Source organism: Phascolarctos cinereus, unplaced genomic scaffold (genome assembly GCF_003287225.1).
Source record: "Phascolarctos cinereus isolate Bilbo 61053 unplaced genomic scaffold, phaCin_HiC Scaffold_1;HRSCAF=81, whole genome shotgun sequence".
NCBI lineage: Eukaryota > Metazoa > Chordata > Mammalia > Diprotodontia > Phascolarctidae > Phascolarctos > Phascolarctos cinereus.
This window is the reverse complement of record NW_027555514.1, coordinates 212,404,726-212,981,441: the sequence shown is the minus strand read 5'-3', so window position 1 is coordinate 212,981,441 and position 576,716 is coordinate 212,404,726. Positions and strand designations below refer to the sequence as shown.

General features: G+C 37.9%; 6 protein-coding genes, 1 long non-coding RNA gene and 2 other non-coding genes across 14 annotated transcripts; 2 read left to right on the top strand and 7 right to left on the bottom strand.

The window, feature by feature from the left end:
• Nucleotides 1-10,931: 10,931 nt before the first annotated feature.
• On the bottom strand, nt 10,932-32,009 carry LOC110194016 (transmembrane protease serine 12-like). The gene is made up of 5 exons (XM_078156848.1): nt 31,897-32,009; nt 31,113-31,311; nt 16,365-16,636; nt 14,172-14,314; nt 10,932-11,380 (listed from the first exon to the last, which is right to left on the bottom strand). The coding sequence occupies exons 1-5, from the start codon at nt 31,988-31,990 to the stop codon at nt 11,129-11,131; spliced, it is 960 nt and encodes a 319-aa protein (XP_078012974.1). The 5' UTR covers nt 31,991-32,009; the 3' UTR covers nt 10,932-11,128.
• Nucleotides 32,010-50,280: 18,271 nt separating this feature from the next.
• On the bottom strand, nt 50,281-60,833 carry LOC144455924 (transmembrane protease serine 12-like). The gene is made up of 4 exons (XM_078150190.1): nt 60,656-60,833; nt 58,946-59,144; nt 53,372-53,643; nt 50,281-50,545 (listed from the first exon to the last, which is right to left on the bottom strand). Exons 1-4 carry the CDS (start codon nt 60,831-60,833, stop codon nt 50,289-50,291), a joined length of 906 nt encoding a protein of 301 aa, XP_078006316.1. The 3' UTR covers nt 50,281-50,288.
• Nucleotides 60,834-71,891: 11,058 nt separating this feature from the next.
• On the bottom strand, nt 71,892-111,318 carry LOC110194043 (transmembrane protease serine 12-like). Its single transcript, XM_020966162.2, has 5 exons — nt 111,069-111,318; nt 94,073-94,268; nt 91,794-92,065; nt 86,918-87,060; nt 71,892-72,403 (listed from the first exon to the last, which is right to left on the bottom strand). The coding sequence occupies exons 1-5, from the start codon at nt 111,226-111,228 to the stop codon at nt 72,152-72,154; spliced, it is 1,023 nt and encodes a 340-aa protein (XP_020821821.1). The 5' UTR covers nt 111,229-111,318; the 3' UTR covers nt 71,892-72,151.
• A 29,487-nt stretch (nt 111,319-140,805) lies between these two features.
• ATF1 (activating transcription factor 1) lies at nt 140,806-183,416 on the bottom strand. Of its 4 annotated transcripts, none has more exons than XM_020966163.2 (8): nt 182,822-183,166; nt 176,128-176,226; nt 160,356-160,484; nt 153,382-153,482; nt 146,933-147,063; nt 145,082-145,264; nt 144,816-144,975; nt 140,806-142,317 (listed from the first exon to the last, which is right to left on the bottom strand). In XM_020966163.2, the coding sequence occupies exons 2-8, from the start codon at nt 176,218-176,220 to the stop codon at nt 142,173-142,175; spliced, it is 942 nt and encodes a 313-aa protein (XP_020821822.1). In that variant the 5' UTR covers nt 176,221-176,226; nt 182,822-183,166; the 3' UTR covers nt 140,806-142,172. The 4 variants fall into 4 exon arrangements, with proteins under 4 accessions (XP_020821822.1, XP_078012970.1, XP_020821823.1 ...); XM_020966165.2 differs by lacking the exon at nt 140,806-142,317 and adding an exon at nt 142,339-142,880; XM_078156844.1 differs by lacking the exons at nt 176,128-176,226; nt 182,822-183,166 and adding an exon at nt 183,395-183,416.
• Nucleotides 183,417-210,590: 27,174 nt separating this feature from the next.
• Nucleotides 210,591-420,413, bottom strand: DIP2B (disco interacting protein 2 homolog B). Its single transcript, XM_020966118.2, is given in 39 exon segments — nt 210,591-215,346; nt 225,604-225,727; nt 228,333-228,510; nt 231,128-231,202; nt 239,030-239,087; nt 241,511-241,572; nt 242,490-242,660; nt 243,586-243,754; nt 244,323-244,453; nt 247,177-247,286; nt 249,268-249,379; nt 250,771-250,892; nt 252,229-252,309; nt 252,312-252,351; nt 252,911-252,991; nt 253,114-253,223; nt 256,873-257,074; nt 260,565-260,679; nt 263,065-263,192; nt 264,253-264,333; nt 264,806-264,942; nt 266,390-266,529; nt 267,773-267,887; nt 271,723-271,842; nt 272,379-272,472; nt 272,991-273,055; nt 273,823-273,925; nt 275,248-275,357; nt 280,829-280,952; nt 281,897-282,007; nt 283,430-283,521; nt 285,143-285,340; nt 287,639-287,758; nt 288,731-288,883; nt 290,161-290,373; nt 303,599-303,724; nt 310,755-310,880; nt 330,436-330,507; nt 420,232-420,413. Coding segments are annotated over 39 exon segments (4,722 nt in total). The 5' UTR covers nt 420,332-420,413; the 3' UTR covers nt 210,591-215,093.
• Nucleotides 420,414-420,453: 40 nt separating this feature from the next.
• LOC110194008 (uncharacterized) lies at nt 420,454-431,053 on the top strand. The gene is made up of 3 exons (XR_002320605.2): nt 420,454-420,548; nt 420,866-420,910; nt 427,557-431,053. It is a non-coding gene; the product is annotated as an uncharacterized LOC110194008 (long non-coding RNA).
• A 12,686-nt stretch (nt 431,054-443,739) lies between these two features.
• Nucleotides 443,740-443,845, top strand: LOC144455177 (U6 spliceosomal RNA). Its single transcript, XR_013483883.1, has one exon. It is a non-coding gene; the product is annotated as a U6 spliceosomal RNA (small nuclear RNA).
• Nucleotides 443,846-456,197: 12,352 nt separating this feature from the next.
• LARP4 (La ribonucleoprotein 4) lies at nt 456,198-511,795 on the bottom strand. Of its 3 annotated transcripts, none has more exons than XM_020966060.2 (16): nt 511,701-511,795; nt 489,516-489,663; nt 487,116-487,271; nt 485,043-485,118; nt 483,805-483,941; nt 482,868-482,971; nt 478,068-478,178; nt 477,593-477,646; nt 475,552-475,764; nt 475,007-475,110; nt 472,422-472,652; nt 470,489-470,537; nt 469,724-469,882; nt 462,634-462,755; nt 461,984-462,155; nt 456,198-461,092 (listed from the first exon to the last, which is right to left on the bottom strand). In XM_020966060.2, exons 1-16 carry the CDS (start codon nt 511,716-511,718, stop codon nt 460,754-460,756), a joined length of 2,193 nt encoding a protein of 730 aa, XP_020821719.1. In that variant the 5' UTR covers nt 511,719-511,795; the 3' UTR covers nt 456,198-460,753. The 3 variants fall into 3 exon arrangements, with proteins under 3 accessions (XP_020821719.1, XP_020821721.1, XP_020821720.1); XM_020966062.2 differs by having other exon boundaries at nt 470,489-470,522; XM_020966061.2 differs by having other exon boundaries at nt 489,516-489,660; nt 511,701-511,793.
• Nucleotides 473,902-474,106, bottom strand: LOC144455223 (small nucleolar RNA SNORD97). Its single transcript, XR_013483937.1, has one exon. It is a non-coding gene; the product is annotated as a small nucleolar RNA SNORD97 (small nucleolar RNA).
• Nucleotides 511,796-576,716: the final 64,921 nt, after the last annotated feature.

The following is a 576,716-nucleotide window of genomic DNA, read 5'->3' as shown; positions in this document are numbered from 1 at the left end:
TTGGACTGGCGTCTAATCCATGGAGCTGGCAGGTGCTACATCACCAGGGCAAAGCCTTCCATTATGTCTGAGTCAAAGAGGACTTTGTGCTCTTACAGCTCTTCCCTAGTTCCCATGCAGCTTGGATTTCTAGCTAGGCCATCACCTAGGTATTTCCCCTTTGGAAATACTATCTGTGTCACAAGGTCTGCTCAAACCCAGCCATTGGAGCAAACCTGGCCAAAGCCTGCCACACTTTCACAGATATACAGAAAACACAACAGGGGCTATTAGCCTGCGATTGATTGGGGGAAGGAGAGTGGCACAGTTCCATCTCATGGGTGGCCATGCTTAAGGGAACTTGGAGAGAAAAAAAAACAACGACCAGAAAATCAGAAAGACAGAGACACACAAGGGTGTCTGGGAGGAAGAATAGGCAAGCAACAAATTGATTTTCCCTAGAAAGCCTAGAGAGCTCTCAAAACTTAAAAGAAACAAACACACACTCTCTTGGGCGAGGCATACACTTAAATAAACCAAATCTCTCACAATAATTAATGAAGGTGTCGTGAGGGGCTAGATTGGAGTACATCTCACAAAGCATGCACTGAGCTCCCCAAGCAACAACTTCTAGGGATCATGTAGCTTAATGCTGAAGAGCCTGGCACTTCAGTGTGGTGCAACAAACCCTGGGGTGGTCCCTTGGTTAGAGGTTGGAAGGCTAGGGAAAGGAGGAGGAAGCTATGTCAAAGAGGATTAGCTACTAAAAGCCAGGAGGAGTGGCCTTACGGCCCCTGCAGTGGACCTTAAATGAAGTGAGAGACCTCTCTCTTTCTCTCCCTCTCCTTCCTTCTCTTTCTCTACTTCCCTTTCTCTTTTTCTCTCTCTTTCCCCTCTCCCTCCCCTCCTTTCTTCCTCCCTTTTTCTCCCTCCCTTATCTTTCTCCTTCCCTTTTACCCCTCTCACCCTCCCCTTTCTTTCTTCCACTTCTCTCCTTCTCTCTTTTCCTTCCTTTTTCGTTCCCCCTCTCCCCTTCTCCCTTCATCCTTTCCTCCTCCCCCCTCTCCCTCCCCTTCCTTCCCCATCTTTTCCCCTCCTTTCCGCCTTTCTCTCTCTCTCCCTCCTCTTTCCCCTTTCCCTTTCCTCCCTCTGTTCTTTCCCCTCTCCCTCCTCCCTCCCTCCTCTCCTCCCTCCCTCCCTCCCTCCCTCTCTCGTCTTCTCCCTCTCCTTCCCGCCTTCCCCCTCCTTTCTCTGTCTCTGTCTGTCTGTCTGTCTGTCTCTCCCTCCCTCTTTCTCTTGCTTTCTTTCTCTCTCTCTGCTCAGTATATCAGGATTTTTTAAACCTCTCCCTGGAAAAGTCCAGATGGGGCACTTTGCCCACCTGACAGCATATCTCCCCTGCACTGAAAACACACAGCAGATGGTGTATGTCCTGCCTAAGGCTGCCTCAGCCTGCCTCTGGGGCCTCTGACTGCATCTTCTGTGTTTCTGTCCTGCACATAGATGATTGAACAATCCTGAGATGGATATTTCCAGTCTTTAAGGCAACCTTGTGAATTTCAGAGGTTTGAGCCCTGTGACAATTACTCCAGTGCCCCTTGTAAAAGTTGACCAACAGCAGAGCACAACCCCTTGCCTGGCTTACCAGAACACATGAAGGGAATTGTTTGGACAGTTCACAACTGAGGTGAAGGTAAAATGCCTATCCAGCCATCCCCAAAAACCCTTCCTATTTAGTCTCAGCTCCACTGGGAAGTATAAATCACTGCTGCTGCATTTTTTGGTTAACGTGTGCTTGTTCATATTTTTAGCATTTTTAGTGTAAAGAGGAGCTACCCTATTGTCTGTTTCCATTCCCTTTAGGGGTACCCTAGACATTAGCCAAACCTAAACTTTAAATGATCCTCCCAGAGGCTCTGGAGTGGAGATGAAAAGAACCAGAGTTTGAGAATAAAGAGCCTGACCTTTCTCTTTGAAAGTCAAGACTAAAGCCCATCTATGAACAATGGTCCAGTACTGAGCCGGATCTCTTAGTATAGACAGAGAGAAGAAAGCACTCTAGTGCCCCCGGAGGTCACAGAGGTAATACAATAGATTCTCGGTAGGATTCCAAATTCTCGTAGACATAAAGCAGAACCACTTCTCTGTGTTTTAGAACTACTCATTTGTCCCTTCTTGCCAAAGCCAGCCCCTCAAATATTCCCCGATCTGATCTCACTGTATCCTCACAACAACTCTATAAGGTAGGTGGTATTATTATCCTCATTTTACAGATAAGAAAATTGAGGCTGAGTGACTCACCTGGAACCTACAGCAAGTAGGGTTTTCACCTGTGGTTCCAAGAAGCTTGGCAGACAGGTTAAATCAGGTTGAGGATAACTGACAGTCCTCAAACTGGCTGGTGAGTTAGGGGAATGGCTACCCCAAGCATGTGAAGACTTCCCTGGCCGACTGGGAGTCTGAGAACAGTTTGTTCCAAATTCCACAGGAGGGCCAAGTTCAGCCCCTGCAATACCGAGTCTTCTCTGGTTGTCTTACCCAGGGTCAGTATGTGACAGAGTTAGAGCTTGAACTCAGATTTCCTTATATCCCAGGCCAGCCCTCTATGCACTATGTCCTACTGTCATGTGGTACTAAGGAAAAATTATTCCATTTCTATGTTTTCAATATTTTTCAAAAAATTATTGATAAGAGGCAGCTAGGTGGTGCAGTGGATAGAGCACTGGCCCTGGAGTCAGGAGGACCTGAGTTCAAATCCAGTCTCAGACACATAACACTTACTAGCTATGTAACCCTGGGCAAGTCACTTAACTGTATTGCCTAGCCAAAAAAAATTACTGATAAGATGAATAAAATTGTTTTAGATCATGGTACATTTTCCATTGCATCCCTCTCCCCTCTCAGAAAGTCATCTCTTAAAGAGTCAAAAACAACTAAAGTTCAAAAAAACTAACCAAATCATTGAAAAAGTCTGACATTATATGAAGTTTCCACATCCATAGTCCCTTACTTCAGCAAGAATTTTTGACCAACCTGGGTCATTAATATTTCTAAGCATTCATATTTGATTGTTTTGTTTTTCTTTCCATTTACTTTGTAGTCATTGTACCAACTGTTTTCCTGGCTCTGCTTACTTTATTTTGCATCAGTTCACATCTTCTCATGCTTCTCTGCATTCATTGTGTTCATCATTCATCATAGAACAGTAACATTCCCATTACATTCATGCGCCAAAAATTGTTTAGCCATTTATCTTCTTTGTTTCCAATTCTTTGCTACTATAAAAAGTCCTATTATAAATATTTTGCAATATTTATAACAGCTTTTTTGTGATGGCAAAGAATTGGAAATTGAGGAGATAGTCATTAATTAGGGAATGGCTGAACAAGTTATGGTATATGAATGTAATGGAATACTGTTGTGCCATAAGAAATTATTTCAGCCATCAATTAGGGGATGTCTGAACAAATTGCGGTATACAAATATAGGGGAATGTCAATGTATCATGAGAACATGGAATGTTGTGGAAGATAATTTTACTTCATCATACCGTAAGATAAGAGGAAAAGGGTGGATTTAGAGAAAGTTGAGAAAATACGTACGAATTAATTCAAAATGGAATGAAAATCAGGAAAGTAGTTTCTATAATGACTACAATAATGTAAAGGAAAAACACTCAAAAACTCTGATTAATGAAATAACCAATCATGATTATGAAAGACTGATAATAAAACATACTTTCTGTTTGCCTGTGTCCCTTTCGAAACTTTCTTCTGCTCTGTTCCATATATTTTCAAACATTTCATTGGCCATTTTTCTTTATGTTCTTTTTTTAAAGCAGTATTACTCTTCACCAAATTCCTACATAAATCCTCCCCACCTGTTATAAGACTACTCTTTTACCAAGTAAGTAGAGTTAATTAAAACAAATTCACACATTGACTATATCTGAAAATGTATGTCTCGGGGGCAGCTAGGTGGCTCAGTGGATAGAGCACTGGTCCTGAAGTCAGGAGGACCTAAGTTCAAATCCAGCCTCAGACCAAACACTTGACACTTACTAGCTGTGTGACCCTAGGCAAGTCACTTAACCCCAATTGCCTTAAAAAAATGAAAATATATGTCTCATTCAGCAGTTGTAGACTCTCTACCTCTAAAGAAAATCATGAAAAACTGTCAACAGCTTGCTAAAGGAGACCCCAAAAAATGGAGAAAAAAATAACACCTTAAAAAATAGCCTAACCCAAATGGCAAAAGAGGTCCAAAAAGCCAATGAGGAGAAGAATGCCATAAAAAGCAAAATTGGCCAAATGGAAAAGGAAGTCCAAAAGATTACTGAAGAAAATGCTTCTTTAAAAATTAGAATGGAGCAATTGGAAGCTACTGACTTTATGAGACATCAAGATACTAAAACAAATCCAAAAGAATGAAAAAATAGAAAACAATGTGAAATATCTCATTGGAAAAACAACTGACCTGGAAAATAGGCCCAGGAGAGAGAATTTAAAAATTATTGGACTATCTGAAAGCCATGAGCAAAAAGAGAGCCTAGACATCATCTTTCAAGAAATTTTCGAGGAAAACTGCCCTGATATTTTAGAACCAGAGGGCAAAATAGAAATTGAAAGAATCTACCAATTACCTCCTGAAAGAGATCCCCAAAGGAAAACTCCTAGGAATATTGTAGCCAAATTCCAGAGTTCTCAGGTCAAGGAGAAAATATTGCAAGCAGCCAAAGAGAAACAATTCATGTATTGTGGAAACACAATCACGATGACACAAGATTTAGCAACTTCTACTTTAAGGGACCAGGGCTGGAATATAATATTCCAGAGGGCAAAGGAGATAGGATTACAACCAAGAATCACCTACCCAACAAAACTGAGCATAATCCTTCAGGGGGAAAAATTGACATTCAGTGAAATAGAGGACTTTCAAGCATTCTTGATGAAAAGCCCAGAGCTGAATAGAAAATTTGACTTTCAAATACAAAACTCAGGAGAAACATGAAGAGGTAAACAGGAAAGAGAAATCATAAGAGACTTATTAAGGTTGAAACTGTTTACATTCTTCATGGAAAGATGATATTTGTAACTCGAGTCCTTTGTCAGTATTAGAGTAGTTGGAGGGAGGAAATTATATGTATGTAGATAGATAGATAGATAGATAGATAGATAGATAGATAGATAGATAGATAGAGGGCACAGGGTGAGTTGAAGATGAAGGAGTGATATCTGGAGAATAAAATTAAAGGGTGAGAGAGGATTATACAGAGATGAAGAAGAAAGGGAGAGGTAGAATGGGGTAAATTATCTCACATAAAACAGACAAGAAAAAGCTTTTACCAGTGGAGGGGAAACGGGAGAAGGTGAGAAGGAATGAATGCATCTTATTCTCATCAGATTTGGCTTCAGGAGAGAATAACATACACACTCAATTGGGTATGGAAATGTATCTTACCCTACAGGAAAATGGGGGGGGGGGCCAAGAGAGCAGGAGGATGATAGAGGGGAGGGCAGATTGGGGAAGGGGGTAATCAGAAGCAAACACTTCTAAGGAGGGACAGGGTCAAAAGAGAATAGATAGAATAAATGGAGGGCAGGATAGGATTAAGGGAAATATACTTAGTTTTTCACAACATGATTACTCTGGAAGTGTTTTGCATGACTACACATGTATAACCTGTATCAGTTGCTTGCCTTCTCAATGAGGGTGGGTGGGGAGGGAGGAAGTGAGAAAATTTGGAACCCAAAGTTTTAAGAACAAAAGTTTAAAAATTTGTTTTCTCATGCAACTGGGAAATAAGATATACAGTAAATGGGGTATAGAAATCTATCCTGCCCTACAGGAAAATTTAAGGGGAAGGGAATAAGAGAAGGGAGGGCAGATTAGGAGAAGGGGTATTCATAATGCATGCCATCTTGAGGTGGGGGAAGGGATGAGATGGGGAGAAAATTTGGAACTCAAAATCTTGTGGAAGTGAATGTTGAAAACTAAAAATAAATAATTTTTTTTAAAAAAGAAAAGAAAAAAAATAAATGTCTTGAAAGAGCAAAAGAAACCCCTATTTTATTTGACCTTATAGCTTGGGTCAAAAATCTGGGAACTTACAGGAAATTGGACTCAGGAAGGTAACACAAATAAAAGCTTTATTATTATGCAGTGTAGCAAGCAAACGAAAGTACACACACATACAGAGACACATGTGTAGTATGTATGTGTACACTCTACACACACTATGTTCGTATGCATGTATGTACGTGTATAGGTATGTATGTATGTATGTATATGGTAGTATAAACAGACAAATGTTCATTCCCCCAGCTGCAAGAACCACCTCTCACAAGTTGAAGGGAGAAAAGTTAGAGGTGAACACACTTATAGTTCGGGTTCTGGTGGCAAAATTATATACTCTAAGAATATGCTTGATTGAGTACAGGTCATTGGTACCAGATATGAGAGAAGGTGATCCTGATCAGACCCAAACACTCAGAAGCATGAACATGGGAGTTAAGAGGAAGGGACAAGTAAACGATACAAAGTTAGAGATATCACTAGACCCTCAGGTTCATTGTTCTTTAAGTTATGGTGAGAGGGGGAAAAGAGTGGGATGAGTCAGTGATGGTTCACTGAAGAGGATGACCTAAGATTTGACATACTTACCTTTGCCAATTCTCTGTCACTCCTAATCAATAAGTAGAACAACTTCAATACAGTTACTTTCACAACAAGAAAGTTAGCTAAAACCACTAAAGTTGTTGATTTTATATGGAGGAAGTGAGTTTTTACTCCGGTGTGCTTGGCTGGTTTCTCATTTGTAATATAACAATGTAGGTCATGGTAGGGATGGTTTTTGGGATACCTCAGTTGCATAAGCATGGGGCATAGAACATTCCAGAAAAGGGCAGGAAGAGGGGGAAGTGTTCAGATCAGAAGCAAGTGAACCGCTATAAGTGTATTTTTTTAAATAAAATTTTTTTCAGTTCCAAATTCTCTCCCTCTCTTCTCCCTTCCCCACATCTTGAAAAGGCAAGAAAAACAAATACGTAGAGTCACACAAAATAAATTCCTGCAATAGCCATTACCAAAAAAAATTTTTCAAAAAAAGAAAGAAAAGAAAATAAGTTTCAATCTGTACTCTGAGTCTATCAGTTCTCTAGCTGCAGGTGGATAGTATGTTTCATCAAGAGTTCTTTGGGGCTGTGATTGGTCATTGCATGGATCAGAGTTACTAAGTCTTTCAAAGTTCATTATTTTACAAAAATTGCTGTTATTGTATAACTTGTTCTTCTGGTTCTGCTCACTTCACTTTTCATCCATTCATACAAATCTTCCCAGGTAATACAAGTCTTCCCAGGTTCATAAATGAGTTTTTTGGATTTCAGAAAGGCCAAAAAAGTTCACATAGGTATAATACCCCTTGCCCCAGGTAGATTGAGTGGTACCCTAGACAGCTCTGTGATACTAGGTACAAGGGGGAAGATGTGATTCCTGATTGGCTGAGAGAACTCTGAGCCCATGACACTGCATATAGTGTAGGTGAGGGAGAGAGACCTCAAAAAGACTAGAGAGAAGTGGAAAAGTGGAGTTTGAGAGAGACAGGGTAAGAAAAGCTAAGAGGAGCCCCAGCAACCACAGACATATGAGAAAAACTGACATCCCAATAGATCTCTTTATTCCTAACATCTGCACCCCCAGAAACTACCAAGTTGGCTTCTCTGGTGAGATCATTCTCTTACTGCTTCAGCTTTTATCTTGCTCCTGAGTTAGAGTCCACCAACTCTTGTCCATTCTATTACCTACCCTACTTCTTGTTTGGATAAATGTTTGCTATCCATAACTGTTTTTTCATGTAACAATTATATGTTGGGAGGAAGCTACGTTGGTTAAGAGTAAGCTGTTACTCTCTGTTCTAGCTTTCTGGAGTCTTTACATGTCTGGAGGAATTTCAGAGTTCCAGTTTGAGAGTTGAGAAGTCTAGTTCAGGAGCACATCTATAAGTGTGCCACAGCAACTCTGCAGGGAATTGGGAAGAGGAGGGGACTTTCATCTTATTCCCCATTCCCTACCCCACCACACACACACACGCACGCACACACACACGCACACACACACACACACACACATACTGGTCATGTCTTTGAAGCTAGTGGACCAGTAGGTATGCATCCATCCTGGAGCAGAGAAACACACTGAGGTCAGACATAGATGAAGACAGACAGTCACCTAAAGAAGGAAGCAACTTCAAGAAGCACGGCATCATGGACTGAAGACAGGAGCTGATTCCGGGAGCTCAACTGACTGGCCTGCCCAGCAGACAACTGCACAAAGAAAGTGCTTTCAGGCTATGCAGTAACAGGAGTTGTGAGTCATCCTTTACCACATGTATAAGCTACCTTGGACAAAGTGTTTTCTAATCTCTAGGCCTCAGTTTAGTCATCTGGGTGATACCTGAACTATCTACATCAGAAGACTGTTGTGAGAATCAGATGAAATAACATATACAAAGTATTTTATAAAGTCTCAATACCATTATACTCTAAATTTGAGCTATGGATACCATGAACATTTGTGGAAGACTTTGCCCTAGGTTTTTTTGGGGAAATGCTTTGTATCAACTGTTCTTATATTTTGTTGCTGGCGTTCAGTCATTTCAGTCATGTCCGAGTCTTTGTGACCTCATTTTGGGGTTTTCTTGGCAGAGATATTGGAGTGGTTTGCCATTTCCTTCTCCAGCTCATTTTATAGATGAGGAACTGAGGCAAACAGGTTTAAGTGACTTGCCCAGGATCTCACAGCTAGTAAGTGTCTGAGGCCAGATTTGAACTCAGAAAGAGGACTGAGTCTTCCTGGCTTCAGGCCCACCACTCTATCCACTGTGCCACCTAGCTGCCCTGTTCTTACTATACCATCTTAGTAAATGCTTTTGCTAAGAACTCGTTATGTCTACTGCCCGATTATTAATTGGAAGCATGCTGGAGGAGGCTCATGAAAATAGTGGTAGGAGTAACTACCCACAAGGTTATCTCTGAAACCTAAGAGTAAATAACTGTCTGGGGACCCAACCCATGAATGCAAATGCAAGTTAGGGGAACAATCCTTACGAAGTGTTAATTTAGCATAATCTGCTTTGCTGCCCATCCAGTGATAAAGACATGAACTTATTGTCCATAAATTAGTGATGTGCTGGGAGATATATACGTATACATATACATATACATATACATATACATATACATATACATATACATATACATATACATATACATATACATATACATATACATATACATATACATATACATATACATATACATATACATATACATATACACACACACATATGTGTGTATATGTGTGTGTATATTTATATGTATGTGTGTGTGTGTGTGTGTGTGTGTGTATATATATACATGTATACTTTAGTGAAAACTAACAAGATAGTGTAGAGAATTGTTTCAAGAGTTAAATCATAGTAAGATGACGCTATACAAGTTAAGTAAAATGGTGGGGAGTAGTCATTAGTTGCTCCCATCTAGCTAGAAATATAGACTAATTAAAGATTTAGGAAATGCCTTTGCTCTGCAAAGAAGGACTTCACCATTAAGGATCAGATTTCAATATCTGCATTCAGATGCTATTAAGCTGTACTTGAATCCCTGAAATAATGACAAGAGTGTGATAATACAGTGCTACTGTATGAAGACCAAGTAGCATAGACCAAGAAGGATACATGTACCTTTTTAATAGCAACTCTGGCCTTGTAAGCATTGGAAAGTTCTCTATCAATGGAGAAACAAGAGCCTCTTTCAATTTTTGCAATCAACTGGCAGACTTAAAATATCAGCGAAAAAGCCCTGCTTCTCTCCATATTTGTCTGTTAGTTGTAAGCTGCTCTGGCATGTTAGAGAGCAGCTGCTAGCTATAGTTATCCTTCAGCATTACTGACAGTGGCTGATCTCTTCACACTCAACCATATATGTTCAGGCCTCTGCTAGGCCCTGAACTGAGGCCAAAGTCTAAGGAATCTTGCCATTGCTTCAGACAAGCTGAAAACAGGGGACTCCTCTTTAACAGAGGAGTATACATCTCCTAGTACTGGGACACCTGGCAGGTTATATTAATGCAAATGGTTTTTAATTGTCTGTATGTTACATATGAAGAATGAATCCCGCGGTTTGGTTTTAGGTTGGCTCACGATTTGCATTCCCAGCACACTGCTGAGCCGTTTCTTTTTGATGTTAGGGATGACCCTGGTATGGACAAAGGACATAATTTTAATATTGGCTTCAGCCAAACATACTTATAAAGGTAAATTGCTGCTACAAAAACAAAAACTCCAACTCCAAATCATATAATATATTCTGAAATCAAACTGAAAGAGTATTTGAATTTTCTATTCTTTTGGGTTACCTATACTTCTCCCTCTCTCTGAGCATAGATAACTCCAAATGAACTGTCTTAAAATACTTCACCTAGAATTAAAATAATAAACACCTACCTCTGTGGCAAGACAACAGTCACAAGATTCATAAACCACAAAAGGTTACTTCTTATTTGGATAAAATAAAATCTAGTGTTTAAGATATATGTAACAAATGTACTTGGGGAAAGCAAGGTATATGAATAGAAGGCTAGCCTATAGGGCAGAAGAACTGAATTTATTTCCTCTGAAACATACTTAGCTATGTGACCATGAGCAAGTAAGTCACTCTCAGGACCCTAGACAACAAACACTATATAAATTACAGGGGAGTTGATGACCTGTAGCAATGGAAGGAGTTTCCATGCTCAGAGTTCCCTGTAACAATTAAATCACAGGTCTAGACTAGAGGGGAAAAAATTTTTTTAAAAAAATCATTATATATACTTTATTATATATACTATATGTTAGATAATTACATACATTATAAAGCACATGTTGAAATATACATTTGATATAAACTGGGGGGGAGTATTATAAAGTATTATTACATAATGAAACAATATAGAAATATAAAAAAAAATATGGTTCAGTATCAAATTTAAACTGTATACCTAACCTGTCAGGACTCTTTCATACCAAGAAGAAATGCTGATATGCAAAACTCAGATAATTATGTGACATGAAGATGTGAAGAAGATACATTACCTTGGCCTTAATGCCACTTTATATGGGCACAAATAAGATGATAAATACCATAATTATTATAATCTTTCCCTGTACAATATTCATTTCATTTTTGATTATGGAAACTTCCTGCTGCCACTCATTTTCTATCCATGTTTCATATAACTGAACCTCAGTATAAATGCCAGGGAAAAGTGGTCTGCCACAGCCAGCTCCAGCACTGGTAACACCCATTAGAACAAATCTTTCATTTTCTGGAAAGTAACACATCAAAGGACCTCCACTGTCACCCTATGAAAAAAAGGACCCCAAATACAGTTAGTCAATTCAATTACCTTTCTTAAGTTGCAAAAAAGGTAGACTGTTAGTAACATACTACATAATACCAAGTTATTAAAGTAGGCACGTTCTACTTATCCTCAATCTACTAATATCTCTTTCTTTTGTGATCTCTTCTTTAATGGGAGGTTCTTCAAGGTCAGGTTAGAGATGAGCTTTCCACCTACATGGTTTTGATCTCGAATGATAATAGCTGACACCCAGCACTTTACAAAGTTTTACATACATTATCTTATTTAATTCTAACACTAATTCTGGGAAATAGATAATGCAAATATTATCCCCATTATAGTACCTGGAGCTCCAATACGTGTTGCTATATCTCTGAGGCGCTCTATGAGTCAGAAGCTACTAAAAATCATGGCTCATGAACCCCTAATAACGTGTTTACTTTTGCCAGACAACAACAGGACACTTAGTTAATGTGAACAGCATAGCAAATAAAGTGATAAAGTCATATCCATACAAGCAAATGAGGATATACTCTCCCACATGTTCCCAATTAGAGAGAGGGCACACAGAGAGAACACCTGTGACCAAGGAATATATACTGAGGATATACTGTGTGGCCCAGGCACTGTAGCAAATTTCTCTGATAAAGAGCTTATATCCAAGATACATAATGAATTGATAAAGATAGATAAAAACAAGAGCCATTCCCTAATAGATAAATGATTAAAGGATAGGAATAGGCAATTCTCAAAATAAGTACAATGTAAATTATCAACAATCATTTAAAAAATACAACAAATAAATACCAAAAAGATAAGCAAATTAAAACAACTTTTTAGTTCCACCTCATATCCATCAGATTGGTGAAAATGACAAATGCTGGAAGGGCTGTAGGAAGACAGACTTGTTGCTGAACCTATGAATTGGTCCAAGCATTTCTGAAAAGCAATTTGGAATTATACTCCAAAATTCACTTAACTGTTTGTATCCTTCCCAAATGATACCCTTACTAGGATTATACTCAAAAGGAATCAGAGATAGAGGTAAAGAACTTATATATACAAAAAAATGTTTATAGCAGCATTTTTTGTCAGAGCAAAGAACTAGAAACAACATGGGTACCCATCACTGGGAATGCCTGAACAAATTATGGTATATGAATGTAATATTATTGTGCTAAGAGAAAAGGGACAGATTCTTCATTATTTCTGAAAATCTTGGCTTAACATTTGGTGATACAGTGATTTGAAGGCCTGGTTCTAACCTCAATTTATTTCAGTACTTGGTTTTTAATGGCTGTCAACTGAAAAAGAAGTGCTACATATTTACTAAAGAAATTTAGAAAGACTTGTATGAAATAATGCAGAGTAAAGTGAGAATAATTAAGAGAACAATTATTACACTGACTATAACATTGGACAGGACACTAACTCTGGAAGACTTAAAAACTCTGATCAATATAAAGACCAGTCACAACTCCAGAAGATTAGAGATGATGCATGCTTCTCACTTCTTGATGAAGAGGTGATGGATTGTACATATAGAATGAGACATTTAAAGACATTTTAAGAAATTTCCATTAATATCAGCATAGATTTTTTTTAGACAACAAAGGAAAAATTTCAAAATTGTTCAAAATATTGTTCAAAATAAAAAACTTTTTAAAAATAATCAGATTGGACCCCAAAATTGCATATTCTATAAACACAAACTTATTGTTTGAAAAAAAGAAGACTTCAAAGGCAAGCAATATCTAGAATAATTTTTTAAACTTTTTTTGGTCAACAAAAAATTTATTTCATTTCTCTTTTGAAAAACAACAAGAACCAAAAAAAAAAAACCAAAACACAAAACTCAAATAAAAACATGCAGTAAAGTAGAGCAAATTCCTAAACTGGCTATATCCAAAAAATATTTATCTCATTCTACATCCTAAGTCCATTATATCTCTGTCAGCAGGTAAGTAGCATGTTTCATCCTAGGTTCTCTGGAATGATGACTGGTCAATGCATCAATGATAATTCTTAAGTCTTCCAAAGTTGTTTGCTTTTATAGCATTATTGTATAAATTGTTCTCCTGGTTCTGCTCACTTTACTCTGCATCAGTTCATTAAGTCTTCCCGGGAGTCTCTGAAGCCATCCTTTTTATAACTTCTGATGACATCATTATTATATTCATATACCATAATTTGTCCAGTCATTCCCCAATTGATGTACACCCCAGTTGTTTCCAGTTCTTTGCCAATACAAAAAGAATCATTATAAATATATTTGTACATATGGGTCCTTTTCTTCTTTCATTGAGTAATAGGCCAATGTTTCATGTTTTAAATATTTGTGACTGAATGCTTAGAAGTCTTTTGATTTTAAGCATTTCTAAGGTGGTGAAGGAAATACATAGCTGCCCTAAACCTATACAATGAGTAACTTTTCTAGAAGGGACCCTGTTGATTTCTTCTGGGAAGAACTTAAATATGTGCCATCCCTAAGCTTTATTTAAGAGTTTGTCCCTAGGACTCTGAGGTAGGGGCATAATGATCCATAGGGCACAGAAGGAAAAAACAAACAAACAAAAAACCTGAATCGCCTCTCTTTGGGGTCAGACTCCCCAGGAATGAACCTGGTCTTAAGAACCCAGACCTAGAGTTCTTCAGGGGGACATAATGCCTCTGCGTGGAGTGATACTTTACAAGAGCACTGCATCCGTCACCAGCCCAAAATCTCCTGGAAAATTATATCAGTATTCTATATTTTAAAGGATCTTAAATATTTTAAAATTCTAAAGTCTTACCATGCAAGTATCAACATTTCCACAACTTTCACCTGCACAAAATGAAGTATTAGGAACTCTTCCTGAATAACTTCCTACTGCATTACATACATCCCAAGGAATAACATGTATTTCAGCCTCTTGTAATAAAGGTGTCAGTGTACCTATAGAACAAAAATCCATATACAATTTAAGACATCAGTCCTTTTTTTTTCAACAAGAGGTGAACTAAGAATCTTGGTATTTAGCAGATTTCATTTCTCAGCCACTCCTCAGCATCTAAGCTAAGAGATTAAGTGATTTGCCCATGGTTACTTAGCTAGAATGTCAGAGGCATGACTTGAACCTGTGTCTTCCCTGATATATCTTTCCAGCCCCACTGGACATTACTCCCCTTCCTACACTCTGATCTCTGCTCCTCACCCACAACATTCTATCTCCATCTGTGTATCTTTGTCTGGTTGTCCCACATGTGTGAAACAATCTTCCCCCTCACCTCTGCCTCACAGCCTTCCTTTGAGATGCAGCTCAAACACCGTCTTCTACATGAAGTCTTTCTCAATCGCCTGACTACTATTGCCCTCCCTTCCAACCTACTCTGCAGTTAACAACTTTCTATAAGTCAGTTATATTAAATTCATACAGTATATGTATATATATTTTTATATGTACATGTGTATATATGTATATATATTTTTATATGTACTTTCTGTTATCTCGTTAGAATGTAATCTCCTCATGAGTAGGAATTGTTTCATTCTTTCTACTTGTATCCCTAGCACTTACTGCAAAATAAGCTAACACAGCACCTGACACTTTGTAGGTACATAGCTTAATAAATACTTGATTGATTGATTCCTGTCTCTTAGACCAGCCTTTTATCCACTATGCCAGGCACTACTTTTAACAGTTGGCACTAAACATTTGTTGAATAAATGATTGAATTAAATTTGTCAATGACACAAAGAAAGGTAAGCGAATTTACTTAAGGAACAAAACATGAATTTACTTATACACCTTCCAGTTTTGCTACTTCCTGAATCCAAAAAATACTGCCAGAATGACACATTCCAAGTACCTACCACTTAAAGACAGATTCATGCTGTTTTTTCTGCTTCCCCAAGGAGGAGAAGAAGAACCTATAGGGAAGCAGCTATAGACCTGACTTCCCTGCCTTTCACACACTGTTGCCAAAGTCACCTAGAAAATGCCATGTGTGTGTCTAGATGAAAGCTACATGACTCACAGATCTAAGATAGAGAGAATGGTTCCTGTGACCTAGAATAACCAATAAGGAAGACAGGAACAATTGACTTCTCATCTCTACTTGGATTTCCTACCAACATCTGAAATATTGTTTGAGGTTTGTAATTGGTCAGTTTGGTTTGGTTTTTGACCAAATCTGTGATTTCATCGGTATATGGAGCTCCCAGCGAGGAACTTCCTCTATCACAGCATATCAGCCTCTTCTTCGTGACTGAGTCCCTTAGAGAGTTGCTTGGGGCCTGGAGAAACCAACAGCTGAAATATTACAAGCTGTCAACTGAAGTCTTCATCTTCTTCCAATGTCCCTGCTAGCATTAATGGCACAAACATTTCTCCCGTTCTGCTAAGCTCCTGATCTTATAGTCACTTTGAATTCTTTGCTCCTCACCGCATTCTACCCCATTTCTAATTTTCACTAAATACTGTTGATTCTTTCTTCTCTCTCTTACATTTGTATATTAGTCTATAATAAATTCTAGATGATCTACAGTTGACTTTCTACATTGTAGAAGAAGTGCTACTCTGACTTTTTTTGAGAGTTTATAATTTCTTACATTAAAATTAAATACCTTTGTTTACATTGGGACATTTGTATTTCCACCTGCTTCCATGGTACAGTCTTGCATGGAAACCATGGAAATATAACACAAACAACATACCGTCTCCCAGATCAGATGTGAGGTAAAAGTGCTGCTTTGCATCCTTTTGAGAGGGGAGACTGTGCATTTCTACCACTAAATGGATTAAAGGTAAAAGATGTAGATTAACCAATCCCCACATTGGTCAGTCATGTGATCCTTGAGATTTAAAAGGATGAATGCAACCTGAGGAGGCAGGAAAATCATACTTTCTAACTGTTAAAAAGGGAATCAAGCTTAAGGTTTGTTTTTAATCCACTAACTAAACTAAAAGTCTATCACACATCAATAAAATCAAGTCAATATTTACCTTCTTCTGTCCTTTTCCCCCAACCACTTATGAAGCACCGTTTGGTATCATCTAATGTTGGCATATCATTAAAAAATGGCAAACAAATGGGCTGAACAAAGTCATTATAAGTCACAGCATCTTTTAAATGAATCAGTGCAATGTCATTTTCAAAAGTATTATGCTTGAATTCTGGATGGATGATGATGAAATCAATTTGTATTTTCTTATCCTTCATAGGGTTCTGTAAAATACTGTTAACTCCAATCACAGCTATCCATAATTCTGGCTGTCTGTAATAAAGCAAATGCCCTTATTATACCATTGCATATTTAACTAAAGCATATGTTTCAATACTTTACTGACTTTTTTTTTACTTCGTAGTGTTAGCTTACATAGCTTTCTTATTTTAAAAAAAAAGTGTATATGGTGACACACCAAATATACAAATAAAAAAAGCAAAATCACCAAAATATTTTTTCAATGGTCATTGAAAGCATTTTACAGTCTTTTCTCTATGTTCTATAAATTCCCCACTACTGAAGGTGTGTAAGCAGAGAGGCCGGGCAACCACTTGTTAGGGATTTTACAGATGGTATTCATGTTTCATAGATGGGGGTTGGACCAGATGATCTTTGAAGTCCCTTACAACTCTGGGATTCCAGAATTTAATGACCTTATAGTGTCTCTAAAATCACTGATGAAATATTTAATACGTCTTTAATTTTAAGGGAAAGAAGGAAGTACAGGAAAAGAAAATAAATCTGTATAAAACCAAAGAAGGCAGCAAAGATTAATGAGGCAATGTAGTAGAGGAACTAAAGAAGAAAGATAAAACATAGTTGGAAAAATGAGGAGATATAGAATGGGAGGGTACAGACACTTGTACTCCACAAATAACTCTCTTCTTTCTGGATTACAGTAGCAGTGATGGCCATCAAAATGGCATATCTCTCAGAATAACTTTCCTTACCCCATTCCATCACTGTCCATAAGAATCAGTGAGATTATTATAACCATGCCACAATCTCAGTCTAGACAAAAAAGACAACTTCAGAGTACTTCTCAGTGTTCCTCTTCCTTTGGGGCCTCTCCATCATAAGGGATATCTCCCATAGGTTCAAATATTTTAACCTCATTTAGAACGTGTTATTCCTGGAATGGATTTTATAGTTGACTTTCTTTCCCTATAGATTGTATCCAGCAGTAAGCCACGTCTGATGTGCCAAATGCTCTGACTTTTTGAAGTCCTTAGTGGGTTCTTTCAATAACCCATGTATCCTACAACCCAGACCAGGGATGGGAACTCTTTAGTCCATGGACTGAATTTACACAGTCTGAAGACCAACTCCCCTCCAACTCCAGGCTACTGTGACTATCATATTGTTGTCGTAGCTGCTCACCCTTCATTTTTGAAGAAGACCAATGACATCACGGGTGATGTCTTGACTTACTCCTGAATTGGATTTAAGTGAGGCAGAGTTGTACAAAGTCATCAGCCTCACTCTTTCTTCCAAAGTCATCAAAGTCCAGTGGCGAGACAAAAGTCAAGAAAATTGGTGATGGCCCTGAAGGCAAAGGTCTAAGCAAGGGTACAGAATTATAGCTACTGGGGTTCACCAACCACAGGAAGATTAATTTAAGGTTTTTTGCTTTGTTTTGTTTTTGCCTAGATTTATAATTTCATCTGTGCTGGGAACTCCCTAGTGTGGAAACTTCCTAAATCTTAGAGAACTGCCTGGGGCACCAAGAAGTTAAATGGTTTACCCACAGTCACCTAACAAGTATGTGTCAGAGGTGAGACCTGAACCCAGTTCTTGCTGACTCCAGGTTCAGTCCTCTACCCACTATACTCCTGTAGACACACAAGTAAAAAGCAACTTCTCTTGAGATTCTTTCTGTATTTGAAAAAGAAACATAAAAGTTTCAACTAATCTGATTTTTAAATTAAAAACAACTTTATTCCTCAAATCCTTTGACTTCTACCTCTTAACAACTAGGGGGAAATGGGTAAAACTCCTAGTTCACTGGACACACTTTAGGGAATGGCTACTTTGCAAGGTCAAGCAAACACTTGAGAGTATTCACATGGTGGTCAGAAGCAGGGAAAGAAGGACACTCTCAAAGTCTCTCTTAAGAACTTTGGAATTGCTCATGTGACGTGGGAGACACTGAAACAGGACCGCCCAGCACGAGGTGCCCTCATCAGAGAAGGTGCTGGGCTCTATGAGCAAAGCAGAATTGAAGCAGCTCCAAAGAAACACGAGATGTGCAAATTTAGAGAATCCACCCCAAATGTTCACATGGACTATTTATGCCTGACCAGTGGTAGAGCATTCTGAGCTTGTACTGGTCCGATCAGCCACAGCTGGACACACTGTAACTTGACTCTAGCTTAGTGATGTCATTTTGGAACAACCAACTTTGCACCCTAGGTTTGAGCTGCCTCAATTCACTTAACTAGGATCAAACTTGCCACTGTAAGAGTCTGGCTCTAGCTAGTCAAGCCTCGAGGCAGTACAACTGGTCTCATTTGCTATGTGCATACATAGATATCCCCACAGTTTTTTCCTTAGTGCCCCTAGACTCCTATGGAGGGATTCAGACATTCAAACAACGAAACAATTCCCACAGCTTCTTGTCACCTTCATCCCACCGGATCACACTCTCAGTGTGATCTACAGATTACATGGAATTTTTACTACAGTGAAAACAAAAGGAACATGAACTTTAAACTCCCAGGCTAGAAGGTGCTCCATTTAATGTCCTCGTTTTCATCACTACACGCCCTACCGTCTTCTGCATCAGGTTTCTTCTTTGTTCTCCCAGGGAAAGACAGCAAGTAGCCAGAGGAGTCTCTGGTTCCCTTCTCTGATTCCCCAAACATAATAACAATGTTCTTATGCTTAAGGTCTTAGCCTCACTTAGTCCTAGATCAGACTGGCTGCCAAAACACTTCCACAAGCTTGTAGATGTGGTTAAAATTCCAACTTTCAAGTGTTGAGGGCTGCCATATTCTGAGCCTTCCTGATTCTTTATTAGGCAATCTTTAGAGAACCCCTATTAGAGCTCCCCAATAGCATCCGTTGACCCCATCACTCCACCAGTGACAAAGCAGCTTCCATGGCAGGACTGTGTCTGGAAACCCTTCCCTAAGCCCCAGCATTTAGGAGCTCTAGGTCTTTGACCTGAACACATACCCCACTGCATATCCAGGCCATCACTCTGCTGCTATCCCTATGGAATGGTAAATGGCAAGGGAGGCTACATTTGTCTCTGCTCCTAATTGAATCTCTGTTCACGTCCGCTGATATTCTGCTTGGCTGTATCAATACAACATCTTGAACTCATCCTAGTGTTGTGTCATTCGTCTGATCTCCACTCCTGATGGTCTGTTGCACCTTTACGTGGAAGAGCTCTCAAACATCCTAAATTCAATGTTTGTTGAGGGTGGTGGGGAGGAAGAGGAGAAAATCATCTCACTACCATGAACTCCCACACTCCCTGGACATCATTGGAGCAACTGCTACTTGAAAGTCCTGGGCAGCCTGCAAGAGAGTTTTGTTTTCTGGATGGTGCTCCTGGAGACTTCTGGCAGCTCCAATGTTTCAGCTTCTTTTATGGGTTTCTTTCTAGACATCCTCTCCCAAGGTCACTGCCAGCCAGAATGCCAGAATTACACCAGCAAGTTGTAAGTTATCAGCTCCAAGCCCAGAATGGCCAGAGAATGAAAGATAAACCCAGTGACCAATCCAAAGTGCAGCCCCTCCATCTGGTGTAAGGTGTTCATGGGGCTTAAGGTTCAAAATGGGGAAGAAATGAAATGCTTGTAACAAAAGGCTGGAAAGGATAGTTAACAAAGATAGACCATGGATTCAGCAGAGTGCAGCTTCCCAGCTTATGCTGGCCCTGCTGGCTGCTTGTCAGACCTGAGGAAATAAGCTTCTAACTCCTCCTGTGCTGGCTTTTGGACTTAGTCTACTCCTAAGTTATGTCAATAGCCTGAGTCTTGGTCCCTGATCCACGTAAGTCTCAAGGATGATTTCAATACCTCTGAGGAAAAAGCAGCTTCACTGATGGAACAAATACTGCTCCTACCACACCATCTTTTGAGAGTCCCTCACGAGCAGAACATCTTAGGTGAGTTCTTTTACTCCATTTATGATAATCCCCTATTTAGTTTCATACTTCTTTTTCTCTATCACCTAGAGATTGATGAAATTCAAGGGGGAAACCCAACACAGATTGAAGGGCTACTTCTTCAGCAAGAGGTTGTATACTTCATCCACCCAAGGAGGTGAAGGGAGAGGGCGTGGCTTACAACTCACCTTACTCAGAACAATTCTACCTCCTAAATCTTTGATTCTGAATTTTCCTTCACTGACTACCATCTCCTAACTCTTTAACTCTCAGTGAACTCATTCTTCACCTCCTGGTGCCCTAACTCACCTTACTTCTGAGTTTGTCACCTCTGTTCTAGCTTCACTTGCACTCCTATCCAATCCTGACCCCATTAATCACTTGACTCCAGGGCTAGCTTACAATAAAAACTTGTCTCTAATCTGGAAGACCTTGCCCTCTGAATGTACTATGCTAAACTGCACCTAGTTAACTGCTACTATGAAAATTCTTTGAATTATGACTGGGTCCACTATAAATTCATTCTATCTAAATTCACCTGGGCCCTTTCTGGTGCATAATAACTTCTTTATTCACTTACTGTTGACTCATCACATTTGCCAATGAGACTATTCCCAACCTCCTAACTCTTCTCAAGCATCCATCTCTAGCCCCTCTCCACTACCCAATTTTAGGACCTTGCTTCCTGTACTAAGATAAAACTCATCCAATATAAATAAATAAAGCTAAATAAGAATAAATAAAGCTCATACTTTTCAGTTCTCCCATTTCACATCTCAAAAGATCTCTGAATTCACATTCTCTGCTTCCATCCTGACTCAGCAGAAGATGAGGATCTCTGAGGAGATATAACGTAGCAGGTCCAAACCATGACCACCCCAACATGTGGGATATACATATACCTGCCACAAAAGAGAGACAGTTGGGGGTGGGGAATCAAGTGAGACAGCTTCTTGACATTCTCTACATCTTACTTCCTAATATGATACTGACCTCCTTAGACTTAATCTCTGTTCCTATAACCAGCAATTATTGGTTATTCAATCCCACAAATGTTGGCATTCTGAAGAAATGCTAATTAATCACCAGGTTATGAGGTGGCATTAATAGATATTCGTTGGTGAGCTCCACTTTTGTCCTGGTAATTTACCCGCTCCTGGCTAGGATGGAAGTGCTAACTCAGCACCATTCTTTCTGTGGTTACTAGAGAGTCAGTGACCTTTTATTCCTCATTTTCACCTTTCTCTATAGGGCAGTACCACCTGTTGTTTAGAGGCATGTGTGTGCTTACAGGTCTGAGCCCCCACCCAACGACTATCCTGACCTCCTTTAGAACTGTGGTACTTCAATGTATTATTTCAATTCAATTCAGCATTTCAATGAGTGCTAGTAAAGCAACCTTGCCACAATGGCACTGGGTTTCACCGGAACTAGATACATATAACAGAATGCTGCCTGCAGTATTTTTACTCTTCACATAGAATCAAAAAGCAAATAAACAGCATGATTTAGAGGTGGAAGGGATTGTAAAGGTTACTGAGTCCAAGTTCCTCATTATACAGATGAGGAAACTGAGGCTAGAGAGATGAAGTGACTTGCCCAGGGTTATAGAGCGAATAAATGCTGCAGGCAGGATTTGAACCAGGTCTTCTAGTCTACAGGTCCAATGCTCTTCTACTATCCCATGCTGCCTCAAGCACAAATGGTGCCACCCTGTGGAGAGAGGTGGGGATGAGGAATGAAAAGCAACCACTCTCTAGTAACCACCCAGGAGCAGGTAAATTACCAATGCATAATGAAACATAAACATTTAATGAGGATCTGTATCTGCTCTCCTGAGCTCCAACCATAAACAGATTGGAGAGCCGGGAGTTCTAGGATATTCACGATCTGAATCCTCCCTCCAGCAGGGATAGGAACGAAACCATCGAAACCATCGTACTCCTAGGATCCACAGCTCACACTTCCTTTAGGACCAGTCACTGAGTACAAGCAGAATAGCTCTGGAGTGAGGATGTCGGCTTGCCATTCCCCTCAAACCTTCCCTTCTTCCTAACTTCTCTGTTCTGTGGAAGGCACCACCACACTCCCAGTCCCTCCAACTCACAACCTAGAGATCATCCTCGACTCCTCCCTATCTCTCACTGCTCTGCTCCCATATCCAATCAACTGCCAGGTCCTATTGTTTCTGCCTTCTTACATCTCTCATATAAACCTCTGATACCGCCATACTGTCCTCTGATACTGCCATCACCCTAGCCCAGGTCCTTCTCACCTCACGCCTGGACCATCTCAATGGCCCACTGCTTGGTCTGCCTACCTCCAGTCTCTCACCACTCTTGTCCATGCTCCACTCAGCCAGCCAGATGATCTTCCTAAAGCGCCAGTCTGACCATGTCACTCCTCACCCTACTCCCCACCTCCCATTAAATAAATTCTAGTGGCTCCCTGTGGCCTCCAGGATCAGATATAAAACATTCTGTTTGGCTTACAAAGACCTCATAACCTGGTCCCTTCCTACCCTTCCATCTTCTTACACTTCACATATATGTCCTCTCTAAATACTCTTCAAACCAGCCTCATCCGACCTCCTTTCTGTTCCTAGCCCAAGACACTCCATTTCAATCAATCAATCAATATTTAATAAGCACCTACTATGTGCCAGGCACTGTGTTAAGTGCTGGGAATACAAAAAGAGGTAAAAGACAGTCCCTGCCCTGAAGGAGTTCACAATCTAATGGGGGAAACAACCAACAAATTATATATGTATATACAAGCTATACACAGAATGGGAAATAATTAACAGAGGAAAGTCACTAGAACTAAGAGGAATTGGCCATCTTCTGATTCTGAGGGCTCCCCATGCCTGGAATTCTTTCTAACCTCATCTCTGCCTCCAGCCTTTCCTCACTTCCTTCTACTCTCAGCTAAAAGTCCCACCTTCTTCTACAAGATGGGATCAGCCTTTCCTGATCCCTCTTAATAAGAATACCTTCCCTGTATTGATTATCTCCAATTTATCCTGCTTATAGCTTGTTGGTACACAGTCATTTGTTTTTGCTTTTCTTTGTATCCCCAGAGCTCAGCCTGTTGCTTGGCACACAGTAGGAGCTTAACAAATGCTAGATGACTAAGAGGGTCAATTCATCCAACTCTCTTATTTTACTGATGAAGAAATCAAGGCTTAGTGACTTACCCGCAGTCATACAGATATACTAGAGTAACTAGCAGAACTGGGATTCAAACCAAGGTCCTCTGATGGTACTCCTACTGCACCATGCTCTCTACCCCGTTTCTCACTTAATGTCTAATGCAGTGCTCTACACACAAAATGCAGCTAATAAATGTTTATTAGGTGAGGCCTCTCTCCTTAAGCAATTGTGTAACCACACCATGAGACTATGTCCAAGGAAATGTTTAAGTAAAAATGCCAGGAGATATAGTAGGGACACAATAGGTTTCATGTAAGGCAAACTGAGCGTGCTCCAAAGGCCCTTCAGGGGTTTCCCTATGAGAACTGAGGATGCCCAGAGAAGGCTGAGATACATTTTGTATTTATTTTTCTGTATACTTGCTTCTCCCCAGTAAGATGTAAGCTCCTGGAAGGCAAGGACTGTTTCATTTTTGTCTCTGTATTACCAGTGAGTAGCAACATACCTTGCACACAACAGGTGCTTGACAAATGTTTGCTGAATTGAATTCAATGGCTATGTTATATGTGTAACTCAGCTTTGGCTTATACTCATATCACCAAAGACAGAAGCACCCAAGTCGGGGACAGCAGGGACTTGCTTCTGAGTGAAGTCAGCCTTCATTTCCTGACCATGTGGGGGGAGCAGCCTCTTTCCCAATGGCTACATAGTTGGGCTGCGTCTTTAGAAGTGCAATTTTGGGACAGTTTCTCTCTCTGTCTGTCTCTCTCACTGTCTGGCAGCATCCAAGGGTTAAAGGACCTGTTCCCTCATAGTATGAGAGCTCATGGTGAATGGCCTCAATTCTTTCAGTAAAATATGAGACAAAATTCTTAGCTGAGAGCGTTGAGGGAGAAGTTTAAGGAAAAAATAAAAGGCTTGGATGAGCCACTGTGGGGAGTGGGATAGTAAGTTAATTAGGGAGGTGTAGAGTGATCGCCTAGTATCAGTGAGGGCCCAGGTTCGAGGTTATCTAACATAAATGCGTTGTGGATCCGGTCAGAACAGTGGCATGATTTCCTTCACTTTGTTCAGCAAAGTATGAGAGTAAAGGCAGCAAGCAGAGCGTGAGAATGATCCGAGGATGAGGCTTGTCAGGGAACAATGAGCAACACGAAAAGGGGGGAAGGTTGTCAAAAGGACCGTGTAGAGTTGAACTCGTTCCCCAAGGAGCACAGATAAGAAAAAGAGGAGAGAGCGGCTAGTGCAAGGCTGATAGGTTGGGAGAGAATCCAGACATTTGGGATAGGGTCTGACCAAGAATGCAGGCTGTGTGCAGAACATGCCAAGACCCAGGGACTGAAAGAAGGCCAAGGCAAGAAGTGCTAAGACAGAAAGAGATCCCAGGGGATCCCTGAACACAGCGAGGACTGGGTGCCAACTGGCAGCTCTGTCCCTCACTACCCAGTTCTGGGTCACAGATCCAGGGCACACTGAGCAACAGACCTATCCTTAGGGGTGGTGGAGATAAGCGGTTTCCCATCTTAGCTGTGTACTGAGCAAAGAACAACAGCAGATGTGTAGTTCTGGTCACGGGAGCAGAGCAGAGACTCAGTACTAGCCTCCAGCCCAGGTATATATTCCAGCCTATAGTAAATAATGAGAGGCGAAATCTAGATCAAAGAGGAACCTAGAGTTCTGTCATTCAGAACCTGCAGAGTTTCCCAGCAGGCTAATAGTGGCTGAGTCCAACAGTCTACTGAAACTTCCAGTCAGGTATAAGCCCACAGAGGTTTTGTTCTGACTCAAACTTGGGTCAGGAACTTGCAGAGCTCAAACCAGAAAAGCAATGAATAGACTGCTCCAGATCATATCACTTTGTAAGCTCTAAATGTGAAGGACCCCAGCCTGATCATCCCCTGAGAACTGAAAAAACAAGACCCTCAGTACCCTAAGAAAACAGCAGAAGGGTACAACAGGAGAAAAGCTCAGCCCAAACATCCCCTGTAGAAGTACACAGAGTCTAACCCTAACATCAAGTCCAAAGTTAAGAACTAGGCTGGAAGAATGATCAAACACAAAAAGAATCCCACCATAAAGGGCTAGTACAATGACAGGGAAGCTTAGGTTACAAGCCTCGAAGAGAATAATTCAAAAATATTTGAGGTAAAATTTGAGGCAAAGCCTCAAAGAAAAATGAAGCTTTGATACAAACCAGAAGAGATTAAGCTAGAGTTTTTATAAAGGAGCTAAAAATTATTTTAAATATATGGGAAAAATGAGAGCTATGAAAGATTTAGGAAAATAATTAACAGTTTGGCATAAGAAGTCCAAAAACTAACTCCTTGAAGATTACAATGGACAAAATAGGGATTAATGACTCCATGAGATAACAAAGAATATTAAAACAAAGTCAAAAGACTGGAAAAAAAATAAAAGAAAATGTAAGGTATCTCATGGCAATAAAAAAAAAAGACTCAGAAAACAGATGAAGGATGCATTATGTAAGACTCACTGGACTACCTGAATGCTATAACTAAAAAAGAGTCTAGATAAAATACACCAAGAAATCACAAAAGAAAACTGCCCAGATCTCTTAGAAAAAAGTAAAAAGAATCTACCAGTCAGTCACTTCCTGAAAGAAATCCCAAAATGAAAACTTCCAGGAATATTACATCCAAAATCCAGAGTTCCCAAGCCAAAGAAAAAAATACTATAAACAGGCAAAAAAATAATTCAAGTACTAAGGATCCACAGTCTGGATCACATAAGTTTTTAGTAGCCACCAGCATAAAGAAGAGGAGAGCTTGGAATGTGATATTCTAAAAAGCAAAATATCTAGGTTTACAACCAAGAATAACTTACCCAGTAAAACTGAGTATAAGAAATTGATGACTTCCGAGAATTTCTGATGAAAAGACCAAAGCTGAATAGAAAATCTGACATACAAACACAGAAATCAAGTGAAACATAAAAAGGTAAGCATAAACAAGCAATTATAAGGGCTTAAACAAGGTTAACTTGTTTGCTTTCCAGAGTACATTCATGATGAAACATGAGTACCTTCAGATAGAAAGGTGATGGACTCAGAGTACAACTAAGGCATATGTTTGTTTTCTGGACACGGCTAATGTGAGGATTTGTTTTATTTGACTATACATTTTTGTAATGGTTTTTTTTTCTTGCTTTCTCAATGGTGGAAGGGAGGAGAGGTAGAAAGGAAAGAATTTGGAGCTGAAAGTAAAATTAAAAAAATTAAAATAACAGAAATTAAAAGTCTATGTTTTTTAAAAAAACATCAATTACAATAATTTTATATGCAAGTTTAATTGTTGTCCAAAGTCAAAGCCAATTTAGAACATAAATTAATGTATAACATCTTACAAAAAAAGATGACAGACAGTCATGACCAACATCATCTGATAAAGCAAAGAGAAGCAGAAGATGATAAAAAGTGTCTAAAAGAAAACTTGGCTAATGACCTAACTAAGCAAAACCGTATCAAGAGTATTTAAGGATAAAAAAAAGAAGGGAGGACAAGTAGAGGAAAAACGAAAAAGAAAATAAAGAGTTCTACTATAACCATCTGTTTTCATCATCAAGGACAGTGGAACCACTACATCATAGTTGTCCTATAGAAGAAGTAGAAATCAAAGATGGGGAAAAGAGCCTGATTAGATTAAGTATATACAGAAGAGATGCATGCCAGAGGAGACACAATTATGAAAGCATTAAGGAATTTATACACAAGGTATCTAAAGGTGGGGAAAGCACCAGAAATATAGACGCACACTCAGACATTATTAATAACAAAAAGGTGACTAAGAAACTACAAGTAAGTACTACCCTGCCTGCCTATTCTCTTATACCTATCCACCCGGACAAAAACTTTAACTATACACAAACTGAGAGGATCTTCAATGAGGGTATTAGGCTAGAACAAACAGGTTTTCACAAGGGATAGTCAACAATGGGCCACATCTTTACCATTTCACAATTGACTAAAAGATGTAGAGAATGTAAGATCTCATTGTGTTGATTGTTTGCTAACTGGGAAAACCTTTGATTTGGGAAAGTAAATAAATGCACTGCTTTAGAGGTTCTTTTCCAATAAAGCTAATTCATACATCAAAATCATTCAAGATTCCCTGAAAGATATAACAACTCAAATAACCCAGTTCAGTGAACTTCTGATCACAGACGTCGGAGGAGGCATAAAACACGGAGATGTATGCTCACCCAAAGTCTTCACACTGTGATGGAGAAGATTCAGTGCAGAGTCCAAGTTGAAGATGGATCCCCTGCGGATACCGAGGTCCTCCAGATGTCTCTGTTTGCAGGTAACGTTGTGCTAGTTGCATCAAGTCCCGGAACAGTGTAGAGCATCCAGGAAGACAGCCATAACCATTCAAAAGAGTTTGGCCTGAACAGCCAGAGAGAAAAGACCGAGCGGATGAAGACTATGTATGGCCCTGACTCTGCATTTGGATGGCAAGTTTATAGAGCTTGTCCATCTGTACATATATCTGGGACCAACAGTACAGATGGGCAGTGAGCTGGGCACAGAGTGGAACAGGAAGAGAAAAGGAGGCTGGATTGAATTTAGGAAATTGCAAAGTTCCTTTAATGACTTCAAGCTTCCCATGTAAAGAAAACGGCCCATTTTTTTAAATACCAGCATTGTGCCAGTGTTATGTAGCAGTGAGACACAGAATACAACAGTTTCCATATTAAAAATGGAAGGGCTTGTGATAGGTATGCAGAGACTGCAATATGTAAACAATGAAGAATTTAAAAGAACAGGATTAAAAGATGTAATCAAAGAAATGTTTGATGGGAAGACAGAATACGCTGGTCACATAGTGAAAGTGAGAAATGATAGGCTGACAGACAGAATTCTCCACAGGTACCTTTGCCATTTCAGGAGAAAGTGAAGAATTCCTTCAATATTCAGTGAATTTATAGGAGCATATAAGCAAGAGCCACATTGGACAGGCAATCACAAGTTGGCTGCAATCTGTATTGTGGATCAATTTGAGGATGATTCTTTTGTTACAGATATGGACATTTTAAAGGATTTTGATAAATAAATATCCATGTTTGTTACATTATTTTAATTGTCTCTGTAACACTCCCTCTGGGCTACTTCCCCAACTTAGACTTAACACTCCTGGCTTGGGAGCCCAGAGGGCAGCTGCTGCCTTAGGTTCTGGGGGTAGGTAACCTGTAGCTCAGGAGGCCCCACAGTGTGATACACAATTCACTCCTAGCAAAAACGTTTGCTAAGATAACATAGTAAAAAAAAAAACAGTAGCTATAAAACATTCTCCCCTTAAACCTGGGGTACACTTTCTAATAAATACAGTGTCCATGGAAAGTGTAGCATCAAATTTAAAAAGTATAATGGTTGTGAAACAGGATACTATGAGGCAAAGGCAACGCACAACTCCTGTTACTGTAGGTGCTGGAAGTCCATTCTGTCTTCAGAGAGTCCTTGTACAGTTCTCCTGGGGTGTAGCATCTTGGGTTTCCAGGGTCTACTCTTTTCCATAGCAGGCCTCCTTCTCTGCTGCCAAGGGTCCTATTCTTTGAAGCTGTTTCCTCCCTTGAGTGAATGCATTTCTACATCTGTGTTTCAACTGTTTCTTTAATTCTCTCAAACTAACTCTCCAATTGCTGGATTGGATCTCTTTCTGTCTCTCTCTCTCACCTGCATCTGCTGCTGGAAGTTATGGTTAATGGAGGAGAGGGAAGACCCTTCCCACTTCACCCTCTAAGAGATCTCCTGAATCTAAATTTTCCCCAAACCAAAACTCAGCTCCTGCGGTTTAGTTTTTTTAAGGTCTTGCTAGTGCAGTAAAGTTGCTTCCTTCAATTCACTCAGAGAAAGGGGCAGTCTGTGCAGTCATGAAAGTAGGGGATGGAATGTTACGTTCAGGGAACCACAAATAAGTCATTTTGTCTATAATGTAGAATTCATCAAGGGGGCCATGTGGAATAGGTGTAGGTAAGCTGAAGACTGATTTCAAAGGGCTTTAAACACTAAATAACAAGTACAACACTGCAGATTCTTGATGAGGGGAGGGGCACAGACAGACTCACGCTTTAGCAATATTATTTAGGCAGTTCTGTGGTGGATGGACTGAAAGAGCGATGAGAATGGAAATGGGAATCCAATTAGGAGGCTGATACAATGGTCCAGATCTAAGAAGATGGATAGTGCTTTTGTGAGTAAAAAGGAGAAGGCTTTGAGAGTGTAAAACTACATAAAATTGATGAGTATAGATAAGATGTGGACCTTGCCCTTGAAGAACTTTTGAGATGTTTTCCCTCCTTTTTCCCTCCCTCAGTTCAAGTCTGACTCATCCTGTAAAGCCTAATTCAAGACCCTCACATATTACTTTATTATTAACCAATATAGCACTTTATTATGATGATGATATAATATTGCAACATGTGATTTGGTGTTTCCTGGAGAACAAAAATCTATACTTTGTATTTTCTTTAGTGTTAAGAGTAGAGGTTCTTAACCTGGATTCTGTAAACTGTTTTAATATGTATTTTGATCATTGTATTTCAATATAATTTATTTCCTTTGTGAGCCTATGTGTTTTATTTCATGTACTTAGAAACATTATTCTGAGAAGGGATCCACAGATTTCATCAGATTGCCAAAGTAGTCTATTATATAAAAAAGGTAAAGAACTTCTGGCCTAAAGTAATACTTTGCAGACTAGAAGCTGGTGTTTGATAAATGTATTTTTGTTTGTACTTAGACTTTAGGAATAAGAAACAAGGTAAGCGAACGCATGGAGAGGGAAAGCACAAGGTGTTTGTTGGGTTGTTGTGGTGGTGATGGTGTTGGATTTGGGGCCCGGGCAGAAGTGGGGTTTTGAAAGAGAAAGTAATTAGGAGCATATTGTAGAAGGCATGGTTTCCAAGCTCCTTATTTTGACTCTCTATGGCTGTCTATCTTTTCCCTATTTCTTTTCCTTTCCCTCCACCACATCTTTGAACTGGCCGAAATATGGAAAGTATGTTTTAAAATAACTTGAATCTGGTAAAAAACAAACAAAAAAAAGCTTAATATACCCTTTTGGGTGAATTAGACCCTTTATCCTTATCACAACCTCTTTTAAAAAGAAGTCCTAACCAAATTAAGTTGGTTTTTACTTGTGTGTACTCAATAGATTTTATTTTCCATGTATGGGCTCCTGGTAAGAAAAGTCTCTTTGCCCCAAAAGGGGCAGTCTTTAGTCCATGTCCCATATATGAAGTTAAAACTATGAAAATCTATGAAGTTGGTTGTTTTTTGTTTTGTATTGTCACTCACTCTTTACAAATTGTGACAGAACCTTCCAATCCAATCTGGCCTTACTTGTCATTAAAGAACGCAACCTAAAACAAATGGGTTAGAAGCCCAATAGGGGAGGAACATTATCATTTTAAGACTTTTGACTTGTGACCAAAATAGTATGCAATAATGCTTAACACATACCTAGAAATTTTAAAGCAGTGGGCTGCTGTAAGGATCCAGTTTTCTTTAATTATGGATCCACCACACAAATGAACGGATTTGTTGAAAGCTTTTACAAACTGCAGGCTAACTATCCATGGCCATGCTCCAATACGAGCATCGTGACCACCTATAATTCGAGACCCTGAAATCACATCCACCAGTGGTACTGTCCCACAATCTATACAAACAGAAATGATACATTATTTTTAACTGGAGACATGAAGCATCAGCTGATTATCTATCCGTCTTCTATTCCTAAATTATTCACACTCTACCCCCTCCTTTGCATTGATGCAATACATTTTTTTGAAACTGAAAAGACAAGCTGAACCTACCATGCATTTGCAAATATTCTGAAATGCCACTTTTCAACTCGGATACTACTTAATCTTAATTTTAAAGGACACCATTACGTTAATAAAGTACAACACAAATGGTCTGGCGCAAGACTATGAAATTGTTTAAGCGGGGCTGGCCAATGGCGTCCCATCCTTGGCGCATGCGCAGATGGAGCGCCCTCAGCCGAGCCTCCTGAGCCTGCGATCCCAGAGGCGCCAATAGGTGGTTTCAAGCTGCCCCGGTGCCGCCCTAGCCCATCACTCTTCAGTGGTGTGACCACCGTTTCCCCCCTGCCCGGTGACGCCCTTCAAAGCTGGACACCAGCCGTGGTCGCCGGGGAGGGGCCGCGCCCTCACTCCTTCCCAGACCAGGCCAGACCCACTCTCCCCGGAGACCGGCTCGAAGCGCGGGCGGGGCCGCTTACTCTTCTCCCTTAACAAGAGCGACCGCTGCCTGGTGGCGTACGCGAAGCTGCCCGATAATAACCACAAGGTGGCCCTCACAAACCAAGGCCCCATTTTTTTTTTGTGGGGAGGAGAGAAAAAAAAAACCGGTGAGGATGGGAGGGGGGCTGTCGCGCGGCCGGTTACGTCACGCGCGGCGGTTGGCGCGCGCCGGGGCAGAGGGGCGGGGCCGTCTGTATTTCCCACACACCCCTCCCCAACCTAAACCAAACTCCACCTGAGGGGTGCTTTACAAAGTGGTGGAGACAAAGTTAAGTATAGGGAGGCACAAGGCCCGTGCACACGTACCCATATGACCAAGAGTCGCACACACGCACAGAGGCTTTTTTTGTCATGCTTTTTTTGGTGGGGTGGGGAGGGGGAGAAAAGGAGGATCTTCATAAAATTGACATTTTAAAAAAATGACTCTGGCCCAGATCCTAATCATGCATCTCATCCATGAATCCTCAGTTATCTCTTGAAATGGAGCTTAATTATAACTTGGAATCTGAGACTCCATCTTGGTTTTAAGCTATCATGGGATTGCTGTGTTTTGGTGGGAAAGGAAAAAAAAGGTTTATTATTATCTAGGGGTGGGTGGGGAGAAAACTCCCTATACCTGGTATCCTTTTTAAGTGTTTCTTAGCTATACTTAAATCATAAGCATTAGAGGTTCTTAACCTCCTTTGCATCCTGGTCTGCACCACTTCTCTGCTTTTGGCAGTCTTGGTGAAACCCATGAAATCTTTGTGTGTGTGTGTGAGAGAGAGAGGCAATTGGGGTTAAGTGACTTGCCCAGAGTCACACAGCTAGTGTCAAGTGTTTGGTCTGAGGCTGGATTTGAACCCAGGTTCTCCTGACTTTGCGCCACCTAGCTGCCTTCAGGTGGGCTATCTTAAACTGAGGATACAGTGATTTAGGTCTCTTAATCTTGGACCAAGACACATCAATTTCCATATCACCTGTCAAGACAATAGGGAAGAATTAACATTTTCCCAGACCTGTCTGGGAAACACAATGGTCAGGAATCCACCAATGTAGATTAGATCTTAAATTCCTTGAGCTGTAAACTGAACTTTGGCTATTGATCACATCCAGAGCTTCCCATAATCTTTCTACATATAAGGTCCATCTTGCACCCCTCCCCTCACTAAATTGCTCAGATTCCTTAAGCCTCTGGCCCGGTTGTCAATACAAGCGTCACAAATGCTCAGATTCTTAAATTCTTGCCCACCTTAGTCTGTGTTTTAATAAACCTTGTCTATGACTGAAAGAAAGCTTGAGTAAAATTCATTCGAGGCAGGACTTGAATTTTGAGGTTCCTAGCACCCTAGACTGTAACATTGTACATAGTTGTTTGCATATTGTCCTTCCCCACCCCTCTTAGAGTGTGAGTTCCTTGAGAGTAGAGACTATTTTTTCCCCAACCTTTCTTTGTTGTTGTTTGTCCTTAACCTTGGCATCAAGTAGCTCTAGAACCAAGGACCATGCTAGGTGCCAGAGATACAAATTGTTTGCAAAAGTAGGAAAAGAAGGGATTGCACCTTTGTGACCAAAATACTATACCCCCTTCTCCTTACCCCTTTCTGAGACTGTAACCATAATCAAATAAACTCAACAGTTGTTCTTGGAAAGTCTGTCATTGAATTTCCCTATGGTTTAATTCACAGAGGCTTTAGATCACTGATAAAGCAAAGATAGCCTTTACTGCTATACTTGGCATAATGTAAAAAAAAATGCTAATTCTAGCAATAAGACAAGAAAAAGAAACTGAGGGAATGTAAGGGACAAGGTATCATGCTCCCACAATTTAAGATAACCTTTGACATTTTACAACGTCAGCAAGGAAGTTGGTCATAACAAGTTACATTGTTTAACAAGCTTGTAAAACCTTGCAAAAACAGGAAAACAGGGGAAAGGGTTAGCCAATGAGGAGGGCCCTAATCTTTTAATAGACCCCAAAGTTCTAGAGGGCAGAACCGGTTTTAACCAGCCCTAAGTAGGACAAAGGACAGGGGCTTTTGGAACTTAATTAGCTGATATAATATTAACTGACACACCCCACATGGAATTAGAGCCTCATCAACTGATCGTATGGGTCCTATGACAAGAGATTGGGGGATATGTAACATTGTAACCCAGAAAGGAACCACCTGTCGGCTCACTCTCTTCCGAGAGGTGTACCCTGTTCTCTTGCAAGAACAGTAATAAACAATTCTTCACTCACTCCTAGCTTAGTTTCGTTTTTTAACAAGAAGGCTTGATTTCTCAGAGTCATACAATGGAGAGGCAATTGGTTACAGCAGCTCGCCAAGGCTTAAGCCTCCACTCTGCTCTCAGGGTCTCTAAGGCCTCATTTCTAACAGGGAATAAATAGAGAGGAAACAAAATTATCCATTTTTGCAAATATTATGGTGAAAACTAGAAAGCAAACAGAAAAGTTATTTGAAACAATAACTTTAGCAAAGTAGAAGAATATAAAACAGACCTTTCAATTTCTTCCTGCTGAGTTTTATTGGTATGATTTGTATAGTAACAACAGAATGCATAAAATATTCAGAAGTCCACCTACCAAGGCACACACAGGAATTCTATGAATCCAACTACAAAACACTTCACAGAAATAAAGAGAGACCTAAATAATTGGAGAGATATCAATTGTTCATGGTTAGACCATGCCAATATAATAGAAATGAAAATACTAATTAGGTTACTTATTTAGTCCCAAGCATGTAAAACTACCCATGGCTTACTTTGAGAGCTAGAAAAAAAAAATTGTTAACAAAATTCATCTTGAAGAATAAAATGTCAAGAGTCTTAATCGAAATAGTCAGGGCAGGGGTGGTAGTGGGTAATGAGAGAGATGAAAGCCTAGCAGTACTAGATCACCTGTGAGAGTCAGGTAAAGGTTAAATTTCCACAGAGAAAGAGAATAATGCAGAGATTTAAAGAACAAAGGTCCCAGGAAGTGGTACACTGTAGGTGGGCTGGGCTTGACCAATAGGAAGTAAGTGGATTGTTCCAAGAAGACCCCAAAATCAAGATAAGGGTCAAGCCAGCTCAGACCAGTTGGGGAAGTGGTACACTGTAGGTGGGCTGGGCTTGACCAATAGGAAGTAAGTGGATTGTTCCAAGAAGACCCCAAAATCAAGATAAGGGTCAAGCCAGCTCAGACCAGTTGGGGTCAACCTGAGGACACCTGAAAAGTGCTAGTGCGCCTGCTTAATGAGCTTCATTACTATTATCTGACACACCCTGCATAAAATTGGAGCCTCATTAACGAGTCACGGGATGTATGACCAGGGGAGGGGGAACATACTTGAGCATGTCAAGGGGAAACATGTTAGGAGGGGTGTGGCCTGGGAAGGGATGGACCAATCCTGGCCTGGGAGGTTTCCGGCTGAATTCAACTGCATAAAAGCACACTTGCCCTTACACTCAGGGCCCACCCCTCCTGAAGAGGGGTGAAGCCAGCTTCTGGCCAGAAACGTCTAAATCCTCTGGACTTTCTTTATAATAAATTTTCTTGATACTAAATTTTTGGTGTCAAGTCTATTTCTAACATCACCGAAGTTATTAACAAAGCAGTAACTGTCAAAACGATTTGGTTTGGTTAAAAACAAAAGTTGATCAGTGCAATGCAAAAGCAAATGAACATAGTAGCTTGGTGTTGAAAAACCCCAATGATCCCAACTACTGGCATAAGGACTCTATTCAACACTAAGCAAATGTGTCCGCTATGAAAAAAAAATAAGAATAAAAAACAAAAATGACATGAACAACAAACAGCTTGAGTCCAGCACTATTCTCAGTCTATGAAAGCAAGGAAGAATGGAATCCCAGGTATCAGTGAAATGGGCTGTGAGCTAAAAAGATTGGGGAGGTGGAATCTAATATGAATTCTACTACTGACTGACTGTGTGAACTTGCCAAATTGAATAGAACCTGTGCCTCAACTGCCTCATACACAAAATGAGACAGTGCTCCTAATTACCTGGGTTTTCATATGAATTACATTTTTTCAATTTGGAAAAATTTAAATGCTTATGAATCTGGAATCAGTCTTCTTTACAAGAACAAAACAAAAATGCCAACTTCCTCAACAATCAACTACTACGATAATATACTTCAAAGATTTGGCTCAAAAGTAAAGTGGTTAATGGGAGGAGATCAATGAAAGTTAATCATTCCCAAGATTCACTGGAAACATACCTGGCTGAGCACAAAAAAGTCACCACTGGTAGAAAGAAAAGTATTCAGAGAAGTAGGGCTCACATCATATAAATGTAAGCCTCTTTCAATTTTTTATTTGTCCCTTCTCATTTTAAAAGTTGATAAATATGAAATCACCGTGTTGTATATGACCCTGGGTTAGAGTGGAGAAAGTGGGTAAGAGTATGGAAACATGAAAGGCAGAGAAGGAAAAAAGGAGAGGGAGACCTAGAGATTCCTTAAGCAGGGATCGATCAATCAGTCAATAATCAGTACTTACCACATAGTCTGTGCTCAAAACATGTTAGTTAACTGACTGATCCTATAATCCTAACCTTAGGAGTTTCTATTTTATGCTTAGAGGCAACAGAAAGTCATTGAAGATTTTGTTAAATGGAGAGAGGTAATCAGATTTGACCTGTATTTTAGGAAGATTATTTTGGCAGATGTGTGCAGGAAATATTGGAGTGGGAGACTGGAAGCAGGGAGTCAAATTAGGAGATAAATATAAGAATTCAAGTGAGAAGTAATAAGAGGCTGACCTAGAATGTTAGTTGGAGAGACGGGGATAGATGCAAGAGAGATTGTGGAGGTAGAATTGCTAGGACTCAGCATTTAATTGTTGGGAGAAAAAAAAAAGGAAAGAGTCTAGGATTATTTCAAGATTACATGAGTAGTTGGAAAGATAGAAGTCCCTCAACAAAAATGGGTGTTTGGAAAAGGGATAGGTTTTAGAGATAATAAGCAACAACAAATATTTATTAAAAACCTACTCTGTACGGAATACTGTGCTAAGCAGTAGAGGAAACAAAGTTTAAATGAGAAAGCCGCTGCTCTCAAGGGGTTTAAAATCTAATTGGAGGCTACTTTACAGATATCCATGACACATAAAATTATGTAAGTGGATTAGAGAGCTATGAAACAAAAGGTTGCTATGTGAAGTGTGAGTGAAGGTCATTACCAAATTGGGGTGTTAATGAAGGTTATTTAAGTGTAATACCCAGAGAAACCCCCTGTCCCTTGTGGGAACCTGAGAAAAACCTCTTCCAGGTTCAAGGAATTTTGTGGGACCACATCCACTCAAAACCATACTCTGACCAAGATGTTACTTTTACTAGTTAGTCAAGGAAGGCAGCAATATACCTGGATACATTTTCCCCCAAATACATTCACTATCAGTGAGAAGAGTAGACATGCATAAGAATCACACACAAGGAAATTCCAGGTCATATGAGCAATAAGATGGAGGAATAAACATTTCTTTGATCCCCACAATCTCTCCAATCTCTCCAAAACAAAAATTATGTGTGAAGACAAAGTAACTTCAGCTGTCTCCATAGTCTTAGGAAACCCAGACTCTAAAAGAAGGTAAAACAGACCATGAACTGGTGCTCACTGACCCTGAGTTCACTCACCCTTACCTCCTATACTACCAGCAGTGGGGCCGTACTAGCAGACCCAAGGAAGCGACACACAAGTTGGGACTTGTAACAAAACTCAACCTCACACCCTAGTCTCACCTCCCTCTTTCCAGTGCCATAGAGATCCCAGATCCTGGCTATGGAAGTTTGCTTGGGCAACAACAGCAAGTACAACAGTCCTTCAGAAGCAAAAGCTCTCTGTGGACCACAACCCTATAGTATCAATGCAGCAAAGCTCTGAACTGCCAATGCTGGGCCAGAGAACTGAGGAGCAAAGGCAGCAGGACAAGACGACAAGACAGGACAATATGTGTGGGGGACAGATGTGCAGAATTCCTCTAAGCCTGAAAGAAAGGGTACAACATCCAGCTGGGGTCAGTTCTGACCATTCAAAAGTCATTTGGGGCAAAGACCTAAGCCGGTGAACTGTGAATTGTCCAATGTAAGAGTGGGCTGAGAAACTTAGAAATCCAGCCCCAGAGGAAACCACCATCAGAGACAGAAGGTGAATAGAGGAAAATCAATGGGGGAGGGTAGGGGAGGCCGTGAGGGAGGGAATGAAATTGCCAAAGATCTCAGGAATAAGAAAATTCAAAGACCTTGAATTGACAGAAAGAAATCAACAGAAAAAACTGTAACAACAGAAGGAAATATGGCCTCCAGATCTAGTGAATGAGATGAGGCATCTGTGAATAGAAACCGCAAGATAAATAAAATGACCCAACTTTTTATGAGACAAGAGGACTTTGCGGAATATGAGACATGGAACCACAACAAGATGTTCCTGAGTGGTTCAAAAGAGAAATTAGAATTATGAGAGCAGAATTTATGTCCTGAGCAACAAAAATAATGGGCAGAATAGAAAAACTGGCAGCTAAGTAGAGCAGTGGTTAGAACACAGGCTCTGGAGTCAAGAGAACCTAAGTTCAAATCCTACCTCAGACACTTACTAGCTGTGTGACCCTAGGCAAGCCACTTAACCCCAATTGCCTCAAAAAACAGACAAACAAACACTCCAGTATCTGGGGGCAGCTAGGTGGCGCAGTAGATAGAGCACAGGCCCTGGAGTCAGGAGGTCCTGAGTTCAAATGCAGCCTCAGACACTTGGCACTTACTAGCTGTGTGACCCTGGGCAAGTCACTTAACTCTGATTTCCTCACCAAAAATAAACAAAAAAGAATAGAAAAACTGGAATATTGAATGGAAAATCTCACCAAAGAAACAAAAGAGATAATAGATAAGGAATGCAAATGTACAGAAGTGAAAAACAATCTAGGAGAAGCAAAAAACAATAACATTAAAAGAAAATATGCTCAGTATGCAAGCATAATGATCTCAAAGACAAGATGCAGAGAGACAACCCAAGGATTATAGGTTTCCCGGGACAAGAAAACAAAAATAAACCTTAACACTATAATGTAGGAAACAATAGAAGAGAATTGTTCAAAACTTCTGAACGTAGAAAATGAAATAGCATTTGAAAAAATTCATAGATTACCTCTAGAAAAAAGCCTAAAGCTGCAAACTCCAAGACACATACTGGTTGATTTTAACAATTAATTTCAGAAATAAGTCCTGCAAATGGCTAGGAGAAAGCCTTTCAAATACAAAGAAAAAGAAATTAGACTACTGCAAGACTATTTTGCACCCACCAGAAAACATGGGAGGAAATAGAAAAATATGTTCTGAAGAGTAATAAATAGAGCTCAGGATGTAGCCCAGGGGTGACTTACCTTACAAATCTGAACTTAATTATGCATGAAAGAAGATGGATATTCAATAATAAAGAAGCAATTGAAACATTTTTAGGAAGAAAAAAAAACAACGGAAGAGATTGGTTGCTTCTTGAACACCCCAAATGACAGAAATTGAGGAGGAGTGAATAAATGCAGCTGCCAAGGACAATAACATCAAAATAGTGACAACAGAAACCAGTAAAAGACTTCATAAATGTATACAAGGAGTCAGGAGTGAAGGCAGCATTCCTGTGGAGGTAACAGTGAAGAAGTGAACTTTATGGACAAAACCTGGTGAGACCCTGCCTACAGACCAATCAGTGGTTTTTGTGACACTACATTAGAACATGAGAGGGTACATGAAATGGGGAAAAGGGAGCAGGAAGGTAGAGTGGAAAGTGTGATGTGCCAGGGTCAAATCCAGCTAGCAATGAGGGGAAAGTGACTCCTTTGTTCTCAGAGAGGAGCCTTCAGGGAGTGAGTGAGGAGGAGAGAAGGACTGAAAAAGGGGGAAAGGAAAGAGGCTTTGCTTTGGTGGTGGGAAGGGGTTCTCCTGATGAATGCTACGTGGGTAAAGAAAGAGAGGGTCTGTAGAGGGAAGATGTGGACCTAGGAGATTTGAAGCTTTTGAAAAGTCTGCTTGTCTTACCTCAGGAGGTGGGGAGTTGGAACTCTAGGGGTACACAACTGAGAGAGTAGGACAGTGTGGACCAGGGAAAAGATTTTGAGGCAAATGAGGAAAAAAAGGTAACCAGGAGAGGGTAACACATTAGAAGTGGGCTGGGGGGCAGCTAGGTGGTGTAGTGGATAGAGCACCAGCCCTGGATTCAGGAGGACCTGAGTTCAAATCTGGCCTCAGACACATAACACTTACTAGCTGTGTGACCCTGGGCAAGTCACTTAACCTCATTGCCTAGCCAAAAAAAAAAAAAAGAAGTGGGCTGCATAAATCAGGGATATGGTGAGGGAGGGACCCTATCATGGGCCCCTCTCAACACCTCTCTGCTACCTGCAATAATTAGCACTGTTCTGGGAGTGACACACAGTGGAAAAGAGGAATCCATATCATTGGGGGGGGCAGTCATTTTGTCCACTTTTTCCACCATGTCCATGCCCTTTGAACCAGAGACTCCATTACTGGGCTTATACCCCAAAGAAGCCATTGATAAGAAGAAAGTCCCCATATACAAAAAAAAAAAATTATAGTGGTGCTTTTTGTGATAGCTAAGAAATTCTAACAAAGTAGATACCCATCAAACAAACTGTGTTATATGGAATGTAATGGAATATTACTGTACTGCAAGAAATGATGTATGTGATGAATTCAGAGAAGCATAGAAAGAACTATATGAACTAACAGAGAATGAAGGAAGCAGAGACAAAGAAATAGTATAGTAACTACAATAATGTAAATCAAAAGCAAATGTAACAAAATTATAAAGATTAAGCAGGACTCAATTGAAGAGATGTTCCAAACAAGATATTCCATCTTCAGAATCTGGGCATTTTCACTGGCTAGCTCCCAGCCTCACTTGCTTTCCTTCCTCATCTCTCCCTCCTGGCTTCCCTGGCTTTCTTCAAATCCCAGCTAAAATCCCATCTTCCACATGAAGTTCTCTTTCTCAACCCTTTGTGAAGGTGAGAGGTCCATAGGTGTTACGTATTTCACATGTTTTCAGACTTCTTCAATGTATTGACCAATTGTGATGATTTTTTTTTCCTATCTCAAAAATGGTTTGTTATGTGGAATGGCTCTGGGGGAGGGAGAGGGAAAGGACACTTGGGATAATGAAGATGATGCAAGAAACAGAGAACATCAATAAAAACTTATTTTAAAAAAAGAGAATCACACATGCTAGGTACAAAGGTAGAAAACACATGTGGCCAGGGCACACACTTTGGGACTGTTTGTATTCTTAAAAAAAGGGCCTGACATTGAATTGAGTTTCCACAACAATGAAAATGAGAGAAATGCTTGCTGATTGATTGAGGCAGATTATTATTTGTATTTTGATAATTAGTACCCTGAACAGTATGCAGGATCCCAGGAGGAGTCTTGGAGCCCCGTAAATGCTTTGGGTAGGTTTAAAGACCCACCAAACCTAAGAGGCTACAGGCATACTCTTCTACTGAAGGGATTCAGCTCAGGTCTCTCATGGACAGGGTTCATCATGGGTGAGCCTGACCAAGAAAGATCTTCAAACATTCTCTGGCTCATTACATCACTACCCTGGAACTGCAGGGAGAACTTAAAACATATTACAAGAAAGGTGTATGATCAGAAAAGGAAAGATTGGTAGATCATGTAGTAAGAATGAGAGATAGCCAAGGGACAGGTCCCATGCCCTTCTGGGATCAATACAACGTCAGTATGTCTAGAGGAAGACCCTAAGGATGTTGGATGGCCCCTTCTGAAGGATTTATGGAAGGACATAGACAAAAGTGTCATCCTCAATTCCTCAAGCTCTCTCACTCCTTATATCCAATCAAGTGCCACGTCAAGTCATCTCTATCTTCGTATCTCCCATATGCTTCCTTCCTTCCTTCTGACACTGCCACCACCTTGGTTCAGCCCTCATGCCTGGACTATTACTATAAGTAATATTGAAATAGTTGGTGTCCGTGCCGCAAGTATCTCCCCACGCCAGTCCATCCTCCACTCGCTGTCAAAATGATCTTCCTAAAACTTAGATCTGACTATGTTACCACCACAATTAGCCCCTACTTAATAAACTCCGGGGACTTCCTTTAATTTTCAGAAACAAATGTAAAATCTTGTTTGGCATTCAAAACCTTTCATTATCTGATTTCCCCCTCCTTTCCAATCTTCTTACACTTTACCCCCAACTCATCCCTTCCTACTCTGTGGTTCAATGACCTCGTCTCCTTGACGTCCCAAACAAAATATTCCATCTTCAGAATCTGGGCATTTTCACTGGCTAGCTCCCATGCCTCATTTGATTTCCTTCCTCATCTCCCCCTCTTGGCTTCCCTGGCTTTCTTCAAATCCCAGCTAAAATCCCACCTTCCACATGAAGTTCTCTTTCTCAATCCAATTTTCATTTTATTAATTAAATACTCTTTATTTCCATTGTTTGTTTAGTTGTCCGCATGTTGTCTTCCCCATCATAGTCTAGTGAGTTCCTGCAGAGCAGATAGTTTTTTGTCTGTCTTTGTTTTCCCAGTGCTTAGCACAGTGACTGACACACAGTGCCTGGCACACAGTAGTCACTTAATAAATGTTTGCCCGACGGAGGATGGAAAGGATTTTTTGAATTACTATCTGCACCAATGGAGGCAGTTTCTATATTCAGTGCATTACAGAGTGCCCAAATATCGCTGGTGTCTAACCCAGTAGTGCAAGCACTTCAGAAATGTCAATTGAATTGGGAAATAGTGTTTGAAAAGAGACGGGAACAGGAAAGAGAAATAGAGAGACAAGAGGAACAGATGGTACAGTCTTGAGATAATTGCTACTCTGTAGTGAACATTAGGTAATGCTGGGTTTGGAGTTAGAGAATCTGGACTTAGATCTCAGATCCTTCCTTACTACCTGTGTGATCTTGGGTAAATCACTTAACCTATTCCTTCAGCTGTAAAATGAAGGGGTTGGACTATACAATTTATATATTCCTTTCCACTTTAATCCCTATGATCCTGAGTTAGAAGAACTTTAAAGTCTCTTCTAACTCTAAAATTCCATAATTCCTTTTTTCCAAGGAACATAAAGACACTACTTCCATTATGTTTTTAGCCCATAGTGGCAATGGCTAGGTGCTGTAATTACCACTTTAAAAAAATAGGAGGCGGGGCAACTAGATGGCACAGTAGATAGAGCACTGGCTCTGGAGTTCTCACCTCCAGACTTTTAGGATAATAGGCTAGAAAAATCAACCTCTTTTGCCCCCTTTGGTCAAGGTGTCACCCTAGCACTGAACAGAACTCTCTCGGTCAGTTCTTAGAAAGGTTGCATATTCTTCAATACTCAAGTATATTTGTGATCACACTGATTATTCCCTGAAATAATGTAGATTACAATCCACCTATGTCTGCCCAGCCTATGCAATCTTTATGTTTCCTACCACAGAAATTGAACTCAGCATGCTAGAGACCTTCCTTTCATTCTCCTGAGTGTGATACCAGTGGGCACTTAAGCTGTACATCTGTCATATCTTTTAGCTCTTACCACAGGACCAGTCCATCTTCTTTTTCTAGCTTTCATTTTTCTTTTAAGATCCTTTATTCTTGTTCAAAATTCCTCATTTGTTACTTGTTACAGCCTGCTCACACTGACCAGAACCCTCTCCATTGCTCTTATTTTTCAGATTGTTGGAGATTATTGTGTTCCATGTTGTGCAGCCAAGTAACAATACCAGTGGGCTCCTTTTTTTTCTTGGAGAAGTATGGAAACTTGGCATTTTTCCAAACCTCCTCTCCTTCTCTCCTTTGATTGCAGGCAAAACTACTGACAGATGAGAACTATAAACAACAAAATGAAGCATACCCACTGGATGAGACCAAGTCTCCCAGCTATTGTGGGGCTGGGTCCTCAATACCATAATCTGGGCAATTGATGTTTTTCATGCCCTTGACTTTTCCTGTATATATGGGCAAACCAAAATTCTTTTAAATGATTATACATCTCTTCCAGAATGCTATGCAATATCCTGGAGCTTGACGCAATCAGTATAATGTCATCCACAAAAAGGAACATCTGGAACACTTCGCCATCAGAAGGTGGTGAACTCTTCAACTTGGAAAGAGAGAAAATGCCCAGTAACAGGATGGAACAGACTGGAGGTCTGAAGTCACAGCATGGCTTTCCCTATGGATCTATATTTGTGTTACCTTCTGCTTTGAGAGAATCTTTGGGAAAGCCTTGTTGTTAAACTGTCCAAGGTCCTCGACACAGGGAAAACCAAAGGAATGGGAAAGGAATAAGCCAAGGTCACAAAGTCAGCAAAAAATTTACAGTGAACTGACAGTACTTCTTGAGCAAATCACTCATCCCTCAGAGAATGTTGAAATCAAAGCTTGTATAATTCTGACAATTATATTAAGCAACTATCTGATATTAAAATAATGAGTAAATATTTATCTCTCTAAATATGATTTGGAAACTCCAAAAGAAATCAACACTCTCCAAGTTTATAAATCATGAAAGGATATTGAAAAGTAGGTAAAAGAATGTTAATGTTAAGAAAAAACACTAAAAATATTCAAATAAATTTCATAAAAACATTTAAAAATACGCAACTATGATTACTGTTTTTATTATAAAGGACATACATAGCATGTTTGATATAAACACTAGGAAAGGTATTCCAAATACAAAGTATTATTATTACATAATAAAACATTCGATATACTTACACATGGAAAGGATGATTCAGTATTAAATTTTGAATCATGCTTTTATATCAACAAAAATTGTTGACACGAGAACCTGAGGACAGTTAATTCATCAAAGAACAAATAATTATCATCTTTGTCCAGTATAGAGATGACATAAGATAGGTTCATTACAAAATGAAATTACTATAACCTCAGTGCTACTTTATGTCTCCACCAGTAGAATAACAAAGACAACAATTAACATTGTCTTTCCTTGTACAACTTTAATTTTATTTGTGTCTTCAGCTGCTGCCAGAAGCAATATGTTGTTCAGCCATATTCTGTAGAACTGCACCCCAGTATAAACTCCAGGAAAATGTTTTTGGCCACAGCCAAGTCCAAAACTGGTAATTCCCATTAGGAAATATCTTCTAGACTCTGGATATAGCACATTAAAGGTCCACCACTGTCACCCTATCAAAAAAAAGGCCCCCAAATGACATCAATAATTTTTCAAGTATTCTTTAAGTCATGGAAAATTTGCAATATTATACTTGATATCTATATAATTAGAGCATACATTTTAAATTTATTCCCAGTTTGAAGATACCCATAGTAATTATGCTCAATTCTCCTACTATTTACATATTTTCTATTTTCCCTCTCATTGGGCAGAATATGTAGCTGGTTGGACTTAAGCTTTATGACGCTATTTATACAGAGCTGTGTCATGCTTTTCCATTACTCGTCCTTGCTTTCTTCTTAAAATCTAAGTCAGTTGGCTTGTTTTTCCTTATGTCTTAATAATTTCATTCTTGAAAGTACTCCATCCCTAAAACTAATAGACTTCCTTATAAAATGTTAGGCCATAGGATCCCACCTATTTTTTCTCTGAGTTCTTTGACATCTGCTCTCCCAAATCTAGGGTGCGTGTCATAATGTGCCCACTTCCCCAGATTTATTCTTAAAGACAGCAAAAGATATTCTAGAGAAAAGTGATTACCAAAACCCCCAAAACTTCAAAAGAAAATTGCCTCACAGAAAAGAAAAAAAAAAGCAAGTAGAAAAAAAAGTTCCAACACAATAGATATGTACACAAAATATAAATGAACAATATATATATATATATATATATATATATATATACATACATATTTAACTCAACTTATGATTTTATTGATATGGGAGCTTCTGGTTAAGGAATCTGGAGATTTTGGAACCTTTTCTGAAACATATTAGCCTTAGAAAGTTGAGTGGGCCACTGAGAGATTAAGTGATTTGGCCATAGGTGACAAAGTCAGTATGTGCTAGCAACAAGACTTGAACCCAGGTCTTCACCCTTCTGAGGCCAACTCTCTACCCACAATGCTATGCCACATTAAGAATATGAGGAGAAGATAGCAAATGGAAAAAAACCCAATAATAATGAATTAACATCAACAATGCCCCACAAAACAAAAGTGGAACTACTGTAAAACTAATTTCATGGCTGATTATGCCAGTAAATACAATAAAAGAAGATTTAACATCAGTAAGACAACATCAGGGGTTTTTTTAGTTTTAAAAAGACAAGATGATAATGAAATTCAATAACTTATCCATGAATGATATAAAAATATATAGTTCCACTAAGAAATTCACTAGAATTGTCCTGAAGGAATACAAAATATCAGCAACAGCAGGAAAAAATCAGTAAATCTAGTTCAAAAATATGTTACTAGAATAAAACTTAATAACATCATTATTAGGGTGGTGCCTGAAGTCAGAAAGACTCATCTTCCTGAGTTCAAATGCAGCCTCAGACACTTACCAGCTATGTGACCCTGGGCAAGTCACTTAACCTTGTTTGCCTCAGCTTCCTCATCTGTAAAAATGAGCTGGAGAAGGAAATGGCAAACCACTGCAGTATCTTTGCTAAGAAAATCCCAAATGGAGTCACGAAGAGTTGGATACAACTGAAATGTCTGTCGTGTACATCATCTCTGTTGATTTTGTGGTTCCACTGGGCTCCTGGCTCTCCTCCACAGCTCTACTCAATCATGCAGCTAACCTCTCTAGGTCTCTCTGTTGAACATAGTGTCTTCTGCCGAATGAGTTGCTCTACTACAAAGCACCATCGCCGAGGGAGTGATAGGAGGATAGAGAAACCTCCTCACACTCCCTGTGGCATTCTGGAAGAGGCACAGGGGAACAAAGCAACAAGCCATTCCCTCTCAAAGACTGGGTTCTTTCTCTATAATTGATTCTTTTCTTTATTGTCAAAGATGATTCCCTTATTAGGACTTGCTCGTGATTTTTAAACCTGACAATAAGGCAAGCTTATAAGCTGCCCTATAATTTCATCACCTTGAGGAACTTCATCCCTCCCAGAGGAGTAAAGAAGTATAAGCATTTCTCTAATTTTCTTTAAACCAGCCCATGAAATCTGAAAGGGGTGTACTCTTACAGAAGTGTGAATGGGCCACTACTGTCTTCTATTTACAATCTACAAATACAACTACTCAAAGTCTGAAAGGGGTAAAACTTTAACACTTCATTGTATCTGTCCTGCCTCTCAAGCATCTGAAATTTCATCAGTTGGATTATATGGAGAGAGGAACTCAATTGATAAAGGATCTCCTGATTAACACCTACCTCACACATATCTTCATCAAATTCTATAGCCACAACAACTGAGAAGCAACTTTGCAAAATTAGCCAAGAAGAAAAACATAATATATCACACAATGGAAATCTAAATCACACAATAGTTTTCTTGCAACATGAAGGAGCGATTAAAAAAAAAAATTATATACAGTAAGTTGAGAAGAAAGGGGTTTCATTTTAAGATCAGCTTCCTGGTCAGATACTATTTTTCTTACAGGCAAAAGACAGTTACCACAAGAATTCTGGGTATACTTATAGAAATGGACTGTGGGATACTTAACAGTGGATGATAAAGTCAAGGTATCAAAAGATCTTGACAGGGCACAGCACTGAGCTGAATCTAATAGGAGGCAATTCAACCACATTCAATTTAGAGTTTCACATTGGGATACCAAATATCGACTTTGTATGAGGTGGGGGAGGCATGGTTGGACAACAGTTGTTCTGAAAATATCCAAGTGTTTTAATGGACCGCAAGCTCAAAATGAGCCATCAGTGTGATGTGGCAGCCAATAAGAGCTAATCCAATCTGGAGCTGCCTGAAGGGAAGCATAGGGAGGCAAAGCATTCACTGTACTCTGACCTTGTAAACTGGGCTGAACTGGACATGCCCAGTTCTCCTAATATGGAGGTGCCCTTGAGGGGCCTTTGGAGGGTGTCCAGATTGCCTATGCGGAGGCCTCCTTGTTTCCCACCATGTGGGTGGGGGTGGCCTCCTTCAACTGACTGCCACTGCCTTTAAAACTGGCAAGACTGCATCATTCAAACCTTTTTGGCAGTTCTTTTTTTTCCCACTAGTCTTCCTGCTGGTCTCTTTTTGGAACTCTTATCTGCTATGTTCAGAGGGAAGATCCTAGTTCACCACCCTCAGTTAGGACTCCATGAACTGACCAGATGAAAGCAGAAGGACTTGCCTTCCCTCACTCCTTCCCTTTTACCCTGGCTCAGAGAAACAGGCCTGCAGATGTTTCTGGTTTGTATTGTTTGTCCTCCTCAGTTTCAGGTACCAGCAGTGATTCTCATGAGCCACGGAGACCTTGGAACCAGGATTGCAGAGCTGGTGGTACATTCAGCATGGAAAACCTGAAAAATCAGGGTGCCTGGGAGTCAAGCCCACGGGGCATTTTGGACTCTTAACTGAGATTGTGCTTTATGCAAACCAAACTAAACTATGAACCTAATCTCCTTCCCTCCCAAGGGACTGAGGGGAAAAGGGAAAAGGAGGATTATGTCTCCTACTGGTTGGGACAAGTGTGTTTGTACATTTGTGATTATACCTTGAAGTAAATATTCCTTTGTCAAAGTTAATCTGATCGTTAGTAGCTAATGTAACTGGGTACAGGGGAGCCTTCATCCCCTACAATGGGTAATACCATTGGTAGGGTTGTAGCAAAGAGTCTAGACACCCCCAAATTCCTCAAGGCTACCAGAGAACCCTGGAGGAGGAATGAAATCTACCAACCCTGGCCTTCTCCCACAGTAGGAGCTACGATGGTCAGTGTTACATCCTTATTAGACCTCATCAGATCTACTGAGTCCAGTTCTGGGCATCACAGTTTAAGAAGGATGTTGATAAGGCTAGGAAGAATCCAGAAGAGGGGAATCAGGATAGCCAAAGACCTGGGGTCCATCTAATATGAGGATCAGTTGAAAGAAGTGGAAATATCTAGCCTGGAGAAGAGAAGGCTTAGGGGGAGATTATAGGTGTCCTCAAGTATCTGAAGTAGTATTGTAATATAGAGGAAGGCCTAAATTTGTTCTGCTTGGCCCTAGAAGGTAAAAACAAAAATAATGGGCAGACATTGCACAAGAGGCTAGATGTTATGAAAATTTTCCTAACAGTTAAAGCTATATATAAAAGTAGAAAGGGGGTGGTTCCTCTTCTTGGAGGTCTTCAGAGGCTGGACCTTTCATGTATGGGTTAGACTGGGTAGACAGTGAGACCTTCCAACTTTCAAATTCTGTGATTCTGAAAAATGTACACTAACATCAGCATGAATCTTGTTTTTCCATTCTGTTTGAAATGTGAGTCATTTCAAATGAAGAATTGCAAAGTGTAATTGAGCATATCAAAACATGCTCCAAGTCAAACAGAGAATTTAATTTAATTTAGATATTTATAAGAACTCTGAAGTTTCACCTCAGACCATGAAAAATGACAAAGATAAGCAAAGACAGAAATAGTCAAATCTGAAAAGGCTGTGGAAAGATAGACACATCACTGCTCTCTACTAGTGGAGCTATGAAGAAGTTCAAATGTTCTGGATTTCACTTTGGAATTATGAAGAAAAAGTGACTAAACTGTCCACCCATTTGACCCAGAAATTTGATTTCTGGGCACTTACCCCAAGGAAGTCAAAGACAGAAACAAAGATCCAGTATTACCAAAATATTTATAGCAGTATTCTTTGTGCCAGAAACAAAAAAGGTTGGGAAACAGCTAGAAAAATCATGGTGTATGTACAGAGTGGAATGTTATCCAAAAAAATGACAAATATGAAGAATTCTGAGTACAGTAAGGTTAAGTAATCACAGTAAGTGATTATGAAATATGTCTCTTCTTTCAGAGCAGAGAAATGGAGGATTTTTATATCAGAATATTCTGTTCATTGCCAGACACAGTCTCTGTGTCAGATGTTTTTACCCAAAATTTTTTTTGGTCACAAGGAGACATTTAATGGAGGAATCAGAACGGGAGATGACTGTTTTATAAAAACAAAAAGGTGTCAATCAATAAAATGTGCTCGTTTCAAAGAGGACAGAAGGAATTTGTTTTGGACCAGAGGACGAAGCGTCTAGGACAGAGCTCCGCTGCCATTCTCAGGATCCCTTACAACCTGATGATTCTGTTTGTGTGTCCATCCTGGCAGCTGCCTCCTTTTGAGGATCTGGTCCACTCTTTCCTTTTGCCCTAAACCCCTGGGCTGAAAATCAGTAGTGAGCTATGCCAGCTCCAGGTGGGTAAGACAGACCTTAGTAGCTACCTACAAACTGATCACTGGGGAGGCAGTGGCTGAGCTAGTTTTAATCCCTGGCAGACTTAAGGCTTATACTGGTCAACAAGCCTCTGTATCTCCTGAGGACATGTAGCAACTGCATCATTTGACCGCATTTTAAAGGAAAGCTGTTGAGCCTCACCATGCAAGTATCAACAATTCCATCTTCTTCTCCTGCACAAAACGAAGTGTATGGAACAGTTTCGTCATAGCTTTCTTTACTATTGCAGGCGTTTCGAGGAATATAATGAACTTCTGCTTCTTGCAAAATAGAAGAATAATGACCTACAACAAAACCCCACAAAACATTTGGGAAATTAGGAATTTTGGTAATTGTTCAGTCAGAATTTTGCCATTCCACAGACTCTCCAAAGAAAAAGCCCTATGTTCAATCCTACATTACATTTTTGGCAATGGTATAGATGACAGAAAGGAGCCACCAAATTCCATCGGCTAATGAATGTCTCAACCTAATAAGAAATCATGTGCATTTTCCATCCCTGTGGAACATGAGCCTCAAAGCTCAATTGCACAGAGCTATTATCATGGTGAAGACTGAGTGGAGCACTCCCAGGACTATGCTTCTGTACCAGTGAGGATAGTTCCATACAATTGGGCTTTGAGGCTTGGGTTACACCTGTTACTCTGACTAGAATGAGATAAGCAACAGAAAGGAGAGAGTGAAGCAACTCAATACTCCAGGCACCATTCAGGGACAGAGTCCTACTACTGTTCCAACTTTAAAAAATCTACAGGGAGCAGCCATGGACTACACCTTTATGTCTTCACAGACATAGATGATACTGGTAACCTTGCAAATTCAGCCTTCATGCCTAGATTAGAGGTGTTTGGCAAATACTAAGAAATTATTAAATAATATTTTAAGAGGGCCAAGTCATCTACTAAGCAGCCAGCAATAGACTCATATCATACCACATAGAATAAGCAAGACAGAAACCACTGGCTGAACCTCCTGAAAAAAATCTCATTCCCTTGCTAGAACTTAGAATTACCCATTTCTTGCTAGATATCTCTACATGTTTCCCATTAAACAGGAGTCTTTAGCTTTTTTTGGGTCCTAGACCCCTTTGGCAATTTAGGGAGACCTATGGACTTCTGTTCTGAATAATGTTAAATGGATAAAAATAGAATACATAGGATTAGAAAGAAGACAAATTAAATGAAATACAGTTACCAAATTTTTTTTTTAAAATAAGTTCACAGACCCTGCAATACTGATTCTGGGGTAGTTCTATAAGTGGAAACCACTTTAGAGAGATACCTGTTGGACGGGTGAGAGAGTGCTTACTAAGAAGTTGGTTATGAGTCCTTTCTATATTTTCTTGGGTGAATAAATCTTTTTCTATATTTAGTGTTCCTGCTAACCTGAGCTGAAGGGACCTGAGAGGTTACTGAGTCCATTGCCTCATTTGAAGATGGGAAAACTGAGTCTCAGAGAAGTCAAGGGACTTGCTAAGGGTCACAGCACCAGTAAGTGTCTGAGGTGGGATTTGAACTTGGGTCTTCCAGACTCCTAATCCAATGCTCTCTCTCTCTACCAAGCTGCCTCCCAATTTACATATAAGGAAACTGAGTCTGAGAAGTTGTGACCTGCCCAGAGCCACATAGACAGTGAATGGAAGAGTTGGGAATCAAATCCAGGCCCTCAGGCTCCCTAAAATGCTGTCTGCTGGATCATGCTCCCTTCTGGTACCCATTTACTTTGTATTTATTAATCTGAGTACCTGATGTAGTTCCCCAGTAGAATGTAAATTCCCTGAGGGCAGGAAATGTTTCATTTTTGTCCTGGTATCCCAAGCATGTTACACAATTAAAAAAAAAATTTTATTCATTTTGAACTTAAATACAAAAAAGACAAAAACAGAACATTTCCATGTACACAGTACAACATAAAAAGAGGATTCAATAATAAAATTATGAATTTCCATTCCACACTGTTTACTTTTTTTTTAAACTATGGAATAAATACTACACGTCATTTTCAAGGCTACCCTGTTTTTCTTTGCTTCCTTCTAAGTTTTCTTTTGCTCTCTGCTGCATACTTTTTTCTCCCTCCCTCCCAGCCCCAACCTAGAGAAGGCTATCATTAGAGACAAAAATGTATGTGTGTATATGTATATATATGTAAAACCATATTATATACACTTCTGTTTTGTCAGTTCTTTCTCTGGATGAGGACAGCATCTTCCTTCATAGGTCTTTTGTAGTTGATTTAAGCATTTATAATACTCAAAGCAACTTAGTCATTCAAAGTTGTTCTTAAAATGATATTGCTGTTACTGTGTATAACATTCTCTTGGTTCTGATAATTTTGCTCTTCATTATTTCATGCAAGTCTTTCCATCTTTTTCTAAAAATCAACCAGCTCATCCTTTCTTATAGCAGAGTAGTATTCCATCACAATCATATATGTTATACAATTTTTTAAAAAAATCAAACCTATTATTTCATCAGTGTGGAGAACTCCTAATGAAGGAATTGAAATTCCTTCTACTGATGCAGATCAGCCCCTGCTCCACAACCCAGAATATGAGAGAGCTGCCCAGAGCCGTAAGAGGCTGCCACCCTGCCCAGGGTCACATAACCAGGAGGTGTCAAAGGTGGGATCTGACCTCCAGTCTTCCTGACTCCAAGGCAGGTTCAATATCAGTCTTGCCCTGCTGTTGCTCACCTTACAGAGAGCAGCAACTTCATTAATGATTGGTCAATTAAATTGAATGCCTTTTCCTCTGTCCATTCCTTATTTTTTTTCTTTTGGCATTGTTTGAATAGGCTTGAATTGAAACTGTTGGAATAGTATGTAGTCTGTTTGCATCTTCATACTCTCTTCTGTATGCATGGGGACATGCTATGAAAGGGTACAAACAAGCTGCCTGGTGCTCTAGAGCCAAGACTAAAGTGTATTCTGGATGACAATCACTCCTAGATCTTACCTTTACATTACCTCCTTAAGGGCCTTTGAGGTCACATAAAGATATGTTTGTAAATCACCATCTCTGCTCAACCCCGGACTTCCTTTCCTCCACAGCAGCTGTCAATCAAATACATCTGGGCAAAGGATCATTATCTTAGTAAATGGCCAATATTTACCTTTTTGTCTCATTTGGCCCCAGCCACTTATGAAGCACCTTGTTCTTCTAGTCAAGTTTGGCAGAAAATCAAAGAATGGTAGGCAGATAGGCTGAATATAATTATTAAAATTCACTGCTCTTTTTAAACGAAAAAGTGCAATATCATTTATATATTTTTCTGGAATAAAGTATGGATGGATAATGATTGTATCAATTTGCATTTTCTTAGAAGTCTGAGGACTTTGGAAAAGATTATTGACTCCAACAACAGCTCTCCAAACTTGGGGATCTCTGCAATAAAAAAAAATGCTGTTATGACAATAGTAAAGTATATATGAAACTAAAACGTTTCATCTTTTAGTCTGCAATATTAGATTATGCAATGCATCTTTTTGTTTTAAAAATTATACTAAAAGCACAAATAAAAGGTTTAAAAAAAAGAAAATTTTCACTAGTTCATACTGTCATAAACTAAAGAGTTGGAAGGGACCTTAGATGCTATCTAGGGGCAGCTAGGTGGCACAGTGGATAGAGCACTGGCCCTGAAGTCAAGAGGACCTGAGTTCAAATCCCGCCTCAGATCATACATTTGACACTTACTAGCTGTGTGATCCTGGGCAAGTCATTTAACCCCAATTGCCTAAAAAAAAAAAAAGAAGCTATCTAGTCCAAACTCTCATTGTTTTTCCTTTCTAAAATAAAACAATATGAAATAAAATGAAATAACAAAAAAATTTTAAATTAAATTATCTACTTTCTAGATAAAATATACTCTCTGACATTAAATCCTCCCTTCTTATTAAGGAAAAACCATTCTGGAAAGATGACCAATACTGTGACCATATCTGACAGAGCAGACAACATCTCCAACATCCTCCACCTCTATGCCAAGGGGAGTGAAGAATATTCCCCTAGCTGTTCTCTGAGACAAAGCAACTCCCTCAATTTATAGAGAAGGAAATACATGTGTAGAAAGATTAAGTAACCAGCCCAAGGTCACACAATGGCAGTGGCATTACATTTTCCTCCAAACCCTCACCTTTCCCTTACTTTATTATTGTTGAAAGCACCGCCACCCTCTCAGTCAGCCATGCTTGCAACCTAGGTATCATCCTCAACTCTTCACTTTCTCTCATCTTCTCTGCCCCGTATACCACAATTTGTCGAGTCATTCCCTCAACTGGGGAGCATCTATTTTGTTTCCAGTTCCTTGCTAACACAAAAAAACACTATAAATATTTTGACATATACATATGAATGTAAAGATTGATATGATTCAGCTCCTTCAGCAGTACGTTCATTTGTTGGTCCTTAGACAAAGATCTCACATTTTGAATACCAATAGTCAGATTAAAATTTATGGACTAAAGTCTAAACAATTCTGTGATCCGCAGTACTCTCTGCACCTTTTGCTGCTTCTTGCCTTCCATTACTGCAGAAGCAGAAGGCTGTACAAAACTAAGAGCCATCTTGTATCTTATTTGTTTCTTTGTTTCATGAGTTGCTGTTGCAAAAAAAAAAAATCATCACTAAGTTAACAGTCACGAGTCTCACGCGCTCACTAGGTTGGTTTTTGGAAAATAGACTTGATCTGTTGCTAGAACTATACTCAAAGTCTTTCCAACACGGCAGAACACCCCAGAGCTTACTCTATCGGCACAGCCTTTAAGAACCCAGTATCACCGCCTTGCCATGATTGGGCATCAGAGTAGGGCTTTGTGTAGTTATACAAAAAATTTTGGAATTTATCAATACCAAATAAAGAGACCAAAATAACTACCAGCCTGTGTGCCTACTCTTGCTATATAAAATCTTTATGAGAATCATCTACACATGAATTAAAGGCATCTCTGATGAAAGGCACAAAAGCAAGCTTTCCTAAGCTATATTCAACAATGAACCACATCTTTAGCACTTTATACCTGAATGAAGAGGTAGCAAATATAATGTCTCCTAGTGTTTATCATTTGTTGGTTACGGAAAAAATATGATTCAATAAAGTTAAATAACTGCCTTATAGGCTCATTTTCAGCAAGGTGACTTCTATCGATACATCAAAATCATTCAAGATTTCTTTAAAGATATAACAGAAATAACTCAGTTCAATGACGTTCTGATTGTATCAATGAGCAAACACTTAATAAACAATTATTATGTGATTAATAAAGTGAAACAATCCCTACTCTCATGGAGCTTACAAGCTAGTGAGAAGAGACAACATATACACACTCATATATACGTATATGTGAGTATCAGATAGATATACACACATACATATATACATACACACATATATAATATACATATAAACTTTTTTTGCCTCCTTTAAATCTCAACTAAACTCTTATATTCTAAAGAAAGCCTTTCCCAACCCCTCTCAATTCTAGCGCCTTCTCTCTTTTAATCATTTCCTATACAGAGCTTGTTTGTACATATCTGCTTGCTTGCTGTCTCTCCTATTAGATTGGGAGTTCCCTGAGGGTAAGGACAATCTTGGACCTTTTTTGTACCCCCAGTGCTTAGCACATAGTGCCTGACACAAACATTAATAACTGTTTATTGACTGACTGGCCTTTGCTTGTAACATAATATTATTCTTTGCCATGAGAAATCATAGCACACTATGTAAGAGTAGGAACGTTTGGCTATATCCATGCAATTGCAAGTATAAGTTCCATGTAGGAGAAGCATAAAACAGGGATTTAAATATATGCTTGCCAAAGGTGTTCCCCAATGTAATGGAATAAATATAACAAAGAGTCTAAGTTGAGAAGGGATTCCCCTTGGGTAGAAAGGCCCTACAAATTCTCCTACTTATGGATGTTATTCTGTTAGCTGCATCAAGCCCTGGAACATTGCTGAGCATCCTGGAAGAGATACATAAGCACTCTCAAAGGAGTTGGACCTACCCATCCACATATGAAGGACCAAGTGGATAAAAAATGTCTGTCACCCAGATTTTTTTTTTTTGAAACCAGACTGACCTGCTTTATTTGAGAAGCAATGTTGACTGATCCAGGAAGTTTCCTTTAAAATGGGAATTCATATCCCTAAAGGATGACTATCCTGGAGAAATTAATTGGCGTTACCAAATTTATAGCTCCAGGTAGAATTCCTGATTCTCTTATGCAACTTTAATCTCTCTGTTGCAAACTGGTTTGTTCCTATTTGACTACAAATAAATTCAGGGTTCCCTAATTAAAAAAACAGTCTAAGGGGCAGAGCAGTACAATGGAAAGAACAAACATTTATGAAACACTTACTATGCATCACCCAGATTATAACATGCATTTTAATGCATAACCTATATAATTTGTCCATCAATATTTATCTCTGAGGCAGAACGTATAGACAGTGATCTAGCCCAGAGTTGATCAAGAAGAGGAGAACAAGCTTTATGAAAATATAAAACTCCTTTAATGATTCCAAGCTTTGGTGTTTTCCTGGTCACCTTTTTCAGTATCAATGAAGTCTGAGATTTTTTTTCCATCTTCCCCTATACCTTGCATATAAAATTAATCCCTTAATGTTCTCACAGTTGTCACCTCTAACATGGATATCCTTTATATACATTTGGTCCATCCAGTTGCTTTTCTCATTTTTATTCTCTTTAGTGCCTCGTTTCTTCCTCACCTACAAGCACACCTAGGACTTTGATTTTAGTTTCTAAGTGTGGTGATTCAAATGGCCTTGTTGGAGAAAAGTAAAGGACAATACTTTTAATACTGACATCCTACCTGTGTTGCTATATAACAAGGTATTGGGCATAGGGTATACTCAGATTTACCGTTGCTAGTAGGTTATACAGATTATGTGCAGATATTTCCTGCTTGGTTCCAGTCCATCGTATATGTGCAATGGGCACTACTTCTGTTAATACTACTAGGGAATGGTGGGAGGTGTTTGTACAAATGATGACAAAGTGTTCTCTAATTGCCTCCTGAGCTGAAGAGCTGACAGATTCAGGAGTTTGGAAATGGAAAATGACAGTCTTCTGGCTCCTGAACTATAATTTGGTGGACATACAAAAGATATGACCCACCTTTCATTTCTCTCTTTTCTTATTTGCTTGGAAATGTAAGCATTGCTTTCAGCTACATCTAGAAAGGCTGATGGGACAAGTGCTGCTAACTTGTCACTCACCTAGCTATCATGTGTCCATGAGCATATGGCTGCCTCTTTATCTTTGTGTTTTAACTTTCCTGATCTTAGGGAAATTAGTATCCTAGGATGAAGCTGTCCAGGAGGTAAACTTGTGAAGTTCAAAATGTCTCAATGCTATGGCTGCAGTAGTAATACCAGAATCCACTAGAGAGGCAGATTTGTCTCTGACAGACACGCCAAACAAGCAGAATACTAACTTTTTCTTCCACATGTCAGTTAACTGTCTGTATACAATCACAACATTGACTTGTCAGAGCTAAAATCAGAGTTAGCAAAATGCAAGTAGACAGAATAACAATAATTTTTAAAATGTGTCATACAATTGAAACAAACTTGAACTATTTAAATGAGATCATCAAAAATCTGAAATAAGCATAAGAATTAACATTGATGTGATTGTAATAATTTTGAACAATGTCAATCAATGACCACAACCAGAAGACCAAAACAGTTCAGAAAATGACTTAGTTAGCAAGCATCTGACTCGCTTACCAGATGGAAAGTGATGGCTGCCAAAGGTTACTTCATGCTAGAATAAAAACTCATATATAAAATCTTATGATGGAGGATGGTGGTACAAATATGAGTAATATTATCTCATAAAGCAGTAAGAAATAGTGGGAAGTTTAAGGAAAGCTTGGTAAGACATGAAACTAAAGAAAATCATAGACAAGGCATTTAGGGATGGAAATGAAAGGAAAACAAGAAACAGAAGAAAATAGAAAATATTTGTAAAAATTATTACAACAACCTTTTTTCTTACCAAGGGCAGTTGAAACACTCCATTTGGAACCCAACATCAAAGTCTTAGATGTGCTTCGAGGGGAGACAGAAATGGCCTTGAAATGATAAATATTTATATACATGGGAAAAGCAATTAGATGGACCAAATGCATGTAAAGGAGATCCATGTTGGAGAGTTATATAATTGTAACAACACTAAGGGACAAAATTCAGTACTCTTTCTGCTAGGTCACCTCACATCTTGTATATACACTGAGGTATAGGCAAAGAAGAGGAGGAGAAAGAAGAATTTTGAAGTGTGTATATTACCTGAGAAAAGCTACTTTGTCACATTTTGCTTGTTTCTTTGGGCTGCATTCTAAACTCTTTGAAAAACAATTTGGTTAGTGAACTCCTGTTCATAGTATTTATCCTTAAGCTTTCAAAGGAACCCCAGCTACAGAAAACAACTGGAAGAAAATGATTTCTTAGGATGTGATAGCAGTGCCCAGAAGAACCTTAAACCTCCATTGGAGTCTGGGCCCTGCTACTGAGTACAATTGTGTGAATTTGGGCAGTCAGTTAACATCTCTGAGCCTGTTTCCTTATCTGCAAAATGTGCATATTTATACAGCCTGCCTCATTTTTTTTTACTTGTGAGCTACTGAAATAGCTCCTAAAATAGGGCACAATGCTGAATACATACCTATGCTTTTCCAGGCAATGAGCAGCAGTGATGACCCACTTTTTTTTAATTAAGGACCCCCCACAAAAATGTGTAAACTGGTTAGCAAATATCATAACCTGCAAGCTAACCATCCAAGGCCATGACCCAGACTGAGCCCTGTGACCTCCTATAATTCGAGATTCTTGTATCTCATTTTTCAACGGCACTCTTCCACATTCTAAAAACAGAAGCGATAAAAAGCATTCATTATTTATCCAGGATCAACTAACTGTGATGCATATTTATTCTTATTTATTTATTTGTTCTTAATTGTCCCTCCCAACTTCTGGGTACATCACCATCAGTGTTCTTCAGAATGGGGGCCAGGTACCTGCTATAGGCTATGGCATGATGCCAAGGGATAACCGATCTGGGAGTGGGAAGATACTATAGTATACTCTATAACCAATCATGGCTCTTGCGAATGGGTTAGGAATTGTTACTCTATGCTCTGATTAAGAAGCATTCATATCTGCAGGTAACTTTTAGATTATGTTTAGATTTTAGATTTTTTATATTTACTTTTAGATTTAAATTTCCTTCCTCTAAAGGCATAGGGAGATAATTCTTTGGCTGGAGTTTTATTGCATTAATGTGATGCTGTTTTTGTTCAGTCATTTCAGTCACGTCTGACTCTTTAGCACCCTAGGGATTTTTTTGGGAAAGATACCGGAGTGGTTTGCCATTTTCCTTCTCCAGCACATTTTACAGATGAGGAAACTGAGGCGAACAGGGTTAAGTGACTTGCCCAGGGTCATACAGCTACTAAGTGTCTGAGGCTAGATTTGAACTTAGGTCTTCCTGACTCCAGGTCTGGCACTCTATCCACTGTACCACCTAACAATTATTATAAATGCATTAATGTAGTGGTCTCCAAACTTAAAACAGTAGGAAAAAAAAAAGTTGGGACAACCTCCCCCTCCCAGCTCCCTTTTATGTGTCGTCTTTTTTTCTTTAAAATGTAAGCTCCTTGGGGAGGGGCTCTCTTTTTGGCTTGAAACAGTATTTCCAGCTCTTGGCAGAATGCCTGACACGTGCTAAGCATTTAATAAATCCTTTATCTCTTGTTCTCTATCTAGCTTATTGAAAGCTTGATGTAAGCTTATATAATTTAATACATTAATCAGCAGCAGCATTGTCAGGCACTTTGCATTTGTAATCCTTAATTTATGATAAAACATATTGGAGCTGGTAGAGAAAAAAATGCCCATGAAAGGATTTTTTTTTCTTTTGAAACAGAAGAAGAAAAATAAAAAACCCTAGATGGAAGCTCTCATGTGTAGCACGTACCAGTAACTTCCCTCTCTTATGCCTCGGTTTCCTCATTTGTAAAATGTGGTACTTATGATCTAAGGACCAACATTCTCAGTGCATTATTCTTTGAATGTGATTTCTGGCTGAATGGCAGCAGCACCCTCCCAAAATTAGCACTTGGCACTCTGGACTCAACTTTTTCCCCTAGAGCCCACGGGGGAAAGGTTTAGTGCAGGGTTTCGGATGCTAATTAGGGAGGATGCTGAGGCAGCTGTGTTCCAAAAAGAGCACACGGCTTACGTTTACACGGTGCTTTCGTGATTCAACCCTACAGCCATTTTACAGAGGGAATCTGAGGCTATGTTCACGCATCGGCAAAGGCTGGATCTTAACCCAGCTTTTCCAGACTCTATTCATTAGTGTAGGTGCCTTTGCCTCCCGCAGAACTTCCCCCTTCATCTCCAGCCTCAGCGCGGATGCACGTCTCCATCCCTCCCAGCTCCCCCAAGAAGAAAAGGCCCTTACTCTTGTCGAAGAGCGACATCTGGTGGTGGTGAGAGGTAAAAGCATCCCCCGCTAACCACAAAGCAACGCCCAGGAACCTCAGCGTCATTTTCCTGCGGTTTCCGATCTTGACGTTGGACTGAGGAGCAGGCGGGGGGGGGGGGGGGGGGGGACGAGGCGGCCGCAGAGGCAGCAGTTAATCTTCGCAGAGTGCAGGCTGCGGGGTGGGTGCGCGTGGACAGCAGCAGAGAGAAAGGGGGGGGGCAGTGCCCACGTGTGGGCTGCTAAAAGACACACCCTGCCTCCTCCACCTCATGATTTGTAAAGTGCTACGTCTCATAGTCGCGCTGCTACAAGGGGTCTGTGAGCAGAGTTTCCATTGAAAACCTGTGTATTTGAAAAGACTTTGGTCCATAGGAAAGAAAAAGAATAATTAGCATTAATTATCCTGCAGCCTGCCTGATAAAGCTAGTCTGGTCCACCTGTGAAAAGATTGGGACCCAGCCCCATCTCTCATACTGACTGGGCAGAAAGAATGAGGACCTTGTTTGAGTTCAAATTATGGCTCTGTCGTTTTGCACCTGAGTGACTTTTCTATCTCAGAAGGACAGCCTAATTGCTACAGAAATCCCAAAAGACATGGAACTGTGTGGGATGTGACTCAAATTAAAAAAAAACACATTTAGAGGTTTTTCAAGGAGAAACAAAGTTAATTTTTATTTGCTATTCTTGAGAATAGGGTGTCCCTCCACCAGGATGTTCTGATGAGGGGAAACAAAGACAGAAACAAAAAAGCCAGGTTAAATAACCCTAAGGGGTAAAGTCCCCTCCCACCAACTGTCCACTGCTTGGCTCACAATCTCATCGAGAAACTCTACCATAGAAACAAATAACAACAAAAATAGGCATATCTTAGTTACGAATAACAAAGACACAATATACATATCCATATTTAGCCCCTTTGCTGAAATAATACCAAAGAAGCAATTAAAAATGTGCAGTCAAGGTAGACTGTGCTGTTGTGGCAAGGTCACCATGACAGGGGGGGGTTTCAGGGGTTTCAGACTTGGTAAACTTTTAACTGCTGAGATAACATATGGCATAGTAGTGGGGGGTACTTGGGGCTGGATTCCAGTAACTCAGGTGATTTCCAGTAAATGGAAAATTAGGCCTGTCGGGCTGCTGTGCCTGCCTTAAGTCACAATACAATTTCTATTTATTCTTCTGAGAAGTCTTCACGGGACCCCTCATCCCACTCAGTCTTATCCCAAACCTTAATTACACTGAGGAGTCTTCACTGGGACATCCCATTCAGAACTTTTTCACTTTCAACTGAAATTCTCACCCTTAGGTGAGAAACCAAACTGTCCTGGGTGAAAACCTTCCATAATTCCCTCAGTATATGGGGACATCCTAACTGGAGTCTAGACAAAATTTGTAGATGTCTTTTTCTACACAGGTGCACCATAAATTTCTCCATAATCTCCTTGGGGGTCCAGACAATTTCCCTCTGAGTCCCTACCAAACAAACTTGCCCCCTCTAGAGCCCTGCCACTCTTAGGACAATCCTAATAGAATTCTAACTAATCCTCACCAGGACAAGGAGGTTAAAGAAAACACTCAGAAAAGTAATTAAGCACTTCAGGTTGGTTACTTTGGATTTCTAAGCAAATCTTATCCTATGTATTTGCAATACAGAAGGATGTCAGATAAGCTATCTGGACTCAAGTCGTGAATACTGCAAGCATTCTAGGTCTCCCTCAAAGTAAAAAGAAAAATATAAACATTTATGATCTCTCATAATGTGTTCTAGGCAAACAGTAACTTGGCACTAGTATTTTAGGGATGTAAATACTTCTCATACTATCTGCAAAGCAAATAAGCATTAAAACAAGCAAAGGTTATTTCAGAAGAATTCGTCTGACTTTTAAAGAAACAAACTAGAAAAAATGATTATACAAAAATAGCCTAAAACAACAGAGGAAAAAAATTGTCAGCTTTTCTCTAGTGGATCCAATAGCAAAAGTCCTGGGTGGAGATTGTGTCCAGTGTGACCCCAACAAATACAAAAGGCTTAGTGTTTGTCCTTGCAGGCTGTCCTGCAGTAACAGCAAAGGATGGAGGCATCGTTCCTGGAGAGTTGGATGGCAAGTGAGAGTCTTCACCACCCTTTTCTCTCCAAGCCCTTTGTCTTTTGTGATTTAATCAGACACACCCTACCAGGTCTGACCCTCTCTGTGTGTGTACACACACACACACACACACACACACACACACACACACATTTCCAGTCTTCTTATACCTTAATACTCCAGTGATCCAGAGGCACTGGACGCTTGGCTGTTCCTCAAACAAGACACTTCATTGCTCTACTCCAGCCATTTTTTCTGACGTCCCCCATGCCTAGAATACTCTCCCTCCTCATCTCCACCTACTGGCTCCCCTGGCTTCCTTCAAGTCTCTTTCCCCTTCATTTTATCCAATAGGTGTAAAATGGTATCTCAAGGTTGTTTTAATTTGCATTTCTCTAATCAACGATGATTTAGAGCATTTTTATATGACTATAAATTGTTTTGATTTCTTCATTGGAAAACTGCCCATTCATATCCTTTGACCATTTATCAATCGGGGAATAAGTTGTATTCTTACAGATTTTATAAAATTCTTTATATATTTGAGATATGAGACCTTTATCTGAAAAAACTGTCTATAAAAGCTTTCCCCCCAGTTTTCTGCTTCCCTTCTGATGTTGGCTACATTTGTTTTATTTGTACAAAACCTTAAACCATTAAAAATGTAATCAAATGCTCTCTTATTTATTCACAAATTGTTCACCTATCCATAAATCTGATAAGTAATATGTTCCATGTTCTTCAAATTTTCTTGTAATATCTCTATATCTAGGTCATGTATCCATTTTGACCCTATCTTGGTAAATGATGTAAGATATTGGTCTATGCCAAATTTCTACCATACTGCTTTTTTTCCAACAATTTTTACCAAATAATGAATACTTATCCCAAAAATTTAAGTCTCAACTAAAATTCCATTTTCTAATCCCTCTTTTAATTAGTTCCTATTTTTGCTGCATATATAGCTAGCGTGTACATATTTATTTGCTTGTTGTCTCTCCCATTAGATTGTGAGCACTGACAGCAGGGACTGTTCAGCACTTAGCACATTACACAGCACATAATAGGAGCTTAATAAATGCTTATTCATTGCCTGGCACAACGACTAGTTTATTTTCTAGTTTAGTGGTAATATTATGACTCCCTCTACTGTTTTATAGAGTTTATATTAAAAAATTAGGAATACAATCACAATTGCTGAGAGCCCTTAGGTGGGAAAATTTCTAATATTTAAGCAGAGGCTTGGCTCTCTGCCTTAAGTATATGTTTATCTATAAATATCAATGGCTTTGATGACGTTTAGGGGTTTAGGAGTGCTGGGACCTCAAGATCTCCACAAGTGGGTGCTGCCCGAAAGAATTCAACCCAAGCCTTCTTTCAGCCAAAGACAACGTTTATTAAAGATCCACCATATTAGCCAGACTCTTAAGGAATCTGAGCATCTGTGAGCTATCGGCTAGATTGTAAAAATCTGAGCAGTGGCTAGATTATAAGAATCTGAGCACCTTAATAGAGACAAGATGGACCTTATATACAGAAAGACTGTGGGAGGGATCTAGGGGTGGCCAAGTAGTTTGGGGGGAGAATGCCAGGGACCTGGACCACATGGCCAAGGCAGAATGGAGCCTAGCTAGGATTAAGGGTGGGAAGTAGCTGGGGGCCATAAAGAGGTAATACAATGGAGAGCTAGGCTCCATTTAAGAGTAACAGAGAATTGGGAGATTGGGTTTAGCCACAATGAAAGGCCAATTGATGAGATTATGGCCTCAGGGGAACACCAGAGACCTCCTTGATCAAGTGGGAGAATTCAAGACAAAGGGACCCAAATTCTTTTTGGGGTAAGGGGCAAAGGTCTCAGCTGGGCCAGTACTCCATCACCTTCTTTATGTTAAGGCAAAATTCAGGTTACCAGAAACATTTGGATAAAGCACTCACCATGTTAAGGTCATCTGTTAATGGACAGGAGAGGAAGAGAGGAAGTTAGGGACAAAGCAGACCTTTTCACAGAACTCAACTTAGTCATTGAAAAAATAGAGAAAATTGGTGGCTTCAGGTCATGTCTTCCACTCCAAGATGCTGATAGGAACAGTGGTCTTCTTAAGTCTCTCTCTTTTCTGGCACAGCTTAGTTTTACCTTATCTTTTTCCTTTTTCTTGTTGCCCCCAGTTTCCAGTAAGTCTTAGGTGGGAGTAAGAAGGCTGACCCTATTGCTGCTGCTTCAGTGTTGAGGTCCCTACTGATGAGGATCTAGACCCCCAAAAAGGAAAAAATGCTGGACTTTCCCACATGGCCAAATCACTGGCATTCGCCTGAGGCTATAATCCTACAACTGGCCTTTCATTGTAGGTAAACCCAGTCTCTCAATTCTGTTACCCTTAAATGGAGCCTAGCCCTCCATTGTCTTACCTCCCTATGGCCCCCACCTACTTCCTACCCTTAATCCTACCTAGGCTCCAGTCAAATTAAAAAACACAGAGATATCCAAGGAGAAACAGAAAGTTAATTTATTATTTCAAATCTCAAGATTCGGGTGTCCCTCCACCAGAATGCTCTGATGAGGGGAGACAGAGTACAGGAGCAAAGGACCTAATTAAATAGCCCTAAACCAGTAAAGCCCCCCTCCCACCAACTGTCCAATATTTTGGCTCACAATCTCAACACGAAACTCTACCATAGGAACAAACAGCAACAAACAGTATGCATATCTTAGTTACAAATTATAGATATCCACATTTAGCCCTCAGTTTGTTGAAATATTACCAAAAAAGCAATTAAAGATGTGCAGTCAAGCTAGACACTGTGCTGTTGTGGCAAGGTTACCACCATAACCAGAATATAGCAACAGGTGTAACAACGTGATACAAAAAGGGGGGTTTCAAAACTTTAACTACTGAGATACGTTGTACTGTATAGCCAGGTCACCAACAAAATACAGGGGGGTGTTTCAGGAGTTTCAGACTTGGCAAACTTGAACTGCTGAGATAACAATGGCATAGAAAAGAGGGGGTACTTGGGGCTAGACTCCCATAACTCAAGTGATTTCTAATAAACTAAAACTTAAGCCTGTCAGGCTACTGCGCCTGCCTTGAGTCTAATATAATTTCTATTCATTCTTCTGAGAAGTCTTCAAGGGATGCCTTATCCCACTCAGCCTTATCCCAACCTTAATTACACTGAGGAGTCTTCACTGGGACATCCCATTCACTGCTCAGATTTTTACAATCTAGCCAATAGCTCACAGATGCTCAGATTCCTTAAGAGTCTGGCTAATATGGTGGCTTTTAATAAACCTTGTCTTTGGCTGAAAGAAGGCTTGGGTTGAATTCTTTTAGGCAGGACCCATGTGTCATGATTTTGGGGTCCCGGCACCCCTAAACCTCTAGACCTCATCACTACCACTTCCTCTTGGTTCTTCTCTCCCAGACTATGTTTCTGTTAAAGAATTCTGGGATATGATTCAATTCCTCCTTCTAGCTCAAAGATTTTGATAGTCCTAAATTGCCTCTCTGGGCCAATTTCTTTGAGTTAACCTTGGCTTGTATCCCCTTTTTGTATCCCCAGCACCTAGCAAAATGCCTGGCTCATAATAATGGTGTATGGGCCCAAGCTGAGACCTTTGCCCTTCACCCCAAAAAGAATTTGGGTCCCATTTGTCTACTGGCCCCAGAAAACCCTTAAAACTTTCTTTGACCTCACTCATCCATCTACTTGATCTCAAATGGTTGCCTGAGGCTATACTCCACTCAACTGGCCTTTCCTTATCTCTTATTCTTATTCTGATGGACTGGCTCTCCCTATCTCCCTTTGAAATCAGAATAAAGAAGCCTAGCGTTGATCCCACCTTTGATCTTATCAACCTCTTCCTTCCAGTTCCCTTCATTTTCTATTCCCAGCAACATCCATTCTCCCTAAACTCCTCCTCTAGTCATCCAGATTCTCTTCCCAGGCCCTTCTCCTAACACCCCAAAATTACTTGACTGTACATAAGATTCATCCTGGCCCCCATTTAAACGCTGGGATTTCCTCATGCCCTCTCATCTTTACGAGCATCACTAACGTTCAGATTCCTTAAGAGTCTGACCTGAATGGCCCAACTCTAATAAAACCTTGTCTCTGGCTAAAAGAAGATTTGGGTCGAATTCATTTGGGTAGGACCCGCCATATTGTGATTTCAGGGTTCTAGCACCCCAAGAATCTATACCTCATCAATAGTAGATATTTAATATTTTATTGATTGGTTTATTGAATGAGTGCTTATGCACTGTCATCTTTTAAAGTACAATATGTTAATGCAGGTGTTATTACATGTTTAAGTATGCTTTTATTATTTTCTAGTTTGCTTTGTATCGTAGCTGCATCAATTCGTTAACTTTGCCTAATTTTGGTATTAGCTCAGTGTGCATAGATTTTTCTATTTTGCTTTTTTTTGTAGGTAAATATTATTACTTAAGTTCATTTGCTATTATGCATATTTGCTTTTGTTTTATGGATATGCATGCATTAAGATCTTTTGATGTTTTACAAGGTTAATGGTAGAGGAAAAGAATCACAAAAGAGAGGCAAGGCAGCCAGGGACTTCTAATGAAAGCCCAGCTAGTTGAATCCATGCACCATATCAGGGTAGAAAGTAGGGGGCAAAGGGCCCCACCCTTGCCATTATGCCACCACCTGACTAAAACCACATCTTGTCTTCTTGAAAGCTGCCTCCAAGACCCACCAGAAGCCAGAAACTATCTCTTCTTCAACCAGATGTGATACCTGGTGTCAAGGTATCACAATCAGGGGAACTCAGCCCAGAGATGAGTCATAGCTAACCAACAGTGGGCAGAAGCAATCTGAATACACTCAAGTTTCTATGAAATCCCTTGGGGGCAGGCAGAGAATATTCCAAGGAAACCTGGAATCTTTCTGGGACCTGACTCTGCCTTACTGTGCTAGAGCTGGGTACCATGCTACCACTGGCTGGTCCACCACAGCTAATGAGATCAGGAACTGCCACACAGGATGCCACACAGCAACTCCAAAGAATTTGGGCCAATCATACCAGGGGCTTGGGTTCCCCTTTTTGTCCATGGTCATCCTCTCCAATGCAGGAAATTCTTCCTGCTACCAGTCAGCCCCCATTGAGAAATACAGAAGCTCCTGATATCTCAGACCCACAAAGCCGCCACCAAGACTAGGAATGCCCAGCTCAGGATTGCCCAACTATGCTCAGGAGAAGGCACAAAGTGACAAACCAGAGACTCTTCTAGATGAGTTCATGTGCTCTACCTCCTATGTGAAAGCAGTGGCCATTTTTGCCAGAGTTGGCAGAGGTGCTTGGGGCCTAAGCTCTCAAGGGCCCATCAGTAGAAGTTCTAGAAACAAAGAGAAAATTTTCAGGTCACAATTTCATGGTTCAGGGATGAGAATACAGTACCTTGCCTGTCCTCAGATAATTAAATATGGGTTCAATCGGCACACCTGTCCATAGCCCCAATTCCAGAAATGGCTCTGGGCTCCTGGCAAGAACTAAGCATTGTCCTTTCAAATGTCTCCCTCAATGGCTTGTATTAAAGAATTACAACAAAGTCTATGTGACAAAATTCTGGTTGGCTTCTCAAATGTTCAAACAAGCAACCTCCAAACCCAACTCCCATCTCCCCCCTCCAAAAAAAAAATAAAATAAAACTTCAGGACAGTTGTTAGACAATCCTAAAATTCCAGGGATATTCTTTGGTTTGCATTCTTTCTCCTACTGTTGGCTTCGCTCATGCTACTTCTCATTGGCTGGCTTTATCTATACACATTTATAGGACTAAGGACTATTTGTTCAGTTACATTGTCACCTAAAAAAAAAGCCACTTTTTCCATTTACTTACAAAGAGAGCTCTCTTAAAACTGGAGGGGCCATCTTTGAATAGATCTCTCCCAAGGTAATTGGGTGATGAAGATCATTAGCAATACTAAGGCATCCAGACCCAACTAGGGCAGAGCAAAAAATTCAATCCTTTCAGGCTTCTTTGAAGATAAACTGAATTCTTAGGATATTTCCTAGTAGCATGCTGAAAAGGTTCAAATTACTAGACTGGAAGGCCAGGGACAACACAGCTGATTGGACCTAAAGAAACTTCACTGCATTTATTTTCAAAGTACAGTTCTTTTTTTCCTTTCCTTTTCTTGACACAGAGCATCTTGCTATCAGTCTTTCTTTGCTGAATGGCCATGGGCAGTTTACTACTTAATCTTCCAGAGGCAGGAGATCCCTCATGGTCACCAAAAGCATCATCAGAAGCATAAAGTTCAGTCTGGGATACCTTCCTCTGCACTGCCCATCCCCTATGTCAGTTATTCTGAGCCAGGTCTAATTTAGGTGAGTACCCTGGAAGCTTAGGTTCAATAATGCAATGAAATGACAATCATAGGTCATTCAACAGCTAACAAAAGAAGACTGACTGAGTCAAATCAGGAAGAGGATATTCAACAAAGACAGTCACTGAATATGCCTTGAGTTGATTCATTTGAGCAAAATTCCCTTACTGAGTTGTCCATTGTGGTCTTCTAAGCATCAGAGAATATTCTCAGAGTTTCTGATATCTATTTTGTTCTCAGGAGACCAAGAAGTGATATCAACAGCTTGAGTCTTAAGTCCCCAAAGACAACTCATTTTTTTTGTTTTGTTTTTGTTTTTTTTGGCTAGGCAATGGGTTTAAGTCAGGTCCTCCTGACTCCAGAGCCAGTGCTCTATCCACTGTGCCACCTAGCTGCCCCAAGACAACTCCGTTTTGAGGATGGTCTCAATTGTTAGGATATTGTTCCTAACACAACCTTGATACTTGGTGACTTCAGTCAAAGAAAGGCATGAAAGAATAGGAAAACAGGATTAAGAAATGAAGTGACCAGAGATTTGTAGATGACTATTCAGAACTTTCATGCTTATATATTAAGAATAATTTCTTTAAGAAGATAACTGGGAAGTATTAGTCATATTGAACATTGAACAGTCTTACCAAAAAAAATTGACATCTTAATGCATTGTAAATGACTGGTTTATTGATATAGGAATCATTTCTGAATTAGTTGTCTGTGTGTAATCAGACCATCAAACTAATCAGCACAAAAGTTAAAGTCAACACCAAATTAGAGAAATAGGCTAGGACTGAGAAGACATTGCTTGTAATTATAATTATAACTTATTCAAATGAACTGGATAATGGATAGTAGTAGAGACACTAATAATGTCTTAGAGAAATTTAACATATGTAAAGCAGGCATCAAAATGGGACGGCCAAAACAACCCAGAAACCACCTCAGCCACTAAAAACTTAATCTTGACACCAGAGAGATATGGCAGCACAGGAGATTGCTGTTTATTATAAAATTTTTATAGCTTTCTTCTCAGTGACTAGTGAGCATGTTGGCAATCTGGGAGCCAGAAAGACACAGGCAATTAGTCTGGCTTAAACTTCCAGATTCACACTTACTTTGAGAAATGTGAGTAAATTCCATCCCCAGGACAAGAAGAGAGATTAGAGAGCCAGGACAGCAAACCAGCAAGGATCCATAAGCTGAATTTTTCCATCATGGGATTGAGCTACATGCTAGCCAACATGCAGCTCTATGACCCCAGTAGCAAAGAGAAGACTGAATAACCAGAGATACTCTATTGAAAGGGGGAATAGTCCAAAGCCAGATAACACCCATTTGACCTTCAAGAGCAAGGACTTTTGGGTGAGATTAACTGGAGGTTCACTCCCTGTGCCTTTGTGGGACTAGAGACTCATTCCCCTTTAATCTGCTCATCTACCATCTTTCTTTGGCCTATTCCCCAAAGGAGTATAAGATAAAGGGGAAGCCAGTCATGCTGTTTGTCCTTTCCCTTGCCTGCTTTTGACTGCAAACTGCACACCTGAGTTTAGAACTATTAGCTCTTTAAGCAGTACTGTTTTGTTTGTATGCATGTGACAATATATTAAAATCCAGATAGCTGTTCAAGTCTGTGCCAATTCTACTTTCTTGAATGACATGGTAAGAATGGGAAAGCAGAGAGATTTAAACCCAAATAAGAAAGCAGATTTAAATTACTAAGGACTTATAAATCTAAATTGAAGTTGGCAGAGCAATCTGACTGGAGGTTCACAAGCCATAAGCCAGCTGAGATGAGAGTGCATTGGAGGGAGAAAGAGATCAATTTGGGAGAAGGGGAGGGACAGAGCCAGATTCCCCATAGTCAGTAAAAAGAACCACAGAAGTTACTGTGCAAGCCATAGCGGTGAGGGTAGTCATTCTGAGTTCAATAAGGAAAGCCATACTCCTGAAGGAGACTGACCTGCTAAGAAAGCACCTCTACCTTGTAAGGCAGGCATTACTAACCCCATGTTCTTATGTTCCAGTCCATACTAATGAGCAGGCACACCAAGCTCCCACTCTGGGCCCCTGGACTTCTAATTGGTGAGCATTGTAGTCCAGACCCAGTCCTACCCTCTACTTCCTGGCCATCTTCATGACATGCTGCCCTAGTTCACACACACACACACACACACACACACACACACACACACACTCCAGTTCTAGCTCTGAAAACAGTAAGCAAATCTATACTACTAAAACACTCCTCTGTGACCTCAACTCCACTCCCTATATATGTGTTGATTCCCCTTTTAGAATGTAAGCTCCTTGAAAACAAGAACTGTCTTTTTTTTTATATTTGTAACCTCAGTAGGCAGTACTCAGTACTGTATGCCAGCAGCTGGCATACAGCAGACATTTAATAAATGCCTTTTCATTTATTTATTTTACAGATGACAAAACTGTAGCCCAAAGAGATTATGACTTACTTGTTCATACTCACAGAGCTTTTTCAGAGGTAGAATTTGAATTCATGTCTTCCGACTTCAAGTTTCGCACTCTATCCACTACACCATACTGAATTTAATAAATAACCAACTATCATTTATGTTTGAGTTCCTTTTATTTATATAAATATATGCATAATAAAGTATACCTAAAAAAAACAAAAAAAGTACACCTAAGTGTATATTTGTTTATAAGCCCTGAGAAAAGTACTCCAAATACAAAATATGCTATAACATAATAAAGTAATATAATTAGGACTGTCTAGGGAAAAGTCTATGGTTCCATATTTAATTTAAAACCACATATCCAAAGCATCATAACCCTTTTATATCAGCAAGAAATGTTGATTAACAACTTCAAAGAAGCCAGTTTACTCATAAAAGATTAATTAGCATTTTGGGCAATATAAGTATATGAAAAAGTACAAGTTACAAAAAGAAGTTATGGTCTTAATGCTAATTTATGTGGTCACTAGTAAACTAAAAAAGACTACAATGAGAAGGATCTGCCCCTGTCCAATGATCATCTTATTTCTGTCTTCAGCAGCTGCCTGAAGCATTTGGTTTATCACCCATGTTTTGAAGAATTGCACCTGGACATAAACACCAGGGTAATTTTTTCTGCCACAACCATGTCCAAAACTGGTAATTCCCATTAAGTAAAATTTGCCGGCATCTGGAAGGTAACACATTAAAGGCCCACCACTGTCACCCTATAGAAACAAACAAACAGATATAAAACAACAATGGTTATTTCAGTATCCTTTAAGCTAAAGAACAATAAAGTAACTTCAGTTAATAGTGAGGAATACTGTCTTCCCTCATGGTGTAGACGCTAGGGAGCCATGTGGGTATACCTATTTTTCTATCAATAATCTATATATATTTTGACTATCTATTGATTATATAGTTTCAATTTACCCTCAGCCTCCAAATATTCATGTCTCTTAAGTTCAATTCTCCCATCCATATACAGGGGCCACTTTCAATCTGCCCTGAGACTAGGGAACCATAAGCCTTGATTGAGTTATGGATAAGTTTTCCATCATGTCTTTGATTAAAAACACTAAAGTTAAGTGATTTTGTTGACTGGTTAGACCTAGTGATTTAATAGCACTAAAAAATGAGAGAAAAAAAATCCTTTTCATTCATTTTGCATTCATTTAGTTTACAGAAGAAGAAATTGTAACTTGGGTAACTGTCAGTGCCAGGAGAAGGGTAGGCTTACCTGGGAGGCAGCTGTCATAGAGAAGTACACCCTATGATAATGTGATGTTTTTAGCTACTTAAAGGAGAGGAGGTATGGCATACCCAGGATGAGATCATCATCACCACCAAAAAGGGGATGAAGAGACAGTGGAGAAAGCAAGCCCACGTTATCTGTGCCTCTAACTTTCCCACCCTAGAGCAAAGACCCAAACATCCCTACTATCCTAGTTATTATAACTGTGGTATATTAGACATAATAGGTATTTAATAGATGTGTGTTAACATTGCATAGGTGAGAGAAATATTATGGAGTGCTGCTAATTGAAATATTATTTGTACTGCTTATTATTATACAGAAGACATGACTATGAGATATAAAAAGCCTTCTAGTTAAAACATAACTAGTAATGTAAAGCCAATGCAGAAAAAATTATAATAACAAGATGGGACATTCAAAAGCCAAATAAGTTATTTTAGAATTTTTCCTTTGTGTTAGATTACTTGCATTGCACGACTCAGTATCTAGGAGTCAGAGATTTAAATAAACTGACATCATGCCAATTAAATACTAACACTCTTTAGGTTAGCAGCCCAGGGAATAGTTGAAATGGATTTAAAAACAGTTTTCTCGAAGAAATCCATTTTTTATGCAATTTTATGCAATTTAAAAAGGGAACTATAGAGAACTATAGAGAACTACTTCATCTAGAGACTTTTGCATCTAGAGTTAAATTTGCAGATTTGACAAGACAACTAGGAAAGTTTGCTCTCTCCTGGAGGCATTTTAACCAATCAATCAAGTACTTTTCTTGGTGCTAGAAATACAAAAACAAACATGAAATATTCTCTCCTCCTCAAGGAGCTTACATTCTATTGGGGGAGGCATGTGCGTAAATAAGTATATACAAAACAGATTCAAAGTAAATTTTTTGTGGGGGGGAGACTAACTGTCAAAGGAATCAGGAAAGCCTGCACACCTTTTAAGATGTTGCTTTGAGCAGAATTTTGAAAAAAAAACAAACCAAGAGGATGTAAGAGATGGAAGTGGATTCATTTCAGGGATGAGGAACAGCCAGTGTAAAGGTGCAAAGATAGAAGATGGGGTGCTGTGTGTGAGGAAAAGCAAGAACCGGTCTAACCAAACCATAGTGCTGTGAAGGATTTTAAAAATTGAGTGAGTGTGTGTGTATGTGTGTGTGTGTGTGTGTGTGTGTGTGTGTGTGTGTGTGTGTGTGTGAGAGAGAGAGAGAGAGAGAAGGGATAGAGAATCTGCCAAGACTAATTAAACTCAATCAATGCTATTTCTTCTGACTCAAATGAGAACAAATTTTATGTACATATATATACGTGTGTATATGTATGTGTGTAATACATATTACACACACACATAAAAATCAAGCCAGCATTACATGTAATGGGACAAACTAGAAGCCTTTTAAATAAGATCAGGGGTAAAAACAAGGGCGTCCACAGTCATTACTTCTATTTGAGACAGTGCTAGAAGTGTAGAACTATAGCAATAAGTAAAGAAAAATAAATTAAAGAAGGGAGCAGAGACTGAGCAGAAACAAAATTATCACTTTTTGCAAATGATATTAATGTACTGTTGGTGGAACTGTGAACTTATTCAACCATTCTGGAAAGCAATTTGTATCTATCCCAAACAGCTATAAAATTATGCAAACTATGCATGCCCTTTTGCCCAGCAATACCACTAGTAGATCTGTATTCCAAAGAGATTAAAAACAAAAAGAAAAGGGACCTATATGTACAAAAATATTTATAGCTGCTCTTTTTGTCGTGGCAAAGAATTGGAAATTGAGGGTGTGCCCATCAATTAGGTAATGGCTGAACAAGTTGTGGTATGTGATTGTGATGGAATACTATTGTTCCATAAGAAATGATGAGCAGGCAGATTTCAGAAAAACCTGGAAGGACTTCCATGAACTGATGCTGAGTGAAGTGAACAGAACCAGGAGAACATTGTATACAGTAACAGAAACATTGTGCAATGACCAATGTTGACAGACTTAACTATTCTCAGCAATATAATGATCCAAGATAATGCCAAAGGACTTATGATGAAAATACTATCTACCTCCAGAAAAAGAACTGATGAAGTCTGAATGAGGATTTTGATGCATAGTTTCTTTTTTTTTTTTTACTTTATTTTCCTCGGGGTTTTTTGGTTTGTGCTTTCTTTTACAACATGACTAAAATGTTTTACATAACTGCACATGTATAACCTATATCAAATTCTTGCCTTCTCAAGGAGGGGGGAAAGGAGGGAGGGAGGGAATTTGGAACTCAACATTTTAAAAAATGAATATTAAAAATTGTTTTCATATATAATTAGGGGAAAAGAAAATATTAAATAAAAAAAGAAGTAAAGAATGTCAATAAATCATCAGAAAAAAAGCAAAAGAAAGCAGGAAGAATTTCAGACAAGGACACAGACCAGAAAAGCAGTATAAGAAATATCATGTTAAATTTGAGTCATACAAGGAAAAAAAAAACAAGCCCACACTGGTGGAAAAAAAGGATGAACTATACATAACAAAATTTCAGTTTCATGTATAATCTTTTTGTTTTTCTGTACGTGTTGAAATATTAATGTTTGCTAATGTTTATTAAGTTCAAAATAAAGAATATTTTAAATAAAAATACATATTAATTTTTTAATATATGTAAAAGACGTTCACAGTTCCTTACACAATCTTCTTTCTGGTCCTACTTTGTATCTTGAAATGTTTGTGTGAGTTGATGATTTTTTAGTTTCAAAATATAAAAGGAAATTTAAAAAGAAAAATCAGTAAACTTGGGAGTCAGGAGCCAGTACTGTGTAACCACAGGCAGGTCATTTGACCTCTCAGAGCCTCCTTTCCTTCACATGTGCCTGTCCTCCTGAGGCTCTGCTTTCCACTCCATGGGGCTCTGAACACCCCTAGAGCCCAAGTTCAACCTGACTTTCTTACTTTGCCCCATCCTAGAGAGTCAGGAATAACTCCAGGGATATTGTTAAAATAAAGCTTAGACATGACTCACATCTAGGGTCTCTCCCAAATGTGGATAATATTATGTTCCTTCTAGAAAAGTCATTTGGGGCAGCTAGGTGGCACAGTGGATAGAGCACCAGCCCTGAAGTCAGGAGTACCTGAGTTCAAATCCAGCCTCAGACCAAACACTTGACACTTACTAGCTGTGTGACCCTGGGCAAGTCACTTAACCCCAATTGCCTAAAACAAAAAAAAAAAATAGAAAAGTCATTCAATTATTAAGGAGGGGTAGGAAAGAAAGGTAATTTGGAACTCAAATTATAAATAAATGTTTAAAATTATTTTTACATGTAATTGAAAAAAATAAAAATATACTTTTAAAAAAAGTCATTCAATTTACAACATGAATAATATGCAAAAGAGAGCTATTTATTTCATCCACCACAGATGCTGCCTAAGGTGCAAAAGATTCAAAGAACAAATATTGCAACCACAAAACAACCAATGAGAGCACTGTCATAATTATAATTTCCCCCAGACTACAAAGGCCTTTTATGGAAATTCTGAACAATAATTTCACATTCATTTCTGATCTGCATTGTCTGAACAACTCACAAAGTCCAGCTCTCCTGCCCAGTCAGGGCCTGGCTTTCTTTACTGCTTCAGCTATAGGATAGTCTGGTGGTGGTGGTCATTTCTGAGAATTACGCAATTGCAAAATCTCCTTCCTTTGGTTGGCTGATGCCTGAATCCTGATCTCAGGACCTCAACCCATGACGTAGCTGTCAAGGCTGGTAATATACATTTATTAGGATTGCTAGTCTCAGGGAAGAAGACTGTTGTGTTCAGGGAAGAAAACAGAAAGGAAGAAAGGAGTCAGAGATTTGTGGTCCATCTCAGGCTGTCAATTTCTGCAGTAATTCTGCCATTGCTACTTGTCAGAGGGGGAAAGAAATCACCTCCTCACCCTTACAGGAAGTCCAAGGGAGGGAAAGCACAAGCAGAGGAAGAGGCGCCTGAAAGAAAAGGGTCCAAAAAAGAGGGTAGAGCCATTTCTTCTACTCTTCTTATAAATGACAGAGAGGATCTTGACAACCCTGCTGACATCTGGTCACCATCAATGCAAGACACCCAGTTCCTGGGGACCAATCAGGAATTGCTCTGTTCTCCTAGCATGGAGCATGTTCAGTTCCATGGGTGTCCCAGTTAAGCAAATCAAGGTTTTGGAGTTTTTTGTCAGATCACCCCGAAACATCACAAAATGATGTAGAATGGGAAAAAAAAAAAGCACAAGCAAAGTAGCATCCTGACTATAACTAAGCACTTTCTCATTTCAAGGATCTGTAAAAGGCAGTGTGGTATACTGAGAAGAACGTTTGACTTTAAAATGGGGAGACCTCTGTTTGAAGCCCACCTTTCACAGCAGCTGTCAAAGCAAGTGACTTGACCACAGGCAAGTCAGTCCCCCTCTCAGAGCCTCAGTTTTCTCATCTGTAAAATATGGATAGTAATACTTATATCACCTCTCTCACAGGCTTATGTGAGGAAAGCATTTCCTCTGTAAACTTTAAAGTGCTATAGAAATGAGGGATTTTATCTCATCATTGTTGCATACTAATCCTTTACTAGGTATTGCACTCCTTAAGGTGTGCAAACCTTCTCTTCTCCTCTTAAGCAACCTCTCTTCTCTCTCAACAGAGGACCTTGCCAGATATTTTGCCAAAAAAAAACACCATCCCTCAGGGGTACCCTCTTCTCCCCAATTCTACACTTTGAATCTCCTCAGCATAATCCCCCATTCTGTCTTTTGCTCCAGTCTTAGAGAAGTGGGTGCTCTCCAGTGCCAATCACTTGCTAAGTCATGTTTATTCTATCTTCACAACATCTCTAATGTCCATCCCCTTCTCTCCCATCATGTAGCCACACTCTAGTTCAAGCTCCCATCACCTCTCACCTGGACTACTGCAATTACCTCTTTATTGGTCTCCCTGCATCCAGCCTTTCTCCTCTCTGATCCAATCTCCACACAGAAGCCAAAGTGCTATTCCTAAAACTAAGGCCTGACTGCTTCTAAAATAACTGTTTGGCATTTAAAGCCTTTCACAACCCGGTTCTAACTGCCTTTTCCAGGCTTGGAAACACTAGCCTCTGTGCTTTTTTTCAATAATGCTTCTAGAGAGGGAGGTTGTTTACTGTGAGATGTTCCCCAGTGCTGTGGAAAAGAAAGTGGCCTTCAGCAAGTTGAGACCAGTGTGAATATGTTCAGCATCATTAAGAACTATACCCTGAAGAAAACTGCAATACACAGTTGGTGGCTAAATTGGCATAATTTCTTATATTTAGGAATAATAGTGGTCATCTCCCAAACAAATTTTTCAGTGGTCAGAAAAGCCTTGTGAAGGAACTGCTGCTCTGAGAGGCCATAAGGAGCTGTGCTACATGGACTTTGAGGGGATGTGATTAGAAGGAATATGTCTGATTCTCCCCAGGAGCCCCCACAGACTCTTCTGGGACTGGGGAGGTGGAAGAAGCTGCCAAATACACCACAGCTGCCTCAGTGAAGACAGGGCAAACTGCACTAGTTTAATAAGTTTAAAGAGAGAGAGCTTCCACTTAAATCATGAACTATCAACTGCAGTATCTTGTTTTTGTTCTCTGAGAGACTCCAAGCTAGGCCCTGCACAGTTAAGCCCCTAGGTGCCCTCCTTGCCCCTACAAGAAATGGTTCCTGATTGCACATGGCTTATATGGGCAATTCTCAGCTGGCAGACTTACAAGTTCTTGCAAAGGCTGGAGCCTCCGAGTGGGAGCCAATTGAAAGTCAGAGGAGTTTCCTGTGCTGGAAAGAGTGGCTGTGAACAGGAAAAGGAACCCCAGCCCTAACGTGATCAGCCATAATCCCTTGAAGTTGCCTGAGCCATCCCACATGGAGGTTCCTGGCCTTTATCAACTCTGGTAGACCCACCAGGGGCAGTGATACCTACCCCAGTATTTAGGGGCTGAGTCAGGCATCAGGAAACAACATTCACTCCCACTCCAGATGGTGGAGTCAGGCCTCAGCAGTAATAGTGCCCACAGTGCTTCTGCCCTGACTCAGGGAGGTGGTGGCAGCACAGACTGAGATGATACTCTTTACAGGAGAACAGATAGGCCTGGGAATCGGGGAGCAGAGTGGGGCAGTGGCAAGATTTTCAACAGTACTCAAGTCCTAGCACAGCGGGGCAGAAGTTGACCATGGCAGACTGTGCACCAGACAGGAGTTACAGTGGGCCCCAGTGGCATTGACTGCTGAACAATAGCAGAATGGGCCCTGGCATGTAAACCAAGGGCTTTTGTTTACTAGAGCTGAATGGCCACAAGCAGCACAATACCCAGTAGTCACTGGACAGCTGCTCCCTGCTCCCTGCTCCTTTCTGACCACAAGGGGAAGGGGAAAGTATCTACACAATCCACAGAAGAAGGGAGACCACCCCTTAGTGTTTTCTAATAGGGCAAAGATTTAGTATTCTCTCCTCCCACCCCAACACTTCCATGAAGTTCTTAAGGAGGTCAGGGCCCGGCTGGTGGCCAAAGGAACACCAAGTGGGTTGTGGTACAAGGCAATTTCCCCTAACCTAGGATGATGCCAGTGCAGGAAATGTTCTCTTCTCCTGAAGTCCTAATGCTCCTGAGATTCTTGGTGTTTGGTGCTCCTGGCCATGTTCACCTCCAGATATTAAAAGACTCATTGTGAACTGCAAAGATTTGTCAAGCCCACCACACTTTGATCTTTTAGATGTATAACTTAGTACTCGGGGAAATTCTGGTCTTTGTTATTCCATATTCAGTTACTCCTCCAGGGAGCTGTTACATCATTTATATTGTCTTCTGTCTTTATGTTAGTTTTTCTTTTCCTCCTTCAGTGCTGCTTAAGTTAGCTGCCTTCATCCCACAGGTAGGGCTACTGAAGCCCTAAATTCATTTAAGGCATTTCAGGAGAGGCATTGCCCTGAGGTGGAGGCGGAGCCAAGATAGCTGAGTAAAGGTAAGAACTCACCTGAGCTCTGTGCTAAACCCCTCCAAATACCTTTAAATAATGACTCTTAACGAATTCCAGAGGAGCAGAACCCACAAAAAGATGGAGTGAAACAATTTTCCAGCCCAAGACAACTTGGAAAGGTCTGTTGCACCAGAGTGAGAGAGGAACACAGTCCAGCACAGGCTGCACCAGCATAAACACAGTCTCAGCAAACCAGGAGAAGGCCTCAGGGCAATTGAATCTGTGGCAGCAGTGGTGGTTTCCAGACCTCTGATGGTAATGTGATCGAACAATGGATGAGAAGGAGATTTACAGGGGTCCCTTTGTTGGTACCAGGGGTAGGACTCTGTTGCATTGCCTATACTTGGATGCAGGTGCAGTCCTAGGTGACAGTCCCAGGGCAAGGAGGAGCACTATTACAGCAGAGCTTGTGGCCACACTGAGGCAAGGACCCTGGTCACAGTTCCAGGGTAGAAAGAGTGCTTGTAGTTACTCACAAACCAGTGCCTAGTACAGGAGAGTAGTAAATACACTTCTCCTTAGATCACACCACCTCGGAAGAACTGAAAACTTACAGGTCCCCAGAATTACCTCTGAATACAGCTGCACAAAAAACCTGAAGCTTGGAAGCTCCCCCTCCACTCTAGAAGCAGAGCCCCACTTTAGCATAGAGTTAAAAGTCAAGAAACAGGCTGCAAAATGAGCAAACAACAGAAAATAATTCTGACCACAGAAAATTACTATGGTGACAAGGAAGAACAAAACACACACTCAGAAAAAGAAAACAAAGTAAAAATTCCTGCTTCCAAAGTCTCAAAGAAAAATATGAATTGGTCTCAGGCAATGGAAGAGCTCAAAAAAAATTTTAAAATCAAATAACAAAAGAAGAGGAAAAACTGAAAAGAGAAATGAAAGTGATGCAAGAAAATTATGAAAAAAAGATCAATAGCTTTGTAAAGGAGGAACAATAAAATACTGAAGAAAATAACACTTTTAAAAAATAGAATAGGCCAAATGGTAAAAGAGGCACAAAAATCCAAAGACGAGAACTCCTTAAAAAGTAGAATTGGCTAAATGGAAATGGAGGTACAAAAGCTCATTGGAAAAATAATTCCTTAAAAGTTAGAATTGAGCAAGTGGAAGCTAATGATTTTATGAGACATCAAGAAACAATCAAACAAAATCAAAAGAATGAAAAAATAGAAGACCATGTGAAATATCTCATTGGAAAAACAATTGACCTGGAAAATAAATCCAGGAGAGATCATTCAAGAATTATTGAACTACCTGAAAATCATGATTAAAAAAAAAAGACATCATCTTTTAAGAAATGATCAAGGAATACTGCCCTGATATTCTAGAACCAGAATGTAAAATAGAAACTGAAAGAATCCACCAGTCACTTCCTGGAAGAGATGCCAAAATGAAAACTCCCAGGATTATAGCCAAATTCCAGGCCTCCCAGATCAAGGAAAAAATACTGCAAGTAGCTAAAATGAAATAATTCAACTATTGTAGAGCCACAGTCAAGATAACGCAAAATTTAGCAGCTTCTAGATCAAAAGATCAGAGGGCTTAGAATATGACATTCCAGAGAGCAAAAGACCTAGGATTACAACCAAGAATCACCTACCTAGTAAAACTGAGCATAATCCTTCAGAGGAAAAAATGGACATTCAATGAAAGAGAGGAATGAAATAGAATGAAATAATGAAACAATGAAATAGGGAGGACTTTCAAGCATTTCTAATGAAAAGACCAGAGCTGAATAGAAAATTTAACTTTCAAATACAAGATGCAAAAGAAACATAAAAAGGTAAACAGGAAAGAGAAATCATAAGAGATTCAATAAGGTTAAACTGCTTATATTCCTACAAGGGAAAATGATATTTATAACTCCTATAAACTTTCTCATTATTAGGGCAGTTAGAAGGAGTATACATGTGTATTAAAAAAAAAAAGTAGAGACATGAGTTGAATGCGATGGTATGATTATCTAAAATAATAAAATTAGGGGATGGGAAAAGAGAATGCACTGGGAGAAGGGGAAAGAGAGAGGTAGAATGGGATAAATTATCTAACATAAAAGAAGTCTGAAAGAGATTTTACAGTGGAAGGTGAAATGGGGGAAGTGGGGAGGGGAGCACATGAACCTTACTCTCACTGGAACTGGCTCAAAGAAGGAATAACATTCACATTCGGTTGGGTATAGAAGTCTATCATACCATACAGGAAAGTAAGAAGGGAAGGGGATAATAGAAAGGGGGTGGGGTGATAGAAGGGAGAGCAAAATACTTTTGAAAATGGACAGGGTAAAAGAAAAGTGAGAGAGTAGGATAAACAGGGCAAAAATAGGATGGAGGAAAATATATAGTTGGTAATCATTATTATGGAAAAAAAATTTTACAGTGAGTTCCTCTGATAAAGACTTCATTTCTCAAACATATCAAAAACTGAGTCAAATTTATAGAAATAAAATCCATTCCTCAATTAATAAATGATCGAAGGAAAGTAATCAAAGCTATCTATAGTCATATGAAAAAATGCTCTAAATCACAATTGATGAGAGAAATGAAAATTAAAACAACTCTAAGCTATTACTTCATACCTGTCAAATTGGCTAATATGACAGAAAAGGAAAATGACAAATGTTAGAGGGAATGTGGGAAAACTAAAACACTAATGTGCCACCAGTGAAGTTGTATACTGATTTAACCATTCTGGAGAACAATTTGGATCTATGCTCAAAGGGCCTATAAAACTATGTATACCTTTTAACCAAGCAATGCCACTACTAGTCTATATCCCAAAGAGATCATAAAAAAGGAAAAAGGACCTACGTCTACAAAAATATTTACAGCAGCTCTTCTAGTGGTGGCGAAGAATTGGAAACTGAGGATACACCCATCAACTGGGAATTGGCTGAACAAGTTGTTGTATATGATTGTGATGGAATACTATTGTGCTTTTAAGAAATGATGAGCAGAACATGACAAAAGAGGACAATGATAAATGTTAGAGAAGATGCGGGAAAATTGGAACATTAATGCATTATTGGTGGAGTTGTGAAATGATCCAACCATTTTGAAGAGCAATTGGGAATTATGCCCAAATGGCTATAAAATTGTGCAAACCCTTTGACCCAGCAATAGCACTTTTAGGTCTGTATCCCAAAGAGATCGTAAAAATTGGAAAAGGACTCACATGTACAAAAACATTTATAGTAGCTCTTTTTGTGGTGGCAAAGAATTGGAAATTGAGGGGATGCCCATCAATTGGGGAATGGCTGAACAAGTTGTGATATATGAATATAATGGAATACTATTGTGCTATAAGAAAGAGCAGGCAGACTTCAAAAAAACCTGGAAAGACTTACATGAAATGATGTGGAGTGAAATGAGCAGAACCAAAACACTGTACACAGTAACAGCCACATTGTGTGATGACTGACTTTAATAGACTTGGCTCTTCACAGGAATGCAAGAATGTAAGACAACTCCAAAAGACTCATGATGGAAATTGCTATCCACATCCAGAGAAAGAACTATGAAGTCTGAATGTAGAAGCATACTATTTGCTCTCCTTTTCCTTTGTTGTTTTGTTTTATTTCTTCATTCTCATGGTCCCTCCCATTAGTTCTAATTGTTCTTTACATCACTACTAATGGGAAAATATGCTTAATACGAATATATAAGTAGAGCCTATATCATATTGCATGCCATCGGGTAGGGGAGAGGAGTGGGAGGGGGAGAAAATTTAAAACTCAAAATCTTATGGAAGTGAATGTTGAAAACTAAAAATAAATTATTATCAAGAAAAAAAAAAGGATGAGTAGGATGCTCTAAGAAAAACATGGAAAGACTTTACATGAACTGATGCAAAGTGAAATGAGCAAAACCAGAACATCATACACAATAACAGCAATATCGTATGATGATCTACTATGAATAACAGCTATTCTTAGCAAAACAATGATCCAAGACAATTCTGTAGGACTTATGATGAAAGGTGCTGTCCATCTCCAGAGAAAGAACTGGTAGAGCCTCAATGCAGATCAAAGATACTTTCTTTACTTTATTTTTCTTTGTTTTTTTTTGTCTGTGATTTCTTTCACAGAATGACTTACATTGAAAATGTGCTTTGCATGACTACACCTGTATAACCTATATCAAATTGCTTGCCTTCTCAATGATGGGGGTAGGGGAGGGAGGGAGAGAATTTGGAACTCAAAATTTGAAAAAAGAAAAGAATGTTAAGATTGTTTTTACATGTAACTAGGAAAAAACAAAATGTTAAATAAGATTAAAAAAATAAAGGAGAGGCATCTCTGTTACTTGGCAGCTGGATGCTCTCTGGGATAACCACTGAAAGACCCTTTCTCTGACCTTGTGATGCCATAATCTAGGGGAAACAAACACTCAGGAAGATTCACAGAAACCAGCTCACAGATCCAGGCTACTCCTAGCTGTTGCTGTGCTGGCAGTCCCAGCCCACTGGGGTTGCCAGAGATAGGGCCAAAGGTTCTGAGTTTAGAGCAGTATAAGGATAGGAAGCAGAGAGTGGTTTTCCAAAATAGCAAGAAGTGAACCCTGGGGACATTCCCTTTAGCCTATCTTCTCCTTTGGAAACTCTAGCTCTCTTTCTGTGGATGGGGGAAGGGATCAAGAACCCTTCACCCACTCTACCCCCAGCCATGCCTATTGGTCCCTGGTGGACTTCTCCAGATCCTCCAGTAGGTGGGTGTGTTAGGTTGTGCATGCTGTTCTGGGTACAGGAAATTCCTCTGTCCCCTCCCTTGGAGATGGAGGAAGAGCAGAGAGTCTCATGATCTTGGGACAGATGCTCCTGGGTCAAGCACAAAATAAGACAGAGGAACTGTTAAAATGGAGAGTTTTCTTTTGGACACTAAAAACTCAGGTATGAAAAGCTGCATCTCAGCATGAAACTAGAGAAAAATTTGTACTTTTCCATGAAGCATCAGAACATCCAACAGCCTTTGTCTGCTCCTGATTGATACAGAGATGGCAACTCCAACTCTCAGCTTTCTAGGTTTCCTCCTCATTATAAAGAGTGTTTCTTCTTTGTGAATAACTTCAACAAAATGAACATTATCAGATTTGTGTATTCTGAGTCTGCGTCTGCTTTGTATTTTTACCTGGCATTAGCATAAAGCCTTGAAGAAAAGGTGGGAAGAGGGGGTAGAGAGAGGGACATTTTAACCAAAGGGAAAAAAATACTATTCAGATATCTCAAGATATGATAAAGATGAAACTTTCTGTTATATTTTCACAGAATTATTTTTAATAAATATACATCCATCTAAAAAAAAGTCTAATAGAAGACTTTAACACCAGTGAGTTGTAGTAGAAGCAATATCCCAACCCTTGTCCTTGACACATATCCTTGTTAAATATTCTTCCCCTGCTATGCCTAAGTAAATCACCCTTTTTAAACTATTGAATGACTTATGAATGTTTCATTTCATTCTAACATAGGACTTAAACTACTAGGGTACTATTAGCCTGAGACAAGCGTGGACCAAAACAATCTTCATTTCCAAATATTTTCCATCCTCAAGCTAATAGAAGGTCACTGTAGCCTAGTAAGTAGACAAGTAACATGATGAAACCCGGCCTTAATAAAATAATTTTGGCAGCTGTATGCAGATAGACTGAAGAAGGAAGAGACTTGAGGCAGTGAGACAAATTAGGAGGCTATCGCGATAGTCCAGGTGATAAGGGCCTGAATGTGGTAGACATGTGAGTAGAAAGAAATGAAAGATGCTACAGAAATATAAACAGCAAGATCTAGCAGCAGATTGAATTTTGAAGAGGCAAAATGGTACAGTGGTGGAGAGTACTTGATCTGGAGTCAGAAGATCTTGATTCAAATCTGGATGCTGCCAAGATGCCATACAATTAACCTATATGAGCCTCAGTTTCCTCATCTGTAAAATAAGAGAGTTGGGCTAGATAATCCAGCTTACAATTCTATGCAATCATAAATCACTGCTTTGGGAGTTTGGGAACAAAGATGAGAGTTCAGTTTTTGGCCTGCTGGGTTTGAGATGTCTGCAAAATATCTAGCGTGGCATATCTAATCAACAATTGGAAATGTAAGACGTGAGCCTAATTAGCAGAGAGACTTGGACTGGATATACAAATTTGGCTTATGCAGGTTTGGAGTTTAGGGGAGAGATTAAGGTGAATACATAGATCTGGGAATTGTGTACATAATGATGAGATGATAATTAAATTGATGGGAGCTGATTAGGTCACCAAGTGAGAATAATAGTGAAAGAAGAGCAGGGTGCCCAGGCTGGGCCTTAAGATCCATTGGACAGGGGCAGCTAGATGGCACAGTGGATAGAGTCCTGGTGTCAGGAGGACTTGAGTTCAAATTCAGTCTCAGACAGATAACACTCACTAGCTGTGTGACTCTGAGTAAGTCACATAACCCCAACTGCAAGAAGAAGAAGGAGGAGGAGGAGGAGGAAAAGGAGATCCATTCAACAATTCAAGTACGTCATGAATAATGATCTAGCAAAGGAAACTGAAAAGGAGAAGTCAGATATAGGTAGGAGAACAGCAGGGTCACAAAAACCCAGAGAGGAAGAATAGAGTGGTCAACAGTATCAAATTCTGTAGAGGTCAAGGATGAGAATTAATAAAGGACCATAAGATTTGATAATTAAGAGATCATCGATAATTTTGGAGACAGCAGTTTTAAGCCATGAGGTTGAAAGTCAAATTGCAAGGGTATCTTTTAATTATATATTCCTTAATTTTAAAATGAAACTATTATATTTTTATTGCTCACAAAGGGAACCAGTAACTACCCTTGAAAAATACCAGACACTGATAGCCCCAGATTCTACCCAGATGTGGGCAATGTGCCAGAGAAGTGAAAAGTCCACAAAGTGGGTCCTCCATGTCTCTGACACCAGGGTTACACAGTAAGTGCAGTATTAAAAGATATTTTCAAGAAAAATTGTTGAGCCTTACCAGGCAAGTATCAACAATTCCATCTTCTTCACCTGCACAAAATGAAGTCGCAACAACTCGTCCTCCATAACTTTCCTCTCTATTACAGGTGTCCCAGGGAATATAATGTATTTCAGCTTCTTGTAAAGTATTTGAAGCACTGCCTATAATAAAAATCCATAAACTATTTTGGAAATCAAGTATTTTATCAAATAGTGAGAATAGATATTTTGGCATTTAGCAGATTTTTATCAAAGACTGGAAGACCTAATACTAGATTCAATCCTAATCTACATTTATGTGGCATAGATGATGGAATTAATCTGTAAAATCTCACAATGACATAGTCATGTGAGTTGATTAATTTCTCAAAGAAAAGAATTTTAATCCATCCATCAACCTTCCATCTCCAGTAATTCTTGAACCCAAAATGGAGGTGGATAAGCAGCAAAAAGCATAGAAAGAAAGAGGAAAACACTCCAGGTATCACTGAAGGACAGAATAATACCAATTTGAGGCAGTTATGTAGTACAATGGATACAGCAATGGGCCTGAAGTCAGGAAGACCTGAGTTCAAATCTTACCTCAGATACTTACTAGCTATGTAATCCTGAGCAAGTCACTTCCCTATTTGTCTCAGTTTCCTCAACTGTAAAAGGGATACTAATAGCACTTACCTTGCAGGGTGGTTGTGAGAATCAAATGAGATAATATGAAAGTGCTCAGTGAAAGTGCTTAGCACAGAGCCTGGCATACAGTAGATACTAAATAAATTATTATTTCTTTCCTTTCCCCCACTATTGTTCCAGCTTGACCAAGCAGATTTTGTCAAGAGAATCCATAGGGGAAGCAATCATAGATTAAATATCTATGCCTGACAGATAACTTGACAATTAAGTCTACTCTTCTGGATTATAGGTATAAAGCTGCACTGATATCTTTAAGAGTTTAAGAGCGGACTCAAGAAGCAATTCCAACTCATCTCCTAAGAAACTAATATTGGGTTTCTATTCAAATTAGATGATAGAAAGATGATAGAAGATGATAGGAACAGCTGGGTAGATCACATAGGAAATGTCTTAACTTCTTACTTCCTCTATGGTATAAACCTTGTGTAATCAGACCAGAACAATAGTAGTAGTAGTACAGCTCCCTACTCAACATCTCCTTTTGGGCCTTCTACTGACATCTAAAACTTGAAAATCATGACCTAGGCTTTTTCCTCTTCCCTCAGCTCTCCCATCAATTGTCAGTGGGACTGCCGTCTTCTGGATTCCTTCAGCTCTTCATCTGTAAACTTCCCATTAAATTGGAAATGAAGAAAATTAACATTCATCCTTCACTAAACTCTGATTTTCTATGTCTCTTAGGCCTGGGCATTCTTTCTCACCCTTAATTCTCAATTACCCACAGCTGATTTTTCATATATCAGGGAAAATAGCATTGCTCTGACATTTTTGTCATCACCTGTTTTTGTTATTTTGTTGACCTGTAGGCTACATTTATTATTCTGCTTCCTCTACTTCCCTATGCAGCCTGTGATGCAGCAAATAAGCCTTTGTAACCAGAATAAAAACTACACCCATAGAAGAGTCATAATAGTTTTTTGATTGATTGATTGAATATGTATAGATGTAGGCATCAGATGACACTGGGGAGCTGGGTAGGTTGGGCAGACAATCATTAACTGAGACAGAAGCCTCACTGAGCATGCTTCCATGATTCTCCCTCCCTTCAGTGGGGGAGTAGGGGAAGGGAATTTTCCTAGCAACTTACTTCCTGTAAGGGTCTAACTTCCAAAGTCCCCAGAGGCAGATGGCCCTGAGCCAAGAAAAGGAAAGTGTAACTGCCCATTTTGTTCTCTAGGTTTGCTCCCTTGTACCTTCCTGTCCTTACCAGCTCTCAGTCTAGAAGCATAGAATCCCAAATGTATATAACAGGCTTTTGAACAGGCCAATACCACTGCCTCACTTTGTCCAACTATCCTCAATTAGCTTCCAAGCATCCACGTTCAGTTTGAACCAAACTTTTTGACTCCCTAGAGTTAATAGGGCTCTCTTTCCTATCCTTTATTTATAAGCCTTAAATAAAATATACACACAACTTAGTATTTCTGCTGGCAAAATAGGTTTTACAATAGATATATCTAAATTAAAAGCAGTAAAAACAAGGAAACCAGCCCAAAATACACACTGAGTGAAAAAGGAACTAGCAGTTTTGCTGGATGAAAGAAGTCACCAGATCAGCCTTGTCCTCTGGTTGACTGGCTGGTTGGGTCTCACCACCCTGGAGCTACAAATCCCTGGCCCTGCTGCTGTCACTGTGGCTTGATCCCAGGACTGAATCAGTCCATACCTCCAGAAGGGTTCTCACACCTTCTCTCTCAGCAGCTGCCTGCTGCCATGCCCTGGCTCTAGGGTCTTCTTCAGTTTGTCATCTACCAACAAATCTTTTTTCCAAATACAGGGGCTGCAAAGTCACCCCACTACACCTTAGAAACATATACCCCAGTGTATGTGACTGGAAAACCATGTTTGTATGTTAATATAAGATTACATATATGTAATGTGCATGTACATACATATATCGAGCCAACTAACATTTATTGAGTGCCTATTACGTGCTCAAGCACTAGGCATATAAAAAAAAAAGGCCAAAGATAGCCCCTGCTCTCAACCAGCTCACAGTCAAATCAAAGTGATAACATACAAACAGCTATTTACAAACAAGATACAGACAGGATGACTGGGGTAGTCACAGGTGGGGGGGCACTAAGAATAAGGAGAGTTGGGAAAAGCTTCTTGCAGAAGGTGAGACTTGAGCAGAGACTTGGAGTCGGGGAAGCTAAATTAATTGAGAATTTTTATTAACTGAATTCTGATTAATTTGGCTTTGTTGCTAGGAAAGTGTCTGCAAATCTTTCATGTATGGATATCATCAACCAGTATATTTAGTATGGACATACTATATACTTAGCACCGTACCATGTGCTAAGTATGATACAAAAGGAATGACACAGGCCCTGCCTTCATACATTGCCAACGAGATTACAAACTCTTCAATGACATAGACAGTATTTTCTTTTTCTATGGCATCCACTATTAGCCAGTTTGTCAGTCAATAACATTTGACTAATTTTCACTAGGTGCAGAAAAATTCACTAGATACTGTGGAAGAAGTACAAAAGCTATGTATTCTGGTCCGTTTCTGAATTTACAATCTAGTTAAAAGAGACATATGTGAAAAGACTGAAAGATGCTTATAAGGCAACAGATTAAACGGACTATACAAGCATTGAATGACCAGAAGAAGAAGGAATGCTGATTTGGAGAAGAGGAAGGAAGGTCTTCTAGGTGGTAGAAACTGATTAGGTCAGAGGAGAGAAAAACAGAAGAGCTGGTTGCTGTCCAGGAATAGGGGTTCAGAGATGCAATTCCCATCCTGTGTCAGAAATCCCAGTAAGGCAGTCCTTAAGATTTGAATAGGATACATGCAATTGGGGGGAAGAGAGGAACACTGAAAGACATCTTAGGGTCCATTGTAATTATATTTTTAAGTGCCCAACTTTTTCATATGTTCAAATGGATATAAAACACAGTAAACTAAAAATAGATGCAGGCTTCTAGGACCTAATCTGCTTGCTCCAACATTTCTGTGGGTCTGAATGGTAAAAGAATGATGCAGAGCATTAAGCACCATAGCATTCTAGAAATCATGGGCATATACACTATTTGTCAAAGATTATATCACTATTTCTGCTCAGGAAGAGGAATTTTTTGAGCCCCTCAGGAGAAACAAAAAAAAAAAAAGAAATTTCCCAATCATGGATTTATAATAGCATTTTTCCTTTTTTTTTTCTTTTTGCCTGAAAACATTGAGTTCCTTTGGACTAGATTTTATTATTTTTTGTTGTGGTTGGAGATATGGTGGTGGGGTTGGGGTTATGTTTGCAAGGCCAATTGGGGCACCATTATTTTTTTTCCTCCCAATTGTCTATATTCCTTTTTTACATTTTCATTAATAGTTTGTAATATAGTCATTTTTTTTTTAAACATCTTTTCATTATCAAGGCAGGGACCTTAATGCCTGGCCTTTATGAGTGTCTTCCCTTGGTCTCTCTCAAGGAAAAGCAAGGATTTATCTCAACCAGATTGAATTAAGAAAGTTTCTTCTATATCCAGTAGTAATCATGAGGCCTTGGTCTTCTTCACCTTCCCCTCCCCACCCAAAGTGGGCAAGGGGATCTTTTATAGGGCCTGGACACTAAAACTGGTGGTGGTGAAGCAATCTCAGAATTTCTAAGGAAGAAATTTGTCTGCCAGAGAGTGGAGGGATATCAAGTCCCAGCAGCTTCTTCCAGATCCATCATTCAGTCTTGTCCTGCAGGGAGAAAACTGGGGAAGGAGTCTTCTAAGGTGAAGAGGTTGATGTCCACATCTCTATGTGTTCCTCTGAATCTCAGAAATCTTGGGTTGTAAAAGTTGCAAGGGCTGGGGGTGCCTGAAGATGACAGGATCAGTGCCATGATGAAGCCTTGAGTCTGACAGGCTGCCAGAGACACAGGGTCCAGATTGTCTTTTATGACAGAGGCACCATCAAGATCACCTCCACAGGTGCTGCCAGGCCTGCCAGCCTGTGGGACCCACAGACAAGGCTAGGGGGCCAGGGTTTCAAGGGACCCACAGACCAGGGGTGAGATTAGGGCCTTGAAGACCCAAGGACAATGACAAAAGGCTGAGGGTGGGCTGAGCCCCAGCCAGGGCTCATCCTCCTCCTGTGGCAATTTGATATATTAGAAAAAGAATCAACCAGAATGTTGGTGACAAATTTTTAGAACTAAATCAGTAATTTGGAATTAAGACGTACTACATATCAATAAAATGGAGCCAATATTTACCTTCTTCTGCTGTTCTTCCCCAGCCACTTACAAAGCACCTTGTGCTGGCATTCAAGTTAAACAACTCTTTAAAAAATGGTAGGCAGATAGGCTGAACATAGTCATTATAACTCAGAGTACTTTTTAAATGAAAAAGTGCAATATCATTTGCATATGTATCCGGGATGAACTGTGGATGGATAATGATTGCTTTAATTTTTATTTTCTTAGTTTTCCGATGTCTCTGTAAAAGATTATGAACTCCAACCACAGCTCTCCAAAATTGTGGCTCTCTGGAATAAAGCAAATGCTTTTATTACAACACTGCCTATTTGAGTAATTATATTTTTTAAGCTTCCATTAACTTTTTTGTTTCTAGTGTTAGATTATACAAGACAACTTTTTAATTTTAAAAACCACTCCTTAAAAAAAAAGCCAAAGATGCAAATGAAAACACAAAAAACAAACTATATCAAAATTCATTTCAGCTCCATAAAACTTACTAAACATCTATGATGTGCCTAGTGATATATGAAACAGTTGGGATACAAAAACAAAACACGAAATAGTCTCTGACTTAAGCAATGTATTATCTTACAGGGGATAAGACACAAACAAAAGTTAAAACATGAGAAGTTTGCAGGAGAGGTGCTGGGAGCATACGGGAAGGATCAGATGGTGGCACCTGAACTGTGCCTGAAAGGAAGGGAAAGGTTTTGATCGGTGAATATGTAGGGGTGTCCATTCCAGACATGGGAGAATGAATTGAATGAATGCATGTACAAAGAGAGGGCAGGTTAAGATAAAGCTTATGAGTAGTGAGTCTAATTTGGCTAGAAAATAGAGGGGTGAAAAGGAATAAGTGTAAAGCAATGCTAGAAAATTAAGTTGGAGTTAATCCGTGGAGGTCTTTGCCCTGCTAAAGGATTTCTACAAGGAGAAGAGTGATAAAATCAGATTAAGAAGATGAAGCATGAAGAATGTTTTGGAAAGAAGAGAAAATGGAGACTATTCAGATAATCCAGGACAAGTGTGGTGGTAAGGGAAGTGGAAAGCTGGGAGCAAATTTCAGAGACAGAATCTCAGGTTTGTGGGACAGAAATCAGTAAGACTGCATTGAAGGAAGAAGAGAGGCAGAGGAAAGAATTTAAAATGACTAAGATTTTAACCCTGAATGACTGATGATGGTGACTCCACTGACAGAAACAGGAAGTTAGTGCGAGGAGCAGGGTCAGATGAAATCCAGCCAAGGGCCAGAAGCTCCCCAGCAGGGTTACCCATAGGCAAAATTGTGAATTAGATACTAATAATCTTCAGTGCTTCTTTGTCTTTTTCCTCTCTTACTTGATGGTGCCCAGTACTTTCATGCTGTCCTGATCTCTGTCATGGAGGTAAGAGAGCTGATAATTTCACATTAATGTGTTTTTAGTTTACCTCTCTTAGTTTATTTGCTATTTAAAGAGGCCCACTGGGAAAGGGCAATGCCATATAAAACAAGGATAGTATTTTGGACATGAAGAGAAGAGCCCCTTAAATCAGCTGAAGTTAGCCATTACTTTAAAGACAGAGGGCTCCTGTGAACAACAGCTAAGCAATGAATTAATTATTTAAAGAGCAAACAATATTGACAAACCTACTATGCACAAGATACACATGGTGATACCGACTCTTGGAAAGTCCAGAGAGAGTACATGTTACCAATGCAACCTTCAAAGCCTGCTCTATAGTTTCTACCCCTTCTTATGACTATCTCTTCCTTCACCATTGTCTCTTCTTCCCTTCCCTTCCTTCGATTAGCAAAAATACATAAGTGAAGTATTTTGAAATGTATTGGATTTCTTGAAAAATGTTTGTGTTCTCTATTTTATGAGTTTGTCTTTCCATATTTTTTCCATTCCTTAAAAAAAAGTCTCAAAACCCAAACACCCTACCTAAATGAAGTTGACTTGTGTGTGAACCCAAATTGATCTCTTTTTTCCTGTCAATGATCCTTGATAGAAAAAGTTTCACTATCTCTGCTCCAGATAGCTCCTTTCTTAAAGATGAAAGGTTAGAGACAAGTGTGAAGTATAAGATAAAAATTTTTAAATGACGGTTTTTACCAGGATTTTTCTGAAGGCAGTGTTTGAAATGGATACAAAAATCACACATTCACTTCAAATTATAACAAAACTTGCCAGCCCTAGTTTGGCCTCAACAGTTATTTAATGAAAAGGTAGACAATGATGGAGAGCTGGATGGAATATTCCACATTACTCTAAAGCCTTAATTAATCAAAATATGCAATACTATATACATACCTAATATCCTTAAGGCAGTGTGCAGCTGTAAGGACCCAGCTTTCACTTATTATGGATCCCCCACATACATGTACAGTTCTAGGAAATAACACAAGCTGCAGGCTTACTGTCCATGGCCACCCTCCAAGCTCAGCCTTGTGACCACCAACAATTCGAGATCCTGAGATCACATTCACCAACGGTACTCTTCCACAATCTAGAAATAGAAATAATGCATTATTTTGAACTGGCCAGTGATATGATGGATCAATTATCTTGCTATTGTAATAGCTCTTCTGGAGAGTAGATTAGAAAAATGGATTGAACCCTCCTGAGAATTCTAAGATTTAGGGAGCTTTGCTCATCTTCCTAGAATAAGTAAGATCTCAAGGTTTGAAGTGGACTGTGTGGGTTTTTGGGAAGGCCTCCAAGTTTCTGACCTGAGCAGGCTGAGGGGACAGAGAAAAACAGTGGGGTAGATATTATGAAAGCAGAAGCAGGAGGAGAGGCAAACACCTATTTATCTCCAACAATGGAAACATCAATGAAGGAGGAGACCAGTGTACTTTGGGAGAGGCAGCTCAAATCGGGGAGAAGGATGTGAAAGAATCTGGACTCCACAAGAGTCCACCATGGGTGATGGAGATAAAGTCAAAGATAAGCTTGACAAGTAATGAACTCCTCCCCTTGGCTGAGAATTCATGCAGGTGAGGAGTGTCTTCTTTCTATAGAGCTTTAAATCCCACCTATCCTAGTCCCTTTATGAGGATCTTTTATTCTTCCAGTAGTATTTTCTTGAGCTTGATTTCTTTAGATCAGGAGTTCTTAACCTGGGGTCCATGAACTTGTTTTTGTTTTTAATATTTTGATAAAAATTTTTTTGGCAAGCAATCAAGGTTAAGTGACTTGCCCAGGGTCACACAGCTAGTGAGTATCATGTGCCTGAGGCCGGATTTGAACTCAGGTCCTCCTGACTCCAGGGCCGGTGCTCTATCCACTGCACCACCTAGCTGCCCCTTAACTATTTTAATATAAATAGATTCTTTTGTGATATTATGTGTTTTCTTCTATATATTTTAAAACATTATTCAGAAAAGGGGTCCAGAGGTTTCACTAGACTGCCAAAAGGGCCATGTCACAAAAAAAGGTTAAGAACTTCTTTGAATAAAGGATTTTCTTCTCCTTGTCTTGTAGGTATGTCTTTACTTGCAGTCAGAGGCTGCAACAGGCAAATGTTGATTGTGTAACTCACATGATATACTAGCCAGAAGTTGCTTATTTCCAACTTGATGATTAGAAATCACTCAGGAGCACAAGCTGATACTGAGCCCTGTTGGCTGTGGGTACTCACAGGAGAGCAGAGTCCCTGGTTTTGGTTCCAGGGCAGGATGGCGAGCTGAAGCTTACAGCCATAGAAGGGACTGCTGGGAATAAGCATTTGCGGGTTCAGCATTGCTGGAGGCTCAGGGTCATGGCTCAGGGGTGAATAGGAGTACCTGAGGTCAGGCCCCCAGATAGAACTAAGAAAACAATAGCACAAAAAAAACTTGAAGCTTGAGACATTATTCCCCCATACCTAACTCTAACACAAAGTTAACAGCCAAGAAATAAGCCACTAACAAAAAAAAAATGAGTAAGCAAAAGAGAAAGAACCCTATCATAGTATCTACTTTGGTGATAGAGAAGATCTGGGCTCAAACTCAGAAGAAGGTAGTGAAGTTAAAATAGCTACTTCTATTTCAAAGAAAAATATAAAATGGTCACAAGCCCAAAAAGAGTCCTTGGGAGAGCTTAAAAAAGACCTTAAAAATCAAATTAGAGAAGTTGAGGAAAATTTAAGGAAAAAAAGAGTAATACAAGAAAATAAAAAAGATTATGAAAAGAAATTCAATCAACTGGAAAAAAGAGATCCAAAAACTTACAGAAGAAAATGACTCCTTAAAAATTAGAATTAGGCAAAGGAATCTAATGACTTCATAGGACATCAAGAAATAATAAACCAAAATCAAAAGAATGAAAAAATAGTAGAGAACGTGAAACATCTCATTAGAAAAACTGACCTGGAGAACAGTTCAGGGAAAGACAATATAAAAATTGTTGGACTACCTGAAAGTTACGGTCAAAAAAAGAGTCTAGATAGTATACTTCAAGAAATTATTAAGGAAAATTGCCCTGAAGCGTTAAAATTAAAAGGTAAAACAGAAACTGAAAAAAATCCATTGATGACTATCTGAAAGAGATCCCAAGATGAAAACTCACAGGAACATTATAGCTAAGTTTCAAAGCTCCCAGATCAAGGAGACAATACTACAAGCAACTAGGGGGAAAAAATCATTTAAATACTGTGGAGCTACAGACAGGATAAGATTTAGCAGCTTCTACATTAAAAGAACAAAGGGCATGGGACATTATATTTCAAAGAGCAAAGAAGCTGGGTTTGCAACCAAAAATAACTTAGCCAGTGAAGCTGAGTATAATCCTGCATGGGAAAAAATGGATATTTAATGAATTAAAGGACTTTCAGGTATTTGTGAGGAAAAGTCCACAACTGAATGGAAAATTTGACCTATAAGAATCAGGTGAATCGTAAGAAGGTAAACATTAAAGACCAATTATAAGGGATTTAATAAGGTCAAAAAGAGAAGGATAAACAGTTAGGAAATGTAGAATGGAGAGAAATACACCACTAATAATTATAACTTTCAATGTGAATGGGATGAACTCACCCATAAAATGGAAATGGATAGCAGAATGGATTAAAAATCAGAATCCAACAATGTTGTTTACAAGAAACACATCTAAAAACGAGAGCTCCAATAAATAAACAAATAATAAAAATGAGATACACAGAGTAAAAATAAAGGACTGGAGTAGAATTTATTATGCTTCAGCTGATGCAAAAAAAAAAGGAGGGTTAGCAATCATGATCTCAGACAAAGTTAAAGCTAAAATAGATTTAATTAAAAGAGATAAACAGGGAAACTACATTATGGTAAAAGAAAACATAGGTAATAAAGTAATATCAATACTAAACCTATATGTACCAAATGCTATAGCATCCAAATTTTTAAAGAAAAGCTAAATGAATTACAGGTGGAAATAGATAGCAAAACTATAATAGTGGGGTACTTCGACCTTCCCCTCTCAGAACTAGATAATTTTTTTCTTTTTTAATATACATTTTATTTTTCCCAATTAAATGTAAAAATTATTTTTAGTATTTTTTTTAGTTTGGAGTTCCGAATTCTATCCCTCCTTCCCTTCCTCTCCTCCCCCCTCCCTGAGACAGTAAATGATCAGATATAGGTTATATGTGTGCAATCATGTAAAACATTTCCATATTAGTCACTTTGTATAAGAAGACTCAAATAAAAGAAAAAGGATGAAAGTAAAAACAGCATGCTTTAGTCTGTATTCAAACAATATCAGTTCTTTCTCTGGAGGTGGATGGTATGCTTCATCATTAGTCCTTTGGGATTCTCTTGAATCATTATATTGCTGAGAATAGCTAAATCATTCACAGTTGTTCATCCTACAATATTGCTGTTACTGTGTACAATGTTCTCCTGGTTCTGCTCACTTCCCTTTGCATCAGGTCATGTGAGTCTCTCCAGGTTTTTCTGAAGTCATCCTGCTTGTCATTTCTTGTAGAACAATAATATTCCATCACAATCATATTACCACAGCTTGTTTAGCCACTCCTCATTTGATGAGCATCCCTTTGACTTCCAATTCTTGGCCACCACAAAGAGAGCTACTATAAATATTTTTGTATAAATAGGTCCTTTTCTCTTTTTTTTAAAATGTTTTTGGGATATAGATCTAGTAGTAGTATTGCTGGATCAAAGGGTATGCATGGTTTTATAGCCTTTGGGCATAAAAATTAGTTAAACCTAACCAAAAAACAAATAACAAAGACGGTCAAGGAAATGAATAGACTCTTAGATAAGCTAAATAGGATAGAAATCTGGATAGAACTGAAAGGGAATAGACAGGAATATATCTTTTTCTCAGTGGTACATGGTACCTTTATAAAAACTGACTACATATTAGGGCATAAAAACTTTCTATTTAAATGCAGGAAAAACAAAAACATTAACTATATCCTTTTCAGATCATTATGCAATAAAAATTATACTTAATAAAGGACCATGGAAACACAGATTGCAAATTGACTGGAAACTAAATAAACTCAACTTAAAGAATGAGTGCATTAAAGAACATGTCATAATTAATAAATAATTTTATTAAAGAGAATGACAATAATGAGACAACTTACCAAAACTTACAGGATGAAGGAAAAGCAGTAATCAGAGTTAAAAATTTATATCTCTAAATGCTTACATCAATAGAATAGAGAAAGAAGAGACTAATGAATTGGTATGCAATTTAAAAAACTAGAAAAAGAAATAAGTAAAAATCCCTAATTAAACATCAAATTGGAAATCCTAAAAATTAAAGGTGAGATTAATAAAATTCAATATCAGAAAATCATTGAATTAATAAATAAAACTAGGAGTTGGTTTTATGAGAAGAAAACACAATAAAATAGATAAGCCATTGGTTAATATGATTAAAAAAGAGAGAAGAAAACCAAGTCACTAGTGTCAAAAATGAAAAGGGTGAATATACCACTAATGAAGATGAAATCAAAGCAATTATTAGGAGTTATTTTGCCCAATTATATGCCAATAAATTTCACAGTTTAATGAAATGGAAGAATAATTACAAAATATAAGCTGCTTAGATTATCAGAAGAGGAAATAGAATTTCTAAATAACCTATTTTAGAAAAAGAAATTGAACAGCCCATAAATGAGCTTCCCAAGAAAAAAGTATCAGGACCAATCATTTTATTTAAGTGAATTCTATCAAACATGTAAAGATCAACTAATTCCAATATTAAATTATTTGGAATAACAGGCAAAGGAGTTTTACAGACTCCTTTAACGAAACAAATATAGCATGATACCTAAACCAAGAGGAGCCAAAACAAAGAATGAAAATTATAGATCAATTTCATTATGAATATGGATGCAAAAATCCTAAATAAAATACTAGCTAGGAGACTACAACAATATACCACAAAGATTATATACTGTGACCAAGTGAAATTTATATCAGGAATACAGGGATAGTTTAACATAACGACAACAATGAACATAACTGATTATATGAATAACAAAAGAAACAAAATCATATTATATCAACAGATGCAAAAAAAGCTTTGCAACACTCGTTCCTATTACAAGCACTTGAAAGCATAGTTATAATTGGATTTTTCCTTAACATAATAAGAAGCATCCACCTAAAACCATCAGCAAGCATTATTTGTAATGGGGATAAGCTAGAAGCCTTCTGAATAAGATCAGAAGTGAAACAAGCATGCCTATTATCACCAATATTATTCAATATTGTATTAGAAATGCTAACAAGAGCAATAAGAGAAGAAAAAGAAATTGAAGGAATCAGAATAGGCAATCAGAATGGTAATAAAATTATCTCTTTTTACAGATAATATGATAATATACTTGGATTAGCTGAATCTCTAAGATTTTCCTTTTTTGTCATATTAGCCAATCTAATACCTCCTGATCAATTTGATAAGTTCCTCCCAACAAATTTAATGAGATTACACAGTATGGACTTGTAAGCATCTGAAGGGCACATCTCATGGAAGTGGACTTGTGTACTGACACCTTACTGATTAGCCTTCAGAGAATGGGACGGCCTCCTGATGACTGAGGCTCAAGAGGAAAGACTCTTGGAGAAGCCACCCCTTCTGTGATCTATAAAAATGAGCTGTAAAACCTTTTACACCATTTTTCTTTCTACATGCTTTCTCTGTCTTCAAATTTCAGATAAGAATGTAATAAGGGGGGCGGAACCAAGATGGTGGAGTAAAAGCAGTGACTTGCTTGAGCTCTCTCCCAAACTCCTCCAAACACCTGTAAAAAATGGCTCTAAAATTCTAGAGCAGAAGAACCCATAAAAAGACAGAGTGAAACAAATTTCCAGCCCAAGACAACCTGGGAGAGAAGCGCAGTTTAGTGTAGGCCATGTAGGCAAAGACCAGGCTTCTGTGAACCTGGAGCAGGCCTCAGGGGACTGAATCATGGACAACTGTGGTGGTTTCCAGACTTCTCAAACCACAAACACTAAAGATAACTTAGAAGGTCTGAGGAAAGGAAAGGTCTATGACCTCTGTGAGAGAGAAGCTCGGTCCCAGCCCCAGTCCCAGCCCAACACTAGGGCTGTGGCTGCTTCTAGAGCTATCGGCCCACAGACTTGGGGGGGAATCCAGTAGCTAATCAGAGAGGGATTTCAAGGATCTCTTTGCTGGTGCTAGGCAGGATTCTCTTGCTTTGCAAGAGCACAAGCCAAGAAAGGAGTAAACACCTCACTCTGGATTGTACTAGCTTGGAAGAACTGAAAATTTACAGGTCTCTAGAAGTATCTCTGAAAACAACTACACAAAACTCCTGAAGCTTGGGACAGAACATTCTCCACACTAGAAGCAGACCCCTACCTTACCAAAGACTTTAAAACTCAAGTAATTGGCTGGGAACATGAGCAAACTGCACAAAAAAAGTCAGACCATAGAATCTTTCTTTGGTGACAAAGAAGACCAAAACATATGACCAGAAGAAGACAAAGCATCCAAAACCTCCAGGAAAAATATGAATCAGTTCCAGGCCATGGAAGAGCTGAAAAAGGATTTTGAGAAGAAGTAAGAGAAGTAAAGAAAAAATTGGGAAGAGAAATGAGAGTGATGCAAGAAAATCATGAAAAACAAGTCAATAGTTTGCTAAAGGAGACCCCAAAAATAATGAAGAATATAATAAGAACACCTTAAAAAATAGTCTAACCCAAATGGCAAAAGAGGTCCAAAAAGCCAATGAGGAGAAGAATGCCTTAACAAGCAGAATTGGCCAGATGGAAAAGGAAGTCCAAAAGCTCACTGAAGAAAATACTTCCTTAAAAATTAGAATGGAGCAAATAGAAGCTAATGACCTTATGAGAAATTAAGACATTGTAAAACAAACCTAAAAGAATGAAAAAATAGAAGACAATGTGAAATATCTCATTGGAAAGACAAGTGACCTGGAAAACAGATCCAGGAGAGATAACTTAAAAATTATTGGACGATTTGAAAGCCATGATCAAAAAAAAGAGCCTGAACATCATCTTTCAAAAAATTATCAAGGAAAACTGCCCCGATATCTACCAGAGGGTAAAATAGAAATTGAAAGAATCCACTGATCACCTCCTGAAAGAGATCCCCAAAGGAAAACTCCTAGGAATACTGTAGCCAAATTCCAGAGTTCCCAGGTCAAGGAGAAAATACTGCAAGCAGCCAGGAAGAAACAATTCAAGTATTGTGGAAACACAATCAGGATAACACAAGATTTAGCAGCCTCTACATTGAGGGACTGGAGGGCTTGGAATATGATATTCTAGAGGTCAAAGGAGATAGGATTACAGCCCAGAATCACCTACCCAGCAAAACTGAGTATAATCCTTCAGGGGAAAAAAGTGGATATTCAATGAAGTGGAGGAATTTCAAGCATTCTTGATGAAAAGACCAGAGCTGAATAGAAAATTTGACTTTCAAATACAAGACTCCAGAGAAGCATGAAGAGGTAAATAGAAAAGAGAAAGCATAAGGAACTTATTAAGATTGAACTGTTTACATTCCTGCATGGAAAGATGATATTTGTAACTTATGAGAACTTTGTCAGTATTAGGGTAGTTGGAAGGGAAAAAATTATATGTATATAGAGATAGATAGATAGATAGATAGATAGATAGATAGATAGATAGATAGAGGCACAGGGTGAGCTGAAGATGAAGGGGTGATATCTGGAGAATAAAATTAAGGGGTGAGAGAGGATTATTCGGGGAGAAGGAGAAAGGGAGAGGTAGAATGGGGTAAATTATCTCATATAAAACAGACAAGAAAAGGCTTTTACAGTGGGGGGGGAAGTAGGGGAAGGTGACAGGGAACGAGTGAATCTTATTCTCATCAGATTTGGCTTAAGGAGGGAATACCACACATACTCAACTGGGTATGGAAATATATCTTACCCTACAGGAAAATAGGGGCAAAGGGGATAAGAGAGCAGGGAGTTGATAGAGGGGAGGGCAGATTGGGGGAGGAGGTAATCAGAAGCAAATACTTCTGAGGAGGGACAGGGTCAAAAGAGAGAACAGAATAAATGGGAGTGGGGTAGCATGAAGGGAAATATAGTTAGTTTTTTACAATATAATTACTATGAAAGTGTTTTGTGTATATATATATATATATATATATATATATATATATATATATATATATATATAAACTGTATCGAGTTGCTTGCCTTCTCAATGAGGGTGGGTGGGGAGAGAGGAAGGGAGAAAATTTGGAACCCAAAGTTTTAAAAACAAATGTTAAAAAAAAATTGTTTTCACATACAACTGGGAAATAAGATATACAGGCAATGGAGTATAGAAATCTATCCTGCCCTAAAGGAAAATAGAAGGGGAAGGGGATAAGAGAACGGGGGAGTAATAGAAGGGAGGGCAGATTAGGGGAAGGGATAATCAGAATGCATGCTATCTTGGGGTGTGGGGAGGGATGAGATGGGGAGAAAATTTGGAACTCAAGGAAGTGAATATTGAAAACTAAAAATAAATAAATAAATTACAAAAAAAAAAAAGAGTACAACAAGGTCTCACTTTCCTCCCTCCATCAATCCTCCACCCTCACTCCCAGCCAGACAAGGAAAAGAAAATGGCAACTTAGAGAAGTATATGGTGAGTTGTCTGTACTTTTTGCAGGCAAGCCTGAGAAGAGAGTTTCTGAACCTTAAGTTCCTGATTCCATTGTTATGCCTTTGTTTCCTTTTCTGAACATAGGCCAGAGAAAGGGCATTACCAGCCTTGGTGGTTACCTCCAGGATGAGTTTGAAAGGTTCAAGCATTGCCCACCCCCACCTTTTTCCTCTCCACTGTAAAAGCTCTTCCTTGTGTGCTTCTTTTATGTGAGAAAATTTTACACATTCTACCTCTCCTTCCCTACTCTCCTAGTGCATCCTTTTTCTCACCCCTTCATTCTTTTTGGAGATCATTCCAACATAATCAACTCACAGTCTTGTCTTCTATGTAAACTCCTTTTAATTGATCTAATAAGGATAAAGTTCTTAGGAGTTACATGTATCATCTTTCCTTATAGAAATGTAAAGATTAATTTTATTTCTAAGTACTCTTTCTGATGCTATGAATAGGCCATTTGGCTTATTCTGCTTTTTAAGAAGTTCTTTTCTTCAATGAATTTTTATGCCTCTTATCATTATTTTTTGTGCCTCTTTTACCAAGCCATTAATTTTCTTTTCATAATTTTCTTGTATCACTCTCATTTTTTCCCCAATTTTTCCTCTACTACTCTTATCTTTTTCCTTAACTCTTCCAGGAAATACTGTTGGGCTTGGGTTCAATTAGTATTTTTCTTTGAGGCATTTTTGTAGCTATTTTCACACAGTTGTCTTCTTCTGAGTTTACTTCTTGGTATTCCCTGTCACTGTAGTAAACTTTTACAATCAGGTTCCTTTTGTTGTTGTTGTTTGCTCATTTTCCCAGCCTATTTCTTGACATTGAACTTTAAGTTGAAGTTGGGCTCTGCTCACCTTGGGGTGGGGAGGAACTATCCCATGCTACAGGCACGAAAAGCATGCTGCTGTTTTCAGAGCTAGTTGTGGGAGGTCTACACATGTATGGTGCTTCCAAAGTGGTGTGAGCTTGGGAGAGGTGTGGTCACTACTCTCCTGGTCTACACTCTGGTCTTTACTGAGGAAGGGCACCTGGTCCCCTGCAACCAACCCCTCGTGCTCCTCTCCACCCTGAAATTGGAACCCAGAGCTGTGTATAGGCAAAAGAGTTGTCAATCAGTGCCAGCTGTTCCTAGTACCAGCAAAGGTCCCCGATGATGTCTTTCTGACCAGTTGTCTGATTCTCTGGACTGAGAGTTCCTGAAGCTGCTGCTGCTACTGCTGCTACCACTGCCCCTACCTGTATGGGTTCTGGACAGGCTTCCACTCCAGTGTCACAATTTTCTCCTGTCAACCTCCTAAATTTTTCTAGGCTAGAAAAATGTTTCACCCTAAACTTTTGTTGGCACTACCATTCCAAAAGTGGATTTGACGTGTTATTTTAAAGCCATTTGGAGAGGAATATTAAGAGTTCAGTTGAATCGCCTCTAATCCACCATCTTGGCTCCACACCCTACCCTTGTTCAGTTCTAAATCTGTTATCCTATTGAGTGAGACAATTAAACAGTATGAGATCTCTCAGATGGACTGAGTGTAACAGTTTTGTAGACTGTTACAAACTCAAGGTTGGTTACACTAGCCTGAATAGGCCCAAGTTTCAAGTTCCTAGAAAAACACATGATCTGTACTGTTACATTAGTATTAGGTAATGGCTAATGCTAAATAAGGATAAAATAGCTAGGATTGGTAGTATTATAATGAGATTCCTTGTTTCTGGGGTAGATTTTCGTGTTTTAGATTGTAAGGCTGAAATTCCTGTCCAATGGGAATTTACAGCTAGTAGTGGATGGGTGTCTCTGCGTTAGGACTATATAACCTTTGTTCTGACCTTTGTGCCTCACCTAGCTTTGCTCGAACTGCTGAACAAAGCAGACGCCCACTTCTCAAGAGAATGTAATAAATCTTTCACTTTATACCTAGAAAATCTCTGAGTGTTATTTTTGGGTGACTGTAGTATGATTTGTACAAAAGTCTCCCAAAATATCTATACCTTACATGGGAAATTGATGTGCTGTTTTAGAGATTTATGTTTCAGTATTTGTTCACTGACTTCTCCAATTCTTTGAAGCTTATGGATTCTCTATATTGAGTTAAAATAAAGGCAATCCCATATTCAATATTCTGTTATCCATTTTGGGGAAAACCTTTATACAACGTATGCCTGAACTTTATTCCTATTTCCCCACAGATTTACTCTGAGTTGGAAGCAATTATCCATAGAGAGAAAATGACCCTCCTTGGACCAATCCCCCAAGGTCAGATCTTGTCCCTGTGAACCCACAGTCTTTCTCTGGTTAGCAGAGGAACTTAGACCATGGGTGACATATATATTATTTTAGTTATTATATCTGCTGTTTCCCTTACTTTACTCTGAATATATTATAGAATCTGAGAATCATTAAATTTTCGAGCTAGAAGGAACCTCAGCAGCCATCTAATTCAACTTATACCTAAAAGGTATCTCTGCTATATATGTTGGCATAGAGAGGTACATTATATTTTCCTTTTTTGATATGAGTAATGCAATTTTAAAATAAACTTACATTTTAGTGTAACAAGGCTGAAACATCTAACTCTTATGTTTTGCCTTTTTTTACCACAGAGATTAGGCAAAGTTAACTAAAAGACAGTCAGCTTTGTCTTAGACCCCACTGAGGTCAATGAGAAACTAGAAGATTACAAAGTTTCTGTCAACAATACAAAGATCCATGACAATTCCAAAGGACTTATGATGAAAAATACTATCTACCTCCAGAGAAAGAACTGATAGGGTCTGAATGCAGATCAAAACATACTTATTTTTTACTTTCTTTTTTTCCCCCCCATTTTTTCTGTTTTCTTTCAAAATATGATTAATATGGAAATATGTTTTGCATAACTACACATGTATAACCTATATCAAATTGCTTACCATCTCATGGAGGGAGAGGAAAGGGAGGGAAAAAGAATATCTGAAACTCAAAATTTTAAATAAAAACTATTGCTAAAAAATGTTTTTAGGGGCAGCTAGGTGGTGCAGTGGATAGAGGATCGGCCCTGAAGTCAGGAGGACCTGAGTTCCAATCCGACCTCAGACACATAACACTCACCAGCTGTGTGACCCTGGGCAAGTCACTTAACCCCAACTGCCTAAAAAAATTTTTTTTTAAAAGCAAACAACAAAATAAAAAATGTTTTTGCATGTAATTGGAAAAAAATAAAATTTTTTTTTAAAAGAAGGTTTCAGTCTCCTACCCAGAAACACAATAAATTACCCCATCCTCTCCAAGGCTATTACTTGTTGTGAATCCAGCACGACTATTATTTTTGTTCTGTACATTCAAAGTATCTGTCAGAAATGGATCCTAGTCAGAAATCTACTTGCCCCAAAGACGTTCCCTTCTCCGTGTACCAATTGTTAGTCCTGCCTTGGCTTACAACTACAGATAACATAAAGCATTTTATTGACTTATGTCTTCAATTGTAAACAATGGGTTTTCTTTCCACAACATATAATATATCCAACAAGTGGCTGCCTCTCTTCTGCTTAAAGACTGCCAAGGAGAGATGGCCCTCCACTTCCCAAGGTGTTCAATTCCACTTCTGGACAAGTTCTAAGTGTTAGAAAGGTTTCTCCTGACATCTGATCCAGATTTGCTTCTTTGCCAGTTCTACCCATTGTCCTCAGAGCTCAAATAGAACAAATCTAATACATCCTCCATGAGAGCTCTTTGAATATTTTAACACAGTTATTATATTCCTGAGTGTTCTCTTCTCCAAATTCGTACACGTCTCAGGTACAAAAAGTGAGGGCCTGAACTAAGTTGGCTGCAGTGGGAGTAGAAAATAGAAGAAAGATATGAGAGATATTGTAAAAGTAGAATTCATATAACTTGGCAAATGACTAGATAAAAGGGATGAGAGAGAAAGAAGAGTAAAAGATAATTCTGAGATCATGTCAATGTTTGGGAGAATGATGGTATTATCCAGCAGAAATAGAGAAGCTGGCAGGGAAAGGAAGGATGATAACTTCAGTTTTGGACATGTTGAGTTTCAGGTTCTGGGAAGCAGTTGGAAATATAGGGCTGTAGCTCACAAAAGAGATGAGGTTGGAGCTAGATTTATGAATCATCAACACAGAAGTGGTATTTGAAGCCTTGGCTGAGATCATTTCCAGACTATAGAAAGAAAGGTAGAAAGGGCCTACTATACATCCTTGAGAGATACTCAGGTTTAAGGGAAAGGATCCCTATTCTACAACGCAGTATAACTTGCTAGAAGTAGAAACAATGAACTGCATCTTCTAAGAAAACCTGAATTCCTTACTTCAACCTCTAAAACTAAGGTCCAGAGAGATCGTGCTGATCATGCCTTGACCCACAAGTATGAACCCAAAGAAATAAGAACAAAAATAATTTCCTTAGTTTACTAGGCACAAGTAACCACTTTACTAAAACCAGCAATGACATAGCAGCTGCAGGGGGCTTGGTGGACAGAGAGTTGTTGAATGAGCAGATGCCCCAACTGATTTATTATAGCTTACAGACTAGCCTAGGGATGGATATCAAATACAGCCACAGTAAGCATGATTCCTGCAGAGGTAGGCAAAGACACACAACTGTCTCTCTCTCTCTCTCTCTCTCTCTCACACACACACACACACACACACCCCAGCTGCCTTTCTACTGGGCCAACAAACTGGTGGAGATCACACAAATGCTCGTGTAAAGGGAGGTTCACCAAGCTATCAACAGAGGTCACAAGTTTTGTGCCATCATAGAAGGTTTACTTGGGTTTTGCTAAAGTAATTCTGCCCAAATTCAACAGGTTTGTTACCGGCTTACATTCACTGGTGATAGAAACTGCTCTTCTCTTTAAATATCCCAGTAAACACTGCCTCCACAAACCAGGATGGTGGTGTAATTACTCTCAATGTTTTTCAAGTACTAACCTCATTTGTGTAGTTCAGCCAGATTTCCCCAGCAACCATCTTAATAGCGTTCCTTTGGCCAAGTCCCTTTTCCTCTTTGGCCCTTAGTTTTCTTATCTATAAAATGGAGTGCTTGAATGAGTTTGGAAAAGAAATGATTTGCAGGAAAACTTGCCAGCTCTCTTCAAAAGAGATAATATTTGTCTCAAAAGAAATAATATTTGTAAAGCTCTTAGCACAGTGCCTGGCACCTAGGAGGTGCTTAATAAAGACTTATTACGTTCTTCCTACTCACCCTCCCCCCCCTTTCAAGTATATGAAAGGATGTCATACAGAGATCTGATGAGAACTGTTTTATTGGTGCCTGTGGTAGAAGCTGGACCTGTGTAATGTAAACTAAGGAGGTTTTCCTTTAAGGAGTTAAGGAGGCCATCCACAGGATTTGATTGGTTTAGAGAACTAGAGTTTGAACAATGGGTGCTGCTTCATTGTTACTTGAGACATAAAAATCCCAGATAAAAATGGGAACTAGTGAACTGAAGGTTTAACAGAATTCCCACTGCCCCTCTAACTATATGGAGGTATAAGGTAAACAGGTATGTAAAACAGAGTAGGATCTATTTTAATTAGTAACTGCATTCTTTTTCATCTCTTATTGTTCAAAAAATATATATATATATGCATTGAATTTTTTTGATCCACCAGTGTTTCATTGTGTTCCAATCTGGAGCTTGAATCACTGGCCTGGCCTGAGCTAGGCCTGGCCCAGAATATTTGGCTCCTCTGCCCTAACTCAAAGAACAAAGCTCTCCATTTCCACCAAGCTGAGGCTTCCCTAAGCATTACTAAACATTACTTTGGGCATTACATTACTTCACCAATTGGCCTCCTTTAGACTTCAAATATCTCTAGGAGGGACAACATATTACACTGTATAAATTAATCTAACTCCTCTTCTTCTTCACCTCCTCCTCCCCCAAAGGCTAGAAAGAAAAGTTTATACTAGTTCTGAAGCTCTTTCGAACTCTCAGATTCTGAGTCTTGGTTCTACTACAAATCATAACTTCAATGAGCCTTGCTTTGTTCAAGTATTAAATGAGTGTTGGCCTAAATGATCTCTAAGATCCCTTCCAACTCTAAATTTATGAGGGCAAAAGAAAAATAGCTAGCATTGGGACAACAATTGCTCTATGTGAAATCTAAAAAGACCTAGATAAGAATCTACAGCACGTTGAGTAGTTTCTATATGGAGCAGGTATCACAAAAAAAGACTTTTGAATTAAGCCTGGAGAGACTTGCATGAGCTGATGCAAAGTGAAATGTACTGTGTACAAAGTAACAGTAATATTGTAAGATGATTAGCTGTGAAGGACTTAGGTATTCTCAGCAATACAATGATCCAAGGTAACTCTGAAGGACTTATGATGAAAAATGCTGTCCATACCCAGAGAAAGAACTGATAGTGTCTGAATACAGATTGAAGCATACTTTTTAACTTTATTTTTCTTGAGGTTATTTTTTTTTTGGGGGGGGGTCTATGTTTTCTTTCACAACATGACTATTATGGAAATGGCTATACATGTATAACCTATATCGAATTTCTTGCCTTCTCAACGAGGGGGGTGAGAAGGGAGGAAGGGAGAGAATTTGGAATTCATAGTTTTAAAAATGAATGTTTTTACATGTAACTGGGAAAAATAAAATACCAAATTAAAAAAAAGCCGACCTGAATTACGCAGTATTACACTCTCTGGGCTAGTTTATTCACTCCAACCTTCCCTCACAAAAGGCAGAACTGGAGTTTCTACAGAGGGACCACTCCCATTCCCATGACTCAAATTTTCCCAGGATCCTAAAAGGTAACCCTGTTATTGGAGGGGATACACTCTACAATTTGTCACTGTAACTCCGAAGACTTTGCCATTGTGCTTCCCATTTACAAAAGATCGGCACCATGACAAAGGATGATGCCGCTGACAAACTATTTTAACCCAGAATCAACTTTAAGAGGGCACTAAAAAAATGACTATTGGAACGACATGCCCTTACTTCAGCCAGAGCACTACAACGCTCCTCAGGCTAATTCTCTGGGTAACACAGACAAGCCCAGACAGCGCCTCACTCCACTGTCTTCTGCACTAACCCAAACTCTTCTTACAACAATGTAACTGCAGCATTTGTCATTTTCCCTGTTTCTCCCTCTAAACCACAGAAGGAAGGAGAGAGCCACTAGGTCCTTCTGAAAGTTTCGACTTCCAGATGAAGCTGGAAAGCAATAGCTCCAGCTAACGCTGAGTTCAGCTCTTTTCCAACGGGCTTTCACCATCCACTAGCTAGTCTTCCTCTCGGGTGCTCTCTTGATACTTTAACTCAGCTCCCTTACAGCTGGCTTTTCCATTCATCTCCTACTGGCTGTTTTGTGGTCTTAGAAGCCTCAAATAAGGCTGAGCCTCCTTTTGGTCAGTGATTTATCTTTTCGCTAATTCAGGAAATTAACTTTCTGTCAGTTAAGACAGAAAGTCCTTATTTAATCTTTCCATAGCCTCCAAAGAGTTATCCCCCTTAATGCTAGTTTCTTCCTTCTGTTAATTATTTCCAGTTTATCCTGTATGTGTCTTGTTTGTGCATGGTTGTTTGCATGTCGTCTCCTCCTGAGAGACTGAGTTCCTGAGAGCAGGGATTTTTGTTCTTCCTAGCTCTGGGGTCCGCAAACTATCCTCTCTCACCTTCCCCACCCTCTACTGCCTTTTTGTTTATAAGGAGCTAAAATCATATACCGGCAGTGGCTGAGTAGTTTGCAGACCCTGGGTGCCCTAGCACAGTACCTGGCACACAGCAGGCACTCAATAAATGCTGGTTAACGGACCCAAACTTCTCTTTTTCCTTTTAGCGACCAAACTAATCGCACGCTAACAGGCGAGTAGAAATGAGAGAATGGATGACTGTCTGTTCAGAGAGAGAGAGCTCTTAAACTGATGAGATCACCAATCCCAATAACGACTGGAGGATTATGGAATGGAGAAGAGGTGGAGAGAGCACTGGGGTCAGGAAGACCTGGGTTCAAATGCTACCGCAGGGCACGTCATTAGTCGTGTGACCCCAGCCAAGTCCCTTTAGAGCTCTGTGCCTCAGTTTCCTCCTCTGTAAAGTAAGGAGGTTGACTCCAGGGTCTAAATCTCTGCCCCAATGGAGGCAGCCCATGACCCACTGACCCAAATCAAGATGTGTAGGTCGTGACTGGGGCGCCCGGCGGCTCTGAGGCCCCGCCCCCGGGTGGGGTAGGGCGGGGCCGCACTTACTCGGGTCGAAGGGCACCACTCTGTCCTTAGCGTACGTAAAGCTGCCCCAAACTAACCACAGGGCGGCGCCCACAAGGCAAGGCCCCATCTTGGGTGGAGGGGGCAAGGGAGAGGGGAAGGAGAAAAAATGGCTGCGACGACGGCGTTGTTTTCCCCTCATTGGACGCCACCGCGAAGCGCCCGCAGGCCTCGCGGCAGGAAGGGCGGCCTACGTGCTCTCGGCGCTGCACATCACGTGCACGTCATGACGTCACCGGTAGGTGGTGCGGAGCGGCCGTGGCGGAGGAAGCGTGGGCGGGAGGCGGGAGGCGCTGCCCTTCTCCCTTCCCCCTCCCTCCCCAGTAACAAATAGGAAGTGAAAACAAGCCCAGCGGGGGGGGGGGAGGGATTGATCCTTCTTGTCTGGCTCTTAAGTCACTGACGCTTTTAGGGTCCTAACGTCTTCTGTGCTCCCCAAGTTTCTAAACTCATTTGTTTCTCACAGTTGGCGTCACCCTTGACTTTTCCGTCCTGCTCATCCCCGGATGCCACGTTTTGTCAGTTCTACCTCTCACCCATCTTTCACGTTCATCCCCTTCCCACCGCTCACACTGTGCTATTACGACCCCACTTTAAGCCCCCATCGCCTTTCCCCTCGACTTCTTAATGGCTTCCCTTTCTCCGGGCTCTTAACCTGATCCAGTTCATCTTCACTCCAGTGCCCAAATTAGGAGGCAAGGATCTGCTCTCCTGCCAAAAACCCTTCCTTCAGTGGCTCTTTACGTTCGGGATTCAAACTATCTTTCCAACCTAACTTCACATTTATTCCTCAACTTTTGTCTAAAATCAATTTAACATGCTGTCTCCTGCCTCTGTGCCTTTGTCCAAGCTGGCTCTGATGCCTAGATTATACTTGCCTCCTCATCTCTGCTTTTCAGATACTGTAACTTCCTAAAATACTCAGCTCTGGTGACGTCTCCTCCATGAAATGCCAGTGTTCTTTTCCTCTTCCCATGTCAGTTCTCCGATTTTTAGCTTGCCTTCCCTCTCACTTCTTACTTCATATTTTACCTATGTACATAGAGATTATATCCATTCAGTAGAATGTATGCTCCCTGAGGGCAGGAACTGTTTTGATTTTTGTCTGTGTGCTCAGCACCTCATTTGATTCTTTGCACATAGCACACACTTGACAGATAATACAAGACTACTTCTATATATAATAACAGCAGATTGGTGACACAGTGGCCATAGTGCTGGGCCTGAAGTCAGGAAGGTCTGAATTCAAATCCAACTGAAGGCACTTAATAGGCGTATGACCTTGTGCAAGTCATTTAACCTCTGTCTGCCTCAATTTCTCAGGGTTCTTGTGAGGATCAAATGAGATAATATATGTGAAGCACCTAGCATTGGGTAGGTGCTTAATAAATGCTTGTTCCCTTCCCTTTGATGGGATGTGAATTGCTTCTCCAGCAGCTTCATTTATTTCTCTCTGGGAAGAATCCAAGTCTTAGGAGAGTATGATTATGATTTCTATGTGTCCCTGAAGTGAAAGTTCGATACACTGGAATGTATCCTCTCTAGCTACCCCACATTCATATCCCTTATAAAATGAGGCACAGGGTCACAGATTTAGAGCAGGAAGGGACCTTGGAGGTTATCTGGTCAACTCTTTTATTTTACAGATAAGGAATCTGAAGTTTATAGAGGTTAAATGACTCACCCAAGGTCACACAGCTTGTATGTGTCAAAGGCAGGATATGAACTGAGGTTTTCCTGACTCCAGGTCCAATACACTATCCACTCTGCCACTGGGGTGGCACTCTGTGTCTGAAGAACTGTATATTTCTTGGAGAGGGAGGGGGATCTTGTCGGAAAGAGGTTGGAAATTGCATCAAAAGGAATTGCATCAACTGTTTTGGATTACTATGAACCTTATATGTATTTTCCACATTATCTGTAGGTTGTGCTGCATTTCACGTGCATCTTAGTATTTGAATGGGCTCTGGGGACCCTTTTATCAACATCTGTGAAAACCTTGACATGAGCTGTATTTGAAGATTTCTTAGAGGAATTACTGCATGGAAACAAAATGAGTCAAATAGATATGATTCTTGGGCTGCCTCAAAGATTGTACCGAATCCTTGTCTACCCAGAGACAGGCGTGTTAAGCTATTGGTTACAAAAAATATGTGGAAAAAGAAACAAAGAACTCTCAGAAGTTCTTTGCACACTAATTTTTTTTAAATGGTAAAGTGACTCATTATTTAACAAATGTACTTAGCAAAATTGGTTATAAATATGACACGAAATTAATTTAGGCCATATTTTATACTGTGTACTATGAAATGGAATTTAAAAATAAAAAAATTACAAAAGACAGAATAAGTAGTGAACATTAAATGCATTTATCTCAAATGTGGAGGGGAGATGATTTTTTAAAATTAAAGAAAAGATTGCTTAGTCATATCTTTTTAAATCTGTACAATAAAAATAAAACTAATAGATTGGAGAAAATGTATGAATATAACATAAAAATAACATCTAGCTGTAAGGACATATTTAAAATTTACAAAGGCAATTCAACTTCAATAATAAATTGAAATTGAAACAACTTTGAGGTACTGCCCATCAAACTGACAAAAATAAATAAATGCACTTGGAACATGATGCTGGAAAAAACTTTGGAGAAACAGATACTTCCCTTCAGGTGAAACTGCAAAGTAGTACAATCTTTAGTTAAGTGATCTTGCAATATTCTGCAACTTTGATACTTCGATAGTTTTATGGATCTATGATTTCATTACTTCCTTGAATGGTGCAGATCACAGCCTATCCACAATTTCTCCTACCCTATACTACTTTTGTCCATTTCTCTGGTAAATCCTCCATAGTGGTGCACTCAAAGTAGTAGGGACTTTCCCCTAAAAGCATGTGGGCCATCCATTGGTTGTCCTTTGCTCTCATTATGTAACCTCACCTCTCTTTCTGGTCATACATCCCTCTGATGATATCCTTTCTACAACTTAGTGGTGGTGTTTTTATAGTTACTGTTTTTCTATCTTTATGTGTAATTGGAAAAAAAATACTATTGGGGGGGGAATTGCTGTTTTTTTTTTAACTGTTGTCTTTTGTTTCTATATAACATTCTTTTCTGGATATATTTCTTCTCTATCCAGCAAGACATCTCTGGTAACAGAGATTTTATTTTTAAAGGAAAGAAAAAAGCAATTAAAAAAACAAACTTATCAACATATCAGCCATATCTGACAGCATGTGCAATGTTTCACACTCTAGTATTTATCCCGTGTTTGCTATGTGCAAAGCACTGTGCTAAACACTGAGAATACAAATAGAAAAGTATGACAATTCTCACCCTCAAGGAGCTCACATTTTTTTAGTGCATATTTTTTCATTCTTAATATTTTATTTCCACCCTCAATTTTTAGCATATAAAAAAAGTTGCGAGTTCCAAATTCTATCTTTCCCTCCCCCCCTTCCCCTCTCCCTTAGAGGGTAAGCAATCTGATCTATGTTATACATTTGCAATCATGTAAAACATTTCCATATTAGTCACTTTGTGAAAGAAACCTTAAAAAAAGAAAGAGGAAGAGAGAGAGGAAGGAAGGAAGGAAGGAAGGAAGGAAGGAAGGAAGGAAGGAAGGAAGGAAGGAAGGAAGGAAGGAAGGAAGGAAGGAAGGAAGGAAGGAAAGAAGGAAGGAAAGAAAGATTGAATATTTCAATCTGTATTCAGACGTCATCAGTTCTTTTTCTGGAGGCAGGTAGCATTTTTCATCATGAATCCTTTGGAGTTGTCTCAGATCATTGTATTGCTGAGAATAGCTAAGTCATTCACAATTCTTCATTGTACAATATTGCTGTTACTGTGTACAGTGTTCTCCTGGTTCTACTCATTTCACTCTGTGCCAGTTCATATAAGGCTTTCCAGGTTTTTCTGAAATCATCCTGTTCATTTCTTATAGCACAATAGTATTCTACTACATTCATATACCACAACTTGTTCAGCCATTCCCCAATTGATGGGCATCCTCTTAATTTCCAATTCTTAGCCATTATGAAAAGAGCTGCTATAAATATTTCTATATAAATGGGTTCTTTTCCTTTTTTAAAAAAATCTCTTAGGAAAAAAAAAACAAACATTAAGGGGCAGCTAGGTGGTGCAGAGGATAGAGCACCAGCCCTGGAGTCAGGAGGACCTGAGTTCAAATCCGGCCTCAGACACATAACAATGACTAGCTGTGTGACCCTAGGCAAGTCACTTAACCCCAATTGCCTCACCAAAAAACAAACAAAAAAACCCACAATCTCTTTGGGATACAGACCTATTGCTGCAGCATGTAGATGATATTGCTGGATCAAAGGGTATACCCAGTTTGATAGGCCTTTGAGTCTAGTTCCAAATTGTTCTCCATAATGCTTAGATCAGTTCACAAGTCCACCAACAATGTATTAGTATCCCAGTTTTCCTACATCCCTTCCAACATTTGTCACTTTTCTTTCCTGTCATATTAGCCAGTCTGATAGATGTAAGGTGATACCTCAGAGTTGTTTTAATTTGTATTTCTCTTACTAATAGTGATTTAGAAGATTCTAATGACAAGAAACAGTTGAAGGGGGAAAAAAGTTTTAGAAAACTAGACAAGATAGCCAAATAAGCCAGATCATCCTAAAGGCATTCAAGGATGAAATTAGAAGGAAGAAAACTAACAGATGAAAAAAATGGAAAAGATCTATGTAGATTTTGTAACAACTTCCTCTACTGATTGTGGAGACTACCATCAGAGCCTCCATTGTGCTACATGAGGAAGTAGAAATGACAGTAAATAAAACAAAAAATGGGAACATCATCTGGTAGACCAAGTAGAGGGTGTCCATCCTGGAGGTTACACAGTTTTGTCAGTACTGAGGCATCTAATCTCAAGGAATCTGAAAGAGGGGAGCATGTTAAATATTGTGAAGAAATCAGGGACCTCCTCAATACCAGAAAAAAAAAAAGAAAAACCAAGAAAATGTCAATAATTACCAACCCATAGGCTGACTATCTCATATTGATATTGCAAACACTACAAAAGTAGTCATATGCTTTGACCTAGTCATTCCACTATTCAGAATAACCCCTGAGAATGTTATCTAAAAGAAAAAGAGCTATCTGTTCGAAGACTCTGACAGTAGGATTATTTATAATTGTAAAAAATTGGAAACAACTTAAATCTCCAACAAAGGGGAACAGTTAAATACACTCCATTCTTGTCATGAGTGGTAGCTAAGTCCTATAAAGTTGCAGTGAACACTGAATTAGCGAATACTGAACCATTGCTCCTAGGGAAAATATGGGGTTGGGCTCCTGTGAGCCTCTGGTCACATTTATTTTAGCACTTTCTGGAGCGGCTTCACATACGAATCAATGAATCTCCTCTTCCTTTTTCTGGATATACTGATATATTGTTGATTTGTTAATACTGAACTCATGGAAAACAGCCCTATAACTCATGCCTGAATGAAGCTTCTTTAAGACATATGTTCTCCATAAGGCATATTATAGCCTTCTTGTGCTTAGGAGCACTAGATGGCATTTCAGCACTATGCTTTGGGGATATGTATATATGTGTGCATGTATGTATATGTATATATTAACATATATGTATATGTATGTGTGTATGAATATATATGCCAAGTATATCCAAAATCCATTTTTAACATCCTTTTTAAAAAATTTTGAGTATCTAATTCTTTCTGTCCCTCTCATTGAGAAGGCAAGCAATTTGATAAAGGTTATACATATGTACTCATGCAAAATATATTTCCATATTAGTCATTCTGTGAAAGAAAACAAAAGCCAAAAGAAAGGAAGAAAGAAGGAAAAATAAAGTTTTTAAAAAGTATGGTTTAATATGTATTCAGACTCCATCAGTTCTTTTGCTAGAGATGTGCAGCATTTCTCATCATGAGTTGGAGGCCATTTTAAAAAGTGAAATCACCCCAAAAAAAGCATGAAAATGGGGGAAACATGGCACTAAATACTTCACAAAAAGGAAGACACTGGGTTACAGTACGAGGAGCTGAAACAAGAAAACAGTGTTGCCTTATTTGACTTCAGCTGGGAACATGTGAGTTAGACAACTCAAATTTTCAACACTGCATGTCCTATCATGAATATTGATTTTTGATCAATTTTGATTTATTATACAAATAAATTTTACCAAGTAGGCAACTTTGTAAATACAGACTCTATAAATAATGAAGATTGACTGTAAATTGGGGTGCATTAACATAATGCAATATTAAATTAAGATCACAAGTATGAGGAGTATTAAGAAATCTGGAAAAAGTTCTGTGAAATAATGCAAAGTAAAAAAATAAACTAGAAAAACAGCCTATGTATTAACTGGCTATGTAAAAGGAAAAGTCATCCAAGAGATCAAAGGATCCTTCTGGGGTTTTGGAGACTCCAGTGTCAATATTTGTCTTTTGTTTTGAGATGTCATCAGTACTGATGACCCACCTTGATATCACCCTCCTCTCTCACTCCTACCTTCTCTTTTTCCTCTTACTGATTGCCCAGGAGCAACAGCAGTTCCTTTGGTTCTTTCTGGCTCAGCTCCATATGACTGAACCTCCTCTTTCCTCTCTGCTTCCAGACCCTAGCTGGTTATCTCTATCTGCTTCTGAGATAGTGCCTCCCTTTTAAACAAGTTCCTCAGGCATGAGGTGTACAGGTTCCATTCACATTGAGTTTTGATGGACTAACTCAATTAAAAAGTGTTGTTGTTGACCCCATTTTGGCATTTTCTTGACAAAGATACTGAAGTGGTTTGCCATTTCCTTCTCCAACTCATTGGGTTAAATGACTTGCCCAGTGTCACATAGATAGTGTCTAAGGCCAGATTTGAACTCATGAAGATGAGTCTTATTGAGCCACCTAGCTGCCCCAGGAATCAATTCTTATATTCTTATATAAGTAATTCTTATATAAGTAATACATGAGAGTCAGCATGGGACTTCACTAGACTTAGAATCAATCAAAAGAGATCCTCTTTGAATTTTGCCTTTCCTTCTTTCGAGCTACATAACCATCGACAAGTCACTTGATGCCTTTGAGCCTCATTTTTTTAAATCATAAGATAATAAAACCACCTAAAATGGCGGTGATATAGCTATTTCATAGGACTGTTATAAGAATCAAATGAGATAATATATGTAAAGCACATTGAAAACCTTAAAACACTATGTAAACATTAGCTGTTGTTATCCACTCATTCTCTATTAGCAAAAAATGATTAACAGAGCAGGACCAAGCAAAGAGCCCTTTAGTGCATAACTTAAAGTATCCCTTGACCAAAACTGACTGAAATAGACCCATTATGACAAGCACTTTCTATATATTATCTTATTTGATCCTCACAACCTCACAGTGAGGTCACTACAACAGATATTATTATCTCCATCTCCTAAGGCTCAGGTAATTGAAATTACTAGTCCGTGATCACACAGCTACTAAATGTTTCTCTCCTGATTTCAAGTCCAGTACTTATTGAGTGTAGTGTAGACAAGGCATTGCACTAAGTGTTAGGAGAACAGGAAGTGATATAATACTAACCAAGCTGCCAAGGGGCTTATAATCTAATGAGAAGCTATGCTCACAAATAACTGATATTAGGCAGAGTGCAAAGGAGAGATCCAGATAAAGTACTGTAAGATGAGTGAAGAAGGAAAGAGATAGAGGTAGTTTTGTATTTGTTGGAATGAATTGAATTAATGGATTTTTATCACCCTGATCTTTGTCAAGAAGGGGTGTTAGTGGTGAGTTCCAGGGCCCAGCCCTATAAGCCATTTTTATCAATGCTTTAGAAAACTTTATGAAGTCTCCTTTGAGTGGCTTCTTGAAGGCAAAAAGGGATTTCAACAAATAGATACTGTGGAGGGGTAGAACATTCCAGGCATGTTGGACTTCATGAAAAAAGCCATGGAGATAGGATATGGCAGAGTGTGGGAAGGGGGATTGGTTAGAACATGAGGTACACAAAAAGGAGTAATAGTACAAAGCTGAAAAGATAGGTTGGAGATAGAATATAAATAGGTGCATATATGCCTTGAAAAATATATATGGGGGGTAGCTGTGTATGACAGGGTCAGGAGTTTATCCTTTATTTAATAAGAACTGGGGAGCTGCCAAAGGATTCGGAATCAATAAGCAACATGTTTGGTTTAGTGATTTAAGAAGTTTACCTGGGCAACTAGATAAAAGATGGAGATGAAAAACCAAAAACAAGAAGACTGATATGACGCCCCTTTAACCAAAGAATTAGAGTACAGTTGACACTGTACACACATAGGACAGGACAAAATCATCAGCATATTTTGATCTAAGGACCATTGGAGCTGTGATGGCTCCAAAAGAAGACAGTCTCCTTTTTCCCTTCTCTGAAAGGGCAGGGGGCCAGGGCAGTAAGGGAAAAAAGCTAAAATTTTGAGAAATAGCCAGAATAGTGCAGAAACACACAGACTGACCTTGGCCTCCCCTGCTACCATCTGTGATATCTGCTACCCCAGCCACAATCAAGGGTGAGATTTGGGACCACCTGGAGCCACTGCAAAAAAAGACTGTAGCTGTTCTTGGCTGCTATAAACTACACATGGTCATCAAACTCCTTTCTTCCTTCTCCCACCCAGGAAAAATGTGGATCTATGTGAAAGCCTATCTTTTCGTTTCTTTAAAGTTTATATTTTATATTGCTGGCCATCTAGTGTCTAAAAGCCAAATATTAAAATAAAACAGCAATTAACCCAACTTATTATGTCCTTGTATTTTATTTGCTCAAGGAGTTGAAGGAGAAGTTATAGTCTTAGACTTAGAGAGAAAAGAAATTCTCTAAATTGCTGCATGAGCAAAAGATATTTTTTTGGTAAATATAACTCTGTGTGTGTGTGTGTGTGTGTTGTCTGTCTGTCTGTCTGTCTGTTTGGTACAAATATCTTTTGATAAATAAATATTTGTTAAACATAATGTCCCTCTCCCAAACTGGGAAAAGGATAAATCACATCTGGACTGTCCCAATTCCCCTAAAGCACAAATGAGTTAGCCAGAAAGGTTGTTGTTTGTCCTTCCTTCTCGAACAGGACCATAAGATGATGTAACTTGCAAGTGAATTGGATTTAAGTGAGGGAGGGCTGTGCAAGGTCACTAGACTCACTTTCTCCTCCAGAGTCATCTGATTCCAGTGGCAAGACATAAATCAGGGTGACTGGAGGTGGCCCCCAACGGGGGTGGGGGGGGGAGGAGGCTCAGTAAGAAATGTTCTCTTAATGCCCCTCAGGCAGTGACCTCAGGCAACTTTCCTTTCCTATTATTCCATTCTGGGTAGGTTCTGGGAATCCCTTCCCCCTGTGGGATGGAGCCAAGGGCAAAGAGTAGAGAGTGAGAGATGTGCCAGAAGGGATAAGTTGGGAAATCACACCCACGCCCCACTGGAGGGTAGTTACTAGTTCTCCTCAGCCAAACACCTGTCAAATCTCATGCAAAGTTAGACCAGGATACTAGTTTGTTGCAACTACCTGGGAAATTACGGGAGACTTCACAGAAGAATTAGACTGGTCTCTATTGCAAAACAATAGACCCTCACATGGAGCAATTTAATTTACACAAGGGAAAGCTATGTGGTTTAATTTGAGACACGCAAAGTAAGAGCATAAATAGGGAGAGAGGGGCAATAAGAGGGGCAATAAGTAAGCCAGCATGATGACCACCCCTCCCCCACATCTCCAAAACTAGGGCGGTGCCCACCAGGATAGTAGCTAACACCTACAAAATTATGAGGGGAAGAGAACAAAACTAAAGACGTTACCAGAGACATAAGAATAATGATCTCCAGGCCACAGCAAGAAGAGTGTGTTGATGATGGCCAGGTAAGAAGAGTCTGCCCCTTCAGAAGGCTGAATTGTTATACCAAATTCTTTCTACTCCTCCTCGATCTGACAGGTGGGTCTTCTAAGGCTAATGTCATTCCATACATCATAGCATTTCATCATGGCACTTTAGAAATGTGGATACAGGCTAGAGTGGTTTTATTGGGAAAAGCAAGGCTTTGTCCAATTGGTTTAAAAGATAGAAACTGTCAACATGGAAGGTTCCAGCCATAAAAGAATTCAGAAAGGAGAAGAGAGTTTTAGGCTGAAGGGGCCTTTCTTGTTTTCCCCAGACTCTCCTTCCTCCCACACACATACACACAGGCAGTCAATAAACTTTTAAGCACCTCTTGTGTGCCAACGATTCTGCTAAACTCTGGGGAAACAAAGAAGGGTAAAAGATGATTTCTGATCTCAAGAAGCTTACAGCCTACTGAGAGAGGCAACGTGAAAATAATTATGTTGTATGTATGTTGAATTTGAGGTGCTGGTGAGACACCTAGGCATAGCTGTGCATTTATTACGCTCCTTACTGTGTGCCGGTCATTGTGCTAATTACTCTAGAAACAAAGCAGGCAAAAATATAGTCTTTGCCCTCAAGAAGTTTGCATTTTAATGGGGACACAATGTGTAAATACCTATATACTTATAAGATATATAGAATGTAAATAACAGGTGATCTCAGAGGGAAATCACTAGCAGTAGGGGGAGCTGTGAAAGGTCTCAAGCAGAAGGTATGATTTGAGTTGAGTTTTGAAGGAGGCTGAAGGATGAGGAGGAAAAGCCATTGAAAAGATACAGAGGTGGAGATGGAGAATCTTGTGCAAGGAAAGGCAAGAAGGCCAGGATTGCTGAATCGTAAAATATGTGAGGGATAGGAAGGTTAAGGAGGCTAGAAAGGTAGGAAGGGGCCAATAGGGAGCTTGAAAATGTGGGACTAGACCTCTGAGGAGAGGGGTTGGTGCTTGTGATGTAGATTTGGGGCTCGTGTAAATAGAGGTAATAACTGAAGCCATTAAAAAATGGATAAGAAAGTGTGTAGAGAAGAGAACCAAAGACTAAACCTTGGGGGATATCCACATGAAGGGGCCAAAGCAGGGGAAACAAGCAAAAAAGCCAGAGGAAGAATTTTCTTCTACCAACGTGTCCCTCACAAGGCACTTCTGTGTAGCCCCACACCATGCTGAGATGAGTTTGGAGGTTCCCTGAAGGATAGCCCTATAACACTGTGTAAATGGATGGAGATGGGACTCCCGATTGGCCAAGGGGCCTCGAAGTCCATGATGCTGGTCTCTATTAAGATGGTTCTCAGGGGCAGCTAGGTGGTGCAGTGACTAGATCAGTGGCCCTGGAGTCAGAAGGACCTGAGTTCAAATCAGACCTTAGACACTTACTAGCTATGTGACCCGGGGCTACTCAATTAACCCCAAATGCCTCCTTTAAAAAAAAAAAAGAGGTGATTCTCAACTCTATTTGCTCAGTCCTAACCTCCCTTTAGTCTTAAAATCTCTAACTGCCTAAAGAACTTCTAAAGAATATTTGAAACTGGATGTCTTACAGACATCTTAAACTCAATATGCCCAAAACTGAACTTTCTTCCCCAAACACTTCCCTCTCCTTAACTTTCCGGTTACTGTGAAGGTACCATTATCCCCCCAAGCATCTAGGCTCAATTGCAACCTCAGTATTATCTCTCTCATCTCCCATATCCAATCTGTTGCTAAGTCCTGTCTATTTTACCTTCTTAATATTTCTCAAATACTCCCTCTTCTTTCCTCTAACACTGCTACCACCCTGGTACCACCTAGACTATTATAACAGGCTGCTAGCTAGTCTCCCTGACGCAAGTCTCTCCACACTCCCGTCCATCCTTCACTCAGCTTTCAAAGTGATCTTCCTAAAGTGCAGGTCTGGCAAAGAACTGGAAATTGAGGGGATGCCCATCCGTTGGGGAATAGCTGAACAAGTTGTGATATATGATTTTAAAAATTAATTTATTTTTAGTTTTCAACATTCACTTCCATAAGCTTTTGAGTTTTAAATTTTCTCCCCGTCCTTCCCTACCTCTCTTCCCTAGACGGCATGTAATCTGATATAAGCTTTATACATACATCCCTATTAAACATATTTTCACATTTATCATGTTGTAAAGAAAAGTTAGAACCAATAGGAGGAACCACCAAGTTGTGGTATATGATTGTGTGAAAATGGATACCTTGATTTCCTTGAGGCCCACCACACCAATTATCCAGGTAACCAGAAGAACTGTATGAAGACTGGCTGTATCAGCTTGACATATCAACAATCCTTTGAAGTAACTGAGAGTAAACCTAACTGGATGTGCAGAAAATCAGTAACTCTGAAGTCAGTTAATCTCATACCAGCTTTGAAGCAGACCCTGAGCCATCTGGTGTTTATGGACCTTCAAGGGACATCCTTATCTCCAGAGACTCCCCTAACTGTTGGTTATGGGGCTCTTGGAATTATCTTGTTTTTGGAGACATCTCCTTATTAAGCTTCGAACCAATGATGCCTTCTGATTCATGTATCAAAGGGCCACAGCTCTAACACCTGGAATTCCTCACTGGGGGATGGGATGGGGCTCACTGACTCACTCCTTTCTAAGCCCACCTTCCCCCCCAAATTCTTACCTTCCTTTGTTTAGAAGATATATAAACTCTCCCCATCCATGTGCTGTCAGCATAGGTTGGCAGTCCCCATGTGCATGTTTTATTTCCCTATTTAATAAAAACCTTCCTTTAATTTCACAGGCATCATCTTTCTCTGGTTGTCTTCCCTTTAGGGAAAAGGGGGATTTAAAACTTGAGAACTGAGCTTTGCATTTTCCTGGAGTCTTCCCCTTTGAGGGAAAAAGAGAGCTATATTCCCTCAAGAGAGCATCTGCCTTGGTTTACAATTGTAATGGAATACTATTGGGTTATAAGAAATGATGAACAAGATGCTTTCAGAAAAACCCAGAAAGACTTATATGAACTGATTCAGAGTGAAATGAGCAGAACCAGGAGAATCTTGTACATAGTAAAAACAATACTGTATGATGATCAATTGTGAATGACTTAGCTATTCTCAGCAATACAATGCTCCAAAACAAGTCCAAAGGACTCATCATGAAAAATACTATCCACTTCCAGAGAAAGATCTGGAGTATGAATGCAGATCAAAGCATACTATTTTTCACTTTTTTTAGTGATTTTTTTTTTTGGTCTGTGTTTTTCTTTTCACAACGTGACTAATATGGAAATATGTTTTACATGATTGCACATGGATAAACTGTATCAAAATGTTTGCCATCTCAGAGAGGAATGTGGGGAGGAAAAGTAGGAGAGAATTTGGAACTCAATATTTTTAAAAATGTTAAAAATTGTTTTTACTTGTAATTAGAAAAAAAATAAAATATTTTTCCCTCATGGGTAATTGGGGTTAAGTTAGTCACACAACTAGTAAGTGTCTGAGGCCAGATTTGAACTCATGGAGATGAGTCTTCCTGACTCCAGTCCCAACATTCTATTCACTGCATCACTTAGCTGTCCCAGTAAAATAAAGTGCAGGTTTGACTATGTCATGCCTCCTATTCAATAAACTCCAATGGACTATATAAAATCTCCAGGATCAAATATAAGGGCCTCTGCTTGACTTTTAAAGCCCTTCATAATCTGGCTCCTTCCCAGTCTTTTTACACCTTAGTTCTGTCCGTGTACTCTGCTATGCACTGATTCTGGCCTCCTTGTGCTTATCACCCAAGACACTCCATCTTCATACTTTGAGCATTCTCATTGGCCGTTTCCCATGCCTGGAACTTTCTCCCTGCTTATCTCTGCCTCCATGCTTCCCTGGCTTCCTTCAAGTCTTAATTAAAATCCCACCTTCTGCATGAACTCTTTCTTAGTCCTCCTTAGTCTAAGCGCTTCCCCTTAGAGATTATCTCCAGTTTATCATACTTACATCTTATTTATACATAGTTGTTTGCATGCTCTCTTCTCTTTTAGACTGTGAGCTCCTTGAGAGCACGGATGATATGTGTGTGTGTGTGTGTGTGTGTGTGTGTGTGTGTGTGTGTGTGTGTGTGTGTGTGTTTGGCTTTCCTTTGTATCCCCAGTGCCTGACCTTAGTAAGCACTAAATAAATATTTGATTGAATTGACAAGACTATGCCCATAGGAAACATGGTTCCCATTGGTGGAAAGACTTCAGAGAGAGGAGAGAAAGAGGGGGAGACAGGGCAAGGAAAGAGAAGAAATGGACTTGAGTTATGATTAGGAAGCCCCTAAAGCCTGCAGAGGTCTTGGTCTAAGATCTCTGGGTCTAATCCCGGGTCTAACTGTAACTACGTACCTCTCCACCCTCCCCTTTGCCCCTTGGCTAACCAGGAAAAATAGATTTTATCCTGAGGTCAAAAAAAACAGAATTATACCCATAGACTACAAATATCTGCCAATACCCTACTTGAGAGAGTGACTGCCCAGTCACAACCGTCCTCCTACTCTCCACACAGGTTGAATTCCAGTCTCCCTGAAACATAACATAAGGCTTTCCAGATCTCTTTTAAAAATCCCAGTTATTCGCAGGTCATTCAGTCCCTGTTACTTTGGTTTTGATTAGATGGCCACAGTTCAGTTACACAGAATTTTACTATCTATCTAATTTAATATTTTATTTTTCCCAAATTACATGTAAAAACAATTTTCAATATTTGTGTTTTTTTTAACTTGAGTTCCAAATTCTCTCCCTTCGTCCCCACCCTCATCATTGCAAAGGCATAGGTTATAAGTGTTTACATTATATTTTGATTAAAGATTAATTCACTGAATTAGATTGAATATCATAGGCTCTTGCCTTCTTGTTTTTCTACATAAGCAGGTTAACTATTAACCCTAACTATGATTGCAGAGGAGTTATAATACCAATCAAGGACAAGAATTTCCTTCTGGAAGAGAAACAGGGGCATTCTACGGAATGAATCCTGCCAAGTGTTTTTTATAAACAGCTTGAATTTGTATGGATGAATCTAATCTTTTTAAGTCCTAATTCAAGGCAAAAATCTGTCAATCTCATACATAATGCCTAAATGTTTTTGTGGCCCTGTCCCTAACCAAATAAAGATAATGGATATATAGTTTATAGACTCTGCTTTCTGAGAGTGAATGGCAGTTTAAAAATTGAAAAGAAGATGACCCAGGACACAGCTTTAGAGGATACCCCTACTTAGAAAGTGGAGAACCTAGAGAGAACAGTGGCCTTGGAAGCCATTTGGTGGCCTGGAGTTTTCTCAGTGACGTAGAAGGCAATGTCATTTCCCAAGAAATAGGGGACAGAGAAAGTTGTTTGGAATAGCCATTGTGGGTAGCATGACTGTTTGTTGTTGTTTGTCCTTCCTTCTCGAAGAAGGCCAATGACATCAGGAAAGTGAAGTCTTGACTTGCAAGTGAACTGGATTTAAATGAGGCAGGTCTGTGCACAGTCACCAGCCTCACTCTCTCCTCTGGAGACATCTGGCTCCAGTGGCAAGATATAGGATGACTGGAGATGGCCCCTGATGTAGTGGGAACACTTGGCCTTTTTAAGCTAAGGTCTTTTCCAGGTTTCAGTGTGTCTGAGACAGTACCCTTCAGTGATTAAGGCTGGGTAAGAAATGAAGCAAAAAATGGCCTCTTTTACCTAGTCAAGAAAAAAAAAATCAATCTGAGAGGAAGACCCTCAGGGTTTTTCACCAAAAGAGAAATAATGTCTTTGTTTCTCACTCTGAGCCATCAAAACCCAAACAATGACCAAGTGAGGCTTGGGCTGGGACCTATTGTTAGCCAATCAGTGAGAGCCAGTGATCTGGGTTTAAGGCCTAGTTTGTTTGTTTTCTAAATGATAGGATAAATAAGTAGGGAAGAGGAAAAAAAATAAATCTTGCCCATAAACCCTGAGATATCTTGCAAGGTTTCAAGCGATCAAAATTTTTATTTCTTTGGGCAGAGCATCCACAGGTAAGGGTATGATTCCCTATATGGACAGAGGGACAGGAGGGAGGGAAAGGGTAACATGATAGGAAGAATAAAAAGATTGTCATGCAACATTGATAGCCTTGATAAAATTGGATAACATTAATTTTTAGTTGACACAGTTGGCATGGTTGCATGACTTGCTCTGGCAATATTCAAAAACTTAGGAATAGGAATATATGATGGAAGTGACTTAGAGTTGAGGGTTAGAGGAGCCTTGAATGATAGAAGAAAAAGGGATTCAGGACAATGAAGGACAATAAATGACTTGTTGAATTAGTTAAATATAGTGTGACTGGAAAGAAGTAAAAGCCAAAGCAGGGAACTGGTCAAACAAGGTCGAATAAAATCCTTGGTGACCATGGTGAAAACAGAGAATAGTTTTAGGAAGAGTGAATTAGAGGGAGAGATGCAGGAAGGCAATTCTGATCGTAATGGGAATTTTAGAGATTAGCATTATGGAAATGCACAGTTCTGAGCGTTAGTGAATTCTAAGCTACGCTTACCCCTGTGGATGGTTGAAATAGAGCTGAGGATGTTAATGAACTAAGACACCATGATGTTTAAGGGTCTGTAAATGTGGACCAGTCTGTTGTTTTTGTTCAGTTGTTTCAGACTCCTCATAAGCCTATTTAGGGTTTTCTTGGCAGAGATACTGGAGTGGTTTGTCATTTCCTTTTCCAGCCCATTTTACAGATGAGGAAATTGAGGCAAACAGAGTTAAGTGACTTGCCCAAGGTGATACAGCTAGTAAGTGTATTTGATTTGAATTAAGATCTTCTTGACTCCAGGAAGCCTGACTCTAGGCTCTATACACTTTGTTACCTAGCTGTCTATCTCTCCGCTGAGACCTGCTCTATTAGTTATCCCATCTCTGGTATCTTCAAGCTCTCTCTTTCTAGGAGATCCTTCTCCTTTACCTAAAAATGTATTCCAGGGGACTTACTAGAAAGGACAAGGAATGAGGATCTAACTTCAAGCAAGTTTTAAGGATAAAGTAGGAACTGCAACTGTGATTTCACTGGTATAAGAAACTATTTTGGGTGAAAAAACTCCCTCTACCAACATAGGTCGATTCATTTTCTGCCTCTTAGAAAGTTGCCTAAAGCACTGAGAGGTTGAATGACCCTTGCCCAAGGTCACACATCCAATATGTCTCAGAGGAAGAATTTGAACCCAGGTCTTTTTGATTTATGAGCCAGCTGACTATCTACTATACCCTGCTGTCTGGTAGAGGAGAGAGAAATTTGCAAAGACCTTCCTAGAAAGAGCATTTCTGCCATAGCCAAGTGACTACTCTTTGTGCAAGCTGGTCTCCTCTATAGAAGGGACTGACTCAAGAAATATCTTTCTGCTCTTCAGACAATCAGGGAAAATGAATCGTTCCTTTAAAAAGAAACAAGAGCTTGTCATGGGGGGAAAAGGGGCGGGGAGGAGAAAGGAATATAGACATAGGAGGAATCCTGATCAGTGTCACAAAACTGGAAATTGAAAGAAAAAGGGGGTAAGGGAGTGTGAGAAATAGCTAGTTTTCATTTCCACACACACAAAAAAAGTCAATCTAAGGGTTAAGTGGAAGTTGAACAAAGGAAGCCTTAAATTAGAACAAGAAAACACAATTGGTGGTTGAATAGATTAACCCCGCCTAAACTGGTTCTGAGGTTAGGTATAGATTGACATCAAAAGGTGTCTTCCCAAATAAAGGCAAAAGTGGATGCAGGCCTGGGTCCCCTAATTGTGGGCAGTAGGAGATGTAATTAGGGGCAGAGACTCATGTGGGGAAATTAGGTGCTTCCGATGGCTTTAATCTCTAAGTACCCAGCCACTGGAGAAATAGGGAAGGGAAATTTTGAATGGGGAATAGGGAATAAAAAGGTGTGTATCTATCTGTTTGACATGTGTGCTCCCACACAGCCTTCCCAGGCTGTTAACAAAGTTTTTCCTGGTTCAAACAATGGCTTCATGGAATTCATGGTAAGACTTTATGCTGCTAACAGAAGTAAGAAAAGGGAATAAATATTTATAATATCTGTGCTAAATACTTTACAAGTATTATGTTATTTGATTCTGCTATTATTATTTTTATAGTTGAGGATAGTGAAGTTAAATGACTTGTCCAGAGTCACACAGCTATTAAGTTTCTCAGACTGAATTTGAACTCGGGAAGATGTCTTCCTGGTTCCAATCCTCTTTACCACCCAGCTGCCCTAGTGTCTAAGGTCAGAAGTGAACTCAGGTCTTCCTGACCTGCAAGACTCAGCACTGCTAGCACTAGCAGTTGCCTCTGAGATGGAGGGAAGTCTAAAGATCACTGAACACTTGCAAAAAAAGCATGGTTTGGGCAGCTAGGTGGTGCAGTGGATCAAGCACCGGCCCTGGAATCAGGAGGACCTGAGTTCAAATCTGGCCTCAGACACATGGTACTTACTAGCTGTGTGACCCTGGGCAAGTCACTTAACCCCATTGCCTAGCCAAAAATAATAATAATAATAATAATAAATCATGGTGCTTATCCCAAAAAAGAGGGAAATAGAAACTCGGAAGAGGAAACACCCACTTGTCATCTAAGGAACAATTATGTGGAATTACAGGTGTTGTCACATGAGAGTTTACCATGTAAAGGTTGTAAAGGAAGTAAGATTAGTTAGTGCTTGGTAACTCCCCATGGAGGCATATTGAGACAAGTATGTTACCAGATAAACAATAGGGGAGTTTATGAAAAGGATTTTTTAGAAGTTTATAGAAGGATTTTTAAAACTACAAGTGCTTTCTTTAGGGAATAACTTGGCATCATTTGCTAGAAAATGTAACAAGGGGGAATAAATAATAACTTCCTTAAGCAAAGACTCTACTGTCTTTTCATACAAGACTTGCCTTAAGCCCCTTTCTTTCAGTAGTGGTCAAGCTATTTAGAGATAAAGAGAATTCTTTAAGATACCTAATTTGAAATTGATTAATCTAAACTACTTTTTCATAGGGGATCTTATGACTACCATCCCATTTAGCTAATTGCTGCCCTGGAAACTCTGGCAACTAAAAACAACATAGCATTGACATGTATCCAAAATGGGACCTTTTTTACAGGTATTTCAGTGACTCACAGAAAAAGAACTAATAAAAAGATGTTAAAATAACTGTAAAAGATGGGACTAATACTCTGTGATCCCTTTATAAGGTAATAATGAGTCGACTGAGTCAACTTAAAAGGGGAATCTGCAGGAAGCCACATGGAGCTGACAGAAGGGAAACTTGTAAGAAGCCACATACGTTTAAATGGAACACACAGAAACACAGGCAGAAGTAACTGCCACAAAAAGGCCAGGATTGTAGAGGGAGGTTTCTTGGGCCAGCTGGGACAGAAGCTGTGTTGCTGAAAAAGCATGACTACAGAAACCAAGGCAGCAATCCTGAATCTCCTAAAATCTTCTCTTCCATTCCCCAATTTCTTCAAGGGAATCTGAAGCCTTTTCCTCTGGGCTAGGGGGTGGGGCAAGTAGAATAGGGAGTAAAGACAGTTTGTTCATCTTTTTTTAAATGTTTACTTTGTCTTTATCAACTATGGTAACCACCAAACAACTGGCAATTGCTAGTCATTGTTGTTCAGTCGGTTCCAGTTGTGTCCAAGTCTTCTTTGGGGTTTTCTTGGCAGATACTAGAATGGTTTCCTTCTCCAGCTCATTTTACAGAGAGGGAAACTGAAGCAAACAGGGTTAAGTGACTTGTCCCAGGTCACACATCTCAACTAAGTGTCTGAGATCAAATTTGAACTCAGGTGTTGGGCTGGACTGAGCCCTTCATCACCTGAAGGTGGCTGAAAACCTGGACTGGCTAATCAGAAAAAAACCATTTTGACCCACTCTTAGTTAACATACCAACAATGCCTTGTGGTGCTCTCTGAGTGAACCCAAGGTTCTGCTGATAGATTAAACTGACCTGGATCATCCTCCGATTTGTGACTGATAAAGATCAGGCCCCTTGAACCAAATACTATCTTGGTCTTCTCTTGTTTTATAACCCTCTCTTGTTAAGATACTATTTTATTTTGACACTCTCTTATTTTATGACATTCTCTTGTTTATGGCTGACAGAAGCCAGACATCTTGGGGGCACTCTCTTGTTCCATAGAAACTATAACTTTGGCTAACAAAAGACCTGGGCATTATGAGGAGGGGGGATGTAGGAGGAAATACTTCCTTACTCTATGGGTATATAATCTCATTCAACTGACCCTTTTTTTTTTAGCTCAGTTTACTGTTGCTCCCATACATGTATGATTCTGCTAGCTTATAGAGAATAAACAGCACATACGCAACATAATTTTGTCTCTTTTTAGACCAAATTCTGAAGGTTGACATTTTAGTGCCCTGACTCAGATGGAACTGATTGAGTAGAAAGATGACACCACACCCTGACAATGCTAGTGACTTGGGAGCCATAAGATCTATTTTCCTAGAGTCTTAACCTTGGTGGGTGTAAGGACATCTGTTTCTATTCCCAGCTACCATTACAGACTCCCACTTGTTTGGTCTCAGTTTGACATTCTCTCCAAGCTAGCTCTGGGGGAGAGGATCACATCTCTCTGCATTGCGTAGGTCTCCTCAGGTAAGGATCCTCTGAAAATTGGGCTGTCAGTCAAAACTAAAATGAGAAGTCCAACTAACAAAACCACTGCTTTCTATAAGGCCTTTCTGATGACCACAAATACTGCCAGCACTGGTAGCAGTTAACTGAAGATAGCCCTGAATGTTGGCCCCTCTGAGGCTCTTTTGACCATCTAAATTGGTTTATCTTAAAAACAAATTAAGCTTATGAGCCAACAAGACATCTAGATTAGAGTGGGGATGTTTTCACTGATGGTTTGCTGAAATGGCAGAGCAAGAACGTAAGGCAGAAGCTCCTTCCCTTAAGGCTCAAAAAGCTACTTCAGTTTCAGCACCCTTTCCTTTGGCATCACCTAATCCCCTTTACCCTCCCCTTCTGTCTTACCCAATAGCCTTTTCCCTCCACCACTGCTCCCCGACCCTACCTGTCACCTTCCCTCCTCCCCTCTCCCCTTAGAGGTTCCATTCCTAATGGGAACAGCTCCACTCTGCCTATGGACCAGATTCCTGAACTTAACCAGACTGGGACCTATCCCTTTAAGGAAGTCAATAAACAGAGCCCCCAGACTGTCCCCGTAGAGGGTGAAGGAGGCCATGTTGTTTCTACCACACAGTACACTTAGGTAGCTTTAACAACAGCTCCCACGCCAAATCCACACTCCACCCCTGGCCCTGTGAGGAACCACAAACCTGGTAATTGTTACCATCGCAAAAGTGGGGCATCGGAAACCTGAATGTAGGACCCACCCCAAGACTATGGAGAATAAAGAACACCAGAGGCACCAAAGCCCTCCCCCACAACTTTAAAGGTGATCCAAGGAAAGTTTGCAGGATCCAGTCCCCATCTTTCTCTCTCTCTCTCAACTAGATGAGCTGTCCATGGTAGTACAGAGGCCACCCCATTATTGTCTTGGTGCATACAGGGACCACCCTGTCAGTCTTGGATCCTTGCCAGATGCCCCTGGCAGTACCTGCCATGGCAGTACAAGGTGGGAGAAACCAGCCAGCTTCTACCCTTGGTAAGTCAACCCTTCTCCATTCTAGTTGCAGAAATATATTAGCTGTGTAATTTATGGCATGTTATTTTATCTCTGTTTGCCCCAGTTTCCTGATCTGTAAAGAGAAAAATAATGGTTGTTTTTGTGAGATCAAAATGATATAATGGTTGTAAAGTGCTTAACACAGAGATTGTCATATACTGAGCACCACATTATTGTTTTTTCCTTAATTGAATGCAATTGTTCCATACTTGATAACTTTAAAGTGGCTTTAAAATGCCAGAGGTAATAAGATCAGTGATTTCTATTTGTGATAATTTGGAAATGCAATTGATATCACTTGAAGTTTATTGCTTGTGTTACTATTGTATTTCTAAATTCTCTTATGTCATAAAAAATTTGAGAGACCATTGTAAAATGGAAATGGTGTTAGACAAAGCAATCTTTAATCTGGATTTGCTGAATATGGATTGGGCTTTTATAAGGATGTGATAAATTAGATAATTTGAAAACTGTTAAATATTTAATGGGGCATATTTAATTATAAACAAGTAATAATAATGATATTTACTACAATAGCAAATTTTCATTTGAAAATCTTGGCCTTTATGAAAGTATATAAGGTGGCTTAAAGATGTAGCTTCAACATATTAATGATTAGATGAATGATTTTCTGTGCAAGGCAATTTGGAAATGCATTCACCTAAATTGATGATGGGTTTGTTTCAAGTTTCAAATACATAATATTGTTTAGGGTATTGTTACATTTCTAAATTTTCTTATATTGTATAATTTGGTAAACAATTATATCAGCTGTATAGTTAGAAAAACAACTCATAATCTAGATGTTAGATTAAGAATTGTGCTATTTTAAAAAAGGGAGAATGAATGGGTTAGGAAGCTGTTAGGCCATTCTCTAAAGTACTGTTAATTTTGTTTGTTTGTTTTTGCTAGGCAGTGGGGTTAAGTGACTTGCCCAGGGTCACACAGCTAGTATGTGTTATGTGTATGAGGCTGCATTTGAACTCAGGTCTTCCTGAATCCAGGGCTGGTCCTCTATCCACTGTGCCACCTAGCTGCCCCTAGGGCACTGTAATTAAAAAAAAAATTATGAACTTCCAAGTTTTGTCCATATTTAAGAGCAAGTTTCACCTAAAATTCTCATCAACCCTGTGCAAGAGTTTTCTATGTTGTGGACTGAGTAAATGGGAATCCTTGAACAAAATAGGGGTGAGATTTTTAAGCCTGCTTCATCTAAGGATGTGTATGTGTGTGTGTGTGTATGTATATGTTGATGTTTATATATGTTAATTTATATATGTTCATTTATAGATGTTAATTTGGAGGTTTATAAACTACCATATTCACTATCTAGGTGAGATTCCAGAATGTAATTATTTTCTTAATTTCTAGTGATATATTTAAAGACAAAGGGAAGAAAAGATACTGAGTAAATTTTTAAAAGCCTGGTAAACTTTGTTACTGTGATAAGGCTAACTTAATTGGGTATATTCTTGATTTATAAAAACTGAATCTCTTCCCCATTACAAACACCTTTTTGACTAGAAGGAGATGGTAACTAGGAATTTAGTTTGTCATAGTACTTTGGGGATTTATTTATGTTACTTAAAAACATTTTATGCCAACTTAGTTCTGATAGATTCCAATTTTAAAGATTTATTTTTGCTTTAGGGTTGAAAAGAGAGGTCTATCATTCTAGAAATTTCCAACTAATTTATTCATAAGAGTTTAGCGATTATTCCTTTTAACATCAGAATAAATTTTAAGCTGTTTTTAAGAAAGAGAAATATGGGGGCAACTAGGTGGTACAGCACCTTGGAATCTGGCCTTGGAATCAGGAGGACCTAAATTCCAATCTGGCCTCAGACACTTGACACTTACTAGCTGTGTGACCCTGGGCAAGTCACTTAACCCCCATTGCTTCACAAAAAAAAATTTTTTTTTAAAAAGAGAAATACTTTTAGGAAGAAATGTTTTATAAAAATCTTTTGTGTGATTTTTAGGTCTACTAAATTTTCATTTTTTTATGTCTTGAAGGAGATCTTTATTCTTTTTTTATTTTTTTATTTAGTATTTTATTTTTTCCCCAGTTACATGTAAAAACAAATTTTTAACATTTGTTTTTAAAACTTTTGAGTTCCAAATTCTCTACCTTCCTCCCTCCCGAACCCCACCTCATTGAGAAGGTAAGCAATTCAATATCTGTTATACATGTGTAGTCATGCAAAACATATCCATAATAGTAATGTTGTGGGGGAAAAAATTTTTTTAATTCAAGAAAAATTTAAAAAAAGTAAAAAAAAAAGTATGTTTCAATCTGTATTCAGAAACCACAAGTTCTGTCTCTGGGGATGGGTAGCATTGTTGATCATAAGTCCTTCAGAGTTGTCTTGTATCATTGTATTGCTGAGAATAACCAAGTCATTCATAGCTGATCATCTTACAATACTGCTATTACTTTGTACACAGTACATTTCACTTTGCATCAGTCCATACAAGTCCTTCCAGGTTTTTCTAAAGTCTGCCTGCTCATCATTTCTTATAGCCCAATAGTATTCTATCATAATCACATACCGCAACTTTTTCAGTCATTCCCCAAATGATGGGCATCCCTTCAATTTCTAATTCTTTGCCCCTAGGAAAGAGCAGCTACAAATATTTTTGTGCATAACAGTTCTTTTCCTTTTTTATCTCTTTTGGGACATAGACCTAGTAATGGTATTGCTAGGTCAAAGGATTTGCATGGTTTTATAGGCCCTTGGGCATATTTCTAAATGATTGCTCTATAGAATAGTTGAATCAATTCACAACTCCACCAACAGTGCATTAATGTCTCATTTTCCCCAAATCCCCTCCAACATTTGTCATTTACTGTTTTTGTTCTATTAGCCAGTCTAATAGGTATGAGGTAGTACCTTAGAATTGTTTTAGTTTGCATTTCTCCAATCAATAGTGAGTTAGAGTACTTTTTCATATGGCTATAGATAGTTTTGATTACTTCATCTGAAAACTGATCATATATTTTGATCAATTGGGGAATGGCTCTTATTTTTATAAATTTGACTCAGTTCTCTATGTTTGAGAAATGAGGTCTTTATCAGGAAAATGATTTATACAGTTACTGTTGCTATTTCCCTCCATCCTGTCCTCCCCCCATTATTCTATTCTCTTTCTCCTTAAAAGTTTTTTGCTTCTGACTACCCCCTCCCCCAATTTGCCCTCCCTTCTGTCATCCTCCCCTTTTTTTATCCCCTTCCCCTCCTACTTTACTATAGGGTAAGATAGATTTCCATATCCAATTAAATGTGTATGTTATTCCCTCTTTGAGCCAATTCTGGTAAGAGTAAGGTTCTCACTTCCTCTAACCTCCCTCTTCTGCCCCTCCACTGTAAAAGCTTTTTCTTGCCTCTTTTACGTGAGATAATTTACCCCATTCTACCTCTCTCTTTTCCTTTATCCCAGTACATTCCTCTCTCTCACCCCTTAATTTTATTTTTTAGATATCATCCCTTCAACTTACACCTGTGCCCTCTGTCTATATACACACTCCTTCTAACTACCCTAATAATGAGAAAGGTCTTATGAGTTACAAATACCATCTTCCCATGTAAGAATAAAAACAGTTTAACTTTATTAAGACTCTTATGATTTCCTTTTCCTGTTTACCTTTTTATGATTCTCTTGAGTCTTGTATCTGAAAGTCAAATTTTCTATTCAGCTCTGGTCTTTTCATCTTGAAAGTCCTCTCTCATTGAATGTCCATTTTCCTCCATGAAGGATTACATTCAGTTTTGCTGGGTAAGTGATTCTTGATTGTAATTCTAGCTCCTTTGCCCTCTGGAATGTCATATTCCAAGCTCTCTGATCCTTCAATGTAGAAGCTGCTAAATCTTGTGTTATCCTGGCAGTGGCTCCACCATACTTGAAACTGTTTCTTTCTGGCTGCTTGCAATATTTTCTCCTTGATCTGGGATTTGGCTATAATATTCCTCGGAGTTTTCATGTTGACATCTCTTTCAGGAGGTGATTGGTGGATTATTTCAATTTCTATTTTACACTCTAGTTCTATAATATCAGGGCAGTTTTCCTTGATAATTTCTTGAAAGATGATGTCAATGCTTTTTTTCTTGATCATGGCTTTCAGGTAGTTCAATAATTTTTAAATTTCTCTCCTGGATCTATTTTCCAGGTCAGTTGTTTTTTCAGTGAGATATTTCACTTGTCTTCTATTTTTCTCATTCTTTTGGTTTTGTTTGATAATTTCTTGATTTCTCATAAAGTCGTTAGCTTCCATTTGCTCCATTCTAATTATTAAGGAATTATTTTGGACCTGAGTTCAAATCCAGCCTCAGACACTTGACACTTACTAGCTGTGTGACCTTGGGCAAGTCACTTAATCCCAACTGCCTAGCCAAAAAAAAAGGAATTATTTTCTTCAGTGAGCTTTTGGACCTCCTTTTTCATCTGGCCAATTCTGCTTTTGAAGGCATTCTTCTCATTTGCTTTTTGGACCTCAGTTACCATTTGGTCTAGTATGTTTTTTAAGGTGTTATTTTCTTCAGTATTTTTTTGAGTCTCCTTTACCAAGCTGTTTATTCATTTTTCACATTTTCTTACACCACTCCCATTTCTCTTCCCAATTTTTCCTCTACCTCTTGATGTTCAAAATCCTTTTTGAGTTCTTCCATACCCTGAGACTAATTCATATTTTCTTGAAGGCTTTGGATGTAGGAGCTTTGATTTTGGTGTCTTCTACTGCGTGTGTGTTTTGATCTCCTTGTCATCATGGCAACTTTCTATAGTCAGTTTTTTCCCATTGTTAGCTTTTTCCCCCAGCCAATTATTTGACTTTTAATTCTTTGTTATAAAGTAAGGCTCTGCTTCCAAGGTGGAGGGTGCACTGTCCCAACCTTTAGGGGTTTATGCAGCTGTTTTTAGGGAGACTTCTAGGGACCTGTAAGTTTTTAGTTCTTCCAAGGCGGTATGATATAAATAGAGGTGTTTATTCCTTCCTGGCCTGTGCTCTGGTCTGATAGCGACCACAAATATTTTTTCTACCCTGGACCTGTGGGGAGGGTCTCCCCTGGAGTGTGGCCAAAAGTTCTGCTATGCTAGTGCTCCTCCCTTGCCCTGGGACTACCACCCAGGACTGACCCAGATTTGATTATGCACAAAGCAACAGAATCCTGCCTCAATGCTAGCAAAAAGGCCTCTGTAATCTCCTTCTGACCAATTGTTTGACCCTCTTACTGTCTGTGGGCTAAAAGCTCCAGAAGCAGCTGTTGCTACTCCTGCTTCAGCTACTCCCAAGACCTGCTCTTGGTTTCCTATGGCTGGGGCTGTACTGGTGCAGCCTGTGCTGGACTGTGCTCTCTCACCAGGAACTCAGTTCAAATCTGACCTCAGACACTTGATACTTACTAGCTATATGACTCTGGGCAAGTCACTTAACCCTGATTGCCTCGCCTCCTCCCCCAATAAATTAATAAATACAAAATTTTAACACAAACAATACCAATGCAGCCATAATTAGGGAAAAGCAGGAAACTGGGTAAATAAATTTTACAGCAAGTTTCTCTGATAAAGGTCTATATATGAAATATATAAAGATCTGAGCCAAATTTGTAATAAGAGACATTCCCCAATTGATAAATGGTCAAGGGACATGAACAGGCAATTTTCAGAGGAAGAAATCAAAGCTATCAATAGTCATATAAAAAATGCTCTGAATCACTAATAGAGAAATACAAATTAAAACAACTCTTAACTTATATTAAAAACATCACAGAAAAAGAAAATGACAAATATTGGAAGGGATGTGGTGTGTTGGTGGAGTTCTGAACTGATCCAACCATTCTGAAGAACAATTTGGAACTATGCCCAAAGGGCTATAAAACGATGCATACCCTTTGACCCAGCAATACCACTAATAGGCTTATAGCTCATGAAGATCAAAGAAAAAAGGAAAAGGATCTATCTGTACAAAAATATTTATAGCGGCTCTCTTTGTGGTTAGCAAATTGGAAACTAAAAGGATGCCCATCAACTGAGTGATGGCTGAATAAATTATGCTATATGATTGTGATGAAATGCCACTGTGATAAAAGAAATTACGAAGAGGATGACTTCAGAAAAAACCTAGGAGACCTATGTGAACTGATTAGAACCAGAACACTGCACACAACAAAAGCAATATTGTATGAAAGACTTAGCTACTCTAATCAATACAATGATCCATGACAATTCCAAAGGACTTATAATGAAAAATGCTATCCTCTGGAGAGAGAACAGATGGACTCTGAGTGCAGACTGAAGGACATATCTTCTTTCACAACATGGCTAATGTTTTGCATGATTTCAAATGTCATGAGTATCATATTTCTTACCTTCTCAAACCAATGGGGGGAGGTGGAAGGAGAGAATTTATAACAGAAAATAAAAATTTTTAAAAAACCCTCTTACTAACTTTTCTATTTTTAAGCACCACCAGTCCCAAGTTTACAACCCTGGAGTCACCTACAACACTTTTCCTTCACTCCTCTGGCCCCATCTCCTCCACATTCAATCAAGCTTATCAAATTCTATCTCCACATCTATCCTCTTCTCTCCATTCACATGGCCACCATTCTAGTTCACTCCAGCACAAATGTAACTAACCTCCTAAACTGGTCTTCCTGCGCTTGTTTCTTTCCTCTCCAATTCAACTTTTACACAGCTGCTAAATTGGATTTCCAAAGTGTGGATCTGAACATGCTACTCCCCTCAAGAAACTAATGGCTCCCTCTACTTCTAGGATTAAATACAGATTTATCTGACATTTAAAGCCCTTCACAATGTAGTTCCATCCTACCTTTACAAAACTAATGCATATTTTCCTTCATTCTATTTTCTGTTCAAACTGGTATATTTGCTATTGCCATCTCCTGTCTCTACCTAAAATGCACTCTTCTTTCCTCCAGCTACTTTCACAAGGTTCAGCTCAAAGACCACCTTCTCTATGAAGGCTATCCTTATCTTCCCAGTCATATTTACTTAGTTTATATTTACTTAGCTATACTTGGCAACCCTGCCTTATGCTGACTTAATAAACAATAGTAGTTATTGTTTTTTTCACTGAATTTACTAAATCAGCCATGGAAACCATAATGGTGTTAAAATTGCTTTCCGCAATATTTTTCTTGGTGTCTGATTGATCAAAGTTTTGGCTACTGAAAGAACTGATGATCAGCACTTCTTAAAGGAAGCCAAGTACCAAATTATAGCAAGCAACAGACCTATAGCTAGCTATACTAAAAAATGTATAATTCTTCTATTAACAATTTTTAAATAGTGGAATACCACCTGGTAAATTATGTTAGCCAAAAGCACTTTGGAGTGACAAATAGTTAAAACATTCCTTGCCTGAAATACAACCTTTCAATGTAGGACATATGCAGATTTGTGTAAAATTCATTGTGACATGCACACTAACTTGTTTGTTCAGGACTGCTTCAATAATCTATAATAGTAAATCCTTGCCTTCAATTTGGCTTATATTCATATACCACCTTATCACTTAATGTATTTATGGTAGCTCAGAGAATTTTGAAGTACAAAAGAGAGCAAATATAACAGGAAGACCAATAATTTGATCGCTAATACCCATGGCTTGATGTAACAAAACTGAAAAAATCAATTTTTCATTAAAAAATCTTAGGATTTCTTACTCGAAAAGTGATTTTCAAGTTTTTATTAAAAAGAAAAACTCCTTAAAGAGATCTTTCACAACAGCTTCAAGGCCAGGCACAATTTGGTGCTGCTCAAGCTTTTCATCCTACTTCTCATATATGCCATTTCCTATCCCTTGTCCCAACTCTCTGCCTCCTGAAACCCTACCTACCCTTCAAAAAGCAGCTTAAATAGCAACTTGTCCATGAGGATTTCACTGATATGATCAAGTAAGCTGACTTTCTTCAAGCCTCATGTTTGCTCCTCTGTTGTGCAATAAAATCTATTTCTCACTAGTTGCATTTCTTCTTCTTCTAGTCTAGATATTCCAAGAGGACAAGGCACATCTTGATTAGTTTTATATTGTTTCTAGCACAATAGATGTATTTCAATAATTGATATGACTTTTGGTGAAACCATAAGCAGCAAGAAACTGGTTGTCATTCAAGTTTCAAACCTTTTCTTCCAAATTGTATATGTTTTACATCCAACAGTCTTGATTATCTCAAATGCCCTTTAATTTTTACAGGAATAAAACAAAATGATACAAATATTAGGAGTTGACAATATTTTTGTAGGTAAGCTCAAAAATGAGTAGTTTGATTACAGAACTACTGATGTACTAACAGCATATTTTGGATTTCAGATAATTATACAGAAATGCACATAATTCAAATACTTGCAATTTAGAAAACCTTAGTCCCCATGAAAATATAAAAATGATAATCTGAGATAAAATATCTATTCTTTTTTTACTAAAAACTGTATAAACTGATAAAATAAGCATAAAAACACAACTTTAGAATTCATGAAGATTAACTATATAAAAATAGTCACTTTTTCTTACAAAGGTACCATTTTTTACCTCACAAAATATTTTCTACATGATAATTGTTTTAAAATTGCATTATTTTTTAACTGATAAGCCCTACATTAGATTTTGATTAGAAAAACCCTCTTGGAAAAATACTTTGGTACGTATCTTCAGCTGATTTTTAAAAATCCTCTAAAATAATTTTTTTTTAGGGGCTTGTAAACATTTCTTTCTATTAAAGCACAGTAGAATAAGTAATGCATATCAGCTGCATATAGAATCAGCACATGATTTATTACGATCCATTTAGAGAAAGTTACCACACCCAAAAAAGCAAAATCAATACTATTTTTTAAAAACTTTCAAAAGTTCAAACTGTTCTGTCCAGTTTACTAAACTGTTTCTATAAAATGATTGGAATACGTCTTTGAAAGCTTCATTTTCAGTTGATGTGGCTTGGACATCTTGAAAGACAAAACTTGAAAAATGATTATGCCCTGTTTGTTTTTCCTTCTTGCAAACAATAATTTTTTAAAAGATCATTTAAAAGACTTGATGGTTAAGCAAAGTACACATAATTTATACATTTTACAAAGCATTAGATTTTCTTTTAAATCTGCAGTTTAGAATATTGGCAGACAAAAATATTTACATAAACAATTAAAAAGGGCATATTTCAGAAGCTACTAAGTAATGAAAATCTATACCAATAAAATGTTGGTTAACCCTCCCCCATCAAACTTCCATTAATGAATTGTCTCAGTTGCAAACTTTGTTGATAACTACTTTCTGGGAAATTCAAATTGCTGAAAATTCATGTTCTGTTGATCCGGTACCACTGTTAATGTTAATTCCAATAAAAATTCCAGTTGTGCCAGGAGCTTGCTTGAAGTCCTCTTATCTCCATCATCTTGTAAATAAAATCTTTAGTCTTTATGTTGCAACTCCTAGGTTTAAAAGTTTCATTTTTGACCTTTTAGTTTATAAAATTCCATATAAAAAGAAAATCCATTTAATTTTTAGGTAAGTCCATAAAATTTGTTTATCTTCTTTTTAGACATTTTTATTGGAATAGAGATCTTTTAAAGTTTTTAATTCTTCTATTAAAGTTTTATTTTGATTTTCCAAGACAGCAACTCGATTTTCCAGACACTTAACATATTCTTTTTTCTTTCTACGGCATTCTCGAGCGGCTTCTCTATAATTAAATACAAAAACAACCAAATAAAATTAACTTCATGGACATCATTATGGACAGCTGAGATGGGCCCTAAATTAAGTAGGATAATGGTGTAGAGACTCATTATTTTATTTTTATTTTGTTTTGTTTTTGCTAGGCAATGGGGTTAAGTGACTTGCCCAGGGTCACACAGCTAGTAAGTGTCAAGTGTCTGAGGTCAGATTTGAGCTCAGGTCCTTCTGACTCCAGGGCCAGTGCTCTATCCACTGCGTCCCCTAGCTGCCCCAGAGACTCATTATTTTAAACATCAACATTGTTCAACTGTTTTTCGTATGGCTGGGAGTCCTACAATAATAACATTCTCCAAAGAATTAAAGTTGTAGGTCACCCAAGGGGAAATGGAAAAGTACAAGTTAGGCATGAGCCAGAAAACACCACCAAGTAAGTCCACAGGCAACAAGGAACTGTAGAGGAAAGATGGCACAGAGGATGTTATCAGAGAAAAGCATGTGCAGCAGAGGAGGCGAGCTGGTCACGTAGTGAGCAATAACCTGTGGGGAGCCCCTGCACTCCACTGGAATCTGTGCAATGTCAAAGAAGATAAAAACAGAATTCAGTCAGCCAGACTAACCTCACTGTCTTTTTTGACAAAGTTGCATTACTAGTAGATCATGGGAATGTCATTCGTTTTGCTGTTGTTGAGAGAGTATAATCTGGATTTTTGTTGTTCAGTTGTGTCCAACTCTTCATGATCCCATGTGGGGTTTTCTTGGCAGAGATACTAGATTAGTTTGCTATTTCATTTTATAAATGAGGAAACTGAGGCATACAGGGTTAAGTGACTTGCCCAAGGTCACATAGCCACCAAGCATCTGACGCTGGATTTAAACTCTGGTCCTTCTGACTCCAGGCCTAGTGCTCTAACCAATGGCTACCTAGTTGCTCTGTATATCTAGATTTTAGTAAAGCTTTTAAACCATACCCAAAGGATGACTGTTAATTGATCTATGTCAGGGGTGGGCAACCTGGAGTTTCGAGGCCACATGTGGCCCTTTGACTGAATCCAAACTTCACAGAACAAATCCCCTTAATAAAAGGATTTGTTCTGTAAAACTTGGACTAAAAGGCTGCACCCAAGGACCTAGAGGGCCACATGTGGCCTCCAGGCTGCAGGTTCCCCAACCCTGATCTATGTCAACCTGAGGAATCCTTTCCCGTGTTCCTTAATATATAATACAGTGACTTGTTTAAAGGTTGCTCATCAAATGTGCAAATGACCCAAAGCTTAGCGGGGTCACTTAACAGACCTCCCTCCAATGACGGAGACAGCAAACTATCCCTGCCTGCCTATCCCTGTATACCTTTTGTCCATGTCCTCCCATGGCTACTTTCTTGAATTCTCTTCACACTGTGTGGATGCCAATGGAGCTGAAGAGGATGTCCAGTGCACCTCACTTCATCCATTGTAAATAAACCAGACATGGCCCAACAGCCAATGAAACCAAAGTTATTATTATCTCTCACACACGCTCCATGACTGGCCTACTATCTTCTTTTATGGCCATACATTTTCCTGATGGAAGGCAAACTATTTCTTCTGCATAATTTCTCACTTGGAATATTTTTCAGCCCATTCATGCCAACCAAGTTCTATATTTGTGCTAAAAAAAAAATTAATTACGGAAATACTAAATAACGTCACATTTCTGACAAAATGTATGCTATCTTAATAATCTCTGCTACCGGAACCACAGCTGATTAAGAGTAAGAAAAACAAAAGATAGTATGGAAAATTAGAAAATACAGCATGTTATATGCAGTAGATTATACAATGTGGAGATAATCAGAGCTCTCGGCTTCAATGGTCCACTGCAAATAAATCAGATGAGGCCTAACAGCCAACGAAACAAAACTGGCATGAAATTCCATCCAATTCTCTACTACAGAGGTTCTCAAAATGTGATCTGTGCACTCCTAGGAGGCACCTGAAATCAGATCTATTTTCATAATAATACTAAGACATTTTTTGCCTATTAAAATACGCTTTCTTTTTCCAACTGCATTAACTGGGTGAAGCTAGATTTTCTTTACATGCTTCAACCAAAGTATCATATTATAAACTGAATGCAGAAACAGATATGAGAATCTAGCTGCTTTCTATTACGCCAGATATTAAAGAGATTTGCAAAAATATGTAAAATAATTTCACTTTTCTCATTAATTGTTTTTGTTTTGGAAAAGTTGTTTTTCATAAAAATGTTATTTATGTTAATATATCATAATAGATAATTATTTTTAAATTAATATTTTAAAGTTTGTTTTAATTTCTAATATGGTAAATAAATGTTGACAGGTAAAACACATATAAACTAAAGTCCTCAATAATTTGAGTATAAAGAGGTCCTGAAACCAAAAAGTTTTGAGAACTGTTATTCAACTATACAGCAACAATGTCAGTTCTGTGTAGTTTAAAAATTTGCTTAAAGGTTAATTACAAATAATTGCATAGCACTTACCTATTTTTCATCAATCTTATTTCTCTTTTCAACTGTGGATCATCTGTTTTGGTTGTCTGAGATGTTATAGTGACTGGAGATGTCATCACTACTGTCTGTGGAAGGTTAGTATTTGCTGGTGTGGCACGAATCTGATAAGTCTGCATATCTCCTGATGCAGCTACATAGTTAGAAGAGGGAGTATTAAAGGATATTCAAAAACATTTGGAGGTAGTTCTATGAAAAATCTCTCTCTCTCTCTATATATATATATTAAGTACGCTTACTCTGTACAACCACTTGGTTGCTAGGGACAAGTATCTGCTGTCCATCAGATGTCTGTGCATACTGAAGAATTGTTGTTCCTTGCTGAGCACTGCCTGTATTTGTCATTGTTAATGCCTGCAGCCCCTGTACTCCATCTGTGCTTGGACTGGCCAGTTGTAATGTTCCATTTGGGGCAATGGCAACTTTAATTCGGAAGAGAAAATAAAATAGGTAGTTTAATTTTTCCAACAGATATTCCAATACAGTAAAACCTCATTAATTTGAGATCCCAGTATTTCATAATTCCTATAGGTTGGCCTCAAGTTTATTATGAAAAATGATTAATTTAGTTAAGCCCAAACTGTTTTCAAATATTTTCAGATCCAGACTTAACAGTAGTATTTGTACACAGATGATGTTAATCACAAATGATTCTTATCTAGTCACTACAGAATGTCCAGAAGGATCTCTACTTTGTAATGTTTAATGATCCTAGCCCAAATATGGGCTTCATGGAGCTCCCTTTCAATGAATGCCGAACTTCTTCACTCCTTTGACGGGGATGAGTGGTGGCGGAAAAAAACCCTACTTCCCAAATTTGACCTGCTAAAGAAAAATAAAAGTTACTCTCATTTTCCCCACTCAGTAAGAGAACTTGTACATATTAATATAGCTTAGTATATGCTTCTTTAAAGGAAAAACATTAACTATTCTTGATTCCTTTCTCAGTGTCAAAACACAATGGAAAAAGGAAATTTAAAATGTATTTCTACCATATGTTTTTGAATCCCTCCTCTCCTCTTCACTTCAGTACCCCTCAAGCATTTCTATGCAGTTGTCATTGGCTGGTAGGTACAAACACTCACTTGCTCTCTACATATGTATGTATGTTTGTGTCCATTAGTGGTCTTAATAATCAGATGGGCTAAGGCTGGACTTAACGACCAGGAAGGAGAGAATTAATAACCAAGTAGCAGATTATTTCCAATCTAATGGTTTGTCTTTATTAATAGCTACAGTATATCAAGAGGACCTACTATAAATTAACTATTTGCCTTAGAAATAAATGCAAACAAAACTAATTACTTTGTCACATGCAGCAACACCCAATTTGTTATGCAAAGAAAGCTTAACTTTAGGGAGAGTAGTTATTAAATAAACTGTTAAGCTAATAATAGCCATGCAGCTCCCTGACACTAATTTACAGAAGGCCATATCAGACGGTGATATCTTTGTATACTGTTATATGAGTTGGTCCTATTTCCCCTGCAAGCTTCCCTATGGTTAGTGGATTTTTAATCAGCCACAACACTGAAAAGCAGAGACTCTGCACATATCAGATATATGTTGTTGATTACAAATAATCCTCCTGACAAAATTCTAAGATTAAGGGTGGTTAATAACCTGCCAAAAATTAAACAATATTTGAGTGGCAGAAACATAAAATTTCCACAAGAAGTCAGTTACAGAAAGGTCTTCAATCTAGGCTGATAATCTATTTTTATAGGTTCATTTTTCTCCTTTTACCACATTCTAATCCAGATGATGGCTTTTGGTCACAACAAAGGCCACAGGTATAATTATCCAGTAACTAGGATAAGACCACATACCAAATAAAACACACCTGTCCCTCCCAAATAAAAAAGGTTTAGTCTAGATGTCTGTTTCATTTGTATCTCAAGACACTGCCAGTCATCCTGACCTTTTTCTTGCCAATGGATTTCAATGACTCAGGAAAAGACAGTGAGGTAGCCAACTTTTTGCAACTCTGCCTCACTTAAATCCAATTCACCTGCAAGTCAAGACATCACCCTGTGATGTCATTGGTTCTCTTTAAAAACTAAGGAAGAACAACAACTTCATATACATACTGTATTGTCCAGTGCTAGTCTGGTAAATAGGAGTTGGGACAGACATAGATGTGACTGTTGAAACTCCAGGGTTTTCTCCGTCTCCCTTCCTGTCTCTGGCGTCTTCTGAAGAAAGATCGTTCAAGATTTTTCTGTGGAAAAAATAGAATTCCATTAACTCAACACAAATGGAAAGTCAAATTTCTACATTGGTTTATTTATAAGCACATCAGCTTTGCAAAAGCTCATTAAGACTAGATAACTCCCCACAATTTTGTTAGTATAGTTTGAAAATTTACTACATTACACCTAAACAACATTTTCATGAGACTATGCTACATGCCAAATATCTTACTATTCAGATCAGTAAAAATTTTTAACTGATGTCTACCTGAATATCAGAGACATGAAATAAGCTCCCTTGAATTGAAAAACAAGGGATTGGATAAAGCCAAAAACATGAATGAACAAAAAAAAATTTATTAAGCATTTACTACACACCAAGTATTGTATGTACTAAGTGCTATAGAAACAAACATAAGCTACTTGAGGAAACCCCCTATTTGATAAGAACTTTTGGGAAAGCAGGAAAACAGTTTAGCAGAAATTATGTTTCGACCAACAAATTACACTACCTATCACAATAAGCTCAGAGCAGAGATTCATGACCTGAATATAAAAAAGTCATGCCACAAGAAAATATTATACAAGATCAGGTACCTTTCATACTTGTGAATGGAGAAGAATTCTTAACAAACAAGGCAAAAAGAAGATTGTAAAACTTAAAACTCATAATTTCAATTATGTTAATTTGAAAAGCTTTTGCACAAACAAATTAATGCATGTAGGATAGATAGGAAACTGCTAAGAAAAAAACTTTTTTGCATCAAATATCTCTGATAATGTTCTAATATATAAAATATATAGGGAACTGACAGAAACATAGAAGACCAAGAGCCATTTCTATTGGATATATGGTTAAAGGATATGAATAAATGGTTCTCAAAAGAAGTGCAAAGTATTAATCCCACGAAATGTCAATCAAGCACTTACTGAAGTGCTTACTATGTGCCAGGGCCTGTGGATACAAATACAAACATGAAGCAGCCTTTCTTTGGGAGAGATACTATGCATAGGAAGTCACATACAAAACAGATACATGGTTACTAGGAAGGGAGGGAAAGAAGAGCTAGAAGCTTGGGGGATCTAGAAAAGCTTCATGTTCGAAGAAATCTAGAGACTTTAAAGAGTGGAAATGAGGAAAGTACATTCCAGGCATGCAGGATAGCCAGAATAAAGGCAAAGGATGGGAGATCAAGTATAAGGAATAGCCATAAGGTTAGCTCAGCCCCAAAGTGTATTAAGGGGCTCGAGAGTTAGTCAATAAACATTTATCAAGCACCTATTAAGTGCCAGGCCTTGTGCTATGCTGGGTATATAAAGAAATGCACAAGACAATCCCTGTCCTCAAGAGGCACACAGTCTAACGGGTAAAACAACAACACATAAAAAGCTGAAAAGGAGGAATGGGGGAGTCTGATAAAGTCCAGAGAAGTACAGACAAACAAGAAATGATGAGATGGTTGTCCTGGGCACCCTCCTGAAATGGAGGATCTGGGAGTAGCTCACTTCTGTCTACCCTCTGTAATCAAAGGGAAGAAAAGAGGGGACCCACTGGCAGCAGATACTAAAGTGTGAGTTTTAGGGTTGATGTGTTCTTACAGGAAGATGACGTTCAGGAAATTGGAGAAAGCGAGTTTGAAGGCAGGTGATGAAGGACTTTAATACACTGTTGTTGAAGCTGTGAACTAATCCAAACATTATGGGGGAAAATGTCATGAGCAGGAGAGAGGGATATATACAGGAATGGATGTGGTATTAACAACAAATGGCAGAAATGAAAATAAAACTTTTCCCCAAAGTTTCCCCAAATAGGGAGTTAGCTAGTTTTAATGAGCTTTTGCAAAGAAGAAACAAAGCTATCACTCTTTGCAGATGATATGATATACTTAGAGAATCCTAGAGAATCAAGTAAAAAACTACTTGAAATAATAAACAACTTTAGCAAAGTTGCGGGATATAAAATAAACCCACATAAATTATCAGCATTTCTATACTAACAAAGCCCAACAGCAAGAGATAGAGAAATCCCATTTAAAGTTACTGTAAACATTATAAAATATTTGGGAGTCTACCTGCCAAAACAAACCCAGGAACTATATGAACACAATTACAAAACACTTTTCACACAAATAAGGCAGATCTAAATAACTGGAAAAATATCAGTTGCTCATGGGTGGTTGAGCTAATAAATGACAATTCTATCTAAGCTAATTTACTTATTCAATGCCATACTAATCAAACTACCAAAAAATTATAGAGCTAGAAAAAATAACAAGAAGATTCATCTGGAAGAACAAAAGGTCCAGAATATCAAGGGAACTAATGAAAAGAAGTGTTAGGAAAGGTGGCCTAGTCATACCAGATCTTAAATTGTATTATAAAGCAGCAATCATCAAAACTACTTGGTACTGGCTAAGAAACAGAGTGGTGGATCAGTGGAATAGGTTAGGTACACAAGACACAGTAGTCAAGGACTACAGTAATATACCCTTTGATAAACCCAAAGAGCCCAGTTTCTGGGATAAGAACTCACTATTTGACAAAAACTGCTAGGAAAACTGGAAAAGAGTATGGCAGAAACTAAGCACAGACCAAAATCTTACACCACATACCAAAATAAAGTCAAAATGGGTACATGATTTAGATATAAATGCTGATACTATCAGTAAACTGGGAGAGCAAGTAATAATTTACCTGTCAGATTTATGGAGAATAGAAGAATTTATGACCAAACAAGAGATAAAGAACATTATAAAATGCCAAATGGGTAATTTTGGTTACATTAAATTGAAAAGTTTTTGCACAAACAAGGCCAATGCAACCAAGATTAGGAGGGAAGCAGAAAATTGGGAAAGAATTTTTACAACCAGTGTCTCTGATAAAGGCCTTATTTCTAAAATATATAAAGAACTGAGTCAAATTACAAGACTACAAGTCATTTCCCAATTAATAAATGGTCAAAGTATATCACTAGGCAGTTTTCAGGTGAAGAAATTAAAGCTATCTATAGTCATATGAAAAAATGCTCTAAATCACTATTGATTAGAGAAATGCACATCAAAACAACTCTGAGGTACCACATCACACCTATCAGATTGGCTAACACAACAAAATGGGAAAATGATAAATGCTGGAGAAGATGTGGGAAAACTGGAACACTAATGCACTGCTGGTGGAGTTGTGAACTGATCCAACCATTCTGGAGAGCAATTTGGAACTATAACCAAAGGGCTATAAAACTCTGCATACCCTTTGACCCAGCAATACCACTTCTAGGGCTGTATCCCAAAGAGATCATAAAAACGGGAAAAGACCCACATGTACAAAAATATTTATAGCAGTTCTTTTTGTGGTGGCAAAGAATTGGAAATTGAGGGGATACCCATCAAATGGGGAATGTCTGAACAAACTGTGGTATATGAATGTAATGGAATACCACTGTACTACAAGAAATGATAAGCAGGCTGACTTCAGAAAAACCTGAAAAGACTTGTATGGACTGATGCTGAGTGAAGTGAGCAGAACCAGGAGAATGTCGTAAGCATAACAGCCACCTTGTGTGATGACTAACTTTGATAGACTTAGCTCTTAGCAATGCAAGAATCTAAGACATCTCCAAAAGTCTCATGCTAGAAAATGCTATCCACATCCAGAGAAAGAACTACAGAGTTTGAATGCAGATTGAAGCATACTATTTGTTCATTTTTTTCCCTTCTGTTTTGTTTTGTTTCTTCTTTCTTGTAGTTTCTCCCATTGGTTCTAATTCTTCTTTACAACATGACTAATATGAAAATATGTTTAACAGGACTGTATATGGACAGCCTATATCAGACTGTATGTTACCTTGGGGAGTAAAGTAGGGAGGGAAGGGAGAAAATTTAAAGCTCAAAAGCTTATAGAAGTGACTGTTGAAAACTAAAATTTTTTTAAAAAATGATGAACAGGTGGACTTCAGAAAAACCTGGAAAGCCTTGAATGAAATGATGCTGAGTGAGGTGAGCAGAACCAGGAGAACACTGTACACAGTAACAGCCACAATGTGTGATGACTAACTTTGATAAGATGTATCTCTTCTTACTATACGCAAACTGGGAGAGCAAGGAATAGTTTACTGTCAGATTTATGGACAACAGAAGAATTCATGACCAAACAGGAGACAGAGAACATTATGAAATGCAAAACGGATAATTCTGACTACATTAAATTGAAAAGTTTTTGCACAAACAAAGCCAATGCAACCAAGATTAAGAAGAAAGTAGAAAACTGGGAAAGAATTTTTACACCAGTGTCTCTGATAAGGGTCTCATTTCTAAAACATATAGAGAATTAAGTCAAATTTATAAGAATACAAGTCATTCCCCAATTGATAAATGGTCAAAGGGTATGAACAGACAGTTCTCAGATGAAGAAATTAAAACCATCCATAGTCATATGAAAAAATGCTCTAAATCACTATTGATTAGAGAAATGCAAATAAAAAAACCTCAGTACCACATCACACCTATCAGATTGGCCAACATGATAAAAGAGGAAAATGATAAATGTTGGCAAAGATGTGGGAAAATTGGTACACTAATGCATTGCTGGTGGAGTTGTGAACTGATCCAATCATTCTGGAGAGCAATTTGGAACTACTAGCCTATATCAAATTGTGCGCCGTCGTGGGGAGGGATGAGGAGAAAAATTTTAAAACTCAAAAGCTATGGAAGTGATTGTTGAGAAATCAAAATAAATTTTAAAAAATATTTGTATCTCCTCTTAGTAGTGCAAGGATCCAAGACAACTCCAAAGGACTCATGATAGAAAATGCTGTCCTCATCTAGAAAAAGAACTATGGAGTTTCAATGCAGATCGAAGCATATTATTTGCTCGTTCTCTCTCTCTCTCTCTCTCTCTCTCTCTCTCTCTCTTTCTGGTGGTTTCTCCCATTGGTTCTAATTCTTCTTTACAACATGACTAATGTGAGTATAGGTTCAGTATGAATGTATGTGTAGAGCCTATATCAAATTGTACGTCGTCTTGGGGTGGGAGAAGGGGAGAGATGAGAAGAAATTTTGGAACTCAAAATCTTATAAAAGTGAATGTTGAAAACTAAAAATAAATACATAAACTTTAATAAAACTTAAGATTAACCACAAAACAAGTAGAAACATTAACACAATTACTAATCCACTGCCCACCTGAAAGTGTTTTAAAGCACTTATAAACCCCAAAAACAACACTCAAATTTATTAACATAAAGTACTGCTTAACGACCTGAATAATGCCATGTTAATTTCTAATGCAAAATAAGTTCATTTTATTGACATTTCACAGCTTCTCAGAAGTTCTTGGAAACTCTCTTCATTGAAGTTTTCCCTCACCAGAAATGAAGTGGTCCTTCTATTTGTCATTCTGATATACTCCTCACTTCCCAGTACATGAGAGCATTTCAATTAATGTCTGAAATGCAAATATTCAAATGGTATAATTCTTTATACATCTATCTATCTGTCCTTGTGACATTTTTGGTTTTTGTATTTTAAATATTTTTTGCTGATGTTTTGTTTTTATGTCATATAGATTTCCCAGTATATCCGCTGTTCCCTGCTCCCCTCCCGTTACCACTCCCACCTACTTCCAATGAGGCATCCATTAAAACAAAGAATAAAAGAGGAAAAAAAAGTCAAACATCATCTGTGGGGTATAATCCCCCACTTCTGCAAAGGAGGGAACAACCTAGATAGAGCACTTGGCCTAAAAGTAGACCTTGGTTCAAATCTAGATTCAGAGTCTCCTGTGTTACGTCTGCCTCAGTTTCTTCAACTGTAAAATGAAGATAACAACAGCACCTACCCCCCAGTGTTGTTGTGAGAATCAAATGAGATAATATTAGAATGGCACTCAGCAAAGTGTCCAGCACACACAACAGATGCCTCATAAATGCTTGCTTCCTTCTTTTTTTCCTTCATAGTTTCTTGTGGAGTCAAGCTTGGTGATTATCTTTTTAAAAAAATTTTTGAAATTACAAATATAAAATAGGCTTTTCCACAAACAAAAAAAAGGACTGTACAAGAAACTGCAAATCACTATGTACAGCTTGCTTTTCTTTTTAATTATGAAACAAATTCAGCTTTGTTTGTAACTGAATTTCTAACTTTCAGCTATTGCTCATTTGTAATTCTTTCTGGCCTTCCTTCAGTGCTATTTTGTGAATTTTAAAGAAAATGCTTCAATGATGGTGATTATAATATTACATAATTTGGTTTCCACTAATTTTCATGGCATAAGCTCCTATATCAAATTTACAGCACTATACAAGGCTTTGGAATTTCATAAATGAAAAAAATGTATGAAGCAATACTCACTTGTAAGATGGACGCCGTGCTAAAATCCCCCGAGCTTTCTGTGAAGAGCCTATGCTATCAGATGAATCCTGAGAATCTTCACTATCTGACCAGGATGATACCTAAAAAGTACACTTTATTTCATGATAAACAATACAAGTAAAGTATTCAAGAAGAGTTCTAATAAGACCTAATTTTCATGCTATTACATTCAGAACAAATAGACCCCATCCCAAATGCATTCACGTTGCTGAATCTGACTTTGAATATTATTTTCTAAAAATCAGCAATCTGAGGACAGTTTAACTCAGGAGAGCAAATAAAGGAAATATCCATTTCTATGTATAGAAACGTGTGTGTGTGTGTGTGTGTGTGTGTGTGTGTGTGTGTGTGTATTATTTCAAAAAAGCAGCAGAACCAGAAATAAGCAAGAAGATGTCTTCAAAACTAGACCTCCATAGTTACACACTGTCAGGAATTACACCAACTAACATGAAGAAACTTACTGGTTTTCCAAAACTTCTCTAAGGATATATGTTACTGTAACTTTATTCTTCTGAAATTTATATATATATATCTCTCAAAATATTTTATCATTAAAGCACCTATCAATGACTATATCAAATATCTGCAACTAAATGCAATAAAAATGTTATGTAGTTGCAAATAACTGTAAGGCAGAAAAAGCACTTTTCTAATGTCAAATGAGATTGTACTCTAATACGTGTTATTGTTTTAAGCAATATTAAGGTAATTAACTATTAACTCCTAATCAGAGATGGGTAACATGTTATTCTAAACTCGCCTACAAATATAATAAATATTCTCTAATAGAAAGTATCCAAAAATAGTTTTTCCCTCTTGTGTTATTTACTAGAACAGACTGCCTCCCTGTGACAGCAGTTAGTAAATATTTCTCTCTAAGACCAAACCAACAAGGCACAATCATAACAGCTCTATGCACTAAATCATGTTCTAAAACATACTAAGTATTCCATACCTATTTTCCCATTATTTATACATAACCCAATTGATTAAATTGCTAAACTCTTCTAACCAGCTATGTGAAATAGAGCAATTTCAGTTATAAAAGGAAGTGGAGGTAGTCAATCTATAAGCATTTATTAAGCACCTATTAGATGCTAGGCACGATGGCAATCATGAAAATAAAAGGCAAAAGATGGTCCCTGCCCTTTTGGACTTCACAATCTAATAAGGAAAACGACATGCAAACAAATGTGTACAAACAAGCTATATACAGGATAAAAAAGAAATAATCAAGAGGTGTAAGGTACTAGAAAGGAAGGAAAGGATTTCTGTAGAAGAAGGGATTTTACCTGGGACTGGAAGGCAAAAAGCAGAGATGAGGAGGGAGAGTACTACAGGTAGGAGGGACTGTAGAGAAAAATACCAAGAAACAACAGATGGAATGTTTTGTTTGGAGAACAGTAAGGAGGGCAGTTGTCAGTGGATTGAAGAGCACATGGAGAAGCAATGGTATGAGCAGGGGTGGGGAACCTATGGCCTCCAGGTCCTCAAGTGTGGCCCTCTGCCTGAATCCTAAGTTCACAGAACAAATTCCTTAATAAAAGGACTTAAAGAGATTTGTTCTTGTAAAACGTGGACTCAGTCAAAAGGCTGCACTCAAGGACCTAGAAAGCAACATGTGGCCTCTAGGCCATAGGTTCCCTGCCCCTGGTAAGGTGTAAGAAGACTGAGAGGACAGAATATGAAGGCCTCATATACTAAACATTTCATATTTGATCCTGGAGGTAACAGGGAGAGGAGGGCGTATTTCAGAGTTGTTATTACAAAAGTGAACTCAACAGACCCTAGCAACAGATTGGATATACAGATGGAGAGACAGTGAGTAGTCAAGATGATATCAAGGCTGTAAGCCTGAGGGACTGGGAGGCTAGCAGTACCCTGGATGGGGGAAATAAAATGAGTTCAGTTTCAGCTATGTTGAGTTTAAGACCTCTGCTGGACATCTGGTTTACAAAGTTTGTAAGGCAGCTGGAGATGCGAGTTTGGAAGTGAGCAGAGAGGTTAGGGCTAAGTAAGTATATGGTAAGTAGATGAGCAGATTTGAGAATGATTAGCATAGAAATGAAAACTGAATCCATAGGCACTGATAAGATCACTAAGTGAAACTGTACAGAGAGAAAGAAGAGGATCCAGGAAAAAGTACTGTAGTATATCCATGCTTAACGGGCTTGATTTGGATAAAATATCTAGCAAAGGAGAATGAGCAGGAATGGCCATATAGGTATGAGAAGAACCAGGAAAGAGTAGTATCCTGAAAACCTAGAGAGAAGAAGGTATATCAGAGGAGAGGGTGGACAACAGTGTCAAAGTTATCAGGAAGGAAGTTAGCAATAGTGAAGCCAAAAACAAAGGCTACTGTGATTTTTTAAAAACTGCACAGAAGAGAACTAAAAGAAGCAAACAAGCAGGCCATTTTGAAGGTAATACGTAAGGAGGAAAAGAAGTACAAAGTAAAAAGCATACAGCAGAGAACAAAAGAAAACAAGGAAGAAAAGAAAAGATGGACAGCTATCAACACAATGTGTAGTATTTAATACATAGGCTTTCTTGAAATGGAAATTTACTGCTATATTATTTTGAACCCTCTCTTCGTTCTGCTGTGCACATGACAGGTTCTCTCCTAGTTTATATTTAAGTTTTAATAAAAATTTTTAAAAAGAAAGTAACATGTAAAATTTGTTATATACTTTAAAAAACACATTAAGTGATATGAAATAGAGATTTGCAGTTTCATAACGAATTTTCTCTTTGTGTTCTGTTTGCTATATGTAAAGAAATGCTTGTTTAAAAATTTTTAAAAAGTTAAGTTTAAAAAGGAAATGAATGTAAGAGATTTGCAAAGACATTTTAATAAATCCATTCAAGAATAGTGGGACTATTTATTTTGGGGAAGCAATTGGGGTTAAGTGACTTGTCCAAGATCACATAGCTTGTGCCTGAGACCGGATTTGAACTCAGGTCCTCCTGACTTCAGGGCTGGTGCTCTAGCCACCGTCCCACCTAACTGCCCCTGGAACCTAACATCATAGCCCTTGAGGTAGGTATTTGTTGTTTTTTGCTAGGCAATGGGGTTAAGTGACTTGCCCAGGGTCACAGAGTTAGTTTGATCTCAGGTCTTCCTGACTCTGGGGCCAGGTAGAGGGCCAGTGCTCTAGCCACTGCGCCATCTACCTGTCCCACTTGAGGTGTTTATAATGGAGGCAGAAATGATGGCAAAAACAAGCAGATTAGGTCAAGTATGATATAAACGGGGAAGATCTGTACTAGAGCCATACACTTAGAAGAAGATAAAAAACGTATGGCGACATTCTCAAATGTTAATATTGGAAAAAAGAAGGTGACCACCTGCAACTACTGACCTCTAAGTTGATGTATAAATCTTTATGAGAGTTATGTCAAGTTGAGTGAATCATTAATGAAGGTATTGGTAGGGACCAAGTTAAGTTTTCACACGCTATGTTCAACAAGGGACACATCTTTACCAGATTACAATTAAATGAATGATGTAGAGAATATAAGATCTCACTGGGTTTAGTGTTCATCCCTGCCTTCCAAACAAAAAGCATTTTATATGGCAGAACAAAATATTGCCTTGACAAGTTTCTTTTTTTAAAACAGCAAGCTTTCATCCACAAATTAAGATCATTCAGGATTCAGGAACATATAAAAACAGAAATACACCCTATTCAATGACCCTCTGATAAATACCAGGCAAGGCATTAAAGCAAGGAGACCTATGTTCATTAAAGGTTTTTGTCACTGTGAAGGAGATTCACCCCACCCCAGGGTCTAGGTTAGAAGGACTCCTGGTGGATGGTGAGGTCCTCTGGATGCTCCTGTTTGTGGATGATATTCTGCTAATTGTATAAAGATCCAGATTACTTCAGAGGTTCTTGGAAGTTTTTAATCCCTCAAAAAGTCTGCAATGTCTAGTCACACAGGAAAGGCCAAATGGATGAATATCATTTATTGCAGATTTCAACATAAGATGCATTTGGACACTTTACATGTCAAATAGTATGTATATCTGGGACAGACTTATAGAAGGACAATGAGCTGGGACCAGAGATGAAAAAAGAAGAGAGAAGGCTTGATAGTTTTTGGGAAATCACAGAACACTGGTAACAAATTGCTAAGGAAAAAAAATAAAGGGCACTGCTTGTGACAGTCATTCCCTTTTAATAATTATACTAGGGAGCAGAATGAAAGTTTAGGTCCTTGTCCCACTATATTCCAAGAATTCTTTACTGCTCCCTCTTCTTCAGGAAACCATTTCTTTTTTTTTTTTTTAATTTTTAGGCAAGTGGGGCTAAGTGACTTGCCCAAGGTCACACAGCTAGTAAGTGTCAAGTGTTTGGTCTGAGGCTGGATTTGAACTCAGGTCCTCTTAACTTCAGGGCTGGTACTCTATCCACTGTGCCACCTAGCTGCTCTTGGGAAACCATTTCTTAACAAAACAAAACACAAAGTTTACAAAAAAGACTCAGGATCTCCCAGGGTAATGGTACTATTCTTGATTCTTATCCTTGCACTCTACTTTGCTGGATCATCATTAATGTCCCACTCCCTCTGGATATACTTTCTTGGTAATTTCGTTAGTTCCCCTAGATTCAACTAACTCCTCTAGTCAAATGCCTCCCCAATTCCCATATCCAGCTCTCCATTTTTCTGAGGCCCCTTCTTTATCCTCCATCCCAGGCAAACCAGGCCCATTTGGGGGCTTGGTAGAGTAGGGCTGAGCAGCCTTCTCCAGTAACCTTTTCCCTCCTGGCTCTCTCTCCTTCTGACTTTTCAGACTTTGCCACTATGCCTAGGCTGCTTGGAACATGCTTCTGCCATGCTGGGCCCCTTCTCCCAGTGGTGGACTCCTCTCAGAATTTCCATTTTGGGGAGGAACTAGGCCTGCCAACTTCCATTCCTCTCTCTGCTCTGCTTCTGACTTCATGGAGTTCAACACTATGTCCCCAAAGTACCTTCACCTATTCATCTCCCTTTTTCTGTGTTGTCTTCTCACATTAGAATTTAAGTTCCTCAAGGGCAGGGACTATATTTTTGCTTATATTTGTATCCCTAGCACTCAGCACAGTGACACTGGCATTTAGTAAACACAATAAATGCTTCTTGCCTTGTCTTCTTGCCAATTACCCCCTTCCTACCTCTTGGCTGGATCATTACCTTCCCCCTAGTTCCTACCCCTGCAAGAAGTAGCCCAAAATCTGGCTCTACTCAAACCTTTAGGCCTACTCCTCCCTCATTCCCAATAGCAATGGGCAGTGCCCCTTCCAGCCCCTCACCCTGCTGAGTGGATATAGTTGCTCACATTGCTTGAATGAACAGTCTGTCCTATACTCGCTAAACAGATGCTCAACAGGACTTGCCACCGTGCCATCCAGATTTACAGGCACTAGTAACAGACCCTAAGGATGAAAGTCTTGCCACCCACTCCAATGTCACTTCTTCTGAGCCTTTCCAACTCTCTTTGAAAGTGAACTCTTACTTGTGTTGGCTGCTTGAATTAAAGAGTGAATTCCTTGAGTCGTCTTGATTAGCACAGTGCTTGGCACATAATTAAGTGCTTCATAAATGTTTTTTCTTTCATTCATTCACGTATTTATTCATGCCATTCACCTCAAATGCAACATGTCCCATAAAGAATTTATCCTCCCCACAAAATCCACCCCTCTACTTAACTTGCCTACTTCTGTCAAGGACACTACTACACTACTTCTTGTCACCCCAAGTTTGTAACCTCAGCATAATCCTCAACTCTTTACTCTCCCTCACCCCATAATCAATTTCTAAGTCCTACTGACTCTCCATTTCTCAAAGCTCTCTCTTCTGCCTTCTACTCACAATCACCACACTGATTAAGGACTTCATTACCTCAAGCCTTCACTCTGCAATGACTTAACTGGTCTCCCTACCTCCAGTTTCTTGCTTCTCAATCCACCCTCTCATAAATGCCAAAGTGATACTCCTAAACCAAAGGTCTAATCATGTCACTTCTTCTTAAATAAGAAGTTGCAATGGTTCCCAGTTGCCCCTAGGATAAAATACAAACATCTCTGTATGGCATTCAAAACTTCTCATAATCTGAATCCAATCTCTTTCCAAATTGACTGAACATTATTCTCTCTAAAGTCCAGTCAAACACTCCTATCTGCTGTTGCCTGTATATGACATTCTCCACAGCCTGGTCTGCCCCTATTCTTAAACTGTTCTCTTCATCCTTACCTTTGACTCCCTCCTACAGAAGGCCTTTCCTGATTGTCGCAGTAGTTTGTGCTTTTCCCTCTCATTCCCAAATTACTTTGTACTGACTCTGTATGCCCTTAATATAAACTCACCTGCACACTGGTTATTTCCTTGCAGTAGGATTAATTCTATTTTTTGTAGCACAGAGCCTAGCATAGCCGAGACACTAAAGGAAAGGACTCCTAAAAGGGTTAAGCTATCTACCTGCCAGGTTCTTTCCTGTCTGCTTAGCCATCAAATTTTGATTTGTAGCTAGACAAGAGAGAACCCTTCATTGAGCCTCTCTCCCACTTTCCCCTATGATGATAGACAATTGATAGATATGACTTCCTCTTTTACCTCACCAAGGATGAGTTTGGTTTTCAGGGCAAGGGAGAAAGAAATAAGTGCTATGTATCTTCTAACATACCCATGATTCCCACTTCTTCCCATTTTACTTTAGAGCTTCCCTCTGCCTACCAGGATAATCCTTCCACCACTGGATATGCAAGTGTCCTTCCCTTAAGACCTATCTTTTCCCTTAAAATTTGAGCCTACCTGTCCTTGCACACAATAAATCTAATGTGGATTCATGATAGTGAGAGATTATATCATACCACTTATAACACAGTAATGAGACAATAACCATGTCAGATAAGACTCAGGACACAAAAAATCATACTCTGTACCACACAGATCAAGTTTTCAGTTACCTGCACTGTCTGTACTTGCGGTGGATGGATAACTGAAGATGACTGAGCAGTCTGGATGACGCCCTGATTTTGTACTTGTTCTCCAGAAAGATGTACAACTGTCATTGGTGCAGCTCCTCTTAGTGACATCTACAAATAAAAATAAATTCGATTAAGAAAGTATTTACTTCACCTATGCACAGAAGAAAGGCAAAATCTTGATAACGGGGAATGTGTATATTTAGGCCTTATTACATATTACTTTTTGCTGGAAATTATTTGGTTGGAAAACAGCAAATCCAATTTTAAAAGGTAAAATGAATGTTACTTTCTTTAGCAATTTGAGCATAATTTAATCACAATATTGAACTGGCTTAGCTGTGTATTAGGAAGGTCCAGAGAATTGAAGTGACTTGCTAAAGGTCATATAACTGGTGTCAGGGGCAAGTTTGGAACCCCAGTATCCTGGCTCCAAGTCCAGTGTTATTTCCACTATGCCAACTTTAGTCTCATCATCTGCATGGTGTTGGTGATATGAAGATGACTAGGATATAGTTTCTGCACTTACGGAACTTATAATCTAGTAGGGAGCGAGGGACAAGGACGTAAATGATTATAATCCAAATTAGAAATGTACAAGGTATTATTACTATGAACAGAAGCACAAATTAGGGAAAAGAAATGAAGGGGAAGAGTAGGACACCAGGCAAAGTTTCACAGCAATGACTTCTAAAGGGTGAAGAATTACATCCCCAAGTATGGAATACACTAACCAGGACACTATATTTGGTTTTCTTTCTTTTTTCATAGCCAGGAGAAAAAGCTAGCAAATCGTTTGTTAAACTAATTAGAATAATGATGTTTTCACTGCCATAGTTACAGAACAAAGGCACAGATGTGGTAGAGGACAGGTGAATTTAGGGACAGTGAATGGTACAGTTCGGCCGGAACAAAGAGTTCATGAAGCAAAACAGAGAAATCGGGAAAGTTAGATTGTAGTTAAGACTATAGGGGCAGCTAGGTGGCGCAGTGGATAGAGCACCGGCCCTGAAGTCAGGAGGACCTGAGTTCAAATCCGGCCTCAGACCAGACACTTGACACTTACTAGCTGTGTGACCCTGGGCAAGTCACTTAACCCCAATTGCCTTAAAAAAAAAAAAAACAAAACCAAAACTATATTAAAGACTGTGGAGGGCCTTGAGTGCCACACTAGGAGTCTGAGCTCTATTCTATGATTAATGGATAGACACCAAATCTAATCAAATTACTCAGGCAGCTATACATAAGATAAAATAGGAAGGAAAGGAATAGAGGCAGGACCAACAGGAGGCTATTTTAGTAATCAGAGTATGAGGACGTAAAGCAGTGGCCATGGGAATGCAAAGAAAGGGACAAGAGATGGAAATACAAATACACAGAACTTAATTAGCAATTTACTATCCCTTTTCCTTCTGAATCCAAAGTTGTTTCAAGGGTTTGAGCCTAGATGACTGGAAGAATAGTGATACCATAGGTCAGGTTCTTGGGAAAAGAGGATAAGTTCAGTCTTGGACAAGTGTGAGTGTGAACATTCATGTGGAAATGTTTACAGGCAGCTGAAGGTTGAGCACTGGGATACAGGAGTCATGGAAATTGTAGAAACAGATTTGAACATCATCCATTAGCAGATCTGGGAGTTGGTAAGATTCCCAAAGGGGGAAAAAAAATCAGAGGGCCAAAGATGTAGCCTCTTTGGAATCATTTAAAAACAAAACAAAAACAAACCCAACGGTTCATACAAGTGTAAGAACCTGCTCTAGGGCAAGGACTGTGGCAAACTTTTTTTGTAGTCCCCATGGCTTAGCACAAACATACATAGTAGCTTAAGAAACACCGATCGATCAAACAAACAAACAAACACTCGAGGCCCAGGACATCACAAAACATTGGTAGCAAATTGCTTGTATTAGTTAGGTTATATCATCACATCATAAATACTATTTCCCCTTTAGTAAAACTTCTTGTCAAAGAAAGTTTCTCTCTTCTGCTAATGAATTTGAATAATTATAATTTTAGTCATCTGAATCTTTTGGAGTTTTTGTTGTTGCTGTTTTTTTGGCTAGGCAAAGGGGTTAAGTGACTTGCCCAGGGTCATACAGCTAGTAAGTATTACGTGTCTAAGGCCGCATTTGAACTCAGGTCCTCCTGAATCCTGGCCCAGCGCTCCTTCCACCGTGCCACCTAGCTGCCCCCATCCGAATTTTTTAACAAGGTATTACAAGTAATTTTAAAAAATCAGTAATCTGATTCTAAATTAAAAGTGATTGTCACCGATTGTCCCCTTTTCTAATATATAACCTATTGTCTACCTATCCATAACCACCCAGAAAGTAAGTGCTCATTCACCACACGTGAAGAACATGTTTTCCCATACTAATTAGGATGCCATATTTGATTTCTTTTCCTTTTTAACTCTAAGGAGAAATGGCTAGGAAATAAATTGTTAAATGATTCAGGGCAATGGTGTTAATTACCATACTGACAACTTAGGGTAACTTTTAAGCTTTGAGGTATGCATCACACTTCGTAATGGATGTTTTCATATGCACTAAAATTCAAAAGAAAGAAAACCAGTTTCCATTCAGAACAGAAATTATACAACCCACAAAAATGAGATTTTCTAAGTTTAATGAGACAGTAATGGACAGATAAGTGGCCTAACTTAATGTTTGCCCACTAGCAGTCAGAGGATGGTGGTAGAAGGAAAAGTCTAGACATCTAATATTAATTTTATAGTATCACAGAAAATTTAGAATTGAAGGGATCTTAAATGTCATCTAATCCAATCTCCTACTCAAAGCATGAGTCTCTTTTATCAAAATCAAACTGATGGCTTGAACACTTCCAGTTACCAGAAATTTATTATTTTACAGGGTAACCTCTTCCATTTTTTGACATGCCTAATTGTTAAAAAAGTTCTTCCTTATACATGGAGTCAATAAATAGCTGCCTTCTTTTAACTTCTATTCATGTAAGATTTCCTTCTGCCCTCTGAAACTACACTGATTTTATTTATTCTTTTATATGTAATCTGTACATACTTATTTTTTTATTTTGGTGAGGCAATGGGGGTTAAGTGACGTGCCCATGGTCACACAGCCAGTGTCAAGTGTTTGGTCTGAGGCCTCATTTGAACTCAGGTCCTCCTGACTCCAGGGCCAGCGCTCTATCCATCGTGCCACCTAGCTGCCCTCTTCAACTATTTCTCACAGGACACAAGGGTCCACACTCCTTTCACCACTCTGGTCATCTTCTTCCCTCCAGACACAGCTCATCAAGATTTCTGTACCTGAACACAACTAGATGGGGTCAGAACATTTCAAAACACAACAGGACTGGTCATTCTTTTTTCCTAGACATTTTTTTAAATTAACACAGCCTTAGTTTACAATATTTCTGGGGGCAGCCATATGACCAGTACTAACTCATATTAAACTTGTGGTCAGCTAAAACACCTTTATTTTTTTCACATGAGAGGCAGCATAGTGTAGAGAATATGTACCTGGAATCAGGAATACCTGGGTTCAAAGCCCAATTTAGACACTAGCTGTGTGACCCAGGGCAAATCATGCAACCTCCTTGTGCCTCAGTTTACTCATCTGTAAAAGTCAGAGTTGGTCTCAGTAGTTTCCAGAACTTCCATAAATTGTAATCCTAAGTCTATGATTCTATATAAACTCCACCAAATTTCCTTCGATTTGCATTTCTATGCTTAATTTTTAAAATTTAAGTTCATGTCTCTGTTAGTTTGGCCCATTATTCCTATCTGTCAAGATCTTCCAGGATCCTGATTCTTTTATCTGCTCCTTCCAGCTGTGTTAACCACATCTGACAACTGTTCCCCTATGTTTTTATCCAAGTCACTACAGAAAAGAACAAAAAGGATATTCTGCAGCATGCCATGAGAGATGCTCATCAACTAAGTAGCCCCATAATGTACAGAATGCTGGGCCTGGTGTCAAGATGACAAGTTAAAATCAGGCCTCAGACTAGCTGTGTGACCTTAGGCAAGTCACTTAGCCTGTCTGCCTCAATTTCCTCATCTATAAAATCAAGATAATAATAGCGCCTACTCCAAGACTGTTGTAAAGATCAAACATAAAGAGCCTAGCACAGTGGCTGGCACATAATAGGCACTATGTGAATGCTATTATTATTCCATCGGATTGACGTGCATCAACCAATAACACTATACCACTCAACCAGCTACTAAAACTGTGGCTGCTGACTGTCCAGTCTCTCCATCTTGTCCAGGAGGATATGATAAGGGACTCTTTGCCTTCAGGAAATCATATATCTATGCTATTTATCTGATCTACCCCGCTAGAAATGGAAATGAAGTTACTTTCTTAAAAAAGGATACATAGCTGTCTTGGAATGACTTCATCTACTTTAGTAAACTCATGTAGGAGCCTCATAATCACTACTTCCATTCCTAAATAATCAATAACTATCTCTTTGATAATTTCGTTTAGAATTTTGCCAGAAATTGATGGCAAAATCACTAGCTTGCAATGTCTAAAATCTACCTTTTCTACTTTTAAAAAATTTGATTTAAGTTGATAATTAGCCAAGTTTAAGAGTTTATGACTAATCAAGATTAGAAGGAAAGTAGAAAGCTGGGAAACAATTTTTATACCAAGTTATCTCTGATAAAGGCCTCATTTCTCAAATATTTAGAGAACTGAGTCACATTTGTAAGAATATAAGTCATTTCCCAATTGAGAAATGGTCAAAGGATATGACTAGGCAGTTTTCAGATGAAGAAATTAAAGCTATCTATATTCATATGGAAAAATGCTCTAAAACCACTAGTGATCAGAGAAATGCAAATTAAAACAACTCTGAGGCACCACCTCACACCTAGCTAATGTGACAAAAAAGGAAAATGATAAATCCTGGAGGGGATGTGGGAAAACTGGAACATTAATGCATTGTTAGTAGAGTTGTGAACTGATCCAACCAGGCTGGAGAGCAATCTGGAACTAGGTCCAAAGGGCTATCAAACTGTGCACACCCTTTGATCCAGCAATACCACTACTAGGTCTGTATACCAAAGAGATAATACAAATGGAAAAAGGACCTATTTGTACAAAAATATTTATAGCAGCTCTTTTTTGGTGGCAAAGAAATAGAAATTGAGGGCATGCCCATCAACTGGGGAATGGCTGAACAAGTTGTGGTATGTGATTGTGATACAATACTACCATGCTATAAGAAATGACAAGCAGGCTGATTTTAGAAAAACCTGGAAAGACTTACACAAACTGATGCAAAGTAAAGTGAGCAGAACCAGAACACTGTACATAGTAACAGCAGTACTGGATGATCAACTGTGCATGACTTTTCCCAAGAATACAATGCTCCAAGACAAGGACTTATGATGAAAAATGCTATCCACTTTTAGTGAAAAGACCTGATGGAGCCTGAATGCAGATCAAAGAATATTATGTTTTACTTTTTTTCTTTTTTTTTTCTTTTGCTGTCTTCTTCACATGACTAATATGGAAATATGTTTTGCATGATTATACATACATAACCTATATAAATCTGCTTACTGTCTCAGGGAGGGGGAAGGGCAAGGAGAAAATCTGGAATTCAAAATGTTTAAAAAATGAATTTTAAGGCAGCTAGGTGGTGGAGTGGACAGAGTGCCAGCCCTGGAGCCAGGAGGGCCTGAATTCAAATATGTCCTCAGACACCTACTACCTGTGTGCCCCCAGGCAAATCACTGAACCCCAACTGCCTCAAAAAAAAAGTTAAGAAAAAAAGGAAAAAAATAAAAGAAAAAATGTTAAAAATTGTCTTTATATATATTTAGGGAAAAAATATTCAATTTTTAAAAATTATGATGTCTCATTCCTTGAGTTTTATGATTCCTTGAAGAGATACAAGTCACTACATGAAACAATTAGCCTTCAAAAGATTCTTGGATTCTTATTAGACAGATATGCTCAAACAGGCAAAATCATAACACATTATGCAAACCACTAATATCAACCTGAAAAATTTGACTAAAGTCCTCCCAGCCACAGTCAGCTCCCCTAAGAAGTCCCTACTAAATGATAAACTCTTCCCTTTTTTGAAAGAAAAAAAGTATTTGGGGAAAAAGGAAAGTAAAAAGGGTAAAAATTATAAAAAGAGGGTAAAACAACACCTAACAAGAAAAACCATGAATGTAAACAAATGAACTCATACATAATACAGAATAGGGTAGAAGAATGAATTAGAAATCAGAATCCAACATATGTTCTTTACAAGGTACATATTTGAAAGGAATTCAGTTAAAATGAAAGGCTAAAGTAAATCTATTATGCTTCTGGTAAATTAAAAATGGTGCACTCATGTTCTTAGAAAAGGTAACTGTAAAAATACTTAAAAGATATGCAGGAAGGCTACATTATGATTCAAATGAATACAGACAATATTAAAACTAAGCATATAATTGGTGGGCAAATGGGTAGCACAGTGGATAGCATGCTGGCCCTGGAGTCTGGAAGACATCTTCCTGAGTTCAAATCTGGCCTCAGATACTTACTAGCTGTGTGACCCTGGGCAAGTCACTTAACCTTATTTGCTCTGGTTTCCTCATCTGTAAAACGAACTGGAGAAGGAAATGGCAAAGTACTCCAGTATCTTTGCCAAAGAGCTGGACACGACTGAACAACAACAAATATATTTAAGGATATAGCATCTAAATACTTAAAGGTAAAGGTAAATTAAACACAAGGAGAAATCAACAGCAAAATAATAATTGTTGGGGATTTCAATGCATCCCTTTCAGACCATGACAAAGCTAAGAAAAGGGTAAAAAGAAAAAATGTAAGAGGCTGGACAAAATTTCATTAAAGTTAGATCTGATAACCTATCAACTTGTGAATGGGAATCAAAAGGGGTATACATATTTCTCAGGTTTCCATCACACACCTTTACAAAAAGATGACAATGTACTATGACAAAGGACTCATATAAACAAACACAGAGAAGCAGAAGTATTAATCACACCATTTGCTGTCCACAACATACTAACACTTTTTAATAAGTGCAAAAATGAAGAAAAGACTTAAATTTTAATGGAGACCAAATAAAATAATCCTAAGGAAGGAATAGGTCAAAGAACAAATCACAGAAGAAATAAATTTGTTTTTTTTAAAATTACACCAATGAAACAACATTTAAAAAAAAAAACTTTTGGGATATAGCCAGAGTAGTCCTTGTGGGAAACTATATTTCTCAACATTTTCATTAACAAAAAAAGAGAAAGAACAGATCAATAAATTGGGCATGCAACTAAAAAACTAGACTGGTTCTGTTTATTTTTTAAACCAAATAAACACAAAAATATGAATTCCTAAAATCAAAGATTTGTGTGTTGTCTTCCCCCAGCAGAATGTGTCCTTGAGTGCAGGGACTGTTTTTCTTTTTGCTTGTATTTTTATCATCAGTACTTAGCACCGAGCCTGGCAAGCATTAAGTACTTAAATGCTTGTTTCCTTCCTTCCTTTCAACACAACCCCTCCCAACAAACACTCCAGTTCTATTCAACCCTTCCACTTCACTCTCTGAAATGCCTGCTCCTTAGTAAAGTAACTTTCTTTCATATTACCTCCAATTTCTTGCATTCACAGAGACCTGGCTCCCTTTCAATGACATAGCTTCCCTGGCCATCCTTTCCAGTTCTGGTTGCACTTCCAATCACACCTCCTCTTACCTGGTGGTCATGATAGCACAGTCAGAATGATACTCCTTGCTCCCTACTGCCACATCCAGACAAGGTTCATTCGATCCATATCGATCACCTAATGGATACTCTGGAAGCTATTATCTACCAACCTTTAGGACACTTTCCTCCTTCCTCAATGAGTTCAGTGTCTGGCTCAGTCTCTTCTCCCCATTTCTAGCCCTCAAAATAGGGGGCTTCAACATACATACTGATACTCTCAAATATCCAAACTTCTCAATTCCTCAATTTACTTATTTTCCATGACCTTAGCTATACTCAGAAACGGTCATACCCTTCCTTGATCTTGCCCTTACCTACAAGTATTCTACTTCCATGTCGATTAACTGTGAAATTCATTTATCTAATTATCTTTTATTATTCTATAGTTCTCTCTCCCTAATCCTACTCTTCATCCTAATTATGAACCTCAATCCCTCCAACCCATGATTCTTTCCTAGGGTACTTCCTCCCTGAAGGAGAATTTTATCTCCTTCTTTCCCTAACCTGACCCCTTGGTGAATCAATTCAACTCTAGACTATCATTTGCTTTCAAATCCCTTGCCCCCTTATCCTATTGCTAATCATGCCAAGCCATGCCAAGCTCCAACCTCAGAATACTCCTATTATCTGCTATTCTTGTACTAATAAAATCAAAGGATTGCTGACCAGTTCCATTACAAATTTATGCTACATAGTCTCAACCTGGAGTTCACTTCAGCAAGACAATACTTTTTTTTTAAACTTCTTATTGATTCACCATCCCAGTCACCACAGCAATTCTTCCAAATCATTTCATCTCTCATCAAATCTCTCATAACATTCCAAACCCCAACACTCCCTCATCTGAGAACATTACCTCATATTTCACTGAAAAAACTGAGGCCAAGAGCTCCCTTTTCTCCCCTCCTCATCTCATATCACTTAAATATTATCCACCACTATCTCCTCCTTCACTTTGTCTTATGAAATAGCACTTCTTGACAAGGCAAAGCCCTCTACATACACGCATGATCCCATTTCATCCTGTCTTCTCCAGGGGACTGTCCTCTCTATTACCCCATATTTTCGCTCTAGGTCTACTGGCTGGCTGTTTCCCTATGGCTAAACACATGCTATGTCTCTCCCATCCTTAAAAAAAAAAACCACCCTCATTTGATCCATCCATCCCTGCTCGCTATTGTCCTTTATCTTGCCTTTCTCTTGTGGCTAAAAAGTCTTTAAGAAGGCCATCTACAATTGTGCTTCTACTTCCTTTTATCTTACCCTCTTAAAAAAAAAGAGGCTATTTTTGCCTTTCTTTGTAACCTCAGAGCTTATTATAATACCTGGCATATTGTAAGTCCCTAATAAATTTTTTTCTGAATGATTCATTCAAAGATCAAGAATCTCAATGAAAATAATTTTTTTAAAAACAGAATGAAAGGGGGTCTAACAGTACCACATTTCAAACCATACTAAAATGCAAGAATCATCAAAACTATTCAGTATTGATTCAAGAGTAGAAGAATTGATCAATGGAAAAGGTTAGGTACATAAAACAGAGAAGTAAATTTAACAAAGTACCATAGTGTTCAATAAACCAAAAAGACCCCCATCTACTGGAGTAAACACTCCTATTTGGAAAAAAAAACCGCTGGGAAAACTGAAAACCACTCTGGCAAAAGTTAATTTGAGACCAACATCTCACACTACACACTAAGACACATTTCAAATAAATCAAAAAAGCAGAAAAGCAAGGAAGGAAATATCTATCACAACTATGGACAGGGTATGGACAAGGTATAGAGACACTGACAGAAGATAAATGCAGCAAAAGGAGTATTTAAACAGTTAAATAGTAAAGAATATTTATAATAAGTTTCTCTGATAATGGTCTCATGCAAGATTTAAATATATGCAGAGTCATTCCCTAATAGACAAAGGATATAAACAGGCAATTATCAAAGAAACAAATCCAAGTTACCAAAAGACACATGAAAAAGTACTCCAAATCATTGTAATTAGAGAAAATCAAATTGAAACTACTCAAAAGTTCCATTCCATACCCATTAGACTGGCAAAAATGACAACTGTGTAGGGGTTATAAGAAAAGTGGCACAGTTTGCCCTGCTGATAAGGCTGTGAATTGGTTCAGCTATTCTGGAAAGCAACTGGGGATCATACTAAAGAGGTCAATCTGTGCATTTCCTCTGGCTTAGTGATATCACTGTTAAACCTTTACCCCAAGAATATCACAGAGAGGAAAGACCCATGTGTACAAAAATATTTATAGCACATTTCTGTATAAGCAAAAGAAACTAAGGTGGTTTCCAACACCTGGGGAACATATGAACAAATTATGGGATGTGAGTAATGGAGTATTATTACACTGTGATAAAATGTATGGTTTCAGACAACCCTGGGAGATTTATATGAGCTGATGCAAAGTTAAGTGGGCAGAACAGGAAAAATAATTTATGTAATAACATAGTAAAGAAAAACAAATAATATTTAATAAGTGCTGAAGGGGTCACAAGCGGAAAAAGTTTAAGAAGCCCTGAATTCTATATAATAACCAACTAGGATTACAGAGGACCAGTGATAAAATATGTATTCTACCTCCTGACAGGGGATAAACTCGAGGAGCAGAATTAAATATAAATTTTCAGACATGGCCAATGTGGGGATTTGTTTTGCTTGACTCTGGATATTTGATATTGGGTTTTGTTTTTTTCAATTTGGGGAAATGGAGGATTGAGGGAGGTGGGGAAGGAGGAGTTAAGGTCACCAAAATTTTAAAAAGGACCACTGAGGCATTTTAGGAAATACATAATAGAAGAAAACATAAGGAAGATCAGTAAGATGCACAGACAAGGTCAGCTCTGAATATAAAATCCTGAATTTGTGGCATACTTGGGAAAGAGAAACAAACTGTACTTTGTGCTGCATGTGTAATCTTCTTTTTTCAGCTCTGTATATGGAAATGTTCTTATTTTGTGTTTAAGTTCAGAATACACTGTTTTTAAATTTATTTTCATAAATATGACCATTTCTGTGTGTAGCTGAGGAGTAGCTGTAGTAGAGGAATAACAGGTCACAGAAGTTGAGGAGACTGAGGAACAGGGAAGTTAGGGCATCTGAAGGATCATTAACATATGTGTTTAAGCTTCCTATTCTGACAGCAGCATTTTGGGTGGAAAAGGAGAACAAGGCAAGGACTAAATTCACTGAGAAAGGAGGAAGAATGTCCAAGGGAGTCAGCAGATAATAACCAGCAGAATATGAAATGACTGACAAATCTGGATAGCACAAATCTCAAATGAGAAGCTGCTGCATGACAATAGTAGGAGAGGCCCAAAGTGGCAAGGGAGAACAAGGTATACTCCAACTTTCCCACCCTAACCAATGAGTTAGGAGGTATAAGAGAAAAAACATCCAATGTGGCAAGGATAACCTGGGATGCAATGTCATTAGAAGGAAGCCAATGGGTATTAGAAAAAGGTTTGAGAGGAAGTTTGTTAATTATGGAGCAAGCTTTCTAGAGGGCACAGTGGAAGGGGTGGAAAGATTTGTAGTAGGACACAGAGGTGGGCTGAGATGGACAGGAATGACTGAGTAGGCACATAGAGTTGGAAAGAAGAGTTTGTTATTCCACAGGGGCAGTATCGCTATAAGAGGAAGAGCAGGAGAGGGTGAGAATATGTTAAGAATATGTTAACTATTGGGGAATGAGTTCAGCTAGAGTATGAGTGGATAGGAAGAGATCTGCTGGCGAAGACAGTTTATTAGAGGTTAAGATCAGCCTTCAAGCTTGCGCGGGCAGTGTTGGTGTCCTGTGAGGCCTTGGGAAGCATTCTTCATGGCAGGCATGAGCAGATGAAAGTAGGGCCTGGGAAGACTGGAGACAGCATGCATAAGCAAGGCTTGGCAGTGCTCATAAATTTACAAAGAATAGAGAATGTACCCATGAATCCTGGACTTTCCCCTACCCTCTTTAGCTTTTCCAGAAGCACAGTGTTCTTCTCTCCCACGGGTGGGGAACCTGTGGCCTCTAAGCCACATGTGGCCTTCCAGGTCCTTTGAGTCAAAGGGCTATACTTGAGGACCTAGAGGCCACAAGTCCACATCTCTCCCTCCAACCTGTCACCCCATCCACTTCAGCTCAGCAGACAGGGTTATCAGGTTAGCAAGTGTTACTGTAGTACAATGGAATTTTAGTGTAAAATCCATTGCCAGCTAATTAAGGTCTAATCAAACAAATCCATTCTGAGAATTCCTTCCTGTCATTTCCCTTTAGCTCACAGCACCTCTATCAGGCTTTAAGTCTTGGAGTTATCTCACATTTACATTGATATCTCAGAAAGTATGCCTTATCTGATTGTCTAATTCAGAATTACTTGGAAAGGAAAGATTTTGCCATACTTGGGAATCTGACAATCATTCATAATGTCAACAATAATATTATCCAAGCTTAAGGATGAACCATTTAAAGCTGGGTTTAATAACAAGCTTTTAAAGATTATCAATCAGGAAAATAATAGAAATCATCTTAAATGCCTGGATTCAAAAAGGATGTATGATAGAGTGGAAAAAGGACTGGTTTAGAATCAGAGACCTGTGCTCATATTTCATTCTGACACTAATGGTGTGATCCTGAATGAGCAAGTCGATTATTCTCTCTGAGTCTCAGTTTCCTCATCTGTAAAATGGAGATTAATAGTATAGCTACCTGATAGGTTTGTTGTGAAGAAAATGCTTTGTAAACTCTAAAACACTTTATACATACCAGTTATACAATAAGAAAGTGATAATTCTGCTTTTAACAATTGCTTCTTCTGGTGGTAAAGAAAATTATTTTTTTCCTTTGGACTATTTACTCCAAACTTTTCTTGTACCCTTTAACAGATGGTCTTCTAGACAGATACAGTTAATCAGTGGATGAGTTTTATAGATCATCTAATTCAATTACACATCATCATTTGGAAAACAGGCACATATAATTGGCCAAACTCTTCTGAGGGACTATGGGAGGCTCTGGAATGTTATGAGACTTGATATTGTCACACTTATTGTCCACAATAAGAAAAACTAGAGTACTTCACCATCTGTTGGGAATTCCTTTTTAACTTGACTACATACCAGATATCCCTAGAATGCAAAACACCTTTGGCAAGAATGTCTCTGTTTTATACTTTATATACTTTTATGTTTTACTTGCTATTAATGACAAGAGGGTTATCTCTATTACCTTACTTTTAAAGAAATCTTATATAATTTTGACATGCATGGGAGACAGCTTGTTGGAAGAGAGCCTTGAAGGTAGCATTTTGATAGATCAAATAAATAACAGTAAGTTGCTTTGCGACTCTACTGAATCTAATGCCCTTTCCTAGTTAACAGACAGTAAGCTTCTACTGGCATACTGTAGTCTCCAAATCTTTCATTTCACTGCGTGCTGGTAAAGCTGTGGGTCAACTGTGGAAAACTTCGGGTGAGATCTTGTTTGCTGCTCTCTAACACACCCTCATCAAAGACACTCTCAGTGTGCAGATCTTCAAAAGATTGTAGGAAAGTAAACACGGGTGAGTCAGTAGTTACTGATGTTCCTTCTGTCACCCCTTTCTTAACGGGGCAGGAATAAGTTTCAAGACTTTTTCCATGTCTTTGGTACCTTTCTCTCCTACGTGCACTTTGGGAATCAACTCTTTAACAACCTCAAGTACGTCAAGGACCTCCTCTGTGCATATTTGGTTTAGCCCCGTTGCTTTTTCTACTTTTGTTTCCCTTTTGTAACCCGTCTCTCCTCCTCCCATCCCCATTTACCTTTCCAATCTTCTTATACCTCACACATCTCCCCTTTTAAAGCACTTCTATGTATTCAGTGATACCTACTCCTCTGCCACTCCTCCTGTCAGTTCTGGGCATTTTCACTTACTGTCCCCATGCCTAGAATGCTGCCCCTCCTCATCTCTGCCTTGCTCGGCTTCCTTCAGCTCCCAGCTAAAACTTCACCTTCCACAGGAAGCCTTTCTTGCTTTCTCTTGATGTTTGCCTTCCCCCTGTTGATTACCTCCAATTTATCCTCTATAAAGTCTGTTTGTACAAAGTAGTTTGCATGTTGTCTCTCTCATTGGACTGAGAGCTTCTTTGAGAGCAGGATGTTTTGGTTTTGCCCCATAGATTACCACAGTGCCTGGCACATAGTAGGGACTTAATAAATGCCTGACTCACCACTGCCCTTTCCAACCTCTGAACCTTAAGGTGGTGACCCCATTGTCACCAATAATACAAACAATTTGTTATAACAAACATCATAGATCTTTTTTATTTCTAACCTTTAGGTTGTCCTTATTTCAGTTTCACCATCAGATGCCTTTGGTGTGTGTTCATGTAGTTAGGTCTCTCACCAAGATTCTTCTTTTCCCTCACCCTCTTTACATGACTTCTTACTGTTTTATTAGGCAATACTGCCCATAACCTTTACAATTCTTCTCCGTATGACTGTGTAAACAAGGTTATATTCTACACCAGTTTTGCCCGTGGCTGCCCTATCTCTTTGTTTGCCAAACAAGTCAAGTATTTGCTGACTAAGACAGTCTTTTTGGATTCCTTGTTGTGATAATTTATTTACAGGGGCTAACCTTCTGTAGGAATTGTCATACTGGGGTTAAATGTGCTTTCCTAACCTTTTCCAGGTTGGAATGTTTTAATTTTAAATAACTGAGAGGCAATATAACAGTGAATAGAGAGCCAGCCCTAAAGTTGGAAAGACCTGGGTTCAAATCCTGTTTCTGTCATATACTGGCTATGTAAACCCTGGGGAAGACAGAGATGAAGTCAGGGAAAACCAATGCTTCTGAGAAGATGTAAAGATAGGAAATTAGAAGAAGTACTGAATGGTCATGTGGATGCCCATTAGGCAAAGTTACATGAGTTATAAGTGTTTAGTAAATAGAGAGGAAGATGAAAATGGTACTGAAGAAACTGAAACACATTTAAACAAAGAGATGAGTGGATGGCAACTAAAGCAAACGTCACTTTCATTCAGTCACCCAGAATCCTCCCTGCTCTGTTCATCACAGGAGCATCATTGCAGCCTGAGGAAGCAGCATACCTAGGAGTCAGAAGACCTGGGATGGAGTTGAGTCTTCACATACACTAAAACAGGAATAATAATACTTATACTTCCTACTTCACAGGGTTGTTGTATAATAAATGCTTTAAATTATAGCCATGCAAGGAATTTATGCTACAGTCATCTGAGACTTTAAAAGGTAAAAATTACAGATATGCCCATGTTAAAATAATTTGTTCAAGAAAAATATCCAGAATGCACTAATCAGTCTGTTAGGTAAAAACAATGTAAATACTTACTGACTTGGTATAATGGTCATCATCCTTTGAATAATGTAAGGAAAAAAATCAACAAGCATCCATGATAAACCAGCTGAACTACAGAGCTGATTAGTTTACAAAGATGTTATGAAATATCTGCTTCAATTAAATTTGGTAAATCAACAGCCAAACCTCCCTTCCTTCTTTGCAGAGGTATAGAATATTGAATATACTGTTTTACTGAGTTGACGTTTTGGTTACTTTTTGCTGAACTGCTACCCCACTCCCCTTTCTTTTTCTTTTTTGCAATTACGTTTCTATGAATAGAGAACTGATATATTTGGAAATGAAAATGCTATAATAAGGAGAGAGATAAAAATTTTTTTCAACTCAACTCATTTTTCTTAAGTGACTGCAAAAATATGAAAAAAAAACCACACCCAAATTACTGATTTGTATGTCTTAAAAATGAAGTTTGTCTCTAGACTGTGAAGACTATATATTACACTAAAAAAGAATTTTTTTCCTTATAAAAGTACAGTTTTCCTGATGTGATTAAGTGCAAATCCACTCTCATGAAATCTTAACATTTCATACAGTCCTACGTGTTGGTGGTCTTTTTAATCACTAGTACTTTAAAATTTGGCCCAGTGGATTAATCTAAATACAGTATATTCTTAATCATTTCAAAATTATAGAAACTGACCCATGCTTTACCTGTTGAGCAATTTGAGAGATATGAGCACCCTGTACTGTTGTACCTGGTTGTGGTGCTGTCTCTGAACTGTTACTTTTGTGGGAATCTTCCATAATCAACTATAAGAAAAAAAATTTGGTTAAAATGTTAGTCTTTGGATGTTATTCTTCTTCAAATATGTCAGGAAACGTGGCCTTTTCAGGCTATTTACAGCACCCATATCTACAGTTTCAAAAACTGCTCCCAACCTTAACTTTTGTTACAGAGATTTATTAAGAATGCTTAATAAACGGCAAAAATATGAACGATTCCAAACTGTTACCCCTAAAAATGTTTGAGATAACCTGCAAAAAACTTTCCTAAAGCTGATTCCATTTAAAGAATACAATACTACATAGCTGAGTGAGGACACAGACTTTCCATTTTCTAGGCTAAAGAATTATTATATTTGTACTTTATAATATATGGACATTTCTCAGGCCAAAGTTGAGAGAAGCACATTTTGCTGTCTCAATACTCCTCTCATCAGAAGGGAGCTCACCATTCCAGACAGATGGATCAGTTGAGAGTTGTGTGGTTTGGAACAGAATCGAAAAGAATAAAGCAGCATGAAAGAATCAAAAAGTGTCAATAAGGAACTATGAAGCAAGAAGGCTGGGGGTGGGGGATTGGGGGAAGGGAGGTGAAGGGTGCAGAATGAACAGGGCAGGTTCTTGAGGGAGTTTAGAAAAGGAAGAGTAAAAAGGGGAAGGGAAGGAAGGGAACAAGCATTTCTAAGTACCTACTATGTGCCAGGCACTGTGCTAAGCACTTCACAAATATGCACTGTTTATCTATATACTCATCACCGGTTCAATTACAGTAAAGATAGTGTAAAGTCCTTTAGTCCATTTCTTTAAGGGAACATAAATACAGGAATTTATTACCAACAGTTACATGGAAGATAGTATTTCTAACCAAACATTTTAATGTTTAAAAAGTAACAAACACAAGACATATTAAATGATACAATTTTAACATCTATATCTACAATTCAATACATTCAAACAGAAAAAATGCATAGGCAAGGTATTTTCACATTTTTTTCACTGATAATAGACCAGTTTTTAAAATTATCTGTTTCAGAAGACAGTCAGAATTTGAACCAAAGCAAATTAAAAAAAAAAGTCACAGTAGATTGGGCCTTGCAAGATAAAACGTTTTAACACTATGACTTGAAATTACTTTTCTTGTTCATTGTGACTCACTGACTTTTTTCCTGTCCTAAGGAAATCAAGTAACACTTCTTTTAGTGGAAAACTGGACCAACAAGCAGCAGATAAGACTACAGAAATATTCTTATATATCAGCAAATGGTGTTTTCAACGCTTAACGACTGTCCAAAGGAATACGAGGCAGCTAATTTTCTATATTAAAAAAAATCTTCACCTTAATAACCATGGGCAAGTCAATTAACTTCTCTGAGCCTCAGTTTCCTAAAATGGAGGAAAAAAATACTTGCTCTAACATGGGCTAGACAGGGGAAGTGCTTTGCAAAATCTACAATTGCTATAGAATATTATTACAGCATTTTAAAATAATGATGTCAATGGTATGGGGCATGCCTACATTTTCTCCTATTCTTTTACTTTTTAACCTCAACCTTTTATATATAAGTAAGCTTAATATACCATTTGAGAGACTATGCAGAATACTTGTTCAACAGAGAAATTTTCTTGAAATATAAAGTAGACTGGCCAGTGTGGTAGCACACACCTGTAATCTCTACTACCGGGGAAGGCTGTAGATCACTTGAAGTTCTGAGATGCAACTGGGCTAAAAAGGCCAACCAGTCATCCCCATTAAGTCCTGCCTCATTATGGTGAGGCCCTGAGCGTAGGGCGACACAAGACTCTCTAAGAGGTGGAGAACCCACCCAATTCAGAAACAAAGCAAAGTTTCCACGACAATCAGCAATGAAATCAGGCTCATAAGTAGATGCTATGCTTCCAGCCCAGGTGAGAAAGGGAAGAGGAAAAATGGGAGGGAGGCAAAAAGGAAGGAAGGAATAGAGAGAGGGAGAGAGGAAGACCTAAAGAGCACATCTAAGCAGCCACTGATGGAAAGTTGAAGTAGGGTAACCACAAGCATAGTGGGCAGAACAAACACAAAGTGCCATAATTAAAGAATGCTGAGAAACTCTTGAAATACTATCCAACCTGATGAGTAGCTATAAGGAATAGTCTGGCTGTTACATTAAGCAAAAGATTCTCACAGACTGAAAATCAAAAATAGGTCATCAGGGGCACCTAGGTGGCACAGCAGATAGAGCTCAGGCCTTGGAGTCAGGAGGACCTGAGATCAAATCTGACCTCAGACACATGACACTAGCTGTGTGACCCTGGGCAAGTCACTTGACTCTAACTGCCTCACCAAAAACCAAAAACAAAGCCAAAAAAACAAAGTGGGAAGGCACTGAAATAAATGCCAGGCTTTATACGTGCTCTGTGGAAACATAAGAAACGTCAAGAGAAACTTCTTATGAAAGTATAGAAAGTATGCAACATATGCAGAGGGCTAGATCAGGAAGGAGTGAGTGGAGGGATTTCTCTGCCAGCCCACCCGCCCCATTATCATCATCATCATCATCACAGCAATAATGGTGACACACAGCAGAAACACATGGCAATGGGAGACATATGCTTGTCCAAGTATGCCTGAAATACAGTTCCTAGACCTCTCAATTTGCCGCATTCTTCCATTTTTTTGTTTCCTTTTCTGAGTGCAGGTCAGCAAATAGTAAGATGCTTCCTCAGACTGGGAGACAGGTTACCCTGTCTCAAGTTTATCTGACAGTCTTGACAAGTTGATAAAATCCTGAGTTTGAGAAAGCATTTCCTTAAAAGCATGCTTCTCAGAAGAGACTAGGATGTCCAGTATTAAATCCTATAGCTGGAAGACTAAAGCCACACCATGATCAAGAACTCACCAACTCTACCTGACAATTCTATGAGATGCTCAGGAAGTACAGGTACAAGGTAAATGGGACATATTTGTTCAGCAGTCCCACAAAGGGTTTTTAATGGGCTATTTGAGTATTTTGTTTCTCTCCGTGTTCCCAGGAGTCCTTTGTGTAGTCTGCAATTTCTGCGATGGAAGAAATAAAAAACTATTCCTAACCTGGTACCTGCATTTTACACTGACTACCTCTGTAGGAAAGAACTCTGCTACCCAATTTTGGGGAAACTTGGTCTAGATACAAGATACCTAAGCTTTAGAAACTGCAAGCACTATTAACAAGCCAAAGAGGCTGTTTTACCGTCAGACCCTCCCAAGATCAAGACTGAGTCTGTGTGAACACTGAATCCCTTAATGTAACATGAGTAACTAATATGTGTCAATTGGTAAGCCATTTGACCTATTCAGCATTGAATTTCTTTATCTGCAAAGCGACATTACTGGACTAGGTGATCTCTTAAAATCCCTTCCAGAATGAAAAATCATATTATTCTAGAGTACGGAAAGATATAAAAAGACAACAAAGAGCAATTTTCCGATTTAACAAAATTGCTAATGTTTATAAATTACCTAAAAGATAGTAAATTAAGCAGAGCTACTTTGGAAATAACTGAGTAGAGATGTGTTTGTAGTTTTTTTCTTTCTTTCTGATGGGTATAGAGCCCCAGTGAGTAACTTCTCTACCAAATGCCCAGAAATACCTTCTAGGTACCTGAGTCTTAGAGAGCTGCCCAAGGCATTCAGTAGTTAATTGACTGGCCCAGGATGATACAATCACAAACAATGGGGCAGAGCTAGCAATTCCAAGAACAGAAGAAGCTTTTAGAGTTGAAGAGGTTCCCATACTGGTCAACTGCTCCAGCAGTTAACTGAATTAAAAACAAACAAAACAAAACAAAATAAAAAAAAAGAGGGGGAGGTGGAAGCATAAGGAAAGAGAAGAAAATTTCGAAAAACTGTTCATACATGTTTCATCTGTTGTGTAACAGTTAAGTTGTGGTGATTACATTATTTTCCAAATAAACACACAACACAAAACGCAAATCATAACCGATCAGTGGTCAAGTTCACCAACAGGTCTTAACAAGCAAGTGTTGGCAGGTGAGCCTGTCTGGAATTGTTGTAGAAGTCCAGCACGCACTGGCAGGAATATGTGCTTGTAATGACTTGTTTATAATTTGATACTCTTATGGTTACATGACCCAATATTACATCATCAAAATTTCAATGTAGGAAAAACCCCACAAATATACAATAAATTATTAAATTTAAGATGTGTCATTTAAAAAAAATTATATATTTTTAAATGACCCAAATTTCCAAAAAAACCAAAACAAAACAAAAAAAAACCCCAAATGTTAAAGAAAATAGATTTCCAGGGGGGCCCTGAGTAATTTTTTTTTAAAAAGGGGACAGTAGGCCAAAAAACTTTGGGAACCTCTGTTCCAGAGCAACCACCATTACACAACATACTAGTCAAGTCCTGAACTCAAAGGTAAGACTTTTTTCACAAATGAGGATCAGCATTCAATCTGACTATATAGCCAGATCAATGGTGGTAAGGGTCATTTATATAGACTCCTGATTAGTCATGAGCCTGAGGCAACTGAAGGAATAAATTAAAAATGTTATTGTAGGTAACCACTTAATCCTTCAGTGACACACCAAAAACACCTTTTGCATTTATTCTTTATATATTCATACATATGTAATCTCCCCATTGAACGTAAACTTCCAGAAAATAAGCAGTTTTGTGTTTTTGTCTTTATGTCCTCAGGATCTAAAATAGTGCCTGGCACATCAGAGGTGCTTAATAAATGTTTGTTGCTAGTCAGAGCCTTTCCCCTTCTATAAAATTTAAGGTGTCATACAGTTTTGTGAATCCGCAAAAGTGTAAGTAAAATAACTGGGTTCCACTGAGTGGCAAACCCAATATTTTCTTAAGTACTTACTGTTCATCACACCCATTGTTATTTTAGAAGTTTATTTTTGTGCTGTTGATCAAATCATGTTCCATAAAACAATTATGAAAAAAGTTGAAGGTCCCTAAAAAACCTTGCCCTTACGAAATGACATAAAAACCTAACATATTTGGTCAACACAGGCATTAATTATTGTTAAGTGAAGAGAACTACTAAGTACTTCAAACTGGTGTTGAAAGTAGTTTGTATTTTAAAAATATAACAAGATATATAAATTGTGGCAAGCTCTGTAGAAAATTTAAAAAGCATAGCTTTAAACCTGAAAGGAAGCTTATAGGTCATCTACTCCAACTTCCCATTAGAGCCAAAAGAAAAACAATGGCCTCAAATCCAGCACTCCAATCTAGTGTGACAGGCATACCTCCAGCTACTTCGCAGGAAATGCATCATATGACTGCGAAATATCACTACATCATTACTACACTAGCTGGGGAAATGAGGTCAGCAAAACCTTTGTTTACAGACTTCTCTATAGGGATTTATTAGCATCCCTGCAAGATCAGAACTTGGGGAAAATTCTCCCACCTAGGGTCTCTGAGAGAACTCCCACTGGAGAATTTATGGAGGGGTCAAGAACAAAATTCTCACAGCACCGGCCTCGGCGGGATGGGTTTTGATCTCCATCTAATTTGCATAATGGGTGGCTGTATCTACGGGGATGAGATCACAGAGCCATTAGCTTTTAGGAGCATTTCAGTCATTATCCTCAAAGAGATAGCATCTCAGGTTATTTATTATTTAGCGTCAGCAGTCATCATCATCATCATCTTTAATTTTGTATAATGGTAAAATGCCACTGTGGAGTTCAGGCAACCAGGCACCATAAGTTCCATCACTTACAGAACATAAGCAGATGGTGAGTTTGACCAGGAGTTGTATTCGACTCCTGTCTTCAGGGCTCTGTGACTCCCGGGCAAGTCAATTTCTCTCCCTTTCCTCATCTGTAAAATGGGGCATTATGATGGCCACACAGATAAAGACGGCTATAATAATGGGTTGCACTGAGTTATCAAATGTGATGGAAATGCAAACTTTAAAGTGCTAAGCGTTAATTACTTACATCGATATATTACTATACTATAGAATACTATGCAATAGTAACATATATACACTTATGTGTATTGTGTAGGCATGTCTGTCTGTGCATGTATATACATACACACATATAAATAAAATACTAGCTATCATCACTATCACCACCAAAAATCAGACTGGTAACCAGTACGGGCCGTTAGGTGGCGCAGTAGGGGAGGTGGGGGAGACTAGAGTTCAAATCCAACCTCAGACTTTAAATTCATCCTCCTTCCTAGTTTTTTAAGTCTGGGCAAGTCCCTTAACCCACTCCGGTTTGTCTCAGTTTCCTCAGGCGTATAAAGGAGGTAACAATAGACCCTGCCCCCACCCCCCGTGTTGTAGCGAGAATCAATGCGATAGTATGAGTAAAGCGCTTTGCAAAGCCTGAAAGCGCTACACACCAGCGCTTCCGGACCAGCCAGGAACGCGGGGCTAAGCCGCGGGTGGCAGCTGTCGCCCCAGGGCCGGAGGGAGGGCACGGCGTGGGGGGGGGTGGCCGGCCCATCCCGCCCCAGCGGGGAGGGGTCACTCGCGGACCGGGCCCCGCGTCTCCCTCCCCTGGGGCTCCGCCCGCTGTGGCGCCCACGTCCCCCAGCCCGCCGGGGAGCGCGCAGGCGGCTCCCCCGGTCCGGCCCGGCCCTCCTCCGCCTGGGTCACTCACCTGAGGCCACTCCCGACGTCGCCGCTCGGGTTCCCTGGGCGGGAACTTCCCCTCCTCCGAGAATCAAGTTCCGAGCCCGGGTCTCCCTAGCGCCCGCCTTCCGCCGCCCTCCCCCCGGCGGCCCGGGCCGGTCGGTTCGTGCCCCTCCCCCCGGCGACCTCCCTCCGGGCGGAGACGGGGCGGAATTGGAACTGGGGGCCGCCGCCGCGGTGGCCGCCGGGCTAAGCCCCGGCCGTCAACGTCTCCACCGCGGTTCGGGCAGACGACGGGGGCGGCATAGTCCACTCGGGGCCCGAAGCTGGGGGAGCCAGGAGGAGGGGGAGGGGACAAAATTTTTTCCCCTTGCGAGCCGCCGTCCGACGTCACCACGCCGTCCGCGTGACCTGGCGACGTCGGGCGTCGGACTGTGTGAGCGCGCTGGAATCGGGAGGAGAAATTCAGAGGAAGGCTGAGCGGCTAGGCGGTGGGGGAGTGCCTTTCTCTGCGGTTTCGCAGTTCTTGGCCGTGGCCTTGGGGCTCAGTGCTTGACCCCCAACTCCCCACCCCCCCACGCCGTGTAACCTAAGTACCTACCCGTCCTTCCTGCGCTGCATCCTCAGACGGAGCTGAGCTCGGCCAGGTGGCGCCTCGGTGGTGCTTCCTGTCTGTAACCCACCCCCTCCTCTCTCCACCCCCACCCGAAATAATTCAATCACTGATGCTTTTTTTTTTTTAAATCCGCCGGTGATTTCATTAGCGTTGACAACTCCCGCTGTGAATGTAGATACACACTTCATTCTGCACTTTTAAAGTAAAGGTTTCAGCCAGGAGCTATATGAACACAATTACAAAACACTTTTCACACAAAGTTAAATCAAAATAATTTGAAAACCGTCAGTTGCTCATGGGTAGGCTGAGCTAATATAATAAAAATGACAAATTACTTATTCAGTGTCATACCAAACTACCAAAAAATTATTTTATAGAGCTAAAATGAATAATAAGATTCACTTGGAAGAACAAAAGGTCGAGAACATCAGGGGAACTAATGAAAAGAAATGTTAGGGAAGGTGGCCTAGCTCTTCCAGATCTTAAATTGTATTATAAAGCAGAATCATCAAAACTATTTGGTACTGGCTAAGAAATAAGAGTGGTGGATCGGTGGAATAGGTTAGGTACACAAGACACAGTACTCAATGACAATAGTAATCTAGTGTTTGATAAACCCAAAGACTTCAGCTTCTGGGATAAGAACTCACTATTTGAGGAAAACTGGAAAGGAGTATGGCAGAAACTAGAGATAGACCAAAATCTTACACCATGTACCAAAATAAAGTCAAAATGGGTCCATAATTTAGATATAAAGGCTGATGCTATACGCAAATTGGGAGAGCTAGGAATAGTTTACCTGTCAGATTTATGGAGATATGATAGAGAGCATTATGAAATGCAAAATGGATAATTTTGGTTACATTAAATTGAAAAGTTTTTGCACAAACAAGGCCAATGCAACCAAGATTGGGAAAGAATTTTTATAACCAGTATCTCTGATAAAGGCCTCATTTCTAAAATATATAGAGAACTGAACCAAATTTACAAGATTACAAGTCATTCCCCTTGACTAGGCAGTTTTCAGATGAAGAAATTAAAGCCATCCTATACTCATGTGAAAAAGTGCTCTAGATCACTATTGATTAGAGAAATGCAAATCAAAACAACTCTGAGGTACCACCATCACACCTATCAGATTGGCCAACATGACAAAACAGGAAAATGATAAATGTTAGAGAAGATGTGGGAAAATTGGAACACTAATGCATTGTTAGTGGAGTTGTGAAATGATTCAACCATTTTGGAGAGCAAGTTGGAACTCTGCCCAAAGGGCTATCAAAATGTGCATATCCTGTGACCCAGCAATAGCATTTCTAGGGCTGTATCCCAAAGAGATCATACAAATGGGAAAAGGACTCACATGTACAAAAATATTTATAGCAGCTCTTTCTGTGGTGGCCAAGAATTGAAAATTGAGGGGATGCCCATCAGATGGGGAATGGCTGAACAAGTTGTGGTATACGAATGTAATGGAATACTATTGTGCTACAAGAAATGATGAGCAGGTGGACTTTAGAAAAACCTGGAAAGACTTGTATGGACTGGTGCTGAGTGAAGTGAGTAGAGCCAGGAGAATGTTGTACACAATAACAGCCACCTTGTATGATGACTAAATTTGATAGACTTAGCTCTTCTCAGCAATGCAAGGATGTAAGACATCTCCAAAAGTCTCAATATAATAAAAGTTTCAATATAATAACATAATTCATTTCAATAAAAAAATGAAGTAAGGGTTTCTTGAGGACACTGACAGGTGAGCCCAACCAGGCCTTCCTGATTCAGAAACTCTATTTCATTAGAGCAGGGCTTCTGAAACTTTTTCTATTCCAGTCCCTTTTTCACCAGATAAACTTTTACACAACCCTTGATATATAGCTACATAAAATAGGTATAAAAATCAAACATTTACTGAGAATAAGTCATGAAGATATGTATTTTAAAACAATTATTTGGTATATGTATAATTTTGCCATTTATTAAAGATGAAAGCAAATTTGCTTATTAATGAGATGGGTGTACTTGTTTATTTTTATGTAAAGAATAAAATTTTGGAGGAATAGTTAATACTGCAGGATGTAGAGCATCTTCAATGTTCTTCCGTGCTGAGAACTCCCACTTAGCATAAATACATGGTACGAAAAGGCAGAAGTATGGTTAGGGCCATTTCAGAAATGGTTGAAAATTCTGTCCTAATCCCAAGCCAAAATTCATTTAATGATTTTTTTTTTTAGGAAACTCAAGTTTTAAGCCTGTGTGGCTTGATAACTCCACAAATTCTTCTTGAATTTTTAATGGCAGATGACTGATTTTTTAAAATTTTAATTTAATTTAAATTTATTTAATTTAAATTTTAATTTAATAATTTATTTAATTATTTTATTTTAATTTAATTTTTATTTTATTTTAATTTAAGTTGGGTTTATGAACCCAACTTAGTTTTTTAGAATCAAAATTTGGAGGGAAGTATTTCTGAAACTGTGTCTTCAGGCACTTCACATGATGAGTTATAACTCTTACAATTAAATCTTTGGAAAGGTTATTTTCAGTGATAAAATCATTTATAGCTATAAACATTTCTTAACCATTTTCCACTCTATTCTTCCATATGTTAACTTTTTTAGTAAAACTTTCAATTTTATCTTTTAACATAAATATGTCACAATTTTTTTCTTGAAGCAACATGTTTAAATCATTGAGTTTTTCAAAAATATTCAACAACAGTTTTGAAAGCCATAAGTCATTATGAAAAAAGTTTACAAAATAGGATTTCTGCTAAAAAATATAACAACTTCACCTTTCAGTTTCAATAATCTGTTCAAACTTCCACCTCTTGAGAGTCACCTTACCTCTGCATGTAGTAATAAGCCTGGTATTAAGCTGCTGGAATTTGTCATTACTAATTTCAGAAATTCTTTTGTAAACAGTGTCATTCGAAAAAAGAATTTTACGAATTTCATCCCCATACTTTTTCCCTATGAACTATTTCTGACATTTTAATAGCAGCAGGTAACATAAGATCTTTTTCATACGGCTTTTTAGTTATTGCACGTAAATAAATTGAATAAGATGCAAATAAATAATTTTTTGACAGTAACAAATTCATCATACCTTTGTTTTTCTTTGTTTGAAGATTTTAAAAGTCGTTAAAAATATCCCTTTGGTTTATTGCAGTATGCTACATGCTTGGTATTAAGATGTTTTAGTTTGGCTGGTTTCATGCTCTCTGCAGCCAAAAGTTAATTACAAATTGAGCAAAGAGGTTCTTCCATACCATCATCATTATTAGAAGTAAATCCATATAGCAAAAATGATTCAACATATTTTCTTGTCAATTTAGGTATACTACAACCTGGTAGCAAAGACTCTGCCATGTTGTCATCAGTACTTTTACTTCTTCTGCCTAAATTTAGTCACTTATCCATAACCAAAACATATTTTAGTCCTAAAATATAAATATATATTGGTAACAATTTCTCAAATAAATGAAATTACATTTGTACTTAATTTTAAAAATTGACATTCACATTTACATGCACATACAGTGGTGATGGTGGAGAAATATTATTAAAGGGCCTTGGCCTTTACTTGTTGCAATTAAATGTTTATATTTCCGTAAAAGAAGGCGATAACAGCAATTTTTAAAATCAAACATTCTAACACGTTACAATCCAAAGATAAACTAATTTGATACTTACATGGGAGGGAATGACAGTAGGAAAATATTAAAAGTCTTTATTTTCTGTAATTAAACTATTATGTTTCTGTAAGAGTAGAAAACTTTGTATCTATAGTAAAAACACTACAATTCGTAACATACAATAGTCTCAAAAAGCGGAGATGTTTCTGGCAGCGCTCATTGGCTTTGTATGGTATGATGCCATGTGCGGTGCAAAGTGTGCGTGTTGTGTGTTCAGAACCAAGGCTGCAGAGAAGTTGCACGATGCAATGAAAGCAAGCACTGCCACGAACATCATGTGTTTGATTTTGAATTAATTGTTGGTTGTTGCACATTCAGAAACCTTTTACTGTTGCCAAATTTTTTGCAACCCCTACATTCAGTTATGTGACTCCATTTGGGATTTTGACCCATAGTTTAGGAAGCATTGCACTACAGCATATCTACTGTTGTGGCTAAACATTGTATCTCTTTGGATGAATTAATTCAATAGCATTTATTTAGCACATACAATAGACTAGGCACTATACTCTCTACACAGTAAGTCCTAAATAAACCTTGGTTCATTTTTTTGGGGGGGGGGAGGAGAGAACAATTTGATTTAGTAAAGTTGAGCTTCTGTTTTTAGCTCTGGCTGGTTTTCGCTGCTGTCTTTCCCTCCCACAACATCAACACCTAAGTCTAGCAAAAAGGTAAAGAAGAAAGGAGGTAAAGATCTGAATAGAATTTTAGAAAATTTAGATTAGCTAGACCGGTGATTTTTGAATGGAAATATAAAGGAATATGCTTTTTTTTTTAGCTTTTCATGTCACCTTTACAAAAATTGACGTACAAAGGCATAAAAACTTATAAACACATGTAGAAAAACAAATTTCCTTTCCTTATAACTTATTAAAGTTATAATCAGTAAGCATTATTTTAAAGAAAAGAATCATACTTAAGTGGAGATTAAATAATCCTGAAGAATGTGTGGTTCAAAGACTAAACTGTAGAACAATTGGTAATCTTGCCCAAAAAAACTGAAAAATGAGACAATATATCAGAACTTGTGGGATGCAGCCAAACTGATATCTGTAAACCTGTTTACAAACAAAAGAAAGCAACAAGAGATCAAAGAAGCAGTCGTGCTCCTAAAAAAATAGAAAAGCAAAAAGCCACAATTTTTTTTAAAGATGAGGGATAAAATTGAAAGCAAAACTCACTGAATAAATAAAACCATCTTTTGTGAGAAAAAAACAGGAGACAAACTATTTGCTACTTTGATTTTTTTAAAAAGAAAACCAATATTAAAAAAAAACCACAATAGGTAAAGAAAATAAAGAAAATTATTAGAAACTATGTTCTCAATTATAGTTCAGCAAAATTGGTAGCTCAAGAGAAATAGTTGAATATTACATAAAGATAAAATAGCCAGATTAACAGAACAAAAAATTGAATAAATGAATGAATGAATTGAATGAATGAAAAAAGTGGCAAGTACTTATTAGGTGCCTGGAAAAAAAAAACCAACTCAATCTCAGAAGAAGCAATTAAGACATAAGTGACTTATTTTCCAAGAAAAAAAATCCGTAGGCCCACGTGAATTTACAAATAATATTATGAAACATTCAAAGAACAATTTCAATACTACAAAAATTATTAAGTAAAATAGAGAAAGAAAATGTCCTACCACACATCCCCTTTATGAAACAGATGCAGTCCTGATACCTAAAACTTGGGAAGATAAATCAAAGAAGGAAAATGCGGCCAACATTTAATGAACTAGATACAAAAATATTGAATGAAACAATAACAAAGAAGCTATAAAACATTAGCAATAAAGAGCCTTGGAAGAAATAAAAATGAATTGGAGACTAACAATTCTATGGAATTAGTGCATCAAAGAACAATTTGTAGAAAGACAATTTTCCCCAAGAACGTAAGACAACATACAGAAACTTTTGGGACAGTAGCTAAAGCAGTCCAGGGAAAAACTTCATCAACAAAAGAGAGAAGCAACAAATGAATGACTTAGGTATGAAACTGAAAAAAAACAAAATTTAAAAACTTAAAGAAATTCTAAAAACCAAATAATAAAATTGAAAATGAAAAAAGCTGATAAAACTAAATGTTAGTTATTTTAAAAATCTAGTAAGATAAACAGCTAATCTGATTTTTTAAAACAGAAAAATAACCTTGTTCATATGAAAATTCACAACAGTTAAAAAGGAAATAAGTCACCTGAAACTATTTTGTCTAATTATATACTAATAAAATTGATAACTTAAAGGAAATATGTTAAGACTTACTAAACCAAAATATTTAGATTAACAAAAGAAGAAATATTTGACCCAATATCAGAAAAAAATTGAAAAAAAATTCTATCAAATATTCAAAAAAACAATTCCAATGTCACATAACTGTTTGCAATAACAGGCACCCTCCTCATCTCTTTAAAAATATGGACAAGTATATAGACTAGGGAAAAACAAAGCTATAGAACAATAACCTAAATGAACATTGATGCAAACATTTTAAATAAGATATTAGTAAATAGATTACAACAGATTATCCAGGTTGGATTTGTATTAGGAATATAAGGTTGGTTTAATATAAGGAGGACTATAAAAATAATACACCATTTTAATATCAGAAGTAATAAAAACTGGTGGAGTCAAGATGGCGGATTAAAGGCAGACACTCACCCAACCTCTCCCAAACTCCCCTGCAAACAGTTTTAAGATAAGGTCTCAAAATGAATTCTGGAGCAGTAAAAGCAACAAAAGGATAGGGTGAAATAGTATTACAATCCAAGACAATTTTGAGGGTCAATAGAGAAGGTCTGCCTCACTGAGGTAAGAAAGTAGTGCGGTTCATTGTGTGCCCCATCTGACAAGCCAGCAACTAGGCCTCAGCCCCTGCACAAGGCAGCCAGCAGCAAGCTTTGGGGTCAACTGAATCTGTAGCAGCAACTTCTAGTGAGGGAGTCAGATAGCTGGTTAGAAGGAGGTTACAGAGGACCCTAAGCTGGCACTGGTTGCAAGATTCTGTTGAAATGTACATATGGCGATCTGCATCACAGTCTCATGGCAAGGAGGAACGCTAGTACACTAGAGGTCCTGAATACAGGGGAACAGAGACCCTGGTCATAGTTCCAGGGTAGAAAATAGTGCTTGTGGTCACTCACAGACCAGAGCACAGCCAGGAGAGCAGTGGCCACAGCTCTCCTTAGATGATACCACTTTGTAAGAACTGAAAACTTACGGACCCCAAGAACTAGATCTGAAAACAGCAGCACAAAAAACCTGAAGATTGGGACAGTGCCCCCTCCACACCTAGAGCAAAGCTGAACTTAAAGTTAAAAGTCAAGAAATAGAGAGGCAGCTAGGTAGAACAGTGGATAGAGTACTGGCCGTGGAGTCAGGAGGACCTGAGTTCAAATCCATCCTCAGACACTTACCAGTTGTGTGGCCCAGGGCAAGTCACTCAAAATTGCTTCCAAAAATAAAAAAAAAAAGTCAAGAAATAGGCTGGAAAAATGAGCAAATAACAACAGCAACAACAACAAAGAACCAGACCATAGAAAGTTACTGTTTGTGACAGAGAAGATCAAAGCATAAACTCAGAAGAGGACAACAATAACAATATCAACACTGCAATATCCAAAGCCTCAAAGAAAAATGTGAATTGGTCTCAGGCCCAAAAAGAACTAATGGAAGAACTCAAAAAGGATTTTATAAATCAACTAACAGAGGTAGAGGAAAAATTGGGAAGAGAAACGAGAGTGATGCAAGAAAATCATGAAAAAAGAATAACAGCTTGGTAAAGGGTCACAAAAAATATTGAAGAAAACAACACCTTAAAAAACAGAATAGACCAAATGGCAAAAGAGGCACAAAAATTCACTGAAGAGAAAAACTCCTTAAAAAGTAGAATTGGGCAAGTGGAAACCAATGACTCTATGAGACATCAAGAAACAATCAAAATCAAAAGAATGAAAAAATAGAAGAAAATGTGAATTATCTCATTGGAAAAATAACTGATGTGGAAAATAGATCAAGGAGAGATAATTAAGAATTAGTGGACTACTTGAAAGACATGATCAAAAAAAGAGCCTAGATGTCATATTTCAAAGAGTTATTGGAGGGGGGCAGCTAGGTGGTGCAGTGGATAGAGCACTGGCCCTGAAGTCAGGAGGACCTGACTTCATATCTGGCCTCAGACCAAACACTTGACGCTTAGTAGCTGTGTGACCCTGGGCAAGTCACTTAACCCCAATTGCCTAAAAATTATACATACATACATACATACATATATATATACATATATATATATATATATATATATATATGTGCATATGTATATGTATATAAAGTTATTGGGGCAGCTAGGTGGCGCAGTGGATATATATATATGTATATGTATGTGTATATGTATGTGTATATGTATATGTATATGTATATGTATATGTATATGTATATGTATATGTATATGTATATGTATATGTATATGTATATGTATATAAAGTTATTGGGGCAGCTAGGTGGCACAGTGGATAGAGCACTGGCCCTGGATTCAGAAGGACCTGAGTTCAAATACGGTCTCAGACACATAACACTTACTAGCTGTGTGACCCTGGGCAAGTCACTTAACCCCATTGTCTAACCAAAAAAAAAAGTTATTAAGGAAAACTGTCCTGTTATCCTAGAAATAGAGGATAAAATAGAAATTGAAAGAATTCACCTGTCACTTCCTGAAAGAGATCCAAAAAATGAAAACTCCCAGGAATATTATAGCCAAATTCCAGAGCTTGGAATATGATATTTTGGAGGGCAAAAGAGCTAGGATTACAACCAAAAATCATCTACCCAAGAGGAAAAAATGAATATTCAATAAAATAGAGGACATTCAAGCACTCCTGATGAAAAGATCAGAGCTGAGAAAATAATTTAATTTTAAATTACAAGACTCAAGAGAATCACAAAAGGGTAAACAGGAAAGAGAAATTGTAAGGAATTCAATAAGGATAAACTGTTTATATTCCTACGTGGGAAAATGATATTTGTAACTCCTAAGACTTTATCATTATTACCATTTCCCAATTGATAAATGGTCAAAGGATATGAACAGACAGTTCTCAGATGAAGAAATTAAAGCCATCTATAGTCATATGAAAAAATGCTCTACATCATTATTGATTAGAGAAATGTAAATCAAAACGACTCTGAGGTACCATATCACACCTAACAGATTGGCCAACGTGACAAAACAGGAAAATGATCGATGTTGGAGAAGATGTAGGCAAATTGAAACACTAATGCATTGTTGGTGGAGTTGTGAAATGATTCAACCATTTTGGAGAACAATTTGGAACTATGGCCAAAGAGCTATAAAAATGTGCATACACTTTGACCCAGCAATAACACGTCCAGGGCTATATTCCAAAGAGATCATACACATGGGAAAAGGACTCACATGTACAAAAATATTCATAGCAGCTCCATTTGTGGTGGCAAAGAATTAGAAATTGAGAGGATGCCCATCAATTCAGGAATGGCTGAGCAAGTTGTGGTATATGAATGTAATGGAATACTATTGTGCTATAAGAAATGTTGAACAGGCTGACTTCAGAAAAACCTGGAAAGACTTGTATGGACTGGTGCTGAGTGAAGTGAGCAGAACCAAGAGAATGTTGTACACAATAACAGCCATGTTGTGTGATGACTAATATTGATAAACTTAACCCTTCTCAGCAATACAAGACATCTCCAGAGGCCTTGTGATGGAAAATGCTATCCAAATCCAAAGAAAGAACTGTGAAAGTTGAATTGCTAATTTTTTTCTCTTCTGTTGAGTTTTGTTTCCTCTTTCTGATGGTTCCTCCTATTGGTTTTAATTTTTACTTACAACACCACTAATGTGAAAATATGTTTAATAGGAATGTAAATATATAGCCTATATCAGATTATGCATCGTCTTGGGGAGGGTGGTGAGGAGGAAGGGGGAGAAAAATTTTAAACTCAAAAGCATATGGAAGTGATTATTGATCAATCAAAATAAAGTAATAAAATTTTAACAATAAAATAAAAAAGATAAAAAAACACTTTATCATTATTAGAGCAAATAAAAGTAGTATATATAGACAGAGGGCATGGGAGTGAGTTGACTAGAGTGGAATGATATTAAAAAAAATTAAAGGGTGAGAAAGAGGAATGCACTGAGAGAAGAGGGAAGGGAAAGATAGAATGGGGTAAATTATCTCATATAAGAGGTGTGAAAGAAATTTTAGAAAGGACGGGAAGATAAGGGGTAAGCAAGCAATGCTTAAACCTTACTCTCATTAGAATTGGCTGAAGGAGGGAATAACATACACACTCAGTTAGGTATAGAAATCTACCTTACTCTACAAGGGAGTAGGAGGGGAGGGAGATAAGAGAAGGAGGTGGGCTGTTGATAAAAGGCATGGCAGATTCGGGGAGGTGCTGGGCAGAGGCAAAACACTTTTGAGCAGGGAAAGGATGAAAAGAGAAAGAAGGATAAATGGGAAAAAAGCAGAATGGAAGAAAATACACAGTAATCATAACTGTGAATCTGAATGGAATGAATTCACCCATAAAACAGAAGTGGATAGCAGAATGGACTGAAAACCACAATCCTACAATATGTTGATCTCAGACAAAGCAAAAGCAAAAATAGACCTCATTAAAAGAGATAAGCAAGGAAACTACATCTTGTTGAAAGGTAATATACATAATGAAATTATATCAGTACCAAATATTTATGCACCAAATGGTACAGCATTCAAATTCTTTTTTTTTCAATTTACAAGTATTTATTCAAAATAACCCTTGCCCTCAAGGACTTGCATTCAGTTGGGGGAAGAACTGTTGAACAACATCATCCCTGTGGTTATATTTATCACAGAATCTTGTATAAGTTTTAGAAGAGGTTTTTTTTTTAATCGTACTTCACTATAACATTCAAATTCTTAAAGGAAAAGTTAAATGAGTTACAAGAAGAAATAGACAATAAAACTATACTATTGGGGGACCTCATCTCTCTCCTCTCAGAACTAGATAAATCTAACCAAAATTATAAACAAGAAAGAAGTTAAGAAGATGAATAGAATTTTAGACAAGTTAGATATGATAGACCTCTGGAGACAATTGAATGGGAATAGAAAGGAATACACCTTTCTCTCAATAGTATATGACACCTACACAAAAATTGACCATGTACTAGGGCATAAAAACTTCACAACCAAATGTAGAAAAGGTGATATATTAAATGCATCCTTTCCAGATCATAATGCAATAAAAATAACTTTCACTAAATGGCTATGGCAACATAGATTGAAAATTAATTGGAAACTAAGTAATCTAATCCTAAAGAATGAGTAGGTCAAAGAACAAATCATAGAAACAATAATTTCATTAAAGAGAATGACACAATGAGACAACATACCAAAATTTATAGGATGCAGCAAAAGCAGTACTTAAGGGAAAACTTATATCTCTAAACACCAATAAAATAAAGAGCAGATCAATGAAACAATGATAGATTAAAAAAAAACTAGAAAGAGAACAAATGAAAAAACCCCAAATTTAACACTTAAGTTAGAAATCCTTAAAATCAAACAAGAGATTAATAAAATTGAAAGTAAGAAAACCATTGAACTAATAAGTAAATTTTTGGAGCTAGTTTTATGAAAGGAAAAAAAAAACCTAAGAGATAAATCATTGGTTAAATTAAAAAGAGAAAGAAAGCCAAATTCCCAGTATTACAAGTAAAAAGAGTGAATTCACCATCAATGAAGAGGAAATTAAAGCAATAATTAGGAGGTATTTTTCCCAATTATGTGCCAATAAATCTGACAATGCAAGTGAAATGGATGAATATAACAAAAATGTAAGTTGCCCAAATTAACATAAGAGGAAGTAAAATGTTTAAATGACTCTATTTTAGAAAAAGGAATTGAAGAAGTTATCAATGAACACCCTAAGAAAATATCCCTATGACCAAATGGATTCACAAGTGAATTCTACCAAACATTTGAAGAATAATTAATTCAAATATAATATAAACTATTTGGAAAAATAAGCAAAGAAGGAATCTTACCAAATTCCTTTTCTAACACAAATATGGTGCTAATACCTAAACCACAAAGAGCAAAAACAGAGAAATAAAACTATAAACCAATTTCCCTAATAAATATTGATGCAAAAATTTTAAATAAAATACTAGCAATAAGATTTCAGCAATATATCACAAAGATCATATACTACAAGCAGGTGGAATTTATACCAGGAATTCAGGGCTGATTCAATATTGGGAAAAGTATCAGCATAATTGACCATATCAACAACAAAACCAACAAAAATCATATGATTCTCTCAATAAGTGCAGAAAAAAACTTTTGACAAAATACACCAGTCATTCCTATGAAAAATACTAGTAATCACAGGAAAAATAGGAAGCTTTCCTTAAAATGATAAATGATATTTATATAAAACCAACAGCAAATATTATCTGTATGGGCATAAGCTAGAAGACTTTCCAGTAAGATCAGGGGTAAAGCAAAGATGCCTATTATCACCATTATTATTCAATATTATACTAGAAATGCTAGGTGTAGCAATAAAGGAAGAAAAAGAAATTGAAGGAATTAAAATAGGCAATGAGGAAACAAAGTGTCACTTTTTGCAGATGATATAATGGTATATTTGTAGAATCCCAGAGAATTGACTAAAAAACTAGTTAAAATAATCAACAATTTTGGCAAAATCACAGGATATAAAATAAACCCACATAAATCATCTGCATTTCTATATGTTACCAACAAAGTCCAGCAGCAAGAGATAGAAAGATAAATAAATTCCACTTAAAATAACTGTAGACAATATAAAATATTTGGAAGTGTACCTGCCAAGACAGTCTCAGAAACTCTATTTACACAATTACAAAACATTTTTATACAAATAAAGGCAGATCTAAACAAGTGGAAGATCATTAATTGCTCGTGGGTAGGTCAAGCCAATAGAATAAAAATGACAATTCTGCCTAAATCAATATACTCATTCAGTGCTATATCAATCAAACTATCAAAAAATTATTTTATTGAACTAGAAAAGATAATTACAAAATTTATCTTGAAGAACAAAAGGTCAAGAACATTAAGGGAATTAATGAAAAAAATGTGAAGAAAAGTGCCTAGCCATGTCAGATCTCAAACTATATTTCAAAGTAATAATCATCAAAACAATTTGGTACTGGCCGGTGGATCAGTGGAAGAGGTCAGGTACATAAGACACAGGAAACAATCATAGTAATCTTGTGTTTGATAAACACAAAGATCCAGACTTTTGGGTCCAGAATTTGACAAAAAGCTAGGAAACCTGGAAAGCAGTTTTGCAGAAACTAGTTATAGATCAACATCTCACACTGTATACCAAGATAAAGTCAAAATAGGTACATGATTTAGATGTAAAGGATGATACCATAAGCAAATTAGGATGCACAGGATAGTTTGCCTGTCAGATCTATGGAAAAGGCAAAAATTTATTTCCAAACAAAAGACAGAGAGCATTACAGGATATAAAATGCACAATTTTTATCCCTTAAGTTGAATAGGTTTTGCACAAACAAAAGCAATGCAGCCAAAATTAGAAGGAACAGGAAATGTGTAAAAAAAAATTATAGCAAATTTCTCTGATAAAGGCCTCATTTCTCAAATATATAGAGAACTGAGTCAAATTTATAAAAATACAAGTCATTCCCCAATCGATAAATAGTCAAAGGAGAAAAACAGGAAGTTTTCAGATAAAGAAATCAAAGCTATCTATAGTCATATTTTAAAATGCTTTAAATAACTATTGATTAGAGAAATGCAAATTGAAACAACTCTGAGGTATCACTTCACACCTATGAGATTGGCTAATATGACAGAAAAGGAAAATGACAAATTTTGAAGGGAAGGTGGGAAAATTGGGACACTAATGCATTGCTGGTAGAGTTGTGAGCTGATCCAACCATTCTAGAGAGTAATTTGGAACTATGTTCAAAGATTATCACACTGTACATGCCATTTGATCCAGCAATATCACTACTAGGTCTGTATCCCAAAGAGATTTTATTTTAAAAAAATAAAGGAAAAGGACTTATAGGTACAAAAATATTTATAGCAGCTCTTTTTGTGTTGGCAAAGAACTGGAAACTGAGAGGATGTCCATCAATCGGGGAATGGCTGAACAAGTTGTGGTATCTGATTTGTGATGGAATACTATTGTGCTATAAGAAATGATGAGCAGTATGCTTTCAGAAAAACCAATAAAGACTTATATGAACTGATGCTGAGTGAAGTGAGCAGAACCAGAACACTGTACACAGTGACCACAATATTGTATGATGAAGAACTATGAATGACTTAGCTATTCTCAGCAATATAATGATCCAAGATAATCTCAAAGGACTCATGATGAAAAAAAAATGCTATTCACCTCCAAAGGAAGAACTGATGTTATCTAAATATGGACTGAAGCATATTATTTTTTAATTCTTTCCTTCCTTTCTTTTTGTTTGAGTCTTCTTGCACAAAATGAGTAATATGGAAATATTTTACATAATTGCACATGTATAACATATCAGATTGTTTACTGTCTTAGGGTGGGGTAGGGTAGGGAAGGTGGGAGGGGTAGAACTTGGAACTCAAAACTTAAAAAAAGTAACAAATGTTAAAAATTGTTTTTACATGTAATGGGGGAGAAAAAATATTATTTTTTAAAAAGGCAAAATAGCTACAGAATGAATAAAATGTTTGGGAGTCTATTAAAACAGCAACTATATGAATCTAATTTTAATGTACTCTTTATAGAAATGAAGACCCACATAGAGAAATGTTCATGAGTAGGTCAAGCCAATATAATAAAAAGCACAATGATGCTAAATTAACTTTTTCAGTGCTATATCAAACTACCAAAGGATTATTTTATACATCCAGAAAAATAATAATGAAATTCATATGAAAGAATAAAAGTTCAAGACTCTCAAGGGAAGTAATTTTAAAAGATAGGGGAAGATACACCAGATCTCAAACTATACTACAAAGCAGTAATCTTTAAGAGGATTTTGCACTAATCCAAAGATCCAAGCTTTAGGGGCAACAACAAAGATTGCTGGGAAAACTGGAAACCAGTTTGCCAGAAATTTGGCATAGACCATCTCACACTGTGTACTAAGATAAAGTCAAAATGGGTACATGATTTATACACACACAAAAAAATCATAAGCAAATTAGGGGAGTATCAAAAGATTTAACTCTCATATCTATGGATAAGGGAAGAATTTGTGACTAAACAAGAGACAGGGCAGATCATAGGGGGTAAAACAAATTATTTTAATTACATGAAATAAAATTGCACAAACAAAACCAATACAGCCAAAATTATAAGTAAAGTAGGAAATTGAGAAAACATTTTCATAGAAAGTTTCTCTGATAAATGCCTCATTTCTCAAATATATAGGGATCTGAGCCAAATTTATAAAAGTAAGAACTATTCTCCAATTGATAAATGGTCAAAGGATATGAACAGGCACTTTTCAGAGGAAGAAATCAAAGCTATCAATAATCATATAAAAATGCTCTGAATCACCAATAGTTACAGAAATACAAATTGGCTAACATGACAGAAAAGGAAAATGACAAATGCTAGCGGGGATGTGGGAAAAATGTTTTCACTAACGCCTTGTTCACTAACTGGGAGGTAGTTAGGTGGCTCAGTGGATAGAGTACTGGTCCTGGAATCATGAAAACTTGACACTCACTAGTTGTGTAACTATGGACAAACCACTTAAGCTCTGTTTGCCTTAATCTACTGGAGAAGGAAGTGGCAAAGCATTCTATTATCTCTGCCAGGAAAACCCCATATGTGGTCACAAAGAGTTGGACATCACTGAATGATTGAACAACATTATATTTTTAGTGGAACTGTGAACTGGTCCCACCATTTTGGAGAAAAATTTGGAACTATGCCTAAAGGAATATAAAACCGTGCCCTCCTTTTGAAAAATTTTGCATCAATGTTCGTTCAGATTATTGGTCTATAGGTTTTCCCTGGTTTATATACCACTACTAAGTCTATGTCCTAAAGAGGTCAAAGAAAAAGGAAAAGGAATCATTTGTATGAAAATACTTATAGTAGCTCTTTTTCTGATGGCAAAGATTTGGAAACTGAGGGAATGCCCATCAATTGGGGAATGGTTGAACAAGTTGTGGTATGTAATTGTGCTGGAATACTATTGTGCTATAAGAAAGGAAAGGGAGGATAGTTTCAGAAAAACCTAGGGAGATTTGTATGAACTGATGTAAAATGAAGTGAACAAAACCAGAATATTGTATACAATAACATTAATATTGTAATGATGATCACTGATGATGAAGACTTAACTACTCTGATCAATACAATGATCCAAAACAATTTTTTTTGGTTTGTTTTTTGGCTAATATGTTTTGCATGACTTCACATGTATAATAATATCATATTGCCTTTTCAATGGATTTGGGAAGGGATACAGAGAGGGGAAAATAGCAACTCAAAATTTTTAAAAATGCATATTAAAATTAATAAAGTATCATTTTTAAAAAAGATTTCGTACTGGTTAAAGAACAAGTCGGTCAGTGAAACAGATTAGGCACACAATGTACAGAAGCGAGTGAACACAGTAGCACAGTGTCCGATAAACCTAATGGTAAGGGAGATTCACTGTTTTATTGCTGGGAAAACTGGAAATCTGCCTGGCAGTAATCAGATATAGAAGAGGAAGGGAAAGGTGGGGAAGAAGCTTTTACTAGGCACTTACTACGTGCAAGGCCATTCAAATCAAGCATCAAAATAAACGGACCTTAGAACCAAACCTTCGAATCACTGTATCATCAAATGTCAAACTAAGATATTTAAAAATGTTAAATGTTCAGTCACATTGCTCTCACTAAAAACATTTTAATAATTTTTAGCAAAAGCAACAAATTTTCTTATACTGTTTAATAAATTATTTTTTTTTCTGTTTTTGGCTAGGCAACGGGGTTAAGTGACTTGCCCAGGGTCACATAGCTAGTAAGTGTTATGTGTCTGAGGCCTGATTTGAACTCAGGTCCTCCTGAATCCAGGACTGTTGCTCTATCCACTGAGCCATCTAGCTGTCCCAATAAATTCTTTTAAAACCTATTTTTGTATATTTTATAATGTGTGCAATAGTGCTATTACATATATAGTTTATAAATAAATATACATATATTAATGGTGCATGCTCAACATCTTTAAACTGATATGATAAGCAATCAAAAAAGTTTAAAGATCATTGTTCTAGAGCTTCTTTTAAGCTTACTTACCCTGCCCTGCCAGTGCCACTGTAATTTTCTGCCTGCAATATCTACCTACTAAGGATTCAATGAGACAGTAATTTTTTATTTTTTTATTTTTTTTAAATTTTTATTTTGCATTCTGAATACCCCTTCCCCTGGTCTGCCTTCTCTTCTATCTCTCCCCCCTCCCTTCTCTTATCCCCTTCCCCTTCTATTTTCCTGTAGAGCAGGATAGACTTCTGTACCCCATTTCCTGTATTTCTTATTTCCCAGTTGCATGTGAAAACATTTTTTTTAAAACATGTGTTTTTAAAACTTTGAGTTCCCAATTTTCTCCCTTCTTCCCTCCCCACCCACCCTCATTGAAAAGGCAAGCAACTCAATATAGGTTATACATGTGTAGTTATGCAAAACGCTTCCATAGTAGACATGTTGTGAAAAATTAACTCTATTTCCCTTAATCCTATCCTGCCCTCCCATTTATTCTATTCTTTCTTTTGACCCTGTCCCTCCTCAGAAGTATTTACTTCTGATTACCCCCTTTCCCAATCTGCCCTCCTCTCTATCATCCCCCTACTCTCTTGTCCCCTTTCCCCCCCCTATTTTCCTGTAGGGTAACACAAATTTCCATACCCAATTGAATGTGTATGTTATTCTCTCCTTAAGCCAAATCCTAGGAGAATAAGATTCCCAATGAGACAGTAATTTAAAGGGCATTTAGCTGTTATTAGTACCTTGTTCAGCCATTTTCTAGTTTCCTTTGCTATAGAGATTATAGAGAGCATCAAGAAATTAAATCCACAAGCTGACATTTCCTGTTGGACATTTTCAACTTGGACATTTAGTGAACTGGGTTCTGACCACAAACTTTAGATGTGGGTAGTGGAAGCAGGAAGAGAGTACAAGTTCCACCTTTCCTTTGGCCTCTTGCCTCAGCCCCTAGGGTACTTAGGATTTCACTGGATTTCTAGGAAAGTCTCAATTTCAAAAGTGATTGTGATAATATGATACTAATAACAGTGGAAAATCCTTCGAATATGTGACCTGTCATATGCTCACCAACATATTTATTAGTAGCAATTTTATCACAAATAGCCAACACAGACACACTTACTATGTGCCAGGCACTGTGCTAAATGTTTTACAATTACTGTTTCATTTGATCCCCACAACAACCCTGGGAGGTAGGTTTGATTATTACCCCTCATTTTATAGATGAGCAAACTGAGCTAGACAAAGGTTTAAATGACTTGGCCAGAGTTACACAATGGGTAAGTGTCTGACGCCAAATTTGAGTTTAGGTCTCCTAGGGTCTAGGTCCCAGAGCTTTCTCCACTGCACCACCGTGTGTGTGTGTGTGTGTGTGTGTGTGTGTGTGTGTGTGTGTGTGTGTGTGTGTACAGATACACACATGTGTGTATCTGTGTATATATATATATATATATATATACATATATATATATATACACATATATATGATGTCTACAAAGTGCCTTATGCAGTATCTTATTTGATCCTAATCATGACATGAGGTAAATACTTATAGTTATTATCCCCATTTCTGTGCCAGTGACTTAGACAATGTCACACAGCTAAGATCAGATATTGGATTCAAACTGCTATCTTTCTTTATGCAAACCTCAAACTACTATGGAAATGATTATGCAAGAGGCTAAGAATCTTTGTCTTCACTGAATGAATGAATGAATAAAGTGCTTATCATGTGTAAAGCACTGTGCTAAGAAAAAGAAATAGAAAAGTCAGACATTCCATGCTCTCAAGAAGCTCACATTCTAAAAGAGGAAATGGGGAAGTTTCAGCTGAAAGTCAGAAGGAAAGGTCCTGTAGCCCCTGGGGTGCAGCCCCAAAGCAGACAATAATGGACTCTTTTCTAATATATTTCCACTGATAAAAATCATATCAGTTTCTGTTATTGCGCCATTTCACAGTGCCAAGGACTTAAATAATAAGAATTTTCTTTCTGAGTCTTCAATAGCAGCTGTACAGCTGCAGGAGTGAATGCCAGGCTACATCCCCACAGGGGTTGCTTCCTGGGAGGATAGCTGCTGAAACGGGGCTCTGCCATTCCAAAGGCTCCTGGGTTCGGAGTCCCTGGGCTGTCTCTGTCAGTGTCTGAGGGGAGATAGTGATCAAGGTGGTAGTGGTGATTCGACTTATCTGATGCATACTGACTCTTGTCCTTTCCTCCCAGTGCCCTACTGGTTTAGCTAGGCTGGCTTGCCTGTCTTGTGAGTGACAGTTAGTTGGTAGTTGGTAAAGATAGCTGTTCCTTCTCCGTATGAGCTGCCTCCCCAGATGATGGCTGTAAGGGCTAGGCTGGAAGCTGACCCAGTAATCTGGGGGTGCTGCCACTCTCAGGGCTCTTGCATCCATCTGCCTGTCTGTGCTACTTGATCAGTAATTGTTTGTTGGTTTTTTGGGGGGGTGAGGCAATTGGGGTTAAGTCACACAGCTAGTGAGTGTTATGTGTCTGAGCTCAGGTCCTCCTGACTCCAGGGCCTGTGCTCTATCCACTGCTCCACTTAGCTGCCCCAGATTCCCTTTCTTTCCTCCAATCGTTGGAGTTCCTTTACTTCCTTTTTTTTTAAAGACAATTGGGTTTAGTGACTTGCCCAAGGTCACACAGCTAGTGAGTGTCAAGTGTCTGGTCTGAGGCTGGATTTGAACTCAGGTCCTCCTGACTTCAGGGCTGGTGCCCGATCCACTGCGCCACCTAGCTACCCCTTGATCAGCAATTGTTGTTGGTGCTGATGGGAAGGTGGGGCCCTTCTCCACCATGGAAACAGCCTGGTGGTTCAGGAAACACTGGATACAGTTCTTAAGGCTCTTGGGATTGGTTCCTGGGCTATTTTTGTTAGGACCTGAGGGGAGATGACAGTCAAGGTAATTCAGCTTTACTGATACATGTTTCCTCCAGTTTTCTCCTCTGGGTGCTCTGCTGCTTCGGCTAGGCCAGATTGCCTGCTGTGGGAGTGACATTTGGTCATCAGTAGCAAAGCAAATGTATTTCGTCTTTCGTATACAGAGCTAGGTGTCACAGTGGATAGAGTGCTGGGCCTCGAGTCAGGGAGATATCTTCCGCAGTTCAAATCTGGCCTGAGATGCTCACTAGCTGTGTGACCCTGGGCAAGTCACTTAACTCTTTTGTCTCACTTTCCTCATCTGTAAAAGTATCTGGAGAAAGAAATGGCAAACCACTCCAGTGTCTTTGCCAAGAAAATCTCAAATGGGATTACAAACAGTCGGACACAACTGAACAATAACAATTTTAGTATAACCCAATAAAATGGAAAGAAATGTATGAAAGTTGTTTGTAGCATCCCAGCTACAATATCTGGACCAGAAGTCAGTAGACTGAATTTTAATTACTTTAATTACTTTAATTAATGTAATTTTAATTACTTCCCAGCTTTGCTATAACTAACTATATCACTCAAGGCAAATCACTTCTCCCCCCCCCCCCGTCCTGGACTCAGTTTCCACATCTATAAAATGAAGACTATATATAGCAATATATAGCAGAGGTCATCTCCTCCATAAAACATGTTTGAGGCTGCCCGTCCTGTTTACCATTGATCGCGTGGGGGTTACGGGCAGATAGATAATGCAATAGATAGAATGCTGGGCCAGAAGGCAGGAAGAACCGAGTTCAAATCTAGCCTCAAACACTTATAGCTGTTTTGTGACACTAGGCAAATCACTTGACTTCTGTTTGCCTCAGTTTCCTCATTTGTAAAATTAGGATAATAATAGTACCTCCTTCCCAAGGGTTGTTGTAAGGATCAAATGATATAATAATTGTAAAGTGTTCAGCATATTTCACACAGTGCCTGGCACACAGCAAGTACTACATAAATGTCAGATACTATTTGGGGATTTCTTCCAGCTATGTGGTGGTCTTATATGACATAGCAAGCTGTGAGCGGTGGTTTCTTGATCTCACCTACTTTTCCATCCTGCCCCCATGACAGCAACAGGAGGCGGGGTGCTATATCAGTTAAAAAAAGTGATAGCTACTAACTCAGCCTCTGCTTTTGATGCTCCCATGAACTGGGTGTGAGCAGGTAAGGAGAAAATCATCTATGTAGCACTGACTACATGCCAGGCACTGGCATAAGCACTTTTTTGCAGATATTATCCTGTCTGAACAACAACCCTGATGTTATTAGTTCCATTTTATAGTTGAGGAAGCTGAAGCAAAAAGAGGTTAAGTGATTTGCCCAGGGGTTATCCAGCTAGGTTTTCTGGATCCTGGCCAAGAGCTCTATCTGAGCCAGCAGCTGCCTACTTTCTCTGAGGCAATTTGTGAGCATAATAGAATCCCTGTGAGAGGGTGGAGGGATGGGCTGTGATCTTTTCTCCCACCTCACTGCAGATCCCATGAGAGGCTCAATCCTGACCCTGAGCCTCTGATTACCTTTTCTGCTTTGTTTTCCTTTCCTGAGTGGGTGAATGTACATCAGCTTCCAGGTGGATATGTCCAGATTCAGAGGTTTGATCTCATGATCTTGTGAGGTCCAAAGGTCCTGGGTCTAGTGAAAGTAGTGATTGGTTGTGGCAGATGTAGGAGGGGTGACTTGGGAAGTGGCTCAGCCTGAAGTTCAGAGGAGGTTTGGATTTGGAATGGAGTGGCAGAGCAGAGCTCAGTGGAAATGGAGAATGCCTAACAGCAACTTCACAAACTGCTTAATGTTTTGAAATTGAAGTTTCAGCCTCCCAGTAAATTGTAACAGTATGGTATCAGTGTAGCAGGTTGTTAAAATGTAGTAGTTTAGGACTCTCAGCACCTCACCTTTTAGTTTACTTCTCCATGTGTCATTTGACTCATTACTATGTATTTAATTTTATCCTCCCAAGTTCCACAACTGTCTAGGTATATATATATATATACATATATATATAAAATTTATGTTAATATAATTATTATAATTAATATAAGTATATATTGAATTATAATTCAATTTCTCTTAATTTATTTCTCATTAAAAGATATGTTTATTATTAGTTAGCTTGAGCATCCATCCCACTTCATTTAATATTAATGAATTAATTCAACTAGTATCAATTAATGAACAGATGAAACCTGTCCCAATAGTACTTATTTATCTATGATTAAATAAGTATTATATATAACTAAATATATGCAATTTATTAACAAATAAATTTGAAATATATATAATACACATACATGTATATAACTACATTTTGTCTGTGACTAATGTCACGTCTTGTCACCTCAAACTCTTAATATAATAAATGACTTCATGCACTTCAGATGTTATTTTTCTCTAAAAATTATACCACAGTTACAATAGTACTGAGTAAGAAGTTTCTCCTAATCCCCTTTTGTTTTCAGCTTCTCTCTAGCTGTGAAAAGAGATTCAGCTTCTCTTCATAGAATTGTCTTTATTGGATTTTCTTATAAAATACGAAGACAGTTTTCACAAGGGAGTGCATCCTCACTTTTCGTTCTGTCTTCCCCATAAGACTCTTCACAGGTCCTTTTGTATCATAGATAAATTTTTCTCCCCAGATTTTTTCATAGCTCCTCAAGAATAAAAGATAAAACAGATCCTCTTTTGAACTCCACAGGGAGAAACTGGCCAAACCATTTTTTAAACTGACTTTTTAAACTAAGTTTCTCAACATTCCATTCAAGCTCTCTCTGGCTCTTCAAGCTCCAGTCAGTATTAAGATTGTGAGAAGACAGAGCTTGCTCCCTCTCATTAGAAGCAGGTTCCCCTAGGACTGAACCATATTCAAATTGCATGCCGCGGTTTATAGAACAGGGAGTGAGTGGGTGCAGTACTCCGGGCCACTGAATGGATCCTAAAGGTTAGGGAGATTATAATAGAATCATAGAACCTCAAAGCTGGAAAGGCTGTTAAGGTATTTTGTAGTTCAATTTACTGATTTGATTGATGCAATCTTCTTCTAGCCTTCCCCAACTCCTCAATTCCAGTGCCTTCCCTCCTTTTATTTCCTATTTATCCCATGTGTGGCTTGCTTTGTATATATTTGTTTGCATGTTGTCTTTTCTATTAGAATGTAAACCCATCGAGGGCACAGACTGTCTTTTGCTTCTTTTTATATCCCCAACAATTTGCACAGTGCCTGGCAAATAGTAGGCATTTAAATGCATGTTGATTGGGAATCTGAAGACCTGAATGGTTAAGTGATTTAAAATCACACAACTAGTTAGTAGCAGAAGCAAAATGAGACCTCACTTGCTTCATATTGTTAGGATACAATGAGAGAATTTATGTGAAAGAATATGGAAAAAGTAAAAATTGCTACACAAATGTAAAAGCAGTTTTATTATGTCTCTTAGGGAGTTAGTTCGGTATTTCTAAAACATCTCTTAAATACAGCAATACTGTTCTCTGTTCTTTAAAAGGTTTTGTCCCCCCCCCAAAAAAAAAAGGTTTTGTGTCTTTAATTTATTCTAGTGACTATTATGGTGCTACAAAATATGAATAACCATTATATATTAACAAAATGATTATTCTCTTTCTGAAAAGACCCAAAATCTAATCAGCTTTACCTGTTCTAAGTGGACCTTATGATATGGGCAACTGAAGTTTTTTTCTCTGAATGGCCCAGTGACCTCTTAGCTGTTAAATTGGATGTCCTTTTCTCATCCCTTGTCCTCCTTAGCTACTTGGCAACTTTTGACATAATCAACTTCTCCTTCCTCCCAAGTAGTCCTGAATCTCTTTTGTAGGATTATCATCTATGCTACTTCATTTTGGTGATTTTTTTGGCTTAGTTGTTTCAGTCATGTCCAACTCTTCATGACCCCATTTGGGGTTTTCTTGGCAATTAGGGTTGGTTTGCCATTTCCTTTTCCAGTTCATTTTACAGATGAGGAAACTGAGGCAAACAGGGCCCAGGGCCATATAGCTAGCAAATGTCTGAGGCCAGATTTGATGAGTACTCCTGATGCCAGGCCCAGCACTCTATCCACTGAGCCAGCTTGATGCTCAAAATCTTAGTAATACTTTAAGCTTTAAGTTCAGAATTAAAATATTATCAATGTAAAAATTTTTGAAAGGTTTTAAACATTTAAAAATGTTTCTCATTAAAATTCAACCTTTTTGTGCTATATATACACATTAGTCAATTTCCAAACTGCAAAAGTTTGCCATCAGTTGCTGATCAGTGACCGAAAAGATTGCATTTATACTCCTGAGGTTTTGATGCATACTCCAATTTTGCCAAGACCTCACAAGAGTCTAATGGCGATAGCTGAAGTGACCAGGGTAGCCAACTGGAAGAGGACCTCCTTTATTGATCCAGAGGTCTTAGAACTATCAAATACACAATGCATAATGACAAGGGACCCCCCCCCGTCTTGTTAAAATTTAAATTAAAACATTATTTAAAATTCAAAAAAGTGTAAATTTAAATAAACTGATTTTTTGAATAAATTTGTATCATTTTTAAACTTCCAAAGTTATTAAAGCTTAAAACTGTATTAAGGCTTTTGGGATACCCTGTATATCTATCCGTATCTGGCTTAGTTGTTGAGTTTCCTGGATTACTTTTTTACCTCCCCCAGCAGCTTTCTTGTCTGTTTTTGCTATGTATTGGTATCTCCATGGCCAAGCACTTAAATAAGTAATAAGTGCTTTATTTAATCTAATCTGCAGCCCCGCCCTATCCTTCCACCAGGAACTGGTTTTTTAGCTTTGTATTCTCAGCACAGCCTTTCACCTACTGGTAGATGCTTAATGAGTTCAATAATTTCAGAACTCCCTAAGCATTTTGCCAACAGGTAAAATCTAATTTTTGGTTACGTACAAGTATCAGAGAAATTGATGGCAACTATGTCTCTCTAAAAATATCTGACTAGCTACTCACACTATGCTTACTAGTGTGTGACAAGGTTTTAAGGTGCTGTCTTGATCACAAATTAACATTTCTAGCTTTCCAACATGCTTTTGAATGGCAAATGAGACATTCAAATTTCCAGACACAAATTTCCATTTGTGTCTGTTAATTTAGTACCAGTTCACTTCAACAATCATTTAAGCACCTAGTAGGTGCTACTACTGTGCTAGGGGATTAAAATCAGAAGCAAAACAAAGCAAGCAACTTTATTAGCTCAGAGATTTGCTGAACTAAATTGACTGAAGGGAAAGGCAACAAGCAGAACTTTTAAAAAACTAAAATAAGCCAAAATAGCTGGTTTCTATGTTGCACTTGCCAGTTACCCACAGGGATAAACTAGGCAAATTCATTTTAAGTCAACTCAATTTATCTGTAAAGTGGGGTCATTTAAAACTAAACTTCACTTTTGTTAGGTTTAACCTTTTTTTTCCCCATCAAACTTTTGACTAAGCTATTAACGTTTAAAAAAAAAAGTTAGAGGGTTTTGCCAGACTCTCAGCATCCTGATAAAAGCATAAATGAAGTTAACAGAACAAAGATGGGGAGTATAAGCACCGTGCGGCCCCCCAAATTAGCTCCCGAAAATTCTTAAATGGATGCTTTGATGTTTTCAAAACATTGCCACATCAGCCCTCGCTTTCAAAGGAAAATGCTTATTTTACAGACTGAAAGCCATAATTAGAAATGGCTTATCTTTATTATACTTACAGGATACAAATAGTTATTTTTTTGGTGGGTAGGGAGAAGAGGGTAGATTCAATGGTTCTCGCCATGACTTTCCTTTTTGAACGCAGGAAATAACAGACAAAACAAGCAGATTTGGGGAAACAGAAATCCTGCAGATGCTTTTAGAAAAGTAATTAGAAGGTAAAATAAAATTAGGTGTGCTGTTAACATGCGTGGGAAAGTAGGTACACTAACAAACTGTTGGTGCAGTTGTCAACTGGTCCAATCATTCTGGAGAACAATTTGGAACTCTGGCTATAAAACTGTGCATACCCCATGACCAAGCAATACCAATACTAGGTCTGTACCCCAAAGAGATCAAAGAAAAAGGACCTGTACGTACAAAAATATTTATAGCAGCTCTTTTTGCAGTGGCAAAGAATTGGAAATTGAGGGGATGTCCATTAATATGGCAACGGCTAAGCAAGCTGTGGTATATGATTTTGATGGAATTGTGTTGAGGGGGAAGGTTTCAGAAAAAACATGGGAAGACCTATGTGAACTGGTTCAAAGTGAAGTGCACAGAACCAGATCACTGTACATAGTAACATCCAATATTATAATGATGGTTTACTGTGAAAGACCTAGCTACTCTGATCAATACTGATCCAAGACAATTCTGAAGAATTCATGATGAAAAATGTTATTGGCCTCCAGAGAGAAAACTGATGAACTGGTGCAAATTAAAGTATAACTTTCCTTTTTAAAAAAATATTATTTTATTGTCCCCTAGTTACATATAAAGACATTTTTTAACATTCATTTTAAACAAATTGAGTTCCAAATTTTCTTTCTCCCTCACCTCCCCCTTCCCTGAGACAGTAAGCAATTTGATATAGATTATACATGTTCAATCACTGAAGCATAATTTTCTCTTTTTTCTTGCTTTTCTTTGGTAACATGGCCAATATGAAAATGTTTTGCATGATTTATGTATAACTGATATGTGAAACTGATATCATATTGCTTGCCCTTTCACAGGTTAGGGGAGGACTGGAGGGTGGGAGAGAATTTGAACTCAAAATTTTAAAAGTAGTTAAAAATAAACACTTTTTAAAAAAAACTGTAAAAGAAAAATGTTCCCATCTAATGAACTAGCATGAGATTACTTGGTTCCAAAATAATGATTTTTTTTCACTTTCTTGGTCCATTCTTCTTTTAACAGATTTGAGATCTCTATGGCCAATTCTCTTGAAACCATGTGGTTGTAATCAGACCTTGGTTCAAGCCCTAGCTCTGTTACCAGTGACCTTGGGCAAATCACTTCAGCAGTCTAATGTATAAATTTCCACAGTAAAATGGGGATGGTGACAATACTGGTACCGTCTCCCTTCCAGGAATGTTGTAAGGACCACAAACAAATGTTTGGTAATTTGTAGACCATAGTTATACAAATAAAAGGTACTACCATCATTATAATTTCTCACATCATTTGTTACTTTGGGAGATTTTGTTGCCACTTGAGACTGAACGTACCAGACTCTACCCAGACAACCCTCCCACCCAATGAAGTGATGACGTACACAAACAGGCATCAATATTTATTAACACAAGACAAAGGAAACACATTCAATGAATTAATAGAACACTGTCCAGCCAGATGTTAAATTTAAAAAAATGTATATCTAGTCTAATTTCAAATAAATAAAAAAAACTTTATACATAATTACATAGTATTATAGTTTGAATTTGACACTGGTAAATATTTGACAGAAAGTAAACAAAAACTGCATTTAGGACTAAAAAAATTATTCTCATATCTTTACAATCTCATCCTCTGGACAAATAACATGGCCCATCTACATTAGACTAAATCAGGAAGGTCACAAAAAGGATAAAGGAAAAGACTCATGTTTTAAGAGTATTGTAGCTTCACGCTCCAATTTCTCTTGCCACCAGTACATTACAGCAGACAACAAAAACAATGCTAAGGCATAGATCATTCTGGAGCTTGAGAGCAAGAAGGTGAGGTTAGCATGACTCCTCCTTGGTTTAGTATGAAAGATTCCTGGATTCCTAGGGAAATGGTTTATTTGGCCAAGAGATCCAGCACCATGCCTAGGGCAAACACCATAACACAAATGCTAAGGTCTTAGGTTTCTTTGTTTGAGCCAAGCACTGTGCCAAATTTTCCCAAGGGCTATCCTAAAGTGGTAACTAGTAGGAAGGCTACTGGTCCCTGATAACCAGAAGCAAAGCAATTTTCTAAGGATCTGAGGGAAGGAAGGACTTGTACTAGGGAGAAAATAGCCCACTGTGTGGCAAGAAGCATTATTAAATAATGCCAATCATGCCATGCTAGTCACTAACTCCAGAGTTTTAATGTTCATAAGGATATAAACACTAAACTTATATAGCTCCCTGTAAGTATTCTTCATCTCCAGGCACTCTTCCAAAGAAGCTGCCTTTATTGCCTTATTTTGCAGTTTTAACAATAAGGGTCTCAATTTGATGAATGGATCTCTTTGGACTGAGATGAAAACTCATTCATTTAGTGGATGAAAATACACATTTTCTTCTCCATTCCCACATACAACTTTTGCATAGGAACACAGGTAGTGTGTCCTAGAGACCTGCTAAGGCTATGTGCAGTAGATGACTTCAAAAAGGTAAATATATATATATATGTGCATGTATTTTTGCATCCATTGTATGCACACATACATGTATGTATGCATACACACAAATACCACTGGAGGAAAATAAATTGCCATAATAGCTTTAAGAGCAGGAGTTTTTAACCTGAGGTCCAGGAACTTGAAAAATGTATTTTGATAACTGTATTTCAATATAATTAGTTTCCTTTGTAGCCCTATGTATTTTTATTTTACATATTTAAAAATATGATTCTGAGAAACGGTTCGTGGACTTCATCAGACTTCCAAGGAGGTCCGTACATAAAAAAGCTTATAAGCAAGTCCCATCACAAAGTCAAGTGACACCATGGGATATTTTCCTTACTGCAAGAGTAGGAGTACGTCTTGCTGTTGAAAACTTTCAGTTACACCAACTTTTAGTAGGGATCCAAAGGAAGGTAACTTGAATGGTAAGACTCTAGATCCAATCATCTAAGAAATGGCTGAAAGAACTAGGGGCACAGCCTGAAAAAGAGAAGATTTAGAGAGACATAAAGTGGTCGGTACATAGTAGGTGCTTAATTAACATAAACATGAGTTGAACTGAATCTAACGACAGCTGTCTTCAAGTATCTGAAGGGATATGTAAGAGATCTGACTTATTCTGCTTGGCTCCAGAAGAACCCTCTTTTAACAAAGGCTTATGATTCCTATGCCCTAAGGGTATAGCTACCCTAAGGGAAGGAAGCCCCAGGAAGCTACAGGGAGGCAGATCAATCTATGGAAGACTCGTTTAAAAATCAGAGCTGTACAAAAATGGAACAGGCTGCCTCATGAGGTAGTAAGTTCCTCATCGCTGGAGGTTTCAGGCAGAGGATGGATAAGCCCTCTATGCAGATGTTGTATAGAGGGTTTATCTAATGGGCATGAGGTTGGAGCAGATGATCTCCCAGGTCCCTTCCAGCTATGTGATTTCCTAATTCTATGACCAGAAGGGATAGTCACAGAATAATGCAGACATTGATCAAAAGCAGTGAAATGGCCACAAAAGCAGGAGCAGGATTGTTAGAGAGAGGCTACAGACCTGAAGAAATACAAAATCTATTCAACTCACAACCTGAATAATCAGCCCTCAAAGTTGCCTGTACTCTTCTGCTCATAAATGGAATGTCTTTTGCGAAAGGGTGAGTCTACATGTCTCCTTTCTAACTTTGCAGGTATGATTTATACTATTTTATGTATATATTTTTTTCTTTAGAATTGGGAAGACTACAGAGAAAGGCAGTTCTTCTAAAATAGTTGCCATGGCCCTCTGCTTTGTCCAGAATGAATCACTGATATATACATACATACATATATATGTATGTACATATGTGTGTGTGTATACACATATATCTCTCTTTTAAACCACACCAAACATTAGCAAGCCATTGTACCCGAAAACTAAACCATTTACCTGTATGCAGAGAGGTTTTGTGTTTGCCTTGATGGGTATGCTTTTCCTACACATGCCAGAGCCTCTCACACCACAAATTTAATTTACTCAAAATATTAAAAAACATATCTGCAACTGGAAAATGTTTTTGGGCCTGCCCTTGTTGGAGAATGAGAAGAAAAGAAATGAGGACAATGAAAAGGGTGGTAATAAAGTGGCTTCAAGTCATAGGACTATGTTTACGCAGCGATTCACAGCACTGCTATAGGGAAGGGTCTGTCTCTGCATTATAAACCTTATTTTCAGGGTAAATACAAGTCTTAAAAATTGTTTAAAAACATACTTAGTTTACATGATGTTACACTGGGGTAAATAATATGCATTATTAAAATAGAGTAAGTAAGTATTTACACAATAGACTAGATGGATCCAAGAGAACCATTCTAAAGTCTTATTCACTTTGAGGGTTTGGTGGTTCTTTTTTTAATTTTAAAAAATATTTCTGTAAGAAAAAAATAATAGAATCCAACTATGTTCGAATACATGAAGGATCAGACCAAAAATGGAAACTGAGCCACAGGCAAATTTGGCTCTGTCTTTTAGTCTGCTAGGCCTGGGTACCACAGTTATTCCAAAACAGTGTGTTTTGCATAAAACAGGGTTCCCTTATGAGTATTTTTCTAAGGCTGGCTATGATAGCATTCAAAGGAGTTGGCCAACATTGAACTTTTTATTTCTGTTGCAATGCATTGGCTACTTATCTCACTCCCTTCTCAACTTTCTCCCCCCCAACCATGTGTGCACAGTTTCCACCTGATAAAAGGTCGTTCCCTGCTCCCCCAATGGCTCCCATGGAGTGGAAAATCAGAAGGAACTTTCCAGTTTTAAAAGAGAAACTGCATGGAGAAATTGTAAATAGAAGTTTCACTACAAAGGAGAAATAGGGCTGGGGAAGAAGAAATTCACTGATTAGGAAGTCTTGACATCCAATTAATCAAATTCAAAAGCACAATTCAAAACTGGGGGTAGCAGGGAGTGGTATCTCCCTAGGAGAAGATAATCTTAATTTTTTTCTTGGTGCTTTGAGTAGTTTGTTTTGTAAAGTGAGACTTTCAATTGGTCAACTTGCAGAAGAAACAGGATTAATGTTTAAAAATTAAGTTCACTCTAAAGGGAAATGGGCTTTACAGACAAACACAGGCAGCTTGATCTTATAAAACATGCCAGCCAGCAAAGTCACAGTACAGTGCGCAATGGAAACCTGTATACAACTTAACATTTCTTAGTTATCTAACCAATTAAATGTTAAGACTCTTAAAATTACAATCCTAAATGTTTCTATTTTGGTGGCTGTAGTTATACAAGCCATTTTTGTTTTGCGCTGAATTATGCATACTACTATATACAGTTTAAAAATATAGGCAAAACCCTTTAAATTTTAGGCATGTGCATGTGTGTGTATGTATGATGACATGATTCTCAGATTTAACGAGTCATCCACTTTGCTTATGGCATGACTATAAGTATTCTGTATAACCCCATGTTAACAAAGCCCCAAAGCACTAGCTACAGTATAATTGCAAAATACAGTATATGATGGAGACCTGTGGAACTCGGACTATTTCCTTTATGTTAATAAATCCCTTCGCAAAATTCTAAAACAGCATTAGATAAAAATACAAGTATGTACAACAGATGAAAAAAGGTAACACCCATTTAGCAAAGGCTTTAGTAACGTGCTGCCTACATTGTCAATGTTAAAGGTCACCCCAAGTAAACTATAAACTTTTCTTTTTTTCATTTGCTACCAAATGAAATTCCCTTTCCTGTTTGTCACATGATTGAAGAATCCCATAGGATGAGATGAAGGAAATAACGTATCCACCTCAAATCATTTTACAGCAAGTATTAGTACTTGTTTTTAGCTTTTTTTTTTTTAAAGATGACAATAGTGGCCCAGCCTCAGGCCTTTGTTTTTCATGGTTCTGAGGAATTGGCCACATGCCCATAATGCACAATTACATGTTATAAGCCACATAGATAGGATCTAACTGATCTGCCAGAAAGCTGTCCCGGAGGTGCATCCGCTGCTTCTCTCCTCTGGAATTGATTGGGATGACACCCGGGTCCACGACAACCACAACTCCAACAATGAGGTAATGTTCTTCCAAGACCACGTTAGTCACCAACGGGACCAGATCCAGGGCTTCTTGCTCACAGCCACACAGTTCCACAACCACCACGAGCAAGTTGGTCCATGTGAACACAGCACTGAAATTTCAATGATATTGAATTAACATAGGCATTGATAACATGTTAATAAATTTAGGATCTAAAGGAAGCGGAGGCAGGGATAATTTCTAGGATGCATGCTTATACTTATATTTTTGAGTATGAACCTGTGATATTTTAGTAGTCAAAATATTTCCTAACAAAGAACAAAGCTCTCTATATAAAGAGTTAATTCTAGGAGAGCCTGAAAGTAGTTCAATACATCCACTCAGCTCAAGCAACAAGCATATATTAAGCATCTGCTATGTGCTGGGCAACGTGCTAGGTGCTGGGAATACAAAGACAAAAATGAAACTGTTCTTGCTTTCAAGGAATTTAAATCTAGCTAGGAGAGAAAACCTGTACATATACAGGTATATACAATACACAGGCAAAATAGATACAAAATAACTTTGAGGGAAAGACACTAGCATTGAGTGGGGTCAGGAGAGAATTTATGTGGAAGGTGGTGCTTTGGCTGAGACATGAAGGAAATTACGGACTCCAAGTGGTGGAAGGAAGGAAAGAGTGCGTTCTAGGCATGGGGGACACCAATTCTAGAGCGCTGAGATGAAGTGCTATGATTAAGGTGAGGTAAGAAGGCCAGTCTTTTTGGACTGTGGTGCAGAAGAAAAAGACTGAAAAGGGAAAAAAAACTAGAAAGGTAGGCCACTGCTAACATGTGAGACCAAAGAATGGTGTATATTTGATCTATAAAGTAAGAGTGCGCCCCCGGAGTTTACTGAGTAGAAGAGAAACATGGTTAGAATTATGCATGTAGAAAATTACTCAGCAGTTCTTTGGAAGACAGCAGAAGACCACTAGAAGGTTATTACAAGTCAAATTAAGAGGTAATGAAACCTTGAACTAGGTTAGGGGTCATGAGTGGAGTTCTAGTATAAGTAGAAGATTACGGTTGTGAACATGGGTGACTGGAAGGATAGTGGTATCCGAGAGAAATAGGGAGATTGAGAAGAGGTTTCTGTTTTGACATATAAAATACAAGATACCTGTGGAACATTTAGTTTGAAATGTCCAACAGAGGGTTGATGATACGGAAACGGGAATTCAGAAATGAGACTATGGGTAGATATGTAGATCTGGGACTATCAACACAGTGATAATTTAAATCCATGGGAGCTGATGAGTTCACCAAGAGACACTATATACATACATACATATAGACAAATATACGTATATAAAAGAATAAGAGAGATCAATGTCACAAAACCCCCTTCCCTGGGTAACTAACAGTGTCAAATGCAATAGAGAAGTCAAGAAAGTCAAGGTCTCAGAAATGACCCTCAGATATAGCAATTAAGAAACCATTGGTAACTTTGGAGAGAACATTTTCAGTTGAGTGATGAAGTTGAAATCCAGGCTGCAAAAGAGTTGAGAAGAGAAGATGAAGTGGAGGCAATGAGTGCAGATAGCTTCTAGGAATTTGGCTGAGAAAAAAAGGATGATAGCTTGAGAGCGTAGTTATAGTAAAAGTTGGTTTTTGTTTTTTAAAGGATGGGAAAGAAGTATATGTTTGAAGGCAAAGGAAAGGAGTTACTAGATCAGTGGGTATCGAAGATTAAAAAAAGGGGATACTTTGGAGGGCAGGGATGGGGATCAAGAGAACACACAGTGACTTTGGTGAGTAAAGCCACTACCTCTTTATCAGAGTTCCCTAATCCATCTTATCTCCCACAATATTATAGCTTAGAGTTTGGAACTTTAGCCCGCAAAACACTAAACTGTGTACATACCCTGACCAAGTGACAGTACTAGTAGGTCTATATTACAAAGAAGTCAAAGAAAGTGGGAAAGAACCCATAAGCACATCAATATTCACAGCACCATTTTTTGTTGTATCAAAGAACTATAAAAACAACAAAGAGGGGGTGACCATCAACTGGGGATTAGCTGAACGTATAATAGAACAGAGGTTGGCAAACTATGGTCCATGGGTCAAATTTGGCCTGCTGCCTATTTTTTTGTATAGTTCATAAGCCAAGAATGGGTTTTTACATTTTTAATGGTTGAAAAAAAATCAAAAGAAGAATACTTGGTGATATGAAAATTATATAAAATTCAAATATTAGTGTCCATAAATAAAATTTTATTGGAACACAGCCACACTCATTTGTTTGTACATTGTGAATGGCAGCGTTCCTGCTACAATGGCTTGCGTTGAGTGCTTGCAAAAAAAGACTAAAAGAGCTCTCATAGCTCCATGTTGCTTCTTGGTGCACTACAAATCATAGTGATGCAGTCATAATTTGCTGTTTCATACTGTACTGTGCTGATATTTTATTTTGTTTTTATTACCAGTGCATACCCATCATGTCAAAATAAGAAGAGGGAAAAATGTTTATGATTTTTTGAATTCAGTCCTGAGATGGACTTTTTTTTTGAAAGAAAAAAAATCCTCAATCACTACCACTGAATGGCTTTCAGACTTGTTAATGTTTCTTAATGAATTTAACCTAAAATTACAAGGCAAAAGAGTACTTATACGCAAAACTTTATTTCAGCGGTCAACTAACATTTCTTGAAAGGGCAGCTAGGTGGCGCAGTGTATAGAGAACCAGGCTTGGAGTTGGGAAGACTCATCTTCCTCAGGTCAAAAGCAGCCTCAGATATTTATTACCTGTGTGACTCTGGGCAAGTCACTTAACCCTGTTTGCTTCAGTTTCCTCATCTGTAAAATGTATTGATGAAGGAAATGGCAAACCATTCCAGTATCTTTGCCAAGAAAACCCCAAATGGGTCATGAAGAGTCAGAATATCAAGGGAACTAATGAAAAGAAATGCAGGGGAAGGTGGCCTAGCAATTGCAGATCTTAAATTGTATTATAAAGCAGCAATCATCAAAACTGCTTGGTACTGGCTAAGAAATAGAGTGGTAGATCAGTGGAATAGGTTAAATATGCAAGACACAGTAGTCAATGACTATAGTAATCTATTATTTGATAAACCCAAAGACCCCAGCTTCTGGGATAAGAACCCACTCTTTGAAAAAAACTGCTGGGAAAACTGGAAAAGAGTATGGCAGAAACTAGGCATAGACCCAATCTCACACCATATACCAAAATAAAGTCAAAATGGGTTCATGACTTAGATAGAAAGGCTGATACCATAAGTAAACTGGGAGAACAAGGAATAGTTTACCTATCAGATCTATGGAGAACAGAAGAATTCATGACAAAACAGGAGATAGAGAACATTATGAAAAGCAAAATGGATAATTCTGATTACATTAAATTGAAAAGTTTTTGTACAAACAAAGCCAATGCAACTCAGATTAGAAGGAAGGCAGAAAATTGGGAAATTTTACAACCAGTCTCTTTGATAAGGGCCTCATTTCTAAAATACATAGAGAATTAAGACAAATTTATAAGAATACAATCCATTTACCAGTTGATAAATGGCCAAAGGATATGAACAGACAGTTCTCAGATGAAGAAATTAAAAATGCTCTAAATCACTATTAATTAGAGAAATGCAAATCAAAACAACTCTGAGGTACCACAGATTGGCCAACATGATAAAACAGGAAAATGATAAATGTTGGAGAAGATGTGGGAAAATTGGAACACTAATGTATTGTTGCTGGAGTTGTGAAATGATCCAATCATTTTGGAGAACAATTTGGAACTATGCCCAAAGGGCTATAAAAATGTGCATACCCTTTGATCCAGCAATAGCACTTCTAAGGCTATATGCCAAAGATCATAAAAATGGGAAAAGGACCCACATGTACAAAAATATTCATAACAGCTCTTTTTGTGGTGGCAAAGAATTGGAAATTGAGGAACAGCTGAGCAAGTTGTGGTATATGAATGTAATGGAATACTATTGTGTTACAAGAAATGATGAGCAGGATGACTTCAGAAAAACTTGGAAAGACTTGTATGGTCTGATGCTGAGTGAAGTGAGCAGAACCAAGAGAACGTTGTACACAATAACAGCCACGTTGTGCGATGACTAATATTGATAAACTTAACCCTTCTCAGCAATACAAGACACCTCCAGAGGCGTTGTGATGGAAAATGATATCCACATCCAAAGAAAGAACTATGGAAGTTGAATTGTTATCTTTTTTTTCCTCTTCTGTTGAGTTTTGTTTCCTCTTTCTGATGGTTCCTCCTATGGTCTTAATTTTTACTTACAACACCACTAATGTGAAAATATGTTTCATAGGGAATGTAAATGTATAGCCTATATCAGATCGTCTTGGGGAGGGTGGTGAGGAGGAAGGGGGAGAAAAATTTTAAGCTCAAAAGCATATGGAAATGATTGCTGATAAATCAAAATTAATTAATAAAATAAATTTAAAAATTTTTCTTCTTACAAAGAAAAAGTCAGACACAACTGAAAAATGACTCAACACACTGTTTGAATCATAAATAATGTCAAGCTACTTTATACACTTAATATACTGTCAAAAGCTAAAATACGAAGTGAGATCTATATTCCTGCAAAATTTGCAACAAATAGATTTTGAGAGTTTAAAATTACAGTTCCAGCAGCACTTTTTTGGATCTTGATGCAAATGTAAAATATCTTTCCATATTTCAAAATCCATTTAACTGTGGGAACTTCCATCTAACCTTTAAATGGAATTATCTGCAACATAATGACATGCTAAAAGGCAAAAATATCAAGAGAAGAATCTAGTAGAATTTTATAGATGCCTTCCATATGATGAAAACGCTTAATTAAAATCACATGCTCAAGGACTTTTAGCAGTATTTGGCAGTACCTAGCTGTGTGAAAAGACATTTTCAGAGATGAAATATGTAAAATTTCATTACAGATCAGCATTAACAGTTGGGACATTTGAAATTGACTTTGATGATAAAAAAAGAGTTAACGAAATGTCTAAGAAATCAGGAGTTTTAGAGGACAACATAGGCAAGATAGCTTTGGATTAATGGGCTGTTGAGCATGTATTTTTAGAAAAAAAAAGCTGCAACGAGATCAGCAATTTTATATACAATCCCCTTTTTCTGCTCTTTGAAATATGTATGTTTGTTGGTGTTCATGAGCTCAGACTAACTAAAAAAACCTTATTGATTTATTTGTTTTGGTCAGGCATTTGGGGTTAAGTGACTTGCCCAAAGTCACACAGCTAGTAAGGATTGTGTGTCTGAAACTGATTTTGAACTCAGGTCCTCCTGAGTCTAAGGCCGGAGCTCTATCCACTGTACCACCTAGCTGCCCCTAAAACCTTTTTTTTTTCCAAAGGAAAAAATTCTCTCTTTTTAAGGTTACTGAAGCTAGGATTACTGGGTATGGTTACGAAAGTCTTTGTCACTGGCTAACTGGAATCTCAAAACACCTTTTTCTTCTATTACCTCTAGATAACTTACTAAAGCAGTAGGAATAAACAGAGGCATTAGCGTATCTAGGATACCAGCTTGGTGACTCTGGGCAACCTCAGTTTCTTTATCTGTAAAACAGTTCCCACCTCACAGGGCTACAATCTCAAATGAGAAGATGAATGTACACTAACCAGCCAACCCTACAGCGCTATACAGATGCCAGCTCTTATTATTGTTAGAGATAGTGCCAAGGTCAAAGGGACTGGAAATGTAATTCGTGTCTGGTTTCATTCTTATTCTGTTCACTGCTCCAGTCTAGCTGAGGAGGGTATAAATGATTTGCTACTAAATAAATAGGATCTAACCGATGTGTGAGGCGATTCTGCTAAGCCTTTCGTATTAACATGTTCACATGCCAACTACTGAACAACAACTCTCCTGCTCTCCTTGATACTGGTGAATATTGTCTGAAGAGAGGAGTGAAACAAGGGATCCCAACAAGACAGGGACCCTTACTGTATTGCTTAGTTTGGTGTCTAATCTAAACATTGTCATTTGCTGAATGTACATAATGAAATTTCAGTCATCTACAAACGAAGGCAATCATCTATATTTGCTGACCTTGGGGAATCTGCAACCAAGCCTTTCTTTTAACAATAAACAATGGCACCCTTTTATAATGCTGGTGGTTAAGGTCTGAGGGGGCAGCTAGGTAGTGCAGTGGATAGAGCACCAGTGCTAGTCAGGAGGACCTGAGCTCAAATCCAACCTCAGACACCGACTAGCTGTGTCATCCTAGGCAAGTCACTTAATCCTGTTTGCCTCAGTTCCTCATCTGTAAAGTGAGCTAGAAAAAGAAATGGCAAACCATTCCAGTATCTTTGCCAAGAAAACCCAAATGGTGTCATTAAGAGTCAGACACAACTGAAAAACAAGACTTGTTCTCAGCCTTTATTTTTCTAGGATGGCAACAGTGGTACAGTCTCAGGCCTTTTACTTTCATAGTCCTGAAGGTCTGTCTACTTGCAGTCCCCCTAATGTACATGCTAGAGAAAATAAATAGGATCTAAGTGATCTGTCAGGAAATTGTCCTGGAGGCATATCTTGCTCAAAGTCCCTATCCCACTCAACACAGCCTTTGTTCCAGATTTTGTCTTCTTTCTTCAAGCCTACCACCCCTTCCGCTGTGCCTTTAACTACTAAGGACTTTGCTTCTTGCTTTATTAAAAATACTGAAGCCACTTAGCATAAGCTCTCTCAAATTATTCATCTCAAGACCCCTTGAAATCACCACCCAACCATCTCCTTTATTCTAGCAATTTCTTATATGGATGTGGCTCTTCTCCTTGTCAAAGTCAACCCTTTTACCACATATGTCCAACATCTCATCCTACTCCATCCTTTCCAAAAGATTTCCCCCTCAATTATCCCTCTCTAATCATCAATCTACCACCATCTACTATTCCCTTCCTATTTTCAAACTTTTCTTCCATCCTTAAAAACCTTGATTAGACTTTACCATCCCCTCAATGATAACCCTATAATTTTTTTCCTTTTCTCTAAGGCCAAACTCTTCGAAGAAGCCGTTTACACTTGTTGCCTCCATCCCCTCTCCTTCCACTCACTTCTGAACACTCTGCAATCTGGTTTCTGACCAGATCACTCAACTGAAATGGTTTTTCCCAAATTACGAATGATCTTGTCATTCCAAATCTGATGGTCCTTTTTCTCAGTCCTCATTTTAGCATCTGATGCCACTGACCACCTTTTCCTCTGAGACAGTCTCTTTCTTTTGTGTTTTTGTGATATTACCTTCTCCTGGTTCTCCTACCAATTTGAACACTTTCTTCTCAGTCTTGTTTGCTGGATCACATCCATATCACACCCCCTAACTAAGTGTACCCCAAGGCTCTGTTCTGGATCTCCTTTCCAATTTCTCTTCCACACTACTGCAGAAATAATTTTCCTGAGATGTAGAACTGTTCATATCACTTATTCTAGTCAGTGACTCCCCATTGCCTATAGGATAAAACATAATTTCTCTATTTGACTTTTAAAGTCAAACCTTCCCACCCCCAATTAATCTTTCTTGTCTTATCATACATTGTTTCTCTTCCCACATACTAGAGTCCAACTATCTTGATCTTTCCTCTTTCTCACATATATCATCTCCCTCCATCTGGTTATTGCTCATGTCTAGAATAAACTTCCTTCTCATCTCAACCTTACAGAATAATATGTAGCTCGAGTACGTCTACCTGAAGTCCTTCCTGATCCTGTCAACTGTTGGTGCTTTCCCTTTCTCTATCTTTAATCCAAATACCTTGTAATTAGTGGTACGTACACACACGCACACACACACACACACACACACACACACACACACACACACAGAATATAATAATGTCCCCTGTCTTTTTCCTAGCACAGTGGTTGTTGGCTGTCACATAGTAGGTACATAATAAATGCTTTTCTGATTTCCTAAGCTCTATCTATTGATGACTAACATGGAAGTGAATAATATAACCAACAGAAGGATAGACTGTATTTCTAAGAACCACAAAATCCTACACAGGAAAATAAAGGACTTGGGAACACACAGGTAGTGGTTTTATGTTGGTTTTTTCCTAGTTGATTGTTATGACTTTGAAAGAGAAAGGAAAAGGTGAGAAGCGAAAAATTTGCTGGCTGCATAAATGGACCAGAGAAATGGAATTTGGTCTTCTAAACCAGGTTTTACACGACCAAAGTCTCAGTTCCCTGAGAAAGTGTGCAACTTACAAGGGCTGGGGAAAATATAGTTGGCAGAAGACTTAACGATCTGATCACAAGGGCTTGAAAGTAAAATTTAGAGGTTGTGGGGGAGAAAAATGTTCACAAAAAACTATAAACTCACATACTATAGAGAGCAACAGGAATGATATAGAAAAAGCAACAACTGTGGAAGATGTATCCAGTAATTCTTAGGGGAAATAGGGGAAAAGATTGTAACCTCAGAAATCTATATATGAATTCACATACTATGGACAATAAACAGTGACTTTTAAATTTTAACAAAAGAAATAAATATAAACCCATATGTATTGAGACTTATTGAAATGAGACACATAATTTTTTACATTATATAATATTTTACATACAGAATTAAAAGCCCTTTACATACATTCTCATATGATCCTCAAAATAAGACTGTGAAGTATACAATCTATTTTTATCCTGGTTTTACATTTATGGAAATTAAGGCCAAGGTTAAGTAAGTGGGTCAAGGTCACATTGGCAGTCAATGACAGAGGTAAGACTTAACATAGGTCTCCTATTGCTAAGTCCAGAGCTCTATCTACTATAGCACATTGACACATGATTCAAAAATGGAAGTGGGAAGAGGGCCTAACCTAGTTTAAAAGAAAAGATTTAATGGAAAGGGCAGTGGGTAGCATGGTTAGATCAAGAAAGTAAATATTCATTTGAAAAACTATTACAAAAGCATGGATATATGGAAGCCAGAAGTTGGGTGAAGATATAATTAGAGAGAGAACTGATACTGTGGAACTACTTTACAGACTGCCTGGCCTGACAGAAAATGTGGATGATATTTTCTTAATGGAGATCACAAAGGACAGCCACAACCACAATGTTGTATTGTTTTTTCTACAGCTACCTCCTCCATAGCCTTATCAAGCAAGTACCTTGCTGCCTCCATAAGAGAAGAGAGCAAGGGTACTTAAACCTTTTCAAAATGTCTCCCTTGGCATTCTGATGAAGCCTATGGACCCCTTCCTCAGAATAATATTTTTAAATGCATAAAATAAAGATACAAAGGCTTACAAAAGAAACCAATTATATTAAAATAACATCGTCAAAATATATATTTTTTAAAGTTCAAGAATCCCTGATGAAGAACTTCTGCCATAGAGAAACTTCTTTCCTGGACTGCACTCTATGACTGGTGATGACCATTTCTAAATCACTCTCACATTTCATTCCTTCCTTTCCCTGTCTACCACCTTCACAGACTAATCAATTCCCTCCACTTCTAGTTCTAAAACCATGAAAAAAATCAATTTTGCTATTGTTCCTGGATGGAGTGGGTCAATCTGATTCCCTGTGACCACATTCAGAAAAGGAATACCCTTTAAATCAGTTAGTATTGATACTTTGATTATTTTTATTTCTTTAGGAAAAGCTAGCCCTATCAACTAAGATAATCTCTTAAGTCTGGCTTATCTATAGATTTAGTGAATAGACAGACTGATAAGAATTTATTATTTAGTAGCAGATAATTTAAAGTAAAAAAAATATATCTTTGTAGGAATAAAATAATCATAGGATTATAAGACTTTATAAAGGCTAAGTTCCTCTTTTTCCTCCTTGAACTACAGGTTAAGTACAAATTGAGTAGTGTAATCTTCTAAGGTTGGGTTTCCCTTTCTGGCAGCTGGAGGATTCAGGGGAGGGGGATGGTGGTAGATGGAGTGGGAGAGATCTGATGGCTAACTATAAACCACAAGTTCCTCTTTCGCAGTCTTAGCTCAAACTACAGGCCCTCTTAAAGCAAGCTTTTTGGTTGCAAAATGCTACAAGGCAGAGATTCTTAAGGCAATTTTACTTTTGACAGACATGTTGATAGATGAAGGATGAATCTGGGTTAAGAAAGCTCAAGAGGAGAAAAACAGTTGGATGACCTGCCTTGTCCAACTAAACTGAATTTGTAGAGCATACATGTATGCTGTGTTCTTTTTCTAAATTTGAACATTTTCTAAAGATAGGCAGGCATTATGAGTTTATTCTTTCTTCTTGTTACCTGGAGAGTTTTATAAGCAGTGAGTACTTCATTACTGAGTGTTAAGTAACTGGATTAAAATACCTGTTAAACCTAGGATGGAAACATGGTAGCAGTGGGGACTGGGGAGTTCAGAAGAATGATTCTCTTGGGAAAATTTACCATTCAGCAATGCTCCTGTGTGTCCGTGAGACTGAGGTCTCTATATCAGTTGGATGGTAACGCAATCCTCTCAGCTCTAGAGTTTCATCCAGGGCTCCTACTACATATAATGCATCATGACGCTCTAAAAGATGAGAAACAGAACATATGTATTATTAGTTTACCCAAGCTTCTTTAGGACACCTAGATTGAAGGAAAAAGATTACATATAAGATCCTTGCCCACAATGATCCTTAATTCTAGTCCGAACAACACTGCCAAAAAAATACTACACAGAAAAAGCTATGCCAATATACCACCTATGTATAAGATAAGGAAACTATTTTTCCATTAGGTTTCTGAATTTAACACTTGTAAGAGGAGGTTTCTTTGGGGGAAAAAAGACAGCCAGACCCCAAATAAGTAATCAACAGTTCAATGTTGACTTGGAAGTTCTCCAGGAAAGTGTCCTGTGCTTGGCTCTGTGCTATTTAAAAGGAGGCAGCATGGTATGGTAGAAAGAGTACTGATTTTATAGTCAGAGGACTCTCACCTTTGATACTAACTACCAATATGACCTTGGGTAAGTTCACTTTATATCTTTGAGCCTCAGTTTCCACACTGGTAAAATGAAGGACTCTGAGGTCCTGTTCAACTCTAGATCTATTACTCCAACTATGATTTCTACCAAAGATATGGATAAAGGCCTAAATGGTATATCTGTAAGATTTGCATATGACTAAATGCTAGAAGGAATAGCTAACACACAGGATAAAAATCAAGATCCAAAAAAAGATTTTGATAAGCTAGAGCACTGGACTGAATCTAAGCAAAATTCAATAGGAATAAAAGTCTCAAACTCAGATTCAAAAAACAAATTCTGTTCATACAAGGTGAATAAATCGTGACTAGACGAGTTTATCTGAAAAGGATATGAGAATTTTAGTGGACTATATGCTCAGTGAATATACAGTATGATAATGCAACTCAGAAAGCTGAGATCTTAGGTTAACATGAGAAAAAAAATCCAAAAATGATGATGTCCTGTTATACTCTTTTTGGACCAGATTATGTCTGGAGAATTCTGTTCAGTAGTTCTGGGTGCTATATTTCAGGAAGGGCATTGTTAAGATGGACAATGTTTAGTAGTGAATGACAACCAGGATGGAGAAGAGCCTGAAGAACATGCCTTTTGAGGACTGGCTGAAGTAGCAGAGGATTGTCTAGCTTAGAGAAGAGGATACCTGGAAGGAGGGGGTAGGGTGGGGTAGAGGGGCTAAGTCTCAGAAGGGCTAGCAAGTGGGAAGAACGATTAGATTTGTTCTGCTTGGCTCCATATGTTAAACTGGAAGCAGTGGGTGAAAGAAGTAGGTTCTCTCTTATTGGAGCCCTCTAAGCAGAGGCTGAGTTTTTGGAAGTGCTTTAGAGATGATTCTTTTTCAGGTTGGCAACAGAAAAGATGGAAATTTGGACCTGATCTCTGAAATTACGTGGTTTTAGTGAAGTGGGCTGGAAGGAGCCAAAGGAGTCTGCTGGACAGATGGATAGGTGGTTCTAAAAATGAATGCCACAAGCAAGAGACAGGAATAAAAGAAAAACAGGGGAGTTAGTTCAACAGGAATAAGGGGTACAAACAGGACCAGGGCAGATGATTAAAAGAGTCAAGCAGGATGGATCATCCTCAGAAATGCTTCTGAGGCTCACGATCAATTAGAGGCAGCGCCATTTAGCCAAACGAGTGCAGGATTTGCAGTTAGAAGACCTGAGTTCAAATCTGGCCTCTGCTATTTACTACCTGTGGGATCTTAACCTTTTTGGCTATCTATTTAGGTTAAATGATCTCTAAGCTCTCTTCCAGCTCTAAACCTATATCCCATAGCCCTTTCCTGGTGGGCAATGGAGCCACATGAGGGTTTAGGGAATATAAGTAATGTGGTCAACAATGGGGTTCTGAAAGTTGACTTTTTTAATGGCAACCAGAGAGCGGCCAGCATTTAGTCCACAGCAGTCAAAGGGTAAAAGATGACTACAGTGTAACCAAGATAGATGGCAATAAGAGGCCAATATTATGCCACACTGTATAATAAAACTGCCATCTATACTCAGAATTACAGAATTCGAGAGTCAGAAGGTACCTCACTGGCCCTCTAGTCCAACTCATAGTCGGGAAGCAATCACCTCTTAATTGCTAGTGGGTGGGATACTGACAAGATAGAACCTAAGAACAATAGGTTTCTTGTGGGCAGGGACTATAGTCATTGACATTCCACACAGCAGATGCTTAAGTCATCCTTGCGGATTGACTGGCAACACTACAGAAATGAGTTTCAATTGCAAGGGATTTAAATTCTTAGTAACAATTTCAACCTCCTGATGGCCACAGGAACACAGAACATCCCCCAAATCTCAAGGAGCTGGCTTGGAGTTTGGGAATTAACTCTTTTAGGGACTGGGTACCCTTAGCTGTGTCTGGGCCCTGACACAAGTATCCTTGCCCCCCTCCACAAAAATATTACCATTTTCTCATATGGGACCATGACTCAGGCTATGACCTCTTGCTTTCTGGACACTCTCTTAAGGGGTACAATGCTACCTGCAAATGAATATCACTTTATTTACATATTCAACAACCACTGAAAGAAGTCACTAAATTTCCTGAAACAAAACAGCATTCCAGGTGAAGGGGAAGGTAAATTAATTCCACAACTGAAACCTAAGCAAAGAAAAAGAGGAGTTCATCAGAGGCATACCTCCAGTGGCAGCTGTAAGTTCAGTTCGGCGAACAAACCCAAGGTATCCCGTCCTTGCCCAGAGTGTCTGAGCAGCATCCCCAAAACTGAGCCGAGTGTTGAAATGGTCAGCTTGGAGAGTTTCATTATCATAGATAGTGTAGTAGCCACTGGCTGTGTGAGGGCTGTTCACCCAAACCTACAATGCAGAGAGGTACATAAGTCAGTTTCCCACAAAGCATGAACAATCCTGTTAATCAATTAGATGATTCTAAAATCCCCTCATCCCATCAACTGACTGTTTTTTGTGTTTAGAACTTGCAATCAGTGAGCAGCAAAACTAAGACTCAAACTCAAGCCTATCCATGCCCAGCCTGGCATCTTTCCACTAGGCTACATTACTGTGGCTATGCTCCTTTGGAAAAAGAGGAAGTGGGCTTAGATTCTTATAACCTAGCCACTGCTTAGATTCTTATAATCTAGCAAATAAACCAATAGCTTACTAATGTTCAGACTCCTTAAGAGTCTGCCCAATATGATGGGATGTTCTAATAAACCTTGTCTTTGGCTGAAAGAAGGCTTGGGTTGAATTCTTTCGGATAGGACCTGCGTGTTGTGATTTTTGGCTCCCAGTACCCCTAAGCCCCTAAACTGCATCATTTTGGTGGCTCGTACGGGGAAACTGCCTGACCCCAAGTTCTTCTCCAGCCAAGACTGAAATGTACATAACTCTCCCCCTCCTCCCCTCCTTTCTTGCTCTGCAGCTGGGGTCGCTCTCCAAGCACCAAGGCTTGGAGGTGCTTTTCTGGCAGACAGTTACGAGTCTGTCTTGCACTCAGCCTGACGCTCTCAGGCTCTCGGTCCACTGGGTCGGTTCAAGGCCATGGACCAGGGTACACCTTCTGCAGCACAGAAGACAAGGACGGACGCCCTATCTGGAAGTGTATGCTCAATTCTGTTAATTTCCTCAGCGCTAGGGAATTGGGGAAAACTGCAGTTGGTTTTTGGTTCCCTGAGACTTACTCCCTCCCTCTGCACCTCTGAATCCTCCTTCATGGAGGTTACAGGGAAAGTTAGAACAGCTAAAAACATCTTGGCAGATTCTGGAGGTTTTGTGATTGATCATTAAGGAGTTTTGAAACTCCTTACAACCCTGGTCACTCTTTTCTTTCACTTCTTTCCCTTGAGTCAAAAGGGTATCTGTTAACCCCTCTCATAGGAGAAGAGAGTTTCACCCTTTACCCCTCACCTCTGATTAACTGTTAATGATGAGATGTTGATTCTCTGTGTAAAGTAATTTGGAAGTGCATTTAACAAAACTGAAGTAATCTGATTGGTAATGGGTTTTCAAGCAACTTTTCATAATTCGGTTACTGATAAAATAATTTAGCTATTGTTGGTTATTGTTTTAATGTGTAAACAACCCAAAAAGTTTGTTTGGGTTATGTATGGCTTGCTGAGAATTTGCAAGTGTACAGAATTCTCTAATGATTGGCTTTTTACACCAGGACAAATTTAAGTTTGAGATGTAAATCCTGGAAAAGTTCTTCCTAAGCTGTGATTAGTAAAACTTATTGTTTGAGGTAAAAGCTCATAGGATTTTATTTTGAGTTGTCTGATAGGTCATAATTCATCGATAATCAATAATCCCCCATCTGAAAGAAATGCCACAAGCTACTCAAGAGAAGGTGATACTGGTGGGGAGTCAGCATCAGGAAAAGCTGAGAGGACAATTTTAGCCTCAGTCTAAGATGGGATCCTCCTGGCTCAGTTTCCCCATTATGTTCCTTTGAAAGGGAATGTTACCCACCTGGCTATACCTGAGTCTGGCTATGAGGTGGATTTGATAGTGCATGGTTGGAAAACTGAATTATCTGAATCCAAACAGAGCTAAGGATGTTTTATCCTCTCAAAGTTGGGCCCTAAATCTAGTATATCTGGGCCCTGCAGTTTTTTCTGTCAGATTTGTGTCTTCCAGACTATGGGCCATTCACCTACAGTGGTAGCAAACAGCGGATAACAGCCAACGTGCTCCCATCGTTTCCTGGATGCAGCCTGTGCTTGGTTCCAGTCAACCTCCTCTTTGGGACCCCCTCAAGGCAGGGACAGCTCTATGCCCCTTGCCAGCAGAAAGCAGTTTCAGAAGACGAGACCTTCGCCCCTTACACCAAAAGAATTTGGGTCCCATTTGTTTGAGGGGGGAATGATGAGGATGGGATCTAGACCCCAAAAAGGAAAAACCATGGACTTTCCCACATGGCCAAATCTCTGGCATTCTCCTGAGGCTATAATTCCATACCTCCCTATGGCCCCAGGCCACTTCCCACACTAGGCTCCATTCTCCCTTAGCCACCCCTGGAGTTCTATTACCTCATAGACTACTTGGCCACTCCAAGATCCCTCCCATAGTCTTTCTGTATATAAGGTCTAAGATGCTTGGATTCTTATAATCTAGCCACCGCTTAGATTCTTATAATCTAGCCAATAAGCCAATAGCTTATTAATGTTCAGACTCCTTAAGAGTCTGCCCAATATGAGGGATGTTCTAATAAACCTTGTCTTTGGCTGAAAAAAAAAAAGAAAAGAAAAAGAGATAGTGGTAGAAATGCTGTTGTTTTCACCACTGTGCATTATTCACCAACACTCAACACCACAGTGCCCTTAGAATAGTTAGCTACCTGCTCATAGGGAAAGGCCAGGATCTTACTATGAAATGGAGACTAATTCAGACAGTTTCAGTGGAGCCTAAAATATGACTGCAAAAGAATCTGATGTCTTGGCTCTCTTTCCAAATCAAAGAATGAATTTATACATACCTCTCCAAGATGAGAATCTCCAACAGGCCCTTTGGTTTCTGGATTAACAATGACCACTTTGACCCCAGGCAGGATCTAAGAAACAGTGTACAAAGATTGGATTCACTGTCAGGTTACTCAAGGAGCTGAATCAATGAAAGGGCATTCATTCGCTACAGAGGACCCTATGGTGTAGAGGTCACAGCGACAGCTGTGTGTACCCTGTGGTGAAGCATAAACATCCATCAATGAACCAAGCCAAACTGCCTGGTGTGGACCCCTCAACTAGGAGCAACTATGGGAAGCCTTGTGAAAGGGAGAGTTATGCTGTCCTTGGAAAGGGGAAGAAGTGAATGATCCTCTATCAGAGAGGTCTTCAAAAGGGCAGCCAACTGCATGAGGACTCAAGGTTTATTTCCAACATGTCTCCACCTTATCTTGGAAAATGTTTAGAAGGCTAGGAGGAGTAGAAAAGTGTATAGTCATCCAAGACTTGGACTGGAGCAGTGCAAAGTACTTGCTGGGAGAAAAGTATAACAACTTGTGGGAATGGTACCTTCCTAATTGGTATCCCCATAATAAATTCAATCATCCATTTATGAATACTTCCTACACACAAGACATAATACTATGACCCTTTAAGTATAATAGGTAAATAATATGTTAGACCTTGGTAGAACAGATACCATTTAATGAAATTCCAGTATAATAAGCCCATGATAGTCTATTTGTTTCAAGTAACATAAGATGCCACTTAATTCCACTGCAACAATATAAAATAGTGTTTTTAAGTTTACTGTAATAACCTCTACCACTCTCAGGTAGTACTTTATCTAGATGTTTTACTCTGTGGGTGTGTTCATTTTTTATGAAATGACACAGCTGGGTGGTACAGTGGATAGAGTGCTCATCTTCCTGAGTTCAAATCTGGCCTCAGACACTTACTAGCTGTGTGACCCTGGGCAAGTAACTTAACCCTCTTTTTCCTCTGTAAAATGAGCTGATGAAAGAAACAGCAAACCACTCAAGTATTTTTGCCAAGAAAACCCTAAATGGGGTCACTAGGAGTTGGACATGACTGAAAAGACAGCACAACAATAAATTTTCTAGGAAAAGTGCAGTCCATTTCTGTACTTCTACTCACTCACGTAACTGACAAATATCAACCTGCCTGCAGAGATCACTTTCATGTTATTTTTATGGTAGGAAATACTTTATCTTAAGTGATCTAAAGGGTTGGAAGTAGAAAGCCAGTAGTCAATACTACATGCTTCAGAGGCTTATATAATTGAAGGGATCTAGTCCCCCTTGCTTTTTAACTTTTTCTCTATTTAACACATCTATTCTAATTGTCTGGTTACAACATTCAGGATGGATATTTTCTTTGAGGGCTTCCTTTTTCTCCCCAAGATCCAAATCAGGTGGTACCTTTTCCAGGGACTGTTCCCTGGTGAAAAATTATCCTGTCCATCTCAAATTTCTCATAGTACTTTGTTTTTCTTTGCATTTATCTCATATGCTACTGTATCACAGTAGCTTTTATACATCTTTTCCTCCCATTAGGCTATAAATTTCTAGGGAGCAGGGTCTATCTTTTTATCCCCAGTGCCTAGCACAGAGCTTTGTAGAGAGCAGATACTTAATAAATGGTTCTAAGAAAATTTCTGAATTCTAGATGTAATACTCTGTTTTCCCTTCCTTCTGCTACACAATGTACTTGATATAGCCTATTACAAAATCCTATTTCCCTTCTCTTTCTAAATGTCCTCATTTGTGTTAACATTAACACTAATCTTTAATCAATCAGCAAACATTTATTAAAACACCTATTATGTGACAGCTGTGGGCAGCCACGTGATGCCATAGAGCGCCAGGCCTAGAGTCAGGGAGACTAGCTTCCTGAGCTCAAATCTGGCCTCAGACACTAGCTATGGGATCCTGGGCAAGTCACAGTTTACCTCAGTTTCCTCATCTGTAAAATGAGTTGATGAAGAAAAGGGCAAACCACTATCCTTGCCAAGAAAACACCAAATGGGGTCAGGAAGAGTCAGACATGACTGAAATGAATGGACAACAACAATGTACAGGGTGCAGGGGTTCAAGACAATCTGCTCTCAAGGAGTTTACAGTCTATTTGCCCACGTGTGTGTGTGTATGTGTGTGTGTGTGTGTGTGTGTCTATCTGTGTATGTGTAAACTCTGACATTTCATCTGTTTGAAGCATAAATTTGTTTTAGTGTTCTGAGAAGGTGGTTACATCTGGTTCAGTGCCCTGAGTGAGTGGTTGATTCATTTGCACATAAGAGGCCACAAAATACAGGACAAAATTTGCTTCAGAGTTTTGCCCTCCAAAGGTTCATCCACATATGAAAAACTGGAGAATTTGAAGTTAAAAACTTGGGAAATATCCAAATTGCCTAACAGGCCATTGGTGATATGGAACAGAGGCTCAGGCAAGAAATTTGGGTGAGACACATAGATCTGCAAGTGATCTGTATTGATGTGATAAACCCATAGTTGACGAGGTCACCAAGAAAGAGAGAATGTAAGGGAGAAGGGAAGTGGTTTCAGGGAAGAACTTGGGGGTACAGTTAAAGTCAGAAGATGTGACATGGATGACGGCTGAAGAGAAGACTCAGAATGCGTGATTAGAAAGGTAGGAGAACCAGGAAGGAGTAATGCCATAAGAATCCCAGAGAAAAAAGAACAGCTAAGAGGAGACGGTGCTAAACAGTGTGTCAAATACTATAGAGAAATCAAGAAGAATAAAGACTGAAAAAGAGACCATCAGATTTGGCAATGAAAAGATTATTGTTAACTTTGTAGACAGCAGTTTAAATTGAGTGCAGAAGCTAGAACACAAAGGGTTGAAAAATAAGTGAACAAAGTGGAGGTACTGAGAGCAGACAGCTTTTTCTTGGAGCTTAGCTGATAAAGTAAAGCTGATCTAGTATAGTTTTGATTTTTTTTAAAGGATGGAGAAGACCTGGGTATATTCAAAGGCAACAAGAATCAGTACATAGGGAGTGACTGGAAATTACAGAGATGGTGGGGATGACTATGTGGACAATCTCCTGGAGAACACAGGAAAGGATGAAATTGTTGGTACATGAAGAGTGGTTGTCTGTCTCAAGAAAAGTCTTGAGTAGAGGAAAGGAGAATGAGGAGTAACGTCTAGGAGTTCTGAGAGAAAAAAGGTGAGTAGAGGGAATCATGGTGGATCATTAAAGAAAAAAAAGTTTTGGAATAGCCACTATATGGAATTAAGTAGGGAATCATTTAGGTTGGAGCGAATGGACTGCCTTCCTGCAATGACTGCCCAGTTTAATCTGGTTTAGTGACTCCTTTAATTCTGTTCAACAGCACATGAATAATAGCAGATAACTAGAATGGTGGACACAATCTAGTGTTGGAGTTTGGCAAGGGATTCAAGAACAAAGGACAGTGTGGAGGAAAGTGTAGTCAAAGCAGGAATAACAGCCTGAGAAAGCATTGAGGGGTCGAGGGGAATTAGAAGTCACAAAGCAAAGAATTTAAATTTAAATTTAGTAGGAGTCAGACATATGGAGAGATGGAATGATAAAACGTTATTTCAGAAAAAGGAGTGTCACAGTTTCATGATTTTGGAAATGAAAGACTTGTGGATAATGGTGAGATCTAGGGTTACATGGTGGAGGTAGAGTTGAAGTAGTTCATGAGATCTGAGGAAGCAAATTGTTAGAGTGTTTGAAGGAGCATCAATACGAATGCATAGGGGCAGTATAAGGGCAGGCATTGGGGAAGAAGAGGACTAGATAGTGAGCCAGGCACTTAATTCCAGGAGAAAAGAGGGAGAGTGACTGTGGACAGGAGAGGTTCAGTGGACAATAGCTGTTATGGTCTGTACAGGGTGCAAAAAAAGCCTTCACTTTTCATGTTCAGTCACCAAATTACATCTCCCTTATTTTTTCAATATCTTGGTGAGACTCAGAAATATCATTCGATTGTTTTCCTGTCCCTAATTCTCTCCTCTGCCATTCCATCTTGCCTAATGCAGCCACACTAATCTTCCTAACATACCTCTTTCATCATGCCAGTCCTACTCAAAAACTTGGAACTCCTATTGCCTATTGAATCAAGTCCAAACTCCTCAATCTGGCAATCCAAGTCCTCCAGAATCAATCCACTACATTTAAATGCAAGATACAACTTTTTCTCTTCTTAGGCCTGCTGCTTCAGTCAGGTAATTTTTATTGCTCATCATCCAGGTTTTTGTTTATGTTTTCTTTCCTCTTGCTTGGGATGCCCCGGTCCACCTCATACACCTATTTCTTCATTTCCATTATTACTGCTATGTTTTAATTCAGATTAAAAAAATTTTTTTTTAAACTTTAGGCCTTAGTTTCTTAGACAATTTATTTTATACTAAAACATCACTGCCAGATGAATTTGTCAAATTCTCATTGTCTATACAATCAATTAACAATAAGCATTTATTATCAATCAATAAGTTGTATAAAATATGTTCTTTTTCTTCATATTGATCTTTAATCTAGTTTCAAGCTATGTAACCAACCTTATCTTCTCCTCCACACCAGGAATTCTTAACCCAGGGTCCGTAAATTTAAAAAAAAATTTTTATAATAGTATTTCAATATAATTGGTTCCCTTTGTAATCCTATGTAATTTTATTTTAAGCATTTAGAAACACTATTCTGAGGAGTCCATAGGCTTCACCAGACTTACAAAAATGGACCAGGACACAAAAATGATTAAGAACACCTATTCTACATAAACTTACTGATCTAGCAAAAGTGGGTGATTTGTCGTCTTCTGAATATGCCATATGTATTACTGAGTTTCATGACTATGCTTACCTTATTCTTAATCTGATCCTTAGTACTCCTTTCCTTCAAGACCAAACTCTTTTAAGAGGCCTCCCCTGATCTGACTGTTCTAGCCCATAGGCTCACTCTCTCTCTACATTAAATTTACCTAGTGATTACTGTCTTTAATACTAATTTAGCACTTAAGTATATGCTACTTTGGTATATAATTTATCTTTTTATCTTTTCTTACCCAACTTGATTATTATGTTTTTGACAAGAAAAAATTCATGAAACCTATTATTTGATTCCTTTGCTTTTTCAATTTCTCTACATCTTTTTACAACTAGAACTGGATGTAATTATGAATGCAAATTAAAGCAGAGGAATATAGAAGAATCCCCAAATCATGATGGTCATTCCGCTCCACAGCAGTGCTACATTACTGACTTGTATTACATCTGCATCATCTACGAACTCAGGTCTATTTCCTTTGAATAATATCCATGGAGTCAACGTTCATCCTGCTTTCTAACCACTGCTTTGTTGTCTTCAGGTACATCCCTCCATACTTAATTCCTACTGGATTTCATTCTGCTTTGGTAGGACTATTTTCTAGTTGGTTAAAAGTCATTTAAAATTAATTCTTATGTTTCAGAGAAGGAGGCATAGTGGGGTGGCTAAAGAGTAGCTCCCAAAGTCAGGAACACCCAGTGTCAAGTCCTGCATTAATTTTGTTTGTTCAGATTCTTTTTAATTTTGTGTGATTTGAATGATCTATTGTATATTTTGTATATTTGTACATCTTCAATATTTAACCACAGTGGCTACCACAGAGAGAGACCTTAACAATGCTTGTTCACTCGCTTTGACTTTCAGTCACCTCTATGTAAGGTGATTTGGCTAAGAATTTATTCTTCTGCTTCACTCTCTAATCAGTAGCTATCAAAGGTATCTAATCTAGTTCTTTTCTTGAGGACCCCCAGGGAAGGAGAGACTGCTCTTCCCACTTCAGGGCAGCTCTGATTGTTGGGAAATGTTTTCTTGTAGAGAATCAAAATATGTCTTTCTATGTCTTCCACTGAGTGGCCCTAATTCTGCCAAATGGGGCTGAGCAAAACAAGTGAACTTGTCTCTTTATGTGTTAGCCTTTCACTGTGATTTTTTTTTGAAAGACACCAATAAAACCTGAGAGTAAAAAATAAATACCTATTAGCCATATGAAAATTGTGATCATGAACTTGCTAAGAATCCCTATTTCCTTCAGCTAAATTTTGTACGGTATTTATGTTTGCATGGTACTAAATTTGAGGGCCCTTTACAATCTTGGCTTTTGTCTTCTGGAAGACAGTCCAATTTATTAGTTCTTTTTTTTCCTAACACTTGGTATCTAGAGCTAAATATAATATTCTATGTGTGCTCTGAACAGAGCAGAGCACAATGTGATCATCTCCTCCTTGTTGGACATGATCCTTTTATTAAGGCAGCCTAAGATTACAGCTTCTTAGACCACTACATCATCCTCTTGACTTGCTTTGAACTTGAGGTCCTCTTCACACAAACTGTGTTTCTAGCCAGTTTCTTCCTGTCTCTGGTTGTGCATCTGATTTTTAAAAATTTATCTGTGGGGCTTTTCATTTATCCTTATAACATTTCCTCTTATTAAATTTGGCCACCATTCCAGTCTGTTGGGAGGGATAGGTTACTGCTGCTAACAGGTAACATCTGTATGTCCACGAGCAAGCCATTCAACCATTGGGTGCTCTAAGTCACCCTTCAACTATAAAACTGCCAAGAAGGCAATGAACTGCATCGACAGAAAGAGTTTTCTCACTTGAGAGAGTTCCCTGTGTCAGTGAAATCACAGATGCAGTGCTTCTCCCTATCCTATCTTTTAGACCAAAGTTCAGGAAATTTAGTTCATTAGGAAGCCAATCACTCTAAGGAGTCTTCCCGTCAGCCTTCATGTATATTGCTTTCAAAATCACTTTCTAGTAGTCTTTTTAGACAAGTATGCAAAGAGGTTGTGCTTAGGGTCACAAAAGGCCTTCAAGAGGCAGGTTCTTGACTTGGGGTCTAGATTATTAGCAGTCTACCTAATTTGTTACCATCTGCCAATTTAATAATTATGTAATCTTTACTTCTCTGCTTGGATCTTCCATGGATATACTGAACTGAGTGCTTAGCACAGTGTCTGGCACATAGTAGGTACTTAATAAATGTTTATTGACTATTGAATGAACAGAAGAACAACTGAAGACCTGTGCCAAGGCTCAAGTAAGCACTAAATAAATACTTACTAAGTATTACTACTTGACACACAGAGATTAATGCTAACCTACCAATAACTGTATTTTGTGAGAGATTCTTACGTCACTTATTCATTCACCTCACTACTCTTTGAAACTATCAGGAAAATATTTCCAAGTCATATGAAGATCAACTAAAAAGAACTGGGTATGGGTTATCCTGGAGAAGAGAAAACTGAGAATATTATGATAGTTGTTTTTAAGTATTTGAAGGGCTGAAACGCAGAAGATGTGGACTATTCTGCAAATAGGTCATGCTGGCTTGACACAAGGAAGAGTTTCCAAAACTGGAAGAGGGGCCAGTTTGTCTTACACTTGGAGGGTCTTCAAGCTGAAACCTGGTAAACCCTTGCAAGGTATGTGACACTGGGGATTCTTTTCAGATATGGTCTGGATGAGATGGTTGTTGAGGTCCATTCCAAATCTCAAATTCTGTGACTAGGTGATTATGGGAGAAAAAAAATCAAAAGCTCATTTGATTCAAGAGTTCACAGTACATCGTTCTTGTTTATGCAACCATTTTCTGTTCATTAGCTTTTTTACAAGACAGTAGGATAAGGTTAGGGAGAACACAAATCCAAACTGGCTGATACTGCTTCTTGTTTGCAACTCTAGAAAAAAGCTGCTTGTGGAAGACTTTCAAGCTACTGGCAAAGGTAAGCCATGGGGATTAGTTTTTGTACATCAATTAATTATTATCCAGCTGTCATTAGTTCCAGGAAACGAATGGGCTGTATGACCTGAGAATTCTTTAATCCACACCATATTGTTTAGGTAAAAGTAATATAAATAGGTAACTCCCAAACTACCTTTCCAGATTCTGAAAGAAGTAGACTCTGGGGAGCTCCCCGTTCCACAAGACGAACCCTATGAAAAAAAAAACCAACACATTTGTCAGGAAGGGATTTTCTCTCGTTTTCTGTAGACACATACATATATGTGTACATACATATATATTTTATATGTACCTTGAAAAAATAAATTCAAAACATCTTCAGGTTACAAAACTACTAGCTTGTTTCACTTAATCAGTAAGGTACCTGCTGCCACTGAGGGGGCAAGACTAGGCAACGGATAATTCTTCCTATTTATTAATTTTTTTCTTGCTTGATAACTATTTACATTTAATTTGATTAATTTCAATATATCATAACATAAGGTATCATAACACTTGTTTCATTCCTCCTTCTAAATCCCCATCAAGAGTCTCTGACTTTTTCTTTTCATTCACTTTTCCCCATGATTGCAGTTAGCGTAACCTCAAGTCTTCTAGGTTTTTTCCCCCTTAGCTTTGTATCATTTAACAAAATTTTTACTTGCTTATAATGTGATGTCTTTTAAATACTGACATTTATTCTAGGTTCTGATCATGTGGCTTCCTGTAAAATAGCATACATGAAGCAGAAGAAATAAGAGGCTGACCTTCATTATTCAGTAAAGCCTATCAAATGTTAGAGAAATTCTCGTTTTTTAGGAAAGACTCAGATATTGGAGAAAGTCTAGAGTCCTCTGAAATCTACCAGTAGCTAACTAACTATTTTGTAGCAATAAGCTAAAGGGATTTCATCAACACACAGAAAGTTAGTGGTACTTCTGAAAGGGGTCCCAGGGCACTTAAAAAGAAATTACAACTAAATTTTCCTTCAAAACCAAAGGAGAATACCCAATTCCTTAGGCTCAGAACAAATTTCATGTTTCAAAACCCCAATTCTACATCTATGTTTTTTCAACAGTTGGGCAGCCAGGTGGTGCAGTGCATAGGATTCTGGGCGTGGAGTCAGGAAGACCTAAGTTCAAATTTAGCCTCAAATACTTACTAGCTCTGTGACCTGGGACAAGTCACTTAATTGTTGTCTGCTTCAGTTTTCTCATCAATAAAATGGGGATAATAATAGCACCTAACCTCCTAGGGTTGTTGCCTGGCACATAATAGGTGCTATATAAATACTTATTCCCTTCCTCTGCCTTTCCCTTATAAGCTCTCCTTCCCCCCAGGTATTTAGTTAGGTGTCAAGACCTCTCATTTGTACATCTTGCTATCTTCCCTACTGCCAGAGCAGCCACACTGATTCAGGCTCTTATCTCTTCTGGAACCTGCTAATGCGTATCTTGGAGACTTCTAGTCTCCAAGCCATCTTCCAGCTACTGTTGGAGTAAATCTTCCTAATGTAGGGCTAGTTTGTTATCATTCCTCTCCTCAGCAACTTTCAGTAGCTCACTGCCTATTGATCAAGTATCTGCTCCACATCCTGGCTCCAAATTAGCTGAACAACTTTATCTCATACAACACATTCTTCAGCTGATCTGTACTACTCTACATCCTTATCTTCTCCCTCTCTTGTGTCTGTGGCCTGTGTTTATGCTGCCCTTCCTCCTCCTCATCTTTCCCAGAGCACCGAGGACTGACGTCCCTCCTCAGATCATCCCTCAATTTCTCATCACACTTTGCCTGGACCTTTCTTACAGTATTTACTCATTTTCCCTTCTAGTTATCTGTAGATGTGTCCCTCCTCTACCAGTCTCTAAGGAGAGGGTCTGTGTCATCTCCAAGACCAAGCCCAATGCTTTACACGTAGTAAGAACCTAATAAATATGTGATGAAGTCAATTATCTTAGAATCACAGACAAATTTGCACTTTTACAGAATCACAGACTTTGAGAGCAGGAAGAGACCTCAGAGGTCATCAATGCTCCCATTTTTGAGATGAGGAATCCAAGACTCAATGAGGTTCCATGACTTGCCTATCCTATGGCCACACAGCTGTTAAGTGGTAGAGCCAAGACTCCAAACCAGGTCTTTGGACTCCCTAGTCTGGTGCTTCTTCCATTTGTTCATTAGGTCTTCTATATTTCGAATGAAAACTCTCAAACCAAAGGAACCATTTCTTGTTTTAGATTAATTTCTGCTTAGCGCCCAATACAACCTAATGCACAAAGTGGGAACTGATTCCGATGCTGCCATTCGTCACCTGTGGGCTTGGTATTTTACCTCTTGAGGCCTAAGGCTCCTCATGTGTAAAATACAAGGCTTTGACTACATGGCCTTTAATGTCTCTTCCAGCTTTAAATATTGTGACTATTACTCTGATTCAGAAATACAGTTCATCCAACACTGCATAAAAAATTTTCTGTTGCCCTATGTAAATCCATCAGGTGCTAATAAAAATTAAGGTATGCCATCCTTTACTCAGTAGAGTGTAAAGAAAAAGTTGGCTCTGTCACTGTGCATTTAACTGGTACCTGCCAATTCTAAAAGGGGTTTATTTAATATAAATCTGAAACTACTTTACCTGTCATGTCTCAACGATTTCAGATCTACGTACACAGTTGTTGGATCAGGTCCTGATGTTCCCTAAAGAAAAGAAAAAATTCCAATATTATTTATTCAGAAGAAATCATTTTGTGTTTTTTCTATTTTACCATTTTAAAGTAAAAACAATAAAACAGATTCAATCATGCAGATAAAGAACATAAACCTCACTTTGAAAATTATCCATCTTCTTCCTATTTCTCTGCAACTTGGTAAAGACTTATAAACAGAAATGGAAGATCCACAGTTCAATTTAGTGTTCATTATCTCAACGCCATAAAGTTGTATAAACAAGTTGGTCTTATTGCAATAGGGTGAGATCCCTGAATTCTGCCTCCTCTTATTTCTAGGTGCTACAGCAATTTTCAGGGTTTACCAGGAAGTAAGTAAAGCATCTTCCTGCCTTAGGCTCAGAGTTGCTGGGGGCCAGGAGGTATATCAGCCAACATGGTCCCAGAATGATGAAAAAACGAAACCCATGAAGATGTCAGTGGAAATCATACTAAATCACTGGCCATGCTTCAATGTTACAAATCCAAAGAAGATAATCTCACCTTTTGAGGATTCTAGCATAAATGGGTAAGAAGAGCTAGAAAATATCTATAAAACTAATTCAAAGACTAAGTAAACTAGTATCCTCTTTAATTCTCTGGCTCACTCTTTATTCTATCAAACTGTCTGAAAGCAGCCTCAACTCCAGCTATTTCCCTTCTGTCCCAATCCCAGGTTTAGAAGTAAAAGGGCAAAGTTAGTTAGAATACATCTGGTGAAAGGCTGGTACCCTTTTAAAAAAAATCCTCCTGATGGCACAGAGTTGAGGACATAGAAAAAGAGGACTAAAAGGAAGTAAGGCCCAAGAAGTTCCAAAGTATGCTCTTGAACAAGGAAGGAGCACTAACTCCTTTACTGGTTCTAAAACAAAGTAGAACTTTAAGTGAAAAAACTTTCTAAAAGGTCACCTGTAAACAGATTGCCACGTTGACTCTTGATCCAAATGTTGTACTGACGGCCCGTGGAGAGAGGCCAATATCTTTGAAAAGCTTGGAGAAGGAATGCTGGAGGCTGACACGAGGCCGCTCCTCAGCAACAACCACACAGGTCCGGACACAGGACAGATTTATGCCTCTTGCCTGTAAAAATGTTTGATCAATAACACATAGGGACATACAGCAAATGAATAATTAGCTATGCTTTTCTAGCCAGATACAAAACTAAAGGACTCCAATGTCTCACTATAAACATTTAGAGGAAAGGCAAGAGATTTGGGAACAGAAAATACCCAAGTAATACTAGTTAGAGGCACTGCTTCTAGCTGATAAAATGACTGTATATTTTTCTTCATTTTAAGCTTCAAATCTTCAGTTTCTTGGTTTGTTAATTATCTTGTTTTCCCTTTCTATCCCTCTTTCACAAAGAAAAAATGAGTTTCTTTAAAAAAACAAACAAACAGATGTACAACCCTTGAGTACAGTTTTCCAGTCTCCTACTCCTGTTCTTAAAGACAATACTGTCTTGGTGACGAGGAAGAAAATCATGGTAACATAAAAGTTGACATTTCATACTTTCCCCCCCTTTTAAAATGCTTTTCTGATGATTTTTCGTCGCTTCTTGATGATTTTTCCTATCAGACACTCTGAAAACACAAAAACCAATCTACTGAAATAATGAAGGTGTTGTCTTTGCTTCTTGCATCTAAGATCTCAAATCTCATTTGAAGTCATGGTTCTCTTATCTATATAAGGTGTCATTTCTACCCAGCTTTCCACTGATTTTCCCAATGGTCATTACTATTCCTCACAAAGCAGGGAGTTAAGAAATAGCTGCCTCAGGGCTCACTAAGAATCTGTTTAATGGACTTGCCAGAAAAATGGGAACAGACATGCCAGTGCTTTGTGGCCAGCTGATTTTTCAGGGCCATCCATGTAATTAAAATGGGATGAATGACAACCTTTCCCCCCGCCCTTTAAAAATGCAATGTTTCTTCAAATTCTTATAGGACCATCTCCTTAGTCACTTTTTACACCAATTTTAATGTCAGATCACAAAATCACTTACTTTTAAGACTTCCACTTGGTTTCCAAGCCCCTTGGTGCACAGCTCCATTACTGAATAGGAACAGAAAGTGTCCCTTATTTTGTACTGGTTTACAGTAGAAAGCCAAAGGAAAAGGTTGTTTTCTAGCTCCATGGGAGGAATTAAAACAGACTGGTGACCTGAATATACACTGCAGCAGAGAGAGGATTGAGAAGAAATGTCTGAGATTATGGTAGAATCCTAGAAACCATTATGTAAAAGAACTGGGCCCAGAGCTGTAGAACCAATATCCCCAGGAAGTGTGTACCTGCAAGAAGATGGCATTTACCCATAACACAGGCAGCTTTCTGACATGAAAAGGGAGGGTCCTTTTCTGCCACCCACTATCACTTCATCTGACCACGTTCTCGGGTGCCAAGAACATGTTTGGGGGGGCACATTCTGATCTTCTGGTCATGTCCTAATTTATTAGTGTTATCCTCCAACTTGGCACTAATTTTAAGAAGGGAATTATTGGGTAAGAGAGGAAGAGGGTAATAACTAGCCACTTCCCTTTTAACTAGTATGAAAACAATTCAATGGAAAAAGACAGGATAAGACCAAATCAATACCTATGATGCATTTAGCAAATAAATATCAGGAACTTAAAAACATGACTAAAATCACAGTAAATTATTAAGATGCCTAATTAACAGTAGGAAGGCAATAACCCAGTCTACCATTTCACTTCTGACAGTTTCTCAGTTTGAAACCCTTACCTGCAGAGGCACCAGAGTGCAAAGCCAAGTCCACAGTAGGGGTCAAGGCAGATGGCTATCTGCCGAGAGGAGTATAGCTCACACTGGAGTTTGATGGCCCTACAAAGAGCATTTACAGCAGAGTGGGACATCTGCAAGGTATGAAGCAGAGATGAAGACAGAATGGTGATTCCAAGGGTGAAACAACAGGTATGGCTGGAACACTGACAAGGGGTAGCCCAGAGCCGGCTACATATGACTTTTAATTTTCCCAAACACCTCAAAGCATAAAAGTGAAAAATGTGATCCCCCGCCCCTTCAAAGAATTGTTCTGATTCTCAAGCTATAACATCTCTTAGTTAAGTTGCCAATACTATGAATTTTTTTTCTTAAAAAGATCCTCTTGGCATAAATGGAAATAAATCCTCCTTTCAAAAGCTCAGGTTTTTTTGGGTTTTTTTTTTTTTGGCTAGGCAATGGGGTCACATAGCTAGTAAGTGTTATGTCTCTGAGGTCGGATTTGAACTCAGGTCCTCCTGACTCCAGGGCTGGTGCTCTATCCACTGGGCCACCTAACTGCCCCCAAAAAGCTCAGTTTTTTTAAGACTTGGCACAATGGCCTCTTATTGGTTGACATTCTCATTATCTGACTTCAATGCTTTTAAAAAAAACCTGTGATTGCATTAGTATGGAATCTTTCTTTACTAAAGTAGATTATAACTCCTCTTGCCTTAGCGAGCTATTTGATAAGTTGTTATGACCAAAAAAATTTATAACCTACTGGCCAAGCCATCCAAACCTAGTAAGGCTGGTTTTTGAAAGACAGTGACACTAGGCCTATATTCCAAGCCTCTGTTCCTAGTAGAGAGCACTTATCAAAGCTTGTATTATGCTGACAGCCTTTCAGAAATGAAGGTCACTTCTACACTATAATAAGGCGGGAGTAGGACTTCAGTGCAGGGTTAGACTAAAGTGAGATTCTTGAGTCAATGGCTTCTCAACAGCTATAATTCTAATTATCTAACACATCACATCATTAGCTACTGTGCTAGGATGAGAAAATTAGGCAATTTATGGTGACTTGGATTACTGTAGAGAAAATAATAATTTTGATAAATGTCACCTTTGTGAATGATAAACTTGCATTAGCACCAGGCTTCTGAACAGAAGGTCATCCAGTCCTTTTACAATGAAGGGAAGGCCCCAGGGCAATCAATTAATCAATAAACAAGCATCTGTTAAACACCTACTGCAAGCTATATACAATGCTAAGCTCTGGAAACACAAAGATAATGAGAGTCTCTGCCCTCAGGGAGCTTACCTTCAGTTAGGAGAAACAACAAGAACATGTAACAAGACAGTAGAGTCCTTACAAAGAAAATACAGAGTCATTTTTGAGGGAACACTAACAGCTGAGCAGGTCAGAAAATATATGATGTAAGAGGCTGTACCATTTGAATGGAATTTTGAAAAAAGTAGAAGATTTTTAATAGGTGAAGATAGAGAGAGAGTGAGTGCATTCTAGGCACAGGGGGACAGGCTGTGTAAAGGCAGAGAACGTGTGTACAGAGAGAAAAGAAGTGGGCCCAAGGTAGAGCCCTGGAGTATGTCCTCAGGGCATGGGATGTGGAGAATGATCTAGAAGAAGGAGACAAAGAAGAAATGGTCAGCTAGACAGGAGAATTCAGGGGAAGTGGTGTCACAAGAACCCAGAGAGAAGAAAGTGGTCCACAGTGTCAGACAGTGCAAAAAGATCAAGCAGGATAAGGAATGAAAAAGGCCTTTGGATCTGGCAATTAAGAGATCACTGAAACCTTGGGCAAGAGATATTTCCACTGAATAATGAGGATGGAAGCCACACTGCATGGGGTGGACAGCAGAAGTAGAGGCAATGAATGGAGAGCACAGACACCCTTTTCTAGGAGTTTGGCTATGAAAGGGACAGAAGAAAGATAACTGCTTGAGAGAATGGTAAGTTCTACTGAAATTTTTCTGAGGATAGCTAAGGTCTGTGCATCTTTCTAAGCAGCAGGTGGATAGGGGGAGAGATCAAAGATTAAAGAGAGGGGATAACTGAGAAGCTAATCTGACTGCCAGAAGAGAAAATCGGTGATGGAATCAAGGACAGAAGTAGAAGTTAGACTAAGAAGTCACCTCTTGTTCAGAGACTGAAGAAAAAGAGAGAATGGCTTGTGAGATACAGAGCTGTGGAAAAAAGGGAGCTCACAAAATGTGATCTAAGTATAATGAGAAGTCTTTTGCTGAAAGGGAAGGGAAGGGGAATGGTATGTGAGAAGTTTAAGGAGGAAATGATCTGGAACTAGCTGTGGGGAATGTAAGAGTTGGGGAAAAAATTAAAAAAGTGGCATTGTAGTGCTGAGATTAACATAAATTTACAGTAAACCCAGTTAACAGGTTTAACCAAGTGGATGGTGTTGGGAACCCTCCTGGGGTTTGGAAATAGGCCAAGAGAGCAACAGTATAAACTGAACTGGTTCACAATAGGGTCGAGATCGGTAATGGAGGGACATCACGGCAGAGATTTTATATAAGTGTAATTTCACATAATCTGAGAATTTTAGAGTTGGAGGGCTCCTCAACAGCCATCTAATCCCAAAAGAAAGCTCTCCTATCATATAACTGACAAGTGGTCAACCAGCTTCTGCTTCAATGAGGGGACGCTATCCCCTCCTGAGGCAGCCTGTTCCACTTTGGGACAATTTTACTTAGTAGTAACTTTGCTTGCTATCAAGCCTAAATCAGCCTCTCCATGACTTTCACCCTTCCTCCTAGTTCTGCCCCCTGTGCTCAAACAGAACAATTTTTTGGTGTTGTCGACACCCAGCAAGCATCTGAACACGATCCCTCACTCTACCTTCACTCCTGTAAGCATGCCAGTTGTGGAAACACTAAAATCGAGGTATGCCAGCATCTCCGGGGTGGGAGGTTTATACAGCTGAGGTAACCGCTTCCTGGGCAAATCATCTGCAAAGAAATAACCCACGCTGGTCAGGAGTGTCAGAACATGAAAATCACTGCCCATTTTTTTCTCTTTGTCTTTGTACAGGCTATCCCCTATGCCTGGAATGTACTCTCTGCTCAGCCCCCCAAATTACCTTGTATTTTTTTTTTAATGTTTGTATTTGTGTACAAAGTTGCTTCCTCTATAAGAATGAAAACTCATTGAGGGTAGTGATTGTTTCTTTTCTGTCTTTGTAGCTCTCATGTTTAGCACAGTGCATGGAAGACAGTAGGTGCTTAATAAATTTAAAAAATTTAATAATTAGTTGACTGATTTCAAGTAGTTTCTTAGAAATTATTCCAGCAAAGTTTAGTTTCTGTGCCCTACTAAGTAAGCTTTGGCTTCTTCACTTAAGTATTCAACCAGGAGGCCATTCTGTCACGTGTGGAGGTGCTTTTGGGATGAGACCACCACCAGGCTGAAGAGAAACCATTTTATGTACATTTGATGGAATTTATTTAAAAAGCAAAATCTGGAATTCTTTGAGTGTCAACCTAGATTCAGAAAGTTGTTGTTTACAGATCTAAAAGTTATATCCTTAGCACATTACAACTATAATGAAGTAATTGAAAGGCTTAAAAAAATACTTTAGAGGTTCATACAGTCAAGTTTCCAATGAACCAAAGCACAGCCAGAAAGCTGGACCCCTTTGTCCCTCTCTCTCCTTACTCATGGAATGCAACACCCCGGCCCTCAGAACTTCAGAATGGCTCCTTCTGCTTCCTCGATAAAGACGAAATTTAGACACCTATGCTTTAAAGGCAGCGAAACTGAGCTCCGGTTTTGGGGCGCTTTATCCTTGGTCTTAAAATACCCTAGCCTAAGACCCAATCTCCTGAAGAGTCAAAGGCTTTCTTAACCTATAGTCCTCCAAAGCACCTTTCTGGTTCCTGATCTATGCCACTGCATAGATCATGCCCATCATGACATTTCCTAGAAACCTCTCAGACTAAACTCACCAACCATAGATCAATTTGTAATACTGGTCCCACAGTAATCACTCATGTCATGGTGAATTCAGTATCTAAAGTGTGTCAATATAAAGATATATACATATATATACATATGTGTGTATATATACATATATATATACACACATATATATGTGTGTGTATATATATATATATGTATGTATGTACTTAAGTTTCCTCACCAGGGAACGCCCTATACTAATGAAATCACAGGTCTGGACAAAAAAAATTATCAACTAATTAATGCCACCTGACAAGGTCTACAAACTAGAGAATACTGACACATCTCATTATTCGCTAACAACTAGTACCCTACCCTCACCCCCCACCCCAAGTAAGAACAAGCTGGAGTTTATTTTCATCGGTGCTATTAGAGCAGTTTTCTTTACTGCCATTATACAGATAAGGGAAACTGAGGTCAAGAGAAGTTTAATGATTTGCCCCAAGATACATGGTCAGTAAGCTATGGAATCAGGACTAGAAAACAGATCTTTCAACTCCTCATCAAGTGATTTTTCTGTTATACCAGATTAAAAGGCAGAGGTGAGAGCTTCTTAATACTTTATAATCACCTTAAACATTATCCTGCCCAGAGTGAATACAACACTATTGGTCAGGAATAGTGGTGAGTTATAACATGTGTTCACAAAACTTTTTCATTTTAAATTGTTTTTAGAATTTGATATTCAGGAATCTTTGGACTTAGGTCAGGTCATTATAATTTCTTGGGCTTTTTTTGCAATGCAATTTAGAACAATTTAATTTGTCTAATGAATATTTAATTTTGTGTCTATATAAATGAAATGTGCTGCAATACAAGTGCTACGTAAGTAAGTATGATTTATATATAATTCTCTGGGTTTTCTTAGGTAGCACAGGTGAATGAATGAGTAGAATTTACTCCTTCAACAACACTGGAAGAAAATGCCCAAGAACTGTGCTTGGAGGTTTGAAGTTATGATGACCCTTTCACCTGTGTCAATGATGGTTGGCCATGTTTTCACATCTACAGCTGCTGCTGCCTCCCTAGACTTCAGCAACCTCATCAGGGTCTGAGTTGTGAGAATGCAGGCTGCTTTACTGACCTAGTAAACAGGTATGAGAAAAGAAGAAAAAAAAAATCACAAGCAGTACTGATATCAAACATATTACTACCTAGGCAAGTACTCTGGATTGTATCATTTTTTTGTCGTAGAAGCTCATGGGGACCTCAGATATCTGGGCTAAATTTCTCATTTCTCATTCTACAAACAAAAGAAAACTCAGGCCCAGAGAAATCATACAACTCGCCTAAAATAACAAAGCTGGAACTTGAATCTAGGCCTTCTGATATCCAGCCAATGAAGCAGGTATACATGTAATCTGTTGTCCATTTCTAGACATGGAACAAAATTTATTTCTGTAGTCTTAGTTTTCTCCCATACTGACACATAATAACAACAACAACAACAACAACAACAACAACATCTTTTTATATAGCACTTTAAGGTTTGCAAAATACTTCCCATGTATTTTCCTCTTTAGATCCCCACCACAATCCTGTGAGGTGAATACTACAGGAATTAGTGCCTCCTTTTACAGATAAGAAAACCAAGGGTGAGACAGGCTTGAAGGTGGGATTTGAACCTAGCATTGTCCTGACTTCCAGTCTTGTGCTCTTTTAACCATACTATACTGCCTGATATTTTTGGAAAGCAGAATTTTCATTTTCTGATCTCTCAACCCCACTACCCAGACTGTGATGAAGTTTATGAAGAATTCACCCATTAGGACTTAAGAAAATCTATAATGAGCGCTTCTTGATCCTATGAACATAAGTCATTCTCAGAAAAAAACATTATATACATTTGAAACTTAAACTTTAACTGCCCTGTGCTCTAAACTACAATGGGATTCGGTGCAACCAAATTTATTTATCTTGGATCTTGTGACATTTGGATACTAAATATTCTATAGTAACTTATGTCACTGGGGCCCTCTGTTTGATTAAAAAACAATTTTGTTAATACCATGGGAACAGATTGCTCTACAAACATACTGGGGCATCCTTGCTGGGCTTCTTTTAATGTCATGCCAGATCACATTCCAAAGTAACAAAGTCAAGAATGAGTCAGGAAAGGGAAGAATGAAGAGGTTATGTGGAAAAGAGTAAGATAGGTTTCATGGGGTTTTAAGTAATAAAAATTACACATGCCCTTACAGGGCACCACAAACACTTAAACTCTCTAACTCACTAATGATCAATTGCAATATAGCACTCCTATATCTTCAGGCATTATATAAAAGTTGAGAGACAAGATTAATGTGAAGAAATCTAGCAAAAATCAAAGTGAGTTTTCATGAAATTCTTAGATGAACTCTAGCCATTTCAAAGTGAAAACCAATTTCGAAAATCCCTGAGAATCATCAAGTGTCTGAACCCAGATGGAATGGTGATCAAAACAAAACAACTAGCTTGGTTACACTTAGCGCTTACATCAACAATCATGCGGACAGTGGGTAGGGTGGCAGTAAGGTTCTGAGCATGAGGAGGTCGAACTGTCACAGGAATGCACCCAGCATATAGACAGCCATAGAATGCAGCAATTAACTCAATGCCTGCAAGGCAACAGGAGGGGACATCGTCACAGAATATCATTTAACATGCCAAGTATTAGAATTCTCAACAACAGATAATTTATACACTGTTCATCAAATCCTATGCCAAATGGGTAATTCAGATAAAATTTCAGCGGTGATGTTAATAAGGTAGTTCACAAAGAGGAGAAAAGATCAAAGGCAAAAAAGAGAGCTGAAGAAAGTTAGTGACTACATTTTATGGAGAAAAAAAAGTTCAATGATAAAATTTAATGGAAATAATGTAAAGTCCTGTGCTTAGGTTCAACAAAACCACCTACACAAATATGATATTGGAGAATCATGATTTAATAGCAGTTCATGTGAAAAATACCTAAGAGTTCAAGTTGAAATGTTTAGATTAGGGGAGATGATGCCTCACTCTGGATCAGATAACACTGGGTATTGTGTTCCTGACTGGCAACCACACATTAAGAGGGACAGAGGAAAAGAGAAAGGAGGATAACAAAATATGTGGAAGTTGGGCCCTTGGAGCAATGACTGAAGCAATGGGGGATATTTAGTTGATGGAAGGGAAGATTTCCAACATTTGAAGGGCTCTCATGCAGAAGGTCATTAGATTTACTCTGTAAAATTTCAGGCAGAATAAAGGCCAATTACTAGGAAGGACCAAAATTTAGTTACAAGGAGGCAGATTTTTGTTTATTATAAAGAACTTTTTAATAATCATAGGTAATCCAAAACAGAATGGGCTGCTTTCCTAGTGAGGTATTATTCCCTGGAAATAGTCAAATAAAGGCTGGATAACATCCATAGAGGGGATCCTAAATTGTATGCGCACTTGCTAAATGATCTCTAAGGGTCTCCTCTTACTCTAAGAATCCATACAGTGAAGAGAGGAGTATAAAGGGAGCCAAGTATAAAGGGTTAGGGACAGAAACAGGGCAAGAGATAGGAATAAAGCACAGTGCAAAGAATAATGGAACAATATAAATATTTCAACTAGTAATTATGTCACTGTGCATAACAAGCTGTCATCAAATAATTCTGATTCTCTCTTACTATGAAGAAGAGGTTGCTGGAGTAGTAGCGAGAAAAATCACACAAGAATCGAAAACACAGCAATAATGGAAGCAATTTACAGTTTAATCACACCATGAAAATTCTTTCAAACAAATATCATTTCCATGACACTTTTGAGTCATGGTGATTTTTAGAGATTAGTGAGTTAGGAATAGCAGATGAAATACTCCCTATTCCTGAACTTGTAGGCATGCAGTGCCTTCACTGATTCTGAGGTTAAGTGACAAACAACTAAAGCCTGGGATTAAAGAATACTGACTGTCCAGAATCTTACCAGGTGGATAAAGAAGCACTACGTTGTCCCCTGCATTTAGGTGTCCCTTATCATAAAGAATTCCTGCAATTCTCTCTGCTTCTTGTGAAGCTGAAGGCAGCTGGCTGTACATACAGTGGTTCCCTTTAAACAGAAACATAGTCAATGGAATGGAAGTTGAGCTTAGAAACAAAATGAAAACAAATTTCAAAGCAGAAAAAAAACAATACAACCAATTCTTAATCTAGGCACATATTATGCCTTTGTAGATTATCCATATCAAATTTTGAAGCCCAGTTCAAATTCTCTTTTCCATCCCATACACAGTTTTGTGTTTCTTTTCTTTACTCTTTTTAATCTAAGTTTAGGAAATACAAACTAATTTCATGTTAACATAAGTCAAACATAATTAGAAAGGTATGATTCTGGATAAAAAAAGTTTATAAACAGTACAAGTCAAACTTCTAAATAAAAAACTTTTGGATTATCTGTGCTATTGCCTACTTCTATTAATGACCATAGTAGAATTATGCTGGCAAATAACAGTTTAATCCTCCAGTAATTCTGAAAATCATCCTTATTTGTTATAAGAAGAAAAGCAGATTTCTTATGTAGAGTTTCACTTTACTGAAAGAATGAGAACTCTATCAAAGGTACTCAGAATAATACAGCACAGTATTCAGTATTATTTCATTCCTGATACCTTGGCATTCAGCAGGAGGAAGAGTACATGGTCAGGAGTGGCTTGAGCTCTCCACTGTAATACCTCTGCCAGAAACTGGTGCTGCAATCATAAAAAAGAGAAAACAGGGTCATTGACCTGAGTCTCCTAAGCTTCCTCCTGTTCTGTAGCTGCAATTTCTATAATAAGTCTACGTATTGCAAAGCTACAAGTGGAACACTGACCTTTCTCACCAAATCATTCTCTTCAATTTGCCCAAGGTCTCTTCCTGCAGCTTGTGCAATTCGTTTTCCAGCAACCAGGTTCCCAACCATCACAGAGGCAGGACCTACAACTGTAAGCAAAGACAAATTTATCTTGGAAACTAACCTCAAATTGTACTTCTCTAAAAGCACATCCAAACTGAACTATAGCTGGTTCATGTTGAGCACCAACTTAATTTGCATCAATCAGAGCACAAAATTTTAAGGATACTAAACCTAGAGATGCAGATATGGAGAGAGAATCTTTTAGGAGGAGTAATTATAACAATGGGTATTTAAATAACGCTGTAGTTTCCAAAGTACTTTACATATATTATCTCATTTGATAGGTAATAACTGGTATTATTATCCTCATTTTACAGGGAAAAAGAGGCTAAGTAAGTAACTTGCTCGCGATTGCACAGTAAGGGTCAAGAGCTGCTTTGCTTTTGAAACCTAGGTTTCTCCTGACTCCAAGGAGGAACTGCCAGCCTCCTAGGACATAAAACTTACTAGATGAAATCTAAGTTGAGCAACGTACAGAGAGAGTACTGTTTCAGTGTACATTCACGTACATATTCATTGTACATTCCTTGGGAGGTGACATCAGCAGTAGTAACCACGCTACCACCCGTACTGGATTTATGTCTCATTATTCTCACCAGCTCTGCACAACTCCTCCATCCATCTGTTCCTGCCAAATAAGAATCTGGCCACAGCATCATCTCCATTTCTCCCATGTCCTCAGCTAGTTCTGACAACTGAGTCACTATGTCCATTTTTACTACTATACATTCTGAGACCTTGTGCTACCCCTTCATCATTGTCTCTTACTGTCCCTGGAATAGTTTACAAACTACTTCATCTCTACTTATCTATTCATTCACTTTGTACTCTGAGATCCTGGCATACAATTTTAGGATTATGTAGTCTGAACAGCACATTCACAACAGGAAATTAAGAAGGGAATGACACAGATTCAATACAAGACTCAAAGTATTGTTACTTTGAGCATCCAGGAGAATATGGTGACAGCTTCCCCAAACAGAATCATTTATTTAAAAGATATTTATGGTCTCAACTTCAATGTAATGGGATTTGGTGTGTATATTTTGTGTACTTACTTAAGCAGGACAGTGTTTTGTAAGCTTTTGTCATTACTTTTTTTTTATAGTTGTTTTTATTGTATGAATTGTTCTCCTGGTTCTGTTCACTTTATTTTGCACCAGTTCATACAACACTGTCTAAGTTTCTTGGAAACTATTCCTTTCATAATTCCTTATAGCACAATAGTATTCCATTACATTTAAAAACCATAATTTGTTCAGCCATTCCCCACCAACTGATACGTATCCCATTAGTTTTCAATTCTTTGTCAACACAAAGAGAGCTCTTACAATACTTCTGATTTCTGGGTACTCTTTTTTTTTGTGTCTCTCTCTCTCTCTTTGGGGGCATAGGCCTGGTAGTAGTAATTCTGGGTCAAAAGGTATAGTTCCAAATTTCTTTCTAGAATGATTGGACCAATTCACAACTCGATCAATAGTGCATTAATGTGACTATTTTCCCACAGCCTCACCAACACTTGCAATTATCCTTTTTTGTCAACTTTGTCAATCTGAGGGATATTTTCTTTAACTTAAAAAAATATTTTATTTGTTTTTTGTTTTCAACATTCACCTCTATGAGATTTTGAGTTCTATTTTCTCCCCCTTCCTCTGCTCTTCACTTCCCAAGACAGTATGCAATCTGATATAGGGTGTACATGTATAATCATAATAAACATATTTTTACATTAGTCATGTTGTAAAGAAGAATTAGAACCAAAGGGAAAAGCCACGAGAAAGAAGAAACAAACAAAAAAAGAGAAAACAGTTTGTCATTACTTTTAAATGTGAATAGCATTATATATATGTATGCATTTTGATCCATGAATCCTTTGATCAGCAGGACATAGGCTCATTTATCCTAGCTTCCTGAATACAGAGATAGTGTCTTCACCATTTACTATAAATACCAACCCTAGCACCTGGTAAAATATCATGTATGTCCTAGCTAGGTACAGTGGGTATTCAGTAAATGTTGATGATCAAAAACATAAGTACGTATCTAATTGGGATAAAATTATTCACTGGATAACTATAGTTCATATTACTAGAGAGAAGAATCCACTTTATATAAACATCTTAATAGACAAATCTGCTACAATTTCCTGGAAAGAATGAAAGGTAACAGAAAGAGCTTTCAATAATTTACTGCTGTACTTTGCAATCATTTTTTAGCAAAATATTTTACAGTTTTTATCACAATTAAATAACATCATCTGCTTACAAATTCCAAGCAGGTGCCATTGAAAGAAAAGGGGTTAGAGTATATTCTTGAAATATTTTGCTTTGAAAAACACACTTCTGGGCTGGGAGGAAGTACTGCGTGGTGGGAAGGGCATTATGGTTGTGACTGAGGATCTGATTCCAGTTGTGAGACCCTGAGTGAGTTACTTCAGCTTTTTTCATCACAGTTTTCTCATCATTCCATTTGAGGAATTCCTATTCCTCAAAATAGAGGTTAATCTAAATCATGTTTTTAAGGTCCTTTTTGCTCTAACATGTGACTGTTTCTCAGGCATGTACAAATATGGGGAACTTTCATGCTATTAGCAGCAAATAAAAATATTTAATTTCTCAATGAAAACAAATTATTAATAAAATTTGAAGCTATGGAGGCAATACAGTACAATATAAATGTAGAATCCCACGGCCTGAATTTGAATCCCAGCTCTGTCACTTCCTTCCTACTTGTGTGGGACAAGTCACTGAACTTTCATGAGTCTCAGTTTCCTCATCTGTAAAATGAAAGGATTAGTTTGGACTATAAACTAGGGTCCATGGACAGATTAAAAGAGCCTGTGAACTTGGATGAGACTAATCTCTAACTGAAACTTAGCATTTCCTTCAACTGTGAATCAAAACAAAACAAAACAAAACAAACCCACTACTCTGAGAAAGGCCCATGATCCAAAAAAGGTCAGTAAGCTCTGGTCCAGATTCGAGATGACCTTTAAAGTTCCTTCCGGCTCTAGATCTATGATCCCATATAGGATCTCATTAAATTCTAATGATCACATGTTAGAATGCCAGGTTCAAGGAACCAGGAATTGCCTTGTTCTTTAATCTAGGTTTGCCCTAAAAAGAAAGTTAAATTAAGCAAGCCTGGATTTCTTGATTTGGCAATGCTGAGTCCATTAGCTTCTTCCTAAAGTTTTATGGTGACTTGAGCTCAACTTGTGTTTAGATACAGGCAATTTTTGTTAGGCATTATATCCCCCTAGAGCCATAATTGGGCAAAATCAGGTACCTGAATATGGAAAGGAGTAAACAATAATCCCAGGGAGAAAGGTTTCCCAGTAGCTGGTCCTTCACCTCAAGACTGCTCTGTTTGGAGCTTTGTTTCCCCTTAGTTCTAGATGTAGGATTCTGGTTACTGCACCAACTATAGTGCTGCTCTCAGAGCCCACAGGGATGTATGAGGAGTCATATCACTGAGAGGTGAATAGTAGAGATAGACAGCTATAAACCCCAAGAAAGGGGCTTGTGTTGGTGCTCTGTTACTCTGTGTTATGGCTTTTGCATAAGACTTGTCACGCTAAAAAAAGTGAAATGAAGCGTATCTAAATTATGGCAACTGAAACAGGCTTGAAACACCTTTTTTCCTCTAAGTTACAATCTGGAGTCCACACATTACCTGGTTGTTTTTGCCGGGGTTTTGGCAAATTGGTGACACACGTATGTGGACACATAAGAATATTACAAGGATGCAGAGACCCCTCCAGAAAGTGCTGTTTTGTCTGAGATATATGGATTCCTCCAAGTGGAGTTTTTGGCAAAGTATTGGCTGGAACTAGAGCAAGACAGTATACTCCCACTTGATGAATACTGTCAATTGCCTAAACAAACACAAAGAAAAATTGTTAATTAATCAACTTTATTATATTAAAGATCAGTTCCTCCTAATATATTTTCCACCCAAGGTTTTTTTTTTTTTTTGGTTAGGCAACTGGGGTTAAGTGACTCGCCCAGGGTCATGATAGTAAGTGTCAAGTGTTTGGTCTGAGGCCACATTTGAACTCAGGTACTCCTGACTTCAGGGCCGGTGCCCTATCCACTGCGCCACCTAGCTGCCCCTCCCAATATATTTTATCGCCTCTTATAGCCCTGGGCCTCTTTCTTTCTTCCTATTATACTTTCAGTCCAACATCAGGAAATTAACATGATAATGGATAGAAAGGAGACAGTACTCCTTCCATTAAAGTCTTATAAATCAGTACTTGGGGTATGGGGGAGGAAGGAAGGAGTCCAGGTTGGGTGGATAGCAGCAACTACATACAAATCGAGACACAAGTGGCTTATACACCCAAAGGTCCCTTATTCCTTTTCAATCTGTGGTGAAGATGCGAAGTGAAAAATGATGCAAAAGCAGTCTGAATGATCACACAGATGGTTGTTAATTTGCTAAATAAGCTCCTATGAGCCTGTGGATGAGGCAAAAACTTGACCAAGATGTTTTGGTCTTTCATTTGGCAAGCTGAGGCAGACTACCACTCTTCAGCTTGGCTAAATTTAAGCAAAATGTTTTTGATATAGCAATTGCATATGCTGAGTTTAAGGATGAAGAGATATGGCCTTAAAGGAGAATGGACTTGCAAGCAGAAGCAAGAGCCATCTTATAGGGTTATTGTTCTTTTCTCATTCTTAATACTTATTAAGAATTAAAATAATAAGAAATTAAATTAATAAATTAACTATAAATATACCACTAAAATTACATATTTACAAATAATTATATAAAATTAATAAATTAAAATAATAAGAAAATAGAGGAGCAGGCTAAAATGCATATTTATTTCTAAGTATTACTCAGCAACATAAGCTGTACAGAGGGGAAAGGACTGAAAAATCCCTCAGGTCCATGTACTTTAGGGTCTATAGAATACCAACATGCCTATGTTATGAGTGTCTGGGATCTTTCAACCGAAAGTACAGTTTCTGGCATTATGTCACCTTTTAGTGATCTTTCCTTAAAAGATGTCGATTTAGGTGCTTACTATGTGAGTGTGTAACTGATAACTAATGATTATTTCTCTATAGATGATGCTATAGCTGTTTACGTGCCATGTTGTCTGTGAAAACTTCCCTGCTTTTCCCAGCTATTAAAGCCCTCTCCTTAACCTTGTGATTACTTATCTGTCTTTATACATGCTCTCTGAGGGGGTGGTTTCATTTTTGTCTTTGAATCCCTTGCACATGGCACAAGGCACACTTTGAATGTGCCTTGCACATAGTAGGCACTTAATGTTTACTGAATGATTCCCTTTGACTACCAATTTATGAGGAAGTGTTATTCTTTAACCATTCCACCTCAAGCCATTACTATGATTCAAGACTTCTGAAATATGAGAACACATGGGATACAGAAGAGCCAAGCCAATTGCGTGCTCTAGGCAAAGTCTCCAAATTAGATCCATTTGTATGTTATTAATTCACTAGGGTACTGTGAACCTTCACTACAATACATGCAACTTGACTTGCTACAAAATATAAATAGCTGAATTAGTGCTATGGAAAAGGGAATTTTCTCTTACAGAAAAAAACCAAAGCAAATGTGCGATAGTTACATAAGATGACATAAATCAACAAGGAGAGAGGATCATTCAATTCAAAAGCATTTATTTAGGCCCTATTATATTCAAGGTGAAAAATGCTTCTCATCATGCTCTTTTATGTCATGACCTAGTGCCTACTTATTCTAATGTTTAGCCCTGGCTCTGCTGTCTAGTACTTATTCTACAATGGGAACAGTGTTCTTGGCACTAGGAAAACAATGATCCTCATCCTCATTCCACATGGCTCAAGTCAAAAAATATGATGTAATTACCATCCCCCAAATTTCATTTTGGTATGTTCATAGTACATTCAATGGTTCGGTTTGATAAGGGGGTAGGAATTGGGCTATGATTGGCATATGAAGGACTTCCTAATAATTGGACTTGTCCAAAAGTGGAACTGGCTCTCTCAGGAAGGATGGGTTGAAAATTGTAGTGTAGGTCTTTGAATGAAGACTAGATGACCACTTGTTTACGATGTTGTAAAAGGGAGACTTAATAAGGTAATGGGTCGGACAAGATGACCTTTGAACTCCCTTCCATCTGAGGTTCTGTAATTGCTTCCTAACTCTGAAAGGGACATATTTCTGTTTTTTTTTTCAAGTGAGATTCTTTTTCAAATGTGTTTTTTTCTTAATGCTAAATAAAGATCAAACCCAATCCCCTTTCAAGACTCAGAAGAATGAGGTAGAGCCACAGACTTGACATATACAGATCAATGAAAGCATCACAGCACAAATTATAAGGAAGCCAACATTTATGGCCAAGCTGCTCTGAAGAGTAGGGGTGGGGGGAAGGCAAGGGAATCAATGCAAATTTTCACCAAGTTTTTACTATGTGATGCATCTTTCGTTCTACATCAGATACGCCACAAATATTCTCTTGCTATGTCCAAATGCTACTCACTCTTTAAAACACAGCTTAAATATTGCCTCCTCTATGAAAAGTTCTCTGACAACTCTGATGGCCAATGACCTATCCCTTCTCTGAACATTCTACATTTATAGAGTATACCTGACTACATGTATAGACTGTCTAGTGCTACTTTCTATTTCATACAACTAGACTAGTTTCCTGCTTTTTAAGAGCTGGAACTATCTTTCCTTGAACCTGCTAAAGGTCTAGCACAATTCTAGGCACCTAGTTGTTGTTCAATAAATAGCCACTGACTGGTTCAAAACCAAAAGTCTAAGGGGCAGCTAGGTGACGCAGTGGACAGAGTATCGGCCCTGAAGTCAGAAGGACCTGAGTTCAAATTCGGCCTCAGACCAAACACTTGACACTTACTAGCTGTGTGACCCTGGGCAAGTCACTTAATCCCAACTACCTAAAATAAATAAAGTTAAATTAAAAAAAAAAAACAAAAAAAACCCCTAAAAGTCTAAGATACGTAACCATCTAACGATCATCAATTTTATGGGCAGAAAAACAAGTAAAGAAATAAAGAAAGAAAGATGAAATTGTTTAATTCAAACTTACACAAGAAAGAGGCAACAGTGACATGCAAAACATAAGAGTACAGTTACTAGGTGGAAGCCAAGTGGAAGGGCTTGGTGATTTACTTTGAACAGAATGAGTGGTACTTACTAGTCCTCTAACCTCTGCCAGAAGTAATCAGATACATGTGGGTGACTGCTATAAAGAACAAGGTGAGGGCCATAACTTGCAGGTGGGAAGAAAGCTAACATCCTCATCAAGACTAGGTAATGACTCTTGTCTGTCTAACAATAAAACCTACTGGTCCTAATTCCCCATATCTGAGAGGCTGGTTTACCTGTAGCACTCGGCTCATCCACTGGAAGCTATCTTCCTCAGAAGCATCAGGCCGCTGCTCTGCCACCACTACGATGCGCTCATCATAAAACACAGATACAGAGAACACAGCGATCCTGAGAAGGAAAAATCATAAATATAGTGACACATTCAACCTCTAGTGAAATGAAATAAGGAAGCATGAGGCCCTGGGAAGAGCACTACAATAAGAGTTCGGCCTGAGTTCCAATTACGTCACTTGCTAGCTGGGTGAGCTTGAGCACGTGCCTCAGTTTCCTCATATATGAAATGAGACTAGTACTTACACTGGTTAATTTCACAGAGCTGTTATGGGGCTCACTTGAGCTAAGTATATAAAAACTCTGCGGCCACAGAGTATATATAATAGCAGCACATATAAATGTGGGCTATTGCTATTACAGAGAAAGGGGACATCAACGCAACAAAGAGTAATATTAAGTACCACTCATTACACACTAGGATCTGAGGATACAAAAGAAAAAAATCAATAGTCCTTGAGAAAATTACAATATAACAGAGGTCATAAAAGAAACAAAAATAATCATAATCAACATACTACTAATAATATATGTTCACAGGAGAGCGCCAAAGAGTGCAGTATAAAATACTTGAGAAAGGAAATCACTTATAAATGAGGAGATGAGGGAATGCTTCAGAGAGGGAAAGGCAACAAAGCTGGGCCTTGAAAGATTTCAGAACTGTGAGGAGACCATCCTGTGAACAGGAGACACAGTGTGCAGAAAGTATGGAGGCTGAGCCCAGGCCTGGAATGTAAATTATAGCAAGGCAATATCTCAGAAAGGTAGGTTGGAGCCAGATTACAGAAAGCCTTAAATCCTAGTGTAAAAAGTTTACTTTCTACCAGAAGCTTTTAACTAAAGGGTATGTGGATAGTTTTCAAGGGTCTGTGAACTTGGATAGGAAAAAAAATTATATCTTTTTTTCTCTAACCTCTAACTGAAATTTAGTATTTCCTTTAGTTATTTAAAACTTTTATTCTGAGAAGGGGTCCACATGCTTCACTAGCCTGGCAAAGGGGGTCCATGACCACAAAATAGGGATCTATTTGTACAAAAATATTTATAGCAGCTCTTTTTGTGGTGGCTAAGAATTGGAAATTGAGAGGATGCCCACCAATTGGGGAATGGATAAACAAGCTATCGTATATGATTTTAGATGGAATATTATTGTGCTATAAGAAATGACAAGCAGGATGATTTTAGAAAAACCTAGAAAGACTTACATGAACTGCTGCAAAGTGAAGTCAGCAGAACCAGGAGAACACTGTATACAGTAACAGCAATATTGTATAATGAAGAACTATGAATGACCTCGCTATTCGCAGCAATACAATGAGCCAAGACAATCCCAAAGGACTCATGATGAAATATGCTATCTGCCTCCAGAGAAAGAACTGATACCATGTGAATACAAACTGAAGCATGCTACTTTTTACTTTCTTTTTTTTTTAATTGGCATTTTCTTGTACAAAATAACTGACATGGAAATGTTTTACATGATTGTATAAACTATATCAGATTGCTTATCATCTCAGGGAAGGGAGAACAGAGGGAGTGAGGGAAGGATAGAATTTGGAACCCAAAACTTTGAAAAAAATATTTAAAAAATTGTAATTGGGGAAAAAATAAAATAATATCCAAAAAAAATCTTTCCTGGTCCACCTCAAAGCTAGTGCCTTCTATCTCAGGTGCCTCCAATTTATCTTGGCGGCACAATGTATAGAGTGTCAGGCCTGAATTCAGGAAGACTCATCTTCCTGGGTTCAAATCTGGCCTCAGAAATTTAACAGTTGTCTGACCTCAGGCAAGTCACTTGCAAACCCTGTTTGCTTCAGTTTCCTCATCTGTAAAAGAAGAGGACATGGAAAATCACTCCAGTATCTTTGCCAAGAAAACCCTAAATAGGGTTATGAAGAAATGGACACAACTGAAAACGACTGAACAACGTATCTTGTACATGGTTATTTACGTTCTGCGTACTCCAATAGAATGTGAAGGCAGAAAGTGGAATTCCATTCCCTGAAGGCAGGAACTGTTTTTCCGCCTTTCTTTCTATCCCCAGCACTTACTCAATGCTCAGTACACAGTAAACACATAAATGCTTGTTCACTTGACTTCATTTGGGAACAGGGAATTCAAAACTTTTAAAATGTATTTTTCTTTTTTAAAAAATTTCATTACTTTATTTTGATTTATCAACAATCACTTCCATATGCTTTTGAGTTGAAAATTTTTCTTCCCCTTCCTCCCCCCCACTCTCCCCAAGACAGCGCACAGTCTGATATAGGCTTTACATTCACATTCCTATTAAACATATAAAATGTATTTTTCAAAGCTAGTTTTCAGTTCTATGTCACAAAGGTAACTTACTTCCTATGAAAAATCCAGTTTAATTATTGTATCAAGAATTCTTCGCCCTTAACTAATGCTCCAAACATATTTGAATTTTCTACCACTCACCTGCCCCTATAGACAGTCTTTATTGATTCAACTGCCAATCCAGTTGCAACAATGTCATCAGCATTATGTCTTCGGCCACTAACTATCTGTAACCCATCCATTTTTCCAACCACGAATACAAGGCTACCCTGAAAAATAAAACACAGCAGCCAATGGGTATCTGATTTGAGGGAACATATGTCTGTCTCCTTATACTTCCTTGGCTAAAAATTGCCTGATCCAGACAGAAGGCATTCTTTCCTATCTGTTTTTAGGGTGAAATATTAAATTGAAACCTTAAAAATACAAAAAAGCAATTAGTGATCCCATCTAATTTTCTACATTAGCCAGCTGTACAACTTATTTTCCTAATCCATACTAAATGTTGGTCTATTTTTGCTATAAATTTTCAAGTAACACACTCACTGATTTACATGTTACAGTTATGTAACTAGGAACTAGGAAGAGCAAACAATCTCAGGTGGAGTCTGGTTTCTTAGCTTTTTAACAATTAAAAAAAAATTTTTTTTTTGTTTCTTAGCTTTTGTAAGGACAAATTTACTTGTGTCTAGAATAAAACCAAGAGATACTCATTCACATGTTGTTCAGAGATCCGTCTGTAGTCTCAGGGCAAATGGCAAAGTCACATGCTGGTGCTTTGTGCAGGTCAATCAAGACGAAGAGAAGCAAGGCATCTCACTCTTGTCAGAACCTCCAAAAAGTATGACTATAAGGTAGCATAGCCAACAATTTCCCCAGAATTCTAATTATAAAAAAATTAATCATTTCTCTTCACTGAAAGCTTTTCTGAATTTACCAAACACACCTCAATCCTCCTTATAAAGGGCTTTGCTATACAACACATGGTAACTACTTTATCTAGGTAGTACTTCCTCTATTGCTGAAGGTAATTCTTTCACTACCTTCCTATATGTTAGAATGTGTTAATCAAATCGAATTTGGTAAGTATAACTGTCTAATCTCAATTCTGAAAATTAGAAATGTCTTATTTTATGGAGCCAAATAAACTGGGTACCCAAAGCAACACAACCTACCTCATAAAATAAATAATTTCTATTGAAACTATTTTAATTAAGAAGTCATATTTCACAGTCCTACCAAACTACTGAAATAATAAAAATCTCATCTACTCAGTTCAGTATTTCATCTTGAACACATAGAAAACATGAGAACTAAAATATTACTCACTGGCCCAACAAATCCAAGCAATCCTGATCGGACAAAGGGCACTTCTCCAATAGGAGACCCTGTGGCATTAGTTGGAATCACCTAAATGGAAAAAGGGAGATGCTGAAAGTAACACAGTAGTTTTAAAACATAGTTTTAAAAATATATCATTTGATCAAAGTCACTAATACATTACACATTTTAATAAAATACTGGTTTTATGGGAAACCACTCCCAGGTCTTAAACCAAGCAATATTATGGAAGGAAAACAGTTGGAAATTTCAATTCATAAATTCAAGGAAGTAGTTTTCCTTCTTCTGATTGCATTTTTAAAATACTATTTTTCTGTCATCCATCCATTCATTCATTTACTTATCACTCAAAATCAGGCCATGTAACTACATGGACAAAATCCATATTGGAGACTGAAAAATTTTCATCACTCTAAACCTGGCAGTTTCATATCATCTAGAATTGATTCCTCCAAAAACAGAAAGAACTACTGCATGAGAATCTTGTTCTTGGTAGGTTAAGAAGAGGCTAGGAAAACAAAATACAAGGTAAAATAGATACCTCAAATGTGTTTTTGGTCACACCAGCAAGTCCAAAGTACATCATGCCTCCTGTTCTGGAGCTGACACAGATTTCTCCAATTTCGTCTGTTTTGCAGAGGTGAGGGGGGCCATCTGGTTTTACAATGCACATCATCCCTAATGCACGGAAAATGTGGCTCATGAGTATAGATCACCAAATAACTTAAACTATCCATGGAAATGTTGGCATAGTTGAAATCAATATTGGCTCACAGCATCATAAATTGAGGCTAAAAGGGACTTCTGAGGCCATCTAGACTATTGGTTCTTAACCAAAGGGTCTGCAGATAGACTTCAGAATGTCTATGAACTTGGATAAGAAAAAAATTGCATTTTTATTTTCATTAAGCTCTACATGGAAATTAGCATTTTCTTAAGTAATAAATGTAATCAACAAACCAAAATAATATTAGTAGTACCTGTGACTTTGTCATCAATAGAACTCACAGATATCTTAATATCACATTATAATTGGAGAACTCAAAATGTTGTTTATGCTCATTGTTATTTTGAAATCAATATGGTTATTAGATTTAATGCTCAATTACATGACTGCAATTTTCTTGTCTACAGACTATATTTCAATATAAGTGATTTCCTCGGCAATTCTATGTATCTTATTTTATGCATTTAAAAAGATTATTCTGAGAAGAGGTCCACAGGTTTCATTAAATTGCTAAAGGGGTGCTTGACACGTAAAAAAGTTAAGAACCTCTGATTTAGTCTAACCCCATCAATTTTACAGGCAAGATTGTAGGCCCAGAGAAGAGAAGTAACTGGTGACTGTCACGAGGAAGTTGAGAAGCAAAGCTGGGATTTGAACCTAGGTCTCATGACTCCAAATTTGGTACTTTTTCCACTTAATATTACACTGCATTCAATTACTATATGTACAGTTCATACGTGCAAAATTTGCCACACTCAATTTACATAACACACACTTAAGAACTTAAGACTACTATGTGTCACTGTTGAAAATGACTCTGAAGGCAAATGAAACAGGAGGTTTAACTGGGTCTTACTCATCTTTAGTAGAATTCCTTCCAGCTATGTCTATAGTCATGAAAACAATGCCTCCAACTCTCTGCACCACTAGAAATCAGTAATTTTCTCTGTCTCACTTCCTGTCTTGAGAAGATGCGCTTTATTTCCTTTGGGGAATGCGTATGGGGATACTTCTTTTGGCAGCAGTAGCTGTAGAAGAGGTCTTTGGAAGAATGACTGTAATTACTGCAACATCTCAACTGCACTGGATAAGCATTTCTGGCCAATACAATGAAAACCTCATTCACTAGCAAAAAGCACTTAGACAGGCCTTCCTTACATTGGAAGACTTTTTGTTCATAATCTAATTAAGACTTCCTGGTGATGACTAATTACCCCCACTTTAAAAGCAGGTAGGCATTGAGAATGTAAGAAACTTGCCTGGGGCTATATGCCACTGGACAAGCAAAGGTCCTAAGTGGAGCCAGGATTCCAGGCTCCTGGACTCCTACTTTATCAGGCCCCACAAGCTCCAGGGACATGCCCTTAAAAAAACTAGATGGCACTTCTCGTGACTCACCTCCAGGCATTACATGTCCCACATCCTGTACTGTAAGAGCTGAATTTTTATCTTCAGTATTGACACGGATTACCCCATAACTTAAGCCATTCATTGAGAGAATAGCTCGTCCTGGCAAAGGGGCCCCTGGAACTCCAGGTCTGAGAAGAAAAAAAAACTGATTTGGAGTCCAATATTTTTAATTAGGGTAGTAAAACACTAACTCCATGAAATAAAAACTTGAATTCTTTCTGACTGAAGTACCAATAATCAGAAAACCCAATATATTCTTACAGAATCACACTTATAGAACATAAGGAATGGCCAGAAGAAAGAGTGAGTTTTCATCAGTGTAGGAAAACACTCTCAATTTCAATTCAACAATCACTTATTAGACGCCTACTATATGCAAAGCAATATACTAAGCCTTGAAATGTGGGGGAAACGAAGTTTATATATGATACACACAGATAACTATAACAGGAACACTACTGAGATGTACAACAAAATGTAAAGTGAGGTCCAAGGTGGGGAGGGGTTTAATTATTGATTTGTTGAAGTGGGAAAATGAGGGAAGATTTTATGGAGCCGGTATCTTTGTACTTGAGCTTTAAAGCATAAGTAAGAATTCAATAGGTAAAGGGGAGTGGGAAGAAAGCACACTCCAGTCACAGAGAACAGCATGAGTAAATGGATGGAAATGGAAATATGGAGGCAATGGAGACACTCCAGCTTTGGCAGGAACATGGGAGTGAGGCCTGAAAGATGGGGCAGCACCAGACAGGAAAGAGTCTTGAATGCCAAGCAGAGGCTTCTGAACATTAGTGGTGGGGAAAATGGAGACATCGGAGATTTTCTGAGCAGAGGAGTGACATGACCAAATAGAGGTGTCTGGAAAATAAACCTGGTGGAAGTAAGGATGGCTTGGAGGGAGAAGAGAGTAGGCACAAAACTGTCCTAGGAAACTATGGAAAAAGTTCAAGAAGATAGTAAAAGGGATAGGATAGAGGCAGCAAAACCAGAAAATGATTGCTGTGATGCAGTTTCCTGACATCTGCTATAATCAAGAACAGTTTATTTCAGGTCCACAGTGCTACCTAACAACAACAAAAAAAACACATGATAATGAAAAAAAGCCTTATTTTAATAGACTAGATCAGGCATGCACATTTAGCTTAATAGCAACAGTAACAGTAAGAAAATAAAATACTTTTCTCAGGTAATCATTTAAATCAAAATACTGTCATCAGTCACCTTTATTCTATTAGATTAGAAAAGCACTTTATTTCTCTGAATAAACAGCATCAGATAAGCTTCCATGGGCAATACCAGGTGAGTACTAAATATTCCTTCTCAGCTGTAACATACAACTTTTTGCTCTGTATCTGATGAACTGAACAGTACCTGCGAATTGCTACAGTCATAGCTTCAGGAGATGTGGCACAAGGACAGATGGCTTCAGGTTTTAGACCATGGCTCTGAAACAGACTCAGGAAAGCATCACAGGATGATACAGACCCTAAGCAAAAAGAACAGACCAACTTTAAATCTGATAATGGTGAATTTCATTACTGCAATTTTTAAAAAATGTTCTAATGAGAAACTAGGAAACAAATACAGCATATTAAATGTACATAAATTTACTTAAAACTATTTTATTGGCTCTATAAGGTGTAATTATAAATTTCAAGGACAAATCCATGAAATTATATCTCAGGAAGAGCTGGACAGCACTTAAAGGTGTAATACCCAGGTGAAAGTGGATATTCCTACCAATATATACAAAATAATTTCAAAATGTCAAAAATCTCATTTTTACTATCCACACGTAAATGCTACAGACAAAGCCTGGTTATGCCAATAGAGTTTGCTTGTTTTTTTAACCTACACACCATTTATTACCCTGTGCAAGAGGGGCTGGGCAGGCAGGAAGATGTTATTAGCCACTGGGCATCTTTGGACCACCAGGACCTCAGTACCAGTGGTGGTTAGGTGTGAAGGGGCCCTCCTTAGGTGGGCCCAGGTACTCTCAGATTTTTCAGCTTCCCATTCAGCTAATGAAGGCAGCCCTCAGTCACAGCTTCATCCAGTTTCTTATGCTGAAGTGCACCTCTCCAAAATACTTCCTCTGTGAGTCCATAGCTCAAATTGGGCCAGTGCCTGGTTATCGAAGGAGTTGTTTAAGATAAAGTCAGAATGGCCCTGAAACTGTTCATTCTTTAGCTTATAGCAAATCACCTGTGTTTCATTTTATCTTGTACTCTGCATTTCTGTTCAGTCACTATGAATCTATTTCCACATCTAAGGATCCAACGTTTTATACAATGGTACTGTCTTTCATTTGCTTAAATACCTGCCCAAGATGATGTCTGAAGAGTGACAAAGATGCTTTCCTCTTTGTAGGCCTCATACATGGTGATCATCTCACAGTTCTCCATAGAAGCCTACAAATGCTTCTGGCTGGTGCTTGTCTCTGTGATGAGGATTCCTACATGCCCCAAAGCCCCAAATGGTCTAAATGAGTGCAGCAGTTCTTGCTGACATCACTATGTCCTGCCACTACAGTCACATTACCCAAGATCATCATATGTTTGGTGTCTCTGGTACCACCAAGGAAGAACTCATGGCTGCCAGACACACAGGTTAACAAACTTGTTCTTGGAGAACAGAACTATTCCCACTGATGGTTGGCACTTTGAGAACTCCATTGGCCTTCATCTTGTATAGACTGTGAACACCTGGGGTAGTCTCCTCTGAGATACCTTCAGGAGCTGAGGGTATGTGGTATGAACGAGAATTGTGAGGTCTCCACCATCATCTTGGATCATGTCTGACGGGCTGCCTGTTCTTGAAGTAGAAGATCTATTCCAATGTAGTAGAGGTACTCTTTATCTTTCTTCCCCTTCCGAGCATACACAAGAATGACAGTTTTGGAAATGGTTGTTGGGACACGGTTCCAAATGAAGCAAATGTTGTAACTGGGCCATCATATCTCAGCACCTAGGGCCATCAGCATCTCAATGAGGACAGTTATCTCCATAATCACATAGAGGCAATGATTCAGGTGACTCTCAATAGCTTACAGGTTGAAAAAGTGTCATCAAGCCAGGTATTTCATTCTCCACAATGCCAAAGGCTTTGAGCCTCTAGGTAGCCAGGCTGACATCAGCAACTCTGTAGAACACATTGATAAAAATGCTAGGGTATTCTCTACACTGACAGAAGGAGCTAGAAAAGACCATTGAGTAGGGATGTTACGGACGGGAGTGGCAAGGCCAAGTCTAGCAGCAGGGTACACTGAGAGGAGACACTCCAGCAGTTTAACAACCCTTCCTAAAATAACTCAATTGTAGGAGGTGAGATGGTGGAATGAGAGGAAGCATTTTTGTCTAGCTTGCCCAGAAGATCTTCACAGTGATGTAAAAAATGTACCAGACTGAAATTTGATCATGAACGGTCAGAAATTTTGGGGAAGGAGGGAGAAAAGGAGAGGAAGGGAGGGAGGAAGAGAGGAAGGGAGAGAGAGAGGGAGAGATAGAAAGAAAGAGAGATATCAATCGATCTTTGGACACAGGGAAAGGGAGCTGGCCAGGAGCATAAGTGGTGGCAGTGGTAGAGAACATTCCAGTGCCTGGGAATTGAAAGACGACCAGAGCAGGAAGCATCAGGCAGATAGGGAATCCTGAATCAGCCCTGGGTGTACGAATGAGTGTCATCTGGCAGCTCCTCTGCACATTATCAAGTTTTGGGTTCCAAAGCCTAGGTGGAGAGGAGCAGTCACCAGTGAGCACGGGCCCCAGTTGTATAATGAGGAAGGAACAAGTTCTGGAAACATAACTGCATAGTTCTGAGCCCCAGAACAAAGCAGCAAATCAGCTGCAGCCTGCTGCCTGGCACATAAGCCTACAGGGGAATAAATAGGGCAGCAGACATGGACCAAAGGAAAGCCAGCAGTTCAACTGCTCTAAATCTGCACAGTCTTCCATAGGCCTAATGGTATCTGAGCTCAGTAGCAGTCTACTGAAACTCAACCACCCAGAAGCCAACAGACCAACCTGAGTCAGGAATTTGCAGAACTGACCGGGAGGGCAGTGAACAGACCTTCCTGGGACCACACCTCTTTGGGAACAGTGAAAACTTAGAGGCTCCCAGGCTGAACTGTGAAAGCAGAAAAAGGATGGGAAAGGATAGGGGCTTGGGCTATCCCCTGCAGAAGTAGGAAGAGCCTAGCATTAATATAAAGTCCAAAGTCAAGAAGGAGGCTGCAAGAATGAACAAATTAAAAAAAAAGAACCTGACCATAAAGAGCAGAAGCACCACAGAATAGTGACAGGCAAGCTCAAGACTCAAACACAGAAAAGAATGACCTGAAAATACTCACAAGTAAAGCCTCAAAGAAAAAAAATGCATTTTGGATGAAAGTACAAGAATTCCTAGTAGTTTTTAAAAAAAGAAGGAAAAAAATTACCAAATGAGAGCTTTGGAGGAAGATATTTGGAAGAAAGAGAATTATCAGCTTGGTAAGAGGTATGAAACCTCACTGAAGAAAATAATTTCTTGAAAATTAGAATTGGCCATGGTCATGGCCCTGTATTAGGGCATAATATCTCCGAGAGACATCAATTCTGAAAGACTTTGGAACGGTGATCAACACAATGACCAATGACAATTCCAAAGGATTCATGAAAAAACATGCTATTTCTCTGCAGATAGAGATGTGATTGACTCAGAACGCAGATCAAACCATATGCTCTTTTCTTTTTGATATGGCTAATGTGGGAATTTGTTTTAAATGATATTACATATTTGTAAAGGGTTTTGATTTTCTTGCCTTCTCAATAGGTGGGGGAGGGGGGAAATTTGGAACCAAACATAAAATAAAATGAAAAAAAAATCATAGTAAGTGAAACACATATTTTGTACGTACTAGTTTAGTACCGTACTCTACTGATGTTCTCTTAGCTTTTTATTCTTAAATATTAGTCATACAATTGACTACTAAACTTGCCTATTGATAATGAATTTGTTTATACTAAATTGGCCTAAGAATTTAGAACTAAGGTCTGATATTATCTGACTGTAAAAGAGAGGGATTAGGAAAATCTTAGTATAGATATGATTATTCCAAAACAAAATGATCTTGATTTTTTCAATCAAGAATATTCATGTGCTGTACATACCACTTTACATGTCATACTGCAACAAAAAGATAATCCTGATTGGCAGAGCACTAGTTAGTTTTTACTCCATGAAAGACAATATCACACAGAAGTAAGCAGCTGTATTTTATAACAGGAAAATAAACTAAGTTAGAAGAAAGTAGGTTCCAAGAAGCACACCACAGAAATACTCACAAGGATTAGCTCCGTCAGTCACGATCAGCATGCGCAGAGAACTCAAACTCACATCTCTTTGGTCCCGATGTGCCATCATTGCCCAGTGTAAATCTCGACATTTTACTAAAGCCACTTTGGCTGTAAGTCCAAAAGAGAAAAAAAGTTAGCACAGAAAAAAATTAAATTTAGTGGTTCTTTTACTCTGTTGAAATCAACTTCTATTTTAGGGATCATAGCTTACAGTTAATGAAGATTCAAAGTTTTTTTTTGTAAAACACTATTCAAATAAATTGTGTCCAGTGCTCACAAGCCTGTAGGGTACCACATTCAGAGGACTGGTTGGTCATAAAGAGATGACTGCAACTATAGCCTGTATGCTAATCACAGTATTACTACCAACTTAACTTTTTTTCAGCTCAATACTTCTTTGTTAGCACTTAAATGAAGGCACATTCATCTCAATCTATGAACAAGGAAGTAAATGATCTACCCAAGTCTACAGCAACTAAATCCTTATCTTTCAGCCAAACTGCCATGCTCTGAGAACTACATATCACTAAGACAGTAAGCCATATCTTCCCTCCCCACCCACCAAAATCAGCCAGTGGCTATTCTGACTATGGTTTAGAGGTTTAAAGGTTAATGATTAAACTTTAAAAGGTGTCTGTGACTACCTTTGTGAGTATGTACTCGCTGGACCCAAGACAGGGGACAAGTCTTCATCACTGAGTAGGGAACACTAACTGTGTGCATCTTATTCATTACATTCTGAAAAGCAACAAAAGACACAAAACAAGTTAACATCAATTAAACACTAAACATGAGATACAGCATACCAGAAAATGACAAAAACCAAATGCCAAATGTTAACTATGTATAACCACCAACAGCAGAAAAAGAGATGAGGTAAGTCGCCGAGAGGTCTTTTTTTTAAAAAAGCCAATAGTCTACATATGGCATTCATGGTGTCTTTCAGGATAAGAGCCATCACAGCAGATGGGCTTTTTATTTCTGTCTCATATGTGCTCTCATGTAAAGGGTGTAGTCAACCACATAAGCAAGTAACAGCAGCAATACATTCCTCTTTATTTCTATTAACATTTACATTTTACATCTGAATAAAATGCCATTGGAAAATAGGATGGTTAGCTAAAAGTGTTATCACAAATAAAACAACCACTGTTGGGATATTAATCCACAGCAACAAATGTAATGGAGTAATGGAGTTGCTTTATAAATTCCATTACTCAGTTTACACAGCAGGTTTATTAGTCAGAGTAACTTACTGCAAATATGCCATGCCACAGCCCGGCATCCTTTTTGATGTCTAATACATTGACTATGGTTTCCCCTATAAACGGAAAGATGAAAAAAAAATTTGGTAGTAGGTGATATCGTCAAAGTGAAAAATCACTAAGTAGCCAAAGTAGCAATATAATATCACTTCCCCAACTCAAACAATTCCTTAACTGAAAGTGTTAAGACAGCATCTATCTCATAGTTTCAAGTTTGGGGCTCTAACTGTTACATACAAACAGTCAGGGGGCCTCAAGCTGGTCTGTGATCACTGGGTGATATGCCCTACTTGTTAAACATTCAGTAACTGAACATATGAAGTACTTCATACAATCTGGTATCTGTCTTCTAAGAGAAGGTATTTTAGGGGGCCTAATCACCACATTGTACCTCACCATAAAACCTGTATCTCCATATTGGTAAATCGTTCTTACATTTTGTTTGGGTTAAAGTTCTGTGACTCTCCTGCCAAACTTACAAGTGCAGCGACTTCTGACTGAGGGCTAGATGAAGTCCATGTTGTTATGTAGCCAGAAGGAGAATCAAGCTAAAACTTTTCCTTTTGCTTCACTAAATCTCTCAAAATCATTCTTACTTGGCTTATCCAGAATTAGGCTTCTCTTTTAAACTATAGTATATCCAGAAAAACAAACCCACTATGTGAATCAAGGCAAGAAGGGATATAAAAGTGAAGCTGCCCAAACTATGAATATTTTACTCTAAATGTGAACATTCAAAAGGGGGTTATCAATTCACCTCTGAAATAATGTTAGTACATCTGAAAAGTAATACAATGAGGGCTGCTGTAGAATGTGAGCTGACCTTCAGAATAGTTGCAGGCCTGGGACAGGGCTTGGCAGTGAGACAGCATAGCAAGCCGGGACACTGTGACTCCCATGACACTCCCTTCCTTGCTTGTCTTGTACTGGGGGAAAGAAGGGGGGAGGGGCGAGGCATAATTAAAGAGTGATTTCTAATCCAGAAGTTTGTAAAGCCATAAGAGTGTATTTTTGACAAATAAAATAATTTTCTTCCTTCCTTAAGTTACTGAGTCAGAAAAAGGCCAAGTGCTACAAAAGTATCTGAAAGATCCCCCGCAATGGAACCTATACTTTTCAGTTCAATGTGAATATCCAGAAAGACACGGAATACGGTTTCTGGAAAACAAGACAACCGGGGAATACGTGTTGTGGTGCCATTACCAGTTAGAATCTTAGATAAGATCTAGTCCACTGCTCTTCATTTACACATGAAGAGCCTAAGGCTCAGAAAAGTAAGGGGAGTGCTTCAGGTGACATAATCAGTTCTTTCCAACGTGTCCTGTCTACACCGTATCTACACCTGGTTTGTATGTGTCTCCCCCTTTAGACTGGGAGTTCCTTGAGGGCAAAGGCTATCTTTTGCCTTTCTTTGTATCCTCAGCACTTAGCACAGTGCCTGGTACACAGTAGGCACTTAATAAATGTTCATTGCCTAACTGACCCTCCACATTAAACTCTGTCAACACACCAACTACATCCTCTAATATCCTCTTACCTCATCTGCTTTTTTTTGTTATTAGTTCCTATAGTTTACAGTTTTAGAATTAGAAGTCAAGTCAATCAGTCAACAAGCACTTATTAAGGGCTTACGTGTGTCAGGCATTGTGCTAAGTACTTGGGAGGGACCTAGGAAGTCATTTCATTCAATCACCCTTCTCCTGACTCCCAAAGTTACAGATGAGAAAACCAAGGCCCGAAGAGGTTAAGTGACCATAGTCATAGAGACAGTGAGTAGTAAGTAATCAGGGAAGGATTTGAACTCAGGTCTTCTGAGTCCAAAAACTGTTCTTTCCTTTATACTACATGGCTTTCGTTCCTTTCATTCACTTCTTCATAGCTTTCTGGACAAGCAGAAACAGTAGAACCATGTTGCTAACTATTCCTTCCTTCATATATCCTCCTTCAAACTTACTTACTTTTCTGAAGCTCATTGTAAGCTGGATGCCTGGGGTAATTTTTTGCTACCTCTCAGTTTTCTGCAAGTGAATCCCACACGCTTTAGCCCCAGAACTTAGTGGGTTCTTGAAGAAGCACTTCAAGAGCTGTACCATTAGAAAGCATTTTCATTTCAGTCACATGGAAATTTAACATAGAAGTAGGAAGCTGCTCCTATTAAAACTCTTACAAAGTGAATTATTTTGGGGGTGTTTATTTATAGTTACAGCAGAAAGTTTATTAATATTTCTGAACCTATTCCAGAATTTACCTCTATGTAGGCGGGTTCTATGCCAGCAGGTGAGATATGTGGCTGCCAGTCTTTAGGTGACTTGGAAAGGTACTTGGAATCTGTTACCACCCACTTGAGCCGAGGCCAACCTAAACCAAGTCCAAAGAAAGCAATTAGTGGTTTTAGTTGCTATGTAAAGAGTTTATGATCAACTGGATTTCTTTGCAATCCAGATTATTTTTTAAAATTTTATTTTATTTTTAATTAAATCCAGATTCTTACCTGTGAAACCTAATATAATTTAGTAAAGAACTGATTTTGCTAGTTTTTATTGACACGAGAAGATTACTCCTTCCATTCAAAAAAAGTAAATTTCCTCCCCACTTGCCTATCTTCACGTGAAGTGGTTCACAGCAGTGCACTGCCATACCCTTTTATCATAGAACCATATAATTTTATAAATAAAAGGGATCAAAGAATTTCAACATTTTCAAGTCCTTGAAAGATTCAATAACCTGTCCAATGAACTAGAGCAGAGCGAGGTCCCCTGATTCCTCAGTTCAGGGTGTGCACCTGCTTCCTTCTTTTAGCAAATATTTTCTAGTAAGTGTTTCTTGTTGAATTAAGCACTTAAGCACTTACTGATTGCAAAAGACCGCTCAACAATGAGTGGCTTATAGAGTTCACATATGAATTATTTGAAATAAGCAATAATTTTGATATGGTTTCATTATGCAAAAGCAATGGTCACATACATGTGCTTCTGACAATAGGTTTCTTCTACTACTTCTAACAAAAGGTTTTTTGAAGCTGGATTCACCAAACTATTCATAGTTAAAAGAATAATTTTTTTTAAAATTTTATTAATTTATTTTGATTTATCAACAATTTGATTTATCAACAATGCTTCCATATGCTTTCGAGTTTAAAATTTTTCTCCCTCTTCCTCCCCACCACCCTCCCCAAGACAGCACATAATCTCATATAGGCTATACATTTACATTCCTATTAAACATATTTTCACATTAGTGAAGTTGTAAGTAAAAATTAAAACCAATAGGAGGAACCACCAGAAAGAGGAAAGAAAACTCAACAGAAGAGGGAAAAAAATGATAGCGATTCAACTTCCATAGTTCTTTCTTTGGATGTGGATAGCATTTTCCATCACAAAGCCTCTAGAGATGCCTTAGATCCTTGTAATGCTGAGAAGGGTTGTTTAGCAATATTAGTCATCGCACAACGTGGCTATTATTGTGTACAAAGTTCCCTTGGTTCTGCTCAATTCACTCAGCATCAGACCATACAAGTCTTTCCAGGTTTTTCTGAAGTCAGCCTGTTCACCATTTCTTATAGCACAATACCACAACTTGCCCAGCCATTCCCCAATTGATGGGCATCCTCTCCATTTCCAATTCTTTGCCACCACAAAAAGAGCTGCTATGAATATTTTTGTACATGTGGGTCCTTTTCTTTTTTCTCTTTTTTTTTCTTTCTTTTTTGGGGGGGCTAGGCAATGGGGTTGAGTGACTTGCCCAAGGTCACACAGCTAGTAAGTGTTATGTGTCTGACGTCAAATTTGAACTCAGGTCCTCCTGAATCCAGGGCCAGTGCTCTATCCACTGCGCCACTTAGCTGTCCCCTCATGTGGGTCCTTTTCCCATTTGTATGATCTCTTCAGGATATAGCCCTAGAAGTGCTATTGCTGGATCAAAGGGCATGCACATTTTTATAGGCTTTTCGGCATAGTTCCAAATTGTTCTCCAAAATGGTTGGATCATTTCACAACTCCACCAACAATGCATTAGTGTTCCAATTTTCCCACATCTTCTCCAATATTTATCATTTTCCTGTTTTGTCATGTTGGCCAATCTAATAGCCATTTAAAAGTGGCGGCTAACTGTTGCTATGAATAAGACATATTTGTCAAAGTGAGACAATACACAAAGATGAGAGTTCTGAAGATGGGAAAAAGGTAATTTCTATTGATGAAACATTTTTTTATTTGACTATTCCAAAACTACTGTCAGAGGAAGTCCAGCTGAGTCTATAAGATCTGGGAATGTTCTTAAGACTGTAAAACATATACTCCCAAAATGTTAGGGGGGAGCGTTATACTTCCAATGGGCCCTCTTGTTCCCAATGATGAATAACAAACTTATTAATGTTCTGAAAAACAGAACTTTCGAATGGAGATGGAATACTGTATATGATGCAATAAAACCTTGCATCATGGCAGGTGTCATTTATCCAGGAGATGAAGATAAAAGTGCTTAAAAGGCCTGAGAACTTGCCTGACTTAAACTTCATTGACAACCTATGCATTATAGTCAGAGATAATTCTGGAAAAATGTGTTGCTTGTTAAAGCTATACTCAATATCCAAATCAATGAAAATGTGGTTTCGTGACTAAAGAACATGTCAAAATCTTCTGAACTCAATACTAAATTATGCAAAATGAGTGACTGCTGCAAGTGGCAGGCAAATTTTTTAGAAATATAAAAATTTACAAAGGTTCACTGTAGAAGTCAATCAATTCAATTGTTCTATTCTACCTCAGTTAATCTGCATACCACTAGAGGCAACATGTGGTTTTTGCTTTTATGAAGATAACAACTTATTTGGGGTTATGGATAAAACACCAATACAAATAATTAAAACAAGATGCTCAGCATAGATCCATATGGTTTTCAGAAGCAAACTTTTCTTTCAGAATTAGTAACAGTACCTTATCTCAATTATTTTCTATTAACATCTTAGAACTCTTTTTATTCTGGAACTGCACTCAGAGTACAAGGCTTCCAAAGCCTAAAAAATAATCTAGGAAAAGTTTGAGAGAGACCAGATCAGCCTGAGCTCCTCTTACTCTAGATCAGACTCAAGAATAAGCTGTCTGTTCCTAGGAAGAAACAGAAAATTAGGGTCAAGAAGAAATTATCAAAGAGCACCTCCTTGAATAAAATTAAGGGATGAGAGAGGATGATACTCGGAGAAGAAGAAAGGGAGAGGCAGAATGGGGTAAATTTTCTCACACAAAAAAAAAACGAGAAAAGAAAAGGCTCTTACAGTGGAAGGGAAACGGGAAGGTGAGAGGGAATGAGGGAATCTTATTCTCATAGGATTTGGCTTAAGGAGGGAATAACATACACATTCAATTGGGTATGGAAATCTGTCTTACCCTACAGGAAAATAGGGGAAGAAGGGGACAAGAAAGCAGGGGGATGATAGAGAGGAGGGCAGATTGGGAAAGGGGGTAATCAGAAGGAAATACTTCTGAGGAGGGACAGGGTCAAAAGAAAGAACAGAATAAATGGGAGGGCAGGATAGGATTAAGGGAAATAGAGTTAGTTTTTCACAACATGTCTACTATGGAAGTGTTTTGCACTACTGCACCTGTATAACCTATATTGAGTTGTTTGCCTTTTCAATGAGGGTGGGTGGAGAGGGAGGAAGAGAGAAATTTGAAACCTAAAGTTTTAAAAACATATGTTTAAAAAAAATGTTTTCACATGCAACTGGGAAATAAGAAATACAAGAGATGGGGTACAGAAGTCTATCCTACCCTACAGGAAAATAGAAGGGGAAGGGGATAAGACAAGGGGGGAGAGATAGAAGAGAGGACAGATTAGGGGAAGGGACATTCAGAATGCATGCCATCTTGGGGGTAGGGGGAGGGGTGAGATGGGGTGAAAATTTGGAACTCAAAAACTTGTAGAAGTGAATGTTGAAAACTAAAAATAAATTTATATTTTAAAAAAATTAAAAAATAAAAGCTTTTAAAAAAAAGCACCTCCTTAGGCACTGCTGAGACCTTTTTGTTATTTTGTTTGAAACGAATTACTGGAACACAACAAATGAAAATTATTCTTGGATTGGGAATTTTTACTATACAGTAATATGTTAGGAAGAAGGGTGAAACAAGGAAAATACTAAGGACTACAACAAAGTTGGGTAGAACCTTAACCCTTTCAAGGAAATGCCACCTCAACAATCTCAAGAAATTTTCTTCTGCTCTCTCATTTGGCATTTGATACCCAGCGATTAGTATTCTGTCACTATATAAGATATTTAACTCAAGTATACGGCGATCACTTACACAAACCTGAACGTATTAGAAAACCATAAACGCCTTAGCTATTTCGGATACCTAAAAAACTACTTACTTTTGTCTAAAATAACTTTTATGATGCATTCTGTATTGATGCAATAATTACTTTCCAATAAACACACTGCTCTCACCCTGCACCTGCCCAGATAGTACATGGAATGACCCATTTTTTGTAGTTTACCGTTTTAAAGGAAAGAAGAATGTTTTAACCTTAGAATTTAGAACCAACACTTTTCTTTTGTGTTTGACCTGAATTTTGCTACCTTTTAATGCTGTCTTAACTTACAGCTAACACCTGTTATCACAGAACAGAAGAGCTGGGAGGGCCCGGAGAGGCCACATAGTTCAACCCATACATAATATTATGACTAAGAATTCCTCATACAATGTAGTACATAATTGGTCTTCCAGCCTTTGCTGGGAGACCTCCATGAAAAGGGGAATTCACTACCTCCGATGGCAGTCCAGCTTCTGGACAGCTTGGATCAATCAATCAATCAACAAGTATTTATTAAGCACCTACCAGTGTCAGGTACTTCGCTGGTGATACAAGTACAAAGAATGAAACATTAGCTATTCATAAGGAGCTCACATTCTAATGGTCATATGTACATATGTGTAGCATAATACAAAGTGAACAAACAGAAATATATACAAAGTAGCTAAATATAAGTTAGTTTGTGAGAGAGGAAGGCAGTTGCAGGGCTCAGGAGAGGCTTCATGTAGAAGATGGTGCTTGAGCTGTGTCACACAAGAAGAGAGGGACTCTATGAGGTGGGGTTAAAGATAAATATTTTGGCCTATAGGCAACAGAAAGCCACTGGCCTTGGTTCAATAGGGAGGCACATGTTCAGATCTGGATTTAAGGAAAATTATTTTGTGTAGGATGGACTAAAATGCCAAGAGATGTGTGGCAGGGATACCAAAGAGGAGACTAATGCAGTAATCTAGAAGGAGGTAAAGTAGGCTTGAACCAAGATGGGAGCTGTGTGAGTGGAGAAGAAGGGTCAGACCTGAGAGATGTCAGACCAAATGATGCCTCGGACTCTTGTGCCAACTGCTCACAGTTTTGCCTTTTGTGACAAGTAAGAAAACTTCAATACCCATTTCACATGACAGCATCCTATCAAAAACTAAGATGGTTATCATTCCTTCCCTAAGCCTTTCCTTCTCTAGGCTAAATATCTTTACTTCCTTTAATCAATCCTCATATGGCAAGACCTTGAGGCTGATCACCATTCTGACTGTCTTACCCTCTATGTTATCAATGTCCCTCCCTTACACTGAAGCTTCCTAAGATGTGGTACTTCCTAAATTCTCTAGATGTGGTACTTTTCTAGTCTGAAACATTATTCCTTTCTCAATGCAGCCTAAAATGCTAATATTAGCTTTCTGGCAGCCATAATCACTTCTTGATTAAAAGTCCAAATCTTTTCAGACACATAGCTACCTCTGCCTCCTCTATCTTATAATTGTGAAACTGACCTTCTGAACCCAAGTGAGTTTTCCACTAACCTTTAAACTGTACAATTTCTCCATTCTGAGTTTTTGGAAGCCCCTTCAGACAAACCTCACTGGTAAGAGCCAAGGTAACACCACAACTTCCCAGCAAGAAGCCAATCTGCTGTCCTCCAGCATCCTGCGGAGGGGAATAAGACAGCATTACTATCAGAGAACTAAAAACTGACCTTACACTTATCAACAATCTAACCCTTGGTAATTCTTGTCACTCGTGTGTGCTAATGATATGGAGACATGCCAGAATCTGTCAAAGGCTTGGAATTTAAGTAGTAACAGCCTTTTTACACAGAGTTGGAAAATATTATCTTCTGGGTAACAAATTAAACGTTTATACCAAGCTGTTCCACATTGCTGAAAATTAATCCTAATCCCCCCAATTTTCCCATTTATTCACAGACCAAAAATTACTCAATTTGACTTGAGATAAATGCTAGAACTGGTCACTAAAGGACTAGTTTCCCCCAATGTTCCAGTAAATTAACCAATCAGTAAGTGTTTGTTATATGCTGGCAACTATGCTAGTTGCTCAGGACAGCAAGATATAAATCAAATAGCAACTGCTGCATGGCACTTACATAAAGTACTCTGCAAACCTTAAAGTGCCATATAAATACTAGTTATTATTAATAATAATATTAGTACTAGTTTTACTGAAAAAGTCAAATATATTTCAAGATACTTTTATGACACAGAGGTGCAAGAAAGGAATAGCACCTCCTTCATTTAGCTGGATTTGCAATTAGAAGGTTTGCGTTCAAAACTCTACAACTCATTCTGTGCATGACCCTGGATAAAACTCTTAAATTCCACGAGTCTCAGCATATCCAGCTGCCAAAAGAGGAGATGAGGTGATCCCCTCTAAGTTCTCTTATGGTTCTACATTCATGAACCTGGGTATATATGGAAAATGTATGTTTCTAAAACTTGTCTGAATTCTCAGGAAAACTGTCAGAAAGTAAGCACTTTACTTTCAGAGCAGCTGAAATACATTATCCAAAATAAATGCTGATGTTTTGATATCTCCTATCCCATCATCATGCCTTGTGGCTTTGTCAATGTTACCTTTCTAGTAAGCGGCACTTCTATAGGTACAGGGATCACTTCTGCTAGGAGACATCCATAAAAAGCCACCATGAACATGACAGGGTCATTGTTGGGATAGACCAGGGCCACCTAAAATTCACGATGACATTCAATTAGAAGGGAAACAAAGAAAAAGTTCTCAATGTCACACTCTATAGCATCAGACCGCTTATGATGCAAAAATTCAAATGTAAAGAGTAAACTGTTTATTCTGGAATAAATTAAGCTAACAAAAATAAGATAGCAAAATACTTAAAAACATACTGGCCTTCCTATGATTACATAAATGGCAATTATGGTGGACAGTAGTGAAATTGTTATTTTCTGATCCTGTTCCCAAGATAGGATAAATTTTGAAACTATTCTTAGTGTTAAGCATTAACATCAGCTGCTATAAAATGCATAGTAGGAACAAACTGCTCCCGCCTACAAAAGAAAGTCCATTCTATTCGGAAAAAGAAAACACATTTTGGGAACTCAGAAATGACCCTGTATTCCACTAAAGTAAAGTTACAGACTTGGATGTCTCTAGGCATAATTTTTTTTCTGAAATGCCTCTTGCCACATTAAAAAAAAAGTTTTTAAAAAGTTAATCCAGTGGACTTTTTTATCTTCTTGAAAAAGTCAATCTTATATTCATTTTCTCAATGTAAGCTTGACAGGAAGTTGTATAATCTCAAAATGCACAAATATTTAACATTAAGAGAAAGTGAGGGGCAGCTAGGTGGCGTAGTGCATAGAGCACAGGCCCCAAAAGTCAGGAGGACCTGAGTTCAAATCCGGCCTCAGACCAAACACTTGCCATTTCCTAGCTGTGTGACCCTGGGCAAGTCATTTAACCCCAATTGCCTAAAAGAAAAAAAAAGAGAGAGAGAGAAACTGATATTTAGCTGCCAAAAAATTAACACATTTTAAAAATGAACCATTTCAAATTCAATAAATATCTAAGGTAAAAGAGACATTTGCAATTCAAAGGCGTATAAAAGGTTTTTAATTTGGTTCCTCTTAGGAAGCAATACATAAAGCAGAAAAAAAAGCCAACAGAAAACTGACAAAGGTTTTAGGGTTGTAATAAAAATAAAATAGTAGTCTAATCACTATTTCCGCTACTCTAAATCAATCTCAAAGTTCTGTTTGAAGGTGGTTAGGCTGCGAAAGACCTAAGTCCTCTTTTCCTTGTTGTCCTGGCAGCCTAAAACTTAATTGACTAGCCCGTAAAGAGATGGACACATGAAGCAAAAAACTGGTTAAAGTAAAAGGTCAGCATTTCCCTTCAATCCAAGAACACTAAAATTACAATAAAGTATTATGCCTAGGAGAATGGCTGCAAACAATTTTCATGATTCTAATAAGTAGTGGCAGAAAGCTTAACATGACTATTTATCTTTTTCTGAAAAATAAGTACTTTATTGCTACTGTTCTTTAAAAATATAACTGTTACTTCAATGACCCCACCACCATTCCTTTCATTTTAAAGAAAGGAACAAGAAAGTAGACATTTTTAAAAATTACCCTATCTCCAGGTTTTAATACTGGTTCATTTTTTGTCCCCAGTTTATTAAGCAGTGTGTAGGCCAACTTGAGGCTTCTGCTCCATAATTTTCCTGGAAAGAAAAAGACAATTTTACAATGGACTAACATAGCTCAAATTCATCTGGTGCCTAAGCAATGTGGTTTTCACACTGAAAAAAAGCAATGGCAGTGCTCCTATGGAGGCACTGAATAGGCTGGGGATGGGACAATAAAACAAACTCTAATATAGTTCAATTTAATTAAATAAAAATGTATTTGGTCTGCCTACTATTTGCCAGGCATTATTCTAGGTGCTATCTAAGGACAAAAACAAAAAAAAGTCCCTTCTCTCATGGAACTTACATTCTACTGGCACCAAAGTTTCTGGCAAGAAAATGATACTGTAAAATGCATCTTCATGATTATTGGTATCATTGGTCTTTATTATTGCCCATGTGCTTGTTCCACCTGTCTAATGAGACTGCCCTACTTGAGGTAAAGGATGATCTCAAAGCTTCTTTGGTATGTCCACTAACCGTGCACTGAAAAAGAAATGTCTGAATTTTTAGAAAATACTGATTTTATTGAAATAATTTATTTTTATATCACATTCATTTTCAAATATATCCTTCTGAAATACCATATCTAAGAGCCACCCCTTGCAACAAAAAAATAAAGGACAGTCCATATACTGGTAGATTTTATATCACTTTCTTCTCTTTGTTACAATGGAGGGATTGTTGCAACAGTGGTGGAAAGGACAGCTAGAAATGATTGTTGCAAAAAAATTTTATTCTTTAGAGGGCTTTGTAATTGCATTTTTATAAATCTCAAGGGTTTTGGTAGACTGGCTTCCAAATATTTTTATGTATTTTATGGTTATTTTGAATGGGATATCCCTTTTGATTATATCCTTCTGGCTTCTGTTATTACTGTACAGAAATGCTGTTGATTTTTGTGCATTGACATTATATCCTTTTACTTTACTAAAGCTATCAACTGCTTTAATTAGTTTCTTTCATGATTTTCTGTTCAGAGTTTTCTAAGTAAACTATTATGTCATCAAATAGAGATACTTTTGTTTCTTCTTTACCAATGTTTACACCATTAAGTCCTTAATTTAATCTTACAGATATCACTAGACTTTTAAAACAATATCAAATAACAGTGGGGAAAGAAAGCATTCTTGTTTTGTTCTCGAATTTATTGGGAAAGAAAGCTTCTAGTTTTTTTCTACTGCAAATAATGTTAGTTTGGGGTTTTGCTACTTGCAGCAAAAATGAATGAACAAAAGACAATATTCCAATAAATTAAATATATGTATATTTTACTAGAATATTATTAGCGTTGCATTTCTATCTTCAAAAATTCTTCTCACGCTGAGGACATGAACCGTTAGGAAGTCTCTTTCCTCCCCTGCTACAAAACCTCTCTACAGTTTTAAAATATTGGCAGGCCTTCAACCATTACTATGGAAAATGTAAATACTTGACACTATACTTAGTACTGAAGAACCAACCTAATTTAAAAGGGCTGCTAAAATACTGAGGTTAGTAATTATTGAATATCATGCTAAAAATGTAGTTATTTTTATCTGCAAACCTCCTACCATACACAATTATGGAAGTACTGTCTTTTTTGCTACAAGCTCATGTATCTTATTATATCCCAGAAGTAGGAGGACAAACAGGAACTGAAGTCTCTTAAGCTCACCATATGTTAGAGTATAAACTGGCTTCCCTGTAACATCAAGTGCAGTCAGGCAAGGGCATTTGGCTTGAGTAGTCCCCCACCGCTGCAGTGCTGATTCTAAAGCAGGGGGCCAGTTACAGATGACTCCTAATGGCTCTCCCTTCACAGGAGTCATCTGACGACCTTCTGGTTTGGGCTGGTTTGGGTCCGGCTGAGGTACTGCATACATAGAACGAAAAAATATTAAATTAAAAGGAGACGTGAAAGAACCACAATACTCATGAACTTTAGGCTCCTATTCGCAGCTGAATTTTTCCTTTCTTAGGAAATCTTGGAATTAGAAGGGACCTCAGAGAATAGCTAATTTAACTAGTACTTGAACTGGCATTTGTAACAGCAATATTTATGAACAAGTGGTTATCTAGCTGTTATTTGAAGGCTTCCAAGTGAAATTAACCTACTACTTCTAGAGATAAACCTACTGTTTGCACTAACTTGGTTTTAAATTCACTTTAGAGTTCAAAGTAGATCTAATTTATTTGTTTATTCCTCTGTGAAGACTTGTTCAATCTGCTTTAGATAACGCTTTTCATGAAGTAAAGAAATTATTATAAACAGCTATATATTATATATCAGCAAGCATATATCAGACTCCTACTATGTGCCAGGAAGCCTACTAGTTGTTTAGGAGACAGAAACACAACAATAAAATAAACAACCCCTGTTCTCAAGGAGCTAATACTTTACTGAGGGACAGGTTAAGCATACACAGACTAAATAATAAATTCAGGAAAGTTCAGTGAGGAAGGGCATTAGCAGTTGGGGGGGTGTTTAGGGGGAGATATGAGGAAATAGTTTAGGTAGAAAGTGGGACTTGAGCTGAGCCTCAAAGCCAGGGATTCTAGAAGGTGGAGGTGAGAAGGGAGTGCATTTAAAGCATGGAGGATGAAATAGTTGCTCTGGAAAACCTTGGCCAAAACCTTTTCAATAATAAAGAGCAGTGAGACACCATGGTGAACAAACAAGAGATCAAGGGTTCAAAGGAAGTAAAATGGTTAATTTTGATTACATACAATTTAAAAAGTTTTACAGAAACAAAACCAATAAAGCTAAAATTAGAAGAAAAGCAGGAAACTGGGGAACAAATCTTTGCAACAAGTTTCTCTGATAAAGGTCTCATTTTAAAGATATATAAGGAACTGAGACAAATTTACAAGAAAAAGACTATTCCCCTATATTACGTACATTACTTTTATGATCACAAATCAATTCATAAATGGTCAAAGGATATCAATATACAATTTTCAGAGAAAGAAATTCAACCTATCAAAAGCCATTTGAAAAAAGTGCTCTAAATTACTATTAAAGAAATAAATACAAGTTAAATGAGGTACTACCTCCCACCCATCAGACTGGCTAAGGTGACAAGAAAGGAAGATGACAAAGGCTATGAGAAAACAAGCACACTAATGTCTTATTAATAAACTATTTTAACCATCTGGGAAAGCAATTTGAAACTTCTGAACCTTTGAAAATTAAACTGTGTATGCGCTTTGACCAAGCAATTCTACTACAAGGTCAATCCCCAGAGATCAAAGAAAGTGAAAAAGCCCCCATAGGTACAAAAATATTTATAGCAGTTCTTTTTGTGGTAGAAAAGAACTGGAAACTGAAAGGATGCCCATCAAGTGAGGAATGGCTAAACAAGTGATGGTGTACAAATCTGACAGAATACTATTGCACTAATAAATGATGAAGGGGACAGTTTCAGAAAATCCAGGTAAGACAGAAAAACATGAATATAGTAGGCTTTCAATAAAAATCTGTTGACGACGATATAAAATAAATTATTAATGATCACTGCTACTTTTTCTGAAGTCCTGAACAGCCCACCCCAAAGTGGGACTTTTCCTCCTCTGAACCACAATAGCACTTATTTGGCTGTTACTATTAATTGCTTATTTTATTAATTACTTTTTCAATTAACTATATCTCATTTCCATCTAAATCTAAGCTCTCTGAGGTCAGAAATTGTATTTCTCTGTCCCCCTGAGCACCTAACAATGTAGCTGGCACACAGCAGATAACTCAGTATTTGAAGACTGATTAACAAAGGAAGATGCTGCAGCATTATTTAAAGTCAAATTTCATATCCTCCCCCAAATTTGATGCCATGTGTAAAAATTGCTTAGCTGTCTACTGTGTGTTAATTCAGTGTTCTAGAGTTAGTTCCTTTTAAAAATTCAAGATACATCTCCTGTCTCTGAGTCCTTGCACTGGCCATTCCCTAGAGAATGACTGGAATGCATCCCCTCCTCATCTCTACCTTCTAGAATCTCTTATTTCAAGATTCAGTTCAAGTAACACCTTCTACATGAAATCTTTCCTGATCTCCCCCACTTCCCCAGCTTCCACCAACTGCCTAATGCCCAACTGAGATCATCATCTTGAAACAGATCTGATACTCTTTGTTTACAAAGAAAGTTCATACTTTGTGTTTGGTAAACATGTTACTACCTTCTACAATTTCTTCAGAATCATCTACAAAATATTCCTTTAAGGGAGGTCTTTTGGGTCGTTTCAGAGTATTCAGAAGTTGCTGAATTTTTGTAGAGACTCTGCTGTTGACAGGGACACCTACAAGAAAGAAAATTATTATGGTTACATTGTGAAATTCAGTGAATATATAATGATTTTAAATTTATTTCTCATCATAGGCATTTCTATTTTTCATGACATGAATTTCTCCCAAAATCTTAATTGATTTCAATAGCATCAATTAGCTATAAATATGTACACACTGCTTTTTATGACCATAATAAACACTAATATTAGTATGTCACTCCAATATTTCATTTCTTCCTTCTTTTATCTTAGGGCTTCTTAACTTGAGGTCTGCATATGCCTAAGGGCTCCCCAGACAGACTTCAAGGGGTATGTGAACTTGGATGGGAAAAAAAAATTACATCTTTATTTTTACTAACCTCTAACTAAAATTTAAAAATTCATTGATAAATACAGGCAATAAACCACAGTACTATTAATGATATCTATGACTTTGTCACCAGAAGAAATTGTGATATTTTCATATCACAATACAGTTGGTGATCTCTAAATAACGTTTATAATCACAACTAGAAATCACTTTGAAATTACTACAGTTATTAGACCTGCCACTAGGTAGCACCTTACTTAAGTTTCCCTAAAAATATGTAGAATGTATTGCAATTAACTGGTTTCCTTTAAAATCCTATGTATTTTATTTTGTACACTTATAAACATTATTCTGAGAATGGGCCCATAGGCATTATCAGAATGCAAAAGGGGTCTGTGACCAAAAAAACAAAACAAACAAAAATTGGTTTAATAATCTGTTATTGTTCCTCACAGTCACTTTTTATTCAAAGTATCTCATGGGAAATGTTAAGTGATTATAAATAGATATCCACGTAGTTACAAGAAAGTGCAGTACAAGAATATTTGTTGCTACCAACTTGGACAGAAAATTGCAATTACTTTCATTCTAAGTGAGGCACTGATATAAACTGAAATAAGCTAGTTCAACTTTTCTCTTTTCTGGTTAAGGATGTCCACCAAAAGCAGCTATACCATCGGCTGTATCCATAAGGCTGGAACGGTTAGACCCTTTGTGCATGCCTTTAACTATCCCCGAGGGGGGTAGGTCAATATTTGCTGGGCGAAACGAGGAGGAAGATGAAGAGGAGGTAGTTGTGGTGACATCAGGGGGGGCAGAGAAATTCTCTACAGAAGGGAGAAAAAAACATATAACATAAAATACTGTCAGTAAAAAACAGACCTAAATATTGTCATATCCAACTACTAGTTCGACTTTTTATAGAAAAGAAAACTACACAAATAAGATTTGACACTGTTATGCAACTGTTTAATTGAAATTCATTAGCAGGTAATCAAATTTTATGCAAATAATGATTCTGAAAAAATCTGACCCAGCTACCACACTTTTGCTGTATATTCCCCAATCAGGAAGTAGGAGACAGTAAGAGTGTAGAAGAATACACAGACCTGCAGCTATACTATGAAACTTATACTACTCATTCATATGGGTCAGGAGAAAGAGGAGAGTGGAAAAGGAGATGCAAGAAATGAAAGATTCCAGTAGTTCTAAGACTGGGTATTTGGAGACTCTGCATCTTGGTTAATCATGACCGTTACAGAATTCTTTAAAAATTATGGTGCTGAATGGAAAAGTTTTACAAATTTTTACATTCAGAAATTAGATTCACAAACATATACAGAATAACAGAAAAGGCACCAATGTGACAAGAAAAACAAAATACAATCAACAGTGGGAGGAGGGGAAGGAGAAGTAATCATAGCCTAATGCTAATATGGATCATATATTGAGCCAAAATGAATTTTATATATATGGATATCATTTTTTCTTAAACACACACACACACACACACACACACACACACACACACAATTAAAGCAGAGCCAAACAAAAACTTATTTCGTATGATAGCAATCAGCAGTACTTAGCAACTTAACACAGAACACAAAATTCTTAGCTGAGTACTCTAATGTGTAGCAACATCATAGCAGCAAGATCAATAAAGGCCAATCTTATGAGTAGGAATAAAGGCTCTGTTGCTATACTGAAAAAGTTTTCTCATTTACTTTTCTGTACGTTAAAAAAAATTATAACAAAGGTTAACAGAATCTGGGCCATTACAAATTTTCACAGTCTTAAGTGAACCACCATACACATTAAGACTGGCATTGTCTCTCACAGCTTGAATGTTGCTATGGAAATAGCTATGGCTTCAGGTGAACAATAATATAGACCAATATCACAGATGGTAGCCATCATTACTGTACTGTGAGTACTTCTTCCCTTTCCCCATTAGTTGCTAATCTCTATCTGACTGTACATGTTAAGGTCATTTTGAAAAATCAAAGAGTCTAATGTAAACCATAAACCAATTTCTGGATACAGATAGTCAAAATTAACCAAAGAGAAAATAATTGGTTTCTTGGGGAGATGCAGCTCCTACCTATTCGAGTACTGGCAAATACATCAGCTAGTGACACAGTGGTTCCTTTGACCTCTCCATGGGACAGTGTGGAAGATGCGGATGAAGAAGTGGACGATCCCTGAATTGAGCGGTTGATCCAGGACTCAGCATTCTGTAAACTCTGCTGCAAGGCAGCAGAGAGAGCCGCTTGTCTTCTCAGAGAGCCCTCATCCTCAGAGGCAGAAGAGGTGTCTGTATGAAGTAAATCAGAAAGAAGTTCTCTATCCTGCCTAGAACACAGACCTTTCGGTCCCCTCTTTCAGTTCAAACACTGGTTCTAAATGGGCAAAACACTCTTACTGTGAGTTTATAACCCTTCTCAGAAGGCAATGTTAATAGAGATGCACAGAAAAAGATGGGAACAATTATTCCTATTAAAACTTTAAAAAAAAAATTTAAATCTTCAGTTGCCCTGATTCTAGTTTTGGGCTTAATATATAACGTCAATCCTGAACTTTCAAATGTTTTATTGCTCATGAACCTCTCTCAGTTTCTACACAGGAAAAACTTCCTATCCACCAGATTAAGCAGGTTTGAAAATTGTTGATTAGTGGATCATTCAATCTCCAATAAAAAGACATAATGAATGAACTCCATAGGAAACTGAAAATGTAAAATGCAGTTTAAATTAAACTTTGATTCAGACAGCTAGGTGTCATAGTGGATAGAGTGCTGGGCCTTGAGGCAGGAAGATCTGAGTTCAAATTTGACCTCAGATACTAGCTATGTGACCCAGGCAAGTCCTTTTATTTCTGCCGGCCTCAGTTTCCTCAATTTTAAAAGAAAGATAATAACACCTGCCTACCAGCAGGACTGTTATGAGGATCAAATGAGGTCACAGTGATTAGCAAGCAGTAGGTGCCATATAAATCCTCTCCCCTTCCCTCTTTCTCAATAGCATGGTCAATAAAATCACTGACAACAAGAACAAAAAGCACTTTAAGGGTCTAATATGCCCAAGGCATTGTGCTAGGAGATGGGGATACAAAGACAAAAACCCAAGCCAAAAAAACCCAGTTCCTGCCCAGAGAGGACTTACACTCCAGCAGTGTGGAGATATAAAATGTAAGTTCATGCAACTAATCTGTGGAAGAGGAACCAGCTAACAACAACTAGCAGGGAGTGAAATACACAAAATCAGTTAAATCTTCACAATCTGCCATTACAGAACACCCCAGATTTCTTTCCTTAAATCTGCCTTTGAGGATCCAGGAAAACTGGGGAGAAGAGAACAATAATTAAGGCATTCTCTCTAGTTTTGACAGGAAGAAAAGAAACCAATCAATAAACACTTATTAAGTGATTACACTCTGCTGGGCACTGAGGATACAAAAAGAGGCAAAAGATAGTTCTTGCCCTCAAGGAACTTACAATCTAATGGGGGAGATAAAATTTTAAAAAATACACAAAGCAAGCAAATAGGAAATAATTGAGAGAAGGAAGGCACTAGGATTAAGAGGAGTTAGCCTCTTGCAAAGACTACTTTCTTTTCTTTTTCTTTCTTTCTTCATCTTTTTTTTTTGGCAAGGCAAGCAGGGTTAGGTGACTGGCCCATGGTAACAGCTAGCATCAAGCATGAGAGGCCTTGAACTCAGGTCCTCCTGACTCCAGGGCTGGTGCTCTAGCCACTCCGCCACCTAGCTACCTCTTCAAAGGCTACCTTTCTAACCACTACTTCAGGCTTCCTCTTCAGCTGGTCAAATATATAAGCTTAGTTCTACAAATCAAAGAGGGAAGTTAAAGAATGAGCATCTTGTTTTGAATATATTGATTAGTTTAGAATAGAAAAAAGGACTAATAATTAAAAATTAGAGGAAAATAATCTATTATTTGATAAACCCAAAGACTCTAGCTTCTGGGATAAGAACCCACTCTTTGAAAAAAACTGCTGGGAAAACTGGAAAAGAGTATGGCAGAAACTAGGCATAGACCCAAATCTCACACCATATACCAAAATAAAGTCAAAATGGGTTCATGACTTAGATAGAAAGGCTGATACCATAAGTAAACTGGGAGAACAAGGAATAGTTTACCTATCAGATCTATGGAGAACAGAAGAATTCATGACCAAACAGGAGATAGAGAACATTACGGAAAGCAAAATGGATAATTTTGATTACATTTAATTAAAAAGTTTTTGTACAAACAAAGCCAATGCAACTAAGATTAGAAGGAAGGTAGAAAACTGGGAGAGAGAATTTTTACAACCAGTCTTTCTGATAAAGGCCTCATTTCTAAAATATACAGAGAATTAAGTCAAATTTATAGGAATACAAGTCATTCCCCAATTGATAAATGGTCAAAGGATATGAACAGAAAGTTCTCAGATGAAGAAATTAAAGCCATCTATAGTCATATGAAAAAATGCTCTAAATTGTTATTGATTAGAGAAATGCAAATCAAAACAACTCTGAGGTGCCATATCACACCAATCAGATTGGCCAACATGACAAAACAGGAAAATGATAAATGTTGGAGAAGATGTGGGAAAATTGGAACACTAATACACTGTTGGTGGAGTTGTGAAATGATCCAATCATTTTGGAGAACAATTTGGAACTATGCCCAAAGGGCTACAAAAATGTACATACCCTTTGATCCAGCAGTAGCACTTCTAGGGCTATATCCCAAAGAGATCAAACAAATGGGAAAAAGACCCACATGTACAAAAATATTCATAGCAGCTCTTTTTGTGGTGGCAAAGAACTGGAAATGGAGAGGATGCCCATCAACTGGGGAATGGCTGAGCAAGTTGTGGTATATGAATGTAATGGAATACTATTGTGCTATAAGAAATGATGAACAGGCTGACTTCAGAAAAACCTGGAAAGACTTATATGGTCTGATGCTGAGTGAAGTGAGAAGAACCAAGAGGACTTTGTACTCAATAACAGCTACGTTATGCGATGACTAATATTGTTAAACTGAACTCTTCTGAGCATTACCAGGATCTAAGACATCTCCAGAGGCCTCGGGATAGAAAATGCTATCCACATCCAAAGAAAGAACTATTGAAGTCGAATCGGTATCACTTATTTTTACCTTCTGTTGAGTTTTGTTTCATCTTTCTGACGGTTCCCCCTATTGGTTTTAATTTTTACTTACAACTTCACTAATGTGAAAATATGTTTCATGGGTATGTAAGCATAAAGCCTATATCAGACTGTGCGCCGTCTTGGGGAGGGTGAGGGGGAGAAAGGGGGAGAAAAATTTTCAACTCAAAAGCATATGGAAGTGATTGTTGATAAATCAAAATAAATTAATAATATTTAAAAAAAATTAGAGGAAAAGATAAGGGAAAAAGTAGTAGCAGTACACTTCCTCTTCCTTAATCTTCAAGATTCTATTTTTTTTTAGGCAATTAAGGTTAAGGGACTTGTCCAGGGTCACACAGCTAGTAAATGTCAAGCGTTTGGTCTGAGGCCTGATTTGAACTCAGGTCCTCCTGACTTCAGGGCAGGTGCTCTATCCACCTAGTTTCCCCCAATCTTCAAGATGCTAAGCAACCATTCTAAAGTCCTATTTGGAAGACATTTTATAAACAGGTATGGAAGTGTTCTGATACCCTCTTCCCCTTATCCCCAATCCACTTTTTCCCTTCTTTAGGCAATATTTTGCAAAATAATTTTAGGAAAATGTTTTAGTCAAAAGCTCCCCCTGAAAAGAAAATCTGGTCAGCATGTAATCAACACGCCAGTCTAAAATTCTTTTAATATCCTTTACAAAAGGGAAACTAAAGCAAAATTTAGGGAAGATAAAATTAGGATGGTAATCATATTAGAGTGGAAGGCTTTTAATGAATCCATATAAAAGCAGGAGTTCCTTTCCACAAAAGCCTTGACTGAATCAGGGTAATGGTAAGTCAAAAAAGGGCAGCTAGGTGGTGTATAGTGAGTAGAGCACCAGGCCTGGAGTCAGGAAGACTCACCTTCCTGAGTTCAAATCTGGCCTCAGACACTTACTAGCTGCAAGTCACTTAACCCGGTTTACCCTAGTTTCCTCATCTATAAAAATGAGCTGGAGAGGGAAATGGCAAACCATTCCAGTATATCTGTCATGAAAACCCCAAATGGGGTCATAGAGAATCAGACACAACTGAAAATGACTGAACATCATCATCAAGTCAAAGAAAAGGGGGAAAAAATTTGAATAATTAGAATAGAAGTATTTTCCAGGATAAAGAAAAAAAGAAATTATTAGAGGTAGGGGATAAAAGGGGACTGAATAATTCAGGAAAATTAATCTCTCAGGGGGCACCAAAAGCTAAGGCATTATTGTTCTATATAATGAATCTTAGACTTTGTCCCCATCAGTCAGACCTTGATTATATTTGTCTAACTCAAAAAAGGCTTAGGTGGAGAATTTTCAAAGGTAAAATGGATTTCTGTCCCTTTGGATTTTCTTTCTAAGCAGAGCTGCTTAGAATTACTTAATTAATAAAGTTGTTTCTGGCAGATTTGTGCCTAAAATATAAAATATAGATTTATTTTCTCCCACAGTTAAAAGTTTCTTCCATAGTCTTTGGCCTCAGGATATCCAATATCTGACAGGGACCACCATGACTATGGACCACCTGCTCTGAAAGACTTTCATAGCCAGCTAAACAGAGGTAAAGGATTTTTTGAGTGCTTATGAGAAGTTGTTTAAAGAGCAGAGCTGCTCAGTCTCACTGACTCCTCTTGTAGACTCACTGAATCTAACCACTGAAGAAAAAAGTCAAGTCTGCCAGACACCCCAAGAACACTTATTTATTTATTTGCCTGCCTGGCCATTTATTTATTTAAACTGAAAAAAATTTTACATGAGTTGAAAACACTAATAGTTCACAAGGCCTAAGAATATTTGGAATGTAATCAAAATGAACTATATAATGTATTTAAATTATTATAAATCTAGTGATTCTGAGAATTTTTTCTTTCTTTCTTTCTTTCTTTTTTTTGCTTTTTGGTGAGGCGATTGGAGTTAAGTGACTTGCCCAGGGTCACACAACTAGTAAGTGTTAAGTGTCTGAGGCTGGATTTGAACTCAGGTCCTCCTGATTCCAAGGCCAGAGTTCTATTCACTCTGCCACCTACCTGCCCCTGATTCTGAAGAATTTAAACCACACTGTTATTTAAATGTTTTTCATTTTATCTTTAATACCGCTAAGGTTTACTCTCTGATATGTGTGACAGGATCCAGTAAAATAATTGCTTACAGGATATGGGACATCCCAATATGTGAAGTACTGAGCAAGCCTTGGGTGAAATTTGAACTTACTCACTGTACTGTAGCAAACTTTGCAGGCAGGAGATTGGTTCTTGGAGAGTAAATATTTAATTAAAAAAACTTGTGATAAAGTTGGCATATAGACTCAGAATATCTATTTTGTGACAGATATGGTTAAGGTGATCAGAAAACCTGCAGAACAATGTTTAAGTTCCAACTGCATTTAAATTGGATCACCTCCATTCTTGATAACCTCCTTCTAATCTTAACAGCCTTCTGGTTACTTCAGGAGACTGAAGGGCAGAAGACTCAACTAGTGTTCAAACGCTAGTGTGTTGTTTTTTCTTTTATCTCATCCACTGCATAGCTTTCTGTACCTGCCATATATTCAAGACAATGACCTCAATTCTATTATGCCACTTGGTATACTATCATAGCTTTCAAATAGTTCTTTATCTTAATGTGCATTGTCTGTATTTAAGACAAAAGCACACAGCTCCCTATTTAGAATGGATCAAGCAGAGCAATATACATCTTGATGCTGAAGAGCAAGAAGAGCAGATGGAGAAAGAAATCTTGGCATTCATTATATTCTTGTGATTAGTCTGTGGTAGGCACAAAAGGGAAGGGAATGTGGAAGCATATGCTGACTCCCCCCCCCCCACCTCAACACACATCCCCTTGTTCTCTCTTAGGAGACATAGCATAAAACCATATTAGGATAATATTTTAGTCTAAAGTTCTTGCTCAGAAAATCTTGAAAGAAAACCTTGTTAGAACTTAACATTCCAGGTCGAAATACTTTTAATATCCTTTTTAAAGACCTAGCCAATTTTAAAAGGAAAGGAAAAATAAGGCAGATTCTTCTCCTAGAATTTGAGAATTACACCTAGATCAATATATTTAAATTTAGACAGGATTAGAGTAATGAACAGACTAAGAGAAGGAAGAAGTCTTTGAATAATTTCAATTAATAGAAGCACTCATTCTTGACTAGAACTGGGTTAACCTTTTTTGTGTTTTGGACCCTTTTGGCAGTTTGGTGAAATCTATGGACAACTTCTCAGAATTATGGTTTTAAATACATAAAATAAAATACAAAGGATTGCAAAGGAAACCAATTATACTGAAATACATTTTTAAAAACACTTTCAGAGACCTTTGTCAGTATTAGGGTAGTTGGAGGTAAAAAAATTAAATGTATGTATGTATATATATCTATATATATAGACAGAGATAGAGATAGAGGGCACAGGGTGAGCTGAAGATAAGGTGGTATCTGGAGAATAAAATTAAGAGGTCAGAAGATTATACTGGGAAAAGGAGAAAGGGAGAGGTAGAATGGGGTAAATTATCTCACATAAAACAGACAAGAAAAGGCTTTTACAGTGGAGTGGAAGTGAGGGAAGGTGAGAGGGAATGAGTGAATTTTATTCTCACTGGATTTGGCTTAAGCAGGGAATACCATACACACTCAATTGGGTATGGAGATCTATCTTACTCTACAGGAAAATAGGGGGGAAGGGGGGGGATGATAAAGGGGAGGGCAGATTGAGGGAGGGGGTATCAAAAGCAATCACTTCTGAGGAGGGATAAACAGGGATGGGGGGAAGGAGGTAGGGGCTTGAAATAGGAAGAAGGGAAATACAGTTAGCTTTCTACAACATGAGTACTATGGAAGTGTTTTGCATGACTACACATGTACTACCTGTATTGAGTTGCTTGCCTTCTCCTTGAGGGTGGGTGGGGAGAAAGGGAGAAAATTTGGAACCCAAAGTTTTAAAAACAAACGTTAAAAATTATTTCCACATGCAACTGGGAAATAAGATATACAGACAATGGGGGTACAGAAATCTATCCTGTTCAACAGAAAAATAGAAGGGGAAGGGAATAAGAGAAGGTGGTGGGAGTCAGGGGGGAGATAGAAGGGAGGGCAGATTAGGGGAAAGGGTATTCAGAATGCATGCCATCTTGGGGTGGGGGGAGGGACAAGATGGGGAGAAAATTTGGAACTCAAATTCTTATGGAAGTGAATGTTAAAAACTAAAAATAAATTAATACATCAAGAAAAAAAAAACCCCAGCAACACTTTCAGGCATTTAGGTTAAAAATCTCTGGAATAGGACGAAAAGGAGACTCCTTAGAGAGAATGATTAAAGAAGTAAATAGTTTTAGGAAAACTATTATCCAGTGTAGGCCTAAAGTTAAATGATTATTTTTTTGTCTGATGACTCGAAATATTTGCCTAGACTTTGTCCCTTTTGATCTTCATTCTAAAATTTGTCTTTGTTTTAGAATCCTATAAACTCAAAAAAATGAAAAAAAATTTTAAAAAAAGCTTGGGTAGAGAGATTTTTAAAGACACGATAGAATTCTGTTCTGTTGGACTTTCTCTCTAAACAGAGATGCTTAGTATTATTTAACTAATAAATTTGTCTCTGGCAGGTTTATCTCCCAAAAGTGGAGATCAGAATTTCTCTTCCATAGAAATCTTTCCATATTTGCTAAATCAATCAGTTATCCTAATATAATATTTTCATCAATTTTCATTCCCCTCCTGCACCTGCTCCTGACTTTATGGCCATCAAAATCATGCTCCTTTCTCCCTCCTTATGTCCTTTATTATAATATATCTTTAGATTCAGTGACTTCCATTGGATATGAAAGCTGTCTTTTTATTTATCTCTTTTGACTTATGTTTAAAATCAAAATATGATTTCCAAATGACTAATATCTTTTTCTTTGGTCAATTATGTGATTTTGCTTATTATTTCAATTTAACTAAATTACCTTTACAGAACTTATAGTGACTTAAAATTTCCAAATAATAGTTTCCAGAGAACAGAGTTCTCCCTTCTTAGTTTTTGATTTTAAGAAAGCCACCAATAAAAGATTAGCTACTGGCTGAGACATGTTTTAGCCATTTGGCAAGTTATAAAATAAGGACTGTGATCTTATAAACGTGGATGAATCTTCTCTTAGATCTTTCAGGTTAACAAAATAAATTACAAACACTTATTCTATAGCATGGTGAAATGGAAAGAGTATTTAAATAAGTCAGACAGTCTCAGCTTTGAAACTCAGTCAGCCAGTAAACAAACATTTAGTAAGTGCTTACTATGTGCCAGGTACTGTGCTAAGCATTGCAGATACAAAGAGTAAAAGACAGTCCAGTGTTTTAGAAAGAAGGTGGAATTTTAGCTAAGTTGAGTTTTGAAGGAAGGCTGGGAATCCAAGAGACAAAAATGAAGAGGAAGAGAATATGAGGCACATACAACAGCCTGTGAAAATTCATGGTGCATCTTGTTTGAGGAACAGCAAGGATTCCAGTGATACTGAATCATAGGGTGGTAGAAGGGAGTAGGGTTTAAGAAGACCAGAAAGGTAGGAAGGGGCTAGGTTATGAAGGGCTTTTAGTGGGTTTTTTGTTTGCATTTCAGAGAGGGGGAAAAAAAACCCAACTGTAATAGTCTCTCATGAAATTTCTTTGAACCTCTGGAAATCAGGTTTCAGAGTATTTAATTCAACTCAATAAACATTTATTAAGCATCTAGTATACATAAAGTACTGGAGAAACAAAGACAAAAACCAAGAAAATCCCAGCCCTCAAGGAATTAAACAAAGATAAATACAATATAAGAAAACACTGACAACTAAGGGGATCAGGAAATGTTTTAGTGATACCTTAACCAAGGCCTGAAGGAAGCTAAGGATTAAACATATTCCATATATTTACATAAATGATAATTCCTATGTTTTTAACTGTTATCCAAAGAAAGGTTTCAATCTTTAGCTAAGGCAGACACTGTATTGGTTTACATGTTTATGCATCTGTGATTGCAATAAAACTTTTTTATATAAGTAAAACTTCTATAGTTCAGATTTTATGATACTTTTACTCTGGTCAAGCTGTTATTGATCTTTGCACCATCTACTAGAAACAAAAAAGATTTACTAAACTATTCTAAATAAGAATGGAGGAGTGTAAAATTTACTTACAGGCAGCAATAAAATAAAAGAATTAAATTAGATGGTTTCTAAGCTCCCTCTCAGCTCTAAATCTATCATCCTAAATTATAGCAAATGCTCAAAAACTGGCTAATGTTCAATATTAACCGCACTGACTTGACCTGTTTATACACTTTTGATTTCATGATCTGGTAAATTAAACCAAAGGATAAAAAAATCTTACATAATGAATATTCAACATCTATCCCATCCTGCTTCTGGCCTTAGGTTAAGTATTATAAAACATTACCCATAAAATATATATATATATAATGGAGATTCTTTTCTTTTTTGTTGTTGTTAAGTCATTTGGTTTGCATTTCCTTCTCCAATGCATTTTATGAGGAACTGAGGCAAACAGGGTTAAGTGACTTGTCTAGCATCACACAGCTAGTATCTAAGGCCATGTAAAGATGAGTCCTCCTGATTCCAAAGCCCAGTGCTCTATCCACTATGCCACCCACCTGCCCCCTTCATCTTAAATAACTTATAGCTATTCATCAAGGAAGATATGGCAGGACGCATGGTCAACAACAATTAATTTGTCTATCTGCACACATCTGTAATAAAATGGCATTTTACAAATGCTATCATTCAAACTGTCTCCTTCAAATTCCATATTAGTGAAGTTTATGCTATATATCTAGCCATGCCAATGTGATCTGTGAAGTCAAAGTTAATGGACCCTGACTATTTAACTTGTTTGATTGGCATCCAAAATTGCACTGTGCATAAATGGCCACTTGGGATAAAGAAAATTTCCTGAACATGAGAACAAATTACCTTAAGAATATAGGAACAGCTTGTTACAAACTTTGCTTATTCTTTCACTTCCAAGTTTAAAAACTAAACTTTCCATCTGTCCATCATCACACACCAGGAAGGTAGCTATGGTTAACCTACAAAAGTGTTACTCTTAAGCAAAGGGCCTGAATGAGTCAGGAAAATGAATTTAAGTTTTCCTCACAAGAATTTGGCTAAAGGCAAATTGGCATTAAAGGGCTGGATATATTTTTGAGAAAAAGTCTTTCTTGGGGAGATGTTACTCTTTTGCACATTAGAACACTCCATCATACAGTATAGGGCAGTGCAGAAAATTGTCACAAAAAAAAAAAGCTAGATTTCAAATGAGGTTTTTGTCAATGTTAAGCCTTATGAATGAGCAATATGTTTACACAAAGAACTCTTACAAGAGAAGCTGAAACAATTGCCTCGTGATATTAGTAAATGATTTCAGCACACAAAAAAAAACACGGTGGCAGTAATTCAAGTTTTCCAAAAAAGAATCTGAACAAGACCAAAGACACAGAGAATTATATAGCTTTCTACCAAATCACATTATTTAAATGTTTCAATCAATGAGATATAAATTAACATGCACAACAAATAAACCTTGGTAACTGAGCGAGATTTTGACATTTAAATTTGACCTTCGGACAGAAGAAAGGTGACCTCATTTGTGAGTTATTTACTATGTCTTCAAAATCATGACCAGAATCAAGGTTTAAAAATGAATTTTTTGTAGTTCTTAGCATTTGTTAAACATTTACTATGTGTAAGGCACTATACATAGCATTAGCATTAAGTATACAAAGAAAGGCAAAAAAGGATCCCTGCTCTCAAGGAGCTCACAGTCTAACAGGGAAGACAACATGCAACCAGCTATGTATAAGCAAAATGTATACAGGAAAAAGTGGAGATAATTAGTGGAAAGAAGACTTAAGGGGGATCAGGAAAGGCTTCTTGTAGAAGGTGGAACTTTAGTTGGGACTTGAAAAAGTCAGGCAAGTTAGGAGATGGAGCATCTCTTGTGAGGAACAACAAGGAGGTCAATGTCACAAAGTAAATAGATACGAAAACAGTGAAAGTTGTTCCCAGCAACTATGTAGAAGATGTTTTTCTCCCTTCAAAATATATACATAACAACTCAGAGTAAGAAAAGAAATTAGGGTTAGGAAGCTAAATTCTCTCTGTATCAGAGAGTTAGTGAATGCTAGCTACCAAAAACATTGAAGCCATTAGCCTATTAAATTTGTGCCAACCTAGTCTACACTTAGCAGTGTCGCTATAATCATACACTTACTTGACTGAATGTGAATGGACTAAAAAGGAGCAGAGTCATAGAAGGCAATTTTTATTTGCTTGTATTTGCCTGCAACCTGACTTCTTTTGGACCTACAGTTTGCACTCCAACAGGTAGCAAAGGAACTTGAGGGCTCAGAGCTCCTTGTTATCTTCAAGAGTTCTAAGACACTTTAGCACTCTTACAAAGATTGTACCTTAATCTGACAGTGAAGAGATGGGATCTAGGTTTACCTGCTTTTGTCCTGGGGGTCTCCTTTATATCTGCATACCTAGATTTTGAGTTGTAAATGAATGTTTGGGAATCCTCTTGCTATGCGAAAGGGAGAGGGAGATGGATGTGTTTCCCAGCCAACTTAGATCTGGTTGTAGCTTCTAGTTACTTAAACACTAAAGCACACTATACTGAAAAACACTGATGTTGTATCTTTCAAAGGTAGAGGAAAGATCTTGGAAATATTATTATTTAGAAATCTAGGGTCTTATGCTAAGTATGAAATGATTATGCTCTCATAAGACAACAGCCAGGGCATGTTATTAAAGTACTTTCTGATTTACTATTCAGTTGCAGCTATTATAAAGATTTTTTTTAAAGTTTCTCTAGATTCTATATGAATTGAATTCCCCTTTGCTACACGTTTAACCCTAGAACCATAAGCTCAGGCTATTTTCTCTGGAACGAGATTTCTTTAACTATGGGGAGCTTTGTTTTTGAGACCAATGTCTCACACCCCCCACCCTGACCCTTTGCCATTTATTACAATCTAACCTTCAGCTATAATACAGCAAAATCTTTGTCAAAGAGGCATAACTACTCAAATGAAAAACCCTTTTGTCAAAGGCAATCTAACTAGTACAGCACAAATAATATATGAAAATCATTCAAGATTTTCCTGAGTGAGTTACATTGTTAAGCATTATAAGACAGCGTATTTTACCAAAATGGTCTACCAGTGGTATCCTCTATTAGCTTTTGGGGAAACACTTGAAGCCACAGAGCTATTTCTATCTCAAACATAGTGACACCACAAACGTGAAGAAGAAAGAAAAACACAGTTAATGGTTGCACTGCATTCCCAAATACTCTAGCAAGTTGCCAAATACTTAAAAGAAAATTGCTCATGTTGATTTACATCAGTGCTAAGAAGCTAAACAACTAAACTATTATGAATGAGTTGATTACAACATAAAGTTTCTATTGACAAAAAACAAAAACAAGATAAACAGTTGGATCAACATAGGAGGAAAACTAAAATAGACTTATTACCAATAATGTGAAGTTCTAGGGAGACAGGCACTTGTATGAGAAAATTGAACAACCAAGTGTGAACAAATTTAGAATGAACAACTGTGAAAATTTGGAATAGATTTGCTATTCTTGGCTTCAGAAGGCTACATTCAATACTCTTCCCTGAGGCTGTGCAAAAGAAAAGGCTTAAAAAACTCTGGAAGAGAGTCTTAATGGAATAGAGATGGCCAGGAACTGCTTATCTGCTGTATCTTGAGGACGGGCTTTGTGCTTCTTCAACAATTAAATGACACTTAAAAAATTTATATTTATATCTAAAGAACAATGTTTAGATGAAGCTACTGGTTTCTGCTGGGCTCATGAAACCAATATTAAAAAAATGGATTTTTAAATCTGCTGCCACTCAATGTCAGGATGGGAAGAATTCATACTAGGCAACAAAATTAAATTTAAACTTCCTTATTCATAACAATATCAAAGTGATAAAGAATCTGAGAAAGATGAAAAATTTTAAAAATATATGATAGTTTTTGAAGGGCTGTATTTTAGATATTTATTGAAATTCAACTTGTCCACAGAAGTTTTTCTTTTAGGTCCTAAGTCCTTGGTCTGTGATTATAATTTGATTATACTAGTACCATTTTCATTGCTGACAAAAAAAGATGTTAAATAACTGGGATACAGAATTGAAAAGAATCTCTCCCAAATTTGTTGACACTGTGGAGGAAGTGACAATCAAAAGAATGCCTTAAGCACTTTGGCTGAGGACAGGACAGCTGTCATCTCAGCATGACAATGGCAAGACAGAAGTTCTTTAAGATATACTGAAAGAGTAACCTCCCCATAACAAGTCCTGACTGGCCCACTTACCTGGAGGTGTACAGGCATCCGCAGGAGACTGGACAAATGTGGATCGTCTTTTAGTTGGCATGGGTAGAGCCATTTTCTGTTCTTTATGCTTGGCCAATGCTGCTTGTACAGCTTCTGTATGAATATCTGAAAAATTAATGACATTTTGCATTTTTTACCTTTTCAAGAGATATTTCAAAATTCTTATTATGTAGAGAGAATATTTATAGGGTTCATTAAGGTTTTGCAAAAGTCTTTCTATACAATACCCCTATCTGGTAAATATTATTCCCTATTTTACCAATAAGGAAACAACTCCCCCAACTGGTCCCCTCATAGGAGCTGCTTAACACCCGAGAGGATTCCACCCTGAAGGTGAAGTCATTCATCAATGATTAACCAACTCAGTCTGTCATGTCCTCTGGATCCCAGAGATCTGCAATCATCAGATGTCATTATTCAAATCCTGTTCTCCATCTCCCATTGCTCGCTTCCTTATTCCCATCCCTCTTAACCTAACCTCTCCCTGTCCCCCCTTCTTGCCCCCCACCATATCCCGCTCTAAAGTCATCTATTTTTTCTACTACTCTTGGGAATATTTGCTTTGTTCCATAGGTAGCAAACTTGATTTGCCCTTAAATCATTTCCTTCTCACTTCTTTCTTTTTAAAAAATTTAATATTTTATTTTCCCCAACAATTTTTAACACTTTTAAAAAATTTTTTGAGTTCCAAATTCTCTCCTTCCCCTCCCCATCTCATTGAGAAGACAAGCAATTTGATATAGGAAATACATTTGCAGTCAAGCAGAACATTTCCATGTTAGTCATGTTGTGAAAGAAAACACAGACAAAAAAAAAGAAACAAGAAAAGAAGGTTTAAATAAAAAGTATGCTTCGATCTACATTCAGACTCCATCAGTTTTTTCTCTGGAGATGGATAGCATTTTTCATCATAAGTCTTTCAGAACTCTCTTACTGTATTGCTAAGTCATTCACAGGTGATCATCATCTTATATGCAATGGTTTCCTGGTTCTGTTAATTTCATTTTGCAACAGTTCATCTATGTCTTTCTAGGCTTTTCTGAGAGCATCCTGCTCATCATTTCTTAGAGAACAATAGTATTCTATCACAATCACATACCACAATTTGTTCTGCCATTCCCCAATTGATAGACCTCCCCTCGCTTTCCAATTCTTTGTCATGACTTAAAGAGCTGCTATAAATTTTTTTTTGTACATATAGGCCCCTTTTCCTTTCGTTTTTTAATCTCTCTGGGACACAGACCTAGCAGTAAGTATTGCTTGGTCAAAGGGTATATGCATGGTTTTACAGCCCTTTGGACATAGTTCCAAATTGCTCCACAGAATGGTTAAATAAGTATACAACTTCACCAACAGTACAATAATGTCTCAATTTTCCCATATCTCTTCCAACATTTGTCATTTTCCTTTTCTGTCATACTAGCCAATCTGATAGGTGTGGTAGTACCTCAGAGTTGTTTTACTTTGCATTTCTCTAATCAATGGTTATTTAGAGCATTTTTTTCACATGACTATAGACAGCTTTGATTACTTTATCTGAAAATTTCCTGTTCATATCCTTTAATTATTTATCATTTGAGGAATGGCTTTTATTTCTATAAATTTGACTCAGTTTTCTGTATATTTGAGAAATGAGGTCTTTATCAGAGAAATTTGTTTTAAAAAATTTACCCCATCCTACCTCTCCCTTTCTTCTTCTCCCAGTGCATTTTTCTTTCTCATCCCTTAATTTAATTTTTTTAGATAATCACCCCATCATATTTAACTCACACCCATGCCCTCCATATATATACATATATATATACATATATATACATATATATATGTATATATATACATATATATATATATATATATACATATATATATATACACACACTCCTTCTAACTGCCCTAATTATGATAAAGTTCTTAAGAGTGACAAGTATCACTTCCCCATGTGGGAACAGAAACAGTTTAACCTCACAGAGTACCTTTATGATTTCTTTTTCCTGTTTACCTTTCTATCATTCTTATAAGTCTTGTACTTGAAAGTCAAATTTTCTATTCAGCTCTAATCTTTTTATCAGGAATTCTTGAAAGTTCTCTATTTCACTGAATTTCCATTTTCCCCCCGAAGGATTATACTCAGTTTTGCCGAGTAGATGATTCTTAGTTGTAATCCTAGCTCTTTTACCCTCTGGAATATGATATTTCAAGCCCTCTGATTCTTTAAAGTAGAATCTGTTAAATCTTGTGTTATTGTGACTATGGCTCCACGATATCTGCAGATCGTTTTGGCTGCTTGCAATATTTTTCCTTGACCTTCACTTGGCTATAAAATTCCTGGTAGTTTTCATTTTAGGGTCTCTCAGGAGGTGATCAGGAGATTCTTCCACTTTCTGTTTTACTCTCTGGTTCTAGACTATCAGGGCATTTTCCTTCCCCTTTCATCTTTTGGCTCAAACTGAGATATGGCTCCCTCCTGATGACATAGCCTCCCTGGCCACACTTTAACTGCACTACCTGCACACCTGCACTTTCACTCATTTCCCTCGACTGCTTGATTGAGGCAGGGGAATTTCAATACTCCTTGCTTCTCACGGCCACTTCCAGATTCTCCTTCTATGACCATCATTCAGTAACCTCTATGTCTTTGAGGTTTACTCAATTCAGATCTACAAACCAATAAAAATTCTGACAGCTGCTGTCTACCAGCCTCCAGTACACTTCCCTTTTCTCCACAGTGAGTTCAGTGCCTCATTGTTATTCTCAACTCTTGCCCTCATACTTCAACATACATAATGATATTCCCTCAAACACCTTTACATCCTAGTTCCTCAATTTACTCATTTCATATGACCTACTCCTCCACCTTACCTCAGCTACACACTGAAATAGCTATCCCCTTAGATCTTGTCACAAATTTATAGTGAACCCAGTCAATTTTGTTATTTTCTCCTCCTTTGGTCAGCTGTATGTGTATAGGAGTAAAGGAAGCAGATGATAGGAGTGATCCAATTCCAAGCCTTTGCAGGATAAGATTAGTGAAATGGTAAGGAGGGAGAGACTCAAGAGGGCAGGGCAGGATGAATCAATTCAGCAAAGGGTCAAGATGGGAAAAGGAAGAAAGTATAGCCAGTACAGGGGTGACTGGCTTGTGAAAGAACTAAGGTGTCAAAGAACTGGAGGGTATAGCGAGGATGAAGAATAGAGTCTGGCGTTGCAAGGCAGAGGAAGAAGTGAAATGACAAACTGTGATAAGGCAATTTGAGAGTTCATAAACATGGAAGTGGAACATTTGTGAGAGTGACAATCAATGCTTCCATTTTCTTTTTCTCACTCTCTTCTTGATTCTGCAGTCTGGCTTCCAACCTCATCATTCAAACAAAACTGCTCTCTTCAAAGTTACCAATGATCTCTACATTGCTAAATCTACTGGCCTTTTCTCAATCCTCAGCTCTCTTGACTTCCCTGAAACCTTTGACATTATTGATCATCCCTTTCTAGATATTCTCTTCTCTCTAGATTTTTGTGACACTATTCTCCTTGATTTTTTTCCTACCTATCCGACCATTTTTTTCTCAGTCTCCTCTGCTGGATCTCCATTCAGGTCATGCCCACTAACTGTCCTGGGCCCTCTTCTCCTCTCCTGCTATACTACTTCACTTGGTGATCTCATAAGCTTCTACGGATACAATTTTCATTTCTATGTTCATTTTCAAATCTATACATCCAGCCATAAACTCTGTTGACCTTCAGTCTTGCACCTTCAACTTCCTATTAGAAATCTCAGACTGGATTCCAGTAGTAATCTTAAACTCAATATATCTCAAACTGAACTCATTTACTGTCTTTCCTCTCCACCTTCTTCAGAGAGCCTTTCTCAGGGTCTTAATTCTAGTGTCTTCCCTCTGCTGATCATTTTCAACGTATATATGTTGCTTGTAAAAAGTTGTTTGCATGCTGTCTTTATTAGACTGTGAGCTCCTTGAGAGCTGCAGCTGTCTTTTGCTTTTTTTTTTTAAAGTATCTTCAGCATTTAGCACAGTGCCTGGCACTACAATAGACATTCAATAAATATTTATTGATTGACTGATTGGCTGATGGTCTCTATATCTAGACAAGTCATTCTCACTCCAGTTTACTTCTAAGATCGACATAGTGGATTTCCAACCCTACAGGATTCGTCTTCCTGGAGCCCTCTGCTCCTGCTGTCTCTACATAAGGAGCCTTATAGGCTCCTCTATCGATGCCCTGAGAGGCTGCTGGCTTGTTGGCCAGGGAGTCCTGGTTTTGCTGCTTGGTCCCTTTCTTCTTGCCCCTCTGTTTCTCTATGACTTTTCATGCATTTCTGGTTTTGGGGAAGGTAACTTCACTGAAGTTTCTTACAGAATTAATTTTTTGATCCTTATTTGTTCTGCTGCTATTTTAGCTCCCATAGATTTAATTACTATTAGTATGGTGATAATTCTCAAGTCTACTTATCAAGTCCTAACATCTCTGCTGACCACTAGTCTCATCCCCAACTACCTACCGAAAATCTTGAACTGGACGTCCTGTAACATTTTAAACTTAACATGTTCAAAACTGAACTTTATCCCCAAACCCTCCCTACTTACAAATTTCCCTTCCCAGTTAAGTACCACAGACTGGAAACCTAAGTGTCATCCTCCATTCCTCATTCTCACCCCAACATTTAATCTGTTGTCAGGGCCTGTTGATTTAACCCATGCAATATTTTTCAAATCCACCCCTTCAATCCTCTAGATGCCACCCTGGTGAGGTACTCATTGCCTTACACCTAGGCCAGTCACACCTTCCCTCTGGGTCCTCAGGCAATTCTTAAGACTGAGTTTCAGAAAAGGTACTTATTTGCCTTGGTACAAGAAGCGTCCTTACTGGATCTCCCTACACTGATGAAATCACAGATCATGTTCCCCCAAAAATCTTCCTGAGGTTCTCAACCAAGATACATGAGGATGAAGAAGAGAGTCAAGCAAGGCAGAGGGAAAAGTGAAATAATAACAGATTGTGATAAGGGAATTTCAGAGTGCCCTCTAATTCTTTGACTTCTTAGTTCTTTCACAGGCCAATCACTCCTGTACTGGTTATACTCTCTTCCTTTCCCCTTTTTGATCCTTTGGTGAAATATAGTACATAACCTTTTTCTGAAAAATACCAGACCACTTTCTTTGTTTCTCTCTGCCTCCTCTCCACAACGTCACCTCCCCCCACCCTCCATTTTTTGAAAGTTTAAATGTCCAGCTCTTATCTATATTTTCCCTCACATCAACACATTTTCTGATCTCAGGGACAGTAACAATGTATTTGTAACTTTTGAGTAACCCCCTAAAACTGGCTCCTTTAACCTTGGTCACCCATTCTGTCTGGAAATACAGGAACTGGAGGGGCAGCTAGGTGGCACAGTGGATAGAGCTCCAGCCTTGGAGTCAGCAGGATAACCTGAGCTCAAATCTGACCTCAGACACCTGACGCTGATTGTCTCACCAAAAAAGCAAAATGGAAATAAGAATTGGAGAACTAATTTTTTCCAACTTTCATTATACTATTATGAAACATAAGAGCCCAGAAGCCCTGGGTTCCAGTCCTGCCTGTGACACACAGCTGTCTGACCTTAGTCAAGGAACTAAATCTGAGAGCTACTTTCTAAGAAAGTGGTCTCCAAACTTTTGTGATCATATACCCTAAGTGCACACCCCCCAACATATGTCTAATTACTTATTTATAAATTTTATACATGTAATATTGTAGTAATAAATGTACATATTAAAAAACTCACACAAAAGATAGAAATTTAAAAAGAGAGAGAAAGACAAAATAACGTCTGACCCTGGAGTCAATGAGTCAATTAGACAGCCATAAGAATTTACTGCGTAAGAAAATGAGATGGTAAGACCTATGGTTTAGAAACACTGCTTTATCAGTTGAGTGAAAGATGGATTGGAGAAGGGTAAAACATGGACCAAAATATCAATTAAGGAGGCTACTATAAGAGGACAGCTAGGTGGAACTAGTGCATAGAGTGATAAGCTTGGAATCAGGAAGACCCGAGTTCAAATGCAGACTCAGACACTTCCTAGCTGTGTAACCCTGGGCAAGTCACTTAACCTTTGTTGCCTTCGTTTTCTCATCTGTAAAATGGGGATAATTATAGCACTACCTTGAAGGGTTATTGTGAACATAAAATGAAATAATGTTTGTATACAGTACCTAACACATAGTAGGTGCTACATAAATGTTAGCTATGTAATAATAATGATTAAAAATAATAATAATCTGAATTTAGGTGGTGGCTATGTAGATAGTGAGAAAAGGATTGATGCAAGAAATGTTGTAGAAGTAGAAGCAACAAACCTTGGGAACTGTTTAGCAATGTGGGATGATGAGGGAGAGTGAAGAGTCAACAATGATATCACAGCTATAAACCTGGGTGATGGGAAGGATGGTGGTACCTTTGACAGTAATAGGGAAAATCTGGAAAAGGGGTAGACTTGGGGGAAAATACAATGTAATGATATCTGCAATGCAGACTCATGTATGCCTATTCTTTTGTCACATCCAAAATGAAAAAGGGGGGAGATATTACCACCCTCCAAGAGGTGATCTGGGGGGTAGGGATTTTTCCAATTGTACCTGCTTAGCTTCTACTGTGAGTATCCATGTAGTGATTAGGTTATATGTGCTCTCAAAGCTCAGGTCAAGATGGGGGAGGTTGGGAGCTTATACTTACATAGTAGAGGGAAAAGTGGGGAGCAGGGGAATAACAAGGTTAGTTAGTGATTGTGTGGTAGACAAACTCCATGACTGGCGATTTTTGAGATGGTGGGATCCAATCTGTCTTCCTATTCTCTGATTAGTTAATCACATATCTTTTAGCGTCATATCACTGGCCTCACTTTGGAGACCATGGTACTAAGTTGCAGATGAGCTGCTGATATGTACTACTGAAGAAGTTTCGAAATTGGAAGTTCCTTGCACAGATGAAATCACTGGTCTGGACGCCCAAAATGCATAATTACACATCAGTTAGGATTTTAGGGCCTAAATTACAGAAAATTAGAAGCTGTTAGAAGATTTAGTCTACACTTACACCAGCAATGACATTCAACAGATAATCTTGTTCATTCTTTACCTGATCGATATCTCTCATCTCTAGCTCCCCCAGATCGACCTCGGTGGTACTTGGAAGAGGTTGAGGCTGGTGCTGCAGATGAAGCTGTCTGGTTTTTGTGTTCCTTTTGAACTGTGGAATCAATCCCTAGGGGGGGAAAAATGTAGAAGACTTTTCATACTTAAATAAAAACAAACCAAAGTAATAATTGTCAAAAGATGTCACCTTATAGGAAAAAAGGGGGAAAAAACAATAAAAACAAACAAAAGGAAAATCTTTTGGCCAGCTGTGATATCCAAAAGATGTAATTTTTAAGATTAAAAAAAATGAAATAAGGAATATTTTCTACTTCTGCCACAACCCGCTCCTTTGCTCACATTGGTCTTAAAGTTTTAAGCCTCCCTTAATACATAGAAAATAAGTGCAAAAATGCTATTACTGATAAAGATTAAAAAGCTCCTAAGTCACTACCTATATGAAAATGCAAATTAACCCATTTCTGCTTGTTTCTAGATTAGGGCAACTTTTTCTTCATTCAACAACTCCATTCAAACACATAAAAAGTACTGACTAGACCCTTATCAAAAAATCCACTAGGAAACCAGGGCTTTTTCAGTTCAGGTATCTTGCCATCATTTGTGCAAGCCCTCCTCATCCCATTTCCTCATTCCCTTAACCATCCTTCCACATCCTGCTCTGGGAACATAATTAAATCACTGCTACTGGCAAGACTGTGACAATCTGCCATACTACTACTCAGAACAAAACTTGGCTCCCACTCTTGAATATGTTATCTTATCACCCTATTAGGATGCAAACTTCAGGGCAAATACTGTTTCTGTATTTCTATTCCCAGAGTCCAGCACAATGCTTGACACGTGGAAGGTGCTTAACAAATTTATGTTCATTCATTCATGAAAGGCACTGGAAATAGAAACATATAACACGAATCCTGCTCTCAAAGAACTTACTATCTAATGAGGGAAATTAATGGTATACAAATAACTGATACAAAGGAAAGCATGACAAGTGTAAAGGAGAGAACCATATGATATGAAAAGTTTAAGGAGGGAAGAGATCATTTTTACCTTTGGAGGGAAAGGCTGAGGAGAGGTGGAACCTGAATTGGTCCTTGAGCAAAGAAAGGGATTATATCAGACAGAGACAGAGGTGAGAGGAAGTTCAATTCAGGCACGGTAGACAGTGTGGAAAAGTACAGAGAAAGGAGAGGGTATGATAAGAATATGGGCTGAAAAGTAGTCAAACTAAACCATTAAACACCTCCGAAGGGGGTATTTGAAAGCAAAGTAGAATAAGGGTGGAAAATTGGATCATCACCAGAATGCAGCAGGCTTTAAATACCAAGATCAGGACTTTGTATTTATTTGGCAGGCAGTGAAGATCCTGAAAATTTTTTGACAGGAGTGACATCTGGGCAGCAGAAAGATGGATTAGAGAAAGGAGAGATGAAGGGTAGCCATCTAAACCAAAGGTAATGAGGGCCTGAACTATGGCAACTGTGTAGGAAGTAGAATGGCTAGAGATAGAGCCAAGGTAAAATGAACATGGTTTGGGCAGGTGATTTTATGTGGGTAGTGAGGAGGAAGCTTAAAAGAGAACTTTGAGATTATCTCAGCTAGAATAAGTTGGGAGGGTGGTGGCACTATTAACAGGCAAAGGGAAGTCAGGGGAAGAATTAGGGTGCTTTTGTTTTGGTTTGTGGGGGACATCTGGACAGGCTGAATTTGATGTGCTGTTGGGCATTTACTTGGAGGTATACAACAGGAAGTTAAATATATAGGACAGGAGAGCTCTGGGGAAAGGTTTGGAATGAGAGCAGAGATTTAGGAGTTATCCTCAAAGAGGTGACAAAGTGAAACTGGATAAGTGAATGAGAGATAAAGTGTAGGAGAAAAAAAAGAGAGAGAGAGAGAAAAGGGCCAATGCCAGAATTGTTGGGAACACCTACTTTTTATGAGACAAGAAAAGGATGAAAAGTCAACAAAAGAAATGGGAAGAGTGGTTATATAGATCACAAAAACTAAGGTAAAAATGAGTGTCAAGGAGGTAGTCAGTGTCAAATACTACAGAAGTAAATAAAGAAGAATGAGGACAGAAAAAAGGCCACTGGATTTAGTCAAACGAGGATTAATACTGAGACTGGAGAGAGCTATTTTAATACAATGGTGAGTGAGTACATCTGAAAATCATTAGGAACTTATATTAAATTGAAAAATAAAAAGTTCAAACTCCATTAAAAAGTCCATTAAAAAGAAACAAAAGAATGAAGGGGTACCAATTTCTCTGGGTTTATGCACATCCTTCAAAACATAGCTTAAATTGTCTCTCTTCTATGAAACCTTGACCACTTCAATTGGAATTGATATTTTCCCTTCTCTAAGTTCCTACAGAATTTAATTAAACCTCTCATTTGGCAACATTTACCATCTTGTACTGTGTTTATGTCTTGTCCATCTGACTAGATTACAAACAATGGAGAGAGGAATTATATTTGACATACAATGTCTAGCATACTAATACCTCTTATATCTAAAAAAACATATCTAGAATATAATCATGAATCAGGAAGTAAATCTGCCCACTGTGGTCTAAGATATACCAAATAAAAGTGACAAAGTTCATGTACTTGTTCAAGCACTTCAGTGATAGAAGAGAACCTCAGGCCTTTATTCAAGAGTAAATCCTCCCTCCCCCTCCATTTTTCAAGTTTCTAAGCCCACAAAGGCAGTAAATCTTAAGATTTACACAGCACTTTCCTCACAATCCCATAACTCATGTGACTATCATTATTCCCATCTTACAGATAAAGAAAATGAGTCTCAGAGAAGTTACGCAACATCATAAAACTTAATAAATAGCAGAGCCTGGGTTTGGAACTCAGGTCATGTAACAATAAGTCCATTCCACCATTCTATCTCACTTTACACTGACTCTTATTTATTGCCCAAGGATCACAAAACACATAGCCAGACTCTTAAAAAGAAGAAACCAACTAGGTGTTCTAAATTTGCACTGGGAATATACAGTTATTTTCAAAGAAATGCTGAGTTCTTATCTTTTAGATAAGGCATGTAAGGCTTCAACCATTTACTGAAGAAATAACCACTTAAAAAGCATATTCTGAGTGATTTAAAAATAGAGAACAAAAACAAGAAAGGAGCTATTTTTACAATCACATTTTACGTTCAGGAAGGAAATTAAGAGTTACACACACAAACAGCTTTTCTTATACAGACATGAAGAGGGAAAAAGTGTCTGGCTTATACTCAACTCATTCAGACACTGAATGAAGTTTGGAAGTTCACTGCTATTTATGACTTCAGCATGAACTTTCCACCACAGCATGTTAATGAATAGGTCTACATAATTATCTAGTACTGATTCTTTTGCTAATTAGCAGTTTCTATGATACCAAAAGAAAACTCTAATTACTTTCAGCAGTCATAGCCTTGAAAGGCAGCAAAGCAGAGTGGACAAAGAGCTGGCCTCTCAGTCAAGAAGGCCTGGACTCAAGTCCTACCTTGGAAGCTTTGTGGCTCTTGTGACCCTCACAACTACCTACTGTAGGCAACTCTCTTAGCCTTAGAGAAGGTTCTACTCTGTACTGATACAGGAAGTTCCTCACTGCTAGCTTCCTACAACAAAATTACAGGTTTAGTCCAAAAGCCACAACAAAACAGTTTTAGTCTAAGGGGTCAATGATGAGTACACAAAGACAGATCAAAACCACTTTGCTTGGTGGGATTAAAAAAAAATTAGAATGTTGAGGTATTAGGAAATTTTCATCTCTCCTACTCATTTATGCTCTTCATTTTGGCTTTTAAAAACAGACCTAATTAGAATGGATATGGGAAGATATTGACTATACAGGAAAGAGTAACAAGATTGGTGAGGAGGAGACAAGTGAAGGGGAAACAAAGATGGGGCCCAATAAAGTGATGGATCAGTAAGTGGAAATATGAGAATTGAGAGATGGCATGTGGTAGGAACAGAGGACAACAACTGAAGATATATATTCAAGACTTTATAAGATTATCAAATACAAAACTATAAAGTCAATTGACAGGAAAAGTGATTCACATGACGTAAGTCAAGAGTTCTTCAATATTCAACATGGAATTCATTTATTGAGCATTCAATGCAATAAGGTCCTTCCTATGTGTCAGCTGCTATACAAAAAGGCAGATACAAAGAAAAAATTATACCATTCCTTCCTATATTCTACTGGGAGAAAACAGCATGTAGACAGAAAATTTAAGTAAAAATATATACATAGAAATTTCTGGGCAGAGTGCCTGTGAGGGGAAGTGTTCAGGAAAAGAATGTTAGAGGAGGTGGCAATGAGAAAGGAATATATTTTAGGCATGGAAAGGGAAGAAAGCCGTGCAAAGGCAAAGAGTTGGGAGATGGAATAATACAGCCCAGATAGCAGTAAGAAGGTCAGTCTGGCTGGACTGTCAAGTTATGAAGGAGAGCAATGATATGTAATAAACTAGAGAAAAGTAGGGTAGATACTGTGAAGGGTTTTAGAAACAAACTAAGGAGTTTGTATTTTATCATATTGGAGAGAGGGAGCCAATGGAGTGTTACTGAGCAAGGGAATGCCAAGGTCAGCCCTTTGTTTAGAAGATATGTGGAAAATGACTGGAGAAGGGATAGAATGGAGACAAAAGAGATCCATTAAGAAGTTATTACAGGCAACGCCCTTTCCCCTTGGTTATTTGACATACGTTAGCTATAGCAATAAGGCAAAAGAAAGAAATTAACTAGAGGCATAAACATGGGCAAAGACAAGACATAACTATTCCTGTTTGCTATAACATGAAGGATTATTTATAATATCCTAGACAAATACTAAAGAAACTGAGACAGTAGCTTCAATTCAGCAGTAGGATACAAAATACATTAGCATTCTTATAAACCAAGGATTCTTAACCTGGAGTGTGTGTGAACTTGTGATTTTATAAAAATATATTTTGATACTTTTTAATATAATTGGTTTCCTTTGTAATCCTATGCATTTTATTTTAATAGTACTTTTTCCAATTACATGTAAAGACAGTTTTCAACATTCATTTTTTCATAAGATTTTGAGTTCCAAATTTTTCTCCCTGCCTTGCCTCCTCCTCAAGCCAGCGAAGCAATCTGATATAAGCTATGTATGTGCAATCATGTTAAACATATTTCCACATTATCATGTTGTGAAAAAAGAAACAGAACAAAAGGGAAAAAAATGGGGTGAAAAAAAAAGTAAAAATAGTATGTTCTGATCTGCATTCAAGACTCCACAGTTCTTTTTCTGGATGTGGTTAGCATTTTCCATCATGAGTCTTTTGGAATTGTCTTGGATCACTGTATTGCTGAGAAGAGCTAAGTCAATCATAGTTGATCATCTCACAATGTTGCTATTACTGTGCATATGCCTTTTATTTTAAGCATTTCGAAACATTATTCTGAGAAGGTCCACGGGCTTCATGAAACTGTCAAAGGGATCCAGGACACAAAAAGGGCTGAAGAACTTCTGCTCTAGCAACATGGGTTGTATTAGCACCTCCTCCTCCAGTTGTGAACAATAGGTTCTACTTTTAGAAATATCCAAACTCATCTAAGAACTGTCTTCTCTCCAGGTAGATCTTAAACTATATTGGGGAAGGGGGAGGTATGTGTGTATATTTGGGGAGGGACACACATTAGCCTCTCTTACTAGATTTTTTTCTTCTTGTCCTCTGGCTACCAACCCTTTGCCTTCCCACCCTCTATTTCTCCTGTCTACCAAAGATGAACTTTAGAGGTACATCTGATAACTTGGTATGACAGAACTAGTCAGCAAAATTATAACCTCAGTTCTTTGATGAGAATGATTTTTATAATCTGTCCTATGAATTTTGCCTGCCGAAGAAAGCATCTTCTACTGCTAAAACTGGTAATTCTGTTTCACCTAAAGAAACTGATTATTTTTAGAGGTGTATGTTGTAAGATTAGGCCTGGTGGTCTTGAGACTACCATGACAATCTCCCCTTAAGGGAGACTGTAGCATATAGAATCTATGCATGGAAATCATTGGTATAAGAGTTTGCCCAATGGTGCTGAGTCTACTCTTAAGGGAAGTTGTAAGCACAGAGAATATACTCATGGAAAAATGACAATAATATTTTTCAAAGGTTAGTACACCTGTGTTCCCCAACAATATTCTGTCTACCACTAGGTTGTTTTTCTCTCTGATACGCAAACTCCCCAAATAATATTTTGTCTACCACCAGCTTGTTTTTTCTCCCTGATAATAACCCCCTCAAATAATATTTTGCCCCGATATGCAATTTGGTCAGTTAAAATGAGGCCTTCTAAAACCAGAGTGTAAGAACCCAACTTTTAGAAGGGCACCTCTGTCCTTTCAGAAGCACCCTTTCCCCTCCAGCAAGACCATATCTTCTGGTAGAACATCTCTTGCCACCCCATCCTGGTGAATGAACCTGTGTCTCTGTGCTCCCCAACACAGCACTGCTCTTATATGAGTTATACTCTTAGGTAAAGTTGGTGTGTATGCCTGAGCTGTTTATGTCTCCCTGTCCTCCCCCTTCGCCTTCCTTCCTCATCGCTTTCAATAAAGCTTTGCATTGAACTGATTCCCATTGTTTTACATGTTATTCACAGCACCTGAACTCATTAAGGAATTGTTTTCCCCCAAAATATCTGGTGACCTACCAGCCTTTGCTCTGACAAACTGGGTTCCTGGACAAGGTCTTAACCAACTGACAACCACACTTACAGTGGGTTGCTATAATTGTGAGCCCAGCTGTAGAAAGTAAAGGTCAATTAGGGAACCCAAGTAGGAAGGAATTCAAGAAATCTTAGGGAAGGAAACCCTTATGTCTGAGGACTGTCACAAAAGGCTGTTCACTGCACCAACTGTTTTGAAAACATCTAACACTGATAATTCTACTTCACCTAAAGTCATATTTTCACTGAACTTAATATTTTCAGGGATGGGGAACACAGAGGAACAGATAGTATGGGTATGTCTAAGTCGATCAAGTGACATGTACAAAAATACAAAGACAGGCTCCTAAGCTTACATGGATTAGACTGACAAAACAAAGGACTTTTTTGGGACTAGACCTTGATTTCATTGGTATGTGCAATTTCCCTAGGAGGAAACTCTCTTTACCAAATCAGCACCCATTCCGCATCTCTGAGTCTGGGGCCCTGACAGTAAGTAACTTGCCCCAGGTCATGAGCCAGTATGTATGTTGTGGAAGTACCTGAGCCCAGGTCATCTTGAGTCAGGACTGTTCTTTTTATTTATTTGCTTCTTCAAGGGAGGCTATTAAATAAATAATTCGAAAAAGAGATAAAAAGATTTTGCAATAAAAAGTCAGATACTGAGGGAAAGATCAGAATGTTAGGGTAAGGAGTTCAGATTTCATTATAATAAGGTTCTTAAATAAGGACATGAAAAAAGTTATTACTGAGTTTTAGTGTGCTGGAAGAAACCTCAGATATCTTTTTTTTTGGTCTCATTTTGTTTTGCTAGGCAATGTGGTTAAGCGACTTGCCCAGGGTCAACAGGGCTAGGAAGCGTCAAGTGTCTTGAGGCTGGATTTTGAACTCAGGTCCTCCTTACTCCAAGGCCAGAGCTCTATCCACTGCACCACCTAGTTGCCCCTCAGATATCATTATTAAAGTAAAATACGAAGAATGTTTTAGCTCCGATATGTAACATGAATTAGAACAAGGGAAAAAAAGGGACTAGAAATAGGAGGACTAGGCATGACCTTATAAAAATAGTTCAGATATGAAGTGATGAGGGCCCTCTCTCCTGTGGAACTGAAAAGGGCAGAATAAAAAGACACTATGAGGAATCAGAATTCTTGCTGAACTGGTTCTGAGGGACAAAATAAAGGGAAAATAAAGGCAATAAGTATAAAAATTACTCTAAAGTTTTTAATCTAGGGATTCCAAAGATAACAGTGTTACTGATGCTACTTAAGAAACTGGTATGGTGTGCCTATTCAAGGCAGGAAAAAAGTTCCCTGTTCAACCTGCTAAATTTCAGATAATGAAGCAACCTGAAGTGAAGATGTCCTAGAAAAAGGTCTAGAAGAAATGTTAGTTATCTTGATGCAGAATAAGATACTCATGGTAAATGTGGAAATTGTTTTGGTTGACTATGCATATTTGTTAAAAGTTTTGTTTTTCTTCTTTTTCAAATCTATTTTTAAGATATAGATTTGAGGGGCAGCTAGGTGGCGCAGTGGATAGAGCACCAGCCCTGAAGTCAGGAGAACCTGAGTTCAAATTCGGCCTCAGACCAAACACTTGACACATACTAGTTGTGTGACCTTGGGCAAGTCACTTAACTCCAACTGCCTTAAAAAAATAGATTTGAAAGATAATAAATGAATATAAGAGAGTTAGTAAGGCTCATGAAGGTACAAAGATGAAGATTACTTCAAAAATGCAGCAAAGAAAAGGGATCTAGTACAGTCTAAAGGAAGGAACACTACATTTAGAGTTAGACCAGAATTCAAATTCCAGCTCTGTCATTTACTTGGCTATGTGACCAAGCCTTAGGCAACCATTCCAACTTTGAACCTTAATTTTCTTATTGTAAAATGATGAGGTTGTACCAGTTAATCTCTAAGGTTCCTTCTATTTGTATATTTTAGTCTATGCTCCTGGAATATCAATTAACAAAAAGAGTTAAAGATATGTAATGGGAAGCCATGACATGACTACAACACCAAACTTAGGAAAAAACTGAGTCTACAAAGCAGTAATTAATATTCCCTACCCTCCTATGGCATCACATCAAACTTCTTTAGTAGTTTTACTAGCTTTAGCTACTAAAGAAGGACATAAGCATGGATCAAGCACTTACTATGTGCCAGGAACTGTGCTACACACTTAATAAATATTAACTCATTTGAAAGTCACAACAACCCTGTGAGGTAAATATCATTATCACCCTATTTTACAGTTGAGGAAACTAAGGCAGACTGCTTAAGTTACTTACTGGGGCCAAACAGTTAGTATCTGAGGCCAGATCTGAACAAGAGTCTTTCTGATTCCAGGCCCACTGCTCCATCCATTAAAAACAAAGTTAAATATCAAGTAGCAGGACATGATCACCTATTGCAGTCCTAGGATCAATCAATCCATGAACATTTATTAAGTGCCTACTATATGTCATGCACAGTGCTAAATGCTGGGGATATAAAAAGAGGTAAAAAAAGAGTAGCCTGAAGTGATGCTCATAAAAAACATGAAAATTTAGGCTAGTTAGAAGAAAAGAATGGACAAGTAGGATATCAACCAGTTGTAGCCTAGTGAGCCAAAGTAGCATAATTACAACTAAGAAACAAAATACTTTAAGAATTCACTGATACATTTATAATCAGCAGCAATCATCAAAACTACTTGGTACTGGCTAAGAAATAGAGTGGTGGATCAGTGGAATAGGTCAGGTACACAAGACACAGTAGTCAATTACTATAGTAATCTATGGTTTGATAAACCCAAAGATCCCTGCTTCTGGGATAAGAACTCACTATTTGAAAAAACTGCTAGGAAAACTGGAAGAGTATTGCAGAAACTAGGCATAGACCAAAATCTTATACCATATACCAAGATAAAGTCAAAATGGGTCCATGATTTAGACATAAAGGCTGATACTGTAAGCAAAGTGGAAGAGCAAGGAATAATTTACCTGTCAGATTTATGGAGAACAGAAGAATTCATGACCAAACAGGAGACAGAGAACATTATGGAAAACAAAATGGATAATTTTGATTACATTAAACTGAAAAATTTTTGCACAAACAAAGCCAACGCAACCAAGATTAGGAGGAAATTAGAAAATTGGGAAAGAATTTTTACAACCAGTGTCTCTGATAAGTGCCTCATTTCTAAACTATGTAGAGAATTAAGTCAAATTTATAGGAATACAAGTCATTCTCCAATTGATAAATGGTCAAAGGATATGAACAGGCAGTTCTCAGATGAAGAAATTAAAGCCATCTACAGTCATATGAAAAAATGCTCTAAATCACTACTGATGAGAGAAATGCAAATCAAAACAACTCTGAGGTACCACATCACACCTATCAGATTGGCCAACATGACAAAACAGGAAAATGATAAATGTTGGAGAAGAGGTGAGAAAATTGGAACACTAATGCATTGCTGGTGGAGAGCAATTTGGAACCATGCCCAAAGGGCTATAAAAATGCGCATACCCTTTGATCCAGAAACAACACTTCTAGGACTATATCCCAAAGAGATCATAAAAATGGGAAAAGGACCCACATGTACAAAAATATTTATAGTAGCTCTTTTTGTGGTGGCAAAGAATTGGATATTGAGGGGAAGCCCACCAACTGTGGAATGGCTGAACCAAGTTGTAATACATGAATATAATGGAATAATTGTGCTATAAGAAATGATAAGCAGGTGGACTTTGGAAAAACCTGGAAAGACTTGTATGGTCTGATGTTGAGTGAAGTGAGCAGAACAGGAGAACACTGTACACAGTAACAGCCATGTTGTGCAAGGACTAATGTTGATAGATTTAGACCTTCTCAGCAATGCAAAGATCTAAGACATCTCCAAAGGTCTCATGATGGAAAATGCTATCCACATCCAAAGAAATAACTATGGTGTTTGAAAGCAGATCAAAGTATACTATTTGCAATTTTTTTCTTCTGTTTTGTTTTGTTTCCTCTTTCTGGTGGTTCCTCCTATTGGTTCTAATTCTTCCTTACAATATCACTAATGCAAAAATACGTTAAATAGGAATGTGTATGTATAGCCTATATCAGATTACGTGCTATCTTAGGAAGGGAAGGGAGGTTGGAGGGGGAGAAAAATGTAAAACTCAAAAGCTTATTGAAGTGATTGCTGATAAATCAAAATAAATTAAAAAAAAAAGAATTTACTAACATAAAGCCATGTGATAGGATACAAATGCGAAGTGGTGCTTTGGCCATTGGCAGCAATGAGAGACCAAACCAGAGAATACCATGAAACTGTTGTAGGCTGCCTGGCAACCTCTGTTATCCCTGGGCTCTGGCAAGTATCTCTCTTTTCCAGAACCCTGGTGGGGCAGCTAGGTAGCACAGTGGATACACAGGCCTGGAGTGAGGAAGTTCTGAGTTCAAATTTGGTCTCAGACTAAGCTGTGTGACTCCAGGCAAGTCATTTAATCTTATTTGCTTCAGTTTCCTCATCTGTAAAGTGAGCTGGAAAAGGAAATGGCAAACCACTGGAGTATTTTTGTCAAGAAAGTCTCAAATGGGGTCATTAAGAATCAGACACAACTGAAACAATAAACAAGACGAATGGCTCTATCTGACTGATCTGCCTGGCATGTACCTTATCATGGAGAATTGTTCTTTTCGAGCAAACATTTCAGTCTTTGTGAACTAACACACAGTGTTAAAGGCAGTATGGAACAGTAGAAAGAATGTTGTGGTTGGAATAAGAAGGCGTGGGTTTGACTCCCAGCTTGGACAACTGTTAACTGCAGTTAACTACATGATGTGAGCCTAAATTTTTTCTTGTATAAAATGAGGAAAATATTACTTAGACTATCTACTTCACAGTATTTTTATGAGGAAAAGAGCTTTATAAGCCTTAAAATGCAATATAAAAATGTACGCTACTATTATTGTTGTTACTTAGAGAGATTTGTAATTTTATTAGCCAGGATAATCCTTCAAACTCAATCATATCAGACCCATTCTATGCCTTTTCATACTGAGAGATTTTCATCACAGTCTTTAATAAATTCTCTAGAAAGTATCCACACAATGCAACAAAGGTCTTTGTCTAGTTCTTTAAATATCTCAAAACAATGTAGCCTTTTGACTGTCCTACTTTCATTTGTGACATATGACTAGACCACTTCCTTTTAAGGAACTTTTTTTTTTAAGGAACTTCTGACATTGAAGTCATTAGTCATATTAGAATAACCATGTGCCTTTCAATTGCCCTGTGTCTCACCTGCAGTTTGGATTTTCTGAAAAGCTCCATGATTTACAGTCATATAGAATAACCAAGAGAATTATTATAATTAAAATTCAATAACAAGCATTTATTAAATATCTATTATGTGCAAGGCCCTGAGTTAAGTGCTAAGAGTACAACGATATGATAGCCCTTACGTTATAATGAACTTCTATTATTAGTGGCAAAAATAATAAATGAATCATCTTGGAAAATGAAATACAATATATATAAAGAAAGAAGAGCCAAGGACTAAGCCCTTGGGGGTACTCACAGTGGGAGGAATGTAAAGACAGTGGGGACAGAAGGCACAAGAAATAGTTTTTTTTAAGGACGAGGAGACATAGGCATATTTACAGGCAGGTGGGAGAGTACCCATAGACAGGGAGCAAATGAAGATTAAAGAAAGAGTGGGGATAATGGTGGAGACAATGACTGAAGATGGGAGAAGATAGGATCAAAGGTATACACTGAGTTGATCTTGGTAAAAAGAAGCGCCATCTCTTCAACTGCTGTGGTTTGTCCTTCTTTCTCAAAGAGGACCATGACATCAGTGAGATGATGACATGGCTTGCAATTGACTTTGACTTGAGTGAGGGAGGGCTGTGCAAAGTCACCAGCCTCACTTTCTCTTACAGAGCCATCTGGGTCCAGTGGCCAGATGTCTATCAGGATGACAGGAGATGGTCCAGGATGCAGTGAGAGACTTTGGCCCTTTTAAGCTAAGGTCTTTCCAGGTTCTTACTTTGAGTAAGGCAATGCCCTTTCAGTGAATAGGCTTCTTTAAGACTGGTGTGAAGACGATGACAATGGGAGGAAAACATCACAGTGATGTGAGATGAGGACGAAGAGAGAAAATGGAACCCTTAGTAAATGGCTTCAATTTTATTAGTGAAGTATGAAACAGGATATCCAACATGTTCAACTGACAGGGTGGGTTAAGAGGTGCTTCAGGAAGTTTGAGGAGAGATGAGAAGATTTAAAACAGTTGCTGCAGCGAATCAATCAGAGTACAGAATGATTGCCTTGCTGCAATGGCGGTCCAGTTGAGATTATACAATATGAGGAATTTTGTAATTTCCTCTAGTTCTGTTCAGCAGTACATGAATAGAAGAGAAAGAAGCAAATGGTGGGAATAATCCAGGCTTGGAGTATGGCAAGGTATGATCAGCAACAGGGTATGGAGGTATATGAAAGGTGAAGAGAATGGAGGAAGCACTGAGGGAAAAAAAGGGTTAGAAGTTGTGAGACATAGAGAAAGACAAAATATGACCAGATAAAGGAATTTTACAGTTCCCAAATATGAAAACAGAGCACTTGTGGGTGAAGGCAAATCAGGCATGATCTCTGCGTGTAGCTGAGGTAGAGGGAAGGACAGTAAGTCATAGGAAATGAGTAGACTGAGAAACTGGGAAGTTAAGAGTATTTGAAGGAGCATCATTACAGATGTTGAAGTCACATAGTATGAGGGCAAGTGTTGAGGAGGAACAAAATACCGTAGGCCTGGAACTGAACCAGAAAGTAAGAATGTTAGAGAGGTATTCAGGAAAGGGAGACTGTCCAGAAAGAACAGCCACCAGAATCTAATTCAGGTTATACATTTGGATAGTGAAAACCTCAAAGGAGGAGGTTTGCTGAACAACAACAGCAGAGTCAGGAAATAGCAACAGAGAGCTATAACCAGTGAATAGATGAGGGGGTGGGGGAGTGGGGTGGAAAAAGGAGAAAATATAGCTAGTACTACAAAAAAATGGTGAGGGAAGCTGTGTCATCAATAGAGAGCCAGATCTTAATAAGTACCTGAATATGGAAAGAGTAAAAAAAGAAAAGCTTAAGATGAAAGGAAATTTATTAATTATGGAACAGGAATATAAGAAGGTACAAAGCAAAAGATGTGAAGCTCTGGAGTGCGACATTTGGGAAGTGGAAGTGGCATTAAATGGATGAAAAGGGAATTGGCAACTGAGAATGAGGAAAATATAAGAGGTTGTGGATAAGATGTCCATTAAGGAGTAAGTTTAGAAAGAGTATCTGGCTGGAAAGAGGTCCAGTGAGGGAGGTATATGATTATATCTTTCTAGGTTCTCCCTTGAAGCCCAATCTTATGGCAGATGGTAATGTGTGCCCTGTGAGGCCTCAGAAGGGTTAGGAACAGATGGAGGTATAGCAGTTTGAGGGTTCCTTGCCTGCAGCAGAAAAGGTCATAGCAGGGTGGGAGGTAGAGAGGATCTTGTCTTGGAGATGGAGATGGGGTAGTTCAGAAATGAATGGTAGCGCAGAAACAGGACAGTAGTTTTAAAAGTAGCTAGTAAGTGTACTAGGTTGAGAAATTTTTTTAAAGCTTTATTTTTGAAACTTAAATTTTTAAAAGTATCTTTTGTTTTTACATTATTTTAAGCTCTTAAATTATTTGGCCCTTCCCACCCCACCCCACCTCACCTCCAGCCCCTGACACACTCTTAATAACAAAGAAAAAAGAGAAGAAAAAGTTCAATGCATCAGCTAAGTCTGACAGACACACTGTGTTACACACACATAGCACATTCTCATAATTCTTCTTTGGTAGGGGACTGGACACTAAAATTTCATAGCATTTAGTTTTTGTTGATGTTTATTCTTTCCATTTATATTGTTATTGTTTTCCTGGTCCAGCCTACTTCACTTTGAATCTCCCCAAGATCTTTTGTTTTTTTCATATTCAATGTTTTTTACAATATAAAAATACTATTACATTCATGTGGTACAACTTATTTAGTTATTCCCCAATATATGGTGATATAGTTTGTTTCCAAGTCTTGGCTACCACAAAAAGTCATGGAATAAATATTTTGTTACATATGGGACTTCTTTGACTGACTTCTTCAGGATATGCCAATGAGTACAGGTATTCTGTTAGCTTTTTTAGCCTAATTCCAAATTGTTTTTCAGAATGACTGTACCAATTTATAGTTCCACAAATAATGGTGCATTAGTATGCCATCATTCCAAAATACTTCCAACAATGACTTCTGTCATCTTTGTCAATTTGTTGGATACAAAGTGAAAGTTCAAAGTTGTTTTTGATTAGTATTTTTTGTTATTAAATTAAGGAGAAATCTTTCATATGGTTAACAGTTCACAATTTTTTGACAATTGTTTATATCTTTTGGCCACTTAATTCACTATAGAACAGCTTTTTACTAGATTTATGTTAGTTCTCTATATTGAAGAGATTTGACGTAACAATTTTTTGTTATCTGAGTTTCTGAGAAGAAGCCTTTTCAATATATGAGATAAAAATATGTTTAAAGGAAGAAGAGAAGGCTTTAATGAAAATGGCTTAGGGTAAACTGAGAGAGGATACTCTATCAAAACTATTCTTGTCTATTTCTCCCTGAGAGATCACAAACTCTAGTTATCAGAAACACTGAAGTGTACCTAAGTAAACATCTTATATAATTATAAAAAGCAGAAAAAGCAACTTGGGAGTTTCTAATCTTTCAATATTTTCTGTTTTCCTATGTATCCACTATATCCACTAGGTGTCAACAATTATGCCTAAATGAGAACTGGAAGACGAAGGATGTAAGTACTAGATTTAGTCTTTCTCTCTTCCCTAAAAGAAATGAAGCTGTACTATTAAATATAGCTTTCTTTTTCTTATGATTATGGAGCTTAATAACAGAGAAATAAAATAATTTTGGAAGTCACTATTGCCTTCTTCTGACAAGGAAGTGTAAAATATGTGTTTGATATAGACTGAAAATTAGTTTTATGTTTTGGAAGGTTTCAATTAAATCACAGATTAAGAGTTAGGATATCATGAGATCATAAATCTAGAGGTTGAAGGGGCCTTAGAAGTCATCTAGTTCAATGCCCTCATTTTAGAGAAGAGGAAACAGGCCCAGAGAAGTGAAATTATTTGTCCAAGGTTGCACAGCTAGTAAGATGAGCGAACAAAATCTCAGGGTACTCTGACTCTGGGAAGTAGTTGGGAAAGACTGAAGGCAAAAGGAAAAAGAGATGGCAGAAGATGAGATGGATAGATAGTGTCACAGAAGCAACGAACATGAGCTTGGGCAGACTTCTGGAGATTGCAGAGAACAAAAGGGTCTGGTGTGCTACAGACCATAGTGTCACAAAGAGTCAGACATAACTGAACAACTGAACAACGACTTCTTAAATCCAGCATCCTTTCTTTCTTCTCAATCTTTTATGGTGTGTAAATGTGATGAATTATGATGAGGATTATGAGGATGCTGAACGCTTATCAGTGTGATGACCAACCAAGATTCCAGAAGACTAATGGTGAAATATACTACCCACATCCTGACAGAAAGGTAAAGAGCTCAGAAAGCACAATAAGACAATTTTTTGGGGGAGGGACAAGGTCAGGGTAGACATTAGTTCTGATAAACTCCCAAAAATAAGGTTCTGAAGATACGCAAATAAACCTGGTAGAGAAATGATGCTGTCTGAAGAGATTGCTATGGATACAAAGGTAAAACATCTAACAACTCACATTTTAAAATGACATATATCGAAGATGGAAGAATGAGCAGAGGATGAACACAAAACCACAGTACAGTACCATAACAGTATCAGTAATGCTCAAGCTCAGAAAGAACTGAATTTAAGCAGGAATAATGATAATAAAAAGGATTTTTAAAAGCTATACTGGGGAAAGACAGAACAAATAAAAAGAAGGGATAAGACCACTGACAAGGTTAAATAGTAATGATAGCTAACTACAAAGAAAAAGGCATAGGTGCTGAATTTGTATATTGTTTCCATATCCTTTGCCCAGGGCAATGATATTTGGACTGCAAAGGACAAAACACACATGGATTTTAGGGAAGTCAATACCCAAGAAAAGCAAGGAACTAGTAAAAGGGAGCACCAAGTTGTCTTCGATGAGTTTAAATCACCTTGTCCAGATTAGCAGGTACTAAAAGAACTAGTGAACAGAACTGCTGAAATGCTAAGCTTTCTAGGAAATCTGGCAGAGGATTTCGGAGGCACCACAGAATACATGGAGGGTTAATGTCCTAATTTGAAACTCAGTTATTAATTTCCCTTATTATCGGTAATTTGGAGTATTCTTTCTAATAGTCTGTCTATTATTACTTTTTAACATTTTTCTCAATGATGTGGACTTGGATAAAAGCATTAATTGCTTTCTTATCAAATCCGCACATGAGAAAAGGCTAGGAACGATCATTAACACAATGGATTGCAGTTCAAAAAAAGATCCTGAATGGTTGGAGTGTTAAGACAAATTAAATAACATGCATATAACAGAATACAAATTGTACCTCTTTGATCTTGGGGAAAGCAAAGTCAAGGTGACTCAAGACTGCATAGTAACCAAAAAAGTTAATGTTTATTTTAAGGCTCTATTAAGAGAAGCAGTGTCCTGCTCCATTCAGACAACATACAGAATACAGTGACAGTCTGGGATGCCACATTTTAGGAAGGATATTGATAAGTGGGAAAGAGTCTAGAAAAGGGCAACCAGGAAGGAAGGGTCTTAAGATCCTATCATATGAGGAGGGAAGAATAGAGTAGTGAGAGTGGTACTCTGCAGAACAGAAGACTTGGCAAGGGATATGAAATGACTTCAAATACTTGAATGACTGTTACATTTGAAGAAGGATTAGAATTGTCCTTGGCTCCAGAGGGAGAGCAATGGGACAAACAGTAGAGGAGGATTTAGGTAAAATGGATGGGAAAATTTCTTAATAATTATAGCTACTCTAAAGCAGCATCATGATACAGTCATAAAAACAGTGGATTTGGAGTCAGAAGAGCTAAGTTTTAATCCAGACTCTGCCATTTAATTATCCATGTGACCTTGAGCAAGTCACTAAAATTTAGGGACTCTTAAGCTAGAGAAGACTTAAGATGAATTGATGCAAAGTGAAACAAAACTAGAATAACAATATAGCCACTGACCATGACAACAGAAAGAGAAACAGCAGCAAAATAACTGAACCTGTATGCCATGGAAATGTAATGACCAAATTTCCTCCCAAAAGAGAGCTCAGAAAAGGCATCTACCCCTCTTCTGCAGAGCTTAAAGATGTGGGTGTGAAAAGTGGCTAGTTTTGTTGAACTGGTTCCTGTTCCCATTTGCTGTAAGAAATGGCTCTCTGGGAGAAAAGGATAACAAAAGGAAATGCAGATAATGTGAAAAACAAATGATATTAAAAAGTATTTTTTAACATGTGGAATGGGCTGTCCTGGGAGGAACCTTTACTAAAGGAAAGCTAAGGCTAGACAACATTTATTGGTCATGTTGGAAAGGAAATTCTGATCTTCTTATTTACGTGACTGAATGTGTTGACTAAAAGCCAGATGTGATCCAAGGCCTTCAGGGTTCTTTCCACTATCACTAGCCTAAGACAGCAAACAAGTGACTAAGCATACGATGGTGTTGTTAAGTTGTTTCAGTTGTGTCTGACTGCCTGTGACTCTGTCTGAGGTTTTCTTGGCAAAGATACTGGATACATTTCATTTTACAGATGAGGAAACAGGCAAACAGGGTTAAATGACTTGCCCAGGGTCACACAGCTAGAAAGTGTTTCAGGAGGGATTTGAATTCAGGAAGATTAGTCTTCCTGACTTCAGGCCCAGCACTCTATCCACTGTGGCACCTAACTGCCCAAAGCACATGATGGTCAGCACTTAATTATCAAATCATATGCCATTTGTCTATATTTTTCTTCAGATGGTAAATGATCTTAAAGGAAACTTTTGATCATGTATTTGTTCTAACCTTACAAAAGGAAGAGTTTCGTTGCAAAGGTAAAAAAAAATCATACGAATTAGTTTTTACTTCAGTGGATGTTTTGGTTTTAGGTAGAAAATAACTGAGGAAAGATCTAAATGTAGAAGAACACCCTGGAGGAAATGAGCTGACTATTCTCTCCACGTCTACTGAGGACAGACAAGGGTTTTAATTACAAAAATAGAGCAAGAAATTCCTTATGGCAAATCTAATTACCACTGAAAAAAGATTTATTAAGGAAAATCATGGGACTATCTCTTGTTGGATAATTTTTAGAATATATCTGAAGCTAATCTCATTTGGAGACAGCAAAGGCAGAATGCAAGCTCCCTAAGGACAGTAAGTCCCACATCTTACTTGCTGTGAGACCTGGGTAAAGTCACTCAACTGTTTTTGAGCTTCAAGCAACTCTCGTCTATGGTGAAATGACACTTACTGAGAATCCCCAGGGCCTACCATCCAGTACCTAATAAATATCTGATTAATTGAATTGAATGGTTGAGTCCCTTTATAGGTTCCCTATTAGAAAAATAAATAATATAAAAACCTTTTTGTGCATTTATGATTTGCCAATCCTTCTGTTTTAGAAAATATAAATGAAGGTAAGTATGCAAAATCCTATTTTTTTTTCTTTTGTGATTAGGATCCTCCTCTCCCCAAGTCCTTTTGATGGCTCGGTTCTCTATTATACACACATACATATAGACACAGATACATACACACATATGTATGTGTGTCTGAGTCTGTGAGTTCCTGCTTAACATCATTTTAACTCAGTGTTGCTCCATAAATGTTTGGCAGGGAGCAAATGAGAATGAGAACAAATTAAGATAAGGGATTATTCTTTTTTTGTATTAAAACAACAATAACAAAAAAAATCAAAGCCTTTTTCACAAGAGTAATGCCTACCTTGTATCTGTGGGATGTAAGGAGAAAGAAGTTTTGACCTTTTCTTCTCATATCCTTTCTGGGTAATATCTCCTAAAATAGCAAGAAAACAGAAATGTTTGTAGATTATTCTTTTTTTGCTATTTAAAGAAAAAAAGATCTTGATTACAGAGCTTCTGAGAGTCATCCTGGCATCTAAGAAGCCTTAGCACATACAGAAAAGAAATCATGCCATTCCACAAAGGGATTGTGTTATGCATAATTTCCCACAGAGTTAGGTCTGCCCACTGATAAGGAACAGTAGTATTTTCCTAAAACCAAATTCGGCTCACAAATATGCTACGGACGCTACTAGAGATCCCAAAGTCCCTCCACAGCTCTAGTTTTCGTGCTGCTTGGGATATCCCCAAACAGGAGAGCTACTTAAATAAAAAATTCAGGATTAATTAAATGATCACTACCAACTGGTTTGTCAATGTTCACCCATAATGAAATACAATTAAATTGAATTATAATTACGGGTTCTACGTTAGAAAAGCAAAATACCACAAAAAATTAAAACAATATGCCTGTTAATTTAATTAAATAATATAAATGCTCACAACTTTAAAAATGTGAATATATGTGTGTGTGTGTGTGTGTGTGTATTATATATGTGTATGTGTATAGATAGATGTATGTGTATACATACACACACATAACAACCAAGCACCTAAAATCACAAATATATATCTACAAAGCTACCTCTTTTTCATAATGATTTTAACAAGTATTTTTAAATAAGCACAGTTCTGGATACTTATTAGGCACTCAAAAACACTTTTTGACGGAGTGATTTTTAACAATAGAATATTTGTCCCTGTTTCACATGCTGAGTCATTCTTCTGCAAATTGCTATTTTTATAATTTTTTATTGAACATTCACTGGGACATTTTACTCTATGTGAAGAAAGATGTATACAAGCCTACTGAAGAGAAATGATACCAATGACGTGCAGCTGGAGGACAGTCCACACAGCTACTCATGTATCTCAAATGGACACTGAATATGGCAATGATTGAGATTAGAATAAAAGGAGAAAACATTTGGGGTCTCTGTAGCCAGCATTTGCTGCACTTTGGTTCTTAGTTTCTTCCTGAAACAAATATAGAGAATAACAGAAAAACTACCCAAAAAGCACAGATTCTAGGACAATAAACTAGACTGAAGAATACCTTAAAAGTTCCCCCCCTCCATTCATGTTCCTTTTATTGTTTCATTCTTTTCAACGTACTCCTTCACCTGGTTCTCTACCAAGACAGGAAGACGCTAGCTATGATTTAAGTAGACCCTATATGGCTAGTAAACCCTCTCTAACTCTTCCAAATAAATCTACAGCTCATGACAAGTCATAGTCCATCAAGTTAGGCCCAAACTCCTCTGATTGGAATTTAAGGTCTTCCACAAGATCTCCACTGAGTTGTTCCCAAAATTTCCCTAAAAATACTCTGCTTTGGCTAAACAAGGCACTTTTTTTTTCTCATTCTCTAGTTTTCCTAACTCCAAGATTTTTCCTCATGCAAGACTTTTCTCTTAGGATGTTTCCCATTACTATCTCCATGCAATTTTAAGTTGACCTACCTATCAAGCTTGGGATTCCTATCTTCAGGACATCTGTACCTAAATACTTCCTTAAGGGCTAAGGATCATACAACTTTGAGGAAAGATATAGTTCCTACCCTCAGAGAATTTACAGTCTACTATATATGGTTAGTATGTCACACATACATATATATATGTATACATACACACACACACATACATATATATGTATACATACACACACACACACACACATGCATTTCTTTCTTTTGAGGGAGGGAGGCTATTAGGGTTAAGTGACTTACCCAGGGTCACACAGATAGTAAGTGTCTAAGGCCAAATTCGAACTCAGTTCCTTCTGACTCCGGGGTCTGTGCTCTACCCACTCCTATAATTTAAGTAAACCCTATGTGGCTAGTAACCCTTTGCTTACTCTACCAATTTATTACTTCCAAATTAATCTACAGCTCACGCCAAGTCATTTCCTTGCTCCACAACAACTCTAGCCTCTAGTGTTCTCTCTCCTAGTCTACTGATCATGTAGGAGCTTCACGAGGTTTTCTTCTGGACCTCCTGTGCAGGTATGGAGGGATACCTTATTGCTCCCCAGCTCCCCAAAACCTATGGTGACTGCTCAACAGGGTAACTACAGCATGTGCATATCTAGGTGATTCAGAGTAGAGATCTCAAGGTGACAGCCTCTTCCGCTTTGTTTCTTTCCCTAAGCGTGACTATACAGAGAAGCATTTAGATGGCAAAGTGAGTAAAAGCACGGGCCTTAGTGTTGGGAAGACTTGAGTTCAAATCCTGCCTCAGACACTTACAAGCTTTTTGACTTTGGTTTAGTACTTACCTCACACAGGGTTGTTGTGAGAGTTGTGTAGTGTTTTGTAAACCTTAAAGCATTACATAAATGCCAGCTATTATTATTGTTGTTATTATCACAATGACGATGATAATAAACAGTGATCTCAATATGGATGTTTCCAGCTTGGGAGGCAACCTTGTGAGCTCAACATGTGCGGAGTTCTTTAGATCCCTTCTTGGTGCAGGTTACACATCTCCTCGCACCACTTCTATTCTATGAACACTGACAGGAGGAAGAGCCCAAGCCCTGACCTGGATTGCCAGCAGACTTGTGTGGACAGTGAAGGGACAAAGTAAAGGTGAACATCTTAAGTATCACTCACTCCAGAAAATATAGTAAGGAGCCATTGATTACTATATCATTTTAAAGTTTTTGTCAACGCACATTGAGTTTTTTTGTATTTGAGGATTTCTTTTGTGGGGAGGAAATAAACAGCTGCTGAATACTTATCTATAGTACAAGTTAAGTACCTTTCAGGGAGACCCCAGAAATGCTGAAAATCTAAGCTTTAAATGGTTTTCCTCGGAGCTCCAGGGAGGTATGAAATAGAGTCTGACTTTCCTTTTAGGAAGGCAGCCCTTCTCTTCTTCCCCACCACAGTGGTAAAACTAATCTATATGATCTAAAAGGTAGGAAGCCTGATTGGGAGAGGTTAAATGCCTACCCTCTTTGGGTCTAGTGATCCAGTTGTTACACAGGCTATAAATATATTAGGACAGCAGCCAATAACCACTAAGGACATATTCTGCAGCTCCTCTTGGTTGTCCCTCCTCAAGGTCACCAAACAAAATGAAATACCTCACTTCCTCTAAACAAAAAGAAAATAGATGGATTTGGGTTGGTAAATTTCAGCCTTCAAACTATAGAAAATATATCTCTGCACTAGGGAAATAGAAGTTCTTATGGAAAAGGGATTCTTTCTCTTCCACCCTCTCTGGTGTTACTGGAAAAGAAAGGAAAGGAAGAAGCTGACTTATTTGTAAAGATATTCTCTTGCCTGAAGCATCATACTTTTTTTTTTTAATGAAGTCTCTCCTTATAAAGGCAGTGAGATAATCGATTTAAAACCAAAAGATTAAAATTCCATGTATCATTGAAATCTGTGTTGGCTTCATTTTAAAAGTACATATTAAGCTTTAGCTGTACAGCACTCACCTAAACATTAAGAGGCACAAGACAATGTCCTTGCCACAAGGATGCTCCTATTGGTAAAAATAAGACGTAAGTACATGAAAAGAGTAAGTGTCAATGCAAGACACTTTTTTACTATTAACATATTATTATTATTATTATCAGCCCAAAAGAGTAAAACTTCAACAAAGGGTGACGCCAAAAAGAGCTAATGCAACTAAGTTAAAGACAAGCTCTAGAGTGATGAAGTAGGGATTGATTCACTACATGAAGAGCAGGGAAAAGAACTTTTTTTTTTCCCCTGTGAGAGAAACTGGGTGATTCCAGGCTGGGAGTGGAAAAAAAAAATGAGCTCAATACGTATTAATGGAAGTGAGGAATATAACTCAGCATGTCTTTCTAAGTAAAAAGTCAATCTCTGCCAACAACAGCATAATTTCATCTCATCTCTTCAGGAAATGGGGGAAGCAAGAGGAAGAGAAAGGTAGCAAACAGGTTTGAAGATACAAGCTTTTATAAGGGAGTAAAACATCTGTGCAGAGGATGGATGATACATAAATGAGTCTAGCATCGGTATGGATCCTGTAAATTTCATAAGAGTATGTACCTTCACTGTTCCTGCCTATGTCTGAGATATTTCAGCAAAAATAAGAGAACGTGTCCTTATGTCCACTAAAGGAAAATGTTACCTAAAGCAGTGTATGTATATATGCATATGTGTGTGTGTGTGTGTGTGTGTGTGTGTGTGTGTGTGTGTGTGTGTGTATATATATATATATATATATATGTATCAACCTATCTAAAAACCAAGACTTTAGATCAATGCCTCAACTTAAAGCTATGCTTCCATTAATATGAGACTAATAAATGGTTCAAGCAAATTCATACAGTAATGCTTCAGCCTAAATGCCACTTTTTTTTGAAAAAAGTACAAAATACCAGGCAATGTTAACATATAATTCAATATCTAATAACTTAGAAAATTTAGTAACTGACAAATCCTCCCAAACTACGTACATTTATAAATTTCAAACCAGGATTTTGAACTTCACCTCATATCCTAGGACTATTCCAAGAAGGAAACACTTTCTGGCTTGACGCAACAGTCAACACATGCTATTGTTAACATGTAAACACTAAAGGTAAAATCATTCCTACAGTTGGTGCTCGCCACTCTTTTTATGCGTGCTGGAATCTCTTTTTGGCTTATAATTACTATCAATTTCATTTGACTAAAGAAGGACAAGTTTCTGAATAACAGTTTTAAAGAAGTGTATAGTAAAAAAAAAAAAAGAAGAAGAAGAAGCGTATAGTACAGAGGCAGCACTGAATGACAGAAAGTATAAAGGGTCTGGGTTGAAGTCTTAGACTTCTTTTAATACCCTGTAACTTTGGACAAGTCAGTTAACCTCTCTGTGCCTCAGCTTCCTAGAGTGTAAAACTGGGGGACTGACCTAGATGATTTTGAGATTCCTTTCATAGATTGGGATTTTAGATTTGATCTTTACTCTTCATTTTAAAGATAAGGAAACAGATTGAAGAAAGCAAAATAATTTGCCCAAGGTCAACAATGTTTGCCCAAGCACAGTACTTTGTAAGCAAGTTTTGTGTACTGAATTTTATATTTGGCATTATAGTAATTTGTGCATGCATTGTATACCCCCTTATTGAAAGCAGAGATTATAGGAATTTGCATCAATACATCATACCTAGAACAATGCTCCTGGAGTAATAAGTATAACTGGCTATTGAACGTTAAGCCTGTTAGACATACGTGCCATACAGTTAGTGACTGTTAACTAACACTGTCCCTATAATCACCATCAGGCGTTTTGAAATATTTAGGAGACTTACATATCTATTAGCATATGTCCACCTACACAATGCAATGCATTGTCAAGTTAAAAATTACTTCCCTGAAGATTAATAATATGTTAAGTATATTTGATTTCTTCAGAGTAATAAACCTCATCTGGTCTTGTTGTTATTCCTGACTTCATCATCTCATTGGGGCCACTTTCACCACCACATAGCACATCAAATAACTAAGGTGTAGAATACAAATGTGATGTTTTTATTAACAACAATGAAAGTAGATTTCAGAAAAACCTGAAAACCTGATCCATTTTTTGGTCCATTTGTTTTCCTTCTGTTTTCTTTTCCAAGTAATCTTGAAATGATGTGACTTACCTGGGCCTAAAACCATGTTTTTCTGCATTTTCATCTGAATATTCCGCTATTTTAATTTTTTTTATGTTTTCTTTTTCTTTTCACCATTCTGCTATTTTGTGAGGTAATACTATTCCTAATTTTTCATTATTCTCCATAATATTTTGCAAATGAGTTCTTATATTCTAAACCTCTGCTGCCCTTACCTGTCTGTTTGGCAAAGAGATCAAGGGTTTGCCGGGTAAGGTGTATTCTGGGATCTTTTCCTTGTTATGTAGATTGTTTAACAATGTTGAATTTTATGTAGGAAATTTCAATAATCAGAATCAACATCTTTTCCTTTATTCACTTTCTCTTTTTCCACAGCAACACCTTTTTTTTTTTAGTAAGTCAGACTAGACCTGTTATAATTCCACTATATCTGTGTTTTTCATTAGCCTGTCTTCTAGTTTAGTGTGGGTTTTGACTTTTGTTCTAACTAGTTTATGGTCTCATTGCACTAATTCTGAAATGACTCACACATCAGTAACTAGTCATTTCCTATTTGTTAAGATAAAGACAATTACATGATAACTGGTACTTGTCATGTTTAGTACCTTCTTATTTTCTTCTTGAAGTACTGATAACATATTAGTATGTGATTTCTGTGAAGTCTACAAAAAGCAGTACCCACACAGGCATCCTACTCTAATGTCTCACCTTAGTATAGGGATAATCATGGGTTCTCCAAAGCCAGACCAGCAGGGTTGTAACTTCTGTTCTTTTGTCAAGTTGTTAAAGCTTGGAGTACAATGCAAGCGAAGAAAATAAAGGGGAGGGGCAACAGGGAAAGTCTTTTGTAGAAAGTGGTATTTGGGCTGTATCCTGAAGGAAATGAGAGATTCCATGAGGCAGAGGTGAAAAAAGAATGTAGTACAATGGCACAGGTATAGGAGACTGAGCAACAACAAGAAGAAGGCCAGTTTGGCTGGACCAAAAATGTGGAAGGGGAGCAATGTAGACAGAGTCTGAAAAAATAGGTTGGTTTTAGGTTGTGAAAGTCAAAAAGAAGAGTGTATATTTGATCCTAGAGTTACTGGAGCTTAATAAGTGATATTATCACCCAGATCTTCACTTAAGGAAAATCAGTTTCATATTTGAACAAAAGATAAGAGTGGAAATGGGAGAGACTTGCAGAAATGGCAATTAGAAGGCTATTGCAAGAGGCTAGGTGAGAGGTGATGAGGGCTTCAACCAAGGTGGTGGCAGTGTAAATAGTGAGAAAGTTGAATGTGAGAGGTATGGAAGTAGAAACAAGATTTGCCAACTGGATGCATACAAAACATATTCACTGATAACTGGCAGATTCAAGGAGAATGGTGAAAAATAGGTTGGAAAACATAGTTTGGGAGTAAGGAAGGGAAATCGATGACTTATAAGTCATGAGGCTATAAAGATGAAATAAGACACACATAGTCCTTGCCATCAAGAAGATTACAGTCGATTACAGTCCAATAAGGAAACAAAACACATACACAAATAACTATAGTACAAGTTAGAATATGGTATCTATGTTAACAAGATATGATAAAACAATAAGTTCTGAAAGATTAAAATACAGACAGGTTATTTCCAGATGTAGTGATCAAGAGAGGCATCACAGAGATAAAACTTGAGGTCAGCTGTCCCAGGTGATCTTTTTTTCATTAGCCAGTGCTTTATTTTGACTGCTTTGACCAACCTCAAAGTTTGAGGTGCTACTAAGGTATGAATTTCTACCTATAACAATACTAAGTTACACTAAGTATTATTACTAGTATCAGTGTTGTTATTTTTTATTACTTAGTATCTAGACTGCTGGTGTAACCCTCACTTTGGGAAATTCCTTTCCTGAGTAAAAGAAATATCTATGGTTTGTTGCACTCCTTTTTCTGACTGCACATTAGGAGTTAATCATTTTTTAAGAACTCACTATTTAACAAAAACTGCTGGGAAAACTGGAAAAAAGTATGGCAGAAACTAGGCATAGACCAACATCTTACACTCTATACCAAGAGGAAGTCAAAATGAGGGATTTAGATATAAAGACTGACACTTTAAGCAAACTAGGAGAGCAAGGAATAGTTTACCTGTCAGATTTATGGAGAACAGAAGAATTCATGACCAAATAACAGACAGAGAACACTATGAAATGCAAAATGGATGACTTTGACTACATTAAATTGGAAATTTTTTGCACAAAGCCAATGCAACCAAGATTAGAAGGGAAGCAGAAAGTTTGGAAACAACTTTTATAGCCAATGTCTCTGATAAAGGCCTCATTTCTAAAATATACAGAGAATTAAGACAAATTTATAAGAATACAAGTCATTCCCCAACTGATAAATGGTCAAAGGATATAAATATGCAGTTTTCAGAGGAAGAAATTAAAGCTGTCTATAGTCATATGAAAAAATGCTCTAAATTACTATTGATTAGAGAAATGTAAATCAAAACGACTCCGAGGTACCACATTATACCTATCAGATTGGTTAACATGATAGAACAGGAAAATGATAAATATTGGAAAAAATGTGAGAAAATTGGAAAATTAATGCATTGTTGGTGGAGTTGTGAACTGATACAAACATTCTGGAGAGCAATTTGGATCTATGCCCAAAGGGCTAAAAGAACTGTGCACACCCTTTGACCCAGCAATACCACTTCTAGGGCTGTATCCCAAACAAATCATAAAAAACAGGAAAAGAATTCACATGTACAAAACTATTTGTGGCAGCTCTTTTTGTGGTGGCCAAGAATTGGAAATTGAGAGGATGCCCATCAATTGAGGAATGGCTGAGCAAGTTGTGGTATATGAATATAATGGAATACAATTGTGTCATAAGAAGTGAAGTAGGCAGACTTCAGAAAAACCTGGGAAAACTTACATGAAGAGATGATGAATGAAATGAGCAGAACCAGGAGATCACTGTACACAGTAACAGCCACATTGTGTGATGACTGACTTTTATAGATTTAGTTTTTCTCAGCAATGCAAGCATCTAAACCAACTCCAAAAGACTCATGAAGGAAAATGCTAACCATATCCAGAGAAAGAACTATGAAGTCTGAATGCAGATGGAAGCATACTATTTGCTCTTCTTTTCTTTGGTTTTATTTCTTCTTCCTCGTGGTTCCTCCCACTAGTTTTAATTCTTCTTTATATCATGATTAATGTGAAAATATGCTTAATATGAATGTATAAGCAGAGCCTATATCAGATTGTACATCGTCTTGGGGTGAGGGAGAGAGAGAAAATTTTAAACTCAAAAGCTTATGGAAGTGAATGTTGAAAACTAAAAATAAATTATATAAAAAAGGTAAAAGCTGAAACAAAAAAAAAAGTTAATCATTTTGTTTGAAGCGTAACCTCTTGCAATCTCATAAATTTGCCTGTCAAGTGCTACAGTGTTTTTTCCCCCTTTTCTTCTAAATTCTGTAAGAAGTTCTCCTTCTCCCAAGTCTAAGATAACAGCAGCTATTGTAAAGGTTTCTCCGGATATTTATTAGCATCCAAACTGAAGAGACCATCCATCCTGAGACACCTGCTACCTTGAAATGTCTATTATTTTTAGGGTAGTTATGAGAAGCAGTTCATGATAGTTCCCCTCCACCCCACCCTTGGCAAAAAGTACCTATGTCTAAGGCAAATAAGAGTTTCTAATATGTCCCAAAGCCAATTTGTTCCAAAGACCAACCATAAGTTCAGAAAAGGCTATCCAAAAGCTAGATATGCATATCCAGGACAATCAGGACTCAAATATTTAAGACTATCTCAACAGTGGAGTCCATACAGATAAAGTATGATATCAGAAGTGGAGCACCTTCTCTATACTATATAAACAAGAGCAATTCAAACACAAATTATATCTCTGCTGAACAGTGGTCTTTTGATTCTTATGGATATTGGTGCTTATATCTATATAGAGAAAGCTGTGGGAGGAACATATATAGGTCCAAAGGAGCACACTCCTCAAACTGGAAGCATCTGTCAAAGTGGCCTTGATAGTATTCTTGTGCTCACTCTTAGGATTTGGCTTGCTGTAATTCATTTCGTACACTGATTCCTATTCTTCGATAAACCCAAATGGAATGAATATGTATGGGTTGTGTGTTGAATATTACTTTCAGCTTTTAGTGGTGCAAGGGTAATGTTTTTCATGTGATAAACTACGATAGGATGATGGTTTGGGATGTGGGAGGGACAAGGAAAGGGTCTGGGTTATTTTTTAAGGACTCTTACAAAGGTCCAATTATGATGCCACTTCACTACTCAATAAACGCCAGTGGCTCCCTACTACCTCTAGGATCAAATGTAAAATCTTCTGGGTGTCTTTTAAAGTCTTTCATAACCTCGTTCCCTCCTACCTTTCCAGGCTTCTTAAACCTTACTAGCCTCCATGTACTCTACGTTCCAGTGACACTGGCCTTCTTCAAACAAGATACTTTATTTCCAATTCCACAAATTTCCACTGACTGGGAATGTTCTCCCTCCTCACCTCTGCCTTCTGGATTCCTGGGTTTCCTTCAAGTCTCAGCTCAAATCCCATCTTCTGCATAAGCCTTTCTCTTAAAGCTAATACCTTCTCCCTGGGATTGTCTCCAATTAATCCTGTATATATCTTGTTTGTACATAACATTTGTATTCTGTCTAATAAATGTTCGGTTGATTTAAGGAAATAAGGAACTTCAATACAGACAGTTTTGAGGGAGTGACTGAAGATAAGAAAGGGATGCTCAAAGAATGGAGTTTCTTGAGGAGACTAAAGAGAATGGAGTCAAGGTACAGGTAGCTGGTTTGGCTTTGGCTATGATGAGATCCACCCTCATCCTTTGAGACTTGAGGAAAAGAGAAAAAGGGGGAAAAAAGAGGGAGATTCTGAAGCATGAAAAACGGGACATAATGTGGCTCATAAAATATAGTCTCAATCTTCTTAATAAGAGGCAATTTCATCTCCCAAGGAATTGGGGAAATGGGAATAGTAGCGAAGGTTTGAGAGGGTAGGTTTAAAACTACCACTCTGGAAATGTATTATAGATACAGTAAAAAGTGAATAAAGAGTTTCGTGTACCACCTAGGACTCAACAGTTTGGTGACTCCATCCCATCAGCATTTTGTTTCTGGGGAAAGTTATAAGGATGGTGAATGATAAGGTTTATCCATGTAGGAACACTAAAAGTGAATTAATTCAAAGTTAAGAGGAAAAAATGTGTATCATCTAAATTGCTGATCATATGGTAAAAATTAAAAAGGGAAAAAGTGAAGCCAGAACTAAGTTGGCAAAGACAGGAGGTTGTGATCAGAGAGGGACATTTTAGTATTCAAAATCTTGGAGGTGATGTTCTACTTGATATTACAGTTATCTGTGTGTTAGTTTTACTACCTTTAATAAAATGTAAGTTGCTTAAGGGGAAGGATCAGTTCTTAATGCTGTATAATACCCTCCTTGGGATACATTCCTCAATTTGTACTCATGAGTTGCAGATTCCAGACAGCAATTACTTATTCTTGAGTTTTGGGGTGGGTACCCACTTCTAATGTTATAGCTCATTAGCCCTTGGTGGTGCAGTTCTGACAGTCAGTAGACACAATTTGTCATCTAAGTAAATGCCTTTCTAAGAGCTTATTAATAATAGTAGGAACAAAATAGTCTTTCTAAATTGGAACAAACTCTCCCACCAATGCACACTGTGTCCATAGGAAGAGCATTAGCACAGCAATGGCTGTGAGGTACAACTAACAACTTCAGTACTGCAGAGACAGGAAGCCCTTGCTCCCTTGGGTAGCATGATCCTGAAGCTCCCTGGGACTGCAGCATCTCTGCTCTGTGGGTTCTAAGGTCTGTTCCTTTCCATAACCAACTATCTTCATTGCTACCTGGGGTTCCATTTCTTGAAGCTGCATTTAGCCTCAAACATCTTCTATCAATATCGTATGCAGCTTGTGGTCTTTGCTCTGTACTAAATAAAGTGTTTCCTATGAGTCAAGTAGCTGGGGGGAGGAGAGAGGAAGGGACAGGGAACAACTCTGTCTCAAGGATCTGGTTCTTGTTCAACCTTTGGCTCCTAGCTTAGAACTGAGCTATGTCCTCAGAGGTTAGGCATTTAAAGAAGGAAAACAACCATTTATTCAGCACCCAATGTTTCAGGTACTACGCTAAGTGTTTTACAAATGTTACTTTATTTCAACCTCATGACAACCCTACAAGGTTATGATTATTTCCATTTTACAGTTGAGGAAACTGAGGCAGAGAGAGGTTATATGATTTAACCAGGGTCAAAAAGCTAGTGTCTGAGGCTGCACTTGAACTCAGGTCTTCCTGACTGCAGACCTTCTCCTTAAATCCCTACTCCTTATGGTGCCCATAATTTTGTTCCCTTTAATTTCATAAAAGGAAGGGGTAATAAAGGGATCAATGGGTGTGGCTACCTCCTTAGAGTTAGCTTAATACTTCATTAACATTCTGTGATTGCATTTGGGACTTTCTGGCTAGTGGTGTGGTCAAATATTAGTTCCCCTATAACTGCATCACTATACCCAGGAAAGTGTTTTCAACTTAGCAGACATTTAAAATATTCCCCCCCACACCCCCTTAAATCTTAGATTTGTAATGATCCACTAATGGTTACAGCTAAAAGTTTACCTAGTTCAGTGGATAATTTAGTATTTCACTCTGGGCCAGACAAGTTTAAACAAATCGAGGGCTGGAAAGACAACTTCTTAAAGAAGTTAGATGCCATTCAGTACAAATCTTTAAAAGTCTGACTCATATGAAAAAGTATTTATCCATCTAGTAAAATAATGCTCGCAAATCAGCAATTTAATTATATACATGAATAGAATTATGCTTTGTTTGAAGTAGGAAAAAATTCAGTAATATTTAAATAAGCTTTCCTTTAGATGGGTTATTTAGAAGATTCTGGGATGGGATATGGTAGAAGTTATATGATACGATTTAAACTGAGGATTCCTAGTCAGATGGACAAAACTGAAACAATTAGACAAATTGTTAAATACAATTACTACTACAAATACTTAAAACAGTATTTAAAAAGTTATATTAATTAAGTATAAAGCATTGAGATTATAAATGTACCCAACCTTTTTTGGAGGTCATCAAAAAAAGGGCATGGATATGGAGCAAGGAAAAAGAATTGTCTAGTTTTAGACTTTATTTGAGGGTGAAATACTTCAATGCTATTGTTAGATAATGACCCTGAAGTCAATTTGTGGAGAGAAAGAAAAAAAAGCCAGGCAAGGAAATGAAAGACGGGAGAAGGAACAACATAAGAAGAGACCTGTCAAAGTAGTGAGGAACAGGAGTACTAAAAAAACACACCACAGCATCCAAGTTGGAGCTTAACTGCTGAATTCTACCAGCACAAGCTGAGCCTAGCAACCCACTCTGATAGACTTAAGGTCATGCAAGATGCAGAATTAGTGGTAGTGATGAAGCTCTCCTACATTAACTATCCCTTGGGCTTTCCTAGAGTAGGGACCCTCACACCAACCTAGTTATTCCCTTGTTTTATCTGTGTTCCCTAATGGAGAACTGGATGGAGGGGGAGGTCATCATGCTGCTCATGACTCCACTAGCCTATAACAAAATGCCATAGCCACTTTAAATAAAAAAAAGACACTTTACATGGTTTCAAATATTTCCCCAGAATAGGTGTTTCTGGATGGCCATTCAAATCTGCACCAGTTAGACTACTTGAATGTTATTACTGAGACTGGGAAACTGAGAGGTGCCAAAATCTGGGAAGGGAGAATATTTAAAGTACTAGAGCAAGCCTCTCTAAACCACTTCTCCACCTTCTAGCAGCCTTATTCTCAGATGCCACCAACTCTACCCTTTTGGCCTCTTCTTCCAATTGGTGAGTTCTTCTCTGAACTTCCACTTGAACCTCCACCCAACATGTACCCTTCAAAGGGAGATTAGCCCCATGACTATTCCACACTCCTCAGTCTATATTGCACCTTTTTCCTTTCCACACTGCCCCTCCTTTTCAGTTCCCTTTTGTTATCTTCCCCTACTAGATTGTAAGCTTCTTGAGGGCAAGAACTATAACATTTGACTTTTTATGCCTAAATGTGAGCAATGTCGTTGCATATGTACTTAATAAAAGACCACTGGATTGGATAACACTGTTACTGAATTCAACTGAAATCCCACAAAGTTGAAAAAGACCTCAGAAGTGATTCAGTTCAATCCATAACAGGCCTTACAAAATGCTAGACAAATGGTCACCTCACCTTTGCTTATAGTTCTCAAATGAAGAGCAAACCCATTACCTGAGACTTTGTCAAATGCTTTTCTAAAATCTTGGTAACTATAACTATAGCAATGGTAACCACATATTTGATGGTAAGCTCCATGAGGGCAGGAATTATATCTTGTCTAAATTTTGTATCTCTCTCCTTAGAGCTTAGCACAGTGTTCAGTACTAAGTGGGCACTTAAGTGATTGCTAAATTTCAATTCCCTTATATATCTTGTAGATCCACAGACAAGCCAGGAAGAGCCACTCCCTGAACATTATGGGGCTGAAAAGAACAATAGGGAGTGACTGTGTAATCCTGGCCTGAATAAAGAGATGGTTTCTAATCATAAGATGCAAATTTTATGGTAAACCCTCCAGACTTCCCCACCCTTCTGGTGGCCTACCACAATCACTATAGCACTAGGAATTATCTACTATGAGGAAAGCATGGGTGATAAATATAAATAAAAAGTCCTTGACTTCAAACAGCTTACTTTCTACTACTTATCTATACTATATACATATACATATATCTATACTATATACATAGATAAGTAAATACAGGATAATCTGAGAAGAGAATAAGCATTAACACCAGCTAGTATCAAAAAATAGTTTTTTAACGTCCAATCAAATCCTGGTAAATGTTGTCTATAGACTTCCAGGTCACTTTCTTTCAATGAGTTCAGTACCTGGCTCATAATTATTTTCTCCTCCCCAGTCCCTTCCTTCAGACTATGGGACTTAACATAAATACTGACTCTCTCTCAAACACCTTAATTATTCAGTTCTTCAACCTATACACTTCCCATGATCTACTCCTCCCCCTACCTTAGCTACACACAAAAATGGTCATGCTCTTGATTTTGTCATCACCACCAAATGGACCACCTCCATATTCAACAATTCTAAAATCCCCTTATTTTATCCTTATCTATTGGCTTTCCACCTATCCCACTTCCTTCTCTTACCAAACCCTATTCTTTATCCATACTGTGACTTCCAATCCTTCAACCCCTCTCCTAGGCCATGACTATCTTGACCCCTTGGTGAACAAGTTAAACTCTGTTTTCCCGAATCCCTAGCACCTCGTTATATTGCCAATTGCACTCTGGTGGAGAAAAACCACACATTTGTAATGGGGTCCACTACAAATTTATGTTATACAACCTTAACTGAGTCTTAACTTCTACTAAGCAATCCTTCTACACCTCTCTTATCAACTCACTATCCCACTATCTTTGGCTCTTCTAAAACTTTTCATCTCTCCTCAAACTTCTGATGGCTCCTCTTCCCTCCACTTTTTCAGTTGAGAACTCTGCCTCATATTTGACGGAGAAAATTGAGGCCATTTGTCATGAGCTCCCTTTTCTCCTCTCATATTACTCAGATGCTGTCTGGTACTATCTCCTCCTTCATCCCTTTCTCATATGAAAAGATGGCGTTACTCCTTACCAAGGCTAACCCCTTACCTACACAAGTGATCCTATTCCACCCTTCTCCAAAAGACTGTACCCCTATCAACCTCACTCTTATCATTTATCCTTAGTCTCTCCTTGTCTACTTGCTCATTCCCTACTGCCTACAAACATGTCCATGACCCCCTCATCCTCAAAAAACCCTCACTTTATCCTTCTATCCTCACTAATCCTTTGTGGCTAAACTCTGGGAGAAGGTTGTCTACAAAAGATAACTTTACTTTCTCATCTCTCACTCCCTTGTTAACCCCTCAAAATTTCACTGAAACTGCTCTCTCCAAAGTTACCAATTATCTCTTAAAGGCCAAATTCAAAGGCCTTTTCTCAATCTTCATTCTATGCAGCTTTTGACACAATCATTATCTTCTCCTTGATATTCTCTTCTCTCTAGGTTTTCAGAAAACCATTCTCTCCTGATTTTCCTATCTAGCTACCAGACTGCTCCCTCTCTGCCTCCTTTGCTGGATCTCATCCAGGTCACATCCTCTAACCATAGGTGTCCCACAGGGCTCTCTGTACTGGGCCTTTTCTCGTCTCCTTTTCTACTACTTTACTTGGTGATATTATCAGCTCCCAGGGATTTAATTATCATCTCTATGCTGATTTTCTCAAATCTGCCTATCCTGTTCTAACATCTGTCCTGACTTCCAATTTCACTACAACTGCCTTTCAGACATCTCACACTGGACATCTAGTAGACATCCAGTCTACTCAGTATGTCTAAAACTAAACTTAGCTTTCCCCCTAAACTCTCCCCATATCCAAACTTCCCTATTATTATCTAGGGCACCTGCATTCTACCACTCCCTTAGATTTACAACCTAGGTGCCATCCTCTACTCTTTCACCCTCTACATCCAATCTGTTGCCAACGGCCTGTTGATTTCACCTTTGCAACATTTCTCACACATGCCCCCTTCTCTCCTCTGCCATCACTCTAGTACAGGTCTTCATCACCCCACATCTGGATTATTACAGTAGCCTGTTCATGGATTGTCCTGTCTTAAGTCTCTCCTCACTCCAATTCAGCCACTAAAATGCAGGTCCAACTACGTCATCTCCAAACTTAAATTCCACTGGCTCCCTGTGATTTCCAGAATCAAATTTAAAATCCTCGGTTTGGCATTCTAAGCCTTTCATAACCTAGTCCCCAGTCTCTCCAGCACCGCCTTTCCAGTCTGCTTACATATTATGCCTTTCCCCCTATGTACTCTTTGATCCACTGACATGGCCTCCTTGTTCCATGAACAATACACTCAATGCTTTTTTCTCTGGCTATCCCCCAGGCCTAGAATGTTCTCCCTCCTCATCTCTGCCTCCTGGATTCCTTAAAGTCCCAACTAAAATCTCATTTTTTAACAAAAAGTCTTCCACAACCCCTCTTAATTCCAGTGCCTTTCCCCTGTTAATTACTTTATATTTCTTATTTATATGTCTTATTCATACATATTTGCCTGTTGTTTCCCCCTGTTAAGCTGTGAGCTCCTTGAGAGCAGGGACTGTCATTAACCTAGTGTTTAGCACAGTGCCTTGCATGCAGTAAGAATTTAATAATAAATAAATGCTTACTGAGTGACTGACTGATTATGCAGGAATAGATTTTACTACTGGTATATCATAACTGTGTAGCAAAACAGAGGATAGGTGGTGCAGTGGATAGAGCATGGGCCCTGAAGTCAGGAGCACCTGAATTCAAATCTGGCTCAGAGCAAACACTTGACACTTACTAGCTGTGTGACCCTGGGCAAGTCACTTAACCCCAATTGCCTTTAAAAAAAAAAAAAGAGGATGAACCCTTATAAGCCCTACGTCCTGAAAACTTCAGAAAAAAACATCTTAGGTTTGTGATACTATTTGAATACAAATTTGAAGCATATCAAATTGTATTAAAAAACCAAACAAATTGAATGTCATTTCTAGTGCTTTCAAAGATATTCTATGACAAATGTAAGAAATGTATCTGGAACATATAAATAAGAAAAAGGAAAAACGACCTCTTCAATCAGTCCTCCCTTCCTATTTATACACAAGTAGACCTTTAACTACCAGGACAAGTTCATATTTTATCCTATAAGCTATAATGAGTCACTCAGTGACACAGTTGGACTTGTGTATAAGAATATTAATTTCATGGCCATGTGGAATAATGGATTAGAGAAAGTAAAGTCTCAAGCAGGGAGACCTTTTTAGGGTATTTAAAAGTTACCTAATACTTTACATGCATTATTGCATTTGAGTATCACAAGTGAATGAAATAGGTACTAAAACTATTAACAATCATCTCCATTTACTTTTTAAGATAAGCTAAGGCAATTTAGATATCTCTCACTATAGATTTTCTTGTCATGGACATTGTTTATTTTGCTAAAAGGCAGTAGGTACTAGCAATTACAATTTTTTTTAAAACAGTTTTTTAAATTGAGTCCTGTCTATGAGATTGTTTCAGGAAGGCTGATTTGTGACTAAGTTTAACTATTAAAATGATCCAAAAGGAGAACACTAATATTATAGCTTCTTATCTACACATTTGTCCCTTCCAACTTACAAGGCAGCTAGGTGGTGCAGTGAATAGAACACTGATGTGGACTCTGAAAGACCTGAATTCAAATCTAGCCTGACATTTACTAGCTGGGCAAAGCACTTAACCGGTTTGCTTCTGTTTCTTCATCTGTAAAATGGGGATAATATAACAGCATGATTTTTGTAAGGATCAAATGAGATAATATTTGTAAAGTGCTTAGCACAGAGCCTGTTACATAGTAGGCACTATACAATTTCTAGCTATTACCCCTCTGGAGAAGAGTTCTGTTCGTAGAACTGGCTTAATAAGTCTGTTCTCAGCCCCTGTTTTATTTCGAATGACCATGAAATTGTTCCTTACTCTTGGGGTATGAATCAGTTTCAGTTCTGTCCTGAAGGCAAAATCTTAAGGTGAAGTTTGAATGTGAAAATTCTGAAGGTCCAGGTATCATTACCGGCCTTACAGCTCCTTGAGGTTATGTATTTTTTTAATTGAACTTTCTGCCTCTCATGGTGCCTTAACACTGGAAAGACAAAAAGTAGGCACTTGAATATTTTTCAAAATGAATGGAAATCTGACATCCTCTCCAAGACAGCGTACTGCAAAGATTGCCTCCCAGTAGACTTTTTGGTTGGTTGTTGTCCTTTGTTCTTCAAGAGGAAGAAAATGACGTCATCATCTTGGAGTACAGTGTATCTGCTGTGGCTGCTCAGACCAACAGGAGCTCGGAAGGCTCCGCCACAAGTCATGCACAAATTGTCCATATGAACATTTGGAGTGGAGATGCTTCTGAGAAATCTGCCTATCTCAAATTTCTTCTGAGCTACTGAAATTACGCTTTGCTCACAGAGCACAGCACTTTCTTCGATGTTGGCATACCAAGCTGGGTGGTTCTTAAGTGCCTACTATGTGCAGGCACCGTGCAGTCCCTGCCCTCAAGGAGTTTACAATTTAATGGGGGAAGACAACACAAAAGAAAGCTAAAAAAGGAAATAGGTTACCAGCATAAACATGATGGAAAAGTCAAAGAAGTCCAAAATGAGTCCAGCTGGTTGGGAAACGGGAAATCTGTCCTGTGCCTCCTCCTTAAATGAAGATTTATGAAGTTAAATAAAATGAAGATAAATGAAGTTCATGGCTTTGCCCTCCAATCAGAGGAGCAGAGGATACTAATGAAGTATCAGTACCAAAGTTGACCGGATCTTGCAGGATGACAAGATTTCCTAGTGATCAGGTTCCTGGCCTGGCTCATGACAGGGAAGTCAAAGAAGTTCAAAATGACCATTTTTTAAAAAATGCTCATATGTAGTCTATATGTAATAAGTGAGAGCCAGAAATATCTGAGGGTTCAAGCCCTTATAAGCTCCAATTTGGACTACTACAATAGTCTCCTAATAGGTCTCACTTTCTAAAAAAAGTCAGATATAGATGTTTTTGGTTATATTCCATTTCTTTTTCTTTTAATTTTTATTAATTTATTTTAATTTCTCAACAATCACTTCAATAAGCTTTTGAGTTTAAAATTTTTCTTCCCTTCCATCCCCAAGACAGAGCGCAATCTGATATAGGCTTCACATATACATTCCGATTAAACATATTTTCACATTGGTCATGTTGTAAAGAAGAATTAAAACCAATAGGAGAAATCACAAGAAAGAGGAAACAAAACAGAAGGAAAAAAAAAATAACAAATAATATACTTCGATCTGCATTCAAACTCCATAGTTCTTTCTCTGGATGTGGATAACATTTTCCATCTTAAGACTTTTAGAGATGTCTTAGATCCTTGCATTGCTGAGAAGAGCTAAGTCTATCAAAGTCAGTCATCACACAACATGGCTATTACACAACGTACAACGTTCTCCTGGTTCTGCTCACTTCACTCAGCATCAGACCATACAAGTCTTTCCAGGTTTTTCTGAAGTCCACCTGCTCACCATTTCTTACAGCACAACAGTATTCCATCACATTAATATACTACAACTCGTTCAGCCATTCCCCAATCAATGGGCATCCCTTCAATTTCCAATTCTTTGCCACCACAAAAAGAGCTGTTATAAATATATTTGTACATGTGGGTCCTTTTCCCATTTTTATGATCTCTTTGGGATATAGCCCTAGAAGTGCTATTGCTGGGACAAAGGGTATGCACATTTTTATAGCCCTTTGGGCATAGTTCTATACTCCATTTCTCTCAGGATAGTAAGAAATAAAATAACTAAGCAGGTGGTTAAACTTTTTAATTCAATTTTTAATTAAGCAAATAGAAAAAACCATGCCCCTCAATATAGTCTCATCAAAGAATAAAATGTTAAATGTTAGTAATACTCTTAGTAAAGAGATTCCCTGGGGAAGAGTGTGGAAGCCACAGAAAGGCTCAAGAATAATCCTGTAGCTTTTATAAAATTTAATAGAAAGCTGTCAGTAGTGCTTTAGTACCACAGTAACTGGTATCCCTAACAGGCACTAGAGAAGAAAGAATAAATCATTATGTATGTATGTATGATGACATTCCTTTATTACTTATTCTTTGCTTGGGGGGATGCTCCTCAAAATGGTCAAGTGGCAGCCAACAGCCTACCTCTCTCACAACTAACTACACGGATACCCCCCCCCCAAAAAAAGATATGAAACAAAACAAGTTTAGTTTCTTTTCCAAATGACAGTCTTTCAAGTACTTGGAGATAGCTATAATGTGCTCCAAAGGTTCTCTTCTCCAGGCTAAACATCCCCAGTTCCTGCACTGTACTCATATGGCAGAGACGCAAGGGCTTTCATAACCCTAGCTGCCATTCTGTGGATAATATTCCAGCTTATCAACTCCTTTCCTACACTGTAGTACCCACATCTGAACACAGTCCTCCACATGTGGTCTGACCAAGGAAACAAGCACTATAACGGCCTCAAAACCTTAAAGCCACTTTTACCCTTCCCTTACCTAATTAGTCACAAGGCTCTATCACTTCTACTTTCTCCTCCATCTCTTTTGTATGTGTCTCCTCTTTCTGTTCCCACTAAACAACTATATCTAGAAAGTGATAAATGAAAGAAAATGACTCTGACTTAAGGGGTTAGCTGTTTTTAAGGAAAAGAAAAATCATTTTATGCAATGTTTTTAGGATGTGGAAGGGCTAATATATAGTTGTATGTATAAGCATGTATGTATACGTATATGTGTATGTGATTGTACACATTCTCCTCACTGATGTCAGATAGATGTTATACCATACTCATGTGCACTGCTGTTATTCTAATTTACAGACATTACTACAACACAAGAGAAAAACAGAAAAGAAAAATTTTATCTAGAAGACACATACTAAAACATACACATGTGTGTTTAGAAACTGGAAGGAAGCTCCTGAGGCATTTTGTAGTCTTTTCCAAATAGCACAGTAGTACAATGAATTTATCAGATTAGTTAATTGTTGCTTTGAAAGGTAAAGAGACTGATTCAGATGGCATGAGGCAAGAAGGAAGAAAGAATGAGTAAGAGTGGGAAAGGAATATTGTTTTAACATCAAGGGAAAAGAAAGAAGGGATGTACAAGTGGGGCATTCCAGTAGAGTTCCTATGATTTGAGCAGTGGGGAGTGGGCAGACCACATGAGAACTCTACTCGCCTCCAGGACTAATAATTCATTGCCAAAGCTAGTGATTTCACTGTCTTAGCACATAGTTAATACAGTGAATTCACTAGGTTGGTAGATAAGGTTTTCACTAGTTAATAAGTCAACACAAGTACATACATTTGCTGATTTTGGCTAAAAGAGCAAAAGCTATTTCTAACCCATGCCCTTACTGAGCAGCCCCTTGATGAGTATATTCCTTTAGCAAAAGAATGAGTTAGCTCTGGGCAAGTCTCACTGTATGTTGGAAGTCATAGTCTCTAGACTGCAAAATCAATGTACACAGCAACTGCTCTAAGGAATACTTAAGAGGTAAGAAGCTGGTCAACACTAACCATCCTCTCTAACGAGGAATCACTTCCTCATGTCACTAGGAAATTACCAGAAGGGCTAGTACTGATAAACCTGAATGACCATTCTCACATCTACTGTCTCATTATTATTCATAGGAAAATAGAAAAATAAAGAATATAGAACTAGAATGAGGAAGAAGTTATAGTTATGGCAGAAAAAGCACTGGATTTGGAATCAGAAGACCTAGGTTAAAATCCTAGTTGTTACAAACTGTGTAACACTGGGCAATTCAACTTCTCTGGGCCTCCAAAAATGAAAGGATTAGACCATGGCTTTTAAGGTCCTCTTCTAAATGAAAAATCTCTGATTCAGAGCAAAAAGCATCCATCCATCAATAAACACTTATTACCAAGCATTCCATTCATTTCCATTCCTTCATTCCTAAAAGTCAGACTGACTTTATATACAAAAAATTCCAGTTACCAATGAGACAGCCATGGCTTCCACAGGTATTAAGTATAGTTTGACAAATGAAAAACTACTGTGGGAGTTTTTCACAGTGATCATTTAATCTTTTTAATCTTTAATTTCTTCTTACCTTCTAGGTCTACGAACCTACATAAAAATGATTCAAAATTGTCAGTATGGGGCAGAGCCAAGATGGCGGAGTGAAAGCAGTGGCTTGCTTGAGCTCTCCTCCAAATCCCTCCAAATACTCATAAAAAATGGCTCTAAACAAATTCTGAAGCAGCAGAACCCACAAAAAGACAGAGTGAAACAAATTTCCAGCCTAAGACAACCTAGTTGATCAGAAAGGTGTATCGCACCGGGTTGGGAGCTCAGCACAGACAGGGGCGCTGGCCGCAGGGAACTTGGAGCAGGCCTCAGAGGACTGAATAGCGGGCAGCTATGGAGGTTTCCAGACTCCTCAATCCACCAATGCCAAAGACAACTTAGAAGGTTAGTGGGAAAAGTCTGTTTCTGTCGGTGCTGAGAGGAAGGTGGGGTTCAGCTCCATTCCCCAAGAGCGGCCCTGGGGGGGCAGCTGCTTCCCGAGCTTCCGGCCCACAGACTGAGGGGGAATCCAGTGGCTGATCAGAGAGGGATCCCAGGGATCTCTTTGCCAGTGCTGAGGCAGGAATCTCTTGCTTTGCCCGTGTTGGATCTGGGTCACAGTTCTGGGCAGTGCTGGGGTGAGGAGGACGCTGGTGTGGTGGAGCTTGAGTGGCTGTGGAGAGGAACCCTCCTCACAGTTACAGGACAGAAAGGAATACTTGTGGTCACAGGCCAGGAAAGGAGTAAACACCTCCCCTTATCATACCACCTTGGAAGAACTGAAAATTTACAGGTCCCTACAAGTATCTCTGAAAACAGCACAAACCCCTGAAGCTTGGGACAGTACACTCCACATTGGAAGCAGACTCTTACCTTAACAAGAGTTTAAAACTCAAGTAATTGGCTGGGATCATGAGCAAGCAGCACAAAAAGAGTCAGACTATATTATCTTACTTTGGTGAAAAAGAAGATCAAAATATACAACCAGAAGAAGACAACAAAGTCAAAGCTCCTACATCCAAAGCCTCCAAGAAAAATATGAATCAGTCCCAGGCCTTGGAAGAGCTCAAAAGGGATTTTGAGAAGCAAGTAAGGAAGTAGAGGAAAAACTGGAAGAGAAATGAGAGTGATGCAAGAAAATCATGAAAAACAAGTCAACAGCTTGCTAAAGGAGACCCAAAAAATACTGAAGAAAATAACACCTTAAAAAATAGCCTAACCCAAATGGCAAAAGAGGTCCAAAAAGCCAATGAGGAGAAAATGCCCTAAAAAAAATTGGCCAAATGGAAAAGGAAGTCCAAAAGCTTACTGAAGAAAATACTTCCTTAAAAATTAGAATAGAGCAATTGGAAGACAGTGACTTTATGAGAAATCAAACACAGTAAACAAATCCAAAAGAATGAAAAATTAGAAAACAATGTGAAATATCTCATTGGAAAAACAACCTGGAAAATAGATCCAGGAGAGAGAATTTAAAAATTATTGGACTATCTGAAAGCCATGATCAAAAAAAGAGCCTAGACATCATCTTTCAAGAAATTATCAAGGAAAACTGCCCTGATATATTAGAACCAGAGGGCAAAATAGAAATTGAAAGAATCCACAGATCTCCTCCTGAAAGAGATCCCCAAAGGAAAACTCCTAGGAATATTGTAGCCAAATTCCAGAGTTCCCAGGTCAAGGAGAAAATATTACAAGCTGCCAGAAGGAAACAATTCAAGTACTGTGGAAACACAATCAGGATAACACAAGATTTAGCAGCTTCTACATTAAAGGACCGCAGGGCATGGAATATAATATTCTGGAGGGCAAAGGAGATAGGATTACAACCAAGAATCACCTACCCAGAAAAACTGAGTATAATCCTTCAGGGGAAAAAATGGTCATTCAGTGAAATAGAGGACTTTCAAGCATTCTTGATGAAAAGACCAGAGCTGAATAGAAAATTTGACTTTCAAATACAGGACTCAAGTGGAACATGAAGAGGTAAACAGGAAAGAGAAATCATAAGAGACTTATTAAGATTGAACTGTTTACATTCCTGCATGGAAAGATGATATTTATAACTCATGAGACCTTTGTCAGTATTAGGGTAGTTGGAGGAAAAAAATTTATGTGTATGTATATGTAGATAGATAGATAGAGGGCACAGGGTGAGTTGAAGATTAAGGGGTCATATCTGGAGAATAAAATTAAGGGATGAGAGAGGATGATACTCAGAGAAGAAGAAAGGAGAGGTAGAATGGGGTAAATTATCTCACAAAAAAAACAGAAAAGAAAAGTCTCTTACAGTGGAGGGGAAAGGGGAAGGTGAGAGGGAATGAGTGAATCTTATTCTCATAGGATTTGGCTTAAGAGGAATAACATACACATTCAATTGGGTATGGAAATCTGTCTTACCCTACAGGAAAATAGGGGAGAAGGGGACAAGAGAGCAGGGGGATGATAGAGAGGAGGGCAGATTGGGAAAGGGGTAATCAGAAGAAATACTTCTGAGGAGGGACAGGGTCAAAAGAAAGAATAGAATAAATGGGAGGGCAGGATAGGATTAAGGGAAATAGAGTTAGTTTTTCACAACATATCTACTATGGATGTGTTTTGCATAACTGCATATGTATAATGTATATTGAGTTGTTTGCCTTTTCAATGAGGGTGGGTGGGAGGGAGGAAGAAAGAAAATTTGAAACCTAAAGTTTTAAAAACATATGTTTAAAAAAAATGTTTTCACATGCTACTGGGAAATAAGAAATACAGGAAACGGGGTACAGAAGTCTACCCTGTCCTATAGGAAAATAGAAGGGGAAGGGGATAAGAGAAGGGGAGAGAGACAGAAGAGAGGACAGACTAGGGGAAGGGATATTCAGAATGCATGCCATCTTGGGGTGGGGGAAGGGGGGAGATGAGGTGAAAATTTGGAATTCAAAAACTTGTGGGAGTGAATGTTGAAAACTAAAAATAAATAAATTTATATTAAAAAAATTAAATAAAATAAATTGTCAGTATGTCTAAATGAATACCTCAGGTTCCTTCAAAACTGTTTAGGAATCATCTTTTCCTTCTGTAAGCCTATAAAATTAAAAACAGACAACTGACATTAGAAAAACTATCCGTATGAAACAATGATTGCTTTACTGAGATCCGTGTCTGTTTCTGCTTTTGATAATATTTGATAATAAATGCTAATTGAACTGAAGGTCATCTTATCAAAGTATAGTACTTCTGTATTATAGTACTAAGTATAATAAATGCTAAATTAAAAGCAACAAAGTACAGGTGTGCCTTACTTTTATCCAATGAATTTGTTCCTGAAAAGTTGCCTTCTTATCTTCAAATACTTTAAGGGAGATTTTACAAGTCTGTTCATTAATTCATGAACTCAAAATACTTTCATTTCAACACACCATGCAAGGGACCATCTTAATCTTTTTGTAATACACATAATCATCCTCAAATATATCAGTTTGTAATGAAATTCAGAATTTCATATCTTAAGTTTTCTTTACATAAGCTTTGAGTTTGTGAAGATAGTAGCAGTGTTCCCCTGTTTTAGTTTAGTTTAGTTTTAGTTGAGCTCATAGATTCAGTTCCCATAATGAACTAAAACTAGAACGAATAGGATTAAAAAAAAAAGGACATTGATTTTAGCTGAGAAACTCTCCTAGTTATTAATTTTCAAAGAGAAAGTAATTTAGCACACAGCAAATATTCAGCAAATATTTGTGAATAAATGAAGAATTCTTAGGAAAAGCATTAACAACACTTAACTACTGTTGTCAAATAGAAAGATTTCCCTTTAAGTGTCTCAGGGAAATAGCTGAAGCTTATAAGATGCTTTTTGGTTTAAAGTACCATTATATACAAAGTAAGGAAAAAAGAGTCATTCAAGAAATCATTCTACGATTTCCTTGGTGTAAGAAAAAGTAGCTGAATTTTAGCAAATGACTACATTCAAAGTTCAAAATGGATCTACGATACATATAAATGTAAGCATACTCTAAATTTCCAATTAGATTCTGACTGGAGAAAACCTTTAAAGTGCATACACACACACACACATACATATAAAGCTATTAATGTATATTTTCTGACTAACTTCCCAAAATATGTTACCCAGAAATGAGAAAAATATTACAGATATGGTCTGATGAGCAACTAGTCTATTAACGGAGCCCAAGTTTTTGACTGTCACATCACACTGCTGAATTATACAGAATTTGTAGAATTCCAGAAAGCCCCAGATCCTTTTCACAAGAATTTCCCTTTAGCTAGATTCCTCCTATCCTGCACTTTTTAAAAAATATATTTTATTTTTTCCAATTACATGTAAAAATGTTTTTATATTAATTTTTGTTAATGTTGAGCTCCAAATTATCTCCCTCCCTCCCTCCCTGAGAAGGCAAGCAATTTGACAAAGATTATACATGTGCAGTCATGTAAAAACACATTTCCATAATAGTCATGTTGTGGTGGGGAAAAACAGACAAAAAAACCCCAAGAAAAATAAAAGTATATTTTTATCTGCATTCAAACTCCACCTGTTTTTTCTCTGGAGATGGATATCATTTTTCATCATAAGTTCGTCAGTATTGTCTTGGATCACTGTATTACTGAGAACAGCTAAGTCATTCACAGATGATCATGGTACAATAGTTCTGGCTCACTTCACTGTGCATCAGTTCATGTAAATCTTTCCAAGTTTTTTCTGAAAGCATCTTGCTTCTCATTTCTTATAGCACAATAGTATTCCATCACAATCATATACCACAATTTGTTCTGCCACTCAAGTGATGGGCATCCTTTCAATTTTCAACTCTTTGTCACAAAAGAGCTGCTATAAATATCTCTCTCTCTCTCTGACGTACAGACCTAGTTGTGTTATTCCTCAGTCAAAGGGTATGGAAGATTTTACATTCCTTTGGCCACAGTTCAAAATTGCTCTCCAGAATGGCTGGATTAGTTCACAATTCCACAGAGTGCTTTCCCCACATCTCCTCAAACATTTGTCATTTTCCTTTTCTGCCTTTTTAGTCAATCTGATAGGTGTGAAGTGCTACCTCAGAGTTGTTTTAATCTGCATTTCTCTAATCAACAGTGATTTAGAGAATGTTTTCACATGACTATAAATAGCTTTGATTTCTTCATCTAAAAACTACAGGTTCAACTCCTTCTGACCATTTATCAACTGGCGAATAACTTGTATTCTTGTAAGTTTGACTCAGTTCTCTATATGCTTGAGAAATGAGGCCTTTATCAGAGAAACCTGCAGTAAAATTTTTTTCACAGTTACGATTACTAACTGTATATTTCCTTCCATCCTATTTTCTCCATTTATTCTTCTCTTTCCCTCTCCTTTAACCCTGTCCCTCTTCAAAATATTTTGCTTCTGACCACCATCTCCCCCAATCTGCCCTATCAATCCCCTGCTCCACTTCCCTTCACACTTCCCTGTAGGATAAGACAGATTTATTTCTATATCCAACTCAATATGCATGTTATTCCCTCTTTGAGGCAATTCCAACAAGAGTAAGAGTCACACATTTCCACTAACCCACCCCAATCTTCCCCTCCATTGCAAATGCTCTTTCGGGCCTCTTTAACAGGAGCTAATTTACCCCATTCTATCTCTTCCCTTTATCCTTCCTCCCAGTGTCTCCTCCCTCTTTCTCATTCCTTAATTTTGTTTTTTAGATATCATCCCATCATAGTCATCCCTCTTTCTCAACCCTTAGTTTATATTTTTGAATATCATCCCATCATAGTTAATTCACACCCGTGCCCTCTGTCAACGTTTAACTGCCCTGATGATAACGTTTTTAGGAGTTACAAGTATCACCTTCCTTTACAAGAATTTAAACAATTTAATGTTACTGAATCCTTTATGATTTCTCTTTCTTGTTTACTTTTTTATGCTTCTCCAGAGTCTTTTATTTGAAAGTCAAATTTTCTATTCAGCTCTGGTCTTTTCATCAGGAATGCTTGGAAGTCCTCTATTACATTAAGTATCTCATTTTTTTTTCCTCTTAAGGATTATCCTCAGTTTTCCTAGGTAAGTGATTCTTGGTTGTAATGCCAGATCCTTTACTTTCCAGAATATCATCTTCAAAGCCCTTCAATCCTTTAATGTGGAAGCTGATAAAACTTATGTGACTGTGGCTCCATGATATTTGAACTGTTTTTTTTTTGGCTGCTTGCAGTATATTCTTAATCTCTCCTCTGATTTTCAGAATTTCTAATTTGGTATTTAATTGGGGATTTTTAATTTGTTCTTTTTCTAGCTTTTTTAGTTACATGCCCAATTCATTTATCTCCTCTTTCTCTATTTTATTCATGTAAGCATTTAGAGATATAAAATTCCCCCTAGGAACTGCTTTGGTTACATCCCATAAGTTTTGGTTATGTGGTCTCATTATAGTCATTCTCTCTGATGAAATTGATTGTTTCTATGAGTTGCTGTTTGACCCACTCATTCTTTAGAGTTAGATTATTTGGTTTCCAATTAATTTTTAGTCTATCTTTCCATGGCCCTTTATTACATGTAATTTTTATTGCATCATGATCTGAAAAGGATGCATTTAACATTTCTGCCTTTCTGCATCTGGGGCTAGAGGCGTCACAACTGACCTGCTGTGCCACTGGTCTGCTGAGGCTAATAGCCTCCTGGGCTGTGCTCCCCTTTTACCCAAGTAAGACAGATCTTTCCTGAAGTTGTCCTAAATTATCTTAAGCTGGAAAATCGTTTCCTTCTGTCTTTTTGTAGGTTCTGTCGCTCCAGAATCCGTTTAGAGGCTTGATTTAACATTGTTTCTGAGAGAAACTGGGGAGAACTCAGGCAACCTCCAGGATTCTCTCTCCCATTTTGCTCTGCCTGCCCCAATTCACATTTTTCTTTGAGGCTTTGGATATAAGCTGTTGGACTTGAGTGTGTTTTGATCTTCTCTGACACTGTAATAACTTTCTATGGCCAGGTTCTTTTTTTGTTGTTTGCTCATTTTTCCAGCCTATTTTTTTACTTTTAACTGTATGTTAAACTTAGGCTCTGTTCCTAGGGTGGAGAGGGCACCGTCCCAAGCTTCAGGTTTTTTTGTGCTGCTGTTTTCAGACCTAGTTCTGGAAGTCTATAAGTTTTTGATTCTTCCAAGGTGGCATGATTTAAGGTGTGGTCACTGCTCTCCTGGCCTGTGTTCTGTTCTATGAATGACCAAAAGCACTCTTTTCCTTCCTTGATCAATGGCCAGGGTCCCCTTCTCCCCTGTGACTATAAACTCTAGTGTGTTAGTGATCTTCTTTGCCCTAGGATTACAATCTGGAACCCTATGTAGGCAATACAACAGAGCCTCGAAACCTGTGCCAGCAAAGGATCACTGGCAATCTTCTTCTGACCAGTTGTCTGACCCTTTTACTATCTATGGGCTAAGAATTCCAGAAGCCACCACTGCCAGTTCAGTTGCTCCCAAAGCCTACTGCTGGCTTTCTGGGGGCTGCCCCGGCTGGACTGTGCTCCCCTCTCACCCCAGTGAGACAGACTTTTCCTGCTGACCTTCTAAGTTGTCTCGGGCTGGAAAATTGTTTCACTCCATCCTTGCCACTCCAGAATTCATTTTGAAGAATTATTTTAAAGTTATTTGGAGGGGAATTTGAGAGAACTCAAGTTAGTCCCTGCCTTTATCCCACCAGCTTGGCTCCACCTCCCCACCCTGCATCCTATACAACTGATTTTCTGAAGCTAGTACAGAACTATTATATTTTATCTTAAAGACGGAGTTGATTATTACGGTCTGACAAGATATTTCTGTATCTCAATTAGGTCATCCAGTGTATTGGTTAACCTGCTGCCTGCACCTTCATTTAAGTCAATGATGAAAAAAAAACCTCAACCAAAACAAAAGAACAAAGTAAAATAATCTCTTCTCTTTATTAAAATTACAGCTTCTTTTCTAATTGTACCAAGAATACAATTAAAGAGTCCTTTCATGATTTGTACAGATCAGATTTGGGAACAAAGTGTGGCCCCCCCAGACCAACATGTTATATGAAGGAAGGTCATATGGGCTTCAGAGGGATCAAGAGGTGGAAGCTACTGGAGGTAGATTTCTGCTCAATAGGAAGAAACACTTTTTTTTAAACAATTAGAACAATCTGAAAATGGAACAGATTTTTTGAAAGGCAAAGGACTTTAAGTTAAAGGGTAGATGACTACTTGTCAGGAATGTTGGAAAAGCTGAAAATTCTGAGGTTCCTTTCTGATCTTTGATTCTATGATCAAAACTTAATGTATTCCTTTTTAAAAAAATCTTATTGATATGTGATTTTTTACATCACTTAAATTTCCCTACCTCCCCCAAATATCCTTTCCCATAGAACCATCCCATATAAAAAAGAATATTTTTTAAAAGAAAAAGAGGGAGGGCAGCTAGGTGGCACAGTGGATAGAGCACTGGCCCTGAAGTCAGAAGGACCTGAGTTCAAATCTAGACTCACACTAAACATTTGACACTAGCTGTGTGACCCTGGACAAGTCACTTAACTTAAATTGTCTAAAAATTAAAAAAGAGAAAGAAAAAAGAAAAAGAGGGAAAGAAAAAAAAATCAGCAAAACTGATCAATACATTAAAAAAACAAACCTGACAATATGTACAATGCTCTATATTTGATGTATGTGAGAATTTTCTTTTTATCAATGACTTCTTTGTAGTGTTTGCCTGCCACTCAGTGTAATTTCTGGGTCAAAGGGCATGAACACTTTAAACACTTATGCAGCAGACAGAATGTTGGGCCTGGAGTCAGGACAACAGGAGTTCAAATCCATCCTCAGACACTTACTAGATCTATGACTTTGGACAAGTACTTAGCCTCTTTCTGCCTCAGTTTCCTCAACTGTAATACTGGGATAACAAAGTACCTTCCTCCCATGGTTATTGTGAAGATCAAATGAAGTATTTGTAAAGTACTCAGCACAGTGTCTGGGCACACAGTAAGTATGAGATGGCTGAAAGAAGGAATACAACCTGACATGGGGGAATCACCTCCACACAGGCAAAGACACAGAACTGGAATATTAAGTTCTGGAAACAGCAAGGGGGTCAGTTTGTCTGGCAGGCAGAGTGCACAAAAGGAGTGGTATGAAGTTAATCTGGAAAGCCAGACTGTGAAGAGCTTTAAATGCCAGGCTGAAGAGTTCATATTTTATTCTAGAGACAGTAGGGGAGCCACAGAAAGTTGTTAAGCAATGGGTGATATGACTTGTGCTTTAAGAAGATTTTGGCAGTTCCATGGAAGACAAATGAGAGAGTAGAGAGACCAGAAAAACAAGCAAATCAGTTAGGAAGCTAGTGCAATAGCCCAAGTGAAGAGTGATGAGGAAATGCATTAGGGTAGGGACTGTGTGAGTAGACAGAAGGGGACAGATGCCAAAGAGAATGTGGAGGCAGAACTGAGAAGACTTGGCACCTGACTGGATATGGGAATAAGCTAAAATGACGAGTCAAAGATGACGGTGAAGCTAGGAACCTGGGTGACTGGTTTCAACTTTCTATTTCACAACAGAAACAGGAAGTCTGGAGGAGGGGTGGGTTTGAAAGTGGATAATAATATTTCTACTCTGTCTAATAAGTTTGTTATAAGGATTAAATAAGCTAATTTATGCACATCACTTTTTAAACTCAAACACTTATTTTAAATGTTATTTAAATTTCAACTATTATTAGTGATTTGCCTAAAGAGTGAGTATGATCACATCCCTTCCCTTCTCAATAACCTCTAGGATTAAATAGAAATTCTTCAGTTTGTCATTTAGAATCCTTCACAACCTGGCCCCAATCTATCCCCCCAAATGCAACCCATAATTCAGTCAAACTAACCTCGTAACTTTTTCCCACCTCCATGCTTCTGCACTGGCTGTCCACTATGACTGGAATGTTCTCCTCCTCACTGCTGCCTCTCACAATCCAGTCTCCTTCAAGACTCAGCTCCAGGATAATCATGAGGTAAACATGAGATCCACCCCCCCAATCTTCTTTTCCTTTTCTCCCTTCTCTCTCTCTCCCTTCCTTTCATCCATCCATCCATCCATCCATCCATCCATCCATCCATCCATCCATCCATCCATGTTGTCTACTCAATAAAATCTAAGATGCTTGAGAGCAGATTCTTCACTTCTACTTTTATATCAGCACTTAGGATCAAAAAGTCAGTAAGTATCAGAGATAGGACTTGAACTAGGGACTTGATTTTGGAGTCAGCTCTCTAAATCACAATACCCATTTAAAAATAGATTTAACTGAAATTTGGTACATGGATGTAGGTTATATGACTAGAGGTAAAAGAAATACGTAAAAACTGTCCCTTTGGGGTAGCTAGGTAATGCAGTGGATAAAGCACTGGCCCTGGAGTCAGGACTTGACACTTACTAGCTGTGTGACCCTAGGCAAGTCACTTAACCCCAATTGCATCACCAAAACAAAAACAAAAAACAAACTGTCCCTTTCCTATTACTTGGAGTCAGGAAGCATGTATCTCAGAATATAGCTCTCTTCCCCCTTTTCCCACAAACTGTATACTTCTTGAACCAGGAAGATTTTGTCCAGGTGCTAAAGTCACTCTAATCTAAGTAACCCTTACGTAACCTTTGAGTTTATACACTTGTCTCAGTCTGTTTTATGACAGGATGTCTCTTATATTGAAGCATGTAGAAAAGTTTGGACTTAAAAGATACCCTGATGTGCTTTACCCTATCCCTGCCACCCATCCTCCTTTTTGCTAATGTATAAGATGATACTTTGTTTCCGGAGCAGGTGGAAACTGCCTCTTAAAGAAAGCAGCATTCCCCAGTTGGCCAGCTGCTTAATAAAGCTGTGAGCAAATCTTTCCTTTCTAAAACAAAGAAAGTAGTTTTTATTGCATGACATCAGTCCCATCAAGCAGCATTTCAGGTAAACATTTCCCTAGAAATGGTGGATGCTTTGCTGGACTAATTTTATTACCTAAATTTACAACAGGATTGAGGTTTTAAAGAATTTTCTTGGAAATATCTGGACTAATAATGGCCCCTAAACACCAAAAACTCAACACTTAAAGCATGCTTGGCAGTCTAACCTCTAACTAGGACAGCTAAGTGACACAGTACATAGTGCTATGCCTGAGTCCAAAATCTGCCTCAGATACTAGCTATATGACACTGGGCAGGTCATTTGTCTGCCTCAGTTTCCTCAACTGTAAAATGGGGATAATAACAACTTACCTCACAGAGTAGATCAAATGAGATAATATTTGTAAAAGAGATTAGCACAGTTCCTGGCACTTAATAAATTCATGTTCCCTTCCCTTCTAAACATTTTATCTGACTTTTTTTCTCCTAAAAGATATTTCAAGAATTTAAAGCATTAATGGATCTTCACAAAGAAATCTGAAAGCAAGAACTGCAACGTAATGATTTTCTGATTCCAAAATCAGGAGTTTTGCTTAAAGTTTCATTAAATACAATATCTGTTCCACTTCTACATGTAGAAAGCAGCATCTACTCCCATTACTAGCAAAATCCACCCAGTTTTAAAGCAGTTATTCTGTCCCTTTCTTTTTCCTCTATTCTCCCAACTCCATTATAAAGTAGTTCTACATCCAGTAACTCTTTTAAGCACACAGTAATAAATAAATACTGATATAGCACAATCCTGGGCCAAAGCCCTAGATTTGAGCAAGTAACAAGAGTTAGTCCCAGCATGACCTTGACAGACTTGCCTATCAGATACACAAGGGCAAAATCAGTCTGTTAACTAGCATTTATTAAGCATCTACTATGTACCTGGCACTGGGCTAAGTTCTGGGTTTACAAAGAAAGGCAAATGACAAGGAGTTCACAGTCTAATGGAGGAGACAATATGCAAACTATGGACAAATAAGCTATATACAGGATCAAGTGGGGTTAGTCTAAGCAGAAAGGTACTAAGATTAACTAGGAATGAGAAACGTTTCTTAGAGGTGGCACTTTAGCTGAGATTTGAAGGAAACCAGGGAAGCTGGGGGCAGAGATCAGGAGTGAAAGAGATCCATTCTCAGAGTTGGGAGATGGGACTGTTGTATGAGAGGAGCAGCAAGCAGAACAGTGTCACTGGATCCCAGAGGACATGACTAGGAGAAAAGCATAAGAAAACTGTAAAGGTAGGAAAATGCTAGGCTATCTTTAAAAGCCAAACAGAGGACTTCATATAGGGTATCCCAAAAGTCGTATTGCAGTTTTAAGTTGTTAAGGCTTAAAACCACAATTCTGTGTGTGTGTGTGTGTGTGAGAGAGAAGAGAGAGAGAGAGAGAGAGAGAGAGAGAGAGAGAGAGAGAGATTGAGAGAGAGATGATCAAACCTCAACTTTAGGAGGTTCAATTTAACAGGTGGAAGATATACTGGAATGCGGAGAAATGTGAAAAAGGGAAATCAACTAACAGGCTACTGGAATAGTCTAGACATGAGGTGATGAGGGCCTACCTATACCTGAGTGTTTGCAGTATCAGAAGAGAGAAAAAGGGATAGAAGAGAGATTTTACAGCAGTAGAAGCAAAGGGGCTTGACAACTTACTGGACATGAGGCAGAGAGGGAAAGAATAAGTCAAGGATGACATCTAGGTTTCTAGCTTAGTTGACTAGAAGGATGGTGGAACCTAGACAAGAATAAAAAAGGAAGGGTTTGGGGAAAAAGATAATAAGCTCAGTTTTGGATACTGTGAGTTTAAGATGTCTACAAAGTAAACAGTTTGAGACATCTAATAGAGAGCTGGAGATGTGGGGCTGAGAGCAGCAAAAGATAAGGGCTGGACAATAGATCTGAGAGTCATCTGCATAAGGAGAGCCGAAACCATGAGAGATCACCAAGTGAACCAATGTATAGGAGAGAAGAGGGGTCCAGGAAGGACTCTTGTGGGGAACCCCAGTGCTAGCCGGCATCATATGGAGAAACATCCAGCAAAGGGGATGGAGTAATGCTTAGATAAGTTGAGGGAGAACCAGGAGAAAGTAGGGTTGCAAAAATCTAGAGATGAGGGAGTATCAAGGAGAAGGAGGTGACTGACAATGTCAATGGATGAGGATTAAGCAAAGGCCATCAGATCTGGCAATTAAGAGATCATCAGTAACTTAATTAGTAAGAGTCAAAAAATGTCCCTTACAGTCTACCAAAATAAATCATGGAATGTATCACAAATCATAAGAGATACAACTGAATTACACACTTAAACATAATAATTCTGTGACACATTCAAATGTCAAGCAAAAGAAAACTGAGAAGAATATCTAACAGAGTGGAAGAAATTAGTAAAAGGCTAAAAAAATATCCTGAGGAAAGATTAAGGGAACTTGAACAAATTAACCAAGATAAGAGATGGTTCAAATGTAAACTGAAGGACAAAGGTAGTCTTCAAAAAACTCAAAGGTTTATTATGAGGTTTATGTTCATCTGTTTACTGCCTCTGAAGACAAAATTTTAAAAAGTGGGATTAAGCTTTGTAAATTAAGAGTTTGGGGTTAGATTCAATAAACAAGTACCTAACTAAAATTTGCTATGCGCTACTAGGTCAAAACCAGACAATCTCCTTCTGAGGAGATGGCACAATGAAAATCAACACTCACTATCTAGGACAGCTAAAGTATATAGTTCTGAACAAGAACAAGAAATGCCTTTCTTTATTCTTGAAATTCTATGATACCTTGAAGCCCTAAGTCATTTGCTGGAAGAAAGCTTTATTCATACGTTCTATCTCCTCAGAGATCAGATTATGATGAAGCTTTGAATGTACAAAGACAACCAACAGGGTTAACGAGTTTACAGTACTTCCCTATTTGATTTTTTCCCTCTAGGCTTAGGTGAGGCTCTAACTATTCTTCTTCATGCCCAAGGATGTTCCCAGCAGCCAACAATGAGTGTGTCAGTCAGGAATGGTGATCTCACCAGTAATGGTAATGAGAAACAGACCATGTCACCAATACACTCTATTTCAGCAAAAATGACATACACTAAGAATTTAGGGAAGTGAAAAGACAAGTAGGATGAGTTAAGGAGATTTTATTTTCAGATACAACAAATTTTTTTTTTTAAATGCACATCACCAAACTGGCTTTTAAAGAAAAATTTAGACTATGCTATCTAGGACTGCCCTACATTCAGAACATTATAGCACAAAATTAATGAAAAAGCACAATCATAACAGTCAAGTCCCACCTATAGTAAACATCTCCCTGTCACAACAAAGGACTTTTATATTAAAATGAAGGGAGAAAAACTATAATACAACATAATACAGAAAAGCACAAAAGATAGTACAAGCCACTACATAAAATACACTATATTTTAAAGGTTAGGCAAGAAGAATATATTTGTAACAATTAGCACTCATATAATACCAGTCTTAATGTACACTTTTGGAATTGCAAAAATAGACCATAACTAATTTAGAAAACAGCCACATAAAAACCTGAACAAGATGGGCATGGTGGCCCTTTATAGTTCCAGCTCCTGGGGAGGCTGACACGAAGTGATTCCTCGAGTTTGAGAATTCTGAACTTCAGTAAGGTGAAGGATGATTGACTGTCTATACTTAGTCCTGTCCCAATATGGTGAGGTCTTGGGAGAGAAAGAGATAAGGCTACCCAAACAGAAGTGAACTGAGGTAGATAAGAAAAATGAAGAAGGTGAAAACTTCTGTGTGGACTGACAGTGGGTGGGATTAGGCCATGACTGCTGAACTTCCAGCCCCCCAAACAAGATAGCAACCCAGTCTTGAAGCCAAAATGAACAAAAGCTGAATATTAACAAAACATACAACTCATCAATCTAAGGCAACTATTGAAAGCTTAACTCTTTCTCTCTAAAAGTGATGAAAATTAATAGACATTCTTAGCATGACAAACAAGTAAAGAACCTACAAAAATACTTTTGGAACAAAGCATATCACTTCACAGAACAACAGTAAAAGGTGAAAACAAATACATACTGTTGGGTGTGTTGAACATAATAAAAAAAAAGTGTCTGACCTCTGTATGGAACTTAGGAAACCACTAAAATCCAAGATGAATTAAAAGATCCTTGAAACACCCTAGTACACTTCACAACTCATTATTAATGCAGATTGTTGGAACAACCGTCTGAAAGCACTATAACATTTACACCCAAGGTGTCAAATTTAGCTAAACTTTCCAGGTCTGAACCAAGTTTAAATGTAATTAGGAAAGGTTTGACAAAATAAATAAAAATATACTACAAGGAAGATAATGCTAATCTGTAATATTCTAAGTCAATATGAATCCCATAGGGATCCATTTCTATTTGAGTTTGACATTATTGATTTATACAACCTATATTCAATATCACAAAGCCTTTTTACTTAATTCTATACCATAATTTAAGCCATATATACGGTAAACAGAAATAGAACAAATATAGTGAGAATGCAAAGTTATTTGAGATGTTCACAGAGAAAACTGTTCTAAATTGTATTCAAAATATATCACCAAAAAAATAACACCAGGTATAATTGATATAAAAATTTGGCATCTACTATGGAGGCAGTTTAAGTCTATTGTGCTTATGCCTAAGCCAAAATTCATTATCATCCCTCCTGAATAGAACCAAACATGGTTTTCAACTCAAAGAGAGAGCAGTATATCTCATCATATTTATCATTTCATGTACATGAATGATGTCAAGATAAAAGTCTTAACTGAGTAGCTGATATCAAAGAGCATGTGCTTGAATCCAGAAGCCAAAGTGAACCAAGTGATACTTACACTTTAAAATACCTTGGTCTTCTCCAGTTAAGGCCTACTGGGCATAAGGGTATCAAGGAGAAAGCTGGGGCTAAGTATGTCAACTGCATTCTTGGTCTTAACAGACTGACCTAGTCAAGCTGCTGACATCCACTGGGCATATTTTCTGACTTGTAAAGATGCTCAGATCTAAAACATTAATTTTATAAAATTTTAAACTTATAAAACTAATCAAGTAGTGCTCCAATTCCTACTATCTGATGAAGGGAAGGGATAGCTCACAGCAAAAGGAAGAGCTACAAAATCAAATTAAATGTTCCAAGTTACCTAAAAATTCTGAAGACACAGTGGAGGAACATGTCATCACCAGTACGCCAGTGCCAGGCCCCACAAGCTGAAGACTTGACCACAACTGTCCCTATCTTACTCAGATTCTCTCCATAGGAACATATCTCCAATTTTATGATCAAAGTGAAAAAAAAAAAACACTACTTGTCTACTATGTGATGGCCACCTCAGTTAAGGAAAAAATAAATAAGTAATATAGTGAGAAAGGATCTTTAGGACCAGATGTTTTTTAAGATGTATATACTCACACCATGTACCAAGATAAGGTCAAAATGGTTATGTGATTTAGACATAAAGATTGATTCCATAAGCAAATTAGGGAAGCATGTAATATTTTATGTCAGATTTATGAATAACAAAATAATATATGACCAAACAAGAGACAGAGAGCATTACAGGATACAAAATGTATAATTCTGATTACATCAAATTAAAAGGTTTTTGCACAAAGCCAATGCAGCCAAGATTAAAGGGGAAACAGGAAACTAGGGGGGGAAATTATAGCAAATTTCTCTGATAAAGGCTTCATTTCTCAACTATAAAGAGAACTGAGTCAAATTTATAAGAATATAAGTCATTTACCAACTGACAAATGGTCAAAGGCTATGAACAGATAGTTTTCAGAAAAAGAAATCAAAGCCATTTATAGTCATGTGAAAAATGCTCTAAATCACTATTGATTAGAGAAATGAAAATTAAAACAACCTCACACCTTATCAGATTAGCTAACAAGACAAAAAAGGAAAATGACAAATGCTGGAAGGGATGTGGAAAAATAGGGACACTAATGCACTGTTGGTGTAGTTGTGAACTGATCTAACCATTCTGGAGAGTAATTTGGAACTATGAGGGCTATAAATCATGCATACTCGTTGACCCAATAATATCACTAATGTATCCCAACAAGATTAAAGTAAAAGAACTATATGTACAAAAATATTTATAACTCTTTTTGTGGTGGCAAAGAATTGGAAATTGAGGGCATGCTCATCAACTGGGGAACGGCCAAAGAAATTATTGTACATGATTATGATGGAATACTATTGTACTATACATAACAATAAGCAGGATGCTCTCAGAAAAACTTAGACTTACAAAACTGACGCAAAGTGAAATGAGCAGAACCAAGAGAACATTATACACGCTAACAGCAATACTCTACAATGACTAACGGAATGACTTAGCTATTCGCAGCAATGCACCGTTCCAAAACAATTCTGAAGGACTTATGAGAAATGATATCCACCTCCACAGAAAGAACTGATGGAATCTGAATGAAGATTGAAGCTTATTTTTTTTTTACTTTCTTTAATTATTTTTGGTTTGTTTTTTCGGAGGGGGGAGGGTTTCTTTTGCAATGAGACTAATGTGGAAATGCGTGACTGCACATGTATAATCTGTATCAAACGAGGGGAGATGGAAGGGAAAGAATTTGAAACTCAAAATTTTTTAACATGAATGTTAAATTTTTTTTATTCACATGTAATTAAGAGAAAATAAAATAACATTAAATAAAAAGTGTATATAGAAGGATGAGAAAATACTGAAGAGTGGAAAAGTTCAATCTTGCCTAATTTCAAAGAGTGGCAATACTCCAAAAGGAAAAACATTACTAAAATGTTAAAATTTAATATTTAAACAAAATGGAAAACTTTTATAAAATTTTTCACTGTTCCCTTGGATTACTACAAATACTCTAATTGGTCTCTCTGTCTCAAATCTCTCTTCACACTAATTTATCTTGCATTCAATTGTCAAGGTAATTTCTACCCTGCCAGCTTCTTCAAAGAGTTCCAGTAGCTTGCTATTACCCTTAGGATCTTTATAATGTCCTCTGACATTCAAAGCTCTTCATAACCTGCCCCCTCCCATTTTTCCAGCCTCTCCTCCACACGTGGGCCTACTGGCGGTTCCTAAACACCACAATCCATCTCCTATATTTGTAAAGCTGTCTCTCAGGTTTGGAATGTTCTACCCCCTTCCCTCTGCCCCCTGGCTTCTCTGGCTTTCTTCAAGACTGAGCTCAAATACCTCTTTCTATAGGAGACCTTTCCCAGTCCCCTCAGCTGCTAATGCCCTCCTCTTTCAGATAACTTTCATATCCTCTGGATATAAGCATTACAATGTAAATTTGTTTTGGGCAGAGACTGGTTTTTTACTTTCTTTGTATGCATCGTGCTTAGAACATTCATTGCCTGGTACAAAGTAGGCCCATAAGTGCTTAGTAAATGTGTGCTGTCTACCTAAGTGACTGACTGTACATACTCAAGAAATATTTTTAAAGGAGATGTCCTGGGGGGCAGCTAGGTGCCACAGGGGATAGAGTACTGTCCCTGGAGTCAGGAGGACCCGAGTTCAAAATCCACCTCAGACATTTGACATTTACTAGCTGCATGATCCTGGGCAAGTCACATAACCCCACTACCTAGCCGAGAGAGAGAGAGAGAGAGAGAGAGAGAGAGAGAGAGAGAGAGAGAGAGAGAGAGAGAGAGAGAACAAAACAGATGTCCTTGACCTTCTTCTCTGTAATTTAAAAACTATTTTTGAAAAGGATATCCCCAAGGTGGTGACGTAGGAAATTCTGATGACCTAGTCCTTACCTAACATTTATAAACAATTGTAAACAATCTGTTTTCAAAGAGTTCAAGATCTAAATTATTATCTACAAATAGAAACAGGAAATCTTCCTTTTTAATCAGCATTGAAGAAAATCTGTGCTGACAGTAAAGATTAATGATTTCTGATACTTCCCTGAAGATGCCTAGCAGTTTGATTAAGGATCTTGCCTTTATCAATAGGAGGCAGAAAAAACTAATGACTTCTTTAGAGTTGTAAGGATTTCCTATATTCAACTTAACTGAAAAGAATTTCTGAATTAACCACTTGTAACAAGTGTCAGACTACCCAGAAGAAATTCTAAACATAAACTCTCATTAGCTAATCTGTTTTCAAATCACTGTGTTTCTAAAGGATTAAACACTTTTAAAACTTTTTTTTAAATTTCAAAGTGTAAAAACAAATATAAAATAAAATGACAGAAAAATCCCAAGGATAGTAGCTCTTTATCTTTCACATGATCATTATCACACCAAGGAAAATACTGGATATTAAAAATGGATGAAGTTTTAACAGTTTAAAGTCGACTTGCTATAATGACTTGTAAGATAATAATTAAAAATTATTTATAAAGGGCTATATGTTTTCACAAACTACAACTGAAATCACTTAACTATGATCTAGTAAAAAATAAATACCCTATGGCATCAAATCACCAGGCTGAACAATCCTTAATACTCTATCTCCATTATAAAGGGTGAGATTCTCTTCCTCTGGCCAGCACAACCAAATCACTGGAAAGGTCTTTCTTTGCAGTGAATATGTAAAACCAAAGAAGGGGCACTGTTCTACAGAAGGAGGCAGCTGTTTAAGGAGGCGAGAGAGAGAGCGAGAGAGATGTATGTATGTATGTATGTATGTATGTATGTATGTATGTATGTATATGTATGTATATGTATGTATATGTATACACACGCACACGTCCCAATTTACCGACTCAAAATCACAATGTTCACTGTCTACGGAACATCATACAGAAGGACTGCCTTAGAATTATTTTTTATATCTTAGTAAATAATTCTCCCATAGATGGGGTCCACAAAACTCCAAATTATGCTTTGTGGTGAAAAGTTGTTCCAGCATACATTAAAAAACTATGGTATTTTCAACCTACCCTCCCAATAAATATTTAAGAAAAATATATTTAACTGATTTCAGCACAGAATTAAGTGACATTTTTAATGCTTTAATGTCCTCCTAGAAACACAAGGATATGTAGTTTCGGTTCCTGTGCATACATCCTCCTTCCTGTTCTAGCTATTTTTGAAATAGGCCAAGACTCAGTCACTGGGGAGGACAGAGAAGGACTCAGTTACTAGAAAATCATAGAACAAATATAACTACATTCTCATGATGAAAATTTCTGCCGTTTCTCTAATTCTGCCATTTAAGAAAAGGATTAAATGACCATTAACTTACATATCACTTGAAGCAAAACTTTTGTTTAATTGTAACATCATATAATTTCATTTGACTTTTCCCTCAAAGTGCTGTATGACATTTTTCAAACTTAGATATATCAAAATTAATTTCTCCTTTGAGATTTTCACATCTGGTTTCCTAGCTGTGAGATAACTGGAGAAACCCTGAAATTCTGGAAACTGTGGTTGTTAATAGAAAACTTTGGAGAGCAAGAGGTAAAAGTCAGAAAAGGAAATCAATATCTGGAATCTTTTTCCTTTATTTAGTCAGTACTCACCCTAATGAACACAACTCCTATTTACATAACACTTTAAAATTTATAAAGCACTTCCCTTAAAGCTTAATGAGACAGGGTCTGCTAGGTGGCACAGTGGATAGAGCACCAGCCCCTGAAGTCAGGAGAATCTGAATTCAAATCCAGACTCAGACCAAACACTTGACACTTACTAGCTGTGTGACCCTGGGCAGGTCACTTAACCCCAACTGCCTAAAAAAAACCAAACAACTCAATAAGACAGTATATTCCCTTTTTTACAGATAAGGAAATAGTTTGAGATTAAATTGTCTATCCACAGCCACGTTGCTAATAAGAATCAGAACCCATAACTTAACCCAAGTTTCCCAATACCAAATATAAATAGGTTTTTTTCCACTGCATCCCATTATCTCTAATACTCTTCCACGTGGAATTCATTACTTGCCCTCACCCCTTCTCAAAACTTGGGAAATACTAAGCAAAATAAATCTCTTCCCCAAAAGAGATCATTATGAAACAAATGATCAGTAATCAGAACATAATCAGTAATAAGAAAGGTATAAACAAAGTGTCATGATTATGTGGGGGTTTGAGGAGGTGGAAATCAGCGAAAGCTTTCATGGGGAAGGTAATATTTAAAGTGAGTCTTCGGGGCATAAACAAAAAGTCAGGAAGAAATCGGTCCTTCACAAACATCATTAATCTGTGAAATTCTTACCCACTCAGTTACAGACGTAACACAGGGAAAAACTGTTCTTATTAACATCAGAGTGTCCCTGCGTAACTCTCTAAAACTGCAAGTTGTGGAAGAATTACCATCTGTACTGGTGGAGGGAGATCTCAACCCACAGTGAAATCACAGGTCCAGAATTAAAAAAGATAGAGAGATAGGGGAGTTGGTCAATCAACTAACCAACAAGGATGCATTCAGTGCCTACTTTGCGTCCCAAGCACAGTACTCAATTCTGGGGATACAAAGTCAAAGTAAAACAATCCCTTTTCACATTCATATAGTGGTGAAGTGTAGGTGGAGCTATGAATCGGTACAGACATTACAGGAAGCAATTTGGAATCATGAGCCAAAAGTGACTATATTGTGCCTATATTGTGTCTCTTGTGACCCAGCAAATACCATTACTAGGCTTCTATTCCAAAGAGATCAAGGAAGAAAAGGACTCATATATATACATAAACATACATAACAACTCCTTCTGTGGTAGCAAAGAACTAGAATCTATGGGGATGCCCACAAAATTGGGGATGGCTAAACAAATTGTGGTATGTGAAGGTAAAGTAGTATTACTATGCTGCAAGAAATGATGAAAGGGACAGTTTCAGAGGATTATGGTAAGACTCCCATAACTAAATGTAAAGCAAGGTGAGCAGATACAGGAAAACAATTCTTACAATAACAACATTATAAAGAAAACTTTAAAGACTTAAGAACATTAATCAATGCACCAACTATGATTCCAGAAGACCAATGATGAACTACGCTACTCACTTCCAGGCTAAAGTGATGAATTCAAGATGCCAAGTTACATTTCTAAACATGAATAATGCAGAAATTTGTTTTCTTTTAGTATGAATATTTGATTTTTTCCCCCAATAGGAGGAAGAGAAAAAAATCCCTGTTAATTGAAAAATAAAAGGGAAAAAAAGAAAAGTATCTTCTCTCCAGGCACTTAAATACTATGCCTGAAAAAAATAGATATGCAAATTAGCATATGTAAAATATATACAAGGGAATTTGGGAGGGAGGAGAGGTTAAGACTAGTGGCTGGAAGGGTCAGAAAAAGGTGGCAGCTCCTGAACAGATTTTTGAAGGAAAAGGGGATTCTAAAAGGCAGCTATGAGAATAGAATGCATTCCAGACATGGGAGATAACCAAAGCAAAATCAAGATGACAAGAACACAGGTGTAAGGAGAAAAGAAGGATGAAGCGTTTTGTGTGAAGAATTACAAAATGACTATGCCCAAAGGGCTATAAAAATGTGCATACCCTTTGACCCAGCAATAGCACTTCTAGGGCTGTATTCCAAAGAGATCATAAAAATGTGAAAAAGACTCACATGACAAAAATATTTAAAGCAGCTCTTTTTGTGGTGGCCAAGAATTGGATATTGAGGGATGCCTATCAATTGGGGAATGGCTGAGCAAGTTGTGGTATACAAACATAATGAAATATTAATGTACTATAAGAAATGATGAGCAGGCATGACTTCAGAAAAACCTGGAAGGACTTGTATGGATTGATGCTGAGTGAAGTGAGCAGAACCAGGAGAACATTGTACACAGCAATAGCCACATTGTGTAATGACTTACTCTGACAGACTTAGCTATTCTTGGCAATACAAGGATCTAAGACAACTCCAAAAGACTCATGATGGAAAATGCTATCCACATCCAGAGAAAGAACTATGGAGTCTGAATGCAGATTGAAGCATATTATTTGTTCTCTCTCTTTTTTTGTTTTGTTTCTTCTTTCTCACAGTTCCTTCCATTCATTCTAATTCTTCTTTACAACACGACTAATGTGAAAATATGTTTAATAAGAATGTATGTATATGTAGAGCCATCTTGGGCAGGGAAGAGGGGAGGGAGGTGGAGAAAATTTAAAACTCAAAAGCTTATGGAAGTGAATGTTGAAAAGTAAGAATAAAATTAATTTAAAAATTAAATTAAAAATAATTACAAAATGGTATAGGAACTAGGGGACTTAATAGAAGGGCATGTGCAACCAAACATATAAAAAGACTGGAAAGGCAGGATAGGGTTAAGTTGTGAAGAACTGTGGTACAATGGAAAGTATAATGGATTTATAGTCAAGAAAACCTGGATTCAAATCCTAGCTATGCCACTTTTTACAGCTAAAGTAAAATAAGTAAAGTAGGATGAGTCGATTTTGTTTAGAGCTTTAAAGGCAAAACAAAGAGTTTACATGATACTGGAGGTAGTAGGGAGCCACGGGGGTTTATTAAGCAGAGGTGACTCGGTCAGACTGGTATTTTGAGCACCGGCCCTGGAGTCAGGAGGATGTGAGTTCAAATCCAGCCTCAGACACAAAACACTCACCAGCTGTGTGACTGTGGCCAAGTCACTTAACCCTACTGCCTAGCTTAAAAAAGAAAGAAAGAAAGAAAGAAAATCCCTTGGCTACTATAGGGAGGATGGATTGGAATGGGGAGAGGCTAATTAGGAGGCTATTTCAATTGTCCAAGCTGAAGATGATGAGAGATACAAGGTACTGGCTTTAGTAAGGGAAAAGGCCACCTCTTCATCGGAGACTGGAGTAAAGACAGAGATAGTGCCAGATGATGATCAACAATTTATAACATTTTTATTATTCACACCTAGAATTTCCTGTTAATTCATTTAATTCCACACACATACACACTTCTAAGCTTAAGCACCACCTGATTTGGGGACCCCAACTCACTGTTAAAGTGTCATCAAAGGATTGGAAGTGAACTGGAGGTTATGACAAATCTACATTCCCAATCTGGAGGCATGTAAACAGAGACAAGAACTAGTATTATTCAAAGAGAAATGAGCCCTTACTAAGCAGAGTCCATCCTCAGAAGCAGCTTAGACTTGACCCTTTTGTTTTCTCTACTAAAAATAAGCAAGGCCCACTGCTTAGATATACTTTTGCTAGCAACTCACCTGCTTTTCCAAGGCAGGAAGGAAAACAGGTGGATTCACTTTTTATTCACTAAGAGTATTCTAGCTTAATTTTTTTTCCCATTGTGTATGTGAGAAGTGGGGGGTGCAAGGAGGAAAAAAGAAGTGATACTATAAAGTAAACCATGTTGGCTTTGGTCACATTTAAAAGCAGTAAAGTAATATTCTTAGAATCAGTTTCAACTAAATACACTATTTCTGGAGTAGCTAATTATTATCAGATTTTTTTTGAACTTCCTGAGACCTACCAGAAAAAAGACTGATTAAAAGAAATTGTGCTCTTACAACTCACCAACTATACTGAGTCAGTCCTGATGGCCCTTTGCTCAAACTTCATACAAATCCCAGAAACATCTAAAATAATAGTACTCTGTACTGTCACTATTTCCCTTTTTTCTGCACAAGTAGAAAATGACCTAAAAGTGAATATAACAGAGGAAAGCAATAATTGAAATGCTGGACTTTCACATTTCTTCAAGTAGTCCAGGCACAGAGCTCTCAAAAACTGATAAAGCAGTGCTAAAAATAAAAGCCATCAACTTAAGTTGCTTCCTATCTACAGTTTAGAAAACAATATCATGAAACCTCCCTCTCTCTGCAAAAAAGAAAACTTGAAAGTTTCACTGAATCATAGAATCTTAGAGCTAGAAGGGTCCTCAGATCATCTTGACAAGAATATGGCCTGTGACAAAAGTTATTATGCAGCCTCTGCCTGAAAACAGAACTCATTGCCCTCTGAAGACTTTTCCATTTTTAGATAATTTTAATTCAAGACAGTTATCATGTCCCCTAAAGTCTTCTCTTTCTGGGCTAAAAACACGCCCAGTTCTGTCAAAAGATTCTCACATCACATAATTTATTTTTCACCTTGTCTATTTCACTGAGGTAGCTTTGTAGAATTTTGAGGCTCCATGATAAATTCATCTTCAGTAATGTCCATGAACAGGAGAATTTGGTGAACCTAACCTGCAAGAGGGAAAACTCTCCACTGCCATTTGTACAGGACAGCTTCAGAGACATAAGCAAAAAACCTCAGGTAAACATCATGGTGCCTCATTTTATACTTCGCTTGATGTGAATACTCAGTAAATGTATTAAGGTTCCCATTGTTTAAAAATCTGCAATGGGCCATTTTGTTATACCAAAAGGCTTTTTCAAAATCACCCCCAAATGGACACATTAAGATCTTATATTTAAATATCTGGAGATGGATTATATTATGCAAAGAATAGTAAGCAGGCAAGTTCTTACTGGATGGCAGAGTATGTGGGAAAGTTTAATGTCTAAAAAGACTGGAAAGGTAGGCAGGGCTTTTTGAATGCCAAACAAATAATGTTTATATTTGATCCTGGAAATGATAGGGAGCCACTGGAGTTTCTTGAAAAGGGGGGGTGACAGGGTCAGAGCTGTATGACAGCTGAATGGAGGATGGACTGGAGTGGGGAGAGACCAGAAGCAAGGAGACCAATCAGCAGGCTACTGCAATCGTCCAGGAGTGAGGTATTGAGAGCAGTGATAGAGACAAGTAGAGGCACATAGGAAAGATATTAGTGAAGGACAACTAGGTTGTGAGCCCAAGTGACTGAGACAATGGTTAGGAAGAGGGGAAGTTTTGGGGGGAAAGATAATCAGTTTGGGACATGTTGAATTTAGGGACAGCTACTTAGAGATGTCTAATAGGCAGCTGCAGAAGCAAGTCTGAAAGTCCACAGGCAGGTTAAAGCTAGATAAGTGGATCTGAGAAGCACCAGCAAAGAGACAACTGAATTCACTGGAGTTGACGATGCCAGAGTAACTTCAGGTGAAACAGTGTAGAAAGGAGAGGGCCCTGTGGGATACCTAAATGAAGGTCCACCAAAGGAGACTGAGAAGGAACTCTCAGGTAAGAGAACCAAGAAAGAGTAGAGGCATAAAAATCTAGAGATAAGAGATTATCAAAGAAAAGAGGGTGATTGACAGAGTCAAAGGCTGCAGAAAGGCCAAGAAAGATGACAATTATGAAAAGGCCATTAAAATGGCACATAAGGAATCAATAATAGAGAGGGTAGTTTCACTGGAATGATGATGTTGGAAGCCACATGGTAGAGATTTAAGAAGAAAGTGAGAGGAAAAGAAATGGAGGCACAAAAGGAATGAAAGAGATGGAATGATAACCAGTGAGAATGACAGATCAAGTGAGCATTTTCTGAGGATGGAGGAGACATGGGCATATTTGAAGGCAGCAGTAGTTCACTTTCTGTATTGTGCATACGTAGGAGTGAAGGATGGTGGAAGTCATCCAAGTTTAAGGCTTGCAATGGTGTAATCAGCAAAAAGGGGGCCAGGGACTCAGGAGAACAAGAGAGTATAGAAATTAACTGGTTTACCAAGGGGTCAAAATGGGGAAAAGAGGTCATGGCATAGATGAAGAGCAGAGACTGAAGTTGGATAGATGTTCCCCCCTCACCATAAAAGCAGGAGTCTCATGGGCAGTGGAATGGCATTTCTCTTCTTCTCTCAGAAGGAAGGAAACACACAGGAGGCCTGGTGTGGTGAAATGGTGTATAGTATACCTTCTTCATTTCCCACTGGGCTGCCTTCCTCTGGATTTCTTCTGGAAGAAATTTCTGGACCCCGGAAATTTCTTCATCCTGGAAGATCATTTCAGCCCTGGAACTCTCCTGGAGGACAGAGGGTTCCTCCCAGAACCTCCATGTTAAAAAGGGCCCCCAGACCAACTGTACTCCTCTGGCTTTACATCTTACCATAGCACAGGTGTCTTCTCCCCAACCCCCCAACTCTTTTCAGCTTTTTTCTATGTGTGGTCTTTCCCATTAGAATATAAGCTCCATAAAGACAGGAACTGTCTTTATTTTTTAGGTATTTGTATTCCCAGAACTTAGCACAATGCCTAGTCCTGTGAATCCACAGGAGAATTTATAAAATTTTTAAAGAACAGTTAGTACCTATACTTCATAAATGATTTTCAAAAATAGAGAAAGAACCCTACCAGAATCTTTTTATGAGACAAATAATAGTCCTAATGCCTAAACTAAGGAAAGATAAAAACATGGAAAGCAAATAGGCCAATATAACTAATGAACAATAACTCAAAAATTTTAAACCAAATCCTATCAAACAGACTACAGCAATTTGTCCAAGAAATCATTACGATCAAGTGAGATTTATCTAGAGATGCAAGGATATTCCCACATTGGGAAAACAATCAACATAATTATATTAAAAACCAAAACATCCAAATGATCCACATGATCATCTGAGGAGGAGAAGGAGAAGAAAGACCAATGAATTGGTCATACAACTAAAAGAAAAATAATCAAAATTTAAACAGCCACAGAAATTGAAAGTTTGAAATTAAAAAAAAAAACAACCTACTGCGATAATAAAATTAAGAGCCGGCATTTTAGAAAACTAACCAAACAAGCAAAGTGTTAGCTAAACTAATGATAAAAAACAGAAAGCCAAGTTGCCAATAAGGAAAAAAATGAAAAAGAACTTACAACAAAAGAAAAACAAAGGGATTTATTAGAAATCATTTTGCGCAACTATATGCCAACATAGTCCAAGAAGAAACAAAAGTATTGGTTTTTTTGGCAGATGAGAAGATGGTTTACTTAGAAAACTCTTAAGATTCAACCAAAAATTGGTAGAAACAATAACTATAGTCAAGAAGCAGGATATAAAACAAACCAACAAAAAATCATTAGGCACTTGGAATATTACCAACAAAACCCAGCAAGAGATAAAGAAATTTCATTCCAAATTACTAATTTATATTACTGCTATTAACCATCGATCATGTGTGCTCGATAGTGGAAAGCACTGACTTCAAGAAGGTTCCATTCACTTTGGGGTTGGGGAGGGGAAAGAGAGGAAACAATATACACACAGAAAATTAAATATAAAAGGACATTTCTAGGGGCAAAGGTAGCAAGGGCAACAGAACAATTGCATACTACTATACTAAAAACTATATTGTATTCAAAGACCCACACTGTTTCTTTATATAATCTCCAATGAATAACAAGTATATTTTCATACATATATATGAAACTACAGCTATACAACAAGAAGAGAGGCTTGCTTTTCAGACCACAGCAGGGAAAAGACTTTCTAAAAACCGGTACAACTGGTTAGACAGAACAAACAACACCTCGACACAACTGCCAAATTCTGATTGTAGACTCAGCAGCATGGAACAAGAACTACAATAGAAATGAGAGAGGTAAACCAATCCCAGGTACTTTAAGGAAAGAAAGTAAAACGGTGAAATGATACAATTCTTGTGCATATCATTTTCAACCCTTTGAAACCAGTAATTAGGTAATACCTATTTATATATACAAAGTTTCTATAAAAACTAGGAAATAAGTCCTGAGTTCCCAGAGAATTATGGAAAGCTATTATTCTCTTCTTTAACTTTGAAAACAATGTTAACTTTAATACAAAATTAAATAAGCTGACATTGCATAAAAAGTTAATTTCTAACTATATATCCCTAATAGCTTATTAGTTACTACTCCCATCACATCCCCTCTCACTCACAACCTCAAAGTGAGCACATATTTCATTCTTTGGGTTCTGGTTTCTTTGTTTCATAAGGCCATGATACATATTCTCAAAATTTCTTTATATTCCTGATATGTCACTTTTAATGATGTCATTTTTCGTCACATTGTTACACATTACTTTATTCTGCCATTCACCAACTTTAAGACATTTAAGTTGTTTTTCTAGTTCATTGCAATTAAAAAATTTTTTATTAATACAAACAAAAATCTTTTTCTCCCAAACTATCATTTATCCTCTAGAAAATTTACCAAAATATTATTCATATTGTTATTGCCTTAGTTTCACCCTTTATTTTACTCTGCTTTTGCAGACAAAGAAAAAATTTACACACAATTTACATGTTCTAGAAGTTTTCATATACTTCTCCAAGAAATGATTACTAAGCCACAAAACACAACTAAATATAAGGTTGTTGTTTTTCCCTGTGTGCTGGCCTTCAAATACAAAAATGATCATCATCCTCTACCATCAATAGTTGTTTTTTCCAGTATTTGGTCATGGATCCCTGCTGTTCTATTCATATTCTTCCCTGTCACCAAGGGCCCCGACTTATTTGCAAAGTAAATAGGGTACAGTCTGTTTTCACAATATACAGAAAAAACTAACAGTGAGTAGAACCTATTAACCTTAATACAGACCTATAACCACCTAGGTTACCAAGTAAAAATACTGTTAGGATCTACATATATCTAATATAAACTACTATCTGGTATTCATAAACTTTTATAACCTGCCTCCCTCTGCCAACTGTTCCAGTTTTCTCACACCGCACACTGACCCAGATTGTTCTTTTGTTCTCTGAACAAAATGCTCCATTGCCAGACTCTGGTCATTTTCACTGGCTGTCCCCCATGACTGGAATGCTCTTCCTCCTCATGTCCAACTCTTAGCTTTCCTGGCTTCTTTCAATGCCAGCTCAAATCCCACCTTCTACAAGAAGGCTTTCCCCATCTCCCTTAATTCTAGCCCTCAATTCTCACTTGATGTAAGTGGACCCTTGGGCAGATATGCTGTGGCCCCAAACCTTCCAAGGCTGCGGCTCCAGTGGCTTCAGTGCCTAGAGCACAAAGGGGTAGGAGATGGGGATGGGGGCACCATCTGCACCCATCAGCTGAGGGACCTGAATTAGCTTAATGAGAATTTTACATGAAGCTTAAACTGTAATATAGTTTGTTCCAATTTGTTTTGTTATTCAGTCATTCAGTCATGTCTGACTCTTCCTGACTCCATGGACCATAGCACGTCACACCCTTCTATCCTCCAAAGTTCCATTTTAAAAAATTTTATTGTAAAATGCAAAAAATCACACAAAAATCTAATCTGATGTAACAGGAAGCAAGATGAAATAGAGAGTTTGCTTTGAACCCAGGAAGATCTAGGGTTCAAGGAAGTCCTAGGGTTCAAGTTTCACCTGTGACACATCTTGACTGTGTGACCCAGGGCAAATCACTTGACCTCTCAGCGCTCCAGGCACCTCTTTTAAGACTGTCAGTTGCAGAGAAGGTGCTGACCTGCGTAGTGAAGTTTCCTCACCTGTGAGTTCTCTCTACCACTTAAGTTACAGGCCCAAGCTACAGCCCTATACTAAACTGTTGTAGGACCATGGAGCTGGAAATAGGAACCTAAACAAAAAAAAAAAAAGGAAAAATAACAGCTGTCCTATACTTTGTTAGAACCCAAACATGCTTCATTTTCCATGTGGGCTACTCACAGGAGAAAAGCATGACAGTACAGTGGTCTGCAAAACCGAGGTCTTGTTTCTAATGCTTATTACCAGTCACTTAATTCCCCTTGATCTCCACTTACTCATCTGTAGATGGTTTCCAGCTCTAGGTCAGTGAGTCTGTGTGCCCCACAGTATGTGCCAGGCACTGTGCTAATCACAAGTACAAAGAGTGAAACAATCCCTCCTCAAAAGGAGCTTACATTCTAATGGAATGTATACTTCTGTGAGAAGTTAATCACATATCTAATTAAAGTTTTTAAATGTCTAAGTATCTGTTCACAACAACAAATTCAAGCCAAATCCCACCACTTGAAATCCTTTTCCTTCTTCAACATCCTGCTCAGGTGCTATCCCTGCATGATGTCTTCACTTATCTTCCCAGATAGACATCCCTCTACTCCTTCAATCTCTCAAGACACTCTTTTGGATTTTTTCCTAAATAATTAATCAAAAGTCAACAAACATTTATTAAGAAGCTGGCTATGTGTCAGGAACTGTGCTAAGCACATGATACAAATACAACAAAAGAAAGAAAGAAAGAAAAAGAAAGAAAGAAAGAAAGAAAGAAAGAAAGAAAGAAAGAAGAAAGAAGAAAGAAAGAAAGAAAGAGAAACAGTCTCTGCCCTCAAGGAGTTTATAATCTAATGGGGGAAGACCACACACAATAACTGTACTGCAGAATGTATGTAACATCCATACCGGATATATTTTAAGCTCTTTGAGAACAGTGACTTTTTTTCATCTTTGTACTGCCACCCGTAGAAAAGTGCTTCACGGTCCAAAGGTACCTGAAAAATGTTGGTTACATTGAACTGAACTAACTTTACTAACAAAACATATACTTGTGCGGCAAGGTAAAATCTTAACAGGACTTGACAAGTGAAGCATATTAAACACAAGCACTGTTTTGTTAAGGTTTCTAGGTGTGGTTGTACATCAAATATAATAAGATCATTTACATCTCTCTGAGTCAGTTACCTACTCTTTGAGTCAGCTTCCCTCCTTTCTGACTAAAATTTGGCCATGAAATGCAATTGCTATACCTAGTACATACACACGAATAAGACAGAACATTCTAGGTCACAGCTGGAAGGTACCTGGAGATTACCAGAGAACAGGCCTAAACTGAAAATGCAATCAGCACTTAAGGATCGTAATATCTAATCAAAACCCAACTTTATTAACAAAGAATTACAAGAGTACAACTCTAGAACTTAAAGTGTGTTTGACCTCATCGGCAGGCTGGGCAAGGCAAACGCACAGACAGACAAACTGAACACTCTCCAGTCTGCCCACAAGCCCCTCAGTACGCCAACAAGCCTTTGCTAAGTGCCCGCTGTGTGCCAGGCACAGAGGTACAAAGAAAGGCAAACTGAGCAGCACACACACAACTAAGCCCAATCGAGATATAGACAGGACAGCTCTGAAATACCAAAGAAAGGGAAAGCCCTTTCATCACGGGAAACCAAGAAAGGTGTCTGGGAGAAGATGGCGCTTCAGCTGACAACCGAAGGAAGCCAAGGAAGTCCGCAGCGGGAGAGGAAGAGGCAGAGACTGGGAGACAACCAAAAAAAATGCCTGGCGTTGGAAGATGGGGCACAGGGTGAGAAGACTAGCGCCCCTGGACGGCAGGGTACACAAAGATTTGGGAGGGGTATAAAAATAGAACGCTAAGTTGGGCTATTCCTAGAAAAAAAACAGGAAGGAAGTGCAACGGAGGAGTGGACAAAAAAAGTAGGATGAAAGGCTGGCCCAGCAACCCAACATCAGCAAAGCACAAACAAAACAATTTTTCTGGCTCTCCTACAAGTAGTTTGTCCTATACGGCTGGTTTTAAGAGGATAAAAAGGAATACATCAGAAAAGAAATTAAGAAGGAAGAGGCATTTATTTCTCATAAATGAGGTGTGCAAAAAAAGTATACAGATATGGAAGGGGTGGGAAAAGTAGGCATCTCATGAACTTTTTTATCTGAACAGAAAAAGGGAAGAATGAAAATGCACACATCACTTAGTGTAGAAATGCATTAAATTAAGCATAGAAATAGGCAGGGATATGAAAAGGGGAAGTTTAAAAGGTAGGTTACACAAAAGAGACAGTGACAGTCAAAACAAACTTCAACTTTTGAATGGTGGATTTTCAGGTAATATTACAAACAGTGAAAGAAAGTACAGACAAAAACCAGTGAACAATTACAGATTGCTAATTCTGATCATATATCTTTTTTTCACCTTATGTGTAAAGAAAAAAAGATAAAACCATTTAAGAGGTTATAATGAAAGGAAATACATAATAATCATAATCAGGAATATGAATGGGAGGAACTCATCCACAACACAGAGCATAGCAGAATGTGCAGGAAATCATATTCAATAAACTGTATGCTAGAAAAATACTCAAAACATAAAGTCAATTAATAAATTAGAAGCTATTTCTTTTAAAAAAAAATTAGTAAAGCAGACAAAGTGATACTTAATTTGATTTGTAAGAAAGTGAAAGAAACCAAACTTCCAAATCAAAAATTAAAAAAGAGAATTCACAGCAGATGAAGGGGAAAAATGTAAATTATTAAAAATTATTTTGGCCAGTTATATGACAATAAAACTGATAACTGAATGAAATGGATGAATATTTACAAAAAAGTCAAGTACCCAAATTAACAGAATAAGAAACTGCTAATTTAACATTAACAGATCTCAGAAGAAAAAAAAAATCAATGAGTCATACTGGAACCCTCCCTCCAAAAAATCCCAGAACCAGAAGGATTTGCAAATGAATCATATCAAACAACTGATTCTAATACTACAAAGATTATTTGCAAAAGTATGGAAAGATGGGATAATAAAATCTGGCACAAATATAACTCTAGATACCTAAACCACAGGTAGATAATGAAAAGAAGACTACAGAATAAATATTAATGCAAAAATACTGACTAAAATACTAGCAAAAACCTTACACATTATGAAGTCTGAATTTACAGAGTACAGAATTGCTTCAATATTAGTAAAAGTATAAAAAGTATAATACTAAAACCAAAACAATAAAGATTACATAGTTAGATCAATATATGCTGAAAAGCCCTCTTATATAATAAAATACCCTTTTATGTTTAAAAAAAGTAAAAGGCACAGAAAAATACAATTAATTCCTAGAGCTGGCATCTGTAACTAGAGGTCTTTCCAATGAGATCAGGGGTAATATCCAATGACACTACTACTGTTTGATAGTTATAAATATGACATCTATAGCAGTAAGACAAGAAAATTAAAGGACCAAGGAAAGTAGAGCCAAAATGATCAGATGTTATAATGGGTTAGAGAACCCAAGAGGTTCAAATAAAAAAATTAAGTAAACTAATATAAATTTTTAAATTCAGCAAACTAGTAGGATAGAAAATAAACCCAAACAAATTATCAGTTTTTCTGTATATTACCAGCAAAACACATCAGGAAGAGAGAGGAAAAAAAATTCAACTGAAAATAACAACAGAATGTATAGAATGTCTGGGAGTCTTACCTACTAAGCCACATAAAGGAATTACTTAATACACACTAAAAAACACATTAACAAAACGACTCTTTACAGAAATCAAGTCAGACATATGACTGGAAAAAGATTCATTCCTCATAGTCAGGCCATACTTATGATAATGAAAATGACAATTTAAGCTAAATCAAAAGCTATACATTCAGTGCAATACCAACTAAACTACCAAAGAGTTGCTTTACAGAACTACACAAACTCATATCATCTGGAAAAACAAAAGGTCAAGAATCTCAAGGGAAATAATGAAAAAAGTAACAAAAGGGGGTCTAGCAGTATAAAATTTCAAACTATTTTACAATGCAGTAATCAGTAAAACTATTTGGTACTGATTAAAAAACTAATAGGGGGAAGGGCAGAGATGATTTCTATAGTGTTTACTATGTTCCAGGCACTGTGATAAGCACTTTTTACAAATATTATCTCATTTAATCCTTACAACAATCCTGGGAGATAGGCGTTATTATTAGCCCCACTTTACAGATGAGGAAACTGAGGCAAATATAGGTTAAGTGACTTGCCCAGGGTCAAACACTTAGGAAATGTCTGAGGTAAAATCTGAACCCAGGTATTCCTGACTCCAGGCCCAGAGCTCTATCCATTGCACTATCAGTTGCCTCTAATTAGGGAGGTACTCAAAACCAAGAAGCAACAGAATAGAGTAGCATACTATTCAAAAAAATCCAAAGATACCAACTACCAAGTAAAGACTTAGTAAGTCAACAAAAACTGCAAGGAAAACTGGAAAACAATCTGACAGAAATCAGGCTTATAACAATGTCTCACAAGATAACTACAAAAAGCTCTAACAGGACATATCATACACAAACTAGAGAAGATAACCTTTACAACTAAAGACAGAGGAAGAGTTCTTGACCAAGCAATGGATAGAAAGAAATTCGTAAAAACTGATTACATAAATTCGGTAAATTGTGCAAAAATAAAAATGATGCAGTTTGTATTAGGAAAGAAATGGGGAAAATCTTAGTAAGTTTCTTTAATAAAGATCTGATGTGCAAGATACATAAGGAATTGATTCAAATACAGATGATGATGATCAGTGGTGCCAAACTCAAAATAGAAAGGGGGTTCCTGCTGGCTGCATATTGACTTTGAAAACAACAAATGAATATTATTATCTATGTTGCATTTATTTTGTTAAACATTTCCCAATTACATTTTATTCTGGTTTGGGAGGCACGCAATGAGTTTGATACCTCTGATAATCATAGCTAGCATTTACACAGATAGCTATTTAAGGTTTGCAAAGTGCCTTACAAATATGATCTCATTTGATGTGGGGGGGCCCACATAGGGGATATCATTTTGCCCATTTTACAGATAAGAAACTGAGGCTTAATTGACATGCAAGGGTTGCACAGCTAATAATTATTTGAAGTCACATTTTGAACTCAGGTCTTCTTGACTCTAGATCCAGTAACACTCCCCAATAGACAGATTTTCAAAAGATTTAAATAGGCAGTGCTCAAAAGATGAAAGGCAAACTATCAACAATTACATGAAAAATCTTCCAAATAATAATAATTAAGAAAAATACAAATTAAATAACTCTGAGGTTCCACCAAAATTGGTATATCTGATAATTGTTGCGGGCTATGACAAGACAGGCACCCTAATATACTGCTGGTGTAGCCACCTAGAAAAGCAATTTGGAATCAATAAACCATGTATATACTTTGACTCGACAACAGCACTACTAGGCTTATACCACAAAGAAATTTTTTCAAAAAGAGGAAAAAGACACATATATACAAAAGTATTTACAATAGTACTTTCTGTTGTAGCAAAGAACTCAAAACAAAATGGGTGTCCATAATTTTGGGAGTGGCTGATGAAATCATGATATAATGATATAATGGAATCTTACTGTGGTAAAAGAAAAAAGAACAGATTCAAGGACTTCTGGGAGAGTTTGTGTGAACTGATGAAGAGTAAAGTGAGCAGAACCTAAGGAACAATTTATATATAATAAATAACAACACTATAAAGGAAAGTACTGTGAGACTTAAGAATTCTGATCAGTGCAATGACCAATTATGACTCCAAAAGATTGATAATGAATCATGCTTCCCACCTGTTGTTAGAGGTAATGAACTGTATGTTCAGAATGACACATAACTTTTCAGATGTGACCAATACAATACAAAACTGTTTTGCATGATTAAACATGTCTGTTACAAGGGAGAGGCATATTTGGGGAGACGGGGCTTGTATTGGGAATGAGAGCAACATCCAAAAAAATAAAGGAGGAGGGAGAAAAAACATTATAAATTATTTTAAAATACACAGTCTTCTTTTCCTGTTCTTTGTGTGAAGAAATATTAATATTTATTTTTATCAATATCATAATAATAAAAAGGAAAACATTAAATAAAACAAGAAAATACCAGAAATCCACTTTGTAAAGCCTACTAAAACCAAGAAAACTCAAAGGCATCAGATCACACTCATTTCTCTAGAAGAGGTCAAGAAATGTATAAGAAGGTCCAAAAAAAGGTAATGAATGAAATGTATCTCTCTTTGTTTAGAATAGGAGGAAGGAATAAAAACATGTTTTCCTTTGCCCTCAAAAAAATTAAAATACCTATTCTTTTTTTCCCTCAAACTTCTTCAACTGATAAGTATACTACTAGGAAGGAATGGTCCAAGCAAAGTGAAAAGAACCAGATAAAAATTTATACAATGACAACAATATTGTAAAGACCGTGAAAGAATTAGAATCAGTATAATGATCAACCAGGATTGCAGAAAAATCATGATGAAGCATGCCACCCACCTCCTGAGGGAGGTGAAGGACCATATACATACATACCCACACACACACACACACACACACACACATACACACACACATACATACATACACACACATACATGGGCGGCTAGGTGATGCAGTGGATACAGCACCGGCCCTGAGTTCAAATCCGGCCTCAGATGAAATGCTTGACTGTGTGATCCTGGGCAAGTCACTTAACCCCAATTGCCTTAAAAAAAATACATATATATCTTTATCTTTTTGGATATGGTCAATACAGAAATTTGTTTTGCTTGACTACACATGTTTGTGATGGGTTTGTTCTGCTTTCATTCTTAAATGGAAGGTGAGTTAGAGGAAGGAAGAGAAGTAAGAATGGTACTGCCTGAAAAAATAATATTTGAAAAAAGAATTTAGTCATCACACAGAAATGGCACCTTAGCAGACAGCTACAGTCTGTCAGATATAAAAGTTATTTCCCCCATTTCCAAAATAGGCAAGTATCCTTTTAAAATTTCAAAGCTGTCCTCTTTCTCAAAGAAGGCAGAATATTAAAATAGTTCTAAAAACAGCTTCTTCCTCTTCTTAGTATTTGCTCCCTATGTTGATTATCTTCTGCTGACTTTACTGAAAATAACATGTCTGAACTCGACAGCAACATAAGCCAAGAGAGATGCCATGAGAAATCAAGGCCAAGTGCATCCTGCTTCACACATCATAAGCGTCATCAGCCAAGCTGTAACAACAGGATCTTCAAGGCTAGCAATGTCAAGTAGAAAAAGCAGTCTCAGCTCTAGTTTGGAGGCCCATCAAGTTCCTCCTCACCCTCCTCTTCCTTGTAAGAACCACCATAGAAATGGTAAGGCAGAACCTTGATCTAGCTGCATTATTCTTGGACAGAATCACTAAGAATTAACTTCTAATCAAGATAAAATGGATTCTACAACATTCTTAAAATAAACTCTAAATGAAACCTGGAGATCTAAAATAATAATAATCATAATCATAATCATACAGCATACCAGCAAAATGCTTTTTTTCTTAACAATATGCATATCATCGCATCCTTTTTCATACCAATTATATAGCAACTATATTTTTTTTTATCAGATAGGTTTCCTAAGATGACACATTATAAAAGTTGGAAAAGAAGTTTCTTGTTAACAACTAAATAAGAAATAAAGGACTAGGATACCATTCCCGGGTATAATGATGAATACAGCATTACTATTGTACCAAGAATTTACCTTAATTAAATTCTGAAAACATGAGATGGCACTCAATTCATAAAACAATTGTTATTACTGTTGTCAATGTAAAAACAAGCAATAACTATACACAGATATTCAATAATCTGGCAACTTATTAAGAAGGGAAAAGGGTTTCCTGACTTTATCCAGCCAAGATACAATTCCTTTGGCTATTTTTATTCCTTAGGGTTCCATCCCAATAGAAGTTATTTGCCTCAGTGTTCAGACTTCTCCAGAAAAATCTCAATTCATGTACCACTATTGCAGTGATTTACAATTAGTCTAGGAAGCAAAAGTATACTACTACAATGAACATAGTCATGAACTACCATCTCTAAGTAGCTCAGAGACAAAAAACAGTAACATTATCCACAATTTTTATGTAGTGAAAATTTATTCTAGCAGTGTAAACCCTGGATGAGGAGCTCTGCTCCTGTTTCAGGGTAATTTTATCCACTAAGAATTAAAGATACTAACCACAGCAAAACTTTCTTGGTTGTTCAAATTCTATCAATTCCATTCCCAAACTGCTTACTCATCTATCTTTCTTCTTTATTCTCATGGCCTCCACCTCATCAATAAATCTTCACCACCTCCACTGTCCCTTCTCTCCCATTCCAACTCACCATTCATATCTATGTCAGAATCTTTCTTACCCACAGATCTGGTCATGTACTTTTCTACTCACTATTCCTTCCCAAATAAAGTTTGGGAAGTTAGGTAGCTAAGTGCCAGGCCATTAGATGTGGAGTCAGGAAGACCTGAATCCAAGTCCTGCTGTAGATACTTAATGGCTGTGTGACCACAGTGAAGTCACTTAACTACTCTCAGCCTCAATTCTTCATCTATAAAATGGGAATTTTATGAAGAGCTAGCTTTACGTAGCGCCTACTTCCCAGGGTTGTTGAGGGGATCAAATGAGATCATAATTGTAAAATATTCTGCAAACCTTAAAGAGCCATATAAATGTTTTTGTTTTTATCGTTCAATTGTTTCAGTTGTGTGTTACTCAACATGGGGTAGTCTTTTTTTTCCTTCTGCTTTTTGATGAGGCAATCAGGGTTAAGTGACTTGCCCAGGGTAACTCAGCTAGTAAGTGTCAAGTGTCTGAGGCCACATTTGAACTCAGGTCCTCCTGACTCCAGGTCCACTTTATCCACTGTGCCACCTAGCTGCCTCATATAAATGCTAGCTATTATTATTAATAAAGCATAAAATTCTTTTGTATTCAAGGCCCTTCACAATCTAATATTGCCTTAATTTTCCTGTTTTATATTATATAACCTCCATGTAGTAAACTAATTCTCATCCTGTGAAATTCCTGTCCATGTCCATCCATACATTGTCCAGAAATTCTATTCAACATGCTAGATAGATACTGTTCTCTAGTTCAGTGATTCTAATCTTTTTCAAGTATGAGGACTTCCTTTTTATGTTAATACATTTGCAGATTACAGCATAAGAGCAGTTGTATCATTAGTACTTAACTGTATTGCTAATTGAGAAAATACAAACTTTATATATAGAGAGACAACAGTCACTCAGGGGTTCAGAGGTTAAGACAGGCACACTAATGTCTTGTTGCTGGAGTTAAGAACTACTACAAGCATTCTGGAAAGCAATTTGAATTTATGAAAAGAAAGTGACTAAAATGTTCATTTCCTCTGAGCCTGAGCAAACAGAATGGAGTTCGTGAGGGAGAGTAATATGAAATGACTTTGAAAAAACAGGCTGGAGCCAGATTGTGAAGGGTTTTAAATGCCAAACAAAAAAGTTCAAAGTTTAGCCTAGACCTGGAAAAACAAACCAGTGTACTGATAACAAGGGTTATCATCTAGTAGTCTCAATTTTCTATGTCCATTTACAAAAGTAAAAACCTACAGTTGTTATCCGATGGAATTCCTTTTTACAGACTTGGAAGATATAGATTTCATTCAGCATCAACTCAATAGTAGATAAGAAGAGCTATTTAAATAGGTTAAGAACTTGTCTGTTTAACTTTTAGTTTGGGTTTGTTATACGTTTTATTGATGCCTTCTGTCTTTCAATCAAGCCACATCGAAACCACCTACTCCAGATTCAACCCTCCTGTCTGACAAAGAAAAATGATTTCAAACATCATCATCAGTCTAGCTAACATTTATATAGCACTCACTATGTTCCAGGCACTGTACTAAGAACTTTATGAGTATCTTCACAACAATCCTGGGAAGTAGGTATTTATAGATGAGGAAACCGAGGCAGAAGTTAAGTGACCTGCCCAGGGTCACACAGCTAGTTGAGTGTCTGAGACTGTATTTAAGTTCAGGTCTTCCTGACTCCAGGCCTTATGTTGTATCCACTTTGCCAGTAAATACCAAATACCTGCTACAGAGATCTGGTCCGACAATGTATATACAGTATTCTATCCTAGTAGCCCACCACCACTCAGCCTAAAAGAGAGATGAGGTATATGTCATTGTCTCTTCTCAGATCTTCATTGGTTTTTCCCATTACTCAGGGTTCACCTTCCTTCTAGTGATCCTGTCATTTACGTTATTGTAGTCATTGTGTATGATTGGTTCAAGTCAAGTCAACCAGCATTTCAACTACCAAATACCCAGAAACAGGGCTTAGTACTGGGAATACAAAGAAAGGTAAAACAAATAAAAAACTCAGTCCCTGATTTCCAGGACTTAATGGGAGAGACATTCAAATGCAAACAGCTATGTACAAAAACAAGATGACTACAGGATAAATTGGGGATACTTTAGCTAAGACTTGAAGTCAGGTAAGGAAGGAGGCAGAGATGAGAAGGGACAGAATCGCCCCCACCCCCCACCCCCAAGCTGGGCAGCCTGTGCAAACACTTACACTTGGGAGATAATTATCTTGTTTGAGGACCAGCAAGAAGGCCAGTGCTAGAGTTTGCAGGAGGAGTTTGCAGGAAGGAGTAAAGGATAAGAAAACTGGAAAGGTAAGGGGGTCAGGTTATGTATGAAGGACTTTAAAAGATAAACAGGAGATTTTATTTTTATTCCTGGAGATGACAAGGAGTCACTGGAGTCTACTGAATAGGGGAAGGATACGTTCAGACCTGCACTTCAGGAAGATCAATTTGACAGGAGAGTAGAAGATAGCTTAGAGTATGGAGACTTGAAGCAGGGAGATTAACCAAAAGAGCAATGCAGTAGTCCAGGTGTGAAGTGATAAGCGCCTGAATCTCGCAGGTAGCAATGTCAGAGGTATATAAGAGAGATTATATGCTGGTAGAAACAACAAGGCTGGACAACTGATTGGATATGAGGGGTGACAGAGAGTGGAGAGAGAAGGGGGACCTCTCTACAAATTCCCCCAATTTTCCAGTTAAACGAGGCAAAGTTCTTAGTTAAGAGGGTAGAAGCAGGGAGACTAGGGGAGTTCTTAGCAGGAGTGAAACGATATAAAAAACCAATGTGGTGAATAGGATAGTGAATCAATTAAGAATGTTTAAAAAGATTGCCTTGCCACAGTAAGGGTCCAGTTGAGATTATATAACAAAGTTGTAGGAGACTCCAGTTAGGAATGTTTCATGATTTTTCTCTTGGTCATTTCACTCTGCATCAAAATTCATGCAAATTTTCCCACATTTCTCTGTGTTCCTCAGTCAACATTTCTTGCTGTGCAATAATATTTCAATAATCAATCAATAAGCATTTATTAAGTACCTATTATGTACTAGGCATCATGCTAAGCACAGGGGACATAAAATGGGGCAAAAGATAGTCCCTGCCTTCAAGCAGCTTACAATTTAATGGGAGAGACAACATGCAAACAATTATATACAGAGCAAGCTAGATCCTGGATATATAGGAAACAATTAAAAAGAAGAAAGGCATTGAAATTAAGAGGGGTTGGGAAAGGCTTCCTGTAAAAGGTGAGATTTTAGTTGGGACTTAAAGGAAGCCAGGGAAGTTGGTAGTTGGAGCAGAAAAGGAAGAGCATTAACGGAATTGGAGACAACCCAAGAAAATCCCTGGAGTCAAGAAATGGAGTGTTCTGCTAACGGACCAGCCAAGAGGACAGTGTTACAGGACACAAAGAATACGTATTGGGGAGTAAGGTAGAAGAAGACTGGAAAGGTAGAATGGGGCTAGGTTATGAAGGGCTTTAAATGCCAAATTGAGCATTTTATATTTGCTCTTGAAGGCAACAGAAAGCCAATGGGATTTATTGAGTAGTTTACTGACATGATTGGATCTGTGTTATAGGAAAATCACTTTAGTGGCTGAATGGAGAATGGACTGTAGTGGGGAGAAACCTGAGGCAGTCTTTTGCAATAATTAAGGTGTGAGGTGATGAGTGGCTGCATTAGAGTGGTGGCCATAATTTTTTCAACTATTTGTCAAATGATGGGCATTTGTGAAAATGGGACGAAACTCTGGTCAAACGAACAAGAGGGCTACTAGAACTCCCCTTCCCACCCTCTGGAAAAGAGTAAAGCTCTACCCCTTTAAATCTTGCCTTCTCTGTCAAGCACTTTAAGGGCAAAACCGGAACTCTAAGGCTGCAAGGAGCATTCTGCTGCCTCAACAAGTCTGTTTACATCCTTGATCCATCTACCACAATAGAATTCTGACCAGTTCTATTCCATCCATACCCTCTTCCTTGTCCCATGTACCCTGGCCAGCTTTGTGACTTCTGTGAAAAGACCCCTTCGAAGGGGAAAATCAACCTGATTAGGTCACAACACAGTTCCCACCCAGCTTTGCAAGTTTTTTTGTTTTTGTTTTTTTGTCTTTATTATCTGACAGCCTAACCCCAAAATGAGCTTAGTTCTAAGAAGACTGTAGCTCCGCATGCATGCCGCCAGCTTGAGAGAAATAAAACATGCTCATAAGACACGTTTCTAATTCTAATTCTGTTTATCATTCTTAGACTGAACTCGGGGATTGACAGCACCCACTTTGTTTCCAGTTATTTGCTACCACAGAGAATGCTGACATGGATATAGTAATATATACTGAAACTCTGTTTCTGCCTGACTTCCTTAGGGTCCATGCACAATAATAGGATTGCTGGATCAAGAGCTGAGGGACTATTGAATCCTTTTTCTTGCATAATTACAAATTAAAATTCAGAACACCTGGACCACTTCACTGCTCTGCTAAAAGTATACGCTCAATTCTGATTGGAGATAGAGGAAATACTATAAAAGACTACAGACAAACTACATTGCCTTTACTTAATACCAAATGGCAGAAGATGGCTACAGTAGACTAAGACAAAGGGAAGGAAAATACTTTATCTGCACACATTAAGACGATAATATAAAAACTCATTCAACATTCTAATGAATATAACACAACTCTGTGTTTTCAAGTTTATTTATAAACTTCACACATTTATAGGTCAACTACAAAGGACCACCATTGTTTTATTCTATCAAGTTCTATTTTCTGCTTCAATTTGTACCGTACCAGTAAATTTCCTCTTTATTCACAGGGCATGGGTAGAAAGAGTGAAGGGGGATCCCACCACCAGCGGATAATGGAAAAAGCAGGTTGGTGGTTAATAAATCTCACTGGGAAGAAATAAGTTTTTTGGGTGGGGGGGGAATAAGGAAGTGGTCAAAGGCAACCAGCAAAGACAGCATTCTTTATGTTGATTTCTTACCATCCTGTTTCTACCACTACTCACAATGTGTCTGTCTAATAATAGTAGCTATAATTCTCATTAGAGATTTCTCTCTTTTCTCCTGTCCTAATGAGACTCCAGGTACTAACTGTGTGGGCTACTTCTCCTATCATTTCCCTAGGAGTTTACTCTATGGGAAATAAGTTAACAGTTAAACTTAACAGCTATAGTTAAACTAAAGTTAACAGCCATAGCTATAAGTGTTTTAAACACTCTCTGCTGCCATTCTTATCATTCCTGGCTTGTCCCTTCTATCCTAACTCTTCCTGTCTCACCTACTTCCTCATCCCATTTTTCACTTCTTCCCCTCCCCTTTCCTGTGTATCACACACCACAACCATATATGTTTGTGATTTTATGTCTGAGTATGTATAACTATGGAGAAAGCAAACGAGTTCAGAAAAACATCTAATTCTGCTTCACTGACTTCACTGACACTAAAGCCTTTGACCGTGCAGATCACACAACAAAATGTGGCAAGTCTTCCAAGAGATTTTACTTGTCTCCTGAGGAACCTGTATGCAGGCCAAGAAGCAACAGTTAGAACAAAACATGGAACAACTGGTTTAAGATTGGAAAAGGAGTACAACGTGGCTGTATGTTGTCACCTTATTTATTTAACTTAGATGCAGAGTACATCATGTGAAATGCCATCCTGGACGAATCAAAGATTGGAATTAAGGTTGCCAGGAGAAATATCAACAATCTCAGATACACAGATGATACCACTCTGATGGCAGAAAGTGAAGAGGAATTAAGAGGCATCTTGATGAGAGTGAAAAAAGGGAGTGTAAAAGCTGCCTTGCAGCTTAACATCAAAAAAACTTAAGATCTTGGCAACTGGTCCCATCACTTCCTGGCAGAGGAAGAAGAAGTGGAAGCAGTGTCAGATTTTATATTCTTGGGCTCAGAGATCACTGCTGACAGCAACTGAATCCATAAAAGTAAAAGACACTTGCTCCTTGGAAGGAAACTTACAGCAAATTTAGACAGCATATTAAAAAGCAGAGCCATCACCTGGCTAACAAAGGTCAGTATAGTCAAAGCTATGTTTTTTCCAGTAGCAATGTATGACTGTGAGAGTTGGACTATAAGGAAAGCTGAGTGCCACAGAATTAATGCTTTCAAATTATGGTACTGGAGAAGACTTTTGAAAGTCCCTTGGAAAGCAAGGAGGTCGAATCAGTCAATACTTAAAGAAATTAATTCAGGCTGTTCACTGGAAGGTCAAATACTGAAGCTGAACCTTGGCTACGTGATGAGAACATGGGACTCATTGGAAAACTTTTTCTCAACTGTTTTTGTTGGAAAAGACTGAAGGCGAAATGAAAAGGGGATGACAGAGGATGAGATGGATTAATAACATCATGCAAACAACAAACATAAACTTGGATGGACTTCGAGAGATAAAATGGTATGGCATACGATGGACCAAGGGTCACAAAGTGGACTGAACAACTGAACAACAACTGTCACTATTTAAATATTCACAAAGTGAAGGCAGCATGACATGATACAGAGACGGTCTTGAAGTCAGGAAGACTGGGGTTCAAGTTCTATTTTCTAACACATCTGACTGGGTGACTTCAGGCAAGTCACTTAAGCCTCTCTAAGATTAGAAGCAACTTTCTAAGACTACAGATAATGGGATACAGAGATAGTATAGCTTTAGTCCCAGTCTGTATCTTCACTTTTTCTATAAAGTCTTTATTTTAAAAATCTGGATAGTATTTATAAAATCCATAAATACAGGTATCACCAGTCTGCAAGGTGATTCCTTCACAGACTAAAAAATCAAGACATTATAAAAGTATACTTGACTCAGGTCACTTGTTTTATCCACATCATACTTTCGGGATCTATACTAGGCTTGCTTGTATTTTACATTTCCTCATAATAAAAAGACAGTAATTCCGACACTGTAACACTTCATAATAGAACATAAGTGGCCAATAAATATTTGATTATTGTTGACTGCTTATAGGTACTAAGAAAATGTCTTCCATGACATCTAAGGAGCTGTATATTACAGTAGGCTATCCCACTGATTTACTCTGAAAATTTACTCTGCTACTAATGCAAGATATATATGGATTAACTGTCCAAAGGACTGAGACTAGACCTAGCCAGCTTCAGAACTTGAGACTAGACAGACATTACACTTCCCATCTTATCCAGCCATCCACACTGAGTATATTGCCTCTTTAAAAAATAATTAGGTATTTATTTGTTTTAGGCTTCAATTATCCAAAATATGCCTACCTCATATTAGTACCATGATGGTTCAGGATTAAAGGAAATAACAAAACAGGAAAGACTATACTTCCTGCTGAAAATGCATTTTCAGTCCACTCCTCTTCCCACTCTCTGTAAAGATGAGGGCCTACTGTAGAAAATGGTATATAATGTCAGACATGGCAGGTGTATGGGTTGGTTTTTCTGAACATTTTTTTCCTCTTTCTATTTTAATCTTGAGCAAGGGATAGAGTGCTGGGCTCAGAGTCAGGAAGACCAAAGTTCAAATCTAGCCTTAGAAAGTTCCTATCTATGTGACCTTGGGAAAGTCATTTAACTTCTATTTGCCTATGGATCAGTGATCCACTGAAGAAGGAAATAGCAATCCACTCCAGTATCTTTGCCAAGAAAACTCCATGAACCATGGGATCATGAAGAGTTGGATGCGACTCAACAACTCCCTGAACTGAAGTTGGGGGCAAAGGGAGAGGATGGAAAGAGGGGAAAAAATACATTTTCTGTTCATTTCCCTCAAATTTCTGGAGTAATATACCAATATCCAGGAGGAAAAACAACTGCCAAGGAACTATAAATATAAGCGGAATTCATGCCTTTCTTCCTTTACAAGTTCAACTGAAAAACGAATGCCTCCAAACCATGAAAGAACTCAGATTATATAGATATAAGACTCTAATATTTCAAAGTATCACAGTTTTTTACAGGTCCCTAATAATGAACTTTTAAGATAAATCAAGGCAGAGGCCTTTATTTGCTTGAAATTGTTTACGGATTCATTTTAAAGAAGGAAGGCAGTACAGTTCCAGTACCAGGAAGGGCTTCAATCATGCCCTAAGCCAAAGCTCACTCATGTGAATTGTGACAATTGTGTTCAAGGTCCTAAAAAGTCCTTGACACTGTACAATTCTGGCACCCCGAAAGAACTGTGTACAGATATATTAATTATGCTAAGCCTGTGGAAGGCAAGGTGCAAATAGGAAGATCATCCACTTAGTATGAAGCAATACCTCAGGCATTCTAGGGCAGTGGCTTCCCTGATATGACTAAACAGCACAGTGTGGGCTGCTGCCATCCAGGTAGTCATAAATGCAGTTTAGCTACGGGAATAAGGAAGGCATGAGATGTTTAATTTGGCCATCATGTATCTTTGATACATACTTCATTTGTACCACGAGTGGCACTTTGGCTCTGAGTTCTCATCACCACAGATCACCAGACCTGAGGACACACTGAATTATAATTTGGCCCTCAAAAAATCATGGTTCTCAGGAGAATGTTGTACCTAGTAACAGTAATACTGTTCAGCGAAGAACTGTGAATGACTTAGCTCTTCTCAGCAAGACAACGACCTAAGACAATCCTAAAGGACTAATGATGAAGCATACTATCTGCCTCCAGAGAAAGAACTGACATCAATAATACAGACTAAAGCATGCAATTTCACTTTCTTTCATTTTTTTTCTTTTATTCAAGTCTTCTTGTACAAAATGACTAACGGAAATGTTTTACATAATTGCACATGGATAACCTGCATCTGATTGCTTACTGTCTCGGAGAGGGGAGGGAGGGAGGGGTAGAATTTGGAACTCAAAACTTTAAATAAAAATGTTAAAAAAATTTTTAAATTTTTAAAAAATCATGATTCTCCAGATAATAAAATATTGTTTTAGAAGCAGTGTACATAGTTTCTAAAAGCACTGGCTCTGGAGTCAGAGTACAGGGATTCAAATACTCCCTCTGCCAACTTTCTCTGTGACTTTGTGCAATCTTATTTAACCTTGTTTCCAAATTTCCACACTGTAAAATTTGTAAAATGAAGGAGTTGGACAGGATGGCCTGGAAGGGCCTTTCCAATTCTAAGTTTATGATCCTATGATCTCCTTCCTCTCAGCAGAAAGGTAGAGAAATATAGAAGCAGATGTATAGATAGTCCAACAGTGTTATCAGCTGTTTTTACTGAAAAATTTTTTTAATAAAGGTAGGATTCATTTTCATATCATAAATGATAGTAATATAAAAACAAAAGGCAGCAATAAAGCTTTTTTTAAAGATTCTCTGAAAGTAAGGTAACATTATAGCACCAATTCTTAACAAAAAAGAATATAACCTTCTTGCAGGCAAGGGCTGTCACTTTAGTTTTTTAATCTCTGTATCCCAAAAGGCTAGCACAGTTCCTAGAAAGTCAATAGCCATTTATTAAATGCTTGCAATCCCTTATCTCAAGGACCTTACATTCTAAAGTTGGAGGGTAGTCACCGTGATGAAGCCCAGAAAATGATGGCCTGGGCCCTTCTTTCATAATAGAAGTGCAGGGAAGAACTCCACAGGATGGCGTTGAGGTAGAAGGGAACTCAAACACAGTGGCAAAGTCCAAACAGAAGTGCTTAAATTCTTAAATTGAATCCATTTTACTCCAAATTCACCACATTTATTTTTAAAGCAAAAAGAGTACAAATGAAAGCTGAACGTCAACAACACAAAGGATCTAACAGAACTGCCAGTATTATGACAGCTAATTATAAATTTCAAAAGATCATTCGGAGATTTCCATTTCAAACACACATCTAATGAAATCTAAAATCAAGTGTACACCAAAAGCCGTGGGGTAAAAACATATGATGCTTTTTGAGAATTATGTAAATCTGATTAAAGTGTTTTATTTTTATTGATGCCTTTCGTTCTTAGGTCATCCCTTTCCAAGTGCATTCCACACACACCAAAATAAATCTTCCCTAGTAAAAATTAGGGAAAAAAAGGTTCAGCAGAACACCCATAGTCACCTGTAAAACGAAGGGAGAGAAGTTCATTTTCTCAACTCTTCTCAGAGATCAAGGCCAATCATTTCAATTAAATACCATTCATTTTCATTCTGATTGTTCTTTAATTCTATCTGGGCTTCTCCTAGTTCAACTTTGCATCAGTTTATATAATTGCTCCTATATTCATCTTAAGTAATCATAGTCTACATTTCTTAAGAGCCAGAAATATTCTATTACTTTCATATACCACAATTCATTTAGTCATTTCCCAATCCATGAGCTCTTATTTTGCTACTTCAAAAAATGCTTGTATAGAGCCATTTAATAACTGATCAAGTATGGACAGACAATTCTCAAATGCTCCAGATCACTAATATTTAGAGAAATGTAGATAGGTGGTTAGGTGTACCTGAGTTCAAATTGGACTTACTAGCTGAGTGACCCTAGGCAAGTCACTTAATCTCTGTTTGCTTCAAGCTTCTTCATCTGTAAAAATAATAACTAACAGCACCCACCTCAAAGTTGTACTGGGGATAAAATGAGATAATATTTGCAAAGCGGCTTTTAAATCTCAAAGTACTAATAGATGCTAGCTGTTATTATTATCACTGGTACTATTATCATTATTATTAAATGCAAATTAAAGCAACTCTAAGGTTCTATTTCACACTCACCAGATCAGCAAAACTGACAAAAATGGAAAATGACAAATGCTAGAGGGGACTGTGGGAAAACAGGTACAGTAATATACTGTTGATAAAGGTATGAACTGGTATAGCCATTCTGAAGAGCTATTTGGAACAAGGCCCATAAAGTCACTAAACTCAATACCCTTTGACCCAGAGATACCACTACTAGGTCTACATCACAAAGATATTAAAAAAAGAGAAAAAAATTCTGTATGTACAAAAATATTTATAGAAGTTCTTTTTGTTATGACAAAGAACAGAAAATTAAGGAAGTACCCATTGATTGGGGAATGGCTTAGCAAATTATGGAAAATGAATGTGATGGAATACTATTTTGCTATAAGAAATTATAAAAGGGAGAGTTTCAGAGAAACCTAGGAAGCCTTCTATGAACTGATACAGAGTGAAGTGAGCAGAAGCAAGAGAACAATATACTATAACAACAACGGTGAAAATGAACAATTGAGAACGACTTAAAAATTCTGAAATCAATACAACAATCAGCTATGATTCCAGAGGGGAGATGATGAATGCCAACCAAACTTCCTGACAGAAAGATGATGAACTAAATATGCAGGATGAGAGACATTTTTACATGGCCAATATAGGAATTTATTTTGCTTAACTGTGCATATCTGCTTCCCCCCCCCCATGGAGGTAAGTGGAAGAGAGAGAAAATAAAGGCTTGTTAACTGAAAAACAAAATTTAATTTTAAAAAAGCATTGCTACAAATATTTTTGGTGTATCTGGAACCTTCCTGTCTTTGACTTCCCTGAAATATACGATAAGCAAAGGAATCTCTGGGTCAAAGAATAATGATATTTTAGCCAGTTTTTCAGAGAATAATTCCAAACTCCTTTCCAAAAGAGTTGGCCTGATATACAGTTCCACCAACAATGAATTAATGTGCCAAACAGGTAGTTTTCAAAAAAAGAAATGATGGTTATTCTCAACCACATAAAAGAAGAACCATATTGCTAATAAGAAGAAAAATGTGAATTAAAATAACTTTTAGAAATCATTTTAACCCTAACAGATTAAGAACAAAAATGGTAAATGTCAGAAAAGTCCACCAACATGATGAGCACTTACTATGTGCCAGGCACTGTGCTAAGTGCTGAAGGATACAAAGAAAGGCAAAAAAACAGTCCTTACCCACAAGAAGTTCCAATGAAGGAGAAAACATGTATATAACTAGATACAAAGAAGATACATACAGAGTAGACGGAAAGTAATATCAGAGGAAAAGACATTAGCACTTGGGTAGAGGGTGAAGGAGGTGGGGAGGACAAGGAAAGGCTTCCTTCAGAAGGCCGACTTTGAGCTGAGTCTTAAAGGAAGTCTAAAAGTTTGAAGCACTCATGAAGAGGAAAAGCATTCCAGGAACTGAGGGACAACCAGCACAAGGGCACAGGGAAAAGGAGTGGAGTGTCATATGCAAGGAAAAATAAGTAGTGTAGGTGCAGGAGAGAAAAAACATAAGCCCGGAAAGGTAGGAAAGTGTCAAGTGATGAAGAACTTTAACGTCAAACTTGATGCTAGAGGGTAAACAGAGCCACTGGACTGGAGGGGGCAAGGGAAGGGGGATGACATAGTCAAAGCTACACTTTAAAAAAATCACTTTGGCAAGAGAAGGAAGGATGGATGGGAGTGGAAGGAAATATGAGGCAGGGAGGCCAATAAGAAAGCCAGTGCTATATTCTAGGCAAGAGACAAGGGCCTGAACTAAAATGACACCAGTGTATCGAGAAGAGGACATACATGAAAGATATTTTGAAGGTAGAAACAAAATTTGGCAAAAGATTGAATATGTGGGATAAGCAAAAGTGAGAAGGCGAGGATGATACTAAATTTGGGAAGCATGGGTAATTGGGAAGATGATGATATCCCTCCATGGTAATAGAGAAACGGGGAAAGGAAGGAGGGTTTTGAAACAGGAAAGAGAACGACATCAGGTTCAGATACGAGTTTGAGATGCATCAAACATCCAAAATGCAATTGGAGACTATAACTCATCAGAGACACTAGGACTAGATATGTAAATCTGGAAATCATGTGCATAGAAATAATAATTAAATTCATGAAATCCCAAGTAAGAATCCCACGTGAGCTAGTCTTAAACTGTGGGTCAAGATCCATAGGGGGTCACAAAAAATTTGGCAACAGTAAAAGGTTTCTGAACATGTAAGGACCAAAAACTAATTAAAAATCAAATGTGCAATGAATCTGAGGCGTTTCGGGTAGTGCTTGCTCAGGCTGTCCCTCACAACTTCACTGCAGCCTTGGTTCTGAACACACAGCATGCACACTTTGCACTGCGCATGCCCTCAAGCCAAGCAAGCCAACAAAGGCTTCTGCAATGCAAAAAGGAGGTGAGAGTGGAAAAAGTTTAAGAAGCCCAGAGATAGGACAGAGGAAAAAGAGAGGAGGACTCAGAACGGAGCCCTGGGACAACACGCAGAATTGGTGGGCATGGCATAAACCATTAAAGAAGACTGAGGAGTGGTCAGATAAGAGAACAATCAAGAAAAAGCACTATCATAAAAATCCAGAATGGAACAAGGAGAAAAAGATAACCAACAACTCTGAAAAGAGGAAAAGAAAAGGTCCCTGGACTTGGCAATCAAGAGATCTGGACAGGGGCAGCTAAGTGGTACAGTGGATGGAGCACCGGCCCTGAAGTCAGCAAGACCTGAGTTCAAATCCAGCCTCAGACCAAACACCTGACACTTACTAAGCTGTGTGACCCTGGGCAAGGCACTTAACCCCAACTGCCTTAAAAAAAGAAAAAGAAAAAAGAGATCTGGACAGATCTGGAGAGAGGAGTTTCAGCAGGATGATGAAGTTGAAAGCCTGACATCACCAAGGTAAGGAAGACATTCAGAGAAGTGGAAGTAGAGACACCTGAATATAGAGGGCTTGCTCAAAGATTTAGCAATCCAAAAGGAGAAAAGTTATAGGACAACAGCCAGCAGAGACACAAACACGGAGCTGGTGGAGAGTTGTGAATTGATATAAGCTTTCTGGAAAACAACTTAGAATTATACTTTTTAAAAATGTTATAAAACTATATATCCTTTGACCCAGAAATCCTACTGCAAGGCATATACCCCAGAAAGCAGAAAAAAAAAAACAGAAAAGGGAAGGTCTCAACTAGACAAAAATATTCATATTTTTCATAATCATTTCTTTTCATAATAGTAAAGAACTGGCTGGACAAATTGTGATGTATTAATATAATGGAATATTATTGCAGAAGTGATGAATACTAAGAATTTGGAGAATCTTGGAAAGTCTTGTACAAACAAACACAGAGCAAAGTAAGAGTAATCAGGAAAACAACTCGCAGGATGCCTGCAAAAAGGTAAAGTAAAACAAGACTAAACTATTTCAGAACTTGGGATTGGCAGTGGCCAATAACAATGGTGCCACATGCCTCTCATCTCTCTGCAAAGGCATGGACTGAGGCACACATCATCAGACATAGACAATGTTTTGCTTAACTGTGCTTATAAGAGAGGAAGGAAGTGAAAAAGGACAGTGGGTAGGGGCAGCTAGATGGGGAAGTGGATACAGCACTGGCCCTGAAGTAAGGAGGACTTGAGTTCAAATGTGGCCTTAGACCAAACACTTGACACTTACTAGCTGTGTGACCTTGGGCAACTCGGTTAACCCCAATTGCCTAACAAAAAAAAAAAAAAGACAGTGGGGGAAAAAAGAATGCCAATAGATATTTTAAAAGAAAAAAGTGGTAAGAATTTCTTGAAAAAGCCTATGTTAAACAAAAAACTCTACTCTTTATGAAACAGAAGATGGATGGAAACAATTGGGCCTGGAATTTCTGGACATGATTGCCAGATGCTTTAGAACAACAATATGGTACAGATAAAGTTTCTGAGCTTAAATATTTGAACTTCTTTCAAAATCTATCAAGCACACGGTTTCCTGACCTCTTGGTCTCCCTTTCTTTATATCCTCTTCTCATTGAGACCACCAATTCATGTTTATTTCAATGCACATTAATTTCATGGAACTGCTTGTAGGCAAGCTCCTTATTTATCCTCTTCTCATTATGAGCTCTCTTGTTTCTTCACTTTCATTTTAACTTTCAAATTTTGAAAAGAAATGGTGCGTTCTAACAACAACAACAAAAAAAGAATAATAGTGTTTTTAAACCCATCAGATGTGATGTAATATGTGGGCTGCTTTTTCTGCATCTTTTTTTATTATCTTTATTTTGCTTTTTAATGTTTGTTACAAAAGATTTGCCCATCTTTGCCCCTTCTCTTGATCTCAAAACTCCTTGACATCATACCCCATTTTTTTCCTCTTATTTCTCAGACTCTGATGAGGTTGCACTTCTCCTTGCCAAGGCCACCCTCTAAATATGCCCTCAATCCCATCCCATCCTTTCTCATTGTCTCCAGCAGGCGGCCTCCCCAATTATGTGTCCTCTCTCTAATTTTCAGATTCTTCCCATCTACTGGTTTCTTCCAACTGCTTCAATCATTCCAAGTCTCTTCCATCCTTAAATCTGCGCTAGACCCTACTATCCTCTCAAGCTAACATCCTTTATCTCTCCTTCCTTTACCAGTCAAACTTCCGGAAAATGCTATTTGCTCTAGTTGTCTTCTCCTCTCCTCTCACTGATTCCACAATCCTTTGTTATATGGCTTTAAACATCATCGCTCAACTGAAACTACTCTCTCCAAAGTTACCAATATTCTCTTAATTGCCACATCTGTTTTTTTTCTTTTCTCAGTCTTCATCCTTTTAGATTTCTTTGCAGCATTTGATACTGTATCCTGGAGTCTGTTTTCTGGGTTTTCATAACACTACTTCTCCTGTTTCTCTCACCTGTCTGACCACTCCTTATCAGTCTCCTTCACAGGATCATCCTTCATTATCCCACCCCCTAAGTGTGGTTGTACTCCAAAATTTTGTCCTGGGCCTTCTTCTCTGCTCTCTCTATGCTCTCCTCCCTTGGTGACTTCATCACCTCTGATCAATCTGATTTAATTAGCTCTTCTACGCTGGTGACTTCCAAATCTATAAATCTAGGCCTAGGCTTTCCCCTGAGCTCCAGTTGCATTTCTCCCACTATCTATTTCCAAGTCACTCTATACTACTTTACCTGATGATTTCATCAGCTCCATGGACTTAATTATCATCTCTAAGCTGATGTTTTTCAGATCTACCTATCCTACTCTAACCTCTCTGCTGATCTCCAGCCTCCCATTTCAAGAAAGCAAGCAAGCAACCAATCAATATAGATTTATTAAGTGCCTACTATGTGCCAGGTATTATGCTAAGCATTAGGAATACAAAAAGAGGAGAAAGAGTCCCTGACCTCAAGAAGCCCACAATCAAGTAAGGAAGACAACACAAATATACACAAAGCAAGCTATATGTAGGACAAATAATTAACAGAGAAGGCACTAGAATTAAGATAGGTTGGAGAAGGCTCCATATCCAACTAACTTTCAGATATCTTGAACTGAATGTCTTAAACTCAACATATCCTAAAACTGGTCCCTCATGAACTGTCCCCTAAATCCTCCCCGATTCCAAACTTCCCTATTACTATTAAGGTTACCACTATACTACCTGGTAAGCTCCAAACCTGGTGTCATCCCTCTCTCACCTCCTATACACAATCTGTTGCCAAGGCCTGTTGATTTCACTCGTACAAGCCCCCTTTCCTCCTCTGAAGCTGCCACCACCCTTGGGCCTGGAGTATTGCAACAGCCTGCTGGTTTCTCAAGTCCACTGTCCATTCAGCACTATTTAACATACTCCCACCACAATACTCTTCAATCCAATAACACCGGCCTCCTGGCTATTCCTAAAAGGAGATACTCAATCTCTCTCGCAGCTGAAGGCATTTTCCCTGGCTGTCTCCCACACCTGGAATGTTCTTTGTCCTCATCTCCACCTACTGACCTCTCTGGCTTCCTTCAAGTCCCACTACAGAAGCCTTTCCCAATCCCCCTTAATTGCAGTACCTTTCCTCTGTTGATTATTTCCTATTTATGCTATGTATAGCTTGCTTGTACATATTTGTTTGCTTGCTGTCTTCTCCATTAGACTGTGAAGTCCTTGAGGGCAGGGGCTGTCTTTTCCTTTTCTTTGTATCCCCAGAGTTTAGCACATGTCCAATACATTAATAAATGATGACTGACTGACAGATGTCCTACAGGCACCTGTCTGAAAAAGAACTAATTTTAATTCCCCTAACACTTACCACCCTTCGAAATTCCATATTTCTGCCTAGTCACCCAGGTTCATAACTTTGGAGTCATCCTTGACTCCTAACATTTCCTAAATCCAAATATCAAATCAGTAGCCAAAAACTGTTGTTTCCCTACACAATATGTCTCATACTGGTTACATTCCATTTTCATGGACCCATTACCTTAGCTCATTCAGTTAATCTCATCGTTTCTCTCCTGAACTGGTATACAGCCTTTTAACTGGTCTGCCATCCTTTTATATAGCCATAGGCACCAAAAATTTTCCTTAAACCACAGGTTTGATCATGCCCCTCCCCTGATCAACAAACAGCAAAGGCTCCTTTGTAACCAATCTGACTAATCTGATAAAATGCAAATTACTCCTGTAATTTAAGGCCATTTACAGCCTGGTTTCCAACTAACATTCCCAGCCTCATTATATATTACATCCTTTTATATATTTTTTCAGTCCAACCAAATTGGCCTTCCTATTCCTCATAAACAATGCTCCATCTCCTATCTCTGGGCCTCTTCACAGATTGCCTCCTATGCCTGGGATGCACACTATCCTCACCTCCACATCTTACAATCTCTGATTTATTTCAAAATGCAGCTCAAATGCTACAACCTACATGAACCTCTTTCTGATCCCCACCCTCTGCCATCTGCTAGTGTCTTCCCTCAAATCTTATTTTTATCTTATATATGCTTATTTGTATACATGTTGTCTCCACCAACAGAATGTAAGCACCTTGAAATAACTAACCTTTACAATCCATCCTTATTATTTATAGATTCTGTATTTCTGAATTCATCTATTTATTAAAATTTATTTGTTCAGAAGGACCTGAGTTCAAATCCAGCCTCAGATACTTGACAGTTACTAGCTGTGTGACCCTGGGCAAGTCACTTAACCCCGATTGTCTCACCAAAAAAAAAATTTATTTGTAACCCCCAAATCAACAGTTGTGGCACTTTTGAGGTCATTCATGGACATAAGGTAAAAAAATCTGAGTCACCTGAAGCACACATTCCCAGCTGAGGTGAAACAGGACAATACTCTGCCTTTTTGTTTCAGTTCTCATACTGTAAATAGTGTCCTTTCGTGACTATTTAATGGCGCATTTTTGTGCTTTTGGTTGGTGATTTCCGTGTTAAAAATGACACCCAAGCATAGTGTTGAAGTACCTTCTAAAGCCCGAGAAGGCTGAGGTGTGCCTCACAAGGAAAACAGATAAGCTAGATAAGTTTGATAAGCTTCTTTCTGGCAGGAGTTATAGTGAGTTCAACATTAATGAATCAACAATAAGATACAGCCAGAAAAAGGAGGAAATTTGCCAATCTGTATATGAGGCTGCTCAGGAAAGTGGTAAAGTAAATGTTGTGACCAGAGGCTTGCAAGACCCTAACCCAGTATTTCCCCTAAAAGCAATGGTTCAATATTTGCTAATTAAGTGACTACAGCAACTTTATAGAACTTATATACCAAGAATGATGAGAACTGACTGTATATAAGCACTTATGATGTGCCAGGCATTTTGCTAAATGCTTTACAACTTATTTTATTTGATTCTGAAAACAATCATGAGAAGTCGGTGTTATTATTATCACCATTTTACAGATGACGTTAAGTGACCTGCCCAGGTTCACATAGCTATTATCTGAAGTCAAATTTGAACTCAGCACTTAACTCCAGGTGTTGTGCTCTATATCTCCTGTGCCACCTAGCAGCCTCCTTGAAAGTAGGGACTATTTCATCTTCAACTATGTTTTCCCTAAATATAAGATTATTAACTAATTAAAGGGATGGGAAAAAAGGTTCAACTGCTACAACTGGTGTCATCTTTCTCCTAATTTCCATCAAGCAATAGAAGCAAACAGCAACAACAACAAACAGGGTTACTAGTCACATTTCTGCTCCAATATTTTTATGTGTTTTTATCAATGTTGTTACTATAAATGAAGTTCCAATTGACCCTTACCATTCAACAGTTATTTAAAGAGCACCTAACACATGTTCAGCATTATGCTAATTTCTTTGCGAGTACAAATTCCAGTCTCTGCCAGAGTTTATACTTAGGTGAGAGATGGCATAGTAGAGTGGAAAGAATACTGGATTTGGAAGACCTGGGTTCAAATCCCACATCTCAGCCTAACATTTACTATTTTCAGGGTTTCAGTTTCCTCAACTATCAAAGAGAATGAATATTTCTACTACCTCCCTTACTATTCTAATGTTGTTAGAGAAGAAACAGCCCATGACTCAGTGACAAAATAAAAAGTAGAATTGCCTCTGTAATCTCTCCTCGGGAGGGGAAGGAGGTTAAAGGCATGGCACCTCTGAGATCTGGAAAATCTAAGTAAAAATTTTTGGCCCTCCCTTAGTACTAAAGAAGTCTGAATTTTTTCTTTTTCTTTTATGGAATATTTACAGTAACTTATCATAAAATCTGGGTTAAGTATTTTTCTGTATTGTCTGCTGGCCTTCATGCGTCATCTGCGGGCTTCTGCAAAACTCCCCCAAAATTCCCATTTAATGCTGACCCAAGATATATCAAAACCACTATGGGGAAAGTTGTGATGTGGAAGGAATAACTTGTACTGCCAGTTAACGTGGGTCTTCCTGCCTCAAGTCTCTCCCCACTCCAAACTAGCCTGCATGCAGCCACTAAAGTGATTTTCCTAAAAGGAAGGTCTAATCATGTCCCCAACCTCCCTCCCCTTCCCCCCAATAAACTCCAGTGGCTTCCTATTGCTTCCAGGAGCAAATTAAATGCTCCATTTGGCATTCACAAAGCCCTTTATAACCTAGCCTCCTCCTACCTTTCCCATTTTCTTACACTTTGCTTCCCAATATGTCCTCTTCTATCAAGTGACACTGGCTTCCTTGATGTTCCAGAAATAGGTCACTGCATCTCTCATCTCTAGGCCTTTTCTCTGCCTGTCCCCCATTCCTGAAACACTCCTCCTCCTCCTTTCTGACTGCCAATCTCCCTGGCTTTCTTTAAGTATCAACAAAAATCCTATCTTTTACCAGAAGCCTTTTTAATCTTAATGCCTACTGTTAATTATTTCCTATTTATCTAGTATATGACTTGCTTTCTCTATATTTGTTTCCATGTTGTCTCCCCTGCTAGATTACAAGCTCCTTGAGGGTAAAGACTGTCTTTTGCTTCGTTTTGTTTCCCCAGTGCTTAGATGGTCATAGAGTATGTGTTTAGATGGATTGAATGTTTATTGGAGGTTCAGCACTGAATCAGGAAAGGTCAGGTTTGATTTGAACCCCCAAAGGCCAGGTAGGTTTTAGATAGCTACGATTATATGAGGGACAGGAGGCATTCTAGTTTATAACCCTTCTATGGATTAATCATAATGAGACACAAGAAAAGCATAGATAATTAAAGAGCCTACTTTTAGGCAACCTCCAACAGAGAAGAGCAAAGGTAAGAGAAGACAGTAAAAGCAAAGGAATGGGTTAATCCTTAGCCCACATAATCAGCTAATCATTTTTTTCCAAACATTTTCATAAATTTTTTCCCAAATATTTCAAGGACATTTTAGACTAGATGTTTCTATAAAGTACTAAGAATTAAAATATATCCAAATCAACATTGTACCTCAAAATAATTACTCTGGGAAGCTGTACATGTCATTTAATGAATGATCTTCCAATACTCAGAACATTTCTGGAACTCCTCATTTGCAACTGACTCAGGAGTTACTATATGAGTCACAAAAGACATTCAGTCTTCTTTTTTTAGTCACACTTCATTTTGAAGAAAAACCAGTATTACCCAGCTTTAAGATCTTGTTTCACCAAACTTGACTCTGAATAACTTATAGCTATTTCCAAAAATCAAATCCACCTTCAAAGGAGAAAGATTTGGCATGATGAAATATTCACAAGGACAGTGCAGATTCTTAAGGTAATTCCAAGAAAATTTCAAAAAGGTTTTAATAAACTGCAGCATTGTTGGGATAATGTACCTCCTTTGCCTTAATGGCTAATTTGAAGGGAACAATACCCATATGGAAACATAAAATCTGATGCATTTGTTTAAAAGACAATCACCAGGCAGCAGTGGCAGTGGATAGAGCACCGTGGATAGAACACCGGCCCTGGAGTCAGGAGGACCCGAGTTCAAATCCGACCTCAGACACATAATACTTACTAGCTGTGTGACTCTGGGCAAGTCACTTAATCTCATTGCTTAGCAAAAAAAAAAGAAAAAAAGACAATCACGTCTTACAATTTATAGCAGAACACATGAATTTAATATGTACACGTAGATGTTTCTGTATGCTCAATGACAACAGTATGTCTTCTCATAGGTAGGCCCTAGTACCCCACTACATAGCAAATCCTACTGCAGTAGTAGGAGTAATGATGATTTCTTCAGAGCTTATGAAAACCACTCTCCCATAAACCAGATGATCTCCTTTTCTTTATCAACTTCCACTTTTCTTTAACCTACCCTCCTCATAATGGGCAAGCTATTAGGCACTGGCCAAGTAGTGGGTTCCCTCTAATCCATTCCAGGTAAACCCTGAACTGTTATTTAAAAGACCACAGAAATATAATATAGTGAAAAGGAAAAAGGGAGGATGTGGCTGCGTACAGAACTTGTCCTAGAAGAAGAGAAGTATTCAAACAAGCAAAGGGAGAGTCTCTTCCTGTAAAGGATTTACTTCATTTTAGTCATCCTACCAGTTGTTATCTTTGGGCTGTTTTTATCCATCACAGTAGTTGTGTTCCTTCTAATATGCCCTAAGTCTACTAACCTATTTTCCTCATTACCTTCATAAGTTGAATTTAACTATTCCTGGCCCAAAGTGGCAATGCTTGACTCAGATCCTCACCCTATATCTATAGGCTCAGGAATGTCCAGACATTAGGAAGAATGTATTCAGGTACACTTTCCTGCTCTGGATCATTATGCAATTCTGCTTAGATTCACAAACCTTCTGTACTATGTAAGTGGGAAGAGTATCAAGGTTACTAAATACTAGTACAGCAAATGAAGGTGAAATGAGGTCTTAATTTTTTTTTTTAATATACTCAGGGAGATAATGAACTCATGCAGCATTTCACCTGTCTTCAAGAAAAAAATTTTAAGGACACACCCACATCAATGTGCAAGAATATACATGTTCTGTATTTTACATAGCTAGTTTATGTATCATAACACCTACCACACATTACAATATGACAAGTTAAAGGAAAAAATAGTAAGAGGGAAAACTTTTCTTTTAAAAAAAACAAGAGATTTTTCAGCAGTCCTAAGAAAATGTCAAGATAAAGTCAACCCACTAATCAGCCCACAAAATTATCACTTACTCTTCCCACAATTACAGTCATATAATGAAGATATATCTGATAGCATGATAAGGCTATATGGCATTTCCAATTAAATTTTTTTTTTCCTTGCTCATGGTCTGATTCCTTCCAAACCATTTCCTCATCTTACTATGAGCCTGCCTTTCTTATTTCATCGCTATTACAGACCAAGTTGATTTTAATTAATGAATTTAATCTTCCTCATCATAGAACTCCATATCTATCTATTATAATAATGACTATAATCCTATGGTTTTCCTTTGAGTATTTGGTCAGTGACACCATCTTACCAAAGGAAACCTAACTCATTACTACATTAAAGATTTCCCTCTAAAAAAAGATGGCTTAGATCCTATCAAAGCTAGATTAATAACTATTTAGATCTCTCCAATATAAAGAACAACAGAAAAAACCACCCTGATCATAATTATAGAGTAATGTAAAAGAAACCAGGAAATATAATTCTGCTTTCAACTTACTTGGTAGAAAACTAGGGATGATTTTCCTAGCTCAATGTTCTCAATTTCTCAATGAGTAAATCACTACCTGCCTTACGTTACATCTCAGAAACCATAAATAAGCTGCAGAAAATTACCTATAACAACTTGCATGGAAGAAGGGGCACAGAAGATATCCAGGAGAAGTATAACTGGAAAAGGACGTGGGCCAGTAATAAAGAGAAGACATAAAGAGAGCCTAAGTATCAGGTACTGACAGAACATAAAAAGACATAGAGTAAATTTTTTTCGTGAAGCAGCTTGGCACAGTGTTCAACTTGGACTTCTGAAGACTGAGGTTTAAAAGCTACCTTTGACACTTAATAGCTACGTGAGCACAGGCAAGTCGCTTTACCTCACCTTTTCCTCCTTTCATCTGTAGAACGGGAATAAGCCTGTAGAATCGACATCACAGAGGTCCTGAGGCATGAAGCATAATACACGTACAGTACTTCAAAAAATGTAAAGTACTATATAAATGTAAGTTATTATTAGGAAAACCACCCAATAATTAGGCAATCTATATACTTAGTATATTCTACTCAATAATCTCAAGATATTGTTTCCTACTTCCAAAGAATATCTTTTAAACGTCTAAATCCCACACATACTTCCCACCCCAGTATCACAGAATACACAATCACAGAAAAATCAAAACTGCAGGCAACCCAAAGGGCAGTGCAAAGAAGGATGATGTAAAAAGCTTGAGTACATCACCAATAGGAACGTTCAGTTAAGTATAATAAAACATATCAAGGATATGATTGGAAAAGGAGATGAACTTGTTACGTAACAAAAGCAAGAAAGAAAAGGATGGACGTCCGGAGTATTTTGTGAATACTAGTGTGACATTAAGAGACCCATAGGAAAGTCTCCAAAGCACTTGAAAAATCCTCTCTGGAAGAATCTGAGAGGCATGGCCATGAATCCCACAGACTGAGAAGGCACAAACGGTTTGCCATCTGGCTATGTAGAGAAAGGATCCACATGGGGATGACAGATCCATCAAAGTATGTAAGTACTTTTTCAAAATACTGTTTCTTTATTTGTTTCCTAAATTGAGAGTTTTTGGTTACACGGGCTTTACAGGGACTGGGAAACACATGTACATAGCTCAAAGTTCACATCTTTATCAGAAATAAAAATGTAAGCTCTCCTGAGGTGTGGGCCAGCAACTATTTGGAAGGTACTTCCTAATAGTTAAAAAAATACACTCAGTAGTCTGATGGGTCATCATTCTAAAGATATTTAAAATCATGAGATGGCAGATGAAAGTCCAAACAACGTTTACCATTAGTACTACGTAATGTGAAGACTATTACTATAGACTGTGAAAATAAACTAAGAAAAGGCAGAGAAAAAAAACAAATAAAAAGTCAGACCTAAAATCAAACCAAAGTTCATGCCACAGTGGCATTTTAATGAGTCAAAAAAACTAGTGAACAATGTCACATTTCTAAACTAATTTCCAAAGATAACATCTGTATTAATTTCATATCTGCTTTACGCTATTTTTCATCTAAGAAAAGTTCAATCAGACTATTTCTCAGGTCTCCAGTTTCACAACGGCAGCCTTTGCTTTTGGTGCAGAAGCAACAATTAGACTTCTAAACCTAGTCAGTCAACTGTCTAAAACAAACTAAATAACATGTGACTAGATTGCACACTCTGCAGCAAATAACAAGACATACGCTTGATATTAAACTATTCAGTTAATTTAAGCTATGACCAAAGTCTAAGTTGAAAATATATCACAGAATAATTTCATGGTATACACCATGCAATATGAAATTAAGACAGGCTACAGCAGATCCTTAAAAAAGGATACAATTAATCAAGAAACATTTAATTAGGTATCTACTAAATGGCAGGCACAGTGCTAGGTCCTGGAGAAAAATAAGAAAAAAGAAAACACTGCCTGCCCCCGAGAAACATAAATTCTATCAGGGAAACAATATATGTATACAGAAACAAATATATAGAAAATAAACCCAAGGTAATTTTTATAGGGGAAGGCAGCCAGATGCATATTCCTTATGCACTAAGGCTTCACAAAAGGTGACACCTGAATTCTTAAAGACAAAGGTAAGGAGGGAGTACAGGGTAGAGAGCACAACTAGTAAGTACAAAAACAAGTGATAAAAGTGTTGTACTGTAGGAGCAAGAAGAAGATCGGTTTGGTTAGACAACATGAAGGAGGGTACTGTGTTTTATATCGTTGGAAAGATAGGATGGGACCAGGTGCTGAAGAATTCTAAATGCCAAAGAAATTTATGTTTGATCCTGGAGATAACAGGGGGCCATCGAAATTTACTGAGTAGCAGAGAGACATGGTCAGACATTTGCTTTAGAAAAGTCACTTTCTGACTGTGTGGAGGTTGGGAAAAGGCAGAGATTTTAGGGAGGAAAACTAATTAAAAGGTTATTCAAATAGTGCAGCTGAGAGATAATGAGAAATCAAGGGTGCCTGTAGAGGGGTTACCCTTGAAAAGAAGACAGTGGGGTAATGATGTTAAAGAAACACCACTGGAAAGGAAGGGAAGGTAATAAGCATTTCCATGGTGCCCACTATATGGCAGGCACTGCGCTAAGTGCTTTACAATTATAATACCATTTGATGTTCATAACAAGCCTGGCAGGTGGGTACTGTTATTAGCCCTATTTTATAGTTAAGGAAACCGAGGCAAAGCGGTTGAATGACTTGCCTAGGGTGGAACAGCTAGTTAAATGCCTGAGGCAGTTTCGAACTAGGGTCTTCCTGACTCCACATCTACTGCTCCACATAGCCTCCTGGGATCATCAAAAGAAATTTGGAAAAACAGAGTAGAGGAAATTTTATTAGAATAAAAGTGGTCCTTCCAAAATATGATGAAGATAGCAAGAAACACTATGCTACAGGCATATAGCTGGGTGGTGGTTGTTTTTTTTTAAACTAAATTCACATTCCTTAGAAACAATCCCCATTCCCAAGCTAACTCTGATTGGTATTTTAAGTAAAATAAACTATAAATGAGCTATTTTAACAGTAACATTTCTACACTATATTTTCTTCAATTCAATTTTATGATTGACACTGACATATGTAGAAAATAAAGAATATGATCTTTGGAACAGTTCCCTAAAGCCAAAAGATATGCCATTTGGAATAACTGTGGCATAATGCTACATAAGGAATAATCAATAAATCAGCAACTATTTATTAAGAGCACACTATAGGCCAGGCAGGCACTGTACCATAGAGAAAGTAAATACAAAGAAACAAAACCTACCTACCAGAAAGAAGCTAAGAAAAGGTCAAAGTATTAATAAAAATACCCCCCTAAGTTGCTTCATAAGAAAGCAAACTGTGCAGCTAAAGGCATTAAAAATACTTTAGCCTAAGAATTCACAGTTTGTAAGCTATTCACACTTTTTGAAGGAGAGGGATGAGCTAATCACTTGTGAGACTTCGAAGAAGTTATTCAAAATCATCTCTAGAAACAGTGTAAACAGTAATCAGAGAACAAGACAGAGCATAAAGTAGATATACAATAAAAGGAATCATAAATTTCCCTTCCTCTGTACAAAAACATATCTGGTTCTTTTGAACCCCCTTCTATTTAAATGATCAAAACTATTCAATGTTTTAACCACTCATTTTCCTATTTATAAAACTAAGGAAGTTGGAATACATACTCTCTACATTTCTCAAATTCTATGTTAAGATGTTATAAAATGAAGTGCATTTCAGTCAAACTTTGAAATCAGCTGTCACTGAACTCCCTAAACCCTACTTCAGTGTTTCCTGTAAAGTGAAAATGACACATATCAGTACAACACGATCTCTGGCAGATCTTACCAGAAGATTTTAAGGGCCTATGGATGGCCTGTTTATTGACAGTCTGAGGACCAAACTTGGTAAGTGTGGAGAGTCAGATCACCACAAGGGAAGCAAAAAGGCAATCAACTTGTTCAATCACAGTGAATCATGAAAACAACTACTTTGGTATAAAGGGTTTTAATCTTAACAGCTGATGTCAGTCGAACCCCCACCAAAGTACTGAAATTTATCATTTGGTTTCGTATGAAAATTATGTGGGGAAAAAAACAAGTATTTCCATGTGCTTGAATGGATAGCCAAACAAATTCACTTGATTTTAGAATATTTTCAAGAGAAAATGTATGTCTAATAAACTATCTTTGCCCTTAATCAGCCAATTAACGCTATTCAGCATTCACATGGAAAAGTACATGACAGCATGAATAATTTTGGGGCTTCTGATAATGTCAGACAACCCATAAACATGAAACTTTCCATAGAATTACCCTATTAATTTCAGTGAAACATGTAGAAGGATGACTTTAAAACTAACTGACCAAACTCCATCTCCAGTCTTTTAATTAAGAAGCATTTATTAAATACCTATTATGTGCCAGGCAGTATCTTAAGTGCTGGGGATACAAAGAAAGGCCAAGGAAAAAAAAGTTCTTGCTCTGGACCAGCTCACAATCTAATGGGGGAAAAGACATGCAGACAACTGTACAAAGAAGACATAAAATGGAAATAATCAACAAAAGGAAGGCACTTTGTGTCTCCTTCTGAGCACCTAGCCAAGAGCTTTTAGGAGAGGAGGCACTTAAATGTTTTGCTGAATTTAATTTTCCAATACACTCAGATGTCATACTTTTCACAGGGCTTTAAAAAAAACACCAACCAAACTCATGGGAGATTTTCTTCTAGAGAGACTAAAAGATAAGTGACTTTTTTTCAGCGTTTAAGTGGACTTCTACATCTAACATTGCTGCTACTTTTCCATTAAATATACAATTCTTTCAAAAGTAATCAAAACTCAGCCTCTTCACTTGGGAATCTGCCACCTTCATCAATTTCAATTAGCCAGTATTTTTGTTCCAGAAAGATGCAATTCTAGAGGACCATCCATTAAAAGGGAACAAAATGAGAACATCCTGATCTTAAGACAGCACTGAAGCAATGATGTGTACAACAAAGAAAAAATGCTAGTTTTGTCCCTGGAGAGACAGCCTCCGATACAAACAGGAACTTTACAGGGGAATTGATCACAACTGCATCACAAGCCTCTTCACACGCAGACAACACTGCCCTGTGTTCTTCTCTCATTGTTGTCCCAGGCACTTATTTTTGTGACAACAGTGGTTGATTTTTCGCAATCTCCTCTACCCTCAAATTAGAAACAAGGCTTCTCTCCTATTCCGGGGGTCCAAAGAAAGAGGGTGACAAGCTAAGTATCCTAAGCAGCGGCTCCATTTGGTCTTGCCCCTTTCAGAGCATCAGAAGCGGAGACTAGAGGTGGGGAATTCCCCCTCACGCAGACACCTGGGGAGACCCTAGGAAAGAGGAGACTCAGAGGGACCTCGCTCATCCTATCCCAGCCCTGTCACTGCAGAGACAGACAGCCAGACAGCACTCCGGAGGAGAGGAGGAAGGAGAAAGGCTGCAGACTCCTCCTAGGCTGGGCTGCTGGTGCTTGGGGTTCTTTGCTCTCTATTATTCTATTTGCAAGCGCGGAGGAGAGGGAGGGTGATCACTCCGAAGAGTTTGGGGAAAGCTGCCAGCAGCCCTACCTACCTCGCCCCTAAGCGGGAAGGGGGGGGGGAGCAGCTTTGTCTCGAACCGGAGGTGGGGGCAGAAAAGGGGAAGCCCAGGCCCGAAGGAAACCTCTCCCCCTCGCCCTCCTCCTCCTCCTCCAGCCGCTGCCACTTCAGGGAGACAATGAAACCTCGGCAAAAATCCGTCCCCCGGGGAGGAAGCCCTCCCGGGGCAGTCCGGGCAACAGATTTGTTCCCGGCACTGAAGGGGGCCCTAGGACGGGGCCCTGGGACGGGGCCCTTCCTCCTCCAAAGAGCACCCTCCCCCGGCTTCCTTCCTCCCTCCCTCCTCCTCTTTTTCCTCCTCTCCCCCGGCCCGGCCCGGCCCCGGACTCCTCACCCTCCGAGAGCTCGAGCTCCAGCTCGGCCAGCTGCGCCCGCACCTCGGCCGGCAAGGCCGCCACGGCGGCCGGCGACGGCTCCAGGCCTCGCTCCGCCATCCCCGCTCCGCCGGCCGGGCTGCGAGAGGACAGACAGGGGGCGGGCGGGGGGTCGGGGGAGGGACGGAGGGACGCACCAGACCCCACACCCCGGGCTACAAGCTCCCGAGCCAGCCTCCGACCACAGCCGCCATGAGCGGAAAGTCACGTGACCCAGCGCGGCGGCGGCGGCGGGGACAGCGAAGGGAGGGGTGAGAGAAAGACAGAGAGAAGGACGGTAAGGCCCCGCCCAGTGCTAGGAAAGCTAAAGCGAGAGCGCCGCGCCCCCTGCTGGCCCATTCTGGGCCTACAGTCAGTCTCTCATTGATGAGAACAGAGTCCTTACGTGAATGAGGCTGTCAGCTGTGGCTCCCCAGCAGGTTCCTGGTTGGTGGGTCATCTAATCCAGGTATTCTCACACTTTTTGCACTCAGGACCCCTTTACACTTTTAGATACTAGTGAGGACCCCCCAACCCAAAGAGCTTTTGTTTAGGTGAGTTTCTCTTTTTAAACATTAATTTTTTTTTGGTTCCAAATTCTCTCCATCCCTCCAGCCGCAACCAGTGAGAACGCAAGCAATCTATCATACACGTGCTTAGGTAGGTTTTGGTGATAGAGTGGTAAATGTTTTACAACTGGTTCTGGGCAGGGATGGGCCACTTTAAGTTTAATCTGCATTACTAACATTTTCTTCCTCACCTTCTTAAGCCTAAGACATCAGTAAAATAATAAATCAAGCCTTGGTTTCTCATGGTTTGCAATTTCCAAAAATCTGACTGAAAACTTAACTCTTAAAATTTAACTGACTCTTCTAGCCGGATCCAACTGGATCCAGCTAGAAATTAAAACTGATTCATTTTAAAATATGTATTTATTAATTCATTTCAAAATGACAATAATAAGTCCATTACATGTTAACACAACTGTTTTTTAATAAGGGAGACAATGGCTCAGTGAATAGACTGTTGTTCTATTAGAGACAGGAAGAAGTTCTAATCCTGCCTCAGACACTTACTAGCTGTGTGACCTCAGGCAAGTTAGTTAACTTCTATTTACCTCAGTTTCCTCATCTAGAAGCTGAGGATAATAGCGCCTACCTGCAAGGTTTTTGTGAGGATCAAATAAAATAAAATCGGTGAAGTGCTTTGCAAACCTTAAAGCAACAAAATATTGCTAGCTAGCTATTATTATTTTGAAAAATAATAATTCCAAAACAAAATTTAGTTTTCCAAAACAAAATTTAGGGAGAAATGGCATTGTTTTACGTATTTTTGCTAATCACTCTATTCTCTAACTTAATAGAAGAATTTGGCTTCTCTTCTCTGCTTCTGCATTCAATCTGTTGTGATATGTTGGTTTGTTTGGAGAACATAAAGAAAATCTGACCTCACACAGATACATAGTTGTTTAAAAAAATAATAGTATTATTATAAAAATAATTTTGAAAATAACCCAAAACGGTTTCAGGGACCTCTAAGAGTCCTTGGGCTACACTTTGACAATAGATAGATGATAAATTATTAGATAATAGCTAGCTATCTAGCTAGATAAATAGATAGCATTTATACTGCACTTTTAGGTTTCATGGCTCTTTTACATATGTCATTTCATTTGATTAGGTGTGCATGCAGAAGCTTTCTTCTTTCGCTCACACTCCGATACAGTTTTTATTTTATTTTTTTTTTACTATTTTCTGGAGGCTTGTTGGAGCTTCAGGGTTATCTGTACGTCCAAGTTGCTAGTTACCAGGTGTCATGACAGAAATTGAAAGGACAAAGAGGATAAAGTAGGACCATTTTCCCATCTATCTTTAAGGAACTACTACTGGGAGTACAGATTTGGGCTTTCCATCTCTCCCTTTTCTGAACTCAAACATACCTTAAATCAGATTCCAGTGCTAAGAAAGCCTTCCTCTAATTAGGAGAGTTAGGGGCCTCTTTCTCACACTCTTCAGCTCTTTAAAAAATTCACACCCTAACATCCCGTTTCACAACATGAATCAGATATGGGACAAGTAGTTTATACCTATAAAGAAACAAATGCTAAACATAAAAAGAATGATGGCATGTACTGACAGAATGATTTGAACAAGATTTGGTAACAATTTATAAATACTGTTGAAATCCTCTCAGAATCTGGTAGAGCTCATCAGAACATAGTGTAATTTAAATACTCAGCCATTTTACATTTTACTTAAAGCCCAATTTGGTCAACTCAGCTGGCAAAGTGGTCCAGGTGTGGCCCCTCTTCTGGTGGTAGCCACTCTCTCCAAACTCACAGGTCTCCTAGGGCCTTCAGACCTCTAAGAACTCATAAGGTCACCTCGAGTTCTACACATAATATATTCATTCCCCTAAGATTGGGGAAACAAACACAAAACAGGCAGAGAAAGCCATGTGCATATTGCTATATAGAGGCCAGGAGAGTGACAGAGCAATTACCTCTTCCCCCACCCAAATCTTCGTATACAGATGAAACCTGCTTCATTGCCAGAAAAGGAGAGAGAGACTGGAAGAGCCCAGTAGCTTCCTTTTGTACATCCCAAGTCATCAACTCTTCCCACTCAGCAGCCAGTGAGAAGACTCTTTGTCATCCTATACTGCAATATGTGACTCATCAATGAGTCATACATGGCAGAAAGCCAGCCTCTACCAAGCTTCCCTTCAGATTACTAGAACCAGTCAGGCAAAATCATTGAATGCTCTGATAAATGTCCCCTATAGGCAGTTTACCTGTTAAGATGTTAAAAAGGCCAGTCCAGTTGAACTGCACGGTGAACAAAGGAGAATTATGTGTAATAAGGCTTGAAATGTAAGTTGGAACCAGGTAATGAAGTTAGTCAGTCAATAATCGTTTATTAAGGAACTGTTATGTGCCAGGCACACAAGGGAAGCACTTACATGTCTCTCTGAAGAACTTTGGAACCAATTGTGAGACATGGAAGATACTGGCATAGGACCGCCCAGTATGGCATGCCCACGTTAAAAAAAAAAAAGGTGCTATGCTCTATGAGCAAGGCAGAATCTCAGTAGCTTAAAAGAAACATGAAATGTACAAATTAACATCTCTACTTCAAATGTATATCTGGACTATCTGTGCCCAACCTGTGGTAGAGACTTCTAAGCTCCTATTGGTCTGATCGGCTATAATTGAACACATTATACCTTGACTCCAACATGGTGGTGTCATTTTGGTCCTCTTCAAGCATGAAGGATAATAACCAACCATATCCAGCTCTAATCTTTCCTCTGAAATCCAGTAGCTAGACTTCAACTGCTTCCCAGACATCTCCACCTGGATATCTTATCCATCAGTACGTTAAACTCTTCACAACTTAAACTGAAATCCATCCTGTTCCCTAAACCTACCTCTCCTCCAAAATTCCCTATTTTGATTGATATCAATACTTTCCAATTCCCCAGGACAGCAACCATTAAGTACTTGCTATGTGTCAAGGCACTGTGCTAAGCAGTAAGGATACAAAAAGAGGCAAAAGACTGTACCTGCCCTCAATGAGCTCACAATCTAATGAGGGAGACAACAAGCAAATATGTACAGACAATCTATGTTCAAGATAAGTAAGAAATAATCAACAGAAGGGAGGCATTAGAATTAAGACAGGTTAGGCAAGGCTTCCTGTAGAAAGGTGAGATTTTAAAGAAGAAAGCCAAGCGGCAGAGATGAGGAGGGAAATCATTCTAAGCACAGGAGACAGCCAGAGAAAATGCCTGGATCAGAGAATGTGAAGGAGAGTAAGGGATAAAAAGACTGGAAAGGAGGGAGAAGTAGGGTTTTGAATACTCTTTTTTTGATCCAGGAGGTGATAGGGAGCCACTGCAGTGTATTGAGTATGGGAGTGACATGGTTAGACCTGCTCTTTGGGAAAATTACTTTGGAGGATGAACTAGCGTATGGAGAGACTTAAGGCAGGCAGACCCACCACCTGGCTATTCAGTAGAACAGGCGTGAGTTGGTAAGGGTCTGTACTAGAGTGGTGGCAGTTTCAGAGGATAGGAGGAGATCTATATAAGAGATGTTACAGGGGTTAAATCAACAGCCCTTGGCAACAGATTGGATATGAGTTAGGGAAGAGAAAGTGAAGAGTTAAGGGTCACATCTAGGTTTTGAACCCCAGGGAAATTGGGAGGATGGTGGTATTTTCCATGGTAATGGAGAAGTTTGGAAGGGGGAAGTGTTTATCAGGTCCAGTTTAATGACTCCAGTTTTGATAAGTTGAGTTAAAGATGTCTGAAAGACAGTTGGAAATATGAGAATTTAGATCTTAGAGGTAATGGGGAGACTGAAGCCTGGATGTGTAGAAACTTTTTTTTATTTGTTTATTTCTTTTAGCTAGTTGGGGTTAAGTGACTTGCCCAGGGCCACACATCTAGTCAGTGTCAAGTGTCTGGTCTGAGGCCGGATTTGAACTCAGGTCCTCCTGACGTCAGGGCCGATGCTTCTCCACTGCGCCACCCAGCTGCCCCGAGACTTTTGATTTAGGAAAATCACTTCAGTCTGTGTGGAGGAGATTAGGGGTATCCTGCCTGGAGCTGACACGTGATCTAGCTCATGTGTTTTGCTGGGATGGCAACAGCTTTGTTTTGTTGTTGGTTTTTTTTTGGAGGCAGTCAGGGTTAAGTGACTTACTCAGGTTCACATAACTAGTGAGTATCTGAGGCCATATTTGAATTCAGTTCCTTCTGATCTCTCTGCTGTACCACCCAGTTGCCCCTAGACTAGGCAATTCTTGATTGATCCCTGGGTGGGAGGGGGCCGGGGTGGGGAAGCTGTAGAAAGAACATGAATCAAGATGATAGGTGACTTCATGTCCTCAGGGAAAAGACTCTTATTCAGGACCCTCCTCTATCAGCCTCTAAGGAGAGCTGGGGAAAGGGTTTTCTTTCGTCTGGTCCCTTCTGTCTGTGAACTCTCTTAGAGGATTTTCTCTGCCTTGGACTTCAGCAGGAGGACCGATGCCGTGCCGTCCTGTGGTTTATGAGCTAATAAAAGCCAAATCCATGCCCTTGCTAGCCATGAGATCTAGATCTTGTGGGTTCTATGACAGGGTGGGTCTGAGGTAAATGGGAATTATTAGTTTGTCATCCTCATTGAACATCGTCAGCTTTTTGGGGGCGAGGGCAGATGATGATGTAACAGTCCGTTTCAGACGCATTGTATTTTCGGTGCTTGGGAACAGTTATGAGTCTTTAGTGCCTGTGGTGAAGGAAATAAGCCGCTATCCGAGGTCCATGTTGTACAGTTAATGCATTTTCATTTTTAGGGAGATGCTAGATATAAGCCACAATTAAACTTTGTTTTGGAGATTTCCCTGGAGGTCAGCTTTGGGATGTGGACAAAGCCAGAGAGAGACAGAGCAACCTGACCCCACTCTTTAGGGTTAGGCTTAGCCATGATGAATCCTGGTTCATGAAAGCCCTTTATCAGTATCCCTTCTGGGAAGGATATATTGAAAAAACCCTCACTTAACCCTAATATTACATTGTTGTTATTGTCATTTTTTTGTCTTGTTCAACTCTTCACGAGTTTTCTTGGCAAAGATACTGGAGTGGTTTGCCATTTCCTTCTCATTTTACAATGAGGAAACTGAGGTAAACAGGGTTAAGTGACCTGCCCAGGGTCACACAATGTCTGAGGCCAGATTTGAACTCAGGTCTTCCTGATGACAAGTCTGGGGCTCTATTCACAATGCCACCTAGCTGCCCTAACGTTACATTGAACTATTATCTATTAAGAGGGTAGGCTACTTCCTCTTATAGTCAAATACCCAGGAAAATAGTGATTGCCTCCACTTCATCCCTCACTCCTCATTCCCTTGCAATTTGGCTTTCAACCACATCACTTATTTTAAACTGCTCTTTAAAGTTAGCAATGATCTCTTAATCTATAAATCTAATGTACTTTCCTCAATCCTCATCCTTCTTGATCTCTGTATCTGGGTAGCCTCTTCTGATTTTGCTCTCTCTTGCTTCTCCTCCAGGCTGCTTGATCGTTTCTCATTCGCTTTGTAAGATCATCTTCCATGTCTCTCCTGATAATTTGATTCTACCTCAAAGCTGTCTTGGGCCTTCTTATTTTCTTTCTTTATAATCTTGCCTTTGGTGTTCTCATTAGGTCCTATATGTTTAATTTTAACCTCTCTGCAAATGGCTCCTATATCTATAGAGCAAGTCCTAATCTCTCTCCAGTTTTATGTCACTGAATGTCCATTGAACATTTTCACTTGGATGTACCATAGGTACTTCAAAGACATGTCCAAAACAGAAGTTCCCCCAATACCCACCTCTTGTTCAAACTTCCCTTTTTCTTTTGAGAATGCCATAGTTCATACCTCAAAGTCTTCTTGACTCCTCATTTTTCCTCATCTCACATAACCAATCACTCTAGTCCAGGGGTGGAGAACCTGCAACCTTGAGACCACAAGTGGCTTGCTAGGTCCTTGGGTGCAGCCTTTTGACTGAATCCAAGTTTTACAGATTTGTTCTCTGAAGCTTGGATTCTGTCAAAGGGCCATACTTGAGGACCTAGAGGGCCACATGTGGCCTCAAGGCCACAGATTTGCCATTCCTGCTCTAGTCACTCAGATTCACAACTTGACCCATTCTTGTCTGCTCACTCTTTCTCATCCCATATATTCAACTCCTTGTCAAGTCTTGTTAGGTCTACCTCTGAAACATCTCTCAAATCTGTCCCCTTTTCTCTACTCACAAAACAACCACCCTAGTCTGGGGGCCTCACCTCTCCCCTGGACTTTTATAAAGGCCTCCATGAAAGCAAATAAAAGAGAGGCGCAGAATTGTATTTGGGAATCAGATCTATTAGAAATCCATATTGGACGTGGAAAAATTGGGACTTTAATTTATTGGTGGTGGATCTGTGAGCAGATCCAACCATTTTGGAGAGAGATTTGGAATTATGCCCAAAGAGTTATTAAACTGCCTATACCCTTTGACCCAGCCATGCCACTGTTAGGTCTGTTTCCCAAAAGGATTAGGGAAGATGCAAAAAGAATCTACAATATAAATATATAAATAATCTAAAATATTTGTAGCAGCTCTCTTTGTGGTGGCAAAGAACTGGAGATTATGCGGATGCCTGTCAATTGGGGAATGGCTAAACAATTGTGGCATATGTTTCTGATGGAATATTATTCTGCTATAAGAAATGATGAACTCAATGATTTTAGTAAAGCATGGTTTAACCTGTCTTCTGTTTCTGTGTCTTTAGATAAGCCATCTACATTGTTTAGAATGGTCTCCTGGAAGCCAAGATGGCAGAGTAAGAAGTGAGTTGCTCTTACCCTCCCTTATCAACCTCTGAAAGCCCATAAAATATCGGCCCAAGAAAAACTCTGGAACAGCTGAACCAGAAGAAAGATGGGGTGTAGCAGTCTAGTAGCCCAGGTAGCTTGAGGGATTAACAGGAAAGGCCCCTCTTGCCCTGAGGGAAGGGGAGCAGTACAGAATGGGAGGCGTCCCAGCAAGCTAGCAGAAAGCTCCACCTCAGCATACCAGGAGGAGATCCTGAAACCCAGGTGGTGGAGCAGGCAAACACAACACCTGCACCCCCAAGTGCCTCAGTGAAGGTGGGGGAACCAGTGGAAACTGGTGCCTCAGCATTCTACAGCAACCAGCTCTCCCTGTGCCTCAGCAAAACTCTGGGAAGCAGCACTCCAAGGGGCCCCAGGAGGATAAATATCCTGCAACATCTACCTGAAAGGAACTGAAGAAAGCAAAAGGAAGGAAAGGCCCAGGTGAGCAAGAAATCTCCAGGAGCCACACTACCCAATTCTACCCTTAAGAGTTCCAGTGTTGCTGATTGCAGCCCAACACCAGCTGCCAGAACCCAACAGCCTCCAACTGCCAACATTGGAGGCCCCGGCACACAAAGGCAGTGACTAGGCCCATAGGCTCCCAACAGAAGAAGCTTGGGTCAGTGCCCTCTGCTCCCCAGCAGGAGAGCTCAATCTCTTTAAAGGCCAGGAAATAAGCAAACACTATGACCAAAAAGAAACCTATGATAGATTCTTATTATGGGAAGAGTGAAGATCAAAGCAGAAATTCTGAAGAGGACAACATTGTCAACAAACCCACATCTGGAACCTCAAAAGGGAATATTAACTGGTCTGAAACCCAAAAAGCCTTCTTAGAAGAGCTCAAGAAGGGGGCAGCTAGGTGGCACATATGATAGAGCACCAGCCCTGAAGTCAGGAGGACCTGAGTTCAAATCTGGCCTCAGACCAAACACTTGACACTTACTAGCTGTGTGACCCTGGGCAAGTCACTTAACCCCAATTGCCTAAAAGAAATAAACAAACAAAAAAAGAGCTCAAGAAGAATTTTTTAAAATTTAGTTTTAGTTTTCAACATTCATTTCCACAACATTTTGAATTCCAAATTTTCTCCCCTCTCACCCCTCCCCCTATCCCAAGGTGGCATGCATTCTGTATATCCCTTCCCCTAATCTGCCCTCCCTTCTATCTCAGCCCCCCTTCAAGAAAGATTTTAAAAGTCAAATGAGAGAGGTAGAAGAAAAAATGGAAAAAGAAGTAAGAGGTATGCAAGAGAGAGTCAATAGCATAGAATAGCATCAATAGCATGGAAAAGGAAGGACAAAAATTAACTGTAGAAAACAAGTCTTTAAAAAATACAATTGGCCAACTGGAAAAAAAGTTCACTGAAGAAAACAAGTCCCTAAAAAATACAATTGGCAAAATGGGGAAGGAGGTACAAAATCTAATAGAAGAAAACAATTTGTTAAAAATTAGAATTGGGCAAATGGAAGCTAATGACTCTATGAGAGAGCAAGAATCAGTCAAAAAAACCAAAAGAATGGAAAAATAGATGAAAATGTAAAGTGCCTCACTGGTAAAACAACTGACCTGGAAAATCGATCCAGGAGAGACAATTTAAAAATTATTGGTCTACCTGAAAATCACAATGAAAAAAAAGAACCTACACAGTATCTTTCAGAAAATCATCAAGGAAAACTGCTCTGAGGTCCTAGAACCAGAGGGTAAAATAGCTATATAGCTACACCTCCTGAAAGAAATCCCAAATTGAAAATGCCAAGGTTCCAAAATTACCAGGTCAAACTGAAAATACTGCAAGCAGCCAGAAAGAAAGAACTTAAATATCATGGAACCACAGTCAGGATTACACAGGATCTTGCAGCTGCTACATTAAAAGACTGTAGGGTGTAGAATATGATATTTTGTAAGGCAAAGGAGCTTGGATTACAACCAAGGATCAACTACCTAGTGAAAATAAGCATGATCTTTCAGGGGAGGAGATGGATATTCAACAAAATGGGGGACTTCCAAACCTTCCTGATAAAAAGACCAAAGCTCAACAGAAAATTTGATCTTTAAATACAAGAATCAAGAGAGACATAAAAAGGTAAATGAGACAGAAAGAAACAATATGTTATTAATAAAGGCAAACTGTTTACATCACTACAAGGGAAGATGACACTTGTAAACCTTGAGAACTGTATTGTTATTACACCATGTTAAAGGGATATACATAAAAGGAGTAGGTATAAGTTGACTTTGATGTTATGATAAAAAAAATCTAATCAAGTGGGTTAAATGGATCCAAGTAAGTGGATTAATCTGATCTAACTAAGAAAATGTACTGAGAGAAAAGGAAAGGAGGAGACAGACAAGGATAAATTACATTACAGAAAAGGCACAAAAACCTATTACAAGCAGAGGGAAAAAAGGGAGGGAGATCAGCATTGTTTGAACCTTACTCTCATCAGATTTGGCTCAAGAAGGGAATAACATAATCAGTTAGGTACTAATATTGATAGACTTAACCCTTCTCAGCAATACAAGGATCTAAGACATCTCCAAAGGCCTCATGATAGAAAATACTATCCACATCCTGAAGAAAGAATTATGGAGTTTGAATGCAGATTGAAGCATACTATTTGCTATTTTTTTTTCTTCTGTTGTGTTTTGTTTCCTCTTTCTGGTGGCTCCTCCTATTGGTTCTAATTCTTCCTTACAACATCACTAATGTGAAAAAATATGTTTAATAGGAATGTACATATATAGCCTATATGAGATTGTGGGCCATCTTGGGGAGGAAGGGGGAGAAAAATTTAAAACTCAAAAGCTTATGGAAGTGATTGTTGATAAATCAAAATAAATTAATTAAAAATTTTTAAAAAAGAAAAGCATGGAGAGAGACCTCCACAAAATAATGAAAAGAGAAATTAGCAGAACCAAGAGAACACTATATACAGTAATAGCAGTATTGTTTTAAGAACAACTTTGAGCAACCAAGTCATTCTGACCATTGAGAAAGGAATTTGTAATTTTCATATTAATCGATGTATGTGTAATAAATATACTAATAATTTAGTTTTCTCAAGAGCTGCCTCTCTGGCTCAGGAGTCAGGGCTCACAATGTAGCTTAAACTGATTAATCAAAACTCTGACAAGATTCACAATCACTGGACCTTAAGTGAAGTCAATCAAAGATTGCAGAACCTGTTCCTGTCATAGAACTCTGGTTCTATACTTTAGGGGAGGTGGTCATGACCCCCAAAGACTTGACTCCAGAATTGTTGTGAGAAACCACTAAATGATTGTTTGCAATCCACCTTCCCCTCTCCTTCCCCAGTTGTGATGTAAGTATATAACCTGTGCTTTTACTTCAGCTAAAAGAACATTGCTCACTCTGAAACTATCAATTAAAGTACTTGATTAACGGGCACTCCCATCTCTAGGTCTGCTTTGTGCTTTAGCTCTGAGCATTCTCAGATTAGAAACTGGCTCAGTAAAAAGCCTTTTAACACCATTATAAATACCCAAATTAACCTCAAAGATACTACGAAGGAAGATGCTGTTTGAAACCAGAAAAGAATATTGCTATGGTATAGGAAATGATGAGCTGGTTGATTTAGAAAGACATGGAAAGACTTGGACTTATAAAAGAAGATGTTATCCACCTTCAGAGAAACAGATGATAGGAGGAAATAAGCATAGTGCAATTGTACATATATATGTGTATGAGTGTATTTATGGATATATGTCTATATTGATACATATCCACGTATATGTATATATTCATGCTTAATTGTAGCCTTCTTTAGGCAGGGAGGGAGGGGGAAGAAAAAGAATAAAAAGTGCACAGCAGAGAATAAAAGAAAACCAACAAGGAAGCAAAGAAAAGCTGGGCAGCTTTGAAAACAATGTGTAGTGTTTATTATTTAGGCTTTCTTGAAATGAAAACTTATTGTTTCATATTGAATCATCTCTTATGGTCTGTGCATATGGCATTTTTTTTCTTTTCTCATTTTGTATTTACATATAAAATTTTAAAAATTTACAGAAAAAGAAAAGAACCCATATTATTTTATCAAGTAATTGCTTGAAAGATTATTGACTAGCTTGGAATCTCCTTTACTAGCTGAGAATCTCCACTTACAGGCAAAGTCTAGGGGTTTATATATCTTTTTAAAGAGCTTCTAATGAATTTTAGGCAGTTACCTCAGAATACAAAACTTGCATTGAAGTAATAAACCCAGAACAGAGTGTTTATCCAACAGAAAAGAAAAACCAGCAGAAGATACATTTGTGGTGTTAAATTATGACAAATCAGTAACAACATAGCCTCAAGGACTCAAAAATATGATAAATGCATTGCAAGTTACATAGACCCCAGATATTGTAATATTATTAGAACAAGAAGCCTTTGTGTCTTCTGTATCATTGGAGTATTCTAATGTATTCCAGCCAATGGGCATATCATAGATTAATCTTGTAATTAATAGCTAGTGGATTGTTAGTGGCCTAGTTATTTCAATTATAGTATTAAGACCTCTTAATTCTATTTGACCTATAAGCCTAAAACTTTAATTACTGCTTTTTTTTTCTTAATTGATCTCCTTGCCTCTAATCTTTCTCTCCTCTCTAACCCATCCTCCACAGAGCTGATATTTTTTAAAGCACAGCTGTGACAGTGACCCCACTCTGTTCAATACACTCCACTAGTTCCCTATTACATGTAGGATCAAACACAAACTCCTTTCTTTGACTCTCAGTTTTACACACCACTACCCTCCTTCAGTATAACCATGTTGTTACACACACACACACACACACACACACACACACACGCACACTAACCATTTCCCATCTCTGTGTATTTGTATTGGTTATTCCTCATGCCTGGAATATGCCCCCTTCTCCTATCTTCCTCTCAGAACCCCCAGTTTCCTCTAAAACTCAGCTCAAACCCCATGTTCTACATGAGGTTTTCATGATCTGTCCACTTCTAATACGTTCCCCACCAAGTTCGTTGTTGTTTAGTTATATAAGTCATGTCTGACTCTTTGTTACCCCATTTGGGATCTTCTTGGCAAAAACACTGCAGTTTTCTTCTCCAGCTCATTTTACAGATGAGGAAACTGAGGCAAACGAGATTAAGTGACTTGCCTAGAGTCACACAGCTAGTAAGTGTCTGAGGTCAGATTTGAATTCAGGTCTTCCTGATGACAAGTCTGATGCACTGTGCCACCTAGCTTCCCACTAACTTACCTTGAACTTATTCTATATGCATTTTCAGATATTTTTGTCTTAGTATCCCTAGTACTTGACACATAGTAGGTATTTCAGTATTTGATAGATTGATTGATTGCTCCACCACTAAGCACTAGATTTGAGAGTGGGTGGCTTTAGCTGACCATCATCCTGCATGCCATGGCCTAGGATCTCATCTTGCAACAGAATGGAAACTCAGAGCCAGGATGAGTAGGAAAGCTATGGGACAGGACCAGAGGAATCCCAGAACAGTACCTTGGTATTTAATCATCATGAAACGGGATGGAAAGAGGCATTCTGGTACAACCAGACCCTAAGTTCTTAATACCATTTGCCTCCAGGGAGACGGTTTTCAGGCCTTCCCAAAGAGAAAAAAGGACAAGGATGCTTTTGACAAAGTATGGACACCGGGGACAGATGAGTATCTTTACGCTACCCCTTACCTTACCAGCAAGATTTATCCTGCAACCCCTTCTACACACACACACACACACACACACACACACACACACACACTGCAAGGTCATGGGGGCATGCATCTGCTCAGCCTGGAAAATTCTTTCTTCTACTGTCTTACCATCTTAGCAGTAGGTCTTAGCCCTTTGGGATTACCCCTTGCCTACAGCCTTTACCTTCCATCAATGTGAAGAAGGAAATATGGGTAATCTGGGTCTCACCTGCTTGTGGATATAGTGGGATGGGAGAAGAAGACAGGTGTAGTGAAGGTTGTCACATCTCTCATCATCACTAATCCTGAATATTCTTTTATGCCTGAAATGACCATGCATAGGCCTGGACAGAAAGAATAATTTTTAGGGGCAGCTAGGTGGCACAGTGGATAGAGCACTAGCCCTGGAGTCAGGAGGACTTGAATTCAAATCCAGCTTCAGACACTTGACACGTACTAGCTGTGTGACCCTGGGCAAGTCACTTAACCCTATTGCCTAACAACAACAAAAAAGAATAATTCTTAGTTTAAAAAATTTAAAAAAATTTTTTTGGGGGGGCTAGGCAATGGGGTTAAATGACTTGCCCAGGGTCACACAGCTAGTAAGTGTTATGTGTCTGAGGCTGGATTTGAACTCAGGTCCTCCTGAATCCAAGGCCAGTGCTCTATCCACTGCACCACCTAGTTGCCCCAAGAATAATTCTTAAAAGAGGAAACCACCATAAGGTGACACCAATATAGGTGTCATTAGTGACTTCTTGCATACAATTTCAAATTGCTGTCCACAATGGTTGTATCATTCACAGACTCACCAAAAGTGCATCAGTGTGCCTGTTTTCCCACAGTTTCTCCAATATTTATAATTTTCATTTTTGTTTGCCATTTATCTAATTAGTAGTATTTTGGAACGTTTCCATATAAAAAAAAAATGTTCCAAAACTCTACTAATTAAATAAATGCCAATGTAAGCAATCCTGAGAGTCTATCTCATACACCTCAGAGCTGCAAAGGTGACTAATGAAGAATGAAATTAGCAGAACCAGGAGGCTAATTTTTGTGACGACACTGTAAAAACAAAGAACTTTGAAAGCTCTAAGAACTATGATCAAGACAATGGCCATTCATGATCCCACAGGACCAGTGATAATACTATTCATTACAGAGAGCTGATGGATTTAAATAATTTATAATAATAAATTTAAATAAAGAACATATTATTTATTTTTGTATATACTCATTGGAGGAATTTGTTTTATTTAATTAAGCATATTTGCTACAAGAAATTTGCTATTTCTTTTTTTCCCAATGGGATGGGAAGTGGAAAGGAAAGAAAATAAATTTCTGTAAAATTTTTTAAGATATAGAGGTGAGGAGGTCTTTACTGATGTGAAATGCTACATGAACTTTCAGATGAGGTCACTGCATTATTAGTTTGATCTTTGTTAGGAGAGACCTCTCACTTATGTAATATGTAAATGCTTATAATTTAAAAACAAAATATGTTAATAAAAATTTTTTTAAAAAAAGAAGAAAGACTTAACAACTCTGACCAGTAAAATGGCCCATCACAATTTCAGAGTTCCAATGATGAAGCATGTTACCTACCTCCTGATAGAGAGGTGATGGTTTCAGTGTTCAAAATGAGACATATGTGTTTTGGACATGGCCAGTAGAGGAATTTGTTTTGTGTGACTACGTGTATTTGTCAAAAGAGTTTTTTTTCTCCCTTCCTTCCTGCCTTCCTTTCTTCCTTCCTCCCTTCCTGCCTGCCTGCCTTCCTTCCTCCCTCTTCTTTTCTCTCTCTCTCTCTCTGTTTCTTAATTTTTCTCCAAAGAGAAAAAGGGAGGTGAAATGGAGAGAAAGTTGATTCTTATTAGGCAGCTAGGTGATGCAATGTAGAGCTTCATCAGACACTTACTAGCCATGTGACCCTGGCAAGTCACTTACCCTCTCTTTGCCTCAGTTTACTCAACAATAGCACTTACCTTGCAGGGTTATTGTGAGGATCAAATGAGATAATATTTGTAAAAGAGTGCTTAGCACAGTGCTTGGCACATAGTATGCACTATGTAAATTCTCATTCCCCTTATTAATTGAAAAAAAATAAACTAAATTAAGAAAACCTCTCTGATTTAAGACATTTCCTTGCTCAATTTATAGTATTCTCAAATAAAAGACAAAATTCTATAAACAAGATTATACAGGAGGACAAAGTTTAGGTAACAGTTCTTATAAACAGAATAATAATAATTAAACTTTCAGCACACTTGAGAGAATAATTTCCCTAAATCATTTGATTCCTCTTTAATCATTCCTTCTAAGGATTCTCCTTTTAATCTAGTCAATGATGAACTCAAGAGATAATATTATTAATGTAATTAATCAAAAAGGCTCCTTCTCTAAGTCTAATCATCTAATCAGTTTCAAGGGGGATTTTTTTCCTGGGTGGGTCAGCGTTTCAGAAACCCTTTAGGACTTTCATAAGAATGATATGAAAAGTTATAATTGCTGGACCTTGCTTTGGAGTTGATAGTTTAAGAAAGGTTTTTCATTGAGACAGCACCAAAGACTTAAAACTAAAATTTCCTAGACAAACTGTGTAGTGGTCCCCGACCTTGTTTTCTTGAGGTGCCCTATTTTCCAGAGATGAAGCCCCGCCACCCCTCCCCCAACTAACATAATAGTGATCTTTTGCAAGTGAACGCTATTAAACTTTCAGTGCCCTTGAAGCTGAGTCAGCTACAAGCCTGGCTCCGGCCAATCTGCCCAGACTGATAAATTGTTTGTGCAGTTCAGACCCTTTCAGATAAGCAGAATATCCTTCCTCCAGGGTCCCATGTTCCCAAGCTCTTCTGCTTCCTCTTACTCCCCCTCCCCTAATGCTCTTTTCCTCCTCCCATGCCACTCCCATTTAGAGGAGATTGCCCTCCACTCTTTCCATGAGATGCCCTCTTTTTGCCGTACCCCATAAATATCCAAGGCATTGTCTATATTGTGGGCTCCTTGGTAGAAGTTTCCACATGCATGGGCTTTTCTCTTGTAATAAATCAAGTTGCTACCCATGTCCGGTGGGGTCACGACTTCTGGTTAACAAAAGTAAAGTACTATCCTAATTACACACACACACACACACACACACACACACACACACACACACACACACACACATGCACAGCCTTAAAGAGAGAACAAGGGGCCTTAGTATGCTTCCACAGTAGTATAGTTTGAGATCTAACAGTGCTAGGCCCCCTACCTTATCACTTTCTTTCATAATTTTCCTTGAGATTCTAGCTATAATCCTTTGGGGGAAAGCAGCAAACATTTAAGCACATACTATGTGCCAGGCACTGTGTTAAGCACTCTATGCTTTTCTAACTTAATTCTCACAATCCTATGAGATGGCTGCTATTATTATCATCCCCATTTTACAAATGAGGAAAATGAGGTAAATGGAAATTAAGTCACTTGCCTAGGGTTACCAACCAGTAAGTATCTGAGACCACATTTGAACTCAGGTCTTCTTGACTCCAGGCCAAGTGCTCTATCCACTGTGCCACCTGGCTGGTTATTTGGTTGGTATGACACTGAACAAATAAATTAATTTAAATAGCATTATCATTTTTATTGCATTAGTTCAACCTACCCATGCACACTTAATATTTCTACAGTTATTGAGGTCTATCTATATTTGTGTGGGAGGCAGCTAAGCGGCTCGATGGATAGATTACTGGGCTTGCAGTAAGGAAGACCTGAGTTCAAATTTGGCTTCACACACTTACTCGCTAGATATCCCTAGACAAATCACTTAACCTCTTTTTGCTTTAATTCACTGGAGAAGGAAATGGCAAACCACTCCAGTATCTTTACCAAGAAAACTCCATGGACAGTATGATCCATGAGGTCACGAAGAGTCAGACACAACCAAGCAATTGAACAACAACAACATCTGTGTAAAATGTATTATGTGGTCATAGTCACATAGTTCCTTGTATTTTGATAAGTGTACCCTTACATTTTTAAAAACTTTTTTAGTTATTTTGAATGAAATTTCTCTTTCTAGCCCTTGTTGGATTTTGTGCAACTTCATTGAATTAGTTGTTTCAATTAATTTTTGTTTGACTCTTTAGGATTTTTTAAGTAAATCATCACATCATTAGCAAAAAGGGATAATTTTGTTTGTCCTTTCCTATGCTTATTCTCTTAATTTCTCTTTCTTGTCTTATTGCTCCAGCTAGCATTTCCAGGACTATGTTTAATAGTGGGCTTCTGGGAGCCAAGATGGAGAAGTAAGAAGTGAGTGGCTCTTACCCTCCCTTATTGACCTCTGAAAGCCCATAAAATATCGGCCCAAGAAAAACTCTGGAACAGCTGAACCAGAAGAAAGATGGGGTGTAGCAGTCTAGTAGCCCAGGTAGCTTGAGGGATTAACAGGAAAGGCCCCTCTTGCCCTGGGGGAAGGGGAGCAGTACAGAATGGGAGGTGTCCCAGCAAGCTAGCAGAAAGCTCCACCTCAGCATACCAGGAGGAGATCCTGAAACCCAGGTGGTGGAGCAGGCAAACACTAACACCTGCACCCCCAAGTGCCTCAGTGAAGGTGGGGGAACCAGTGGAAACCAGCTTGGAAAACCACCAGGTGCCTCAGCATTCTACAGCAACCAGCTCTTCCTGTGCCTCAGCAAAACTCTGGGAAGCAGCACTCCAAGGGGCCCCAGGAGGATAAATATCCTGCAACATCTACCTGAAAGGAGCTGAAGAAAGCAAAAGGAAGGAAAGGCCCAGGTGAGCAAGAAATCTCCAGGAGCCACACTACCCAATTCTACCCTTAAGAGTTCCAGTGTTGCTGATTGCAGCCCAACACCAGGTAAGCTGCCAGAACCCTACAGCCTCCAACTGCCAACATTGGAGGCCCCAGCACACAAAGCCAGTGACCAGGCCCTAGGCTCCCAACAGAAGAAGCTTGGGTCAGTGCCCTCTGCTCCCCAGCAGGAGAGCTCAATCTCTTTAAAGGCCAGGAAATAAGCAAACACCATGACCAAAAAGAAATGTATGATAGATTCATATTATGAGAACATTACAAAATACAAAATGGATAACTTCAATTACATTAAATTTGAAAAGGTTTTGCACAAACAAAGCCAAGGCAACCAAGATTAGAAGGAAAATAGAAAATTGGGAAAGAATTTTTATAAGCAGTCTCTCTGATAAGGGCCTCATTTCTAAAATATATAGAGAATTAAGTCAAATTTGTAGGAATACAAGTCATTCCCCAATTCATAAATGGTCAAAGGATATGAACAGACAGTTCTAAGATGAAGAAATTAAAGCCATCTGCAGTCATATGAAAAAATGCTCTAAATCACTATTGATTAGAGAAATGCAAATCAAAACAACTCTGAGGTACCACATCACACCTGTCAGATTGGCCAACATGACAAAACAGGAAAATGATAAATGTTGGAGAAGATGTGGGAAAATTAGAACACTAGTGCATTGTTAGTGGAGTTCTGAACTGATGCAAAAATTTTGGAGAGCAGTTTGGAACTATGTCCAAAAGGCTATAAAATTGTGCATAACTTTTCACCCAGCAATAGCACTTCTACGGTCATGTCCCAAAGAAATCATACAAGTGGGAAAAGGACCCACATGTACAACAATATTTATAGCAGCTCTTATTGTGGTGTCAAAGAATTGGTAATTGAGGGAATGCCCATCAATTGGGGAATGGATGAACAAATTTTGGTATATGAATGTAATGGAATACTACTGTGCTATAAAAAAATGATGAGCAAGTGGACTTCAGAAAAACCTGGAAAGACTAGTATGGATTGATGCTGAGTAAAGTGAGCAGAACCAGGAGAAAGTTGTACACGTAACAGCCACATTGTGTGATGACTAATATTGATAAACTTAACCCTTCCGAGAAATAACAAGGATCTAAGACATCTCCAAAGGCCTCGTGATGGAAAATGCTATCCACATCGAAAGAAAGAACTGTGGAGTTTGAATATTATTTGCTATGTCAAAGAAAGAAAGATCTCTTTATTATGCTACCTAGAATTTTTATTAGAAACTTGTGTTGGATTTTATCAAAAGTCTCTTTCAAAATCTCCCAATATAACCAGGTGGATTTTATTGTTTATATTATTAACACAATAATATGTTTATGGTGTTCCTTATGTTCAACCAATTATGCATTCCTGTTATAAATTCAACTGGTTTACAAAGCATAATATTTCCAATATGTTGTTGTTTTTTTTCAGTTGGGCAATGGGAGTTAAGTGACTTGACCAGGGTCACACAGCTAGTGAGTGTTATGTGTCTGAGGCTGGACTTGAACTCAGGTTCTCCCGAATATAGGGCTGGTGCTCTATCTACTGCGCCACCTTGATGCCCCCCCAATATGTTGTAGTTAATTTGCTAATATTTTTTTTAGGCAATTAGGGTTAAGTGACTTGCCCAGAGTCACACAGCTAGTAAGTGTCAAGTGTTTGGTCTGAGGCCGGATTTGAACTCGGGTCCTCCTGACTTCAGGGCCGGTGCTCTATCCACTGAGCCACCTAGCTGCCCCCAATTTGCTAATATTTTATTCAATTTTTTTTTTGCATCAGTGTTTATTGGGAATACTAATATATGTTTTTCTTTCTCTGCTTTGTCTCTCTATGGTGTAAGTACTAAGATTATATTTGTATCATTAAGAGCTATTGGAATGATGCTTTCTTTTGCTATTATTGCCAACAGCTTATTTGATATTGGAATTAGTCATTCTCTGAATGTTTGATAGAATTCATTTGTAAGGGTATTTGATCTTATTTTTTTTCCTTTGGAAGTTCATTTATGGCTGGTTCAACTACTTTTTCTGATATTGGGTTATTCAAATAGTCTATTTTTGCTTTTGTTAATCTATTAATATGATATTTTTATAAACATTCTTCCATTTTCTCCAAATTATCAGTTATGTTAACATATATTGGGCAAAATGGCTTCTGATAATTTCCTTTATTTCTTCTTCAATTATTGTTAATTCTCCTTTTTGATTTTTGATCCTGGTAGTTTGGTTTTCCTCTCTCTTAAAAACACAGATTAATTTTATTTTATTGGTTTTTTGGGGAAAAAAGCTTCTAGTTTTATTAAAAAATTGAATTGGTTTTTTCTTTCAATTTTATTAATATTTTCTTTCATTTTTCAGAATTCTACTTTGTTGCCTAGTTTTTTTTATTAGTTGTTATTAAAATTTTTTTTAAATGTTTTGTGCTCAATTTACTTATTTGTTTCTTCTCTCTTTTGTTGATGAAAACATTTAGAGATATTTCCCCCTAAGGACTGCTTATGCATCCCACTTGTGCATCCCACAAGTTTTGTTATGTTATCCCATTATTTTAGTTTTCTTTGATGAAATTTTCTAGTTTCCATTTATAATTTGTTTTTTGACCTATCAGCTCTTCAGAATTATGTTATTTAACCTCCAATGACTTTTTAATTCCTTCTTCAAGGATCTTTTATTAAATGTATTTCGTTGCATTCTGATCAGCAAATTATGTGTTTAGCATTATGGATTTTCAATTTTTTTTTTTGGCAAGGTTTATATGTTTCAATAAGTGGCCATTACAAAAAACTGGCCATCTATGTATCTATCTATTCCTTTTAATTTCCATTTAGTAATCACCAGATCTATCGTCTCTGATATTTCTAGAATTCCATTCAGTCCCTAAACAGCTTACTTGTTTATCTCTTTTGTTAGATTTGTCTTGATCTGAAAGGGATTTGAAAGGGGATTAGAAATGATAAAATTGAGAGAGATAGAATTAATGTTAGAGTTAGAATCAAAATTTGGGTTAAAAACAAGGAGTACATGGAGTTCCCCCACTCAATGTGAAAGTTTACTGTTTATTCCTCCCTTCAATGCTGTTGATTTTAAGTAGATGTTATGCTGTTTGGTGCACATATATTACTGATATTGCTTTATAATCTGTGATGCCTTTAAACATAACATACTTTTCTTGCTTTTCTGTTTTTATCACATCCATCTTTATTACAGCTATCTGAAATCATGATTAATACCTATACTTTTTTTAGTTCAGTTGAAGCTGAATAGATTTTGCTCCAGCCCTTCATTTTAAGCCTATTTGAATGTTTCAAGTGTTTTTCTCATAAGCAACATATTCTTGGATTCTGTTTTCTATTCCATTCTATTATTCTATTCTATTTCATCAGTGAGTTCAATCCATTCTTGGTCACAGATATGAGTCTTAAGTGTGTATTTACTCTTCATCCTGTTTTCTTGTATTTTTTCTCTTTTTACTCCCACCTTCCTATTAACAAATAAAAAGATGGTAAAAGAGGGAATTTGCCTTAGACTTGTGATCTTTAATTGAAACAGCCTGTTTTTGCTCTTTTACAGCTTTTTTTCTTTCTTTGGCTCACCCCTGATCTCAGGTTTTTACTTTTTCTTGCTTTTCTCTTGATCTCCTCTCACATTCTTCTTCCCAATGTTCATGTTTGTTTTGTTTATGACTATTCCTTTACCTATACTTCCCTCCCCCTTAAACCCCTCTCTCCACCTCCTCATGCCCCAGTTCCCTCCATTTTCCTATAATTAAAAAACCTTCATTTTGTGAACCTGAGTTATATGCTAGTGATTTATGCACACTTTGTCCTCCTTTTCCCCAAAAATAGCATCCCATCTCACCTTTTTTGTTTTTTATTGAGACAATCAAAACAAAATAAAATCACTCACAGACCTTCTGAAATGTTTACCTTTCCCTCTGATGCTTAAAGATAATAGAGTTCTGAGAAAACATTTGTTTCTTTTCTTTTTTTTTTTTAATTTTTAGGCAATTGGGGTTAAGTGACTTGCCCAGAGTCACACAGCTAGTAAGTGTCAAGTGTTTGGTCAGAGGCCAGATTTCAACTCAGGTCCTCCTAACTTCAGGGCCAGTGTTCTTTCCACTGCACCACCTAGCTGCCCCAAAACATTAGTTTCTTAGCTTCTTATTAGTATGTAAACAATTCCTGCCCACATATTCCCTTCCAATTAAATAAATGTGTGGACCTTTCTAGATTTCCCTTGTCTCCTGTGTTTCTACTTCAAAATGTCTATTCAGTTCTGGCCTTTGCATCAAGAATGTTTGCAAATCCTCTATTTGATTAAAGGTTTATTCCTCTCCCCAATCTAATCCCCTCCCCATATTCCTAGTTTGTTGAATATATTTATTCTTGGTTGTAAGTCTTTATATTTTACTTTTTAGAGTATCAGATTCTAAGCTGTTCCCTTCTTCAAGTGACGACTCCTAAATCTTGTGTGATCCTTTCTTTGACTGTTTGGTATTTGAACTCTTTCTTTTTTTCATGCTTTCCTACAGGTCATGTTCCATGTTTGGGATTTAGTTCCTCAAATTTACCTTTCAAAACCCTTTATTTTCCTTTAAAGATCAACCTAGGCACCACCCAGTCCAAGAAGCCCAATTTTTCTAGGTATTTGTACTCATTCTCTCCTTAGATGGATAGCATTATATCATACTTTAAGGTTTGTGAAGTACCTGTGCTTTTACATATCATTTCATTTAATCCTCACAACCATCCTGTGAGTAGGTGCTATTATTATATCCAATTCACAGATAAAGAAACTGAGGCTGAAAAGTTGTGAGTTGCCCAGGCTCACACAGCTAGTAAGTGTCTGAAGCAGAATTTGAACTCAGGACTTCCAGTCTATGATTCTAGTATTTTATCAATTGTATCCCTGGTAAGAGTACAAGTTCTATCCTTAGTGTCTTGTATTTGGCAGATATAATGACCCCAGTAGCCTCTCCATCTCCCTGGAAAACAAAGAAGACCCAAGACATGAAAGCTGAGTTACCTTGTCAGAGTAAGACCAGTAATATCAGCTCAAAGACCCTTTCCCTTTATCAAGTTGCCATCAGTTCTCCAGGAATCTTTTTTCTCACCACTAGCAAGAATCAACATCAGTCCTCAGGTCCAGGTCCCTTCCCTCACTGCCTAGTTCTGCTAGATCCACATAAAAACCCTAAAAACCTACTAAACTTTATTGGTTTGGGAAGATGCCCTGTTCCCTTTGGGGCTACAGGAGAGTGCACTTGGTTCCACATAGGGCCCCAGTTAGACCTGACCTGTTTCCAGCATTCTCCTTCTCTTATCTCTATATTGCATGTCTCCTCAATAAAGCTGTTTTGCTTTACTGTCTTTTAGTTCCATGTTTCCTTGGGGTGGACTATTAGTATTTTGAAACTTCTTAAGTCTGCAATGACTATTTGTTGGTAGTACCAGAACTTGAACCCAATTCTTCAGACTCCAAGTTCAATGTCCTTTCTATCATACTGTGATGTCTTTTGTTCTTGTTGAACCCATGGTAGTTTCCAGTGATCACTATTCTGATCTAATTTTTGTCTCTATAGGTCTAAATAACTCATACTTGAACACAGATACAAAAACTAGAATGACAGATTAGCATGGCTCCTGCATAAGGATGACACACAAGTTTATGAAGCATTCAATATTTTTCCCTGTATGGCCCAGTGGATACAATACAGTGCTGGACTTTGGAGACAGGAAGACCTGAGTTTAAATCTTAACTCAGGTATTTACTTAACTGTGTGATAAGTAAAGATAATGATAGCACCTATCTTGAGGGGTTGTTTTGAGGATCAAGTGAGAACATAAGAAAAGTTCTTTGCAAAACTTCAAGCACTCTGTAAATGCTATTTTTGATTTCTGCTTCAGAGTTTCAGAGGATGGAGACGGTGCAAGAACTATGGTACACGAAAGAAGCTGAAAGCCTCCCGACAAATCATAACTTCAGCTCAGAAGAACTGTGACAAATAAATAAAGGTCATGATGTCTAAGCATATTGTCAAGACTTCCCAACCAGGAGGGTTTTGTTGAGAAATCTTGGTGTTCGAGGGACACAAAGTTAGCAGACTTATGGAATACTAACTCATATCAAATTGCAGGGACTAGGAAGCTGACTGTTTACAAAATACGCAGTGAAAGGAACCTCATCAAGACACTTTACTGAAATGGTTTATTGCTTAAACGAACAATAACAGTTTCTAATGAACAAGGGGAGAGAAGGCATGAACCTACCTCATTGGACCGTAAGTACAGACCACACAGATGTAAAAACTGTCTTTTTGGGACTGTACTTTTGAAGGCTTCTAGGAGGAGCTGGCAGCAACAAAGGCAGTCATAGTCTGGTCTCTGACAACACAGGAGGATGCCCAGGAAGGGTTGAGTGGGAATCTTGATCTCCAGATACTGGTTCCTTGAAGTTGATAAGCAAAGGCCTTCCCCTCTGCCTGCTGAGAACTGAAGAAGAACATGCTAGTGAGACTATCTTGGTCATCGAACCCCACTTCCTTCCTTTATTTTTTAAGAAATATTTTGTTTTAATCAATCAAAATCTGCCTTCCTACCCTCTCACCAAACCTTCCTCTTCAATTGAGAACACAAGAAAAAAAAACCATTACAAAAATGAATAGTCAATCAAAACAAATTTCCACATTGGCTATGTCCAAAAAAAAAAAGTTTCATTCTTCATTCTGAGTACATCACCTCTCTGTAATGAGGTGGATAACATTTCATCATTAATCCCTGGATTGGTGGTTGGTCATATTCCATCATATTTATGTACCTTAACTTGTTCATCTATGTCCCAATTTATGGGCACCCCCTCACATTCCCATCTTTACCACCTCAAAGAGCATTAATCATGTTGTGCATTTGTATTCCTTTTCCTCTGTCTTTCCATTCTTAAGATCTTCATTGTATAACAGAGCAGCTCCCAGGTCTTATCTAATTAGACTCCCTGTATTCCCTGATGATTGGGTTCTGAGGAGACACATGCATCATCTTCCCATATTGGACTGCAAGCGGTTTATCCTTGTTGAGCCTTTTGTCATTGTGTGTTCATGTTTTACCTTTTTAAGTTTTTCTTCACTCCTGTATTGAACTTAAAACTTTCTTTACAGCTCTCGTCTTTTCATTAGGAGTACTTTGGCAGTACTTTCTCATTTCTGCCTGTAGTATTACACTCAGTTCTGCTGGTTAAATTTTTCTTAGCTATAAGCTCATATCCTTTGCCTTATATGTTCCTTTAGAGTGATGGCTGCTAAATCCTGTATGCCTGAACCACAGTACTTCGCACCTTGGTACTTGCAATATTTTTTTCTTTTTTCCTGGAAACTCTGGATTTTTACTATGATGTATGTTCCTGGGAGTTTTTATTTAGGAGTTTCTTTCAAGAAAAGATTTATGAATTCTTTCTACTTCCACTTTGTCCTCTGGTTATGAGAGATCTGGGGCATTTTCCTTTAAGATTTCTTAAATTGGATGTCTAGGTTCTTTTTTAGTCATGTCATTTAGCTAGTCCAATGAGTCTTAATTTTTTTTCTCTCCTTGATGTTTTCTGTCAGTTGTTTTTGCAGTGAGATACCTTACATCTTCGTCTTTTTTAAAAATGTATTTTAAACTTAAATAAAAAATAAGAAAAGAATAATATATTGTAAACTTAAATACAAAATAAGAAAAAAAAGCAGAACATAAGAGAGGATTCAAACCTATATAATAAATACTACACATTGTGTTCAGGGCTGTCCATCTTTTCTTTGCTTCCTTGTACATTTTCATTTTATTTTATTTTTTAAAAAAATCGTTTGACTTTAATATTTATTGTTACCTCATGTAGTATTAGCTTCTATTTGGTTCATTTTAATTTTCAGTGGGCTTGTTTCATGAACAAGGTTTTTGTACCTCTTATGACGAGCTTTTAATTTCCTAATTCTTTCTTCCACTGCTCTTCTTTTCCAATATTTTTCTCAAGTACTCTTATTTAATTTATAAAAAATATTTTTGAAAGTTTTTTTTAAGTCCCACTTCACCTTTTCCAAGAATTCTAGTTAAGTTTCTGCCCAACCTATTTTTTCTTTTTTTTTCCCTTTCTTTTCTGAGCCACTGTTTGTAGATGATTTGGGGTCATTCTTTTCTTTGTTTGTATCTTGAGCATGTGTGGGGTCCTAATTGGACTTGGCCTCTTCCTTTGGTATCAAAAGAATACACTATGGTTATGGGGGAGGTACAGGGTTCCCCAGCCAGGGGAATTCCGGACCTTACAATTGGCATAGTTGGGCAGAATACCAAAGGAGTGCCAAAGAAGTAAGGGATAGGTTGAAGGTGGGGGAATCCCTGGATGGCCTCCACGTGGTAGAGGCTGTGTGAGTAGGAGGCTGCCTTGAAAACAATGAAGGCCTAGAGTCTCTTCTGATGAAATCATGTTCCATCAGGTTGGGAAAAGGAGGAAGAAAGTAGCCCCTCCTCACAGCATTAAAAAAAGCCACTACCAAGTTCCTAGACTCAAAGCCACTACCAAGTTCCAGTTAGAAGTAACAAGTAGAAACGTTGGTTTGCTGCTTAGTCAGGTTGAACGGAGTTAAATACATAGATAAGAAAGCGACAAGGCATGTAATTGTGAGACAGTCTCTTTCTCCTTTCCCTCCATCCTTGACTGACTGCAGCAGCCTGGGTGAACAGAAGAGAGAGAGAAATGGAAAAGATTTTTAGTGGTGATGATTATTTAAGTAGGATCAGAATTTGAAAGAAACAAGATATGTTCTGGCAAATCTTTCTGTGTCTTGTTAATTAAACCCCTAAAAGGGGTGTGTGTGTGTGTGTGTGTGTGTGTGTGTGTGTGTGTGTGTGTGTATTATGTTCTCTCCCTCTACAGTCCTGAACTGTGGCCAAGTTCTGGGGTGTAAAAGGACAGATAGAAAAAAAAGGAAAGGGGGGGAACTTTTTCCCCTCAGATCTAAGAGAAGAAGATTGCTTCACTAATTCTAGAGAAATGGGTTTGGGGGCTGTCAGTGAAAGTTTCAAGGCTTGCACTTTGGGACAGAACTGGCACTTAACTCTTTCCTGGCCCACAAAAGGGGAAAGGTTTGTGTAAATTGGAAAACAACTAAAAGGTAATTGAATTTGTTTGGAATATTTAGCTGGAATTTAGGGAGTCTTACAAACTAAAATTAAGTACTCGTCAATTTTAAAATAACTTTTAAAATTGGAATGTCTGTTAAAATTGGGAACTTGACTGAATTACACGAGACTGCTATTCATAAGAAGAAATTATAGAGAACTATGTGCTCCTTCCAAGATTGTGGAACTGAGATTTTAACTAAATTAAAACATGCTCTTAAGTGGAGTAGATTAAATTGGAGTAGATTAAATATTAATATCAGATTTTTACTTTTGCAATCTTTGGCAGTGGACTGGATGGAAATAGTGGACCCCATAATATAAATGACTGGAACAAATAGCACTTATAAAAAATATAATACTATAGTTAGCATTAAAATTATAACCTCAGATTCTGTGTAATACCATTGGAACATAGATCCAGGTAATTGAATTCATTCTGGTCACATCTTAAGGGAAATATTGTCTCTCCTAATTTGATCCTTAAGATAAATCAGAATTTATTATACTATTTGGCACTAAGACAAATTGGGAAAACACATAGATCTGAAATTTGTTAACTAGAAGACCTTAAGCAAGTGACACCAGTTTACTTCATATGAATGTAAAGTGCTTAACACAATGCCTGGCAGAGGGCAGACACTATAAATGTTAACTATTATTATTAATTCCTTAATTAGATGTGACCAGTATACAGTGCCAATGGTGATGCAATGGTTTTCTATGTATAATAATTTGGAAATGCCTTCAATAGAACTGGAGTCACCTGATTGGTAATGGGTTTATTTCAAGTTTCAAACATATAATGTCATTTCAAATTTTTTATCAAGTTATATCAAGTAATGTTTCACAATTTGGATGTGATTAGAGTGTGAATTGAAAGAAATTAAAAGACAGTGAAAAAAATTGTTTAAAACCAGTTACATTATTGTATCAGACCTGCTAAATCTGTCTTATAATGTTTTATAAGACATTATAAAATGTCTTATTTCCGTAGTTAAGAGGAGGTTACAGCTAAAACAATTTGGCTATCACTTATGAAAGTTGTAAGGTTGTTAACTAAGTTATTTGGAGTTATTGTTTTAATTCTAAAACCTAAAATTGGTAATTGATTACTGTGTGTGGAAAGGAGGGGTGAGGTGAAAGCCTTAACTGGATTAGTTCTGTCCATTCAAAGCAGTCCTCCTTGGGGAATGAGTGTGTGTAGCAGGGTTAGTCTATTCCACCTTGGGGAGGGGAAGTGTCAAAAAGCACAGCCCACAGCAGCTCTAAGGGTAGATGACATAGATACCCCTGACTCCCTTCCCTTAGGAAGATGGCCAAGGTCACCTCCAGTGTGGGGCTATGGGGCAAGGGGTGACTGGAGGCCCCATGTGCCAGCTACCATATACTGGGGTTCTAAAAATAAACAAACTTTTCCCCTTCTGGTGGGTACCAGTGCAGAATGCATGATGCTATATGGGAACCTCAAAAGACATCCTGGCAAGTAGGTAGCCATAAAAGGATACAGGAGAAATTCAGTCAGGGCAAAACAAACTAAATTAAGACTGAAAATAGGGGACCTGAAGAAGAATATCATGGGGTGGGCAGGCAGGGACACCAGGATCAGCCCCTTCTCTGGCGTCCCTGTTGATTCTCCTTATTTTGTAAACTTGCCAGGTCCCTGGAAACCATCTGTGTGGGCAAGGTCATCAGCCCTGGGAAAAGAGCTTGTTTGGGTTATGGAGTTACTAAACAACAAGGATTTGCAAGTTTACGTGTAATACAGAAATGATTTCTAATGCTTGATCTTTATACCAGGATAAATTAAATTTGAGGAGGAAAGAAAAAGAAGTGAAAGATGTTAAGTGAAATCTCTTATGTATGTGACTCCTGGTAAATTTTTATTGCTTATTGCAACTCCATGAGAGTAAACACAATTGTATCTAGTCCTAAGCCGTGATTAGTGAAACTTGCCATTTCAGGTAAAAGCTCTTGGGACTGTAACAACAGATTTTCTTTTGAGGTTTGAGGGTTGAATTTAGGTATAGTTGTCTAATGGCAGTAATCTACCATTCAATGCCACTAGCTACTTAGAGGGAATGTGGTCCTGACTGTTACAGGTGGAGATTTGTATGTGGGAAAAGCTGAGGACAACCTTGGCATTGGTCTAAGGTGGGATCCTCTTGGCTCGGTTTCCCTAATGTGTTCCTTTGAACAGGAATGTTTCCCACCTGGCTATTCCTGAGTCTGGTTATGAGGTAGAATTGTTACTCCATGGTTGGTTGCCAAATTGTGACTCTTACCTGAAATTAAACATAGCTAAGGATGCTTTATCCTGTCATATATATATATATATGTGTGCCCTTAGGCTTAAGCCTGAAGGACCAATTTGATGCTGATGTAATCATTTCCATGCTTTTTCCTTTTATAACAGATTTCTATAATTAGAGCAAGTGGTCAGTAGAAGATATGAGCACAATGCTAGTATGTGAGATCTTGCTGTTTTCAATCTGAATGTGCAGTCATTCCATATCCCAAGCAAGTAGGTAAATTAGTACTTAGGCTCATCATCTGCCTGCCTGCATAGTCATGTGAAAGATTAAGTCCCTGGAAGAGTTTATTCTTTCAGAATAATATGGAAAAAATTAGGTAAAGATAAAATAAGGTCCTTAAATGTTTCAAGATGATATAAGAATAATTGGGTATTGGTATAACTAATTGAGAGACCTAGCTGTTATTCTATTAATTACTGAAACTAAATCAGAAACATCTTCAGTTGGTTTGGGGAAGAGAATTGCGTTCAGTTTTCTTAGAGGGAGGTAACTTATGGAATATTTTGTGTTATATTAATGGAAAAGTCAATTTCATTCAAGTTTATTACTAATGTGGAAATAACACCTATTTGTACTATGTGTCCTGTTGTATAAATATGTTTTATTATAAACAACTTATTGATATGCACTGTTTTGAAATAAATTATTTAAGTATTCTCTCAAGTCTTACTATAATTGGAGTAATGTCAGCCTCTTTTAAGTAAATTCATTTGTGTAACTACTGAACCCAGAAGTTGAAAGCTTCTACCTACAAGAGTGTTGTTACTTTTATTTTCATATACAGGATTATATCCCCAGTAGCATCTGATCCTCCTAATGGAATTGGAATCAGAGTGGAAAAGTTTGAGGAAGCAACAAGATCAATGATTCTAACAGGGCATGTACAAACATAAATTTTTTGAAGCTTCAGGCAAACTCTGGGTTCCTCCTTTGATGTTTCCACTTATAGTTCTATTGTTAATATCAGAACTTTAAGGTTTGAGTTGTTCTTCACAATATGAACTAGTTACTGGAGAAGGAAAGCTTAAGAGGCTGCACTAAACTTGTACAGAGATTTTTTTATATTAAAAAATTTTGAAATAATTATTTTATTTTTAGTTTTCAACACTCACTTCCATAAGATTTTGAGTTTTAAATTTTCTCTCCCTCCCTCTCCTCCCCCTTCTCCTAAGATGGTGTGCAATCTAAGTTGAGATCTGTTTTGAAAAATTTTTTAGCAGGAACATCTTAAGGAGTTTCTACAAGTAATCTGGAATGAGAAAAACAATTCTCCTGAAGAACTGCCCCTGAGGACAAGACATTTTCCAGATGGCCCCAAGAAAAGATGTTCCAGAGACCAGACAACTACATGGAACATCTGGACTCTAAGATAAAATTTGTTAATTAAATGGACATTGGGGGTGGGTAGATGATGATCATTGTACAAGTCTCCCCTTCACAAAAAGGGGGAAATTGAGAAAATCAAATTGTTCTGATCCAATTCTGTAATTGATTCTATTCTGTCACCCCTAATATTTTGTAAAATTGCCCAAGCCATGCTTGTTTGTCTCTGAACTTAGTTCAGAAACTCAGCTGACCAGTACTACATTAAGTTCAGAAATTCAGTTCATCTATTAATTCCCAAATGCCATTGGTTCTTTCACCTCCCCAGGGGTGGGTTGGAAGAAAATTGTAATAATTGTGGCAATTTTCTATTGGTGATGTTGTTTTCCTATAGCTGTGCTTGTATTGCCTATGTGGTTTATGCTTACAAATGAGATTTGTACTATATTGGCTATACCCAAAAAGGCCCTAAACACTTTAGACTAGACCTGCTCCAGGGATCTTGCGGAAGATTTTTTTGGAAGGAATGTATGGGCAGCTTTTCAGGGGTGGATGGTGGCATTCTGATTGAGAAAAAGCCATATTTTAGTAATAAGTGACAAGCCATAAAAACTTAAACTCTGTGAAAATGGAAGCCTGAACATGGTGACCTGTTTACAATCATAACTTAGATACTGAATTATATTTTAGACACTGGGTCATAATTTAAGATACTATGACCTATGAAAGTCAAAACAAGAATATCTTGACCTATATGTGATTGGGACATGATCAATACACAAACTTAGGTTTGGGCATAACATCAGCTTAATTCTCAAGCTCAGCAGAAAACCAAAAATATCCATCAGTCAGTAGCAATGCACTCTCTAGTTCCTCCTGCCTTTGTTTTTATAATTACCACAGGGATTTTTTAAGTTCTTTGCAGGGAACCATTGAACTGTCTGCCAGCTACCCCAGATTGCCCCTGTTTTCATTAAGTATTCATGATGATTGATTAAACTACTACCTGTAATCAATCTGAGACACTGGGCCTCTTCCTTTGTTATCAAAAGAATACCCCCTGGTTATGAGGGAAGTACAGGGTTTCCCAGCCAGGAGAATTCTGGACCTTATAGCATACCTGCCTCCATAGTAGTGCATTATGGTGAATTTATTTGTTTGCCCATTCTTCCAGCCTACTTCCTTACTTAGGAGTTGATATTAGGGCTTAGCTCTGCACCACTTCTGGAGGGAAGGTCCTGATGCTGCTTTCTTAGTGTTATTGAATATTGTCTTTCCAAGATCTCACAGACAAGTTGAAAACCTGTCAGCTTGCAGTGTTCCTCTGGTCTCAGCTGTGCAAATTCCTGACTTGGGTTTGGGTTTGATTAAGTGTGGACTGCTGCTGGATTCAGCCCCTATCGACTAACTTGTAAAGTTCTATTGATTCAATGTGGCAGAACTGTAGGCTCCCCCTTTCATGTGGAATTCCTGCCCACATTATTACTGTGCAGGCTGGGCCAGATGCTCTAGGCCTGGGGTTTGAGCCACACTGCTACTGCTGCTGGCTTCTGAACTTGCTTTCTTCAGGCTCTGGACCTTCCTACCCAAGAATAGCCTGTAACCTGAAACTGGGTCTGCCTTGGTATATGCATTGGGGACCTCTTCTTGTCTTGGTACACAGTCCAGGTATTGAAGTATTCTACCTGTAGCACTTTCCTGGCCTGAACCTGTCCCTAGAGTCCACAGACCTGTTTCTCTCCCTGTGCTGAACAGGGCTGGATAAATGACTCACTTTTTTTGTATTTTCCCAATAGGATTCGATGAAGTGCATTTTCTAGATTTGTTTGGAGTTTCATGGAGAGGGGCTTGCCCATACTGATTCCTACTATTCCACCATCTAGGTGATAGCCTTCTGATACTTGCCTTTTTTTTCTTTTATAAATGGTATTTAATTAATTCATTCACAAAAAAAATTACTCTTTCTCTGCCTCAAAGAATTTATTCTACCCAGGTGAAGGGGGTCTACAGAGGAGCCAAAGAAAGTCTGCATTCATTCCTATATTCATGCCATACAAAGTCTGGAAAATTGTTTCACCTATAACAGGCACTTTAATAAATATTGACTCACATAGTTGGGTTTTTTTGTTTGTTTTTTTTTAAGGAGGAAGACCCATGTTAGGAGAGTAATGGACAATTCCACAGTAATGAGCCAGTATGCCTGCAGGGGAATGGAAAAAGGAAAGGTACAAAAACAAAACTAAAAAAGCAAACTAACAAAAAATGAAGCTCCCTGAGGGGCAGGCGCCCTTGTTGGGGTTTTCCTGTTTTCCCAGTACCTAATCCAGTGCCTTTTGTAGATCTGGTGCTCTTCATTTGTTTGATTGAATCGAATACCACCTGGGTTAGGAACACAAGCCTTGAACCAGCCAGGGTCCCAACTGACTTGGCTCCTTTGCCCTCCTGCCATTAGGGAGAGGAAGAGGGTTTTCTTGGTGGGAGTGATTAGAAACCATTGCTTCCTATCTCATCGCTAGTTACACACTGGCTTCCTTCAGTACTGGATGAGGCTTAACTCTAAGGTCATATTTCTTTTCATAGGGGAAAAAATAGATGTAGCATTGAAATGCCTCTACTATGTGCTAGGGGTTGTGGATACACAGTCCAGGAGGCAAGTGTCTTCCCTCAAGCATTATTAACCAACCATGGTGGCCTGATTGGCTGTGGTGGCCAGGAAGTGGCCTGGCTCATACTTGACTTTCAAAAGATTTGACTCCAAGCTTGTAGCTCTGCAAAGCTGTCACTTTCTTCTCCCTTTCAAGGGCTGAGCTCAATAAGTTTCTTCTGCCCTTGCAGTAGGTAGCACAAGCCCTGGCTTTTTCATTTCCAAATGAACTGTTTCCCATTGCTCACTGCCTTTTTCTCCTTCCTCCTCCACCTTTAAATTTGGTAATTGTTTAATATTTGCTTGTCTGATTATTACTGGTGTCGGTAGATTTTGAGAAAGGTTTGGATGTTTTTTTGGGGGGTCGAGTTAGTTTTAATGAGGCTGAAGGGGATTGGGAAGAGTCAGAAGGAGCAGGCTCCATTTGGAAGTCACAAATTCGGTAGAGACAGATTTAATTTTACCCCTAAGCAAGCATAAATTTTTATAAACAGGTACCCTGTAAACAGATTTGTAAATCCCTAAACACAGTAGAGATAATAAGCTCCAAAGAAAAGCAAGCCAGACAAGAAAGGAGTATATTATAAGGGTAACTAAAATGATTTTCCAGTGCTACATGGTAAAAACAACCTCCCTGTGTAGAGGTAGGTTGTTTACTAAACCTACCTTTGTTTTAAGCACTAATTGTGGTGGCTCCATTCAAACATAGTTATTCCTTGCACATTGTGACTTTCCCCATCATGGTTTTGATATATCCTGGGACTGGCGTAAGAAATCAAATAGGAATTTTTGGGGAGTTTTGTGGAAGCTGCAGACAAATGCTCAACCCAAATTTTACAAGGTATTGTAAACACTCTATAAAAGTAAAAAAAAATCAGACTTCTGTGATGTGGAGGGCCAAAAAATTTTGAGGATTTTCCAGACTGTGAGGATACTACATCCCTAACCCCCAATGTGGAAGGGATAACTGTAGTTACTCAGTATAGGATCAAATATGAAAACTTCTGATTGGCATTTAGAATTCTTCACCAATTGGTCCTTTTTGCCCATGATTTCCCTTCATGTGCTTTTCCTCACACATGACACTTCACTTTGTGTCTCACCCCTGCAGTGATCTCCCCCTTCTCTGCTTTAGACTCCCTGACTTTCAAGATCCAGCTCAAATGGCACTTTCTGCAGGAGGACTTTCCGTTCCCCTACTCTGCATCTATCTTATGACTGCTCTGTACTTGGCCCCAATCTTCCTCCATTAGTGCTCAAGTGCCTTTTTGTTTATCACCAGCACTTAGTAAAATGTCTGCCTAATGCTTTTCCCCTCTGCCTCACAATATTCAGAATTCTCCAAAAATGAGTTCTGTCTTTTAAGAATGCAGTGCCAATGGGTAGTGTCTTGCAAACTGCAGGTGGATATTGCTCCTTTCTGGCAGGTGCTTAGATACCTAAAGTTCACACACAGATCACAAATGAAAAGCAACAAAAATACAAAAGTAAATCCAGCAGATATGTCAGCATAATTATATTCTTGGCCACCCTTTGCCTCCACCCCCCCCTTTTTCCTTGAGGGCCCCTTGATTTTGAAACTTCTCACGATCTTCATAAAGATATTATAAGGATTTGGCAATGTCTCAAGCTAACTTAGCCATGAAATCTGTGGCCTCACAATATGCCGGCAGCATTTAGGTGGGTGAAGTTATCTGAAAATATGAATGCACCCAAGAAATTAATGGAAAAATTTTTGGTAGAATTTAGAAATTACTTCCATACTGAAAAGTTATCGCAAAACTTCTGTATTTGGGGAGGCTCAGGTAATGTAGAACTAGATATGACTTTCTGAGGTCATTTAACCTGGCCTATTCTATTTTCTGATTTTCTCAGATGAGGAAACTCAGGCCGAGTTTCACCAAGGTCACAAGTGTTAAGTGGAAAGCCTGGGACTCAAATCCAAATCCTGATTCCAAATCTAGCCTTTCAACTATGCCACACTACCTGACATTAAAATTCTCCCGATTCCCTCCAGCCTGGCACTAAATTCTATTTAGACACACCTTTTGCAGATTAGAAAACTGGTCATAATGATCTTTATGTGACTAACTGAAGTTATGTTGGTGGTTTGGTCTCCTGGTCACCTAAATTCTTATGTGTAGTGTTCTTTTCACCACATTATACTACTTGGTTTTAATTTTATAAAAGTCAATGGAGAAAATGGGCAGGAAAGGAGAACCTGGTCAAAGTGCTTTGGTGTAGGGTCACAAAACCCATTAGGGACCACCCCCTTCAATAATAATGGCTAGAACACAGCAGTTTCACATTAAAGGTATGCCAAATAATTCACTACTAAGGATATTTATCTCTATATATCACTTTACATCTTGGGTCCTCCACAACTCAATTAGCAAATATTTTTAGTCACGTTAAAGGGCTTTATTTGGGGAAGAAAGGGAGGAATGGTTAAAGTGGTCACATTTCCTTTTCTGTAATGTGCAATGAGTGACACTGCCTGGCCCTTCATGACATACTTAACTGGTGGCAACTAAGTACACTGAGAATTATTAAGCAATGAGAAGTATGGAGAGATGAATATTAACACTGCAAAAAAGGAAACCAGTCCTGTTTTTAAATCAGCTTTATTTTTTTCTAATTTTGTGTTATTTTAATTTCCCATAGCACCTTGGCAATGTCAAAAACAAAAATACAAATACATGGATGTAATCAATTTAACATTTAAAGCATGAGCCTATGTCACACCATATTGTTTTGGACAGTCTTGACAACAGGAATAAACCAGAGCAATGGACAAAGTAGAAAGCCAAATACTTGGTTGTTTTTTTCCCCCCAAGCCCCTTTCCACCATTTTGTTAAGAGATGTGAATGCCAAGGGAAGTCTGAATCATTTGAGGAGAATGTTGATGGGCACACACACACACACACACATATATATATATGGAAATACATATATGTATGTATCTATACATGTAAACATACGTGTGTGTACATATAGATATGTATTCATCAACTTTGAGTTCAATAAACTGAAAAGTTGCATTTTTGGAAATGATCTGTAATTGAAGAGCTATTTTAAAAAGTCTTCAGTTCTTCAATATACAATTTTAAATTGTTAACAGGTTAATGATCAGATGAATTTTCAGAATGGATTTACTCCCAAGTACATATTAAAACAAATCTTTTTTTTTTAATGGAACTCCTAAAGTGTCCAAATTCAGAGTTAATCAAAACAGAAACTACTATGTACCTTCTTAAAGGAAGCCCAGACTACATATAACATACACAATAAAGCATAAGGTATTTATATTAATGGCAACCAGGTTACAAGGAAATACATATTAAAAAATCCCAAAAAAGATCTATTGCATATCTGTCGTATATTATGAATTTATAAAAACCTATTAGAGGCAATTTCTCCCCTATGGGTATTTCTGTTGCATCTTGTCTTTAATAAAATGGTGCATTTTACCCATTTGTATAACATGCCAGCACAAACGTTACAGATATAACCCAGGTGAATGCTCATGTATGTCAGACAGTAAAACCAGTGGATAATGAAGCTGACAAAGCTGTAAGGCTGTAACTGAGAATACTACAGTAATGTATTACTTTTAAATACTATTCTGTTCCAGCAACATCCTTCCTATTCCTCCTTTCCAATAGTTACAATGGGTTGCTTTATGCATCTATCTCCAGTGCTAAAACTGCACCTTTAAACCTTTCACCAAGCGAACTTGGTTACTTTTTTAACAAAACAAAAAAAAGGAATGTAAGACAATACACTCAAACTACCTTAATTTTAGGAATCAGAGTAATTAGAAATTTATATGCTAACATTTGTTCACATGCAAATTTAGCACATAACACAAAACAAAAACAAAAACCCCTGAACAATCTAGTCTTCCTTCAAAGACTGAATAGGGGAAATTATTTAGCCATTAGATCCCTGGGCAACTATTTTGAAAACCAGTGTTGAAATTTGCTAAAAACTGAAATTGTCTTTGCTAGAGGAAAAACTGTAGGTGTTTAAGGAAACTGAAATGGGCAAGACTAAAAAAACACAGAAATTTTGAACTGTCTCCATTCCTTTTTAAAGGAAAGGAGGCAAAATGAAAGGTGAGGAACTTGCATGAGCATTTGGAGAATATGAAGATAGCTTACTTCAGTCAACCTATGCTATGTGCACTTCATGCAACAAGTACTGCAAGGAGTAAATTCATGGTCACACAAAGATTTACAATTTTCACAGCAGTTTGTATTTACGTTTTACCCTCCCCCCCCAAAAAGAAAGAAAATGGGATATATGGGTGAGAAGGGGAATGAATTTAAGATTTATGTTCTTATATCCAAGAATCAAAAAAATATGGTGAATTCCCTTAATTTATCAGTTATAGAATAATGCTGTAAAAAAAAATCAACAGCTTCACACATTTAACAGGCATCACCTGGTACAGAAACTTTAATTTGCTGCTGTGAAATAAAGGCTACACATAGTTTCTTAGTACCTCACTATAAAAGGTACTCACTGCTCTAAGAAGCTGCAATAAAATAGATTTTAAAAGAAAATCCCATAAAGGCTTATATTTTATGATAGTCCAAAATGCTGAAGTGCTCTCTTTTGATCAAATGCAAGCACTCCCTAACATCCAATCCCTCTGCTGGTTAGAATTAATTGTACAAGACAAAACCAATGAATAAAGCAAGACTCAACACATTTGCCTCACCAACTTGCGTTCCTCAAAATAAGTTATTTCCATTTGTCAGAATTAGGACATCTGAAATTTTTAGAAATTAGGTGGCTTTTTAAGGACTAATACATGTTTTTAACTTAACAATCCATACACAGCATACTGGCAAGCCTAAATCTGTGAATATTTTGTAAAGGTTATTTTTCAGTTTGAGTGCAATAATTAAGTTTATAATCTAGATTATCAAATGATTTTGTAAAATGTTTATTGTCTGAAACTCAATGCAGTTCACAGTGTTAACACTTTTAAATGTTTGCCATTTCTTTGCCATTTCCACCAAATGCAGCATTATCTAAGTAAACTGATTAAGCATTTTTACCATAGATGTGATCAGTGATTATCACTAATTTTTTTCTTTCAAAAAGAACCTAAAACTTCCCCTAAACTCAGCAAGGTAGTTTTATTGTATGTTTTAGTGAATGATTTTTGAAATTATATGTAGAAATGAACAGTCTTAAACTGCATAAATATATTATACAGAATTATCAAGCCGTTAAATCAAAAGCAATTGCCAAGCTGAATAAGTTACAAAGAAATGACAACTCTGGCATATACATATACATACATATGGATGTATGTATATGTATATGTAGGGGAAAAAAAAGATGTGCAGTGTTTTTAAAGTGATTTGTTAACAGTTACCTACTAAATAAGAATTTCCAAAGGTTAACCGGCTAAAGTTGAAAAATGAAAAGTTTCACAGTAATGTAATTTAACCTCCACTTACATTCATTCTAATGTCATCACTAGTATATATTACTAAGATGATTACTGTATATGTCACAACAGTGCTTTCCAGTGTTTACAATTTACAATTTCAATTTGTACATTTGCAATTCACTGAAAAAGGTACAATTCTTACTTTTGAAAACTATTCCTAAAAAGAAAAAACCTTTTATACAGAACTTTGAACTTGGGGTCTGACTTAGCAGATTAATGCAACATGGTTTTTTTTTATTTTCTATTTCAGTCGTTTCCTGTAATTACTAGCACATAAACTCATCCATCTGTTAAATGTACAACAACAGAGCTGCAAATGTAGACAATGAGAACCTAACACAGGTTATTTTTTTAAACTACCTTTCTTCCTCAGCCTTTCCTCAAAAACTTAAAAATTTTATGACCTTCCGATGTATGTCAGAGTTAATTCCGGGAAAAACAAGAACAAAAAAACCAAAAACATTTTTAAGGGAAAAAGAAGACGCAGGCATTATATGCACTGTAAACAGAAAAGTTCCCCCCAAATTATAAAAATTTGACTTCTACAGTACTTAACACTTTAAAGAATTAGTTACAAAGTCTTATCTTTAGCACTAACACAAATTACTGTAGGGGCAGCCTGCCCTTCCAACCTGGATCCTAAGTATTTGAATACTTGAACATAAGTAAAGTAATGAACAACACTTATTTCAGAAGCCACATTTAGAACACACCTATAGGAAGATCTTACTAGACCTGTCTAATGCAATGAGAAACACACACAGGTCTATCATAGGTCGGGGAGAGGATGCACAGAGAACAACACTGAAGCAACAAAAATGAAAAGATGTTATGTTTCCTCTTATTGGGAAAAGAAAATAGGGCAGTTTTAACCCCTACAGTCTACCAGACCTGAAAGCACAGGTCCAAGACCAAGTTTTATATTTATTTGCTTTTTTTCCCCCCATTTCCTTGAGCTTCAAACTTATTCTGACCTACAATCAGATCTCCAGTAAATTCAGTTAAAAAGCTTATTGAATGAAATATTAGTAAGGTCAAAAGACAGACTAAATTTCAAGCTGGAAAAAAATTCTACTTAAGTAGTACATTCAGTTTTTAAATCAGTTACTAAGTTATGACATAACAGAATTGGCTGCACTCTGTCATTCTGGCACATACACGCAAACACACACAAACCAAGCACACCAGCCAATGATCTGATTTGCAACACAAGGCCATATAGGCAAAGACAGCATTCTACAAGCCTAACTTTAAATAGATTAAAAAAAGTAATTTCTAATTTTACAGAAATGCTTTGTCAAAAAATATTTTTCTTTCACTTCCTCACCTCCTATACTGAAGGACATGTAAATATGCATTTTTCCAGCTAATTTTCAACCCCCAAAATTAATTTCAGGCAGGAAACCTTGCAAATTAAAGACAAACAAAAATACAAAAATTATAATATTTATATATATATATATATATTTATACTGATTGGAATCCTCCAGCATTTTAAAATCACTTTAGAGATGAAATTCTGGGATTCCACTTTTCACAAATTCCAAAGATCCACAACGGTTCCGGCCATACTTTCTCTCCTCTCTCCTTCCTGGCTATACCCCCTTCCCCTCCAACAAAGCTCATTAATCATTCCACAGTTCAAGTTTAAATGAAAGAGATAGGAGTTTTGAACAGTTTTTTTCTTTGTTTTTTACTTTGGTGATCTGGGTGGCACATACTGCTCTTTGCCATTACGCCGAGTTACTCCCTGAGGTGAAGACCTGTGGCCAAACTGGCGTCTCTGTTCCCTGATTTTTCCAGCTGCACCTCTGGGAGTCGTATTACCACGGAAGCCAGGATAATCCTTACTGGCCCTTCCTTCTGGCTTTTCATGTGACTTTTCATGTGATTTCTCAGGAACACCATTCTCTTCATTTTTGGCAGGGGACACAACATTGGAACGAAGCTCTCGTAGTGGCTGCACGGAGACTGAAGGAGGCTCCTTAGGGGGCTTCTGGCAAACTTCGGCATAACTTAACTTCCGAGGCTCCTTTAAGGTGACCAAAAAAAAAAAAGTTTATATGCTATACACTCTTATAAACAGTACCAAATGAACTAAAATTAACAACAAAGATGAATATAACCCTCCAAATTGGATGGCTCCAGGGAGGTTTTACACAGAGTTTGGCCTGGGGGTCATCTAGGGCTTTATATGCCTCATCCTGAAGATCAGTTATTATTATAGAAGGGAGAGAATGAGAAACTGGGATAGCAAGGAAATAGCAAAGAACAGTTGTTATTTATTGTACAGGTGAAAGAGATGGATCCAGGGAAGCTGCTTCCACACTATTTTATGTTTACAAAGGGAAATCTGAGGGCAAAAGACAGACTCTATTAAGAACGGTGGGGATTATAGGTGGAAAGTTTCAATCTCAATTCTTCTTAGTATACCTACAAAGAATATGGTAAATCTTTGAAATTTGTGGCTGAAACCCTCTATTTTAGGAAAGTCAACACCACCAAATTTACTTTAAGTCAATGCTGCCAATACACTAAGTAGTGCAAGATTCACTATGATCTGGCTAAGAAATCTTCAATTACATAAGAGCAATAGCCAAAGCAACTAAATTAAGAAACTCAGAAACAGAACTATTCCTCTGTTCTCATTACTAAGCAATGATTTAAAGTACAATATACCTCTGTTATGAAGAAGTTTTGGTATGTGAGCTGGTAGAATGAGTTTCATTCTGGATCCTTTGTTCCCAAGTAACCTGCTCCTTGAACTTAACAAGGGGTTGTCTTAGTTCTGGGGTTGTGGGGTAAAGAAAGGCACTTTCCCCACATAGTGCTTAGCATAACCTAGTAGATACTCAAAAACTGTGGAATTTAATGTCAGCCTAAAAGTCTCATATCAATACTCTTGCGAATGAAACTGTCTTACCTGTACAACAACAGCTGTGGCCATATTTACATTACTACAAGGTGGGACGGTGTTTATCCTCGGTGGTTTTGCAGCATTAGTGGAACAAGATGGTAAAACTGGAGTTGTCTGGTCGGAAACATTCTTCTGGGTAGGGCAAACCTCCACAAGATTTTTATCCTGCTGAGTTGTGCTAATAAAAAAAAGGAAGAGCTTGACAGGGCTTTATGAAAATAATGAAAAGCTCACTGGCCTAATAAGCACTATTAATAGGAAAGATCAGAGGCAATCCTAACATTGTAAATGCTTAGAATATTTAAGAATTTCCATAAAATAAGAAAACTGAGAGAAAAAGAGCTTTTCAATCTTAACCCAGATTTTTACAAGAAATAAACATTTCTCCCTTTTCTTTCCTCTGTTTCAACTGTAATATTTTCATAGAATGTTGAAACTGGAAGGGATTGGACCTCATATATCACCAAGCCCAGTGCCCTCATTTTACAATTTCAGACTTTGAATGTCAAGGACACACACCTAATTAAAGCAAAGCTAGGACTAGAATACTTCACTCCTGACTCCAAAATCAGGATTTTCATGACTGTTATTACATCCCTCCAAGTGAAATTCCCAACATTTTCTTTAAAAAACACAGACTCTTCTTCATTTTGTACCTTAACACAGGACTATCAGCTGTATTTGGAGAACTTGCACTCAAGCTTGGCAGCTGGGCATTGCTGTCTGTCTGTCTGTCCTCAGCAGAGGCTGGGCAACTGGCTGGCAGCTCTTTGTTCTCCTTAAAGGAAATACAGAATCAAAAGTACAAAGTGATATTGGAACTTGTTTATTACATATTCCTCATCAAGGACCCCATTATCCCTCAATCAGTGAAAAAGAAAATAGTGGGACAATTATAAGGTTTCATAACAACAAATGATAAAACAGAAAAGAATAAAAACTTTTTGGAAAAAGATTTTGGCACTAATGGAGAATATAAATTTAAAACTTCAATTACTGATTTATACTGCTTTAGAAATCTATTTAAAATGAATATTAAATGAAGTCAATATAATGACGGCTAGGCAACAGGACAAGGAGAAAGAAAAGGATCTGATTATTTACCAACTTTGCAAGGAAACTCAAGTTGTATAAAATATTCGTTAATGAAATGTCTGATCAACATTCCACTATTTTTTTTTCTATAAAGGATTGATATAGCATCGATGGAAAAAATCCAAGTAATTCTAAACTCCACTTTACCTAATGTTTTTAAATACCCCAATGTAAAATGGCCAGTTACTAACTAGTTTCATATCCTATCATGGGTGACCCTTGGGCACAGGTGTTAGTAAAGAATTAAATAAAACATGTAGTCAAAAGTAAAAGGCGAAATGTTTTGTAGCATAGTAATGTTCAACTATAAGTACCACCCTGTAAGATAGGAGGTTGCTGGAAATGAACAAAAAATTTATATTGTAGGGCAGCTAGGTGGCGCAGTGGATAGAGCACTAGCTCTGGAGTCAGGAGGGCCTGAGTTCAAATCTGACCTCAGACACATAACAGTCACTAGCTGTGTGACTCTGGGCAAGTCACTTAACCCCATTTGCCTCACCCCCCCAAAAATTACATTGTACACAAGTCGGTCTGATTGATAACATTCAACTAAGAGGTTGTTATTTAAAGGAACCACATTATTGGGAAAGCAAATAAACCACCACTAGATTTGTTTTTTCCAAAGTCAAAAAACCAAAAACTCAAACCTATTTATAAAAGCATTTCATTAACTGATTCAAAAAGTGAGGCAAAATGATATAAATGAGAATAGTTAGTTTCACAGGAACTTTCATATTGGTCAAGTAGCCAAATTATGTTAAAGCAGGATTTACAAAATCATGACATTAGTTTACCACTGAGATCTTATGAAGAAACTGAGGCTCTGAAAAGCAAAGTTCATGGCTTCACTGTGAGGTCTGGTTACTGCATTACATACTGTACTAATCAAAGATGTCCTTTATCACCATTACTATTCAATGCTGCATTAGAACTGCAAGTTATAAACCCACACAAATCATGAGCATGTTTGCATATTACCAACAAAACCAAGCAGGAAGAGATATAAAGAGAAATTTTATTTAAAATATAGATAATATAAAATACTTGTGAGTGTACTTGTCAAGAAACAGACAGGAAATATAAGAACACAATTGCAAACACTCTTCATACAAAGACTAATTTAGACAGATCTAAATCACTGGAGAAACATTAATTGCTCATGAGCAGGCCAAACCAACATAATAAAAATAACAAAAATGATAATACTAATTAATTTATTTATTCAGTGCCATACCAAACAAACTACCAGAGAATTACTTTAGAGAACTAAAACATCAATTCATCTGGAAGAATAAAAGTTCAAGAATATAAGGGGCCTAGCAGTACCAGTCTTAAACTACACTACCTAGCTGTAATCATCAACACAATTTAGTACTAGGTATAAAGAGGGTGATCAATGGAATAGATTAGGCACATAAAAAATGCAAATATCCAGCTACTGGGGCAAGAACTCATTACCTGATAAAACTGTTGGGAAAACTTGAAAGTAGTTTAGGTAGGCAGGGACCAACAACTTATATCATCTACTGAGAAATTCAAAATGGGTTCATGATTTAAACATAAAGGCTGAAATCACAAACAAACTAGTGGGGCACAGAAGAAGTATTTGTCAGATCTATGGATAGGGGAAGAATTCATGATCAAAAAAGAGATAAAGAGGTTCACACAAGGCAAAACGGTTTATTTTGATTAAATAAAATTTCATTTTTTTTGCACTAACAAAACCAATGCAGCTAAAATTGGGGTAAAAACAGGAAAATGGGAAAAAATCTTTGCAGCAAGTTTCTTTGATAAAGATCTCATTTCTTAAAAACATATAGGGAATTGAGTGAAATTAACAAGAGCCATTCCCCAAGTGATATAAATCATCAAAGGCTATGAATAAGCAGTTTTCAGAGGAAGAAATCAAAGCTATCAATGACTATACTACATTAATTAGAGTTCTCTATACTTGGGGAAAAGAAACTAATCAAAGTTGAAAGATACCTTTATTCTAGTATGGGGATATTTTAAGCCCCCGAGAAGAATGATGCTGTCACGCCCACAACGCTAATGAACGCTACCAAAAACACCTTGGCTCAGATGTGAAACTACTGTATGTTATGAATTGCAGTATTTTTACCATACATACAAAATCGTTAAATAAAATTTTTGGCTTGAGATTAGGACAGAATTTCCAACAATTTCTGAAATTGCCCTAAATATACTTCTGCCATTCTGTACTCCATATTTCACGAAAGTGGTGTTCTCAGCATTGATGATTATAAAATCAAAATATCCACCAACCCTGAAAAAAGTTGAAGATATGCTACACCTGGCAGTTAAATATTCTGCCAAGATTTAATTCTTCATGTAAAAATAAACAAGCACATTCATCACACTAGTATGCAAATTTGCTTTCATTTTTAATAAATGGCAAAATTATACGTATTCCAAAAAACTGTTCCGAAATTTTTTTTTCTTTTTTGGTGAAGCTATTGGGGTTAAGTGACTTGCCCAGAGTCACACAGCTAGTGTCAGGTATCTGAGTCAGGTCCTCCTGACTCCAAGGCTGGAGCTCTACCCACTGCACCACCTAGCTGCCCCTTGAAATAAATTTCTTCATGATTTATTATCAGTTTGATTTGTTTACCTATATATGCAAGGTCGAGTAAAAATTTCTAGGGTGAAAAGGGGTCACCAGTGGAAAAAGTTTAAGAAGCCCTGGTCTAAGACACTCAGGTTAAAAAAAGAAAAGTCCCCAGTGGTCCCCTAAACCAAGGAACTGAAGCTCACTTGACTCTGAGCTTACCTAGCAACCCTCTCCCACCTCACACGCTGCTGCCATGGAGGCTGCACTAGCACACCCAAGGACATGAGAGAGGGGTACATCAAAACTCACTGCTGCATACTACTATTCCCTCTCTCTTTTTAGTGCTGCAAAGACTCTGTCTCCAGGTGGACGAAGTTTGCCAGCTCACCAGCCCTTTAGTAGCAAAAGATTTCCATGGGCTGTAACCCAGAAGCACCAGCATGGCAAAGCTCTGAGCTACTGGTATTGGGGAAAGCAAGTTCTAAACTTTTGGTGCCAAGCCTGAGAAACAAGGAACGGAGGGGAATGGGAAAGGTACCAGGACAGAACACCGTTAAGTGTCAGGAGCCAGAAGGAGAGAAGAACACAGCTCCAGCTGGGGCCAGTTCTCATTACTCCCAAATCATATGAAGCAGAGACCTAAGCTGGTGAACCATTACCCATTAATTGCCCAGTGTGGGAGGATGCTGAGACAATTTGAGATCCAACCCCCAAGAAAACCTCAATCTGAGGGGAGAAGACAGGAAGTGAGTAAGAAGAAAAATAAGGGTTAAAAAAAAAGTCAAAAGTACCTAAGATTTCAGGAAGAAATCTCCAGAACTTTGAACAGAAACAGATAAATCAACAAGAAAAACAGTAATAAGAAAAGGAAACATGGACTCTAGGATGTAATGATAAGAACTAATAAACAAAACCCTAAAGGGAAAGGGGATGAAGGGTGAGAGAACCTGTAGGAACTGGGCCACTAGTGTTTTTACTGTACATACAAAATCGTTAAATGAATTTTTGGCCTCAGATTAGGACAGAATTTCCGACAATTTCTGAAATGGCCTTAAACATACTTCTGCCATTTTGCGCTACATATTTATGCGAAGTGGTGCTTTCAGCATTGACGACTACAAAATCAAAATATCCATCAACCCTGAAAAAAGTTGAAGATGCTCTATGCCTGGAAGTAGGGGAGCCAGGATTTGTACATTTTATGATTCCAAATCCAGTGTCCTTTCCATTTGCTATTGTAGATCTGAGATTTCAAATGCTTCTTTTCTGATCAGAACTTCCTCACCATACTCCTACAGCCTGTTTTATCTATTCTACCACAGAATCCAATTACCCTACCTACCCCTACCCTTGGCATTAGACCCCTTCTGGCGACAAAGTACCTCCCTGCCCTTAGACCTCATGATGGTTGGCTGCTTGAATGTTGCGCATAGCTAGTAAGTATTATGTGTTTGAGGCTGCATTCGAACTCAGGTCCTCCTGAATGCAGGGCCAGTATTCTATCCACTTCGCCACCTAACTGCCTCTTGACTACTGAACTTTGATGATATTTTAACTAACAGATCTGATCATGTGACTGGGGAAGCTAAAGTTGGCCTAGATATCTATATAGGCAGTGTATCATAACCAAGAGCAGCAGTATGGTATAATCTATAGAAAGTCAACTTCACAGCCCCGAAGACTTTGGTTTAAATCCCACCTCTGACACATACTGAATGTACGTAGTGCTTGGGCACTCTTTAATCTGAGGATTTTAAGCTACAGAGAAAGTGCCAACGTGGAATAGTAGAGAGAATTGCCTTATCCAGGGAGTTAATGTATTAACGAAATGGTATCTAAGGTTTCACAGCTGATAATGATTCCTACTTTAACATAATTTATCCAGTCTACCAACGAAGTTGTACCCAAGAAATTAAACTGTTCTCATTATGCTATTTTGCCGAACCAGTTAATGAAACTAGGCATGACTATATATTTCATTGTCTGAAAAACAAAAAGCTGGGGGTTATTTGCTTTCCAGAGGACTCACCACAGAGTTATTCTAAACAGCAACTTCTTCCTTAGTTTATCAGATTTTCCTAGGATTGATTTGTGTACGATTTAAATTTTTGTTCATTTCTGTTAACCTGGTGGGAGGTATTTGTAATTGAAACATTTACTGCTGCACCAGAACATCAATCTTCTTTTTGCCCATGTACGTATGTAATTCCTCAGTAGCACCTATGCCAGAGGGTCACCAGTGATGGGATGTGAGATTAGTAACTATCTAGTTGGAGAGGCAATGTGTGTAGTTTAAGGACTACTGGCTTTAGACTTAGAAGACCAGGGTTCAAATCCTACCCATGACACTTTTCTATGTGACCTCAGGCAACTGAGTTAACCTCTGTGGGCCTGAGTATGCTCATCTGTCACATGAAAGGACTGGACAGGATGGTCCCTAAAGACTTTTCCAGCTCTAAATTAATAATGATCATTTTGTAGAAAGGGAATTGAAAAGGTTAATTAAAATGGAATTTAGTATTACTTGGATATTTATTTTTTTGGAACAGAGCTATGATTTCACTAGGGGAAGGCGTTCCTGGTAGCTGGCAGCCCGAGACACTGAGATTAAGTGACTTGTCCAGGTCTTCTTGACTCAGAGGGCAGCTATGCCAGACGGCATATGCATAACTTAAATATTGGCCAGTACAATCTCATATAACTGGCTAAAGAAATAATACTAAGAAGAATGCTGGGGCTTCCCTTTATTTTATTCCAGAGACAAAATCTTTTAGCCATTCTTAGTCATTTTGCAAAATGCATATTTAAGAAAAGTGTTAGTTGAAAATGTCAAAGGCTTATTAAACAGTAATCATTAGAAAAGAAAATTCATGTCTTAAAAGACTAGGTCATAATCATCTTTTAGTCAAATAATTGTTCCCTTTTTTCTGTAATCTCCAGGTTTTTCTCATAATTTCCTTAGCAAATTGCCTTTATAGATTTAGCTTCCTAATTATGTTTTGAGTTATGCTATATAAAAAAAAAATCCATGTCAAAATTAGTTAACATTCTCAAATGCAGAACCATTGTTGAGTGGGTATCTGTGAAAAGATGTTCTGGGATTGTGTTGAGGAGATGTAAGGAAATAGGCTTGGAATTAATTCTTTGCACATAACTGGTAAAACTAATAAAGGAAAACCATTAACCTCACTCGCTTCAAATGCTTTTTACAAAACAAGTTAAAAAAAAAATTTAAACTCAATTGGCTGGCCCTTTACTCTTGCTAAAGTAGTCTCCCTTAAAATTAACATGAGAAGTAGTATTCTCCAAACACACACACAGGACAAAGAAGCAAAATTTGCAAAATAGTTGGGGTTACTCTACAGCCCATTTAATTGCATACTTGGGTATAATTTCTAATATTCTGTAGCCCCAGATAGTGTAGAAACAAGACAGAAATATCATACCAAATGTTCCTAAACATACATTTCTGAAGAAAATTCAAAAGAAAATCCTGGGATGTTAACTAATTTGAGGTGAATTATGAAAACAATAAGCTCTGTATGATTAACAGGAACTCAATAGTAAAGAGAGAAACATTGCAAAACTACGTGAATAACTGAAATTAAAATCTGATAGAGGATCGAAATGTGGACCCAAATTATCTTTCCATCCTTAGGTCATACTGTTTCCCTGTGTGTTTCAGTGTATTGTCATTCTTTCCATCTATTTCATTCCATGCCTCTGTTAGCAGCTGGAATTAACTATCCTTACCTATTGAGTTCCTTGAGTCTCTAAGGGCCAAGTCAAGTGCCACCTACTTCATGTAAATCTTCCTCAACCTATGTCCCCTACTGAAGTGCTCTACATTTAGTTTTGCATAGCACCTCTCCTGGACTGTTCCTCTGAACTTAACTGTCCTTTGTTATTATATATATTTTCAGACATCTTTATCTACATTAGACTGTAAACACTTTGAGATCCAGGTCTGAGATATCTGCGACAACCTTGCATTCAGCACGAATTAGTTAAACTTAATTGTTACCAAACTGAATGGAAGATTAGAAACAAATCAATATTTGGGATTCTACACCAATTACCTTTTCTTTGGAGATTCCCTTAACAACATCTGACATTCTGCTCTCCAGCGCAGGTTCGCCTTGTATTCTTGATGAGCTGCCAGGCAAAGGAGGAAAATTTGATGCTAACAAGTCAAACTTTGGTGTAGGAGTCTTTGTTTCCGCTATTGGATGGGGTCGCTAGAAGACAGAGATAAGAAAATTCACTTGGTACTAGAGTTTATACAAGTGGCATTCAAATACAAAATAACATGAACTGGTGAGTCAAAGAACAAACCACAGAGCTATCTAATACTCACTAAAGAAAATAAGAATTTAGCCTGTCTGGTTATAAGCCACATTTGACAAGTTAAATAAATAATGAGCACTATATCACTTATGCTGGGACTTGCTGGCAATTTCTGTCTACTTACACCTTATTTTTCATCTTCCTAGGCAGTAAAGAATAAGAGTGAGGAAGGAAAACCAACAAAAAAACCAGAATGCAGCTTAATAAATAAGCTTTAGAAAACACAAAGGCACTCAAATTAGAGTGGCTGTATTTTTATATTATTCATTCTCAGCTATTAAAGGGGGAATATTAAGATGATAATGGTCTTAAGAGAGGGTCGCCCCAGATTGGTGATATGAAAACAAGTTCTCTCTTAATGGAAGAGTAGTATATAGAAATCAACTACTTCCCTATTTTATATATAATGAATCTTTAAATAGAAGTAAAATAAGTAAGTCCCAGAATAACAAAATCTAAATCCCACACATTTTATATCAAAGAGAAAGGTCACTTACTGAAATTCTGTCATCATCCCTACGTCTCCGGCCTCTAAAAAGGTTTCTCCTTTTAAAGAAGAGAGAGGGAGGGGGAGGGGGAGGGGGGGGGAGGGAAGAAAGAAGTAGAGATGGAAGAATTGAGAAAAGAAGGAGGGGGAAGGTAGAGAAGGAAGAGAGGGAGGAGGGAAAAAAAAGGAGGAAAAGATGAACATCCAAATCACTACATACTTGTTTTCAATGAAAAAAAAAGTGATATTCTAGTATCCCTTTGGGGTCTAATATCCTGGTTTATAGTTATTCATTTAACACAAACAAGTGAAATGTACAAACAACTCAGTGTTAGGTATTATGGGAGGTATGGAGGAATTTGAAAACAGGGTCCTTTGCCCTTAAAAGGTTTCCATGGGAAAAAAATATATGAAATTTAAAAATGACTTCAAGCTAAACATGGTATATATGACTGTTGAGGGAAAATAAAAATCAACTTCCAACAAATGCTCCCAGTTCTGTTCTCTGTAACCAAGAACAAGTCTCTTTCACAAAACAACCTTTTTGAATACTTGAAGATGAATACTGTGTTCTCTTTAATTCTCACAGGGCAAAATTTTGAGGACCTACATCATACTGAATGATCTATTGGGGATATTTTTGGGGGCATAATAATAACTTTCCTAACTTCTGGTGCCCTGAAATGAACAAATATGTTCACCAGCATTTCAGATATAGTATACCTTCCTAGTCTTATACATCAGAGACATCAAACTTATTGGCCCACCCATAAGCACGCTAAACCAGATTAAAGGTAATTAGAAAATTTAAACAAAATACGTAAAATACAATATAACAATCAATGTTAATTTCTGGTTTTCTATGGTAAAATGTGGCCTGCAAGGATCCATTTATATCTGAATCTGACACTACTGTTGTACACTATACCTGTCTTATATACAGTCTTATACTGAATTAACTTTTTGGCATGCTACCACACTTTTTGACTCATATCAAGCCTGTGTTCTTCTAACTCCAAGAACATTTAAAAAAAACACGTACTGGTAAGAACAGTAATTTATACATTTCAAGACACTGCCAGAAAAAAAAAACTAGAGCAACTTACCAAATACAGGTAAAATCACAACCTAAAGTACAAATTGATTTTGACATAAGTCAAAATATTAATCTTATTTACATAGGGACATATACTACACCATGAAGACCATGAAGCATAATACCAAGGCTAGCCTCCACATTCATTCCCAGGACTATAACAGGGGTCTTACCATACTTCAAAACCCTATCACACTAGGATAAATCACACTGAGGGCTCAACTAATGAATTTTTTGCAATACTGAAGTCTGTGAACATGAAAGAACAAAATATTTAGAATGTTCCAACTGATTCCAGGATAAAAACTGGATTGTCGCTGAGTTATCAAGAATCATTCCTTTAAGAGGACCAAGTCTTATGAGAGGAATGAAGCTAGAAATGCCAAGGAAAACACTGCAGCAGAATAGAAGTTACTAGCAAAGAACAAAATCAACTTTGAAGAGTTAACAACAAATTCCATGTATGTAAATTAAGTTTGGTTATTTGCCAGAGAGAAAGACAGAGAGAATGTGTGTGTAATTAAAGTAGACATTATTAGACATACACGTCTTGAATACTACTATATATGTTAAAAAAAAAACATCATTAATAAAATATTCCATCATCACGCCAACTTTTTTGATCTTATGATTTCATATGACTGTAGGCAACTTCTGGGACAGGAAACTTACCAAGGCAAACTAGCAACTGGCTAGGTTCAGTGATTTGCTCAGATCAGGGAGCCAGCATGTATTTGAGGCAAGACATGAGCGTCTTTCTGACTCTGTTCTCTATGCACTAAGCCATTGTATTTTTCAAGAACCCCCATATTCCAATAAAATGGGATTTTTGCAATCCTATTCTTACCTGCCTCTAGCAACACCATAGTCACCATTCTGCTCCATCTGTGATATGGGAGACTCCTTCGGAGATACCTGTTCTTGGTTCCCAGACAGTGTGTGGTTAGGCCGTTCAGTCTGAAAGTTCCTTGAGCTAGTTCTGTTCAATGGTCCATCACCTAATGACACTGATCCAACTATAGTCGATCCTTCCACTGAGTGTTCTGAGCTACTAGATGACCTAAAATGAGGCTTCATGCTATAAAAACACAAGATTGTAGACAGAAAGACAAAACAAGAGTCATAAGACTTTTGTAAAAAGTGTCCACCCTACGATTTTATACAAATAAAATTTAAGAGTAAGACACACAAACTTTAAGCTGTGAAAATGTAGCAATCTCTTCTATGTCACAAAAAAGAAAAAGTAACTTGATGAGTCTATCTACTACCAACATATATGTTTCTTTGGAGAGTGACAATATTTTGGAGCCTCAGCATCTCTAAAAATAAAGCGGCTGATCTTTCTGAAGACCCTCCCAGCTTTAAAATGCTACAATTACTCTATTTCCTTTTCAAAATTTAAGAGACAGTGGGGAATTTCCCAGGCATGGGATTTAGAAGGCACCTAATAAATGTCTCTTGATTGATTCAGGTAAAATACTTCCCCCAACTCAAAAGTACTGCTGGAATTTGTGAGAAATTAAATGGATATCAATGGAAAGGGCATTTGGCTGTCAGTCAGATGGCCAGACTCAGTTCTAGTTCTCTCTGCCATTTACTACTTCTGAGATCTTGGGTAGGTAAGGCCTGTTTCCTCACCAGTGAAATTAAGAGTGTTGGAGTAGACAGACTAAGGTCTCTTCCAGTTCTAACATTCTATGATTCTAATCTACAAGTCTACAAGACAATTTACAAGCATTTTCTACTAAAATTAAAATCTACACTGTGCCAGTTTCACTGTTCTACTTGTAATTCTCCAAGGAATAATACTGACTGGTGAAGTGGGAGAAAAGGGAGCTTATAATGATTTTCAGTATCTACAACACACGGTATCACAGAAAGATAACTTAGATATAACATACCATTTCTGACTGAAAAATAATTTATCTGGCAAAGCATCAGATTATGGCCTTGTCTAATGGAAACAGTCACTGCCAAGGATGACAGTAAATAAGCAGGACAACTGTAAAAATTCACCAATAACTCAAAGGGGAGAGATCAAGTAGAAAAGTAGGGATAAAAACCCTTGGCTATTTTTATCTGAGAATACTAGAAATGCATATGAAACAAGGTTCAGAACAGAATTATACTTTACCGACATGTTCTAATTTTAGGATGGTTTCTTAAACTGAAGTTCTAAATGTCAACTATGATATAACTAAAGTGATTTATATATTCCTTTATATCTTAAGGTTATCACTTTCTCCCTTTATAGCTAATGCTACTTGTTTTCTTATTCAGACAAGACTTCTGCATTGCATTTTGACATAGCTGGTAATAAATTTTAATAGCCCTCAGATCTCATAATCTTACCGTCATTGAGAAGGACACACAATCTCAGTCTAGGCAGAAAAACAAAGAAAGTTAAAGAAAAAAAGTTGAAGGAAAGAAGGAAGGAGAGAAAGATAGGGCAAGGAAAAGCACAGAAATGCCTGGACCTTGAAATGTTAGTCCTGTTCTCTCTAAGCACATCTTTTGATCATCATTGGGCCACCACTAATTCACCAATCAGCTTCTAACTTGATAATCAAATGAGGAAAAGAGCTTTTCTCAAAACCCCTCACCACAGTGGTTGTGATCTTACTTCAAAAACAGAGGCTCTTAAAGTACAACAGAACCAATCCTTAATTTATATTTCATGTGGTACAAGAATTCTTTTATAATGATTACCCTGCTATAAATCATAATGCTAGCTTACAAGATTATAGAGACTCTCAATTTTCTTCTCAAATAAACTACAAACTAGAAAATTTTAAAAAGGGAGTAGGGAGAGAGAGAAGAACAAGAAAGGTGCCAAGATGTAATTTCCAACCCATTTCTAGTTCCTAGGTAGCATACTGTTTAGAAATTGTTTTTCTCTTCTAGGTGTTGGTTCAAAAGTAGTATTGAGGATCTGAACAAGCAATTGCTAACTGATGTACAAGAACTCAGAAATAACTGTTATACAGAATCCTTTTCTTCTTTTTAGTTCAAGTAAAATTATAAATGTAAACAATCACAAAACAAGAGAAAGTCAATGCTGCAAAGTTACAAATAACAAATATGACCCCAAAGGTGTATGAGAAAATATTTCTGCCCTACCATGTTGCAGAAGTGGGAGGTCTTTGTCAAAATCCAATCCATTTACATTGAATATCAAAGAGCACTCTACTAGTCTTGAACATGAGTGGCATGATGTGAGAAATTAGTAGCCAGGATAACTTTCCCAGTTACTTTAATGCTTTAAAAACTATTTATATGCACCATATGAAATGAAATGCAAACTTTGCTACATGTAATAAAGACTCTGGGCAAAGAAACATTTTCAATATTGATGTAATATTTCTGTGCAAGGGCCTTTGTTAATAACAATTATGAGTTTTTCACTTGTTACGCATGATAATATATTCTTACCGATTTCTATGGAATGGTCGACCTATACTCAAAGCAGCAGCATTTGTCTTATAAGATCCTGGTGAGTTAAAGCCATTCACAAATCCACCATTGGGAAAGGGGGCCTAGAACAAAATTGAGATAGTAAAACCACCAGAGTAACAACTATCTTCACTGTCAGTTCAGTTTTTCATAAAAATTAAACATTTCAAATATCTTATAATATGTGCCTCAGAGACCTCAAAATCCATTAGCACCAGATCTATTAAGTAACAAAATTCCACTATCTTGTTGCTTATTTAATGAAAAGACAACAGTTCCTTCAGTAAAGCTTCACAGTACAGACAAAAATTTCACTTCAGTGAAATTTAATGTTTAATGCATTTTCTTCTTTTACCTCTCCTTCAAAAAGCTTAAAAGAATGAAATTATACACATACAAACTAATAGACTCAGAATAGTATATTGAAACACGGTTGAGAACCACAAAATATCAGTGAAATTGATAAAAACTACATATGCTTTCAAATCTCAAGTAAAAATATCTAGTTTTGTGAAATTACTTACCAGTGGTGTTTCAAAGTAAGGTGCAGGGTTTGGAGACCAGGGCTGAGGCACAATACTATAGATTGAGTACTGCTGATGAGGGCTATATACAGGCTGCATAAAGAGCGGAGAGGCAAACTGTGCTTGAGTCTGAACTGGCTGAGTATATACAGTGGAATCCATTATGCGGTAACCATTCTTAGCAAAAAATGTATTGATGGCTTTTATCCTTGCCTAAGGAAAAGAGAAAGTACTTTTGTTATACCAATAGCAGAAGACTCTAAAAATCCTTTATTTTGACAAAGAAAATTAAGTTATTGTAAGGCCAACTCAAGTAGCCCAGGCAGAGGTAGTGATATGAGTGTGCTGCTTTTAATCTTTAGACTTCCCCTGTGGGAATGAAAGAAGCCTTTCCACAGCCCAGCTTCTTGAAAAGCAAGAGCCAGCTCTGAGATGTAATTAACTAATCAGAATTGCTTTGTAAACTTAGCCAACTAAGCTCTAAAACACCATGCTGCTCATTCACTTCAGTCACGCTGGACTCTTCAAGACCCTATTTGGGATTTTCTTGGCACAGACAATGGAGGAGCTTGCCATTTCCTTCTGCAGCTCATTTTACAGATGAGGAAACTGAGGCAAACAGGATTAAGAGACTTGCCATGGGTCACATAGATGTGTCTGAGGCTGCATTTAGTCTTCCTGAATCCAGGCCTGGCACTCTATATACTGTGCCACAAAGCTGCTCCTCTAAAAGACCACAGCAAGTACTAATTTCATGTACTCTTTCCAAATAATCACAAAACCCTCCTTGTTGTCTGTTCAGACCTAATATTTTCCTTTGTTCAATTAAAGTTCCTGGGTTCTTTTTTCAGCCCTTCCTCTCGATAACATCTATTACTTTTCCCCTTTCAAATCCTTAATATCCTTTCCAAACTACTTCTTGCTGCATATTCTCATATTCATTTCTTAAGGTCCTATTCATCAGGCTCTGAGAGGCTGCTCTGGTACTTTGCATTATGTCAATCAATAAGCACTTATTAAACACCCACTAAGTGCTAGGTCTGGGGGAGACAAAGAAACAATGAATCAATCCTTGCTTGGAGGGATACGGACGGTAGTGGGGCGTGTGCACAGATAATATGTACTTATATAAGTATACAGAGAATAAATACAAGGGAGTTAAATAAATAAAATTTCTGAGTCAAACAAATCACAGAAGCAACAGAAATTTTAATTAAAAACAACAACAAACAAAAAAACCAAAAACCAAACCAAAAACAAAATCATGAGACAACATACCAAAACTTAAGTAATGCAATGAAAGCAGTTCTTAGGGGAAATTTTATATTTTCTAAATTTTTCATCAAGACAACAAATCAATGAACTGGGCACGCAACTTCAAAAGGAATCAAACACTTAAATGAGATCAAATGGTTTATGTCCATATCAAAAGCAGGTGTGTTGGTGTAGAGGGATGCTTTATGTCTGTGCTGTATGTTTGAAGTAAATAACCTTTTGTAAAACAATCTTATTGTTAGGTGATTAAGTGGAACTATAGTAGAAGATCCTCTTAAATCAAGGGAACATAACCAAAGGGAGACTTAAGCCAATGACAGACTACATATTCCCAACTCCATGGCTCTCAGGCAATAGGGCCCAGAGAATCACTGTTGCATGTGGACCTTTCACCTAAGATCTTGGGAGTTACAAAGACTTCTAAGATTGCTTAGAACTTGAAGGTTTTCTGTTCTTCCTTTTTGCTCTTTGATGTTTTGTTTCTACTCTTAATTGTAGAATTTTGGTTAATCTGGATGCTTCTGAAAAATTCTTTTTGCTGTAGACCTGGAACTTCATTAAAACTAGGACCATATTTCCCTTATTTTTATGTGTATGGATGGCACAGGATATTGCTGTGAGGAATTAGTAACAAACTCACACCATCACTCTGCGGGGCAGGCTAGTACATACTAAACCATTCCCTGTATGTTAACTGGGTTTTCCTTTTGAGGAAATACCTATAATGTCTATGTGATAATTCTCTACTTAAGAAAAAATTTCTTACCATGATTGGCTTGCCCTGAAAAGTTTTAACTTCTTCTCTCAAATATCTAAAAGCCTGTAAAAAAAACACATTAGAAAAATTCCTTAGCATTACATTCAAAGGAAATCAAGAAAAATGATACAGGTTCCCAGCCCAAAACAAAAGAAACAAAAGGCAAATGATGCCATGCTACCAAAGTGAAAACATGAAAAAATCATCAGCAATTCTGTAACACATAGGCATTTTTTGACAATCAAAAGAAACACATTTATTCTAACTAAGACTAAGAGTAAAAAACACTTATGCAGATCACCAAACCACAAAGACTAACTATATAAACTGATTTCTAAGGGCAAAAAAATTATGGAAAATTTCAAATGCCCAAATCTTATAAATGAATTAAGAAAACAGAAGTGAGAAACTTCCCAAAGAATTAGAATACAATGGTGAAAACATAAACGGCCACTTGAGGCAATACTAAAAAATATTTTCTTACCTGCTGTGCATCTGTATCAGACTGGAATGTAATGTACCAGCTGCTATTGTGGGCAAACTCACAGCTTATCACTTTGGGACAGTTTTCATTTTTGAAGAGTGCCTTAACTTCCTTAAAATACAAGTACAAAACCCAATTAGCTCTAAAGGACACACAGAAATTCAGCTATATATTTGAGGATTCAGATAATAAATCGAAAACCTAACACCTGTAATTAATTCCATTGCTACGGTTAGAAAAAACTCAGTGAAGTACTTCCTTCAGATAATAGCTGGCATGTATATAGTTATTTAAAGGTTAAAAGGAGGGGTATACTGGTAACCAACTCTCCAAAAAGAAGGAAAAAAATGTGATATGACGCACTTTATCCTGCATTAGTAACATTCTCTTCTTTCCATTTTCTTGAGTCTAGACAATCAGTAAAACAATCAAGTAAGCCATGATTTGAAATGCTCACAATGAAAATTTAACAACTGCTTTTTATGAGCTGGCTGGAGTTGGCTCCAGCATACATCTGTTACAATGCACTTTGTAGATACAGAGCATTTTATTAAGCATGAACTACATGCTAAGCAGAAAAAGTGTTTGGGATAAAAATTTAAATGTACAATACAAATAAGTACAAAAATAAAAATATAATAAAATAAGGTGGCACCTACTCTGAAAAGGCTTACATTCTAAATAAGAAGGAACAAAACATATTCTCATTTAAGAACAATGCATTTGGAGTCAGGAGACCCAGGCTCAAATCCCCCTTTTGTTACTTACTATGTTACCCTGGGTAAGTCACTTAACATTTCTGAGCTCTAGTATCCTCATCTAGGATCCGAAGAGATCCCAGGGATATTTAACCCCATTTGAGTCTCAGAAGTGTCACTTAAAGGTTTTGTTTGACTCTCTCCACCCTTATTACAAACCCACAATAAAAACAAACAAAAACACCTTCAGTAATTTCTTAAAATCATGTAGTAGTATTCCTGGAAAGAAAATCTACAAAAGAAGATCGGGGTGGATATTTTTGCATCAACTTAGCTACATCAAGAGATTAATGATAGAACCTGTTCATTAAGAACCCAATACGGGCAGCTGGCCTTTTAGCTACTAAGTGAAGTATTATACTGAATCCTTTCGTCCATTTCTCACTTAACCTAAGTGGACTATTCCACAGACTGTCCCTTTCCCTCATAGGGTTCCTTGTGTCCCCTCTGCAGCTTTGTGGCCCTCACAGCCAGAGCGGCTTCAGTGCCTCCCTCCCTGCTCCCTGTCCCAGGCTGCTTCAGAGCCTAAAGTGAAGGACCCCTGGCACACGGCACCCTGCCACCACCTGCCAGAGCTGGCGCCCAGCCCAGCAAGGAAATTTGCATAACGCAAATTTATGTAAAGCTAGAACTGTCAGTATTTATCTTCTGAAAACATGATATGGCAATTAAATTGGATAGTATTATAAAAAGCTAAAGGGATTGGTTTAAAGTGTGAATTTCTTCAGTAAGTTAATGGACAAGTGCCAGTACATATATTTTTTAAAAGATCTACGGTGGGGGCAGCTAGGTGGCGTAGTGGATAGCGTACCGGCCCTTGAGTCAGGAGGACCCGAGTTCAAATCCAGTTTCAGACACTTGATACTTACTAGCTGTGAGATCCTGGGCAACTCACTTAACCCTGTTGCCTACCCCCCCCCCAAAAAGATCCACGGCTCTTAAAGTTGTCTAGAGGGGCAGTAAATAACCACCACCCTCTGGACTGACATGCCATGCTAAAAAAGAATCTCAAAGTCAGGGCTTTGAGAATAATATTAGCAACTGCTTTATAAAAATCAATTCACCTATAGAAATGAGCATCCCCTGCCCAATCTTCCTGTTGATTCCTTATTACTGAGTATTATATTGCATAGCGTTAACTTCCAATTCCTAACGACAATTGCCCAATTCTGAGATCTACTTTTGAGAAGCAGGTAACTATAACCCAAGAGGCAGGGTCCACTTGAAAAGTTTCCAGCTCTTACTGAGGATATAAAAAGATTATGAATATAATTATAAAGAGACTATTTCTCATCTTTCTCTAATACCTAAAACACATACTGGCTATGCATTCAATAGGTGCTTACTAAGTACTGGTTGGTTGAATACTGGATTAGCTCTTATTTTATGAAAAGTCAGTCTTATTGCTGAGTCAAAGAGTCTGGAGTTTGAGGGAATCTTAAAGATTATCTAGTCCAACCTCAAAATTTTTATAAGTGAAAAAACTAAGACCCAAAGAAGCATAAAGATCCAAGTCCCAGGCAATTTTCCAGATAGGGAAAATGTTTATGGTAAATACAGCAGTTTAAAACTGGAACATTAAAATTTATTTAAGAAATGAATGCAGATATTTAGGGGCAACATACAATCATGATTGAAAAATAGCAACAAAATTTAAATCATTTACGTGATTTACAGATGGGAAGTTGACATAAAATATTACATTTGAAAACTGCTGTTAAGGAAGGACTAAAAGTATTTTAAGAACTAATGAATCTTCCTAGTCAATGAAGGCTTGGAAAACAAACATTTTCCATTACAGAACTCAGAATAAAGCTTAGATGAAAGCAACTGTTAGATCCTGTCAAATGTCCAAAAACGCTAGTACGTTGGGAAAATCTCACTAGTGCATAGCATTAAACTGGGTTTTCTCCAAAGAAAACCCAATCTGATACTATAGAGTAGTGTGTAGTTTTAGTAACATTTAAGTTCTCTTGTCCAATAAGTTATTCTTCCTCTCACCCCACATTCATCCCTTTTTCTTTCCTTACTGAGATGTAGATAGTTACCATCCCTGGTCTACTTTGCCAAGCACCCCACAGCAATGAGACTGCTACAACTGAGTCTATACGCAAGGATTCCATGCAAAAATATTCTTTCTTTAATAAGGAAATAAGGGAAATATTGACTTTGGCTGAGAGAGCACAAGACTGAAGGATGAATATAAGGAAAATACAAGATGAATAAATATAATGTTGCCTAGAACAGTGGCAACTAAAATTGTCAGTTAAAAAGATTACTTCTTGGGGCAACTAGGTGGTGCAGTGGATAGAGCACTGGCCCTGGAGTCAGGAGGACAAGACTTCAAATCAGGTATCAGACACATAACACTTACTTGCTGTGTGACTTCTGGGCAAGTCATGTAACCCTAATTGCCTAACCAAAAAAAAAAATAATAAATCACTTCTTAATATAAAAAAATTTAGAAGACCCTTTTAAATGCATACCCTTATCTAAAGATAAGATTAAGCAAGACTAAGAACATTAACAAATTGTTTAAAACTTTTTTTTTTCAATTTCACATCTAGTTTCTATAGCTAAGAATCTTAAGGCAATCAGTTTTAACTGATTTCTTCTCCAATTCAATGTGGATACACAACAGCCTGTTTCTCTGGCCATTTTACCTATACTATTAACAGTTGACTCCCCTTAATTAATCATATTTTCACATTTTAATGACAATTGGGGTAAGGTTGTCTCCCTTTCTTCAGTTGATCAGTTGTGTCCAACTGTGTGACCCTGTGGACCAACTGCCCACGTGGCTTTCTTTGGCAAAGATAATTGGAGTATTTGCAGTTTCTTCCTCTAGTAGGTCAGGCAATCAAAAGTTAAGTGGCTTGCCCAGGGTCACACAGCTGTGTCTGAGGCTGAATTTGAGAACTCAGGTTTTCCTGATTCCAGGCCCACTGTCCTATCCACTGAGTCACCAGCTGCCTCCGTCTCCCTTTACAGAGTGTTACTATGATTACATAAAATATTCTTCTTGGCTCAGCTAACACAGTGCAGATATTATCACTCCTATTCAATAAACTCCAGATGCTGTTTGTTGCCTCTAAGACAGAATGTAAATTACCCAGTTTGCTCTTTCACAACCTGGCCCACCTTTCTTTCCCCTACTTATTTCAAAGACTTTGATCGATGCAATGAGAATCATGATTCCAAAGCACTGTTGATCAATCACTAACTCAGGGTGCAGGATGAGACATTTTTAAAGCAATGGCCAAGGTGGGAATTTGGGAAATTCTCACAGTTAGGGGACTATGGATAATCCAGAAAAGAGAGGTTAGACAAGCAGGATGAGAATCAGGAGGGAGCAGTTTCTTGAAAACTCAGAAGAGAGAGTATACTCAAGGAGAGTGTGATTAACAACTGTATGCAGCAGAGAGATTAATGTGAAAACAAACTGAAAAAAAGCCATCAGATTTTACAATTAAGCTGCTGCTGCTACTCTGAGGAGAACAGTTGCAGATTGCCAAGGGTAGAGGAATGAAAAACTAGCAGAGGCAAACAGGTGTTGATAGCTTTTTCTAGGAGTTTTGAGTAATAAAGGGAGAACAGACAAACAAACAGTAATTTGAGGGGAAATGGATTTAAGGATAAGAGAGACTTGAGCATGTTTAATGAGAGGGGAGGAACGGATCAGGAAATAAGAAAGAATCAAGATTAGAAAGAGAAGGAAAAAAGATTAGAAAGAGGGGGCAATATGCTAAAGAGGTGATGAACCAAAAGGCATATGTAAAAACTCTGGTCTTAGAAAAAATGGCTACCACATTATAAAGATTAAGGTAAAGGAGGAGAAAGTGGAATGTCAATAGGGTTTTAATAAGAGAGTTCATTATGAATGGCATTGATATTTTCATTAAATTAAGTGACAAGAGATTGAGCTAAGAGTGGGGACATGGGGAAGTATGGGCACCTTGTGGGAAGTGAGATAGAGAGTCAGAAAGGTAGTTGATCTATTATGTATTCTGCATTTGCACCTACTTAGCCCTCCATCTCTTACCTCTATTGGTGTTGTTTCAGGGATTTCTCGAAGGATGATGATACATCGTTTATGATTTGGTCTCACTTTCTCTCCCTTCTCATCAACTTGAACCATAGGAGAGGCTAAAAATGTATTAAAATGAGTTAATTAAAAAGCTGTCAGTGAAAATAGTACTATAATAACACTCCATTAACCAGAAATCAAAATAATCATTTGCAGAAGCTATTAGGTGAATTATACATTGTGATGACATGGGCATTATTTATTAAAATCAAAAGTCACATCTCTCAGTGACTACTGAATGATAAAAATATAGCAAATAGAATTTCATTTGCATTTTAAAAAATCTGTACTATACACTCGCCTTTGGACTAAAATAGATAACCCGTAAGAAAACTCCATTTAATAGCATTAAAATATTATGCCCAAAATAATTAAGAATTCGAGCAAAAGAAACCCCCTCAGATGGAGATTTATAGGCTGTAGTCAGCATTACAAAATAGTTATGTTACTGGTGAATTAAAATAAAGCCAGAAATATATATCTTTACACTTTATAGCCTAGATGTGAGAAATGTGGTCATTAATCTGTAATTTAACTGATACAGAGAACTGCCAAGAGAAGGAACTCCCTCTACCAATTAAAGCTGGCACCTTTCCTATAACTTAAAAGTCTTATATTTGTTTGCTTGATGCCTCCCACATGAGAGCTCCTTGAGGGCAAGAATTATGCTTCTTTTTGAATTCCCAGAGCCTAACGTAGTGCTTGTCACAAAGGAGGCAAATAACTTATTGACTGAGTTAGATACTGTGACGTGAACAGTAAAGTATGTTTGTTAAAAAATATTAGACCAGAAAGCTATCCATCTTTTTTGAAATGAAGCAGTAATAGAAAAAAGTTGTGGGACTAAAAATTTCCTTCAGGTCATTCAATTTAAAAAGAATCAATAACATACATCTCAATACTTCAAGAATAAGATCCAGGTCTGTGGTCAACTTTTTTATTTCTTCCATGTTGGCAACTGTCCAAATCGGGATAAACTGGTCACTGTCCATTTGAGACATCAAGTAGAGATCCTTAGATAGATTCTCTCTGAAAGAATTAAAGAAGTGTGAGGCTACAATTTCTAGAAAAGCCATTCTTCTTAAATAGAAAATAAACTTATAAAAAATATAAAATTATGAAAAATACTGAATTTTATGAAGATATTGTAAAGATAAGGCTGAAAAACACATAACTTCTTACATGTTAACCATTTAAACCGATTTGGGGAATCAAAATGGTTCCCTTTAATTAAAATTATACGAAGATGATAAATGTATTGCTGAATACTGATTTGTATCTAAAACTGTGGAAGTCAAGCAGTTATATATTTTTTGGACAGTAATAATGATTTATTAAAAACTGTCTTATTTTTATTGACACTGTTTGTTTTGCCATCACATTCATTTCTGAATTTATTCTGCCTCCTCTTCCAATAAGCCATCTCTTATTTTATTTGTAACTACTTTTTGAATTACATATTTTCCCCACCTCTTACCTCCCAAGTGAAGAAAAGAAAAACAAAATTCATGCACCAATATGTATAGTCAAGCAAAACAAAGTTTTGCCTTAGCCATGTGCAAAAATGTGTCTCATTCTGCATATTTAGTCCATCACCTGTAAGGAGGTGGGTAGTATTTCTCTCTACTGGTCCACTGGATTCAGGGATGATCACTGGGTTATCTGAGAATCAGTCTTTCAAAACTGTTCCTTTTTCATACATACATACATACATACATACATACATACATACATACATATATATATAAACAGATTGCTTTCACTCTGCATCATTTCATGCAAGTTTCCCCAGAGTTTTCTAAAACTGTCTCTTTTAACATTTCTTGCAGTTCAACAGTATTGCATTATGATAATATACTGTAATTTGTTCAGCCCTTCCAACTTAGTTTCTAGCTCTCTGTTACCTCAAAAAGAGCTGCTACAAAGTTTTTGAATTTATAGTTCACCTAACCCTAAAACTTCATATAAATATAACGGGAGTCTTTTTCTATTAGTGTAATATTTTTGACTATAGGAGAGAATATGCCAATAAATCTGCTTCTAAAAGGTACGTTTCTCCCCCTCCAATTTCTATTATTCTGTTTTCACTAACAGCAATTTTCTTAAAACTGAGGATGACAACCATATTACCTTGAAAAACAGAATTCCAACTGTTTCTTTAGACATTCCTTTAAATCTTCAACAGAAACTGTACAACTGCCTTCACCTGTTTAGGAGAGTAAAGAAAAAAGTAAATTAGTGTCAAGTCACTTAGGAATGACCAACTGTCAGAAAGTTAGCAACCGTAACAAATATTTCATTGCTGCTGAAACTAAAGGTCTTTCCCTGTGAAATGAAATAATGACATTTAAAACTTAATTAATATCCTAAATAATCGATTCTTTAAAAATTATTTTCCTCATCAACTAGTTTCAAAACATTTATTAAGGGTTTAGAATGTGCCAAGTGCTAGAGATATGAAAGCTATATGGTCCCTGACATCTAACAGGGGGAGAAGGCACATAAGTGGTACGCAGGAAGGGGAGTTTTTAGTACAGGAAGTATGGTGAATGAAGTCACAGGGGAACTGATTTATATACATCCCTTTTCCAGTAGTAATGGTAGTAATGACTTATGATTTCAGGGATAAAAGGGAGAATGCCCCAAGCAGGGTAGAAAATACCCATGGCCCAACTGGCTTATGGTAGAATTCTGACCAACTGGAAAAGAGTTATTTACCAAGGAATCAAAGCATTTAAGAAACCGCCTCAGTATTCTAATAATATGTATTAGAAGGACATAACAAATATTTACTCCTTTTTCTTCTGGTAAGTCAACAAGCATTTATTATGTGCTTATTGCTATTTGTCAGGTACTGTGCTAAGTCCTGGTGATACAAAGAACCCTCAAGGCCTAGCCCACATTCTGATGGGGGAAACAACATTGCTCCTAGACATATTAAAGATCAACCTAATATACAATGATTGGTAAGCATGCTAGTCTTGGAATCAGAAAGCATTTATCTCTGGGACTTGTAACCATGGACAAATCACTTAACCTATAAATGTCATAGACATGTGGCTAGAATTTATTTATTAGATCACAGAAAGCAGGTATAAGGGGATGCCTCATTGATGAGATTATAGATCCTTCCGCATTCTTGTATAGAGAACTACAGGCTACATAAAAGCAAATGCAAAATTCCTGAGAGCTCTATGATCTTTTGAATCTTAGGGAAGATATTTTTCTTTGGGTATGCGGCTGAATGAAATTACAATGAAAGTGAATGTAGAAATTACTGAAAATACAACACTTTTGTACTGTTTTTCAGGACCATGCTAAAAATTAGCTTAGGCTCTATTGGAATTAATGATGGCTTCTTAAAGGAGAAAAGTTGCATTCTGTAAAAATAAGACTCAGTGAGATATTTGCTGTGTGTGGCGTCTATCAAAAGGATGATTAAATCTACAATGAAGCCATAATTACTTCACATACTCATTTCAAGTAAATATTACAATTCACCACACAGTTTATAGATACTTCATTAGTAATGATCTGGGACTTTAGATGTTTTGGTAATTGCTCCAGGTTCTTATAAAATTCAGAAGGAGATTTTTTTCCTTTCAGAACTTGATATGAAAACTACAGCATTTAGAAAGAAGGGATCTCAGTAACCATTCCAACCTCCTCTTTCTACAGGCCAAAAAAAAAGGCCCAGAATGATTAAATGGTTTGCTCAAGTTAACACAGTAAGTGATTCATCTAGTCCTTTGTTATAAAATTCTTTCTGTTCTGAAAAATAAAATTGCAATATTTATCCTCTTCATTTTAATTGCTTGTATATTACTTCATTAAACCTCTAATTTTGTAAAGCTAGAATCACTCATTTTACAAATGGACAAAGTTTTATATGGAATAATATGTCTATTTAAAAAAAATACCTCTCATTTTGTTAATTAGAAGAGGAAAAAAAATCAATCCAGATCACAATATCACTGAAGAAAAAATGTGACTTTTTTTATTCAATAGCCAACAGTCAAGGGAATTCATAGAAGTGATTAAGATATTAGATGCATGATATTTAATTCTCTATTTGAGATCAACAAATAAAGGTTCTACTAGCTTAAGGAATAGGGAAGCAGAGACTAGGTAAATACAATTATAAAATGACTAGCACTAGACCATGCATGAATGGCAGTGGCCTTTGAAACCACAGTTATTTACCAGATATATCATAAATTTGGTAACTCAGATCCTCTGGTGACAAAACCATTCCATCTGTAGGTATTTCCTCAACACCTGTGTTATTCTGTGAAGCTTCACAAGACGAATACATTACATCATATTCTTTACAGCTGTCATCTGGAATCTCCAAGGTACCTGCATAAAAAAAACAACAAAACAACAAACAATACATGACATCAAGGATAAGGTAAGGTTTTTCTATATAGGCTTTTGTGGATTTCAGTAGTGAGTAAAGTCATTACAATGAGGTTAGATTTTTCCACTGCTTTTAGGGAAATGCAATTTAAGAAAACTATAATCACGGATCAAATTTTTGCAGGCCCACATAATTCCTTAAATTTATGATTTACAAAGTACTTTTTTCAAAAATCTGATGAGGTATGTGGTACATACCCTACTTTAAATATAAGAAAATAAAGGTGTTATTTTATGTGTCATAACATCTGTTATCACATGTTTTTCTGTTCATGATAATACAGCTAACAGGTTAAACTTTTGATTATGCTGCACCAACTTATAAATACATAGACATATTCCACACTACAAAGACTCCTCCTCATTATATAAAATATTTTCCCCATTATACTGGCAGCAGAACTAAACTGTATGTAGCAAAACTTGTTTTCCAATTATTTGTTTTTAAAAATCAAAGGACATCACACTTATCTTGATATTATTATAAAGGAGAAATATGGTAAATGTAGTAAGATAATTTCCAATACTGAACTACAGTACAAGGAGGAAGGGGCTACTTATGAGGAATGTAAGCCCATTTTTGTTACAACTGTTAAGTCAAACCTGTCATCCAAAGACAAACATTAAGTTTAGTCTACCAAGGCTATTTATGCATTTGAAATTCTACTTTAAGGCCTGGAAAGCACACCAGTACTATTCAACCTTTAAATTATAGTGAAGTCATAGCTGTTCTAAGTATAGGGAAAGTTTATCATAATTAAATGTTATTAAATGAAAGCCTCTGGGTATAGCAGGATTGTTACCATCTCTAAGCTTGTTCTAGATATGCACAGAATAAAAACATGAATTAGACTTTTGACATTTATAATGTATCTGGGTTGTGAGGAATTTTTGCTCTCTTACAACTTAAAAGCTCACGAACTATACCCCAATATAACACTACATGAAGCTGGGCAAATATTTTATTGGAGTTGAGTTGAATGGTAAAAGAAAGCGGCAAAAAGTATTTGCTCCGTACTCTAGGACATTTTTTTTTGGTAGAACGTATGTTTTCTATGATTTCCTGACCTGTCTGTAGCAAAAGAAAACAGTTTGATAGTTATATCAGTGACATGAAAATGGTGTTCTCTTTTTCTAGAGGTTTAGCGATCACAAGATTTTCACACAGCCTCCTCCCACTCCCCCAATTCCTTTCTGGGCTTTTTGCCCTCTATCTCCATGGGAGTATTACTGATGATAGCCTTGCAGCATTCCCATTATTCTCAATCATTCACTTATTTTGGTACTAATAAAGTTCCTTTAATGTGTCCCTCTAACTCCCTTGTGTTCATTCTTAACTGAAACAAGTAGGGGGAAGTAATATGCAGCAGGGATCATTAAGAGACAGAATGAAATGAATTACTCTTTTCAGGGCCTAGGAAAAGAGAGAAAATAGCACTTTTCTGTCCCTTAATCTGGCCACCACAATGACCCCTGTGGACCATCCCTTGCCTTTTTCCACTAGACTATCATCCCCAATACTGTTAGATCTTCTGTATGTCTGTTACTAATTTTTCATTGTGAAGTACTCTCATTGAGAAGTCTGTGTTAAAAGCCCATCTTTCAATTCACCAAAATCCAGTCCTATACATTTTTTTCAGACTTAAGAGTGAATTATGAAGAATACTTAACAGTGAACTACTTCTGCCATGATGGTACGTATCCAATTCAAGTTTTCAGATGGGTTACTTTCCCTAGTAAACAATCTTGATACCACAGAGTATGGAACTGAGGCTTAATATTTATTGTTTAATCTCACAAATTCCAGTCTGGCCAGGGGCAAGTGTTGAGGTATAGAATGCCTCTTCTCACTGCCAAATACACAAAGGACAGCTAAGGATACTGTGGAGCAGAAATGGGAGAGAACAGAGGACACAGTTTGAGGGAATGATATGTATAAATAGCATGTACTGTGGTGTGTATATATATATGAAGAGATCCTCTAAGTTTATTCATGTACTATTAATAGTTCAAAATAACAAGAAAACAATAAACTTTTTTTTTTTTGGCAAGGCAATTGGGGTTAAATGACTTGCCCAGAGTTCACAGATAGTAAGTGTCAAAGGTCTGGTCAGAGACCAGATTTGAACTCAGCTCCTCCTCCACCTAGCTGCCCCATAAACTTTCTTAATGGTTAGGACTTACCATCAGGACTAGGCCCTGCCGTAGCTGCTGTTTCTTGCCAAGAACTCTCAGTTCCATGAGTAGATGAAGGAGCATCAGTGCTTCCTTGGGGAACTTCCTGCCATACTTTGGCATTAGGATTTAAACCAGCACCTTTAGATGTTACCTGCTAAATGAACAAGGTACACATAAATATTTTAAGCCAACATTTCTAAAACAAATTTAAGCTTTTAACAGTCACTGCCTTTGAGTTTATAATCCAGTAGAAATAGTATAAATAAAAATATTACCAACAAGAAAATGATGAAGTGCATAAGTTCCTACCAAAAATACAACCCTACTTCATTCCTACCTGCTTCCTTGTCCTGTTTTGTCCAACTTTCTCACATTATTTCTTATGAGGAAGTGACAAGGGCTTCCATCCCTCCTTTCTTCAAGCTCCTAGAATTTTAGACTACTTAAGGGTAGGTTCTCTTTTCTTTTAATTTTGTTGAGAGTTTAGGGGTATCATGGTATTAAAATATTATATGAAGATTTGTTTAAAGGAATTAAAACTAGAGAAACAATACCATTTGGAGAAGTAGAGGAATTGTAAAGTTGGACTTTAGATGGAGAAGAATTGAGACTTGTTCTGCTTGCCACTGCCCTCCCATTATTGGCAGAACTTGGGCCAACTGGTGAAAATTATAAGGAAACTTTCAGATCTTCTCAAAAATGAAAACTCTGAAATATAATGGGCTACCTGTGGCTGAGGGGTTGGGAATGAGTTCCCTATTGCTGGATCTTCAAGTAAAAGCTGGGTTACTATTTATCAAGGATACTACTAGTGTGATTCAGCCTTTGGTGTACTGAGAAGACTAAATGAAATTAAATTATGCTCTGGGTTGCAGCACGTTTCTGAATATTTATCATTAGAGAATCCTTTCTAACTGGATACATTGTAAGATACACCAAGAGTGTAATACAGAACTCTTCTTCAAAATGGTTTCCACTATAATATTTTTACCTGTTATGTGTTGAAAGGGCCTGACTTTTGAATGGGTAAAAGTACTGAATGTGTATTGAATGGGTAAAAGCAAAGTAAACCTTACAAGAGCACCTAAGCCTATAAATATTTTTAATAATTTTATTCTGATAGTTATAGAGATTGCATGGCAGAGTGGATAGGAAAATTTAGTGTCAGAAACACCTGGGTTCAAGTCCCAGCTGAGACTTTTTCCTTTCAGTGCCCTTGGAAGTTCCCTGTTCAAATGAAGTCATAAGTCCAGTCCAAAACAAACAAAAATAGTTATTGCTAAAGCAATGGATTTGGATATACCCCTCTTAGAAGCTAAATGAAGGCAGCAAGAGTTAAGATCTTAAGTATGAGGGTGAACTAATGTGGAGAAGTAGAAAGAACCTCCAAGCCAGGAGGGTGGTGTTGTTTATCCTTCATTCTCGAAGAGCATCAGACATCTAGAAGATGACACCATGACAGGCAAGTGAATTGGGTTTAAATGAGGAATGGCTGTGCAAAGTCATCAGCCTCACTTTTTCCTCCTGAGCCATCTGGGCCCAGTGGCCAGATATAGATCAGGATGATTGGAGATGGCCCTCCAATGACTACAATAACGTAAAGGAAAAGAATTCTGAGAGACTTAGGAACCCAATGCAATGACTAAGCATGATGTCAGAACACTGATAATCAAACATGTTTTCTACTTCTTGGCAGAAAAATGAGAGGTGAAGAATAAGACATTTTCATACAGAGGCAATGTGTGAGTGGTTTTTTTGCTTGACTGTACTAATTTTTAAAGCGGGATTCTAATGGGAGTACTGTGGGAGTCACAGTTACTGGGAATAATGCAAAAGAAAAAAGCTTCTTTAAAAATACACAAAATAAAGCATTAAGTTCAAAAGGCAACATAAACAGGTCAGTTTTGTTACTATCGTGTGAAATTTTATATACACACAAAAACCTATCCCTAACAAAAACTCATTTTCTATACAATCTTCCTTTTCTATACTTTATCCTTTTCACTGGTAAAATTGCAGTTAGTTTTTAAAAACTGCTTAAAAAAGTTTAAAAAACTTTTGTTTCACTGCAACAGACACCCAGACAAACCTTTCTATTTTGTCAAACACCTTGCTGAAACCTAGGCATAAGGATATATACCTATATATCAACATAGCAATTTTGTCACAAAGAATTGTTATTCTGTCATGCTCTGTTAAGAACATTTCTTCCTCTAAAGGCCGACAATTATTCTTTTAATATTTTCTAAATTCCCAAATCCTGAATAACTTCATTTACATATTTAAAATACCACCCCACTTCTCTCTAGAAGAAATCCTACTAAAACTTGAATTGGTCTAAGAATATTAGTGATTAATTTTGCACTCAAAATGATCCTGCCCTCCTTTACTTTATAATTCCTCAGCATTTATTCCCTAATCTCTACCATACCACAATGAACTCGCATACACATCACCATTAAACTTCTTTTGAGTATACATTTCTCAATTGTGATTAAACCCAAGAATCTTGGGAATAGCAGGCCTCTCCCCAAACCTTCCAGCCCAGACACCATAGCCATCATTGACAAAAAAATCATTGTAAAGAAGGGGCTGACCTTGCTCACCACCATCAACTGCCACCAATGGGCAGATAAGCACAAGAGTCCTAAGAGTGGCAGCAACCCAGGCCTGTTTCCAGTCTAGCATTTCACAGCCATCGTCCGGGGAAACAACTTCTGTAGAAGAGAAGTTAGCTATCCCTACCAACTACCTACCAACTGTCACAAAAACGACAGGCGAGCCAATTTTGCTAAAGTAGCAGATTTCTCTGAAGGAGACAGGAGATGGAATGCACTGGGCAAATCAAACTCCCACCATCATCTTGACAATCATCTTCCCTCAGGACCAGATGAAGACAGCTCAGGACCCTGAACCCGAAAGCCTTGGGATTAGCAATGCTTCCAGCATAGTGCCCACAGCCATTATTCTGGAAAGCAAGGTCTATGGAGATACTCTTGCAGGTGCTACAGAATGGATACTAAAGACCCAGAAAAGAAAGTTTCTGTCACCAAAGTCTTTGGCACTGTCAAATGGTTCTACATCAGAATATTAAACAATATTAAAAAAAAAAAGAGGTATCTGCATTATCACTGCACCCTAAATACCACAGGACCTTTCCATCTGACTTGCAGCTGAAATCTTCCATGTGTTGGTTCCCCAATTAAAATGTGAGCACTCCTTGAAAGCAGGGATTTTTTTTTCTATTTATATTCCAAGTACTTGGCACAGTAAGCATACATAGTAAGTTCTTAACGATTTTCTTTTCATTCCTTCATACATGTGATTTCATTAGTAAAGTTACTTCCCTCTACTGAATTGAAACCTTTCCAAGTTTGGTGATCCATGCAAATTTTTGTCTATGCTTTTCTATAAATCCTTCATAAAGTATTCACTCAACAACCTGGAGGATGCTCTCTCCTGAAAGTGTGGTATAATGGAAAGAACAACGGAATATAAGCAATCCTAGGTTCTATTCCTGGCTTTGCAACTAAATCACAGAGTGACAGGTACCAAGTCACAAACTTTGAGGCTCAATTTATTTACTCAACTGCTAAAACAAAGGCCACTATTTCCCTAATGCTTTACATTGTAAAGGTCTCTTTCTACAGAAAAAAAAAACAACTCTCAAATGGATCCAACTAAATCATATTCAATCTGGAGGCTCTCCAGATTTTATTTATAAAGCTCTAAATCAGGGGCTGTTAATCTGAGGTCAAAGGATCTCCAAGAAGTTTGAAAAGATTTCAAGGGTAGATGAAACCAGATTCGGGAAAAAAAAATTACATCTTTGTTTCAATATAATTAGTGTCTGTCCTTCGTAATCTTATATATTTTATGCATTTAAAAAATTATTCTGAGAAGAGGTCCATAGGTTTCAAGACTATCAAATTTTTTTAAACACAAAAAAGATTAAGAACCACTGCATTACACCAATGTTTCTCATTATAGAACTCTAATATTCTATATGATATGACAGAGTTCTTAGTGCTGACACTTAATGCTGACAAACTACTAACACTAAAAATAAAATCTTATCAGATTGAATGCTGTTTTGGGGAGGGGGTAAGGGAGGGAAGGAGAAAAAAACTGGAACTCAAAATCTTGCAAAAATGAATGCTGAAAACTATATAAGTAATTGAAAAAAATACTATTAAGGAAAAAAAAAATCAAAAAACCAAAAATAGTTATTACAAATGTCTGGGGAGAGGGAGCATGAAACAACTTTATTTTTTCTATTTTGCTTCCAATTTCCCCCAAAACCCTCCTTCTCCTGGCTTTATCCTAGGGGGTATTTATTCTACATCCAGACAATGACCATGGCCAGTATATTAAAAATCCAAAGCATTCCAAGATTAAATTAACTGGGAAATTTCTGACTCGGATGTCTTCCAATTTAAGCGACAATTTATGGCCTGACAAGAGTCTTCACAGTTCTCACTGTTTCTTTCACTCTTCTACAAAGGGCAAAATTTTGGATAAATAACAAATACCAAGAAAAATACTCCATCAATTAACTACATGAATGATTAGACAATGGCTTTATTAGCCCAGTGGAATCAATAAGGAATTATCAATGAGGAATTAAAAGATACAGTGGAAGACTTCTCTGAAGTGATGCAGATGAAGACTCCAGAGTCAAAAGAACACACACCATGACTGCAACAATGTAAAGGCAACAAAACTCTAGTCAAACACAATGGCAAAGATTAATGTCAAACTGTCAAAGGGACAGATCCCTCTTTTCTGTTAACTCAATATGTTATCTTCTTCAATGAATATACATTGTAGAGGGATTTGTTTGGGTGTCTATCAGAAAGTCACCAGGATGCATCAAAACAAAATTTTTACGAAAATGTTCAACATGAAGTAGCTTGCATATTACATAAAGCCTTATAAAGCCATGAGTATTATTGACTTTTAAAGGTACTACTTTACTGCATAATCTGCCCCATACTGCCTGAATTCCTAATACAAATCCTGAATTCCCTACAAAACACTGTTAGTTCTTTTTGTTATGAACTTAACAAATAGCATATGTAAAATGACCATTTTCATATGCACTGAATTGGACTGTATATGAAACAGAATCTTTTTATTTAGAGCTTGCTGTTCTTTAAAGTTAAGTAATAAATTCAACACATAAGTTTCAAAGCTGTCCTTTTGGCCTTCTTTCATTTTTTTCATTTTTTTTTTAAATTGAAGGGGGAGGAGGGGATGGGGACACTCTCCTTTCCATTCCTTCAATGTAAGAGAATACAAAAACCCCCACAAGAACTCTTGTAATATGTATGGTCAAGAAAAACAAATTTCCACATTGGCCATATTCAAGAATGTTAGAGCGTGCTTCATCTATTGTCTTGGTTGGTCACTGTATTCAGAGTTGTTAGGTCTTTCAGAATTGCATTCTTTGTAAGATTGTTATGGTATAAATTGTTGTCCTTGGGCTCATTCTGCATCAATTCATATAAATCTTACAAGGTTTCTCTTTTCACCATTTCTTATGGCTCAATAGGATTCCATTATGTTCATATACCACCATTTGTTCAGCCATTCTCCAACAGATGGGAGCCCCATTAGTTTCCAATTCTTTGCCACTACAAAAAGACAAGAATGTTTTGCATGTATGGGCCCTTAATAATGATCAATAAGGCTGGGTCAAAGAATATGCACAGACTTTTAGAGCAGCATTCCAAATTGCTTTCCAGAATAGGTGGACCATTTCCACTAACAGTGTGCTGATTAGCCTGTTTTTCTCAGTCTCTCTAAGAAGTCATTTTCCTTTTTTGCCCTCTCTGTCAGTCTGACAAATTTATAAGGTACGTCCTCAGAATTTCTTTGTTATTTCTCTAATCGTTAGTTATTTGCAGTTTCCTTGCATGATGTCTGTGGATAGCATGTACTTCTTCCTTGAAAAATGCCTGTTTAAATTCTCTTTCAATCATATATTTTACTGGAGAATGGATCTTAAATCTTACAAATTTGGATAAATGTTCTATATAATTGTAAATGAGACCTTTATCAGGGAAAAAAACTTGCTACAAATAAAAAAAAATTAACTTTCCCTTCTAATCCTATCTGCAATGGTTTTGATTGTGCAAAAACTTCAAAATTGTTTATTTTATCTTTTGCGATCCTAGTTCTTCCCCATCCATAGTTCTAAAAGATAATTTCATCCTTGCTCCTCTACTGTGCTTACGATGTGACCATTCAGAGCTTATACTGGATCTTAATACACTCTATACCTAATTCCTACTAGACTATTTTCTAGTTTTTCCAGTATTTGTTGATTAGTGAGTTTTTATGCCAGAAGCTGAGGCCCATGGATTTATCAAACATTATTTTACCATCTGGGTTTGCTTCTGTACATTACACCCCCCCACACACACACCTGTTCTATTGGTCGACTTCTATTTTTTTTTTAACCCAGCACCAAATTTTTTTTTATGGTTACTGATCTGAAGAAGTCTTGAGATTTGGTATTGCTAGGGCCCATTCCTTTTCCACTTATTTCATTATTTCCCTTGACATTTTAACCTTTTTCCCTCCAGATGAATTACAGTCAGTCCTCAACATCCATGTTTAATTTCTACAACTCCAAACACTATTGTGATTTTATCAGTAACCTCATTTACACTTCTGTGTTGGCAATTGTGCGTATTTGTGGCTATATATAATACAGAAAAAAATGAGAGGCATGATGTATGCAAGTCTGTGGAGCAGCTGGTATCCTACCAGTGTTTTACTGGTCTTGTTCACCCTACCTTTGTAAAGAGCTCTGTACATTTATTGCACATTTTCATTGTTTGCCTTTAAAACTCAAATTTTGTGTTGCAATTATGCCCCCAAAACAAAACAGTGCAAGTCCTCTGGGTGATGATGACCACCAGTCTCGTCAAACTCTCCCTTGGTTTTCCAGAGGGTGGCCAAGGTATAAGAGTTTACAACAGCATAATACACAGTACAAAGCCCTCACACAACCATGTGATACAATGGAAGGTAAGATTTAGGTTAAAAATGTTTTAGTTTTAAGCATTTTATTTGCTGTACAGTATTTATGGTACTGTACATTTTATATATGATGAAAAGTGAATCCTGTCTGAAATCAATGTCTTTTTAAATGGAGATGTTAGCACAAAAGGTCACGGAATTCTAGGGAATAGCGAGGAAAAATGTTTGCATGTCAACAATTTTGAGTACTGCATTTTATGGGTTATTTCACGGTTATTGTGTTAATTATAGAACTCATGTTTTGTTATAAAGATTTGCATGCAAAAAATGTATTTTCAGCAATCTAGTGAAAGATTACAATTCTTGGTGATCATGGGAACCTAACCCCCTATTCGCCATAGGTTCCATGCATCAACATTTGCATTTTTGATTTTCACACTGTTTTCTAGGAATGTTATCCATGCAAAAGTTGAGGACTGACTGCATGTTATCATTTTTCCTAGCTTTCCAAAAACTAGTTTTTGGTAGTTTGATTGGTATGGTGGCTACTTTCTCCAAACTCCATCCTTTCTTTCAAATCTCATTTCTTTCATAGCCCTTGATTACTTCATGAACTATAAATATGTGAGCTATTATTATTACTCAAGATCCTTCCCTTCTCCATCTGCTTTATCATTTGACGGTCTCACATTATTAATTTTTTGTTGTTTTATATTCCCCAAAAATTGACCACTACTTGATAACCAGAATCATCATTTATTCCATAATATCCAGCACAATGCCTGACACTTAACAGAAATTCAACAATTACTTAACTGATGGTATCAGTTAAAAACTACACAAAACAAGGATAAAAAATTGGGTGTTTTTCAAATAATATGAAGTTTAGTAAATATCAATCTTAAATCACCACCTATCCACTGATAAAGATGCTAAAACAGGGGAAGATCATAAATGTTGGAGAGGCTTTGGGAAGATAGATACACTAATATACTGTTGATAGGGCTATTAAATGCTCCAACCACAATACAACGAAATTTAAAATTCCACTTTAAAAAGTGACTAAAACATTCATTTGTACATTTTGCCCTAGCATTACCAATGCTGGGTATATATGCCATGGAGGTAAACACAGGGAAAAGTTCCTTATCCACTAAAATATTCACAACAGCATTCTGTGGTTTAGCAAAAAAAACTGAAGATAGATGACAACTGAGGAATGGCTGAACAAAATGTGGTATGTATGTTAAAATTATTATGCCACAAGAAAATGACAAATTGAGGAATTCAGAAAAATTTGAGACTTAGGCACATTGATATAGAACAGACCAGAACCAAGAAAATATACAAAATGACCACAAAAAGCCATCATAATTGAGAACTGTATAATGACCAATCATGATTTCTGAGTATTTGATAAAGCCTATGTGGCTTCTCTTTAGAAGTCTATAGATTACAGAAACTAAATGCCACACGTACATTATCAAACAGCTGATGTGTGTGTCTTTATAAGCTATCCTTTTTTTGCTTTAAGGGAAGGTTTTATGGGAGGGAGGATGTCATTACTAAGAAGTGACAGTGATTTTCTTTTAAAGCACCAATAAACTTTTTTTTTAAAAAAAGACACTATAGCTGACTTTTTTCTGCAATTGATCACCTGAGAATTCCAAACTCAATAGTGATGAAGCCACATTCTGAATGGATATATTACTGAAATGAAATTACTTGAAATTTTGTATATGGAATCCTCCTCTCCCCCACAAATAAAAGAGCTTCTTAAATGCACGGAAAGAAAAAAGTTCAGAAAGGAACACAACTGGGCAAACCTGCTATTAATGTTAGCAGAAGTGCTAATCCATACTATGATGTACCTTAATCAAGTCAATAAAGGGAAAATAGTATAGTCAGCATCTCGGGGAAATAGGTGAATAGGCAAGGTGGCACAGGAAAGATGAAAAATCAGTGGTGGGAGTGGGTCTCAATAAAGAACTCTCCCATGAAGAAAAGGGCAGGGGTGAAAAGAAATATTCTATAATGGGAAATAGGGGCCTTACAATGGGTATAATCTTTTGGGATTCGGTGCTGAGAACATTAGATCTGAAAGAGAATCCTGCCTTAAAAGGGGAATCAGAGCTCCTGAAAATATCTGTCATCTAGAAGAGTGAGAGGACATGAAGATAGATTTCAGGGAAAATATGATCACAGAGAGCATAAAGGAGTAAAAATGAGCTGCACAATCAATGCCACAATTCTTAGCACAGGACAATACAGTTATCTTCTTTCTCCTGAGAGAAATGGTATTTCTAAGTTATCAGAAAATAGAAAAAGAGGGGAAGAAGAATGAGCAAGGCAACAACACAAGTTTAGAAGAAACTCAAAATAGGTACCTTGGAGGCTTTAATTCCATGAGGAATACTGACCAGAGACTAAAGAAGGAATGAATGAGTGTAAGCGCCATGAATTAGAACAAAAATCTAGAACATAAAGAAATGAAAGAAATAATGAAGAAAATGATGGAAAGAAATACTTTTATTAGAAAACGAAATAAAAAGCTAAAAAACAAAGTAAGTTGAAGGGGAAGAGACAAGGGGAGTTTACTTCACTATTTAATTGAGAGGAAAAAAAGAGAAGAATTAGATAACTAGACAAAAAGAAAATGTAGTAAGTTAAGCAAAATTCCAGAACTAAGGAAAAGGGTGACAACAGTGCGGGATCCAGCTTTGGGGGAGGAGGGAAGAAAGAGAGCTGGTAAAAAAAGGATTGTTCTAAAGTAGATTAAGGAAAAATACCTTAAGAAACAAAGCACATTTTTTACAGAGTATGTGAGAGGAAAAACCCCAACATCAGAAACAAACAGAGGAAAATACAAACCTCATTCTCATGACTTTAAATGTGAAAGGATTAAACAATCCAACAAAACCAAAAAGTGAGAAACAAAATCCCACAATATGTTGCTGAAAAGAAACATAACAAATATATACAATAGTCAGTAAACATTAAGTTCCTACTATGTGCCAGACATTGTGCCAAGTGCTGGGGATACAAAAAGAGGCAAAAGACAGTTCTTGCCCTCAAAGAACTCACAGCATAATGGAGGAGACAAGCAAAAAAGTAAAATGTGAACAAACAAGCTATATAGGAAATAAGAGAGGGAAGACACTAGAATTAAAAGAGTTTGGGTTAAGGCTTCCTGCAGAAGGTAGAATTTTAGCTGGGACTTGAAGGAAGCCTGGGAAGTGGCGATAAGGAGCATTCCAGGCATGGAAAAAGCCCGAGAAAATGCTTTTGCTGAGAAATGGAGCACCTTGTTTGAGGAACATCAAGGATGCCAATGTCACTGGATCAAAAGAATATCGTGAGGGAGATTAAGGGGTAAGAAGACTAAAGGGATGGGGGAGTAAGAGAGAGATGAGGTCAAGAAGAGATCTGAACATGAGAGGATTTTCTATTTGATCCCAGAGGCAATAGAGACCCGCTGAAGAGAATGGGTGGTGGTAGCGGTGATGTAGACCTGCATTTAGAGGTTGGGAGAATGAGGACTGAGAAAAGGCCGCTGGATTTAGCAATTACAAGATCACTGATAACTTTGCAGAAAGCAGTTGCCATGGAATGAAAAAGCCAGAAGCCAGACTAAGAAGAAAATATCATAGTATTTATTGTAGAAGGCCTAAAGAACGAATTTATAATGATAGTGGAGATGCAAGGATCACGTGACGATTCTTGAGGATGGAGGAGATATGGACATGTTTGTAGGGCAGTAGGAAAGGAATCAGGAGACAGGGAGAGTGAAAATAAGTGACAGATTGGGGATGACAGAGGAGACTATCTGTTGGAGAACTTGAGAAGGAATGGGATTTCTTGAGTAGACAGACAAGCGAGTTAGCCTTGGCAAGGAGTAAGGGTACCTCATCACTGTGAGACAGAGATGAAGGAAACAGAAGCAGAAGGCACCTGAGTAATATGACATGGGGAAAGAGGTAGAAGAGTGAGCTCCTGGTGAATAGCCTCAGTTTTTTTCCTGTAAAATATGAAGCAAAATTCTAAACTGAGAAGGTGGGGGAGGGGGAATGAAAAGGAAGAGCCACTGTGGAGAATAAGATAGTGAGCTGATAAGTATCCTAGGTACTGACTAGCAGCAATGAGAGCTCAGTTGAGGCTGTGTAACATAAATGAGAACAGTTTCATCATTTTCTCTTCCTGTGCAGGAATCAAGGTGGCCGAGAATGGAAGTAATCCAAGGCTCAAATGAAAGCAAACGTATGAAACAAAATCTATGAATCAGGTGTACACACATACACACACACAAGCAAATAGGTTACAATCACAATGACAAAGCAAAACCAAAAATTCTCAACATACTGAGATAAACAAAGAAATGATATCATCCCCTTTTCAATTTTGGATATATCTAACAATAAACGAAATGGAAAAATATGGAATTGAATTCTTTTGCTAAATATTGAGAAGCTTATGACATCTTCTAAATGATAGAGAATATATATTTCTTTCTCAGTATCACATGGAACTTTTTCAAATATCAATTTTATGTATATTAAAAAACCATACAAGTTCATGACTGCATATGTAATCTATTTTTAATATATTGAAATATTCATGATTGTTCATGAATGTTAAGCTCATAACATACTCAAATGGATTTGTGATCTAATTTATTCAGGAAAATGAAATTTGCCTCTTTTTGCGTCTTCCAAAGGTACAGATCACAGCCCACTTATGTCTGCCTTTCCTGTGTGACTCAACAATGAATGTGCTCCTCCAAAGTCATTGTTTGCTCTGGCCAGCCTATCTTTTTAGGTTATACAATGTGCTGAGAACATCCTTTACTCTTGTTCTTCTTCAGAGTACCACACTGGTTATAGGTTACAGCCTGATCACACCTCCACTATTTTGCCCTGCCTGTGTGGTGATGCTTACCTTTAGTTCTTTGGAGGTGCTGATGTGCCAAGTTTTGCTGACATAAAGGAACATCAGAAATACGTTTTTCTTTTCGCCAGGAGCTTTCAAATGAGGAAGAACTGCTGTAAGCTTTTGAGCAGAGGGAGAGAGGTCAGCAACAGCTGAAGCCAGTAGTAGGCTGGATGCCCAGCTGCTTTAGGTCCCAACACTTGGCAGCCATGCAGCTGTGAGAACAGCTGGGTTGTGTTGTTGGGTTGGTTTTTTTTTTGGGGGGGTCTCTTTGTATCTATTCTTTCCTGATCTTAGGTGAATGTGTATCAGAGACTAAACATATCAGGTGAGCTCTGAAAGGTCACAAGAGCCACCCGAGGTCCAATAACTGGAATCCACAGCAGAGCTGGCAAAAAGCCTTAACAGGGTAGTTAAGAAGTCAGCCCTGTAGTACAACTTACTTGATCCAATCCAGAAACGGACTGACCCAGAAGCTGAAAAACTAAGTCCCGGGGCAGCTAGGTGGCGCAGTGGATAGAGCACCGACCCTGAAGTCAGGAGGACCTGAGTTCAAATCCAGCCTCACACTAAACACTTGACACTTACTAGCTATGTGACCCTGGGCAAGTCACTTAACCCCAATTGCCTAAAACCAAAAACCAAACAAAAAAAAACCCCCACAAAAAATCAAAACATCAAAGTGGGACTGGAATCCAGGCCCCCGACTCCAATTCAGCACTCTATCCTTTTCACTCTTCTCTTTCCCACCACAGATTTGAGGTGAAGGTCTATATTACGTGTGTTATAGGGGGAATGGGGTGGATAAGAACAGGCAGTAAGACAGCAAAAAGAAAATAAAACTTCCCTGAAATTCCTTGTCACACTTAATTCTATCTCAAGACAATTTCTAGGCAACAGGGCTATGACTGAGAACAAAGTCAATATGCTTTAGGCTGAATAATCTAAACTTTTGTATTTTACTTAAGGACCCAGTTACCACTAGCTACAGTAGTGAGGAAGCCAAAACATCACCTATTTTTTCAGACAGGAAGCTCCTTCTCCACCTAACCCTGTAAATGCCGAAAAATCAACAGGAAAAAATAAGGGGTAACCACTGCCTGAATTTACCTTGTTGTTCTTCAGTCTTGTCTGACTCTTCATAATCCTTTTTTGGGGTTTTCTTGGCAAAGATACTGGAGTGGTTTGCCATTTCCCTCTCCAGATAAAGAAACTGAGGCAAACAGGCTTAAGGTATCTGCCCAGGGTCACACAGCTAGTAAGTGTCTGAGGCCACATTTGAACTCAGGAAGATGAGTCTCCCTGACTCTGGGCCCAGCACTCTATCCACAACACCATCTAGTTGCCCACGAGAAAAGGAAGCCAAGTTTAATCTATGTATCTGAAATTAGGATGGGGACAATCATTGAACTTTACTTCTTTTTAAAAAATTAATTTATTTTGATTTATCAACAATTACTTCCATAAACTTTTGAGTTTTAAAATTTTTCTCCCCTTCCTAGCCCTCCCTCTGACCCAACACAGTGCTCAATCTGATATAGGCTTCGAATATACACTCCTATTTAACATATTTTCACATTAGTGATATTGTAAGGAAGAATTAGAATCAAAAGGAGGGTCCACAAGAAAGAGAAAACAAAACACAACAAAAGAAAAAAATAGCAAATAGTATGCTTTGATCTGCATTCAAACTCCATAGTTCTTTCTTTGGATGTGGACAGCATTTTCCATCATGAGGCCTTTAGAGATGTCTTAGATCCTCGCATTGCTGAGAAGGGCTAAGTCTATCAGCGTTAGTCCTTGCATAACGTGGCTGTTACTGTGTACAATGCTCTCCTGGTTCTGCTCACTTCACTCAGCATCAGCCCATACTAGTCTTTCCAGGTTTTTCTGAAGTCTGCCTGCTCATCATTTCTTGTAGCACAATAGTATTCCATTACACTCACAGACCACAACTTGTTCAGTCATTCCCCAACTGATGGACATCCCCTCAATTTCCAATTCTTTGCCACCACAAAAAGAACTGCTATAAAAATCCTTGTACATGTGGGTCCTTTTCCCATCTGTATGATCTCTCTGGGATACAGCCCTAGAAGCGCTATTGCTGAGTCAAAGGGTACACACATTTTTATAGCCCTTTGGGCATATGAACTTTACTTCTAAAAGCACTGTGTACAACTCCACAAAGTATCAAACTTGGTACTGAAAATAAAGTGGATTTCCTATCAAGGCTCAAATTATCTCCTCCATGAAACCTTCCTGATCCTCCCAAATGGAAGTGCTTGTTCCTTTCTTTAATTTCTCACAGTCCTTTTTCTTTTTTTTTAGTGGGGGTAGGATTCTTTCTTCCGACTTGCGATTAGAACTAATATATCCCAGAGGAAGCAAATTAATTATCAATTGGAAATTGTCCAAAAAGAGTGTAATAGAGAAATACTAACTAAAACAATTTTGAGGCATCATTCCCATACACATCAAATTGAAAAAGGCAACTAAAATAATAAAAATTATTATTATTGGGGAAAAAGACATACTATTACCATGAAGGGAGCTGTGAACTGTCATAAAAATTATGCTCTCGTCTTTGACCTACTGGTTCTACTAGGACTGTTACTTAAAAAGAAAAGGGAGAAAAAAAGATGTATTAGCACACACAGAAAAAGAAATAGTTCCTTTCTTTGCAACAGTAAATAACTAGGAGCAGCCAGCCTATATATCCAACATTTGATGGCCAAAAATGTAGTCATATTAATGTAATGGAATATTACTACGCTGTAAAAAATATGAAGGCAATTAAGAAACATGGAAATACTTATACAAGTGATTCTGAACAGAGTTAATAGAACTGGAATAATTATAACTATTTAGAAAGAGCAGGGGCAGCTAGGTGGCGCAGTGGAGAGAGCACCAGCCTTGAAGGCAGGAGGACCTGAGTTCAAATCCGGACTCAGACCACACATTTGACAGTTACTAGCTGTGTGACCCTGGGCAAGTCACTTAACCCCAACTGCCTCACAAAAACAAAAAAGAAAAAGAAAGCAATAAAAGTCAGCAATGAAGACAGTGTAAGGAGACAACAATAAGCATTATTTTTGTTAAATTTACATATTAAATAAACCAGAATGTTAAGTAGCTTGTAGCTTAAGGTTTTATTCAGCAGCAATTTGCTGACATTATTAAATTTATAATGAAAATAATCATGCATCTCCTATATATTACAGTATACTCTTTGAGTGCATGGAACTTAACTGTTTTTCATCTTTGTATACTCAACACACACCACAATGCCTTCAACACAGTATTTAATAAATGTTTACTGAATTGAAGTAAAGTATGAGGAAGAGAAGAACAGGCCCTGCTCCTTCTTAGTTGAGGTAAACTACAAGGTCATTATGAAAATATTCATTATGCAACCTCTCTAAATTCCAATGGTCCCTCAGTCTTAAGCTTTCCCCTAGAACATCTGAAGGAAAAACCTCTGAAGTTGGAGAAGTAATGGACCCAAGAGACATCCAGTAGGCAGGCAATGGAATCTACAAGAGCCACAAGGGTAAAGGATAAAAGCCAAAGAAGATTCACAGGTAACTTTCCACCCTAGGGTCAGAGTCCAAATGGCCATGAAGGTGGAGAAAGATAATGCTCCCAGAAGCTTATGCAATAAACCCAAGATTACCCTAAATCCTTCCTATGGTATGTTGGAGTAGTTTTCCCTCTCCTCTTAAATACACAGAAACCTACTCTCCATCCTGTACATATCATCAAATAAAGGAAACTACTACTCCATTTCTATCAAGCTGGAGGCCCCATAATGTCCTATTAGACCCTTTGGCCTGATTAGTAGTTCCAAAACAGATATAAATACGTCAAATACCTACTAGTTTCTGTGGCTATTTTAGTATTTAATCAGTAAATCATTAACAGTACCCAAAATACTGACCTGATCTGTTATTTCCAATTGGTTCTCTGGTAATTAAAGTTGACTGGCCAATTTCTATAAGCATATGAATCAATAGGTACTTCCAAGTTTTATATCAGAGAAGTAGGCATACAATGTTTTAATTACTATTTTTCCCTCAAAGAACACCTTTCAATTCCTAGTGTGCAAAGCCATGCCAAAAAACTATCCATTAAATTCAATTTACATTACAAGATAACTGAGCTAAGAGCAAGGTATCCTTAAAGTACAGTACTGTACCTTAGTTTACCACTTTTTTTTACACAACAATTTTACTAAGTCTTAATTAAAAACACTTTAGTTCTTCTAAAAGTGTTATCCAATACCACTTTGTCTTGCAGAAAGTTAAAGATTCTAAGAGAGAGAGGTGGGCAAGTGCATTCCAGGGATGCAAAATTGGCATGAGGTAGGAGATGGAATGACAAGTTCAAGGAATCACAAGTAACTCAGTTTAGGAGGAATGCAGTGTTTGAAGGCATGTAATGTGAAATAAGGCAGGAGAGGTAGGCTGGAATGAGATTAAATGTCAAACTAAGGAGTCTGTTATTTTATCCTAGAGACAACAGGGAGTCACTGAAGCTTCTTTCGGCACGTGTGGAGAATGCACTGGAAAGGACAGGAACTGAAAGGTGGGAGAACAATTAGGAAGTTATTGCTATAGTTAAGAGATAAGTGACTAGAGTGATGGCTGTGATAGTGGATAGAAGGGGCACAGGTGGTAGAGACATAGGTGACGATTCAGGGAGAGGGAAAAAGTCAGAATGATTCAGAGGTTGCAAATGCATATAACTTGAAGGATGGTGGTACTCTCAAAAAAAGTTGGAAAGTTTCAGAGGAAAGATAAGATTAGAGAAAAAAGACAGAGTTCCATTTTGGACATGTTATGTTTGAAATGACAATGAGGGGATTCAGGTGATGCCCAGTAAGGAGGAATGAAGTTCAGGAGATTACAGCTATATATATAAAAATCTGAGAATCATTTGCTAACCCAACCCATGAGATCTCATTAGAAAGTGAGGAATGCCGAGAACAGAGAATTTAAGTGAACACTTTTTTGCTGGATGATAATCAATATTATCAATATCAACATTGCAGAGGTAAAGGGGATGAAGTTAAAGGATGAAAAGTCCACCGGATGTAGCAATTAAGAAATTGCTAATAATCTTTGATGGAGCAATTTTAGTTGGGTGGTGAGGCTCAAAACTGGACTGGAGGGAGCTGAAATGTGACTAAGTAGAGGAAAATGTATTAAGATAGCTTTTTTGTAAATTTCTAAGATATGAAAAAGGAAGAAGACCAGACCAGAGCTTTAGGGTTTCAGAAAAGGTTGTTTGTTTTTTTTTTTTAAAGGACAGGGGAGACTTGGGCACTTTGGTAAATAAGAGAATGGGAAATGAACTAAGGAAAAAGTTCCCAAGATACTTCACTCTTTTTGGTCTCAGTTTAGCCCCATTCCAGCTGAATCCCCTAATGGCAGCTGACTATCACAGGAGTTATTCAAGAAGAGACTGGATTCATCCATTCCGGAGAAAGATTGCTGAGATTTCACCTAAAACAATTTAGAAATGTATATGCAGTAGTAGTGAGTCAAGTACAACTAAATATGCAATAGGACAGAGAGTACAGTCCCATATTTACAAAAGATTTAAGGAGACAAAACTTTAAATATATACATGTTACTAGAGAACAATACAAGTCATTACATAAAAGTTGTTTCAAATGTGCCTTGTCTTATTACAAATTCTCTGTGGTCAGGGATATCTACCTACACATCTCCATCCACCCAAACTCAAGTACACAATGTAGTAGTTTGAACAGATTAAAGACTATCTGATCTGGACTCTCAACCTTATGGGTCCAGTCCCTAGCAGTCTACCCAGTTCTTCTTCACTCCCAAGAATATAAACAAAGCTCTTAACACCAAAAAACAAAACACAAGTTTAAGCCTTGCTTCTTTATATGCTCTTTAATACCTAATTTTTTTTATACCAATGATCATTCTTTCATAAATATTGTCCAAAGTAGTATTATAGCTAGTCAAAGGGTGCAGATTCTGCACACAGAACTTAAGTATAAAACTTGTCTACTTAAAGAGCAATCTTAAGAAATGTATTCTTAGAACTTCTATATTATTATTCTTCTATACTATTAATATTCATTTATATTGTGCTACTCAAACAAATACTTACAAGTGAACCAAAACATCCTTGGATGGTCCAGTCCTAGAAATAAAACTTAACTACCCAGAAAAATTCTAAATTAAAACCACAACATCATTTTCAAACTAGTGATATCAGGCTGGGGGCGGGCACTATGGGTAGATATGCAGAGATAGAGGAAAGAAATCAGGGAAGAAAAGAGTAAGACTGTTATGAACAGGACCAAAGTAGGTAATACAAGTCTAGTTCCACAAGGAATCCTCAGGGTTAAGAAGTCTTGGTGCGAATGGGACAAGGAAAGAAAGGATGAAGGACATAGTTTAAGAAATAACTCTACTGGGGCAGCTAGATGGCACAGTGGATAGAGGCCCTGGATTTAGGAAGACCTGAGTTCAAATCCGGTCTCAAACACTTGACACTTACCAGCTGTGTGACCCTGGGTAAGTCACTTCACCCCACTGCTTCATCAAAAAAAAAAAAGACTCCAAGCAGTATCTTGTGAAAGGGGGAGACAATAAAAACTGCATTCTGCTTTTAAAATAAGGTTATCTTTTATTTAGGAATTTTAAACATGAATTACAGTAACTTTATTTTAAAGGTGCTTAAATAGCTTATCCACAATACAAGAGTAAATTAGTACCATAACAGAGATCAGAATGCATTCCCCATCAGTTTAGCCATGTAATCTCAACCCTTAAATTACTGATGTCCAACACTGGCTTCACACTACTACTGGCATTATCAAAGTGTTATGTAATTTCTCCAAAACTTTCACTCAATATGACTTTGAAAATAACTGGGAGAGGAAGAAAGAGATAAAGACTGAATTTGTTATTTTGCTGGTATATGGAACTCATTGGTTAGAATACTTCTTTCTAGAAATGCAGATTCTTTTCTACAACACAGGCAACTCTTGAAGAGAGTTACCTAGAGCATAGAATGAATGAGGATAAGTGACTTGCCCAAAACTGCCAGGATGGTCAATCAGGACTTGAACCCAGGTATTTCTACTTCTAAAGCTGCTCTCTACCTACCCGCCTCCTATGCAACTCACTTCATCTGAGGGGTTAATATCAACAAATATGATCCATTGAAGAGAGGTGTCAACTATACCCTCAAAGAAACCAATACTAACCAAAATTAAAGGATATGGGAAATTCACTAAATTAAAATGCTATGGTGTCACAGTCATGTCATTTCAGAGAAAAACCAGAAATGTACCTATGGCTTCATAATGGTGGCTAGATGAAAGGCTGCTTCCAATCTTTCAGTTTCTACTCGATTAGAGTCCTGTTACATTTCAAAATCCATGGGATTGTCTAGAATTTCCACACAAATTCTGATGTATAGTAGAGAAATTTCATCTGGATTAAATGAGCTAATAGCTGGAAGTTAAGCTTTTTGTGGCAGTTCTAGATTATGTTTGTATGTATGTATGTGCCCATGGGTGCATATACACACACATTCATGAAATTTGTTTACTTGTGCTAGGATATTATTTATTCATTTTGTAGGGTATCATCCAATCACTTTATTTCAGATCAGGGGTACTTAACCTTTGTGTCATAGATCTTTCTCTGAAGCCTATGGGCCCTTTTTCAGAATGTTTTTAAACGCATAAAGCACAATACAAAGGAAACTGATTATATTGAAATATTTAATATATATATATATATATATATATATATATATATATATATATATATATTTATATTTTGTGAGGCAGTTGGGGTTAAGTGACTTGTCCAGGGTCACACAGCTAGTGTCAAGTATCTGAGGCCACATTTGAACTCAGGTCCTCCTGACTCCAAGACTGGTGCTCTATCCACTGCACCACCTAGCAGCCCCTAAAAATGTTTTTTAGAAAAAGAAACCAAAACCAAAAAAAACCAAGTTTCCCAACCTCAAGTTAAGAACTCCATATAAACGGTTCGTTCTTGGGTAGATTACTCATTTCCATTTTGTCCAAGACATACAAGGTTTATAAAGCCAGTAGTTTTAATGAGGAAAGACGTTTTATCCAAAAACTGGTTAAGATCTTTACCTATGCAGTGCAGTTACCCACCTCTCTTTGATCATTACTATTCTAAATAACAAAGCTAGCTCTATTTTCAAATAGCACCTGCCAAGATAATTTCGAACTATTTTGAGAAGTACCAAATATGCAATGGGGCATGCTGATTAAATATTAATGCCATAAATTCAGCCATAAGCCTTATGAGAACTTCACTAATTTTTAGCCAAACTAAAAAGGAATCACTTGGTAGAAAATGGAACCCAATAAAAACCAACATTAATTTACCATAAGTAACAAAAACAGTAGAATAATTTGCAACTTGCAGAAACATTAACTTTCTGTAACAGCTCTGTGAGTCAAACCTATTCTCCCTTTATGTATAAAGCTAACAAAATCAAGGTGGAAACCTTTGGACACTTACACATGTTAAGATGTTAAGATCAAAGTTCAAAATACACATTTTCCAAGAAACGAGGTTGTAAACATTAGAGCACTCACATCCCCAAATCTTGTAATAATCGCTAATAACTAGCATTCGTGTAGGTTTAAGGTTTGCAAAACACTGTACGTGTAATCTCCACCAACAACTACTAAAAACCAAAACAAAGCCACACTAAAACCCAGGCACCTACTTGTTTAAAAAAAAAAAAGGCCTAAAATATGTACAACAATTCATAACTGGCCTTTTTTACTCTGTATGTCAGATACAAATAAAGATAGTTTAAATTTAACCCTCTTTAACACCCACCCAAAAAATAAATAGCCCAGGAAAATCATAAAGCTGAGGGATGGAAAGCAGTTAATAGAAAAACTTCCGAAATCTGTATTCAATTTCTTGTACTACAAAGTTTAAATTCCAACCAGTTTAAAGTACCAAAATTCAGAGTTCCACGAAATATTAGCTATTCATTAAAAAGGCTAAATGCATTTAACTATAAAACCAAACCCCAATCCCCTTTACAAAAGTCTTGATTTGTAACCTACAAACAACTCCTTTCCCCATGGGGAAAAAAAAAGGTCCTTTTAAAATGGGCACAGTTAATAAGTGCCAAGTTGCTAAGTTGAAACTTTGCAAGGTTGACGTTTCCACAATGCAATTAACAATATGATCTGGAATCTACTCAAACCATTAGCCTGGCAGTCAGCTGATGCTGCACACAAGAGGGAGAGTAGTAACAAGGAAAAAGGGGGAGCCCCCTCCGTCAAAAAAAAAAAAAAAAAACCCAAACCCAATCAAACTTCAATGCCTGCCCAAAGAAATTACTGTAGAGAAAAGAGAAGAGGCAGGCACAGGACTGTCTAGGTAATCGAAGGGCCTTTCCTCGCTTCCAACCCCGGCACCCCGGGGTGCTGGACTCCCCGCTCGGCGTTTGGCTCTCCCTAGGCCTCGGCTGCTTCAGACCAATTATCGCCGCGCAGTAGCCGCGGCGGCGACGCCGCCACAGCAACTTTTACAAAAGGTCATCGCGGTGCCTTTCAAGGCACTCCCCTCCCGGCGTCCGCCCGGGCCTCACTCCTGCCCCGCTATCACCCTCCCGTCCTTCTCCACCCATGGAACCTTCCAGAGACCCAGGGGCGATGCCCCAAAGGGACGAGACGGGGTGCGGGGCTTGGAAGAAGAGGACTTTCCATTTTCTTTCCGAAACAGCCTCCCTTCTCCCCCCCCCATCCCCGCCCTCACCTCCGTCCCTCCGCGGCCCCACATGTTGCTCATTCCCCTTCCGGCGGGTCCCTCACACTGGCCCCACGTTGCCCCCTACGCGAGAACAGCGCCCCCTCCAGACTGCCCTCAGCTCTGGACCCCGACTACTCCTCCTCCCCCCAACCACCTCCCCCCACCCGACCTCCCGAGGACCCCCCCGGGCGCTATCCTTTTGCCCCACGCGGCACCCACCCTCTACTCTTGACCCCGGCCAGACGAGCCCTAACTCCCCGGCACTTCGGCCGAGGGGGCTCTCCGGCCCTGGTTCGGGCAGCGAGGGACGCCGTAGGCCGTGCTGCTGTGTCAGCCTCTCCGCCGGCTCAGCAGCGTGTGCGGCCTGGAAAGTCACATGGCGGCGGCGGGCTGGCGGGCCGGCCGGCACTACTCTTCTCTTCCTCCTCCTCAGCGCCCGTGGGCCAAGGTCCCCGCCACCTCTACTCACCTCCACGAAGAGCAGCATCTCCTCCGCCGCCGGGTCCTCCTGGCCTCCAAGACTCCTGTCCGTTTACAAGACCCCCCCCCCCCCCCGTGCCAGCCGCTGCGTTAAAGACACTCAGCGTTCCCCCTCCACCCGCTGAGGCCCCGGCTCCTCCTCAGCTCGCAGCGGCAGCTACCAGACCCGGCCCCTCAGACTCCACCTCCTATGAAATAGCAACTACTTCCGGGGCGGAAGACCAAGAGCTTCCGAGGGGAGGAGAAACAGGGTGTGGGACGTAAGGGTCAACGTTGCGCTCCCGGCGGCGAATGGGGGCGGGGCTAGCAACGCGCCCAGCGGAACGCACCGCCCCCTTTTCGGCGCCATGGAGGAAGGAGGAGCGGGCGAGATGGCGGGCCAAGGGAGAGGGCGGGCGGCCGTGCTCCTTCCTCTTTGGCCTCAGGGGCGGCTTCGCGAGGAAGTCACGCCACGGGCTGTGCCATCTGCCAGCCAGGCTGAGTCGCGGCGTCGTGCTGAAAGTTTAAGGGACTGGCAGAGGGGGACCAGCCCTCCGAGCTGGGCATGTGCGGGAGAGAGCAGGGGAGGGGCGAGGAGGGGGGGGTCCGCTGCCACCACCCAGACCAGCGTCCCTCCCACTCCTGCTCCTAGCCTATCTTGTTGCTGTCCTCAGTGCCTGGACTAGAGAAGTAAATCCACTGTACTGCCAAAAGTTAAGTAAAGAGCTCGCCCTATCTCCAGAATTTGCTATTCAATTCTGATGACATCTCAAATGCAGGTTTTAAAATCCAGACATGTCAGTTTCTTCCTTCCCATATTCCACACGAAAGAAAGCAGTGTTTCTTCGACTCAATTGAAGAGCATTCACCCAGTACCTGCTTTGAGGTAATCATTGTTAGTGTTTCATATAGCAATAGGTTTGCAAAGTGACATCTAAATACTTAAATATCATTTGTTCTTCATAACAACCCTGGGACATAGGTGCTCTGTTATTTATCCTGATTTTCCAGATGAGGAAACTCAGGTAAACAGAGGTCAAATGACTTGCCCAAGGTCACACAGCTAGCAAATGTCAGAAGTCTGAGATGAGCTCGGGTCTTCCTAATCCTACTTTATCCACTTAGCTTCACTTTTTTTTTTTTTGCAAAGTTGATGTAAGGAAATGAAGGCCCTTCCAGCCCTACTGAAATCTGCAGTCTAATAGAGGGATCAATATTATTCCTGATGTGGTGTTTCATCAGCGCTGTGACTTCAGCCAGCAAGCATTTATTAAAATGCCTACAGTGGGCCAGGCCTCTGTGCCTCAAGGAGATTACAATGTAGGTGGAAGAAGATAACAGGCATATAGACAAAATAGCTATAAGTGACTTGAGGGAGAAGGGGACACTATGGAATGGAATGGAAAAATATTAATTACTACTCACCAAGCACTTTGTTAAGTGCTGGGAATACAAATAGGAAAAAAAAGTCTATCTTCTTGAAGAATTCTATCCAATTGGGGGAAAATGGCACAGGGAAGGGTAGAGTTTAGAGGTGGATAGAAAGGCTCAGTGGTTCTTAGGTTGTACTGTCTGTGGGTAAGGAGAAATCCTAGTGGGATCTGAGCAGATAGGGTTGGAGTGGGGGCAGTGGGGGAAGGAGGCCTACAGTGGTTCCCATGCCAAAATCTCTTGGTAAGAGGGGATCTAGCTAGGTCATTTGGGGTAGGGAATAAAAGGGCCCTGTGATAGGCTCTGTGCTGCTGGGGCCCAAAATAGGTAGGTTGGAGGAGACATTAAAAATGTCTCCCCTTTCTGCAATTACTCTGAATTTTGTTTCAGTATTGTGAATTTTATTTTATCAGGCAGTATTTTACAGCTAACTTGAGGAAAGCCTTCTTGTTTTGGATATCTGATTCAATTTTTGGAACTCCCAAAATGTCATAGTAATTTTCTGTAGTCAGAATTAATTCTGTAATCATTAAAACAAGGAATGCAAAGGTGAAAACCAACAATGGAATAACCCCCATTTCCAGTCTTTTCAGGTCATTGGATGGGAACTTCTGTGTGCATTGGTAGTGATTAAGAAAGGCACAAGGTGTGATTAAACCAAGTCTTAAAGAAAATTAAGTATTTTAAGAGACAGGGTTTGGGACGGATTATATGCCAGGTTTGGAGGAGGCAGGAGATGGAATGTTATGTATGTAGAATAGTAAAATGTCCAGTTTGGCAGAAAAGCAGTGTCTTTGGAGGAGAGGAATAATTGAAAAGTTGGTTGGGGCCCAATTGTGAAGAACTCTACATGCCTGAGAAGTTTATATTTGCTTGTTGAATTAGTAGGAGCCACTGGAGTTTATTGAGTTTGTCAGAACTGTACTTTAGGAAAATCATAGGTATGTGGAGGATGAACTGGAATGAAGAGATGAGGCAGGGAGGAGTCTATTGCAAGAAAACATGGTGAACTCTTATGCAGATCAGCAACCTTTTACAATTGTGACTTTTAGTCTTGATGGATTGTGGGTCTTGAAGAGATTAAGTAATTTGTTCACAGCAATTTAATTAGATTAAAACAAATACTTATTAATCTGTGTTCTAGGTCCCAGGGGATAGAAAGACAAAGAAGCAGATCCTGCTCTTAAGGTCTTTTAACTTTGGTGAGGTGAAATTTATACAAATATAAATGTAGAAGAGTTGGTCTCTGAATTAACACCTTACTCCTGAAAGCCTAGAATTTAACCACAGAAGGAAACTAAGAAAGAGGTTTGCCACACCCTATGCTTAGCACATTTCAAGAGCAATTAGATCCTGCCTTCCCAGTGGACCCCACAGTAACGTCTTCCGAATTTAATTTCTGCATCCTCCACAGCACCCAAGTTTGGGCTGACCAGTTTGTGAAATTTAAGTAGGAGGTTGGGACCTTTGTGGCTTGCACAAATACTGTTGACATTGTGAACTGGCACTCTGGGAATGGGGGAAGGAGTCAGAACCCAGGAACCCTGAGTGGGCAGAGGGCTCTCCTCGGGGGAGCTTTGGGTGTGTCTTCTGTCAGTCAATTAATAAATATTTTTAATGGACTAAGAGCTAAGTGCTGGGGTATTTACCAAAGAAAGTCCCTGCCCTTGAGAAACTCACAATCTAATGGGAGAGACAACAAATATTATAGATATATAGATATATATATACACACATATATCCATACATATAATAATAAAAGGGAAATAATTAAAAGTGGGAAGGCACTAGAATTAAGAAGTATTAAGAAGGGTTTCCATAGAAGGTTGGATTTTAGTTGAGATTTTCAGGAAGCCAGGAGGCAGAGATGAGAAGCAAGAGCTTCTTCAAGCATGTGAGATAGCCACAAAAAAAAAAATGCCTGGAGCAGAGAGATGGACAGAGGCCTTTGTCACTGGATTAAAGAGTATGAGGTGTAAGAAGACTGTTAAGATAGGGGGAAGGGGCTAGCTGACTTAAGGTTTAGAATGACAAAGAGAGAAATTTATATTTGATTTTGGAGCCATTGAAGTTTATGAAGTATTGTAAGGGTTTAAGAAGAGAGTGAGAAGAAAATAGAGGCACCTGTTGTAGATGGCCTTCCCAAGTCATTTAGTCACAAAGGGAAGACAGTATATAGGATGATAGTTATTGGAGATGGAAGCATCTGGAATGGATGAAGTGAAGTATTTTTGAGGATGGACTATGGTGGGTGGAGTTCTCATAGTGCTAGTGGTTTTTGAATCTGAATCTTCAAGACTTGGTTGTGGGGTGAGGGGGCAGCTATGATTCAAATTACTTAGCTGTTGGCAGCTAGATAGATAAAACTCTGGATTTGCAGTCAGGAAGACTTGCATTCACTTATCTTGTCTACTGGCTGCTTCTCTGTTGCCTATAAATATACCAGTGTCTCTTCCATCCTCAAAAACGCCTTACTTCATCCATCCATTCGTCCTCAATAACTATTGTCCCATATATCTCCTCCTTTTTCTTGGGTTATAGTCTTTGAAAAGGCCATTTACAATAGATACCTCCACTTCCTTTTTTTTTTCTTAACTCTCTGTAACTTCTGACCTCATCAGTCAACTGAAATTGCTCTCTCTGTAATTACTAAAGATTTCATAATTGCCAGATCTAATGACCTTTTCTTAATCTTTATCCTTCACGTAACTGAGTCTCAGTTTCCTTTGCTTTCTCCTTTTTTTTCTCCTTCCAAGGCTTGTCCCCTTTGCTCCCAACCTTGGATGTCTGTCTCACAGGGCTCAGTCCTGAGTCCTCTTTCTGTTCTCTTTCTACACTATTTCACTTGGAAATCTCATTAGCCTCCGTGGATTCAGTTATTATCTCTGTGTTGAGAATTCTTAGATCTACTTGTAATAATGATAATGATGATAGCTAACATTTGTATTGCACTTAACTTTAACTTAACTTTGCATTGCCAGGCACTAAACTAAGCAATCATTATCTCATTTGGCCTCACAACAACTCTGGGAGGGAGGTGCTTTTATTACGCAGCCCTAACCTCTCTAGTGACCTCTAGTCTTCTGTCTCCAGCTGCCTATTGAACATCTTGAATTGTATTTCCAGTAGACATCTTAAATTAAACAGGTCCAAAACTGAATTCATTATCCACTCCTCCGCCAACCGTCTCCCCTTTTAACTTCCCTATTACTATTGAGGGCGCCACCATGCATCCTAGTCACCCATGCTTGCAACCTAGATGCCATTCTTTACTCCTCACTCTCTCTCTCATTCCCCTCCCCCACAGCCAATTTATTGCCAAGGCCTGTCATTTTTACCCCCATAATATCTCTCAGATATGCTCCCTTCTCTCCTCTGACATAACTACCACCTTGGTGCAGGCCCTGATCTCCTCATGGTTGGACTATGACAACCATCTACTTGTTGGTTGCCCTGACTCTAGTTTCTCCCCATTCTCTGCTAAGGTGTTCAGATGCCTTCCTAAAGCACAAATCTGACCATGTCACCTTGCTCGAAGTCAGTAAATTCCAGGGGCTCCCTATTACCTCCAGTCATCTTCTGTCATTCAAACCTGTTTATAACCTTGCCTCTTCCCTCCCACCCCCAACCTTTCCAGTCTTCTTATTTCTTACACACTCCCAGTATTCTCTGATCCAGTGACACTGGCCTTTTTATTCAAACAAACAAGATACTCCATCTCTCTGCTTCAAGCATTTTCTTTGTTTCTCCATGCTTGAAATGCTCTCCCTCCTCATCTCCCTCTCTTTGCTTCCCTGGCTTCCTTCAAATCACAACTACAATCCTGCCTTCTACAGAAAGCCTTTCCTGATCCCTCCTAATTCTAATGCCTTCCCTCTGTTTATTTTATTTCCCATTTATCTTGTGTGTAGCTCATTTGCACATAGTTAATTGCTTGTTATCTCCCCTCTTAAATTGTGAGCTCCTCGAGATCGGGGGCTTTTACCTTTCTTTGTATCTCCAGTATGAATAGCTAGATAGTGTTGATTAAAGTGCTGGGCCTGGAGTTTGGAAGACCTGAGTTCAAATCCAGCCACAGACACTTATTAGCTGTGTAACCCTGGGCAAGTCACTTAATCTTGTTTGCCTCAGATCCTTATCTGTAAAATGAGCTGAAGACGGAAATGGCAAACCATTCCAGTATCTTTGCCAAGGAAATCCCAAATGGGGTCACGAAGAGTCAGACATTACTGAAAATGACTGAACAACATATCTCCAGTGCTTAGCATAATACCAGGCACATTGTAGGTTAATAAAGGTTTATTGTCTGACTGACAGGGGTATATGGGCTGATAGTATTTATAAAAGTGCTTAGCACAGTGCCTGGCATGTTGTAGGAGCTATATAAATGATTATTCCCTTCTCTCTCTCATCCTGACCCCCATTTTATTGGGGCAACCTGGGGCAAACATGGTAAGTGACTTGCCCAGGATCACACAGCTAGTGAGTGTCTGAAGCTGAATTTAAACTCAAGTCTTCCTGACTCCAGCTAGTGTATTCTCAGCTGCCGCTGAAGAAGTTATAAGGAATTCAGTCTATAAACAAACTTTGAACCTTGGTTTTTGTCAACTATGTGAAGACTGCATAGAGATTTTTCAGAAGTATGATCCAAGGTCATCCTCCAGAAATGACCAAGGTATTCAGTAACAGATGACCTAAGCTGAAATCTATAACCAAGGCCATATAGCCTTTTCTTTTCTTCCTCCTCCTCAGGCCCAAGTTTTACTCTGTTTTCCCTCTTTCTCAACTTATCTTTTTCAACTATTAGACAATCTAGAAGACCTTGCTCTTTTACAAGACAGGCCTATTTTTGCCTTATGCAATCCTTCCTTTGCTCTGATGCTTAGATAAGGTATGTGACCAAAGGAGGGGGAGTAAGTTTTGCTATAGCCCAAAAATTGGTCAGTAAGTTCAAACATTTTCTTGTGTTTTTTTGTTTTGTTTTGTTTTGTTTTTTTGGCAAGGCAGTTGGGGTTAAGTGACTTGCTTAGGGTCAGACAGCTCATGAGTATTGTGTCTGAGGCCAGATTTGAACTCACGTTCTCCTGACACCAAGGCCAGTGCTCTATCCACTGTGCCACCTAGGTGCCCCCAAACATTTTCTTTAATAAATCAACAATATTACTGTAGCTGCTTCATCTGTCAGGTACATAATACTGGGAGACAAAACCAAGTAAACTGCAGTTGATAAATGGTTGAAGGATATGAACAGGCAGTTTTTAGATGAAGAAATTAAAGCTATCTATAGTCATATGAAAAAATATTCTAAGTCACTATTAATTAGAGAAATGCAAATCAAAACAACTCTGAGGTACCATATCACACCTATTAGATTGGCCAGCATGACAAAGCAAGAAAATTATACATGTTGGAGAAGATGTGGGAAAATTGGAACATTAATGCATTGTTGGTGGAGTTGTGAAATGATCCAACTATTTTTGGAGAGCAATTTGGAACTATGCCCAAAGGGCTACAAAAATGTGCATACCCTTTGACCCAGCAATAGCACTTCTAGGGCTGTATCCCAAAGAGATCATACAGATGGTAAAAGGACCCACATGTACAAAAATATTTATAGCAGCTCTTTCTGTGGTGGCCAAGAATTGGAAATTGAGGGGATGCCCATCAATTGCGGAATGGCTGAACAAGTTGTGGTCTATGAATGTAATGGAATACTATTGTGCTATAAGAAATGATAAGCAGGTGGACTTCAGAAAAACCTGAAAAGACTTGCATGGACTGATACATGGAGTGAGCAGAACAAGGAGAGTGTTGTACACAGTAACAGCCATGTTGTGAGATGACCGACTTTGATAGACTTAGCTCTTCTCAGCTATGCAAGGATCTAAGACATCTCCAAAAGTCTGAAGATGGAAAATGCTATCCACATCCAAAGAAAGAACTACGGAGTTTGAATGCAAATTGAAGCATAATATTTGTTCTTTTTTTCTTCTGTTTTGTTTTGCTTCTTCTTTCTTATGGTTCCTCCTTTTGGTTCTAATTCTTCTTTACAGCATGAGTAACGTGAAAATATGTTTAATAGGAATGTATATGTAGAGCCTATATCAGATTGCATGTTGTCTTGAGGAGGGAGGCAGAAAGGGAGGGGGAGAAAATTAAAAACTCAAAAGCTTATGGAAGTGATTGTTGAAAACTAAAAATAAGTTTAAAAAAACAAGTAAAAAGAGAGCAGGTGTGATGGTTCTTTTTTTTCCTCCAAATTATTAAATACTATGATTATGAAAATACCATATTATTGTTATAACATGGATGGCACAGAGGAGAGAGAAGTGGTCCTGGAGTTAGGAAAATCTTGATTCAAGTCTGACGCAAGACATTTACTAGATGTGTGACCTTGGGAAAATAACTTAACCTTTCTTTGCCTCAGTTTCCTCAACTGTAAAATTGGAGCATAACAGCCAGGGTTGTTATGAGGATCAAATGAGATAGTAATTGTAAAAAAAAGTGCTTAGCATAGTGCCTGGCACATAGTAAGTGCTATATAAATGCTAGCTATTATTATTATTGTTATTGCTATAGTATATTTGCTTTCAGGACGAGTTGAAGCTTCCCTTACTGCTAAAGTAGATTCCAAAAGTTACAAAGAAAAATGTTGAAGGACTTTAAAAAATACATTTGTTATTTGAGTCCTGAATTCTCTCCCTTCCCCCTGCTTCTCCTCTATCCATTGAGAAGGCAAGCAATCAATTGTACGTATGAAATTATTTGGAACGTATTTCCATATTGACTACGTTGCAAATAGTAAAGCTAGAAAAAATTTAAAAGTGAAAAAAATTATGCTTCAATCTGCATTCAGACTTAATCAAGTTATCCCTCTAGGGGTGGATGGCATCATGAGTCTCTGAAGGACTTTTGAAACCAAAAATTGTTATCTGTCAAAACTTATGCTTAGCTGAGAATCTAGGATGGATAGAATGGATAGAATGCCACATGTGGAGTACAAGAAGAGCTAAGATCAAATCTTGCCTTGCACGCTTGCACACTTGCCTTGCACACACTTGCCATGACCCTTGGCAATTCACTTAACCTCATCAACTTCAGTTTCCTGATCTGTAATATGGGAAAAATAATAGTATCTACCCTAAAATGTTAGCCTTTACTATATTCAATACTGAGTTCATGTATCTCATTGTAGAATAACTTTTCTTCTATGGAGTTAGAGGCAAAAGTAAAGACTGACTACGCTATCATCCTCTCTGCTATCCAAAGGAAGAAGATATGCCACTTTAGACCAGAGATACTATACCTTGTGGGAGTGTCTAACATCTCCAGGACAAAAAGATGGTATACTAGTTCCTGATGAGTGCCTTTCTGTAAGTTACTAATAAAGGTTTAAGAACGAATGTAAGTTCTGTTGTAACCTAAACTGATATTTTTTCTTATGAGACTATACTCAGGCTTTTCTGCCATGCCCTAGAAACCTCTTAATACTGGAAAACACATCAATCCTGGGATTCACTACTTAGAAGTAAACTCTGCCCCTGCAGCCCCTCCTTTTGATTGGATGGTCCCTTCCAGGGCATCCATTTGAAGAGGAAGGAAATAAGTATTTTCAAAAGCCAGCTGTGTGCCAAGCACTGTGCCAAATGCTTTACAAATATTATCTCATTTGATCTTCACAACAACTGTGGGAGATAGGTGCTATTATGATCTCCATTTTACAATTGAAGAAACAGAGAAAGATTGACCTTAAGTGACTTGCCTGGAATTACACAGCTATTAAGTGTCTAAAGACAAATTTGAACTCAGATCTCTCTGACTCCAGGTCCATGCTGTATCCACTGTGCCACCTTGCTGCATTTATTAAGTGCCTACTATATGGTAGGCACTGTGCTAAGTCCTGAGGATACAAAGAAAGGCAAAAGACAGTCTCTGCTTTCAAGGAGTTCACAGTATAATGAGGAAGACAACATACAAACCAACACGTACAAATAAGTTGTAGACAGGATTAACTGGAAATAGTTAACAGACAGGAAGCACTAGAATTAAGAGGATTGAGAAAGGTTTCCTATAAAAGGTAGGATTTTAGCTATGACCTGAAGAAAGCCAGGGAAATCAAGAGGCAGAGATGAGCAGGGAGACCATTCCAGGCCTCAGGGACAATCAGAGAAGATGCACTGAGAGATGGTGTGTCTTATTTGAGGAAGAAGAAGGTGGTCATTGTTAATAGGCTGAAGACTATATGAGGGAAATAAGGTATAAGAAGACTAGAAAGGGGAGGAGAGCATGTTATAAAGCACTTTTTTTGGTAAGTTTTAAATTTTATTTTTGTATTAAATACAAAATAAGAAAAAAAAATTGCCATGTAACCAGCAGAACACAAGAGAGGATTCAATATAAAACAATAATTTCCTTTTGAAGAAGAACTTTGCTGGGTAAGTTAACCTTGGTCATAACCCCAGCTCTTTTGCTCTACAAAATATGGTATTCCAAGACCTATGATCCTTCAATATGGTACCTGCTATGTCTTGTGTAGTCCTTATTGTAACTCCATGATATTTAAATTGTTTTTTCTTGTTGGTTCCAATATTTTCTCTTTAATCTAGTAGCTGTGTGTGTGTGTGTGTGTGTGTGTGTGTGTGTGTGTGTGTGTGTGTGTGTGTGTGAGGCAGTTGGGGTTAAGTGACTTAGTAAGTGTCAAGGGTCTGGTCTGAGACCGGATTTGAACTCGGGTTCTCCTGACTCCAGGGTCGATGGCCTATCCACTGCACCACTTAGCTGCCCCAATCTGGTAGCTTTGAAACTTGGCTATGATATTCTTATAAGTTTCCTCCTGAAATCTCTTTCAGGTGGTGATTGATGGATTTTTTTTTTCTATTTCTGCTTTGCCTTCTTGTTCTGGAACTTTAGGACAATTTTCCTTGATAATTTCTTGTGATATTGTATCAAGATTTTTTTATCCTAAGTTTTAGGTACTCCAACTATTCTTACGTTATTTCTCCTCAATCTGTTCTCCAGATCAGTTGTTTTTCTGATGAGATGTTTTATATTCTCTTCTATTTTTCATTCTTTTGATTTTGTTTTATTATTTCTTTGAGTCTTAGAACCTCATTAGTTTCCCTTTGCCCAATCTAGTTTTCAAGGCATTATTTTCTTCTTTAAGATTTTGATTTTTCTATTTCAAGTTGGTTGACTCTCTTTTCATATTTTTAAAGTTTTCTTGGATTGCTTTCTTTTTTTTCTTCTAATTTTCCCTTGATATCTTTTATTTGATTTTTAAAGTCCTTTTTAACTTCTTCCATGAAATCTTTTTGGGACCATTTCTTATTGAAAAAGGAGTGGCTTTTTTAGCTCCATTATCTTCCTCTGAATATGAACTCAGATTTTCTCTATCCCCATGGTAGCTATCTATGGTTGGGTTCTTTCTCCTTTGCTTAACTTATTTATTTATTTATTCACTTATTCACTTATTTATTCATTCATTTATCTCTCTCTCTCTCTCTCTCTCTCTCTCTCTCTCTCTCTCTCTCTCTCTATTTATTTATGTTTTATGTTTTATTTTGTTTTTAGCAGCTATTAGTGTGATCAAGTTCTAGTCCTGAGGTATGGGTAATAATGCCCCAAGCCTCAGGTCCTCTTACTGTTATTTTCTGAAATCTGTCCTGGGGCTAAACCTTGGACTTTCCTCTCTACTCCTCAGCCTCGGCTAATGCCCCAGGTCCCACTGTCCTGCAAATGATCTTGCTCCCTGTGGTTCCTCTGGTGGATGCAAACTACAGCTGCCCCCTCTGCCCTGGAACTGAAACCAGGTTCTCTGCTCTCCTGCAAGTTCCCAGAGCCAGCAGGATCCCTGCCCCTGTCCTACTGCACTCACTGGGTGTGTACTAGCTCTTCCCCAGCAGTGGCAGCTCAGCCCAGGATGTGTCTGGTCAGCACACCTGTGCTTTGTGTTCCTCAACAGTGGAAGGTCCTTCAGTCTTCTCCTACTCAACTGTCTGACCCCAGACATTGTCCATGAAGTGAAAGTTTCTGAGGCCACTGCCTCCCAACCCCAGCTGCCCCCAGGGCTTGTTGTTTGTATATTCGACAGAGTTGGTCTGGAAGTGTTTGCACTTTACTCAGGCTGAACCTCTGCCCTGGAAATCAGGTCTTTCCTGTGGTCTTTTTAGGGTCGTGTTAGGAGAACAACTGCTTTTCCCTGACTTTTGTTTATTTCCACTGCTCTACGTTCCCTCTGAGGCAATGTTCTGTCCTTTTCTGTGGAAGAAATTTGGAGAGATGAGTTTTTTGACCTACTTCTCCATCTTCCCAGAATCCTCTCCTATAAAGCACTTTAAATGCTAAGCAAAGGATTTTGTGTTTGATCCTGGTTTATTGAGTAGGGGAGTGACATGGTTGGACCTGTGCTTTAGTAAAATCACTTTGATGGGTGAATGGCTGATGGACTGGAGTGGGGAGAGACTTGAGCCAGGCAGACCCACCAGCAGACTATTCCAATAGTCCAGGTATGAATTAATGAGGACCTGTACCATGTTGGAAACAGTAAGAAGACATCCCTGTGGGACATCCAGAGTTAGTGGGCATGACCTGGAAGAGGATCCAGCAAAAAAGACTGAGAAGGAGTGGTCAGATAGGTAGGAAGAAAACCAGGAAAGCACTGAAAACCTAGGGAGAAGAGACTATCAAGAAGAGTGCGGTCAGCAGTGTCAAAGGCTACAGAGAGGTCAAGAAAGATGAGAACTGAGAAAAGGCCATCGAATTTGGCAGTAAGGAGATCTTTGATAACTTTAATGCTTGATAAATATCTGTTGACTTGGTATATATCTTTGCCTATTACTCTCTACCTCAGTGGACACAGATGAATTCTTTAAGAATTTTTTTTATATGTGTACATATTGTTATGTAACATATCTGTAATGATTAACATACGGATTGCTTACCATTAATGACCATGCTGTTCTTTATGATGTCATTGCATTTTGTAAGATAATAAATAGAGCCATGGTTTTGGCACTAATGATCTGAGTAAGAATGGGACCATATTATTATATTGTTACAGAGTCTAAAATTGTAAAGAAGGTGAATGATTGTGAATGTTATTCTAGGAAATTATAAATGTGATTGTTTAACAACCCGTTGCTTCCCATTATACTCTATTGCTCTGAGGACAGCTATCTGATTGATACACTTTAGAGACCTGACTAGCACCTGAGTGTCCTTACTGTCTAGGAGAGGTAAATAAGATTTAATTAGATACCTCTCGCCTATGGCCAATAGCAGTTTTAATCTGAAATGTAATCTAAGCCTAGAAAGAGACCACTGGTTGGTATAGTCAGCTTCAGGTGGGTTTGTAAGAGCTCCAAATCATTTCTGCTCTAGGGAGCTACAAGAGAACTCTCCTTTTCTCGTTGATGAATGTGATTATACAACAGGATGAAGTACTCCAATGAGAACAAAATATGCTCCGAACTCCAGAATTTCTTGAATGATTAGCTGTGGACCATATATACTAACCTCTCACATCAATGTTGGTGTGATAATTTAAACCAAAAAATCAAGACTGCTTCTGAACTTTGGCCATGGAGTTATGCCTAGAGGTTCTCAGGGTTGGTGTGTCCTAAGACAGTGGATTGATTAATCCTTCATGATGTGTGGGAGATTAGTACTCTGAGACAGCTTAATCCATTTGTACCCTGGAATAATGCCGGATGTTTGGTATGAAATACTTTCTGACCTTTCTAGCTGTCCAGTTGCAGTACATACAGAATTTAGAGATGAAGATGCAATTGCAAGGTACGATAAGATTTGTTGTGTTATACAGTGAAAAGAAAGTTCACTTCAGATGAGAGTTAGGACTGTATTGAAGCAGTTTGTTTGGTCATGCTCTGTATCATTAGGGTATTGTCAACGCTTCCTCTTTGTATTGAGCTCTGTGCTCTTCAAGGACCTCAGGGACACCCAGGGCATTGAACTACAGACTTTCAAAATCCTGAGGTGTTGTTTAATTTAGAGTGCCCTCCTGATTCCCAACCTAGTCCAGGGTTGTTGTTGTTCAGTCATTCAGTCATGTTCAATTCTTTGTGACCCTGTGGACTACACTGTCCATGGAGTTTCCTTGGCAAGGGTACTGGAGTAGTTTGCCATTTCCTTCTCCAGCAGATTAAGGTAAACAGAGGTTAATGACTTGCCCAAGGTCATATAGCTAGTAAGTGTCTGAGGTCAGATTTGAACTCAGGTCTTTCCTTACTCCCGGCTTATTGCTCTATCCACTGAGCCACCTAGCTGCCTCAGTCCAGGGTTAGAATGATACAATTGTAGGTATCCTTGGCTCAATCCAGATGTCATTCCCGTCTCCCTGTTCTTGGGTTGATAGTTCTGTGTTCCAGCTATTTTTGGCTTTCCCCTCTTCTGTACTCCCATCTTTCTGCCCTGTGTACACAACTATAGCTGGTAGGTCTCTGTGTGTTGTCCCTGGTTAATGTGCTAGAAGGCTTCTAGTGCTCCCTCAGCCTGGACTTTTCTGGTTTAGCCCTTTCTCTAGTGCCCACAGGCACTAACATAGAAACTGTTTAGAACAGGGAATTCCAGATCAGTATTTAGGAAGCTTTAATTCCATGAGGAATACAGAGACTAAAGGAGGAATAACAGGCATAAGGACCATTTGTCAAAGAATAAGTCTAGAATAAACAGAAAGTGAAGATACATAATGAAAAGAATGAGGGAAAGAAATTCTTTTTAGAAATAAGTACAGAAAATGAAAATTTAAAAACTAACACAAAATAAGCTAAAAGGGAGGAGAGAAAGGGGAAATTTACTTAGCTACTTAACTGAGGAAAAAAAATAAGGAAGAATTAAATAGCTAGATAAAAGCAAGAAAGCAAAGTTAAGGGAAGTTCTAAACTTGGGAAAAGGATAATAAATGGGAGAGGGAGGGCTTGAGGGTAAGAGAAAAAAAGCCAGTGGAATAGGGTTGCCTTAAAGTAGATGAAGCTAAAATTACTAAAGAGACAAAGTACTGTGCTTACAGAAGAGGGAAGAAAAATCCTAATTTGGGGGAAAAATTTAAGTCAGGTCAAGAAATAGTTATTAGGCACAAGCAACAAGTATGTGCTAGCAGTGTGCTAAGTGTTGAGAATACAAATACAAGTGGAAAGAGACATTCCCTGCCCTCATGCAATTTAAGGAAGCTGAAAAGCAAGTGGAGAGAGAAAGAGATGAAAGTATGAAGGTGCCTAGGATGGGGGCATTGAAGAGAAAGTCCAGACAGTCAGGGGTGCAGCTTAGAGTGGAATAAGGACATAAATATCCTGAGTGTCACCTTTAAAATGTAGGTTCTGGAAGAAATTAGCCAGTCAGAGGGGAAAGACTGCTGGGGTGGGGGGTATTTCCAGTGTGGGAAGTTCAAGAATAGAGCGTGCTTCCAGAGTTAAGAGATTTCTGAGGTATTGTGGAGTCCAGATATCTCATACATAGCAAAAAAAGGATATTCACCAAAGACAGGCATTGTGGACATCTTGAGATGATTCACTTGAGTTAAACTCCCTTGCCTGAGTTGCCCATCATGATCCATCAGCCAAATATGTTAGAGACAAGTAGAAGAAAATATAAACCTAACTCTCATAGTCTTAAATGTGAATGGATCAAACAATCCAATGAAATGAAAAAGAGTGACATATTGGATAAGAAAACAGAACCCCATAATCTGTTTAAAAAAACAAAGACATACACAAAATAAAATGAAGGGCTAGAAAAAAAATTACTGTGCATCGAATGAATCCAAAAAAGCAGAAGTTGTAATCATGCTATTGTGGGAATTAAGTGAACCACACTGAATCCATCTTGTGATTCAATTTAGGAACTAACTCATTTTCCTTTCTTTTCAATTATGAGTCTAATCCAATTTCTCTGTTATGAGAAAACTTTATTCAATTTGGGAACCTTGAGAAAACTTTATTGCATTGTTTGAACCTAGCCCTGCATAGCTGGGAAACTGGTTGCTTAGAGACTCTTGACTAAGGATCAAGGTTATGCTGACCAGAAACCTAGTCAGATTGAAGATTGATGTAAGGAGTTTTCTCTCAATTACATGTCTCAAGCAACCCATATGTCTTATCTAAAAACTGGCTCCGTGCTGGTCAGTAAACTACTCTTTCCATGTTCTTTTGATTGAATATAGACACTTGGTGGGGAGTAAGACACCTCTTTTTCAGATTTAAGGGAATTGTTCCTGTTCACTCTCCCTCTCCCAATTCTTGAAACTCACTCATTCCCCTCTCAACTTGGAAAGCCCCTAATCTTTCCTCCAATTAGAAATCAGATTACCTAATCTTGTCCTCTGGTTTATTTCCTGTTAATTGTTTTCTTTTAATGCATAAAAACCCGTCTCCTCCTATATCCAGGATACAGTGCTAAGCTGAGGAGGCCTGATCCTCATTTGTTATGCAATTAGCATATATTGCTCAATAAATCAATATGCTTGGAAGTTCGATCCTTTGTTTCCTCATTATTTCAGATTTCACCTATCATACTATCAGACAAAGCAAAAACAAACATTCTAAACCTAAGAAGGTATAAATAAAGAAATTACACACAACAAACCAATATTAGCTATTAAAATTATGTGCTGCAAATGCCTTAGCATCTAAATTTATAAAGGAAAAATTAACTGTACTACAAGAAGACATAGGCAGTAATACAAAAGTGGAAAGAAATTTCAATGACCCTTACTCAATTTTGATTAAGATAAACAAAAGGGAAAAATATAATTGAACAAATTGCTGGAGAAACTTAGAACTAAAAAATTTATGCTGCCTTCTAAATTAGACTGCTAAAGAATATATCTATTTCTTAGAATCATGTAGAAATTTTACAAAAATTGACCATGAGAATTCTATGCCATTAGGGCACAGAGATATTAGAAACTAATGTAAAAAAAGTAGAAATAGTAAACATCCTTTACATACGTAATATAATAAAAATATGAATCTATTCAGGGAGCACAAACAAAAACAGATCCAAAAGGAAACTAAATTGAAATCCTAAATAATGAGTGAGTGAAAGAACAAATCATAGAAATACTTAGTAATTATGTGAAAGAAAATTATAATTATCAAACAGCATACCATACTGATTTACTCTCATTTTTTTTTTCAGTTTAGTAGTGTTCCATTTCTTTTCTTCATTGTGCTCTTTCCCTGGGCATGGTTTGGGATATTATAAATTCTATTTTGTGATGAAGCTTTTGGAAATTGTTCTTAAAGCAAGATTTTGTAATGACATATTCCTTTATAAGCAGAAAGGGAAGAGAGCTTAGTTATATTTTTGGGAAATGTTGCAAATAGGGAGAAGGGAAGGGAAAGAAAAGAGAATAAACATTTGTATAGCACTGTCTATTTTCCAGGCACTGTGCTTAATGCTTTTTACAAATATTATCTCATTTAATCCTCATAACAACCCTGGGAGGTTGGTGCTATTATCTCCATTTTACAGTTGAGGAAACTGAGGCGTCCAGAGGTTGGTTAAATGATTTGCCCAAGGTCACACAGCTAGTAAGTGTCTGAGACTGGATTTGAATTCAGGTTTTCCTGACTCCAGGCTCAGTGCCACCATCCACTGTGCCACCAGCTGCCTTTAAAAGCATTATCTCTTCCCATTCTAGGAGAAACTGAGAGACTCTTATGAGAGGCTGGATAAGCAAAGATACAGGATTGGGAAAAGATGCCAAGGGCACACAGTTTGAGTTGGAGCAAGAGGGGCTTCAGGAAGCCACTGCTGCTGTTGCCGTGGTAGCCCATGGCAGTCCCCTGCCAGGACAGTGAATGGAGAAGAGACAGGCTAGTCTTGGAGGTTGGACTCAACACTTGGTGGTAGTACTGAGAGTTTAGTTTTAGTTTAATCTGTGGTTAGGCATTTGAATAGAATTGAATAAGGAGACCGAATCAAGCCCTAGAGCTGGAAGCTAGAGGCTGGAGGTAGTGAGGTGGCTCTTACCAGCTGGCATTCAAATGGCTACCTGAATCATCTCTGCCTATTGGGACTGTAAGGAGAGGAAACATAAACTGGACAGACAAAATAAAAAAGTGTGGCTGGCCAGGGTTGGTATTGAATGTAACTGGACTGCCCTGTGACAATTAGGGCCTTTGTCCACAGGGGTAGATGAAATGGCTAAGACCAGAACATGAGGTAAATCCAATCAGTGGTGAACTTTCCCTTGACTGAGAATGTATGTAAATGGTGAAGTTTCTGTCCCCTTTCTGTTTGAGAGTATGAATATTTAGAGTTTTTTTCTTCCTTAAAGGTTTTGCTTGCTCTTTTGATTAGTATCAAAGCTGGCCAAATAAAGGATCAATCCCAAGTGTTCCTTATTGTAAAGCTTTCTCTTGGTCAGGAATTCATACAGATGGTGAAATGTTTCTTTCCCCTTCTCTCCTCACTTTCTGTCTGAGAGGAAGTATGTTTAATCTAGTATTGTTCTATTTACTTACTATTTTAATTAGTACGAAATCTGGCTAGATGAAGTATTGATCCCCAACCATTCTTGGTTTTGTGCTTCATTATTTGTGAAGAACAAGGGATAAAAAAGGGGGGATGGGCAGTTAATGACATGTGATATATAGAGATAATTATAGAGATAAAGAAATTTATCAAAGATTTAAGGTCTAAATTTCTTCTGGAGCCATAATGGCAGAGTGAGGCAGGAATTCATCTGAGCTCCCATCAATTCCCCTCCAAACAACTTTGGAATAATTCTTCAAAACCAATTTTGGAACAGTGAAGTGGTTTTTTAGCCTAGGACAGCTTGAGGGGGCAGCAGGAAAGGTCTCATGGGGGAGTGGGAGGAGAGTACAGTCCAACACAAGTGGTATCCAAGCAAGCTAATGGCAGGCTATACACCAGGGTGTCAGAAGCAAGGCCCCACCCTCAGAACAGGTGAGCAGCATGACCCTGCCCCCAATAGAAGCCAGCAGTGAGGCTCTGCCCCCAGTGCAAGCCAGCACCAAGGCCCTGAGCCCCAGCACAAGAATCTTGGGATGGTAGTGCCCTTTCCATTACAGGAACAGAGTCCAACTTTAACATAAAGTGAAAAGTAACAAAATAGGCTGAAAAATGGGCAAAAAACAAAAAAAGAACTTGACCATAAGAAGTTACTGTGGTAACAGGGAAGATCAAGGTAAAACTTTGAAGAGGACAACGATGAGCCTCAAAGAAAAGTGTGAATTGATGATAGGCCCAAAAAGAACTCTTGGAAGAGCTTAAAAAGGATTTAAAAAAATCAAATAGAGGTAGAAGAAAAATTGGTAAAAGAAATGGAAGTAATGCAAGAGAATAATGAAAAAAAGTTAATAACTTGCTAAAGGAAGCAAAAAAAATGGAAAAAGATGTATAGAAACTCATTAAAGAAAACAACTCAAATAGTAGAATTGATTAAATGGAAAAAGAGGTACAAAAACTCACTAAAGGAAATAATTCCTTAAAAATTAGAATTGGGCAAGTGGAAGCTAACAATTCCATGAGACATCAAGATTTTATTTTATTTTATTTTTTCATTCTTTTGATTTTGTTTTATCACAAGAAATGACAAAACAAAATCAAAAGAATGAAAAAAATAAAATATGAAATTTTACATTAGAAAAAAATAGATTGATAAGAGATAATTTAAGAATTATTGGACTACCTGAAAGCCATGATCAAAAAAGCCTCAACAGCATCTTTCAAGAAATTATCAGGGAAAATTGCCCTGATATCTTAGAACTAGAGGGTAAAATGGAAATCTAAAGAATCCACTGACTACCTCCTGAAAGAGATCCCAAAATGAAAACTCCCAGAAATATTATAGTCAAATTCCAGAGCTCCCAGTTCAAGGAGAAAATATTGCAAGCAGCCAGAAAGAAACAATTCAAATATCAAGAAGCCACTGTCAGGATCACACAAGATTTAGCATCTTCTACATTAAAGGATTGGAGGGCTTGGAATGTGATATTCTAGAAGACAGAGGAGCTAGAATTACAGCCAAGAATCACCTGCTCAGGCAAATTGAGGGGGGAAATGAATATTTAATGAAATAGAGTACTTTCAAGTATTCTTTATCAAAAGACCAGAGCTGAACAAAAAATTTGATTTTCAAATACAAGACTCAAGAGAATCATAAAAAAGGTAAACAGGAAAGAGAAAATAAAAGGGATTCAATAAGTTTAAACTGTTTATATTAGTACGAAGGAAGGTGGTACTTGTAATTCTTAGGAACCCTATCACATTTAGAAGAAGTATACATAGACAGAGGGTATGGCTGTGAGTTGACTATGATGAGATGATACAAAAAAAAGGAGTGAGAAAGAGGATTGTAGTGGGAGAAGAGAGAGGGAAGAGACAGAATGGGGTAAATTATATAAAAGAGGCACAAATGAGCTAGGGGAAGATGGGAAGGGATAGTGGGCAACACTTGAACTTTACTTTCATTGAAGCTGGCTCAAAGAAGGAATATCATACACACTTAGCTGAGTATAAAAATCTACCTTACACTTTGGGAGGTGGGAAGGGACTGATAGAAGGGAGGGTGAATTGGGGGAGGTGGTGGTCAGAAGTAAAACAGTTATGAGCAGGGATAGAATGAAAGGTGAGAGACAAGGATAAATGGGATAAATAGGATGGAGGGAAATAGTTTTCATAACTGCAAATGTGAATGGGATGAACTTACTTATTAAAATGAAAGTAAATAACAGAGTGGATTTAAAACCAGAATCCTACATTATGCTGTTTACAAAAAACCCATTTGAAGCAGAGACACATACAGAGTAAAGGTAAAATGCTGAAACAGAATCTATTATGCTTCAGCTGAAGTTAAAAAAATGCTGAGGTAGCAATCATGATCTCAAAACATAAGCACAAATAGATGAAATTAAAAGAGATAAGGAAGGAAACTGTATATTGTTATACCATAGACAATGAAATAACATCAATACTAAACATATAAGCACCAAGTGGCATAGCATCCAAATTTCTAAAGGAGAAATTAATGTTATAGGAGGAAATAGAAGGTAAAACTATGCAAGAAAGGGATTTCAACTTTCAGAACCAGATAAATCTAACTAAAAATAAACAACAAATAAGTTAAGGAGATGCCCAGAATTTTAGAAAAGCAAGATACGATAGATCCCTGAAGAAAACTGAATGAGACTAGAAAGAAATATACCTTTTTCTCAGTGGTATATGGCACCTACACAATAATTAACCATGCATTACAGCATAAAGATCACGCAACCAAATGCAGAAAAGCAGAAATATTAAATGCATCTTCATCTCAGATCATAATGCAATAAAAATTACATTCAATAAAGGCCATGGCAAGATAGATTAAAAATTAATTGGAAACTAATCCTAAAGAATAAAGTGGGTCAAAGAACAAATCATAGAAATAATCAGTAATTTCATTAAAGAGAACGACAACAATGAGACAACATATCAAAATTTATGGGAGTCAGCCAAAGTAGTACTTAGGGGGAAATTTATGCTATAAACTCTTACATCAATAAAATAGAGAGAGCAGATCAATGAATTGGGTGGGCATGCAACTAAAAAAACTAGGAAGAGAACAAATTGAAAATCCCCTAATTAAGCACCAAATTGGAAATCCTAAAAAAAAATCAAAGAAGAGATTAATGAAATTGAAAGAAAACCATTGAACTAATAAATAAAACTAAAAGCTAGTTTTATAGAAAAACCAATAAAATAGATAAACTACTAGTTAATTTGATTTAAAAAAGGAGGGGCAGCTAGGTGGTGCAGTTGGGGCAGCTAGGTGGCACAGTGGAGAGAGCACCGGCCTTGAAGTCAGGAGGACCTGAGTTCAAATTCGGCCTCAGACCAAACACTTGACACTTACTAGCTGTGTGACCCTGGGCAAGTCACTTAACCCCGATTGCCTAAGAAATTAAAAAAAAATTTTAAAAAGGAAAGAAAGAAACCAAATTACCAGTATCAAAAATGAAAGAGATGAATTTTATCAGCAATGAAGAGGAAATTAAAACTATTATTAGGAGTTATTTTGCCCAATTATATGGCAATAAAAATCTGACAATCTAAGCAAAATGAATATATATGTGTATACATATATATACATATACATATATATATATACAATATGTATATATATATATGTATATATATATATATATCTTCCAGATTAACAAAAGAGGAAATACAATACCTAAATAATTCTGCCTTAGAAAAAGAAATTGAACAGTCCATCAGTGAGCTTCCTAAGAAAAAAATCTCCAGGGTCAGATGGATTCAGAAGTGAATTCTACCAAATATTTAAAGTATAATTAATCTCAATACTATGTTAACTATTTGGAAAAATAGACAAAGAAGGAGTCTTACCAAATCCCTTTTATGACAGAAATATGGTGCTGATACCTAAACCAGGAAGAGCAAAAACAGAGAAAGAAAACCAAAGACCAATTTTCCTAATAATATTGATGCAAAAATTATAAATAAAATACTAGCAAGTAGATTGCAGCAATATATCACAAGGATCATACACTGTGACCGGGTGGGATTTATACCAGGAATGCAAGGTGGTTCAATATTAGGAAAATTTTGAGCATAATTAACCATATCAATAAGAAAACCAACAGAAATCATATCATTTTCTCAATAGATGCAGAAAAAGCCTTTGACAAAATACAGCATGCATTACTATTAAAAACACTAGAGAACATAAAATGATAAGTAGTATCTACCCAAAAATATCAACAAGTATTAACTGTAATAAAGATAAGCTAGAAGCCTTTCTAATAAGATCAGGGGTGAAGCAAGGATGCTCATCATCATCACTGTTATTCAGTGTTGTACTAGAAATTCTAACTACAGCAATAACAGAAGAAAAAGAAATTAAAAGAATTAGAATCGGTAATGAGGAAACAAAACTTTCACTCGTTGCAGATGATATGATGGTATATACTTAGAGAATCCTAAAAGATCAACTAAAAACTAGTTGAACTACAACTTTAGCAAAGTTGTAGAGTATAAAATAAACACATATAAATTATTAGCATTTCTATATATTGCCAATAAAGTCCAGCAGCAAGAGCTAGAAAAAGAAGCTCCATTTAAAATAACTGTAGACCTTGTAAAATACTTTGGAGTCTATCTGCCAAGATAAACTCAGGAACTATATGAACACAATTACAAAACACTTTTTATACAAAGTCAGATCTAAACAACTGGAAAAACATTAATTGTTTATGGGTAAGCTGAGCCAATATAATAAAAATGACAATTCTACCTAATCTTATGCAGTACCATACCAATCAAACTACTAAAAATATTTTATAGAGCTAAAAAAATAATATAATTCATCTGGAAGAACAAAAGCTCAAGAATTTCAAGGGAATTAATAATAATAATAATAAAAAAGGTAAAGGAAGGTAGCCTAGCCATACCAGATCTCAAAATGTATTTTAAAGTGGTAATCATAAAAAAAATGTGGTAATAGCTAAGGAATAGAATGGTAGATCAATGAAACAGGTTAGATACACAACACATAGTAATTTAGTGTTTGATAAAACTTTTGGGACAAGAACTCACTATTTGACAAAACTGCTGGGAAACCAGGAAAATACTATGGCAGAAACAAGGTACAGACCAACAGCTTGTGCCACATACTAAGATAAGGACAAAATGGGTATATTTATTAGACATACAGGATGATACCATAAGCAAGTTAGGGAAGCACCGAGTAGTTTACCTGTCAGATCTATGGATAAGGGAAGAATTTAGGACCAAAGAAGAGACAGAGATCATGATATTTAAGATGGATAATTTTGATATTAAAAAGTTTGCACAAACAAAACCAATGCATCCAAGATTAGAAGGAAAGGAGAAAGCTGAGAAAAAAAATTTATAGCAAATATCTCTAATAAAGGCCTCATTTCTCAAATATAGAGAGAACTATGTCAAATTTATAAGAGTACAAGTAATTCCCCTATTGATACATGGTCAAAGGCAATGAAATTTCAAAGAAATAAAAACAATCTATAGTCATATGAAAAATGCTATAAATCACTATTTTTTTGTATTTTTAATAATTTCTTGACATGGTAAAATAATTTTACATTACAACCCAGGGAAGCTGGGGTAGGATAAGGATTAGGGAAGCTGGGTTGGGGACATCAAAATAATCCAATGAACGACAGCGTATTTAGAAATGTTTAAGAGAAGTGCAAATTAAAACTGCTTTGAGGTACCACTTCATACCTATCAGATCGGCTGACAGAAAAGGAAAATGACAGATGTTGGGGTGGATGTGGGAAAATTGAACATTAATGTATTGTTGTTGGAGCTGCTAACTGATCCAGCCATTCTGGAGAGCAATTTGGAACTATGCCCAAAGGCATAAAACTGTGCATACCCTTTAATCCAGTAATACCACTGTTAGTCTGTATCCCAGAGAGATAAAAAAAAAAGGGGGGGGGAAGGACATATATGTACAAAAATATTTGTAGTTACTCTCTTTGTGGTAGCAAAGAATTGGAAGTTGGAGGGATGCCCATCAACTGGAGAATGACTAAACAAGTTGTGGTATATATTTGTAATGAAATACTATTGTGCTATAAGAAATAATAAGCAGAATGATTTCAGAAAAACCTGGAAAGATTTACATGAAGTGATGCAGAGTGAAGTGAGCAGAAATAGGAAGACACTGTTCACAGTAACAGTAATATTGTATGATGATCATCTGTGAATGACTTCACTATTTTCAACAATACAATGATCCAAGATAATCCTTGAAGGACTCATGATGAAAAATGCTATCCGCCTCTAGAGAAAGAACCGATGGAGTCTGAATGTAAACTGGAGCATAGTATTTTTCACCTTCTCCTTCTCCTCCTCCTCCTCCTTCTTGTAAATTTTAAAATTTATTTTAAACTTAAATACAAAATGAGAAAAGAAAAAAATTGCCACATACACAACAGAACATAAGAGAGGGTTCAATATAAAACAATGAATTTCCTCCTTCTTCTTCTGCTTCTTAGGTCTAAGGCACCAGGATTCTATCCTGGCTGGGAGCTTGTATCAAGTGGAGAGGATTCATTGATATAAGTCATACATATACAACACGTATAGCATATTTCCAAATTAGTTATTTTGATGATCATAAATCTTATAAAAATTGCAAGTAGGGTTATGAACCATACAAAGTCAAAATGTTAAACTTAGGTTGGGGTTCCCAGTATTTTTCAGTTTGTGTGGCCCTTGACTTTTAGTCAACCTTCCCATACCCCCAATTTAATAAGAGAGAAAATAAATTCTAGGGTTTACCATGTATGTGTGCAATAATTCAATATGTACACATGTATATGTGCAAAAAACTGAGAATTGAAAGGACCTCAGTAACCCTCTAGTCCTTGAATGTAAGGAATCCTTACCATAACATACCTGGCAAGTAATAATTCAGCCTCTGCTTGAAGACCTCTAAGGAGGGGAAACCTACTACTTCTTGATATGGCCCATTCTACTTTTAGATAGCTGTAATTGTTAGGAAATTGTTCCTGAAATCAAGCCTAAATTGGCCTCTTTGTAACTATCTACCTATTACTCCTGATTCTGTCCTCTGATACCAAATAGACCAAATCTAGTCTCCATGTCGCATAATAGCTGTTCAAATACTCAGACAGCTATCATGTCCCCCCTAAATATTCTTTTCTCTAGGTTAAACATGCTCAGTTACCTCAATTGAATTTCATTTAACTTGGACTCAAGGCCCTTCATCATGATAGTTGCTTTCTTTTGGATGCTGTCCACTTAAACTATAAAACCTAGAACTGGAGTCTGAGGAGGGCAGAGTATAGCTATACTATCATTTCCCTATTCTTTGTATTTATGTCACCTTAATGGACCCGACACTGACTGCATTAGCTTTTTTGAATGCCATATCACATTGCTGACATTGACATACTTGTAGTCCACTAAAATCCTTATATATTTTCCAGAAAAATTATTATCCATCCATGCCTTCCCCATCTTTTACTTGTTTTGTTAATTTTTTGTGCCTGAGTGGGAGACTTACATTTATCCCCATTGAATTTCATCTTAGATTCACTTTAGTGGTCTAGTCTCTTAGGATCCTTTTCATCCTGATCATTTCATCCTTTGCATTAGCAATCCATCCTAATTTTGCATCCTCTGATAATCTGATGAGCTATATAATCAAAGTCTTTATCCAAGTCTTTGATAAAATGTTAAACAATATCAGGCCTAGCACAGACACCTGGAGACCTTTTGCCATATTGAGGCTGGGAAAGTGTTGCAGCCCTGGCTGTTCCAACAGCCAGGATACTTCCTGGAGAGAGTTCATCAACAATAGCCACATGGGCATCCCATTTAGCAATAACAAGTGATAAGGAAAACAAAGTGGCATCTAACTGTGTGGTGCTGGGGGGGAGGGGTCCATTCTGGTGTACTTACCAAGTAAAATATCAACATTGATACCAAAAAGCACCAAAATTAAGAACCTACCCAAAGTTATGGTAGGAATCTATGTAGATATTTACAGACTGACTCCTAGGTGGAGTTCAGGCCTAAGTGGGGTAAATAAGCTCAGCAACCTAGGCAAAGTTCATAGAAGTGAAGGAAGTATTTTCTAGCTCCTTGTGAACTCAGATAATGGAGTGTCTAGCAACCTGGAGTTCCAAGTGAGACACAATAGTGAGGGAGTGAGGACCACAGAGTCCTGAGGTTTTCCCCCTAATAGCAAGTAGAAAAGAGTACATGTGGAGAAGCATCTTATATCAGGGTGATCAGCAGTAGAATGATGTTGGGTCCTTGCCTTAAGGAATACGGCCAATAGTGAATGGGAAACCAAAAGGGTTGGGGATGATTTGTGTGATAAATTCTCTTTTAGATTAAAAGGCTAGGAACAGTAACAGCTCCAAGGCAAAGGGGAAAGGGGAAAAGCCATAGCCACAGAGTCCAGATGAGATCTATAGTATTCAACAAAGAGATCCTTGCCTAGTAGAGGTAGAACGGGAATGGTGATAAAGATACCTGTTAACTGAACTATTTATTACCTAGATATAAAAGGTTAGTTGTTGGAGCCTGAGGAATCAGTCCTTTTAAGAAATTCATTCTTCCAGTGTTCCATTTTCTTATAGAATGGTAATTTCATAGGGGGCTCTGAACACTGGGGAGGGGCTGCCCTAGCATCATTGTCCCCAAGGGGGGATGTGAAATCTTCCTGGTCCTTTTGACCAACAGTGGAGGTCAGCTGCTCCCGCTAGGAGGAAGGGACAAGACTAAGTTAAGAGAGCTACTGAGCTGATGACTTAAAGGGCCATAGGGGTTTTGCTAGTCACCTCATTTTGTTTCTCTTGACATTGAGTATGGTTGTCAGTTCTCTGGTTTGATTTCTCAAGGGTCTCTTCCTCCTAACCTCATGCCACTGTTTTCAGTTGCTTTTAGATTGCTCAAAGGAGGCCCTTAAAAGAAATAGCGCTTAGTGCCTGGGGGACATTTATTGAAGGTTGATATCCCAGAGTGGTGCTTAAAATTACGTAGAGTGAAATGGTTCCAAAAAGTGCCTTATATCTCTTCTTCATTTTGGCTGCATTAATTTTTGACTAAACCATTCTCTTTGTCTGGTCTATGAGGATGGCTTCAATGAGACTCTCTGAGTTTGCTCTATCTATTAGATGTCATCCAGGGGTACTGAGTTCTTTGGCCATCTATCTTCAGTCTTGCTTAGCTTTTCTTAGCTTATCATTGAGGAGAATGTAGTGAAAGAGCTAATTACAGTTCTGCCATGTAGAATTACAGTTCTCAAATACATTCTATATCAAATTGCTTGCCTTCTCAAGGTGAGGTGAGAAGAGGAAATGAGGGAGAGAATTTGAAACTCAAAATTTTTAAAAAATGAATGTTAAAAATTTTTGTTTACATGTAATTGAGAAAATAAAAATTAAACAAAGAAGAAAAAATCTTAAGCATCTCTTGGAATTTGTCAGGACTCTCTGAGTTTGGGGAATTTGGAGACAAGGGTTTTCAGGTCTGTGGCTGACCAAGGGGTGGGGATCAAACCCCTGGACCTTCTGGCTTTGTCTTAGGTGGAGCAAAGAGGGAAAGATCTAGGGGTATATTTGAGGAGCTCCTCCAAGTTACTACTGATGGGAGATGGTTCTTGGGTGCAATGCTAGTTCTCTGAGGGCTCTAGAGGGGAAAGGAGACTTAGGAAGAACTCCTTGAAGGAAGAATAACTTGGAGTGCTGTTAAAATAGTCACTGAGCAGGTGGAAGGGCTGTTAGTCTTGTTAGTCTAGGAGAGCTTTGTTTTAAGGGTGTTCTGGTTTTGCTTTATTGTTTTTATTATAAAAGGAAAAGTCTTTCAGAAATCTTTTAACAAAAAAGCAAAGGAATATCTGGCACTCAAAAAAAAATACAAGAGGACAATTGAAAAAAAAATCAAGTATTTGAACTCAGCCCGATCACTCTTAAAAGCACCTCATTCCTGCAAGAGCAGAAATAGGGAAAGGAACTGTTTGAGCCCTGGGACATACGTACATGCAACTTTGTAAAACTGTGCAATTTAGGACCTTGTAAACATTATTAAAATCTAAAATTCTATTTTGACTTTTTATAGAAAAGTTTTTAAAAATGTATATATCAAAAGACTTGCTTTTAGTGACATGCTAGTCCCATCAGAAAATAAACTCCCAATCACTCCCCAACTTGTCAGTAACAAAATTAAGATGACTTGCCAACTCATACTTTTAGCTACTCCTTCCCTCTCCACCCCCACCCCCAACAAACACATATATGTGTGCTTCATTCAGTGGGTGCTTGTTAAAACCACAGATACCAGAGACCTGTTGGTAACTGCTTTTATGCTTTTTCCAACCCGGCGGACCAGGAAGAGAGTGGTCAAGAAACTCAATCACAGCTGAAGTAAAGGGTGGTGGACAGCAAAGTAGGCTTTTTTGGACAATTCCTTTCTACTTAGCAGGAGAGCTCCTTGGGGAGAGGAGAGGGAAAGGAGAGGGAGAGGGAGAGAGAGAGAGAGAGAGAGAGAGAGAGAGAGAGAGAGAGAGAGAGAGAGAGAGAGAGAGAGAGAGAGAAGGACAGAGAGAGAGAGAGAGAGAGAGAGAGAGAGAGAGAGAGAAGGACAGAGAGAGAGAGAGAGAGGAGAGAGAGAGAGAGAGAGAGAAGGACAGAGAGAGAGAGAGAAAGAGAGAGAGACAGAGGGACAGAGAGAGAGAGAGAGAGAGAGAGAGAGAGAGAGAGAGAGAGAGAGAAATTGTGCCACAAAACCAGGCCTTTGTTACCTTGAGGCAGGTTCTGGTATCTCTATTTGATATTTTTGTTCAAGTGAGATTGGCTGTGGTAGCGATGTTGGAAACCATCCTTGGCCTGGACACATACAGAAATGAGACTGAAGTGGAGGGTGCAGGATGTTCATTCAAATGGCTGGCCGTTCTAGCTGATAGTTGTGGAGGTGGTGATGACTCTAGCCACAGCAGTCATTTCTATTCTCAACTTTGCCTGGAAGACCCTTTGAAGTAGGTAGATAGCAGGGCCAGTCTGGGGTGATTTCCTCTGCTGAGACTGGAAGACCTGGGTTAAAACTGAATATTTTCATGCTTGGGATAGGGTTTTTTCCAGATTTTTAGCTCTGGATGTTTAAGTTTGTCCTGTGAGTCTTTATGTCCTTTCAGTTTGGATTCAGTCTTGTGTTTAGAAGGTCCTTTAAACCAATCAAAATGCATTGACCAAGGGGGCAGCTAGGTGCTACAGTGGATAGAGAAGCGGCCCTAGATTCAAGAAGATGTGAGTTCAAATGTGACCCCAGACACATAACACTTACTAGCTTTGTGACCCTGTGACACTTAACCCCCACTGCTCAACCAAAAAACAAAAACAAAAACAAAATGCATTGACCATTGAACTTGGGGGCCTTTTGCCTCTCTTAGGTGAACTGTATGAACTAATCATATAGAAGTTGAAGATTCCAGAGAAAACTGCAGTTTGGCCTAATCCTGAGCAAGAAGTTTCCATTTATTTAAGAACTTCCAAGTTTGGAGGCTATAGTGAGTATATTTACAACAAGCTGGTGTTCCTTTAGGAGGCAGAGAGGAGCATACATTTTTAGAGGTCTTGATCCTTACTTCTAACCATGAAATGTCTCAATTACCAAATGCCATCTTTTCCCCGTGACTCCCAATGGAAATCCCCCAACTCTTGGTGTGCTGCGTTCTGCCAAGTAAACTTGTAGGTTAAATAAGAAAAAAGGGATATGATGCAGAGCAACTTCTCTCACCAGTTGCCCCTTTCATTGTACTTTAAACAGTTGCAGTAGTTAGCTCATCTGAAGATTAGGTTTCAATATAATGGTCCCTCTACATCAGTTTCTCTTCAGTTTGGGGAGTTTATTTTAGATGAAAAGTTCTGAGTTCCATTCTCAAGTTAGGAAAAATTCCTAACATGTAGGCAGAGGCTGGGTTCTCTGCCTAATCTTACATTTATGTCTCTTTCGTTCAGCAGTTCTCAATCTTTTTTTTTTTTTAGGCAATTGGAGTTAAGTGACTTGCCCGGAGTCACACAGCTAGTAAGTGTCAAGTGTTTGGTCTGAGGCCAGATTTGAACCCAGGTCCTCCTGACTTCAGGCCCGGTGCTCTATCCACTGCGCCACCTAGCCGACCCAATTCTTAATCTTTTTTGTCTCAGAAACTGTATATACCTTTTAAAAATTATTGAGAATTGGGTCAGCTAGGTGGAGCAGTGGATGGAGCTCCAGCCTTGGAGTCAGGAGTGCCTGAGTTCAAATCCAACCTCAGACACTTGACACTTACTAGCTGTGTGACCTTGGGCAAGTCACTTAACCCCAATTGCCTCACCAAAAAAGCAAAAAAAAAAATTGAGAATCCAAAAGAGCTTTTGTTTATGTGGGTTACATCTATTAACATTTGTCATATTAGAAATTACAACTGATATACTTTTAAAATATTAATTCATTAAAAATAATAAATCCATTATATAGTAACAGAAATAACAGTTTAATGAAATATAACAGTATTTTCCAAATAAAAAAATTAATGAGAAGAGTAACACTGTTTTGCATTTTTGCAAGTCTCTTTAATGCCTGGTTTAGTAGAAGACAGATAGATTCTCGTATCTGTTTCTGCATTCAATCTATTGTGATATGTTGTTTTGGTTAAGTGTATTAAAAAATCTGGTCTCATACAGATAGATATGTAGTTGGAAAAGAAAGAAGTATTTTAATAGTCTTTTCAGATACTTGTGAATATTCTTCTTTGGAACTACCGCAAAGCTTGGTAACTGGTAGTTTCGTAAAGATTAGTAGCAATGTGTAATCTGAAACCATATCAGTGAACTTTTTGTACTCTGTTAGATTAAAATTACATTGTTCGCCCTTCTACTTTGAATGGATCTTTTACTCATGCATGATTTTGTAACATCATGGATTGGTCATTTAGAAAGTACTGGGTCAGTGAGTTATGCAGATCTTTCAAATTTATACATTTCTTTATACAATATAAAAAAAATCGCATTTGTTAATGTCATTACCCATCTCATCAGAAAAATCTCTAAGTATTGGGAAACTGTCAAGTTTGTGATGGTAAATAGAAATCTATTGCATGGTTCACATTTGGTCTCACACAGTGGCTTTGATTGATTCAAGGAGGTGTACAAGTACTGTTCACACTCAGTTCTGACCGATTCCATAGGTCACATTTTGAGTTCCAAGTTGTCTCCCTACTTCATCGCTCCCAATCCTGCATTAGAGAAGGAACACATTATATGTATGTGTGTGTGTGTATGTGTATATATGTGTATATATATATATATATATGCATAGATAGGATATAGAGTATATGTATAATGTATATGCAATGCATACTTCTGTATATCAGTTCTTTCTCAAGAAGGTGGATAGTATTTTCCTTCATAAGCACTTCATAGTTGATATAAAGGGCAGCCAGGAGATGCAATGGATAGATAAGCAGGCTTATATCAGGAAGACTCATCTTCCTGAGTTCAAATCTGGCCTCAGACAATTACTAGCTGTGTGACCCTGGGACAAGTCCCTTAACCTTGTTTGCTTCAGTTTCCTCATCTGTAAAATGAGCTGGAGAAGAAATGGCAAACCACTCCAGTATCTCTGTCAGGGAGACCCCAAATGGAGTCACAAAGAATTGGACATGACTAAAAATGACTGAACTACAAAAAGTTGTTACAAATGATTATATTACGCAGAATAGTTTAGTCATTCACAGTTACTCTTTGAACAATATGGCTGTTACTGTATACAAGGTTCTTTTGGTTCTGCTTGTTTCACTCTGTATTATTTCATGTAAGTCTTTCCATGTTTTGCTAAAACCAAACTGCTCATCATTTCTTACATGACAGTAGTGTTCCATCACAATCATATGCCATAACTTATTCAGCCATTTTCCAATTTTTTACATTTTATTTTCTCAATAACAGGTAAACAAAAATTTTAACATTAGATTTTTTTTAAATTTTGCGTTCCAAGTTCTTTTACTCCCTTCCTCTTATTCCCCCTCCCTGAGGAGGCAAGCAACTTGATATGAACTATACTTGTGCATTCATGCAAAACATTTCCATATTAGCCATGCTGCAAAAGAAAATACAGACAAAAAAAGACTAATAAAGAAAGTAAAAAAGATATGTTTCAATCTGCATTCAGACTTAATCAGTTCTTTCTCTGGAGGTGGATGGTATTTTTCATCATAAGTCTGTTGGAATTGTCTTGCTGAGAATAGCTAAATCATTCACAGTTGATCATCATATGATATTGTGGTTACTGTGTACATTGTTTTCACGGTTCTGCTCATTTCAGTTCATATCAGTTTCTGAAATCATCCTGCCTGTTATTTCTTTTAGCACAATAGTATTCCATCACAACCATCTACCACAAGTTGTTCAGCCATTCCCCAATTGATGGGCATTCCCTCAATTTTCAATTCTTTGCTACCACAAAGATTGCTGCTATAAATATTTTAGAACATATAAGTTCTCTTCCTTTTTCCCTGTTCACCTTGGGAAACAGATCTAATTGTGGTATTGTTGGGTTAAAGGGGATGATACGTGATTTTATAACTCTTTGGGTATAATTCCAAATTGCTCTCCAAAATAGTTCACAATTCTAGCAACAATGCATTAATGTCTCAATTTTTGCACATCACCTCCGGTATTTGCCATTTCCCCCTTCTGTTATTTTAACCAATCTGTTAGGTATGAGATGATATCTCAGAGTTGTTTTAATTTGCATTTCTCTAATCAAAAATGATTTAAAGTATTTTTTCATATGTGAATATATAGCTTTGATTTCTTCTTCCAAAAATTGCCTGTTCAAATATTTTGACCATTTATCAATTGGGGAATGAGTCATACTCTTATAAATACTACTAAGATCTAGTACTACTAGACCTCCTTCCTTTAAATTTTTTTCACCAATTTATTGACCTTTTGTTCTTCCAAATGAATTTTGTTATTATTTTTTCTAGCTCAATAAAATGGTTTTGGTAGTTTAATTAGGATGGCATTGAATAAGTAGATTACTTTAGGTAGAATTGTCATCTTTATTATATTGGTCATCCCAACCATGAACAATTAATATTTCTCCAATTATTTGAATCTGAACTTATTTGTATAAAAAGTGTTTTGTAATTATATTCATATAGTTCCTAGATTTGTCTTCGCAGCTATGTTCCTAGTTATTTTATATTGTCTATGGTTATTTTAAAGGAAATATCTCTTGCTATATCTTTTTTTAAAATTAATTTATTTATAGTTTTCAACATTTACTTCCATAAGCTTTTGAGTTTAAATTTTTTCTCCCCCTTCTTCCCCACCACCCTCCCCAAGATGGCGCACAATCTGATATAGGCTCTACATGTACATTCCTATTAAACATTTTCACATTAGTCATGTTGTAAAGAAGAATTAGAACGAATGGGAGGAACCACTGGAAAGAAGAAACAAAACAAAACAAAACAAAAAAAGAAAGCAAATAGTATGCTTCTGCATTCAGACTCCGTAGTTCTTTCTCTGGATGTGGATAGCATTTTCCATCATGAGACTTTTGGAGATGTCTTAGATCCTTGTGTTGCTAAGTCTGTCAGAGTCAGTCACCACACAATGTGGCTGTTGTTGTGTACAATGTTCTCCTGCTTCTGCTCACTTCACTCTGCATCAGTCCATACAAGTCTTTCCAGGTTTTTCTGAAGTCTACATGCTCATCATTTCTTATAACACAATAGTATTCCATTACATTCATAGACCACAACTTGTTCAGCCATTCTCCTATTGATGGGCATCCCTTCAATTTCTAATTCTTGGCCGCCACAAAAAGAGCTGCTATAAATATTTTTGTAGATGTGGGTCTTTTTCCCATTTTTTTGATCTCTTTGGGATACAGCCTTAAAAGTAGTATTTGGATCAAAGGGTATGCACATTTTTATAGCCCTTTGGGCATAGTTCCAAATTGCTCTCCAAAATGGTTGGATAAGTTCACAACTCCACCAACAATACATTAGTGTTCCAATTTTCCCACATCTTCTCCAGCAACTATAATTTTCCAGTTTTGTCATGTTAGCCAATCTGATAGGTGTAATGTGGTACCTCAAAGTTGTTTTGATTTGCATTTCTCTAATCAATAGTGATTTAGAGCATTTTTTCATATGACTACAGATAGCTCTAATTTCTTTAATCTGAAAACTGCCTATTCATATCCTTTGACCATTTATCAACTGGAGAATGACTTGTATTCTTATAAATTTGATTCAGTTCTCTATATATTTTAGATGTGAGGCCTTTATCAGAGATACTGGTTGTAAAAATTCTTTCCTAATTTTCTGCTTCCCTCCTAATCTTGATTTCATTGGCTTTGTTTGTGTAAAAATTTTTCAATTTGATGTAATCAAAATTATCCATTTTGCATTTCATAATGTTCCCTATCCCTTGTTTGGTCAAAAATTCTTCTATTCTCCATAAATCTGACACATCAACTATTCCTTGCTTTCCCAGTTTGCTTATATTATCAGCCTTTATATCTAAATCATGTACCCATTTTGACTTTATTTTGGTATATGGTATGAGATGTTGGCCTATGCCCAATTTGTACCATACTGTTTTCCAGTTTTCCTGGTAGATTTTGTCAAATAGTGACTTCTTATCCCAGAAGCTGGGGTTTTTGGGTTTATCAAACAGTAGATTACTATAGTTATTGACTACTGTGTCTTGTATACCTAACCTATTTCACTGATCCATCACTCTGTTTCTTAGCCGGTACCAAGTAGTTTTGATGATTGCTGCTTTATAATACAAATCAAGATCTGGTATGGCTAGGCCACCTTCCCTAGAATTTCTTTTCATGAATTCCCCTGATATTCTAGACCTTTTGTTCTTCCAGATGAATTTTGTTATTATTTTTTTTCTAGCTCTATGAAATAATTTTTGGTAGTTTGATTGGTATGGCACTGAATAAGTAAATTAATTTAGGAAGAATTGTCATTTTTATTGTATTAGTTTGGCCTACCCATGAGCAACTGATGTTTCCCCAATTATTTAGATCTGACTTTATTTGTGTGAAAAGTGTTTTGTATTTGTGTTAATATAGTTCCTGAGTTTTTTTTGGCAGGTAGACTCCTCAATATTTTATAATGTCTACAGTAACTTTAAATGGAACTTCTTTTTCTATTTCTTGCTGTTGGGCTTTGTTAGTAATATATAGGAAAGCTAATTATTTATGTGGGTTTATTTTATATCCTGCAACTTTGCTAATTTTTTTTTATTATTTCAAATAGTTTTTTACTTCATTTTCTAGGATTCTCTAAGTATATCATCATATCATCTGCAAAGAGTGATAGCTTAGTTTCTTCTTTGCCTATTCTAATTCCTTCAATTTCTTTTTCTTCTCTTATTGCTGAAGCTAACATTTCTAGTACTATATTGAATAACAGTGGTGACAATGGACATCCTTGTTTCACCCTTGATCTTATTGGAAATGCTTCTAGCTTATCTCCATTACATATAATGTTTGCTGTTGGTTTTAGGTAGATGCTACTTATCATTTTAAGGAAGGCTCCATTTATTCCTATGCTCTCTCATGTTTTTAATAGGAATGGGTGTTGTATTTTTGTCAAAAGCTCTTTCTGCATCTGTTGAGATAATCATATGGTTTCTGTTAATTTTGTTGTTGATATGATCAATTGTTGATAGTTTTCCTAATATTGAACCAGCCCTATGTTGCTGGCATAAGTCCTACCTGGTCATAGTGTATTATTCTTGTGATAAGTTGCTGTAATCTTTTTGCTAATAGTTTATTTAAAATTTTTGCATCTGTATTCATTAGGGAAATTGGTCTATAATTTTCTTTCTCTGTTTTGACTCTTCCCAGTTTAGGTATAAAGTACCATATTTGTATCATAAAAAGAATTTGATTAGGACTTCTTCACCTATTTTCCCAAACTGTCTATATAGTATTGGAATTAATTGTTCTTTAAATGTTTCATAGAATTGAATCTATCTAGCCCTGGAGATTTTTTTCCTAGGGAGTTCATTGATGACTTGTTCAATTACTATCTCTTCTTGAAGGGCTTTGTTGGTAATAAAAAAAAGTGCTGATGATTTATGTGGATTTATTTTACGTACTGCTACTTTGCTAAAATCATTGTTTCAACTAGCTTTTTAGTTGAATCTCTAGGATTGTCCAAGTATATCATCACATTATCTACAAAAGTGATAGATTTATTTCCTTATTACTCATTCTGATTCCTTCAATTTCTTTATCTTCTCTTATTGCTATTGCTAGCATTTCGAGTACAGTATTGAATAGTAGTGGTGATAATGGGCATCCTTGTTTTATTCCTGATCTTATTGGGAAGGCTTCTAACTTATCTCTGTTACAGATAATGTTTACTGATAGTTTTAGATAGATACTATTTATCATTTTTATTATACATATATATTTTTAAATTGTATTCATTTTGAGCTTAAATACAAAAAGACAAAAAAGTATTACCACATACACAGTACAACACAAAAGAGAATTGAATATGAAACCATGAATTTCCATTTCACACTGTTTACTTTTTTTGAAAACTATATGATAAGTATTACACATTGTTTTCAAAGCTACTCGGCTTTTCTCTGTTTCTTTCTGAGTTTTCTTTTGTTGTCCGCTGTGCGCCTTATATCTATATCTATCTATATCTGTATCTATATTGGTGGGGTGTGTGTGTGTGTGTGTGTGTGTGTGTGTGTGTGTGTAAAACCATGATATACATCCCTTTATCAGTTCTTTCACTGGAGGTAGATAGCATATTTGTAGGTCCTTTGTGGTTGATTTGAGTATTTATAATACACAAAATGACTAGTTGTTCACAGTTGTTCTTAGTATTGCCATTATTATGTACAATGTTCTCTTGGTTCTGCTTATTTCACTCTTCATTTTTTCCTGCCAGTGTTTCCATGTTTTCCTAAAATCAACCAGCTCATCATTTCTTATAGTACAGTAATATTCCATCACAATCATATGCCCCAACTTGTTTAGCAATTCCCCAACTGATAGGCATCCCTTTAATTTCCAGTTCTTTGCCATCACAGACAGCTTCTATAAATATTTTAATATCTTTTCTCTTTTCCCTAATCACATTGGGAAATAGATCTAATAGTGGTATTGCTGGGTCAAAGTTTTATAACTCTTTGGGCAGATTGCTTTGCAAAATAGTTGGATCACTTCACAGTTCCACCAACAATATATTAGTGTCCCAATTTTCCACATTCTCCCCAACATTTGGCACTTTCCCCTTCTATCATTTTAGTCAGTCTGTTAAGTATGTGATATCTCAAAGTTGTCTTAATTTGCATTTCTCTAATCAATAATGATTTAGAGCATTTTTTCATATGACTATATATAGTTTTGATTTCTTCATTGAAAAACTGCCTGTTCATGTCCTTTGATCGTCAATTTGGAAATGACTCATATTCTTATTAATTTGACAAAGTTCTCTATACATTTGACATATGGAACCTTTATCTGAGAACCTTTGTATAAAAAAATTTCCCCACTTTCTGCTTTCCTTCTCTATTCTTGGTTGCATTGGCTTTATTTCTACAAAACCTTTTTAACTTAATATAATCATTAATATAACCATTTTCCATTTCACAATGCTTTCTATCTTTTGTTACTCATAAATTCTTCTCCTGTCTATAAGTCTGATAGATAATATGTTCCACGTTCTTTAGATTTTCTTTTGATCTCTCCCTTTATATTCAGGTCATGTTTCTATTTTGACCTTATCTTGGTAAATGTTGTACGATATTAGTCCATACCCAATTTGTGCGATACTGCTTTCCAGTTTTCCCAACAATTTTTTACCAAATAACAAATTCTTAACCCAAAAGCTCAAATCTTTACATTTATAAAACACAAGATTACTATAATCATTTACTACTGTGTATTGTATATCTACCTTGTTCCACTGATCCACTACTCTATTTCTTAGCCAGTACCATATAGTTTTGATAATCCTGTTTATAATATAGTTTAAGATTTGGTACTGTTAAACCTCCTTCCTTTACATTTTTAAAAATCAGTTCCTTTGATGTTCTTGACCTTTTGTTCTTCCAAATGAATTTTATTATTTTTTTCTAACTTTTTTTGTAAGGTAATTGGAATGGTATTGAATAAGTAGATTAGGTAGAATTGTCATTTTTATTATATTGGGTCTACCTACCCACGCACAATTAATGTTTCTCCAATTATTTAAATCTTACCTTTTTTATATTAAAAAGTGTTTTGTAATTATGTTCACATGGTTCCTGGGTTTGTCTTGGCTGGTATACTCACAGGTATTTTATATTGCTTATAGTTGTTTTAAATGAAGTATCTCCTACTATCTCTTTTTGCAAGGTTTGTTGGTGACATGTAGAAATGCTGATAATTTATGTGGATTTATTTTATATCCTGCTACGTTGCTAAAATTATTGTTCCAGTTAGCTTTTTAGTTGAATCTCTAGGATTTTTCCAAGTACATCATCATATTATTTGCAAAAAGAGATAGTTTTATTATCTCATTACTCATTCTGATTCCTCCAATTTCTTTTTCTTATTGCTAGCATTCCTAGTACAGTATTGAATAATATTGGTGATAATGGGCATCCTTGTTTCACTCCTGTTCTTATTAGGAAGTCTTCTAGCTTATCATTACTAATAATGCTTGCTGATGGTTGTAGGTAGATACTTCTTATCATTTTAAGGAAAAAATCCATTTATACCTATGTTTTCATAAGTTTTTTTTTAACAAGGATGAGTGTTATATTTTATCAAAGCCTTTTCTGCACCTATTGATATAATCATGTAATTTTTGTTTCTTTTGTTATTAGTATAATCAATTATGTTAATAGTTTTCCTCATATTAAACCATCCCTGCATTCCTGGTATAAATTCCACTTAGTTACAATGCATTATCTTTGTAATATATTGTTATAGTCTCCTAGATAGCATTTTATTTAGGATTTTGTATCCATATTCATTAATGAAATTGGTCTATAATTTTCTTTCTCGGTTTTTGTTCTTCCTGGTTTGGGTATCAGTACCATATTTGTTTCATAAGAGGAGATTGGTAGGACTCCTTCTTTGCCTATTATTACAAATGACTTATTTAATATTGGAATCAATTGACCTTTAAATATTTGGTAGGATCTACTTGTAAATCTATCTGGTCCTCATGCTTTTTTCTTAGGAAGCTCACTTATAGATTGTTCAATTCCTTTTTCTAAAACAGGTTTGTTTAGGAATCCTATTTCCTCTTCAGTTAATCTAGACAGTTTATACTTTTGTGAGTATTCTTCCATTTCATTTAAATTGTTAAATTTATCAGCATATAATTGGACAAAATAACTCCTCATAATTGCATTGATTTAATCTTCATTAGTAGTATATTCACCCTTTTCATTTTTGATACTAATGATTTGGTTTTCTTCCCTCTCTATTTTGAATCATATTAACCAATGGTTTATCTGTTTTATTGGTTTTTCTGTAGAACTAACCCCTGGTTTTATTTATTAGTTCTATTGTTTTCTTACAATTAATTTTATTAATCTCACCTTTAATTTTTAGGATTTCTAATTCAGGATTTTTAATTTGTTCTTTTTCTCAATTTTTAAATTACATACCTAATTCATTGGTCTGCTCTTTCTCTTTTTTATTGATATAAGCATTTAGAGATATAAATTCTCTTCTGATTACAGCTTTTGCTGCATCCCATAGGTTTTTGTATGTTGTGTAGTATTGTCATTCTCCTTAATGAGATTATTGTTTCTGTGATTGTTATTTAACCCACTCATTCTTTAAGATTAGGTTGTTTGGTCTTCAATTAATTTTTCATATGTTTCCATGGTTCCTTATCAAATATAATTTTTATTGTGCTGTGATCTGGAAAAGATACATTTAATATTTCTGTTTTTCTGAACTTAATTATATATATATTTTTTGCCCTAATATATGGTCATTTTTCATAAAGGTACCATGTACTGCTGAGAAAAAGGTATATTCCTTTCTATTTCCATTCAGTTCTCTCTAAGTATCTATCATATCTAGCTTATCTAAGATATCTCCTTGACTTTTAAATTTATTTAATATAGTTCTGAAAGGGAAAAGTTGAAGCCCCCTACTTTTCTAGTTTTGCCATCTATTTCCACCTGTAATTCATTTAGCTTTTCTGTTAAAAATTGGGATGCTATAGTATTTGGTGCAGATAGGTTCAGTATTGATATTACTTCATTATCTATAGTACCTTTTCTTTTATCATAATGTAGTTTCTCTGTTTTATCTCTTTTAATAAAATCTATTTTAGCTTTCAAGTCTGAGATCATGATTGCTACTTCTACTTTCATTTTGCTTCAGCTGAAGCATAATAAATTCTACTCCAGCCTTTCATTTTTACCCTGTGTGTCTCTCTCATTTTTAATGTGTTTCTTGTAAATAACAGATTGTTGGACTCTGGTTTTTAATCCAGTTTGCTTTCCATTTCCATTTCTGGGTGATTTCATCCCATTCATAAAATTATAATTTCTAGTTCTTTATTTCTCTTTTTTTCCTGTTTGTCCTCTCTCTCTCTCCTTTTACCCTAATGTCTATTTTCTTAAATTGTCTAATTTCCTGAAATGTCTAATTTACTTTTAACCACTGCCTCCTGAATCTGCACCCCAAAACTACTTATCATTATAAGGAAAGCTCCATTCATTTCTATGCTCTTTTATGTTTTGAATAGGAATTGGTGTTGAATTTTTTCAAAAGCTTTTTTCTGCATCTGTTGAGATAATCATGTTTTTTGTTGTTTTTGTTATTGATGTGGTCAATTTATGCTGATAGTTTTCATAATATTGAACTAGCCTGAATTCCTAGTATAAATCCCACTTGGCTATAGTGTATGATCTGTGTTATATATCGCTGTAATCTCCTTGCTAGTGTTTTCTTTTAAATTGTTACATCAATATTCATTAGTGAAATTGGTATATAAATTACTTTTTTCTTTCTCTCTCTCTTTTTTGCTATTCCTGAATTTGGTATCAGCACCATATTTGTTTCATGTACCACACTTTTACAATGGTATCCATGATTCATTTGTACTCAGCCCCTTTAATTCCATGAGCCAGACAGAATATGCCAAATTAACTATGTCATACCTAATTTCTATCAGACCGGGAGTCTGTCTCAAAACTAGCCAGACCCCAGGGAGTCAAAACATGCTGAAACCAATCCTTAAACAAGTATCTGAAAAACCAAATCCTTAAAACAAGTATCCTATAGCTTAAGTCGACATTTTCTAAGAGGCCAAAATGTGTCTCCTTACCTGATGGTGAGGCCATCCTGTGAGTACAGAGACACTAGATCTTAGACATAGGGTCTCTAAATTGTGGCCTGAGACTAAACTCTGGTTGTCAGGTAAATCTTTCAAAGTTCGTTATGAGATACTGCCCAGTTGGGGAAGATACCCTCATAGGAGAAGATTCCACTAAGACTAGAAAAACTGCTGTTTCTATTCAGTGAGATAAACAAACTATACAACAAGTGTGGGATATGCATTTACAACAAAATAGGTTCAAGGAATAGTCAAACTTGCTTTCAGGAAGAGACACTAATTTTACCACTTTTCATTACAAAGTTACTCTAGTTGAAACAAGAAAGGATCACATTTGCCCCAGACTATAGTCTGTAATTTTTTACTAACATATTGGCCCAATGGCACTTTGTTTGTCTTATACATTTTCTTTGTCTTCCACATGACTTAGAATCTCTCTGCCCTTCAGTATTTTGCCAGGCTATCAACTCTTCTCTGACTTCACTGTTTTCCCTTCTCAGTCTTAACCCTTCAGTTAACTAGTTCAACATCATATTTTTGGCTACTCTCAGCCCTGGATGACTTCTACCATCAGCTTCCTCTGCTCTTAATTCCATGCTGCTTAACAGAATTGGGGAAAATCATGAAAATGGTGCGTGGATACAGATTTATGTTCTCTAATATCAAATGGATCCTGGGAGGCTTGCAGCAAAGGAATCCTTTTACTCCTCCTAATGGATTTTCTATTCAACTTCCCAAAGACAGTTTCAAATTGTCTCCTCTAGCTTCTCATATTATGTATGCCCTGTCCTCACTTTCACAGATCAGGATCTTGCATTGTACTTTACTGAGGATATACAGACCATTTATTTGTTGTGAGCTCCGTCTTCTCCCTTTTCCTACATCTCATAAACCCTTGACATCATCTCCACTATCTCCTCATTTATTCACGTTCTGAGAAAGAGGTAACTCTTCTCTGCCAACCTTTTGACATGTACCCTTGATTCCATCCTCTCCTATCTTCTCTAGCAAATTATCTCCATAATCATCCTCTCTCACTCTTATCTTCTGTCTCTGCTTCTTTATTGGTTCTCTTCCTGTTGCCTACATTCTCAAATTTCTATCTTTAAAAAACAAACAAACCCTCTCTAAACTTTACCATCTCCACAAGCCACTATCCAAAGTCTCTTCCTCCTTTTCTAGCCAGATTCCTAGATGAAGTTGTCCATATTTATTGCCTCCACTCCCTTTCCTTTCATTAGCTTTTCAACTTTTCACAATATAGCCTCTGGCTACATCACCTAACCAAACTTCTCTCTCCAAAATTACTAACGATATCTTTATAGTTAAATCTGGTGGCATTTTTTAATCCTCATATTCCTTGACTTTCTTCAACATTTGACTTTGTTGACTACTCTCTCCAGCAAGATACTCTCTTTTCTCTGGGTTTTTGTGACTGTGCACTTTTTGAGTTCTCCTCTTACCAGTTTGACTGCTCCTTTTCATTATCCATATGCCCCCTAACAATAGGTATACCCCAAAGCTCAATCTGGGGACTTCTTTCTTCTCTCTGTCCTTTTTTTCTTGTTTACTTTATGAACTCCCATAGATTTAATCATTATTTCTAAGCCCAAGACTCTCAGATATCCAGTTCTAGTCTTTCTTTTGATCTTCATTCATGCATCACAAACTGCCTGTGGGACATTTTGTCCTGGATGTCCCATAGGCATCTCATTCTCTTTTCCCTGCCAAATCCACCCTTCCTCCAAACTTCTCTATCCTTTTTATGGGCACCAGATGCTTCTAGACATCCAGATTTACAATCTCAATATCACTCTCTGACTTCTCGGTTTCCCACATCTAATCAGTTGTTGAATGTTGCCATTTCTACCTCCACAGCATTTCTTGTATCTGTTCCCTTTTCTACAATCACATGAATATTACCCTAATTTAGGCCTTTATCACTTACTTCCTTCCAGGACTATTGCAGAAGTCTCCTAACTTGTCTCTCGGCCTTAAGTCTATTCCTCTTCTAATCCATTCTCTACATAGCTGATAAAGTGTTTTATCCAAAGTTCAGGTCCAATAATGTCATATCCTACTTAGTAACTCCAGTGGCTATTTATTATCTGTGTGATTATGCATAAACTCCATTGTTTGGCATTTAAAGTCATCCATAACCTGTTTTCACTTACCTTTCCATATTTGTTACTTATTATTATTATTATTACTCATGCATGCTATTGCTCAGGCAAACTGGCTTTCTTATGGTTCCTCACAGATGGTGTTCTATCTCCCAATTCCATGTCTGTGGGAGAGGAAGAAGAACTAAGATGGCAGAGTAGCAGGAAGAAATACAGTGAACTTTCCCCTCCTTATAGTCTAAAGACCTGGAGAGCTTGGAATGTAATATTATAGCAGGCAAAGAATATAGGCTTGCAAGAATAACTTACTCAGCAAAACTGTATATAATATCACAGGGGAAAAGTGGAACTTATATGAAACAGAGGTCTTTCAAACATTTCTGATAAAAAGACCAGAGCCATATACGAACTCTGAAGTGCAAACATAAGAATTCAGAGAAACATTTCTGCTTCTAGAATCCCTGGTTTACTTAAAGTCTCAGCTTAAGTGCCATTTTAAAAAAATTAATGTTTTGAAAGTCAACAAACACACAAAATGAATGTTTCCACATACAAAGTAGAATAGGAAGGGACAACTTCACATGAAACTGCAAGTATTTATTACATATAGCTTGATTATTTAAAAAATATTTAGTAAATATAATGTTTGTTTTTAAAATATATATTTATTCACTTTAATATAAAAAAATGTTGAGTTCCATGTTCTCTCACTCCTTCCACCCACTGAGAAGGCCAGCAATATTATATCAATTATACATGTTAAATAATACAAAACATTCCCATATTAGCCAGTAACATGTTAGTTTCAAAGCTGTATTACTTGTCTGTATTTCCTTCTGAACTTCTTTACTGTTCTCTTCTGGGCATTTAAAAAATGTTTCACATACTATTTGCTCTGGTTTTTTTTGTTTCTTCTTTCTCGTGGTTCCTCCCATTGATTCTAATTCTTCTTTATAGCATGACTAACGTGAAAATATGTTTAATATGAATGTATATGTAGAGTCTATATCAGATTGCACGCTGTCTTGGGAAGGGGAGAGGGGAAAAAAGGAGGGGGAGAAAATTTAAAACTCAAAAGCTTATGGAAATGAATGTTAAAAACTAAAACTAAATAAACAAATATACAAAAAATTTTTTAAATTGCTTCAGTGGCTGATAGAGAGCGAAGTGAGTAGAACTAGTATAATATAACTAGTATAAAATGAAATAATATAATGAAGAAAAACAATTGTGAAAGACTTTAGAATTCTGATTAATGCAGTGATAAACTATGAGTTCCGAAGACCACAGATGAAGCATGCCACTCTCCTCTTGCCAGAGAGGTGGTGATCTTAAAATGCAGAAAAAGATAAGGCAGTGGAGAAAAAATATATGGTCAGTGTGGGAATTCTTTTTGCTGGACTAAGCTTGTTTGTAATGAGAACTTTTTTTTTCTTTTCTTTTCTCAGCGTTGTTTTCACTATTTAAATAGTTCTGGTTTTGTCAACTTAACTATGCCTCAGTCCTTACCTGTCTTTCCAGGTTTCTCTAAATCTTTACCTTTAGTCATTTCTTATAGCATAATAATATTTCGTTCTATCAACATGCTATAATTTGCTGACCCATTCCCCAATTGAAAGACATCCATTTTGTTTCTAGTTTTTGCTACAACACAAAGTGCTGCCATAAATATTTTTGTACTTCTTTGATATTTCTGGGATGTGTTTAGTAAATGTATCACTGAGTCAAGGGGTATGCACAATTAGTGGCTTTTGGGGGCGTACTTCCAATTGTTTTCTAGAATGTCTGGATCAATTCGCAGCTCTGACAACAATGTATTAGCATGGCTGCCCTTCCTCAGGCCCTCCAACAATCGTCATTTTTCTTTTTTGTCGTCTTTGCCAATAAGTTTAATGTGAAATCTCAGAGCTTTTAAAAATTTGCACTTCTCTTGTTAATGATTTGGAGCTTTTTTTTCCTTAGGTTATGGTAGATATCTTTCTTCTTTTGAGAATTGTTTAGTCATGCTCTTTGATCTATTGGAGAATGGCTTTTGTTTTTATCTAATCAATTTTTATATATCTTGGAGATCAGAGTTCTATCAGAGAAATTTATTGTAAACATTTCTCCCTAATTTACTGTTTCCTTTATAATTCTAACTATATTGATTTTGTGCAAAAACTTTTCAGTTTTATGTAATCAAAATAGATCAAGTACTGAACTGAAGATCTGGATTTAATTCCTACTTTAAACACCAACTAGCTATGTGATCATGGGCAAACTTTAACTTAGGGCTTCAGTTTTCTTATCTGTGAAAAAGAGGAATTCAACTTCAAGATCTCTTTTCAGTTCTAAATCTATGATCCATTTTTTAACTCCTGGGATATTCTCTATGTTATTTGTTTAAGAACTCTTCTATGGTTATAATCCCTGATCCCCTTATTTATCATGACTTTCATATTTAGGTCATTTGGAGCTTACCCTGATCGATAGTGTGAGATATTGGTATATACCTAATTTCTTTCAAACTGCTTTCCAGCTTTCCCAGCTGTTTTCTGTTTGAACAGTGTTGAACATTGTTGAATAGTGAATCCTAACTTTAGTAGTTGGAGTTCTTGGCTTTGTCAATGATTGTGTTATGATATTTCATCCTTTTAAAGATCTCTTTTATGTGGTTTTGTAATATACATAATTATGATTATGGTAGTATATGAATAAAACTTATGAATAGGTTACTATACATTTGTAAGAAAGGATTTTTTCTCTTCCTTTCCCCCTTCCATTATGTTAATATAATCATAGGATATAATCATAGATGATGAAGTATTAATATATTAACAAGGTATTCCTTAATAAAGCATGAACACCTCTCACTTTCTCACTGAGTCATAATGAAACTTCCTCTAGTTCAGTTCTGTGATTTGTGAGCAGTGCTGAGGTCTGACAAGAGAAGAGTAGCAATAGATAAGGGTACAAGGGATTAAAAACAAAGAATAGTGTTGAATTGAAATGTCTTATTAGGTTAAAGTGGTAGATATTTACCTTTTCACCTTGGTAGTGACTCCTCAAGGTGCGACCTCAAGCCTGAGAGAGGTTCAGAAAACTTGGCAGATACCCAGAGCATCTTTCAGTGCCAACACCCTTCATGACAAGTAGATCTGAGCACTTGAGTGCTAACATATGCTCAAGCTTCTGGCTGTTGGATTGAACTAGGTACTGGTTAGAGCTCCCACCTTCTCCTACCATCTACTTGTTACAGGTGTAAAAACCATGATTCCTAGCACCCTCTGTCTCATGAAATATGAAAGTATGCAGGGGGCAGGGCATGGAGGCATATACACTTGTAATCCCAGCTGCTGGAGAGGCTGAAACTTGTAGATTTCTTGAGTTTAGGAATTCTGAATTGCAGTGGGCTATGCCAATCAGGTGTCCATAATAAGTTTGGCATCGATATGGTAAGCCTTTGGGAACAGGGAGTAATCAGCCCAGGTTGGAAACAGAGGATGCCAAACAAAGCTCCTATACTGATCGCTAGTGGGATTAGCTCTGTGAGTAGCTCCTGAATTTCAGGTCTAGTTGGGTAGAACAAGTCTCTAAAAAAAGAGAGAAAGTACATAGATGCTCAAAACAGAAGATACATCTAGAATGCATAACAGGTTGACAATATGGAAGTGATAGGATTTGAGAGGCCAAGAAGAAATGTAGTCCATATTTGGGGAAGAGATCAAGAAAAAAGTGTGTCCAAAAAGGGTTTGAGGTCATACAAAATGTTTGTATGTTATTTGACTTGTGAGCCAGCATTGTTTTAAATGCTGGCACATGATAGCCTCTTTGTTTCCCTGAATGGGCTTCAGCTATGGACACCTCTCATTTACTCCTTACGTTTCTCACATGGCAAATAGCTTTGCCTGGGAAGTTATGGACAAGACACTTAACATCTGTATTTGAGTCCTGGTTCTGCCATGTAATAGCCAGGAGATCTTAGGCAAATCACTTCATCCCTAAAATAAGGGAGTCAATAACATCGCTTCCAGCTCTGACATTCTATGATTTTTTAAAAACTGGTCTGAATGAGCATATGTTGTGGCTGAGGTGTTCTGTATCCCCTCCAGCATACCACACATGAAATGCCTAGCACTATTCCCTACTTCTAGTAAGCACTCATTGAACACTCGTTGAGTCAGTGACAGTGCCACAGAAGATTCATTCTGACGTCATTTGGAATGAAATTCTATAGTTAGCAACCAATCTTGTCGTCCGTAGACAGCCTCTGGGAGCAGAACAGACCTTTGCTTGCTGCCTAGCAGTTCTTTCCATTGGTATTTGCCTGTATTCTTTAAGAAAAGAGGAAAGAATCTCCCAAATATCAAACATGTATATCAAAATTCATAGCACAAAAGCAAGTTCAGAATCTGACCTAGAATCTGAGAAATCTACAGAAATAATACCTCATACTCTTCAAATACCTGACTCAGTGAACACAGTGATATGTAGAATAGAAGAATCTCAACTAAGTCGAGCCAAAGAGGTAGGTGGAGAATCAGGAGGTTTCTAATTTCAAAAAAAGTATTCAGTTAAATGGTCTTGGAATTGTTTTAATAATATTCAAAAGCTGTCTCACGGGAACAGCAGTATTTGGAGGAGTCAAGAGACGGGGAAGATGGACAATTTATATATGTGGGCAAATTTCTTTTCAAAGGACTCCTCTTGCTTCTAGATGACAAATTTCATCTGACTCTGTAGAATCCTAGCCAGTCTCACATATACATCAAAGAACACAGGCTTCAACTTAATGTTCATTTCCTTGATCATTTGTTAATCAATATTAATGTAATTTTTACATCAGTAGTTTGATGGCTCCAAGAACCGTATTCAAGGCTGGGAAATGTAAAAAATAAAGTACAAACAGTGACAGAACAGTAGTAGAGAGAAAGGCCCTTTAGTCAATTCTTCCACATTTTAGCATTGGAAGGAGTGTAAGCATCTCACTATCGTTATGCCAGAAATACAGAGAAATAGCCAGAAAAGAAACAACCCAGTATTGGTTACACTAGTTAATTATACAAAATTCAGGGCTTTCCTAGGAGCTCAAGACATTCAATGTCAGTTGTTAAACCCCTAAATTATCCCAGCCTGGGGTGGGGGATCCAGACAACTTCTACTTTGAGGCAGAGCTTTTTTTTTTTTTTATCATCTGAAGATATCCTTGAAGGTGAAACTGGCTCTTTTGCAACTTGGAGCAGAAGGTACACTGTTCCCTATCTGGAGCACCTCCAGCCCCATATACTTAGACCCTGATATGATTTCAAGAGAACTAGAGAAGGCATTTTACATAAAAAAATGACATTTCCTTCCTGTTGATACCTGAAATTCAAGTCTTTTCTTTTATTTAAGGCTTTATCTCTGATCAAAAATGAAGACCGCTATGAGAAAGAACACACTAAGAATTAGCAGTCCTTTGTAATAGTATATAACCTTTAACATTTAGGGAATGAACTCAAGGGCACAAAAAGGGAAGGTAAAGGTTCTGAGGACAGATTTTGCCTACTTGATAATTTTTGTCCACTTGCCTTTAATCATTCTACTCTTAGGTTGGAAAAAAATTACCCTGGGCATAGGGGAGGAAAGCAGTCATTCTATCCTTTCTAGTTGCTTTTCCTAGCTTTCTCTTTAGAACAACCAGGTAGGTGCCAGGAAAGTACCGCTAGATTTGAAATCATTGAAACTAGATTCAAATAATAGTTCTGCCACTTTATAACCTTAGGAAAATCGATTCACCTCACTTGGCCTCAGCTTCTTCATCATCATAATTTTCTTCTTCTTCATCATCATCATCATCATCATCATCACCCAGCTGGGTGGCACAGTGGATAGAACACTAGGCCTAGAGTCAGAAAGACTTGAGTTTAAATCTGGCTAGTTGGGTGACCTCTGGGCAAGTCACTATACCTTGGTTTACCTCAGTCCTCATCTGTAAAATGGGGATAATAATAGTACCTCCCTCCCATGGTTGTGGAGAGAATCAAATGAGATAATAGTTGTAAAGCATTTAGTATAGTGGCTGGCACATATAAACACTATATAAATGTTAACTATTATTTATAGCTAATACATATAGTTCATTTAGACATGCATAGTACTTGACACATTTTATTCAATCCTTACCATAACCCTGAGAGCTAGGTGTTATTATTATCTCCATTTTCTAGATATAGTTGCTGAGGCTGAAAGAGATTAATTGACTTGCTTAAGGTCTTGCAGCTAATAAGCCTGAGGCCTGCCTGAATCTCTGTTCAGAACTCTATCAAGTAGGTCTCACTCTTTATTTATAAAATAAGGGAATTGCACTAAATGACCTCTAGGCTCTTTCCAGATCTAAATCTCTGATCCTATGCCCTGAAATATATATATTTGAGAGAACTATTGAACTGAATTGCACTGCTCACTGAGCTATTTCAAAGAGCTCGAGTGACAAGCCTGCAATAGATAAATAGGGTTTGGGGATGATCTAAGGAAAAAGGAGTGGCTGACAGGAGGCATTTGTGGAGTACCTTTTTTTTGCATTCAATTTGATGAACTGGATCCCCTAAATTGAGGTAAGGTCAGAGGGCCATGTATTAGCACTTTGTGAGGGGGTCAGGTGGATAAATTTGTAAAATGGTTAGTAGGGCCCTCAGGTTCTTTTTTTTTTTTTTTTTGGTGAGGCAATAGGGGTTAAGTGACTTGCCCAGGGTCACACAGCTAGTAAGTGTCATGTGTCTGAGACTGGATTTGAACTTGGGTCCTCCTGACTCCAAGGGGAGCTCTATGTACTGCGCCATCTAGCTGTCCCTCTCAGGTTCTTTAAATGGTTATTTGTATGGGAGTGGGAGGGAGAATAGATCAGATCATCTCTAAGTCTCCTTAGTGCTTTTATAGTTAATGGCAGTCAGACTTGTCATGCTATCACCTAGTGTTCTACTGCCTAAATAAGGGAATAGAAGGTACTGTATTAACTTCAAGGAAATGAAATGGTGATGTATTCATGAGTTCAGCAAGGATTTATTGGCTAACAATTATGTATACATTATTCAACAGGTATAAAACTGAACTCACTATTCTTCCACCCAAACCCACCCATCCTCTAAATTTCCTTATTTCTGTCAAGGGCATCATCATCCTTCCACAACCTTGGTGTTGTCCTTAACTCCTCACCTTCATGCTACATATTACTCAATTGTCAAATCTTTGTTTTGTATCTCCATACCATTTCTAATATAATTCTGATATCTTCACTCAATACCACCCTACTTTATTCCCCCATTTCTTCCTGCCTAGACGATGATAATACTTTCCCAAATGAATTAGCAGCTGTGTGACTTCCCACTCCAATCTATTCTTCACAAAGCAGCCAAAGAGGTTTTTCTAAAGTGCAAATCTAACCATGTCATTTCTCCCCCTGCTCAGTAAACACCATTGGCTCCCTATTACCTGGAGAATAAAATATAAATCCCTCTTCTTGACATTTAAAACCTGTCCACACCTGGATCTAAACCACCTTTCCAACCTTGCACATTACTTCCTTCCATGAACACTGTGATCCAGCCAAATTGGCATTCTTGCTGTTTCTCATACATGACACTCCATCCCTTGCCTTCTCGTTATTTATGGCATGGTAAAAAGAAGACTGGATTGGAAATTGGAGATTAGGGAACCTTATCAGGAGACCTGATTTTCAGTCTTTTCACTGTGCTATACTGTCAAGGATCGTAGGATCATAAATGTGGAGCTCGAAAGGGACCTTACAGGCCACCTTGTTTATCTCTTTTATTTCACAATGAGGAAACTGAGTCTCAGAGAGATTACCCAAGGTTACATAGCTAGTAGGTGACAGAGCTTGGATTTCAAGTTGGGTCTCCTGCCTCCAAATTCAGTATGCTTTTCACTGTACCACACTGCCTTTCCATTAGCTTCTCTTTCTTTTTCCAGTCTAAGTTCCTTAAACCTTAGTGTTTTCTTATGTTTCCCTTTATAAACTTCCCTATGGAGCTCTTCTGTTCTCTCCTCTCTTTATGAATTCAAAATCTAGCCCTGACCTGCACATCTTATTTCCAACTGACAAATGGATCTTCCTGAATCCCCTCTGTTTCTTTCTCTTGTGAGTTCATCAGCACTCCCTTTGCCAATTGGCCATTGTCTTGCAACTTATAGTATTAAAGAGACCTGCTGTACATTTCCATGGCATATCCTGTCACTATCTCAAACTCAACCTGTTAAAAACTGAGCTCAATTCTCTTTTTCTTCACATCAGATTCTCATTCTTGACTACTCTGTTTCTAATATAATCTAGCAAGCCAAGTGCTAACCTCTCTAGGATAAATACAAATTCCTTTATTTGGTATTTAAAGATACTTAACAGTCAAGTGCCAGCCTACCTTTCCAAACTTATTTTATATTATTCCTCCTCAAACACTATAGGTTCTAACCAAGATAACTTGTTGCTTTTTCCTGTATGTAAGGATGTATCCATCCCTTTCTTCTTCACCTTTGCATAAGCTCTTTCCTTTAAGATGCTCCCCTTCCTCATCCTCTACCTCCTGAAACTCCTAGTACCCTTCAAATATCAATTCATATAGTACCCCCTTTGTGACTTTTCCTCTTGCTACCTGTTGTCACACGGCTACTTCCTCACCACTTTGTATGTAAAACCTTGTATCCGTAGCAGGTCTTTGGAGATCAGTGTCTGCTGGAAGACAGAAATTTCTCAGTGCTTGCCTGCTGAGCCTGTGGAGGCCACTAGGTCATGACAGATCAGATAGTCCTCTCTCAGGACTGTGGGGGAAGTAAGGATTGAAATCTCATGAGAGGCAAGAGATGGACATGTAAGGGAATGGAGTCGGGAGATCTAGGGTCAGGGGTGTGTTGCTTCCATAAAAAAGAAAGGGATTGCAGCCAGAACAATACATGAGGCAAGAGGACTGTATTGGCCCTTGCCACTGCCTTGGTGCTCATGCAGCTTCAACACCAGTGCCATATCTAATACCTCAGTAGCTTCAACCACAGTGTGGCTGGGAGAGAAAGGGAGAGGATGGGAGACAAGCCATGCTAGGAGGCCACCCAATGCTGCAAACATCACTGCTGTTCCTGCTGCCCCAACTGGTAGTATGACATTGAAAAAGGAGGTAAGGGAAGGGAAGAAGCATTTTTAATTGCCTACTCTGTTCCAGGCACTATGCTAAGTGCTAAATATTACCTTCTTGGACCCTCAACAACCCTGCAAAGTAGGTGCTGTTATTATCCCTTTTTTACAGTTGAGGAAACTTAAGGCAGGGAGCAACCAGGTAAATCACTTGCTGCAAGTCACACAATGTAGTGTGGGGCCCCAGATTTGAGCTCAGGTCTTCCTGACTGTAGGCTCAGCATTCTCTGTCAGAAGATAGTAACTAAACTATATGGAAGATATAAAGAGTGGATGCAGACTAACTTTAACTGTCTTTAGTGCTGAGAATGAAATTGGTGACATTCCTACTTCCTTATATCTCATATCACTTTGGCTCTAGCGCTTTGCCTATATCTCTAATATATGTGTGTGTGTATGTGTATACATATATGTGTGTATGTGTGTGTATATGTGTATATATGCATATGTATGTGTGTATGTGTATATGATTTGGGGGATATATACATACATACATACATATATGTGTATATCCCCTATATCTTAATTTCTCTAAGGGTTTGTTCACTTTCTGTACTTGGCATTGTACTTGGCATATGGTTGTTTTTTTTTTTTAAAGAAACTGATTTCTTTAAGATACCATTCATTGTGCATCTAAAGGATTAAGTGTAAATGAGGTAGGCTGTGATCAGCCAGGGACAGAGGGAGAAAAAAGAAAAATAGATTCTCTTTCTATTTGATGGTTCTGTAAGTTGGGGGCTCAAGTGAAACAAAAGATTTTCTTGATACTTATTATTGTTATCTCTCCCCAAAGCAAAGAAAAATAAGTGATTCCAAATTGTCCTGGACATGGAATGAGCCAAGTGAGAGGTGAGTTCTGGGCCTCATACAACTTCCCTTCTCATTTAAAAGAACATCCTATCTCTTCCAGAAGGGAGGAGTAAAGATGTTGATTAAGGGCAAAATTAAACCCATGAAGGCAACTGAGCTCTGGAATCTTAGTGTTGCTTGCATGAAAATGAGGGCCAAAGAAAGGAATTAGCTAGACACACAGACACACGGACACACAGACACACACACAAACACACACGTCTTTGGATGTACATGTATACATATACAATATAATATGCACATAGTATGTACATATATACATACATACACAATGCTATATATAGTATTACATATATATTACATATAGATATATGTGGGCATGTATTACATACATGTATATTATATTTATTTATTAATTGCGTACATGTTTTCTCCCCTAGTAGAATATAAACTCCTTGAAGGCAGAGACCATTTTTTTTCTTTTATATCCTTGTATTCCCATGAGTAGTAGAATTCCTTAGTAGGCCCTTAATAAATGCTCGTTGAATTGAGTCAGACCTCCCCAAACCACCTTTCTTTATCTCTATTACCTACACTTATTGCCCTAAGTCTCTTGCCTTGCCTCTTTTCTGATTTTCTCATTTCTATCTAGGCCTTCCCTCATTCTAAGAATCATTAGCCCCTTACACTGTACTCTGCATAGTGAGTAAATTTTTATTGTGATTACATCTCCCTAAATCTTCAGTTTTTATCCTATTTTCTTATTTTAACTGAAACCTGATTTTCCCTGGGCCAGCATATCTCAACCTGTGAACCATGGCTCAATTTATGAATTGTGGAGTTATTATTGCAGGGGCCTGAGATTCCATGTAGACACCAATCATTTGTCATTTTGAGCATGATTTAATTCCAAACAAAATGTATATGTCAACGCTGTGATTAAGAAATACAAATTCATTCTACAGTCACTGAATTCATAGTAGCATATATAGTCTCAATGACTAATCTTAGTCTGACTACTATGAACTTTTTAGATTTTAAATAGGAGTTCAGTGGATAGAGTGCTGGGCCTGGAGTCAGAAAGATGACTCTTCTTGGTTCAAATCTGTCCTCAGACATTTACTAGCTGTGTGACCCTGGGCAAGTCACTTAACCCTGTTTGCCTTAGTTTCGTTACCTGTAAAACGTGCTGGAGAAGGAAATGGCAAAGCACTCTAGCATTTTTGCCGAGAAAACCCCCAATAGGTTCATGAACAGTTGGATACAACTGAAAAATAACTGAACAACAGCTTCATACTGTGAAAGGTTTAGAATCATTGCCTTAGACTATACCACTTTTCCTGAAGGCTCTTACTAGCTGTGTAACCCCTGGGCAAGTCATGGAACTTCTGATTGCCTCAATTTCTTTTTTTAAAATTTATTTTAATTTATCAGCAATCACTTCCATAAGCTTTTGGGTTTTAGATTTTTCTCTCCCTCCCTCCCCACCTCCCTCCCCAAGATGGCATGAAATCTGATATAGGCTATACATATGCATTCCTGTTAAACATATTTTCACTTAATGATGTTGTAAGGAAGAATTAGAGCCAACAGGAAGAACCACAAGAAAGAGAAAACAAAACAAAACAGAAGAAAAAAATAGCAAAGAATATGCTTCGATCTGTATTTGAACTCCATACTTCTTTCTTTGAATGTGGATAGCATTATCCATCATGAAACCTTTGGAGATATCTTAGATCCTTGCATTGCTGAGAAGGGCTAAGTCTATCAATGTTAGTCATTGCACAACATGGCTGTTAGTGTGTACAACACTGTCCTTGTTCTGCTCACTTCACTCAGCATCAGTGCATGCAAGTCTTTCCAGGTTTTTCTGAAGTCTGCCTGCTCATCATTTCTTATACCACAATAGTATTCCATTACATTTATATACCACGACTTGCTCAGCCATTCCCCAATTGATGGGCATTTCCTCAATTAAATTCTTTGCCACTACAGAAAGAGCTGCTATAAATATTTTTGTACATGTGGGTCCTTTTCCCATTGGTATGATCTCTTTGGGATATAGCCCTACAAGTGCTATTGCTGGGTCAAAGGCTATGCACATTTTTATAGCCTTTGGGGCATAGTTCCAAATTGTTCTCCAAAATGGTTGAATCATTTCACAACTCCACCAACAATGCATTAGTATTCCAATTTTCCCACATCTTCTCCAACATTTATCATTTTCCTGTTTTGTCATGTTGGCCAATCTGATAGGTGTGATGTGGTATCTCAGAGTTGTTTTGATTTGCATTTCTCTAATCAATAGTGATTTAGAGCATTTTTTCATATGACTATAGCTGGCTTTAATTTCTTCATCTGAGAACTACCTGTTCATATCCTTTGACCATTTATCAATTGGGGAATGACTTTTATTCTTATAAATTTGACTTAATTCTCTATTTTAGAAATGTTGATTGCCTCAATTTCTATAAAATGTAAAATTAAACTGTAAAATGGAGATAATTACAGCATCTGCCTCACATAATCATGACTTCAGAGAACTGATAATGTGGCGTGCATGACTCCTACTTCTAGATGATGAACCATAGGTGTTGGACAAGGCATATACTTCAGGCATGGGCAACATGTTGATTGCTTTGTAAAAAGATATGGGTGTATGTGTGTGTGTGTGTGTCCAGTTGGGAAGTACTAGTGTACTATAATTAGAAAATATTAATGAAACTTTTTTAAATTTAAAAATTTTAAACATTTTTTAGAAATTAAAAAAATTAGGTGTCTTAGAATGGAAAGACAAAATACTATGTATTTGCTTGGAGGTCACTAGAAGGTACAGTGGATTGAACACTGGGGCTGGAGTCAAGAAGACTCAAGTTAAAATCCAACCTTAGATATTTATTAGCTGGGTGACCCTGGGTAAATCACTTTACCTCTGTTCACCTCAGTTTCCTCATCTGTCAAATGGGGATAATAATAGCACCCACTTACCAGGGTTGTTGTGAGGATCAAATGAGATGATATTTGTAAAAGTGCTTGGCACGTAGTAGATGTCACATAAATGCTTATCCCCTTCTCTTTCATTACCCTCCTCACCTCCTCCATGTGAGGTCTAAAGGGAAAATACATTAGTAACTGAGGAATCACATGACAAAGAAAGAGAAATTAACTCAGAATAAGAAGACTGGGATTCAAGAATAGCCTTGCCACTTACTCTTTGTGTGACTTCAACCAAATCACTTTCTCCTTCTTGGGCTTAGTTTTCTCATTTGTAAAATGGGAGATTGGACTAGAGCAGGGCTTTTTGACTTTTTTGTGTCTAGGCCCCTTTAGCAGTCTGATAAAACTTATGGATCCCTTCTCAGAATCATATTTTCAAATATATAAAATAATATACAATGAGTTATAAAGTTAACCAATTATATTAAATAGTTATAATTAATAATAATAATGAAGTTCACAGGCCCCAAGTTAAGAACTCCTCAACTCAATGGTCTTGAAAAACCCTTCTAGCTCTATGTCCTCTAACCTTTCCCATATTAGCCAAACATAATAGAATATTAGAGTTGGAGGGACCTTAAATCTAATCGCATCACATTGAATGTATGAATCCTTCCTTTTTTTCAAAGTTCTGGTGTCTCTTCCTCCATGAAACCTCCTTTTACTCCCTCCTACCCTAACTTAAAATGATTTTTCCATTCTCAGAATTTTCATAGTATTTCACCTAGACCTCTCCCTTGCATTTTTCCCCTTCTCACTTGTTTATATATATGGTTTCCCCCCTTGACCCCTATTATATTGTAAGCTCCTTATTTGTTTTATAGTTTTTGTATCCCCATCAGGGGTGAGGATCCCCATCGAGGCTACCTGTGGCCTTCTAGGCCCTTGGATGTGGCTGGATCTGAATGTCTTCCAGACACCTAATGAAGATTAATTTGATATCTCACAAGGAAACCATTCCATTTTTGACAGTTCTGATTGTTAGGCAGTTCATTATTTTGACTGGAAATCAATTTCTTGATCACTACCTACTTTGATCCTAGTTCTGCCCTTTGGATCCAAAAAGAATCAATCAAATTCCTCTTCCACTTGATGACTCTTCAAATATTAGAAAATAGTGATAATGTTCCCCTAGTCTTCTCTTCACCAAGTTAAACACCCCTTATTTCTTCAACAGATAACATGGCTTTTAGTTCCTTCATGTCCTGATTGCTCCCATTTGGATTAATATAAATTTGTCAATGTTTTCCCAAAATCTGATGCTTGGGACTGAATACAATATACCAGATACAGCCTATCAGTACAAAATGCAGCAATAATAACTAACATTTATATAGCACTTGCTATGTTCCAGGCACCATGATAAGCACTTAACAATTATTATCTTATTTGATCCTTATAACAACCCTGGGAGATAGGTGCTATTCTTATTCCCATTTTACAGATGAGAAAACTGAGGCAAACAGCGGTTAAGTGACTTACTCATGGTCACACAGCTAGTAAGTGTCTGAGATCAGATTTGGACTCAGGTCTTCCTAATTCCAGGACCAGTGCTCTATCCACTTTGCCACCTAGCTGGCAAATATCTCTCTTGTTCTGAAAATCCTGTTTCTATTACTATTGCATAATATTAATGCTAATTATATTAGTGTTTAAAGACAAATTTCATTTTGTATTTAATCAATTCCACAATTAAAATGAACTGAAACGTATGAACAACAGCAGCTTCTAACACCATAACCTCTTTCAATCCTTATGATTATGCAATCATATGTATACACACACACACACACATGCATATATACATAATTGTAATTAATTAGTTTGTACATGTCCTCTAAAGTTCAATAGGCAAAATTCTACACCAAGATGAGATATTGCAAAAAATCTGAAATTAACAAACACCAAATAAAATGAGTATTTGCATATGCATTGTAAAACAGAAAAAGGATTTTACATGAAACTGTCAATCTGTTATATGTAGCTTGCTTGTCTTTTAAAAGTAAACAGTAAATTCAATACATAACTTTCAGAGCTTTTCTGTTTGCCTGTGTTGCCTTCTGTTTTTTTGTACATTAAAAATATTTCACTGGATCTTTTATTTTTTATCTTTTTCCTCCTTTTTTTTTTAGTCAAATCCATCCCTATCTATCATCTCCCACATCCTCCCTCATTAGCATTTGAATTCTTGAAGCCTATACTAACAAAGCAAAACTCTAGTGGGTCCTGCCTGGATGTAGTAATGGAATGTGTACTTTTTGGTCTGATAAACAGCTTAGGCAGTGCTGGGCTAGCAGATATTTAACAACTGGCTATCCAGGGTGAAAATGTATCCATGACATACTTCTAAATTTAATCTAGATTATTAACATCTTCTCCATCATTTTCTTAAGACTAACAAAACTATAAATCGTCTTGATTTTTAATCTTTGTGGATATCTGCTCTCCCTTTAGAGTGTAAGCTCCTTGAGGACAGAAGCTGTCCTTTTTTGTATTTGTATCCCCAGTGCTTAGCACAGTGCTTGGCATATAGTAGTACTTAATAAATGTTTTATTGCATCATTGATTGATTGACTGATCCAACACACCCCTGAGCTTTGCTCAGTTTGAAGAGGCTAGTCACTAGGTTGAATGTAGGGTGATGAATTTTTTGGCTGGGACAACTTATGATGGCTATCATCTAAATTAACAGGAGTGGGGAACCTACGTCCTCGAGGCCACATATGGCCCTCTTGGTCCTCGATTGCGGCCCTTTGACTGAATCCAAACTTCACAGAACAAATCCCCTTAATAAAAACAAAACCCTTTAATAAAAGGATGTGTTCTGTGAAGTTTGAATTCAGTCAAAGGGCTGCACTTAAGGATTAGAGGGCCACATGTGACCTCAAGGCTGCAGGTGCCCCACCCCTGAGTCATGGAGGCCCTGTGGTTTTTATCAGCATGTAGAATACCTGCACTGTTGAAATTACAGATCTTTAAAATATGTGTAACTACTATTTTTTAGTTCTACTCTTGCAACATTGTTATTTCATTAGTATGTTTCCATATTTCTATATGGTCTTCACATTTGGCATTTTTAGCTATCTTATCAGTACTCTGTTATATTAAGTAACACATTCTTTCTAGGTATTTCCCAGGTGTTGGGCATTTATTTGCTATTTTTCCCTCTCAAATCCATCTTTCCCACAGCTGCCAAAATAATCTTGCTAAAGCATGGGTCTTCTATGTCATTCCCATTCTTATTAGTATTTTATCTTATTTTCCCCCAGTTACATGTAAAACAATTTTTAATATTTATTTATGAAACTTTGAGTTCCAAAGTCTCTCCCTTCCTCCCCCTTCATTGATAAGGCAAGCAATTCAATATAGGTTATACATATGTAGTCATGCAAAATATGTCCATAATAGTCATGTTGTGAAAGAAAACATAGACAAAAAAAAAACTTCAAGAAAAATAAAGAAGTAAAAAAAAAGTGTGCTTCAGTCTGTCTTCAGACACCATCAATTCTTTCTCTGGGGATGGATAGCATTTTTTCATCATAGATCCTTCAGAGTTGTCTTGGATCATTATGTTGCTGAGAACAGCTAAGTCATTCACGGTGTATCATCTTACAATATTGCTATTACTTTGTACACAGAACACTTTGCTTTGCATCAGCCCATGCAAGTCTTTCCAAGTTTTTCTAAGAGCATCTTGTTCATTATTTCTTTGTTGTTTTTTTCATGGCTGTCTCTACTTTATTATTTTTCAGTTAATTAATTAATTTTTAGTTGTCACCATTCACTTTTATTAGATTTTAAGTTCCAGATATTCCCCCTCCCTCCACAAGATGGCATGTAATCTGATATAGGCTATATATGTACAATCATATTAAACGTATTTCCACATTAGTCATGTTGTGTAAGAAGAATCAGAACAAAAGAGACAAACCACAAGAAAGAAAAAACAAACAAAAAAGAGCAATAGTATGCTTTGATCTTCATTCAAAGTCCATAGTTCTTTCTCTGGATGTGGACAGCATTTTACATCATGAATCTTTTGGAGATGTCTTAGATCCTTGCATTGCTGAGAAGGGCTAAGTCTATCAATGTTAGTCATCACACAACCATGGCTGTTACTGTGTACAGTGTTCTCCTGGTTCTGCTCACTTCACTCAGCATCAGTGCATGCAAGTCTTTCCAGGTTTTTCTGAGAGCATCTCACTTATCATTTCTTATAGTACAATAGTATTCCATCATAATCACATACCACAACTTACTTATCATTCCCCAGAGGATTGGCATCCCCTCAATTTCTAATTCTTTATCCCCCAGAAGAGAGCTACTGTAAATATTTTTGTGCATTTAGGTCCTTTTCCTTTTTGTTTTTAATCTCTTTTGGGATACAGACCTAGTAGTGGTATCACTAGGTCAAAGAGTAAGCATGGTTTTATAGCACTTTGAGCATAGTTCCAAACTGCTCTACAGAATGGTTGAATCAATCCACAACTTCACCAACAGCGCATTAATGTCTCATGTTTCCCGTATCCCCTCCAGCATTTGTCATTTACCTTTTCTGTCCTATTAGCCAATTAGGTATGAGGTAGTACCTCAGAATTGTTTTAATTTGCATTTCTCCAATCATTAGTGAGTTAGAGTATTTTTTCACATGGTTATAGATAACTTCATCTGAAAACTGATCATATCTTTTGATCATTTATCAATTGGAGAATGGCTTTTCTTTTTATAAATTTGACTGAGTTCTCTATGTGTTTGAGAAATGATGCCTTTATCAGAGAAACTTGCTGCAAAATTTTTTTCACAGTTACTATTGCTAACTATATTTCCCTCCATCCTATTCCATGCTCCCCGTTTATTCTACTCACCCCTTTCAGCTTGTCCCTCCACAAAAGTATTTTGCTTCTGACAACCCCTTCCCCCAATCTGCCCTCCCTTCTATCAACCCTCCCCCATTCTTTTTTCTCTTTCTCCTCCTACTTTACTGTAGGGAAAGGTAGATTTCTGTACCCAATTGAATGTGTATGTTATTCCCTCTTTGAGACAATTCTAATGAGAGTAAGGTTCACTCACAGCCCTTCACTTCTCCCCCTTCCCCTCCACTGTAAAAACTTTTTCTTTCCTCTTTTATGTGAGATAATTTACCCCATTCTACCTCTCCCTTTCTGTTTCTCCCAGTACATTCCTCTCTCACCCCTTAATTTTATTTTTTAGATATCATCCCTTCATATTCAACTCACACCTGCACTCTTTGTCTATACATACTCCTAATTACCCTAATAATGAGGAAGGTCTTATGAGTTACAAATATCATCTTTCCATGTAGGAATGTAAACAGTTTAACCTTATTAAGTCCCTTGTGATTTCCCTTTCCTGTTTACCTTTTTATGCTTCTCTTGAGTCTTGTATTTGAAAGTCAGTTTTCTATTCAGCTTTGGTCTTTTCATCAAGAATGCTTCAAAGTCCTCTATCTCATCGAATGTCCATTCCTCTCCTTCCCCCACCCCCAAAGGATTATACTCAGTTTTGCTGGGTAGGTAATTCTTTGTTGTAATCCTAGCTCCCTCACCCTCCAAAATATCATATTTCAAGCCCTCCAGTCCTTTACTGTAGAGACTGCTAAATCTTGTGTGATCCTGACTGTGGCTCCATAATAGTTGAATTGTTTCTTTCTGGCGGCTTGCAGTATTTTCTCCTTGACGTGGGAACCCTGAATTTGGCTACAATATTATTGGGAGTTTTCATTTTGTGATATTTTTCAGGAGGTGATGGGTGGTTTCTTTCAATTTCTATTTTACCCTTTAGTTCTAAAATATCAAGGTAGTTTTCTTTGATAATTTCTTGAAAGATGATGACTAGGCTCTTTTTTTTTTTTGATTATGGCTTTCAGATAGTCCAATAATTTTAAAATTATCTCTCCTGGATCTATTTTCCAGGTCTGTTGTTTTTCCAATGAGATATTTTACATGTTATTTTTTTCATTCAAAAGAATGAAACCAAAAGGTTTTGTTTGATTGTTTCTTGATTTCTCATAAAGTCATTAGCTTCCATTTGCTCCATTCTAATTTTTGAGGAATTATTTTCTTCAGTGAGCTTTGGACCTTCTTTTCCATTTGGCCAGTTCTGCTTTTGAAGGCATTCTTCTCCCCATTGGCTTTTTGGACATCTTTTACCATTTGGCCTAATCTGTTTTTTAAGGTGTTATTTTCTTCAGTATTTTTTTTAGGTGTCCTTTACCAAGCTGTTGACTTGTTTTTCATGAATTTCTTGTATCACTCTCATTTCTCTTTCCAGTTTTTCCTCTACCTCTCATACTTGATTTTTTTTTTCTTTTTGGTGAGGCAATTGGGGTTAAGTGACTTGCCCAGGGTCACACAGCTAGTGAGTATCATGTGTCTGAGGCTATATTTGAACTCAGATCCTCCTGACTCCAAGGCCAGAACTCTGTCCACTGTGCCTCCTAGCTGCCCTTCATCCTTGATTTTCAAAATCCTATTTGAGCTCTTCCATGGCCTGAGACCAATTCATATTTTTCTTGGAGGCTTTAGGTGTAAGAGCTTTGACTTTGTTGTCTGCTTCTGAATGTATGTTTTGATCTTCCTTGTCACCATAGTAACTTTCAATAGTGAGAGGGTTTTTTTTTCCCATTTTTTGCTCTTTTTCCCAGCCTATTACTTGACTTTTAAATCTTTGTTAAAGTAGAGCTTTGCTTCCAGGATAGAAAGCACACTGTCCCAAGCTTTAGGGGTTTTGTGCATCTGTTTTCAGAGATACTTCTAGAGACCTGTAAGTTTTCAGTTCTTTCAAAGTGATATGGTCTAAGGAGAGGTGTTTCCTACTCTCCTGGCCTGTGCTCTGGTCTGTGAGTGACCAAAAGCACTCTTTTCTGCTCTGGAACTGTGAGGAGGGTGCCCCCTTCACTGTGGCCATGAGTTTTGCTATGCTAGTACTCCTCCTTGCCCTGGGACTGCCACCCAGGACTGTGACCCAGATCTGAGTATGGGCAAAGCAATAGAGTCCTGCCTCAGTGCTAGTAGAAAGACCCCTGTAATCTCCTTTTGACCAGTAGTTCGACCCCCTTACCATCTGTGGACTGAGAGCTCTGTGACCCTGAGGGCTGCTGCTGATTCAGTCACTCTGAAGGCCTGCTCCTGGTTTTCTGGGGCTGGGGCTGTATTGGTGCAGCCTAGGCTGGACTGTGTCCACTCTCACCCAAGTATGACAGACCTTTCCTGCTGACTTCCTAATTTCTTTTTGGCATCTGTGGGCTGAGAGGTCTGGTAACTACCACTGCTGCCAGTGATTCAGTTGCCCCAAGGCCTTCTCCTAGTTTGCTGGGCCTGGTCTTCTCTGGCATGGCCTGTGTGGGACTATGTTCCTCTCTCACCCAGGTGCAATAGACCTTTCCTGCCAACTTTCCAAGTTGTTTTGGGCTGGAAATTTGTTTCACCCTGTGTTTTTGTGGGTTATACTGCTCTAGAATTTGTTTAGAGTAATTTTTAAAGGTATTTGGAGGGGTTTGGGAGAAAGCTCGGGTGACTCCCTGCCTTTACTCCACCACTGTCTTTCTTAAGAAACTTTAATGGCTTTGCTATTGCCTTAGAATGAAATACAAATTCCTCAGACTAAGACAGAGCCATAACTAGGAATTATAGTATCTAGGGCCAAATTCTGTTAAGCTTGGAAAGGGAGATGTTGGCCCCAGTGGATCCAGTTCAAATGCAAATGTAGTAGCTTGTCCCTTCCCCCCAAACACCGTACATAGGCTAAAGGCCAAATTCTCTCTCTGTCTGGGGCCTGATAGCAACCCAACCACCTTGGAGGGGGTTTGGGTCAGTAGAAGACTTGATGGCATTAGAAAGGAACAGGACCTCTGGTTTACAGTGCTGAGGAAGTTATTCTTCCTGCCCCAGAATATTTGCAGGTGTTTTCCAGCCCTGGTTCCATGACTTTGGCTTGGCATTTAAATCCATTTGCAATCTGACTCCAGAATATGTTTAATCCCGGTTTCACACACTTTATGTTCTAGCCAAACTGATCTATTGGCTGTTCCCTAAACTTGGAATTCTATTTTTGTGTAAAGATCTTTACATAAGCTGTCTTCCATGCTCTTCCATTTTCTTGGAATCCATTCTCTTAGAATTAATAAGAACTAGCATTTGTATAATGTTTTTAAGTTTGCAAAGCATTTTATATACACAGATCTCATTTGATCCTCATTTTGGCCCTGTGAGTTGGTGCTATTATTATTTCCATATTACAGATGAGAAAACTGAGGCAAGAGAGGTTATATGATTTTCCCAGGATCATACAGATAGTGAGTGTCTGGGGAAGGATTCAAACTTGGGCCTTTCTGACTCCAAGTCTAACACTATTCACTGTGACACTTAGTGGCCTGTGAGGGAGTAGCACATGAGCTTTCATCGAGGCACAGCTCAGATGCTCCCTTGCTTATAAAGTATTTCTTAATGCCCCTTGTTCTTACTGCTCTCATGAGCCCTCACCTGTGCACTTCTCTTTAACAAATTGTCAATTAGTCAGTAAACATTTATTAAGTGCATGCTATATGCCAGACAGCATGCTAAATATTTGGTGTACAAAGAAAGGCAA

Coding starts and splice junctions, on each gene's coding strand:
- LOC110194016 (XM_078156848.1), bottom strand. CDS start 31,990: ATGGGGCCTTGGTTTGTGAGGGCCACCTTGTGGTTATTATCGGGCAGC. Junction 16,637..31,112: donor CACTGCTTTAAAATTTCTAG/GTATGTGTTAAG, acceptor GCTTTATTACAG/ACAGCCAGAATTATGGATAG. Junction 11,381..14,171: donor GAAATGTTGATACTTGCATG/GTAAGACTTTAG, acceptor TTTTTTTCATAG/GGTGACAGTGGAGGTCCTTT.
- LOC144455924 (XM_078150190.1), bottom strand. CDS start 60,833: ATGACGCTGAGGTTCCTGGGCGTTGCTTTGTGGTTAGCGGGGGATGCT. Junction 59,145..60,655: donor AGGGGGAAGTTCTGCGGGAG/GCAAAGGCACCT, acceptor TTCTGTTTTTAG/AATGTGGAAGAGTGCCGTTG. Junction 50,546..53,371: donor GGGCCAAATGAGACAAAAAG/GTAAATATTGGC, acceptor GTTTTGTTGTAG/GTCATTATTCTTCTATTTTG.
- LOC110194043 (XM_020966162.2), bottom strand. CDS start 111,228: ATGAGGGGAAAACAACGCCGTCGTCGCAGCCATTTTTTCTCCTTCCCC. Junction 92,066..94,072: donor CACTGCCTTAAGGATATTAG/GTATGTATATAG, acceptor GCTTTATTCCAG/AGAGCCACAATTTTGGAGAG. Junction 72,404..86,917: donor GAATTGTTGATACTTGCCTG/GTAAGGCTCAAC, acceptor TTGTTTCTATAG/GGTGACAGTGGTGGGCCTTT.
- ATF1 (XM_020966163.2), bottom strand. CDS start 176,220: ATGGAAGATTCCCACAAAAGTAACAGTTCAGAGACAGCACCACAACCA. Junction 153,483..160,355: donor CGCAAGTACAGACAGTGCAG/GTAACTGAAAAC, acceptor TGTACTTTTTAG/GTATCATCCTGGTCAGATAG. Junction 147,064..153,381: donor GCACGGCGTCCATCTTACAA/GTGAGTATTGCT, acceptor TTTTTTCCACAG/AAAAATCTTGAACGATCTTT.
- LARP4 (XM_020966060.2), bottom strand. Junction 485,119..487,115: donor CCAAATTTATGATATATCTG/GTAAATAACTGT, acceptor TCTCCTAAACAG/GTGAAGGCAGTTGTACAGTT. Junction 461,093..461,983: donor CCACAGCTGTTGTTGTACAG/GTAAGACAGTTT, acceptor GTCACCTTAAAG/GAGCCTCGGAAGTTAAGTTA.